Below are 464,533 nucleotides of genomic sequence, written 5' to 3' on the forward strand. Positions count from 1 at the left end.
CTGATAGAATCTCTGCTTTTCAGAGAAAAAAGGCCCCCAAAGCTTATTGAAAACCATGATTTTATTTTTCTCACACTGATGTGAGTGATTTTTTTCTATGGATTTTTTTTTGACTGATTTTTACTCACAAGGGTACATTTCAACATTTCTTTGAAGATGTCAAAGGCATAATTAAGGTGATCGTAGGAGAAACATGGGACAAGTTGATCCTGTGGAAATATTTCATTCTACATGAACATGTATTCAATCTTCCAGTAGAGAGTGACCATCAGTGTCAGCAAAATTAGCAGATTTGCTTGTGTTGATGTAACTTTACTTATTTAATGGTTGGTGTGTCTTCCAGGATATAATCAAGATGGAAGATATTTCCTGGCCCCTGGGTCACAGAAGACTTTGAATGATCAATGCCTGGAGTAGACTGACCTTGGCTAAATCATAAGGTGACCCTGACAGGCAGAGACACAGAATTTTTTTGCTTTTAAGCATCTCCCTACATAATTATATTATATAATAATAAAAACAACAATAACGCTTTTCCAAATACTCCACACACAACAGGATACCCTCCTCAAACTGGTAATCTGTGCTCATCCCCTACTATATTATACATTATATATATATTATATATATATATATATATATATATATATATACACACTATTTTCAGTGTAATTTCTGTGGTAGGCATACTCCTGTTCACCAAGATTTCTACTTTTTTTTTTTTAACCTATTTCTGAGTAAAAACACCCTTAAAATTAGGTAATGACCATGTGGTTTCTTTGACCAGTGACATGTCTCTTCTGGGTAAATACATTTAAGGTTTGGTGCACAGTTTTCCATACTCTCTTTCCCCTGCCATGGAGCTTACAAAGAGGTGACTGGAATGAAACAGGCTACAATGATGAGTCACCCTGAGAGCTGCCTGGAGATTTTCCATGAGCAGGAAATTAACTCATATTAAGCCACAGAGGTTTTGGTGGTATTTGTTACAGCAACATAATCTAGCCTCCCCAGACTGATACAGTTTCTCACCAGCTCAATTGACATTGATCACCATTTGTGCAGCAGCCCCTAGCTGTTTATGTAGCTGTTATACCAGTAAGTTGTGTTTATGCATGAATCAGCCTCAGTCACCATGGAAGGCGAAGTCTCAGAGAAATAGCTGGGAGCAATGGGAAGGTACTGGGATGATTATATTGGGTGTCCCACACCTTGCCAGGTCCCTGAATTAGCACTAAGGGCTTCCCGATGCAAATTGCCATCTTGATTTATTACCAAGGAGGTATCAGTTTTATGAGAAGAAGGAGGAGTTCAATTTAGAATACACTGAAACTTCTAAGGCGACTGGGAAATTGAGTTGGAAACGCCTAGCAAGCCATTGGTAATGTGGAAATGGGGCTTGGAAACAGGCTAAGAATGTGGGTATATATTCAGAAGTAATCTCCGTACACTTGAAAGTTGAACATAAAAAATGAATAAAATTCCAAAGGAAATGGCAGAAAAATGAGGAAAATAAAAAGCAGAAAAACACGTCTTAGGAAATACTCATACTTAGGGCTGGAGAGAGAAGAAGCAAGGAAGAGAGATATGAGAACAATGATGACAATACCCATTCATTTTGAGAGCTAAGAATACCGTATCTTCATTAATAAATTCATTTAAATTTAAATTTCAAGGTTTTTAATGAGGATAAAAAATGTACTACTCCTTAACAATCCATTTACTCTCTCAGATATTAAAATAGATTACCCATGCGACAGGCAGCTGGACATTATCTGTAATAAAAAGCAAATGATTTTTTAATTCAGCGTCCCAGAACTAATTTATCAAGATTTCAAGTTTTGCAGAAGAAAAGAACTTTTAAACATGTATGATTTGCTCCACATTGTAGTCTTCCATTTACTCAACAGAATTGTTCTACACATCTGGCCAGTGCTTGGTAGTTTGAGGGTGCAGTTGTCATTCTAGCACTGGCTGCCTCAACCCCTAACTGTTCCCACTACGTGTTGGGCTTTGTGCCAGCTTTGCTCCTGCCAGGAAGACCCCAAGAGTTAATTAGCTAAACAGTTCCTGAACCCTAGGTATGTGTGCCAGACACCAGGTGCCTTTTACAGGTTTTCTCATTTAATCTTCAAGACAACCCTATGAGGTGGATATTAGTAGTATTTCCATTTTACAGCTTGGGGAGCTTAAATGTTAAGAACCTTGCCCAAGGTCACAGAGTTATCAAGTGATGCATCAGGACTCAAATTAGGTTGGCCAATGCCAGAGTGGGTGCTCTAAGCTTTTCTGCTTCAAAGTTTGATCCTCAAAACCAGCAGCACTAACATTACCTGGGAGTTTGCCAGAAATGCAGGATAGCAGTCGGGATTCCAGACCTACTCAATCAGAATTTAGTTTAAACAAGGCCCCAGGCTGACCCATCTGCATATTAAAGTTTGGGAAGCACTGTGCTAAGCCACTTCACTATGCAGACTTCACTTTAAAGGATGCTCGGGAGAAGGAGGTACTCTTCCCCCCCCCCCCCTCCACTTGCAATTGGGTGGGGATGGGGGCAGGGAGAGGAAGTAAAGTTTGTGTTCTCCAAGGGCAAAAGGAAGGATTCAGACAACAGGTTCGTGCAGTTGAGAGCAGCAAGGGTCAGGAACACTTCCAAAAGCAGCAGATACTAACTAAGCTGGGTCTTGAAGCCAGAACATTTTCTCAATTCATTTCATTAAAAATAGGTACTGTTCCAAATGGACCAGTGCCCACATCAATAATCTGTAGTTAGCTTCTCCAGCCTGGATTCCGTTTTCCAAACAGAATCCAATATCCACAGCACCAAAAAGCAGATTGGAAACCTCAATGAAACTTGCTAGGATTGCATTATCAATCGTATTATCCGGTTGAGAATTGCCTGGTTTGATTAACAATGTTCACGACAAAATTAGTTTGTCCTTTATTATCAATTGTTCCCCCCCCCCCCCCCCGTAGGAGTACAAACACCTGGTCTAAGAGGCGGAAGCACGTCGGTTGGCGAGCAGGCTCCCAGCCACAGGTGATTAATTCAAGGTGTGGCGTCGCCTTTTCAAGACCCCATTCTCAGGGGTGCCGGCCTCCCTTCTCCTGGGTGGGGCCCAGCAGTCCAGCTCCCTGTGGCTGGCACTTTATTCCGTGTCACCAACGCACTCTGGCTTCCAAGGGCCCCGACCCGCGTGCCACCTTCCAACCAGCCCGCCGACGGGTCACCTCGGACCCGGACGTGTCCCGGGCTGGGGTCTCCACCTGCGCTCCGCACCCTCGGGCAAGGGTGGCGCGGGCCCGGCTCTCCCGGGGGGACTAGCGGAGCGGCGGTGGCAGACGGCGAGTCACGTGTGGCAGTGGGGGCGGAGCGCAGCCGGCCGGGTGGGTGGAGAAAACAAAGCCCCCAGCTGTCAGTAGGGGAAGGAGGCGGCAGCGCCGGAGCAGGTGAGTCAAGTGCATTTAAAGCGGTACCGCCCTGGCGCACCCCGACACCTCCTGCCCTGGCGCAGTCCCTCCCAGGCCCGGCGCTGGCCGCGCCTCCTCCCGCAGCCGGGGGGCTGCAGTCCGCGCGTCGCGGAGCCGGCGGGACCCCGGGTCTCCGTGCCCGCAAGAAGTTGTGCGGGGGTCGGCGGCGCGGCTCCGGGGTGTGCACCCGCCGCCTTCCCGCGGGCTGCACCTCTCCTCGGTAGCCCCGGCGCAGCGCCCCCGGGGAGAGGGGAGGGAGTCGGACTGCCACGCTGGCAGATGCAAAGTGGACTAGCTCCGGGGTGAGGGCCGGGGCCGGCCGGGGCCGGGACACTTGGCGCTGGCGCAGAGGGGGCTTGGGGGTGCGCGCCCGGCGCGCGCAGACCCGGGGGCGCCCGACTTGGGGCGCCGGGACTGAGAACCCAGGGCGCTGGCAGGGGCAGGCCAGGAAGTGCAGCGCGCTGGCGCTGGCGGGCTGGGGATCAAACCCTGGCCCCCCGGTCCTGCAGCCGCCCCGGAGCTTGCCCTCCGTCCGCCCCCCGTGTCCAACTCCGGCTCCCGCTGGTGCTTCTGACGCCCAGGACTCGGGAGCCGAGTCTGGGGAAAAGAGAGCGGGTTGTTACTCTGAGCCCAAGGGGTTCTTCTGCAGGGAGCCCAGGGCGCAGGGCCAGGGCTCCTCGGCGACTCCCCACTCTGCTTCCGTAGCAAATTCTTCAGTCCACCCTTAGAAGGGCTGCGCCAGAGCCCAGAAATCCCACAAAGGGCTGCAAGGAGGGGTGGGCACCGAAAGACACCCCCCCCCCCTGAATGTGGAGCGCTCGGTCATGCAGACTTTCAAACCCCGAAAGGGCTCGTGGGTTTGGTCACCCCTTGAGTCACTCTGTCACTCCCGTGCCAAGTGCCGCCCAGCGCAGGAGGCAGAGCTCTAACCCCGGAGGAAGGGGCGCTGCAGCCATTCGATCCGGAGGAGCCTTTGTCTTAACCCCCCGTCCCCTTCTGCTAGTCTTCGCCGGGTCAGTAGCGCGTGGAGCAATTAATATTCTGAACAGTAGCCGTCCGTTCACCCCGGCACCAGCCAACCCTGCTGTCCCCTCCCTGCGGCTTCTCTCCATCACTTGCTCACGTCCTCTCTTCCAAAAACGTGGGACGTGGTCCAGGCCCGCGAAGCAAGAGGAGGTCACGAAGCGCGCTCCGAGGCCGTCACGTGAAATGAAGGGTTAAGCGTCCGAACCTGCACCCGCCCTCCCGCGAGGAGACGGAAGAACTTTCTTGATTAGCATAGTATCTACCCCGGGGCCGCGCTGCGAGGCGGCTGCTGGGCTCGGCGCGGCCGGCCGGGGTGGAGCGTGCGCTCGCGTCTTGGCTGTGCGTTGACGCAGCACCTGCTTCTCATCGGAGAGGACCCGAGGCTTGCAGCTTTGCCGAACAGGACTCTGTGGAATGAAACAGAACAGAGATCAAAAGGTAACAGTAAGAATAGCGCCATCTGAGATGCTTCCCCCGAGCACTAAATTTGGCGAAGTTTTTCGAAAGCTAAGGGCGGAGATGGCCCTTGTCTAGACAGTGTTCCTGCTAAAAATGCCCCCTTGCTCTGCTTCGCTAGCGTTCTTTGCGGCTGCCACCCTGAGTTATCAGGGGACTAAGTGTCAGTAGGTCTCTGAGACAGGTTGGGAGGCCACCGGGTAGGTGGTCAGTAGTTATGCTAAACTGGTGAGGTTCACTTGCTTGGGGAGGAGTGAGGCTTGTCCAGTGCAGAGGTTCCCAAACTTTGCTGCCTGTTAGAATTACCTGCGGAGCTTTGGAGAAGTCCTGATGTCCACATGTCATCCCAGCTCATTTAAATCAGACAGTTTGGAGGTGCGAGCCAAGCATCGGATTTGTTATGTTTTATTAATCTCCAGGTAATTTCATTGTGCAGCAAAGTTTGAGCATTACTGACGTGGGGGAAAAAAACCAGAGTTCAGTGGCCAGCAGCTGCAAGCGATGCTCGACAAGATGCCAGTTTAACTACTTGGGCGGGTGGGGGAGATGACGCTGAAACTGGAGTGTTGCTGACGAACGCCCTAGGGCGGGGGACTGTCATCTGGCAGCTTGGCTGGCGGTGACACCTGCCACATCATCTTTCACCCTCTCTTGCCTTAGGTCCGGTTCTTACTGGAAAGATCGAAGTTCACTGTCATGCCTGGTTTCTGCACGGTTGTTAAGGAGACGGGTAGAAACTTTCATTCCCATGATGACTCACGTGCGCAGGCCGTGGGGAAACCCAGCAGAAACTAACTGGGAGCAGCCTGGTGAGTCAGCAGGCTGCACTCCAAGGCGGAGCCCGGGCGATAGGAAGTAATTACGTCCAGTGCTTCTTGACTGCGCACTCTTCCACTCCTTTGAAAGCATATTTGATTATGTGATCAGGATTTGCTTGCTTATGGAAGCCCATCCCTTTTCCAGCACCTATCCTACCAGCTTCATTACTGGTGCTCTCTCCTGTTAGAAGGGGAAGCACAAAGCCAAGGAGGCATCTTGTAATTTCCTCCGTGGGAGGCACATAAAAAGAAGCAATTGGAGAGTACCGACTCCTTAGGGTTATTTCAATTATGTGAAGTAGAGAGGATGAATTTGCAGCCCATAAACTTTGAATACGGAGAAGTCAAATACTGTTTGGTTACAGGCTCAGTGCTGGATTCAAGGATCTATTGAAATAGAAATCATACCTAAGATTTTGCAAGAAATGTTGCTATTAACCAATGATTTCTTGTTTTTTAAAAAAAATTTCCTAAGGCATACCTGACCCTAATAAAATAACCTGTCTTAAAGTATACACAGATTTTTAAATAAACTTTCTTATTATTGCTATTAACTTCAGTTTTTATACCTCTCCTTTCTTTCATTATTCTTTATATTCCCATGACTCTTTCCATCATTGCCTAAATGCTTCCTTCCCCATGCTGTTTCTTTAAGGGGGAACAGCAGTGCCTGGCACACAGCAAGCATTCGATGTTGTCAGCTATGGAACTTTGTTGGACTCTCTCATAGCCCCTAGGTACCCTGCTTGGTATTCTCTCCTAGGGGCCTTTGTGTCTGCAGCAGCCATAGCACAGAGGATAAGACCTTTCATGCTCTGGATGCTACTCGTTTATACTGAACATTTTCAAAAGGTGGGGAGAACATTTGTAAGCAAAGCATCCTGAGTACATACAGTTTCATTAGTTTCCAAGACAGATATTCTGGATATGTAGGACCTGAAGGTCTGTTTCAGTTCTTAAGTGCTATAAAATGGTAGCTCATTTGTTCATTTACAGTTTTACATAAAATAAGGTAGCATTTTTTTTAGCATAAAATAATTTAAAGACAATTTAACTAGTAATTGTTAAACCTAACTGCATTCTCACGGATCAAAGGTTCACTTCATAAGTTTGCTCTCTGACAATTATTATGGGGGAAAAAAATCCAACTATACAGATGCCTAAACGAATCCATGAAGCTAGAAGAGTTATTTCAGAGCACAGGACAAATAGCACTTTAATACTTAAACAGCTTTTATTGTCATTGGCCTTTATTAAAATTAGCACAAGTGAGGGATGCCTGGGTGGCTTAGCGGTTGAGCATCTGCCTTCAGCTCAGGGTGTGATCCTGGAGTCCTGGAATCGAGTCCCACTTTGGGCTCCCTGCATGGAGCCTGCTTCTTTCTTTGCCTGTGTCTCTGCCTCTCTCTATGTCTCTCATGAATAAATAAATAAAATCTTTTTAAAAATAGCACAAATGTATTTAAATAGCCAGCATATTTAAAAACGAGAAGTTGGAAAATAAATAAATAAAAACGAGAAGTTGGTTGTGTTCTTTGACAGATACCATGAAAAATAAATGTTAATAAGAATTTCCAAAGGCCAAAATGATGTAAATGAACCCATTCTCATTTCTGTGTAGCTTAGAAAAGGACTAAGGATGCACTTCTGAAATCCCCATCCCTTTTTTTGGGAAGTGTAAGATATTGAAAGACTGAAATGTAGTCTAGATGACTGGGTCTAATCCAGATTCATCAGAAACTGTTAATCAGAGGATAGTGTAAACCTAGGTCCGCAGTATTTACAAGTAGGACAAAAGGAATGAGGTACAAAGAAGGTGTGTCATCTCAATTTTAGAAACTCTCAAGTTTTTGAAAACAGATGAGAATCATTCCGTTTTTTTTACCTTAAATTTATACAGCCCTTTGATTTTTTTTCTTAAGATTTATTTATTTATTTGAGAGCGAGCAAGCGCGAGCATGAGTGGAAGGGACAGAGGAAAGGGAGAGAGAATATGAGACTATATACTGAGTGTGGAGCCCAAGGCGGAGCTCGATCTCAGGACCCTGAGATCAGGACCTGAGCTGAAATCAAGAGTCAGAAGCTTAAATGACTGTGCCACACAGGCGCCCCCCAGCCCTTTGGTCTTATTAACATATCAGGGCCTAAACAGAACTGGATAGATAGAATTCCCAAGTGCTAAAAAACGCAAGTCCCAAAACTAAATGATACTCCAAACTCCTTGTCCAGAGTCTATTACATCATGCAGCTGTTTCTTGAATAGGGTTGGGTATAATCTTGCTTGGAGGTTTTGGCTAGATAAGTTCAGTTCTAATTTTCTGCTTTCTCCTTAAAATAGGAGAAACTGAGTGCCTGGGTGGCTCAGTTGGTTAAGCGCCTCTGCCTTCGGCTCAGGTCATGATCTCAGGGTCCTAGGATAGAGATCACATCAGGCTCCCTGCTCAGCAGGAAATCTGCTTCTTCCTCTCCCTCTGCTGCTCCTCCCACCTTGGGTTTGCTTGCTCTCTTTCTCTCTCTCCCCATCAAATAAATAAAATCTTAATAAAATAAAATAGGAGAAACTATTTACATACATCATGCTCTCACTTGACTTTACTCTTAAGTAATCAACCTTTGGATTGGGCCAACGCCCACAAATCCGAGCCATCATTAGCTTCTTATCCAGATAACTAAAGTAGGCAGTTTGAGAATCTTTGCCCAAATTACAGAAGCATAAACTTTCTTGTTTTAGGAGCCCATATAGATTCATCACCATTCAACAAAAACGTAAATGCCCTGTACAACTTCTTTACTAAATAGTCCTTCAGTCTCCACTTCAGGGTCTCCTTCACCACCACACATTCCATCCACAGTATTTTCTGCAGCCTTCACCCACTGGAGGCCACAGAGAATAAAATAATAAAACTCATATATTTACCTGAAACCCTCTTAAATACTTAAGTGAATTTATTCTCCCTAATCAGGAAAATCTGGCTATAGTATTTTGAATCTATTAATCACACAAATTTTTGCTCCACATTTGCCACCATAAATTTCAAGAGAAGTCTTCAGAATTGTGATTTGTTATACCAGAGTTATAGAATATGATTATTGGTAAATTGCCTCCTAGTAAAACCTAATCATCTACATACTTCAAAAATGACTACTGACAAACTTCGTGTAATGGCACTAGGCTTGCACTGAGTTGAAGCCCATGGCTGCATCTGTTTTGCAGATTAACAAACTATGGCCCACTGGTCTGTTGTTGTATGTCCTATGAACTAAAACTGGTTTTGGTATTTTTTTAATGGTTGAAAACATCTAAAGGAGAACAATATTTTGGGATCCCTGAAAATTATACAAAATGCAAACCTAAGTGTTCAAAATGGTTTAATTGAGCTTCAGTCATATTTTTTTTAAGATTTTTACTTATTGAGAGAGCATAAGCAGGGAGAGGAGCAGAGGGAGAAGCAGGTTCCCCATGAGCAGGGAGCTCTACTCAGGGCTTGATCCCAGGACCCTGGGATCACAACTTGACCTAAGGCAGCCACTTAACCAACTGAGCCACCTGGGCCCCAGATTTGAGATTTTTCATTAACTGTCACTCTATACACTTAAAACATGGTGTGGTAATGTGCTGTTTTTGAAAATAGCACTATGCTTGTATATATATTTTTTCTCTTTTATATATTTAAGATCAATTACTACTTGTAAAAACAGTACTCATTAAATAATCAGATTTTCATACAGTCACATCACTAGAGGCTGACAATATGCCATGGACAACTTAGTTTGAAATTTCCAGATTCAAAAACACATCAGATTATGATCTAGAAATTCAAATTATTTGCCTTCTGCAAGGCTGGACCGAAAAATATTCTTTCTATTCTATTCAAATAGAAAGAATATTTGAAAGAACAGTAACTACATTGATAGGAACTTGTCTTACTTTTTTAAGTGTTGCCTCATAAAATTTCCTTCAGTTAAGAGAACTTCCTCTTTTTGATGACTTGTTAATGCCACTGACTACAAATGAGTTTCACTTAGATTAAGAGCAATTTTAAGGGTTGTATATATAACTGGTCCTCTTCATCCCTTCCAGAATCAGTACACTTGCAATTTAGAAACCAAAAATGGTGGTTAGGGTTCCTTTTTCACCAGATCAAACAATGCATTATAAACAATGTAAAGTTTGAGGTACCTGAGATCAGCTAAATAATTCCTATAAACAAAGCAAAAAAAAAAAAAAAGATATTTAACCCTATCCTAGGACTATTGGACTATTAACCCATTCTTGCTCCTGATAGAATAACTGGGGAGAAGGATACAGTGGCACAACTAAAGACAGACTATGTAACCAGTTCAAGTGAAAAGTAACTTTCCTCCCTTATAATTTAGAGTTCACATTTTACTAATTCCATTTTGTTTAATATAGCCTGTGCCATTAATATAACACATGTAGCTGTCACGAGAGTAGTTTCAAAGTAAAACAGTATGGAGGGTCCTCAAAAATAGAACTACCTTATTATCCAGAAATCACACTACTATTTACTTAAAGAATATAAGAACACTAATTCAAAGGTATTTGTGCATCTCTATGTTCATAGCAGCATTATTTACAATGGCCAAGATATAGCAACAGCTCAAGTGTCGATTGATGAATGGATAAAGAGGTCATGGTACACACACACACACACACACACACACACACGAATACTATTCAGTTGTGAAAAAGAATGAAATTTTGTCATTCGCAATGATGTGGATGGAACTAGAGAGTATAATGCTAAGTGAAATAAGTCAGGAAAGACAAATACCTGACTTTACTCATTTGTAGAATTTAAGAAAGAGAACAAGCAAAGAGGAAAAAATGAGAGACAAACCAAGAAACAGACTTTCTTTTTAAAGACTTTATTTATTTATTCATGAGAGACACAGAGAGGCAGAGACACAAGCAGAGGGAGAAGAGGGCTCTCTGCTGGGACCCCAATGTGGGACTCGATCCCAGACCCCGGGATCATGACCTGAGACACCCAGGCATCCCAGACTCTTAATTATAGAGAATAATCTGGTAGTTACCAGGGGGGAGGTGGGTAGAGGAATGAATTAAATAGGTGATGGGAATTAAGGCGAGCACTTGTGATGAGCACCGAGGGATGTATGGGAGTGTCAAATCACTATATTGCACACCTGAAACTAATATGCTACGTGTAACTTAGTTATTTTTTATTTTATTTTTTTTTGAGAGAGAGAGCATGTGAGCGGTGGGGGGGTAGGTGGGCCCATGGAGAAGGGGCAGAGGGAGAAGGAGAGAAAGAATCCTTTTTTTTTTTTTTTTTTGAGAGAAAGAATCCTAAGCAGGCTTTCTGCCCAGGGCTGAGCCCCACATTGGGGGCTCGATGTCATGACCTGATCGTGACCTGAGCAGAAATCAAGAGTTGGATGCTCAACCAACTTGGCCACCCAGGTGCCCCATAACTAACTGGAATTTTTTTAAAGATTTTATTTATTTATTCACAAGAGACACAGAGGCAGAGACACAGGCAGAGGGAGAAGCAGGTTTCATGCAGGGAGCCCGATGTGGGACTCGATCCCAGGTCTCCAGGATCACACCCTGGGCTGAAGGCGGCGCTAAACCTCTGAGCCACCAGGGCTGCCCCTAACTGGAATTAAAATAAAAATTAGAGTAAAAAAAAAAAGTAGTTCCAAAATTAAGAACTAATTAGATTTTACTATATTTTTACCAGAGTAAGAAATTCATAATTTTTAATTGCTTGACCAGAGGCAGAACACTCAGGCATTTTGCTAACAGGTAAACCTTAGTTTTAACTTAGAATTAATTATAAATGACATGACCAGAATGACTATTGGTATTTGGAGTTGGTAAGAGAAGGGAAAATAAGCCAGAAAAGGCAGGTAGGAAATAAGGCAATTTCTTTTAGTTTTGCTGAAGTATCTGAAGCTGTCGGATGTCATACGTAAAAGTGAAACCAGAAAACTAGATTACCCTCTTTAATAGCTTGTAAGGCTGCTTTCAACAACTAGTAGGCAAGAGGTGAGAGCGCGCCTGCCACCACCTTATACTTTCCTTCTTTTTTTCTTCAGCTTGCCAGGATTGGACCTATTAAGAAGCACCTTTCTTGATTCTAACCTAGAAACCACTATCTGCCTTTCCCACTGATCTTCTTCAGTCTCCAAAAGTAGAAAAGAGAGAGGGAGCTAGAAGGAAAATCTTTCTGCATTGCTCTCCTGCGTTCTTCCCCCAAAAGGAAACTGTTGATAGAAGACTTTTGTTAGCTTCACTTCCGGCTTGCCTTCTATCATAATTTTGTTTTCTTAAATGTGGTTTTCTGGGCACAAATCTTCTAAAAGGAGTTTCCACACATCAGCAGCAGTAGTGACCGCATGCTCTATGTGTTATTGGCAAATCCAGAGAGCTGTTCTCTATGCAGTTGGAATGTTTAAACAATACTGTCAGTGGGTCTGTTCATTTTCCATGCCAGTTATCTGTTCTCTCAGCCCTTTGGGGTAAGTTAGGATCTTGGGGAAGGGGGGTGGCATTTATCTTGGGTTGCCAGGCTAAATACAGGATGCCCAGTTAAATCTGAATTTTAGACCAACAATGAATTTTTTAGTATATATTACATATATGTATTACATAGGGTACACTCATACTAAAAAAAAAAAAGAATATTTTATCTAACTTTCAAACTTAACTAGGCATCCCATCTTTTTGGTCATTCAAAATTTGGTTTTATTTTTTTTTTCTCTTTGTTTTTGCTAAATTCACAACCCTACTTCTGTCCCATAATAGGGACCTACTTTGTCTCAAAATGCCTAGCTTTCCTGGTCTGTAAAATATTTGATCTGAGACTATATGTCCAAAATAATAGATTAGAATGTCTGAGCTGCCTTCCCCTACTAATAAATAAATAAATAAATAAATATCCAAACCATTATCTGAAGTTTTCTGCACAACTTACCTAATTAAGAGGGGAAATGAAAAGTAAACCCGAACTAGAAAATCAGCAATCTTATTTTGTAAGATATTGTAATTGTATTCTTTCTATTCTTTCAAGACCTTCCAATAGAATAGATCCATCGATGGGTAAATTATTAGCAAGTAGAATATGTGAGAAAGCACCAAGCATGTCTATGTGACATTGCTTATCAAAGTTCCAGGATCTTGAATGAGTCCAGGGAAGTTCATTCCCAGAGGATTCCAATGATGCCACGCTAGTCAGGTGATGTCCCAGGACCTGCAGTTCAGCGTTGCCTATGAGCATCTTTTTTTTTTTTAATTAATTTTTATTGGTGTTCAATTTACCCACATACAGAAAAACACCCAGTGCTCATCCCGTCAAGTGTCCGCCTCAGTGCCCGTCACCCATTCCCCTCCAACACCCACCCTCCTCCCCTTCCACCACCCCTAGTTCGTTTCCCAGAGTTAGGAGTCTTTATGTTCTGTCTCCCTTCCTGATATTTCCCAACATTTCTTTTCCCTTCCTTTATATTCCCTTTCACTATTATTTATATTCCCCAAATGAATGAGAACATACACTGTTTGTCCTTCTCCGATTGACTTATTTCACTCAGCATAATACCCTCCAGTTCCATCCACGTTGAAGCAAATGGTGGGTATTTGTCGTTTCTAATGGCTGAGTAATATTCCATTGTATACATAAAGCACATCTTCTTTATCCATTCATCTTTCGATGGACACCGAGGCTCCTTCCACAGTTTGGCTATTGTGGCCATTGCTGCTAGAAACATCGGGGTGCAGGTGTCCCGACGTTTCATTGCATCTGAATCTTTGGGGTAAATCCCCAACAGTGCAATTGCTGGGTCGTAGGGCAGGGCTATTTTTAACTCTTTGAGGAACCTCCACACAGTTTTCCAGAGTGGCTGCACCAGTTCACATTCCCACCAACAGTGTAAGAGGGTTCCCTTTTCTCCGCATCCTCTCCAACATTTGTTGTTTCCTGCCTTGTTAATTTTCCCCATTCTCACTGGTGTGAGGTGGTATCTCATTGTGGTTTTGATTTGTATTTCCCTGATGGCAAGTGATGCAGAGCATTTTCTCATGTGCATGTTGGCCATGTCCATGTCTTCCTCTGTGAGATTTCTCTTCATGTCTTTTGCCCATTTCATGATGGGATTGTTTGTTTCTTTGGTGTTGAGTTTAATAAGTTCTTTATAGATTTTGGAAACTAGCCCTTTATCTGATATGTCATTTGCAAATATCTTCTCCCATTCTGTAGGTTGTCTTTTAGTTTTGTTGACTGTATCCTTTGCTGTGCAAAAGCTTCTTATCTTGATGAAGTCCCAATAGTTCATTTCTGCTTTTGTTTCTTTTGCCTTTGTGGATGTATCTTGCAAGAAGTTACTGTGGCCAAGTTCAAAAAGGGTGTTGCCTGTGTTCTCCTCTAGGATTTTGATGGACTCTTGTCTCACATTTAGATCTCTCATCCATTTTGAGTTTATCTTTGTGTATGGTGAAAGAGAGTGGTCCAGTTTCATTCTTCTGCATGTGGATGTCCAATTTTCCCAACACCATTTATTGAAGAGACTGTCTTTCTTCCAATGGATAGTCTTTCCTCCTTTATCGAATATTAGATGACCATACATTTCAGGGTCCACTTCTGGGTTCTCTATTCTGTTCCATTGATCTATGTGTCTGTTTTTGTGCCAGTACCACACTGTCTTGATGACCACAGCTTTGTAGTACAACCTGAAATCTGGCATTGTGATGCCCCCAGCTATGGTTTTCTTTTTTAAAATTCCCCTGGCTATTCGGGGTCTTTTCTGATTCCACACAAATCTTAAAATAATTTGTTCTAACTCTCTGAAGAAAGTCCATGGTATTTTGATAGGGATTGCATTAAACGTGTAAATTGCCCTGGGTAACATTGACATTTTTACAATATTAATTCTGCCAATCCATGAGCATGGAATATTTTTCCATCTCTTTGTGTCTTCCTCAATTTCTTTCAGAAGTGTTCTATAGTTTTTAGGGTATAGATCTTTTACCTCTCTGGTTAGGTTTATTCCTAGGTATCTTATGCTTTTGGGTGCAATTGTAAATGGGATTGACTCCTTAATTTCTCTTTCTTCAGTCTCATTGTTAGTGTATAGAAATGCCATTGATTTCTGGGCATTGATTTTGTATCCTGCCACGCTACCAAATTGCTGTATGAGTTCTAGCAATCTTGGGGTGGAGGCTTTTGGGTTTTCTATGTAGAGTATCATGTCATCAGCGAAGAGGGAGAGTTTGACTTCTTCTTTGCCAATTTGAATGCCTTTAATGTCTTTTTGTTGTCCGATTGCTGAGGTGAGGACTTCCAGAACTATGTTGAACAGCAGTGGTGAGAGTGGACATCCCTGTCTTGTTCCTGATCTTAGGGGAAAGGCTCCCAGTGCTTCCCCATTGAGAATGATATTTGCTGTGGGCTTTTCGTAAATGGCTTTTAAGATGTCGAGGAAAGTTCCCTCTATCCCAACACTCTGAAGGGTTTTGATCAGGAATGGATGCTGTATTTTGTCAAATGCTTTCTCTGCATCTAATGAGAGGATCATATGGTTCTTGGTTACAGCTGTTCATAATATGTTTTTAAAATCGTTTGTATTTCCTTGGTGTTGGTAGTGATCTCTCCTTTCTCATTCATGATTTTATTAATTTGAGTCTTCTCTCTCTTCTTTTTAATAAGGTTGGCTAATGGTTTATCTATCTTATTAATTCTTTCAAAGAACCAACTCCTGGTTCTGTTGATCTGTTCCACAGTTCTTTTGGTCTTGATTTCGTTGAGTTCTGCTCGAATTTTAATTAACTGTCTTCTTCTGCTGGGGGTGGGGTCCATTTGTTGCTTTTTCTCTAGTTCCTTTATGTGTAAGGTGAGCTTTTGAATTTGAGTTCTTTCCAGTTTTTGAATGGATGCTTGTATTGCAATGTATTTCCCCCTCAGGACTGCTTTTGCTGCATCCCAAAGATTTTGAACGGTTGTATCTTCATTCTCATTAGTTTCCATGAATCTTTTTAATTCTTCCTTAATTTCCTGGTTGACCTTTTCATCTTTTAGCAGGATGGTCCTTAACCTCCACGTGTTTGTGGTCCTTCCAAACTTCTTGTTGTGATTAAGTTCTAATTTCAAGGCATTATGGCCTGAGAATATACAGGGGACTATCCCGATCTTTTGGTATCGGTTCAGACCCGATTTGTGACCCAGTATGTGGTCTATTCTGGAGAAAGTTCCATGTGCACTTGAGAAGAATGTGTATTCAGTTGAGTTTGGATGTAAAGTTCTGTAGATATCTGTGAAATCCATCTGGTCCAGTGTATCATTTAAAGCTCTCGTTTCTTTGGATATGTTGTGCTTAGAAGACCTATCTAGTATAGAAAGAGCTAGATTGAAGTCACCAAGTATAAGTGTATTATTATCAAAGTATTTCTTCAGTTTGGTTATTAATTGGTTTAAATATTTGGCAGATCCCACATTCGGGGCATATATATTGAGGATTGTTAAGTCCTCTTGTTGGATAGATCCTTTGAGTATGAAATAGTGTCCCTCTTCATCTCTCACTATAGTCTTCGGGGTAAATTTTAATTTATCTGATATAAGGATGGCTACCCCTGCTTTCTTTTGAGGACCATTTGAATGGTAAATGGTTCTCCAACCTTTTATTTTCAGGTTGTAGGTGTCCTTCTGTCTAAAATGAGTCTCTTGTAGACAGCAAATAGATGGGTCCTGCTTTTTAATCCAGTCTGAAACCCTGCGCCTTTTGATGGGGTCATTAAGCCCGTTCACGTTCAGAGTTACTATTGAGAGATATGAGTTTAGTGTCATCATATGTATTCAGTCCTTGTTTTTGTGGATTGTTCCACTGAACTTCTTCTTAAAGGGGAATTTTAAGAGTCCCCCTTAAAATTTCTTGCAGAGCTGGTTTGGAGGTTACATATTCTTTCAGTTCCTGCCTGTCTTGGAAGCTCTTTATCTCTCCTTCCATTTTGAATGAGAGCCTTGCTGGATAGAGTATTCTTGGTTGCATGTTCTTCTCATTTAGGACCCTGAATATATCCTGCCAGCCCTTTCTGGCCTGCCAGGTGTCTGTGGAGAGGGCTGCTGTTACCCTAATATTCCTCCCCATAAAAGTCAGGGACTTTTTTTCTCTTGCTGCTTTAAGGATATTCTCCTTATCTTTGGAATTTGCAAGCTTCACTATTAAATGTCGAGGTGTTGAACGGTTTTTGTTGATTTTAGGGGGGGATCTCTCTATTTCCTGGATCTGAATGCCTGTTTCCCTTCCCAGATTCGGAAAGTTTTCAGCTAGGATTTGTTCAAATACATATTCTGGCCCTCTGGCCCTTTCGGCGCCCTCGGGAACCCCAATTAAACGTAGGTTTTTCTTCCTCAGGCTGTCATTTATTTCCCTTAATCTATCCTCATGGTCTTTTAATTGCCTGTCTCTTTTTTCCTCAGTTTCCCTCTTTGCCATCAACTTGTCTTCTATGTCACTCACTCGTTCTTCCACCTCGTTAAGCCTCATCGTTAGGACTTCTAGCTTGGATTGCATCTCATTTAATTGATTTTTAATTTCTGCCTGATTGGATCTAAATTCTGCAGTCATGAAGTCTCTTGAGTCCTTTATGGTTTTTTCTGGAGCCACCAGTAGCTGTATAATAGTGCTTCTGAATTGGCTTTCTGACATTGAATTGTAATCCAGATTTTGTAACTCTGTGGGAGAGAGGGCTGTTTCTGATTCTTTTTTTTGAGGTGAGATTTTCCTTCTAGTCATTTTGCTCAGTGCAGAGTGGCCAAAAACAAGTTGTATTGGGAAAAGGAGAAAAAGAGAGAGAAGGAAAGAAAAGAGAAAAAGAGAAAAGATTTAAAAAAAGGAGGAAAAGAGAAGAAAAAGAGAAAGAAAAAGAAAGAATGGAGAAAAAAGAAAAAAAGGGAGGGTGGGGTGGGGTGGGGGAAGCAATCAGAAATCAAGAAGAAAGAAAGAAAAAAAAGCACACACACACACAAAAAAACCACGGGGGAGTATCTTCCGATTCTGTATACTTTAAGTCCCTTGACTTCCCCTGGAACTGGTCCGTCTCGCTGGTCTTCTGGGGGAGGGGCCTGCTGTGCTGATTCTCAGGTGTTAGCACTTGGGGGAGCTGCCCTGCCCCTGCCTGGTGCAGGGCTCAGTGGGGGGTGTTCACCCCGTGAGGCCCCGAGGAAGCCACAGTGGCCGGGGCAGCTCTGGGACCCTGGAGTCAGCCCCCGCAGTAGCTCCGGGGCTCTCCGTCTGCAGGGCCTGGGGGCTCCGGGGCGGGGCCGCTGATCTGCTCAGCTCCAGGCAGGAGCGTCCTTGCTGTCCTGGGCCCTCCCGGCCTCTGCCTGTCCCGGGGGAGGCCGGATCCTGGGCTGTGTCCCGGCGCCCTGTGCTCCGGGGCCTGCGCTGTTGGATTCGCGCTCCCGCCCCGCAGCCCCCTCCACGGAGCCGCCGCCCGAGCCCCCCCGAGCTGCTCCGGGTCCCGCGCCGCCCCCTCCGCGGAGCTTCTTCCTCCGCCGGAGCCGCCGCAGCCGAGCTGCTCCTGGAGCCCCGCAGCCCCCTCCGCGGAGCCGCCGCCAGAGGCCCCCCCCCCCCCCACAGCTGCTCCGGGTCCCGCCGAGCGCTGCAGCCCTTAGGGAGCTCGGCGCATCTCCCGGGGCGCAGTTCCTCTGTTACTGTCCCAGGGAGCCCGAGGGCATCCCCGCCTTTCTGGGGATCCTGCTCCAAGTCCCCGGGAGGCCTTTCCGCGGGGAAGGTTGGTGCAGCTCCTGCTCCTCCGGGACGGGGCTCTCCTGTCCTGGGGACACTCGCCCCGGCCTCAGCCCGGCTCCTCGGGGCCCCTCCCCCTTGGAGGCCTTTTGTGTCTTTATTCCTTTTTCCCCGTCTTCCTACCTTGATAGAAGCGCGAACTCTTCTCACTGTAGCGTTCCAGCTGGTCTCTCTTTAAATCTCAGGCCGAATTCGTAGATTTTCAGGATGATTGGAAGGTTTTCTAGGTAATTTGTTGGGGACAGGTGACTTGGGGACCCTACTCTTCCGCCTTCTTGCCCCTCCTCCCTATGAGCATCTTAAAATGCAGAATTTAGGCTCCACCCCAGATCTTCTCAGTTGGTCCTCACTTTAACAAGATCTGTAGGTGATTCACATGCACAGGGAAGTTTGAGAAGCCCTGAAGCGGAGGATTTACTTGTTCACACATAAATGGATGTTTTGGTTTAATACCATGTTGAAATAATCCTTAAAACTCTCTTTAATACCTAAGAAGAAATAGTTCCTTTTGACGAAATATCTTTGGTAAGCAACTATTTCCGTTTTCTTCTTGTGAGAATATGAAATGACCATTTCTAATATTGTTTTATAATGTACATATTTAACAAAATAAGACAAATGTAAGGTTGAAAAAGACTCTCAGAAGGACTAACTGGACAGCCTATTATAAATAACATGCTGGTTTTCCCTTCATTAATAACCCATAAATTGGGTGGCATGCACGTCCTGGCCCTCACATCACCAGCAAATCTCTTGTGTTTCTTTATTTCGTGTATTGTAAGTTTCATAAGAGTATTTTAAATGCCAGCACCACATATTTATCTATTTATATTCCTAGGTTCCTTTAAAACTGAACAGAGGACATATAGTTTGAGCCTATGGCAAATTCCAAGCTGCTCTTGTGGAATTCTGAGTTTTAAAAAGTTATACAAAAAGTTCTATAGATTTCAATTCCTTTCGAGTTTGAAATCCTCACTTCCTTATGCCTGCCCCCTTGTTTTTTTAGAAGTTGTGGGGCTCCTGGGTGGCACTCAGTTAAGCAACTGACTCTTGGTTTCAGCGCAGGTCATGATCTTGGGTTGTAATTTCGAGGTCTTAATTTCGGGATCATGAGATCAAGCCTGCACCAGGCTCCACGTTCAGCACGGTGCCTGCTTGAAACGCTCTCTCCCTCTCCCTCTCTGCCCCTCCCACCCCCTAAAAGAGATAAATATATCTTTTAAAAAAAAAGGTATGGTGTTGTATCACAGAAAGAATTCTGGAACTGGAGCAAGATCATCAGAAGGCCTTATACTTAAAACTAGTTCTGCTGCTGACTGAGTGTCTTTGGAGATGTTACTTAACATCCTTAAATCAACATCCCTCAAATGGAGTTTTCTCATCTGTCAGATAGAGATAGTGGAGTCTGGTTTGTCTCGCAGGATTCTTGTAAGACTCAGATAACGTATAAGTCTCTATGAGGACTGTATTATGTATAGTGACACAGTCATAAGATTTGTTTAATGGTCTTCAGAGAGGGCTGGCAGCGGACTAAATATTATATCTGTAGTTTACTGCAACACAACTAATTTGGAAGAAAGGTGATGTTAATTTTGAGAATCCCTTTTATGCCCTGGAAATAGAACCATTGAGGGTATATCTTAGAGACTTGTGGCTCTATGTCCTCAACCACAGCCTTCCCTTCTGCTCCTCAGAAACATTAAGGTCTCCCTCTTGCCTGGGGCAGTGGTATGTTCTGCGACACCAAGCAATGAATGCCTCATCAGGGCACTACTCTTTGCTCTGTGAAGTCAAAAGACACAATGTTTGGAGTTTTTCCTTCTGTCAGGATTCTGTATAATTCCTCCTGCATTTTTCTCCCAGGCAAAATATACTATAGATTATAAAAATAGATTATAAAATAGAAAGATTATAAATAGATTATAAAAATATACTTTAATGTTTTTAATTACTCAACTATTTTTCTAAAATATGCTTTCTTCAAAAATATACATCTTTAGGTAGTAATCATAACCGAGTCATCAGTTACTCAGTAGCTGTGTATCCTGTCTCATCACATAATCCCAAATTGGAGGAAGCCACATGGTCATTTTGTCAAAGGACACCCCAGTACAGAATTCCCCTTACCGCCACATGGAGGAGAAACTAATTTATCCTTTTGTTGTTGTTTTAATAAAAACAACATAAGACACATTAGGGAAAGTTTGAAAAAGATGAGGGAGGAGTGTGAAGGGAGCCACTCCTAATCTTACTACCTCTGTGCAACTATTACAAAAACAAAACAAAACAAAACAAAATACAATTTCCTCTTTTGTGTAAAGCTCTCATTGACTGTATTCACATTCAACACTATTTCACATAAACATTTTCCTTAGCATGTTGAATGTTGTTTCTCACATCCAGGATAATGTTTCTAGCTATAACGTCTTTGCACATTTTTCTGCCTGGGATGCTTCTTTAGTGGATCCAGGCTCAGCCTTTGTCTTATCTCAGGTGTTAATTCCTCAAGGTCTTTGCTGCTCCATGGATCCGTGACATCTGCATCACCTGGGAGCATCCTATAAATGCTGAAGCTACACTTCCCTTACAGACATTCTCAATCAGAATCTGTGCTGTAATAAGATTCTCAGGTGTTATGGATTAACATGTGAGAAAGATTGTTCTGGAAAGCCTTTCCAATCTTCCTAACCATTACCTCCCCCCACCTCCTGCAGGCCCACCCATCCAGGATAAGTCAGGGGACTCATTGCGGTTTGCCTTAATTCCCCACACATGGGCCTCCCCAGCACATAAATTGGTTGGAGATGGGGATGGACTCATATGGCTCTTCACGTCCTCTGGTTTGAGCACAGTACTTGACCCCTAAGCATTCAGTATTTGGAGTTGTTTGGTCATTTTCTGACACCACTGCTTTGTAGATAGAAAAAATACAGATGAAAGTTTTCTTCCATGCTGGGAAAATGGTTAGTCAAGTAGGACTCTCTGGGTCACACTGGTCCGCAGTTTGGGAGACCCCTATAATTGCCATCTTTACAGTGGGAAACATACTGGGGGTTGGGGGAAAGAAATGTTCTCTCTCTCTGAATAATTTCTGAAAGTCCACTGTTGGAACTTTATCCTTTTTGCTTAAGGTATTTAATACCTGCTACCAATATCTCTGGGAGAACCTACACTTTACACATGGCGTAAAGGTTGAGCAGCTGGCAGATTTTGGTAAGCATTTGATAAGACCTAGAGGTAATGGTTTTCTGGTGGAAAAAGATAGGGTACTCTAGTAGGTGTTAGGGAAGGTAAATGGTGGAATGCTACAAAGCGACTTCTAATCCTGAGAGATGTTACAATATGTTTTATCTTGAATCCTACTGTAGATCACTTTTTCATTAGAAAAAAAAAGTATTATCTATAAAAATCCCAGGATAGGATTTTTCCTCCTACCCTGCCTTTCATCCAGGTATCCCTTCAAAGTGAACCACTGATACCCTGGGGATTTTTTTTCTCCCCCAAATACTGGTTTTAAACTGTAGACAAAGTGCAGGTACTTCTACACTGATGTTTCTGAACTTGTACTAAAATTAAACAGCTGAACTATAGGGCACTTTCTCTGTTTAGGAACCTCTTGGTCCTTTTATTGTGGAAGGAATGCTTTGTGAACTCTAGGACAGACAATCTGATAGAGGGAGGCTCAGCCCAGGAGGCTGATGTTTTGAATTAGCAGAAGACTGATTAGGGCTTTGGAATCAAGTTGTACCCAGAAACAAGAAATGTCTGTCCTGCGGGGCTATTGTTTGTCTTATTTGAAAGGAACAAGAGGCTCCTGGTACTGCTTACCAAGGGCTCTCACAATTAGCCTCATAGACCACGAGGAGTATAACTATATTCAAGAATGTGTAGCTTCTTTTCCCCTTTTGGAGCCTGTCGCTGTGCTGACCCATCACCATGGACACTAGCTTGAGCTGAGTTGTGAATCTGAGTCTGGGTTATCTTGCAGAAGAGATATTAGGTTGTTTTTCTGTCCTAAACTGCTTATATGAGTGTCTTTGGTGATACTATTCATGGTAATTCGCCCAGACAGGGACTTTGGGTGGGGTTTTTAAGAGTCCTTTGACACCTTCAGAGTGTACCTTGTTGAGCAATCTGACGCAGGTGAGCCATGCAGGATGGGTAAAACAATTGTGTTCTACAAGCTTTGGCCTCAAGCCTAAGTCCCTTTGAGTCATATTTTCCCATGGGGTTTGTGGCCCATCCCAAAGGAAAGAGACTTTTAACACCCTATTCTTGCAAAGTTTAGTGTTGTAAGCATTGCTCTTGGAATCTGAAAGCCCTGTGTATTTCTTGACTTTTTTTTCCCACATTTCGGGGAGTTTGTTTTTAAATGTTAGGTAGTTAGTAACTTGTTATTAATTTTCTGTGACTGTGGGATACTTCTATACTTTAATTTCCCAATCTGAAAAACTATACAAATTGTCTACTAACGATCATGAATAGATTCTAGTGATTAAAAGAACGAAGAGGAAGTTAAAATTCCGTTTGCGAAGAATTAAAGTATTAGAGAAATGATTGTCAAACCAAGAGAAAGTAGCAACATCTACCAAAACATTCAAAAGAAAAATTAGCGTGACTTAAGAGTTAAGACAAAGAATGCTTGTCTCTGCCCCCTTAAACAATGGTCTTCTTTTAAAGTCTTTACAAGTTAGGCACAACACCATTCTTACTATTCTTATTAACAAGTCCACTTACATTGATTGTAGGAGGACCTGGGTCTTGTCCCAGCTCTGCTTAAAGTGCAATCCAAAACGACTCAATTCACCTGTGACCTCTAACATCCTCAACTGGGAAGGCACCTTACATTTACCTATGTTTTCTCCATAAGAAATCTCAGCATTCCAAAAGGTACTTGTTAATCCATCTTTCTTAGAACAAAATATAATGGGAATTGGACTTTTCTTTGGAGAATCCATAAAGTTTTCAAAACATGAGGAAAACACATCATTTTGATATTACCTTGGCACATTGAATTATTTGAATTGAAATAGGCAGAAGTAATGGTAAGATTCAGACTTCCGTTTAACCGATGAAGACTGCAATGCTATTGCAGCACAAAATATGAAAGTAGAGTGATTTTTTTGGCAGAGTAGGCACATTTCAAAGAGCACCCATTCAGATACCTTGCTGAGCTTCCTTTTCCCCCATGCGTGTAGTAGTTAGCCTTGTGTCCTCTCTGTGAGTCTGCCTAGGCTATAACAGAGGTCCTATTGCTTACCCTGTCAGAGATAAGGGAAGACCTGGAAAAAGCAGGACTACTGACCCAGTCCAGCAGTGAGTTGTATTGAGCTGCCCCCAAATACAGGCAGAAACAAGAAACCTGCATCCTCCTGGCTCTCAGGCACATGGTGCTCACGGGAAGGCAGGGGATGCATTAGCTCTCCCCATGCAGAGCAGAAAGGAAGCACTTTGTGGGATGAGAAGGACAAGGAGGCACAAAAACTAGCTTTTCCTGGGAGGATCCAAAAGATTTGAAAGAAATAAGAATCTTAAAACCTCGTTAAGTGCAATGATGCGTTAAGTGCAATGATGTCTATAAAGCGTGAAATTCCTAACAACAATTTGTGATAGCTACTGGCATTCAACCTAAAGCTAACATGTAAAGTTCTACTTGTGGTCATAGTTTTGTTCTTTGTCCCCCCACCCCCTCCACTGCCAATCTTTAGATATGGTGGTCAAGCCAGAGGGTTTGTGAGATCACAGACCACAGGAGAGGCAACAAGTAGGCTTCACAAGGGCCAGTGAAGGTCATACTCAAGGCCACATCCACAAGATCCCTTCAGGTGTGCATTCTCTCCCATTCTTTCTAAGCCATTGGTTTTCCCTAGGATTGATTCTACTTTGACATTTCCTCATCCTATAACTAATACTCAGGTTCAGGACAAGGGAGATGTGTTCAAATTCAATTATTTAAAAAGTGATGAACAGGAGTATTTTCCATTTACATAGGAATTTGCAATAGCTTAAAAATTCTTATACATAGCAGCAACACGCTAAGTCACTGCACTTGACAGAAAACCAAAAAAACTGGAGCCCAAAGTTTAAATGGTATACCCACACTTCACATAAGGGGGAAAACCTCAGTCCCAGGGAATTTTATTCCAGGCAGGTTTACAAATGATAGTTGAATTCCCCAAGTAGTTCTCAAAGGTCTCTTTACTTCATAAAGATGTTGAATTGTAACAACCTCCTGTTTCCCATGAAAAGATGCACAGGATTTCAAAAAGTTGGTTAATCCATTTTTGGTGTATAGCCCACCAAAGATGAGGGGACTCTTAATATTCTGGCATCGGTCACTTCTTTGCCCTTGGTTTGAAAATGCAAGTGCACTTAGAGAAGTCATCAGGACTTGTCCAGGAGTGTGGTTAGAAAGTATTGGCAATCCCAAAAGCCTAACCTGCTACTTTTAGGCAAAACGATAGTTCAAGTATACTAGAGTTTACTTTAATACTTAACTTTTGCAAACTACTTAAGTCTTTTGTTTCTTTTTTGCTTTAGAGAGACTACTTGGTAGTTAATCTGAGCGTCCTCTGGACTCTCAATCATAGTGGATATATATATATGGTCAATTCAGCAGAGTCTGTTCTCTATGTAAAGGAAAATAAGTGGCTTCATTGAGGGTGCCAGTGTAACAAGATCCAGAACCAGCCATTTAGGTTGGCAGAGCAGAAATAACAAATGTTTGTGATTAGCACTCCCTAATATATTTGCACAGATTAGTTAATTAAGTACATAGCCTCTTGGAAAGCAGAGAGCTTTCCCTAAGGACCTGAAATTCTGGATGAGTACATGACTACTAGGATGTTAGAGATGTGAGGGGAACGAGGAGAAATAATGGAAAACGTGGCCCAAGAATGGACTTGAGCTCCTTAATTTTGCTTTGGCCCATTCTTGGTAGCAAGGTCTGAGCTGTAAATGAGTTTACTTCACTTAGGATCATCTGAGTGAATGACACATCTAAGTGCAGGCCCGATTACCATATAGCAGATTGTGGAAGACCTCTGAAAGCAGATCATGTGCCTTGCAACACTCAGTGTGGTCCCCAGACCAGCAGCATCCTCTAGAAGTTTCTAGAAAGGCAGAGTCTCAGATCCCACCCTAGGCCTATTGAATTGTAATCTGAATTTTGAGATTTTCTGCTAACTCAAAATCTGAAAAGCACCACCATTAAGGAACCTGAGGGAGAAAATGCTTATTTTCCTCTAATTTTCAGAGTGAGGTTTTTGAAAACCAAAAACACCAGTGGTTTTCAAATCCTTTGTATCCTCCAAGGGAACAGCAGTCATAAGCTTTTCCCTTCTGTTCTTCACTTTCCCTGTCAGTACACTTGCATTCACAGCCTCATGGTATAGTTATTAGTGTGCCAATAAGCTCCTCGGTGGCTGCACTGTATATAGCTCACCCTCTAGATCTCAGCACCCAGCAGGGCATCTAGGATATAACAGACGCATACCTGGTCTTTGTGAGCTCCAGCACTGAAGTCCAAAGTCCCAGCCTGGCCTCAAGCCTCTGTACAGGTATCTGTAAGGTATGAGTAAGAAACCTCCTCCATCAGAGGGTTACTGTGGGAAGTAAAAGAGCTGATACAGGTAAAATACTTAAGATGGCATCTGGCACCTACTAGCTGCACGTAAGTGGTAACTTGTTCTTATGTGCACAATCCATGACTTTCATGTAAAAAAAAAAAAACTTGATGAAAATCAAAATTTGGTGTCCTGTTGCTTCAAAAATATGAAGTTGAATTTTAATGTGCAAAGAAAGCCTGACATAAGGGAAGAAAAAGGGAACATGGGTTAAAATGAACTCAGAGGAAAGCATGTGATTTGGACTCAGAAGACTGGAGTTTGGGTCCGAGCTCTGTTCTTTATCAGTTGTATGATCTCCTACAATAAGCAAGCTCCCATGATTAATTATTCTCTTTATTTCCTGGGGTTATGCCAAAAAAAAGGGTTTGGGGATGAATAGGAGGGCAAGGCCCACCTCACTCATTGTTATATCCCTACATCTCAGTCCACAGATGCTCCATGATGTGTTTATTCAATTGGTTTGGAGCAAGTGCTCTTAGTGGGGACAAAATTTGGATGTTGTGGTGTGTGGCCCTCTAAAGCTCAACCCTAATAGACAAAATATATTCCTTAGTATTTAATTTCTTTGCAGTGGAGAGTGGGATGATCAGGAGGCAGTGTCTAAAAAGGCTCCTTGGAAGGCAGAGAATGAGGGGGGCATCATCTGGGAAAAAATTAGATGGCTCTCTAACCCCGTATCAGATGAGAGTTCCTAAGGAAGACAAAGGTACAAAAGACAGCTAGCTAAAAGGCACACACAGTGAACCTGTGGAGAAAGAATTAAGATTTCAAGATCTAGGTGAAATAATTTTACAAAAGGAAGAGCTATACTCCACCTCGGTGCTGCTGGCAGGGTGGGCAGTCATCTCCTATTTGGCATCGTGGCTGCCCTCAGATCTCTGGTGAAGCCCAGGATCCTTTTTTTTTTTTTTTTTAAGAAATTTTTTTTTTGTATATTTTTTTAATTGGATTTTGTTTGAGCACTGGGTGATGTATGTTGGCAAATAGAACTCCAGGATCCTTTAAAAGAGGGTCAAGCAATTTATCCAACACCAGTCAGACTGATGTGTAAAAAATTGAACACAACTGGGGAAACTCAGGCCCTGATGATAGGGTGCACAGAAAGTTCAAGATTCAGATCTTTTTTTTTTAAGATTTTATTTATTCACAAGAGACATAGAGAGGCAGAGGGAAAAACTGGCTCCCCGTGGGGAGCCTTATGCAGGACTCAATCCCAGTGCCCTGGGATCACAACCTGAGCCAAAGGTAGATGCTCAACCACTGAGCCACCAAAGGTCAGGTGCTCAACCACCAAGGGTCAGATCTTGATGCCCAACGGAGCAGCAAGAAAACAGAGCACATGCTACCCAGTGGCTTTCAGAAGTCTCTAGTCCACAGCACCAAGGAGTGTGAAGTGCTGCTGATGTTCAACAAATCTTAAAGTGCACAGATTGCTTATAATGTCTCTTCCACGAACCACAGAGCCATTGTGGAAAGAGCAGTTCAGGTGGCCATCAGTTGCCAGTCCTGATGCCAGGCTGCCTGGATTTGTTTCCCATAATAGATTGGGGTTTTGTTCCCATCCCCCCACCCAAGTTTTATCCCTGACAACATAATTGGTGCTTTTGTATCACTAGATGATTTCCCAGTTCAGTGGAATTCAGCATAAATTTCCCCATCAAGTAATTACTGATCCAGCCCCCAAACACTTTGTAACTGGGGCTCCTCCATAAGACCCCCACCGCAGGTTTCCAAAAACAGTGCTGGTGGTCATCATGTGATCATTTTAGGATGCACAGTAGTCCCAACAGAAAATTTAGGGGTAGAGGCTATGCAAATAACCCTGCATATTTCAATAAATTCCATCTACTTAAACACTTTTGACAGACTACTGAAAATGTTTGAAAACCTTCCCACACAACACTGCAGTTGGGCAGTGGTTATCCATCTTTTGAGGGAGATTGTAGCAACCTGGATACCCGGTGTCTGAACAACCCTCTTGCCACAGCCAAAGTCCACCATCAACCTTTCAACACCTCTAATCTGTTGCTGTGTTTCTTCTTTGGAAGTCACAGGAGTAAGACTATAAAGAGAGGATACATGTAAAGTGAGGATTTTGTTTCCACTATAACCTGAACACTAAATTTGGACGCTGGGCTCTTAAAGGGAACCTGATACCATTCACTGTGCTACTTTCCTGCTTCGTGAACATTTGGCTACATTTCATTATCAGTGGAGTCATACTTGTGAGGAAAGGAGCCATTCTTCTATCCCAGCTATTTTCAAGGAACTCTGATTAAAAACTGATAAAAGGCTACGTAATTATTAAAAATGTTCACAGAATTAATGCACGTGGTATTCTCATGCAGTTTGTCTCATGTCAGTTGTTTTAATTTTACTTTTGTGCCTTTCGCACTGTGGATATTCTCTTCTAGAATAGAAAGGGCAGTTTCAAATTATTTTAATCCTGGTTCGCATGGCAAGTAACAGATGGATAAAGGAGGATTCTAAGAGGGGGATGAGGCTCAGTTTGTATGAAAATAACTGAATTTCTATTTTATCATAGCTATGACTTTAGACGGTTTGGGGGGATTATACTTTATTTTTATAGAAGCCTAAATCACACGACCAAAAGAAGTTTATAACATCATTACCCTTCTTAATGTATACCATCAAAATCCCCTTATCAGCCAGCTATAATTTTTCAAAGCCCTTAAATATAAAATATGGGTCATTTTGTAGTCTGGTTTAAGGAGAGGAATGCATTTGTACCACACTGAGTGCCCAAGATTCAGTGTAATTTGGCCTCCTTTACTTGCCAGATAATCTCATTTGGTTTTGGTTTCCCTGGTGTGTACTCAGCTCTGTGCTTCCCGGCAATCATAGCTCTAGTCCCCCTGGGGAGTTAAACTGGGCAGACTCTTGGCCTCCCTCTGCTGCCCTGGGGAAGGCCCTGAGCCCAACCCACCCAACGGAGGCCACTAATTGAGGTGGTGCTCGGTGGAGGCTGGGGCCCTTCAGAAGGCTAATATGGAGTGGGATCAGCCTAAGGATTAATAGCCTTGTGACCTTCTGTGAATGCTTAGGAGCTGCTTTATTCCTAGAAAGCTGTGGCCCTCCCCTACTGAAGAATGTGATCTATAACTGGAGTGATTCAATATCTGAAAGCACCCACAGGGAGTTTGGAATTCAACATACAGCTTATTTTGAAGGTCCAAAGATAGCTTAGTCATCTCCTGACAGGGAAAACCTCAGTTCACATCCCAGTGGGGTTCCCTTCTTGGAAAAGCCGGGAGCAACTAGAGAGGCAGTGATTCCCATCTCTTGGTGAGGAGAACACTAACCTTGCATTGGTCAGAAAGCTCGCTGACTAAATATACACAGCACTGAAGACAGAGCCAGATCGTCTTTCAATGGTAGGGTATGACTGGAAAACTTTACAACTCTTTCCTCATTCTGATGCCTCTTATGGTGCCTGTATCACCAGATATGGAGACAGTCTTTGTTGCAGAGTTGGAGGGGCGGGTTGGCTCTCAAGCTAGGACAGATGTTCTATGTACCACATGTGGGATGCCAGGATTCTAAGTCTGCTCCAAGAAAGAGGATTTGACATTGCACCCTATGTCTGAAATGAAGTATGTACTTTATATTGGCTAATGGGATTTTAATTTTAAAAAATAAAGCAATGATAAAGCAAAAATTTTTTTAAAAAATATTTCTAAAAAAGGATTTGAAAGGTCGAGAGGATGAGGGAAAATTGACTTTTGTAGCAACAGAGAATGTGTTTTGTTAAAGAGCTTGGCCATGTGGTAACTCTTACTCTAATAGAGATACTTGGTCTTTTCAGTTAAAACCAGTAAGCCCAGGAAAAGCGGTTGGCTTTCTGAGGCGCTGCCTTGTGCTCAAAATAGGAAGAGTAAAAGTCAACATGGTTTTTCCTAACGTGAAGGAAGACTCTGCAAGCTCCTCTTTGTGTGTGGGTGATTACAGTTTACGCTCTCTTTTAGTGTGGCCCGGTTTAAAATATAGAACACCTGCCTCACCTATAAGAGCCATGGGATGAGATGCTAGTCCTGGACTAATAAGGATGTGAATTTTGGGAAACACTTGCATACCACGGACCGGAAGGTATTAGAGATCATTTTTAAAATATAGAGGTATTCTAACTGCTACTTAGAAGTTACTTCTGGTTTTCAGTGTATTTGTATCTATTTTGACCTTTAAGGAAAGTTTGGAAAGGTTAATGTGGAAGAAAGGGGATAGCAGTGGAGAATTCTAAGATGGGCAAGACTGGACAGCAGATCCTCAGCAGTGGTTTCCCAAATGCTAGACTCCTGGGTGAAATTTTTTTTCTTGGAACTGTGCAAAGCAGGGCAAATTCCCAACCCTATCCTGCTTGCTGTCTCAGGGCTTTTCCTCTGTGGAAAGTAAGAAAATAAGAGATTCTTTTTTTTTTTTTTTTTTAAGATTTTATTTATTCATGAGAGACAGAGAGAGAGAGGCAGAGACACAGGCAGAGAAAGAAGCAGGCTCCATGCAGGGAGCCTGATGTGGGACTCAATCCCGGGACCCCAGGATCATGCCCTGAGCTGAAGGCAGGCACTAAACCGCTGAGCCACCCAGGGATCCCCAGAAAATAAGAGATTCTTAATTGTAGTTGTTGTCCTATCTTTTTTTTTATTTATTAAACTTTGTTTTTAGACCATTGTACGTTAATGTGTAGTTGTAAGAAACCAGATGGGGCTTTCTCATGTACCCTTGAGTCCTTTCTCCCCCTCAGTGGTAACATCTTGCAAATTTATAATACAATACCACAAACAGGATATTGACATTGATACATGTTCAAGGTACAGAACATTTCCATCACAAGGATGCCTACTGTTCCCCTTTTATAATCATCTCCTCTCCCCATCACTCTGCTCTTGTTCCCCTCCCCACTCCTGCAACCATTAATGTGTGTTCCATTTCTACAGTTTTCTTATTCCAAGACTGTTAGATAAATGTAATCATGTGGCGTATGACCTTTGGGACTGGCTTTTTTCACTCAGGATAATTCTCTGGAGATTGTTCCAGGTTGTTGTGTGTATCAGTAGTTCTTTTTTATTCCTAAGTAGCATTCCATGGTAAAAGGATATGCCTCAGTTGGCTTAATCATTAACGTGCTGAAGGACATCTGGGTTGTCTGATTTTTGGCTACTGCTAAAATAAAAAAATTAAAAATTAAAAAACCTGCTATAAACATAAATTTTCATTTTTCTGGAAAAATGCCTAGAGGTGCAACTGGTGGGTTATATGGTAGTTGTATGTTAAAAAATTAAAGAAAGGCAAATGTTTGCCAGAGTAGTAGAACCATCCTACAACCTCATGAGTAATATGAGTGCTCTAGTTCCTCATCAGTGTTTCACATTGTCTGTATTTTTGCCATTCTGCTAAGTGTATAATGGTATCTCGTTATGGTTTTTAACTTTCACCTGCATAATGGATAATGATTCTAAATGTCATTTCATGTGCTTATTGACTATTTGTATGTCTTCTTCAGCTAAATGTCTGTTCATGTCTTTTGCCTACTTTCCAACTGATTTTTTTTTAGACTGTTGAGTTTTCAGAGCTCTTCTTATATTCTAGAAACTAGTCCTCTGTCAGATACGTGGTTTGCAAATATTTTCTCCTACTTTATTCCTCATATTTACATCTACTTTACAGGGACAAAAGTTCTTACTTTTGATAAAGTCCAATTTATTTAACTATCCCTTTTATGGATTGTGTTTTTGGTGTTAAGGCTAAGGACTCTTTGCCAGGACCCAGGTCTCAAAGATCTTCTATGTTTTTTGTAGTTTTGTATGTATACTATGTTCCATTTTTTTTTATTTAAAGATTTATTTATTTGAGAGAGAGAAAGCACACATGGCAGGGGCAGAGGGAGAGGGAGAAAAAATTTCAAGCAGACACTGTGCTGAGCATGGAGCCAGATATGGGCTCGATCTCATGACCCTGAGGATCATGACCTGAATGGTGGAAACCAAGAGCTGGCCACTTAACTGACTTGTGCCACCCAAGCATTTGCTGTGCCCCATTTTTAATTTTTATATAAAGTGTGAGACTTATAGACAGAAACTGTTTTGCTATTGTCAAACATCACAGAAAAAATGGCCTTACCTGCCACCTCCACCAGTAGGGGAGCCTATGTCTTTACCCTTCTAAGGCTGTGCCTTATCTAGCACTTAAATGCCAGGATCAGAGCAAAGACTCTGCAGGGACTTTAAAACTGTAGAGAAGACCTGGCTTTTATGGTGGGTATGATATAGATGAAAGACGCAATAGACGCTAGAGTCCATCAGACCTCTTAAAAATTGTCACTTTCTAGATGCACAATATGGGCAACTTGCTCTACTACTCTGAGCCTCTGTTTCTTTGTTTGTATTAAGATTTTGAAGATTAAATAAAATATGTGAAATGACTGGTAACAAAGGGTTTTCAGTAAACGATCCTATTCTTCAAACTGATCCATTACAGGTGTTGAAAGTTGACCAATGGACCATTGTCAGACAACAGAAAAAGGCCAATTGTATGTAGCCTTGAATTTTCTAAGGGCAAATTCTCTAGTTCATAGATAAACTAGGAATCCTGTATTCTTCCTAGCTTGGTGGCTAATACTGCCCCTGGTAATTTAGCTACTGAGTCCTAGTTTGCTAAAGATGGCAAATGAAAATTTTATTATAATTCAGTTAATTGCTGGAAGATTGAAGGACTTAGGAAAATGACATGGCTAGGAACAGATTTTTCTTATCTGATTTTTTTTAAATCAACTCATTAAATTATGGAAAGATGTGAAATACTCATGAAATTAAATTCTGCTCTAAAATAATGTGAGGAAATTCCATCTGTTCTATTAGGAGTCCTTAGGACCATCTATATTAAATTTTTTTTTAAACAAACCAACTTTATAAATGACTTTTGAGCTCTTACTGAATAGTATTAACATTGAAAAATCAGCTCTCACCTTTACTTTCTCTCAGTACCTACAATTTTGCTGTTCACATTTTTTTTTACCATCTCCTCTTCCCCTTATAGAAAAGGTATAAAATGTCCCCCTTCGTTCTTTAAGGAAAAAAATTTTTTTTCATCCAGCAACATCTCCATAGTTCTGAAGATCACATAGCATTGGATCTGCCATAAATACTTTATTTTTATGCAATTGATTTTTTTTAAAAAAACATCAAAGGCTTTTGTGTTTTATGTTCCAGGACCATTTTAGAAGAGTAATGTTCAGGGTGAGGGCATATGTAGAAGGCAGTAGTCATTGCTCATTTGTTTCTTGGGCTGGTGGGAAGACCATTAAGGCCCCTGCACATAGGCATCTGGGGTCTTTTTTAGCAGAATCTGCTTGAGCCAGAAGCTGTCTCCCCAGGAACCATCCACTTCCCACCTTAACACTGGACCTTCAAAACCTGGAGCTCAGGCAAAGTTCTTAGTCTCAAGAACTGGATCTGTCCTTCCTCAGTTTACTTATCACTTAGAGCATGTTTTGAGGAGCAAGAGCTAATTCACATAAAGTAAATTATCATTTGTTGGTATATATATTTCCGAAGTTTGATCCTGGCATTGTTTAAAATGTCCAACCTCTTAAAAATCTTCTGACTAGGGATCCCTGGGTGGCGCAGCGGTTCGGCACGTGCCTTTGGCCCAGGGCGCAATCCTGGAGACCCGGGATCGAATCCCGCATCGGGCTCCCGGTGCATGGAGCCTGCTTCTCCCTCTGCCTGTGTCTCTGCCTCTCTCTCTCTCTGTGACTCTCATAAATAAATAATAATAATAAAAAAAAAATTTAAAAAAAATCTTCTGACTAGAAGCATAAGACTGTGTTGATACAAGATATAAAACCTAATAAACCTAAGTTTAGGGAAGTTAATACTTAATGTTGGCCTTTGATATACCACTAGAGACACTCCTTCCTGGGGTTGCCTGCTAATATATAAATTCTCATCACTTCAGACTATCAGGGAGAAAAGTTTTACCTTTTATTTTTATGAAACTGACAGTACACTAAATATTCACAAACCATAATCAACCTCAAAATTGACCCAAAATAGAGACTGAGAACCCTTGTTTGGCTAATTTAATCTCCTATGGTAAAACCAACTGAATTTTGACATTGTGTGTGTGTTTCAACTGAATTTTCCATTCCATTTCTACACCTAACAAACTCAGTTATAACTCTTTGCTTCTATGTTTTCATCCTATTAAATATTCTTTCTTTCTTTCTTTCTTTTTTTTTTTTTACTATCCCAGTATCCCCCTTCTCAGCGGTACAGTTCATCTCGACAGCCAGGGAGAGAGCCTGGATGCTCAAGGTAAGGTTTAAATATAAAATGGTGTAGAATTCCTTGTCTACAGATTACATTGAAGTATTAATGCCTTTCAAACAACTTATTTTCAAAATTCCATCATACAATTAAAGCAAGTATTACAGTAAACATGCTCCATTAAACATTATTTTTCAAACTATATTCCATTTCCCGTGTGTATGAAGGGCTAATTAACTGCTATCAGCAATTCCTCTAAAAATGGTCAAGCCAATTAAAGTTTAATTTTGGAGATATTATTAGTGATAAGTGGAGGGAGAGAATACCAAGATGTAGTTAGGTAACCTCAGGACATTTTGTGTTATTTGTGGACAAATGATTTTTTATTTCATTTATCATGAAACAAATCCAGGCAGGTGCTCAGACTTTATGATAGAGGATAGAGCATATTTGGGAAGGAGACAAAGACTCACAAAGCCTCACTTATTTTTGTCAGTTTTGGTTTTGTGTTTGAAATGCAATAATTTGACCTTCATTTCTTTCCTTCTGGTATTCTTAATCTCTCTCTCTAATGCTTTCAAGGTTCATTCACCTCCAGCAGCTCCCTAGAACAAAGGAACAATTAACTGAAATTCCACCAGATGGCAATATTTGGAAAGCCATCCACGGAGGTTTCAAAGCTAAGAGCTACTATTGTTCAGAGAATAGTCTCAGAGTAAAACATCGTAGATTTTACCAAAGGTATTCTAAACATCTTCAGTTTTACTTCTTTCCCCACAATATCAAAAGTTTTTACAGAAAAGAAAAGTAAGGGAGTATATGTTGTGTTTTGTTTTTCATTCTGGGATGATAAAACGAGAAACTTTATTCTTAAGTAATTCTCTTAACAGTCCGTATTAAAAGTTCAAATCAACGGATAATATACTATATTTAGCTTGGGGTTTCATGGAGATAAATGCTATGATTAATGGTAATTTTTAAAATGAGAATAAAAAGCTAAAATTCTAAAGAATAGCATTTTAAGGAGTTGTCTTCATATTCAAACCAAGTGAAATTTGCAGATTTAAAATACTTGTACTGATTTGAAATAACTTACTTAAATGGGATGATTAAACTTTTCTCCTTTTGCTCTAATGAGAATGAAGATCCTGAACCTTGAATGGTGTCCAAACAGCTGGACTTTTCAAAGACCAGAGCTGGGAAAGAGGGGTATAGGAAGGCATCTGAGAGCAATTAAAATAGAAAGAACCAAGGAGAGACACCTAAGCTTGCTTTGTACACCTAAAAACAGACCTTGGGTGCCCTTTGAAACCTGCTCTTGTGTTACTAGCCCTTCTGGTAAGGTGTCTATGTGTCTGGGATAGTCCTGGTGTACTTCCATTGTCTTAGAATATAGTCTCATAAGCACCCCCTTTCACCCTTAAAAGTATCTTCATGTGGATGATAAATTCTACGGTTGCCTGCCTTCTAGGCAGGTACATTCAAAGAAAAAGTAATAGAGGAAGGTGGCCTAATACCTTAATAGGGAGTCTGTTTATAAACCTCCTTATATCTAGGACTACTGGACAAATGCTCCCTTTTCTGTAAAGAGCCACGTCATGAATATTTTCTACTTTGCGGGCCATACAGTCACTATCACAACCCTTCAAGTCACTGTAGTGTGGAAATCACCATAGAAATACATACATTAATGGGCTTGGCTGTGTTTCAATAAAACCTTATTTACAAAAACGGGCAGTAGGTGGCATTTGGCTAGCAGGCCATAGTTTACAGAATCTTGTGAGCTAATTCTCTACCTTTCCTATCCTTTTACAAAGAAGACAGCCATCCTTAAATCTTCTTTCTCTTCCTATCCCTTCTAGATTGCAGCCTCCTTGCTTAACCCTCTAAGAGACTGGTATTGACAGTTGCTTGAGTGACTAATCTCAGTTGTGTGGTTCCTGAGCATCGTTGGCTAAGTCTAGGGGCTTGCTCCGTATCCAGATCTATTTCTGCACTCTGTATACCGTGCCTGTACCTTTATACCTCATGTCCTAGAATAGCCTCCCTTTTGAGATATCACTTGAATCCTAGAGTTAAGTCCTGGAGCAATAGCTATTTAGTAGACAATTTAACTTTATACTTTGGTCCTCACTGTCTATGGAAAACATAGCTACATGAAGGAAATATGTTGGCTATATCAAATGTTGACAATATCAAATTTTTATAAAAATGGTATTTTTTTAAAGATTATTTATTTATTCGTGAGAGACATACACACAGAGAGAGAGAGGCAGAGACACAGGCAGAGGGAGAAGCAGGCTACATGCAGGGAGCCCGATGCGGGACTCGATCCCCAGACCTGGGATCTTGTCTTGAGCCGAAGGCAGATGCTCAACCACTGAGCTACCCAAGCATCCCTAAAGCGGTACATTTAAAGGAAAGAAGAAAGTGACCCATAACACTGTCCCAAAATAACTGTTCAATGATTTGTATATTTGCTTGTCTCACAAGTATTTCTATTTTTTTATACTGGCTGTGATCTGTGTTTTACTTAGCATTAGTCACAAACCTCTTTCAAGAATCTTCAGAATTCTTCTTAGAGTAGAATGGTATTATATCAATGTGTCATAGTACCCTCCAGTTTTGTTGCTATTGGTTTGGTTCAGTCCAATTTGTATTTTTCCATCTATTTCCTTAGTACAAAATCCCAGAAATGGATTATTCAAAGATATAATAGCCATTCTCATGACTTTTAATCTGGTTTATGGTATTTCTTCCCAAATGGTTTGGAGTCCCTCACAAATATTTGTAATCTGAGAGGACTAGCCTTACCACAACTTGATCAGAAATAGCATTTAATTCAATAATGTTTACTGAGTGTCTCCTATACATGAAGACTGTCCTAATTGCTTTGGTGTGTATGTATGTGTGTATGTATGTATATATATATATATATATATATATATATATAAATGATAGGCTTTTACCACAAACCTTTATTGAGTGAGTGTCTGCTCTAAACTATGTATTGTAGGGATTCCATGATGAATAGAAGATAGCTTCTGAGTTTAACCTTATTGGGAAGCTAAGATAGATATAATATATATAACATCTATAACTGTATACAAAATGAGATACACCATAGGAGAAATACAGAAAAATATGTTGGGAGTTTGAGAGGCATTGGCAGGGTGGGGTAGAGATGGCATCTGAGCTGAACCTTGGAGGTAAGTTGTATTGGAACATTCAGGTGGTAAGATTTGCTATTCATTCCATAAACATGTATCAATAGCTAACTATATGCCAGGTGCTATGCTAAAAGCTACGTTATAAAGGTAAACAAGACAGAGATCTTAAAGCTTAGCATCTAATGGAATTGACTGCTTTAAAAAGAAAAGTATGTTAAGTAGGATAGCTTGTCTAGCAGAGGATACATGGGGGTAGGGATAAAGCCAGGACCCTCTTTCAAAGGGGCGTTTTCATGGCTCTTCTTTTGATATAGTTTTCCTCATTAGTTATATCAGAATCTGTGGGAGATCTGATTCTGTAAGTTTGAAGGTTATTCTAGTTGGCTGACCAACATTCTAATTAAAATTTGCCTATATTTACAGCCCCCTCGCCCCTGGATTATATTCAGTGAGCATGCCAGGGCTGGGATCATCAGTAAGACCTGCATCCTAGCCCTGACTCCTTGATGACTGAAGCAAATCACCAAGAATTACAGGTTTTCTTCTGTGTGTTGTTTTTCAAACAGCTGGAAGGAACCTCAATCTAATCCAACTGACCCATTTTAAAGGTGAATGTTCTTGAGTGAGGAGAGTTGACTAGCCAACCATCAGATGTTTGGTGAACAAGCCATAGCACCAGAACCCTGGCTCCTGATTCACTTCCTGCCTATTCTGTGCTCATTTCTAGAATTTTCCCTGTGATAAGAACTAAAAAGAGAATTAGCCTACACATTATTTTTTGTGCATATAGATGCAATATGTATTTTAACCCAGCTCAGACAACCACCAACAAACTTCTTAAATTTTTATTTTCAAATTAAAATTTTAAATAGTAATGAATAGATGAGTGGTAGAAACAGAGGGAAATATGGAAAAAGTTCCTACATCTCATTTTTCTCCTTTAGGATCCAGGCAAATAACTTGGCCACATTGAGTTTTTACCTGTTGAGTTGTAAAATAATTGGAGGTAACATAAGTATTGGATACATTGCAGGTACTCAGCAAGTGTTTTTCTTTCTCCTTCTTTCCTAGATCTATAGGTTCTTCACAGGGTTCCTTTTGTTTATTAATGAGGTTACCCTATAAAACTTATGAAAATTAAATGGTGGAATGAGAATACATTTATATAAGTATCTGGTATAGAACTTAATATTCTCATTTCTGAATTTATGCATAAGTAGCAATTTAGAGGTTTTTGTTCATGGTTCTTTATCCTTCAGTAGCTTATTTCATATAGTCTCTGGATGTGGGTAAGACTTAGAAATTTTCTGTTATCTACTCTAAAATATGTAAAATATGGAGATGACTCAATGAAGAAAATATAGCTAAATATTAACAATTTAAAATCTAGCTATGGGTATAAATATATATTATGCTATTATACAGGTTTTTTTCTACTTATCTGTGTATTTGAAATGTCTTGGGTCAATTTTTAAAAATTATGTATTAAGTATTAAACTTTGACCATGGCCCCATCATTGTGCAAATGCAGAGGGTACATTTTGGGCAAGAGAGGATCTCTACCCTGCTGGAGCTATGGCCCACTGTAGGGAACACTGATGCAACTGGCAATCTACTACAGGGTGCTAAGCACTATGTTGGGAGAAGTAAAGGATGCCATGGGAACCCCTAGCAATGAGAGCAAAGCTCCAACTGGTGCAGGGAGGTCAGATGAGGCTTCCAAGGGCAGGGACCTCTCCTCTGAGACCTGAAGGAAAAGGAGGAGCCAGCCAGCAGGTGTTGAGAAAGGGAACTAGAGAAAAGGGAGAGCTCTTTAGGCAAAAAGAGTAGCAGCCTCTTCAAAGACCCGGAAAGGAAATAAAAGAAGCATCTGGCATATTGGCTAAATTGAAAGAGGTTCAGTAATGAGCTGCAGCATCAAGGGAGGCATGAAAACGGGGCTAGAGAGACAGATCAGGAAGGGCCTTGGCAGGCCAGTAAAGACCTTTGGGTGGTATTCTGAAAGTGATGGTTGAAGTGCTGTAAGTCAATTGCCAAGTTGCAGTTCCAGGTCTTAAAATGGTCCCTCTAGCAGCTGTGGACAGTGATGGAGAGGGATAAGAGGAGAGGAGAGGGGAAAGTGAAAGATGCTGAGCATCTGGTGAAGGTGGTGACAGCTGGGGTAGAGAGGTCGGTGGATTTGAAGACCAGTTAGAAGGTGGGCTAGACAGGATCGGGTAAGGGAGAGGTCAGGGGTTAACTCTTTGACATGTGCATTGAATGCTTGCTATGTGGTAAGTGCTGTATCAGTGCTGAGAAGAAAAATAAGGTAAGCTCTGGGGAATAGAGTGCAGGGTTAGTATTTTGAAGAGGAGCCTAAAGAAGAGAGGTCTTTGCAGAAGTACAGACCAGCTCTTAGGGACCCCAATCAGAGGTGCCATGATGAGAAATAGTCACCTGGTAACCATGAAACTGAGTGGGCTCCCTGGAAGATCTGCCAGTGGCAGTGGTGTGATAGGGTAATGCCCAGATGCCTGGTACAAGTGGGAGGTTTGAATGATATCTGGTATACTGAGATAGGAAACACGTGGGAACAGAACATTACGTGTGTGATAGAAAGAACCCAAAGCGTTGTATTGAACACATTGAGTTTAGGGTGCCTGTGACATCTAAAAGGGTGTATATGGGGATTTGGAATCTGAACCCCAAAAGAGAAAATAAACCACAAATACAACTGTGGGAGTCACTAGCCTATTAGCTGTAAGCCTTGAGTATAGGTACAATTAGAACCTATAATTAGAACCTTTAAGGTAGAGTAGAACCTTAAAGATCACCAATATTTAAGAGGCAGATTAAGAAAAAGAATATACCCATTTCCATAGCAACAATATGGACAATGGCCAAAAGGTAGAAGGAACCCAAGTGTGCCCATCTATGGATAAAGGGATAAACAAAGCATAGTGTATACGACAATGAAATATTCTTGTGCCTTGAGGTAAACACCATTACATGCTACTACATGGATAAAACATGAAGATCTAATGTTAAAGGAAGTATCAGTCACAGAAAGCAATACTGTGTGGCTCCACTTATGGGACACCTGGAATAAAATGCATGGAAGGAGAAAGTAGGATGGTGTTTTTCAGGGGCTGGGGAGAGAGAGCGAGCTGGTGAGTTATTCAATGGGTATAGAATTTTAGTTTTGTAATTGAAAACTATTCTGGAGATGGCTGCTGATTTATGGTGGTACAACAGTGTCCATGTACTTAACACCACTGAATTATACACTTAAATGGTGAAAATGGTAAAATTTGTGTTCTGTGTATTTAGTACAATGAAAGAGATTAACGATCAGCCAAAAACTCAGGAAAAAGAGCACTTGCATATGCTGCCATGGAAGCCTAAGGAAAATAGCATTTCAGGGGCACCTGGGTGGCTTAGTGGTAGAGGGTCTGCCTTTGGCTCAGGTCGTGATCCCAGAGTCCTGGGATTGAGTCCCACACTGGCTCCCCACAGGGAGCCTGCTTCTCCTCTGCCTATGTCTCTGCCTCTCTGTGTCTCTCATGAATAAATAAATACAAGTCTTTAAAAAGAAAAGAAAGTGTTTCAAGAATGAGCAAAGGGTAAATAAATCCAAATACTCTGCAAAGGTTAAGTAAGATCATGACAAAAATGCACCTATTGACTTTTAGCAACAAAGAGGTAGTTTGGGATCTTATGATGAGGCTAACTTCAATGACCCGGTCAAACTGGAATCTAAACCGAGGTCCAGGGCAAGTGGAGAGGGTAGGTTTAGATGAGCCTTAAGCTATTTGACTATAAAGAAGAGGAGAGAAAGAGGACCCTGTGGGGAAGAAGAGTTGATTTAGAAAGGTGCCTACCTCATAGGTAAATGTGTAGGGTTGCAGGTAGGAAACTTAAATTCTTGTCTGATGGCTTCAATAGCCTCTGAAGTCAGAGGCAAGACCATCTGCTAAGGGAGGAGAAGGTGGAAGGTCAGAGATCTAAGCAGAGTATTAAAATGTCTGATGTATGAAGAATAACAGAGGTGTTGACTAGGGAAGCAGAGGGATGGTCTGGAAGCACTGACACACACCCCACCTCAACTCGGGTCTGGGGCCCATGAATTTATAGCTGAGCTAGGCAGAGTGCCCATTCCTCCAGCATGGCTCAGCAGTCCAAATGGGGCACATGCACCTGAGCAGATGAAATGATCATACGGGCTCCTTTATGGGAGAAACGTGAAAATTGATCATAAGGACAGTACATTTAAAGTGGGCTAATACTTTATTTAAAATGTTGTAGGTAAAAGAAAAATAAAACAGGTGCCAAAGGACTGGTTGCCAATGTTTTGGTTTGTAAGGAGTTTGAGATTCCTGCAGCGATGGTAACTCATGAGGGCCCCCTGTTGACAAAGTAGATTATTAGGGACCAGTCTTAATTAACAATTGATTGGATTAATTCAAAGTGAAACTGAACAGTTTGTGTAATTTGGTGTCCCCTTCCCCGCCATTCACAAACTTGGATTGCCTGGACCCCAGTTGAGATTCCAGTTTGACCAGAGGCAACTACTCTGTGGCACAAAAACAAAACTGCCAATTGGTTAGCAAAGCTTTAATGCTGTATATCCTTACAAAAGATTTCTGCTTTAAAAAAATTCCAGTAGAGTTAACCATTAACCAATGTTGTATTAGTTTCAGGTCTACAATATAGTGACTCAACAATTCTAGTTGCAACAATATGGGAGGACCTAGAGAGATTTCAGCCTTTTGCGTAGAGTACCAGGATTTGGTTAGGTAATACTCATTTTGCTAGCAAAAGTGTCACTAAAATTGCTCTGCGGTTGACATACCTTATCACCTTACAAGTGGGCTGTGGTATGTGGAAAAGAATGCAGTTGACATCCCCTGGACTGGTGTCTGGGATGCTTGTGTATATTGAGGCCCCTAATCAAGTGTGGCTTTTACCCCCATCACCATCTGAGTTTGTTTTTCCAGTGTGAAAGATGAAAAATAATAAATATCATGGACACCAACCCAGGGATACTTCTTATTCCTGCCGATACCCTCACTCTAGAGCAGAGTTCTAAATCCTCTGCAATGATAATATTCCATATCTGTGCCCCCTAATTTGATAGCTATTAGCCGCATGTGCCCACTGAGGGTTTGAAATGTGGCTATGAACATTTCCTATACATCTTAAGTCTTTCGTCTTAATGTGAAAGGCCACATGTGGCCAGTGGCTACTGTATTGGGTAGCTAGCTCTAAAAGCCGGATTAGATAGAACTGAATTTTTTTTTTAAGATTTATTTATTTATTCATGAGAGACACACAGAGAGGCAGAGACACAGGCAAAGGGAGAAGCAGGCTCCACGCAGGGAGCCCGATGCGGGACTCGACCCCGGATCCCGGGATCAGGACCTGAGCCAAAGGCAGGCACTCAACTACTGAGCCACCCAGGCATCCCAGAACTGAAATTTTAAATACAGCTTACTAATAGAGCCAACCCAGGAAACTCACTCTGGTCTTTGATGTCCAAACAAGTCTGGCCTGGCCCCAGTCCAGTCTGCCATCAGGTTGGTTACATACAGCCTAGGGATTCCAGTCTGTGTGAGGGTGAATATGGGGAGGGAGTAAGATCTGAAAACAACCTACAGCCAAGGTGATTCACCTTCAGTTTACCTAAACTCTCTAATATTTGAACACCAGAGTCCTGTTTACAAAGAAGAAAAAGATAGGGAGAAAACAAACTTGATTTAATGGCTACCGTGTGTTAAGTACTCTGCTAGTGACTTTACATAGGATGTCTTACGCAAAATTGGTTCATTTATTTTATTTATTTATTCATTCATGAGAGACAGAGAGAGGCAGAGAGAGAAGCAGGCTCCATGCACGGAGCCTGACGTGGGACTCAATCCCAGGTCTCCAGGATCACACTCCAGGCTGAAGGTGATGCTAAACCTCTAAGCCACCGGGGCTGCCCAAATTGGTTCATCTTTATATGTCCTATGTGGAGTTTGTTTATGCTTTTAATAAATGAGTTTGAGAGCTTAACAAGCTTGTTCAGGGCTCCTAACTAATAAGTAGTAGAGGCAAGATTAATACCCAAGCAGGAAATGCAAAGCGATTTTCCACAAGTAGTACTCACAGCTAGATATACATGTTGGGAACTACCAGAAAAGCAGAAAACCTTTGGGGTAGGATTGGAGGTGGAATAGAGGTAATAGGGGGCAATTGACTGATGCTATGTGTATCTGTTTAATTCTGATTATCTTGGAAGTTGTACCTATACACCTCCTCTGTCTGCTTGCCTGCCCTCTTTACCCTCCCACTATTTTGGTTATGTTGATCATAGGTTACCCCTTCATGGAACTACAATTACTAGTGCCATAGGCGATCCCTGAGTGGCTTAGCAGTTTAGCGCCTGCCTTTGGCCCAGGGCATGATCCTGGAGTCCCAGGATTGAGTCCCGCATCGGGCTCAATGCATGGAACCCCTTCTCCCTCTGCCTGTGTTTCTGCCTCTCTCTCTGTGTTGCTCATGAATAAATTAATCTTTTAAGAAATGCACAATTGAGTAATTTTAATTTAAATAATCAAGAAACAGAACTAAACCATTGTCTTCACTACCATCTAGGCAAAAGTCAAGCTACAATTATGAATACTTATGATGTATCTCATAAGAAATATAGTAGGTAATCAAAGGTCTCCCAGAACTCCAATGCTGCCTGCCTTTCTTCTTAAATGTCTTACATATTTAATGTTCTACTTTTGTAATATTCCCGAAATTTCAATTATTGAAAATAATAGTAGAAATCATGAAAAGCCAATCACCTGTAATTCTATTCTAACAATTTTTCTTTTCCTTCTAGTTCTTATTCATATAATTTCATGTAGTTGGAACAATACCTTGTGCATACATCAGTATACTGCTTATTAATTTCATTTTATGTCACAAGTTTTTCATGCTGTCACACATATTCCTGATTATAGTGTTAAGGTCTATAGAACGGTCTATAAATTGACATCCTATTATTATTCCAACCTCCCATTGTTTGACTTACGGAGTCTCTTTCAAAGCTAAGTTTGGTTAAGTTTTAAGCTTACAGTTCTTAACTGGTTAAATAACCCTGACTGGAAGTCCCATATCTGTGTGTTCCCACATCCCTTGAGAATAACTATGGAATTCCAGAGTGGGTATTACCTTGGATTTTAAATTTTCTCAAGTGTAATTTTTCCAAAACATAATATTCTAAATAAAAGTAGATGATGCATTCTATTTTAATTATCATTCCCGCCCCAGACGTTAGGCACTTAATTTATGCTTTTTGGATTCTGCATAATCTATAAAACTGGCTTGACATGAGATTGCTCAGCGGCTTATACAGTAGATGACAGATTTTCAGCCTTGCTTACCTCAAATATCATTCCGCTTAAAATGCATGCACTGACGTGTTTGCCTCTGTTCTAAAGTTAGTCCTATTTCAGTCTTCAAGAAAGCAATTCCAATGAATCACAGATTATCAGGTTAACATCAAACTACATTAGGTAACATGAACAGTAAAGGTCAAGGTAAGCCAAAGTGCTTCCCTAGAGAACTAAATTCTAGGTCGTGAGGATTTTTTATTTTCCAATACTTCATACTCTTGCTTTGGAGTATGGTGTTAGTCCTTTACTGGACCATGAGGTTCCAAAATGCTGATGTGTTATGTTATGATTTTTCAAGGCAATGACTAGGCTACATAATATCTGCTTGGTAGAGTTTCCCTCATGGGATTCTTGTGCTTCCAACTTTATTTTTGCTCTTGGGGAGTGATACATTTCAAACTTGTGTGAGGTAATGCCACTCACATAACATTGCTTTGGCTTACAGGCTGAACTAAATCATTAGCATCCTTTTCCAATGCCTGGCTTAGAGAAAAACTCTGCTCAGTTTGTCAGAAAATAAGAATTGAGTGCTTAGAATGTTGTGTAATGACATTATTGCCTCCAAAGGGGATAACCATTCTTCTAGAAAGGTCTCTTGAAATAAGAATATCCTATCACTATTGCCTCCTGCTCAAAACAAAATTTAAGAAACTGCCTAACTCAGGCATACTATTCAATCCTCCCCTTTGTTTCCTTAAAGTTATTTAAATTCCAGTTAACTCAGTGTAATAGTAGTTTCAGGTGTATAATTTAGTGAGTCAACACTTTCATACAACACCCAGTGCTCATCACAACATGTGTACTCCTAAATCCCCACCATCTATTTAGCACATCCTCCAACCTCCTTCCCTTCTGCCAACTATCAGTTTGTTCTCTGAGTTGAGTCTATTTCTTGATTTGCCTCTTTCTCCCCCCATAATCATTTATTTCTTAAATTCCACATATGAGTGAAGTCATATGGTATTTGTCTTCCTCTGACTTATTTTGTTCAGCATTATGCTCTCTAGCTCTATCCATGTCATGGCAAATGTCAAGACTTCATTTTTATGGCTGAGTAATATTCCAGTGTGTATATATATCACATCATCTTTATCCACCATTCAGTGGCCATTTGGCCATCTAAGTGCATGTATCCCTTCAGTATTTTTGTATTTTTTTTTTCAGTAAGTACCTAGTAGTGCAACTGCTGGATCAGAAGTTAGTTTTATTTTTAACCTTTTTAGGAACTTCTGTACTATTTTCCAGAGTAGCTACACCAGTTTGCATTCCTACCAACAGTGAAAAGAGGGTTCCCCTTTCTCTATATTCTTGCCAACATCTGTTGTTCTTTGTGTTGTTGATTTTAGCCATTCTGACAGGTGTGAGTTGATACCTCATTGTAGTTTTGATTTGTATTTCCCTGATAAGTGATGTTGAGCATCTTTTCATATGTCTGTTGGCCATCTGTATGTCCTCTTTGGTAAAATGTCTATTCATGTCTTCTGCCCAAAGCTGCATCTCATCAAAACTTCAATATTTTATTGTATGGGACGATATCAAAACATAAAGCATGTGCTTTTAAATTTAATTCCACTAAAGTGAAATTATTTTGGATTTCAAGGTAAAAATGGCAGAGAATTCTGGTCAAAAAAGGTCACCTTGCTGGCACAAAGAACAATTCACTTGGATGGAACTCAAGTGGTTTCAATTATAACAGAATTTTGGCTATCCTAGGATGGTCATAAAGGCTTCAGAAGAGGTGAACTTTGTGCTGAGCCTACTTTTGTAAAATCTAGATTAAGGAGGAGTAAAAAGGCCATTCCAGATACCAGACAGAAGGCATAAGGAACAGCATAAACCATGCCAAGGAGGGTAGGAGGCAATGATGGATTCTTTAGTGTGATTACTGGAGGATTAAGGGAGAAAGATAAACCAGGATCAAATAGTACTGAGTCCCAAATACCAGACTAAGTCATCTAGGCTTTATATGTAAACTTTGTATTTTAGATAGTGGGAAATACTGAACACAATGCAAATAATCTAGAAACATTGAATTCTCAGATGGTATTCTAAAAACATAGTTTTGCCTCCTTTCTTTCCAGATCATCAATTGAAATAACAATTTAAAAAAAAATTTGGCAGTTCTGGAAACAGGAGTAAGGACCAGAAATTGACAAACTCCTAGAACATGGAAAGAGGATATGATTATATTGCTAATTTAAAAAGTTTTAAGACAAAATATGGAAAAAGAACAATTGAAATAATTCAAAGAATTCGTATAATTTAGATGAAATCTGTGAATGGAAGAAAAAAATCTATCCTTAGAATAAAAAGTATTGAATTAATCAAACTCTACTACCTATTTGCTTAAAAAAAAATGCTATGGATAAGATGAGATTAGGGAACATGAGTTCTTGCAAACTAAAAATCAAGGGAAAGACTTTGAATGTTGACAGAGTATTCCAGAGTACAAAACAAAGGTGAAAAATATTGAGAGATCTGAAAGGATGATCTAGCAGTTCCAACATAGTTTGAATCTCTAGAGAGAAAAAAAAACAAATCAGAAAGGCCTAAAGATGCAGATTAAAAGAAGCCAACCCTATACCCATCTTGGTGAAATTTCAAGATACAGGATGTCTTAGAGCTCCTGGGGTGGAAAGTCAGACAATGAGAAGATTACCAACACAAGCAATCACCTAAATGGAATAACTTTGATACATAGTTGGAAGCTAGAAGACATAGAACCAGGCTGTCAAAGCTCTGAGGGAATGGATTTTGGAACTATAATTCTGTACTCAACCCAAGTATCAAAAAAGTATGAGAGCAAATAGACATTTTCTGACCTGAAGACTTAAAAACTTTACCCCTCTTCTCAAGCAGCTTGAAGATATAGTCTAGAAACATAGAGAAAAAGATAAAAGATAATATGACATCGAAAAACGATGAGACTACTGACAGAGTCTAATTATAAGAAACCTCAAGATGCCAGCAATAATATCAAAGCAATTGGCCTACATTAGTGGGTTCTATGAGGAAGTCTTACAGCAAAGAGTCAGATTCTACCATAAATTTAGAGTTCAAATCTGAATATTATTTATCATACAATGATGGTTATAGGTTTCTTCTGTCAGAAAAAAAAGTCTCTAGGAAAAACTATGTAGATACAGATAGGTCAAATACATAGATATGGTAAGACTCAACTTTAATCTTAAAATGAGGCATGCTTTTGAGCAATTAATGGCCTGTGGAAAGATAATCCATTTGACTTTGGCTTATTAGAATATTCTTCTGATTGCAAGATGTAATGAGATTATATTTCTTTCTCTATGAAAGGTAATACCACTTAATGTTGAAGAGAAGAAAAAATGACCTAATAAATTCTATTTGCTGGACTTCAAGTTTGGAAGCAATCTACAGTCAAAACAAGGAAGCCTTAAATACAGTCATAGAACATAATATAAATATTAAGGATAAAGGAGACCCAATGGTAAAGCATGAAAATTAAAAGCAGAAAAGTTTGCAAAGAGACATAAAATAGAGAGTTGATAGGTCATGCTCCTTGGAATGAGTCAAGAAATGGGATTTTAAGAATGTTCCTTAAAGTCCTAACAGTGACCGCTGGAATAATTCAAAATATTAACAATAATTGAGAGGCAGGAAGCAATAGAAGTGTTGAATTTCTTTCATAGTAGAAAATACTGTGTTGATAAATTAAGACTAGAACATACCTGAATTTTTAGAGCTACAATTGTAACCCGAGGAGAATTAAAAGCAGAAGTACTTCAAAAAGATTATTTAAAATGGGACTAGGGGTAAGGGAAAGTAGTAAGAGATGTTTGCTTTTAATATTAGACATTCTGTATGCCCTCATTCTTCTGCATATTCCACAAATTACAAATACTCCCCTATGTTAAGAGGATTGAAAGAAGAGCACAGATGGACTCTTGGAAGCTTTCACATTTGCCTGTAGCTCAGGTGACATGATTATGGAAACAAAAAATTGAGAGGCAATTGGAGAAGCATGGGTAGGATTTGGTCATTTGGTAAATAATGGAATAAGATGTTTTTTTTTTAAAAGGGAATAAAGTAAAGATGTATAATATTTTCAGACTCCTGACGAGGGTAATCTAAACCAAACAAATGGACAAAATGATACCCAGGATAATATACTTTTAAACTTGCTGATGCCTTGCTATTTTTTTTTAATCCAGTAGCATTTCTCTAGGCTGGTCAAGAAATGAAAATGTGGCCATTTTATTAAGTGATATTTGTCATGTGGTCATATATTTGTTATAATGTGATAATCCAGATTTTTTTATTTAATCATAAGTGTCAAATATATCACTAAAGAACCGCCGTGGACCACAGGAAAGAATAAGCTAAGTAGCACTTGTTTTGGTCAAAACTTTCAGGTCAACAAAGAGTTGATGCTTCAGGTTAACAGTGTATACTGATTCTATCCAATCTTACAATGATTTGATCTATGGCTGTAGGAAAGAGCCCAGGTTTTACTACATTAAAGGCACTCAAAGCTCCAGAGCACTAAATATTGAAGTTTTCAGTGAGTTTCTAATCCTGCTCTGCTACCATGAGCTGGGATTTTAGCAACTTCCTGGGCTTGATCTTATTTATCCTATTTACTACAAGTCTTTAAAATACCTCAGTTGTGAGCAGCCCAGGTGGCTCAGCGGTTTAGCCCCGCCTTCAGCCCAGGGCATGATCCTGGAGTCCTGGGATAGAGTCCCGCATCGCATCGGGCTCCCTGCATGGAGCCTGCTTCTCCCTCTGCCTGTGTCTCTACCTCTCTCTCTCTGTGTCTCTAATGAACAGATAAATAAAATCTTTAAAAAATAAAATAAAATACCTAAGTTGAAGCTGGGAAGAATAGAACCCTTTTGTAAACTATCAACTCTCCTTCCAGTCCTCCTCATTCACAGCCTGACATCATCCCTCACTCATGAATTATCTGTTGCAATTATTTGCTAAAGGCCTTTCGACTAAAACGCCACCTTTCTCAGACTGCAGTAGAACAACGCATTTTACACAAATCTACTTCAATTCTTAAAACCATATAACTTGCTTTTCTTTAGCAAATGTAAACAATCTCAAGATTAATAAAATTTACAAAGATCTTTGGAACAGAATCCAAAAGTTCACTGAGCTTCCATTTCCCATTTTGCAGAGACTGATAATTATGTATAAAATCACACAGAAAACTTGACTCTCACATTTGCCTGACTGATAGTCAAGGGGAATCAGAAAAAGATCTTTTCAGTAAATGTAATACTGTAGATGGCAACATCTCCCCTTGCCACCCATCTCCCCTTGCTTTGTGTTGTGCCAGCTAAAATCCAAGTGAAAAAGTTCTGAAAGGTTAGACAGATTGCCTTTGTTTTGGTTTGTGGTTGGGTTCTTGCCTTCCATGTTGTGAATGGTTAATGGATAGATTTAGAAGAGGGACGTAAACTTCTGTTTTTGGTTTTGGGGTTTTTAATTATTATTATTATTATTATTATTTGCTTGGAGGGAGGCAGATTGGAGAAAATAAAATATGAAAAGTAATCCAGGTTAACAATACATCCTAGAATCGCCTCATTAGGAAACAACCCCCCCCAAAGGGGTTCTTCAGTCACCTTAGTGAAATCAAGCTGCTCACCTTGACCAGCACTAGTAAAGCCACATTGCTTTTCTCCATGTGAATGTGTCCTTTATATAGTATTGGTACAAGGCATGACCTAAGCATGGATTTGCAGCTGTTTCATAACTGCTGTGAAGTTTATTGGCTCAGCTCCACAGTGCTACGTCCAAACTTCAGGAACTCTTCTCAAGTAATGCGAATGTGGGAGGAGAGCACTCGTGGGATGATTTCCTTTACTGAGTCGAGGCTTTTGTGTGCAGAATGCGAGGCTGCTGTTGAGCAGGTTGTGTCCAAATGTAAGTGACCAGCCAGAGAAACTTTTTTGGACTTGCCGTCCAGCCTCGAAACTCATTCTCTCTGCAAAACTTTGAACCTAGGAAATAGCAACACCAGGCTTCCTTGTTTCTTCCAAGCAAGAATTGCCTATGAATTTTTAAGCTGATATTTTAATTTGCTGAAAACAGGGATTCCGACTCTCAGATGTAATTGGATGTAGTCAGGGCAGTTGTGAAGCTGAGATGGTGGATGAATGTTCCTGGCTTTCTCTCCTCGTCCTGAATGTTCTGGATGGACAGGGACTCTAAAGAGAGGACAACTCAGATCCTGTTACATTTACATCATAATTCATGTGACCTGAGTTGCTGTCCTCTTCCTCACTTTACCATGAGGCAAGCTGAAGTTATTTTGAAATAGTAGCTGAGAGGTCTGGCAGTGCCACTGAACCTAGGCTACAATAATCAGAGGGAAGAATCTATCTCTATAAGAGCTCAGGTGAAGGATTCAAAATAGAAATATTACAGGCTCTTTGCTTATTACCGGGGAAGTCTTTTCTCATGAAAATACCAGGAGGCAGAACTAGCAAATTAAATCCCACCCTTCTTCTATATGGTGAGGGATGGTAGGTTTCTCAAGGTACTTAGATTAGGGTCCTAATCTCAAGGTACTTAGATTAGGGTCTAACCCTTACTGAAGGGTTAGGGCCCTTCAGTAGCCACAGTAAAACTTTGAATGTTTATCCTGAAAGCGACAGGAAACCAGTGAAGACCTTTAAAAAAAGAAAGGATAAAAGATAGCTCTTGCGGTGATAGTTCTGAAGCCTTGAGGAATAAGAGTAAGGAAGCAAGCAAACTTCTCAAGAGTCTCATAATCTAGGCATGAAGTAGTAGGTGTGCAGTAGGGGGTGACGAGTGGCAGGAGAAAAGAGGGGAACTATGTGTCTTGTGTCACATGAAATTCAGTGAAATGAACAGATATGGTGACAGGATCAGACAGGGCGGAGGTGGGGTGGGGCAAAGATTCTGAGGAGTCAAAATTGAGTGCTGAATATGGGCCCAGTTCAAGCAGGAGAGATGACAAGAGGGTGGGGAGAAGCTTCCTCATTAAATGCCCTGTGCATCATCCCAAGCAATGGCGCCAGCCTAATTTCTGCTTCTGGTCTGCTTATTCAGTAAGTGAGGGAAGCGGTGATGACTATAGACACCACACCACATTTTTACAAGGTGCTTCTGGAAACCTGAATGGAGATCTGATTTTTCGAGTTGCAGTCATGGCAACTTTCCCTCAGGGAAACCTGCTCTGTCAGCAGATAATGTATATTTTCTGCTGGTGTTGTCTGTCACTATATTTCTGTCATGACCACGTGGGGTCAGGTGTGTTCTCCCTCCCCAGGAATATTGGTCTCTCTGCCGAAAATTCTGTATCCTGCTAAGCCATTCACTGGCCTCTGTCCCATCTTATTCTGTGTTGTGGTGAGTTGGAAAGCTCTGTGGGGCTTTGCCATTCCTGAGGGCTCCAGACACAAAGCAAAGGACCAGTTCCCTCTACTTGCAAATCCCCAAGTTGACTTGAGGCATGACTGGGACTAGGAGAGAGGACAGGTTCCCTTCTCAAGGACACTCACCTCAAAAGCCTCTAACTAGTAATGCACTCTTGTGATTTAGAGTGTGCACTTTAAGTTCTGAATCCTTCAAGGATCTTAAGTCTTTGATACTTGAAAATCAGACTTTGGAAGCTCACAAATTTTTCTTCAGGTTACTATCCATCCCGTGGGCTTTAAAGTCTATTTTGAAACTCAATACTTGAGCACTGATTATTTTTTTCTTCTCTCAAATTCTTTATTAACCCTGTGGAGGAGATGGGGAGTTAAGGAGTTGGAACAGGGTGAGTGTGGCGCAATGTATTTTTCATGGATGGCTGCCCCAGTAGCTCCTTTCCCACATGGTTCTCTTAGAGTGTGATATTGACATTCCTCCCATTTATGATTCTGATGGAGTCAATATTCCTTCTTGAATCTGGGTTACTTTGACCAGCAAAGTATTAAAGAAGTTATGCTTTGGGACTTCCAAGAGTAGATTCTGAAATCCCATGCTTTTCTGCGTGTTCTTTAGGGACAGTCATGCTTGGAATCAACCTGCCATGCTGGGAGGGTGCCCAAGCAATGTGGAGATGTGTGTATGGGTGTTCCACCAGAGCCCCAGCTGAGGGGCCCAAAAGGCAATGTCGACCACTAGTTAGTGAGGCTGAGGAAGTCATTAAGGTGATTTCAGTAGTCACCCATCCTTTCAATTACAACTGCATGAGAGATCATAAGTGACAACCACCTTGTATGTCTAGTCAGCCTCAAAATAAAAAATAATAATATGATTCCTGTTTTTACCCACTAAGTTTTGAAGTGATTCCTTACACAGCAATAGGGAACCAAAAGAGCGTTGGTATTATCTATATTACTGCATAACCGACGATCCCCAAACTCATACACATAAAACTACCATTTTGTTATAGCTCATGATTGTGTGGATCAGGAATTCAGGAAGGTCTTGGTTCGGCAATTTATCTCTGAGCCACATAGTGGATCATGATTAGCTGTGGTGGCTGGGGCCGGAGGATGCTTCTTCAGTCATGGGCCTTTGAACTCTCTGGGTTCACTGCCTCTCCTTATCACTCCTCCTTCCCTCCTCCCCATGATCTCTTCCTCTGGGGCCTCTCCCCATGGCTCATACTTCCCATAGCATGGTGATAGAGGATAGTTGAACTTCTTACAGGGCAGCTGGTTTCCAAGAGACAAAGGCAAAAGCTGCTAGTCATCATAAAGTCTAGGCTAGGAACTAGTTGGTATAACACTTATAACAATAAAATCTATTGCTCAAAAAAAATCTATTCCTCAAAGCTGCCACAGGGCCTGCCTAGATTCAAGGGGAGGAGAAATCGATAAAACCTCTGAAGGGAAAAAGGTAACCAATTATGGCCTCAGTTGTTAAAGCAAGAACAAGCTTTGTATCTCAGAGTATTGCCTTGTGAATCTTCATATACCCCATTTTATGGAGGAAGAAGCTGAGGCTAAGAGAAGTAATTTGCCAAGTTGACTCAACTTTTAAGGACCAGCATTTGGATTCAAATTTGAATCTTCTTTTATTTCCAAATTTGAATCTAATAATCCAAACTATGACCTCTTTCTATTTCTACTCCTTAAAAATATAGTAAGTATACAATTTATACTATATTTTCTGTTTCAAAATTGAGGCATGTTTGACGTATAACATTGTACTAGTTTCAGGTATACAGCTAATGATTTGTTGTTTATATATGTTGGAAATGATCACAGTAAGTCTAGTTCATATTTATCACCACAGTTACAAGTGGTTTGTTTTTATTTTTTTTTAAGATTTTATTCATTTATTCATGAGAGACACAGAGAGACAGAGAAGCAGAGACACAGGCAGAGGGAGAAGCAGGCTCCATGCAGGGAGCCCGATATGGGACTTGATCCCGAGACTCCAGGATCATGCCCTGGGCCGAAGGCAAGCGCTCAAACCGCTGAGCCATCCAGGGATCCCCTTTATTTTCTTTTAAATGAGAATTTTGAGCTCTCCCTCAACTTTCAGATGTGCAATACAATATTACTATCATCATCATGTTGTATATTACATCCTCAGGACTTGTTTTGTAAGTGGAAGTTTGTACCTTTGGACTCCCTTCACCCATTTTATCTATCTCCCACTGCTTTCTGTATCTCTGATTTGGGGTCGATTGGTTTCTTTAGATTCAACATACACATAAGATCATATGGTATTTGTCTTTCTCTTTTTTTTTAAGATTTTATTTATTTATTCATGAGAGACACAGAGAGAGAGAAGTATAGGCAGAGGGAGAAGCAGGCTCCCTGTGAGGAGCCTGATGCAGGCCTCTATCCTAAGGCCCTGGGATCACACCCTGAGCCTAAGGCAGATGCTCGACCACTGAGCCACCCAGGTGTCCCTGACTTACTTCACTTTACATAATGCCCTCAAGGTCCATCCACATTGTTCCAAATGGCAATATAGTTCAATTATTTTTGGCTAAATAACATTCCACTTTGGGGTAGAATGTATCATGTTTTCTTTATCCATTCACCTGCCTCTGGACATTTAGGTTGCTTCCATGTCTTAGCTATGAACAATGATGAACAATGCTGCTATGAATATAGGGGTGCAGATATTTATTCAGTTAGTGTTTTCATTTTCTTCCCATAAACAACCCAGAGGTGGAATTGCTGGAGTATAGGGTACTTCTATTCTTCACATGTTGAGAAAACTCCTTATTGTTTTCCAGAGTGGCTGTACCAATTTACATTCTCACCAACAGTGGACAAGGATTCCTTTTGCTCCACGTCCCCTCCAACACTTATTTCTTTCTTGTCTTTTTGATACCAGCCATTCTCACAGGTGTGAGGTAATACCTTGTTGTGGTTTTGATTCGCATTTCCTTCATAATTAGTGATACTGAGCACCTTTCCAGTACATATTGGCTATTTGTATGTCATCTTTGGAAAAATGTCTTTTTAATTCCTCTCCATTTTTTAAATGTTTTTTTTTTTTGCTATTTAGTTATGTGAGTTCTTTAGATTTTTTTTTATTATTAACCCCTTATTAAATATGACTTACAAACATTTTCTCCTATTTATGGGTTGCCTTTTCATTTTGTTGATGGTTTCCTTTGCTGTACGGGAAGTTTTTAGTTTGATATAGTCCCACTTATTTGTTTTTTGCTTTTGTTGCCTTTGCTTTGGTGTCAAATCCAACAAATAATTGCCAGACTGATATCAAGGAGCTTAAATGCTGTTTCCTTTTAGGAATTTTAAGGTTTTATGTCTTATGTTTAAGTCTGTGATCTATTCATTTTTCTGTATGGTATAAGGTAAGGGTCCAGTTTCATTCTAATGTATGTAGCTGTCCAGTTTTCCCAGCACCATTTATTAAAGAAACTGTCCTTACCCCATTGTATATTCTTGCCTTATTTGTCATAAATTAATCCTACAGGGGTACCTGGGTGGCTCAGTCAGTTGAGTGGTCTAGTCTTGATTTTGGCTGGGGTCATGATTTTGGCGTTGTGGGAGAAGCCCCATATGGGGCTCTGTCCTACCTAGGCCAGGAGTCTAAGATTCTTTCTATCTGCTTCTCTGCCCCTCCCCCCTCCTCTATGCACACTCTCTAAAATTAAAAAAAAATGAATCTTTAAAAAAAATTCCTATATGTATAGGTTTATTTCTGGGCTCTCTATTCATTCCATTTGTCTATGTGTCTGTTTTTGTGCAAGTACCACACTGTTTTGATTAGTACCCTTTTTATACTTATATATAACTGCAGGAAGCGTGATGCCTCCAGATTTATCCTTATGATTTCTTGGTTTCTTCTGGGTCTTCTGTGATTTCATATAAACATTAGTATTGTTTTTTTTACTTTTTTGAAAAATGCCATTCGAACTTTGATAGGAATTTCATTACATCTGTAGACTGCTTTAGATAGTATGAACATTTTAACAATATTATCCATGAGCAAGGAATACCCATTTGTGTCTTCAATTTCTTTTATCAGTGCCTTACAATTTTCAGTGTATAGGTCTTTTACCTCCTTGGTTAAATTTACCTCTAGATATTTTATTCATTGTGATGCCATCGTGAATGAGATTGTTAATTTCTCTTTCTGATAGTTGATTAGTATATAGAAATGCAACTGGCTTCTGTATATTAATTTTGTACTCTGCAACTTTACTAAATTCACTTATTCTAACAAGTTTTTCGTGGAGTCTTTGGGGGTTTTTCTATGTAACATCATGTCATCTGCAAATAGTGACAGTTTTCTTTCTTTCTTTCTGATTTGGATGCCTTTTATTTCTCCCCCACAATTTATACTGTATTTTCTCAATTCTAAAGTGCTATCTTAATAAGAAGGGTATTATCTCTGCATACCCACCCCCACCCTGCCAAGCACATAGGCAAGTGCACACACACATACACAGACACACACACACACACTACAGCTTTTTTGTTTTTAATGCTAGAGAGATATTCTAAATACCTTGATCATAGGCCTAACTCAGAACCAATCCTTAGAGCCAGGAAGATGGAATATTATAATTGGCAAACTCTACTAGAATCACAAGGCTTGAAGGAATAGTTCCCAGAAAGATGGAAAGACAAGAATAATAAAAAATCACTAGACGTACCATTGCTTCTGGTTTATGATGATCCTGTCCTTGCATCCTTGAAGGCTGATAAGATCCTCTCTAAAGACTGGAATTAGGGGTTTAAGGGAGAGTATGAGAGTCAGGCAGTGTAGGAGAGCTAATCCCTTGATTGTAATTCTATCAGCTGACTATTAACTCATTGTGGCTTTCCATATGTTGTTGAGACTAAGATTCTTTTGTATTTCCTAAGAATCTGATAACTTCATATAGAAATTAAATGGAAGCTAGCTGAAGGTGACCCTTTGTTTTCACGTGCTATACTCTGTAGTTGGACCCTTCATGTTCTGTAGATGTTCAGTGATTGTGTATTGAGGACATGAAGGTACTTGGCCTTATAAGGTCTTGATTAAACAAAATATAAGCTCTAATTAATTTTTTTAAAAAAAGATTTTATTTATTTATTCATGAGAGACACAGAGAGAGACAGAGGCAGAGACACAGGCAAAGGGAGAAGCAGGTTCCATGCATTGAGCCTGATGTGGGACTCGATCCCGGGACTCCAGGATCACGCCCTGGGCTGAAGGCAGGCGCTAAACCGTTGAGCCACCCAGGGATCCCTAATTAAAATATTTCTGATAGAAACTTAGTTACATTTTTTTTTAATGAACTAAGCTTCTTTAATTTTCTTCTTAAAAATTTTATTTGGATGAGGTCAGAAATTGGGGAATTTCTCTTTCATTACTCACACTGCTTCCCAGCTGCTGGCCTCATGTTCCCTTGACACGCTGTAGAGGAGACATCAGTGAGCCACAACCCTGCTGCCATGTACACCAGACTTGACAGAGAAGCCCCAGCTCTGGAAGACCCACCCTCCCAGTGTCCCTTGTTGCCATTGGTGGCCTGACTTCTGGGCAGTTCTGAAACTCTGAAGGCCACTGGTACCTGTTAGAACTACTGGATCTTCACCACCTGTGTAACCCTGCTCCCTGGCTTCACATTTATATTAATGAGTCCCATCACCCAGTCTGAACTTTTTAATATCAAAGTCAGAAATAAAACCAAACGAGTTAGATGACTTTTGGGAGCCCTAAGGAAATACTGTCTTGAAAGCTTCTGAGCCTTCTGGAAGATTTTGGGGGCGGGGGGTGTTTGTTTGTTTTTTGGTTTTTTTGGGGAAGAATATTTGTTAATGCTACCTACAGTCTCTACATTTCTCTTGCCACCCTGTTGAGCCCAAGATGCCCTTTGTCTTTTTTCCGTTGTCCTACTCAGTCAGTTCACCAAGATGTGCTTAATTTAAACATGGAAATAAAATAGGAGAAGGAAATAAAGGAATTTCCTGAACTTGGGCTCAGATACATATCCGTAAAAGCCCTCAAATAGGCAAGTCTATAGCTGGAATGGTTGAACTACAACAATTTTGGCATAGTGAAGATGAAAGCAGATTTAACTTTGAAAATAAGTACCAAAAAAAAAAAAAAAAGCCTGTGGTATTCTCTCCCCTCCGGAAGATATCAAAGAAATGGGCAAAAATAGTTGAGGCTTATTCAGGGGAAAAAAGGTTAATTATTATCAATAAGGGTAGGAAAATTATTTTTTCCTATTAATCATATATACTGCCAACCCCAAGGCCTGGTATCTCTTCCTCCTTGCCCTCCTCCATCTTTTCCTTAACCATAAGTTTAAATTCCTATCTTTCCACTCCTTCCAATCCCTTAATCCTACGATAGTGCTTTTTTGTACAGCTTCCCATCCTTTCCTGGTGCCCCTGCCTTCACGTCTTTTTCTGGCTTTACCTCCTTGTTCCCTAGACTGAATTAATTGCCTTTAGGGCAGCAATCTACATTCTCTTGCTTCTACATCCATCTGATGTCTCATCCCTGCTATTCCCCAACCTTAGATTCTGCATTCTTACGCTCAGGTTTTACCAGGCTTTATGGAAGGCAGGTTGTTGTCAGTGAATAAGAATGATGACTTTGACACCTGGCAGGTATGTTCCTGCCCAGCTTTGCCACTTCCTGGCTGGTGATCAGGCTAAGTTATTTTTAACTGGTTACCTCCTCAGACAAGGGAGATTTAAAACCGCTCCTTTTAAGTTTCTGAAAACTAAAATACCTACTTGATTAAGGCATCACATTTGGCCCATTAAAAAGTATTGAATAAATATTAGGTGTTGCTGTTGTTATTGTTAAAATTCCACATCTCTGTCAGCAGATGCTGCTACCACTCCTACAAATAAATGGTTTCTGACTTTAGTTTTAAGTCAAACCTTTACAATGGCCATTCAGAGCCCTGTATGGTCTGGTCCCTCTGTACCTTTCTGAAGTCCTCTCTTCTCCCACACGACATAAACATTCACTTGAGTGTAAGTTCCATGAGGGCAGAGAATCTTGTCTATTTTGTTAATTTCTGTATTTCCAGTGCTTAGAATTGTTCCTGGCACATAGTAGGTGCCCTATAAATATTTGTTGAATGAGCCCTGATAGAAATATCGCTGCCTTGGTAAGGTTTTTCTCCTGCTTCCCCAGGCATGGTTGCTTTATTTTCTATATTTCTGTAATACTTAATACATTCTTCAATTAACATTTATGACATTGTATTTTTATGGAAAACATATTTAAGGCTCTTAAATTCAGCCAGCTGGTATAATTCAAAAGCACATTTTTATTTAATAGACTGAAACCTCACATTGCACAGATTTGATTGAATGATTATAGAAATCATAATGCCCTGTGTGTTTTTAAATTGCATTCTCATCATGTTCTATGAATTATTCCATAAAATTAAGTCCAAGCTTGAGAAAATCCAAGGAAAGGCAAATTAGAAAGTTTCAGCACACAGAGGCAGCCTAGGCAGTGGCATGTTCTGTGTCTTGATATTATGAAAACCTTGCTATTTTACTAGTAGGTAGGGAGGATGCTTGCAAAATTCTGCATGAGCATATCAGCATAGCTATAAAAATATGGCTGAAAAGTAATCTCCAAGAACAAGCAATTTCAAAAGTCAATCATGGATGAGCACACCTTTTAGGTTGGCTCCATGTGGAGGAAATCCACCAATTTTAAGTAAAATGGTATTATTAAAAACCAGGAGGTATCTACATATCATAAAATTCTCATCAGATCTGAAGAAGGAACTAATAAAATCTGCTATGCCTTGGAGTTAAAAGTAGTGAACAAGAGCCAATCCCAAATACATTTCTATGCCACCAATGCAATTTCAGGGCCAGCACCCCTGGCTGGCCAATTGTATATTTATTTTGCTGCTATCATTTTGGATATGGAGCATATTTTAAACCATTGATTGATAACCTGTCCCTGCCATTCTCTACTGGAAAATGTCCTAGACATACGCATGGGAGAAATTACTAGTCCCAGGGAAGCAATGTGACTGCTAAGTGGAACCCTGTCTGCAATAGGAGGTGATAACAATCTAAGGAAGCCCCCATCTAAAGTGGTGTGACAGCTGTGAATGCCTTTGACAGCAGCGATTATCAGCTTCAGTGAACACGTTTTCACCTGGAAAGGCATTTGTGATGAGTAGGGGCTTTGGGGATGGAATCAGGATTAACATCCATTCCTGGCTAATGATTTCATATCTTCTCTGCTATTGTCTTTTGGATTTCTCAAATCCAAGATAATACAAAATCCCTGTTCTAGATGAACTTCACATGCTGGAGCAGTAGAGAGACAAGGACTTTGGCGGTACTCACTGGCTGAAGTCTCAAGAGAAACATGATTGTGTGATAGCCTAGGAACTCTGAATATTAAAATCTGCCCAGTTCCACTTGAGTGGACTGTGTGTTGAGATATCTGATTGTTTCCTTTTTTTTTTGCTTGTTGCTCTCCTGGTTCTGTGTCTTCTGGGTCTGCCTTAGTAATCCTGTTCTCCAAACATCCATTTTAAATATTTGTTTTACCATTGGAGGGAGGGTCATGACCCCACTAAAATGGGAGGTCAGAAGAAGGGTCAGTTCATCTGGTGCCTAACAGGTGCTCATTTATGAACATATTGGCCCCTCTAATATTGCTGGGAACTTTTTTAGTGCAAATACTTACTGATTCTAATTAGTTGCTGATAGTATGTATGAACCATGATTTAATATCTCCTCCTTCCTTGAAGGTCTTGGATTAGTCAGAATATTGGTGATTTTGCAGAGGATTACAGTTCTCCCTACTAGAATATTTATTTTCTTCAGAAATCATTGATGGGGTCTGATCTGAAATCCAGCCTCTTAAAAATATCTTTGAGAGTACCTCACAAAATCCAGGAAACCCTCCTCTGCCCTTACATTATTCAAACTTTGTGACATGTAGCCCAAGAGACCTCTCTCTGAAACTTGTTTCTCCCTTGGGCAGAGCAAAACCACTCCCTCTTTGATTTGTCCCAGCAGGCAAAAATCTTCCCCAGTCTTTTTTTTTTAAGATTTTATTTATTTATTATATGAAAAGGAGAGCACGAGCAGGGGGAAGGAGCAGTCTTGGCACCTAGCAGGGAGCCCACACAGGCTTGATTCTAGAACCCTGAGATCAGGACCCAAGCCAAAAGCAGACACTCAACCTACTGAGATACCCAGGCACCCCCTTCTCAGTCTGTCTTTGAAGGCTTGTCTTGTATCACTGGGCTTCTCAAGAGTTCCTTGCCAAGCCTTCTCTTTCTCTTTGAGGGTACCAATACCCACAGCTTCAATTATCACCTATGAGATAATTTCCTCCAAATCCTATGTATCTCCAAGTCAAACATACCAAATAAATTCAAGGGCCCATACATTCCCTTAGTCAACAAATATTTAATGAACACCTGCTATATGTAAAGCCCAATAACCACTCATTCTCACCACTGAGATGTCCTAGAATTACTAGAAGTATTTTTCTATGTCCAAACACATTGAGAACTTTTCTTCCAGAAGGGCAATTCAATCTGTATTTCCTAGCATGATAGATGATACCATTATCCACTTGGTCACTCAAGCCATAATCTTGGGATTCATATGAAAGGTCTTTCTCCTTCACTACCCACCCATAACCTCCATCAATGATGATGCCCACATCCAATTAGGCAAAAAATCCTAACTTTTAAGCCCTCTGCAGAGCTCAGATCTGTGCTTTCTTCTACAGCTCCTTGTCCAGTGTTTTCGTTTAGGCCTTCATCACTGATTCATTTTAGTCTTCTCTGATATATTCTCCCCACTACTACCAACACCAGACCTTTGTGATATGCAAATTTCACCATTAATTTCTCTCCATAATGCACTTCATAGTTCTAAAACACCTTCAGAATTAAGGTCAAGCTTCTTCTTCTTTTTTTTTTTTTTTAATTTTATTTATTCATGAGAGACAGAGAGAGAGAGAGAGAGAGAGAGAGAGAGAGGCAGAGACACAGGCAGAAGGAGAAGCAGGCTCCATGCAGGGAGCCCAATGTGGGACTCAATCCCAGGACTCCAGGATCATGCCCTGGGCCGAAGGCAGACGCCAAACCGCTGAGCCACCCAGAGATCCCCCTAAGGTCAAGCTTCTCAGCTGGGCCACAGCACTGTTCTGTGCCTGGTCCTTGCCTTATCTCCTGCCATTATGTGCTTTTGGTCTATACTCAACAAACTGCTGTTTCCCAGAGACCTCACATCCTTTCCTACCTACCCAAGTATATCTGCTTGAGAAATCCTTTATCTTCCACTATACTACTGTTTCCACTTTAAATGCAACACAGCCTAATGGATGAGCATATGAACTTTGGGGCCAAGAAAACCTGATATCCAATACTGGGAAAATTGCTATTCTTTTGGCCTCAATTTTGTCAGTAGGGTTTTTGTGAGAATCAAATTAAGAATTTGTTGAATAACTAAAAGAGTTTTGTACTCGTTTCATGCCCACTGGCTGCCAGGCTCCATTCTAGGAGTTGCAGAGGGAGCAGTGAACAAAACAGTCGGAGCTACCCTAAAGGATTTTATATTCTATCTTGCACATAGGAAGTGACAAAAAAAGGTTATAATTATTACTCATCAGGATTAGGTGATAGTTCCTTGGGGGAACATTGCAGTCTTACTTCCTAATTTCCTTTCTGAAGTAGGCGCTCATCTTCCGTGGGCCTATATCACCCTGTATGGTACCATTATTACAGCATTATGATGTATCATAATTGCTGGCGTTTTTATCTTGCTCACAACCCCATGAGTTCCTTGAGGACAGAGCCTGGGACTTCTCTTCTTGTTGTACCAGCTTCTAATACACAAGAGACACCTTACATGTTGTTTTAAAATAACATTTAACACTAAAGAGCGTTTATCATATGCCAAATACCGTGTTAACTGCCTTAAATATATTCTGTAATGTAATCTCCATAGCAACCTATGAAACCAGTATTATTACACCTACTTTCTAGGTGAGGAAAGTGAAGAAACCAAATCTTAAAGATGTAAAGTAACTTGCTCAGGTCACACAGCCAGCATGTAGTGAAACTAAGCAGGTGACCCTGGTCTGCCTGACTCCAGAACCCCAATTTTAATCATGATGTTTGATGAGAGGAGCCATTTCTCCATGGGATAGTTGGAGATGTATGGTCTGCATATATTTTATTTTAGAATTGCCTATGTACATAAGACAAAAATCTTATTCCACAATCAAATATTCATAGATGCTTTAGCATGGTTATTTTTTCTATAATCTGTGTGACTGTCCTCACCCTACTGAGAGGTGGGGACACAAATAGTTTTAAACTTGCCAATTTATAGATAGAGTTAGAGCCTTTTGCAATTTCGACTGTCTTTGAATAGCTCCAACTCTTGGGTGATTGTTCAATCATTTATTTATTTATTTTTAAAGATTTTATTTATTCACGAAAGACAGAGAGAGGCAGAGACACAGGCAGAGGGAGAAGCAGGCTCCCTACAGGGAGCCCCATGCGGGACTCGATCCCAGGACCCCGGCATCAAGCCCTGAGGAAAAAGCAGATACTCCACCACTGAGCCACCCAGGTGGCCCTGTGCAATCTTTTAGATAACCTTCCCTGTCCCTAACCCTTCTACCTAGCCATACCAAGCCACCGCTTTTAGTCTTTATTGTACTGGGACCTATCTTGCTTGAGGAGGGAGGTATGGGGCGGGGGGGGGGGGGGGGGTACTGCTTGAGGTGATTTTTCTCGGAGTTTCAAGTGGGAAAGGAGGTCAAAGTTAGTCTCTAAGGCTAAGAACAAAGCCAAGCCTTTCTATCATCTCCCTTTGGGGACCTGCTTTTGCTTCCTTTCATCTCTTCCTTTCTACGCTCAATCGGATTTGGAAGGGGTAGACTCCTTCCTCCCTCTTCCTGCCTTTTTTGCACATTCCCATATCCTGCATCCTCCTTCCCAAAGTGGAATCTGCCCTCTCCTTTTCCCTAGGGCTAAACAGGAGAATGGCTGCCAGCCTACTTGATTTATGGGGAAAGGAATGAAAACACATCTGCTTAGTATTTTCAAATTATTACCTCGGTTACCCAATGTCTTAGAGGGTAATCACAGGTCTCTGGAGCTCTCTGGGACCCTTGAGAGTAACACGGCTCACAGCAGTCTTAAAGGGAGATTTACAAGGACTCTTAGGTACCTCTTTCACCTGACTCACTAACTCCTCCCCTCAAGCCAAATTCTTGGCCATAGTCCTCTCCTTCATGAGCAGCGTAGAACCGTGGAGTATTATCTCCACAAAATAAGTTGATATAGCCAATGAACTATACAATCAAATTCTGACAAATGTAGTCCTCATGATAACACTGTATTACTTAAATATGGGATCATGAAGAAGTAAGCTGTACTAAAGAATCCAAAATGAGAGGATGTACTCTAAAAACACTAAATACTTGATTTGTAGACTACGCTTTTCACCTTCAGACTATCACCAAAGAAAGGGGAAGCTTTTGTGAAAGGGAACAAATTAGTAAGGAAATCGACAACCGCGGGGCAGATAACAGAAATAGTAAGAGGAACTCTTGATCTTCCTAGTGATGTCTACTCTCTCAAGCCTCTTCAATCTGCAGTGTATCTTTTACTTAGACATATTTATCTGTGTATTTTGCCAGTCTTAGGTCAGAAGTGGATCCTGACTGCATGAGGGGGGGGGAAATCTCATGTAAGCTGAGATATGGATTAAAACAAATATCAACTTGTCCACTGTGAGTTCACTAGAAAGATAGAAAAATAAAATTATTAAAACCTAGCCCAAAAGAAGAATATGAAATAGGAAAAATCTCCCCTTGCTTGAGATTATCATTACCATCTGGGTTGTGAACTATTTGATTCTAATTCTAGAAGCTCGATGCCAGAAATAACTCATTACCAGGGAGATAGGCTGGAGAATTGTCAGGAATGACAAGGGTTTTTTTTGTTTTTTGTTTTTTAACTTTTATAGCACAAAATGATAAAGCTGATAAACCATACAGTGATGTGAATGGGTGAATCACATAGCCTTGTACTTTCTGCTGCATATAGTAATGCTATCCTTTATTACCCGCCCCCCCCCCCCCCCCATTTCTTCCCTTCTTATCTCACAAAAGGTCAGAGACCGCTTTTGATAAGCAGAGTATCCTTTTAAGTCTCTCTTCTCTGGAGGAAAGCAGTGGATGCATCTGGGGTTTGTTGAGAGTTTATAATCTAATCCATCGACTTTGCCTAGTACTAGCAATTCTGTTCACAGCTTTTTTCACAGTGGTCATGTTGAGAGTGTACATAAAGTACTTGATTCTTACCTTGATCTATATTTATGAGCCCCCATTAAATATAGATCAGTACCATCCAATCACATTGAGAAAAGCATGTCATTTCGATGTTCCAGTTCACCACTTCCTAATTCTGTGACCTTGAGCAAGTTACTTAATCTCACTAGTTTACTCATTTTAAAATAGGGATGATACTAATAGTACTTGTCTCACTGCCAATGTGTTTGAAAACTGCACTGCAATGATATAGACCAGCTAGAATGTTGAGAGCTTCCAAATACTAAATTGAGTGCTGACTTGTTTAATTCAAATGAGAATAAAATAAATGACAAGGAGTTAATAATCTGTATCAAGAGGCAGTTGAAGAATTTCAATTGGGGAGTCTCGGGTAACCATCATGATCTAAAACGGTGGCTGTTTTTTCAAACCCTCTTTGAGGATTCTTTTGTGCAGAAAATCTCTTCATTTGCAATCTTTAATCTTCACCTTATTAAAGTAAAGGCTACATTGATTAGAAGGAAACACAGCTTCTTCTTAGGTTTTCAGGTTTGGGGCTTCTTTGGGGAGGAGGTTGCTGCTGTTAAAGAGAATGGGGGGTGGGGTGGGGAGGAAGCTGGAAATCTGAACCGCCTTAGTCTGGTACATTTTCTGGATCAGGCCAACCAGATCTTTCATATATATATATATATATATATATATATATATATATATATATATATATAAATTTTTTTTTTTTTTTTGCAACCAGACCGAGTTTAATTCGAGGGCTCTAAGAACTTGGAATTGAAGGAGTTAAAGGGTCTCCCACACCCCTCTGCCTGAATCGGTCTTTTGTGTACACAGCTGCAGTTGGAGCACGGGTCGGAAAGGAAATGGTTAGAGGAAGAGCTGGTTTTCAGACGAGGCGAGTGTGTGAGGGGGGCTGGGGGTGGCCTGGGGTTTTACATGCCAGATGTAGGCCTGCCCGGGTGCCTGCCTGCAGCCGCTGGCACGGTCACGCCTCGGCCCTGTGCGAATTGAGGCGAGGTGATGAGTTAGCGGGTTGCTATGGAGACGGGCCGGGCCACGTGACCCGGGGCTGCTGCCGGCGCTCTGACGTCAGCAGCCGGGAGGGCGGGACGCAGGAGGGCGGGGCGGGAGGCGAGCGCCGAGAAGGGAGCCAGCGAGCGGGCGGCAGGCAGGCACGGTCTGCGCGAGGAGCAGGCGAGCGGGAAGACGAGACGCGGCCACCTTCCTCCCCAGCCAGCCCACCGCGGTTTGTTCCCTTCCTCGGGAGTGCGCCAATGCCTGGTCCGACCCAAACGCTGTCCCCAAATGGCGAGAACAACAACGACATCATCCAGGATAACGGGACCATCATCCCTTTCCGGAAGCACACAGTGCGCGGGGAGCGTTCCTACAGGTAATGGGGCTGGCACCGGGCGCGGCGCCGGGCGGGGGCGCGCGGAAATCCGGCCCGTTATATAATGGAGCGGACCCTGCGCCCGCAGCCGGCTGCAGACGTGCGTTCGCCGGCGCGCTGGGGATCCTCTGCTGTCGGTTTGCATGTGTCACGTTGGTGGAGCGTGGAGGCTTCACGAATGCAGACGGGAGAGCGTTTTGTGAATAGATTTGCCGCCTGCGAGGGGTCTCCCTGCATCGCCTTCCCTCCACGCTGATAAAAATGCAAGCAGCCCCCCCCCCCCCAAAAGGGAGACAGGCAGGCTGTAGCACTTCCTTTCGTCCTTTCCTTCACATTTTAAAGGAACCAGTGGGCAGGCTGTGCCTCAAGGCAGGGACTACAGGAGGATGGCGAGAAAAATGTTTGCGCTCGCCCTGGTGTGTGTGTGTGTGTGTGTGTGTGTGCAGGAAAGATGGAATCCTCTAGATGAAGCTGCAGTCTGTGATGTTAAACCGCCAGATTGATGGAGCTTTGTAAGAATCCTGCTCGCTGATTGGTGCAGGGATTGACAGCAGAGGTCACGGTGTCAGGCATTCACCAAAATTTTCTCCCATCGAACCGGTGGTTTATTAGAAAGAAACTGGACTGCAGTGGACCCGGGGGAAACCGGGTGCCGTGAAGCATATTCTTAGGAGTTTTATAGCCTCCGCATGGGTGGGGGAGCCCGCCCTTCTTTAAACGGTAGGAAGGTGATTCCTGCTGTTTTGCCGACGTCTGATTTGAGGATGGGACCGATCCTGGTCATTGTGTTGTGAGCTTTTTGATTAATGAGTCGGTCAGTATGGTTGGCATCATTTTTACATTAGCATATCTGGCAATATGTTCTAGTAGATAAGCTCATTAAAATTGTTTGCATTGTTTGATAAGGATAACAATGTAATGGAGAATGCAGCTAGGGTCTGATGCAGCCCAAGGCCAGACTTGAAGGGAGACTGATCGCTTCCCTCATATTTCCTCTGAAGTTCTTTTGTGCGGGGTAGTTATTTTTAAATGTTACCTTGATAACCACTAACAATGCTTCTGCTTCGAGGCAGAGCACACATACCTCTAAAGCGCATCCTCTCAGCTAGTGAGCAACAGGAAATAACTCTTTTCTTTTTTTTAATGCCTTCATCTAAACGTTCACATGGTATTATGGGTAGAAAATCCAGTGTGTGTAAATACGACATATTTATAAAATAGGATCCAAAGTACCCCACTTCCTCTCTCTCTCTTTGACCAAAGAAACCCTCTTTGCTGATTCAAAAAGAAAAATTTATAAGCAACCTTTGCCCTGTCATCTCTGGCAGTTATGTAAATACTTGGAGTTAATTTTGGCTGTGCCCATGAGGTCTCATGCCTTATGGTTCTAGCTAATATGTTGACATGGCATCCTTACAGAGTCCGGGTGCTTGTTATTCTCTTAATATAAACCAAAATTGGTCCACAGCGTCTGGGACTCTCCTTTTGGAGATCCTTGTGATTGGAACATTGGGTCCCTTCTCTCTCTTACTCATCCACCTTTCTCTGTGAACATTCCAAAGCCTAAAATAGAATTTAAAAACAAAAACCAAAACCCCGAGTTGCTTTTAAACCTCACTTGTTTCAACTGTTCATATAGGTAATACATTTGAAGCCCTCATTTCTTCAGTGATATAGTCTCTACCATGTAAACAGCAGTTGCTTTTAAGATGGAGTTCGAATTTTACCACATAGGCCAAAGGAAGTTGCCTAGTTGGGTTTTATTAGTCATATGAACAAACTTGAAATGGCAGTGGAAAATGACTTGGTGGAAAGGTTAAATGCTACCTTTTGGCGATAAAATATTGCTTCAAAGTAAAATCGTAGTTACCTTTTCAATTCAGTCTAAGTTATTTTCATTTCCTAAATTACTTCCAGTTTGTTTTCTGAGTCCCTTTAACAGAACCTGAAATTAAATGAAAAACAAAACTGAGTTTAAAGAAAATATCTGACTGGACAAATTCTTAAGTCAGTAAGAGCATTATTGCATTTGTATTTTATATAATAGGATTACTGGACACCATAGTGAGAGGTGTCATAGGTTAAATGAAGAAGGAATCCTCCAAAGTTGTATTCGTATTGTGTCATACAAAGGGTGTACGCTGAGACAGACATACCCTATGTTTTCTTTGGTCTGCTTTTCTTTCAGAGTGGGATGGCCAGTATAGTATAACTAAGACCTATTTTTTTGGAGGGGCACAGGGGAAGGAAAAATGTGAGACATTTTTCTATCCAGGAAGCGTTCCATAATTATTTTGGCATCCCGAGGCCGGAATAATATTGCCATTTAATTGCAGAGGAAATTTGGAAGGTACTGTGCAAGCCTAAATAGATTTAACCAAATTTTTACTTTGGGGGTGAGTTCATTATAACCCTCAAAAATGACATGTGCTTAAAGAGTTCTGTTTGAGTCCCCTGGAGGGCCTGGGTCAGCCCAGAGCCCGGGGATGATCAGAGGAAATTCTCTTCCTTATTCCTTTGCTGAGTTGTAGGGGCCAGCAGGTCCTTTATCTTTGGCCCTATTTTCTACAGTTGCTCCTTAAGGTAAGATTATCTCCTTGCATTCTTACAAAATCACTGAGGTTAACTTCAAACATTTAAAACAAAGACATTCTTTAAAAAATCTACATAAATACAAGAAGAATGCTGTTAACTACTAAAAGAGGGGATGCTTCCAGGAGCTCCAGGACAAGAGGTAGTACAGGTGAGAAGAGGAGAGGACACCTAGAGAACAGCACTGTTCCATCCAGTACCATCCAGTAGCTGCTCTTCCCAGCCAAAGACCTTATTGTCATGACATTTGCACTTGGTTGTTTATAGATAAGGGTCAAATATGGTTCATGACCCAGATATCTTACTCCAGGTATCTCTGTGAAAACTGAGGCCATTTTTACAGCCCGGACTGGAGAGGGTGGCAGGCACACCGTTACTGAAACCCATGTGTACTTTGATTAGAAGAGCAACTTCCCTGGGATCCCTGGGTGGCGCAGCGGTTTGGCGCCTGCCTTTGGCCCAGGGCGCGATCCTGGAGACCCAGGATCGAGTCCCACATGGGGCTCCCGGTGCGTGGAGCCTGCTTCTCCCTCTGCCTGTGTCTCTGCCTCTCTCTCTCTGTGACTATCATAAATAAATTTTTAAAAAAATAAAAAAAAAAAAAAAGAAGAGCAACTTTCCTTAGGAAATTATCCCTCCAGTAGTAATTTCAGTCGAAAGGAGCCAGTGCGTAAATGGCTGAGCAGAGCTGTGTGGATTTTTCTAACGTTCATGTACACTACTGTGAGATCGCCTTCTTGGACTTAGCTTCCTCATTGCATTTATGAGCACTAGAAATCCATATATTTTAAGAGCTGCTTAAAAAATAAATGTGGTGTGGGCCATTTGAGGTGACACTGTTTAATTCACAGAGCATGAGAGTCGTGCTCTGGCTCTCCCTGGAGAGGCTACTCCCTATAGCTCTGTTTCATGCAGATGCTAGTAGGAAATGAGATTTATTAACTGGCCCTCTGCCCACTGCATTTTGGTTTGCATACTCCAGGCTTTTAAGAACAAATGTATAAGTCCAGGGGACTGTTTCCACATGGGTCTTTGAACATGCAACTACAGTAGCATAGGTTTCTGAGTACCAAAAACAAAAACAAAAACCAAAAAACAAAATCAGCTTGGCCCCAGGACATGGACTGTAAAGAAAGGCAAAACTAAAATTTAAGCCTAAAGCATTGGCTCTCCCACCCAATTTTGCCAGTTTTGAAAAATGAACTTTTAAGAAAAACAAAAAGAAATACTGTGTATGTGTAAAAGACAGTTGTGAAAGCCTGTCCCATTTAATATAGGCTGTTGTAGCCTGACTTACTTTGATAAGAAGATAGGATTTCAGATCCTTGCTCCTTGGATCCAGCAAAGTTGGAGACACAGCAAGTCTAGCTTCACTTGTCTGTTCTGTACACATTCATGTTGCCTAAGTTTGCTGCTGTCATAGGAAGTTTCTGAAAATAGTGAGTTTTGTCCTAATTTTTCTTTATATTTGTAAAAATCAAAGGATTACTTGATGCTTATTAGGTGCCTAATTTTTAACTTCTTCATCAGAACTTCTGTTACAGGACGCTCACCCCGCTTAGCAGGGATCGTCACTGGTAGTATCTTTTTCAGTGTTAGCGCAACAGTGGCTTGAGATGGTCCCCTGAATTTAGGAGGTTGATTTCCATATGCCTTAGCATTTCTATATTGATAGGGACCTCTTGAAGCTGCAATGAGTAACCCCTTAGGTTAATGGAGGGGGAAATATTAGGGCTGATATAAATATTCTATTTGGTTTAGAGAATTTGACAAATTTTTGAGGGTCTACTCTCGCCAAGGTCTGTGCTAGATGCCCTGTGAGGACCTTGAGTTCTAGCAAAGTTAGGTGTATAAACAACTCCTTTTGTATCAGATTTACCTTGTTGTGAATATTTAGCTTGGTCTAATAGCAAAAGTGGTTTGCATTTCCTCAGTCCACAAAGACTCAGAGAAGAAAAAGATGCCTTCAAAGCCAGTATGCTGCAGGAAGCTAAACAATGCAGAAGACCAAAAATTTTGGTGAGAAGAGTATAGGCTTTAGAATCAGAATTTTTTCATTGGCCCAGCAAGGTGCATCTTGGGCAGCAGTGGAAAAGAAGGCAAGGACATTGAAAGGCAGGCAGGGTAGTCAGAACTTGAATATTGAAGGCCACTGAAAGCTCATTAATTGAAAAACACATAATGCTAACAGAAGTGCATGCTGGAATTTATCTCCTGTTGCGAAATGGGAGTGGAGGGGGAAATGAGAGTCCTCCAGTGCCCTACCCTAGAAGGCCAGAATTGCTAGAGAATACTTGATTTGCCATGAGAGAATTCTCAAGCTCTACCATAGACATCTAGGTGTACATTCCTGGCCTGAGTAGAAGCAGTCAATGCACCTTCACCGCCTTAGGCCTGGCGCTTAGATCATAGAGTGGCTTTGGGATTTGCAGAAGCCCACTCCATGGTTAGCTATAGAACTTTGGGTGGTGGCTAGTGTATAGAGCTCACATTCTTCCAATCCTACCAGACTCAGAAGCAGAATATATGATACTTCATTGTGAAGGATTCTTCTGAATCATTTAATGCCATAAAACATACAGACATAACTGATGAAGCTTCCCAGGGTGCTCCATATGGCCGCTAGAGGGTGATCCCCTTGATGGCAGGTTCTGGGGAAGACTGAGAGTTGAACCTGGATTGAGTAGATTTGTTTACTTTGAAATTTTGTCCCTTTCAGCTCAGAGGAAAAATTGGCTTGTTCCTCTCTTGGGAAAAGTACCTTTTTTTCCACAATGAAATCTGTTAGAATACATATAGTTAGAAGAGTTTCATTCTTCCTCACTTTAGCTTATCATTCAGCTGTCAACCTCCGTGCTACTAAATTGGATGTGTCCTACTCTCTAGTGTCTTACACACTACTCTGGCAGCCCTCATAACACTCCACACACATCCCATCAGGGTCATATGAACCTTTTTTCTTAGTTCATTTAAAATTCTGACTGTTAAAAAAAATAGAATAAAATAAAATTCTGACTGTTTAACCTCCGTATTTTGGGCCCCTGGAATTTATATTTTGTTGAGAGAATTCTTTCAAACTGGAAACCTATAATTCATATAGGCAAAAACTGAAATTACCCACCTTTTTACCCTATAGTGTGAGTCAGATTTTTCCTAAATATGTTTTTGTTAAATGTATCCCCAAAGGTGTTCATTTATTTCAATGAAAGTAAATAGTGGGGTAAAGGTTAAACAGAGTTTTATAGGCCACCAAGAAATAATTTTTTAGTAGGTTACTAAAAAAAAAAAAAAAATACTTGTGCGTTTTCAGTGTCAGATAGATCTCCCCTGGCTAATTAGAATTTTGCTCACTTGAACCAGGACAAAGTTTATTCTTCAGGCAGGACTTTTGTGTGTGTGTGTGTTTCTAAAAGAGCAGAAGGTGGTGGTATGTACAGAGGATAGTGAATGACTCCTGTTAGTGATGGTATCCTTTGTGTAGTTTGTCCAGTAAAGAAAATATGACTAGAGCTCAGTTGTTATTTCTAGACCTGACTTGGTTCAGGAGGGAAAGTATGTAAAAGAATCAGGCTTTGGGGGCGCATGGGTGGCTCAGTTGGTTGGGCATCAGCCTTGGGTTCAGGTCATGATCTCAGGATCCTGAGATCGAGTCCTGTGTTGGAACTCCCTGCTTGCTTCTCCCTCTCCTCCCCGCTCATGTGCTCTCTGACTTAATGTGCTCTCTCAAATAAATAAATAAAATCTTAAAAAAAAAAATCAGATTTTGGCTGTGACTTGGAACAGAAGAGGCAAAGGGCAAGAGATTTGAGAGAGAGAGAGAGAGAAGTAGGAGTTAAGAATATATAGTGTGCATTGATCGAAGTCTCTAAAACTTGTGACCTCTTGTAGAAGTCCTGGCCAGTGTGTTGTTGCATAAGCCTGAAATTCTCTTCCAGTGTTCCTCCTTAGATTTCTGTGATCCCATTTTTTTTAGAAGTACTATTTGTTTTTGTTTTGCTTTGCTTTAAAGACATTCATTTTTTCTTTAGTGTCAGCTTATCCTGGCAAAGCCCTGAGTGGAGGTCACTTGTCAAAACTGCCAGAGGCATGAACTTGTCAGAGAGATTTTCTCACACTCAGTTTTACTTTGATTATAAATACTAGTATTCCTTTATTTAAGAGCCCCCCCCCCCCACTCCCATGATTCCTTGCAGGGTTTGTATGTGGTGGTCAACAAATCAGGAGAAAGGGAAGCTACTAAAGTGGGCTCCACCCCCACCATATCTATTTCCCTTTTGTCGTTTTGAAATAGCCAAATATGTTTTTAAGTTGTTGTTAATGTAGCTTTTTAAATTCCACTTCTGGATTTTACACAATAATGGAGATTTAAGCCCAAATTCCCACAGTTTGTTTCAGGAACATGGTAAGTGTTCCTTCTATTGCCACCCTCCACCCCCCCTCAGTGCAGAGATAAATAATGCACAGCCCCTTCTGGAAAAGCCCCTTGGGTCAGGGACAGCACTTGGTGGGAGGCATCTGAGAAGGGGGGCGCCCACACCTGACCCCAATAAAGTAACTTTGTGATCACTGTCCTAATACCCAGCCAGGGGTATAGTGATTAGTCCTGTAATTTTCAAAAGCTTTCAGAAATGGAGCATGTACGTGAAAACTGAATGTCTGTGTCCCCTACCATGACCTTTGAATGTAAGTTTTAACACAGCCACGAGGCACAAGTCTGAGCATTGCCGAGTGGCTTGCATAGTAAGGTTCCTTCACCCTGACAGGAAGGCACTTGAGAAAAGTGAAAGGTTTATCTCCCTTGATCCCCAGATTTTTAGGATAGTTGCATTGACCATCACTGGGTTAAAAATAGTACAGTATACTATTAGGCAAAAAGACAAATGAGAACATCTATTCCCATTTACACAATATGCTCGGAGAAACGAAGGGCATATATAAAAGGAGACTAGATAGATAAGTCAGTGTGTACCTTTTTTGTTTTTTTAACTGGCATTATGTAAATGGATTACCTAATCAGTGGTGGTTTAACACTTTAATAGCACGACTTTAAAAAATCAAGTGAGTTTTCATTTTAACCATGAAGCTTACATGCTGAAGTATGTTTGGGAAACATCTCCAAATACTTAGGACTTAACTGAAGTCTCGTGGATGATAGTAAAGATTGGCCTAATGCCGGTATTCCTCTTACATTAAAACCACATCACAAGTCACAAATGAAATGTGCCCCTCCGGCATCTGCCCCAGGGAGGTTGCACGCCCGGCAGCCCATCATCCGGATTTTGTTTCATTTTCTCCTGGGTGCCCCAGAGCTGCTGCCTGTGCTGATCTGTGATGTGTCCAGCCTGCTTAGTATGCTCCGTGAATATTGCACTAACTGCAAAGTAATCCTCTGTGAGATTTCTTTCTTGATACCCTCTTTGAATTTTTGTTTTCTTCTCTTCGTTGGAGCACCTGCTGTCAGGTACCCTGTGGTCCCTAAAGCTGGAGGTTACATTGCCCATGCCTTTTTTTTCCCCCCACTCTGCTGCAGTCCTGTGGGCCTCCCTGGCTCCTGGTGCAACCTCCCACCTTCTGGAAGTTATTGAGCAATATCTGGCCTTAATGTGACCCCTGTGATAGTGCCACACAGCCATCTGCATTCACTGCACCAGCCCCCTCACCCCCTAGTCTGGGGGAAGGCTGAGTGAATCCCCATGGAGACATGGAGACTGACCAATTAAGAATAAACAAAAGGGAAGCTTTGAATGCATTATCCTAGCTATAGGGGACTGCTCACCATCGATAACCACGAAATAGAAAGCTTGTGGAGCTGGTGGGCTGAACATCTTGCTAAGAGGGGGTGTGTGGTGGGTGCACGGAGGGGTGCGAGCCAGGAGAGCCAGGCGGCAGAGTGAGGGCTTCCCAGGTGGGTGTGCCAACCTCTCCCTCTTCCCTCCTTGCTGTCTCGTCCTGTGTCTGGGAGCAGAGTAAATCTGCCCCTCTAACACTAATTCTCCAGCGGGAGGGAGAAAGAGAGGAGAGCCTTCAGCCACCTAGGCAGAGGGAATGTGGACCTGTAAAGTGTGTGCAAAATCCCCTAGTAGTGGGGTTAGCAATGCACAGTAAATTGAAAGGCAAGTTTGGTGTTGGAGAAGCCAGATGTTCTCTCTCTAGGATTTCGGCCAGGCAGATAGCATCGTTATAATGCTGACTGACAGATATCAGCATGAATAACAACGAATGGATTTCCAGCCTGTGTGATGAGTGTGGAGAGGACTGAGGAGGTAGCCTGTGCCATCCAGCACCTCCGTTCCTACTCCCATGTTAAGACCAGTTGGGGTTCTCCAAGTCCCCACTGCTTTGGAGAAGTAGGGAGTTGTAGCAGGCCAAAGTTAGGCTCTGGTGAGAGACTTTCTATGCCAACCCCACCCCTTTCTAACTATATGATCTAGGGCAAATTTTTTAGCCCCTTAAGCCTCATTTTCCTTCTGTCCAGATGGAGCGCCTGGGTGGCTCAGTCGGTTAAACGTCTGCCTTTGACTCAGGTCATGATCTCAGAGTCCTGCTCATGCATGTGCACTCTCTCTCAAATAAATAAATGAAATCTTAAAAAAAAAAAAAACCCACCAACCTCACAGAGTTCTTAATGAGGATTTAAATGAACAGCAGAATATAAAGCATGCTAAGCAATGACTGGTGCAAAGTAAACGCTTTTTCTCATGTCAGCTAGTGTTGTCATTTGGAGTTCAGTCTACTCTGTCACTCTTTGTCTGTAATCATCTATTATCTTTGTGGCCTCAGTATCTAGCATAAAACCTCGCATGCAGCAGATGTTAAAAGTCCAAAATGAGTCTTGAAAGAAATTCAAACAGATTAGGCTATAGTCTTTTCCCCTTTATCAACTTAGGAATTAGCTTACATACAGTAAACTGCATCCATTTACAGTGTATGATTCAAGTATGTATGCCCTTGAAACCATCACTCCCAGAAGATGCCTGGGACTCCTCTTTGTCCATAGTCCCATGTAACCACTGCTTCAGTTCATCACACATGGTGGTAATTGCTTACATGGTCACCACACAGTAGGTCACATTTGATATAAATGGAACCATACAGATTGTATTCTTTAGGGTCTGACTTCTTTTACTCAGCATAATTTTGAGATTCATCCAGATTGGATTTATCAGCAGTTTGCCACTCTTTGTTGCTGAGTAGTAAGCCATTGTATGGCTACACCATATTTTATCATTCATCAGTTGATGAACATTTGGGTTGTTTCCAGTTCTTAGCAATTATGCATAAAACTGCTGTGAATTTTCACATACTAGTCTTTATGGGAATATGTTTTCATTTCTCTGCAATAAATACCTATGAGGGGAATGATGGAGTCATAGAGTCAAACCTAAGAAACTATGAAAGTCCAAAGTCATTGTGCCATTTCATATTCCTGCCAGCAACATGTGAGAGGTCTAGTTGCTTCACATCCTTGACAACAGTTGGTATTGTCAGTCTTCTAAATTTTGGCCATCCTTGCAGATGTATAAAAAGTATCTCATTAAGATTTTAATTCATATTTTCCTGGTAATGAATAATGTTAAGTGTCTTAGACGCTTACTGGCTTTTTGTGTGTCTTTAGTGAGGTGTCTGCAGTCAGTTTTCTTTTTTTTAAAATTAGATGTTTTATCCTATTATTAAGAGGATTGTAAAAAATAAATCCTGGATACTGTAATATAGTCTTGTCTTAGATTTTACTGGATATGAGTCTTGAGTTCTTCTTAACCTCCATATAGACACCTCAAGAAAAAGAATAGTTGATTTTTCTGGTCTTTGTCTACAGTGCCTTTTCTAGCAGTTAGGTCCAACTCCCTGTGAGTACATATTCAGTGATTCTATTAAAATAGATTTCTAAAAAGTGAAATGACAGGATCATTCTTCGAGTTCAGGGCAAAAAACAAACAACCACTATACCCCCTTAAAAGTTGCATATGAATAAGTTAAATTTAAAAGCTAAGTTTTCTCTGACATCTTGATAGCTAGGGGATGCTTTTATAATTCTGTGGAGAAGAACCCAATGATTACATAGGTATGCTTTTCTTTGTATTGCATGTCCCCTTAACGCTGGATCAAATTTTCCACTCTATGTTTGAGGAAAATGTGTGTCGAAATGTTTTCTTCTTTAAAGGTAGCAAGGAACAATTTTCATACTTAAAAACTTTTGCCCAGAGTAGTTAGAGAGAGAGAGAGAGAGAGTGTGTGTGTGTGTGTGTGTGTGTGTGTGTGTGTGAGAGAGAGAGAGAGAGAGAGAGAGAGAGAGAGAGAGAGAATTTGGAGGCAAATATCCCCCAACTCTTCCTCGATGTATTCTCATTTTAATTTGGCAGCTTTGTTCTATGCCACTTTGACTCCTAAATTCTGGAAACTCCTTAAGTAGAACTGAGAAACTGGGAAGCTAACACCCAGTAAGGTCTTTGGTTTACCTGAAAGGATCAACTGAGGAACCCTGTGATTTTTGACAGTGGGGATGCTTAGTTTCCAGAATCTTTGCAGCCAAAAGCCCAAGTTTCTTAACCACATATGTTTCAAAATCCAATGAGACTATAAAATATAAGGTCATTTATGATTTTGCAAATGCCATAGGTCTACTAGTAAATTTTTTTAGTTTAACCTATTTCATTTGCCATTTATTCATCTTATTGCAAAACTTTCAGGCCAAATTCCAGATAAGTTGCTGCTTCCATGATGGCAGTAATGTCTTGCTATCTAGGTTACAGATTATTTTCTGTGTTCTGGTTGGGACTGAGCAGGTCACAGGCACTCAGATAATCACTTGAGAATTGAGTGTGTTCTTTTTGCTTTAATTGAGGTTGTTCCATGAAAGGAAGCCAAATACCATTAGACAGGACATCCTGTGATTCCCTTAGTTTACGATGGCCAAGGACGGGACTTTTTTTAATAATATAAGATGATTTCTTGTTTCCTTTTCTGTTAAATAGGAGCCCAGAACCAATGATGTCCATTTGGCTTTAAAGAGTCTAACAAACAACTGAACCTCCACCAAAAATCACCTGAAGATTTTTAGAATGTGAAAAATGTCCATGTCTTTTTATGTGAGCCAACAATGATTTGGTCATTGTTAGTATTTAAGTGACCACCAGTTTCGTCTTGAAATAATAATTAACTGAAAAAGAGGAAATGACCAAACTAGAAGTTCTTGGAGTTAAACATGCTACCATAAAAATTGTAGAATCAGGTACCTTGCAGTACACCCACCTACACAATGAAATGTAGTGCACATATTACACATGAAGAAGATAGAAAAATAATCACAATATGTTAAGAGAATCAAGTTGATTGTATTGGTTTTCCAGGCCTGCTATAACACTATTACCACAAACTAGGTGGCTTGAAATTTATTCCCTCAAAGTTGTGAAGACTAGAAGCCTGAAATGAAGATGTTGGAAGGGCTATGCTCCCTCTGAAGGCTCTGGAGGGGAATCATTCTTTGCCTTTCCCTGTCTGATGGCTCTGTGTGTTTCCAGTAGCTCCCTCACTCCAATCTCTGCTTCTGTCACCACGTGACCTCCTTCCCTGTGTGGCTGGGTCTGTTTCCACATGGCCTTCTTAGAAGGACACTAGCCTTTGGATTTAGGGTCCTAATCCAGTATAACTTCTAACTAATTATATCTGCAAAGACTGTTTCCCAATGAGATCATTTATGAAGGTTTCAAGTGGATGTGAATTCTGGGGGCGGGGGCGGGGGTCACTGTTCAACCTAGTGTGTGTGTGTGTGTGTATACACACATATACCCATTTTTATATGTATAGAATTCATACATCGCACACATTCCTATAAAAAATAAGAGGTCTTTACTTTTCTGGGGTTTTTTTATAGTGAAAAAATACTGTTTAATATAACAGTATTTTTAAAAATAGTACTTTGACATCACATTTTAAAGTTTTTTTTTATTAACCTTCTACTTTGAGTTTGTTTTCTGCACCTCATCAAACTGAGACACTTAATCTTAAAATAATCTTTTGTAATATTTATACACACAAATATGTATATGAGTCAATATTTATGGTATTGTGCTTATTATGCTTATTATACTGTAACAATAGCTAAAATTGAACTAAAGCAGATCTTTAAGATGTTGAATAAACCAGTATAATACTTGCTATCTGATTTAAGTCTGAGGAGGCAAGAAAAAAAAAGTTATACTCAATTGTTGAATTCAAATCTAATTTCTTAAATGTTTTAAAAGTCTCTAAATCAAATTAATCTTAGAAACTAAACCTAGAAGCTAGGCATGGGATTAGGATTTCATTTGTTCAAATTGGCTCAAATACTGGGTAACTCCTAACATACATCCTCTCTAAAACTAACTTCATCAACTCACCGATCTTATTCTTTAGACTTTTTTAATCTATAGTAATAGCTCTAGTTATTTAGTCAAATGGTTCATAAGGGCTTCGTCTAAGTAATTTCCTTTCCCTTAATTAGTGCTGAATGCTCATTAATCACTTGCTGTTTTTCTGTCTTTAGATATCTTAACAAAACACTCTAAACTCAGTAGAGACTGTGATCCCCCACATTTGTTAAATGACAACAGTTTTAAATTTTGTCATTGCTCCTATAAGTTCTCCTACCAGAGACCTTGCACAATCAGAAAGGGAGGCTTCAATTTAAGAAACTCCATGCTTCTACTTTTTAACAAACACAAAGCTTTTGCCATGTATCTGATCTTATTTCTGCATCCGATTCAGTTTGGACATGGCACAGATTTTATCCACTGTTGACTAAAATGCTCAATACCTGTACTTCCCTTGGAGACTCACAGTGTTAATACACTGATCAAGAAATGTTCTAACTTTTGACTTGTAGCAAAGCAGTAGACAGGGAAGTGGAGGGGTATTGCAAGGTGTGTATGTAAACTGATTTTTGTTGGGTGCATCTGATACAAAAGTCTGTTGGGGGCACCTGGGTGGCTAAGGTCGTGAACCCAGGGTGCTGGGATCGAGTTCTGCATCAGGCTCACTGCAGCGAGCCTGCTTCTCCCTCTGCCTATGTCTCTGCCCCTCTCTGTGTGTCTCTCATGAATAAATAAATCTTAAAAAAACTTTAAAAAAAAACTTAAAAAAAGTCTGTTGGTCTCTTCATTACAGTAATAAATGGTAGATGAGTTCATTGTTTAAAAGGAAAACAAGGGGTGCCTGGGTGGCTCAGATAGTTAAGCATCTGCATTCAGGCTCAGGTCATGATCTCTAGGGGTCCTAGATCGAGCCCCATATCAGGCTCCCTGCTCAGTGAAGAGTGTGCTTTTCCCTCTGCCTCACCCTCCCCACTCATGCTCCTGCGTGTGTGTTCTGGTGCGCGCACTCTCTCTCTCTCACACATCTTTTTAAAAAATAAAGCAAGACAAAATAACATGCACCTCTTCTATTCCAGTATATAAGGAAGATAGGGTTGGTATCTAGTTGCCCAAAGAGTAGGGAGGAAGAGAGAAGGATGCACTGTGACTCTGGGGTGGAATTACAGGAAGTCAAGGGGGAAATCCATTCCAACCAAAATGAATCCTTTTACCTGGGAAAGGAAGTTTTGGGGTTGATGGCCTGCAGAAGCGGTGACAAAACAGTGTGCCTGTTTTTGATGGTGTTTCCTTATTGCAACACCAGTTTGGCTGAACATTACTAATCTTAGCTCAAAAAGACTGAAATTAACATTTCCTGTTCTCCTAATGTGCAGCCATCTTGTATGTAATTCACAGGATGTTCTCTAGGGTGGGAAGCAGGTTCCATAAAAAACTCATCAGCGCCTTGTCTTATATATGTATTATTTATGAAGTTTAATGTTATACTGTTTCTCCAGTTGGCCATTTTGGTTCTGTGTCAGTCTACTATGAAAATAATTAAATAGCAAGGGATATGCATGTACATTACCCATTTGGGAGTCAGATTCACCAAAATGTATTTTAACACTGGCCTGCACATCCCTCATCCTTTTAGGCTTAATTTTATTGGTATTTCACTTTCCATTTCCATCTCAAAAAATTCTCATAAACTTTTTATAAATGAATTTTATTGTAGTACAGACCTTTGGATAGGCCCTAACCTCTAAGAGTGAGATACCAAGAGATTTATTTTTTTAAATAGATTTCTCAAACATCCAGTCAAGATACCAATCTAATATATTTTATTAGGCTTAAAAAAGTTATAAGCAGTAACGTATGTGGTCTCCGTCCATTTTGATTAAATGAATACAAAAGCATATTGAAAGAGTATCGTCCAAAATAAGTAGTAACTAGAAATGTGAAGTATGGTGATTCCTAAAATATTAGCATGGCTTATATGTTACAGCTGGCAGGTTTTTGAGCCAAAAATTGTTCCCGGCAATAAACTAAGTAGTCACCCAAATCTCTACGTTTCAGGCTCTTCTTCAGGAAAACTCATTTGGTTGAAGTGAAAATGTACAATGAGGCCTTGGTAGAACTATAAAAAGGAAAAATGGTTTTATTGAAGAGCACAATTGTGTCTCATTTGGAGTTCTTTTTTCTTCCCACTTACTCTAATGACATAATAGAGTAGAAAGGGGCTTTGTTGAGAAAGTCAAGAATCCTAGAATCAGCGGTAGCTCCAAATCCCAGTTCTTCCACTCAATTGCGACTGACTGCAAGTCAGTCACTAAACCTGAGTCTGTGTGTGTCTTTTCCCACATAATGGCACAAAAGCAGTAGCTATCACATAGCATTGTGAAGACAAAATGAGAAAATGTGTTACCTACTTCCCTAAAGAAAAGGACATCCAGATTGATGAGGCATATGTGTCCAAGTTTAAGAATCCAGCTGATAGTCGCTCTGGAGCCAGAACCCAGTCAGTGCCTGTTATTCCTAGATCAGTGCTCTCTTGAAGCTGCAGAATAGCTACTGAGATTTTAATGTCCATGTTAGAGACCTAAAAAATGGCACATTTCTCTGTGTGATTCTTTTTTAGGCCTAAAAGAGGCCTTGAATCCATTCAACCCTAATGTATTCCCTCCAAACTATCACATATTGTGTTAGAGACCTACATTGGCAGTTGCTTATTACATGGTATGATTTCAGACACCTTGTGATTTTCCCCTCCCCATGAAACTGTCCCACCCATACTTTCGTTGGGCATTTACTTTGTTGAAGACCCACTATGTGCCAGGCACTGCTTTAGACAAAGAAGAGACAGCAGTTAACAAAATATATTCAATAAAGTATCTGCCTCTATAGGACTTACATTCTGGGGGCAGGAGGTGGTGAACAGACAACAAACAGATGAGATCATAATGGACTGTGTTAATAGCAAAAAGGGAAGAAGAGGGTGACATGGGAATAGCTGGAGGAAGCCACTTGAGAGGGTGGGCAAAAAGAGCTTGCTAAGGAGTTAATATTTGAGCTGAACCTGAAGCATGAGATGCTTGTGGCCAGGGTGCCAAGTGCTGGAAGAGACCTCTTTCTGCCTAAGGCCTTGAAGGATTATCCTTGAAGCTATCATGCCTCATTTCTTTTTCTATTATGAGGAAGTTTAGAGAAGGCAAACAGCTAAAGATGCTAAGTACCCGGTGAGGAATCAGCACCAACAGCACACAGTAGCTCAAGGAGGGGGGCAGAAATGGGTACATCCCCCCAAAATTCACCTACCACACAACCTTGCCTAGTGTTGGCATGTTCATTCAGCCATCACATACTCTTCTGCATTATTTTGTGCACCTAATTTTATGCATGATGGTTTAATTACTGAGTATGATTGCCCACCGTGGTGGGTGCAACACCCATACCCTGAAAGGTTGACCTGAGGTCACGCTGAGGGGAGGCTTGGGACCTGACTGGAAATGACTTGGATCATGGGAGAGAGCTAAGGTCAGAGTGAGAGGAAACAGTGCCAAGTAGGGCTGGGAAAATAAACAGAAGGCATATGGTCAAGAACGAGTAGATGTTCTGGGAGCCAAGTTGGGGGTGGGAGTGGGGCACTGAGCAGAAGTTGGTGCCCTGAGGAGACCAGCCAAGCCTTGTGGCATGGGAATGAGCTCTGGGTCATTGAAATTATTTTCAGAGCATGGACCAAGCCACCACCTACTGTTTGAAACAGATGGACATTTAAGCAAATATAATCAGCTACATTTCTGACCATAAGAAGAAATGTATGCCTGTGTGTGTGTGTGTGTGTGTGTGTGTGTGTGTGTTTAGGTCCTTAGCCTTTAACTTTCTTTATACGCAACTGAATTTCATATCTGTGAACATCACAAATGCCACCGAGAACTGTTTTAGAATTCAAAAATTTCTTCATTCTTGGGATAAAAGCCAAGTTTCCAAGTCATTTCAGGGCCATAACTATTGACTCATTAATTCCGAGTTTGAAAAAATCAAAACCTATATATACTGTTTTGAAAGTTGCATTTGTGTCGTCTCCTTACAGTACTGTGGGCAGCCCAAGTAAGGAAGCACCTCCTGAATAGTACCTAATGGGCCTGGCATGGATAATAATGAGGCTGTTAAAATGGAGGTAGATCTTCAAGGCTAGCTGTAGTATCTCTTTTTGCGTGTGTGCATCTTTCTCTTTAAAAAAAAAAAAATAGTGCCAAGTACTGGTACTCTTGTACAGTTACTATTACTTTTTTAAAAAATAGTACATGGTGATATGACAAGAGCAAATTGAATTGTTTTTAAAAGTAACAGTTAAATGGTAAAAGAGATGAGCATCTGGAAGAAGTATTTTCTGTTCATTCTCTCTGAGAGGTGGCAGTTATTAGCTAGAGCTAGGACCTCTGATTGTCATGCTAGATGAAACTTGGTGCTCACATTAAGAGTGTTATCATTAAGCATCATCATCATTAAGTGGTGGCTGATACTGAGGAGCACATTAATAATTGCAATGGTAGCCTGCCTAGAAAAGCCTGATAAAACTCCTGTTGGACCCGGCATTTTCCTAAGCAGCCTAGTATCAAAGTTCCTTAGGTTGGTTTTCTTCACCAGCTCCACCTTGTGAATAGCCTGATCTCGAGAAAATATATCACGATATCATTGTCACGGCGGCCGGCCGGCCGTGTGCTGATGTTCCTCCATCGTCCTTGTCTGAGGTCGGAGCTGCATCCAGCTCTGCTCCCGAGGAGGCCCTTCCCCCAGCTGGTGGAACTCTCCAGGGAAGGCCGTGCTTGGAGGAGTTAGCCTTGCCTTGTCTGTCTCATCCCATAGCAGAGTCCCAGAGCCTCGTAAAAATAAAACAGATGCACATCTGCCCGCGGCGGCCTAAGTGTGTTGTTATTACCTGAAGACCATAAATGACCTCTTAAATTCTCATCCCAGCCCTACAATCCATGCAGACATCATTCGTTCCACAAGTTAAATGGAAGCCTTCGGAACCAATTTTAAAGGAAATTCAGTGCTGTTTCTGTGCGGTGTCTCCAGGGAGATTTCTTCTTGTCTGGGTCTGTCTCTCAGAGATCCCCTCTGTAACGCTGGCTTCCCTGGGTCCTGATCCCCCTCCTCAAACAAATACTGTCTCCCTGCCCCCACGTTGCAGGTCACAAGTAAAGAGAAAGTGATGAATTGAGAATTATCTGGAGATAGCCTTTCGTTGGTGAAATGTTTAAGTCCTACCCCTCACGGTATTGAATCTAGAGAATGAATTATGCACAGCTGAAAAGCGGGGAAGTTTCTGGTTCAGGGGACACATTTACGCGTCACTCCCTGCTGATGCCCAGTTCATTATGAGGGACAGCCACAGGAGATTTCACATCCGTCTTTTGTTAGGGAGGGAGCCAGGAAGGAGGCACTCAGGCTGAATCTAGTCGTGTTATTACAAGGCTTTTCAAAGGAAAACTCGCTCATTTAAGTGACTGCTGTGGGATTGAATCTCTTTGGTCCCCCTCAGATGGAGTGGACAACATAGATTCTAACGCAGAAGTGGTCTTGGAGAACAGCTTTGGGGATTTCTTCCTTTGGCTAGTATGGGATCTGCTGCTTCAAAATATTTACAGGTTATTATAGAAAGATGCCACTTGTAAGAGAAGAAAATATTCAGTGTTATATCAATGATTGGCTAAATCTCTTTTTAAAATCCTATAGTTGTGGGGCGCCTGGGTGGCTCAGTCGGTTAAGCGTCTGTATTCAGCTTGGGTCATGATCTCATGGTCCTGGGATGGAGCCCCATGGTGGGCTCCCTGCTCAGTGGGGGGGGGGGGGGTCTGCTTCTCCCTCTGCCTCTGCTGTTTTCCCTCCTTGTGTGTGCATTCTCTCTCTCTGTCAAATAAATAAAATATTTTTTGAAAAAAAGAATAAAATCTTATAATTGTGAATGCTTTGGAGTATTTGCAGAATGGCCATTTCTGCTAAAATGACAAAAGAATTATTTCTGAGTAAAAAGCTGTTTGCAAATCTGTTTGAAATAATGTACCCTCCCCCCATTTACATGGTAGGTAGGAGCAGGCCAACCTTGACAGTCTTCAAAAACTTGAGGCAAAGAACACCATTTGAGATAGGAACTAGAAGTGAGGCCTTGACCTGGACCAAGTGTAAGTCCAATCACTGGTAAAAAAACAAAAACAAAAACAAAACAAAAAACAGGTGTCCTTATGGCTCACAGGTGCTTTTTCTACCTGGGCATGTATGGAGGAATGGTACAAACAACTTCTGAGGCATTTTGAAAGGAATGCTAACACCTGGTCAGCAGGACATGGCTTCCATGAAGCACTGACACCTTTCAGTATTACTGAAGAAACCACTTGGGTTATGGATTGTAAGGACTTCAGAAATCCTTATGTGCCTAAACTCATGTTTCTCAGGTGAAAGAAAGTCACATCATTCTTTGTACCTCTTCTCCAGGCCACTCTTTGTTTTCATTTATGAGAATCTGGGTAAAGGGTGGATTGCATGGATTTATCTTAGACTGGTAGAGGGAGATTCTCCTAGTTAAGGGGGAACATGTTGAGAAGAGAGACCTGTTAATGAGAGCAAAGACAGGCACAAATCTGGGTATAGTTGTCAGATGTCAGACATCTGTGTGTGAATGGAGTGTATTGGCAAAGGGTGGGTTGAAGTTTCAGAAATTTTGTGTCAAATGTTAAGTTTCCAGTTGCATGCAGGCTCCCTTAGGGAGTGGCATAAAGAAGGTAACTTACGTCAGGAAGGTATTTTAAAGGTTCAGCTTAAGAATGGGGTAAATCTCAGCCAAATGGGGCCTCCTTAGAGTGGCAGACAGTAGTCAACCACTTATGAAGGGCTGTTCTTCTACAGATGGTCGTGTCTAAACTTGGGAAGCCTGGCAAACTCAGACGTTAGTTGTAGGGGGAAGAAATCAAAATCCAAATAAGTTCCACATGCCTCATTCCCAAAATTAATTTCTCAGATTCCTCTCCTTATAGCCGCACACCCAAAACAGGACCAGAGCCAGGATCCTGGGACACCTGGCCTGTGGCAAGCCTTACCAAAAGAAACACTGTTTCCTTCAAAAGGAGTGAGTGAAAGCATGAAGGGAGGAAGTGAGGAAAAGTAGCTGCTTCCCTCGGACCCCCATCCTCCCAGAGCATGGGAGGATGGCTATGATTTATTTGTAAGGGTTAGGGTGGGGCAGAGAGGCAAAATGAGTTACATAAGAAATAATTTCAGAGTAAACCTTGCATGGTGCATGGTCTCTTTATTCTGTAGAATTTGGAATTACTTACCTTTCTTAGCCATTAATTTTTCTTGACTGAGTCTTTGGAAATGAGTAAACTTAAAAATTAGTATATTAAGGGGCACCTGGCTGGCACAATTGGTGGAGCTTGTGGCTCTTGATTTTGGGGTTGTGGGTTTGAGCCTTATGTTGGGTGTAGACATTACTTCAAAATAAAATCTTTTTTAAAAAATTAGTATTTTGAAATTTTCTTAACTGAAGCATAATTGATATGCAGTATATTCTACTAGTTCATGTGTACAACAGTGATTTAACATACATGGTGAACTGATCCCAAGAAGTCTACTTACTGTGTCACCTTACAGAGTTAATACAACGGTTATTGACTGTATTCCCCCTGCTGTACATTACATCACCCAGAATTATAACTGGAGACTTGTATCCCCTGATCTCCTTGCACTCATTTCACAGACCCCTTTCCCTTTCCCCTCGGGCAATTGCCACTATGTTCTATCTAGGAGTCTGGGTTTTGTTTTTTTAGATTCCACTTGTGAGTGAAATCATGTGCTATTTGTCTTTCTCTTTCTGACTTCACTTAGTGTAAAACTCTCATAGTCTATCCATGTTGTCACATGTCACAAATACCAGGATTGCCTTTTTAAGGCTGAGTAGCTTTTTGTGTGTGTGTGTGTGTGTGTGTGTGTCACACATCATCTTTATCCATCATTTATGCGCACATCGTTTTCCGTGTCTTGGCTATTATAAATAATACTGCAATGAACATAGGGGTGGGTGTATCTTTTCAAATTAGTGTTTTTGTATTCTTTGGATAAACATCCAGAAGTGGAATTGCTGAATCATACGGTAGTTCTATTTTTAATTTTTTGAGGAACTCCATACTGTTTTCCGTGGTGGCTGCACCAATTTACATTCCCACCAGCAGTGTGTGAGGATCCCTTTTCTCCACATCCCCACCAACACTTGTTAGTTTTTGTCTTTTTGATGCTGGCCCTTCCAAGAGGTATGCAGTGATATCTCATTGTGGTTTTGATTTGCATTTCTCTGATGATTCATGACGTTGCACACCTTTTCACATGCCTGTTGGTCATCTTTGTGTTTTGGGAGAAAAATGTATTCAGATCCTCTGTCCATTTTTTAATAGGATTAGTTTTGTGACTGAGTTGTATGAGCTCTTGATACATTTTAGATATTAACCCCTTATTGGATATATAATTTGCATATGTCTTCTCCCAGTTCTCATTTTGTAGATGGTTTGCTTTGTCACACAGAAGTTTTTTTAATTTTCCGCAGTTACACTTAGTTACCTTTGCTTTTGTTGCCCTTGTCTCTGGAGTCAGACCTGAAAAAACATTAAGACTAACAGTGAGGAGCTTACCACCTGTTTTTTCTTCTAGGAGTTTTATGGCTTCACATCTTAAATTCAAGTCTATAATTCATTTTAAGTTAATTTTTGTGTATAGGTAAGATGTTGGCCTAGTTTCATTCTTTTGCAAGTAGCTACACAGTTTTCCCATCACCATTTATAGAAAAGACTGTCTTTTCCCTATTGCACTTCTTGTCTCCTTTGTCAAACTAATTGATCATACATGTATGTGTGGGTTTATTTCTGGGCTCTTTATTCTCTTCCATTGATTTATGTATGTTAAATCAATACCATACTGGCTTTTAAAAAGATTTTATTTATTTATTCATGAGAGACACAGAGAGAGAGAGAGAGGCGCAGAGACACAGGCAGAGGGAGAAGCAGACTCCATGCAGGGAGCCTGACGCGGGACTCGATTCCAGGTCTCCCAGATCAGGCCCTGGGCTGAAGGCGGCGCTAAAGCACTGAGCTACCAGGGCTGCCCCAATACCATACTGTTTTGATTATTATAGCTTTGCAATATAGTTCAGAAGCAGGGGGCATGAGACCTCTGGCATTTTTCTTCTTTATTTATCAAGATTGCTTTGGCTTTTTGGGGTCTTCTGTGGATCCATACAAGTTTTTATATTCTAGTTCTATTTTTAAAAAAATGCCATTGGAATTGCGTTGCAGCTGAGATTGCTTTGGGTAGTATGGACATCTTTACAATACTTTTCCAATCCATAATCACAGAATATTTCTACATTTATTGGTGCCTTTTTCAATTTCTTTCATCAATGTCTTGTATGAATTATTTTAATCCCTACCTTCAGGAAGATGAAGAATCCACATTTGTCAGGGAAGGCTATAATTCCTCCCTTGCCTCCCTCACAACATTCTTTCAAGGATCAAAATGGGAGCATGAAATCACTTTAAAATAATAGAAAAATTCCTTGTGTTATCCAAACATTTCTGAATAAGCAGGGGCTAGTACTTTTACCTTTGTATTGTAATCTAGATTGACAGCCAAGAAATTATAATGAAATTTTAGGATTTTAGAGCGTGTCCACAACAAGCTAAGGTGATTAAATATGCTTTTACCAGCCTTGAGTTTAACATTTGGAAAAAGATCAATTTTCTTCTGTGAACTGTTTAGTCACCTAAATACTTTAGACTTGAATGTATTGAAGTTGCATCTGTAGAAAAAGTGGGAGTTGAAGGAATTAGGAAGAGAAAAGCATGAAAGGCAGAGCAGAAATAGAACTCTTTTTGTGCCTTGGGGCCACCTGACTTGCTAGAGGTTAGGAAGAGCACCAGCCCTTCTGCAGAGAAAGGGCCTGGACCCAGCACTCTCTCTAAAAATCAGAAGGCATTGTGCATTTGGATGGGATACTAATAAAGGGAGCAAAAAACAACCATAAAGTGAAATGAACTGCAAGTATCTTGGTGAAATTTGGAGGAAGGTTGATAAGAATATTCTAATCAGCACAAATTGTAAATAGAAATTAACTGTATTGGTTCCATTGCTATTAGCATGAAGTAGGTATGGAAATCTATTTAATGTGTTGTTATCGTTTTATTTAAGAAAACATAAGAAAATAGAGGTACCCCGTTGGCTCTGTCAGTAGAGCATGGTCTTGAGGTCATGAGTTCAAGCCCCACGTTGGGTGTAGAGCTTACTTAACAAAAGAGGGGAAAAAAGCAAAGAAAACTTAAAATCTTCCTAACCTTTATTCACTCACCTTCATCTTGGTCTGCCCTCCATTCTGGTTTTCCCACAGGTCCCCTAAAGCAAGTTGCTCTTATTGCTGGGGTTTCTGGAAACTGCAGCTGTGTTGGTTACAGAGGGGGTGTGGTAGAGGTTAGAGTGGTGAGTCTAGTAACTAATTAACTGGAGTTTTTCTAAAGCAAAAATCAGATGCTATTTAAACGTTTATAATGGTCTTCCTAACGTAATGAGCTCCTTCAAGGCACATAGTACTTTACCTGCCTTTTTGAGCTGATGTCTGTTTAGATATGGAAAGTGTGTTGACCTTAGGTGAATGTTATCAGTAAAGACTCAGAGGAGAGTGTGATTGATTGGCAAAACCTCCAGCCAATGAATGACTAGCTTCCCTGTTCTCAAGGATTTCTTAAAAGCAGTTGTAACTCACCCACCTGTTCCTTTGTCTACACTTCTGTTAGGAAACCACAGAACATCTCTACTCGCTTCTATAGGGATTATCTCTCTAAATCGCAGGCCTCATTGGATCTCTCCTGCTTTGTGTTTAGTTGTTTTCAAATCATCTAGACAAAAAAAATTTCATCCCAATTTGGCTGGATGTCATCTAGCACAACTCTAGGCCTTGCAGCCTCATCTTGGAGTGATAGGTTACATGGTAGAGCAAAAGCTTTCCAGTATTGCCTGAAGAAGAAACCATCAGAAGAGTACATCAGCTGCCAAAAGTTTGCCAGCAAATGAAAATTACTGCAGGCAGTTCAAAATGTTCTAAATTTTGAATTACCTTTACTAAGATTTTTATAACATTTACATAGTCATATGTTATTAACCAGATACTCAAAAACCTTTACAAGTGTTGTAGAAAAGCAGTAACTGTGGTCCCATTATCTGAAATGCCAATACCATGAGTTTTTGTGTTGTTTTGTTTTGTTTTGTTTTCAGGTCTTCAGGGGAAGAGACTTTAGAGATGAGGGTGCTTTTGGGGATAGATAGATATTTATTTTACATTTATAAAAAAAAAAAATCTGCGGGCACCTGGGTGGCTCAGTCAGTTAAGTGCCTGCCTTCAGCTCAGCTCAGTGATCTCCAAGTTCTGGGATCAAGCCCCACCTCGGGCTCCCTGCTCAGTGGGAAGCCTGCTTCTCTCTCTCCCTCTGCCTCTCCCCTCCTCATGCTCTCTGTGTTTCTCTCTCAAATAAACTCTTTTTTAAAAATCTTCACTTAGCACAGTAGGTAGAAAGCAGATTTTTATTGTTATAGACATAATAAGCACTTAAACACAACTCTTTTTTAAATATATAGGTTTTTGTATAAAATGAGATTTTTCGGTCCTATATAGCCATGCTTAAAAATATTTATTTCTAAATACCATTTGTGACTAAACAAATAAGGAACCCTTGGAGAAATAACTGGTTCTACATGTAAGGCAAGAAATGTCCAAGTTGGGCCTGGGATATTTTGTCATACCAGAAAGCAAAGAAGTGATCAAAGACTACTGGGACCTTGTCAGAAGAACTAAAAAACCATCTTAAATAAGTTCTTGCAAGCTTACCCCCAGTGGAGATATAAACTGTGGTGGGTTGAAATGTGAACTGAAACATACTTGCTATGAGTTCATAATTATACTTCAAGAATAACCTCATTAGTAATGTTTGGAGAATATTAGAGAACTACCTCATTATTTTGAAAAATGGTAAATACAGCAAATCAGACATCTGCCCTGTCTTTGTTATATTACCAGTACCTCAGAAGGGAAACTTCTCTTTGTAGAATTATTCTAGGTGATAAATCAAAATAAATAATAGTATATGACTCTAAAGTCTCTAAAGAATTGGTGGATCTAAACAAATACCATTAACAGCTAACAGTATCCCAAAGGGAGTCAGACATAGGTGTCTCCTGATGGAAGTTCAAACGCTGCAAGGTAGTCCTGCCTCCAAACCCCCAAATAGAACTTGAATCCTATCTGGCCTGTAGATCAAATGGCCTATTTATAGGAACAGAAAGGACAGAGGAATATGTCAAACCACACCAATGGGATGCAGTGACCAAAATCCAGATTGTAGAAACTGTACAAGGGGATCCCTGGGTGGCTCAGTGGTTTGGCACCTGCCTTTGGCCCAGGGTGTGATCCTGGAGTCCCGGGATCGAGTCCCACGTCGGGCTCCCTGCATGGAGCCTGCTTCTCCCTCTGCCTGTATCTCTGCCCATCTCTCTCTCTCTCTGTGTGTCTCATGAATGAATAAGTAAAATCTTGAAAAAAAAAAAAAAGAAAGAAAGAAACAACTCAGTTCCTTAAACAATAGTAAAAAAAAAAAAAAAAAAGATTGCAAGGAAAATATTAGAAATGGAGAAGAAATCTATAGATAAAAGAAATTTACAGTACATATCAAAGAATCACAGTGTATGAACCTTATTTGTCCAGATTCAAACTAAAAAAAATATAAGACATTATAATGCATATTTGATATTAAATTATTTGGGGGGCACCTCGGTGGCTTGGTTGGTTAAGCATCTGCCTTTGGCTCAGGTCACAATCCCAGCATTCTGGGATCAAGCCCACATTGGGCTCCCTGTTCAGTAGGGAGTCTGCTTTTCCATCCCTCTGGTCTTGTGCCGTTGCTCACTCTCTCTCTCTCTCTCTCAAATAAATCTTTTTTAAAACTAATTTTATTTTGGGACTCCTGGGTGGCTCAGCATTTGAACCTGAGCCTTTGGCTCAGGGTGTGATCCCAGTCTCGGTTGGGGTCAAGTCCCACATCGGGCTCCCTGTGAGGAGTCTGTTTCTCCCTCTGTCTATGTCTCTGCCTCTCTCTCTCTCTCTGTCTCTCATGAATAAATAAATAAAATCTTAATTTTTTTTAAATTTTTAGGTGTGATAATGCTATTTGAGTTTTTTTAATGGCCTTATCTTCCAGAGACAGATACTGGAATACTTGTAGGCAAAATGATAAAATGCTTGACACTTATTTCAAAATAAACTGGCTTGGGGAATGGAGAGTAGGATTTGGGGCAGAGACTATTGACTAGTATAAATGGAACAGGATTGGCCAATATCGATAACAGTTGAAGCCAAGAAGTAAACATAACTGGTTTTTTATGTATTGAAAAACTTTCAAGGTAAGTTTTATATAAACGCAATTTTTCTTTTTCTTCTTTTTTTAAACGCAGTTTTTCAAAATAGAAATTGATACACACATTTTATATAAAATTATGCAAGTAAGGTACCTGGGTGGCTCAGTGGGTTGAGCATTTGACTCTTGATTTTGGCTCAGGTCATGATCTCAGCTTCATGAGATTGAGTCCCATATCTAGCTCTGTGCTCAGTGGGGAATCTACATGAGCTCTTGTCCCTCTGCTCCTCCCCCTGCTTGTGTTTTCTCTCTGTTGTATTTATAAATAAGTACATAATTTTTTAAAGATTTATTTCAGTATTATATGCACAGAATTAGTAAAGTTGCAGTTTCAACCAGGTTTAAATTTTTTTTTTTCCCCGTGTACACCTGTTAGAATGACCAAAATCTAAAGCATTGACAATATCAAATGCTGGTGGGGATGTGGAGCAACAGAAACTCTCATTCATTCATTGCTGGCAGGAATACAAAAATGGGTACAGCCACTTCGAATAGACATGACAGTTTAGTAACTTCTTGTAAAATTAAGCCTACTCTTATCATACATCCCTCTTTGGTATTTACCCAAATGAATTGAAAACATATCCACACAATAACCTGCACATAGATGTTTGTAGCAGCCTTATTCATAATTGCCAAAACTTGGAGGCAACCAAGATGTCCTTTATTAGCTGAGTGGTGCATTCAGACAGTGGAATAGTCAGTACTAAAAAGAAATGAGCTATCAAGCCATGAAAAGACATGGAGGAACCTTAAATGCACATTACTAAGTGAAAGAAGCCAATCTGAAAAGGCTATGTGCTGTATGATTCCAACTGTATGGCATTCTGGGAAAGGCAGAACTATGGAAACCGTAAAAAGATCTGTGGTTGCCAGGGATTGGTGGGAGGAAGGTATGAATTAGCAGAGCAGAGAGGATTTTTAGAGCAGTGAAGCTGCTCTGTATGACACTACAGTAGTAGATACATGCCATCATGTGTTTGTGACAACTCCTAGAATGTACAACACCAAGAGTGAACCCTAATGTAAACTACGGACTTTGGGCAAGAGTGAACCCTAATGTAAACTACGGACTTTGGGCAATTAGTGAACCCTAATGTAAACTACGGACTTTGGGCAAGAGTGAACCCTAATGTAAACTACGGACTTTGGGCAATTAGTGAACCCTAATGTAAACTACGGACTTTGGGCAATTAGTGAACCCTAATGTAAACTACGGACTTTGGTGCATCAGTGTAGGTTCATTGATTGTGACAGATGTACCAGCTGGTGTGGGGTATGGATACTGGCAGAGGTTGTGTATGTGGGGAGAAGAGGGTATGGGGAAAACTCGATACTCACATTAAATTTTACTGTGAAGAGCTCTAAAAAAGTCTGTTCGTAAAAGGGAAACTAGGGATCCCTGGGTGGCGCAGCGGTTTGGCGCCTGCCTTTGGCCCAGGGCGCGATCCTGGAGACCCGGGATCGAATCCCACGTCGGGCTCCCGGTGCATGGAGCCTGCTTCTCCCTCTGCCTGTGTCTCTGCCTCTCTCTCTCTCTCTCTATGACTATCATAAAAAAAAAAAAAAGAAAAGAAAAGAAAAAGGGAAACCAGTTATACAAAACTATAGATAAAAAATATTTTAAGCAAGACTTTTTCTGTATGTATCACCCTGATGAAAAGTTGGGGAAAGGAGTCATGCAGTGGTCAGAAGAAATGTATTAATTAAAGGGAAGACTCGTGCATTTAGGCAGTACATATCTCTCAGATTATTCAAATGTTTTTATTTATTTATTTTTTGTGAAGACTTCATCCAAGGCTGTTAGAGCTAAAGAATGCTAGGTGAGGATTTTTTCCTAATGAAACCTGCATGAAGCCTGTTTCAAAAGTGGATGTTCTTAGAAACTGATTTTTAAAGTTGGTAGCTTACATAGTTTGCCTACAGCCCTGCTTACCTTCCCTGAGTAGGGGGTTGGGGGGCACATTGCTGCATTCAGCATTTGTATTAAAAACCTACTCTGTGTCTGAACTTAACTAGTCACCAGGTGTATACAAAGAATAAAATGGAAAAAAAAAATCCCTGCCCCCGTGGAGCTTCTATACTAGGTCTATGAGGAGAAAAAGAATAGAAGATAAAGATGATGCCTCTTTGATGAAGCAGATAAGGGCATGCGCCTCACAATTGTCTGGGGGAATGGTCCTTGTTGAAGCCACAGCAGTGCTAAGGCCTTAAAGAGCAAGTGAGCTTGAAGAATTCAAGAAACAACCTGGAGGCTGTCCTGAGGGAGTAGAGTGAGGTAAAGGGTAGTAAGGAAAGGTGTCAGAATATATGAGGCCTGCTAAACCTTGGTAAGAACTTTGGATTGTACTGTAAGATGAGTAACCATTGGGGGATTTTAAACTAAGGAGGGAAAGCATCTGAATTTTGTCAGTAGAATCACTGGCTGCTGGATTGAGAATACATGGTGGGGGGCAAGAGTGTGCATTGGGAGACCCAGGAAAAGACTACTGCATAGCATCAGGTGAGCATTGACCAAAGTTTGAAAATGCTTTGAAGGTAGACCCAATAGAATTTACTATTCATCAGATGTGGTGGTGAGGGATACCGAGGAGGCAAGAATGGACTTGGTGTTTCTAGCCTTTGCAACTGGATACCTTACTTAAGGTATCCTTACTTAAGGATACCTTTGCAGAGGTCCCATTTACATCTCCAAAGAAGACTACACGAGGGGCACTGTTGGCAAGTAATGAAAGTATGATGAAATTACATATAAAGATGAAGGGTAACTCCAGTGCATGCTGTTATAGACCTGATAACTTTTTAATACCATACATAGATTTACAGATGACAGTGAGATGAAGTTAATGTGAGAAAATAGGTATCTCAGAACCTTAAAAGCATTAGAGTCCAGCGGAGGGAGATGTACTGCGTGCATACATGAAATTTAAATGTGTCTTAGCAAATATGTGGAAGAGAGAAGAGAAAAAAGGCTCAACCAAAGCAGACTTTTTCCATCCCTTAGAGTTCTGCCAAGGATCCTGACCTTGAATAGGATCTTTTATATTTTGGAGTTAATATTTTCCTTGTTTGTCTTTTTCTAGTTGGGGAATGGCGGTCAATGTGTATTCTACCTCGATAACCCAAGAAACTATGAGCAGACATGACATCATTGCATGGGTTAATGACATAGTATCTTTAAACTACACGAAAGTGGAACAGCTTTGTTCAGGTAAGAGATTCTTTTTTTAACTATGTGTCTACTTAAATGTTTACTGCTTATCTTGTTGAATGTTATTTTATGAACTACAGATGATACATCTTAGGTAGGAAAAATATTTATCAGTATTGATACATGATTAAAGGGGGAAGACTTAGGTATAATTAAAGAATGTGATCATGGGCATCACTGCACCCCCTTCTTAAAGAAAAAAAAACCTTCCTACAGGAGAAAATTCATTCTTTTTCACAGTTGATAAAGTTCTTTCTGTTTTTGCTGCATCCTGTCTCCTCAGTTTCTCCATCTCTTCTCATACCCCCCCATGCCTTACTCCTACAAAATGCTCCTTGTTCCCTACAGACTACCTTTTTGCATCCCATAACTTTTTTTCATGCTATTTTTGCTGAGAAGGTCTTTCTTTTCATTTGTGTCCAAATCTCATTCACACTTAAAAATTCAACTCTGTTGTCACCCCTCTAAAGAGTTTCCCAGATCTCCCAAGACACTGTGCCCACTCTTCCAAAGTAGCAGTGAACCATGCTGTGTTAGAGGGTCCAATTCCCACTCCCTTGAAGGCACCAGAAGTCCTTGAGGACAGGACTGGGTCTTATTCTTGGTCAGATGCCTACAGTGGCACCATGCCTGGTAGATCTGCAAGGAATGCATATTGAGTTTTTTTTTAAATGATTTGACTTCAGTGATAAAGTAGGAGCATGTTATAAAAACATGCCACTGGTAAAGTAATTCATTCTTAGAGTATTTATCAGAGAAACTGTCTTCCTTTGGATATAGGAAGTGTTTTCTTCTTGTGAGTTTATAGGTAGGAGATTTCTTCTCTGGTTCTGACATGGAAATAGTATTGGAAAATATTCCTGAAATGTATTCATGTTAAATTCCACAAGACATGACAGCTACAAGAGACTTGGCAGATTCAGCTGCTGCAGTGGTGTTGGTACAGTGGGACAACTTTCTCCAGTCGTTCCCAGGGGATCATGCATAAAGAGATTTCATGAAGTGTAGTCAGAATTTGGAAAACCCCCAGCAGCCCCCCTCAGATAAGCCTGAGTCCAGTGCCCATAAGTGACTATATTCTCCTTTGTCCGGTGAAGTTTTGAGAATAGACTCTTAGAAGACAGACTTCCATTACTATTGACACCTCTTCTCTCATGATCATTTGTCTCCCGAGGAACACGGTGAGGTTGGCTAGAACCAAGGCATTACCTCATTCACCCTCCTTGTGCCCAGGCCACAAACATAAGTCCTGTGATTTGTGAGGTCAATAATGGAAGCTCACCAACCAGTTCTTTGCCCTTGAGCACAAGCTAAAGAAAAGCTGGCTTAGACCGTGATGATTAGCAAGGTCTATATCATTGGCCTATTGACATAACTCCAACAATGACTATGAGAAACAGCCCCTGTTGTTTTATCTCATTCAACTGCAGATCTCTACCCAGCCCTATTTTATGGAACTGTTCTTGCTGTGCATTCTAGAGCACTCCAGTATTTTACTTTTAATCTGCTGGGAGTTAAAAAAAAACAAAAACAAAAACAAACAAACAAAAAAAAAACCCAGAGTTTTCTGTTAGCAATTCCTTTGTTAATAGCGCATATCCCCTCAATATCGTAATTGTTTGTAGTTCCACTTTTCCACAGTGCCTGATATATTCTGTTCCCTCAGAAATGTGCATTTCAGGAGGAATGAAAATCAGTTTGCAACTGCTAGGGGCAAAGACAGAAATATGGATCTTATTCTCAAAGTGGGTGTATGCACATGTAGATAAGGGGAATGGGGATTGGTTATCAAGAAAAGAGATGAGAAGGAAGGAGTTCAGTGGTAAAGGAGCCCATGAACACCTTTCTCTGTAATAAGCATAGAGGGTTTGTGCTAGCAAAAGCAATGGAAGGCAATTAGGATTTTTAAAGATAAAGTAGTAATAGATGTAATAAATGTTGAAGTTATATATATATTTTTTTTCTTTGCAGATCTTTCACATGTCTAATAAGGCAAATTCAGCAAAATTTTAAGCTACATTTGTGAAATATTCTTGTACAGTTCTCTTAAAGCATTGGTATAATTTTACAACCATCTGTAGCTATGTTGCTATCAAGCGTGGTTTGATGAAACCTGTAGAAACCATTTTGATCACTACTGAACAGATAATTTGTGTTAAAATAACTCACAGGCTACCTATGGTTATGAGGTTGATGATTCAGAAAAATAGATTTAAAGGTTCCTTTCTGCTCTGAAACAGTTTTTTGCTCAAAAAACTATTGTATAGAGATTAACATGGTTTTTGGCCTAAATCATGTTAATCTGTGTAGTACAAAGACAGGTCTTTAATTTTAGGCAGTAGTTTCCTCAAACTGTGGACCATATGCATTCATAATCTCCTATGGGGCTGCTTAAAAATGCAGATTCTTAGGATCCTTGACTTTCTAAATCAGAGTCTCTGGATATGAAGCCTAAAATCTGTATTTTAACAAGCACCCCAGGTACTTTTGTGCTGTAGCCAAGAGCTTGCAGTGCATTTTAGAGAAACCCCAAACCACTAAAAATGAAGTAAGAATATCCAAAACCTATTGGGCACAGTTTCCTCATTCATAATTTAGTCTGTGACTCTTCTCTTCAGCAATGGCGTTTAGCAGGAAGATGCTATCTTTCTAGTTATTTATTTATGAGTTTATTTATTTATACCCTTCATTGTTCTAGAAGACATTTAAAGCAGCTAGGACAGTGCTTTTAGGATAAGAACAAATAATGGTGACCTAAGTGATTTCTCTGGCTTCTAAGTAGTCAAATTCTTGGATAATATTTTTTTCTTCAACCTCTATTTCAATTACTTCAGTTTATTGTGTGTGATTGTATTTTAAGTATGCTATGGGAAAATACACAAAATAACTTCACGTATTTAAACTGATCTTTTTCCTTATTCAATACCATTATTTCTTTTTGCTAAAGTCTTATGCTTTAATTCTGGCAGTTCCCCTGTGGCATTTTTCCCCATTTACATTATTTTCTATTTCTTTATTTCCTGCTAAGAGATCTCCCCCCCAGCTGATACTAAAAGTAACATCAGCTTTTCTTTAGCTCATAGAGAAGTTAAACTACTGTTTCACATTTGTCTTCCTTTTTCTTCAGAATTCTCTGCCTTTACAGAACATTCATCTGTATACAAACATTTTAAAAGCTCTTTAAAAGAGAGGTAGTGTGAGAAGGCCTGACTTGGAGATAGATTGCAATAAGTTGCAAAAACAATGAAAATGACTCTTCTCTCCTGTTATTTTATCCCAAGGATGTAACCTTATGAAAATTTCCTTTGAACAGTAAATATGGGTCAAAGAATCATAGGCACTTTCAGTTTGCATTCATTTCTGTGAAAAGCAACCTTTACCTTTCAGGTGAGAGATTGGGCTTTATAAATAGAAAGCAGTGTATCGGTGGATGTGAACACTGCCTATAATAGCAGGATACTGTACTGCTCACCCAAATCTGTTTTAAAAATGAATAAGGGGGGGGAATAAAAATGAATAATACTGTGGATTTCCCATAGTTGAATAGGGGATTGAATCACATAAAATGCCAGATTGATTCAGCTTCAAAATAATTGTTTCTAGTTTAAGTGCTGGTAAAATTGCCAGTGCTCTTTGTGGGGTGAGATGCTGCTTGTTTACTTCAGTACCAGCTCAAACCAGTGACTATAAGGTACTCAAGATGGAGGATGGGCAGCATGGTGCTAAAAATCCATACCAAACAGCTTTAACAACTTGAGATACCATGTTAGAGATGACAGAAAAGGTAGCAGATCATATGGAGAGGAACGGAAAGAAATGGAAAGAGGAATTTGATGGGGGTGGAAGAAATATACCTTTCCTTTTTCCTCTGTGCCCCTCGTCCCCTATTCTAACACACCAGATATTCTTTGAAACTTTTGGCATCTGTTTTTCTGTGTCCCCATCCTCTCCTGCCTACTTGGGATCTAAGCAGCAAAGCCACTGGGTCTGCTGCTGAGTCACTGCCTGGGCTTGGCCAGCAAGCTCGAGATCACTGGCTCTCCCATCCCTCCAAAGCCTAGCACAGACTGGCCTTTCTCCTTCCCAACCACTCCACAGGACAAGCAAACCGCGGACTTATTACACATGCAGAGATACAAATTGGATGTCAGGTGGGCACTGCCTGGACCCTCACTATGCTGGTTAACAGCTCAGCTATCTTCCTGAGCATTTTAGTATTTTTAGTAAAATTCAATTGGAATTAAACTTTTTTTTTTTTTTTTTTGGATGGAAAATTTAGGTATTCTCTTCACAAGCTTAAAAAGAAAGAAACACGATCAGTATTTGATTCAGTTTCAATTTGTGCTTCTCCAAATTGTTTCAAGCTCTGCCTTGGATCAAGTTTCTCGTATTTTTTTCTTCCGGGAAAGCTTCTAGATTCAGCTGGTCATATTGCAGTTACTGTAGTCACAACTCTGGGTTCTTGATGGCTCTCTGGAGGTAGGCTTCACAGAAACGCTCAGGGGTTCACAAAGGTGTGGCTCTCTGATGCCCCGGGGCTTGTGCAGGTGCTGGGAGCCTAGCAGAATATTCTTTGTGATCATTTCTGGCTGCAGTCTGTTCCTGTTAAATAGGTTAATCCCATCCTAGTGTGATGTCCCCTGTGTTTTTTTTTTTTTTCTTCTGTCTGCAGAGACCTCTTTCAGAAGGACAGGTTAGTGATGAAATCAGCTCAGTCTAAATTTAGTAGACCTCTTGTTGGCTCTCTTGAACTGAAACCAAGTAAGGATGTTTCATCAGTGTCTGTCAGTTCAAGACCTTACTTAGTTTTATAAAGTCAGATTGTTATTTGCTGTAAGAAAGTTAAGTCATCTTGGATTGTGTTACTATGGTTATAGATGTAATTATATTATAATGGAATATTATTCATGTTTGTGACGTATTATGTAGAGAGGTAGGATTTTTGTTTGGAGTTTTCTTTGGTGACAGGTTTTTTCTCTAGTTTTATTTTAAAATCCATTTACTTGTTCTTGGTATATACCAACTAGTTGAAGAGTAAGGGGGAAAAAGGAAGTTGGGTAGTGGGTGGAGTGGTCCAGCCTCAAGTTTAATCACTACAGTGGGCAATTATACTCCAGTGTCCCAACTAACATGCAGAATGAAAGGGAATTTGTTTTTTGAGCAGAATATGGTATATATTCTTTTTTTTCCCTTCTAAATTTGTTTATTTACATATATGTTTTTAAATTCTTTATTTAAATTCAGTGTAGTTAACATATATTGTATTATTAGTTTCAGAGTAGAATTTAGTGATTCATCAGTTATGTATGTATAACACCCAGTACTCATTGCATCAGTGCTCTCCTTATTACCTATCATTCAGTTACCCTTCCCTTCCTGCAGCCCTCAGTTTGTTTCCTAGAGCTTAGCATCACTTGTAGTTTGCCTATTTTCATCTTATTTTTCCTTTCCTTCCCCTGTCTTCATCCATGTTGTTTCTTAAATCACATGAGTGAAATCATGTGGTATCTGTTTTTCTCAGACTTATTTTGCTTAGCATGATATCCTCTAGTTCCATCTACATTGTTGTGAATGGAGAGATTAATTCTTTCTGATGGCTGAGTAATATTCCATTGCATATATATATATATACACACACACACACACACACACACACACACTATATCTTCTTTATCCATTCATCGATCAACAGACATCTGGGTTCTTTCTATAGTTTGGCTATTGTGGATATTGCTGCCTTAAATATTGGGGTGCATGAGCCCCTTTGAGTCACTAGGTTGTATCCTTTGGATAAATACCTAGTAATGCAATCACCAGGCAGTAAAGTAGCTCTATTTTTAACTTTTTGAGAAGACTCCATACTGTTTTCCAAAGTAGCTGTACCAGTTTGCATTTCTACCAACAGTGTAAGAGGGTTCCCCTTTCTCTGCATCCTTGCCAATATTTGTTGTTTCCTGACTTGTTCATTTTGGCCATTCTGAGTGGTGTAAGGTGGTATCTTATTGTGGTTTTGATTTGTATTTCCTTGATGCCAAGTGATGTGAAGCATTTTTTCATGTGTCTGTTGACCATTTGTATGTTGTCTTTGGGGAAAAGTCTGTTCATATTTTCTGCCCATTTCTTGACAGGATTTTTTGTTTTTTGGGTGTTGAGTTTGCTAAGTTCTTTATAGTTTTTAGAGACTAGCCCTTTATCTGATAAGACATTTGCAAATATCTTCTCCCATTCTGTAGGTTGCCTTTTAGTTTTGTTGACTGTTTCATTTGCTGTGCAATACTGAAAATAAACATAAGTTGGTGATTTTGTTTCTGTTGTGCTTTTTGTTTACTTCGTTTTGTAATCCTAATACCCTAGTGGGGAAAAAGTATGTATGCATGCACTCACCTTCATTGATCAAACTGCCCCTGTAAATTTTGTGGGTTTTTTTTTTTTTTGTATATGAATGATACATCGTTGAAAGCAATTAGCATCTTCATTTAGTTCATTACTGTATTTAGTTCTGATAATCAGCTTAGTTTTATTTGTGCCTTTATTTGGCACATATGAATTGTGCCTTTCCTTGGACTGGGCCCTAGGAACCCAGATAAATAAGATATAAGTCAATCAGAGAAAGACATTTATTATATTTCATTCATGTGGGAATTTAAGAAACAGAGGATCACTGGAGAAGGAAGGGGAAGATGAAATGAGAGAGGGAGATAAACCATACGAGACTTAACGCTAGTAAAAGAACTGGGGCTTCCTGTAGGGAGAGGGAATGGGATAACTGGGTGATGGGCATTAAGGAGGGCACATGATGTAATGAGCACTGGGGATTATATACAACTGAGGAATCACTGAACTCTACCTCTGAAACTAATAATACACTTTATGTTAATTAATTGAATTTAAATTTTAAAAAAGACATGGTCATTGTCCTCTAGGAGCTCAGTACAGGTTGTAAAAGACTAGAGACCACACTGGTAAGTGCTGCTTTGGAAAAGCTTTGGGTATACAAAGGACAGAGGAGGGAGAATCTGGAGAAAGACCTTCTTTCGGGTTCTTTGGGAATTGGGTGGGTGCTGCCTGGATGACTTAGAATAGCCATAGTTTGGGAAAGACCACAGAAATCCTCCCTCTTGAGTCAGATAGGGTGACAAGTACATAAGATAATATGTGTTTTATTAGGTACAGCCCTTAAATACATGAAGCATGTTGCCTTCTCTCAGAGAAATATAGTTTTTCTTCATGATCTCATCATATGAGTATGAGAAGATTGATTTTACTCTATTCAAAGCAACTATGCATAAGGATATTCTCAGGAAACCATAGAATTGCTCATTTCTTTGTGAGAAATGGAACAAATTTTTTTTTTTAAGTTTTACATATTTAAGTAATCTCTGCACACAACATGAGGCTTGAACTCAGGACTTTGAGATCGAGAGTCACATGCCCTTCCAACTGAGCCAGGTGCCCCACAACAAATATTTTAATTCCATAAAGCCAATCCTTAATTATAACTGCTTAAGTCCCTAACTAGGGATGTGACTCCATTAATATTTTTCATAGGTACAGATCTATAAATGTGTCCTTTCTTTTCTTATTCAATTCTTCTGTAGTCCTTCACAGGTAATGATGAACACCATAAAATAGGGGAAATAGGCTTGGAAAATGTATCACATAGAATGTGATTATTTTATTGGGGCAGGATTTATACTTAACAAAAAAATCAAGGAACATGTAATCACAATGAACTAAACAGAAACCTTAACAGAAACAAAGCTAATTAATGACACATTATTAGAAGCTCAAATGATACCTTTGAGAATTCTCAATAAAAATCACAAAAACTCTTAATAATTGTATACATTTGTACAAAGCAATCCCTTAAATTTTAGACTTCGATATTTTACCTTAACTGGGAAAATTCACAGGTGTCATAGATAAATGTCATCTTCAGGGTTCTAAGTATATTACTCATTCAGAAACCCATTATCACACAAATTTCTTGGATTCAGGTTCTTTTTTCTTCTAATATGTAGCAAGACTCTGCTGAGTTTTACCTGCTCAAAAACTATGAATGGTCCCATGGTTACAAGTCGAGAGATAAACACTGTTGTACTGTGGATGGGTTCAGGTGATGAGGGTGGTATTGATGGAGTATAGGGCCAAGACTACAAATGCACTTCAGAAGCCGCAGCATTGACTCCATCAGCTGTACTGCCTGGAGTTCTGACTCCAGGGTCCCAGGAATCTCAGTGAAGAGTTGGGAGACACCAGGCTGGAGCCCAAGGACATGGTGGATTTTAGGACTCATTTGTAATTTATAATTCTAACTTCAGAAACTTTTAGAGTCCCTTCTCTTTTGATTTTGTCAGAGTAAGCAGAGATGCTTACTTTTAAAGCATACATGTTTATTTTGAAATTATTCATCAAGATTCATCAAGATCAAACAAGTATCTTAAGGGGGAAAAAGTATATTCCAATATATTGAGTTCTGATTTTTCTAAAGATGTCATTTACTTTATGTGATGGATTTATTCCTTATAAAACATGATTTTGTATTCATACTGCTTTTTCTTTCCCTTTTCAGTTTAAATCATCTAGACTTTAACAGGAAGAGTATAAAATTGGGGAAAAACAGTCATTTCCTTTCAAAAATGAACTTGTGATTACTTAAGCACCTCATATGTTTATCTGGGGAAGGACTTCAGGCCTGGAGAAGCCCTCGGATGTTTTTCAGTAGATAAACTGGAGGATCTCAGGAATGTGTTCATAGCCTTTCTTTGCTAGTAGGAGACCAAAGACCTCCTTTTGTTCTTTGGTTCTTTGCCCTTTGAATCTAAAACATGCGTTTTGGAGATTCACATTTCATATATAAAACAATCCAGTTCAATCCTATTCACTTTTACAGTTCTGATTATTTTAATCAGGCACATAATACATAGTTTTATACTTGAGAGGCATAATAATAATGTTTTAGGGTCTCAGCTTTTATATATTGCTTTTTACCATTTTCATTGTACTTCTGTGTGTATTTACTTTAATTCTTAGAACAGCCCTGTATGGAAAAATAGGAATTTTTAATTTGTATTTTATATAAGAGGATAAAAGGTCAGGGAAGCCAAATAATTGACAGCTGACACTAGGACTGGGGTCTTCTTGGATCACAACCTTATGCCCTCCTTACTATGTGTATGACGGCTGTGGGTATGGTAGACGGCTCACTGTGTGCACACGTTTGATTTTTTTTTTTTCATATCCATTAATCAAGAACCCATTGAACATCTCTAGGATGTTAGGTGAGGAGGAGTTAGAAGTCTGTATCCTCATCCTTACATTACCACTTAAAGAAATGAGATGTGTCTGGTCATTCTTTTGATGACGGGGGTGTGACCCAGTGGTCTCACCAAGACCTTTCTTACCAAAGGTAGTGAGATGCTAATAGAAACACATGGCACTTGCTCCCAGTCTTAGAATGATTTTTCCTTGCTCTACTTACTGAGAATGAGGGTCTTCTCTACCTGTTCCTTTTGTTCCCTCTCCTGCTCTGAGTTCTTTCCCTCCAAACAAGATAAGGTGGCTCTGAAATTTTACACACCACCCTCCGCTGGAAGAGCCGTTCAGCTCTCTCAGAATGATTCATGGCCAGTGAAGCTGTAGCCAGGATAATGTCTCCTTTAGAGATAGACTTAGACGCATGGGTCCACTGTCCACCATTTAATATCAAGAATGTGGCCCTTTCCTCACATTGAATCCAGGCTTCCTTTAATAAGCTTGTATCTGAGAGGACTTCTTATCCTCATTTCCTCCTTTCTGTGCTCTTGAGGAAAAAAAACATCTAGAATATTTTTTTTTTTAGAATAATTTTGTTACATGCTTGGTCCCCTAAAGGATTTATACATCTAGGTATCATTGTTTTCCCAGTATTTCTTGCAGTTCAGTAAAGCCACTGGCAGTAGTTATGCTAAAGACTTCTGTCAGTATTTATCCAACCCCTCCAGCATGAAAAATTGGTTTTCTTAGCCTTTTATGAAGGGACATAGTTCAGTATTAAAGAATATACACCCATTTCCCATCCAGTTCTGTCTCCCTTATTCCCATATTTGTTTTCCAACTCCAGCCAGGCTAGGCTGCAGCTCCTATTTTCCAGATAGAAATTCTGGAGTTGTCAGTGGTTTATAGTCATAGCAGAAACTGTGCTAACACCATAGAAAGGTGGATTGGTTACCATCTCCAATCTTAATGAGTTACCAATCAATTAGGATAGAGATAGCTAATCAAAATACAAGTCAAACTGCTTCTGGGATTCCATACCCATAATAGTGAAATAGTTAATTCTGCACAAAGAACAGAAAAAAACTTCATAGAGGAAGTGCTATTTGGACTAACCTTTAAAGAATGAGAATTCTCTATTCAAGTGTAGAAAGTGTCAAAAGGACATTTTAGGCAGAGAATGTTTGCTGAAGGCGGAGAGAAGATGCAGTGTTTTATGCATGTACATGTGTGCGTAAGACTGGGGCATATATTAAGATTCAAGGCAGCAGAAGAGGGACAGTCATGTTTTAAGTAATAAAAGCTATAGTATTCAAAGAAAGATTATTTTAGTCTAGAAAAGTTAGCCTGATTTGGGTCTTTGGCCAAATAACCATGCAAATTTAGTGGATGGTGAATAAATATTTATGAAGCATAATTTAATTGAAATGCTATTCAAACTAGATTTTTTAATATGGTTAAGATTCAGGCCAAGAAGAGGAAGATGGAGATTTTGAGTAAAGGTAATTTTTAGTGTCCTTTTGATGTTCTAACATAAAGCTTTGTGTCCCTGAAGTCAGCAGATACTGAGTGCCTACAGTGTGTCAGGTGATGAGCTAGGATTTGGGGATACAGTTACATAAAAACAATATAGATTTCCCAGTGGAGACCTATTCATTCCTTTACTACCAAAGTTCTCCTTGATACTTGTATCCAAATCATTCAGTTACCTTTTTTTCTGGCTTCCCTGAGTACAAAGCAAAGGTAGAACATGGTCCCTGGACAAAAGTAGACATCTCCCCATTCAGATGGCCTATAACACTGATGGTCACTCTGTGCATGGGAGTATCTGAAACATTAATGGGCTGTCTAGTTTTCATACAATTAAGGTAATCAAGCAAGTAGGGTACCTGGGTGGCTCAGTCGCTTAAGCATCTGACTTTTGATCTCAGGGTCAAGTTTAAGCCCTCTGTTGGGCTCCTAATTTAAAAAGGGGGCGCTTATTAAAAAAAAGATCAATCCAAAAAAAAAAAAAAAAAAAAAAGATCAATCCAAGCAGCTTCAAGTTTTTCTGTTCTTCAAACGAAAGTACTTTTTCTAACCTATTTTTTTCTGAATTATATTTTTAAATGTACGGTTTATCAGCCATGCAGACACTATAAAAAAGGAGTGTCAGAAGTCACTGTCAAATGCTTGGGCATGTTAGAATTGCATACCTGAAAAAAATAATAATAATTGCTTGGCAACTCTGCAACATGGCTCTGCAGATTGGGTTTTTTCCATCCTGTAACCATTACGTCATTCAGACAGGTTGCAAATTACCTCTCTGTATTTGTTACACCCTTCCAAAGGTTTGATCTTGCCCAAGTATTAACACTCATAAGCTTTTATGAACCAAATTATATGACAATAAGAAGCATGTATATGGGAAACTCATGCCAACACAATTTCCTGCAGTTGCTCTTTTCCATAAGAGGATCATTCTCCACTTTGATTTCTTCTAGATTACATTGTATGACAGTTCATAGAGGAACTTTAGGTAACTGCATAAGGAGCCAAAGTTTAATGAAAATGTGTATGTCAACTCTAAAAGTATATGTGATTGTGTTTAAATCCAATGTTTTAAAAAAGAAAAACTCCTGATTTTTTTTAATTCCTTTTTTTTTTTTAATTTCCCCTATGGTCGTATATTTGAATCCCTGAAGAAAATAGTCACACATTCCTTGTACTAATTTAGATTTCTCCTAATAGAATCATCTTAGAAAAGCGAAGCATTCTGGGATTAACCTGTAAAATATAAAATAAACCATTCATTATAGAAGAATATTCTCTCATGTATCACAGTCTGCATGAATGTTAAATGGTGGTTCTTCCATAATGGTTGGGGGCTTATTTTGATACTACACTTGGCCTTTTGGGCTTTTTCTGGCCACCAGCCCTCTTCTCTGGGAGCTAGACAAGTAGAGAGTGTTATTGGCATTGGTGAGAGCTGATGGACTAGATTTGAGGGTGAATGGTGATAAGGAGCTCTCACCTATAAGCCTTGGAGAACAGGTGAAATAACAAAGATCTAGGAAGAACCCCCAGTCCTAGGGACAGTGACCTCAACCACAAAAAGAGCAACCATAGAGAGTGGTCCACTGTGTAGAAAGAGACTGTGAGTTTGTGCTGGTCAATTCATACTACATCTTACACTATAGATAAAGCTTCTTCATCAGCTATGATACATAGAGTTCGCATAGTGGCCTGGGCTGAATTGTTGGTAGAATGATATGGGCAATGATTCAGTAGTCATTCCTTGAGAAAATGGGAAGAATGCTTTAGGTCTCTTGCCATTAATCGCATTTTCCCTTAAAATAGATATGTCCTAAAAATTGGAGCTTAAAAATGAGGTACTTGAGGGGCTTTTGAGTGGCTCAGTCGGTTAAGCTTTCGACTCATGATTTCAGCTCAGGTCATGGCCTCAGGATGATGAGATCAAGCCCCACATTGGGCTCTGTATTCAGCAGGGATTCTGCTTGAGATTCTCTCCCCTTTCCCCTCCTACCCACTCACACATGATCACATTCTTGTTCTCTTTCTCTCCCCCCTCCCCAACCCCGGAAAGAATAATTCTTTTTTAAAAAAGTGGCATGCTTTTAGGCACTAAAAATGCTTTAGGCATTTTTCTAAAAAGACACTTGTGCCCAGAAATAAGCATTGGTTCTCTACTACCTACCAAATTAAGTTGCTTTTCTTCTTAGCTTTGAAAGATTTGAGGAGTTACTGCAACCAATCATTTCTAGCACCTACCCCTGTATCTCCCTGCCCTTCTCCTACATTTGCCCTAAATCCCCTTTCACCAAATGTCCTAATTCCCTCTTTGTTTGGAATGACTTCTTTGAGGGCCATCTCCAATACCACCTTCCTCCTTTTCTTCCAGATGGGAGGTCTCCCTGTTTTCAATTTTCAGGGTTCTACAAAGTCTTAGGGTTGTTAATTCTTATAACCTCAGCATCAGAGGTTATTAAGCTCCTTGAAGAGTACAGATGACCATGCAAGTTGCACTTCATCTGAGAATATTGATTACTCTTTCTTGGCTTTTTCTTGAACAAAATTTTGAACTAATGCCTTTATATTTATGTGCCTCTGCCATATACTTGAGCACTTCTAGTTTTATGTTTTGTTAGTTTTCCTATTTCTCTGATCTCTCAAAAGTAAGTTACTTCTTTAAGTAAAATCCAATTCCTCAATAAATATTTGTTGGTTTATTGTTTTTCATTGATTTATAAAGTGACATCCCTGTATGTCACCAGGCATTTCCATACAGACAGACATTTCCTTAGCATAACCAAAAAATTAGAAATGAAACCTATTTTTTTTCAGGATCTCGCCACTTCCTCAAGCTTCTCGTAATTAAAATCTTCCCTTTTTACATAGTCATCTATTATCAACACTTTTTTAAAAAAAATTATCCATTGAAGTAGAGGAGGTAATACAAAACAATGTGAAAATACCAAGTGCACAAGTAAAGAAACTCTGTCCCCTGATGTCAAAGCTTTACAGAAATTTGTTTTGATTATCCTAAGAAGAAAACCAACCCTTCAGAATGGGTTTCATATGTACCTCTCTAACTTGTTTTTCATTTATGAGAAAGACTTTTTGTGCTTTCTTTTCTCCTCTGTCTGGAATGCCAAATTCCAACTTTAGTTCTATTCTGGGAGTCAAGCCATTGGGACATCTTACTGCCAGTTTCAGTATCAGACTTTCTGGAAGCCAGTGACCTATTGTCTTGCACACCACACCTGCCTATGCTCCAAAAGCTTCTACTTCCTTTATTCCTGATGCCTATGAAGAAGTCAGATCTTTTTGTATGAAGCTGGATATGTCATACAGCTTCTTGTGGTAAAATTTGAGCCCATTACCCTAAAGGTAATCACTGGTGTTAGGAACTAGAAGTGAAACCAGGCTCCTAGCACTGGATTGTCAATTAGCAGATGAAAAGACGATTGTTTTGTTTTGTTTTTAAGATTTATTTCTTTTAGAGAGCGCAGGTGGGCACACTCAAGATGGGGAGAAGCAGAGGCCCAGCAGCAGGGCGGGGGTGAGGGTTAGGGAGAGGAAGGGAATCCTCAAGCCACCTCCACGCTGAACGTGGAGTCTGTTTCAGGATTCAATCTCACGACTCTGAGATCATGACCTGAGCATAAATCAAGAGTGGGATGCTTAACTGACTGAGCCACCAGACACCTCTGAAAAGAAATCTTTCAGACCAACAAGATAATTCTTCACTTCCCACTTCTTTTAATTGGCTGAATCTTTTTCTGTATCAGTAGGCAGATTTAAAGTTTTGTATTTTCTCCTAAAAGCATTAAAATACAAGATGACAATTTATAGGGTAATTGCCCTTTGGTTGAAAAAAAAACAACTAGAAATAATCCAGCTATAGTTCAGTGTCTTTATATTCTTGTTTTCAACTGAGAGTTATAAAAGTTTCTACAAAAATTTTCAAATACTACTCTTAAGGTATCAGCTCTCTTCTGTGTGTTGTAGATTTCTATCCATTATAATCTCTAATTATGTCTCTAAGATTTACCTTTTATCTAAAGAATATTGATACCTAAATCTTAAGAGTTATTTCATATGTCATTTTTTGCTATATTGGTGTTCCTTTTGAAAAATATTCTTTTTATTCTTCCATGATTTTTTGGAAGAACTCTTTTTTTTTTTTTAACATCTTATTTATTTATTCATGAGAGACACAGAGAGAGGCAGAGACATAGGCAGAGGGAGAAGCAGGCTCCATGCAGAAAGCCCTATGCGGGACTTGATCCTGGGACTCTAGGATCACGACCTGAGCTGAAGGCAGATGCTCAACCACTGAGCCACCCAGGCATCCCTGGAAGAATTTTTAAATGAACTCCATACACTCATCTTAACATCTGATCAGGTTTTTCTTAATGACAGATCTCACTTTAAACATTGCTCTGCAATTTTCTTAATAAAAATCCAATTTAAAGGTAACATTACCTTTTAAAAAGTATTCTTGGGCAGCCCTGGTGGCGCAGCGGTTTGGCGCCGCCTGCAGCCTGTGGTGTGATCCTGGAGACCTGGGATCGAGTCCCACATTGGGCTCCCTGCATGGAGCCTGTTTCTCCCTCTGCCTCTCTCTCTGTGTGTCTATGAATAAATAAATAAAAATTTTTTTAAAAAAGTATTCTTGCTTCATGGGGTGCTTGAGGGAATCAATTAAGCATCAGACTCTTGATTTTGGCTCAAGTCATGATCTCAGAGTCCTGAGATTGAGCCTTGCATCGGGCTTCAGCACTCAGCGAGAAGTTCCCTTAGGTTGTCTCCCTCTGCCCCTGTCCCTACCCCTGCTCATGCACACTCTCACTCTTTCTAAAATAAACAAGTCTTTAAATAATTTTTTTAATGAAAAATACTCTTTTTTAAAAAGATTTTATTTATTTATTCATGAGAGACACAGAGATATAGGCAGAGGGAGAAGCAGGCTCCACACAGGGAGGCCAATGTGGGACTCCCCTGGGATTCTGGGATCACACCCCAAGCCAAAGGGAGACACCCAACCGCTGAGCCACCCAGGTATCCCTAAAAATGAAAAATGTTCTTGAAGGCAGGTTATAAGCATAGAATGTTAGTGCCTTTGCAGTTTGCGGTAGCCTTACAAGATTTTTATTTTTTTATTTTTAATTTCTACAATATTACTTTCATGTGTGCAACATAGTGATCAGTACTTATATACATTATGAAATGTTCACCATGGTAAGTATAGCTCATCTGTTGTCATGCAAACATTACTGGTGATATTTCTTATGCTGCACTTGTCATTTCTATTACTTATTTTATAATTGGAAGTTATAAGGTGCTTCAAAAAGTTTTATAGCAAAAGAAAAAAAAGGTTTTATAGCCTCTGAATTAGTAAAAACCTTAGTATACGTGTCAGATGAGAGACCAACCACATGGTTTGGCAAGGCCTTGTGATATGCCCACTGATAGTCTTCAAAATCCATCTGCCTGAATAGTGACGGCTGACACATTTCTTTTTCTAAAAAGGAAGAGACAAAAATGTCCTTTGACAGCTTACTCTGTGTGTGGAAAAGGGAAAGGATGGGGTGCTTTTCAGCACTCTGAACAATTCATATAAGCCTTCTCTGTCTACGTCTGTGGGAGTTGAAATCTTCCTGCTGATTATTACTCCTTTTCTTCTTTATGAAATCAGTTTGAAAGTTACTTGTCTTTGGGACTTACTTAAAATATGAATAAAACGTTTGACATAACTCCAAACAGTGGGAGGGAGCAGGAAGCTTGATTAAGGACCGTGGGAATTCCAGGGAACAAGTTCACTTAGAGCTGGATTTCTGCACTCTGGATCTTTGTTTTTGCACTTGTGACTCAGGACAGGTGAAATGGTGTCCTAAGTTCACTTCAACGAAGTGAAATAATACTGTGGTAACTGAAGCTATCAAGCTGCTGTTCGTGCCAGGAAATGTGGGAGATGGCTATAAAAGCAAAAACAGAGCTACTACCAACTTATTCATATTTATGTTGGACTAGGAGAATGCAGCTGAACTTGAGGATTTTTAAATTCCTTTAAAATGTTAATGTTTCAAAGCATTATTTCACAGTTGCCGTTAAGCTCTTCAAGCCTTGCATTTGTGTAGGTAGGGGGATTTCTGCTGACATGCTGGAAATCTGTAACCCTGTATTCTGCAGCCTCACTTTCCTTGTTAAGAAGCCCCAATTTCCCAAAGGGGAATAGAATATTGCCTTCAACGTGAAGTGAGAGCTTCAGTTACAGACATGGTTCTGCAGTAACACCAGTTCAAGGATTGACAGGGTCAAATGCACACATAGAGCTGGAATGATCCTGATTATTGCGTAAAAACAGTATTTTAATATGAAAGATCTTTAATAATTCAACTGTTGAAGGTGACAGAACACACAGGTCTGTTGCTGAGTATGTAAATAGCAGGAGCTCACAGAGGAATTCGTGAAAGAGCTGTAATTCAGAAGGGGCGTGTGTGCCCCTGGGAGCGTTATTCCAGATGCAGCAACGTAGCTTCCAACAAACTACGACCAGTGATGGTGATGGCTAGAAGCAAGAGCGCTGGCAAAAGTCTTAGTCATATGAGAATGAAGCATTATTGTCTCCTCATTAGCATAAATATCAAATATCTCTTAAAAGAGAAGTTGGTGACAGAGAATTAGAGAATCATCTAATTTTAGAGCTTAGAGATCTCTCCAAACCTGACGTTTTGCAGATAGGAATACTGCTGGCTTAGAAAGGTATGATGACCTGTCACAGTCTTTTCAAGATGATTAAGGCTTAGATCCAGGGACCAAAAGTTCAGTTCTCTATCTTTCTCTGCCCACTTCCTGGTCCTATTTGATACGACCTTGAGAGAAGCTTTGTCAGAAATCATTTGCCTGTAAAGGAAGATATAATTGTGTGGAAGTGTCTGGCAAATTAAGGTTGTCATTCTTCTGACCTTTCATCAATACCAACTAAGATGGCAAAAAGTTGTAATTGAATCCAGTGAGTGATATAGGCATTTTTGTTCCTTGGCCTGTGAGAACATTAGATGGGCAATTTGAGTAGTTCTTTGTGGCAAAACCCAATATAGCTTAATGTCTTCTGCACAGATTATGTCACATTTCTAGGAAAGTACTAGGAGATTTTGATACAATAATATATATTTTTATATATACATTACATCAGTATGTAAAACTAAATTATTACAAGTATGTATATACTAAAACTTGAAATCATGATACAGAACAGACAAATGAACTATCTATTCTAAGATTCTCCTATGAATAGGAAACATAAGCTGGCACTCCACCCTTGACATCAGTCTGAAAGGTTCCTATGTTCTCTTGCAGTTTATTTTGTGACTTCTTACAGAATTATAATCTAGAAAAATTTCCAAACTTTCTTTGAATTTCTACTTGTAATTTCCTAGAAGTGGAATATGAGAAGAGGAAATATTTAAGAAATTGAAGTTCAGGTCAGAGTCTAATTCCATTTCTGTTATTTTTATTAGCTGGATGACTTTCTGAACTTTTCCCAAATCTGTAAAAATAGGTTGGTGGTGATGAAAATATTTTAGAGAGATTTTAAATTTAAAAATAGACATGAAAGCTTTAACAGATTTTACATAAATATAGGCATTTTCATTTCTTCTTGGCATAATATATAAATTAATATGTCCTTTTTTGTTATCTGAACATTTCCTGTTAAAAATGTCAGTTTATCCTGATATTAATGTAAAATCAAATCCTGGGATCTGGTAGAAATGAGATTGTCATTTCATGCATTTCATGATCCCATAGACTTAAATCTTATATCCTTGAATCTTTTGAATGTAAGAATTCATTTTTGAGTTCTACCTTCATACAGTGTCTCACCTATTCATTTTGAATTCCTGTCCCCAAACTTTTTAGCTCCATTATGTCACTTCTGATGTATAACAATTGGAAGCATTCTTTTTTTTTTTTTTAATTGGAAGCATTCTTAACAGCTGTAGGTACAGGCATAGCATGGCACTCTACAAAGAATAGTTTCCTATTTTCTATTTCCTCATCATTTTCAAAACTTGCAGACCTTCATAACTGCAGAGTACCTTGAGTTCATGGGCTCATAGTATATGGCCCATCATAATCTTGTTAATAAACACAACATTCTACAATTTGGATTGCTTTTACCGTGGTGTATTATACTTAGCCTTTTGAGGCTTATCTTTCACTTCTCTGCAAATTTAGTTTCCAGGTGGTTCTTAGTTTAGAGTTCTTGTTAATTTTTACCCTAAGAATTCTTAAAATATGTAGCAACTCTTCCTGTACCCTTATTTGGGACTTGGTAATGTTAGAATCTTGCTATCACCCAGCCCTTCTTGGGGCTCAACTGCTACAACCTGTAAACCTTGATTTGTTAACCAGATATTAAAGGCCATACCATGCCAGGTACTATATTAAAGGTTTATATACAGAGGGAATCTAGACAGATAAAGTGTAAGCTCTCTTGAAACTTACATTGCAGTGAGAGGAAGGGAAACCACAGACCAATATATGAATTAGTAGAATAGGCCTAAAACAGAATATGATGGAGAATTACTTCAGATAAAGTCAGATGATACTGGAGCATAGAAAAATTGACGTTGCAAGAGAGACTAAAGGATACTTGGAGTCATGACCACAATGAGAAGGCGAGAGGAGATGTGATGTAGAACACCACAGGAGAGTTAGCCTTTGACAGAAATCAGAATACAACAGCCTGTTCAAGTTATGCCCCAACAAGAACTCTTGACCATGTTCTTAGTAGCAATAATTAATTTCAAAGCATTCTTTTTATGATGTCTCTTGGGCAGTAGACATTTGGGGAGCTAGAAGTTGAGAATACCCAGATGGACATACAGGAGCAGTCTCAACAAACGTGAAGCATAGTTCCCAAAGTCAATAAAAGATTTCTTTAAAATATTCAGAGGTTCCTTTGACTCTAGAAGTATAACTATGATAGAATACCTTAAATGATCACATAATGTACCATATACTGCAGATACTAATACGATCTCTTTCTACATTGCCTGTTGGATAAAAATTACTCCACTTGTTTGATGCTTATGTGTTTCTGAAAGCATAGAGGTGGGAAAAGCTGAGGGTAAACAGATTTTAAACTGTGCCATTGGCAATCTAATAAAAAAATTGTTTAGTGCACAAGATTTTAGACCCTCAAAAAAATGTGAAAATTTTCCAAACATGTTTTTTAAGCTTAAAAGAATCATAAAACAAAAGAAAACAAAGTTGCAGACAGTTTATGAGTATAGGTATAAAAATCATAAAGTATTTGTGGATCTAAACCAGCACTGTAATAAAAACTTCAGTAAACATCACCATGTAGGACTTACACTAGGGATGCAAAGATAAGTCAACATTGGGAAACCTATGAATGTGATTGATCAGCTCATAGATCAAAGGAGAAAACATTTTTATTGTCTCCATGGTTGCTCCATTTTTATTGTCTCCAAAGGTAGTTGGTGAAATTCAGGATCCCTTCCTGGTAACAACCGTTGGTAAAACTCAGAAAAATATTTCCATAGTATCAGGAATCAGTAGCCAATAACAGACTTAGAGGAAGAACAGAAGATTATCTCATTTAAGAAAAAAAGTATATATATGCATATATACCTCCACAAAAATATAGTACAAAAGTATCATTTTATGTATTATTTGTCCCTAGGAAGCTGAAAAGAAACAACTGTGATTTTGTTAGAATTCATGAGTTAACTCATGAGTGTTTAAAAATCAAACAGCCTAGATAAAATAAACATCTAGAAAGACCTAACTACTGAAACTTAAAATAAAAATTCTTAATAGACCTATATAATAGGAGATGGAATTTGTAATTTTTAAAGAATCCTAAAAAGAAAAGCACAAGCCCAGATGACTTCAATTATGAATTCTACCAAATTAAAAAAAAAAAAAAAATAACACCTATCCTTCACAAATCCTTTCAAAACATAAGAGGAAAAAGCACTTTCCAACTTATTTTGTGGGGGCCAGAATCAACCCACACCAAAGATATGACAAGAAAACTACAGACTAATATCTCTTATGAATATAGATGTACTTTCTCAACAAAATACTAACAGTGGATCTGGCAACATATAAAGGGGATTATATGCCATGATCAAATGGGACTAAAGAAACCAATATAATATATCATTTAATAGAATAAAGGACAAAAGCCATGTGATAATTTTAATAGATGCAGAAAAAACATTTGACAAAATTCAACACCCTTTTATGTTACAAAATACTAAAGTAGGAATAGAAGGGAACTTCCTCAGTCTGATGGTACTATCTAGGAGAAACTTGCAGCTAATGTCATACTTAGTGGTTGAAGAGCTGGATGCATTGCCCCCTAAGACCAGACAAGGATGTTCATTGTCAGTGCTTTTATTCAACATTGTACTAAAGATTCAAGCCACAGCAATTGGGCAAGAAAAATATGCATTCAGTGTAGAAAAGAAGTAGACTTGTCTCTATTTATAGATGTCATGATCTTATGTGGGGGAAAAAAATCCTAAGCACAACCAAAGAAACTATTATAATTGCTAAATGAATTAATCAAGGTTGCAGGATATACAAGATCAATACCCAAAAATCAATGGTACTTCTGTATATTAACAATGAACAATCTAAAAATAGAATTAAGAATACATTAAAAACATAAAAATTTAGGGGCACCTAGGTTGCACAGTTGGTTAAGCATCTGCCTTCAGCTCAGATCTTGATCCTGGAGTCCTGGGATCAAGCACTGAGTCAGGCTCGCTCTTAGCAGGGAGTCCGCTTCTCCCTCTCTTTCTGCCTGTTCCTCTGTTATGTTCTCTCTCTCTTTCTCTGTCAAGTAATAAATAAATAAAATCTTTTTAAGAAATTTATAAGTGGAAGCTTTATATACTGAAAACTGGAAAACATCATTGAAAAAAATTAAGTAAGACATCCCATGTTCATGGATTGGAAGACTTACTATTGTTAAGGTGGCAGTATTTTCCAAATCTAGATTCAATTCAATCCCTATCAAAATCTTAGCTGCCTTTTTACAGAAATTGATGAGCTGATTCTAAAACTAATGTGGAAATTCAGAATACCTGTTTGAAAAGGAAAAGCAAAGTTGGAGAACTTCTGCTTTTGATTTCAAAACTGACTACAAAGCTATAGTAATCAAGACTATTACTACATAAGGATCAATCTATAAATAGAATTGAGCGCCCAGAAACCTGTACATTGATAGCTAATTGATTTTCAACAAGAGTGCCAAGGCAATTGAATGGAAAGTATAGTTTTTTCAACAAATGGTGCCAGGACAACTGAATAGTCACACACAAAATTATGAAGTTAGACCCAAACCTTGTACCTATATATACAAGAAATGATTCAAAATGGATCATTGACCTAAATGTATGAACTAAAACTACAACTTTTAGGAGAAAATGTAGGTGTAAATCATGATCTTGGATTTTAGGCAATGGTTTGTTAGAAATGACAAAAGCCCAAGTGACAAAAAAAATTATCCTTCATCAAGGTAAAAATGTGTGTTAGGCCACGTGGGTGGCTCAGTCAGTTAGGAGTTCTGGCGCTTGATTTTGGCTCGGGTCATGATCTCCAGGCCTTAGGACTGAGCCTTATGTCAGGCTCCCTGCTCAGCAAGGAGTCCGCCTAGGATTCTCTCTCTCTCTCTCTCCTTGTCCTCTGTGCATCTCTCTCTCTCTCTCTCTCTTTCTTCCTCTCTCCCTCTCTCTCTCTGTCTCTCTGTCTCTTTAATAAATAAAATCTTTTTTAAAAAGTAAAAAAATGTATGCTTCAAAAGATGCTATCAAGAAAGTAAAAAGACAATTCACAGGAGAAAGTATTTGCAAATTAGATACCTGATAAGAGACTTGTCCCTAAAATAGAGAACTTTCACAAATAAATGGAAAAATAACCTACTTTAAAAATGGGCAAAGTATTTGCACAAACATTTCTCCAAAGAAGATTTATAAATGGCCAAAAAACATGAAAAAGATGTTTAACATTATTAGTCTTTAGGGAAAATCAAATCAAAATTTACACCTACTAGGATGACTATAATCAAAAAGACAATTATCATTAGTGAAGATGTGGAACTAGAACCCTCATACACTTCTGGTGGGAATGCAAAACAGAAAACAGCTTGCCAGTTCCTCAAATGTTAGACATAGAGGAGGTGTACCGTATCCCAAGAGAATTGAAAACTTTAAGTCCACACAAAATCTTGTAGCATTGTTCATCATAGCCCCAAAGTGAAAACCCAAATGATCATCAATTGATGAGTAAATCAATAAAATGTGGCATATGCACAAATTGGAAATTATTAAGCCATAGAAAGGAATGTAAAGTTCTGATACATACCACAACATAGATGAACCTTGAAAAGATTTTGCTAAGTTAAACCAGACACAAAGGCCACATATTTTATGATTTGTTAATATGAAATGTCCAGAATAGGCAGATCCATAGAGACAGCAAATAGATTAGTGGTTGGTTACCAGGATTGGGGGGTGGGGGGGTGGGGGAGTGACTGCTAATGGGTATGGAGTTTATTTTGGTGATAAAGAAAAACTTCTGGAATTAGTAGTGATGGATGCACGATTCTGTGAATATCTTCAATGCCACAGAATGGTATACAATCAATCCTTGAACACATGGGTTTGAACTGCACATATCCATTTATATGTGGATTTTTAAAGATAAGTACAGTACAATATCATAAATATAGTTTCTCTTATGATTTTCTCTAGCTTGCTTTATTATTGTAAGTATACAGTATTTGAACAGAATACATCTATAAAACATGTTGACTGTTATTGGTAAGGCTTCCAGCCAACAGTAGGATATTAGTGGTTTAGTTTTTTGGTAGTCAAAAGTTACATGCAGATTTTCAACTGTGTGGAAGGGTCAACGCCCCTAGCCCTCATGTTGTTCAAGGGTCAACTGTACTTTAAAAGGCTGAACTTTGATATGTGACTTATATCTCAACAGAACTGTTGTTTAGTATATAACTAATTTTTAAAAAGGTAATCTATTTTCTATATGCCACAAATGACAAATACAAAATAGAAAGGAAAGAATAAATGCAATATAAAATTTAAGACAATTTTGAGAAAGAATGGAAATTATTCTACAGATAACAATATACATTATAGAGTTTGATTTAACAGAGTATAAACTTAACCAATGGGACAGACCAAAATAAATTTAAGTCTAGGAAGAGACCTAAATGCATGTATTAGGAAAGCAATAAATAGTAAAGATAATGCTTTTCCCAAGTGGGAAAAATATAGATTATTCATGAAATGATGACGTTCAACACCTAGCTGACTTTAACAGTTGGCATTTGCTGTTGAAAATAGCAAAAAATAATCCTGGCAAGCTTAAGCAGAGACAAATTTACAGGAAGAATATTTGGTAGCTCAGTCAGTAGGAAATCAAGCCAGACCTGGGAATAGAGCCTCCCTTCTGCACTGGCCTGGGATGCCTCTGTGTTGCTGTCACAGGACTCTAGATCACGCCAGTGCCACCATGACTAAATTCTAAGAGTCCCTATGTATTTTTGTCACTGTTAAGACCCTGAGACCCAGGCAGAGCCCAGGACGCAGGCCTGCATCTTTATTGCTGGGTATGGGGAAAAGGATATCTGCCCACCATTGGTACTGTTGTGGGAGGCAGGGCACTGTAACATCAACCCAGACAGGAAGATGCCCAAATGTTGGGGAGCCAAAAATGACAGATTCTCACTAACATTTGGAGTAACTAAAATTAGAGTCATCCTTTATGTCATGGACTAAAATAAATTCTACATGAATTCAGAATGTAAATGTGAAACTTGAGACCATAAAATACTTGAAGAAAATATATGTGAATATTTATCTAATCTTGGTTTGGGTAAGTTGCTTAGCATGATATAAAAATCAGACAGCCATTAAAAATGTCAGTAGAGACCATTAAACGACCTAGAAAAGGGAATCAGTCTGTTGGATTAAAAAAAAAAAAAAAAAGAATGGTATATACTAGAACATTAATAGTGGTTCTCTTTAGGTGACCTAGAAATGTTTTTTTCCTTTTTTCCTCCCTATCTCAGGTTTGTTTTCCTTTCCAAAAGGTGTTACTACTTTTTAAATTTAGGAAGTGAGTTGGTTGGTTGGTTTGTAAGTATACATAGGTATCTGGATCTTTATAAGTACATTTTATGCTAAATGCTACAAAAGTAAGAATAACTCATCAAAAAGTGAGTAATGAGACAATTGTGTTTAGACATCCCCCATCTCATAAAAATAATGTTCAAATGGCTATTGGAATTTGCTCCATCTGGGGGCACTTCAAAAGGAAGACCTGAATAATTGAATTGTGACCATAAGAATGCCCTCCAAGATCATGATGTTTCTCTTACCTCCTCCAGTGTTTTTTGTTTTATTTTGTTTTTAAGAGAGCCCATCTGCTTAAGTAAGAATATACTAATTTGTGCTGGCTGTTGGCCTCTAAGGGACAACCTCACAGATGCAAAGATTCTAGAGGTGATATTTACTGTGGTCTCTATTCCATTACTTTATAGTCTTACCTACGAACAGTGAGCGATCCCTGGTACCTTGTTTGATCTTGGATTCCTATCTCAGGGAAAGATGCTCAATATCTATGACAAGAGATGCTGGCTTCTTCTCTGTAAAGGTGAATCTCACAAATGGAATAAAGAGCTTCTCATAGAAACCTTGATACCAGAGGTTGAGGGGAGTCCTTCATGTTCTAGAAAGGTTGCCATTGGCACATTATAGAAACAGACTAAGAGATCTGGAGAAGGAAAGAGAATACAGCTTATTCCCATAGTGCAGCTTATTCTCATTCTTGCAGCTCTGTGGCTTTTCCTCCTTGTAAAAGAAAAATAATCATTCTGGCTTTGAATTTCTTTTCTAAATGCCTCTAGCCTTAACTATTAAGAAAATATGAATCAGTAAACATGATCTTGCTGGGATTTTCTAGTGGAAACTATCATGATGTAAGAATTCTTCATAAAAAAATATATATGAAAGACTAATCCTTTTTTCTAGAACCATTTCCTCAGGGGACTCGTTGAACATTGCTGTTATTTTTATTTCTCAGTCATAAACAGCATGACTCTCAACTTCTGTAAGTTTCAGAGTCTCCGTGTCTTCATCCTTCATGTTAATGTAGGACCCCATTGCTCTGGCCTGGAATTAAATTGGTATACAACTGTTTTTGGCATTAGATAGTTGAGTTATCCAGTTTCACTTGTTATTTTGCAAGGTGGATATAAAACAGGTTGGTCATATTTGTATTTGCTGTGGGGTTTGTTTTTGTTTTGGTTTTTTAGTTACACATTTTGTGAGAAGTTTTGCAGTTGTCCTGTGTTTCAACTTTTTCTTTTACATCTATATATTTTGATGACTTGGAGGAGGTAGCATCTAGATGGAAGAAAAAAAAGTTTCTTTTTTTCTGATAGAAGCTCTTACCTCGATTTCCTTTATCAAAGTATTTCTGTTCACTGTTTGTGGAATGTCAACTGTTTATTGAACACTACATCAATTCCATAGCGGTTAGGAGTGGGGAGAGCTGCGTGGAGGCGTGATCTCTTCTCCTCTGGCGCCTGGCCTGAGTGAGTGCAGGAGGTGGGCGCACACTGAAAGGAGCACACAACTGGGGGGTGGGGGAGCTTCCTGCCCAGCAATCTTCAGTAACACCTGGCCGCAGTCAGATTTACATCAGCATTTTTCTCCTCTCTTTCCAGGAGCTGCCTATTGCCAGTTTATGGACATGCTCTTTCCAGGCTGCATTAGTTTGAAGAAAGTAAAATTTCAAGCAAAGTTGGAGCATGAGTATATTCACAATTTTAAGCTTCTGCAAGCGTCGTTTAAGCGAATGAATGTTGATAAGGTAGGAAACTAACCTTCACTTCGTAAGATGCATGGTCTTTCCTTAAAATTGTTTTTGGGCCAAAATGCAAAAATCCAAAAATGTATCCATGGCATATGTCTTGTTACTGTCAAAGTAGTTTGGGGTCTGTCCCTAGCATAAAACATTCACCCTCACTTCCCATATTTGTAGGAGTCTCTTATTTTAGGAAGTTTCTAGACTTTACAGCTATTAGATTAAAAACTGTAACAGTAACTATGAAAGTTAAAATGTTGTTACTTTGTTTTAGTGTTGCAGATGAAAAATTTTTGTTTGCCAGATGCCACTGAGGTTCTTTGTGTCTTTTGTGCCTTTGGGGAAAAGGCAGGTTACGATGGAAATGGCATGGGTTTCTGTCCTGGTCCATGATTCTAGCAAGTTAACTTGAACTCTTTGAGTTACTCATCAATAAAGTGGGACTAAAGCCTCTTGTCCTGTGGTTATGAAGTAAAAGTGAGAATGCATGTCAGAGTGTCCAGCATAGTGTATACACTCAAATTTTTACTCAGTGTACATAAACTGTCCCTTTTCCCCTTCAAGTGTTACAATTTTGTCCTGGCAGTGTACAAATGAAGTAGACTGAAGTCCTTTCTTCCCGTGATAAAGGGCTATTACTGAAGTGCACTCAGGCTCTGCATGCTTCCTGTTATGCAAACACATGTATAGTCCATATTCCTTACATAGGATATATTTTTTAGATGGAATGGTTTTGGGAAGAAATGAATTTTGAACAAGGGGAAAGAGAAAAAAAACAGGAAAACCAGAAGACTCTTCTTTGCATCAATAGTAGCAATAGATAGACCTTGGAAATGAAAATTTTAAATACTGTTACAAGAGACAGGTTAAAGGAAAAGAGAAAAGTTTGCTGAACTGTACATATTTATGATATAATTAATATCTTCCTAAATCAAAGCATCTTATCAAAATATTAAAATCTTGGCTTCTTATTTTCTCAGAATTTTTATTTCAAAAGACCTACCTCTAACAGCTCAACCTTTTGGAGTCTTTTCAACTTTGTCCTGTACTGTGGTTAATTTCCAATTAACTCCTTCCATATGTGTTGGAAACCAGAGCTATATAGGGTCTTCTTACTTATTAACAGTATTCCTTCTCTATAGGTTTCTGTATCCTTCCTCTATACTAGCTTCTAGATCAAAAAGAAAAACATTCATAAATAGCTCTGCAACAAATTAGGGAGCTCCATATCTTTCTGGAAGCATATAGAGAGAGTAGATAAGCCATTGTTAAGGATGTCAAAGATAAAATTCTGGTGGAAGGAGATTGGCCTTGATCACCTTTGTTGGCCTGTCTGTCTTAAAACACTATGATTCCACTCAAGAGTCCTTGGGAAGATAGTGGTTCCTGTGCATGTTTGTCAGTGTAACAGCAGGTGGGAAGCATCTGTGTGAAGATTTCCTTGCCACCCCAGAGTTTGAACTTATGCCCCCAGCACTTTGATTTTGATAGGGAATGTGAAATTAAGTCAACAGAAGTAAGTGCCTCCTTGCAACAGTTAAGGTGGTACCACCATCTAAAACTGTTGTTAAATTTTCACATTGGCAGAAACCAGAATATAGTAGCATTTAACTAAAGGGCTTTATTCCCTAAGAAAGCACTTACTAAAAATCAGTATCAGAGAGGAAGATAAACTGTGAGATGAGAGACAGTTGACTCTGGGAAACAAACGAAGGGTTGCAGGGTGGTGGGGGGGGGAGGGAGGAGGGGGGCACATGATGTGATGAGCACTGGGTGTTATACACAAATGATGAATTATTGAAAACTACATCTGAAACTAATGATGTACTATATGTTGGCAAATTGAATTAAATTTTAAAAACCTTAAAAATATTGGTATTGGCACAAACAAAAGTTATAAATCAGAAAACATGAAAATATTTAGCACAATAAAAAGTCAAATATTAAATGCATGTGTGGAAGGAATTCTTCTGTGTGGGCAGACTTCACTGAAGTTTGGGAGGAGAGAGAGCTCTACACCCAAGTCCTCCCTCCCTGAAAGAGTCTTCACAAAAAATGTGGTCCCTTCCCAAAGTTTGTTTCTCTTTGTTTGCTCTATACTTCTTTTCAATTTTTGCTTCATCAAAAACATTTTTGAAAAAGATTCATTGCTAATGATTTAGTTTAGTTTAATGGGTGGCCTAAAATGCTTCAGTTGTTTTTTTCCTTAAAGTAGTCATTGATATTTGAGATCTTTATTTTTAAGTGATCCTGAGGATCCATTTTAGAATATCAGTGGTTTCTAGTTCCTGAGTGGCAAAGCCTTGCTGAAAACTTAATGTATATGGCTTCCATTCATACGATTACACAGTGAAGCTGTGTGCTTTAAACACTAGGCTTGTGTCTGAATTGTGTACTTGTGATAAGATTCACTCCTTAGCTTTCTAACTCTCATGGCCTACATTCAGCTAGGATTCCCAGTCAAAGATGAGGAAGTCAGAACCTGGTAATGGCACAATCTGCATAACTAAGTCCTTTTTTCCATTTTCCTTCAAAAATAGCTGCCCACTGAAGTAAAGCTAGTCAGTCACCCCATATTTCTTCCTGTCATAATTCTGAAAGTTCCTGTACAGCCTCTAATGGGAATACCTATTGGCCATCCTGTCTGGGTTGCCAGTAGAAAGGCCTACTCCATGAAAAGCTGAGATCTGTCTCAGAAGTGGAGGTGAATTTGGTGTACCTCGTCTTCCAGAATGCCTTCAGTGACCTCCCTAACCAGACCCCATTCTGTCCCTCTGCTCTCCCATGGCACATCAGCTGGGCTTCTGTGTAGCCCATGGACTACTGGGCTCTGTATTGCAGGCAGTTGTTTTGTTTTTTTAAGATTTATTAGGGAGAGAGAGAAAAAGTGAGGGGGGACAGAGGGAGAGAGAATCTCAAGCAGACTCACTGCTGAGTGCAGAGCCCAACATAGAGGCTCCACCTCACGACCTGAGATTGTGACCCAGCCAAAATCAAGAATCAGACACTTAACTGATTGAGCCATCCAGGCATCCTACAGGCAGTTCTTTTTAATGCTTGTTTCTCTGTCTTGTGTAAAAATAAAACAACAACAGAAAACAGGGAAGTTTATTTAGCCTCATACAAACCATTAGATAAGTAAATGTTTGCATTGATTTGAGTTTTATTCATTCACACTCTCTGGTAGCTATAATCCTTACAGGAGTTTATTCCAACACCGCTGGAGCAAGTGGTAAAAAGAAATTTGGAAAATCCATCAATCTTGAAACAGCACAACATCCCAGGCCCATTTTTGCAGGGAGATGCTTGAGTAATTAAATACATCATGAAGAGGATCAGCCCCTCTTGACAGCTAAGGGTATTCCTTGTTTCATCTCATTTGTTCAGAAATAGGCAATAAATCACAAGAACCATCTACAGCATTTTAGTTTAACTTTTCTTTAGTATGATGGGGGGGAAAAAGGTGAATTCTAGAATATAGCTGGTCAAGAAGCTGAGGGGGAAACCAGTAGTCTGTAATCGTGGATGCATAGGAAATAGTTACAGACAACACTTTAGTTGTGTTAAATAACCCCAAACAGGGTTATGACTCACAGAGATTTTATGTTGCAGGTGATCCCAGTGGAGAAGCTGGTGAAAGGACGTTTCCAGGACAACCTGGATTTCATTCAGTGGTTTAAGAAATTCTATGATGCTAACTATGACGGGAAAGAGTATGATCCTGTAGAAGCACGGCAAGGGCAAGATGCAATCCCTCCCCCTGACCCTGGCGAACAGATCTTCAACCTGCCGAAAAAGTCTCACCATGCAAACTCCCCCACCGCAGGTATCAGAACAGTGAAATCGGACACTCTCTTTCCTTTTAGAAAATGGCTCAGGTTCATCTGTGCTTTCCTGTGTTTGGTTGATTATTCCCAGCAGTCTCTTTATGCCTCTGGATGGTTTTTATTGTTGTCTCTCTGACCACGTTATCTTCCCAGCAGTGTCTTATCTATAATAAGTCTAATGATCATGATTAGACTACTAAAAAGGCAGAGTTACTCACCTTGATCATTCAAGCTGTGTGTTAAAATAATACTCCAAGGATAGATTTCCTTTTCTTGGTATGTTTTTCTGAAAAATATCAAGTCTGTTTAGATTTCAACTGAAGTATTTTTACTGCTTAATTGCTGGCTATAGAAACAGAATATGAACCAATTTATGTTTTTAAATATGAATAATCTATAATCTTTGAAAGGAAAGTTATGAAATATGCATTCTATCTCCTGTATGGTCAGTGCCAATTTTTATGTGATAATACTCAGCAAGACCTCATTTATTCAGCTCCAAATGTGAAGTCATAGGGGATGAATACCTAGAACTTTAAAGTTCTTTAAACTTTTGTGGATAAAATCTTTCAAAAATATAAACATCCTTCCATAAAAAATAGACTTTATCAAGCAGGTAGGTGTTCTTGTGCAATTGAGGTCATTATTAACACAAGTTATGATACTGTACAGTTAAACAATGAAATCCTCAGGAACTACTTGTTCCATTCTAAAAACCAGTGTTCACACTTGTTAAATCAGTAACATTAATATTGTAAATAATACAAATTCCTTATTTATCCCCAGCCTCCAATCAGGATGGATAAGAGGTGGTTAGAAGAATACTAATACTTAAAAAACAAAACAAAACTAATACTAAACTAATACTAAACATACTAAGAAGTATGTTGCATAGGCTAGAGGTGTACATTTGTGAGGCTTCCGTATACCCATGTCATTGAGGCTGAAAGAGGAGCCTCTAACATTGAATGGGTAGAAAAGGAAGGATTTGCACCTGAGCAGGGAAGATGCCAGAAAGATTAAAGGAGATGAGGGAAAGGCACGTCAGGGAGGCAGAAGGAAGGGAACAGACTAGCCAACATGTCTAAATCTGTGGAGGAGGAGTCAGGTAAAATAAGGACTGAAAGAGCCCATTGGATTTCCAATTTAGGGGTCACCCAATGGAACGATGGGACCCAGGGTGAGTTAGAGGAATTGGAGGAAGAGTTTAAGGTAGCATAAAAATCAAGTGTTGAAGCTATAAACTGAATGAGCTTATAAAAAAGAAACGAAGTGACACACAGATTTCTGGGAATACATACATTTAAGGAGCAGAGGAAAAAGAGGAAGCTGAGAAAAAAGATATCAACATCGGGAAAAAAACTAGGAAAACTCAGAATCAGAGAATGAACAGTAGGAAATTTCTAGAAAGAGGGATCACCTGCAATGCCAGAAATTAACTGTGGAGAGATTAAATAGGATGAAGCCTGCAAAGAGGCCAAAGGTACCTGACTCTTAGGAGGGGAAGAATGACCCTTGAGAGAACTGGTCTGTTAAAATGCTGAGTGCACATACCTGCTGGACTGCAGAGACTGGACGAGGGCATGACCTCACAAATGGCTAGGTCATGCAGTAAGCATAGATTCCACCTTCACCAAATTCATCAGGAAACAAGTTGAGGACGACTGTTTAGTTGTTGTGGGGAGAAGCTGACAGCCTCAAGAGGTGAGATTGGAAAGAGCTGGTGTTGTTCTTGATCTGTTGTCGTTTGCTTTTAGGACAAGGCACAGTGAGCAAGTTGGTAAGAGGGGAGGAAGGTCCGTGGAGAAGAAATAATTGGTGATAGGGAAAAGGAGGGGAGATTTGTGGAGCAGGACCTTTAAGCTGGAAGGAGAAAATGAAGTAAGTCAAGGGTGTTGATAAACATTCAGACAGGAAGGGGAATTTTTATTTTAACAAGTGCTGGGGAGAGGTTAGGTAAAAAGCCACAGGAAATTTGAGGAACAAAAATGTATGGCAGTTCAAATTGGCCTTCCAGTTTGGTCATAAACTTCAACAGTGTAGTCAGTGGGGGGAGAGAAAAGAAGAGTAGTGTGTTTTGTCCAATGGGAGGGATTTGGTGGGCAGATGTGGTAGGGGAGGAGGACATGGACGGGAGGGGAAACCCAGGGTAGCTGGCATTTCTCATCTTAGGGCCTTTTTCTTTAGCTGTTAATGATGTACAGATTCAACTCAGCTGCCACTCTTTTTTTATTCCCCAAGTTTTTTAGTAGTGAAATCAGACAGGCTGCAGAAGTTGTTTTTTTTCCCCCTACAATCACAACATGTCCTTGTATTGGTACCACTGCCCATGGTGCTGCCTTGGCTTTGTTTTCTAGCAGTTCCCCCACTGGTCTTTCACAGAAGCCACAGAGAAGTGTGTGCTATTTTGATAGAATGTCCATGAACCTGAACGAGAAACATATTTCTTCCAGAGCCTAAACTCTTGGGTGACAAAGCTCAGGAAACACGGTAAAGTCAACAGGTAATAAATAGGGTTTTTAATGTTCCAGAAGGCAGTAGTTCTTTTTTTTTTTTTTTTAAGATTTATTTATTTATTCAGAGAGAGGCAGAGACACAGGCAGAGGGAGAAGCAGGCTCCATGCAGGGAGCCCAATGTGGGACTCGATCCCGGTCTCCAGGATCACACCCTGAGCTGCAGGCGGCGCCAAACCGCTGCGCCACCAGGGCTGCCCAAGGCAGTAGTTCTTAAGACTCATGTTCCTCATACCTTGACCACGTTCACCTCATTGGTTTTCATGAGGGAGAAAGGATATTTTCAAAAGTCAAACCAGTCCTACCCTTTTAAACAAAATAGGTTCTGTCTCTTGGACATTGTGGGATGGAAAAACTATACTGCGGAAAAAATTATAGCAAGGTATACATCACATGTAGAACATTGTTTTAAAAGTTGTATGTGATAGGTGAAAGGCTCCTATAAAGTAAGTGGAGGTCATATATCCAACTCTTGGGAATACAGCCAATAAAATGGAAGCCAGAATGTCTTCCAAGAGTCAAAATAGGTGTTATAAAATCTGTGATACAAAATGTGTAATTATAACAAACATGGGGATATGGTTTCTCAGCACATAACATACTTAGGCAAGGAATACACTTATAGCAATAAAAAGGATAAGCATCAGTAAAGGAAGAGCCAAAAGACTTCAGAAAGCTTACTGAACACCCTGAATGCTTTATTTGGAATCAGGTAGGTCCATGCCTATCTGTATCCTTCAGTATCACTAGGACACCAGCTTGTATTAATTGATACACTCAGAGTTTCCTTCTAATTCTTAAGATTCTGTTTCATTTTCTATTGATAATCCTCTCCCCCATGAATTACTTACAGTCTCTAAAGTGGCCTCCCTGCCTCTGATCTGAAACCATCCAAGGCCATCCTCTTTATATACAAGACTGATTTTGTTCATCCAAAATTTAAGACAAAATGCTTGATGCTGAGGTGTGAGGGTCAGCTCTCTGGGAGTTCTCAGATCTATATCACAGTGATCTGACAGTGATGCCATATCAGTAACATTCAGCAGTAATTTCTGTTCCACCTCTAAGCCTTGTCATTTCTCAACCATCTGCATTAGTGGAAACAAGCAGTGGCTGTTACAATCAAAGCAGGAGATCGTCTTTATTTTTTTCCTTTGGCTTTGGAATACTTGACTGGTTTTACAGTGGATTTCTTTCTCCCCAATATTTCCTTAGGCTAATATTAAAATTAAGTTGCATGTCCTGACTATATAACACATTAAGAACAGTAAGTAGAAGCTCCAGAGCATCTTGTGGCAAAGGGCCCATATTAGAGTGGAAATATGATCATGGAATGGATTATCCACATGTTGATAATTAAATACTATCTAAATCAGAAAAAAAAAACAGTGTTTTCATCATACAGATGACTTCTGTAGCCATGCACCATGGGTTGTTTGCTTTTGTGTAAAATAGATGCATTCTGCTGCTACGAGAATGTGCTAGATTTTTCTGCCAATTCAATACAGACACAAAATGTCCTCCTGCAGATTCAGAGCAGCCGTAGAGCCCACTGGTGTCTTTCTGTAGTTGGGTGACTTACCTGGTCTAAAATGAGCTTCAGCATAAGCAGAGGCTGTCACATCAGGGTGACAATTAATTGGCAAGTCTTGTTTGATCTACCTTCTGACGAATCACATCTTGAATTGCTTTTGATCTACCAACAAGGAGCATGTATTAAAATACACATTTTTATAATGATAGATATCTTTTAAGTGCATATATCATTGTGAATCATGTTGTTTATCAGTTTATTGCAATGAGCCTTATTAGCAACTCAAGATAGCTGGCAGGGGCCGGGGTGGGGGGGGGGAACCAGTCGTTAAGTGTGTGCACTTACTAAACTTAAAAGGAAATTTGAAGTTGCGGTTCCTATAGCAACCACAGCTTAGACACATTGCAAATTCACATATATTAATGTATTTAAATCAAATTCTCATATACAAATATAGTGTGATGGATTTAGAGTTGCTATGGAAATTGAGTGTGTGCTGTCTCTTTTCCTGAGGGACTTAAGTGTTCCAGCCTTAAGATGAGATCAATAGAAATATTGGAAAAGTGGCTTCAAAGAGGAAGCAACCTAAGTATAATAAAGGATTTGAACAATCATACTTAAATCCCTAAATGTAGATGTAAACAAATCCTGATGGTATTTTCCTAAACAATTGAATATGTGACTACTCAGTTATCTTTAATTTGGTTTCTCTAAGGCTGTTCATAGGATCTTAACAAGGTGACCAGGTTTATTGGTATTTGCTGACCACCTGTAATCTAAATAAGCATTGCCTGTCACTTTCTCTGGGGAGAGAAGAGTTGCTTTTACTTTCCCAAAAAGTTTGTTCTATTTTATGTTTTTAGGAGAAGCAATGAAATGTAGTTTATAGTTTTTTTGTCCTTGTTCTTATGGCCCAAAATAGGGTGTCTGTTGGTACCACGTGTGCTTGAGAAGCATATGTATTCTGCAGTTGTTGGTTGTGTAGTGTTTTAGAAATATCAGATCAAGGTAGTGGATACTGTTACTCAGATCCTCTCTGTTTTTACTGATTTTTTTTTTTTTTTGTCTAGTTCTAATAATTGGCTGTGAAGAGGGTGTTACACTGATGTGAAATTGTCTTCAGTTCCCTCAGTTTTCGTCTCCCGTATATTAAGCGCATATGTATTTATGATTAAGTCATTCCAAAGAATTGACCTTTGTATTTTATTCAGTGCCCCTCTCTGTCTTTGTTAAAACTCTTATTAGTCTTGAAGTCTATTTTATCTGATACTAAACTCTACTTTCCTTATGCTTAACTGTTTGCATGGTATATCTTTCTCCATGATAAGTTAAATTTCTACCTCTCTGACTTTATATTTAAAGTGTGCCTCTTGTAAAAAGCATATAATTGGGCCTTGCATTTTTACTCATTTCATAATCTCTGGACATTGCAGTAACCAGTTCATTACGACTTAATGTAATTAACTGATTTGGCAGGATTTAGGTCTACCATATTATCATTTGTTTTCTGCTTGTCCCCTCTGTTTTATCTGTGTCTCTTTTCCCTTTTTTTTTTTTTTTTTTTTTTTTAAGTAGGCTCCATGCCTGGCATGGTCCCAGCACAAGGCTTGAGCTTACAGCTCTGAGATCAAGAGTCAGATGCTTAACCAACTGAGCTACCCAGGCACCCTTGTTTTTCTTTTCCTGTTGTCTTCTGGATCTTTTTATGATTATCATTTTTCCAGTTTTATTATGAAATAATTCACATATATCACCATGTGAGTTTAAGGAGTACAGCATGATGATTTGATTTACAGGTATTGTGAAACCACAATAGGTTCAGCCAACATCCATCTCCTCATATAGATACAATAAAAAGGAAACCAAAGTCTCTCCTTGTGATGAGAACTCTGAGGATCTACTCTCTTAACAACTTTCCTATAAATCATACATCACTGTCAGCTGGAGTTATCATGTTGTGCATTATATCGCTAGTACTTACTTATAACTGGAAGTTTGTACCTTTCGGCCACCTTCTTGCATTTCACCTCACCGTGCTCTCTGCTTCTAGTCACCACGGTGTGATCTCTTTTTGTTTGTTTGTTTTAAAGAGTTAACAGGTGAGATCATACAGTCTTTGTGTTTCTGTCTGACTTATTTCACTTAGCATAATGCCTTCAGGGTCTACCCATGTTGTTGCAAATGGTAGGATTTTGGTTTTTTATGGCTGAAAAATATTCCTGTGTGTCTGTGGGTCTATCCCACAATTTATCCATTTATCCATTGACAGACGTTTAGATTGTTTCAATGTCTCAGCTGTTGTAAGTAATGCTGCTGTGAACATGAGGATGCAAATACCTTTCTGAATCAAAGGAATTAGGGGTGCCCGGGTGGCTCAGCTGGTTATGTCTGACTCTTGATTTGGGCTCAGGTCATGATCTCAGGGTATTGAGATCTTGAGCCCCAACATCAGGCTCAATGCTCAGTGGGGAGTCTACTCTACTACATCTACTCAATGAAATGTTTTCATTTCCTTTGGATAAATACTCAGAACTGATGAGTCATCTAGCAGTTCTATGTTCAGTTTTTTGAGGATCCTCCTTACAGACTTTTGTAGTGGCTGCACCAATATGTAGCCCCACCAGCAGTGCACAGGGGTGCCCTTTTCTCCACATCCTCATCAGCATTTGTTCTTTCTTATCTTTTTGGTGATAGCTGTTCTGATGGGAGTGAAGTGATACCTCATTGTGGTTTTAATTTACAATTTCCCTAGTGAATGCTAATGTTGAGCATCTTCTCATCTACCTGTTGGCCTTTCATATATCTTTGAAAAAATGTCTGTTCAGGTCCTTTGTCCATTTTTTTTAATTGACGTGAGTTATTTGCTTTTTTTATTTTAAGATTTTATTTATTTATTCATGAGAGACACACACAGAGAGGCAGAGACATAGAGGGAGAAGCAGACTCCCTGCAGAGAGCCCAGGATCATACCCTGAGCCAAAGACAGATGCTCAACCACTGAGCCACCCAGGTGCCCTGAGTGATTTGCTTTTTTGCTCTTGAGTTGTAGGAGTTCTTTATGCATTTTGGATATTAATCTCTTGCCAGATCCATGGTTCACAAATCTTTTTCCCGTGCTGTAAGTTGTCTTTTCACTTTATTGTTGGTTTCTTTTGCTAAGAAGAAGTGTTTTCGTTTGATGTGGTCCCACTTGTTTGTTTATTTATTTATTTTTGCTTGAGCTGTAGGTGCCATATCCATATTCTGGATTTTTAAAATATTGTACATTCCATCTTAATTTATTGCCTGGCAACCCTTGCTCCCAGTGTCCTCTGTTATAGTTGTCATATGTATTACATCCACATACATTATACACCCCACAAGGCAATGTTATAACTTGTTTTAAACTGGCTATTTTTCAGTTTAAACTGGCTTGAGCATTTCAAATATGCTTATTTTACACTGAAATGTGCTGTATGTTTAAAATGCAGGCTGGATTTAAAAAACTAAGTGTGAAGAATATAAATATAAAACCTCTAAAAGTTTTATTGATTATATGTAGAAATTATAATCTGTATATATTGTATGTGTTTTGCACATATTAAAATTAATGTCTTTAAATTTTTTAATAACATGATTAACATTACATTTCTATGAGGCAGTGGTGTTTTAAGCAAACGTGTATTTTAAAGAATCAAGAGAAAAAATAGAGGGTTTTTTCTCCCCAACTTTTTACCATTTCCAGTCTTCAGTCATTCCTAAAGATCTGAGTTCCCTACTGATTTCATTTCTCTTCATACTGAAGTATGTGCTTTATAGCATTTCTCATAGAGCAAGTCCCATGGCAATAAATTCTTTTAGCGTCCTTTTTCTGTAAGTGTCTTTATTTCACCTTCATTGTTGAAAATTTTCTGTCAATAAAGAATTCCAGCTGATCATCCTTTCCTTATGAACTTTTAAAGATGTTGTTTCAGTGTCTGTGGCCTCCAAAGATAAGAAGTGCTTGCTCATTCTAATCATTCTTCCCCTGTTTGAAATACATTGTTTTTCTCTGGGTGCAGTCAGGATTCTCTTTATCTTTGGTTTTCAGTAGTGTGACTGGGATGGGCCTAATGGCTCCCTTTGAATTTATCTTGTTTTCAAGTTCATTAAGCTATTTAAATCTGTAAACTTTGTCTTTTACCATATTTGGGAAGTTTGCAGCCATTATTTCATACATTTTTTTCAACTCCATTCTCTCTATCCTCTCCTTCTAGGACACCATTTATCCATATGTTAGAGCTGAAATTATCCCACAGGTTCCTGAGGCTCTGTTCACTTTTTTTCCCCAGCATCTCTTCTCTTCTTTAGATTAGATGTTTTCTAGTAATACATCTTCAGGTTTACCCTCTTTTTCCTCTGTCATCTCTCTTAAATTGAGCATTTTTTAAAGTTCAGTTATTGCATGTTTTCAGTTGTTAATTCACTTTTTTCTGATACTGCCTACCTTTTGTTTATTATGAATGTACTTCACTAAGCATGGTTATGATAGCTGCTTAAAGTTCTTGTCTGCTAATTCCACTATCCCAACCACCTCACAGTTGGCATCTGTTGATTTTATTTGAGAACGTGTCACATTTTCCTGGCTCTTCATATGTTGAGTAATTTGGGATTGTATCATAGACATTGTGATGCTTTATTTTGGACATTGCAGCCTTTCGTGTATTGCTTCAAAGAGTGTTGATGTTTTTGATTTAACAGGGGCTTAATTAGAGTCCAAGTAAAAGGTAATCAAGAAGTTGGATTTCACTCAAAGGGTCCTAACGTGGACCTTAGGCCTGTGCCTTCGTGCAGGACTTCTTTTCCTCATTACTGACAAAACATATGTCTTCACTTACCTTTTAAGAAATGTTTGCCCTTTAAATAAAGAAAAAAGATTTTATTTATTTATTCATGAGAGACACAGAGAGAGAGAGAGGCAGAGACATAGGCAGAGGGAGAAGCAGGCTCCCCTTAGCGAGCCCGACGTGGGACTCGATACCAGGATCACACCCTGAACCAAAAGCAGAGTTCAACCACTGAGCCAACCAGGCATCCCAAAAGTGCCCTTTAAACACAAACATTGCTCTCACCCCAAAGCCATTATTTATTCCAAAAAAATGCATTTTCCTGTGTCTGCTCTTTAGACCAGACCAGTCCATGATGGCATTTGGCTTCTCAAAGGCATAGGGGAAACACAGGCATCTTTCTTGTCCCTTCTTGATCTCTCTCCATCAGGATGAGTCATGCCTATTCTTGCACCTCCCCAGTGTGGTTCTGCTATTAACTGTCCTCACAGTCCCCTGTCAGCTAACCACATACCTGCTCACTTCTTCAAGGATCAGATGTTCATTTTAAGAGATCATGTAATATCAACTCAAAACAAAGAAGAGGTGTATTTTTACCAGTCTCATAATTAGCAAGAATCATCTTATTACATGAACACTGTATCTTTTGCTCCATCGCTGGCTGGGTCAGCATTGCATTCCCTTGGCCTCCTGCTAGTAAGAAAGCATCCATCCCATCACTAAGCTGCATTCCAGGTATGGCTGCTCATGGGAAGGATAAGAGTATTGGTGGTTTTGTTCCTCCAGTTATACATCTGTCTCATGTAAGATATATAAATGATGCACCACTGGGCAGAGGGATACTTTTCTCCTCAAAGAATAATTGAAACTGCATTTCTCAACCGGGAATGAGAAAACCACAGCATATGATATGAGAAGTCTGCCTTGTCAGGACACTGACTGTCTATGAGTTTGGAATATTGAGGGCACAGAGAGGAACAGAGACATGAAGAATTCAGGAGCTTCAGATCGAAATGTTCTGGCAGTATCTAAGGACGAAATCGAGAACCTTCTTCCTAGGAACAATTATGCATTTTTTATTGCCATCCCAATGTGTTTGTTTACGAGACAGCATCTTTGACAGGTGATTTACTAATGCTATTTACCATCTTTAGTTATTTTGGCTTTTTGAAATCAAAATATGACTTAGTTTTCCATAAAACTAGAATTTTTGAAGGCTTAGAGATCAGAACCTACAACCATTACCCCTGTTTTTGAGGTGGAGAATCCGAGGCACAGAGAGGTTAAGTAACTTGCCAGAATCACACTCTAGAACTAGAGGATCCAAAGTTTGAAGCTGGACACTGTGATTCCAGAGCCGACACTCTTGAACCATTATATTGCCTCTGGAATATCATGGATGTGGTCTTATTTTATGTTATCTCCTCCTCGCACTATACTGAGCCACAGTAAATTTTCACAAACCAAATTCAAATTGCATAGCATATGGAGGACATAAAAGGCTGTGTAGTGTCATAAAGGCTTGAAACAGAGCACATGCTGTTTGATTTGAATGACATTCGTTTTTTAAAATAGCAATTTTTAAAGTTTAAAAACATTCTCATTCATCCTTGCGACAGGCTCTCGGTGAGAGTTGCTAGACCTCATATAAATTCATAAATGCAGGAAGCGTTGAGCCACTTATTCCAGGCCTCTTCTCAGCCCCGGAGCAGAAATGTGTATGAAGTCTGGAATATTGAGCCCTAGATTAGTGGGATGACTAAACTCTGATTTCTTGATCCTTTGGTTCAAATCATTCTCTGAATAGATGATCTGGGTGACTTCAAAGGGAAGAGTAATAAGCCCCTCAGACAAAACTGGCATATGTCTTGGCATGCCATCCTCTGTTCCCTCCCACAAGACTTTGCAGAAGAAGACTGAAGGCCTCCATTGTTGTCCACCTGCAGCTGGAAAGCAGACCAACCTAGTCCTTTTGTAAACAGCTGAGTCCTTTCATACCTAGCACGTGTTATTTTTACTGCTTCCTAGGTTGTTGAAATATTACTTGGTTTTGCACTAAACCCCACATGTTACTCTGATCATCCCTTTTCTCTCTAAAGGAATAATAAGTTGGTGTTTCTTAACCTCATAATAAAACTTGTGAGGCCTCAAGAGGCCATGACTTAGCATTTATTTTCAGTTTCCATAAACAATATCACAGGTCACCCATACACCCATTTTTCTTTTTTACTGTTGCCATTCTTTGTCACTCAAGTATGTTGGGCAGGAATAGAAAACAGTTCTGGGGATCCCTGGGTGGCGCAGTGGTTTAGCGCCTGCCTTTGGCCCAGGGCGCAATCCTGGAGATCCAGGATCGAATCCCACGTCGGGCTTCCGGTGCATGGAGCCTGCTTCTCCCTCTGCCTGTGTCTCTGCCTCTCTCTCTCTCTGTGTGTGTGACTATCATAAATAAAAAAAAGAAAAAGAAAAGAAAACAGTTCTGACTTGGATGAACTTTCTAGACTCCCTTTGAATTGGGTGAACTAAACTATCAACCAGTTCTGTCTTGTTCAGTCATTTTTCTCCATTGCCAGACACAGTGAAGGTTCTTATTTAGAATTTGTTGAATTGATGTAAATTGAATCTCTGCATGTCCATTTGGATTCAGGAAGACGCAGTCCCTAAGCTGATATGTAGCTATTTTTGATAGCCATCACCTGAGGGAAGCCTCTTGTACTAGAGCCTAGGAAATTGCATCGTGCACTACACAGCAGCTCAGAAAAAAATTCCTTTTTTTTTTTTTAATTTTTTTTTATTTTTATTTTTATTTTTTTTATTTATGATAGTCACAGAGAGAGAGAGAGAGAGGCAGAGACACAGGCAGAGGGAGAAGCAGGCTCCATGCACCGGGAGCCTGATGTGGGATTCGATCCCGGGTCTCCAGGATCGCGCCCTGGGCCAAAGGCAGGCGCCAAACCGCTGCGCCACCCAGGGATCCCCAGAAAAAAATTCCTTAAACAGCACTTCCTATTTATTGGACCCGTTGCTGGTTTTGGGAAAGCCTTACTTGAGTTCTCATTCAGTCTCTCAACATGCATTTAAACTCTGGAGATACACCGTCATTCAGGGAAGTAACAGCCTTGTGATGAAAGCTGGCAATAAATAGACAACAGCACTAAAGTGAGGTGCATTCTATCAGGGTGTGCCGGAAGACCACCTGAGCTGGTTTTGTGTATTCTAGAAATAGAAAAGCTTCTTGGGAAAAGTGAGATTTGACTAAGACTTAATGAGTAGAAATTAGCCAAGTCATGGGTATGGACAGGGGCACTGCAAGCAGAAAGAGCATGTTGCCATCAACAGAGAATATGCTATATTCAGTGAAATGATGTGTGTGTTGTTCCACGTGAATGTTGAGAGTAAGACTGCAGAGCTGAGCCATGCCCCTGTATGAGTTGAGAGGTGGTATTTATGTTGTGTTGCTGCAAAACAGCCGCTACAAACTTAGCAGCTTAAAACAACACATCTTGTGAAGTCCAGGTTCTGCTTAGCTGTGTTCTCTGCTTTAAGATCCCACCAGGCAGCCATCCAGGTATCTGCTGAGGCTGTGGTCTCATCAGAGGCTTCACTGGGGAGGGCTCCCTTGGGTTGTGACTGTTTCTTTGAGGCTGCAGAACTGAGGCTTTGGTTTCTTGCTGGCAGCTACTCTCAGTTCCCAGAGGCCACCTGCATTCCCTGCCACGTGGGCTTTTCCCAAATGTGTGCTTACTACATGGCAACTTGCTTCTTCAAAGCCAGTAGGAGGATTCTCTCTAACACATATGCTCACCAAACAGAGTTCTGTAGAGTACCATAATCACAAGGGGGACCTCCCATCACCTTTGCCATATTCTTTTAGAAGCAAGACAGGTCCCACCCACACTTGAGGCGAAGGGATTATACAGAGACGGGAATACCATCAGGCCAGGATCCCTGGGGGGAGGCAATCATCTTAGGTTCTTTTGGTTACAGAGGTTACACTTTAAAGGGGGCAGTTGGGAGTCATTACAGTTTTTAGTACAAGTTTGCTCTTTGGTATAGAGAAACCATGAAGGGTATAGAGTTATAATCCAGAAGACTAGCTAAGCTGTTACAACAAATCATTCAGGAGAAGATGTTGGCCTAAAACAAAGGTCATGGGACACCTGGGCTATGGAGACTTAAAGGAGATATAGTCAATAAAATTTGAAGATTGGATATGAGAAGAGGAGAAGGGAAGCCAAGGATAAGGGATGCACACGTTGCTGGTGTAATGGTTGGTTGGTGGAAGCAGAGAGCCTGGTGCAGGAGAGGAGAGGACTCAGGTGGAGCTCAGCTCTGGTTCAGTGAGACTGAGCGCCAGCTCCTCTGTGGCCTCAGACCACAGTTCGCTCTCTGCAAGGGAATCTGGGTAAGATGGTATTCATGGAGCACAGCTGACTTGCCACCATCAGAAAAACGACTTCAAACACTGGTCTTGACAATAGAGTCAGTCGGACTGTGTCCATACATTATGAAGTAATTGTGTTCCCCCCCAAATAGCCATCTTAATTTGTAAGCTTTGTGCTGAAAGGACTGCCATGTGCCAGGCGTGCAGTTGACCCTGTGAGGGAATGGTGATGCATGTGTGTTTTCGTTCTTAATGGTCTGGCTAGGTTTGTTGGGCTGCTTCAACCACCAGCTTTTCCTATCACTGCAGTAGACAGGCAAGGCAGTGTTCCCCTAAATTGTTGGGATTCTTGTGTTATTGTTTCTTGGGAGTGAAGGATTCTCACCATTTCTAAAGAAACATTGCTGCTCTGAGGACAATTTAAAAATAAGAATTTGAACCAAGATAGTGATTGGTTAGCACTTAATGTTTTCAGAGCGCACGCACTTCCTTGTCTACCAAGATATGAGAGGTGCGAAAAGACAGCTTATCAAGAGGAATACACACACCATGTTCAAATAACTGTTCAAATGTTAGATTTTTTTTAATACTTGAGCCAATTTGAGAGGAGGAGTTCTTGTGCATTTTTTCCCACTATGAAAAATTCTCTGAAACCATAGTGACTCAAGCAGAGTCTGGAAAATACTGGAGAATCACATGATGGCTAAAAATAAGCACATCATTTCCAGCATGGACAGTAACCAGGGCAGAAGTAACTCGGTTTTGTGAATGCTCACACTGGCTGGCCATGCTCAGCCGTCTTGCCCATCACAGGAGCAGGCTTTGAGACCCTGGCCAGGGAAGGGGAGCTCTCAGGCCCTAACTCAGTGTAGCTCCCTGGCATGCTCTCTCAGGGCAGAGCCAGTAACTAGACTGTGCAATGACCCTTGAGCAGTGAATTGGGAGGGACACTACCTGACTCCCAGCTCTTGTCCCTGCCTATTTTTCCTCAGCCCTCCCCCTGGAATCAGTAGCAGATGCCATTGATCAGAATGCCTTTTGTTACTGTTAATATTGCAAAATGCAAGTTGTATAAGATGGCCAGACGTTTGGTGCCTGTTTTATAGGGTACATAAACAGGGTTGTCTAAACTGGAGCGTTGTAAATGATTTACCAAAAAGAAAACTCATCTTGCGCACTCCCTGCTCACACCCTGGAGAATTACTGCAGTGGCCTCCTCCATGGCCATTCTGCATCTGGCCTCACCCTCCCATGGTCTGTTCTCCACACGGCTGTCAGGCCACAGCACTCCTCTGCCCAGGACCCCACAGTGGCTCCCACTTCCCTCAGAATGAAAGCCCAGGCTCCTAACCCCGTAACCCCTGCCTCTGAGGCCCTAACAGTCTGCCCCCTCCAGGATCTGCAGACCTTCTCTCCTGCACATCCCCTGGCTTGCTCTGCTCCAGACTCCCTGGCTTCTGAATGGATGAGGCGGGGCCTTTGTCTAGAATGCTCTGCTCCTGGCTTTCCAGAAGGCCACCTGTACCTCCCTCAGGCCTCTGTTGAAACCTGACTTTCTCAGCAAGGCCCTGAAGTAAGGGGTACTTTGGCAAATGGCACGTCCCTTTCAGGGATCCTGGAAGTTGTGACTGTGGAGTTGTTGCAAGAGATGTAGACTTCCCATTAGTGGAGGAATGGGACTTCGCAACCAGGCTCACCCCCACACGTGCCGGTGTGGATCTTGCCACCTCCCATCTGTGCAGGACTGCCACAGGACTCCCACCTCCAGACCTCTGTGCTCCTGACCCCTGTCTTTCCGAGGGGACCAGGGTCTGGTGAGGCCCATGCAAGGCTTGGGTGTCAGAGTGAGGGGTTGAGACTGGAGAGAGACGTGTGGTAGATGCTCAGGTTCCCTGGAGTTCATACTGAAAACGGCTGCTCTCTCACCCCTGGACCCAGCACTGCTCACCTCTGTCCTAATTTTCTCTTTTCCATAGCATTTACTTGCTGGTTTATTATGTTTTTTGGTTTTTTTTTTTTTTAATGATAGTCACACACACAGAGAGAAAGAGAGAGAGAGAGAGGCAGAGACACAGGCAGAGGGAGAAGCAGGCTCCATGCACCGGGAGCCCGACGTGGGATTCAATCCTGGGTCTCCAGGATCGTGCCCTGGGCCAAAGGCAGGCGCCAAACCGCTGCGCCACCCAGGGATCCCCTGGTTTATTATGTTATTAATTATCTAATTCCCCCATTAGAATGTAAATTCCACAGAGACAAATATCTTCTGTTTCATTCATTGATTTATCCCAACTGCCTTAAGCTGGCCAGGTACACAGTAGGAGCTCAGTAAGCATGGGCTGCATGAATGAAGGAGTCAAAGTAATTTAAGAAAGAGCACAGAGACTTGACCTACAGCCTGCTGATTTTCAAGATAGACAGTAAATGGAACAGAAGAACCAATGTCTTGGTGTCCACTGGTGGTTTATGGGTTAAAATTTTTCATAGAGATTTTCTTGAAAATGAGCCGGATTTTCTTACTACTTTAGCAGCTTAGTTTTTATTTTGCTAGTGTCTAGAAATGGGAAATTGTGTACTTCATCATGAGTTGAATCACGTCTCCTTTGCTGAGTGATAATAACGTGAGCTAGCATTTATTGAGTACCTACTGTGTGCCAGGCTCTTGTGTAAGGACTTTCCATGTATCAACTCATGTATCGTTCCCAACTCTGGGGAAACCGGCATTGCTGTTCCAGTCTTCAGCACAAATCCAGGTGGCAGCCCAGGTCCCACCACACAGCCAGCAGCAGAGCCAGGATTCCTGTGAGGGCAGGATTCCTCTGAGGGCCGCCTGGTCGTAGGGCCCCCCACTGCCACCTCCTCCCTAAGGGCGAGGTGGAGGGTCACCATTTCCATGCCAGATCTTCATTCCCACCGGCTGATGTCCTTCGTGCTGCACTCCAAGGTGCTCATACCAGGAGCTGCCCTCTTTGACAAGCTGACACTCAAGTAGCGCAACTTTGCTGCTGGCTGCACTGGTGACAGAGCCTGAAGGGCTATGAACTCTCAATTGCAGAAGAGCCAGCCTTGTAAGAAGCTCTCAAATGGAAGCAGCCTGGAACCCCTGTTGATGTTCCATTTGGACTGAACTCGGGCCTCTGAGGGCCAGAGGTTTTTTTCTGTTTTTGCTCTCAGAGAACACATTACAGATCTTAAGTGAGAAGGTATGGAGCATTTTTTAAGGAATCAGGCTCAGACCTTGAATTTGTAGTAATTAAGACTGGCGAGGCCACGGTCAGTCACCCTGCAGTGTGACGGCTCGCGTGTCCGCTTTGTCACTGAGGAACAACCCTCTTCCTGCGGGCATTCACTCTTCTCGTCAGCCCAGCTTTATGTTCTGTCCCTAGCAGTGACTTTATTTACATTTCTTTTAGCCAAGTCCATTATCTCAGTTAAAAATTAGAATCTCTTTGCCAATGTAAAGAGGATAAGGAAGTGATGTCCGATCATCCACAAATAACTAATCTTTGTAGGTACAGTGTATCTTCGGTCTTGTTTCAGGTCTGTGGGGTTTGTTTTTGAGCTATAACTGACCTACAGCCTCACCGTTTCAGGCGTGCAACAGGATAGAATATTTGTATAGATTGCGAAATGATCACCACAGTAAGGGCTGGTTAACATCCAACACCACACATAAGGACAATTTTTTTTCTTGTGGTAAGAACATTGAAGATCTGCTAAGATCCACTTGCTGAGAGAGCTTAGCAACTCTGAAACGTAGTGTCGTGACTTATAACCACCTTGCTGTACGTCATGCCCCCAGACTGACTTATTTTGTAACTGGAGGTTTCTACCTTGGGACCACTTTCACCCATTTCACCCATTCCCTGGCTCCTGCCTCTATGGGGTCTGTAATTGAGTGAGAAAGGACCTGGGGGTGGAGGGAATATGCTCTCAAAGTGAAGAAGCTGGGGATGACCAGAAGACAGCTTGCTTCCTGAGTGTGCGTGTGTGTGTGCATGTGTATGCGTATGCATGTGTGCACATGTTTTTAATGTCTCTGTGGTTCTTGTCAACAGTATTAACATCATATTTTTAGCTCCTCTGTTTATGACTTTGGCAGAAGAAATACAGCAGATTAAGTGAGAAGAATTTTTAAATTCCATCAGAGCTCTGGCCATGAAAGATGAAGCCAAGTAAAGTGCTTTTCTTTGCTTTAGCATTATGAATTCATTGGGCCTCATATGCCCCAAATGTAGCATTTTCCATAAACATTAAGCTACTAATTATTGACATTAGACACAGTGATAATGTGGCTTCACTAAGGCAGTGAATAAGGCCACTCTTTGTTGTTTTTTTTTTTTTTACAACTATGGTTAAAATGTCTAGAATCATATTTATACAACAAATCTTAAAGGCATTAATTAAGACAAAACTGCTCAAAGACTAGCATTGTAAATCATGTCCATATCCAATGAGTAAAGTCAGAGAATTACAGGGACTTGTACAGAATTTATGTCTATTTCCCCCACTTTTGAAACTCCTTTTTATTTTGAAAGGGGAAATTAGGGAGAGAAAGAAAAGCTTGAGGGAAAACCATTCTTGTAAAACAGGGCTACCACTAATTATGTTTTCAGGACATCAAATGTAGCTTGAAAAAAAATTGGGGAATGGTTGATAGCTGTAAGGGGGAAAAAAACTCTATCTGCATTATAGCTGAAGTGCTACACTCCCTTTAAAAGCCACTGGGTGAATGTTTTTCACATAAGCCTCGTTGAGCAGAGAGGCATGGGAAGGCACAGAAGCGAAATGTCTGTGGGCTTAGGGGCGTTTCGGGAAGCAGCAAGGCAGCTACGGAGGACCCTGATCTCTAAAACCAGAATTAAGATGCCATCAAATAGGACATCGTTGCGTCATCTCACAAAATTGGAATATAAATGGTAACTTACCTAAAAGTGATATATTGGTCTTAAATTTGCTGATGTGGATGAATTTTAAATTCCTAAGCACATGCTAGCAGCCTAAGTAACTGGAAGAAGTCATGGCCCCCCAGAAGCTGGGTACACTTTAGGGTTTGGTTCCTTGATAGGAGATGGTAAGACTTTTACAGCAAATAAAGAAAAACATAGTTCTTAACGGTCTAAGGAGTGTGATCTACTTTAGGCTATTGTTTACTATTCTAAAAAGTAAACCATGAAATCATTTAACAGAATGAATATGAAAGACTTCATTTTCATTTTTATAAGTTTCACTCTTTAGTATTTCTCAATGTGATAGCCGGGAGGGGTAAATTACTTCCATGTCAAATTGTAGCTCGTGAGGATTTAAAGAGCTCACTTGACATTGTTTTGAAAAATGAGCCTTTACTTTAACCCTTTAATTGTGTAGTTTTTTTTTTTTTAAACCTTAAACCTCTGAAGACACTAAGATCTTCCGTTGAGTCTTTCCTGTGCTTTAATTTCTTTGTCCCGTGGGAGGTGGGTAAGTGCCCAGGTGACTGGCCCTACCCGCTCTCGTCCTCCTTCAGCAGGCATTTCCCTCCTGTGCTCAGTTGCTTTCAGAATTTCAAAACCCCTGATTTTAAGTTTCAAATACTGATTGCTTCATCTGCTATTAAATTTTTCAACTTCACTTTCCGTTCCTTTGTCCAGCCTGGGAGTGACCGTCCAGGGCAGGGTGGAAGCATGTGGCACGTGTAGGTGGGGAGCGTGGACTGTGCACCCCTGTCTCCACCAGCCCTGCCCCGTGGCAGAGGACGCAAGTCTGGTTTTCATCCTTCTCCTCTTGGAGAGATCGAGCGGCGGTGTTGCATGCCCACTAGGTGAAAGACAGGGACTCTGCCCCAGTTGACCCGGACAGGATCCATGAAGCACAGGAGGCGTTTTAAGGCCAAGACTCTGAGGTGCGGCCACGTCGGGCTCTGGCTATAGCAAGCGATGTGGGTTCTCAGGAGGAAGTGCACCCAGGACAGCCTCAGTCCCTGCAGCCGCTCTGGCCTGGCCCCCTGCACAGGGTCTCGTGGGGCCCCCTGTTCCTCTCCCAGCCAGCTTCCCCTGGTAACTTGGTCTTGCCCATGATCCTTCCACTTTGACCTCATATCCACCCTTTCAGGTTTTCTCCAAGCTGCCTTTGATGATGTCCTAAAGATATAATCAGTACGGCTTCTATTCCTTCCATGTTTTTCTTTTAAAATTTACATGAGGCTGGATAAGGCAGGGCGGGAGAATGAGTGTCTGATGAATGTATGTCAGCTGTCGCAGCCAGCCACATCGTGGCCACCGACCTGTGTAGGGAGACGGGCCCAGTGTGGGGCGGTGCTCTCAGGGGAAGCCCCTATGGCAGGGCTGTCTGTCCCCTTCGGAAGAGGCAGCGAACGGGGCAGAGACTCGGCCCGCCCAGCACAAGCCAGCTTGCTCCTCTCAGAGTTAAACACTTACCGACTGAATTTCCCTATTTGCACTTCGTCCGGAATCCTAAGCAGTAATGGAGGGGGATCTGGAAACCAAGCAAGAGCTCTCCATGTGGGAGGCCAACCGTGTTCTTGCTCAGTTTCCTTCCTGTGTTGCGGGCCCTTGCTGTCAGTGGCTTTGTCACTGGCATCACCTCCTCGTGCTCTCCCTGCTAGGGTTTCCCTGGATGGACACCTCTCCTAGTAGTTGCTTCGGCGTATTATAGAAACTTCTGGGCCGGGCACTGAGATGGGCCTTGGGAACATAAAGTGGGGCCAACAAAACAGATGCAACACATACCTTGCCGTGTGTGAGTCTAAGGGAAGAACAGGCATGCCTGGATGGCCGCACCTCGGCAGTGGACAGGTGCCGTGACCTCCCAGTGTGCAGGATGGTCCGCTTAGTCACTCAAAGGAGGGGAAGAGGAGTATTTCGGGCAGGGGGTTACAGCCCGAACGTGTGGTCACGTAGCCAGGAATGCTGCCTTGTCCCTGAGAATGTAGAGTGTCGCCCTGCCTGGGCTTACATAGCTGTTACCCCATGAGACTGTGAGCTCCTGGAGAGCAGGGATCGCATACGTGCTCTGTGGTAGGTACTGGATAAGCATGTATTTAGTAAGAGGTGTCGAACATCATCTTGAAGCTGCTTTCTGTTAGATTTTATTGATATTAAAATATGGCATACTGCTTATAAAAAGGTCTGAAATAACTTGATTTTCCAGAAGCTTTTTCCACAGTGAGGCTGGCCTATAGCTGCCCTTGGGGGAGCACGTGCCAGATCGGCATGTCCTCCCCTTATCACCTCTGCTGTTACACACATTGTTCCCTCTACCTCGTTGGCATGGCCTTTAGAGAGCCTGGCCAGTGGGACACAGATGTGAGGTTCCAAGAGTATGTTCTGTGGGCTTCTACAGAGATAATCCTCGCAACTGTATGTGAATCACAAATGAAGCAAAGCACCAGGTCTCAAGAATCCTTGGGAAGGTCTTCTGCATAGGCGAGGTTTCCGGGTCACTGAAGATTTACTTTTGGATACTCTGTTTTAAGTCAGTTCCCAATTTGATTTTCTTATTTATTCATTCATTTATTCATTCATGAGAGACACAGAGAGAGAGGCAGAGACACAGGCAGAGGGAGAAGCAGGCTCCATGCAGGGAGCCCCATGCGGGACTCGATCCCGGGATCATACCCTGAGCCGAAGGCAGACACTCAACCGCTGAGCCACCCAAGCGTCCCTAATTTTCATTTTAAATTATATTAGGGCTTTCCCTAGAAATTTTTAGAAGAAAGTTCCCTTTTTTTCTTTGTTAACAGATTTTCAAGGCTATAATATTGCTAGTGCTTCTTGAGGGGGGTGTATGACATTGCATTTAGAACTGAGGACTCCAGGCACCTGAACTCCTCCTGTTTCCTGCTTTATAATTAGATCATTGGTTGAAACTTGTAACTGCTGTCAGCACACTTGGCTTCATTACCCCCTGCCCCTTTCTGATCCTGGTACTGACAAACTGAAATTGGAAACCATGGAACCAAGTTGCATTTACTTGCTTGTGTGTTTATTTCAACACTTTTACCTTCTTTACCACTAAATATACATTCAGCCAAATATGATGCTAAGTCCAGTACTGGGGTTACAGAGGTGATGAATGCTGGTCCCTCGTGCTCCAAGAGCCTTCTGGAGGAGTGGAGAAGGTGTGGGAACACAGTGAGAACTTGGGCAAACCTTTGCACAAGAGAGGAGCACTCCCGCCAGGCTGGGCTGCCACAAGGTCAAGGTTGTGTTCAGAGGAAAAGGGACTGGCTGGGCCCCCAGTAATGACCCTGAGCTTCCTAATCCACAAAGTGTGTAAACTTCATTGCATATACCTTGTGGCTTCTGTTGTGTGGCTGCAGAGGCCATTTCCTGTTGTCTACGTCATATTCTAGATTGTGAGTGCCTGTTAGGAACTGAGCTTCCAGTGGGTGAGCTCTTACCTGACATCAGTGACCTTTTCCCCCCTAGTTTCTATCATTATTACGGATGCTGTTGAATCACTTGATTAAAGGGCTTATCCTAATGTAAGGGTGTACCTTTTTTCCATTACAGTAAGTAAAGTTTAAGGTAATATCTTGACATTGCATGAATGCCTTATTCCCCCAGAACTTCTCACTTAATATTTCACAGTCAGTGAGCTGTTCCTGGATCAGTTACATTTGTTCCAAAATTGTGATTTTTACCAGTTCTAACATTTCTTCTACGTTTACTAGCTATCCATGTTCTATAAAAACCTTCGTATCCTCCCTCCCTTCTTTTTTCCCCCTTCTTTCTCTTCATCATTATAGAGTTTTCTTTATTCAGTGCATTACAGTCTATTAGAGCCATTATTGTTTTGATACATGAAAATGCCCCAAGTGTGGCTAGTCGGAAGCACCTTCAAACTGGCCCCCATACCTATTGACATTAGTTCGTGAGCACATCCTTGCTTTTTGACACAAAAAGGCATTCCAGGCTCACCCTGTACTTCCCTTGCCCCACCCATGGAACCCACCACCTCTCAAGAAGCTCTCTTTGTGCAGAATAAAATTTAGAAACCAGGACATAGATACCAGGAACACGCACTCGTATGAAGAAGTCATTGCTCCCAGATGCTTTCAGTGGCTAAACCTAGGAAACAAAAGAGGAGAAAAAAAATTCCTTTGTACTGATGCTTTTTCTAAAGTATTCATCTATTTATGAACTCTTTTGTTTTTTAGAAACTCAATTATGGTGATGCTTGGAGGTTATCTAAGAACCTTTCCTCTTAAAAAAAAATCTTTATATCTTTAAATCTCTTGGATAAAATAAATGTGTTATTCTTATCTCTCCAGAGGGAGAAAGGACAACTTAATCTCATACTGAGGGGGGAAAAGTGCTCAGAAAGGTTAAATATGTTGCCCAAGCCGACCCTTTCGTACTATGTGCACTTTTTCTAAGTGTATGTATGCTGTTTCTGTGATTGGAAAGGGTCAAGGGGGCCTACCTTCTATACTTTTTAGTAAACTCCTTTTATATCCTACATTTGTGATAGATCTAAAAAGTGTCCTTCATGTTGCCAATATTTGTAATCTATTCTGGTTACTTTCAGGTGCGGCTAAATCAAGCCCAGCGTCTAAGCCAGGATCCACACCTTCTCGTCCCTCATCAGCTAAAAGGGCTTCGTCCAGCAGCTCAGCATCCAGATCTGATAAAGATTTAGAAACACAGGTCATACAGCTTAATGAACAGGTAACTCCTCAGTCCTGGCCTGTGTCTGAGAGGGGAAGGAGGGAGAAAAAAAACTTGGAGGCCTGAAATATATAAGGGAGGGGGCAGTGGTTTCAAACAAATTAGGGACTAAGGAATTGTTCAGGCAGATAAAGTCAGTGTCCCTCAAGGAATGAAAGATGTTCATCAGAAATCTCAAAGCTGTACATTAAGACAGAAAGACAGAGGACTCAGTCTCTGGTAAATCCAGGTTATAGGCCAGGGTCCCGCTCACCCCACCCCTATACCATGCACACACCTCAGTGCTGGTCACAAGCTCCAGGCTGTCCACTTAAGGCCAGTCTGGATGGCATCCAACACTGGAGTTAGGGTTAGTCTCTTCCTCCTTCCTTTCCTTCAACTATTAGTCAAGCCTGTACTATGTGACAGACTCCGTGCTTGATGCTAATAATATATAATGGTAGTGAGAGAGAGAGAGAGAGACCTTCCCTTCCCTTGTAGAGCTTAGAGCAGTTGTAAGGGATGGGTGATTAGGCCAGCAAAGTGAGCACCTAATACTTCCCACAAACACCAGAAGTTTGATGCCACAGAAGCACTGAACCCCATACTTGGGGGGTGGGGCATTCAGAAAGGCCACGGCTGTGTTTTAAGTTGAAGAATGTTCCCTTTTGTCTAATATTACTCAGGGTTACCGTAAATCTAACTCTACTGTCTTTGAAATTTTCACTATAAAAGTTTAGGTATGCTGTCTACCTAACAATAGCTAATTTTGCCCAAGATTATATGTAGTCGAAAGGTAATAAAACCACTGGTAGCATAAGGCCCACTGCAGAAGCCACCTCCCCTGACCCTGAGTTGAGGAGAGTCTTTTATCCTGGCTGCTCCCGCCACTGGGAGAGGAGCCTTTATTCACAGTTCTTCAGCTGTTCCCAGCCAAGTGGCTGGGCCATTCCTGGTGATTAATCTGATTCCTGATGAGCCAGCAAGAGTCTGGAAACAGTTTTTTGAGATAATTGTATATTTGCAATCAGGAGTCTAGTTTAAGAGCAGACGATTGCTTAGCTAGGGTGTTTCTTTACAATTCTGATCACTTTAATGAAAATGGTGAAACCTGAAGTCATCCCATGGATCGGACTTTGATTTAGAAGCTGTGGAATGTTGTAACTACCTGCTGATTCTCAGTTTGAGCCCATATGAAATTTCCAGTAATAGGTTCTTCTCAAATAGAAGGCAGGTGGGATGGCCATAATGAGCCTTGGGTCACATGCCCAAGGCTCCAAGCAACTGAGAGTAGACCCAGAGAGAATCAGGTGTGGGTCTGTGATGCTTGAGGTTTATAACCCATTCTCCTTAGGAACCCAAGTTCTTTTGATATCTTTATTACCTCTTGTTCTGTCACCATCTGTCTCCTCCCTGTGGGGGAGGGACACCTCCTCCCTCCCCCTCTACCACACCCAAGCCTCCAACCTTCCAAACCAGATTGTAAGCACATGGAGACCTCAAGATCCTTCCTGCCTCTCTCCCATTCAGCCTCAGCCAGCCAGACCCACTTCTTCTCCTTGGGGCTGGCTCTACATTCCCATTAGCTGTCCAGTTACGCAAAGAGCCTCCCATCCCCAGGGGAGCCAGCCCTCCTCATCCTGTTATCCAAAAACATCACTCTAGAGGGGAGAGAGGACAAAGAGCAAGAGGAGCTTTCTGGTGGTCTTGTAATTCCATTATTACTTCCAAAGGGCTTCCCTCCCCAGCCTGCCCCCATGTCCATTGAGGAGGACTATGTCTGTTTGCCTCCCCCTCCCAGTCCCTCAGAGGGACGGCCACACACACCCTGAACTGTGAGCGTTCATTCAGAGGTTCACTGAGCACTTAGTCCAGCTCCATATCTGTGCATCTGTTACCACTCCGTCCATTTTTTGTGCTGGTTGCCTGCAGAGAGGCTCCCTGTAGCCTCCTTGTAGCCGCAGAGGCATGATGGTGCTGGCGCTGAGGACTCCAGGACGAGGAAGGGCTGAGTGGAAATGCCAAGGCTAAAGAGTGAATTACAGCCGTAACAGAAGAAGCGATGAGTGCCATAAACTTGAAGAATTCTCATTTACTTGGCCTTCTGCCTCCATTCAGGCATCAGTCTCCCATGCCGTAGTATGAAGTACCACTGTGCTAGACAATTCCAGTGATAGAAATGAATCAAAAGACAGAGGGGAGGGACTCCCTCTGTGGCTCAGTCCATTAAGCATCCAACTCTCATCAGGGTGGTGAGATGGAGCCCTGCACTGGGCTTCCTGCGGGGCATGGAGCCTGCTTAAAATTCTCTTTCCCTCTCCCCACCAACCCCTGCTCTTTATCTTAAAAAAAAAAAAGACAGGAGAAGAAATAACATATCCCTGAGCCTTACACCAGGTGCACAGAAAGGGGATAGACACTGCATGTACACAGGGTATGTTTGAACGGATCAGTAATTCCAGGCAAATAGCATGTCCAGGGATGCCTGGGTGGCTCAGCGGTTGAATATCTGCCTTCGGCTTATGGCGTGATCCCAGGGTCCTGGGATCAAGTCCCTCATCGGGCTCCCTGCAGGGAGCCTGCTTTTCCCTCTGCCTACATCTCTGCCTCTGTCTCTTGTAAATAAATAGATAAAATATTTAAAAATAATAATAATAATAGCATGTACAAAAGCCCAGAATCATTCGAGGAGAAAATTTCCCCTTGCAAAGGGGATTTTTAGCAATTCTGTTAGGGGGATTTTACTACCCTGAATGAGAGATTTCACCTGAGAAGGACCATGAAAGATTTAATTTACCTCCTAAAGAATATTGTTTGTGTAAATCTAAATGCACAAGGGGGTTAAAAAAAAAAAAAAAGAAGTAAAGGATTCTTAGGGAGCAGGAACTGGGTGATGGTTTGGGCCTGTGTGTTGCTGCTGTGCCCACCTGGGATTTGAGACCCAGTCTGTGGACACCAGGGTCAGTGTTCCTCCAGTCCAGGTGACACTGTTGCCACCTTCCCTACACTATATCTGTCATCACTGTGAGAGGCCGTACAGCCCTAGAAGGTCCTAGAACCAGCACCCAGGGTGGAAAAGGGATTGAAGGGTCTGTTTGGCTAAGGGAACGGGGTTTCCTTCCCTTCCTCTTCCCCCGCATTCCCTGTGATGTCTCCAGACCCAGAACCAGAGTTCAGACCAATGCACTCAGCCTGGCTCACAGTCTCTCACCCCGTTTTCCTCATGTAGCTGAGACCCAGTTTCTCAGTAGAAAGCATTTGTCTAGTGTGGCTCAGGGACACTTATCTAGGGTGACTCTTCATGCAAGTTCTCTGAAGGAAGGAGGGTCCTCAGAATTCATCTAAAGTAACCGCAGAGGCAGCCTCTCCCCTCGGCGTGCAGAGGACAGACAGGGTAGGGGGAGGATGTGCCGTAGCCCAGGTTAGCCCAGGTTAGCCGGAGAGGAGGAAAGCTCACTCGGAGCCCGGCTGCAACCCTGTGAAGCAGCGCCATCCCTCCAGCAGTGGTTATGAACAGTCAGTTGGCAGAGGGGGTGACAGGCGTGCTGAAGTCAGACACTGTGGCCCGGGCTCAAACTCTGTGGCACATCTGTCATTTCCTGGTTCGGGTCTTTATAGGCAGGCACAGTGGGGCACATTTCTTATACTGTACTTTGGGGTTTTTTCCCCCACCCTCACTCCCTTGCAGGTACATTCATTAAAACTTGCCCTTGAAGGTGTGGAAAAGGAGAGAGATTTCTACTTTGGCAAGTTGAGAGAGATTGAGCTACTCTGCCAAGAACATGGGCAGGAAAATGATGACCTCGTGCAGCGACTAATGGAAGTCCTCTATGCTTCGGAAGAACACGTAAGTGTGAGGAGAGCCCTCAACTCTTGTGTTCGGAAGCGATGTTCTTGGTCAAGGTGCAGGGATGAGTGACCAGTGTGCCTTCAGATGTTGCCCTGGGATCTGTGGGAACTGTGACTCAGCCAGAAGAATAAGTATCATCATCATCGTGATCTGTTGACCCATGCTGTGCGTTCATGAGTTAGTCTGGGAAGAGATGAGTGCATGGGGGTGGGTAGGAAGACTCGTGGAGAAAAATAGGTTTATGCAGCCAGATTTCAAGTGGTTTTCAGCTCTGAGCAGCTGAGCAATAAGAATGTGTGTAAGGATTCTTCATGACAGATCAGAGTATGGTTAAAGGAAGAATTCGTCTAGATGTTTTTCCCATCCCCATCAGCCCCACATCTGCCTGTTGTGATTTCATAGCTGGTTGTCTTGGTGACTCATTGCCAGTGCAGACCACTACTATGCAACAGCCCTTAGTTGAAAAATATTTTTAAAAGGCCTCTCTGGGGGTGTCTGGCTGGCTTAGTCGGAAGAGCATGCGACCCTTGATCTCAGTGTCTTGAGTTCAAGTCCCATGTTGGGGATAGAGATTACTTAAATAAAGCTTTAAGGAGGCCACCTCTGTGGGGAAGACCAGGCTATCAGGGCTTGCTACTCATGAGTGTGAGGAAGGCAGGTGGCAGGGGACCTCAGGATGTGGATTCCAGCCTGGTGATGGAAAGCAGGTTGTGAGGAACAGCAGAGGAAGAAGATTCTCAAGAATCCAGGACGGGAAGGGAAAGGGTGGGATAAACAGTAGAGACGAAGTCTCCCTGGGTGGAGAGTGAGGGGCCTCAGCAGCAGGGCAGGTGTGGGAGCCCCGCCATGTGGAAGGTATGAAAGAGGGGCTGGTGGAAGCTGGTGGGAGTATCTGAGCCTGTGGGACCAGAAGGCCTGGGCCCACTCCCCGGGCTCTGTAGTAGAGTCGCGTGTGTTCGTCCTTGGACAGAATGGGAACGAGTCACTGGCAAGTTGACTTTATGACTTTATTCCAGCCCAGTACCAGACAGATGTTTACGCCATGTAAGATTTGAAATGCTAGAGCTGAGTACTCTCCACCACATTTTTCATTCCCTCCCCTCGGCCCAGTTTTTGTTGTTTTGTTTTGTTTTTTTCAAAGCTGCTTCGTCAGTCATCATTGGCTGAGTCAGGCTGTAGATCTGGAAGCCCTGAGAAGCAGCCTGTCCAGGCCCCAGAGGCAGTGATAGCTCCACAAAGTACAGTTCTCTGTATTTTCAGATCTGATTGCAGAAACGTTGTGATTTCTGGTGTGCCTGCACCGCCCAGAGCGCACGGTAGCCTGTCGAGTGCTCTGTGAGTTACTCCTCTTCCCAAGCCAGTGTGGGTCAGAGGGACGGTGACCGCTGAGGGAGGACGGCAGTGCGCCGCGTCACATCTTTCTGGCCCCGTGCTGAGGGCGGGAGGAGAACCCTTCCACTGGCCACCTCAAACCAGATCGTGTCCCCATAGGGAGTCCCGGTGCAGGGGCCATCTCAGGTGACTTCCACATTGAGTCTGACACTGGCTGGCTGAATCCCAGCTCCCGGCAGCAGGGCCGGCCCTGGGGGAGAGCTCCGGCCTTCTGCGTGTGACCTTGGCAGGTTCCGCCTGAGTGCCTGCCCTTCAGCTAAACCCAGATGAACCCTACATTGCCATTTCAGGGGCAGGTATTTGCTGGAGACACTTCTTCACTAAGTCTTTATTTGGTGATGGCTGGTCCTTGATTCTTGGAGTCAGACCATCCTAGAATAGAATGTTTGGAAGATGTAGAAATCCAGATGGGAGGCTGCATCCAGAAGTAAACAGGGGCAGCTCGGTTCACAGTTGTAGAAACCTAATGGAAGTTTCCAAAGCAGATCACCAGACAGCTGTCTAGTGCTCCTCTTTATCAGTCTCAGAATCCTTTCCTTAGGGGCCACAGGCATCTGGACTTAATCATTGCTTAGCTGCTGCCTTGTCCGTCTGTCAGCTGAAGCGTGCCTCCTTATGTAAACAGGCACTTCATTCCTGAGGTACTGTCACAAAAGTCACTATCGAGTGACCTAAAGATTCTTCCCCCCCCTCAACTGAGATCTCTTGGGAAGAGCCTGTGTTTCTGTCATTGGATGAAGCACTGGGGAGACCGGGGACAGAGCCCCTGCCTCAGCGAGGGACCACTAACTGGAATATGTCAGAATGTGATACATGTGATCATAGAGACATAGACTTGTGTGGTGAGCACAGAAAGACAGCCGGGAGTGACAAAGACTTCACAGAGCAGAGGACATCAGGTTGGATGTGAAGAGTGGGAATGTCAGCAGTTACAGAGCTAAGGCAGGGAGAGGATTTCTCAGGCAGAGGAAGCAGCGTGAACAAAGCCCTGAGGAAAGAATGGCTGGCGGGGCTGGTGTGCGTGAGGGCAGGTGAGCCTAACGCGTGCCCTCACATCCATCTAGGAAGTGGGGAGCCCTTGGAGCTTCTTGATGATCCTTCCTCCTCCTTTGCACCCATTTTCCTCCTGTGATAGGCAAGAGCCTTATTCAGGACTGTCCTGCTCTTTCTGATGATTATCATAAGAATGAGGAACTCTAGAACATGCTCATTCACAGCTACACGTTCAGAAAGATGGGATGGATACACAAATACTAGAGTTTAGCAGGTGGTATTCCAGGGCATTGTCTGGCATAGGTGTAGCCTGGTCTCCTACTTACATGTGTGTTTAAGTTCTTCTTATATGGGGCAGAAGAAAAAGATTTTTTTTTCCTTCTGTGAGCCTACACAGCCTTGTGTGGGCTGGGAGCACTAAGCTGGGAGACAGAATTACATACGTTCTGCAGACGTCCACACTGCCTTGTAACTTGCACCCCGAGCATTAGCAATCTGCTAGTAAGGGGAAAGGGTTGCTCTTGATCCTAGTTTAAGAGGGTCTGGGGTCTGCAGTTCTTGCAGGTGGATGACGTCCTGGGGGGCCCTGCAAAGGAGAGAGCTGCCCCTGGCCTGCTGACGACCACAGAGGCCCCAGCTCAACAAGTATGAAGGGGAGGTCGGGGGTGAGGTCTGAGCTTCATGGGTTCCTGGTCCTGCAGACACTGCAGGGCCTCCGACACATACACTGTCCAGCTGACACCTCTCCCCCTGTCCTGTCAGGAGGGTCACCCGGAAGAGCCTGAGGCAGAGGACCAAGTCCACGAACAGCAGCCCCAGCAGCAGGAAGAGTACTGAAGCATCCTGGCAGCTCTCGCCTTCAGTTTTGCGTGGGAACTTTTCTTCTGGAGAAACGTGTGGCCTCAAGCTCAACAGAAACCAGTTGTTCCCAGTCTGCCATTACCATCAATCAACACACTGTTGCATATGCCAGCCACTGCGCTCGGTTCCCATTTCCTTTGCCAAGACCCATTAGCAGCCGGCCGTTCGGCGGCCTACCTGAGAGATCACGGGGTCACATATCTTCTACTTCACCACTTGGCTGCTTGAGATTGATTCTGCTCTTTTCATTTCTTTCCAGAACAACTCTCCCCTCCCCACGACCACTACCACTACCACCACCACCACCCCCTTTTTATCCCGGTGTGAAACAATGGTAATTTGATATATGGTATTTATATTGGCATTTCTCAACCAGTGTCACTAGATGTCACACATTCGTGGTGCTTTGATGTTTGCAAGTCTAACCTCTGAACATAAATTTGGTCAAATAATAAATTGGAGCAAAGGGAAAGAGATACTTGATATGAAAGCCATAAGGATAGTAACTTGTTTTATAGGGAAAAAGAGTTTCCCCCTCTCCTCCCAACAGTAAAGGGAAAAAAAAAAAAAATGGAATCAAAACTAGGACTTCAGGGCCCAGCGGTATTTCTCCCTGACCATGGTAGACCACCACCCAGTTAGTTTTGAAAGACATCCACTCAAGGACAACACCATCTCAACTTTGCCCTCAAACTGCTTGCCCCTTCCCTCCCCACCCCCCAGGTTCTCATGCTAGTTTCTTTCTCAGGGTCCTCTTTGGTGGGCAGCCACTCTTCCCCACAGTCCAGAGGGGGTCTGCCTAGGTACAGGTCCTCCTGCCTCTCTCCGGGTTTCAGCCCACAGCCTGTCCTCCCCACTAGGGGACTCCTACTACAGAATGACTTCAGGGTGTGCGGCCCTGAGGGTCCCAGCCCTCCGTCGTGCTGCACGCTCGCTGGAAGTGGAGACCTCCTTCCTAGGAGCATCATTCCAAGGGAGACTCCTGATTCTGAAGTCTGGTGTTGACACTGGAATGACAGCACAGAAAAATCTAGGACTCCCAGTACCTTCTGGAATAAGGAATTTCCCCTCCTTGTCCTTGACCTTTGATAACCGTGGCAATTGCTAAATAGAGGAAACATTAATGAATTAAAAAGCATTCCTTATTTTTTTAACTAATATTTGCACATTTTCTTAGTATCTTTCCAAATCTTCGCCTCTTCTATTCCTTTGACAGATGGTATCCCTCCTCCTGGATCATTCGTTTCACTTGGTTTCTAACTTTAGATTTACTTCACTTGTTATTTGACTTAGCAGGTGCAACAACAACAAACAAGTGTGCCCACCCCCACTTGCCTCTTAACTGAAAAGCTTAAAATAAATTTCTGAAATATGTATCCTAAAGCTTTGACATTTCTTTATTAATTGATGAAATACCAATTCTAAATTCTAGCATCGGAGCTTCCCACCAAAAGAAGTCTTCTCAAAATCTTTTGCAGCAAAGTGGTATTTGAGTTACAGGTGAACAAGATGGCTTGTATTTCTGAGGTTATTACAACACACTGTGCATAATTGGACAGATGTTCTGTGGTGTTTGGTTTCCCTTTCTTCTCTCTCCTGCCTGTTCTGCATGACGGCGGCAGCTCCTTTCTCTCAGGCTGGCAAGCCTGGCTCTCGGCAGTGACATCCTCCCACACCTGGGCACAGGTAGTGGTTGTGCTATGCGCGGCATCATGCTTAATGGCGTGGTCCCTCCCAGCCTTTTGTACGGACTTTCCTTTTTTTAAAAAGAGCTCTTGTAAAGAGGCACAATAAATAATTCCATTCAGATGGTCCTTCAGTGGTTCCTAGGCAGGGACAGCTCAGTGATACCCAGTGCCAGGCGGATTGTGACCTGAACTCCTATCGGGGTGGATGTGATGACTGCGCCAGCTGCTAGGGCGTGCCACTGACAACCACCCCATCTCTCCCCCGAAACCCCAGCCCTCTCAGCTATCAAACCTACTGGCCAGATACCTTACCTCTCCCCGGTGGTCGTACTTGATTCTCCATCTCAGAGTCTTAGTGTCAGCTATTCGTGGATTTTGGAAAAAGAGCCCCAAAACTCCTCTTTCTGTCCCCATCTAAAACCTCTTCCATCATGCTGTATCGCATGTGGCATCACGGATGCTTTGGTGGGGACCCTTGGACAGCTAGGTTTCTCTGTCGTCTCTGGCTGCATCCCAGCTTCTGTGCAGACCACCTCCTTTCCCAGGGCCCCTCCCTTCTTCCCGAGGGCTGCCCCCTATCATTCTCCCCATCTCGGCATCCGGGGCACACTTTACACCGTGCCCCCCCCCCCCCCCGTCACTCATCCTCACGCTGGGCTGAGAAGCATCCTTTGTGGGCCCTGCCCTCCCTCTCAGAAGCCGGACTTCATTCTTAGCCACGCGCCGGTGGCTGGTTATATAGCACTTCCACGGCTCATGTCAGATAGGAAGTGATTGAAGCAGGGGGCAGAGAGGGAGCTCGTCTTCTTTCTAAGCAGAAAAGCAGAAAAAAGCCAAGACAAACACCTTGTTGACCAGAGAGAAGTAAACTCCAGAAGGGAACCAAGAATCCTCCCTTCCCTGGTGAGTATTTCCATTATTCCGTTAAGGTTTAATATGCATTCAAATTACTTTTACTAAATAGTACACCATAAAGCTTTTGTTATATATTAAATGTAAACTGAAAGGAATGTAAACATATGTATTGTTAATTATAAATAGAGATAAGAAATGACACCATAGATGAAAAAGTCTTATTCCAATGTATCCCATTCGTCTTACATCGCCCTATTGTCGCATGGTAGACTAGTTTTTTTTGTCTCTGAATATGTGAATAACTTGACTTGCGTTTATCTTTTTACATATTTAATAAAAAAAAGTATATGTTAAAAGGACCGGATCTACCGATTCTTAAGTTTTTACGCCAAGACTTCCTTCCTGGTGAGCATGTGTGTGAATAGGCCATTTACGTGGATTCACACATCTACCCGCATCTTATGATTTACAGGGGCGGTGGTTGCTTTTATTGGTAGCAAATGTTTTTGCAGGAATTAAAGATTAGTATCTGATATCAAATGTAGCAGCTGATACCTTTTTAAAAACTTTGCCCAAAATAAAGGAAAGCCATTCCCCTAGGAAATACTGCACTTGCGGGCAGACAAGAGGCCAGCACCTGCAGGTCCAGCCTGCTCCTCTGGACAAGACGGGGCTGGGCACGCAGGAAACTGGGAGAAGCGGGCAGAGGTCTCAAAGCTTCGTGGCAAAACGACCCAGGATGGGCAAAAGCTCTCCGGTTCAGCGTGTGATCCCCCTCTATCTAGTTTGACGACTGACCGATGGTGAAGATTTGTACACATAAAGAGAATACCAACTTAGAGGCACAGAATAGGTGAAAAAGCAGAAATGTCTTGGAAGTGGTTCCATGAGCCACCTGGAGAGGCTGTAGAGCAGGTGTCCCAGGAGCTGGCAGGTTACTAAGGCTCAGCCAACACTCTCCCCGGAAGGATGCCAGCCTGCCCTAAACTGCTTTCAAGCACCACCTAGAGGCCAGTTTGGTTTCTGTATGGTCCTGTGGCTACTATTTTCCATCCACTTGCCTTTGGGCCCTTTTAAGAGCAGAGAAGTGGAAAAAGGACAGAAGACAAAGATGCTACCATTCTTCTCCATCTATGCTCATGTCTACACCGGGTAAGTTTGTGACAGAAGTCTGAACCATCACCTGCGTTGGGAAAGCTCATGCTTAAAACACACACGTGTTTCCATTGCATCCACCAACCCTGGGATGTTAAACCCCAGATCTCACACTCGACACCTGCGCACAAATAGTCCAGAACACAGGTGCTCTAGCTTACCTAGAAGGCACGCTGGCGCACTCTAGGAAACACCACTAATGGTACAAAAGTGGCAGAATAATGTGTTTGCTCCATTTTATGAAATCTGAGAGCATCTCTAAAAATTGAATATGTTCCTCCTGGTACTAAGGGTAGGTGCATGAGTCCGGGGGGGTGGGGTGGCAGAGAGGAGTTCCTGTAATTCCACTAAATTTAAGTTATAAAAACACCAGTTCTCTAAAACAAAACACATAACTCCATTTCTGGCCTTTCTTAGTCCTCTTCACTGCTAGACACAGCCACTATCTCTAGCAAACTCGCTGACCCAGCCTCTCAGCACCAACGCAGTGCAGCCACACAGCACAAGTGTGACAGCACGGCATCTCCTGTTGTGTTGAGCTAGGAACTCAGACCTTCACTCACTGGAAGAGTACTGGCTTTATTACCTAATGGAAGGCAAACCTTAAAACTCATCGAGCCCTGGAGGACCCTCACATGCACCAGGACTTCAGATCACATGACATCCCAAGGGCAGACCCCCCCACCCACCCACCCCCAGCTCTGACCTAGCCAGACCTCATACCTTGTACAGGTAGGGCTCACATAGAAGGTGCATTTGCTGAGGTGTCCCGCCTCCTGTGCTGGCATTAGGATTGTAATAGAAATGGAAGGCCCAGCTAAGCTTATTTATTGAAAGCATTTTTCTTTTTCACTGAAAATGTGGAATTGTTCTAGCTTGTCAAGCTTAACTGCTTAAACAGATTTCCTGTGGCATTTTATAACTATTTTGTTAAGACTGAGTATAAATGAAGTGTTTTTAAAGGGTAATAACATTATCAACGTATGTCTGAATTTATGATATTCAATAGGAACTAGCCCAGTACCCAAGTGTGTTCCTTTTCAGAAAAAGTACACATTTCCTTCAGTGTAGCAAGCATCCCTCATTTCTACACTATGCTATTTTTCTAGGTCTTGAAGGTTATCTGTATTTTTTTTTTTTTTTAATTTTAAGGTAGGTTTATCTTACTTGAATGTTTGGGTCAAATCCGACTGCTGTCACATGTTCATTTCTAACCTTTAGAAATTAGAGAAGGAACAAAAAATTCCCGTAAATATATTCACAGATGTAATCTGATCTAAATTCACAGCTTACCACTAGGACACTGTCTTCCAATCTGACATATTTATTATATAAATGAAATGTGCTTTCTCCAGTGAAACCATTTTTTACCAGCTTCAAAATTTTTCCAGAGAGAGCCTATAGAGGATCACTTCAAATGTCAGTCTCTCAGAGGCGAAACTCTCTCAAAGACAGGGCCAGGGGTCATCCTGTCCTGCAGACCCAGACACTATCCCATCACATGAGCTAAAAATTGGGGGGGGTGGGTGTTGCTGAGAAGGAAAAATGTGAATTTTACCTCAGAACACTTTCAATTTTTCTTGAGAGAGTGGTTTTGAAATCAATGTCACAGAACGCTTGACCAGTCACAGCTAGGACATTATCAGTACAACATCTAAGGTCACCTAGCTTTCCTTTCTTTTTTAAAGGATGAAAAACATATTCCTTTTCAAGATTTAATAGGTACAGGATGAACGGTTGTATTTGTCATATACAGATCTAAAAAGGCTCAAAATGTAATACATTTTCTTTTCTGAGAACATGATGTTGGAAATTGCAGACAGGTGGTTGTATCTTCATTGTTTGTACTAAGCAAAGACTTGACAGTGTAGGTAGTCCCTAGTTAAAACACAATTTTGTTAGCCTCCAAGTATTAAAAAGAGGCTCCAAACATTTATTTGCAAACATTCCTACTAGCCAGTTTACATGCAATTTAAAAACGGTATGCCGGACCACACAGCCATACACTCAACACAGGACATCACTGAAAAACCCTCCTATAACTCCCTGGTGCCCTACCTGATGAGGATGATGGTCACACTCGAGAGTCCTGTGCTCTGGTGTTCTGTTACCCACACGGGTTTGCAGGTCATGAAATGCTTCTCCTATTTTCTTACATGACTATGCTGCATTCCACAAATTAAAAAAAAAAAAAAACTGGGTGCATCTATATGTAGAAGTGCCCCCAAAGCCAATATGGCTGTACTCTGGGGCTGAATTTGCTGAGGCTTTTGAAGACGTAAAAGGAGGACTCTGAACAGTCAGACCCGTCAGAGCTGAGCCTACAAGAGCTTTTAGGTTCCTCATTACTCCCTACTTTTCTAGCTCAGTGGCAGTCCCCTTACATGATTTCCCTACCGAAGGAAAGACTGCAAAGGGGACAATGATATAAGAGGTGATCCCTCTTCCTTTTTAAGACGCTTTAAGAATAATCCAGTATCCTTCCTGTTTTGGAAATGGCATGGGAGTTGGGAGCTGACTTGATCTTGTCAACCCAGGTGTGGCTCCACAAGAACAGATTAGCTTGAGGCAGGAGCTATGTGCTCACTTCAAGGACAGGCAAGGTAAGAACCCAGGCCCTGGAAAGCGGGGACGGGCAGCTCAAGGCCAGCTGAGATGGGCAGGAAGCAAAGGGCTGGTGAGAGGATTCCACCAAGGGATTAGCACAATAGAAGCCCATGGAAGATTCAAGGTCATGGGTTCCATTAACATTGCTCCTCCAGAGAAACCATGCCCTGGAAACCAGAGAAGGAACTGGCTGCTGCTTCACAGGAAGGGTATTTATTCCTGGTCATGTTCCTTTACTAACAAGAGTAATATGTTAAGTGTTGATTCAGCTGTGCTCCCAAGAAGAAATAAAGGGGAAAATGACCAAATGTGGACACTCTTTATGTTTAAAAACATAACCTCAGAAGGACCCAAAAGAAATGTTTAAGCTAAAGAGACACAGGCGGAAGGAATGTTTTTGTTTTCTCTATTTTAATGGTTTTCAAAGGCTGAGCACCAACCATGGGTAAAGCACGAGTCAATAGAGACTTTACTCTTAATGTCACATCACCATCCCTCAGTTACTCTAATGGAACTCTGAAAGAGGCAGCATTCTGCACCCATACCTGCCTCAGTCCCCCAAAAAAAAGTAAAGCAGCTTATTTTTTTAAAGCAGTGTACAAGCGAAGAGAAATAAGGTAGGAGAGAAAAGATGAAGGCAGAAGTATGGTCAGTAGCCTCAATGTGCCCTAAGGTTTTCTAGACTTTACTAGGATGATGGGGGGAAATTACCCCTGAGCTTCCTAGTTGTCAACATCAAAAGGTAAGTAAGCATTACTCAATTTAAAGAGTCCATAAGGGGCGTCTGGGTGGCTCAGTCGGTTAAGCATCTGTCTTCAGCTCAGGTCATGATCCTGGAGTCCTGGGATGGAGCCCCACACCAGGTTCCCTGCTTAGTGAGGAGCCTGCTTCTCCCTCTGCCTCTGCCCCTACCCCTGCTTCTGCTCTCTTTCTTAGGCTCTCTCTCAAATAAAATCTTTTAAGAAAATAAAAAATAGAGTCCATAAGCTGAAAACAGTTACATAAGAGTGCGTATACTTGGGGCACCTGGGCGGCTCAGTCAGTTAAGTGTCTGCCTTCGGCTTAGGTCATGATCTGGGGGTCCTGGGATCAAGCCCCACATCAGACTCCCTGCTCAGTAGGGAGTCTGCTTCTACCTCTCCCTCTCTCTCTCTCCTCTCTCTCTGTCAAACAAATAAGTAAAATCTTAAAAAAAAAAAAAAAAAAAAAAAAAAAAAAAAAGAGTGCAGATACTTAAGGTCTAAAAGAAATTTCTCTGTGGCTCCTAAGAAGAAATGAAGTGATGGAGGGAGCCTGACCTTCACAGCATCTCAGCTAATACAGCAACATTCTAGTAGGCCTGCCCCTTTTACTCATCAGGATGATCCCTGATGACATAATACCAAGATGAAACCCAGTAGAAACCAATCTACCAGGAACCAAAACTATCTATGCAGAGAAATCACTCCCAGAGTATCAGGCTTCATCCCAGGATAAAACGGGGAGGGGGTGGGTAGCAAGTTAAGTTAGGTAGCCAATGTCAGCACCCCACTGGTTCCCACAGATGGGCTGTGTTTAAGCTGAGGGAAGGGAAGGGAAATGGCATACACAGGCCAGCCCCTTTGTCCTGGAGGGGCCTTTCGGTGATCCCTATCCCTCAGTTAAGCTCTGAGGTGAGTAAAGAACTCTCCCATCTGCAGGCCCCAGGCATTTTTCAAACTGCTGCCATTGTGCTATATCCATGGGCTGTGTGTTGTACTAGCTCTTTAAGGGCAGAGATTCATTTTCCTTTCACAGGGCAGAGCCCACTGATTTTTACAGTTCCAGGACTTAATCCCGCTGGTTGTAAGATCTCATGAAATTCGGTCCCTCTGGTTTTCAAAGCCAAAGGTTAATGGGGATTATTCTTCCCCCCGCCCATGCAGGCTCTCCAATGTGACTGTTTCTCTCCCCTCTCTGTGCCCACAGGTCCCTCCCTCTAGGGGATAGCCCTGTAGGTCCATTTAGCTCCCCCACCACATCTCCACCCTTCTTTACCCTCTTCAGTGTGGCCTCTTCTCTACATTCCTCTGTAGAGTTTGCTCTACTAGTCTTGGGGTCATTGTTAAGGGTCTCCCACTCTTTTCTCAAGTCCAGTGAGTATCTTTAGGATGATTACTTAAGTTCTCTGTCAGGCATATTACTTATCTCCATTCCACCTAGGTCGCTTGCTGTCGTTTCATCCTAATCTTTCATTTGGAGCATGATCCTCCATCTCCTCATTTTGTCTAACCCTCTGTGTCTATTCCTATGTGTTAGGAAAGCTGCATCTCCTGCTTTTGGAAGTAGTGGCTTTATGAGGAGGTCCTACAGGGACCTGCAGGACAGTGTCCCCTTTTCTTCAGAACCTGGCACTTCAGGGCTGTCTCCTACATGTGTTTCATGCACCCAGCTCTTGTGACTGAGCCACTTTTTCCTTCGCTCCTGTCGTCTACAGTGTCTCTCTTTGCCTGCAGTGGGCAGGTTTAGTGCCTCTGGTGTTAGTGGGCCAGTCTTGGGCTGCCTTGGACTTGAGTTGAGTGAGACCAGGCGATTGCCAGAGATGCAATAGTGTCCAACTCCAGGGTGCTTTCCCTATGTTGTCCTCTGAGGAGCTTTTATTGGTGGACAGGGCCTGCACTCAGACTGACTGTCTGCCCCTATCTCACTGCTGGGGCTGCAATCTGACTGGTAGGTGTGGTTATCTTTCCCTGTCTCCAGGACAGTAATCACTCTGGAGTGGTGCTGGCCCCTGTTGGGACTGCTTGCATACTGCAGCAGTATGCTGGCCTCCAGCCAAGTGTATTGGAAGGGACAGATCGACGGTGTGCCTGTGGACAGGATGTGCAGTGTTAGCAAGGTTTGTGAGCTGGTCCTCTGTGAGAGATGACTTGCTGCCACCAGGACAGCAGACCTGGCTGAAGGGGGCAGATCTGCTGAAGCTGGATACTCTATCCAGCAAGGCTATCTATCCCTCAGAATAGAAGGGGAAGGGGAGATTAAGTTTCCCAGACAAACAAGTTAAAGGAATTCATCACCCCTAAACCAGCCTCACACGAAATGTTAAAGAGGTTTATTTGAGAAGAAAGAAAAGACCCTTAGCAAAAATAAGAAAACTAGGAAGTACAAAAGGTGTAACATTAAGTATCTATAAAAACAGTCAAGGAATTCACAAAATAAAAGGATATAAAGTATGACACCATATAAAATCCTTTACAGATTGCAAAATGGTTTCACAAATAGCCATGTAGTAGAGATTGCTGGGAAGATGGCAAATAGGTTTCTCAAACAAACAAAAGATAAAGGAATTCATGACCACTAACAAGCCCTACAAGAAATGAAATGTTAAAGAAGACTCCTTGAGTGGAAAGGAAAGACCATAAGCAAGAGTAAGAAAGTACGAAGCACAAAAGCAGTTAAAATATAACTATTAAAAAAAATCAGTCAAGGGAATCAAAATAAAAGGATGTAAGTTTTGACACAGTAAAGAATGGGTTCAAACTTTAGTGACCATCAACATAATATAGACTACCATATGCAGAAGATGTTCTATACAAACCTAAGACACATGCAGATTTAGAGTGAAGGGGTGGGAAAGCATTTATCATGCAAATGGAAGTGAAAAGAAAACCAGGGTAGCAACACTTATATTGGACAAAATAGACTAAAAACACAGACTGTGACAAGAAACAAAGAACCTTATATGATCATAAAGAGAACAGTCCAAGAAGAAGATGTAACAATTGTAAATATTTATGCACCAGACATGGGAGCACCGAAACACATAAGGCAGTTAGAAACAAACATAAAGGAAGTAATCAATAGTAATACAGCAATCTTAGAGGACTTAAACACCCACTTACATCAATTGACAGGTTATCCACACAAAATCAACAAGGAAACAGTAACTTTGAATGACACACTGACCAGATTAATTTAACAAATATATTCCGAACACTCCAACCTAACACAACAGAATACACATTCTGCTCAAATGCACACAGAACATTCTCCAGAATATATCACATATTAGGCCATAAGACAAGTTTCAACAAATTCAGAAAGATTGAAGTCATACCAGGCATCTTTTCTGACCAAAATGCTATGAAACTAGAAATCAACCACAAGAAAAACCTGGAAAGGATACAAATACAGAGGTTAAATAACATGCTACTAAGCAATGAATGGATCAACCAAGAAATCAAAGAGGGAATTTAAAAAAATACATGAGGACAAATGAAAATGAAAACACAATAGTCCAAAACATTTGGGATACAGCAAAAGCTCTTCTAAGAGGGAAGCTTATAGCAATATAGGCCTACCTTAAGAAGGCAAATTTCAAATGACCTAACTTATACCTAAGAGAGCTAGAAAAAGAAGAACAAACAAAACCCAAGACCAGAAGAAGGAAGGAAATAATAAAAATTAGAGCAAAAATAAACAAAATAGGAACCAAAAAATAATAGAACAGACTCATAAAACCAGAAGCTGGTTCTTTGAACAGATCAACAAAATTGATAAACCATTAGCCACACTCTCAGAGAAGAAAGAAAAAGTGGAAAGAAAAGAAAGAAAGAAAAAGAAAAGAAAGAAGGGAGGAAAGGAGGGGAAGGGAGAGAAGAGAAGTGAGGCAGGGAAGGAGGGAAGGAAGGGACCCAAAGAAATAAAATCAAAAATAAAAGAGGAGAAATAAGCAACACTCCCTTGCAATAAGATATACAAGGGAGTATAAGAGAATATGATGAGAAATAATATGCCAACAAATTCGACAAGCTAGAATAAATAGACAAATTCCTATAAACATATAAACTCCCAAGATTGAATCAGGAGAAAAATAGAAAAGTTGAACAGACCAATTTTCAGCAATGAAATTGAATCAGTAATCAACAAATTCCCAACAGGGACATCTGGGTGGCTCAGTTGGTTGAAACATCTGAGTCTTGATTTCAGTTCAAGTCATGATCTCAAGGTCATGAGATCAAGCCCCATTGTACTCTGCTGAGTGTGGAGTCTGCTCAGGATTCTCTCTCTCTCTCTCACTCTTCCTCTTCCCTTCCCCAACAACAACAAAAAATTCACCATGATCAAGTGAGATTTAGTCTCAAAATATAAGAATAGTTCAATAGTAACAAAACAATCAACATGATACATCACATCAATAAGAGAAAGGATTAAAATCATAGGATCATTCCAACAGATGCAGAAAAAAAGCATTTGACAAAGTACAACATACATTCATGATAAAGAAAACCCTCAACATGTTTAGAGGGAACATACCTCAACATAATGAAGGTCATGTATGAAAAACCCACAGCTAACATCACACCCAATGGTGAAAAAATTGAAAGCTTTTAACATCAGGAACAAGACAGCGATGTCCACTCTAACCACTTTCATTCAACACAGTACTGGAATTCGTAGCTACACAATTAAATAAAGGGCATCCCAATTGGTAAGGAAAAAGTAAAACTTTCACTATTTGCAGATGATACAGTACTATATATAAAAAACCCTAAGACTCCATCAAGAAACTACTAGAACTGATAAATGAATTCAGGAAGGTCACAGGATACAAAATCAATACAAAGAAATCTATTGCGTTTCTATACACTAATAATGAAGCAGCAGAAAGAGAAATTAAGAAAACATTACTATTTACAATTGAACTAAAAATAATAAAATTCCTAGGAATAAAACCAAGGAGGTGAAAGACCTGTACTCTGAAAACTATAAAACACTGATGAAAGAAATAAAAGATGACAGAAACAAATGAAAAGATATTCCATGTTCATGGATTAGAACAAATATGATCAAAATGTCCTTATCAGCCAAAGCAATCTACAAATTCAATGCAACCCCCAATAACATACCAACAGCATTTTTCACAGAACTACACCAAATAATGCTAAGATTTGTACAGAACCACAAAAGACCCCAAATGGCCTAAGAATCTTGAAAACGAGAAAAGTAAGCTGGAGGTATCACAATTCCAGATTTCAATTTATATTACAAAGCTGTAATAATCAAAACAGTATGGTACTGGTACAAAAATAAACACAGATGAGTGGAAAAAAATAAAGAGCCCAGAAATAGACCCACAATTATATGGTCAATTCATCTTCAGCAAAAGAAGCAGAATATGCAATGGGAAAAAGCCTCTTCAACAAATGGTGTTGGGAAAACTGGACAGCGATGTGCAAAAGAATGAAACTGGACCACTTTCTTACATCATACACAAAAATAAACTCAAAATGGATTAAAGACTTCAATGCGGGACCTGAAACCATAAGAATCCTAGAAGAGAGCACAGGCAGTAATCTCTCTGACATTGGCTGTAGCAACATTTTTCTGGCTATGCCTCCTGAGGCAAGGGAAACAAGAACAAAAATGAACTATTGGGACCACATCAAAATAGAAAGTTTCTGCACAGCAAAAGAAACAACCAACAAAACTAAAAGGCAACCTACTGAGTGGGAAAAGATATTTGCAAATGACATATCTGATATTGTTAGTACTCATAATATATAAAGAACTTAACAACAAAAACAAGTAATCCAATTAAAACGGTGAAGATATGAGACCTTTCTCCAAGAAAGACCTACAGATGGCCGACAGACACATGAAAAGATGCTCAACATGACTCATTATCAGGGAAATGCAAATCAAAACCACAATGAGATATCACCTCACTCTGTCAGAATGGTAAAGAAACAAGTGTTAGCGAGGATGTGGAGAAAAAGGACACCTCTTGTGCTGCTGAAGAGAAGGCAGCCAATGTAGAAAACAGTGTGGAGGCTCCTCAGAAAGTTAAAAATAGAACTACCATATGATCCAGTAACTGCAGTACTGGGTATTTATCCAAAAAAATACAAAAACATTAATTCAAAAGGATTTATGCCTCCCCTGTATTTATTGCAGCATTATTTACAATAGCCAAATTATGGAAGCAGCCTAGGTATTCATGGATAGATGAATGGATAAAGAAGTGTTATACACACACACACACACACACACACACACACACATACACAGAGGAATATTATTCAGTCATAAAAAAGAATGAAATCCTGCCATGTGCAACAAAATGGATGGAGAGTATTATGCTAAGTGAAATAAGTCAGCCAGAGAAGGACAGATACCATACAATTTCACTCATATTTGGAATTTAAGTAATGAAAATAAACAAAGGGAAAAAAAAGACAAACCAAAAAACAGATTCTTAACTCTAGAGAACAAACTAGTAGTTATCAGAGGGGATGGGAGGTGAAGTAGGTGAAGGATTAAGAATACACTCATCTTGGGCAGCTTGGGTGGCTCAGCGGTTTGGCGCCGTCTTCAGCCAAGAGCATGATCCTGGAGACCCGGGATCGAGTCCCACATTGGGCTCCCTGCATGGAGCCTGCTTCTCCCTCTGCTTGTGCTCCTGCCTCTCTCTCTCTCGTGAATAAATAAAATATTTTTAAAAAAAAGAATACACTGACCTTGATGATCACTGAGTAATACACAGAATTGCTGAATCACTATATTGTACACTTGAAACTAATAACATTATAACTTGAACTAATAACTAATAACTAATAACATTATATGTTAACCATATGGAATTAAAACAAACAAGCAAACAACCATGTAGAAGAAAAAGACAATAGGCTTTGAAAATGCTCTAACCAGGAATCAAATCCCAGCCATGTCACTTCTAGCTGTGTGATTTTAAGCAAATTGCATTCAATTTCTTAACCTCCATTTCCTCACCTGAATATGTAAATTAAACATACCTTGTGAAGTCATTTTGAAGAATAAATGAGATAACGTGTATAAAGTACCTTGCACATAGATTTTTAATAAATAGTAGCTATTATTACTTGGTGATACAGATACTATAATACCACCACTACCCTGGTGCCAGACATCTATTTCAGTACTGCCTACTGCTCCCACCACCCCTGTAGGAGTAGCCTTAGTCACAGGTCATACCCCAAGATCCTGCCCCCACCCAGCCACAGGTAATGGTCCAGAGTGGACGGCCAACCCAGAGGCAGTGTGGGGTTGCCAGTAGCCACGTAGCCTGACTGTACAAGCAGAGCCCATCACAGAGTCCTCTGCCTGCCTCTCCCTCTCGTTTGTACTAAGGATTGAGGACCAAGCAGTGGAAACTAGACTTAGATGCAGAATGAAAGGAGCCCCAAGAAATGATCATGGCAAGCAGGTGTTATACATAAAGCAGCTGCTCTGAAACAGAAGTTGGAAGAAGCAAAAGGAAAAGAAAACAGACACTCAAGCAAGAACCAAGGAACAGCATTTTAGCTAAGGTCCACAAGGATCTGCTGCTTCCTTGAACCCTGACCCCCAACCAGTTGTTATTGGGTTTTTTCTTGAAATCTGGTTGATTGGTTTTATTGATGTGACATGGATGTGTCATCTTAAAGTCAGAGAAGTAACTTAAATGAAATTCTTCCTTGCAGCCTAAGATATTCTCATGAAGTGAGGCTCTTGAGAAGGAATAACTTGCCCAAGTCCACAGAAAAGAAGGGACCTCCAAGACAAGCTGACCCCACATCCAGCTGAGCTTCATGCCAACAGGCAGCCTCACCCAGCGGCTATGTGTGTGGAGAAGTGTCCTGGACGTCCAGCCCCTCTGAACCTTCAGACCCCTCTGAGCATCCAGACAACCATGGAGAGAGCCTGAGCAAGGACTGCCCAGCTATCCCACAGAACCACAGAAATAATAGACTGACTTAAGTCAATAAGTGTAGGATGCTTTGTGACACAGCAACAGATAACTGGTACAATGTAATTAATAGTGAAGGACAGGTTTTATGTTGTTGCTTTGTGCAGGCATCATGCAGAGAGAATGCGATTTCCATCACATGTCTGCTATACTGCTCTAAAATAATGTGGCACATCTCTGTGTTGAGGTTCATAAAATACAACTGTAAAATGAGAGCATTAGACTACATGATCTTTGATATCCCTTCAGGTTCTTAAAAATTCTGATTGCCAACAAATGACACAATCACAACATGGCCCTCATGGGCTGGTTCCCTGGGTAACCAGAGAGCCAGTGGTGGCGAAAGGAAGCCCATTACAAAATTACAAGTCACTGTTATCCATAAAAATTTCCTCTTCTTCCTGCCCTGCTGTCTCCCCTAAACTTCCTTCTCCGGGGGGGGGGGGGGGGGGGACTAAACCCTGGACTACTTCCAAAGTGTAGTTTGTGGGAAATGCTTCCTTTGGATAGATTTCTTTATTGGTTATGATTTTAAAAACAGCACAAGGATAATTTTAAAAACATATTTCACTGGACACTTTCAACATAGAAATCACACTATCTACCTTTCTCAGTATTCCCAACTTCCGAATATCCAGGGAAGAAACCTAGCCACTCCCACACTCACCATGACACTAGCTCCCAATGGCCTGATGAAACCAAACCACACATTCTGCTTTAGCCACCTCTGATGAAGAAAGCTACAGCAAAAACAGTGACCCCACAGATGGTCCATCCTCTGACACATCTATGTGCACTTAGTGACTCATCACCAGCACGATGCGTAAGGACCCACAATGGCAGTCTCATATACTATTAGGCAATTTACTGAAACTTAACTCAGTTTGCTTATCTGAAATGGGGAGAGTAACAGCAGCCCTGTTGGATGCCCACAGTCTAGCACATCAGAGGTACTCAATAAATAACAGCTACATGCATGCATGCAAACAGCTTAGCGTTGTCCCTGGGACACAGTTAGTACTCAGTACATTTGTTGGTTGCTGCGATTAATAGGAGTAGTAATAGTGGTGGTGCTGGTGGTATTATTTCCCTCAACCCACACCTGAACTAAAGTGTGGTGTGAAAAGAAGATACTCTCTGCTCTCCAGACAGAGAGGCTGTTATCCAGAGACAGTATGTATACTACCACTCTTCCTCAGATCCCCAGCACCACTATTTTCCTTTCTAGCTCCAAAAGCCTGTTTCTTTCCCCCACAGTCCGCTCACCACTATGCACCCAACTCTTCTGGTTTATGTTCAGTCCCAAGAAGAATAAAAATATCCATAGTTAACTGGAAGATGATAAACTTTCTGCTCAATACTAAGTGCTGGAAATCTTTGGATCTACATGTTCTCAAAGGTCTCTTTTGACACAAAGGGGACTAGAGATCACTGGATCACTGACTCCAGATCACTGGAGATCACCACAGGTTTCTCTCAAAGGACTTAGGTCTTCTGTTAACATGTTATGTTGTGATTATGTATGTTCAAGCTGGTGTTCATACTAGGGTATGATTTCAGGGATGGGATCATTTTTGTCTTCAAATTTAATATCCATAGCACCTAGGATTTTGAACACAAGTAAAAACTCAGAATTTCTACCAAATCATGCAAAGGAAAGGTCCAATAATAGAGTGTAGAGTTATTCTTATATGTTCATATCTTGCTTTCCATTAGCACAAGTAACAGAAATTTAAGTGTTTATTAAAGAAAATTACAGTCAATGTGACCAGAAGAACTAGAGAGATAAGAATACAGAACTGGAGAGAACAATGAAGCATGGCCTGATTTTCATGAGCATGGAAGTTTAACAACATGATTTTTTTTAACATCATAATTTTTAAAAAGCTACCACTTTATTACAGGATGTATGTTCAAGCCTTGGACATTGAATGTCATTGATAAATATTAGATTCTGACTACATGATTGTGTTAATTTTGAACTTTCCTGATATAAACCTCAAAACCAAAATTGAAAGGTCATGAACAGAATAAATTGTTTAATTAGAAAACGACTTAGCAACCTTCTAGACCAATGACTCTCAGAATATTATCATGGGACCTCTGGAGACTCCAACACACTTTCAGCGGTCCTCAAAATCAAAGTCATTTTCCTAATGACAGAAAGGCATTATCTGCCTTCTTCACTCTCATCCTTGCACCAATGAACAAGTAGATCTTTCCAAAGGTTACATGATGTATGGTATCATCACAGACAAATGCAGAACAGATTTAAGAATCCAACTGTCTTCTCTTAAGCCAGACCTTAAGAAGATTTCCAAAAATATAAAATAATATCACTCTTCTCACTAAGAGGTTTTGTTTTGAAAAGGTTCTTTTTCATAAAAATATGCTATGTTCATATATAATGAGCTCATTGCTTTTTTGAAAAGAATATATTTTACATTTTTAGTTTCTAATATGATAAATATTAATAACTATAACCCATATAAACAAAAACTCTTTGAAGTCTTCATTATTTTTTATGAGTCTAAACAGCCTCTGAGACCATGAAGTCTAAGAACCACTGCTCCAAACCTATGGTTTTTAATAAAAAATTTGCATTCAAATCAGCAAATCGGGTCCTTGCTTTTGTATGTGGTAACCAATAAAGAGGACAAAGAAGCTCTCTAAGCTCGCTCACCTATAAAATTAGAAGGTCACAGTAAAAAAAGAGGGCTGGGATCAAAAAAAAAAAAATAGTGTGAATTAGCAGTGATCGTTCATAAGAAAGTGGATATAGGAAATGAAAAAGAAATGAGAGCCAAAGATTCAAAGGTTCTCAGGCTAGGCAACTGGCCAAAGAGTAGTGCTTCTGGTAGTTGAAAATAGCCAGACTGGAATTGAGGGAGAAGGTATGAACCCAGTGTTAGCAGATCCTGAAAGTGGAGATACCCTGCAGTGTCATGATCTCTGCTTGGAGACAGAGAACTGCAGCGAGGTGAGCAGCTAGACATTCACTGATGGGGGTTTGAGACTTAGCCCCCTCTAGGGCCAGGTGGCAGCCAGAGAGTGAGTAAGCCCATTGAGGAGTGAATGTGGAACATGCAGCTGTTCAAGGCAGAACTGGAGCTGAGGGGCTCCTTTTAGAATAGGAATTAAGGGTCCAGGAGATGCTGGGAAAGCCTCATTCAGAGACCAGAACAATGCAGTGCCCTGAATAGTACATTGGCATGATATAGCCAATGGATGGGTGGGAAGATGGAAGGAAGGACAAAAAGAAAAAAAGAAAAAGAACCAAAGGGAACAGCTTCACAGAGGACTGATTGGTCAACAACATCAAAGCCCCGGGAAGGTACAAATGCTAAATCCAGAGACACTGATGGATTTGACAAGAATCAGGTCATTGCTTCAGACAAAAATTTCTAGTAGAGTAGTGGGATCAAAACAATACATGAGGGGTACCTGGGTGGCTCAGTCAGTTAAGTGTCTGCCTTTGGCTTAAGTCATGATCCCAGAGTCCTGGGATCCAGCCCCGCCTCAGGCTCCCTGCTCAGCAGGGGTGGGAGGAGTGGGGGGGGGGGGGGGGGGTTCTGTTTCTCCTCCTTATGCCCGATTGTTCTCTCAAGCTCTCTCTCTCTCAAATAAATAAATAAAATCTTTTTAAAAATACATGAAAACTGTGTGGAAAAAAATCTAAATGCAGAAGGGAGGAAATAAAGATGGGAGAAAGAAAAGGGAACAAATCCTGCAAAGGCTTTTGGCATGTAGGCAGGGACCACCTGCGTGCAGCCGTGATGGAAATAGCAATGACCTCAGAGCCACTGAAGGTGCTAAAGGCAAAGGGAAGAATGGTGGGCACCAGGACTCACAGGATTTCATCATCTTCAAACCATCCAATTCAAAGTACTATTTCCTGGTCCACCCAAAACATAAATCCTCAGAAATCCTGTAATTCAGGTATCAAAAAATATTAAGGTACTAGGGGAAGGTTAATAGACCTCATCTAGTCAGATATCATTTAACAGCAAGTATTTAGACTTGAATAGATCTTGAAAAGAGACACAAATTTTAAAAATCCAAGTATCAGAGTTTCGTATATAAAAAGGAATTGCTATGACAACCACCACTGAGCCTCCACAGAAAATATAAATAGGAACCAGAATGAGAAAATTCTAGAGAAATGTGGCTTTTCTGATTTGGAAACCATTTCAACTCCTGTTCTTTAATGTTTTGTTCTTTTGGCTCTGATAGGAGAGCATGAAAATATTCCTCCATCTCAATGGCTTCCTTGCATTACAAATTATAATGAGCAAACCATCACTTAATGAAATGAAACTCAAAACCAAGACCGTCTAATGATTTGCCCCACTCACATGCCCCTGTCCTCTTCACCATTAGCTTCTAATAGTCACAGGACCACACCACAATGAAAGAGCAGACATACATTAAACACATTCTATTGCAGGCCAAATAGTAAATGTAGAATCAATACCTCTTTAACTGCCAATTCTAAGGGACCAAAGTTTCCTACCTCTTCTCCACAGTTTCCTCTAACCGTGGCAGTCCCTGACACTACCATGAAGTTTGCTATTTATTTGGTTGGTGACAGAAGGTAGAGTAGTGCAGAGTCAGATGTCCCCAGCTTCCTTTCGGATAACCTAGTCGTTTTCTTGGGCTCACTCTCCTGAAGCCGGAGCTATCAGATCTAGGAGCCCAGGAATCCTGGGGATTTAAGGTTAGGGGATCCAGTGATTTGATCTTTTGTGCAGTGCATTTGCCTTAAGACATTTGCACTGTAAAGAAGCAAGCCGGTTACAGACAGCTCTGCAGTGAGCTAGGCAGCGAGACCTGCCCAGAGCCCTGCAGTGTTCCTCCTGCCTGCCCTGCATCCTCATGCCTAGATCCAGTGCCCTCCGTTTCCTTGCCAAGGCACATGCCCAGTTCTTCTCTCTCTGCCCTAGCTTGCTCTCTCGGCTAGCCAGGCACCGCACTTGAGCTTTAGCCAAGCTTTAGTCATTCAATCTCCTATGGCTCTGCTCTCCAGCCCAGCCTGCCCTTCCTCTAAACCCATCTCTAGCTCCACCAGCCTAATCTGTTACAACTCCACGCCTGTCAAGTGGAGTGGTTTGGACAGGAATCAGAACTAATTGCAGCCGTTCTCTAGTGGCACTGAGCTACCTCCCATGTCACCCAAGTTCAACACCTCCCCAAAGAGAAGGAAAGTGAGTCATTGTTCATTGCGCCTGGCAAAAACCACCACAGGAGAGTCCTTTTGACACTGCTGTGGAACTCTAACCCCTGTATTAACCAAAGAAATTAAAATCTGTCAGTCACACTGTGACAAATTAATTATAAATTAAAACATAAATGTTACCATGTTCAGAGTATATTTTGCTAGATCCTCCGTAAGTAAACTTAGATAACAATTTGTAATTGTTAGCGGATGCAAACATCAAAACACACAAGCTGTATGATCTGAATTCAAGTTCTCTGTATCCAAAAACTTTAGCTTTTAAGACTCTTCTATTACAAACCTATATAAACTCCAAGCCTGTATCATCAAAGCTGGAAAGGGCATCCTGAAATCACTTTAGCTATCCCCAACACCCAAAGACCTGAAGCTCTTTCAAAAGGTAGATGGCTGGTAAATGTGCCGTGTATATATGGGCTAAATTTGTCAAAGCAAGCTTGGTTCAAGAATTCACACACCTCTACTATGGAAGAGTCTGTGCCAGGTAAATAACACTAGTGAGGACGTGAAATCCTTACAGACACACTGGAGAAGGCAACACCAGACATGAATATAAACAGGCTGGGTGGCGTGATCAACACATCATGGTGGAGTAAGACCACCCCTAGACTAAGGAGGAAAAATGAGATGGCAGGAGATGCCAAGGGGAGTAAAACTTTCTGAAAACTAACTTTGAAAAAAGCCCTGAAAAGAGTTTTCTTCAGATCTGTCCCACAACACAGAAATACCTACTAGAAGACTTTCTAGTCATCTCATAACTCTCAGAAGTTGAATATGCTTTCATCTTTGCAACACAGAATTATTTGAGCCAAATACTAACTCTCAAGAACATCAAGATCCTCGTTGTTGAGCACATTCTAGTTTTGATGCCTTGCTGCTCTTTTCTCCTTCTACTTTTGATCTACTGACCATGGAACAAGGTACAAGCCAATAAAATAGAGGAGGACTAGAGAAGATCTAGCATTGCCTTTCATCCACTTCACTGCTCCTTGCTCCCACTAATGCCCCAGGTCCAGCTGGGAACCATGGTCTCTCCTATGAAAGATGTCTCTACACAGGACCTGCATCGAATAGATTTCACAAGGCCCAGTGGTCTTTCTAAAGAATCTAAAAAGAAGTTGGAAACTATGAGATGCAACAAGCCAGTTTCACAGCTGGGTTTTGAACCCATGCCAATCCATACGTAACAGCTCCTTATTCTTTCTCTGGTGCCTTCTTCTTCTTCTTTTTTTTTAAGATTTTATTTATTCGTGAGAGACACACAGAGAGAGGCAGAGACGCAGGCAGAGGGAGAAGCAGGCTCCATGCAGGGAGCCTGAGGCAGGACTCGATTCCAGGACCCCGGGATCACAACCTGATCAAAGGCAGACACTCAACCACTGAGCCACCCAGGCATCCCTCCCTGGTGCCTTCTAATTTACCTTCTTAGGTTTAAACTGACATGTAAATGTTATTCAAAGTCTTCAGAAAAAGCAAAAAACACAGGGCAGGATGGAGAGGAGGAATAGACATTTATAAATGAATATTTGTTATAATTCACAGTGATAAGGTGTACCATAGTGATAACAACACAACTATTTTACTATATTAGAAAATAATATAGTTCTTAACCAGATAACACAAAATTGCTGCCTGTAGCAATAATAGTATCACTAACATAATAACTGGTAGTAGTATTATAGTCTTAGATATATGTTATTTTAGAAGTTCCAGCTAACACAGGTTGTCTGAGTGTTTTTAAACCAGATGCCCAGCATTCCTAATGAGCACATGATAGAAAATTTAAATTTCAAAGCAAATGTCAATGCCAAAACAATAAATGATTTTAAATGTTCCTCCCACAGAATGCTGATTCTATATACCATGGTCAAGTGTACATATGTAATTATTAGCAGGTTCACTGGCACAGGATGGACCATATGTGAACATGACTCCAAATTGCTCATTTATTAACCAAGCCTCCCCAGACACTCAGTCCTGACAGCACTGAATCAAATGAATTGATCAAAACATCTAGGAGTGAGAAGGGGCTATAGAAGTCTTCTAGACCTACTGCTCATTCAGAACAGCAGTCTCTATGTAAGATCCCCACCATATAGCCATCTGGCTACATACCAGAGTCATGCCTGTCACCTAGCTACATTGACCAAGGACTCACTAAACCGCAGGAGAGGCCACCGTTCCATTTTGGACAGCTCTGTTTCATGATTAGTTGTAACTGTCAGAGTAAACAAATCAGTGATTGGTCTGAGGACATGGATTTGTGTTTATTTTCCTCTGTAACACAAGTCAACAAGAAAGTCTATAATCGAGTAAATCAAAAGAGGATACAAAAACTGTGACACACATGTTTAGACTAGTTGAAGCAGATCAGGTCATTGAGCCAATGAAGAAATGGTACCAAAAAAAAAAAAAAAAAAAAAGAAATGGTACCTAAACCATATGAATAGGCTTGTATTAGACATCTACATTATGCAGTGGTTTTAACTCTTAAATAAATTTGCCACCAACCTGAAAACAAATCAGGTTGTTGGTTGAATGCTAAGAGATAAATGTGGCACTTTGGCCAAAGGAGCCAAATTTTGTTGTTTGTATCACAGAGTCACTGGGCACACTGGGTCTTTCTCTGACCTGATGACCTAGAGAAAGTACACACAGCATGGAGCTGAAATAGCAATCTCAAAATTGCTGAACTATTCAGATGGTTTGTACAATTCTCAGAAATAGTGCAATTTAGGAGAACTAGCTTTCTAGATAGAAAATCTAGGCATTGTAAACTTAGAATATAGAGTGTTAAAAAGTGACATCTCTTGGGATCCCTGGGTGGCACAGCAGTTCAGCGCCTGCCTTTGGCCCAGGGCGCAATCCTGGAGACCCGGGATCGAATCTCACGTCGGGCTCCCGGTGCATGGAGCCTGCTTCTCCCTCTGCCTATGTCTCTGCCTCTCTCTCTCTCTCTCTCCCTCTGTGTGTGTGTGTGTGACTATCATAAATAATAATAATAATAAAAATAAAAGTGACATCTCACCAATATTACAGACTGCCCAGGTAATGAATTGATACTCATTCTGGTCAAAACAGAGCCTTTTGGAGATCTACTTTTTCAGTCCTTAAATTAATACTTTTTTAATCTTTAATATTTGTTTGTTTTTCAGTGCCTTTTTCTTAGATGGTAAGTTTTTATCCTCAAATAGTGAAGCAATTTAAGGGTTTGTAATCTAAGTAAATAGCCTAAATATATCTTCTCTCCATGTACATTCTCAAGATTACAATTTGGATTCTCTGAGTTTAATGAGGACTAGAGTCAGACTGTTTCCCATTAAAAAGAGAAAGGAGTAAGGAAGAAATTCAATAAGTGTTCAAGTAAAATATAGCCATCCCAACATCTGTATTATATTAGAGGAGACACAAGACAAAACATTGACTCTTGAGGTTAAATCTAAATTTCCTGCTACAGTTCCCAACGAGTTTGAGGGTTTAGATCAAAAAGGCAACACAGAAAATGGAACCCCCCCAAAAAAGTCTTTTTTTAAGAGAGAGAGAATGTGGGCATGCATGGGCATGGGCACAACTGGGGGAGGAGGAGCAGAGGGAGAGAAGCGGAATGAATCTCAAGCAGACTCCCCACAGAGCATGGAGCCCAACATGGGGCTTGAGATCATGACCAAAGCTGAAATCAGGAGTTGAACACTTAGCCAACTGAGCCACCCCGGCACCCCGCTCCCCCAAAAATGTCATAAAGTGAGTTTCAAAGCCTATGAAATGTCAACACTTAGTTATTTCTTTGAAGCACCAATTTTGTCAGCAATTACCCAATAGTCACAAACAAAAATCAATGAAAATTCTGCATCGTACTCAAGTTTTTTTCCCAAGTTAGGGATGACATACATGGAATCTATATGTCATAGGAGATGTCCAACCACTGCCTCTGATTCTTTCTCTCTTGTGGAATGTTGTTGAATTTTGAGATCTTTTTCTCTAGTATATTTTTACATCACACTTGAGTTTCCAAACATACTATCTCAGTTCCTTGGGAATCTACTGGTCTTTAATTTCAGAGCCTATACTGCAAAAAGAAAACCCAAGCTCCCAAGTCAAAGGGCAATAAGCAAGACTGATGATCTCAGTAAAAACTAAAGAGCATAAGGCCAGAAACAGGATTCAGTAAACATATATGCATATCAAATGCATATCACAACATTTTTCACAACCACAAAGATTCTAACTGAATTAAGGAACATGAACCATTTTAGACAAATTTTATATCAATTTATAGCTCACCTTCAGCATCCAGATAATCTAGATTCTATGTGTGGTCTTCAAGACCTTTTACCAATGAATCTTTTGTCCTCTCAAAAGACGGTTAATCCTCCACAAAAGCCAAACAAATCCTATTGCTATTCCTCCTACCTCAGTGGTTCCTCCCTCTCTCTTCCTCTGGTTTCTCCTCTTAACATTAAAATGTCCCAGGGCTTACTCTTTGGCTCTCTTTTCTATCAATACTTCCACCCTTGGAAAGCTCATCCAGTCTCTATATACCAGGGACTCTCAAACTCCTATTTTCAACTCAAAGTCTGCTGAGCTCCAGACTTATATACACAACTTCCTACTTAAGATCTCCATCTGTATGCCTAAGAGACATCTCAAACTTATGTATCCCAAACCGAACCGCCATTTTTTCCCTACCTCACCCCACAAACATACAGACCCTACAGTCTTCCTATTTGCAGCTGATAAAAACTCCATCCTTCCAGTTGCTCAAGACAAGTCTCAGTGTCCCACTTAACTCTCACTCTCCATACGAAATCCATCAGAAAATCTTACTAGCTACAAGAAAAGCCATCAAGGGTAGCCTGGATGGATCAGCAGTTTGGCACCGCCTTCAGTCCAGGGCGTGATCCTGGAGACCTGGATCGAGTCCCACGTCAGGCTCCCTGCATGGAGCCTGCTTCTCCCTCTGCCTGTATCTCTGTCTCTCTCTCTCTGTCTCTGTCTCTATGAATAAATAAATAAATAAATAAATAGTCTTTTAAAAAGAAAAGAAAAGCCATCAAGACAACAGTATAACCAAAATCCGGTCCATTACATCATTGCTTTTCAAAGCTACTACCCTGATCCAGGCTCCATCATTTCTTACCTGGGTTACCCCAAAGGTCTCTCTGCTTCTATCCTTGCCTCCTTCAGAGCCAAGGAGATTCTTTTTAAAGAGCAGTCAGTCATATCATTACATTCCTCTGGTTCAGCTCTGCAGTGCTTACCCATCTCACTCAGATAAAAACAAAAGTGCTTACAATGGACTCCTTTTCTATTTCTCCCCTTTATTCAATCATCTCCCCAGTTTCAATCATCTAGCTTTTCTTCAAACGTATTGGGCACGTTCCTCCCTTAGATTCTTTGCACTGGTGCTTCTCACTTTGTAGAATGCTCTTCCCTTGGATAGCCACATAGTTCCCTTACCTCCTTCAAGTGTTCCCTTCTTACTGAGGCCTGCCCTGAACACCTGTTTAAAATTGCAACCATCTCTCTCTGGTACTCTAGTCCTCTTTCCCCTACCATATAATTTTTCCTTTCTCTAAAATACTAACCAGTTTCTAATATTTACCAATTCATTTATTTTGCTTCCCTCCACCATACACATACACCCCTAAAACTGCTCCACAAGGGCAGTGATTTTTATGTTTTGTTCACTGAGACACTCCAAAGTGCCTAGCATGTATGCACACAGTAAATACTAGTGTACTAGTATTTAGTACTCAGTAAATATCTATTGACTAAAACCCCCCACCACCCTGCCAATTTGCCCATTCTACTCTTTGAAGTTTTATTTGTATCATGCTTCCTTTTTCAAGCTAACTTTCCTCAAACTCTTTAGCAGTAGAAATACTTTGTTCCCTCCTTTCAAGCTCCAAATTAAAGCCTCTGAAATCTTTTCTGCATTAGCTCTGCTCTACTAACCATGCATTTTTATGCACTTAGTCAACAACAACAAAAAATTGCATTAGCATTTTTCTTTGCCAACTCTGAGAATCTTAAGTCATGCATACCTACAACTAAACTCTCAGTTCTTTATCTTACAACAAACTTTGTTTTTTAACTAATGATTTGATGCCTTTAAATATATTACATTATCATTAAAACAAGGGATACAGGATAAATGTTCAGTTACTCCTCTCTACAGATTATAAAACAAACAAAATAAGTACAAACATCAAGGACATTCTCAGACCTGAAGGAACTATTGCCACTGGAATTTGCAAATGTTTCATGCCCTTAAGACCAGCATCTCCAAAGGTGATTCAGTATTTCCTAATCAATCAACATGATACATCACATCAACAAGAGAAAGGATTAAAAACTACATGACCATTCCAACAGATCCAAAAACAGCATTTGATAAAGTATAACATCCATTCATGATAAAAACCCTCAACAATTAGGTTTAGAGGGAACATACCTCAACTTAATAAAGACCATATATGAAAAACCCACAGCTAACATCATACTCAATGGTGAAAAAACTGAAAGCTTTTCCCCTAACATCAGGAACAAAACAAGGGTGTCCTTTCTCATCACTTTTATCCAACATAGTACTGGAAGTTCTAGCCACAGCATTTAGACAGACAGACAGGAAAGAAGGAAGGATGGATGGGAGGGAGGGAAGGAGAGAGAGAGGGAGGGCGGGCATCCCAATTGGTAAAGAAGAAGTCACTATTTGCAGATGACACAGTACTATATATAGAAAACCCTAAAGACTCCATCAAGAAACTACTAGAACTGATAAATGAATTGAGTAAGGTCACAGGATACAGAAATCCATTGCATTTCTATACACTTATAATGAAGCAGCAGAAAGAGAAATTAAGAAAATTAAGAAAAACAGTCCCATTTACAATTGTAGCAAAAATAATACATAGGGGCAAAAATAACCAAATAGGTGAAAGACCTGTACCCTGAAAACTATAAAATACTGATGAAATTGAACATGAGACAAATGGAAACATTCCCCGCTCGCAGATTGAAAGAATAATTTTAAAATGTCCATACTAGGGATCCCTGGGTGGCGAAAGTGGTTTGGCGCCTGCCTTTGGCCCAGGGCGCGATCCTGGAGACCTGGGATCGAATCCCATGTCGGGCTCCCGGTGCATGGGGCCTGCTTCTCCCTCTGCCTGTGTCTCTGCCTCTCTCTCTCTCTCTCTCTCTCTCTCTCTGTGTGTGACTATCATAAAAAAAAAAAAGTCCATACTACCCAAATCAATCTACAGACTTAATGTAATCCTTATCAATATACCAACAGTGTTTTTCATAGAACCTCAAAAGACCCCAAATAGCCAAAGCAATCTTCAGAAGAAAAAAACTAGAGATATCACAATTCTAGATTTCAAGATGTACTACAAAACTAGTAATCAAAACAGTATAGTACCAGCACAAAAAACAGACACAGGTAAATGGAAAAGAAGAGAGAGCCCAGAAGCCAGCCCATGTTCAGATGGTCAATTAACCTACAACAAAGGAGAGAGTACACAATGGAAAAAGACTATCTCTTCAACAAATGATGTTGGGAAAACTGGGCATGTGAAAGAATGAAACTGGACCACTTTCTTACAACCATACACAAAATATAAACTCAAAATGGATTAAAGACCTCAATGTGAGACCTGAAACCATAAGAATCCTAGAAGAGAGCACAGGCAGTAATTTCTCTGACATTGGCTGTAGCAACATTTTTCTGGCTATGCCTCCTGAGGCAAGGGAAACAAGAGCAAAAATAAACTATTGGGACCGCATCAAAATTGAAAGCTTCTGCACAGCAAAAGAAACAACCAACAAAACTGAAAGGCAACCTACTGAATGAGAGAAGATATTTGCAAATGATATATCTGATAAAGGGTTAGTATCCAAAATGTATTAAAAAAACTTACACAACACCAAAAAAGCATTTTGGATGCATCTAGAGGGTATAATGCTAAATGAATAAATTGTAGAAAGACAAATACCTTATGATCTCACTCATGTGTAGAATTTAAGAAACAAAACAAGAAAAAAAAAAGAGACAAACCAAGAAAACAGAATCTTACCTATAAAAAACATCAAATAGATAGTTACCAGAGGAGAGGTGGGCATGAGGATGGGTGAAATAGGTAAAGGGGATTTAGCGTACCCTTATGATGAGCACTGAGTAATGAATAGAATTGTTGAGTCACTATATCGTACACCTGAAACATAACACTGTATATTAGCTATACTGAAATTAAATTTTCTTAAAAAGGGGGGAGGTTTCCTGTATTAAAAAAAAAAAGACATGCATCTCTAAGAGAAGAGAAAGATTATCAGAGTTCCTTTGTCATAGGGTAAATACAACTGACCCTTGTACAACATGGGTTTGAACTATGTAGGTCCACTCGTATGTGGATTTTTTTCAGTAAATACAGTACTGTAAATGTAGTTTCTCTTCCTCATGATTTTCTTAACATTTTCTCTAGCTTACTTTAAGAATACAGTATATAATGCATATACAAAATACATGTTAACCATGTTATAGGTTAGGTGTCCAGTCAAAACTAGGTTATTAGTAAAGTTCTGGTGGAGTGAAAAGTTGTACAGGGACTTTGTGTGGGGGTTGGTGCGCCTAACACCAACATTGTTCAAGGGTCAACTATACCAAAAAGTTCAGGGGCCACCTTTAGTAAGAAACTTAAACCCATTGTTATAGGTTGAACTGTGTCCCCCAAGAAAGATACATTAAAGTCCTAAAGCCCAGTACATCAGAATGTAACCTTTTTTGGAAATACAGTCTTTCCAAAGGTAATCAAGTTAAAATGAGTCACTAGAGTAAGCCCTAATCTAATGTGATATTCTCATAAAAAAAGAGACATTTTGACACAGAAACAGACACAGAAGGAAAGTGATATGAAGACACACAGGGAAACATCACATGAAGACACAGGATTGAACTGATGGATCTTTGAGCCCAGGAACACCTGGGCTACACATGGAACAAAGTCTTCCCTGACTCCTTCAGAAAACATAGGGGCATGCTGGTCCTTGAATAGACCAGACTTCTAGCCGACAATCAATTTCTGTTGTTTGAAGCCACCCAGTTTGTGGTATATCATTATGCTGGTCCTGAGAAACTAATATACCCAGTATTTGGATCCAACAGATTGAGCTGAGACCTAGCTAGATACACATATTGTCAAAGTGTTCAGGTTGTAACATGTGCCCTGAAAGTGAAGTTTTTCAACTCAGTGTCTTGATTCCAGAGTAACTTTGTAATTATTTCGGTATAATCATTTCACTGATAAAAATACTTAACTGGGGATAAAGGAATCATCTTCCTATTCTAGTATCAAAAAGATCCTTCCTTGGGGCACCTGGCTGGCTCAGTCAACGAAGTGTCTGGCTCCTGATTTTGGCTCAGGTCATGATCTCAGGGTCGTGGGATCAAGCCCTGTGTAGGGCTCTGTGCTCGACTCATAGTCTGCTTGAAAGATTCTCTCTGCCCCTCCCCTTCTCTCTCTCTCTCTCTCTCTCTCTCTCTCTCTCTCTCAAATAAATCTTTAAAAAGAGCCCTTGTCATTTCCATAGGCAAGCTGGCCTACAAAGCTGACAACCAGCAAACATTCTGCACTACTGACAATTTATGTTTGATTGTATCTACATGGGGGAGAAATAAATTGGAAAATTTTTTAAATTATATGACTAAATTCAATCTCAATGGTTCAGACATTAGAAAAATGTCTGATTTGAGTTACCTGGACCAACGGTTTCCAGTGCCTTGTTTTCTGGCTCCACATGCAATTAACCTTTCAGCTTTGGCCGGAAGGTTCTAAGCCATATTCTCAAAGGGAAAAAGTAAGAGCCACTGTTTTCCAGTTCATAGTTCAAGTACAAACTCAGTTCCCTTGCAGGCTGAGAGACTCAGGTTATTGGACATTTCCCAAATGGGAGGGGTGAGAACTGTGCCCACTGTCACATCTGAGCATGAAAGTCTTTGAAATGTTTCCCCTTCTGGGCCTTCTGATCAGATGACATCTGCCCAACTTCATTTCTTGCTTGAGCTAACTGTCAAAAACTCATTTTCTCATTTTTTTTTCCATTGCTGCAAATGTTTACAGGTCTGAGAAGAAAATAACAAAGTTTAAACATTCCTATTAGTTATTATATATTTTCCAGTAAATGAACAATCACAAGCAGCCAATGCAACACACAAATGATTTACTAATATCACAAATTACAGTAATAATCCCAGCATCAATGGAGCAGTTTTACTTTTATTAAGTGCCAAAGATGAATCATCACAAAAAGTGTGCAAGAAAGAGGTTATCAGGAAAATGGAGTTCAAAAAGGCTGAGTGGTCAAATTAAGGCTTAAATCCAGATCCACATAATTACAAACTCAGCCACGGGACAAGTAGCATTACAAACAGCCAGTTCCCACTACTTCCCAGAATTTCACTTGTATGATCTTTAATTTTCAGAGTAATCCTCAGAGACCAGTAGTGCTGTGATTGCCATGTCACATCTGAACACTGGAGCTCAGGAAAGGTAAGTGGTTTGCCGGCTGGCTACAGCCAAAGGCTGTGGAACTGGATTCAAATGCCAAAACCTTTCTTCCTAATAATAAAAAATAAACCCCCTATATTGAGCACTGCCCTAAGTTATGTTAGCCATTCTAAACTGTCCTAAAAGATAGAGAGGTGTTATCCTCTTTTTTCCACATGAGGAAGGTGAGGTTCAGAGAAGTGACTTGACTTTTCATGTCACCAAGCTCTCGGTGGCAGAGCGAGGACCCAAAGACAGATCTGAGGTATCCAAGCCACTATGCCAAGCTGCCTTTCCCAGGTCCTTCTAGAAATGAAGCCAGTGTCACCAAAACTCTAGGCTAATTTTCAAGGACCTATGAGAGCAAAGGAGAGCACTTGAGATAGCATGAAGGATGAAAATAAAACAACTTGACAACACAGTAACAGGGGAAGATGAGCATCTGGGGTTATGACAGCCAAGTTCTCACCAATGTACAGGGCTGTAAGCACTCATTCTCTATTTTTCAAATAATTACACTCTTAATTTTATTTTTATAAATGGAAATAAGTAAGTTCATACAAATGGAAACCCCCAGCAGGAGGAGGGAAGTATACATTGCCAAGAATGAGCTAGGGATCAAATGAGAAAGGCCAAAACAGGGAATTTCTGTATGTTTTATTCATTTTACTTCATTTTTCAAGACTTATCCCTACATATATTCTCCCCCACTGCTTTCAGGGATGGTATTCCCCTGTCTCTAACTAAAAATGTTGGTTTGGCAGGAAATGAGAAGGTTCCTTTTGAATTCAGACAATTATGCTACGATTAACTCTTTTCCCCTGGATCAGAACCAGGGGTCCCTTTGCCAAAATGGCAAAGGAAAGAATAAGTATACAAAACAATATCCATCCCATGACACATTACAGTGTTTCAAAATGCTTCCATGTATATTCTCTCATTTGATCTTCACATCAGACCTAGGAGGTAGGCAAAGTCCACACCATGATCCTCATTTTATTGAAAATAAAACTAAAATCCAGTTAAGTGACTTGTTCAAGATCCTACAACCAGTAAAACCCAGGCTGGAAGCCAAGTATTACTAAATCTCAAGCTTTTTGTATAACCCCATCATGGGATCACTTTAGAATTATTTATTCTGTGGGGGTGAATTGGTGATGGGCACTGAGGGGGGCACTTGACAGGATGAGCACTGGGTGTTATTCTGTATGTTGGCAAATTGAACACCAATAAAAAATAAACTTATTATTATAAAAAAGAATTATTTATTTTACTGTACAGTGCTGGCTATCTCTACAGCTGCTATCACAGTTACCATACCATAATTTTCTTTGTTATTTTTTTCATACATCTTATTTTTTAGAGCCAGTTTAGGCTCACAGTGAAATTATGCAGAAAATGTAGAGATTTCCATGTACCTTCTATGCACACACAGGCACAGTCTCCATTACCAACATCCCCACCAGAGCAATACATTTATTTCAACTCCTCATCCTCTTTATAGAGATCTCCAAATAATAATTCTATTAACATGGTCTTACTACAGATAAAAGCTAACATGATACACAAATAACATAGCTACCTTTTATGGGGCGCATACAATGTACTGAATAATGTTCTACGTGTTTGTGTGGTTTTTTTGATGTTTAGCTCACAATTATAAGGAAGGTATCACTATCATTATTTTTCTATCTCAGGAAAGTGAGGCTCAGAGAGGCTAAATGACTTGCCCCACCTACACATGGGGAGCTGGGATTCATAACACTTCAAAGTCTATGATATTTCCGAGGAACTAAGCATCAGCAGAAAGACTATAAAATCTCTCACTCTCCAATTAAAGACAGGAGCACTGCTAGACCAATCCCAGGTCTACCAACTTCCTTAGGAACCGACCCCAACCTCTAACAACCCCAAGTCAACCAGTTATTCATCACCTAAACATAGAAGAGGTGAGCACAACAGGTGGTGCTGCTCAACAAGTGGACGACCAAGGGCCAAGTTAGCATGAACCTGTGGAAGCAGTTTGAGCCTTATGGTCCACAGCGCTGGCGATAACGTGCTGTTAACATCTCACAGGATCCAAACCTCTTTGTTGTCTTCTACCACCCAGGGGTGAACCTCAACCTCAAGCCCAGACTGGATGCAATTTCCTTTTTCTCATGAGATGGCATCCATAAGATCGAGTACCAAAAAAGGAGGAGGGGGAGGAAGGGAAAGAAAAGGTGGGGGAACAGGGAGGAAAGAACAAGGCAGTTCTCTACATTTGGAGAGTCAGCGTGACCCAGGGCGCCATCCGCCACTGCCAGGTACACTTACCACCAGCCTCTCCATTTCATCCCTCGGTGAACTCAGGAAAGATCTCAGAGGATGAGCCTCCGACAGTCCCTTTTTCTTACCTAAGCCTCTCTAAAAAATCACCCCAGGTTAAACCAAGCCTAGATGATCAGGGAAACTGAGGAACATTTCTAACAGGCCTTGAACTTTTAGTGTTACAACCACCACTCCTATATTATCCTACCAGTAATACTGAGCCAATGAGTAACAATAATTTACTGAGGTCCTATTACATGTCAGGTGTTATACATAGTTAATCCTCTCTGAAGCCTTATGATAAAAGGTCCCCAGTTATTACCCATAATTCCCAAATACAAAAAGTTCTGAAAATCCAAATGTTTTGTCTTAAAAAAAAAAAAAAAAGATTTTTTGTATTTGAGAGAGAGAAAGAATGGAGGGAGAGGCAGAGGGAGAACCTGAAGCAAACTCCCTGCTGAGTGTGGAGCCCAACATGGGGCTGGATCCCAAGACCCTGATATCATGACCTGAGCGGAAATCAAGAATCATATGTTAACTAACTGACCAGCCAGGCACCCCCAAATGTTTTTTTCTTAAGTACACAGCAAAGTCTTCTGGTGGCAAAACTTAATCTGAACCAACACTGGGTTTTTTATAGTCTTTATTTCTTTTAGAAAGATTTTATTTATTTATTCATAAGAGAGACAGAAAGAGAAGCAGAGACATAGGCAGAGGGAGAAAGCAGGCTCCTCACAAGGGAGCCCGATGTGGGTCTCAATCCTGGATTCCGAGATCATGCCCTGAGCTGAAGGCAATGAATCGCTGAGCCACCTAGGCATCACTAGTCTTTATCTATTCAGTACGAATATTCATACATTTCACTGCAAAATGAGTTACTGTGTTGGATTTGGGGGGCGATGGAATGCTTTTTAATAGTGCTCAATTTTTTTTAAATTTGTAAGTAAAGCTATATCTGCAAAGAATGTAATAGTCATATTTAAGTGGATCATTGTAATGTACACCCCTAACCAAGCTACTGGTTTATGGTTTATCTGAGAGCACTAAACTTGTGTGTGTTGTCTCGTTACCCTATTACCTACCCAAACTCTATTGAGGAAAATTCAGTAACATCTTTAAGAACAGTGATTTACTATGTACCAAGCACTTTTCTAAGTGCTTTATGTTATACATTTAATTGTCACTACCCCACATTATATGGTCATTACTAATATCACTTTACAGATGATGAATCTGAGGTAGAAAAGTATATTTCCTAGCTAGTAAAAGTGGCAGAGCTAGGATCCAAATCTCAGGAGAAATAAAACAAAAATGCTTTTTTTTTTTTTTTGTAAGATTTTATTTATTTAGTTGAAAGAGAGAGATCACAGAGGGAGCAGAGAGCCTCACATAGGACTCAGTCCTGGGACCCTGAGATCATGACCCGAGCTGAAAGCAGATGCTTTTAACCAACTGAGCAACCCAGATGCTCCCAAAAATGTTTTTCACTGCACTTGTGGAAAGGAGGAGCGACAGAAGGTAAATAAATAAAATAAATAAGTAACTATATAGCATATCAGAGGGTTGATATATCCTATGAAAAGAAACAAAATCTGAGCTCCTAATTACTACACCATATTGTCTCTCAGGAAAAGGAAAACCAGGCCTAGTGTCTGAAGCAAAAAAGAAGATAAATAAGAGAAATTTTAGGAAAGCAAACTAAACTGTGCACTCCACAATCAAAATGATGCCTGTAAGTTAATAAATATCTTTAGGGATGCCTGTCTGTCTCAGTCAGAGGAGCATATGACTCTTGATCTCGGGGTCATGAGTTCGAGCCCCACATTGGGTGTAGAAATTACTTAAATAAATAAAACTTTTTAAAAGAGATGATCTAATAGTTATCTTTAAGAATACATAGGAACTGCCACTTCCAAGCATCATAGAGTAACAAGGATTGGATTTACCCTTCTACCTAAAAAGGTCAAAATAAAACTAAAAAATAGACAAAATATATGAAACAATGGTTTTCAAGATAGTGGATATCAGACAATGGGGGACAGTGAGTCTTGAAAAACAGGAAACAAATGAGGTGAGCCCTATGATTTAGTTTACTGACTTGAGAGAAATTCCTGATCTTGGTGCAGGGGGATAACTGAAGTAAAACTCATTCATGACATGTCCCTAAGTCAATACTTAGAGGGAAATGTATGGCTCTAACTGCCTGCAACAAAAAAAGAGTAAGTTCTCACATCAATGCCTAGGCTTCCACCTTAATAAACTAAAATGGAAAGAGCAAATTAACCACAAAGTGAGCTGAATAAAGGAAATAAATATTAGAACTGAAATTATAAAATAGAAAATGAAGCAATAATAGAGGGGAAAAAAAAACCAATGAAACCAAAAAAAACTCATTTTTTGAGCAGATCAACAAAATTGGTAAATCTCTAGGCAGATTAGGGGAAAATAATCAAATTACCAACATCAGGAATGAGGGAAAGGGCATCACTAAAGTTTATGTATATTTCTGGGATAAGGGAATATCATAAACTTTAGGCCAATAAATTCAACAACTTAGATGAAATAGACATACTATTTGAATAATTCAAACCACCAACATTTGCTCCAAATATATATAAATAAAGATATAGGCATAAATATAGCTATATAATCTGAATAGTCCTATAACGACTAAAGAAATTGAATTTGTAGTTTAAAACCATTGGGGGGCAGGAAACACCATCCAAGTCCAGATGGCTTCACTGATGGTTTCTATCAGATATTTAAGGGAGAAATAATACACAATTCCATGCAAACTCTGTCAGAGAATTAAAGAGGAAGGAATACTTTCCAGATCATTATATGAGGCCACCATTATCCTGATATAAAAACCAGATGGAGACAATAGAGGAAAAATACAGAATGAATACCCCTCCTAAACAGAGATGCAAAAAAAAAAAAAAAAATTCTTCTAAGAAAATTTAGCAAATCAAATCCAACAATATATTAAAAAGGTAATACATCATGTCCAAGAGGGGATGTCCCAGAATGCTAGGTTTAATATTTTTTAAAAATCAATGTAATTCACCATATTAATAAACTAAAAACAAAAACCATATGATCATCTCAATAGAAACAGAAAAAGCTTTTGAAGAAATCTAACATTCCTTCCTGATAAAAATTCTCAGTACACTAAGAATAGATGGGAACTTTCTCATCCCAATAAAGAGCATTGACAAAAAAATCTGCAGCTAACCTAATATTTAACAGTTAAAAACTGAATGCCTTCTTCTGAAAATCAAGAACAAGATAAGGGTTTTCACTCTCACCTTTTCTATTCAACATCATACAGGAGATTCTGGCCAGTTCAATAAGACATGAAAAGAAATAAAAGACATCTGGCTTAGAAAGTTAAAAGTAAAACTGTCTTCATTTGAAAAGTAAAGAGGAAAAAACCAGAAAGCAGAAAGTAAAACTATTTCACTTTCATATGACATCAATATCTATGTAGAAAAGCCTAAGGAATATTTTTTAAAGCTACTAGACCTAATAAGTGAATTTAACAAGTTTGCAGGATATAACCAATATACAAAATCAATAATGTTTCTATATAATGAGTAATTATAAATTGAAATAAAAGATTCTTTAGTCTCAAAAAATATGATAAATATGACAAAAGATTCTAAGATTTGTACACTGAAACTATAAAACATTGCCAAAAAAAATAATGAATACTTAAATAAATGGAGATCTACTCATTGTTTGTGGGTCAAAAGACAACACTGTTAAGATGGCAGTTCTCCTCAAAGTGATCCACAGATAATTCCTATCAAAATCCCTGCTGGCTTTTTGCAGACAGAACAAGCTGATTCTAAGATTCAGATGAAATGGTAAAGGACACAGAGTAACAAAAGAAAACAAATTGCTAGAACACTATTAAGGATGCCTGGGTGGTTCAGCAGTTGAGCATCTACCTTTGGCTCAGGGCGTAATCCCGGGCTTCCTGCATGGAGCCTGCTTCTCTGACTGCCTATGTCTCTGCCTCTCTCTCTCTCTCTGTCTCTCATGAATTAATAAATAAAATATTTTAAAAAAGGAATAAGAACACAATTAAAGGACTAACACTACCTGATTTCAGGGCATGCTATGAAGCTACAATACTCAAGACAGAGTGGTATTGCCATGAAGATAGACAAATGCATCAATGGAATTGACTAAAGAATTTATAAATGGACCCACACATATTAAAACAATGGATTTTCCCAAAAAACGCAAAGTCAACTCAGTGGAGAAAGGATAATCTTTTCAATAAATAGTGCTGGAATATGCACAAAAAGTGAACTTACAGCAAAATCTCACATCATTTACAAAGTCTAATTTAAAATGTATCATAGACTTAAATGTAAGACCTCAAACTATAAGACTTCTAGAACAAAACATAGATGAGAATTCATAACCTTGAATTATATAGAGATCTTTTAGTTACAGCACCAAAAGCATGATCCATAAAATAATGAATTAATAAATTGGACTTCATGAAAATTAAAAACTGTTAAGAGATGAATGGACAAGGCACAGCCTGGGAGAAAATATCTGAGAATCGTATATCTTATAGAAGATTTTATCCAGAAAATATAAAGAATTCTCAAACAAAAACAAAATCCAACAAATATATGGGCAAAAGATGTGGATAGATACCACTAAGGAAAGCAATTAAGTGGCAAATAAGTGCACGAAAGGATGCTGAACATCATTAGTAACTGGGGAATTATAAAGTAAAATAGCAATGAAATACCACTACTCACCTATTAGAACAGCTAAAATTACAAAATTTCACAGTAGCAAATACTATTGGTGATGGTTTTAAGCAACTGTGACTGTCTTACACTTCTAATCCAAGAAGAAACCACTTTGCTATCTTTGCCTCCTTATACAAAATCAAGGTTTCAAATATCTTAGCACCAGCTTTTTACACAATCAGTAATTTTGTTTAATATGTGTTCTGATGATCTATTACTACATCAAAGATCAAAAGTTTCACTCAGAGCCATCCTGGATGGTGCAAAGGCTGAAAACTGCAAGCATGAGAAGCCTCACTGACTCACAAGTCCGGGGGTTGCGGTTGGCTGGTACATGGGACTATAGCTCCAGCCAGAGTCACAATACAAAGCCCCTCCTTGTACCCTGGGCTTCCTCATAACATGGTGGCTGGAGCCCATGTGCTAACATTCTAAAAGAGAGCCAGCCAGAAGTTGTGTCACCTCTTACCTTAGCCTTTTAAGTCATACAGTGTCATTCCTCCACATTCTGTTCTCTAAAATCAAATAATAAAAGGCCGTCCATATTCAAAGGAGGAGGGATGGTTAGATTCCACCTTCTGATGGGAGGAATGTCAAAGAACATGCGTAGTGTTCTATAGTGCAGTATAGTTTTAAAACCACTATACTGTGCTTACTGAGAAGGCAGATTCCTTGCCATTCCTTTCAAATACAGGGCCAGGAGCTTTAATGGAAAGAGCACTACGTTGGTTCTCAGGGAAATTGGATTCAAATTCTGATACAGATTTGGGACTCTTACAGAGATGCTAATTTTCTAGGTTAAAAACAGAGACCAGAAACTAGTGTACAGATGAGGTCAGAGTGAGAAAGGAGAGGACAAAAAGGGGAAAGAAGCTACACCGTTGGAAGTATTTAGCACAGAAAGGCAGTGAGGTCACCCATACTAGACCCCAAAAACAATGCTTAAAGCCACTGAGGGATCAGTCCCACAGAAGCAGAGGAGAGAATGGGGGCGGGGGGCAGGCCAACAACCACCAAAAGGAAAATCTTGCAGCAGGTAGCCTGTGGCTTTGAGGCCAGAGTTGGGTTTTGGTGCCCCTGTTCCTGGGCAGAACTTTCCCCTGGACAGTAAACATACTGCTATTATTGCATCAAATCGTATAGCACAATCATTACGTGCTTCTGTGACCAGCTCTCCTACCAAACAAATATGCTCCATAAGGACACAGAAAAGGTTCCCTTCCCAGCATCTTGCACGGAGCCTTTGGTGCCCAGGACCAAGTGCTCATGAATAAGCGGGCCTGAACTACACAGAAGCAGGAAACCAGTCTTAAAGGGGTAAGAATTGAGAACATGATAACAGGACAGGATTTAGAACCCAGGGAAATAAAGACCCAGTTATAACATTTTGTGATGGTCTAGGTCCTAGGCAGATGGTCAGGGCTGAAGTTGTGAGTATGACCGGCCACAAGGCTGACCTGAGTTCTTAAACAGAAGTTCCTCAATTTATCCCAATGATTAATCTTAAAGCCGAGGGTATCCACCCTCAAGGAAACAAATGTTGGAGACAGAAATATCCATGGCTGTCCCATGTCAGACTGTGAGACCCCTTTCTGCTTCTAACCAGTTCTGCTTGCAGGCATCGGACAGAGCCCGTCACCATCCCCAGACCACCACACTTCTCCTGCGTTCCCAGACTCTGGACCACAGAACCACTGCCACCCGGGTGGCCATGCAGGAACCATGGCCTATATGCTCCCCTCAGTTACCTCCAACTTGTAGTCATGTCCTGTCCATTCCAACTCTTTATTATCACACAACATTGTTTCATCTTCCACGAAACCCTTTCCTGATCCTAAGAGGTGAAATGAGCCCCTCTCCTATCTTCCCATGGCACACTTCCATCAGACCCTGCCAGACACATGCTGTGCTACTAGATACGCCACTTCAGATGGCATGGTCATTCAATAAATGTTGAATAAACAAGTTATATAAATCTATAACCACTGTAAGCAGTACCCCACACCCAGCACTTCCTAACCACTTCCCCTCCTTTTCTCTTTTTAGCACTTATTGCCTCTAACATTCTATGCATTTACTTATTTCTTTTACTATCTCTTCATCATCAACATCCTCTCCAAACACAAGCTCCATCACAAAAGGGATTTCGGATTGCTGGTTTACTCCTACATACCAAGTGGATAGAACAGTGCCAGGCATTCAGTAGGCACTTAATAAATACAAAGGAATGATAAGCCTCCACTGTTCAGCTGCTCAGATGGTCATGGCATTTTCTAGGCAGTGATCCTCCTAGATTCCCTGGCAACCACACCTCCCTGACATGCCACCCACCCCCCACCTGGGACACACTTTCCCCATTTGCCTGGACAACAGCTTATTTTAGGGCAGCTGCTCCTGCAGAAGAACCAGCTACCCAAACACTTCCCATCCTACCATCTGGAAGACACACTTAGAAAGTGTTTCAATCCTTATATGCCAGGAAAAGTAACTTTTTTTACTTTTTACAAAGTAGCCAAGTGACTAAGAAATACCATTTTCAAAATGCATTAATGAGGAGCCAGTTGGTGCTTAAAAATTCAAATGCTTCTGAACATTTAGCGTTTTTAACAAGTTAGTTTCAGAAAATATTAACTTGGAGGTCATTTTTTTTCTAAGCAGTGATAGAGAAAATCATCTTTTTTTTTTTTTTATAAGACAAAGTCAAGGTTAGGGGCTACCTCCAAATAGTAAAATGATGTTACTATTTCTTTTATTTTCTAAAAATCATAGGGAGTCTTTAACAGGCCACTCCAGTGATTTACTCATTACTGTTTACATAAGAATGCTAATGTTTTTAAGCATTTACCATATGGCAGACCCTTTATACATCATGCTGTTTAATTCTCATGACTCCAGGATGTAGATGTGATTAGACTCATTTCAGCATAGAAGAGATCACAACAACTAAGTAATTGCTATAATGTTTTATTCCTTAACAAAAATAAAGAGATCTGAAATTAATACAGCAGAATAAGATTTGACAAAGTAAATGTTGGGTAAACAGATGTTATTATATATTCTTTGTGAGCTTGAGATATTTCATAATAAAAAAATAAATCAATGAATGATGGCAATAATTTACCCCTATTACAGAGATAATTAAGGGCAGAGCTCAGATTCAAATTCACATCTGTTTGTCTCAAAAGTTCATGGGCTTTTTTTTTTCCCACAACACTGTGCTGCCTCTCCAAAATGGAAACGATTACATTTGCTTGAGCTAGTATTTAACCCAAGATGGAAGACCTGCAAGGTAGGTATAGCTGATCATTAGAGGTGTTTATTGTTAGCAGCAATAGTAAGGCAAAGGTGACATATATTTTGGGTTTATATACTCCCTTTTTTTTCTAAATGTTCTTAAGTTGGTTGAGATGGGAAAAATGATCCTTTAATTTGGTTAGAATGGGGAAAATGATCCTTTATTCCCAAACACCATCTTGGGATATAGCCCGCAAGCTTAGAACCACCCTCTAACCAATATAACTAACCAATATAACCAAATAACCAATATAACCAATAACCAATATACAAATAACCAATATACAAATAACCAATATAACCAAATAACCAATATATAACCACCAATATAACTAAAACATCAACATATGCCATTCTCACACTCCAAGACATAATTAAAAATAAGGAGCATTAAAATCAGGAAATATGGACAAAGTAAGAGAAGGGAAGAAACCAAGGAGAATAAGTGGGTAGGAGGGAACACAGCAAGCCCTGGAAGGGGAGGCAAGAGGATCCTAAGAGGAGAGAGCACGGGAGAGAAAGGATCTCTACAAGGTTGGAAGGCATAAAGAGAGGCAGGAGTTGAGGTGAAACTTGGAGATGGAGAAAGATAAGAGAAAGCAAAGGGAGTGCAGAGCAAGAAGAGATGAGAAATGAGAGAGAAGAGAGGGATGAAGAAATGGTGGGGTCAAATGAACGACCCTACAGGAGAAGGCAGTCCTTCTGTCCATCAGTGCCCTGTCCTGCCCAGCGGGTTTTCCCCACCCTTTCCTGACCTTAACGGCATCCCCAACTCTGAGTGATACATTTTGCAACAGCAGGGGTAATAAATTGAAAGCATCAGTGAGAAAACAGACCCCTCACAATGAAAATTAAGCACCGAGGAATGCAAATGAAATTCCGACATGACATAATACTTAGGAACGTGGCGCGTGGCACCGAAACATGATGTTGTTCTGGAACCACTTTCAGCCCAGCGGCAGGCCTCCAGACCACAGGCGGCTGTTCCCGATTTTCTTTCTTCCCGGCTTTGTCCATGGAGTTATAGACTGGAATCCGACTCCATCTTTACTACTGAACAAGGCAGGAGGAACCCTCAGGAACATACCCCCCAACCCCACACACCTGCATGCCAACACTCAGTCGGCACCACGACGGGCCGAGCAGCAGGCAGCAGGGACACATGCCAGAGAGAAGGTGCATTCTTCTGAATGCTTTTCATCTCTCTCCCCCTCCCAGGGAATTTCAAAAATCACATTCGCAATGCACAAGCAAGGCCAGAGCCTTTTTAAACTTGCAGCTGTAATCTAGTTTCCGTCCAGATTCAGTAGGTGCCCTTTTTTTCAGGTAAACATCTTTCTAAAAAGATAGGGGTTAAAATCCATAAAGCTGTAGAGGGAGATTTAGTAAAAGCATTAACTTTTACTAAGTTATATTTATATTGCCCAATTAAGCACTTGTTCTTCAAATGGAGAGTAGTTTTTGAAAGGTATTTTGTAGCCACTTGATCTGCTTATAGTGAAGTTTTAGGTTAATTCCAGCTCAGTTAATTAAATCAGGACTCAGGTTAAATCCTTAATAAGTGCCTATTTATATCTAGACACTAAGGTCCAATCCATACGATATAACTAAAACATCAACATATGCCAGATGATCTATTAGAGTAAAGGTCACCTTTACACGTAGGCAGTTCCTAGGAAAAAGTGACCTGAACTCAACAGCAAGCACAACTCACCCACTCTGCCATTATTATTATTTCAACCTCCTACCATTGAGGACCACCACTTGCCAACCACCCACCATGACACTGGGAACCACCCTAAGCTGTGCTATTACCAGAGCCCTAGGTCTCTCCTCCTTATCCCCTTTCCTGGTTTCTGTTGCCCTATCATCTCTGCAGTCCCCCCACTTCCAGTGCTGACCCAGCCTCCCACCTCCACAACATCTGCCCACTGGCCCCTGCTTGGGACACCCTGGTGTGCAAGCCCCAAGGGCTTCATTCCTGCTATAAGGTCAGTGGAGATATTGACACTGGTGTCAGATTCAGAAGATCATGTTTGACACCTAAGTCTTTTTTTTTTTTTTTTTTTTTTTGACACCTAAGTCTTCTACTTACTAATTGCAGGGCTATGGACAATTTAATTAACTTCCTGAAACTTCCCTGTCTTTACCCTTAAAAAGAGGAATAGGATCTGCTCTATGGTCTTCATAGGATTATTATTATTTTTTTTTTCTTCATAGGATTATTGTGAGGATTTTGTGAGCCTAATATATAAGAAAGTATTTCTAAGTGCCACAGTGGTATATGATATAGGAAACAAATTTCCTTACTACCTATAGCCCATTGACAAGTCTTTGACAGAGGCAAAGTGACATTCCTTAGACTCGGCTGCCTCAATGTTAATACTTTGCTAAAGGTAATATGTAATCTTGGCCCAATCCCCCAGAATCCTGTGAGTCTACTTTAACATATAAAAATTCCTTTGGAAATCTCCTTTATTGCTACCCTCCCATACACAAGATACATATTGGCAATCATCCCCCAAGCATATGGCCCAACAATATACATCCGAAGGATCTCATGACTCAGGCTTTATTAGACAGTAATAAACGACCTTTTCCCAATAATAGCGAGCCCCTCACACGGTCCTAGAAACCTTGCTTCCAAAATACCTCAAGACTTGTGCTATTGCTAACCCCCTCCTGACTTGAAAGTATACAATGGGTCACTCCTCATGACCCTGGAGCAGCTCTTTCTGCCCACAGGCCCTATTCCTGTGCATTAATAAAACCACCTTTTTGCATGAAAGACATCTCAAGAATTCTTTCTTGATCACCGGCTTCGAACACTAACGTCTTCCCCACATCAGTATACAGTTATTCAGAAGTAAATTTCAGAGATATAAGGTGGTAAACCGTGGTGACATTTTATAAATTATAGTAGAGTAGAAAGGTCATGGCCTGAAAGTCAGGAGATGTGGATCCAGTCCTGGTTCTACCAGATAACAAGTCACTTCTCTGATCATCTGTATGATTTAATGTTTCTACTGAACTTAAAGATGTCTGAGGATTCTTTAGGCGCTAACAATCTGCAAGTCGAGAGCAGCATTGCTCAGTTGCACATGTGTTCAATCAGCGTTTAGAAGCCGGCTTGGGAACAGAACATCTTAACATTGCTTATATGGAAAAATGAATTCTGAGCAATGACAACTGGTTGACAAGTGGACTTTTGGAATAAAATCAATTCATGATTTGGAGACTGTTTGAATCACTAGGATAGACTTCATTCAAAAAAAAAGAAAGAAAACTTTGGTGAAGTTAGGAAATATCTCCCTGCTCTTCTGGAGTTGATTTTCCACATTTGTGCTTCGGTGCTGGATAAGATCTGGGAGGTACTTGGGCTTTTAGTTAACCAAACCATCACCATTTCTATAGAAAAATGACTGATTTCCCCTCTGGCACCTGAGAGAGAGAGAGAGAGAGAGAGAGGTGAGGGAAGGGGACTGACATAGGTTTTACTCAAAATGTGATATTATAGGAAATTATACATTATGTAAAAGTGTTTTGAATTCTTAGAAAAAGAAATTTGCAGTATTGACACAGATTTTCATTTTTAACTTTTATTTTCTTCCTTACATCATTCTAACATTAACTGTTTAAAGTAAAAAATGAGGGGCACCTAGGTGACTCGGTTGGTTAAGCCTCCAACTCTTGATTTTGGTTCAAGTCATGATCTTAGGGTTGTGAGATTGAGCCCCACATCAGGCTCCACGCTAGGCATGGAGTCTGCTTAAGATTCTCTCTTTCCCCTCTCTCTCTGCCCTCCACACCCACCCTGCTCGCACATGTGCACGCATGATCTCACAAATTAATTGAAGTGAAGAAGGAAAGTGGACCATTCTAATAAAGGCAATTGAATAACTAACAATCTCCAAAATTAAAAAATAAGATGAAATGAAAAGACCTTCCCTTCAACTTCCCTTTCCAGAGCAAAGAAGTTATGGACACACTTTAACCCTACAGTCCCTGAGTGTTATATAGTAACCTGCTGAAGGTATAAGGGAATATGGAGAGATCACGGGATTTTGTTGCCATGGAAGTTTGGGATTATAATAATAAGAACTTTACTTGCCAAACTCTGAATGGAAGACAGCTCAGATGGAGGCAGAGCCAAAAGACCCAGAGAACTAACTTTAAAACCCCACATGGTGAGTTCACTGGCTCAGCTCGGAGGTTCCAAGATTGAGGTTTTGGTATATGGTTCTTATAAAAAAACAACTACAATCCAAGGAATCATAATTATGAAGACATGCTACTCTAAGAAATTCTCTCACACTTTTCCTTCTATGATGAATTAAGCTGTATATGCCATCAAGAGGGTAATGTTCTCCCATTCAATGAAATTTCATTTTCTACTCATTTTGTGTTTTATGAGAAGCACAAATGCTTTTTCCAAAGACATTTTTTAAATACCATACTTATAAACAAAAATAAAATGAATTGCTCACAGTTAGGTGCCAGAAAAGGTTCACAGTTTTTCAGAAACTATTCCAAGGATCCTGGCAATTAATACATCAAAGTAATTGCCCTTTTACCAATGACGGTGGCATATTGTATCTCATGAACTTTCTAGGGTTATTACCAGACAGTAGACATGAACATTATTATGATCTGACAATAAAACATATTCATGTAAATTTTAAAATTAAAAAGCAAGATGAAAGATAATCATTTTGGGATAGGATCATTATGATTTTCAGATGTCTGATAGGAATCAAATACAGGGTTCCAAGAGCTAGCTGACTGGGACAATGTTGGGCCAAGTGACCACATAGGACACTGCTTCCCCTCTGCACGGGATGGAAACAGCCCCTAAGGGATCCTTGTCTTAGTCAATAGATCCTTGCAAGATCAATCCCAGAGCAGGCGTGCATTAAAAACCTACTCTTTAGAGGAGGAGGAGGAGATGGAGGGGTAGGGGAGAATGTGATGATAATGAAATAGCTAGCATGTGTTGTTCTCTTCCACAGGTAAGGCATCATACCAAGGACTTCCTGTAAATTAGCTCGTTTAATTCTTGCAACAACTTTCTGGGATAGTATTATCAACCCCATTTTATATAAGCTTATTACTGAATAACTTGCCCAAAGTTATATGGCTGAGAAATCACAATGTTTTGACTCAAATTCAGATGGGTTAATATATGGGACCCCTTCATTTACCAGATCTGCTTTCCACCCTCACCTCTGCACCAGTTTTATAAATTGTGCCAACTTTATAGCTATGTGGTTGACCTCTATGAATGACATCAATGGGCTTCTGGACTGCAGTTGTTTCCATTGATGGGAGCCAAGGCAGGATGTCAGAGAGAGGAAGGAGACTAAGCCTGGGGTACTTATTCGCTGGGGTCCCTCCCTGTAACATCACCTTCAAGCTTCCGTGTCCCTCAAGTGAAGATCACCACTGTTCCCAAGATGGTGCTCTCTATACAATTCGGTCTTTCAGGGTTCCAGAAACCAGTGTGTATCACCCCTTCTTCCCATCAAGCCATTGTTATAAATTCTGAAGCATGCACTCTGAGGAGAGTTCTCTATATCCTTATAAATCATCCCTGAATTAAATCTCCCCAAATTAACTTAATTTGAGTATATTAGAATAGATTTTATTGCTACTGGGACTTTATTATGGTCCAACATTAAAAATTATGCTTTCAATCACAATGTTAAACTACCTTCTAAATTATTTGATGGTTTCAGGCTTTCATCCTCTAGGAAAATATACTTGGACTCCAGTATTACCTTAGAATACTTCTGAACTCTGTGAGGCCTCTTGAAATCTCCATTAAATAGTTTTCTTACACCTTCCCTTTACCACTTTATTCCCCTCTATAGCATATTACATGGTAGATTGCGATAAGGAATTAGCAGTTTAAATATTGATATGAAACCCATTCCAATGAAATTTTGATCTAAAAAAACTGCACGCTTTTTTCTAAGTCTCAAATGTCTAGGACTTAGTCTTTCTGAGATTCTAAGCTGTAAAATAAAGACTGCTATAAATATTTCTGTTCAAGTTCTTTAGAATATTGAAAGGTAATAATGCTGCGGGGGGAGCAGAAATACCAGCTTTATTTCTGAAGCCACTATACCTAGAATACTATTTCCCAAACAATTCTTTGGAATGCTCTGATACATCACAATGATGGTCTTAGGATGGACCTAACCACCCATTTTTGTCTAGGCATATTAGCACACAGGTCATTATTTACCTCTAGACAAAAAGAGTAGGGGAGAACCTGTACATCTGTGTGTTTGCATATATGTCACATGCATACATGTACATGAATGTATTTACAGACACAAGCAGTCCTGAAAGAGGTCCTGGTCTCTGTGTCTCTGCAGGAAGCACTGTCCCTACACTCAGGGACTGTAATGTGATTCCAACATTGCAGCCTAGAATGCAACTCCCCTTGGAATCACAACATCACAGCTAGGAGAGACCTTAGAGATAGAACACAGAGATGTTCAAACCGTTCATTAAAAAAAAAAAAATTATTTCTTTGAGAGAGAGAGTGTGTGTGGGTGTGTGTGTGCACGCGCATGTACATGCACAGGCAGGGGGAGGGCAGAGGGAGAGGAGAAAGGGACTCTCAAGCACACTCCCCACTGAGCGCTGAGCCTGAGGGGTTCCATCTCACAACCTGAGCCAAAATCAAGAGTCAGAAGCTCAACCAACTCCTTCATTTTTTAGATGAGTCAAAGCATCAGGGCAAGAAATGATCTCTCCAGATTCCCAATCCAAGAGTCTGCTATCACTAATCAGAGTCAGGGTGGGGGTGGCCTTCTGCTGCTCCTTCAGGTACAGCTTACTCTGTCTATTACCTACTCTTCCCCTGAGTCCTTGAAACCACCCAGAGATTGACAGATGACACAACGGCTGAAAGTAGTTACTCAGTAAGCCTAATCTGTTTTGAGTAGTTTTGCACATTATTAAATATCTTACAAGATTTTTAATGACTGCATAGCCTGTTGGTTTTTGGCTGTACCATGGTTTAATTCACTAATCCCCTGTATTTTATTTACCTCCTCTTCACCCCATTGGTAAGAGAGGGATTCTGACCCTAGGATGATGAGGATGACCAAACACCTGACACTGGACAGATGAGACCAGTGGCAGTTTAGGAGTCAAACACACTCCCAGTCCAGGGGAGGACCGGGCGTGCCACACAGGACCTCACGAGGGCCACACCTGGGAACAGAGTACACAAGCAGGGTCTATGGGAGGCAGGCTTTGTAGTAACAAGAGGGTAAGGTGACCCCTCATTTCTGAAGGAGGATGGGATCTGGATTTGGCTTATTTGAATAATTTTGTAAACTAGTAGGAAAGTGTAGGCTGTCACTCAGGGATGAGTAGCATGTGCTTGGTTTCCATGTTAAAGAGGGTGTTTTGGCTTGGGTGTCCTACCTACAAGAACAGAATGGGAAGGGGAACTTGCAGTTAGGCCATTTAAGCCCTCCCACCCAAACCCAACTTCAGATCTCAAGGCAGCACATTATACTGGACCTTAATTTTGGTTGGTGGTGGGGGCTATGTTCCATCCCATACCTTTCAAATAATATTTATATTGTAAGCACAACGTTTTTTGCTTTTAACTTAAGGCTTACTGTAATACCTATACATTCTTATAAAAACATTCTAACAATGCAAAATGGTATATAATGAAAAATGAGTCTCCCTCACCTACTCTCAAGCCCCACTACCAGGCCTCTCCCCAAAAGCAGTCATGAAATGTTTTTGAAATGTACAAGCACAGCATATCTTTAAAAAAAATTTAATCCAATAAATGGAAGTACACTATACCTGACATTGAAACTGCATAGTATGTCGTTAGATGGATGCATTTGTTTGCTAGGGCTGCCATAACAGAATACCACAGACTGGTGGCTAAAGTGACAGAAACTATTTTCTCACAGTCCTGGAGGCTAGAAGTCCAATATGAACATGTCAGCAAATATGGTTTCTCCTGAGGCTTCTCCCCTTGGCTGACAGACAGCTGCCTACTTGCTGCGTCCTCACATGGCCTCTCCTGTGTGTGTCTGCCCTGGTGCATTCTCTTCTTATAAGGACACCAGTCACACTGAATTAGGGACCCATCCTTATGATTTTAAAGTTAATCACCTTTTTCAAGGCCATGTCTCCAAATATAGTCACATTTTTTTTAAGATTTATTTATATTTGAGAAGGAGAGAGAGAGAGCACACACATGTGAGCAGGGGAAAGGACAAAGGGAGAGGGAGAAAATCCTCAAGTAGACTCTCCACTGAGCATGGAGCCCAATGTGGGACTCAGGGCTCTATCCTATGACCCCGAGATCACAACCTGAGCTGAAATCAAGAGTCAGATGCTCAGGCAACTGAGCCACCCAGGTACCCCCAAATATAATCATGTTCTAAGGTACTGGGAGGTTATGGGGCCTCAACATATGGATTTAGGGGGGAATGCAACTGTCTATAACAGAAGCATTATAGATATTGTTGTTTCCAGTTTTTACTATTATAACAATGGTATAATGAACATCACTTACAGAAATCTTTGTACATATGTGAGTATATCCATAAACTCCTAGAAGTAGAATTGCTGAATCAAAGGAATAAATTTGCATATATATCAGCCGAATTGCAAACCTCCAAAATGTTTTGTCAAATTTCAACTTCCACCAATAAGGTATGAGAGTAGTCATTTCCCTTCACACCCAACAAACTGGCAAATGATGAAATGTCATCTTCACCAGCCTTCAGTAGAAACTGGTAGTGAAAAGCACACCAAAATAAGTTATCAGTGAGATTTTATACAGTGTGCATTTTTATAATAAGAGGACTCTTTTTCATACATGCTACTATATTTACAGTGATTAATGCTTACGTTGTATTATTTTAGGGAATCAAAACTACTAAACTGTCTTCATTTGAATCTATAGTCAGGTTACTGAAATAGTGGTTCCAATATATCTAATCCAATTTGAATAAATATGGTTATACATGGCTGCACAGAACATAGTCTATTCTAAATAAGTACTTGCTGAATGAAACCAATCACTGATGGTATTTGCTATCCATCAACAATGGTAATAAAGCCAGTCTCCAATTATCAGTGCATTGCTGAGTGGTTATGTATTTCACAATAACTTTGAGTTCATTTGAAGACATTTTCCTCTATCATTTCTTTTCCAGTTGACATGCAGGCATGACTTACCCTGGGGTTTTCAAACTGGCTTGAAATAAAGTAGGTTGCTTTCCATTTTAAAGTTACCTGGAAAAGTTGGGTAAATAAGTCTAATTTTTTACCTAGGACTAGTGCAGACTTATCTTTTCTTGTAACCACTATACAGAGGCTTTGGGAACTTCTGAAAGTTAGGACATCAGGCCAGCCTCAAGATAGGCCTTCAGACCCAAATGGGTAGGCAGTCTGAACAAGGATAGGTTTACATGAATAGATAGGCAAGATGCTGGGAAAAGATGAGCATGTTTGCTATGGAACAGAAAATTCTAAAAAGAAAAATTGCCTGCAAGACTTTGGTATAAGTGTATTCATTGGGATGGGGGCCCCATAGTGAAGGAGGAAATCATTTTCATACTTCATAGGACTATCCAGGTTTCCCAAGCACCTTCCAAAAGGGGAATATTTATGGAGAAGGACACACTAGTCAATTCTGTTTGCCACATGTAAATCAGAAAGTGCACATGAAGTTTACCATGTTTCAGGATTTCATCATGTTTTTGGCAAGAGCATGGAGACATAAGGAGACCTTTTGTTAAACCACATAACTCTGATCTTGTTTATGAGCTCTAAAATTAAATTATCTCACATAAATACTCAGAAGGTAATTTTCATATTAGTCTCAATGGTCCACAGTACCACCACAAAAGATCCAGTCACAATTCATTCTGTGACACGGGCGGCCTCTCGGCTTGGTACAATGTGCTACTTCGTGGGAGTTTCATGACCTACAGACTCTCACGCGGTTAAAGAAGGAAAGAGTAGCTGGAAGCACTTTTGCTGGATCTGTGGCAAAAGCATTTCCTATTGAATCAAGAAAATACACCAATGCAAAAGAATGAAGACTATAGTTCAAAGCTCACAAACTCTTTCTGTGAAGGACCTAATGTAAATATTTTAGGTTTTTCAGGCCATTGGATCTCCGTCACAACTACTAAATTCTGCTGTTTTATCACAAAAACAGCCATAGATCAAACATAAATGAATAGGCATAGTCATGTTCCAATAAAACTTTATTTACAAAAAAACGGGTGGCAGGCCAGATTTGGCCTATGGGCCACAGTTTACCACTCTTACTCTAGCCTACATTGATCTTCCTCTTTTCTGGTATTTTCTTTTTTAAACATATAGCTACTCTATACGACTTTTAAAAGATTAACTTATTTAATCCTCAAACAACTATTATTAGCTTCCCATTTCATAGATGAGAAAACTAAGGCCCCAGAGAGGTTGAGCAACTCTCCCAAACTCATACAACTAGGAAGTGGCAGAGCTAGAACACTAACTCAGGATATCCGACCAGAGACACCACAGCTTGCCCCTTATTCCTGAGAGGTTTTAAATGTGCTAAGAGCTCTCAAAAATATATCTACTATTCTAGGCACTCCTGAAACTCTAAGTCTGGCTTATATCCAGAGCAGATTATTTCTGTTATTTATCCAAGTAGATTCCCAGGTTAATTCCAATTCTATACTCGACTTCTAGCAAGAGAAGTACGAGGAGACCCTGAGGGTCCCAAATACACCCTGTCAGTTGGAGGTTCTCAAATGCCTTGTTAAGGCTTCTAGAGCTTCATCCAGCATCGTTTACCAATTTGCAATAAGCTTAGAATTTACTGTGTCCTCTCAGGAGTAATTTGGGACAATACTATGTTATCAAAATATGCTATTTAAAAAAACAAGAGTAGATACCAAAAAAAGTTACCATACTGCATGTAAAATTAATGACTATAGAAATAAAAATTTAGGGGCCCCTGGGTGGCTCAGTCAGTTGGCCATTCAGCTCAGATCATGGTCCCCGGGTCCTGAGACTGAGCCCCACATTGGGTTACCCTGCTCGGTGGGGAGCCTGCTTCTCTCTCTCTCTCTCTGCCTGCCACTCCCCTTGCTTGTGCTCTGTCAAATAAGTAAAATCTTTTAAAAAAATAAAATAAAAATTTAGCCCAAAGTTCTACTATAACATAAAATTATGAGTCAGCTGAATAAAAAAAGATGTTTGTCATTCCAAGTAATGGGATACTATCATGAGGTTTGGAATTTCTCTCTTGTAAGTCTGAATAAACAAATCTTGACTATTGGTAGTCTCAGTACTAAGGACACAAGTACAATTTGAAGTTGCTACTTACCTAACGTTCTTCATGATTTATTCTGTCCTCACCATCCTATCATATTATGTAGATTTTTCTTTCAATCAAAACTTACCTCATTTGATAGGGTTAAAACCACCATCTCATCTAATTAAAGAAGAAAAGTAAACTGAACATTCTCTTTTAGAACATGGAAATTTCCTGCGGTTGCCAAAAAAGAACTTGAAATGCTTTAAGATTAAGATTATACATTCAGTCAAATCAGCAATTACAAATTAGTAGCTTTGTGCAAGGATTTAGAATGTAAGTAGAATGAGAAAAGAGGTTATTCTCTGAAATAGCCTCTGGGAAAGTTAAGTGGGTGTTTTCATGTCCCATTCATAAAACCCAAGGATGAATCCATATACTTTTCTATGGCCTTCACTGCAGAGAAAAAAATTCTGTTTCCATTTGTTAAAAGGGTTCAGTTTTCATATCCTTGGAGAACAGAGGGTATTTGACTCTGAAGGGGCAGGATATTCTTACAAGTAAGTTAAAAAGAGAAAGGTATTTTATCATGTAAATGTATCTCATCATTCATGAGAAAACACCACTATAGTATTGTGGGTCCCTAATGAGCTTGAAATTTTCATTGGCCAGAAAAGATAATGAAAGGGCAAGGGAAGAAAAAAAAATATGTAAAATCTACTCTGTGCCAGGCTCCATGCTAGGAAATTTAGTATAGTTACATTAAGGAACTAGCTAATTTTAAGTGTTAGTTTCTCTTTTCAAGTTTAAAGATTACTGATGATCATTTAACACATTTTCTCATATCTGTAACTATGTGGGGAGATGGATGTTAACTAGATTTATTGTGATCATTTTACAACATATACAAATATTGAATCATTATGCTGTATACTTGAAACTAATATGTTATATGTCAATTCTATCTCAATACAAAAATAGAAATATTTTCTCTTGTTTCAACTGCTGTTTGGAAAATTTTAATTTTGCTGTCAAAGCACTGTTTTTTGTTTTTTGGGGGGTTTGTTGTTGTTTTTACACAACCACCTTTACCTAAAGCAGCCCCAGAAGACTTAACTTTTGAAAAAGTCTTCCTATTTCTTGAGATGAAGGACTGTACCTATCCATTTTATAACCATCAAAAGAGCCCTGGAAACTCTGGGACGTTTTTAGTTATCAAGCCTTTCCTTTCCATCTCCCACGCCCCATTATAAACAAATATATTCCTCACTATGAGGACTCGTGTTCACAACATAAAAAATGAGGCATGACATTGCAAGTAACTGAAACAACCTCAAGATGTCATTTATATAATTAAACACTGTAGTGGCTAAACATGGTACAACGTGGGGACCGCCCCCCACCCCTCTTGCATCTGATGTAACTCCAAAGCAGCATCATACATTTCCTGCAACCACTCTATCAGATCCCTTCCAAATCCTCATTCCCCCACCAAGCCCCCTCAGGGCATTATCCCAGGAGCCCAGGATCAAGTCCTGTATCAGGCTCCCCTAGGGAGCCAGCTTCTTCCTCTGCCTATATCTCTGCCTCTCTCTGTGTATCTCTCATGAAATAAAATCTTTTAAAATTGTTTATATTTTCTTTGTACAGATATTTCAAATTTCCTCATATATCCTCCGTAACAACCCACTGAGGAATAGATTACTATTCCCATTTTTACAGAAGAGGAGGTTGGGTCTCAGAAGTTAGAAATAGGAAGGACATAAAGGGAAAGGAGAGGAAATGAGTGACAATATCAGTGAGGGTGACAAAATGTGAGAGACACCTAACTCTGGAAAACAAACAAGGGGTAGTGGAAAGAGAGGTGGACGGGGGTGGGGGATGTTGGGGTGACTGGGTGATGGGCACTGAGGGGGGCACTTGGCAGTGAGCACTGGGTGTTATGCTATATGTTGGCAAATTGAACTCCAATAAAAAATTTTTAAAAAAAGAAATAAGAAGGACAGTGATAATGAATCAAAACTAGAGACTTCTGAAACCTACTGCTCTTAACCATGAGGCAACACTGTCCAGAGTTCTCTTCAGAGTAGCTAATATAAAAACCACACATAATTATATCTTCAGAAATTACCTGCAACTAGATCCTTAAACTTTATCTTTTTTTTTTAACTTTTTTTTTTTAATTTTTATTTATTTATGATAGTCACAGAGAGAGAGAGAGAGAGAGAGAGAGAGAGAGGCAGAGACACAGGCAGAGGGAGAAGCAGGCTCCATGCACCGGGAGCCCAACGTGGGATTTGATCCCGGGTCTCCAGGATCGCGCCCTGGGCCAAAGGCAGGCGCCAAACCGCTGCGCCACCCAGGGATCCCCTAAACTTTATCTTTTTAAGATAATTTTTTTTAAGGCAAGATTTAGACGAACTGGTTCTTAACATTATTTTGGTTGTGGATCTGTAGAGAATTTGACAAGGCTATGCACACTCCACCCTGACAAAAAGTACACATCACACATACAATAGTCTAAATGGCTGCCAACTTTAAGGATGTCTCCACTGACGTTAGAATCCCTCTCAGTCACAGGCTAACATTGCCAAGTCATCTCTCCACAGATATTACCAGCAAGCCTTCCCATTCTTTGCTGTGATTCTTTACTGAAGTGAAATGTAGCATTTCTGTTACTGCATTCAATTCCCTCCATGATGTGGGACTCAAAATGGACTTCTCACACTACTAAATTAAATCCTCATGTCTTCCACAGTGACGTTAAAGATAGTATGACCTTTCTACCCCATCAACCTCAGAGAGGTTGTGTTGTTTTGCTACTGCCAGTACATTTTTCCCTCCTGTTGAAACAGTCTTGACTTATATATTACAGCATATATAATAAGGCACATTTTCCTAGCATAGACCCATTCAGAGAGAAAGAGTTTGACCATAGGGTATATGAAAAATATTTCAGAGAAACTATATACAAAAGGCTACCTAGAATTGTATGGTGGTTAAGAACCCAAGCTTTGGAATAAGGTGGCTGAATAAAATGGTTGTAGGTTCAAGCATGGGTTCTGCCATTTATCTCCTATATGACCTTGAGCACTTTACTTAACCTCTCAGAGTTCCTTAATCTGTGAATAGGGATAATAACACACATCCTGCATGGTTCAAGTTATGTTAAATAAAACTAGATGAAAAACACACAGAGCTTGGCACATAGTAACCACTGGATAATAGGTGTTATTATTATGCTATTCTTAATTTTCAATGGCCTGATTATCTGGCATAATTACAAAAAAAACACTATTCTGGTCAATAGACAGTTTCCATATTTATCATTGCTAAAAGTAATATTTAGGATTCAATTATGGATTCTTTTCCTTGTGCCCAAAAGGAAATCAAATCAATTGGATTACTGATTTTTAAGGAATTAGAATACAATAAAAATGCTTAAAGATGAAAGCATATGACTTACTCCATATTTAATCATTTGGATGGATCCTCTGGGCTCAAGGTTACCATAATAAATATAATCATTATTATATAATACATACATAGAAACAAACATGTGCATTTCACTTTGCTAGATGACAAAATAGCAACTACTCTTTTACTATGGTACCATATTCTGTGATATATGATTTTATTAATTAGTCATATGGAAGATGTATTTTTTTTTTAGATTTAATTTGTGAGAGAAAGAGCAAGCAAGAGCATGTGTGCACACAAGCAGGGGGGAGGGGCATAGGGAGAGGGAGAAATAGGCTCCTGGCTAAGCAGGGAGCGTAATTTGGAGCTCAATCCCAGGACCCTGGGATTATGACCTGAGCCAAAGGCAGATGCTCTCAACCTCTGAGCCATCCAGGCACCCTGAAGATGTATTTTTTAAAAATATTAAGAATGTAGTGGATACCAGTGAATGCTTATTGAGTTGAAGGTCAAACTGAAAACTAGACTTATATGTATTCTCTCTTATAATGTTTCACAACTACCTAACAGGACAAAAATTATATGCCTACTTTATTTGAAGCAACTGTAAGTTAGAAAGCTTAATTTGCCAATGTATACATCTAGTTGTGTAAAGTAACTAGTAATTAGTACAATAGCATTCCAATCTTGTCCTAACTTTAAAACCCATGCTGTTTTTACCATACTCTGCTGCCTGCCAAATTTATAATGAAATATATATAATTTTCAAACCAGTCAGAAACTCTGCTTATAAAATGTCTTACTCTCTCCATTATCAAGCTGATAACTTCCTGGAGGGGTGGGGAAAGAGTGGCCAAGTTTAAGGAATAAATATACAGAAGGAAGGATCTCTTGAATATACAGAGTTTCAAATTCAAAAAATAAAAGATAAAAATAATAAATGAAACTCTGATCTGAGACAACAATTTAAAAATATAACACCCTTTTTCTGGTTTATTATGTGGGTTTATATGAATGAGCTGCCATCCCAAACTAATTAGAAGACCAGTTGCAAGCATAACTTGGCAATCTGCTTGCTTACTAATTTGAACGAAACACTGCAAAGGACACAGGAAAACTATGCATAAATCAAGAGAATTCTCCAATTTTAATGAATCATATCTTTTAGGAGATAAGCCACAGTTAAAAGTTAGTTTATGGGGGCAGCCCCGGTGGCGCAGTGGTTTAGCACCGCCTGCAGCCCGGGGGCATGATCCTGGAGACCTGGGATCGAGTCCCATGTCAGGCTCCTGCATGGAGCCTGCTTCTCCCTCTGCTGTGTCTCTGCCTTTCCCTCTCTCTCTCTCTCTCTCTGTGTCTGTCATGAATAAATAAAATCTTTTTTTAAAAAGTTAGTTTATGTTCCAATTAAGGAAACCATAATCATAAACAATTATCCCGTCTAGAATAAAATTTAATCAATCTAGGATCATTTCCTTTCCATCTGTACCAAAAAAAATACACTTTTTAATGTAATTATTATCTAGACTTTGGGAAAAATAAGTATTGGAATTCAAGGACTACAGTAGAAATTCAGCATCAACTGGCAATCTAACAGACAATTAATTCAGGCACTTACACAGGTGCTGCTAATAAGACATAGTTACCAGCTTAGCCCTTGAAATGTCACCTATATAGCCAAGCAGGTCAATGAAAGATAAAGATTTATGAGTTTGCTAAATCTCACAGAACACAGAGAATGAAAAAAATTCAGTGGATTTAATTGATTTTATCACCTCAATAACCCAGGTTTCTCAAAATAGCACCAGATCATTTTGCTATAGAAGTTATCTGCCTTAATTTTTCTATTAGGGCCAAATTGTTATCAAGAGTCACAAGTGTAGGTACAAAAGGAAGTACAATGTCTAACAGTAAAATAATGCAAGTTAAGGCTCAATTATAAAAGCCAAGAAAAGCATCCAGATGCCTTCCTTTATTTATGGCACTGTATAAGTTATCACTAACAGAAATAAATCAGTTAGGAAATCTCAACCAGAGCCAAAGATATCTCTCGACTTCAGCATTTTCTCCTATGTGTAGCTATATCATGAAACTCTCACTTGATAATGCACAGACATGCTCAGTGCTAACAGGATTGTCTGAACTGAAACTGAGTCATAGCACTCTGCCTCAGAACATAACAGGGCAATGAAGACTTGTGAAATGGACAAGTGTGCTTAAATTAATTAGCACCAGAAGTCAACAGCATAGGGAGAGGTCATTAGAGTTTAAGAAACTTCCCTCTCATGGCTGCTTAGGTATTTATTTTACGTTGATCTTCTCCTTTAGGTTACAAAAGCACTATTGAAAAATAAAAATTATCCACATCCCTGTCACCTTAAAACTACTATCATTTGTAGTATTCCTCTCTAGTCTTGCTTTTTCATGTATGCAAAGTCCTTTACTATACACCTCCAAGAATACATTATATGTACCTTGCTTTTTATTTTTCCACCAAAATATTTACTGGAGGGGCTTTCATCTTGTTATTTAGAGTGTGATAGGAAAATGACAGGGTAGAAAGACCCTAAACTCATCTCCTCATAGAGATACTAGTAATGCCCACATCAGTGTAAATAACCTAAGGACTGTTAGATCTTCACAGTACAGCTAAATGTAGAGAAGAGGCCACACTGAAGAGAGTAAGAAGGGCAGAGAGATAGTAGGGAGCCAAACTGACCTGAAGGATGGTCCATGGGAGGGAGGTACATAAGAGGCATGGAGAAGGGAGAGGAACTGACCCCAAACCAGGTACCCCAAGCATAGGCAACCCCCACTGGGAAGACAAATCCCCATTAACATTTGCCTTTGAAAACCAGAGAAACTCAACTTCTCAAATTCTTACAATCATTGGGGCTTCACACCTGGAACTTTAGAAATCAGTAGCCCAGCTCTCAGACAGCCAGGAGGGCAAGAGCAAACTGAGTTCACACCTTTAAAGAGACAGCACAACAAAGAGCCCAACTGAGATAAAGCATAGAAGCAGCAGTTTGAAAGATGTCTAGGGCATACAGGAGGGAAATTTTTTTCTAAAGGCTATTTTTTTTTTTAAGTAATCTCTACATCCAACACGGGAATCCAACCCATGACCCCAAAATCAAGAATCATATGCTCCTCTGAGCCAGCCAGGTGCCTTGGGAGGGAAATCTTTTTAATAACCTCAGAGCATGTGCTAGAGGGCCAGGTATCATTGGGAGACTACTCCAAGAACAAAAGAGCTGGCAAATGCCATTTCCCTCTCCCACCCCCATCTCCCACTTCACCCCCACCCCCACAGCCTACATATATAGGACACCTACAGGAACTAGTACACCACAAACACTCTCTACCTAACTGGCTAAAAGTACAGCCTGCCCCTGCTCCTGCCCTGCCCCTGCATTTTTCTATAGGAGCACCTCCTCTAACCCAACAGGAGTTACACCCAGCAGAGACAGAAACCTTTAAAAAGAACCAATCAGATGAAGAACTCAATATTGAAATTAAAAATACACTAGATGGAATAAATGGCAGGCTAAAGGAAGCAGAAGAAGAAAAAAAATCAGTGACCTAGAGGATAGACTAATGGAAAGCAACTGAGACAAGCAAGAGAAAGAAAAAAGATTAAGCATGGAGAATAAAAAAAGAATGAGTATATTAAGGGAACTCAGTGGCACCATCAGGTGGAAAAATGTTTACATTAGAGGGATATCTGATTGAGAAGAGACAGAAAAGGGGGCAGAAAATTTATTTGAAGAAATAGCTGAAAACTTCCTGAGTCTGGGAAAGGAAACAGACAACCAGATCCAGGAGGCACAGAGAGCCCACAACAAAATCAGCCCAAGGTCCACACCAAGACACACAGTAATTAAAATGGCAAAAAGTAGCAATGAAGAAATTTTTTAAAGCAATAAGAAAAAAAAAGCAGTTATATATAAGAGAAACCCTGTAAGGCAATTACCTTTTTTTTTCCAGCAGAAACTTTGCAGACCAGAAGAAAGTGGCATGATATATTCAAAGTGCTGAAAGAAAAAACAAAGCTATCATTCAGAATAGAAGGGGAGATAACATTTCCCAGACAAAAGTTAAAAGAATTAATTACCATGAAACCAGCATTACAAAAAAAAAAAAAAAGGTAAAGGGGATTTTTTTCAGTGGAAAGGGAAGACCATAAGCAGGAAATAGAAAAGTAGGGAGTATGAAAGTAGTAAAATTAAGTATATCAAAAAAAAAAAAAAAAAAACCAACAACAACAAAGGACTCACAAAATGAAAGGATGTGAAGACACTATATACCTAAAACATTGGTAAGAAAGGAGTAAAAATTTAGCGCTTTTAGAATGCATTCAAACTTAAGCAACCATCAACTTAACATAGACTGCTATATGCAGATGATGCTATATATAAACCAAATGGTAACCACAAATTAAAAAACTGGTGATAGATATGCAAAAAATATAGAACAGTAATCCAAGTATATCACTAAAGAAAGCAAGCAAATCACAAGAGAATAGAGCAATAAAAGGAACAAAAAGAACTACAAAACCAACCATAAAACAAGTAACAAAATGGCAAGAACATATGTATCAATAATCACTTTGAGAGGCACCTAGGTAGCTGAGTAGGTAAGCGTCTGCCTTCAGCTCAGGTCATGATCTCAGGGTCCTGAGATCAAGCCCCATGTCTGGCTCCCTGCTCAGCAGAGAATTTGCTTCTCCCTCTCCTTCTGCCCCTTCCCCTACCCCTTACTCATGAGCGCTTTCTCTCAAATAAAAATCTTTTTAAAAAATAAGTCACTTTGAATGTAAATGGACTAAATGCTCCAATCAGAAGACATAGGGTGACAATAGATAAAAAGCAAGATGTGTCTATATGCTGCCTACAAAACTAGTTTCAGACCTAAAGACACATGCAAATTGAAAGTAAAGGATGTGGGCAGCCCCGGTGGCTCAGCAGTTTAGCACCACCTTCAGTCCAGGGTGTGATCCTGGAGACCCGGGATTGAGTCCCACATCGGGCTCCCTGCATGGAGCCTGCTTCTCCCTCTGCCTGTGTCTCTGCCTCTCTCTCTCTCTCTCTCTCTCTCTCTCTCTGTGTGTGTGTGTGTGTGTGTGTCTCTCATGAATAAATAAATAAAATCTTTAAAAAAAAAAAAAAAAAGAAAGTGAAGGATGCAAATGGAAGTGAAAAGAAAGCCAGGGTAGCAATTCTTATATCAGACAAAATAGACTTTAAAACAAAACTATAACAAGAGACCAAAAAAAAGGACACTGCATAATCATAAAGGGAGCAATCCAACAAGATGTAACAATTGTAAATATTTACACACCCAATATGGGAGCACCCAAACACAGGAAGCAGTGAATAACAAAGGAATCAATAGTAATACAATAATAGTAGATTTTAACACCCCATTTACATCAATGGATAGATAATCCAAACAGAAAAATTGACAAAGAAACAGTGGCTTTGAATGATACACTGGACCAGATGGATCTAACAGAAATATTCAGAATATTTCATCTGACTGCAGAATACAGAATTCTTTTCAAGTGCATACAAACATTCTCCAGTATAGATCATCTATTAGGCCACAAAACAATTATCAACAAATTGAAAAAGATCAAAGTCACCATACAGCTTTTCTGACCACACTATGAAACTAGAGATCAACCACAAAAAGTCTGGAGAGGGTACAATAAATGGAGGTTAAATAATATGCTACTAAACAACAAATAGGTCAACCAAAAAAAAAAAAAAAAAAGAAAGAATCAAATAGGAAATCAGAAAGCACACTGAGACAAATGAAAATGAAAACACAACAGTCCAAAATCTCTGGGATGCAGCAAAAGCTCTTTTAAGAGGGAAGTTGATAGTAATACAGGCCTATCTGAAGAAGGCAAATCTCAAATAAACAACCTAACCTTACACCTAAAGAACAAACAAAACCCACAACCAGTAGAAGGAAGGAAATAATAAAGATTAGAGCAGAAATAAACAAAATAGAAACTAAAAAAGCAATTGAATAGATCCATAAAACCAGGAGCTAGTGCTTTGAACAGATCAACAAACTTGATCAACTGTTAACCAGATGCATACACACACATGCACACACACACATACACAGGCACACAAAAGAGGAATCAAATTCAGAAATGAAAGAGGAGAAACAATGCCTCAGAAAAACAAAGGATTATAAGAGAATATTATGAGAAATTATATGCCAACAAATTTGACAAGCTAGAAGAAATGGATAAATTCCTAGAAACATAGAATGAAACACAATCAGGAATAAATACAAAATATGAAGAGACCAATTACCAGAAATGGAAATGAATCAGAAACCAAAAACTCCCAATAAACAAAAGTCCAGGACCATATGGCTTCACAGCTGAATTCTACCAAACATTTAAAAAAGAGTTAAATATCTATCCTTTTCAAAAACCAAAAAAATAAATAAATAAATAAAAGAGGAGGAAGTGAAGCTTCCAAATTCATTATACAAAGCCAGAATTACCCTGATACCAAAACTAGATAAAGACACTACAGGGCAGCCCTGGTGGCTCAGCGGTTTAGTGCCACCTTCAGCCCAGGGTGTGATCCTGAAGACCCGGGATAGAGTCCCACATCAGGCTCCCTGCATGGAACCTGCTTCTTCTTCCTCTGCCTGTGTCTCTGACTCTCTCTCATTCTCTCTCTGTGTGTCTCTTATGAATAAATAAATAAAATCTTTAAAAAAATAAATTAAAAAGACAGTTCAAAAAAAGAGAGAGAGAGAGAGGGAGAGAGAACTACAGGTCAATGTCTCTGATGAACATAGGTGAAAAAATCCTCAACAAAGTATTAGCAAATCAAGTCCAACAATACATTTAAAAAAGCTTTCACCATGATTGAGTGGGATTCATTCCCATAATGCAAGGCTGGTTCAATATTTATAAATCAATCAACATGATACATCACATCAATAAGAGAAAGGATAAAAACCATATGATTTTTTAAAATATTTTTTTATTTATTCATGAGAGACACAGAGAGGGGCAGAAACATAGGCAGAGGAAGAGGCAGTCTTCCTGCAAGGAGTCCAATGTGGGACTCGATCCTGGTTCCCAGGATCACTCCCTGAGCCAAAGTCAGATGCTCAACTCCTGAGCCACCCAGGTGTCCCCCATATGATCATTTTAATAGATGCAGAAAAAAAAAAAAAAGCATTTGACAAGGTACAACATCCAGTCAGGATAAAAACCCTCAACAAATTAGATTTAGAGGGAACATAACATAATAAAGGCCATATATGAAAAATCCACAGCTAACATCATACTCAATGGTGAAAAACTGAAAGTTTTTTCCCTAAGATCAGGAACAAGGATGTTCTCTTTCATCATTTTTATTCAACATAGTGCTAGAAGTCCTATCCACAGCAATCAGACAAGAAAAAGGAATAAAAATCATACCAATTGGTAAGAAAGAAGTAAAATTTTCACTATTTGCAGATGACACTATACTATATGTAGACTAAGGACTCCACCAAGAAACTACCAGAACTGATTACTGAATTCAGTAATGTCACAGGGTACAATATATAGAAATCCATTGCATTTCCATACACTAATAATGAAGCAGCAGAAAGACAAATTAGAAAACATTCCCATTTATAATTACATCAAAAGTAATACTACTTGGGGATAAACTTAACCAAGGAGGTGAAAGACCTGTACTTTGAAAACAAATATTGATGAAAAAAATTGGAAGATGATACAAAGAAATGGAAAGACATTCTATGTTCATAGATTGAAAGAAAATTGTCAAAATGTCCATAGTACCCAAAGCAACCTACAGAATTGAATCTGCAAGCCCTATCAAAATACCAACAGTATTTTTCACAGAACTTGAACTAACCCTAAAACTTGCATGGAACCATAAAAAAACAAAAACAAACAAACAAAACACCAAATAGACAAAGCAATCTTGAAAAAGAAGAAGGAAACTGGAAGTATCACAATCTCAGTTTTCAAAATATATTTCAAAGCTGTAATAATCAAAACAGTATGGTCCTGGCAAAAAATAAAAAATAGACACATCGATCAATAGAACAAAATAGAAAGCCCAGAAATAAACCTACAATTATGTGGTTAAATAATCTTCAACAAAGGAGGCAAGAATATGCAAAAAACAAAAAAAGTCTCTTCAACAAATAGTGTTGGGAAAACTGGAAATCTACATGCAAAAGAATGAAACTGGACCACCATTTTATACCATACAAAAAAACAAACTCAAAATGGATTAAAGACCTCAGTGTGAGATCTAAAACCATAAAGACCCTAGAAGAGAACACAAACAGTAATTTCTCTGACATCGGCTGTAACAACATTTTTTTGGCTATACCTCTGGAGGCAAAGGAAACAAAAGCAAAAATAAACTATTGGGACTACATCAAAATAAAAAGCTTCTGCAGAGCAAAGGAAACAACCAACACAACTAAAAGAAAGCCTACTGAATGGGAGAAGATACTTGCAAATGACATACCTGATTAAAGAGTTCATACTCAAAGAACTTCCACAACTCAATACCAAAAACAACAAATAATCCAATTTAAAAATGGGTAGAAGACATGAACATACATTTCTCCAAAGATGACATCCAGATTGCCAACAGACACATGAAAATATGCTCAATATCACGCATTGTCAGGTAAATACAAATCAAAACCACAATAAACTAGCACCTCACACCTGTCAGAATGACTAAAATCAAAAACATAAGAAACAACAGGTACTGGCGAGGACGTGGAGAAAAAGGAACCCTCATGCACTACTGGTGGGAATGCAAACTGGTGCAGCCACTGTGGAAAATAGTATGGAAATTTTTCCAAAAGTTGAAAATAGAATTACAGTATGATCCAGTAATTTCACTACTGGGTATTTGCCCAAAGAATACTAAAACACTAATTCAAAAAGATACATGCACCCCAATGTTTATTGCAGCATTATTTACAATAGCCTAATTATGGAAGCAGCCTAAGTGTCCATCAATACATGAATGGATAAAGAAGTGGCATATATGTATATATATCCAGTGCAAAATTGAATGGACACTAGGATTTTATATAAAACATCAGCTAAGGGCAGCCTGGGTAGCTCAGTGGTTTAGCGCCACCTTCAGCCCAGGGTGTGATCCTGGGGACCCGGGATCAAGTCCTGCGTCAGGCTCCCTGCACGGGGTCTGTTTCTCCTTCTGCCTGTGTCTCTGTCTCTGCCTCTGCCCCCCTCATAAATAAATAAATAAAATCTTTTAAAAAATAAATAAATAAAACATCAACTAAAGAAGATCACTTCTAGGAATTTATCCCACCAATATTCTTACATATCTGCATAAAGATATAAGTACTATAATATATAAGTGATTTGGTATTCTATTGAGACTAGGTAAATAATTACCTAGATTATTATGCTACATTCATACATTGAAATAATATGCAGCCTTTGAATATGAGACAGCTCTAAATATATACAAACATATAAAATTTTTAATGAGAATACATCCTCTAATGGAATATTATATATATAATGATATATATCATGGAATATTATGTACATACATTCCACTGTATCTTGGCCTCTACTCCAATCTTCCTCTCTCTGCATTCCTCTTCACATTAAGGCATTCCCCTTCTAGAACATGCCCCGAGTCCCCAAAACATTCCTTGCCTAAATGGCATGATATATGCAGCAACATGGATATGAAAACATGCTTAGTGAAATAAGTATTCAATTGTCTGGGAATTATAAATAATTTCCGAAATTGGGTATCATCTTCAGAAAGTTTAAACCTTTAATTTGATTCAAATCTGACTCCAAGCTTCTGGGTTTTCCATCTTGCTTAAGAAGCTTCCCTCTTTCACTTCCACATTCCGCCCCAACACATCATAGACATATTCTCCTACAGCTTTATTTGCTACATTTAGATATCTAACCCATCCCACACACATGTATGTGTACAAACATTGCAAAAGAATGCAGACCAAATAGTTAGCACTGGTTATCTAAACTTTAAAACTGAATCTTTTATAATACATGTCTTAATAACAAGGAATACAGTCTAGCTCTAAAAAATAGTAAATGTAAGCATTGTGATCTACACTGCCAAGCTGAGAAAAAGAATAAAACAATTCATTTGGGTGTATTCAAATATACTCAGCAAAAGCCACAGGTCAACTCAGATTCTGAATAACCAGTTCTTATAAACCTCAGAACAACAACAGTTTTTTTCACTTCAAATGGCTTAACCAAATGGAAGAGGTTCACCTAAAGCTCAAGCTTAGGCTAATTAGTGAAAGGGGCCAGACCAGAAATAACCAGCCCAAAGGAAAAAAGAAGTATATGATTAAGTAAGCAGATGGCCACTTGCAATTTAATGAACAGCTACTTTTTTGCTTTGGACTGACGGCCCAACTAGGGAAAGTCTTTAGCTTAAGCTCCTCCCTTGAGAGCCCTGGATGGCTGGACTCTCGTGATTTATTCAGGTGAGAGTCCATCTCCTCCCAGAAGTGGCTTCTATAATTCATAAAAACCCAACTGTTTATATCAAACAAGCACAGACTAGGGGCCCTCTCTACTTCAAGATGGTTTGCTAACTAACTCTTTCCTTCCAGCTGCAGGCTGGCATAGCGGAAGAGAAAAAAGTACTTTATCTTCTGAAAATCTCATTTAAAAAGCAAAAGATTGGAAAGAATGATAGCTTAGTTAAATCATTTTTTATATACACCTTAAGCCAATGTTACTAAAAAAATTTTGACAGCCATGTGAAAGTAGAATCAGACTTCAGGACAGGGCCCATGGGTAGAAACAGGTGAATTCAGGAAAGAAAAACAGGGTACTCATTTAAGGAGGAGCCAAAAGCATGCCTCCACATATTTCTCAGTTTTGCTCAGGATGAGCATATCCCATAAGCACCATTCAAGATCAGTTCTATGAGGCCTTCCATAGTGTGAACTTGTCCAATACAATCAAAAAGTATCTGTTTATTAAACCGCAAGTGGCTATCCTATATAACAAAGAAATCCCAAACAAAATCATAGATACTTCTGACAAGGTGCAAGCAGAACACATATATCTTGAAGCATTTTTTTTTCACATAAATGTCTATAAAAACAAGGTGAAGAAACAGATGTGGGCAGAAGGGATTATGGCTCAGCCCAACGAGTTGCAGCTCAAAAAATATTTAAGGAACACCTGGGTTGCTCAGTTGGCTAAGCTCAGGTCTTGATCTAAGGGTCGTGAGTTCAGGCTCCACTTTGGGCTTCACACTGAGTGCAGAGCCTACTTTAAAAAAATGTTTTTAAGTAAATAAAAACTGGTAATTTTTAATAATGGTAATTTTATCCATTATCTCTTGGGTTTTCTTTTTCTAGATAACATATGCATGTATAAATACAGACATACACATAGCTGCTTTATAAGAAGATTAATAGAGTTATATTAATATATATTGATAGGTACTTCTCTGTATCAGACTCCTTATAAACCAATTTTCCAATTACTATTTCTTCCAGATTCAATACTTTTATTAGCATGAAGTTATCTTGTATTCAGTTGAAGATTTACAAATTAAAACTCAAATCTATTTTTGTTTGTTTCCCAAATAACTTCACCAACATGTTAAACAGGAAAAGGAAGTATGAGCTAGGGACTGGGAGGCTCCAAGAATTTTTTGTTCCTAAAGGATTAGATGTGACTGCCAACGATTCCGTGGTTTGAGCTGCTTTCAAAAGGAGGAATGTGATAATAGCTCCTGGGTGGAATAATTTTGGCTGGACTTGATTAAATCTAAGCTTAAAACTTACAGAGAACAGCTTGGACTGCCTTTTTTTTTCTTTAAAGAGACGACTATGCATTTCATCTTACTGTGGCCTTGCCAAATTCAGGGTCTTTTGGGAGTCTGGCATTAGATTGGACACCAACAAAGGGAGCTATAATACCATGAGGAATAAGAATTACATAACTCCAATCAACACTAATGAATGTGTCTCACTAAAGTCCTGCACGTGGAACTTTGGAAAGGAGTCCTCAATCATTCTAAGGTCCTTTCCTTACACAAAGGGCTATTTTATTAAGCTCCCAGAATTAATGAGTCCAAAAAAAGAATAGGTGCCAAACACTGGACATATTCAGTTGGCATTTTTATTTGTACTCTAATGTTTTTCTTTTGGTAAATAGTCATTTTACACTTCCTAGAGATACATATAGATTTTGCATTTAATATATTTTCAAGATTTTAGGATTTATTTTAGAGAGAACGTGAGGGAAGGGCAGAGGAAAAGGGGGAGAGAGAAAGAGAATCTCCAAGCAGACTCCCCACTGAGCACTGAGTCTGACTCAGGGCTGCATCCCACGACCTTGATATGAAGACCCGAGCCAAAATGAGGAGTCAATGCTTACCTGACTGAACCACCCAGGCACCTCCTTAAGATTTTATTTTTTAAGCAATCTCTATACCCCATATGGAGCTCAAACTTACAACCAAAGATCAAGAGCTACATGCTCTACAACTGAGCCAACCAGGTGCCCCTGAGATGCTTTGTCCTTGGCATCACTTTCTGGTGACTTTAAGACAGAGGATTGTAATACCACAGTGATAATTATAGAATACTTGAAAAAAATCAACTATATGTTGGGGATCTCATGGAGTACCCATTTTCCAAATTTGAATACAAATAATATTAAATATTAAAGACTGTTCCATGGATTTCTGGTTCCAGGACAAGATGGTGTAAATATTCTCTCTATTTCTCCCACTAAGTACAGCTAAAATACCTGGATATTACACATAAAACGAATCTAAGAAAACTGAATATTTTCTCAAGTACTGAAAGAAAAAAAAAAAAAAACTCTATCCTTCAAGAATGAAGGAGAAATCAGACATTCTCAGATGGAAGACAAATAAGAGAATTTGTTGTCAACAGATCTGCCCCAAAAGAATGACTAAAAGCAATTCTTGAATCAGAAAGGAAACAACAGAAGGAGGAAACTTGGAACATCAGGAAGAAAGAACAAAAAAGAGTAAAAATTTAGGTAAATACAATAGACATTCCTTCACCTCTTGAGTTTTCTAAATTGTGTTTGATGGTGGAGGCAAAAAATACATATATATTATTTGATGTGGTTCTCAATGTAGGTAGAGGAAATGTTTAAGACAATTACATTATAAATGTGGAAGGTAGAGGAACTTAAAAGGAGGTAAGGTTTCTATACTTTTTTCAAATTGGTAAATGTCAACACCAGTAAACTGTGATAAGTTCTGTATATCTAAACTAATGCCTAGAGCAGCAATCACTAAGAAAGGGATATGAAGACATATACACTCAAAACGGATAAAATGAAATTCTAAAAGATGTTTTAGTAACCCACAAAAGGCAAAATGGAGAAATAGAACAAAATGAAAAATAGAATATTTAAGCCCTAACATCAATAATTAAATGAAAACAGTCGAAATTCACCAGAGATTGGCAGAATAAATAAAAATCATAACCCAACTATATGCTGTCTACAACAAACTGCACACAAGGACCTGGATGGCACTCAAAGGCATTATGCTGGGTGAAAAAAAACACGTCTCAGAAGGTCACATATTGTATTATTCCATTATGTCACATTCTCAAAATGACAAAATTATAAACGTGGAGAAAAGACTAGTGGTTGCCAGGGGTTAGAGATAATGAGGGGAGAAGTGACTATTAATCTGTAGTGGGAGGGAGATTTTTGTGGTGAAGGAAGAGTTCTGTATCTTAGCTGCTATAGAGGTTATACCAATGTATGTGTTCTAGAATGACATAGATAGATAAACACACACACACACACACACACACACACACACACACACACACACGGTATGGACTCCATGCTCTAGTTTGAATATTGTCTTACGGTTACATAAGATGTAACCCTTTGCCTAGCTTAACCAGTGGTTTTGTTAGATCTTATGTAACCACTGGGGAACACTGGATAAAGGGTACAGAGAACCTCCCTGTACTATGTTTGCAGTTTTCTATGAATCCGTAGTGATCTCAAAAGCAGAACAAAACCTTACCTAAGTTCTAATCCTGGTTCCACCACTTCCTGGGTAAACTTGGGTTCATTCATTCATCTGTTCTTGGTTCTGTCCCCATAAAATGAAATAACACCATCTATCTACCAAGTTATGGTAAAAATAGTAATAATAACTGAAATATTTTTTTAAACTAACTTTCTGGTTTTCCTTTGTTGTAGAGCTAGACAAGATCAAGCCCCTTTTTTATTTTTGATTATTTACATCATCTAGTTCACATCCAGGCTGTACAGCTAATATCTTGGAGCCCACATGGCTAATAAAATGGGGTTTAAGATTTTATTTATTTATTCATGAGAGACACAAAGAGAGGCAGACACATAGGCAGGGGGAGAAGCAGGCTCCCTGTGGGACTAGACTCCAGGATCACAACCTGAGCCAAAGACAGAGAATCTCTGTAACACAATGCAGAAACGCTGGCCTGCAGGATGAACACAAAAGGACTGGACACTGATCATATATCAAGGTGCTGCTACAGGCAGCTCTATTATCAGATTTTATTCACACCTTGAGAATCAAAATATGCCTCCCAAAAGGCAGGGATGTTTACAATCCCATGTTATTCACTAAACAAAAACAAAAATCATATTAATGTTTAATCAATCGAAAGCCAATTAGGAAAAGTGACATATGTATAGCCAGATCAGCCCAAAAGAACAGAACAGGAAGGGGGATCCCTGGGTGGCTCAGCGGTTTGGCGCCTGCCTTTGGCCCAGGGCGCGATCCTGGAGTCCCAGGATCAAGTCCGGCGTCGGGCTCCCGGCATGAAGCCTGCTTCTCCCTCCTCCTGTGTCTCTGTCTCTCTCTCTATGTCTATCATAAATAAATAAATAAATCTTAAAAAAAAAAAAAAAAAAAGGAACAGAACAGGAAGCCAAAAAATAAACCAAATACATATAGGGATTTAGTATACGAAATGGGTATCATCTAAAACTAGTCAGGGAAAGATGGGTTATTCAATACATTGTGTTGTAACAATTGAGTAGCCACTTGGAAAAAAAGATGTTAGACCCACACTCTACATTAGAAGAGATTCTATATGGATCAATGACTTAGATGTGAAAATAAAGCATTAAAAGTATTTGAAGAAAGTAGACATTTCTTTTACAACCTTGAAGTAAGGATGGCTTTTTTTTTTTTTTTTTGGCTTTTTTTTTTTTTTTAAGATTTTATTTATTCATGACAGACCCAGAGAGAGGGAGGCAGAGACACAGGCAGAGGGAGAAGCAGGCCCCATGCAGGAAGCCCGATGTGGGACTCGATCACAGGACTCCGGGATCACGCCCTGAGCCAAAGGCAGATGCTCAACCACTGAGCCACCCAGGTGTCCCAAGGACAGCTTTTCTAATCACAATACAAAATGAATCACAAAAGAAACAATTGACAAAGTTGACTATATAAAAATCAAAAAAGTTCTTCATGTAAAAAAGGCACACACACATGCATGCACGCACACAGAATGAGGAAAAAAATTCACACGCAGAAAAAGAAAAGGTCAATAATCTTATTTTTAAATGTATATAGTTATTCTTGATAGCATTGTTTATAATAGCAAAAAATGGAAAACAACCTAAATGTCCATCAATAGGAGGCTACTTGATTGAATATAATGATTCAATAAAATCTTCAGGCTAGAATGCCATGTAGTTATAAAAAATGAGAAACCTCTTTAAAAATGTGGAAAGAGGGATCCCTGGGTAGCGCAGCGGTTTGGCGCCTGCCTTTGGCCCCGGGCGCAATCCTGGAGACCTGGGATCGAGTCCCACGTCGGGCTCCCGGTACATGGAGCCTGCTTCTCCCTCTACCTGTGTCTCTGCCTCTCTCTCTCTCTCTCTCTCTATGACTATCATAAATTAAAAAAAAAAAATGTGGAAAGATCTCTAGGTATGTTATTAGTTTTTTCAAAAACAAAGTGAAAACAGTATATAGTATGCTACCTTCTGAGTAAAAAGGGTAAAATACATTTTATTCACTTATATATTATGCACAAAGAAATCTGGAATGATATATAACAAAACATTTATACCTGCTATCTAGAAGGTAGACAGGTAGATGAAACCAAGTGGCTAACAAAAATGTTTCATTTTATGACTATTTTTGGAAACTTTCAAAAATGTGTCTGTTAAACTTAGATTAAAAATAACTTTTAAGCAGGGTTTTTTTAAGGGAGGAAGGGGCGGAGAGCAAGGGTAAATCTCCAGCAGGTTCCACATCCAGTGCAGAGCTATCACCAGGCTTGATCTCATGACCTGAGATCATGACCTGAGCTAGAATCAGGAGTTGGATGCTTAGCCAACTGATCCATCCAGGTGCCCCTTAAGCAGATTTTTAAATGTTATTTTATTCATTTTAACTTCTCTTTAAAGGTATCCCATGGAATTTTTTTTTTAGATGGGAGAATAGTCTGGTTAACATCTTCTAATCGGAGACCAGAAGTTTTAAGATGTTACAAAGTGCCCCTGGGTCAAAATGCTGAAAGATGACTTCCCATTCAACAGTCTAAAAAATTATTTAAACCTTACTTCAACATAGGAACAATAATCTAGGGATGCCTGGGTGGCTCAGCGGTTAAGCATCCTTCCTTTGGCCCAGGGTGTGACCCTGGAGACCCAGGATCGAGTCCCACATCAGGCTCCCTGCATGGAGGCTGCTTCTCCCTTTGCCTAAGTCTCTGCCCCCCTCTCTCCGTGTGTCTCATGAATAAATAAAATCTTTTAAAAAAAGGAACAGTGATCTAATATTTTATCTAATTTTAAAGGCATTAAAACAGATTCTTGTCAAATTCTGAGATCTAGAAATGTCATGTTATTTTAAAGGGACATAAAATCTAAGAAAAAGACAACAGTGAAAGCGGGCCACTGGCAGGATAAAGAAAGTGGCTTCTGCAGTAGAAAGAGGACTACCAGAAAATACCAAAGAGCTACAGGTTCCAACAGCAGTAACCTAAAGTCTGAGAGAGATATCCTAACAGTTCATTGTCTGCCTGTGTTATACACTGTGTGCTTATTTATTTACTCATTTGTTCATTTATTTTACTCATTCATTCATTCCAGGCTGGCAACTTGCCCTTTCATGTTAAACAAAGTAAGTGTAAAAGTAGAAGGGACCTGGATAGCCTGGGTGGCTCAGTCTGTTAAGTGCTCAACTCTTGATCTGAGCTCAGGGTTAAGTATTCAGGCCCTATGTTGGGCATTAAAAAAAAAAAAAAAAAAAGTAGAAGAGAATTATATTCTCAAAACTTATCTAAAAAGAAATGAAAGTCAATTTAAAGAAGCAGTCCTTTATAGAACATCAACCTAGATCACAAGATGGGAATTAACACATTTACAGTATTGGTAAGCTATCACGAAAAGCAAAGGTGATCATTCCTAAGACAATAAATATTAAATTCAGATAAAGGATAAATGCGCACACTTGCATAGCCTCTAGTTATTTCTAAGCTTTAGTTATTAAATTGTTTATATCTTTTTTTAAAGAATTTATTTATTTATTCACAGAGACAGAGAGAGAGAGACAGAGAGAGAGAGGCAGAGACACAGGCAGAGGGAGAAGAAAGCTCCATGCAGGGAGCCTGACATGGGACTCGATCCCAGGTCTCCGAGATGATGCCCTGGACTGAAGGTGGAGCCAAACCGCTAAGCCACCCGGGCTGCCCAAATTGTTTATAACTTAACGATGGAAATAGTACACAATTTTCCTAAATTTAGGTATTTTTCCTTGGAAGAAGAAAAAGGAGGAAAATTTACAATGAATAATAGACATTCTGGGTAGAAATCTGACAATATAAAACAGGAGTTTAAATTTTTATCATGGGAGACCTGAATTTAAGTCCTCAGCTCTCAACAAGTGCACCTATTAAAGAATATTTGCTCTGATCTGCTTATTGTTTTCCATAACCCAAGTTGGGCTTTAAAATCTCTCCCCCAGGGCAGCCCCGGTGGCTCAGCGCTTTAGCGCCACCTTCAGCCCAGGGTGTGATCCTGGAGACCCTGAATCAAGTCCCATGTCAGGCTCCCTGCATGAAGCCTGCTTCTCCTTCGGCCTGTGTCTCTGCCTCTCTCTCTCTGTGTGTCTCTCATGAATAAATAAAATTTAAAAATAAATAAGTAAAATATCTCCTCCATGCTCCCAAAGCACTCTACATATATTGTACCTTATTCCATTTTTTTCTAGAATTCTGCTGATGCCTCTATATCACCCTCTAGACAGGTTTCCAGAGGGCAGACCCGGTGTCTTTGATTCACTGTACTAGTCACAGAACCTAAAAATAAAAAAAATTTTAAATTTTTTTAAAAAAAGGGATCCCTGGGTGGCGCAGCGGTTTAGTGCCTGCCTTTGGCCCGGGGCGCGATCCTGGAGACCCAGGATCGAATCCCACGTCGGGCTCCCAGTGCACGGAGCCTGCTTCTCCCTCTGCCTATGTCTCTGCCTCTCTCTCTCTCTCTCTCTCTCTCTCTATCATAAATAAATAAATTTTTAAAAATTAATTAAAAAAAAAAAAGAACCTGGCAGACTTCTTGGCTCATTGATGCTAAAGATTGGTTTATAAATTAAGTATCAAAAATTTAGATGTTATATCACAGATTTTATTTATTACTGACTTTTTAAATATCCAACTTTTTCATTTAGGCCGAAGTTAGTTTTCATATATGCCATAACTTTTTTAAAGTGATGACATATTTACAAGACCGAATAAACGTAAGACAAGGAGGACCTTAAGAGTTTCCCTATACAATTTTTCAAGGCTGATTTTTTTTCCTTCTTATACAACTCAAAAATAGGTGTATTAGAGGTTTTTTGTTTTGTTTTGTTTTGGTTTGTTTTTTTTACAGCATTTTTGTAATCATGTAACTTTTGGGCAAAATGTTCCAGATTATTTGATTCCATAGGCTCTTTTATTCTTTTTTCTTTGTAATTCCAATATTTGATGAATCCCTTAGTGTTGAAAATCCAAATTTTCTATGTTCCAAAAGTGTTAAATGTTAGGCAGAATGAGAAGCCATACTACTGCAGCTGCCCTGCATTATCTGGCCAACAGGTGGCAGCATGCTCCAGGGAAAGGTTTCAAGAATCCTGTGACTTTTTTCTGAATATTTAGAACTGACAGGGAAGTACTGAACAGTGGATAAACAAAAATCTATTTACTCTATTGGCTCCAGCCAAATTATATTTCCAAAGCAGTAAGGGTAATGTAAATTTCATCCATTTTTCAACTAGATTCAAGGTCACCGCTATTGCTAATTATCACCTGCTTGTTAACTCACAATAGGGGTAGCACGACAAGATCTAGCAAGATTCCTGCAAAGCTGAGAGGTAAAGGAACCAAGGGAGCTTGGGAAATAAGAAATTGAAAACTACTTGGATATTCCAGAATACCTCTAATGTGCACTTTTGACAACCTTTTCATCTAATAAGCAATTCATATGTGATATATTTTACTATTTATGCTATTAAGCTTTTATATATAATTATTAACATTGATACTAACAATATAATACAATCAACTACAAAAACTAGTGAAGATGTTAAGGTCGATTAATTTACTCATTCTTTGTACAAGTATACAGTAAAAATAGAGGCATCTATCCCATGGCATAGGTACTTCTATTTAGACCAATATTCAACACCTTCATGTATTTTATTAAACCTGTAGGCTATAACTGTGATCCTTTCACAGACTAATAAAATTACAGTAAAATGTTGGGTAATTTAGATTTGAGAAATTTGCAGTTACTTGAGTTTATTTTTGGTTGGTCTGGTTAGATTCAGTCATTAGCAGAATGCATTCACTTGTGTGGTTTCATCATTTGATTTCATTCTGCCATGTTGTCATGCTTACTTACACAAACTGGTAACTCCATCCTTTTTAAAGCTTTAATTTTAAAGCTTTTAGAGATCCTGACACATTCTCTAAAGGGTTATTTCTTGAGTCCCATGGTTTTCAAGCAGTTTCCTGGGAGACTGAGAAATCAGCTGCTATTTAAACAAAAGACTAAACTGAGTAGACTGGCTTAACTGCACATCATTTACTCAAGATTTGTTTAAAATTATATAAAGGAATAGCCACTATGCTTAGAAATATGTTGAGTATGAATCTGTTTATGACCTGGAATTTTAAAGGAAACATGAAAACATCTCCTCACTGGCAACCGGGGCACAGCAGTAGGAGAGGCAGTCACTTAACAACATTCCAGGTCTACTGTAGCACTGATGGAGTTGCTACATACAGGACTAATTGTTAGAGCTTTCTGCCTCAGTCTACCCCAACTGTATGCAAGCAGCCCAGACAGTTTTTCAGTGTGTGTCAAAGTGAGGAAGACAGTGACAAAGATGGTAGTGTGGTTTGCTAAGAAATGAAACAATGGAAATTTACCAAAGAACTAAATGGTAATAAAAAAACATTTTAAGGATGACTTTAAAAAATAAGTACTTTTCATTTAATAATATGCTCAAGTGCTTTGCAGATCCAAGGATTACTATTCTGAGTAAGTCAAGAGGAGTAAATTATAACAAAGCCCTCCTAAGGGCTAAGGAAGACTTCACATGAAAAATAACATATACAGGGATCCCTGGGTGGCGCAGCTGTTTAGCGCCTGTCTTTGGCCCAGGGCGCGATCATGGAGACCTGGGATCGAATCCCACATCGGGCTCCCGGTGCATGGAGCCTGCTTCTCCCTCTGCCTGTGTCTCTGCCTCTCTCTCTCTGTGTGACTATCATAAATAAAATTTTAAAAAAAATTAGGTTCATTTGCTTGGATGTGGCAAATCGCTATTTAAGAAAAAAGGGGGGGGGGGGAATCCCTGGGTGGTGCAGCGGTTTGGCGCCTGCCTTTGGCCCAGGGCGTGATCCTGGGGACCCGGGATCGAATCCCACATCGGGCTCCCGGTGCATGGAGCCTGCTTCTCCCTCTGCCTATGTCTCTGCCTCTCTCTCTCTCTCTGTGACTATCATAAGTAAATAAATAAAAATTAAAAAAAAAAAGAAAAGAAAAAGAAAAAGAACATATACACTGTCCTTGAAGGATGAAGATTTCAACCAAAAGCAAAATGTTATTAAAGTCAGGACAAAGGCAAAGCAATTAACCTGAGTAGCAGGAGAGAAACAGAATATCATCTCTGGTATCCAAGTACACAGGTGGGTAATATGGTTCAGAAGGAGGAAGATGTTAAATGAAATGGGAAGGGTGTACACCTTGCAGTCTGAGGGTACAGCAAGGCAGCAAAAATTTACAAATAGAATGATTACATCATCACATCCATGTTAAGATTCCGGCAGTAGGGACCCCTGGGTGGCTACCTGGGTGGTTTAGCACCTGCCTTCGGCCCAGGGCTTGATCCTGGAGTCCCGGGATGGAGTCCTATGTCGGGCTCCTTGCATGGAGCCTGCTTCTTCTTCTGCCTATGTCTCTGCCTCTCTCACTCTCTCTTTGTGTCTCTCATGAATAAATAAAATCTTAAAAAAAAAAAAGAAAAGAAAAGATTCTGGCAGTAATCTGAAAGATGCATTGGAATAAGAGGCCAGATAGGGGTCAAGGTGATTAAGAATCTCTTACAAGAAAGATAATAAAGGCCTAAATTGAAATTTAGGTAAAGAAAGGTAAAGACAACAAAAAACTTGAGCTATTTTGGATGATAATAGGGCCAGAGTTTTAAAAATGAACAATTTTCACATTTCTGCTTAGTCATAAGACTATGAGGCAAAAAAATAATAAATAAGTTAATAAAGTAAGTCAATTACTCTATTATAATAATTCCACAATAATAAACCCATCATCAATAATAAAATTAAAAGTAAAGGAAGGTCATTGAATCGGATTTGGCTATGTGAATGTTGAAGCATTGTTGGACTGTTCACCAACACTGGGATAGATGTTCACACAAACCAGAAATTAAGATTTGGGACTTGGTAGATGTAATATTGTGATGTAATGAGAAATATCTAGTCTTCATTCTTGGCTCCTGGCACAGAGCTCTTAAAGCCCCTAGGATTTTCTGAGTGGTAGGAGTGAGAGAAGAGCCTTTTGTTACTCACAATAAGCCCCTGTCAAGTACACCTGAGTATATGCTAATGAGATGGAGCAAAGGGGTGGTCGCCAGGGGAACCAACCACATGATAATATGATTATAAAATTTTAATTTTCAGTCCCACAACCTACTTTTAACCTCCAGGAAAGGGAGAGGGGAATGGAGATGGAGTTAATCATCAATGGCCAATGATTTAATCAACTCTAGCTGTGAAATGGGACCAGATACACATATCTGGTATCCATAGGAACCCTAAACAAAAGAAGAGAGCTTCCAGGTTGGTGGCACAACCCAAATTCTGCAGAGACAGAAGATCCTGCGCTCAGGACTCTTTCTGACTTCACCCTAATGTCTCTTCATCTGGCTGTTCATTTGTAGCCTTTATAATAAACCAATAGTAGTAAGTAAAGAGCTTCCCTCCACCCTGATTTCTGTGAGCTATCATAACAAATTATCAAACCTTAGGGAGGTTTCAGGGACCTCCAATTCATAGCCAGGTTGGACGGAAGTGTGGGTAAGCTGGGAACCCACTACTTGTGACTGACATCTGAAGAGACAGTCTTGGGACTGAACCCTTAACCTGCAGAACGGGTGCCAACTCTTAGTAGCTAGCATCAGAACCTAATTGATTGTGGCACACCCAGTTGTGAAACTGGACAAGTGCCTGATATGGAAAACTCACATATCTGGTATCAGAAGGGTGATGAGTAGTAGAAAAACAGTTTTCCTTCAGCAGACAAGTCAGGAATAGGAAAACAGATGTGGGCATCACTTATGCACAAATAGAGTGAAGTCATTCTTCTAGAGAAAGAATATATATGAAGAGTGTTGAACATGAGCTTGGCAGTGGTATAAAGGAAGTAGATAGTAAAGAAATAGGAGCTAGCTAGGCCAAGTGTGAAGGAAGCATAGAAGGGGGTGGAGGATAGGCTGTCAAAAGTGACAAATACTATTGTTCAGAATGAATAAGGATTGAAAAGAGGCCATTGCAAGGTGCTGGCAATTACAAAGTCACTACCTTCAAAAGCTCAGCTTGAGAGGAATGGTATAAGGAAACTGAGTGGTGTCAGGCTGAGTAATGATCAAGTATGTATCCTTATCTCTATAGTCCCATAATTTCCAAAAATCATGTTAGTATAAAAGTAAATTATAAAAAAAGTAAATTATAGCTTTAAAATGTTTAATACTCCTTTTCATTTAAATTCAGTTAATTAACATATAATGTATTACTAGATGGTAAATATGTACTAAAGGTAAGTATGTAAAGAAGCCATCAATCAAACATTTTCTCCTGTGTTTGGTCCTATATTTCCTGGAGGAAAAACAACCCAAAATTCAGCTGCCCGAATTTTCCTTCCAAAGGGCAATTTTGAAGGGATTGGTCAAAACACCATATGAGGTTTGCCACCCACCCAATCAGACAGTAGATACAAAAACCACAAAGCCAAGCAAACTAAATCTGGTCACAATGGCTTTTCTGTAGCCAAGTGGCTCAATTTCCCTTTTTTTTTTTTAAGATTTTTATTTATTCATGAGAAGCAGAGACACAGGCATAGGGAGAAACAGGCTCCTGTGCAGGAAGCCGGACGACGGGGCACTCAATCCCAGGTCCCCAGGATCACACCCTGGGGAAGGCGGCACTAAACCGCTGAACCACCTAGGCTGCCCTCAATTTCCCATTTAAAGGTAAAACTACTTGGACATCTTCCCCACCACCACCACGAAACTACCCCCTAAATGCTTTCACTTAATATTGACATCAGGCCTCTGAGCCACTGAGAATATCCCTCTCCAACATGAGCTCACTGAGCTATGGTATATAGGTTTTTTTTTTTTTAAGACTTTATTTATTTGAGAGAGAGAGAGTGCTCACACACCCTTGAGGAGGGGGAGGGGCAGAAGGAGAGGGAGAAGCAGACTCCCCACTGAGCAGGGAGCCTTAAGTCCTGGGATCAAGACCTGAGCCCAAGGCAAATGCTTACCTACTGAGCCACCCAGGCGCCTGATGGTGTATAGTTTCTGATTTACTTTTTTTCTTTAGTAAACTCCTAATGCTTTTGTGACAAGAGGGGGAAAAAGCTTTTATTGTTTAAATGGTTCATTCAAGTCACTCTGACAGCCCCGGTTGGCATCTTAGGATAGGAATCCCAGTAGACTACAAAAAAGGACAAAAAATAAGAGAGATTTTGGTAGGTTTTGGTCTCTGCTGTATGCCCAGCACCTAAAGCAGGCTCTGGTACATGCAGACACCTCGACATAATTGTTTCAAGAATGGATCAGAACCCATTATCTGTCTGACTCTGAAATCTACACTGTACCACATCAATCTCCCAAACTAATCTGATAGAATCATCTGGGATATTTGTCAAAAACATAAATTCTAAGAAGACTCCCTAGGTGTTCTAATTGAAGGCCTAGAAATGCATATTCTTAACAAAGATCCTAAATAATTCTCACCACCAGGAAAATCCAGCTCTACAGCACTGTTGTGTCTTTTTTTTCTTTAAGTTTTTATTTATTTATTCATGAAAGACACAGAGAGGCAGAGACACAGGCAGAGGGAGAAGCAGGCTCCATGCAGGGAGCCTGATGCGGGACTTGATCCTGGTACTCCAGGATCACACCCTGGGCTGAAAGGAGGTGCTCAACCACTGAGCCACCCAGGTGTCCCAGCACTGTTCTTTCTTCCAGCCTCCACGTTCTTGTCACCATCATGACCCTTCCTCCCCTAATACCACAATACACAGTTGTTGAGAACTATTCTAAGTGTATTTATTTACATGATGCTCATAACTTTATAAGATAGGTAGGTACTATCCCTTTCCCCGTTTTTTAGAAGAATGAAGAAGAGAACATTTAAGAAACTTGCACAAGGTCACAGAGCTAATAATTGAGAAAGCAGGAATTTGAACCCCATGTTGCTCCAGAAACTGAACCCTTAACCATCATGTTATCCTGCGCATACCCACTGGTCCCATCCTCCCCAAGTGCTGGCCCCAAATATCCCTTTGGGTACCCATTTCCACTCCCAGTGATGAAAGTCAACTTGTAGTCTCTGAATACATGATCACAACTTTCAAACTGGTAGATTACATAAAGGAAGCTCCATAAATAGATATTCAATTGCGTCTTTTTAATAGCACCAAAAGATAGTCGCCATTTATAGGGGAAGTGTTATTACCTGCAGCAGTATAATCCCAATCACCAAAACATAATGTAATTTTAAAAAGCGAAATAAATCCAGAAAAGGTAAGAAAATTAGGTTGCACCTTCTGAAAAATATTTTAAAGTAATGTATTTGGCCTTCAGGGGGCTTAAATATTGGGTAGTATATAAACTAGTTTGTCCTTTACCACCATGCTGCCTGATAGGATTAAAAATTAATTTCTCATTAGGTGCCGTCAGAGAGAAACCCGATGGGTATTCAACAAATTCATCATTCTGTAGAAAATTTCAAGTAAAACCTAGATTTTCTTCTAAATGATTGCCACAACAAAAGAATTTAGGCAAATACTACAAGCTCAAGGTAAATTTTTAAGCAGATTAGATTTTTAAACATGTCCACTTAACCACAAATAATAGTCATAATGAAATGAAGTGACTGTCTTTTAGTATCAAAGTCCTATGGCTTTTTTAAGATTTTATTTATTCATGAGACACACACAGAGAGAAAGGCAGAGACATAGGAGGAGGGAAAAGCAGGCTCCCTGTGGGGAGCCTGATGCGGGACTAGATCCTAGAACCCCAGGATCATGACCTGAGCCAAAGGTAGATGCTCAACTGCTGAGCCACTCAGATGCTCTTCTATAGCTTTTTTTTTTTTTTTTAAGAAAAGCTTTCTCTCCAGATTCTAGTTTCCTATCCACAAAAACCAACAGAAAATGTTTTCACTCAGCTTTTAGCCGATTTGTTGATTTTATTACTCATCATAGTCCATGCATTTAGAAAGGCATCACCTTTTCCCCCTCTAATGTTAGAATTTATCTTTATTGAATCACCCCCAACCAGAACAGAATCCTCAGGGAAGGTCTTTCTGAAGTGGCTGATAAGATTAAGAGCTAGGATGAGACTGGTCATTGTGGTTAACCTGAAAAGGAAGGGGGAAAACACTGGAACAGGAAGAGTCCACCTGTAGCTCTAACTCCTTCTGGGCAATGATAAATGCATGAATGCACCTCATGAGCAACCGCAAGGACTTTGACATTGATGCAAAGAGAAACAACTGGGTAAATAAGGCCTTTGTTTACTGTTTGGAGTACTATAAACAAGCACTGTCTCGTTCTGTTAATACGTGTATTATCTGTCTCTAAAAAAATACAAAGCTAAACTGGTGACATCATGGTATCAGTAATAGAATATACTAGTGTAGTAACTATTTTGGATATCTATAGCTGATGATTTGGCATCTTGGAGTCACAGTGTCATGCTAATGGTCCAAGGTGTTTTTTTTGTTAGATGTTCTTGTTGCATATGTGTACTATTCAGGATCAGGCATTCGGGAAACCTATTACAAACCCTCCAGCCACAAGCCTCAACTGTGCGTTTTGCTTTCTACACCATAGGAAACATCCCCACCCAGCTACTTCCCAGCACTATAAAGAAAAGTTTAGTTCCCGTTCTCCCTCCATCTTCTCCCTGTTAGTAACCCCATGTTACTGGGGTTATCGTCCCGGTATGGCAAGCAGTGCCTCCCATCCTCCAGGGAATTGTAATAAACTCTTTCTTCAAAGGCAGTTATTGCCATGTCTCTCCTCTTACTCTATCCGATTAAAATAAATCCTGGGTTGAAATGGTCTCTTATTCAAAATCTTCCTTTCTGGACACTTGCCATCTTTGAACACTTCAAATACATACCTACTATCACTAGTTTTAGTTGTACTGAAAGGTAAACTGAGGGACATGAAAATTTTGAAGTGTTTTTGTTTTAAAGAAAGGCAGATTGCCGCATGCAACACCTCATTTGGATGTGTCTGGAGTCTTGGAAGCCTGACTGCCCTTTATTCTCCTACAAATGGACCTTGAGAACTTGTTTGGAGGTCCTAGCAGGGGAGCACACCTGCTTCTTTCTATACCCTTGACTGAAGAACTGTCCTCCTCTATCAGGGAAGGTCATCCTCTTAGACCAAGTGCACACAGCTTTGGGAGGAACACACATGAACTGGTGAGAGAGAAAAGGGACATCCGCCTAGCCAGCCAGATCAGCCAAATCAACCCTGTCCGTCAATGGGAAGACAGATGTCACAGCCACATCACCCTCACATCCAATTTTTTTTTTTTTAAAGATTTGAGAGAGAGCACAGTCACAAGCTAGGGACAGGAGCGCAGGAGAAAGAAAATCTCCAAGCAGACTCCCCACTGAGAACAGAACCCAATGCGGTGTTTGATCCCACAACCCATGAGATCAGGACCTGAATAGAAACCAAGAGTTGGACGCTTAACCCACTGAGCAACCCAGGGACCCTGTTTTGAAGGGTTTTTTTTTTGAGCAAACATCAATGTGAATCAGGCAGCACTAAGCTGAAAATGGCTAGGGGCACCTCACCAGCAGGAGCTAAGAGAAAGGCCTTATAGCTGACAGAAGGAAAAACAAATCAAAGAAATTCTTTGATTAGCTCTAACTTGTTGCCTTATTTGAGAAGGCCTAGTTGGCTGTTTCTGATTAACTGTTCTTAAGTTTCTAGTTCTTAATTTTGAGATTTTTGACGGCATCCACACTAGCTTAGGTTTTGGTTTGCTTGCCTAGGCTGCTAAGGCATTAGAGCCACCTCAGTGGCTCCTTGGCTAATTCCTTGAGCTAAGTCCGGCGCTCTCTCTTGTATGTTTGTGTGCTAGGCCATACTGGAGAGACAATGTGGAAAAGCAAAACCCCTTGTGGGGTTTATACTCTAGGATTTATAGTGGTAAGTGAAGTGAGAAAGCCTAGGTTTTATTTCATTCGAATCCCTCATTTTTCTTACCAGTGTTTCACATACACTAACGTTCAATAATATGTCTGGAATAAGGGAATGATCCATTTCCCTAAAGTGTCAGAAGCCATTTTCCTCTACCTTCTATTATTGGACACTGGTTTATGGTTAAGAGACTTTAAGCAAATATATCCCACTTGATAAAATTGAAGCAGAGCATTGTTGAAGGTGATAGTGATTCAAACAGTTAAACTTTACTGAATAAATAGCCCTACTCACCAATCACAAGTTTATGAACCTCATGAAGTGGGTCCTCACCAGATGCTGAATCTAGACACCTTGATCATGGACTTTCCAGCCTGCAGAACTGTGAGAAATAAATTTCTGTTGTTTATAAGCCACTGACTTTATGGTATTTTTGTTACAGTAGCCTAAACAGATTAAGACATCACATAAGTGGAAAATGTTGGCTAAGGCTCTTAAAAGTAATGAGTTACTATCCCACCAGAAGTGTTAACCAAGTCCTAGCCATAAATCTCCAATCTACATCTCTTGCAACAAAGTACTTGGTTTATATTTTAAATATACACACTATCTTATAAAGAATGACAGGAACTGTTTTTCTAGTGCCTCACTTTCTTACCTACATAGGTAAATCAGGTTATCTCTGTGAAGTAGAGGTTACTATTACACACTCAACATTCATCTGCCTATCCCCTTTTTCTCCCTGTTAGAAGGCAGAGGTGGGTCAGTAAAGTATCCTCCAAACTGAGAAGGTAGTTCGAGAATTTTTTTCTTAATTTATGTATTTATTTGAGAGACAGCAAGAGAAAGTATGTGTGCAAGCAGAGGGGTGAGGGGTGGATAGAGAGAATCTCAGGTACACTCCTCTGAGCACGGAGCCCACTGCAGGGCTCTATCTCAGGACCTTGATATCATGACCTGAGCCGAAACCAAGAGTTGGATGTTTAACCAATTGAGCCACCCAGGCACCCCAAGAAGGCACTCTGAGACCAGAAAAACAATACAAACTACCCCGTACTCTTTACACAGTCTAACTCAGGGCAACTTACAGGGAGAATTGGGCAGACAGATGATCTGGAGCACAATGCAGCTATTCTCCAGTAAATACAGACCTTAACCCCCAGCTTCTATAGAGCAAGCAGCATGGTGGTGAGGTCATACCGTGGTTTATCTCAAGTGGTGCTACCTGTGCACTAGTTCTATCTCTACTCGTTATCTAAAGTAGAACCTTCTGTGCACCAGTCATCTCTACTAGTTATCTAAAGTGGTGCCTTCTGTGTGTCATTTTAGGGAAGAGTAGAACAAGCCTTCCTGCATTCAGGTCAGGGCATGCATTAACCTCCACAGGACCTGAAACATGTAGCCTCAAGGGGAGATCATTGCGAAGGCATGAATAAGATGGAGGGCCAAAGATGGAATCAGTGTTGTCAGCACTCCTACACTGCCCTTAACATTTCTGCCTTTTTAATATAATTTTGGAGGATACTTAATATAATCCTAATTTTGTTTACCTTCCCCAGATTGTCTTTCAGGAGACGCTGGCCCCTCCTCACACCTGAGATATGAACCTCAATTGCCCTGAGTCCATCATGCGTACCTCACCACCCATGTTGGTGAAGGGCATAGACAGTTAAGGTAATTTTAATTAATAAGACACGTGAGGAAATCTGCTGAGGGGAAAGCTTTTCCTTAGTCTTGAAAAGGGGCAGAACATAATGGTGTTTCCTTTTTCTGCTTATGGATATCATCTGTAATCTTAAACTAAGTCATTTTAGGACCATAAGGGAAGCCTGATTAGAAAACAGGCCAAAACACTTAAAAATGGCAGAGCAAAAAGAGGGAAAGGACCTTCGTCCTTGGCAATATCGTCAAGCCATATTTGATGTATTTGGTTGGTTAACAACCAACCGTAGGGATGGCCTTATCTCCACACACAGAGCTATCTGGGATAATAAAAGGGCTTAAACAGTATGGACATTTAGTAAGGTTTGCTATTACTGCAATTGAATGCATTCCCTCTTGGGATGCCTGGGTGGCTCAGTGGTTAAGCCTCTGCCTTTGGCTCGGGACGTGATTTCGGGATCCTGGGATCAAGTCCAGCATCAGGGAGCCTGCTTCTCCCTCTGCCTGTGTCTCTGCCTCTCTGTGTGTATCTCATAAACAAATAAAATCTTTAAAGAAAGAAAGCATTCCTCCTCTCCGTGAATAGTTCCACACCGAAGTAGTAGACTCCTCCATATAAGAAATTGAGGTCAATTGGATATAAGGATAACTGCCTAAATTTCCTTCCATATTCAAGCTGCTCTTCCTATTAAAAGGTGGAGTCTATTTCCCCTGCCCATGAGTCTAGTCCTTCTGCCAACGGCATACAATGAAAGTAATGTAAGGCCAATTCCAAACCTAGGCCTTAAGAGAACTAGCCTATTCCCTTTCTCCTTCACTCTATTGGAAGCCCTGCACCATATAAGAAACTTAGGCTAAACTCATGAATGATGAGACTACACGGAGAGAGGCTCTACAGAGGAGAATCAAGTAACTCCAGCAAAAAGGCAGCTTCAAGACCACAGCAACATGAGTGAAGCTTTCTTGGACCTTCCAGTCCTAGTTAAGCCATGCTAGTGGACACCTCAGAGAGCATGAGCTAGCCATCTCTGCTAAGCCCTGCCTGAATTATTGACCACAAAATTGTGAACGATAAAACACCTGCTATTTTATTTATGCCACAACGGATAACTGAAACATACAGTAATATTACTTGTTCTCTTGATTTGTAAAATTACCCGTTGGTTCAAAAAGATTAATCACTAAATATTAATTAGTTAACTAAAGATTTAATCACTCTGAGACCTAATTATTTTTCCCCTAAATACATGTTTCTTAATGGTCTTAGCTTACAAAGGATAATGTTTCCATGTACACATTACCTTATACTAACATTTCAAAAATAATTAAAAAGAAAATATTTATTGAGTGCCTGGGTTGCTCAGTCCTTAAGGGTCTGCTGTCTGCCTTCTGCTCAGGTCCTAATCCCAGGATCTGGGATTCAGCCCAAATTGGACTCCCTGCTTAGCCCTGGAGGGAGGGGGGGTATCTGAGTCTCCCTCTCCCTCTGCTGCTCCCCCTACTTGTGCTCTGTCATGTAAATAAATAAAATCTTAAAGATAAATGTATTTATGGGACGCCTGGGGAGCTCAGTGGTTGAGTGTCTGCCTTCCCCCCAGGGCCGCATCCGGGGGTCCTGAGATGGAGTTGGCATCGGGCTCCCCGCAGGGAGCCTGCTTCTCCCTCTGCCTGTGTCTCTGCAGCTCTGTGTCTCTCATGAATAATAATTTTTTAAAAGATTGTATTTATTTATTTATTCATAGAGACACAGAGAGAGAATGAGAGGCAGAGACACAGGCAGAGGGAGAAGCAGGCTCCATGCAGGAGCCCGACGTCGGACTCCATCCAGGGTCTCCAGGATCGCGCCCCGGGCTGCAGGCGGCGCTAAACCGCGGCGCCACCGGGGCTGCCCTGAATAATAATTAAAAAAAAAAAAAAAAAAAATATTTAAAAATAAATAAAATAGAACAAAAAATATGTATTTGTAACAAATGAGTTGACAACCTTGCAAGTAAGAAAACCCATCGCAAATATAAAAAGAAAAATAGTAACACCTCAATTTTTTAAAAAAAAATGGGAAAAGCCATTTCCTTGAAAAACCAGAAATGGTCAATAAACACGAAAGGAAATAGCTTACCCTCAAGGTCCCTAATCTAAATGAAATGCAGGTTAAAGCCGCATGAAAGCATCATTTTTCACCTACTAAACGGCCAAAGAAAAACTCAATCACTAAGTCTTCATGCCAGCTGGGTTTCCAGCGGGAAACGGGACTACCCCGCGTTAGAGTCGCCCGGAACGACGGGGCCTTGCCGCCTGCTGCAGTCGCTGCTGGGCTTTGGGCAGTGTGCACGGCTGGCCAGGGCCCGATCGGACACCCTGCCGCGCGGGGCTGGGCTGTCGCAGGGCTGGAAGGGCATATGCATTCGGAAGAGCAGCACAAGTGGCGGCTATTTTCCGTTCAGTCCGTTCACCCACGCGTTTATTTTCGTCGGAGCTACTGGAAAAGCACTAAAATCACAGGAAAACCTTAACACTTTTCTGTTAGACTGCAGGTGAGCTAACAGCGCAGGTGTGCGGGCGGCGGGCGGCGAGCGGCGAGCCGCGGCGGCGAAGGCCAGGGTAGGAGGCAGCCGACCTGGGAGCGCGGCCCTCCGGTGCGGGGCGACCTCTCCCAAGGACACGGCTCCGGGGGCCCGCATGCTCCGCGGGGCTGCGCGCTGCCTGGGAGGGAAGGCGGTGGGAACGAAGGGACCGCGGCGCTGATTGGCTGCCCGTGAGCCGGGGGCGGGGCGCACGGAGGTTCCGGAGGCCGCGCGAGCGGAAGGCCGCGGGCGTGCACTTCCGGTCTTTGTGGCTCGGCGCTCCGAGTCGGCGGCTTGCTCGCCGGCCGCCCCTGGGCTTCGCGGTGAGGGACGCGGGCCCCGAGCGGAGGGAGGGTGGGGAGGACGCGCGGCCGGGCGGCGGGCGCGGGCGCGGGGTGAAGGCGCCCTGCTCGCCGGGCCTGCCCATCCCGGGTTTCCGAGCGGCCAGGGACCCAGAGGAGGCCAGCTCGAGCGCTTGCCGTCCAGCGGGAAGGGCAGTCCCTCGCCTGCTCCGCGACTTCACGGATGCTCTTGTTTAACTGGGCTGTAAAAATAGGCCGACGCGGCCGGGCTGGCTTGGTAAACCTAAGTAGTACCCCAAATCTTCTAAACCCCTCAAGTTACTGTAGTGTTAGGACCAAATTATATTGCTCTGTCCTGCCGTTTCATGGGCCATAATACCCTCCTGTCGATATTCACCCATCCTAGCATCAGGTCATGTGTGGTCTCGATCACAAAAATTCAATACATAATTATTTGTTGCCACATTTCACTCTAAAAAATGTTTACTTCCCCCCCACCCACCCAATATTTTGAGCTGGAGAACGGAGATTGACTTTTTTGCTGCTTTTGTGTCTCTGTGATCAAAGACAAGTTTTTGAGCACACAGTGAGCATTTAACAAACAGTTCTTGGTTAATTCCTCTGTAGATTCATTTACTCAGGAGCAGAAACCTTTGTGTTCTTAATGCCTGGCTCACAACAGAGCCCATGGTGAGTGCCTCCGTGTTTGTTGAAGAAATGCCCTGAAAACTAAAATCGATCAAATGGCAGTTATTTTTTAAAAGTTTTTTTTTTTTTAATCTGAATGAACTCATGTTTAATATGAAATCTTAAAGATGTTACTCCCCCTGCAAATGTAAACATTATTTGCCGTAGATAGAAGGTAACTAAAAAATAAAATTTTAAAAGCCCAGCATTATTGGGCCCCTGGGTGGTTCAGTGGTTGAGCCTCTGCTTTTGGCTCAGGTCGTGATCCCAGCGTCCTGGGATCAGTCCCGCATCAGGCGCCCTGCAGGGAGCCTGCTTCTCCCTCTGCCTGTGTCTCTGCCTCCCTCTGTCTCTCGTCAATAAATAAATAAAATCTTTTTTTTAAAAAAGCCAGCATTATTAAATCCTAGCTACGTATTGTTATTCTTGGAAGTCTGAGCCTTATAGTTGTTAAAAAGAGTTCAGCAAGTTTTACAGACAAGTTAAAGACAGATTTTTTTTTTCTCCTTGATACCATCAAAATTGAAAGAATTGAAAAGGAAACTTCTCATCTGATTCATATTAATATTGCATTCTTTTGCTTTTAAAATTTCTTATAGTATTAGTGGCAGAAATTCTAAATGGGTGATACATGGGATGAGTGATCTTTAGTTTGTCACTTTATTATTATTTAGTTACAGCCTCAAACTTGTTCCCTTTCAACATATTACAGGGATGACTGACCTTTATTATAAGTTCTTAGATATTTTTTTTTCACTTGTATAAGTTAACTGTTTTTATATATTTCAGGAAAGAAGAGATTACTCCAAGAAACTCTGAAGTATAATAGCCAGTTTTAGTGAGCTTTTTGCTAAGCTGTTTAGGCCAGGATGGCTGTGGAATCCAGAGCGGTTTCAACCTTGGTCCCTCAAAATTCTCAAGATCAAGAACTAATACTAGTGAAAGTAGAAGAAAGCCTTTCCTGGGGTCAGAAATTTAAGCAGAGCGGGAGTATCAGATCCTGCCAAGAATTGTTTCGCCAGCAGTTCAGAAAGTTTTGCTACCAGGAGACACCTGGACCCCGGGAAGCTCTGGGCCGACTCCAGGAGCTTTGCTATCAGTGGCTCATGCCAGAGTTACACACAAAGGAGCAGATCCTAGAACTGCTGGTGCTGGAGCAGTTTCTGAGCATCTTGCCTGAGGAACTACAGATCTGGGTTCAGCAACATAGTCCAAAAAGTGGCGAGGAAGCTGTGACCCTGTTGGAGGATTTGGAGAGGGAATTTGATGATCCAGGGCAGCAGCAGGTGGGAACAGGGAGATGTGAAATGTTGTGGGAAGAGAAATTTACAGACTAGAGCATGTGGCACTCCCATAGCAGTGGAATGAAAAATTGTACTGAATCATACCCTGAAGTGACTACTATGGCCCTACCTATCTGTATCCTTAAGTAATTCTTTTTTCCCCTATTACTCATCCCCGGGAGATGTCTTCATTGACCTCTTTGCAATTTTGACTAAGCATTTTCCCTAGGAAGTTTCTCACAAAGCTAACCATATTTTACTGATTTCAGGGACCAGCAGTGCCATGGAAGGATTTGACATGTCTTGGAACATCCCAAGAGTTAACAAACATCCAACTCCAGCCTTTAAAGACACAGCTGAAACCCTGGGAACCTTGCCTTTCCCCTAAAAGTGGTAAGAAAGTAGAAACTCATCTGGGAACTGTTACCAGGCCCCTGGTTTTGAGGATACAGAATTAATTGCATTTTACAAACTTGCCGTATGTGAGCCTCACCTGTCTTACTGTAGACCAGGGGTACCCACTTTAGCAGCTTTGTATTCAGCAACCCTCATGAAGTGCAGTCATCCCTTTGCGTTTAAGTTTCCCTGTCATTTCTTCACTTATTCCTTGATTGTATAACTTAATAAGGTGCTAACACACATCTGGTACTGCGTGAGGCACTGGATCTCTACCTTCAAGGAATTTTTAGATCTAGTTGGAGTAATAGATAAGCAAAAAGGCAGTGGCAGTATAGTAAGTTACAGAGTAAATGTGGGCTCTAGGTACTATGGGGGCACATATACACCCCTAACACACCTAACCCAATGTTAGAGATTCAAGGAGTACTTCTTGACAGAGACACCTCAACTAAGATTTGAACTATGAGTAAGGAGAGAACCAGAGGAGGGAGGAATTGGGTCCCATCCTAAAGGGAAAAGCTTTTTTCTACTCACAACACTTCTGAACTGGATTGTGGGGTTTTCCTCACATTAAGCAGCACCAATTATGAGCGTAATTACCCAGAATTAGTACTCACCCCACAGGTTAAAGTTTTGGCCCCACAAGACTGCCTCCCTCCCCACCCCCCACTTCAGATGGCAATTGCATGTAATGAATCCCCCCAGGTCACCCACACTTCTGTCCAATTGACTGTAAATCTGACATTGTGAGACTACCTCCTCGGGTTTCATAATTTGTTATAATAGCCCACAGAACTCAGGGAAACACCTTGCTTATTACTCTTACCAGTTTATAAAGGACATAAGTGAACAGCCAGGTGAAGAGGTACATAGAGCAAGATCCAGAAGGGTTGAGAGCACAGGAGCTTCTGTCCCTGTGATGTTAGAGGTTCAACATTGTGGCACTTGGATGTATTCACCATCCCAGAAGTTCTCTTAACTCCTTTGTATAAGGTTTTTATAGAAGTTTCATTACATAGACGTGGTTGGTGAAATCATTGGCCATTGGTGGTTAAATCTCCAGTCCCTCTCCCTGGAGGTCAGAAGGTGGGGTGGAAAGTTCAGCCTTCTAATCAGGTAGTTGGTTCCTTCGCCTGGACAGCCCCTACCCTTCAGGAGTTACCTCATTAGCATAAACTGGTTGATAGGGGCTTATGAATAACAAAAGACACTCCTCACCTCACCTCTACCACTTATGAAATTACAAGGGCTTTAAAAGCTCTGTGCCAGGAACTGAGGATGCAGACCAAATATATATTTCCTATATTACAATATCACACAAGTAAAGGCCACAAAGTCCTGAAGGTGAGAGAATACAACTCATTCTGGGAACTTCGGGTAATTCAACTTAACTTGAATGGAGAATTCATAGGGGAGAGAAGGCAAGACACAACCAGGGAGGAAAATGGGACCCAGGCTGCAAAAACTTGTAGATCGTCCTAATTAGTTTTAACAGTACAGTGGAGCACATTTGAAAGATTTTAGGTAAGAGAGTAGTTGATTGGACTTGTGTTTTAGAACTTACCTGTAGATTGGAGGATAGATCTGAGGTAGGCAGGAGTAGAGTCCCCTTAGAGACTGTTGTAATCTAAATGGCCACAGTGAATAAATCAAAATGTATTCTGAGTGATGAGGAAGATCGAAGCTGCCTTCTGTTCACCAGTATTCAAATTACATTGCAGTAGCTGGTCATGGTTAAAAGTGAAGAATTTGGGAAAGGAGTTGAGGATAATACTCAGGTTTGAGTCTTGAACAACTTGGTTAATGATGGTGCTATTTGTGTAAATGAGAAAATATAAGGAAAAAATACATCTGATGATGTGTTTAGTCTGGGCTATTTTGATGCTTGTGAAGAACTCACAAGTAATCCCCCAATTAGCATTGGAGATGAGAGTCTAAAGATTAGTAGAGTGTATTGGGATAGAATTGGGGCCTGGGGAGACAATAGCTTATAAGTAGTGACTGAAACCTAGGGGGAGAGTTTGAAGATTAAGGGTACGAGAAAGCCCAGAACAGAATCTGAAAGACCTTGTATTTGAGTGATAGGTCTTGAATCTAAGAAATCAGGCTAAGATAGGTGGAAGAGAAATGTCCAGAAGGAAGGTTGGTCCCCAGTGAAGGTGCTACAGAAAAGCTAAGATCCAGAAAGTATTGGATTAAGCAGCTATGAAGTTGGTGACCTTGATGAGAGTAGCGAGGGCGTGTGCAGGTAAGGCAGAAACCAGACTGCAGACAGATGAGTACAGATAACTTTTCAAAAAGCTTTATTCTGATTGGAAGTGAGGTTGCATGAGGAAGATGTGTAGGCAAGGAGAAATTTGGGCTTATTTATATGCTGATGAACAGGAGTCAGCAGAGAAAGAGGTTGAAAACCATAGGAAGAGAATGGTAGCACATTGATCAGTTGAAGTTTCAGAGGAAGCAGGAAAGAATAAACTTCCAACTGTAGATGTAGGCCTACATAGTATTAGAAAGGTGGAGGGGCCAGTATGGGCAGTTAAGGAAAAGATATATGTGGACTGTGACCTCTTGTGGATGGAACCCTCTGTTTTCTATCACATGGAGAGTGGGTATTGAAAGTGACTAGAAAAATAAAAGTCTGTTTTTGCTGTTATTTCAGATTGTGAGAACAGTGAATCAGCGACTAAGAAGGACATTTCAGGAGAAAAATCACAAGGACTTCCCCAGGAACCTTCGTCTGGAGGAGTTAGTGAACACGAAAGCAATTTAGAGTGTCAACAAGAAAGTGCTACAGGGGAGAAATTAAGAAGATCCCCTTCCCAGGGGGGCAGTTTTAGTCAAGTAATCTTCACACACAGATCTCTAGGAAAGAGAGACCATCATGAGCCTCAAAGCGGCTTGATTCTAAGTGCAAACTCTATAACTTATCAGAAAGTTGCTACAGAAGAGAGACCTTATAGATGTGATGTGTGTGGGCACAGCTTCAAACAGCATTCCTCTCTAACGCAACATCAGAGAATCCATACTGGAGAAAAGCCCTATAAATGTAACCAGTGTGGGAAGGCTTTCAGTTTGAGGTCATACCTTATTATTCATCAGAGAATTCACAGTGGTGAGAAAGCATATGAATGTAGTGAATGTGGGAAAGCCTTCAATCAGAGCTCAGCCCTCATTAGACATCGCAAAATTCATACCGGTGAGAAGGCTTGTAAATGTAACGAATGTGGCAAAGCATTCAGTCAAAGCTCCTATCTCATTATACATCAAAGAATTCACACTGGCGAGAAACCCTATGAGTGTAACGAGTGTGGGAAAACCTTTAGCCAAAGCTCAAAGCTTATTAGACACCAGCGAATTCATACGGGAGAGAGACCTTATGAGTGTAATGAATGTGGAAAAGCTTTCAGGCAGAGTTCAGAGCTGATAACCCATCAGAGAATACATAGTGGAGAGAAGCCTTATGAATGTAATGAGTGTGGAAAAGCTTTCAGTTTGAGCTCAAACCTCATCAGACACCAGAGAATTCATAGTGGAGAGGAACCTTATCAGTGTAATGAATGTGGCAAAACCTTCAAAAGGAGCTCAGCCCTTGTTCAGCATCAAAGAATCCACTCTGGGGATGAAGCTTATATCTGTAATGAATGTGGGAAGGCTTTCAGGCACAGATCAGTCCTTATGCGCCACCAGAGAGTCCACACTGTAAAATAACTGTTGAATACAATGAATGGTGTAAATATTCTGGTCAGAATTATATCTTGTTAGTTGAAAAGGTTTACTTTGGAATGAGACTCCAGGCTGGTAAACTGCCAGGTCTGGAGTCATTCCGACTTAATGCAGCACTTCCCAATGCTACAGCAAATTGTCCCCCGAAAGCTTTTCCTGTGACGAATCAGAACAGCAAATGGAAGAATCACTGCTTCCAGCTTTTCTCTTAACATTAGGAATACTCAGGAAATAAGAAAACTGGGAATATAACATTAAAACCTCATTTTCATGAGAATGTCATAAAGAGGGTACAGCAACCCAGGCTGTCACTGCATCTAATTGTCCACATGCCAGGTTTGGTATACTGTATGAACAGTAAGAGGGTCATTTTGTCCCAGGAACACAAAAGTTTACTGACCAGTTATGAACAGTGACAGGGCAGCAAGACAGATGGGGAAATGGTTTATCAATGATTTATTGAGCCCAGGGCGGTCCAGAAATGAGGAAGTGAAAATAATACAAATTAATTTATCCAACAGTTATTTTTTGTGGGCCTGTGTTGTGCCAGGCACTAGGACTACAATGGGAAATAAAGACTGTCTACAGTTGAATGGACAAGGCAAACCGGCAGTGGCATTATGGCGTGATCAGTGCTATGTGACCTTAATGAGTACCTGACCCAGCCTTGGATCAGGGAAAGTTTCTGAGAAGAAAACGATCTGAAGGATGAACAGGAGTTAGCCAGGGGAGTAGGCAGGCAGGCCAGGGAAGAATATTCCCAGGAGAGGGAACAAGAGACCAAGGAAGAATGTCTGGCACATCCTGAGAAATTTTAAAAGGCCAATTTGTGTGGAGTGTTGCTGTTGAGTTCCTTTTGAAGTGGAGTCATGTCTGTAAGAGAGGCATGGATGTAGCCAGATCCTCTTAAGCAGTGTCTGTAGCAAAATAAGAATCAGTGGAGAAGCTTCTGTTATTAGAGAAAACCTGGAGTTCTTGGACCACAGGGTAGAGTGGAGCTTTTTCTTGGTCAGCTGTGGGCTGGGGAAAGGGTTAAACTAGTTTCCTTGCCTCTAGGCTAAGGTAGACCTTGTGCATGTTTGGAGGAGGCCAGATGGTTAGAAAGAGCCCAGCCTAGCAGTTAAGCCCCTGTTAGAGTTCTAAATCTTCCCACTAAACAGAAGGACTCCTTTGGTTCTTCAGACTATCAGAGCTGCTGTCTGCTTCCTGCTAACTCACAAAGCCCTGGGTCAGAAGCTGCTATGGCTACCACATTTGTTTCTGGGGCTGTACCCCCATAGCTCTAGTGCACTCCCTTGGCCTCAGGTGCTAAAAAATATTTGTCAGTCGCTAGGTCTGCGACTTATTCTCCCGGCACCTCACAAGTGTGCAGTTTTGTCTTTTATTGGCAGTGTATCACAATCTTGTGAATTTTAGTTAAAGACTGTGCTAAAGGGAAGTGGCAACAAAAAGTAACAGTCCTGATCCATCCACAGACTGGGAGCCAGCAGGAAAAGTATCCTTGGACTGGTGCTTCTCAGTGCAATGCAGGAAAGTATAAAGTCAGCAACAGAAAAACCTGTTACTCAAAATACCTAACAGGTCAGACAGAGTTCTAAAACTTTGCCAAAAAAAGGAAATCTATGGGAATCTAGAATCCTGTGCTTAGGGAAAGAGTTTTCATGAGGATAAGTAGAGAATACCCTTGTTGGGGCATATGTAGATGAGCAGATACTAACCAGTAAGAATGGCAGGGAGGCTAAATCCCCATGCTTGGAGAGTGAAAAAAGAAAGGGATAGGATAACTAACATGTAAGAGCTATTCATACTCAACTCTTTCCTCTCCCAAGGTAAAGACAAACTGAAAAGGGTAGGACAACTGATAGGTAGGAATTGATACAACATATATTACAAAAGGGAGAGATTATAGAGTTCTTAACATACCAGTACAAAACCTAAGAGGTACTTTGCTGAGGGCTTTGTATATATGTATTTGTTGTTTCTCTGAGCACATTTTGCAGATGAGGAAATGAAGGCTTAGGATCATGGCTTAGTATCTTATTAGCTAAAAAGTGGTGAGGTCAGACTTCAAAACCAGACAATAGGAAAACAACCCTTCTGTGGAGCCACTTCTCTGTAGTATCTCCCCATGAAAAAGTCCCAGTAGAAAAAAATGGTACTTAAGTAAGCCAATCACAAAAGAACAAATGCTAATGGGTGATAAACAGTCAGTTGCTAGAATTAAAAATGTAGGAGCACCTGGGTGGCTCAGTCAGTTAAGCGTCTGCATTCAGTTCAGGTCATGATCCTCAAGTCCCGAGATGGACCCTGGCTGCGGCTCCCTGCTCAGTGGGTCTCCTCCCTCTGCCCCTCACCCAGCTTGTTCTCTCTCTCTCGAATAAGTGAAAAATAAATTAAATCTTTAAAAAATAATAAATAGAATAAAAAATGTATATTAAAGTGAGAGTTGAGATGGCACTTTTTCCCCTCATAAAATGAAGATTCAGGAAAATCAGGAATCCAATGCTGCTGGTGAGCTGTGAAAAGATACCATCTCTGGCAATCAATCCCAGAAGCCTTAAGCATTGCCTTTTGACTTTAAAATTCTACCTGGAAATGTATGCTTCAGAAAACATCATGAATGTATACAAAGTCTTAAAAGCTGTTAAGATGTTGATGTCAAAAGAAATGACAACATATCTTAAGTAAAAATAGAACATGTACAATATGACTCCATGTAAAAATATATTTATGCATTAAAAATCCTAGAAATATGTAATCTCAGAGTGCTACACCGGCTATCTCTGGGTGATAAAATTATAGGTGATTTCATTTTTTCCTTGTGATTCTGTGTCCTCCAAACTTTCCTACAAGAAATACCTCTAACTTCAGAGGAAAAAAGATTAAAAGGAATGAGAACCCAGGATAATCAAGAAATACTAAGGAAAATACGTGCTTTTTATATAATCTTTGTCCCTCCCAAGTCCTAAGTTACCTAACTTGTTAACTCTGACCCTAACTCTTCCTCATTGTTAATGGATAGTGGCAGACACAACCATCTCACACTAGTATACAAAAAATCTCTGCAAATCATAAGTTTCTGTGCAAATAGAAGTTAACTGCATGAAGGCTATCTGTAATTGAGGAAAGCAATGACCTTGAAGTTGAGCCCTTGGTTCATGTTCGTGCTTTCTCATGAATTCTGCAGCCATGAGCAAGTCACCTCACAACCCTCAAGTTTAAAGGAGCTGTAGTAGATGACCTTTTATAAAGCGTCAACATTCTTTGTGTTTATGAAAGAGCAGGCACCAAAATAAGGTAGATGTCAAATAAGGTAGATTTTTAAAGATGTGCAATTTAGGCAGGGTCCTTAATACCACTTTCCTACCTCTTGCCTTCTCATTTCCATAGATTGCAATTAACTCTGCCCAGCTGGAGACTGGAAATTTAAGCAAATTTGACCTTGCTATATCCAAGCTCCCCTGTGAAATCCTTTGCTTCTCTTGCCCCATTATGTGAATCTAAGTATGGGGGATTGCCAATTAGACATTTCCCATACAGAAGAAACTGACCTGGAGAGCATTTCTGCAAAGAAGGGCAGACCCCAATGACACCCATCTACCCCCTACTTTCTAATGGATCAGAACCAGATATTGATACTGTCATCTGCAGCTGGTGCAAAGGATCACAAATCTAAAGGGTCTTGGGTTTTTCCTGTACATGTTTCTGTTGAGGACTTGCTGAGAGAGGAGGGGAAGTCTGTCGCAGAATCCCAGGCTCTTGCCTCTAATGCTTCCTGCTTCTAAGGTGGACACTGTATGTATGTTTAAAGAGGCTGCTTGTTCTCCTTCCCACAGTTTTTCAACCAGCTGCCCCTAAACGTTGTGACTTCACCTGCTGAACTGCAGCCCAAAGGGCTATCAGCTTCCAGACACCTTTGGACGCCTTTTGAAATAAAACCAAGAACATCAATCTTACTTCTTGCTCCAATCCCCCCTGCTTTCTCCCAGCATACCTCCACTTGTGTTACTATGCTCCTGAACAAATCATTTCCAGAGCAAAACTTTTAAGATTCAGATTTTATTACATCTTGTATTACATTCTAATACTCAACAGTTTAAGTATATATTCAAAGTATAAATGTTACGATCAGTTACTAAAAATGATTTAGCAAACAAGGTATTTACCAAAAAAATACTAGGGTTGGGGAAAGAAGAAACCAATAGATTGTATGCCAAAATGTTAACAATGTTTTTGTGGGTGATGGGATTGAGGGGGATTTCTACTTTTTCATTTTCTATATTACCAACATTTACAATTAATTCACAACCTGGGGGGAAAAATCTTATTAAAATGAAAAATATGAAATCATCAAATTGTCACCTATAGGAAAAAGGCAACTCCATCTATTTGAAGGGTCTCTCCAGACTTCTGATTGACCTCACTCAATGAAAATCTCCCAACCTGTGGACACAAAAACTGTCCCTTCCCCCCACTTCACCTCCCATATTACCCCAAACAGCTTTGATCATTGAGTCTTCAAAAGAGACAGTATCTGGAAGGGAAATCAGCATACCTTAGAAGATAATCAAACCTTCTCTTACACATGAATTGCCTTCAACAATTAATGGTTGTTTAATTAAAACTGCCAAAATAAAAATTAGCAGAGAAGTAGAGTTTTGAGGAATCTGAGGGGGTAATTCAAGAAGTACCTTTGAGCCTGATAATAAGGGGAGGGGTAGGAAATGAGGACTAGTGGCTCCTGGGAAGGCAGAGCTCCCCACTCCTACGCTCTTGTCAGCTTCCCATTTCCTGAACTCTAGGGTCATGGCACACCAAACACTGTCCCTCTAGCCTCCCAAAATGTTTCTTTCCTTGGTGTACATACATGCCTTTTTCCACAGGATGCACCAAAGTCTACCATCACACTAATTGTCCTGAGTACCTCAAGGTCTTTTACATAACTCTGGGTCTGGGATAGGCTACCCAACTCTGTGATTATAAACAGGAAGAGAGGAACCAACACAAGTCCTGGCTTCTAAACCAAGGTCTATGTGAACAAATTCCTGCTGGAGGAGTCCTGATGAAGAGACCTCTCAAGATCCTCTCTCCATGCCTTTGTATGTGCTACAACCTCTACCTATAATGTTCTTCTCTTCCCTCTTGCCTTGACCTGGCTTATAAGCACCCTTTATTCCTCAAGAAAGATTTCATCACATTCAGAAAGCCTTTAGTGACTCACACCAGGTTAGGTGCCCCTGTTATGTATTTTGACAGAATCCTAGATATTTCTACCAAAGCACTTATCACACTTTACTGTCATTACCTGCTTAATAAATATATATGTATCTCATTAAGCCTTTAACTCTGGGAGGGCAATGGCCATGTCTGCCCCTGATGGCTAGCACATAGCAGGTGCTCAATAAATAAAGAGACCTCAGTTGACCTCAGTAAGCTCAGGGTTGAGGAAAGGCCTGGCAAGGGGGCAGAATGAACTATAAACTAATACAGGGCATAATTCAACATTTCACAACCTCACAATTCAACACTTTGGAGAACAAAGTGACTCTCAGCACATGCCTCCGACTGCCAGATGCCCACTGTTCTTGCTGGACAGAGATCCTTGCCATTGGAGGTACCACCTCTCAGTCCACCTGATAAGGAGCTCTTTCGGGATCTTTACCCCAATGCTGGCTGTATTGTGTAGGTGCCTGCCCATTCAACACATCCACAACCATCTTTGTGTGGATCACCTTGTACAGCAAGTACTGACTTGGGAGTGGAAGGGCAGGAACTATGCTCTCAGGAAACTGGTGGGGGGGGGGGGGAGGGGGTCTTGCCCCAAAAGTGAATCCCTAGTATTACAGAATTGTACAACCCTGACACAAGAGTTAAACTCTGGTGTGAGTTCTCTGGTGCTGCATAAGGCCTGATCTGTGCCTAAATGTTTTTCTACATTTGCTACATTCATAAGGTTTCTCCCCAGTGTGGATTCTCTGGTGCTGCGTGAGAGCTGAGCTCTGATTGAAGGATTTTCCACATTCATTACACTCATAGGGTTTTTCTCCAGTGTGAATTCTTTGATGTTCAATAAGGATGGAGCTTCTACCAAAAGCCTTACCACATTCAGTACACTCATAGCCTTTGTCTCCAGTGTGAATTTTCTTGTGCTGAATGAGGGCTGAGCTCCGGCTGAAGGCTTTCCCACATTCACTGCATTCATATGGTTTCTCTCCAGTGTGAATTCTCCGATGCCTAATGAGCTCTGAACTGCCCCGGAAAGCTTTTCCACATTCACAACATTCATAGGGTTTTTCACCACTATGAATCCTCTGATGTCTAACGAGGTCCGAGCTCAAACTAAAAGCTTTGCCACACTCTTTACATGCATAAGGCCTCTCTCCAGTGTGAATTCTCTGGTGTCTAATCAGCTTTGAGCTCTGGCAAAAGGCTTTCCCACAGTCCAAGCACTCGTAGACCTTTCCTCCAGCATGAACTCTTTGCCGTGTTACAACATTTGAGTTCACATTGAGAGTTCTTTCACTCTTGTCATAGTCAAGGACACACTCTTCAGTAGAGATTTTCTTGTTGAACGTTGTCAGACTAAGATGTCTTTCCTGGGAAGGGGGGGGACTCCTTTTGTTCCTTGCAGCTGTTTCTTTTGGCTTCTCAATATTGTGAGAAGCTCCCAAAGCTTCTTCTACTACCTGTTCTGAACGACTTTCCCCAGGGAGTCTTCCTGGGGATAGCATGGCCGCTGATGCTACACATTCAATAATTTCTTGCTTTGCTGTTAATACTTTGTCAGCTGCCAGCTTGCCGTCTAAAAATGTGAATAGAAATACTAGTGTCATTCAATCCTCATGTTAGAAGAAAGGAAATCTATCATAACAAGAATATAAAGTAACCCAAATGAAGTAGGTACTTACCTATTAGGAAAAATCTTAACTTGCTTCCTGATCTAGAATTTGGAGAAGTGACCTGGGGTGGGGTGAGAGGTGGCACCCTCAGAGAGTAAGGGAGACATAGAACAAGAGTCAGCAGTGGAGAGGAGGGATGGTGAGCAGGGAAAGACATGATTTAGAGGAGATGGTGATAAACAGGAGTAGCAGTGAAAGATCAGGAAGCCAGGAGACTATCCTGAGTTAGAGGAGAAGATGTGTTTTCTGGCAACAAGGGAAAAGAAAAGAGATGATAACGAGTGCTCAGGAGAAAAAAAAAAGAAGTCTAAGAAACCTGAATAAGTGGTACCCCTAGAAAAGTAGGAGAGCAGGATATAGATGAGGAAATGCTTTCGGAGTTAGAATTGAGCAGAGGTAGGTAAGCAAGAACTAGAATGCAGCATGGCAACTGCAGATTCTGGTAGGCTCTAAGTAGACCCAATGATTATAAGCAAATAGAATAAGACAGAGCATAAGAAAAGGAATATTGTAGTTTCCTGACTCATTCTGGGATCAGGTGGGAGTCTTATATGTGCAAATGGTCAAAGGCAGATGGAAACAAGAGGCAGATGTGACCACCTGGAGCCAAACTTTCAGCTCTCAAAACCAGCCCCTCTCATTTCTAGATTTCTAGTAACTCAGGAGGAGACTACTAGGTGTTGGCTAAGGGAACTTGAATTATTTTGAGAGGGAATATCTGAAAAACTGTTCAGTTACTTTCATCCTCCCAGAAGTCCTCTAAACTTGAATGCATTTTACAGATAAAGAAATGAAGGCTCAGAGAGGCAACATCATCTATGTAATGCCATCAAATTAATTCACAATTGGAAGAGTGAGGATTCAAAGATGCTCAGCATCAAGGCCTGCAGTTTTCCCCTATGTCCCCTACCTGGTCAGGGACCTGTATGGTCTAAAAGCCTTTTAACTAGGGATGTGGTCTTTAATTGCACATTAACAAACATGCTTTTAGCCTTTTATATTATGTAGATGATGCTCCACTGTCCATCCAGACCTGCTTTATGAATATGGTGCCTCCTTCCCCCAGGTGCTGTGAGTGTTGGCTCCTAATACCCACAGGTGCCCCCTTCTCTGAAGAGTTGCCCTGGCTATGAGAACCATCTGGCCCAGTGGACCCTCACTGCCTCACCCCAACCCCCACCTCCTTAAGAAGGGACAACTCAGCAGTGCCCTTAAGCTCGGGGTGGGGGTGAGGTCAGGATCCTACAAACCCGCAGAGACTAAGCCAAGGCTAAGTTTTACCCAAGACTACATTATGGCTTGATATTTTCCCTTCCTGACTCTGCTCTTCTCACTCCATTACAGATTTCTTCTGAAGGGCCCTCTGCACCCAAATCTCCATATCTCAGGCTCTTCTTCTGGCATGATATACTGTTAGGATGGGAAAATCATAACCAAGGATATAGGTTGTAACAATGTAACAATGACATGGTGACTCTTAAAGTTCTTTCAAGGTGGATCCCTCCAGTGATTTAAACCTTACAACCTAGGTGAACAATGTGAAATACTCAACGTTAATTCCTCAGATGCAGGGCTAACCAAGACCCCTAAGACTGAAAAGCAATGAGCACAACGAGCCTTAGCAGTCCACAAGAGTAATATGCCACTGTGAAGGAACAAAAACACAGTGCAACAGATGAGAGCTGGGAAATGAATCTATCATATATTTTAAATTAATCGGATCCTCCTTAGAGTTGTTTTTATTTTATCCTTGTACTTCAAATGAATGTGGAGGAACTGAAGCATGTCCAGAGAAATGTGCTAAGATGACCAGAGAGAATCAGAGGCAGTAAGATGCTTAGTCAAGAAAGATGTGGTACTCTCTTCCAGATTTTTTCCTCCCTTAGGTGCTCTGCCTCAGCCCTAAAGATTTCCTACATGTGTTACTCCTGTATTCTTTGGAGTTGTTTCTTTTTTTTTTTTTAACCACTTAGTAATTAACTCCATTATAGTCAATAATTCTTTTTTTTTTATAGTCAATAATTCTTAATATGAACTTTCCCTGTTCAAGTTGCTACACAGTTTCTATTACTGATACATTACTCATCTCCATCTTAGGGGCTGCCTTGCCAGTGGACCACAATATATAAAAACGTCTATTGGTCTTTGAATATCATGGGTATAAGAGAATTTCATTAAAAATCTTAATTCTTAACCCAAAGTTAGGAATTATATTAGAATCTCAGATTTTAGGCCCAGCCAATGGAAGAATATTTTGAGACTTGGAGGGGGCCTTTCCATCATATTTCATGACAGCCACAATTGACTGTCATTAAGGAAATGTACTATGCCATAGCTGAAAGCCCTACCATCATCCTCAACCCCAAATGGACTGCAACTCCTTACCTCTCTCATGGGTAGTCTGGGACTCCTGAGCCTCACTCTTGCACTGATTCTCCCAGGGCTGGAGCTGTATACTCAGAGACTTCAGTGGTCCTATGGATGTCATTTCCTTCCAGATTATTCCTTGGCCATGAGCTGCGTCCTAGGAGTAATCAAGTACCAGCACTATGATTCTGAGGATACAGAAGGAAAAAACCCTAGAATAACAGGGCAAGGCAGCTAGAGCCAGAAACTCATTCAGATGATTAGACAGAAAGCAACAGGACTAAAAGCCCCAGTGCCTTGATCCCAGTAGACAACCCAGAAGACAAAAATTTTTAACTGTTAGCCACAAGGCCGCTTATAATGGCTTCCCGCATTAACTTATAATAGGTAAAACAAGCAAACAAAACACGTACTTCTTACCTGTTGCCTTGGTTCATCAAGCTCTTTCTCCAGCTCCTCCAGCATAGTCACGGCTTCCTCTCCATTTTCAGGCTGGTACTCTCGAAGCCAGGCCTGCAGCTCCTCAGGCAGGATGGCCAGGAACTGCTCCAGCACCAGCAGCTCCAGGATCTGCTCCTTGGTATTCACCTCTGGCCTCAGCCACTGATGGCAAAGTTCCCGGAGCTGGCTCAGAGCCTCCCGGGGCCCAGCGGAATCAGAGTAGCCAAACTGCCTGAACCGCTGGCGGAAGGTCTCCAGGCTACAGGTGTTTCCCTGACGGCCAAAGTCCTGCCCCCAAATAGAATTCTCTTCTTCAACTTTCACAATTATAAGTCCTTCTGGTTCTTTTGGAGCATGGTAGGCCAGGGCTGTGGCTCTTCCTGACATTCTGGGAAGCGACAGTCTAAAAATGCTGCCCAGTGGAGTCAGGGAGGGAATGGTCTGTGTTTAAGAGATTCCTTCTGAATTCTGATTCTTCAGGGAACTCCTGAGACAATGCTAATGTTACACAGGGGGGAAAATGTGCTTAGAATAAAAATGCAGGTTTTCGAAGATCAATTGCCAGAGAGTGTAGCACTGTAAAGAAAAGTGACTAAAAGGGAGCTCCCACATAAAACAATACATTAATAGATGATTCAAGATTTGTTTTCAAGATCAGAAATAAAAATTTAAGAATCACCAAAATCAGGGGCACCTGGGTGGCTCAACAGTTGATTGCCTTTGGCTCAGGTCGTGATCCTGGGGTCCTGGGATTGAGTCCTGCATCAGGCTCCCCGCAGGGAGCCTGCCTCTCTCTCTGTGTCTTTCATGAATGAATAAATACAGTCTTTAAAAAAAAGAGAAAAGAGTCATCAAAATCAACTCAATTTTAGAAATAATGTTAGGGTCAACATCAGGGATAATAGTGCTTCTGGATCATGGAAAGCATATCACTGTAGCAAAACACTGTAGTATATTATTCTCAGAATAATAATCACCATATTTTTAAGTACCTATTAGACACCAACAGTAGCCAGATATTTAACATAAGTTTTATATGATTTCCCTAATAATTCCATAAGAACAATTATAATTACGCCTATTTCCAAATGAGGCTACTGAGATGCATAAGTTGACCAAAGAGACACCCACAGCCTGTAAGCAGCAGAACCAGACTCTGCAACAAGACTATCAAGCTCTTTTATGCTCTGGGGGTCTCCCCCAAAGGGAATTTGCATTTAATAAACACCTACTATGAGCCAGGAACTTTACAAATACTATTTTATTGGGGCTTGGCAATAATACTATGAGGTAAGTATTATCATCCCACTTTATTGATGAAGAAACTGAGATTTTTAAAAGTTAAGTAGGAGCACCTGGGTGGCTCAGTTGGTTAAGCGTGTACCTTCAGCCTCAGGTCATGATCTTGGAGTCCTGGCATCGAGCCCTGCATCAGGCTCCCTGCTCAACGAGGAGTCTGCTTCTCCCCCTGCTCCTTTACTCTCTCACTCTCAAATAAATCAATAAAGTATTTAGAAAAAAATAAAAATTAAGTAATTTACCCATGGCCCCAATTTGGTAAATAGCAAAGTTAAGGCATGAACCTAGAGTTGCCCAATTCTAAAGCACTTGTTTATTACAGAATGGGTTAACCCAGGACAATCTTGGTGGATACTACGTATTTTAAATGATGGTGAAAATGTTAGGAAAGTGTCATAGAGAATGGCCAGAGTGAATGTACAAAGAATTCTTGACTTTAAGTCACAGGTTCTGAGAAAAGAATGAATTCCTTCATTCATTATTTCAACAAATACTTGAGCTATGCGCTAGGCAGTGTACTGAACAGGATTCTTAGGATTAAAAGGTCTGTCCTCAAAGACTCCTTCATATGACAAAGTAACAAGTAAACCGGCAAATGCAGTGTGATAAATCCAAGGAGAGAGGGAAGCAGGCCAGGTGGCACAGAGAAAGACAACTAAGACCAGGGAGAACTGCCTGCGGAGAGGAGACATGTCAGCAGAGACTGATGAAAATGAGTCAGGTGAAGATGTAAAGTAAGGTCATTCAGGCAAAGACAACAGTGGGTAAGGAGAAGATGTGGCTGAATGAGGGAGCTGCACGTGGTTTAGGGAGGACAGACCAATGGTTGCCACCTCTGGCTCAATCAGCCATGAAGCATGGACCCACAATAGACTGCTTGAGTCAGATCTCTGTGGGTGAGGCTTCAATAAGTAAGTACCCCAAATCCTTCTGATACGAAGCCATGGTTTAAAAGAAAAAAAAAAAAAGGCAGGTCAGAGCCTGGGACAGAGTTCAGGAATAGTGAGAAAGGAGGCACCTACTGAGGGATAGTAGGCCAAGGGTCTGAAAGCTTATATTGCAGAGGTTGCATTTGATCCCTACAGCCATGAGAATGGCTGGAGGATCTGTCTGCCCACTCAGCAAGGGACACGAAGAAGAGACTGGAAGGGGTCTGTTGCAACCATTTGGGCAAGGAGGGCCTGAGGTTTGGGAGCCAGAGATAAGGATGGGAGATTTGACAGGACTCAGGGACACATAGGCTAAGGGTTTGGAAGAAAGAGGAGTCAAAGATAGGTTTTCAGATGGTGCTGGTGACTGAAATGGTGGTGGTATCATTTCCTGAGTTATTTATGATAAAATTGGGTCTGAGATGCCTACAAAGCAGCATTTCCTAAATTATGTTTTTGCTATAAACACCTCAACACAGAGAAACTTGGGAATAATTTTCCTCTTAATTTTTTGGTACTTGAAAAATACTAAATACATTTCTTTAGTTCTTATTATGTGACAATTGGTATTTAAGAAATCCCATAACAATGCAACATCAGATCTATGTGTCACTCTGCATATAGCATTTACCAAGGGCGGCATCACATTAACATGTGTGCTTTTACTTAGTGATCACTAGTCTGTGTATGTCATGGATCTTCCCCCTTTAATTTCAATGTTTGTGATACTATTAAATTTTTATTATAAGTACTAATGCCAGGTGGCTCAGCAGTTAAGTGTCTGCCTTTGGCTCAGGGTGTGATCCTGGAGTCCTGGGACTGAGTCCCACGTGAGGCTCCCTGCATGGAGCCTGCTTCTCCCTCTGCCTGTGTCTCTGCCTCTCTCTCTGTCTCTGTCATTGAATAAGTTAAAAAAAAAAAATCTTAAAAAAACACATTAATGCCTCACCAACTTGTTTTCCATAGGTATGTGGCTGAAGGGAAGTATTTCATCATAAAGCATTGTTTCTCTTCCTTCTTCCATCCCCTTGAGAGACCCACCCTCTTCTACATCAGAGTCCCATAGGTTAGCCCTTAAGTCTGGCACTGTCTTCACTGTCTCCCAGGCATCTCTACTCTGGGCCTCTCATCTGAGCACCAGCCCTATTTACCCACTATTCCTCACTCCCACCTCATGAATTTCTCAAAAGGACCTTAAACAGCACATCCATGACCAACCAGTGATTCCTCCCACTCTAATTCTGCTCCTCCCCAATGGTCCCCTCTAGGGAAGTAGGAACATCCATCTGGCTGCACTTCTAGAAATCTGGAAACATCCCTAACACCTCTTTCCTGTATTTAATGCAAATTAAGTCCTATTGATTTTACTATCTCCAGAATCTGCCCTTCCATATCTCTCCATCAGCAACCAACCTGTCACACTATACAATGACACACAGTCTGCTCATATTGTAACCAGGGCAACCTTCTCAAATTGCAAATCTGACCCTGTTCCTCTGACCAGTTTTTAAAAAGCAAATGCAGAAACAAAATCAAAATCCTTAGCCAGTCTCTTTGATTGTACTCATCTCATTTTACAGATTCCTGAGCTGTGCCCCAGCCTGAGTCAGAAACTCTGGTTTTATATTTGTAAAACATTCTGCAAGTGATTCTGATACAGGCAGGGTTGGGTCAGTGAGAGTCATCATAGACACAGTTAAACAGAACTGTGTTCCTTTCAGAGCATTTCTCTCGTTTTGTGAGTTTGTATACTTTAGTGGGACTATTGGGTTAATACCTATCTTTCTCTCTCTCTCTCTCTCTCTCTCTATATATATATATATATATATGTATATATGTATATATATAGATACATATATATGCCATATATACATATATGGCACCATATATATATACATATATATATATATACCTCATTTATATATATATATATGAATACCACTATAATGAAAAAAAAAAGTTTCAAAGAGGCAATGGTCAACACTATCAAATGCCTAATAAGGTCTGAATGATGTTTCCATTGTTCTCATAGTGCAGAAAGATGACTTAGTTCACAGGACACCAGCTTTGGAGTTAAGTGACCCAACGGTTTGGAATCACAGTGTAGCCTCTTACTATCTTAATAGCTCTGTGATGACAGTCACCAACCAAATCTAATATTCTATTTCCTCTCCTAAAAAAGGGAGTTAATACTTTCATTGCACTGTTATTATAGGAATTGGAAGTAACATAACACATCTTGAGTAGCGCTTGGTGTATTAAGCATATCTTTTTATCCTGGTGTTTTGATATCTGGGCCTTGCTTACACTGGAGGGACCGTCCTTCCCAGAGCTAGCAGATTCCAAATGTGCTTTTCATATGCAAACCACCAACCCAAAGCCCACACCCCACCACCTCATGCACTGGGTTCTCACCTCCAGGGCCACCATTCCCCTGCACTAATCACCCATGGTCAGAAAATTAGGGTCAAACCAGAGAGCTTTTCTATGCCACAGAGCCCAAGGAAACTATTCAACCTAAGCCTGTTTACCCTGCCTCACCCAGTGCTTCCCACAGAAGCCACAGTCCAGGGTGCTGTTCACTTTCCCCTCACCTGGCCTCCTGACTGATCCTGTAATTTTGCCATGTGACCATGTGGGGCATGGCATACTTCCTCTTCTTGGAAACTATGAGTAACAAACTATCTTTTGAATGGCCATCATCTCCTGATGTGTTGGCTTCACCATGACTAACTTGGCCCAGAGCAAGTTCTCAATGCACGGTAGATATGGCGCAAGGGAAAGGCAAATTCCACATCACAAGGCATGAGTTATAGAATAGGCTTTATTGGGGAAACTTATCAGCTAGGGGTCGGTAAAAAAAAGAGCACCGGTCCATTGAGTCTTCCATCATCCCAAAAGGGAATTCTGGAGAGAGGTGCTGCAGTTTCAGGGAAGAGCTCCTTCTACCTTCTTATAGGTAAATGTGAGAAAGCAGCCTTGTCAGTGGGAGCCATAGGTTGACTGCTTGGGACCAGAATTGTGTTTCTAAGTGTCTGTGTTTACAGAGTTGTCTAGGGTACCCATGTGGAGGGCTGGAAGCACTGGGAGGAGGGGAGAGCCTGGTCCCAGCTAGCTCTCAGTCCAAGCAACCCAAGAACCCCCAGGGCACTTTTGGACAAAACTGCTGGCTGCAGGATGGCTGTGATGATAATGTATCTGCATTGTTTGCTTACTTAATTGTAACAGAAAACACGGAGTTTTCACTGTGCAGCGGAGCACTGTCTCTACCTGTTCATCTTCACAGCACTTTAAGGTCTCGGTTCTACGGTCTTACTCAACAGAAGCTGAGAAGTCAAACTTTGTCTCGGGCCCCACGGCTTGCAAGTGGTGTAGTCTGGCCTGTTCTCAAACAAAGTGGTCTGACTCCAGAGTCCATACTCTCAGAGGCTGATGCCCTTCCACATCCGCCTTCCCTGCCAAACCAGGGGCCCTTTCCAGGAGGAGGAGGAGGAGGAGGAGGTCGCGGGTGTGTTTCCACAGGTTTCTTTAGCCGTATTTACGGAATGCCGCCTCCGTGCAGGCACTGAGCCAAGAGTCCTAAAACAGGGCCGTGTCCTTGCCGTTACAGAACTTAACCAATTTAGTAGGGAGGCAGACGTTAAACAGAAAAGGCCACATAAGGAGTCATGTCTAACTTAGTCGTGGTGCGAACTACAAAGGGGAACGTCGAAAGGGCTCTGAGGACCCAACCTAGACTGGGGAAGTCAGGACGGACAGCCCAGCGAGCTCTGACCGCCTAAGGGGTGGGAGGGGAGGCTGCCCCGGTTCACCTCCGACTCCTCGGCTCCTCGGCCCCGCGGCCCGGCACACAGGGGGCGCCCGGTACGTGCTTGCGGAGGCCAGGGACGCCGGGGCGGTGAGGAGCGGGCCTACGGGCAGAGGCGTGAAGGGACGGGCCGGCGGGCGGGCACAGGCGTCGAGGAGGCGCGGCCACCTGCGAGGGCCGCGGGCACTGCCTGGGGGCGGGGATAGGCTGAGGCCGGACGGGGGCGGTTTGGGAAGCACCCGGGGCCGCGCTGCCGGACCGCCTCACTCACCCTTGGCTCGGCTGGCTGCCGGACGGACCCCAGGCGGGGAGCTGAAGGGCCTCGGGCCGCGCGCGCCGGAAGTGGGGGCGGGCGCGCCCCTCTAGGAAGCCCGGAGGACTGCGGCTCGGTGCTCGGTGCCCGGCGCCCTGCGCGGCGCGGAGGCCTGGGAGGAGGGGTGCGGCGCCGGCGCGGAGGGCGGCTCTCCGGGCGGGCCGCGGTCGCGACAGCCCCGATTCTAAAGGGGTTGACAGGCGACGGAGAGAAGGAAAAAAAAAAAAAGAAAGAAATATTACAGATAGATAGATAGAGTGCATGTTTGGTGCAACTCCAAGGAGGTGAAAAGAGAACCCTCCCTCTGTCAACTCGGGGGAGAGAAGGACGCGACCACAGTCGTGCAGCGCAAACGCGCTGTCGCCAGCGGCGGGTCCAGAAGCTACCGGGGAGGAGTGCGTGGGGGCTGGGGAAGGGCCCGGCCGGGCTCTGCTAGGGTGCGAGGATCCGCCGCGCCGGCGTGGGCAGGGCAGTGCACGGCCGGGACCCGGACGGACCGAGTCCACGGTTTCCTCGTAGAAGGCGCTACGCGAGCCGCGTCTTGCCCAGCGACCACAGGGTGGGCCTGGAGGAGTGGCCGCAGGGAGGGCGCCGCCGTGGGCGGTCGAGGGTATGCTGGCGACCCCGCCCCGGCATCCCCGTTGGCCGAACGCAGGCGGACGGATGCGGTGGGGTAGGGTTTGGAGAGATTCAGATGCCAGGCTCTGGAATTAGAAACGCCTTAGTAAGCACTGCAGGCCGTCTCCATGCGACATGGCAAGGCTTGTACTTCGGAGCTGTATCTGACATACTGCGTAGAGGGGACTAAAGGGCAAAACTGATACGAAAAAGAGGATGGGGTGGGGGGGCACCTGGTGGCTCAGTGGTTGAGCGTCTGTCTGCCTTTGGCTCAGATCGTGATCCCAGGGTCCTGGGATAGAGTCCGGGATCAAGCTCCCTGCAGGGAGCCTGCTTCTCCTCTGCCTGTGTCTCTGCCTCTCTCTCTCTCTCTGTCTCTCTCTCTCTCCGTCTCTCATGAATAAATAAAATCTTATTAAGAAATTACATCAAACATAAAAAAGAAAAAGAGGACAGGCATTTAGAAATATGCACTTGTTAGGATTTGGTAGTATCTGAAAATAGGATTGAAGATGGAGAGGGGGAATGACGTGGCCAAGAGAGTTCTTATGGAAAATCCAGAGGAAATTCTAAAATACCAATGTTTAGGGGTGGAAGAGCAAGAACAGATAGAGAAGAGAAGCTGCTTGGAGGAGGAGAGCCCAGAGGTTCAAACATCCTAAAAGCCAAGAGAGTGTTTCAGGAGAGAGAACTGGAGGAGGTGAGAGCTAAGGTGATGCTGGAATTAAGGGGAGGGGAAAGGTTTGTGAGAGAGATGTTACCTGTGGAATGTACTTGCCAGGGGTAAGTGTAAGATAAGACACTGAAAACAGATGCTAATTCCTTCTGAGAAATGTGATCGTGCAAGAAGGGAATAAAAAGGACACTTGGTTGGAGGAGGCAACAGGATTGAAAGGTATTTTGTTTTTCAAAGATACTAGACACCTAATTATATTTGTAGAAAAAAAAAAGGTAAACTGAGTTGGAAGAAAAATTGAAGATAGAAGAAAAGAGGAATACACAACTGATGGGGAGAAAATGAGACGGGATAGGTAGGTGGAGTTGTCTCAGAAAATAAAATGAAGCATTAGAATAAAAAATGGTGCATTTTGGTCTGTGTTTTGATGCTGTCAATGCAGAACAGCCAAATAATATTGGTTAGTAATCCTGATTTTGCAAGTAAATAAATGCACATACGATTTGCTGAATTTTCACAAACTGAACATACTCATATTATTCAAATGAAGAAACAGAACATTATCCATCTTCAGAAGTCTGCCTTGTGCTCTCTTCAACTCATCACCCTCCTCTAGCTACACTGATAGCCACTACACTGAACTTTGAACATGATAGGTTGGTCTTGCCTCTTTTTGTACTGTATATAATTGGAATACAATATGTACTCTTTTAAGTCAGGCTGAATTCAACATTGTGAAATCAACATTGTGAACATAATGTTTTGCATAGATGTACACTGTACATTTCCATTTCTAATATTACACTGTATGATTATACCAATATTCATTTACCATATTATTGATAAACATTATTGAAAGAGATATTTAAATCTCTTACCACATTAATTTATTTTGGGATGTTAAACCAACTTACTAGGATAAATTCCATTGAGTCATGGTATATAATCCTTTTTTATATATAAATGAAGTTAATTTTTAAAAATATTTTATTTACTTGGGGGGGGCGGTGCAGAGGGAGAGAGAGAAGCATGCTCTCTGTTGAACAAGGAGCCCAATGTGGGGCTCCATCCCAGCATCCTGGGATCACGACCTGAGCCGGAGGTAGATGCTTAACACACTGAGCCACCCAGATGTCCCTATATTAATGAAGTTAATTTGCTAATGTTTTATTGAGGACTTTTATGTCTACATTGTTAGCAATATTGGTCTGTAGTTTTCCTGTAATGTCTTTGTCTGATTTGGTATCAAAGTGATTACTTGCCCTTCTATTTTCTGGGAAAGATTGTAAAAGACTGGTAGTCTTTTTGTTTAAGATTTTATTTATTTATTCAATAGAGACAGAGAGGCAGAGACATAGAGAGAGAAGCAGGTCCCTGTGAGGAGCCCAATGTGGGACTCAATTCCAAGACCCAGGGATCATGACCTGAGCCAAAGGCAGATGCTCAATCACTGAGCCACTGAGGTGCCCCAAGACTGGTATTCTTTAACTGTTTGATAGCATTTACTAGTGAAGCCATCTGGGCCTCTGTGCTTTTCTTTGTTAGAAAGTTTTTCATTACTAATTCAACTTTACTTTTCATACATTTATTCACATTTTCTATTTCTTTTGTAGTCACTTCTGGTCATTTGTATATTTCAGGTAATTTGTCCATGACACTTATGTTGTGTAATATGTTGGCATGAAGTTATTTATAGTATTCCCTTATATTATTTTAAATTATTATAAGGTTGGTAGTGATGACCCCTCTTCTCTGCTTTTGTTCATCTCTCTTTTTCTTGGTTGGCCTATTAAAGGATTGTTGATTTTTGTTCATATTTTCAAATAACAAAACCTTGGTTTCATTGACATTTCTTTATTGTTCTTCTATTTTGTATTCCATTAATTACTACTCTAGCCATTATTACTTCTTTCCTTCTGCTTTTTTGTTATTATTAAGTTTGGTGCCCATTTTCAGACTTCTTAAGGTGGAAATTTAGGTTTTTGATAAGAGATTTTTTTTCTAATACAGGCATTTTAAAGCTATAAATTTTCCTCTTAAGCATTGCTCTGGTTGCATCCCATAAAATTTTGTATGTTGCATTACATATTCATTCAGTTTAAAATATTTACTAATTTCCTTTGTGATTTCTTCTTTGAACTAGAGGTTATTTAGATATGGGCTGTTTAACTTCCAAATATTTGTAGAGTTCCCAAATTACTCTGTGGCTCAAAATGCCCACTGGCCAAAGGATGCCCCATCAGCCCCTCTCAGCTAAGGTGGCCTTGGTCTCTCAGCACTTAGAAGCAGACTTGCCTCCCAGGCACCCCATCTCCTGCCTTTTGAATCCCAGAAATCTGATAAGCTTCCTTCATCTTGTCCTGTCTCTGTCCAACTCAGGCCAAACTAGCAGTGTTTCTGGTGATACGACCTGATTCTCTAGAACCAGGTTGGTTGCCTGTGGATATCAAGGGGAGCCACACAATTACATGCAGAGGTCCTTCTCAGATCCTTCCTGGATCACCCCATTTGTATTTTCGGTTTTTGTTGAGATAGTTGGTTGGGTGCATGAATCACACACTCAATCTCTTCACTAAAAAGTTGTCCAGTTACATTTGTGGCCTTGTCTCCAGAGCAGGGATAGGATGAGAAATTTTCCAAATTACTGATTCCTTTTTGTTTAACAGTTCCTTCCTTAATTTATCTCTTTCCTCTCACATTTTACTATAAGCATCAAGAAAAACCAGCCACATCTTTCATACTTTGCTTGGAAAGCTCCTCAACTAAATATCCAAGCTTATCACTTACAAGTTCTATTTTCCATCCAGTAGCAGAACATGATTCAGCCAAGTGTCTACTACTTTACAAGTATAGCCTTTTCTCCAGCTTCCAATAATGTTTTCTTCATTTCTGTCTGATTACCTCACCAGTATATTTAATGCTCATTTTCTCTAGCAAAATTCTGTTCATAACAATATATGTGTTCTCTAAGATGACAGAAAAGTTGTCTACTCTCTTTTTCACTTCCTTCCAAGCCCGTGCCAGAGTCACCTTTAACATCCATATTTCTACCAAAAATCTCTTCAAGGCAACCTAGGTATTTTCTATCATGCACCTTAAAACCCTTCCAGCTTCTAGTCATTACCCCACTCCAAAGCCACATCAACATTTTTAGGTATTTGTTAAAGCAGCACCTCACTTCTGGCACCACGGAGTGGCTTAATACAACAGAAATGTATTCTCTCACAGCTTGGAGGTTACAAATCTAAAATCAAGATGTGGGCAGAACCATGCTCTTTCTGAAGGCTCTTATGTTCATAACTGTCTCCTAACTTCTGGTAGTTCCTGGCAGTCCTTGATGTTCTTGGCCTTATAGATGCATCACTTTAATGACTGCCTCTACATTCACATGGTGTCCTCTCCTCTCCATGAGTGTCCTCTGTGTCTGAATTTACCTCTTCCTATAAAGACCCCGGTTGTTGTGTTAGAGCCCACCTTAATCCAGTATGATCTTATCTTAACCTGATTATATCTGCAAAGACCCTATTTCCAAAAAAGTCACATTCACAGGTATCACAGGTTAGGACTTGAACATATCTTTTGGGAGGAACACAATTCAACCCACAACAATGATTAAGTATAGACCAAGAGTTGTTTAAACTTCTGTGAGTTGGTTTTGAAGTTGAAGACTTTTCAAACTGATACTGATGATCTCAGTGATTGAAAATAAAAGAAATGGTCTGATTTGAATTCAACTAAGAGGTCTGGGCGAATTCTGGTGTTTCTGATACAAGCCTACTCATCTCTGTCAAAGTGAACCTTGGCAACTCTGATTACATTGGTCATTATTTTGCTTTCTAAATCTCAGTTTTCAGCACTTGTTCTATTTTTTAAAAGTCACAGTCAATTGGACATGCATATTAATATTTCAAAGATGTTAGATTGTAATTTAGATATACCATTCAAAATCAAACAGCAGCAGCCTACTTGTTAGTATTTATTTGAACAAAAGGAAAGTTAATTTTTTCATTTCACTTCACAATTTGGATTTATTTCCCTTTTTTACTTGGATTGATTGAGATTGATTTTTAGATTGAAATTCATTCTTTGTGAAGACTGATTATATGGTCTATCAAAAGAAATTAATTTTGAATACAATATAATACATGATAAGCAAAATTTCACATATAAGTCTTTCCCCTAACTTCCTGAGGAAGAGATCTGTAGTTTTTATTATATTCTTAAAGTAGTTATATTACCCAAAAAAGATTAGAATCTATGCCTAAGTCATATGTTAGTTTGGCCTAGTTTCCCCTTAAAAAGAAATGGAATAGGAAATAGAAATCAGGTAGAGTATTGGTGAGTGACCTATCAGTTTCATTCTTGAGAATCTCCTATCATTTCCCATGCCTGTATTATCACTCCTGATATCTCTGGAAACCTCTGAATTCCTTTTACCTTACTGAGAGGAACCTCTTCAGTGTCAGCTGGTGTGGACCACAGCTGGGCCTAGGGTCTTTTGGCTGATTGACCAAACGGTTAGAGTCCAAGCTGGCTTCTCAGCCTCAGAAGGCAACATCTTTGGTGAGACTCCACAAAGCACCAAATCTAGCACAATCTGAAAAAAAAAAAAAAAAAAAAAAAGTTTGATTTCCTTGTTAAACACTCAGAAAATCTATGTTCACATCATCACTTCCAGGTAAAAAGTTAACAGACTCTCACCTTTGTAACTTTTTTTGGTTAACTTTCTCATTGTCCTTTACTGAACACCTGTTTAAGGCAGTATATCAGGGATGCCTGGGGGGCTAAGTGGTTAAGCATCTGCCTTCTGCTCAGGGCATGATCCCGTGATCCTGAGGTCCTGGGATTGAGCCCCCCATTGGGCACGTTGCTCAGCAGGGAGCCAGCTTTTACCTCTCCCTCTGCCTGTTGCTCCCCCTGCTTGTGCTCACTCTATCAAATAAATAAGCAAAACCTTTAAAAATTAAAAAAAAACTCATGAAAGAATTATCAAATTGTGTTACATATGCAGCTAATGGAATAGTATTCAGTAACAAAAAGCAGTGGACTACTCATATACACAGTGATGTAGATAAATCTCAAGATAATGCTCAATGAGGGAAGTTTGACCAAAAAAAGTGCATTCTGTATGATTCCATTTAAATAAATCTCTAAAACATGCAAACTATAGTAACAGAAAACAGAACAGTGGTTGGAGCTGTGGGAAGAGAAGGAGGAGATATGAAGGGTAGAAGAAAACTTCTGTGTTTGCTGGATGTGTTCAGTATTTCGATTGTAGTGATGGTTTCACAACTGTATACACATGTGACAAAACTTATCAAATTATATACTCTAAATATTTGTTATTATTGAATGTCTGTTCTATCACAGTGAAGCTGTTTTGTTTTTGTTTTAAAGTATCTGCACTCCATTCTTGGGAGGCTAAACCCAAACAAGTTCTTTAAAGGGATATTAGAGTCTCATTCATATATCCCTAAGATTTCATATACCAGAAGACCGTCTTGGGCTGGGACAGAAAGCCCTCTACTTCTACCTCAACCATCATTTCAGCTAGCCACCACTTTTTCAAACCTGTACTTCTTCCCAACATCTCACATGTCTCAATCTTTCTCCTTACTCCTCCCGTACTTCCCAAGATATTTGCAAGGACACAGCGTTATCCTTTCCTACCCCAGTTTTGCACTCTGCCCCCCAAATTTCAGGTCCTTCTCACCCTGATCCTTTAGCCACAATGAGGATTGTACTAGCAAGCAAGCTGTTGAGTTTCTATTTTTTTTTTTTATTTCTGATCTTGTCTTTATTAATTTCCTTCATTCTACTGGTTTTGAGTTTTTGTTCTTCTTTTTCTAGCTCCTTTAAGTGTAAGTTTAGGTTGGTTTACTTGAGATTTTTCTTGCTCCTTAAAGTAGTCTGGTATTGCTATACACCTCCCTCTTAGAACAGCTTTTGCTGCATCCCAAAGAATTTTGGACGGTTGTGTTTTCATTTCCATTTGCCTCCATGTATTGTTTTTTCTCTTAAGCAAGTTGTGTAGAAACAGAACTCTCTGTGTCTCCCTTGATGGTAAAGTACATCAAAATCCAGCTTCCAACTCAGGAATTAATTGCTGAGCATTATTTTTAGGGCGATGCTTCTCAAAGTGTGGTCCCAGAACCAACAGCAACAGTACCTGTGAACCTGAGCTCCCACCCCAGACGTACTGAGTGGTAAAATCTAGGGGTGAGGCCTGGTAAAAAAAAAAAAAAAAAAAAAAAGTATTTTAACAAGTTGATTTGGAGGCACACCACTGTTCTGCGTGGGGAGAGGGGGCGATCAGAGAGGACAGGAAGAAAGTTAGAATGGAAGCACACCAGAGAATAAAAAGAGGCGGAGTAGGGATTTTTAAAGGGAGATACTAAGGCAGAACTCATTATGTAGTCAGGAAATCTACCCTGGCCCAGAGAGCTTTCCCGAGAGATGTTTCGACATTGATGTCAAGAACCGGCAGACAGGGCAGCAAGGGACCCCCGCTCGCGACAGCGGAGCTGGGTCAGCTAGCTACGCGGAGGTTCAGGGGTTAAATCCCCGCAACCCTCCCGCCGCCGCCTCGCGCGTGCGCCCTGGCAGAAGACCCCCCCCCCCCCGCGTGCGCACCATAGAGCCGAGCAATCCTCCCAGTTTCCTAGAGCGGACGCGGCGATGGCGGGTTCGCAGCGTGGGCGGCTTGACAGCGACCTGGAGGACGCGGCGAGGTATGGGTGAGGTCAGGTCACGGGAGCCCGGGGAACTCGGGTGATCTCGCGTCCTAAGCTGCCTGGCGGCGCCGCCAGGGAGCCCGGTGCGGTTCCTCGAGCCCATGGAGAGCCCAGGCCGTCCGGGTCGCCCGCAGGCGCCGCTCCTTGGCACGGTGGGACCTTGGCCTAGTGTGTGTGCCTCGGGGACGCGGTCCGCGCCTGCGCGGCCCTGGGTTCAACCGAAGGCGCCCCCGAAACTTTGGGGGCGTGCGGAATCAGGAAGGGGGATGCATCCACGCGGATCCGCACAGCCTGCCCGGAAAGAGCAGCCTGATATGTGAGTGCTGGAAGAAGGGGAGGAGGGAAGGATGCTGATGGGGGTGATCTGTAGTGTCAGTTTGGTATAGGAGAGGCAGCGAACATTGTTGACCGCTGAAACAAAATTTTATAATTCTCTCCCCTGCCTGATCTTTCCAGTTCTGTCCCTATTTCAGTAACATTCACACACACACACAACTATGTTTGAAGGTCTCTAGACTTGGGATGGAGAATACCGTTCCAAAAGGGTTAATGCTTGACTCCTGAATGATGAGGGAGGAAGCTTAATAAGTTCTGGGAGAGGGGCACCTGGGTGGCTCAGTGGTTGAGCGTGTGCCTTTGGCTCAGGTCCTGGGATGGAGTCCGGCATAGGTCTCCCCGCAGGGAGCCTGCTTTTTCCTCTGCCTGTGCGTGTCTCTTTCTCTCTGTGTCTCTCATGATAAGATAAATAAAATTAAAAAAAAAAAATGGGGGGGGGAGAAAAACCACGTGGAAATTAAATGAGATTTTGTTTTCTTCTTCATTTCTTTTATGTCTAGAGGGTGTTTCTGGTGGTCTAGTCTCAGAAATTATATCTCCAGTCTCCACAATGATCCCCTTCCAAGCCCAATGGTGCCCTGTTGCCTCCAGGTTTCAGACCCCTAGACTGGACGAGAAAAGCTTACTAAGGAAATGGTAATTCTCCAGTTGCTCCCTGAGGTGTCAGGTGTCCAGTTGCAGCCCATGGAGATCCACTTCAATCATGAATCTCAAGAACACCATCCTCTGTCAGGTGAGAAGCAGTGTATTATTTATCTCTTAGGGATTTCAGGTGGGTGAGGAGGGTTGTTACTGGTGCTATGTTAGTATCTACAAGTGCTTTTGGTATTCTTCATTGCCCACCCCTCACTCTGTTAGGCAGTACCACTATCATTGTAGTGCTGGAAGCACGGTCACGGAGCTTTATTGTGAGTTCTGGCAATCAAATTCTCATGGAGTTCCCTCACCTCCTTAAATCCCAGCTATCCATTTTTCCCATTATAATCACCTTATCACCAGTCTGTCAGTATTTGATGTTTTCCCTTTAAAATCTTTTCAGGTCATCTTTTTCATGTACTGTAGGGGCATAGTTAAAAGTTTTGAAGTCTGACACTCTAGATTCAAATACTAGCTTTGTCATATGCTAGCTTTTCAGTAAATTACTTGTGTTTTTCCCCTAATGATTCTTTCCTCATTTTATAAGTATATAATAACTTACATCTTGGAGGTTATTTTGAGGATTGGTTTATTACTCCACATAATAAAGGATCCCAAAATTTAGTGACCTAAAATGTCAGACATTTTAAAATCATGTTATTTTCTTATGGTTCTGTAGGCTGAGTTCAGCTGGCAGTTTTTTTCTCCTGGTTTTGCCTGGGATCACTCATACAGTCAACTAGGGCCAGTGTTTGAGTATCAGTCATTTATGTCTGGCTCACCGTGCTGGCTGTGGCTTGGGTCGTGTGTCTGCAGCAGACTAGCCCAGACTTTTTCACAGGGCAGCCAGTTCCTCATACAGAGAGAGGGCAAGCCTTGGAATGCATAAGCACTTTTCTAATCTGTGTTTGTGTTATACTGACCAAAGCAAATCGCATGACCAGTTATGTCATTGTGGAAGAGAACTACACAAGGATATAGATATTTAGAGAGAGAATTTGTTGGTGTCCTTTACTACTATAAGGAACACTACCGGCACTAATGATGCTCCAGTATATAAAGCTCTGCACACAGACCGGGCTATTAGTAAATTCTTTATAAATGGTAGCCACTGTTGTTTTTAGTAAGATAATTTTAATCCTAACTTTGTTCGTGTGTCCTGCAGGGTATTATTTCCACATCATATTTTGCTGCTTTCTGAATTTGGTCCTCCCATTTCTATTTTGCCTGTGAAATTCACCTTCCATTGTCACTTTTTTTTAACTGTAGATTTTCTGCCTCTGTATAGTTTTGAAGTATCCTTAGTTTCTTTTGTTTCTCTTTTCTGTATTTAGAACTTGTCTTTCCTTAAGAATCTATTCTAAGGCATCTAGCTCTCATTTTTCCTGAGAGTCACTGTAGAATTGGGTTTCCTTGCAGTTTTACATAAATTAATATGCGTATTGCATGTGTTTATGTCTCTCAGAGTGTGTGTAAAATAATATTTTTTTATTATAGGGTAATTTGTACTAAAGTGCATGTATAAAATACAGAAAGGCACAAAATAGAAAATTTAAATGACCTACAATTCCACCATCCAAAGATAGTCACTGCCAACACAAATGTATCTGTCAAATAATTTAACTATTCAACAGTACTTTTTGTTGATAAATGTTTATTAATCAGATCAGAGCTTATTAATTATTGCTAACCATATAATATGATTAGTTATTGAGGGGTTACTCTATGCTGGGCACAGTTCTAAGTGCTGAGTATATAGGAGTGAACTGAACAGATAAGCCTTTACCCTCAAGGAGCTTATATTCTGGTGGGGAAACAGTATGTAAATAAACCTATGGTAAAGTATCAGTTACCTTTGTTTGGATTATCATGTTCCCAACACAGCAGAAAAACAGTCCCTTATACTACCATTTCTTTGCAGATTGACTTGTAATTAAATAATACTCCCACCTGAAACAAAACTTCACTGCTGCTGATGCTCTAGGTATAAGGTAGTGAGGAAAATGGGGGAGGGCCATAATTAACTTAAAATAACTGCTGCAGTTTTCGCTATACACAAAGCCAAAACTGACAATCATAACTGTCTTCTTCCATCACCCATTTCATATTGTCTCTACCCTCTGCCAGGATCTCAGCTGTGGAGTTCTTTACCTAGTTTAGTAATATAAACCTTTTTTCCTGAATGATTGGAGTCCTTGATAATCCTGTCTCTTCCAAATTACTTCAGTGTACCATTGACTAGACCTTTTAGACATGAGAAAACTAGGAAGCACTCCCATTGAATCCTGAGTTCTAGACCTATTATTCCTTTCCCTAATTATGTAGCAGGAGCCAGTTGTCCAGTAGCATTTGGTATTGGTCATCCTAAACAGTAGAGTGACCCTTTCTCTGCTTGTTGATGTAGCAGCATGAGGAACCCAAAATGGCCAGGAAGCAGTCTCAGCTTCAAATTTAACAAAATCATGACTTTGTTCCATGATAGAAGTATATCTCCTTTGAGAACCAGAACCCAAACGCACCAAGCCCAAGGTTATGGGGATAGGAATTTAAAATATTAGGGGCACCTAGGTGGCTCACGCTCTTGATTTCAGCTCAGATCATGATCTCAGGGCCATGGGATTGAGGCTCCCCACTCAGTGTGGAGTCTGCTTGAGACTCTCTCCCTCTCCCTACCCCTCCCCCTTGAGTGCATGCTCGCTCTCTCTCTCTCTCTCTCAAATAAGTAAATAAGTCTTTAAAATTAATAGTAATTATTATGGATTATTATATAGTAAAAAGAAACATTATTACTACCCCCCGCCCCCACCCTTGGCTCCTATACCCATGTATTCTGGTCATGGAAAGGGAACACTGTTTATTGTCCTCTGGCTTAAAGCATATATTGCATCCTATAAGACAGCATCCCAAACTTAGGGTATTGTTGCCTGGCTAGTACTGTTAACTGAGTCTCAGGAAATCATTCCTCTATTATTAAAATCCACATTCTTCTGGGTGATGGGACATGTGGTAAGACCCATGAATTATATGTATATGAACTTATTGCTGTACTTCCTTCCCTGTGAAACTATTCCTTTGGAGGCAATGTTGTATAGAATTACCATGGTAATAAATACAACATTCTCTTTGGTCAGTGCATATTTATATCTGGATTATATATTTAATCCTTTGAAAACAAATTGTTGCCCTCTACATGATAGAAGGGGTCAAGTATAATGAATCTGCACCCTAGTTCCTGGCTAGTTCCTTTCCTGGGAGTGGTACCGTCCATATTGAGGGCTTGGTGTTGATCCCAGCAATTGGCTACCTGTTCACATAGCTATGATGATAGGCATATCAGCCTGTAAGCAGGGTATTGTTGACCCTATGCATAGCCTCCATTGAGCAAACATTAGTTAAGAGGCTGACTGGGGATCCCTGGGTGGCGCAGCGGTTTGGCGCCTGCCTTTGGCCCAGGGCGCGATCCTGGAGACCCGGGATCGAATCCCACATCAGGCTCCCGGTGCATGGAGCCTGCTTCTCCCTCCGCCTGTGTCTCTGCCTCTCTCTCTCTCTGTGACTATCATAAATAAATAAAAAAAAAAAAAAAAAAAAAGAGGCTGACTGACATTCATAACATAGATCACCATGTCTATCTGATTGAGAAGCTTATTTACAGTGGATGCCCTTTGGTGAGTATTCACACAGTACACAAATATATTTATTCTTTACCCATTCTAGGAGGTCTGTCCTCATAATTTTCTTAAGAATCCTTATTTCTAGTCTTCCAATCTTGTTCTTTGAGGTACCTAACTAATCAGATAACCCATTAGTCACTATCCATGAATCAATATAGACATGTATCTTAGGCGGTGTTGCCTTCCATGAAAATGGACAGCCAGGTATATACCTGAAATTCTCCCCATTGGGAGGATTTGTCTTTACTAGTATGTTTCAGATCACTCCAGAGTCAGGGTATAAGTAAAAGATTCATTTTCCGCTAGTGTCCACCTATTGGGCAGGCCCATATAAACCAATTCTGTGTTTTTTCCTCTTGTTAACTGGTAAGAGGGAATTACCATTAGGCCATGAATATAGGCTAAGGGAGAAAGGATAGTGGAGCAATAGAAAAAGGTATGCCAACCCAAGTTATTAGCACATGGAATTTATTGTGTTCCGGGCTTGCTTTTATAATGGAATGCTGGTTTATATGTCCACTTTCATGATTTTTGATCAGATAGGTGGTTCACAATAGTCAGCTTATAATAGTCATTTGGTACTCTGTGGTCAAGCCTTAAGTCTCTAGTAGTACCCAAGGGCAAACCAGGGTCTGCTTTTCACTTAGAAAATTGTTGGCAGAAGAGAGTATGGCATTAATCCACTGTAGGTCTCTTCTAGAGGCTTGCAAGAGGCTTAATACAATATCCCTGACTCTGCAGACACTTCTAAAGCCATTGGTTATCCTGGATAATATAGTCATGTGACAGTACAGCTTGCATTGCAACCTGGACCTCTGCAGAGCCTTTTTTTACTCTTGAGTCTCACTCAAAAATAACAACCTTATCAGTTACTCATATTGGTCATTTCGGCACATTTGACTGTGATATCTGTTGCCTCAAAATACAGGGCTCACCAAGTATTGTGCCTTTCTGAGGTGGTAACAGCTGGTTAGAGATATAAGAGAAGTGAGAGAAAAAGTTATATGACTGAGAGAAGAGTGTCTTAGGCATAGGGAATCGCAAATGCCAGAGGCCCCTTGATGTAATGGAAATAGAGTCAGTCTGGGGTAGACAGGAAATACGACTGGTGGTGGAATGAAATGAGAACAGAGAGAGAAAGGACCAGATGGAACCTTCTGAGCCATACTAAGGACATGGACTTTATTTCCAGTGTAATAGGAAACCGTTGGAGCATTTTGTGCATAATAATAACATATAAAAACAAATCTATTGCATGGAGAATAGGAGAAAGGTAAGTTAGCAAGAAGAAAACAAATGTTTTGAGAAGAGAGTAATCAACTGTGTCAGATAAATAAAGAGTAAGGTTGAGAACTGACCGCTGGATTTGTCAAGATAAAGCTTAGGAATTCTAATAAATTCCATTAGTTTTGATGGAGTTGAAAGAGATAAAAGCCTGATTACAATGTGTTAAAAAAATAATAGACTTAATATCGGTTAGCATATAGAGCAGTGTGAAGTCATACACTCAACAATAAAACCCAACAATTCTGATCCTAGGTTTATGTAACCTGGAGAAACACTTGGATATGTGCTTCGAGATAAATGTACCAGCAGATTGATATCAGTGTTGTCTCCTTTGAAGGAGAATGGGTAAATAAACTGTGGTGTATGTCACACTATAGTGGTAAACATGAATAGACTGTAGTTACATGCATGAATATCTCCAAACATAATGTTGAGCAAAAACAAAGCAAATCACAGAATACACATATAATTCCATAAATGTATACAATTAAAAAATATGCTCTATTTGTCTGGTAGGGCTGCTATAACAAAGTATCACAGATTGGGTGGCTTAAACAACACAAATTTATTTTCTTAGCTCTATACATTAACTTTCATCATCTACACTTTGCTTTCTTCTAGAAGTTTTATAGTTTTAATGTTTAGGTTTATATTACATTTCTAGTTAATTTTTGTGTGTAGCATAAGGATAGAAGGTTAATTTATGTTATTGTTATATTCAGTTCTAACACTTTTTATTGACAAAAGACTGTCCTTTCACCATTGAATTATCTTGGCAACTTTGTTGACAATCAGTTTTACACATATGTTTGGATCTATGTATGGTTTTAGTCTTACTCCATTAATAGATACATCTGTCCTTATGCAATCCCACACTGCTTTGATTACTAGAGCCTGATAATAAAGCTTAAAATCAGATTATGTAACTTCTCCAATTTTGTTCTTCTTTTCCAAAATTATTTAGACTCTTCCATGCCTTTCTACATAAAGTTTATAATCAGTTTGCCAATTTTTTTTAAAGATTTATTTATTTATTTATGATAGACATGGGGGGGGGGGTGCAGGGCAGAGACACAGAAGGAGGGAGAAGCAGGCTCCATGTTGGGAGCCGGACATGGGACTCGATCCCGGAACTCCAGGATCGCGCCCTGGGCCAAAGGCAGGCACCAAACCACTGAGCCACCCAGGGATCCCCAGTTTGCCAATTTTTATGAAAAACCTGCTGCAGTTTTGATTGCAGTTGTATTAAATCTATAGATCAGTTTGGGAAGAATTTTATCATCTTGATATTAAATCTTCATAAGTGCTGGCATATATTTCTGTTTATTGGATCTTTAACTTCCCTCAGCAGTGTTTTATAGTTTTCATTGTAAAGATATTTTACACGTATTTTGTTGAATTTGTGTTTAAATTTTTCATTTTTGGTGTAATTTAAAAATGTTTTATAATTTTAGACTCTAATTGTTCATGGCTAGTATACTGAAATACAGTTGGGTTTTGTATATTACTCATGTACAAGGTCTAATAACTTTTTTGAGACACTTTAGAATTTTTATTTTTTTTTTTTAGAATTTTCTATATATGTGATTGTGCAGCTTAGAAGTAGACAGTTGACTTTTTTCTTATTTGTATCTCTCAGTTCTTTTTCATGTCTTGTTGCATTGGCTAGTAATATTGAGTAGTGGTTGTATGGTATTAAAGTGGTAAGAGAGGGCATCCTTGTTTTGCTCCCATGTTCCTAGGAGAAAAACATTCAATGTTTAACCATGAAGTATGTTAGCTGTTGCCTTTGCTTTGCTTTTTATTGGAGTAATTTACATACAACATAGTTGATGCTTGGATTTATATGTACTGTCTTCTTATCTGTTTTTATTTATCCTATCTTTTGTTTTTTTCCCTTTTATCTTCAATTTTACATTATCAGGTTCTTTTGTTTTAACATTTTTTCTCTATTAGCTTATTGCTTACACATTCTTTTATTGTTATTAAGCAATAAACTGCTATGAGGTATTATTACCTCAGAAGTTTATTACCTCATAAGTAATGATACCTCATAGTAGCCTTTTTCAGATGTGATTCTGTGAGAAATTAAGCCCCAGTGCTCTAAAGCATTCATTGTAATTAATGTATTAATGTTTCTCCTATACATCTATTATGGTACTGGCTGTGTACATCTTTGGGACAATTAAGAAAATGGTCATTCAGATCATTTTGTTTTATTTTCCTATAGATCCCTGGTTGAAAAAGGTTGCCTAAGAAATTACAACATAGGGCAGCCCAGGAGGCTCAGTGGTTTGGCGCCACCTTCAGCCCGGGGTGTGGTCCTGGAGACTCGGGATCGAGTCCCGCATCTGGCTCCTTGCATGGAGCCTGCTTCTCCCTCTGCCTGTGTCTCTGCCTCTCTCTTCTCTGTTTGTCTCTCATGAATAAATTAATTAAATCTTTAAAAAAAAAAAAAAAGAAATCACAACATAAAAATTTGATTCATTACAGTTTATCTTAATTCATTATTTCTAGGACAATCCAAAGGTCTTCTAGTGTTTTAGCTCTGTTCACCTCCCTTCACCTGTGCTATCTTTGCCAGGTATTTTAATTCTCTCTATATTGTAAATTCCATAAGACATTCATAGTGCTTCAATCAGTCAGTACACATCTAGATTTACCCATACACTTCACTTTTTCCAATGCCTTTGCCTCTGACAAAGGGAAGAAGCCTCTACTTGGAGGCATGAGGTTTTGTTTTGTTTTTATTTTGCCCTTGAAATTAATATGACACGTTTTTAGCTATGTAGACCATTTGCAGTCTGACCATGGCATGCCTTTTATAGTCAACACCATTTAACAGTGGACTGATAGTAAAAAATTTCAGTGGAGCTCCCTACTATCATACCTCCATACCATGTTCCCTACCATCACACCTCCATACCATGTTCCCTACCATCACAGGCATCTGGTATTGTTAAGCATGGGAATGGCCTCTTCAAAACTCAGCTCAGAAGAGATTTCTGATCCCACCTCCCTAACCTTTTCCTGATTATTGAATATGGCTCTTTCTAAAATGGGATCATATCTTCTTAGCCACTTCCTTGTAATCAGGACAAAAGAGGTGAGAGATTATATAGACCTATTTTTGAAAATTCAGAATTCTGTCATGACCATTCCTGGACATGGATACTTCTTTCCCCTAATAGCAGCCTCTGATCAACCTGGATGGTGGTCTTCCCAGTGACAGCCAGGCTGCTACTGCCGCCTCCTCCTTTCCCTCCTCCCCTCTCCTTCAAGTACTCTTTCACATTGCTTACCTTACTGATGTTAATAAATTGCTTGTGTGTTAGCTTTAATTTAGTCAAATTTTCATAATTACTATGACAAGGTTTCAATACTCCCAGATCTGTGACAAACATATATAGAACATATCTGGTAAGCTGCTTCACTAAATGATTATTATGACCCATTACTTATTGATTCTTTCTAATTGCTGTTTTGAGAGATAATTTTCAGTGTTTTGGAGCCCTGTCATATTGTGATGGCATTTTATAGGTAAATACTGATCTGTTTCACCTCAGACTTTCTTACGGTATAGAGAATACATTCCATTTGGATTTTTTATTGTTCTAGATGGTGAGACTAAGACCAAGATTGGAGAGATGGCTTCAGAGGAGGAAATTACAACAAAAATCAAACCATTGCCTGAAGAGTCTGGCAACCCCACAGATGATGTTCTCCAGGATTCTGAATGCGGAGGATTCTGTGAATTTGGGGATAAATTAAATGAGAAGGATCATAACGTCTTTAAAAGAAAACAACATAACTGTGATGAATGTGGGCAAAGCTTTGCTTGGAGTACAGGCCTTATTAGACATCGAAGAACCCATTGGGAGAAACCCTATGAATGTGACAAGTGTGGGAAGGCCTTTAGTGTGAGCTCAGCTCTAGTTCTGCATCAGAGAATTCATACTGGGGAGAAACCCTATCCTTGTACTTGGTGCATTAAAAGCTTCAGTCGGAGCTCAGACCTTATTAAGCATCAAAGAGTCCATACTGGTGAAAAACCTTATAAATGTGATGAATGTGGGAAAGCCTTCAGCCAGAGTTCTGATCTTATTATCCATCAGAGGATCCATACAGGAGAAAAACCCTATCAGTGTAGTCATTGTAGTAAAAGCTTTAGCCAGCGCTCAGACCTGGTTAAGCATCAGAGAATCCATACTGGAGAGAAGCCTTATACATGTAACCAGTGTAACAAACATTTTAGCCAGAGTTCTGATGTTATAAAACATCAAAGAATCCACACTGGGGAGAAACCATATAAATGTGACGTGTGTGGAAAAGCCTTCAGTCAGAGCTCAGATCTTATTCTGCACCAGAGAATTCACACGGGGGAGAAACCCTATCCCTGTAATCAGTGCAGCAAAAGTTTCAGTCAGAACTCAGACCTTATTAAACATCGAAGAATCCACACTGGAGAGAAACCCTACAAGTGTAACGAATGTGGTAAAGCTTTTAATCAAAGCTCAGTCCTTATTCTGCATCAGAGAATTCACACTGGAGAGAAACCCTATCCCTGTAATCAGTGTAGCAAAACCTTCAGTAGGCTTTCAGATCTTATGAATCATCAGCGAATTCATACTGGAGAGAAACCTTACCCCTGTAGCCAGTGCAGTAAAATGTTTAGTCGAAGATCAGACCTTGTTAAGCATCATAGAATTCATACAGGTGAGAAGCCCTATGAATGTGATGAGTGTGGGAAAACATTTAGTCAGAGCTCGAATCTTATCCTGCATCAGAGAATCCACACTGGAGAGAAACCCTATCCATGTAGCGCTTGTACTAAAAGTTTCAGTCGTCGTTCAGACCTTGTTAAACATCAAAGAATCCACACTGGAGAGAAGCCATATGCATGTGACCAGTGCAAGAAAGGTTTTAGTCAAAGCTCAGACCTCACTAAACATCAGAGAGTACACTCTGGGGAAAAGCCCTATCATTGTGATCATTGTGAGAAAGCCTTCAGTCAGAGTTCTGACCTTATTCTTCATCAGAGAGTTCACACTGGAGAGAAACCATATCCATGCACACAGTGCAGCAAAAGCTTCAGCCAGAACTCAGACCTTATCAAACACCAGAGAATCCACACTGGGGAGAAACCATATAAATGTCCTGAATGTGGAAAGGCTTTTAGCCAGTGTTCAGCTCTTATCCTCCATCAGAGGATCCACACTGGTGAAAAGCCATATTCATGTGATCTGTGTGACAAAAGCTTTAGTCGGCGCTCTGATCTCATTAACCATCAAAGAATCCACGCTGGTGAGAAGCCATATCAGTGTGATATGTGTGGGAAAGCTTTCAGCACGTGCACAGAAGTTATTGAACACCAGGGAATCCACACTGGGGAGAGACCTCACAGGTGTGTTCAGTGCAGCAGAAGTTTTGGCCAACTCTCTGATCTTATTAATCATGAGATAGTTCATTCTGGGGAAGACAGTCTAAGTGTGGGAAATGTGGGAAAACCTTCTGAGTATTCACCGACTTTATTCAGTACCACAGACACTATACCAGAAAAAAATCTTAGGAATACTATTGATGATTATGAAAAAAGTTTTAATCAGTGCTCAACTCTTACGCTACATTAAAAACACACACACTGAAGAAAACGTTAATTTCTACAGTGAAAGTTTGAGAGCTCAGACATTACTAAAAAAAAAAAAGTCTGAGGAAGAGTCCTGTGATTAACAGGGGAAAAAAAGTATTCCATGTGAATAAAAGTATTACTAAATGTCAACAACAGTGGAAAGAAATTTCTGTCTGCTATAATGTAAAAGAAAACAAAACAAGCCTCTAGTCTTTTAATCAAATATAATTCACAAGGAGAGTTTTATCATTACAAAAAATGAATAAAATATTAATGCAGAACCTTATCAGATATTGTAAAAATCAGTGTGATGGGGTGTGCAATCAGCTCAAAAGGAAATGTATTATAATCTCAAACCTTTCGTGAGCCCTAATTATTGTATATCAAAGAAGTTACATTAGAGAATGTAGGGAAAACTTAAATCTCTTCCATATCTTAATTGGCATTCACTCATAATCAGCATGCCTCATGGGAGAGGTATGGACTCCAGTGGGAGAGTCCTACCTTGTGCTCACACTAGTTATCTGTCATTAAATTCCCTGTGTGTGAACATGCTATGCTATTCTGGTCTTAAGCTTATTGACTACATAACTCCAGTGCCCGATTTTCTCAGAAAGAAAATTTCTTTTTCTTTGGCCTAGTTTTGGTTTTCTTAATGAGCATGAGTTTTCAGGTTCCTGCAATAGTCAACACAAGTATGGACTTACTTTGCTTTCAGTTATGCAGCCCATAGACTAGTGGTTTGAAATCACTTCTTCATAACTACCATTTAACCAGAGTTCCTAAATATATGAAACAATTTTTTTAAAAAAGAATTCCGTATGTCAAAGTTTGAAGATTTCTCTACCACTGTGTTTATCTTGTCATTTATCAATTGAACAAAAATGAGAGCTAAAGTAATGCCTATGATGAATTTGTATAGCATATTCTGTCTAAAAATAAAATGATATACTGATTTTTTCAAGTTGTAACAATTATCAGAGTTTGTTTTGATTTCTGATATACATATTGATAATAGGCTACATATATGCAAATTTTTCAACTGAAAATTAGAAACATTTTTTTAAAAGTTCAAATTGTTTTTCTAATATGAACCATTTGTTAAAATTCCACTACTGTCCTTTACTTTGAATATTCCCCCATAATCATCCAGTTAATATTTCAATTTAAGACATTGTTATTGGGGCACCAGGGTGGCTCAGTTGGTTAGGCATCTGCCTTGCGCTCAGATCATGACCCCAGGGTCCTGGTATCAAGCTATGCACCAGGCTTCCTGCTCAGCGGGGAATTGTCTTCTCCTTCTCCCTCTGCCCCTGTTCCCTCCTTGTGCTCTCTCTCAAATAAAAAGTAATTTTTTTAAAAACCCACATTGTTATTTACTATGTGCAAGGCATTTTTTGTTTTGGTTTTGTAGTATACACAAGGAATATACAAAGCATATATGATAAAGCTCAATGTGTACAGAAAATATGGCTCAGTATAATCAGAGGTAGACAAGATGCTTATAAGAGCTCAGAGTAGGTAGGGTTCAATTTTATTGGAAAGAAAAGGGAGGGGCACCTGGGCTGCTCAGTGGTTGAGTATCTGCTCTGGGCTGTTTGTGATCCTGGGATCAAGTCCTGCGTTAGGCTCACCACAGGGAGCCCACTTCTCCCTCTGCCAATGTCTCTGCCTCTCTCTGTGTGCCTCTCATGAGTAAATAAATAAAATCTTTTAAAAGGGGGAGGGGAGTTGGGGTTGCTCCTGAGATTTGAGTTTTGAAGGTTGGGATTAGTGGCATACGGCAGGAAGGGAATAGTCAATAAAGGCACAGAAGCAAGGAAGTATGATATGGAGTATGTGCTTAGTTATTAAATACACATTCAGGGGGATCCCTGGGTAGCTCAGCCGTTCAGCGCCTGCCTTTGGCCCAGGGGGTGATCCTGGAGTCCCAGGATCGTGTCCCACGTCAGGCTCCCGGCATGGAGCCTGCTTCTCCCTCTGCCTGTGTCTCTGCCTCTCTTTCTCTATGTCTATGATGAATAAATAAAATCTTAATAAAAATAAAAAGTATCAAAATAGAAAAGAATTATGATTGGGTTAAGTTTCATACTTTTGCATTTTGTTCTCAAGGTAATGGGAAGCTACTGAAGGTCATTGAACCAAGGAATGGCATGATCATCTTGCTTCCTTCAGAAGAGTACAACTAAAAGGGGAAAGAGCAAAAAGAAATATTATTTTAGGGACGCCTGGGTGGCTCAGTGGTTGAACGTCTGCCTTCAGCTTGGGATGTCATCCTGGGGTTCTGGGATCAAGTCCCACATCGGGCTTCCTGCGTAGAGCCTGCTTCTCCCTCTGCCTATGTCTCTGCCTCTTTCTGTCTCTGTGTGTCTCTCATGAATAAATTAAAAATCTGTAAAAAAAAAATATTTCAGAAGTCTGGAAATAAAAGCCTGATGGTCACAAGTAGAGGAGCTAAAAGGCATTGACATGACAAGAAGTTGTAAAGGGAGTAGGAAATAAAGTACAATTAATTAGCATCTGTTCTTTGAGGAATTTAAAAAGTGAAGAAGAAAAATAGGATGATGAAATTTATATCTGAACTTGACCCCTCTCTCCTGACAAACTTTAAAAGCCAACTGCTTACTACAATCTTTAACCTAGTGTCATGAACTTAACACACATGCTTCTTCCTGAATTTCCTATCTGGTGAATTGCACTGCTGAACACTTTGCCATACAGATGAAATCACTGGTAACCACCCTGCATTCCATTTTCAGCAGTTTTCTAAATCCAGTTGCTCACTAGGTCTTCAAAATGAGCTACAAAAATAACACTACTTATATAAGTGTAATTTTAAAAGTCTGACAATAACAAATATTGAGAAGGATATGGAATCCTTCATACGTTGTTGGTGGGGATGTAAAATGTTGCAACCACTTGGAAGTTTGGCTGTTTGATTGCTGATGGGTATAGGATATCTTTTTGGAGTGTAGGAAATGCCCTGGAATTCGTGGTGATGGCTGCATATTTTAGAATTTACAAAAAACCACTGGATTCAACCCTTTAAAATAGTAAATTATATGGTAGGTGGTTATATATCAATAAAAATTAATCTGCAGAAAAGTTACCATCACCAGGAGAAAGAACATTGTTGTGCCCAAGATTGCGAATGAGAAACCACCAAGGAGCTGACACTGATGCAAACACACAAGGGTTTATTTACAAGCTCGAGCCTGGGTCCAAGTATACCCGACACAGCGGAGCAGGGACTTGGACCCCAAGGCTAAGAGGGGTAGCAGCTTTATAGGGATTAGTGGGATTGTAACATACGCAGAAAGTTGCGCAGTCATGTCGGTCCACATGCAGGTGGCCAATTGAATTACATTTTACCCTATAGTATCCGTTTGAACTGGCCTATCACCCTGGTCGGAATTGGCGTGCAGTTTTGGCGGGCACAAGGCAGCGTTACATTGTTATGAGCCGATTTCCAATAAGGGTGTGCCAAGTGGCTTGACTAGGGTGGGGCAGCGCATTAAGCAATAAGCAGGTCATGTGGGGGTCACACAGGAGGTGGCGGGTGCAGCACAAAATGGAGTTAGTCCTGTTCTGCTTGTCCAGGGGTAGGAGATTTTTGTTAAATTTCCTGGGTCCCACAAACATATGTTTAGAAATATAATCACCTCATTCATTTGGGGAATATAAATAATAGTGAAAGGGAATATAAGGGAAGGGAGAAGAAGTGTGTGGGAAATATCAGAAAGGGAGACAACATAAAGACTCCTAACTCTGGGAAACGAACTAGGGATGGTGGAAAGGGAGGAGGGCGGGGGGTGGGGGTGAATGGGTGACGGGCACTGAGGGGGGCACTTGACGGGATGAGCACTGGGTGTTTTCTGTAAGTTGGCAAATTGAACACCAATAAAAAATAAATTTATTATAAAAAAAGAAATATCACAAGTGATACAAATATTGGAGTTATCAGACATGGACTTTAAAATGACTATAATATGCTTAACAAAATAGATGACAGGTATGAATAAATGTTACCAGAATTTACTAAAATCTATGAAAACATCTTTAAATTTAAATTCAAGTAATTAACATACAATGTATTATTAGTTTCAGAGGTAGAGCTCATTGATTCATCAGTCTTCTATAATACCAGTGCTCATTACATCAAATGCGCTCCTTAATGTCCATCACCCAGTTATCCCCCCTTCACCCTCCAGCAACCCTCAGTTTGTTTCCTATGATTTAAAGTCTCTTCTGGTTTGTCTCCCTCTCTAGTTTCATGTTTTAATTTTCCCTCCCTTCCCCTATGATCTTCGGTTATGTATGAAAACCGTTTAAAGGGAAGTTCTGCAACTGAAGAAACCAACAACTGTCCTATGATTTAAAGTCTCTTCTGGTTTGTCTCCCTCTCTAGTTTCATGTTTTAATTTTCCCTCCCTTCCCCTATGATCTTCGGTTATGTATGAAAACCGTTTAAAGGGAAGTTCTGCAACTGAAGAAACCAACAACTGTCCTATGATTTAAAGTCTCTTCTGGTTTGTCTCCGTCTCTAGTTTCATGTTTTAATTTTCCCTCCCTTCCCCTATGATCTTCTGTTATGTATGAAAACCGTTTAAAGGGAAGTTCTGCAACTGAAGAAACCAACAACTGTAATTAAGAACTCAGTAGATAGGATTACCAGCAGATTGGATAAATTGAAATGAGGATTGGTGAACTGAAAGATTAAGGAAACACCAAGACTGGGGATCCCTGGGTGGCTCAGTGGTTAAGCGCCTGCCTTCGGCCCAGGGTATCCTGGAGTCCTGGGATTGAGTCCCATGTCAGGCTCCGTGCATGGAGCCAGTTTCTCCCTGTGCCTGTCTCTCTCTCTCTCTCTCTCTCTCTCTCCCCCCCCCCCCACCCCTGCCCTGTGTCTCTCATGAATAAATAAGTAAAATCTTAAAAAAAAAAAAAAAAAAAAGAAAGAAAACACCAAGACTGAAGCACAGGGAAGACATAGCAATTGTATCTCATATTGTAAAAAGGTCTAACATACAAATAATTTGACTTTCAAAATGAAGTAACAGATGATGAGTAAAGTCCCTAAAGAGAGAGTGGTCAAGAATTTTCTAACACTCATAAATATCAAGTCATAGATTAAAGGAGCACTACAAACACCAAGCAGAATAAATACAAAGAAAACTGCATGTGACATCATAGTACCTAATAAAACCAAAGAAGAAGAAAAAATCTTAAAAAGGGAGAAAAACATTATATTCAAATAAGCAACAAATAAGACTGGGGTTTAACTTCTCAACATAATGTCAAAAGATCATGTAATATCTTGGAAGTATAACTTTCAAAAGTAAGGGCAATAGTGACAGATGGTAGCTGCACTTGTGAGCATAATATAACACGTAGAGAGGTTGAATCACTATGTTGTACACCTGAAACTAATATCACAACCAGTATAATCTGTATGTCAGCTATAATCCAAAAAATAAAATAATTAAAAATTTAGGGACACCTAGGTGGCTTAGTGATTAAGCATCTGACTTTTTTTTTAAGGTTTTGTTTATTTATTCATGAGAGACAGAGAGAGAGAGGCAGAGACACAGGCAGAGGGGGAAGCAGGCTCCTCACAGGGAACCTTGGTGCAGAACTCAATCCTCGACCTTGGGATCACACCCAGAGTCTCAACTGCTGAGCCACCCAGGCATCTCAGCATCTGACTTTTTAAAATATATATATTATTTATCCATGAGATACACAGAGAGAGAGAGGGGAAGAGACATCTATAGGCAGAGGGAGAAGCAGTCTCTCCGTAGGGAGCCTAAAGTGGGACTCGATCCCGGTAGCAGGATCACACCCTGAGCCAAAGGCAGACGCCCAACAGCTGAGCTACCCAGGTGTCCCAGCATCTGACTCTTGATGTTGGCTCAGGTCATGATCTCAGAGTCTTGGGATTGAGCCCTATGTTGGACTCTGAGCTCAGCGAGGTGTCTGCTTCAGAATTCTCTCTCTCCCTCTGCCTCTCACCCTGCTTATTTCTCTCTGTCTCTTTCTCTCTCAAATAAATAAATAAAATTTTAAAAATTATCAAGGCAATGTAAAAACATTTCCAGATAAACAAAAAAGAAGATAATTCACTACCGGTAGACTCAAGTAAATACTAAAAGGAGTTCTTCAGGCAAAAAGGGATCCCAGACAGAAAAAGAAGTTTAGGAAGAAATGAAGAACTACAGAAAGTACAAAACTGAGGGCAAATCTAAATACTGATTGTAAGAAAATGTAATAATGCCTAAAATCAGGACCTAAGTACATTATCAGAGAAGTGGTAGAAGTACTAATTTATAATGGATTCTAATAAACCAAGGATGCATGTTGTAATCTCTAGAGTAAAAGAGAAGTATAACTAACAAGTCCACAGAAAGTAAAATGGAGTAATAAAAACTGATTTTAAAAAAGGCAAGAGAAAAAGAATATAGAATAGGCAAGATAAATAGATAACAAATAGGAACATTGTAGGGCTGCCTGGGTGGCTCAGTGGTTGAGCATCTGCCATTGGCTCAGGCCGTGATCCTTGGGTTCCAGGATGGAGTTCCACATCGGGCTCCCCACAGGGAGACTGCTTCTCCCTTTGCCTATGTCTTTGCCTCTCTCTCTGTGTGTGTCTTATGAATAAATAAATTTTTATAAAATCTTTAAATATGAACATTGTTGATCACTAATTATATTACATCAGTAATTATATTGTCCATGCAAATGGACTGTAAGACAAAAATTCTCAACTTTTTTAAAGTTTATATTGTATTCAAGCAAGACACACTAATGACAAGGATCCAAGAGATTTGAAATTAAAGTATGGAAAAAAATACTCCATTAAAACACAAACCAAAAGAAAGTTGTTCAGTATTAGACAAGAAGTAGATTTTTTTTTTTTTAACTTATGATAGGCACACAGTAAGAGAGAGAGAGAGAGGGGCAGAGACACAGGCAGAGGGAGAAGCAGGCTCCATGCACCGGGAGCCCGATGTGGGATTCGATCCCGGGTCTCCAGGATCGCGCCCTGGGCCAAAGGCAGGCGCCAAACCGCTGCGCCACCCAGGGATCCCCAAGAAGTAGATCTGAAAGCAAAAGGCTTACTAAGGATAAAGGGGGACATTTCTGTTGATAAAAGAGTCAATTTAACATGAAAACATATTCTTTTTTTTGAAGATTTTATTTATTCATGAGAGACACAGAGACACACACAGAAAAAAACAATACAATGATTTAAATATCCATTGCAAGAAGTTAGAAAAAGAATAGTAAATAAATCTAAGAAAAGAATGTAGAGAAATTCATACAGTACTATTCTGGGTTCCTGTCATAGCTTAGGGAAATTTTCACGATGTCCAAAATATTTGATGTCCTGCAAATGGAGGAAGAGGGTGTTCTCAAATTTCTTATTTGACAAGAACCCACTTAGGTGGTACAAACTTGACTTCTTTTCTTTTATTTTTTAAGACTTTATTTATTTATTCATAGAGACAGAGAGGCAGAGACACAGGCAGAGGGAGAAGCAGGCTCCATGCAGGGAGCCCAATGTGGGACTCGATTCAGGGTCTCCAGGATCACGCCCTGGGCTGCAGGCAGTGCTAAACCGCTGCGCTACCCGGGCCACCCACCAACTTGACTTCTAAGTGGAACAGTACATCTACAAAAGGAAAAGTGATGACATCTTTAATCAAATTTGGAGAGAACCTAGGAGTAGCTTCTTAAAGTGATGACATCTTTAATCATAAATTTGGAGAGAACCTAGGAGTAGCTTCAGTTCATGCCATTGTTGCCACTGAAACCCAACTGATACCAGTGTCATGACCTTCAGGGATACTGGCCAGGGAGTTGTGTAGGATGATTGTTCCTGTTACTGGAACCACCCCTATGACTGGCCGCTTCACTCCTGGAACCTTCACTAACCAGATGCGGACAGCCTTTCAGGAGCCAAGACTTCTGGGTGGTGGTTACTGATTTGACCACCAGCCTCTCACAGAGGTGTCTTATGTTGACCTGCCTACCACACCAATGGTAGAGCAAGTCATCTGCTGTATGTGGACACTGCTATCCTGTGCAGCAAGGGAGCTCACTCTTGGGTCTAATGTGGTAGATGCTGGCCCAAGGAGTTCTGTACATGTGTGGCACCATGTCCCATGAACACTTAGAGGAGGTCATGCCTGATTTCTGCTTCTGCAGAGATCCTAAATAGATTGTAGGGGAAGATAAGGCCACTACTGAAAGGGCTGTGACAAAGGAAGAATTTCAGGGTAAATGGACTGTTCCAGCTCCTGGAGATCCCAGACTTCTCTGAAGGTATGCAGGTGCCTTCAATGCCCATTCAGCAGATTCCTCCTGAAGACTGGTCTGCAGTTTCTACTGCTCAGGCCACTGAATGGATAGGAATGACTACTGAGTGGTTTAAGCTGTTCTTCCACAGACCCGTAAGCAGAAAATGGAAATATGTTGACAGAAAATAAAGTTTCTTTCTTTCTTTCTTTCTTTCTTTCTTTCTTTCTTTCTTTCTTTCTTTCTTTCTTCTTTCTTTCTTCTCTTTCTTTCTTTTTTTTTTTTTTATTTAATTTTTGGGATGCTTGGGTGGCTCAGAGGTTGAGCGTCTGCCCTTGGCTCCGTGAGTGATCCTGGGGCCCCAGGATCGAGTCCCACAGCGGGCTCCCTGCAGGGAGTCTGCTTCTCCCTCTGCCTGTGTGTCTCTGTCTCTCTCTTTCTCTCTCTCTCTGTGTCTCATGAATAAATAAATAAAATCTTTTTTAAAGATTTATTTATTTATTTATTTATTTATTTATTTATTTATTTAAGAGAGAAAGCATGAGTGGAGAAAGGGAGAAGCAGACTCTGCTGAGCAGGAAACCCGATGAGGGGCTCGATCCCAGGACCCTGACTGAGATCATGACCTGAGCCGAAGACAGACACTCAGTTGACTGAGCCACCCAGACACCCCTAAACAGTTTCTTTAATTAAAAAAGAAATGAAAAAAAAAAAGAAAGAAATTGTAGAGCATGAATTAATGAAATAGAAAACAGTTCAGCTCTTGAAAAGAATAAAATTGATAGTGCCCCAACAAAACTGATCAAGAAAAATAAGGGAGAAGTACCATTTGTCAGCATAAGGAGTGCAAATGTGGTCATCAATGCAGATCTACAGCCATTATGGATATAATATAAAGGATATGATTAATAATTTTATCAAAAATTTTGAAATTTTATCCCAAATTAACACAAGAAGAAATATAAAATCTGAAGACGTCTAGGTCTATTAAGGAAATTATCTGGAATTTAAAATTTTTCCCATCAAGAATATTCCAGGCCAAATATCACAATAGGAAATACTTCCAGATGTTAAAAGAAGAAATAAACCAATCTTACACAATCTCTTTAAGGAAATAGGAAAAGATGGTACCTTACCCAGCTAATTTTATGGAAGCTGTAGATTTTGTTCCTTACAGAGGAAGATTTCATTCATGGAACAGGGCCAGGAGGAGCCAGGCTTTCTCCAGGATTTTGGCATACCCATCTCTCCACATCTCCCTAGGATACCCTGCAGGCCTTTGATCACTCCAGCTGTCAGGGAGCTGCAGCTGAGCCTCCAGGGCATATTAAAAGGAATCTTTTTCTGACAGCTGGGATCCAGTTCTCTGACAGACTGAATCTATCTACACTTATCATACAATGCATATTTATCACATTACACTTCCCTAGACAAAGTGTTTATTTGCTTATAAATGTGGCTTTGGTTAGATATTTTCATTGAATTTCATTTAGTCAGCTTACTCAATGACACAGCTAATTGCACAGAGCCAGTGGAATCTCAGACCTTCAGCTGGTCCAGGGGGCCCCATGCGAAGTTCTATAGGAATGGGAACATTTCTTGCCTGTAAGCCATGGTTTAGGGAAAAAAAGTATCCAGCTAAATAATGTGTCAGCAAAGTACCTCAGGAAGACCAGCCTGCCACCTGTTTTTGTAAATAAAGTTAAAATGGAACCCAGCCATGCCAATTTGCTTGTGTGTTACCTATGGCTGCTTTCTGCTACAATGGCAGAGTTGCATAGTTGCAGCAGAAGCTGTAGGGCCTGCAAAACTGAAAATATTTATTATCTGGCCATTTACAGAAAACATTTGCTGACCCCTGACCTCAATGAGAATTTTTTCTTTTTAACTTTTGATTTATTTTTTATATTATTATTTTGCTTATTATAAATATGCTGCTAGTTCTTCTGTAAAAAGAAAAAAATTAGTAAAAGTCACTGTCTCCAGAAGCCTATTTTGCAAACCTAGAATTTTGGTGTATGCTGTTCTATATATATGTGTGTATTATTTTGGCAAAAATGCTATTAATAGTGGTAAACTAAATTTTCCCCATTGTTATTAAGATTTTATATGCCCCCAAGCATAGCTCTACATCATCATTTTAAATTATGGCTATCGTGGATATTTATAATTGCTTTCTCAGTATCCCCCCAACCCCATTCCTGCCCCAAGCTTTCTCAATAATAGCACTTAAACTGATTTTCCTTTAGTGATTCACCCTTACTGGACCATTAAGTTTTCTTTATCTTTGACTTTTGACATAATTTCAAACTTATAGAAAATTGCAAGAATTAAAGAATTCCTGCACGAGATACCCCAAATGTTGACATTTTATTACAATTTATAATTCTCTATCTACCTGCTTTTTAATCAGATACATATCTATCTATCTATCTATCTATCTATCTATCTATCTATCTATCTATCCATCGATATATGAGGGTTTTCTTCTGAATAGTTTAAGAGTAAGTGGCAGATGCAGTGTCCCTTTGACATTTAAATCAGGCAAAAAGGAAGAGGATTTTGAGCCAAAGTGACACAATCTGGCTGCCATGTTGAGAAGAGCGTGAAGTGATGAGGCAAGCAGGGAAGCAGGTAGGCTATTAGCCTAAGCAACAGGAAGGACAGAATTGCCACTTTCTGAGATAAAGGACATGTGTGGGAAGGAATTAAAGGCCTGATTTAGGGCATGTTAGGTTTAAGATGTGTAGCTAGTCATTGTTCCAAACTCAGTTTATAAGCCGCTTCCTCTGCAGTGTTCTGCTCAGAGACCCATGACCCTTGGAGCTGGACTTCTAGTGCTTGCTGCTGGAGAGGTTGAAGGTGCCACCTGGAAGTATGGAGGAATCATACTCCGTGGTAGAAACTGACCAGAGAGAGGGAGAGTCTGCAGAAAAGTCTTCTCCCTCCAGCCCCACGATGAGCTGAGATGTAGTCCATAGCACTTGCGCTCTGAACACAGTGAGACTGGGATCCCTGTGTGGCGCAACGGTTTGGCGCCTGCCTTTGGCCCAGGGTGTGATCCTGGAGACGTGGGATCAAATCCCACATCGGGCTCCCGGTGCATGGAGCCTGCTTCTCTCCCTGCCTGTGTCTCTGCGCCTCTCTCTCTCTGTGACTATCATAAATAAATAAAAATTTTAAAATAATAATAAAAAAAAATGAACACAGTGAGACTAAGCAAACAACTATTCCGCAGCTCTAACACAGCTCAGCAACAGTTGTATCTGCTCTCCTTCCTTTTTCGTGTCCCATTTACCCTTCTCAACCTTTTCTGGGATTGCATCACTTCAATGAAATATTAACAATACGGTTTTGTTTGTTTTTGTTTTGTTTTATCTTAGGCTCTGTTTTCTTAGGAATCCAGTTAACTAAAGCAGGCCTCAGTGTGGCTATTTCTGGAATATATGAGCCTGTAGTTCCAAGAAGGGGTCGAGGCTGAGATACAGATTTTGCAGCGGTAGATAATTTAAGGAGATAAAACCAGATGAGATCACCCAGGAAGAGAGTATAGGTAGAAAAGGAAAGAGATATGAACACTGCACCATGTAGAGGTCCAAAGAGATAAAGAGATAGTGTTGAGACTGAGGCAAAATGCCCGGTGAGGTTGAGAAAAACCAAGCATGTTGTTCTTGAAGTCAAATGAAAATGCTTCAGTCATGCAAAAATATTGCTGATGGCTCAAGCAATAGAAGTCTAATAAATGAGTATTGGAATCAGCAATATGGAGGTGAGCAAACTTTACTACAACACTTTATGTAAGAATTTTTATACCATAATGTCACATCTCTCATTCCTAATGTAATATCTATTTTCTCTTTCTTTTCCCACGTCCAACCTCCTCCCACCCCAAAGAGTCTGGCTTGAAATTTATTAATTTTATTAATCGTTTTAAAATGTTAGCTTTTGATTTAAAAAGAATACAGGAATTTTTTTCTCATTTTTCTGTTTTTGTTGATCTCCAATCTAATCTTTGCTATTTTGTTTCTTCTCTTTACTTTGGGTTTAATTTGTTCTTATTTTGGTTTCTTAAGATGGAAGCTGAGGTAACTAAATTAAGACTTTTTCTTTTTTAGAAAGAGAGAGCATGTGCAGGAGTGGGAGAAGGAGAGACAGAAGCCCAAACATGCTCCATGCCAAGTGTGGAGCCAGCTGCCGGGCTCCATTTCATGAGCCTGAGATCATGGCCTGAGCCGAAATCAAGGGTCTGGTGCTTGCTTAACCCACTGAGCTATCCAGGTACCCCAAGACTTTTTTTTTCCTAATGTGTTTATTGGTATACATTTCCCTATAAGTACTGCATCCCATAAATTATTTTTTCAAATATTTCTCTATACTTCCTTTCTCTCACCTTTGAGGACTCAAATTATAATTATACCTATCAGGGCACTTGAAGTTGTACCACAGCATGTTGATGCTCTACTCATTTTTTCTCAGTGTTTTCCTGTTTTTCATTTTGGATAGTTTCTATTAATATCTCTTATATACTTTTTTTCTTCTTCTATTGCATTTTAACTACAATTAATTCCATCTGTGTGTTTTGTTTTTTAACTTCAGACATTGTAGTTTTTGTCTCTAGTTTGGTTGCTTTTTTATATACCTTTGATGTCTTTACCAAACATGTTCAATGTTTCTACTAGCTTCTTGATCATATGGAATATAATTGTAATTGTCTTAATGTGCTTGTCTACTAATTCTTTTTTTTTTTGGTCTACTAATTCTTTGTCATTTCTGGGCCGTTTTAGTTGAGTGGTTTTTATTATAGATTGTATTTTCCTGCTTCTTTGTATGACTTATAATTTCTGATTGGATGCTAGACATTATGCATTGTGCCTTAATGGATGCTGGATATTTTTTATATATTCTTGAGTTCTGTCCTGGGATGTATTTAAATTATTTGGATACAGTTTTATCCTCTCAGGTCTTGCTATTAAGTGTCTTTTAGGGAGTATGAGTCTAGGGTTCATTTTTCTTCATTTAGGAGGCATGACCCTTCCTACTACTTAAACCAAGAGTTTCCCAGCCAGCCACAGCACTGTTGATATTTAGGGCTGGATAATTCATTATGCATTGTAGGATGTGCAGTAGCATCTCTGGCCTCTATCCACCAGATGCCAGTAGAACCTATCTTCTTTGGTTGTAACAACCAAAAAATGTCTCCAGAAGTAGCCGAACTGGTGGGGATGGGGTGAAGGTGGCAGGCAATAGTGGCAGGCCAAGTTGCCCTTGAGAACCAATGCTTTAGCTGATGCCCTGTGAATTATGAGGTTTTCTACTCAGGTACCCTCTGTGAGTTCCAGTGATTTTTTTCTCTAATCCTTTTGGATGGTTCTTTCTCCACCTCTAGTAGTTTCCCTATACACATGTGCTCATCAGTACGAGACTCGAGGTGAGTCCTCTGCAGACCCCCAGTGTTCTCTCCTATCTGGTATATTGCCTTGCAAAAGCTAGGCACCGTGGCCTCCCAGGACCTCTTGCTCCAATTTTTCAACTAAGGGAGACTCTACTTGAGTTCTCCTTCCCCGTGCTGTGGCCTAGAAACTCCCTCCAGGTAGTAAACTGAGACACCCAACCTTCCTTCAATTTGTTTCCCATCTCTCAGAGATCCCATCTCCCTGATCGTTTGTGGGATATATTTTGTAGTATTTGTTCAGGCAGGTTAGATCTGGTCATCTTGGCCCAACAGATTTTGTGAGTTCATGTTTTAAAAACAAAACAGGACATATTTGCATAATAATCAGGAAAATCCAGGAGAGGAAAATCAATAATGCAAGATGAAGATTGTTGGGAACACGCCTTTGAGTAAGTGTGAGAGGATAGCTTAGAGCCAATGGAGCATTCAGGCAGAAGCACAAATGATCCAAAGTTAAAAGGAAAGAAGGCACTAATAAAATCAATAAATATGGACACTTTTTTCCCCCTGTTTAATAGGTAGATATGGGGATAGGTATAAAGAAAATTAAAATGTGAATGGGATGCTACCAGAATTGTGGACTTATGGGTCACTTTTTGGTGATTTTTATTTCTAAACACTGTATTACCACCTTCATAAAGAAAATATGCAAAGAAACATTTGATTTTATTTATTTGAAACATGTTAAAGAATTTAAAGAGGGACACCTGGGTGGCTCAGTGGCTGGGCATCTGCCTTGGCTCAGGGTGTGATCCTGGGATTGAGTCTCATGTTGGGCTCCCTGCGAGGGGCCTGCTTTTCCCTCTGCCTATGTCTCTGCCTCTTTGTGTCTCTCATGAATAAATAAAATCTTTAAAAAAAAAAAAAAGAATTTAAAGAAAATAAGTAGCTGGGCACTTTTGTTCTATTCTTAGCACCTAGTCATACTACTTCTTTGCCCCCAAATGGTTTCCCATTTCATTTAAAGTCATAGTCCCATCAATGGCTAAACCAGGTCTTCCATATCTGGCCCCACTCTCTACCCTTTCCCCATTTATTTCCTGGCTTCACCCACTTTACTTCATGTTTATTCTGCTTCAGTGTCTCTGCCCCCTTGCTGTTCCTTGAACAAATTACATTGCTCCCACATCAAGTTCTTTGCACTTGATATTCCCAAGTATGGATATCTTTCCTCTAGAGTCTCATGGCTTGCTTTCTTATCGTTACTCCTATCTTCCCTCAAATTTCACTTTCTTTTCCAATTTATTTCCTCCTTACCACCCATCGTATGACATACAATATGCTTTTCCTTTCTCAACTGTTGTGTGTAGTTTCCACATATAGAAGCAATAGATGCAAACCCCGACAACAAGGTTTTGGACATTAGCAACTTCAGATCCACAAGTCTGATAATAAAATTAGGGCCCCAGAGAACCATGTTTGAGGAGGGGAGTGCTTCAAGGGTCACATACAGTGGGTGCCTGAGGGGAATGCTCCAAGAGTAATGGTTGGAGGTGGGTACAGCACAGACTTGGCAGTGTAATCACCAGTCCGAGGACCAGGTTAATGAATCTGTATGAAAGATGAAAGAGACATGCCAAAGACAAGACTGTGAAAGGCTTTTCATCTATAGATGTTCCCAACACCAATATTCAGTTATTGTCGGAATGTAAAATGTTATGTGTGTGGTGCAGAGGGGAGTAACAAATGGCAGAAGTTGACAGAGGCCAAGTCATGGAAGGCCATGCTAATTTTATTAACCTATATAGTGCATAAAGTGTTAAGTCTAGAGTTTAGAATTACAAAGCTTTTCTACAAATCAATAAGAAAATACAAAGAACCTATATTAATCAGGACAGAAACCCAATTCAGTTATTTTAAACAAGAAAGGGACTTTATTGGCTCACAAAACTTTGAAGTTTGGAGGTAGGGCAGGCTTTAGGCACAGCTGGATCTAGGGCCTCCAGAAAAATGACATCAGAACTTAGTTCTCATTCCTTTCTGCTAATCTCTGAGTTTCTTCTCAGACTCTCCACATGGCAAAAATTCAGGCTACAGTCCTTAGTTCGTGGGATTTCTGTAGAGCCTTCTTTCCAATAGTTCCAGCAGAAGTTCTGTTGAGAGCTCTCTTTTGCCTGGCTTGAGTTACATGCCCATTCTTTAATCACTGTGGCTAAGAAGCTGCAGGACTACTCAGGAAGGCCAGACCTGGTCATCTACTCATCTAAGCCACAGGGCATGAGTTCCCCACAATAAATAAGGATTCTGTTACCAGAGGATGGGGAAAGATGCTGAACAACAACAAAAACAACAAAAAAACCACCCAACAACATATATCCACACATAACCCAACAGAAAAGCTATTATAGGTAAAGGACATGAACAAACAATCCATGATAAAAGTAGCCAATAAATTAAGAACCTCAACCTCACCATTAATTAGGGAAATACAAGATGATTTTTTTTTCTTTTTTGCCCATCAGATAAACATTATCACTTGTAGGTAAGGCTATGTGAGGACATGAGCACTTTCTATACATATGGGTGAAAACAAAGTTATGAAGACCTTTGGAAAGGCTAAGATGGGTCTATCAGAAAGCACATCCTTTGACCCAATCATCCACCTCATATAACTCCATCCTAAAGAAATTCACACATGTGCACAGAAATACATGAAAAGGATGTTTACTTTGGCAGTGTAATAATAGCAAGAGAAAAAATAAGGGAATAGTTAAATAATGGGATTTTCCTAGTATTAGTTCTTATTCAAATCAACCATTAAAGATATTTAAAGACCTTAGGATCAATTTTTGAGACAAAAAAAAAAAAGCTAAACAATACATATATATGATCTTATTTACGTAAAGACAGCATTTAAGTATATGTATATTCATATGGAAATGTTTGGGAAGAGAACTAGGATGTATTTCAAATTGTGGACAGTGGAATGTGATTGGAAGTGCTGGAGAAAAGGTCTCTCTTTGCTCTTGTGTATCATTTAAGTTTTCTATAATGAGACAGTAGTCATTTATACTTCCATAATTAAAAAAATAAAAATAGGCAAACAGTTCACAACAGGATATTCAAGTGGCCAATAAACATAAAAATATGTTCCTCCTAATCAATAAAGACAAATTTTGCCTATCAGAGTGGTAAAAATATTTAAGGATTTGGTGTTGGTGGGAGTGGAGGCAAACAGGCACTCTACTGATGGAGTTGTAAATTAGTACCATCTTTTTGTTGATAGTTCTCAAAATGTTAAATGTGTACATTCTCTGACCCAATAAATCTATTTCTTGCTATTTATCCTACAGAAATATCCACACAGCCAGCAAAATAGATGGGTAAAAATGTTAACTATACTTTTATCTGTAATAAAAAATTGCAAAGAATTCTTCCATCAATCAGGGGTTAAATTACAGTATATTCATGCAATGGAATAGTGTGCAGCCATAAAGAACAATGTCTACATCAAGGTGGGGAGGCAAGTTTCAGTGCAGTACATGGAAAATGAGGCTATGTACCTACCTCATATGGTTGCTGTAAAGATTAAGGGTTAATCCACGGTAAAGCGCTTCCAACAGTGCCTGTGTACCGCAACCAGAGTCTCAACTATTAACACATTTTGTTTAACTATGTATATGCTTAAGTCTGGAAGAATAGCAAACCAATTATTACTTCTGAGTAAGACTGTGAAAAGGAATGTCCTTTTTCATTTAACATTTCTATACTGTAGAAAATTCAAATTAACGTGTTTAGTAAGCTTTTAAATTTGTAACCATAAAAAGCATAAAATTTATCAAGGTTTAACAGCCATCACTCACTGCACTGTGAAAAAATCTATATCCCCGTAAAGTTCAGAGAACTAAGATCTGAGTTTTAGCTGTAATTGGGCCACATGCAAGTCACACAATCTCCGAATCTTTCTTTCCTGGTTTACAAATCTAAGCGAGATAGGTATAGTGATTAATCCAGTGCCTGGCGTGCAGATTATTTCAATACATATACCCCTCCCTTCAATTTACTTAAATGTGATAAACATATTGCTAAATTAAGTTTTGTGAGCTTAACCCCCAAGAAAACAGAAGAATATTTAGCAATAATGAGTGATGCTCAGTAGCCATTGGGCAATTCTCAGCGGTCTGCACGCCATTAATCATGACTGCTCTTTTACTAACCGAACAGATGGCACTGCTTGGCAACTACCAGATCACCACTCCATCAGAGGCTGGGCAGCCCCCAGAATTGCTGTGATTATCTGTGAGCATAAATTAATGGCTGGATGAAATAATAAATCACTGATTAGTTATTTTAAATCAATTTGTCTAATGGGGACTTAGCCAAACTGGAGATGATGAATACCCAGACTACAATTTATTTTCCCGTGTACCCTAATCCAGTCTTTTTTGGGTCCAGCCCATTTTCCCAACAGAGCCTTGCCTTAACCTCAGAATCCTTTCTAAACAACACACATGTATCAGATGTCTGACAAGACAAACTTGTATTTGCCAAGTCTAACACCACTTTTTCTAAGCTCTGACATACCAAACATCTTTGGCATTTATGACAAATGTACCACAGGGAAGCTTCTTTGTGTAGAGGAAAGATGTAAGATTTTAAAAAAGGGTGAAATTCTAGCTACTGAGAGGTTGCTCTCTTCTTACCTACTCTGATACAAGAAATCTGTCATCCCAGCAGAAGCATTAAAAATATACCACCTCAAAACCTACTTGGAAAGAAGCCAGTTATAAATAAATAAATCAACTCAAGATCATTTTAGCTTAGAGCGGAGGAGATTATAGCTTTATTGGACATTGACTTGTTTCCTCTCAGCCACAAAGAGAAAAATACCCAAACGAAAGTCCCTACATTTTCTTGTATAACTTAAAATACATTATATCATTACTACATATTTATACTTCAATAAATCTTAATCTATAAAGCACATTTCTTATAATTAATTGTTATCAGAAAATCTATAAACAAGCTCCATTCTGCCTCACTTTCCCACCAGCTGGCCTTGCATTTATTACTATGCTTTTTAACAGGCTCATGCAAATCTCACCTTCCATTTTTAAATTTGATCCAAGCACTAGATGTAACCAAAATCTCTGGAACTATGAAATCTTTTTATTCACATGGGTCATTTTCCACACAATTAATGCCCACTATAAAAAAAGCCTTTTCTCATATTCTCTATTTTAACTTCCAGAGTTTTCCACTAAACAATAAAACCACAGTACTTGGGATTCTCAGCCAAAGAGTATATAATCCTACTACTACAATGTATTACTTTTATACATTTTGTAAAATGTGTTAAGACTTAAAATTAAAAAAAAAAAAAAGTTCAATTCTGATAGTTAATAAACTAGTTGTTAATAACCTATTGTTTATTTTTTAAATAGAACAATCCATTCAACTTAACATGTAAGTACAACCTCGATGCTACTAGAGATTGATTAGTTTAAAAGACCCACAAACCTCCAAACTGTGATAGAGGATCTTAGACTCACCTCTGAAGATTGCTGGAGAGCTGGCTAGCTCTTTGAGCTGAGTCTTCCTTTCCCCCAAACACAACACCCTGGTAAGAGAACTATGGCTCTGGGAATCTCAGAGATGACCTCCCCCAGGACTGCTCAGACAGAGGGAAGAAGCTAACTCACATGGAACGGTTTTAGACTAAATCCCCAATGATTTACAGTGGAAGAAATATCTACCTACCTATGGTAGGGTTACAGTACCTAGCACAGTGCCTTGTCGGTAGAAAATGTTTAATAATAAATGCATGGCTGCTTTGTTAGCCTGGTGTGCAACCCTTTTGTACCAAAAGAATAAAACCGCAAACCTGATACTTGTTGCCCACCTGTCATGGATTTTTGTGTCCTTAACAAAAGAAAGGCAAAATAATAAATCAGAACTTCAAGTCTCTTTTGTTTTCTAAAAGCCAAGACAGACCATTACCCTCATGTTCACATTTGCCCTTCGACACTGCTGTTCACTACAAATTCTTCCCCAGTGTTAGAATTTCTACTCTCCTAGTTTTACAAGTATTTATTGTTCACACTGTCTGCTTTCTAGCAGTAACATAGGAGAACATTATTCTCATTAGCGGGATGCCTTCAAATGACAGACAGGACAAGTGGTGTTTGAGTTTCCCTACAGGCAGATGATTACATTGAGATAAATTCTTGCTATACTTCAATTCTTGAAACAATGTATGTTTCTCTTCCCCAATCTAGGTGTCCCATTCACTGATGTTTTATCACCATCACTTCTTATCTGAGTTTTAAGGCTCATTTTAAATTGAGCCTTTACATTCTGAAATGCATACTCAAATTAGGTAAAAGGAAACAGAAGGGTAAATTTTTTAAAAAATAGTTTCAGTTTTCAGATTTTATAATTCCTATATTGCCTTATAACATAGAAGGGAATGTATCCTTGCCAAGAACATCTGAATGATCAACACAGAAATAACGTCTGTCTAAAAAGGAAACTTTTAAGGGACAAAGAATCAGGTAGTTCATTATTTGGAAAAACAGTAAGAATATAAACATCACATGGAAGATTTAGGCATTAACACCTGAATTAAGTTTAAAATTTCAGTTTCTAGGCAGGTATGACATTGTTTCTTTCAAGATAAAATAATGGTGGGTGAAGATTTTCTACATTTCCCAGTGGCTTTTCTAACAGTCTATATAGGGAAATAAAACTATTATGTATCATTTGTTTTTAATTTTGTCTTCATTTCTGAAGAAAAAGACCTGAGTGCTGATTTTTTTTTTGTAATTTCTTAAACTTTCACAACATTCAGAAGTTTTTCTGCATTGTGTCTTCGCTGATGTCTAAAAAGATTCGAGCTTTGACTATAAGATTTCCCACACTGAACGCATTCATAAGGTTTCTCCCCAGTATGGATTCTCTGATGATTAATAAGCCCAGAATTCTGGCTAAAGGCTTTTCCACATTCAAGACATTTGTAAGGTTTTTCTCCAGTATGGACTCTCTGATGTTGCACAAGAATAGAACTTCTGCTGAATGCTTTCCCACATTCAACACATCCGTAGGGTTTCTCCCCACTGTGGATTCTTTGATGAAGAATGAGGGCTGAGCCCTGACTGAAGTGTTTTCCACATTCATCACATATATGCTGTTTCTTTCGAGAGGGATTTCTCTTTCTTTCAAATCTGCCCTTGGGGAAACAGGCTTCTCCATACTTAAAAATCTGAGGAACACCTATATTTAGAGTGCCAGGAACTTCATGAGATTCTACTGCTGAAGGAATCTCCTGCTTTGGAGCTAGTGCTCCATTTTCAGTCCTACCATCATCATCTGAAATAAAGAGAAAATGTAAATATCATTCATTTCCTATTCTGGGAGGAAAAAAACCTGAAAAAAATTGAGTAAAAGTGAACTAAAAGTAAATAGCTTCCATATATCTATAAGCAGCACTCTGAAAACTAGTGAGAAGGTAGCCTACTCCAAAAAAGAAAAAACTGGAATGACTGATTATGAGCCTAAGGGAGGTAATGGCATGCTAACATAATGAGGAATTAAAAGGCTGTTTCTGAAAAAAAGTGATAACACGAAGTGGGCTATACAATACTAATCAGAAAACAAAGGGCAGAAGGATGGTAGATGCTAAGACTGTTGGAGTGATGCTGCTAGGTCTGGATGAAACTTCAGAAGAAACATAAGATAAAATTGCCCCTAGGAAATCTTTATATATTCTTTTGCTTCGAGGAAGGGAGAAATTACATCAAAATATAATAGTTAAATAACAGGCAATCTGTCAGAAAATGAGCAAGACAAGGCAGATCACAGCCAACACTACACTGAAAGCAGAACCCAGAAGATGTCCAGGTAAGAAACTGAAGCTCAACTGGGGATATCCTCTGTTAACTCAGGACACGATACTTACATTCAGTAGGCCCTTGGTAAATCAAAGTTTTCCTACAAATGAAGGTTGCCCTGCTTGGTATTTGCCATGGTACTTAAAGGAATTCTTATTTCTTTTTTTTTTTTTTTTTTCTAATTTATGATAGTCACAGAGAGAGAGAGAGAGGCAGAGACACAGGCGGAGGAAGAAGCAGGCTCCATGCACCGGGAGCCTGATGTGGGATTCGATCCCGGGTCTCCAGGATCGCGCCCCGGGCCAAAGGCAGGCGCCAAACCACTGCGCCACCCAGGGATCCCGGAATTCTTATTTCTAAGCCTCAGTTACAGGAGTCTGATGAAACAAAAGCCTGAATTAATTACCAACAAGAAGTACCACTACCCACCTACAGGAAGCAGTATGAGCAAGTCTCATTTGAGACTTTTTGGAAACTTCAAGCCTTGAAGAATATAGTTATTTCAGGGTGAGCAGCAGCAATGAGAAAAGTAGCAAACATTACTCGTGTCTATGATAAATGATTAAGGAAGGGATAAAGTCTATGGCTCAGTTGGTTAAGCGTCTACCTTCGGCTCAGGTCACCATCCCAGCGTCCTGGGATGAAGTTCGGTGTCCAGCTCCCTGCTCAGCTCGGGAGCCTATTTCTCCCTCTCCCTCTGCCCTTCCTCCTGCTTGTGCATGTACTATCTCAAATAAATAAATAAAATCTTAAAAAAAAAAAAAAAAGGATAAAGTCAAGAGAGGAGACTAACAGTGAGAGACTCAAGGGTACAGGCGATCAGTGAGGTCCGGAGATGTGAACAGAGAAGCAAGTGCTAAAATTATGAGGGGACAAATGTTCCCCATATGTGGTAGAGACTAGACCCCTGAAATGAGGCTACTGACAACTAAGGGAAAATTATTCTAAAATTCAGGCAGGGGAGAAATTTTTTACCCAAGAAAATGTCACCTCCAATGACCGGGGATAGTAGTTCTCAAACTTCATTCCAGAGAAGAATGTTCCATGAAACATGTAAAACCACAGGCTCTAGCAGACTTCAGCCCCACCCCACCAGTTTTGGTTCCCTAGCACTGTCCCCTCAGATGGGAAGAAAACCTGATGCCACCCCACCTGTGGCATAAACCAGCATTATCCACAACTACCTCAAGGAAAGATTCCAAGGAAAGGAAAAAGTCTCAAGGAGCAGTTTTAGGAATATACTGGGGTTGTATCAAACTATATTAAGTATGTGGTATCAAAAGCCAATATACTGGGAAAGACTAGTTTAAGTGACTTATAATTGTGAGCTTTTAATTTTTCTGTACTTAGAGCAGATTTTAGCTATGGAGCCTATTTTTGCATAAATACTTGGATAAAGTGAAGAGTTTTACCAAATATCATTTCTACAAAAGATGCTTCTTAGAAAAAAAAAAAGACTCTAGGTAGGACATTGAAGAAAAAAACAAAAACAAAAAAAAAAATAAATAAATAAAAAAAAATAAAAAAAGAAAAAAACAAAAATAACCAAAAATTTAGAAAGACTTCAGTGGTCAGCAACATAAAGAATGGATTTGAAGAGGCTTCAAGTAAGATTATGCCAAGAGAATTATTAAGCAGGAGATCGAAAGGATATGAAACAGATGACAAAGAATGTTGCACGTGCTGCACTCAAAATAAGGAACCTAACCTACAAGTGGGTGCTGGCTCAAAGGTAAGACAAATGCCAGCCCGATGGGAATAGGTCTTTAAGAAAAGGTTAAAAGAAAAGGCTGACGATGTTAATGTCTAAGAATAAAGACCTGAGATCTGCAGACCAATTGTTGTAAGAATCAGAATCCTATACTATGTCTAGGTCTACAAAATCAGGTTAAGGTAATTATTCCCTACCCTCTGATGGGAACAAGCAAAGAGTTCTGGACAAAAAACCCACATTCTCTTTCACCATCTAGCCCACTGGGAGTTTTGGTCCTCACCACAGTGCCTTAGAGAATGGAGCTCCCATGATGCCCACTTGAGCTGGTTCTCCACAGCATCAAGCTCAGAATTTGGTAATCCCTGAGCTTCTTCTTGGGAAACTATCTCCTCTACCAGAACTTCCCGTTTTCGTCGACGGAGAGAAACCTGGAAAAAATGAAGTCTAGTTCAGGTGAGAAGAAATTTGATAAGATTCAGAACTAAAAACACGTAAGAGAAACTGTAACACCATATATACTGCGGGGGCCTATGTGACAAAGCATAGCTAGAGGGGGACAGTGAGGGGTTAAGGGGGAGCCAATAAACATAATTCTAATTTAGTCGAGTGGAATTAACTCAACAGCTTTGCCTAGTGCTATGCCAGTGCTTCTGACCCAGGAGAGTGACACAAGCTGACTCACCGGTTGTCCAGGGTCATCTAGCTCACTCTCTAAATCCTCCAGCACTGTCACTGCCTCTTCTCCATTCTCTGGATGATGCTCTCGAACCCAAGTCTGCAGTTCCTTGGGTAGGATGGCAACAAACTGCTCCAGCACTACCAACTCCAGAATCTGTTCTTTTGTGTGTGTCTCTGGCCTGAGCCATAGACGGCAAAGTTCTCGAAGCTGGCTCACAGCTTCACGGGGCCCAGGTGAATCCTGGTATCCAAACTGCCTGAATCGCTGTCGGAAAACCTCTGGATCAGGAAGATGGTTCCAGGGGATGCTTGATCCCTCTTCACCATCGGGATCCTCCTCCAACTTCACTCTCAGAATTTTTTCCTCTTCATCTGGAGTTGGGATTATAAGTATTGAATCCTCTTCCACAGACTGTGCAGACATTCTGATTTATAATACTTCAAGAAAAGTCAATCAAGGCAGGATACAGGCCTCAGGGAAATACCCTGTTTTCTTCACAGGCACTCCTGAGGAAAAGAAATAAAACAAACAAAAATATATAACCAAATATCCTAAGAATTTGAACATATACTGATAAAAGAAGTAAAAGATACTTGTATTTTTTTTTACTGGATTAAAAATTCCAATCAATCACCTACAGCAGAAGTTGGCAAACTACAGCTTACAGCCAAATCTGGCTTGCTGCCCATTTTTGTACCATGCTTGTACTAAGAATAGTTTTCATTTTTACATGGCTACAAAAAAATCACAAGAACATTTCACGACATGTGAAAATGACATATTAAAATGTCTGTATCCATAAATAATTTTATTTGTTCACAATTCAACAATGGCAGATTTGATTAGTTTCAACAGACACTATATCGTCTGAAAAACCTAATATTTACTATCTGGCCATTTAGAAAAAGTTGGCCAATCTATGACCTACTAAGTCAACAAACCTTATTTCAATAATCAGAAGAATCCAAGTAAGAACCAGTCCAACTCAGTGTTTTCTAAATGCATTTGACGTTGGAACACATTATTTGCAACTCAGGACTGGTTGTCCCACGAAGGTCAACTCAAAAGGCACTGCTTTTCTGTTTAAAAATTTTTTTAACAAAATCCTTTTCAGGAGTTACATTTCTTAGGAGTTAAGAAATATTTTTCAAATGTTTAAGAATCTCCTGAACTTAAAATGTATCTTTAAAAATATCCACTTACTCAGTAACAGAGCAATACTGAAATACTGGGGAAAAAAAAAATCTAACCACTAGGTGCCATGCTATTCAGCCACCCAACACCACTACATTCAAATCTATAATGACAGGCCTTAATCACAGCAAATTTAAGGAAGAAAAGGCACTATCATAACACCTTAACTTCATGCAGGGCCCATTATCAGCATCTCACGCTGGATGACTCACAATTTTCCCAGCTTCTATGTTCAGGGAAACCTTGTGCTATTTCTGATCCTTTCCTTGTTATCTGCACAGTCATGCCCATGCCATTGTTTACAACACATACTAGGAATGAGCCACGCAGTTACTCAGTGTATCTATTTAGGGCCCAGAATCTGAAAACCAATGATTTCACAAAACTTCTTGAAACCCTAACAAGACCAGTTATCAGAAGACACCTTATCAGCCAAGTAATGCAGACAGGTTCAATCAAGTACTCTGGACTGTGGCGGCCAACATCCGTAGGTTCCTATTCCAGGACCCTACCTTATCCAAGGCTCACTCTTTCTATGGAAAAGCAAGCGCTCTCCCTTTTATGTCCGCTTTGCAGCCTGCTCGCGGGCGGTGAAGAGGTGCAAGGAGGGCAGGCCCGCGGTCACTACAGTGTCCCAGGTGATCTCGCCTCACTCCGGCCGGGTTCCGCTGCAAACCCCGCCCCTGCCCTGGCGTCCTCCAGCCCCCGTTCCTCGCCTCGCGCTGGCCGATTTCGGACGACCAAAAGCCCCACTGCCCCAACAGCGTCGGGGCCACGGCACTTCCGCCCGCGTCCGGCGGAACTACAAGCCCCGGCAGCCCCCGCGCAAGGCCCGCCCCCTCCCACCTCCGCCCAAAACGAGTCCCAGAACCCTCCGCGAGACGCCAGGCCTCGAAATAGAACAAAACCGGCTGATGGGGGAGGGGGGGCGGCGAGGGTCGCGAAGGACACAGGGGAAGGAGGACCGTCCGCTGGTGCTGAAAGCCCGATCTGGCCTTCGTTCTACCCCTATCTGCCCCCCGCCTGCTGGACGCGGAGACCGCGGCCCGTCCTCCGCGCCCCCGGGAAGCGGAGGAAGGTGCCCGCCAGGCTTCCTCGCTGACTCCTGCCAAGAGGTCCGCAGCCTCTTAGCCCGGCGTCCCCCTCACGCCCTTCCCCTCATTCTCGCGCAAACCTCCGGCTCAGGATCCGCAGCAGCTTCGCTGTCCAAAGCAGACGCAGAAACGCCGCTCTAAAGCCGTTTCCCAGAAGCCCCCGGCGCGGACTGCTTCCGGTCTGCGGGTCCCAGGAGGCGGAGAGAGGCGAAGCCCTGCGTTGCCATGGAGATGCGCTCCGGGCGGGGGAGGGGCGGCGCGACGACAATGCTCGCTTTGAGGCTGCGCTTGGCCTCGGGCCTCTCTGCTCCGAGCGCCCAGGGTTCTGTGTTCCGCCTCCGAGACCGGGGAGAGAAAGAATTCTGCGGCCAAGATAGTCTTTACGGCTCCACGAGCCGTCTCACAGGAGGCTCTCAGTAACCCTCTGAAAGGAGTGATGCAAGCGCGTATTTGTGAGTGCAACGTGCGCCCTACGTTGCACCCGCCACCTGTATTGTCATTTTCACGACAGCTCTGTGGCGGTGAGAACTTTTGTCATCCCCGTTTCACAGCTGAGAGAGATCATTGAGGCACAAGTAGGTGACTGGTCTAGAGCTCCTAACTAGTAAGGGGAATCAAGGTCGGAAAGCAGGGCAGGCCGGGTGGCTCAGCGGTTTGGCGCCGCCTTCGGCCCAGGGCCTGATCCTGGGGTCCTGCGATCGAGTCCGTGTGGGGCTCCCCGCATGGAGCTTGCTTCTCCCTGTGTCTCTGCCTCTCTCTGTGTCTCTCATGAATAAATAAATTAAAAAAAAAAAAAAAAAGATTGGAAAGCAAAGCATGACTCCGACCTTTGGCTCCCACTACGTGTTACACAGCTTTATTTTGACCAAATTATCCGTCAGGGAAACAAGATGAGACTCTTAAGGGCTTCGGCAGCGACCTCAGCGAATTCGCAGAGTGCATGGTCATCTTCTGACTTTAGGCCTGACGTTTGTACCACAAAAAGCGGCTGCTGAAGTTATCATTTGAAAAGTAAATCAGCCCACTCCACCCTCCTATTGAAAAAGGCCTTCAAAAGATCCCCACTGCCTTATGTAGGACATAAAAACTCCTTACACTGGCCTGCAAAGCCCCCTGCGGTCTGTTCCCTGCCTCCCCACTCTGACCTCAGTTCTTAGGCCCATTGTGAGCCTGGATTCTTGGCCTCACTGGAAGTCTCTCCACCCTTCATAGCAGAGTAGATTGATCTCATTTATTCATTTTCCTGGGGTTTTTTTTGGCCCTCCCCTCTTTTTTTTTTTTTTTTTTTGGTCTGTAAGTCCATAAGGGCAAGGACCTTGTTTGTCTTGTACAACACAGTATCCCCCACCTAGTCCTACGATTCTGACTGCCTGGTACATAGAGAACTCAATAAATATTTGTTGAATAAATGAATGAATCGTGGGCTTGTCACACTGCTGCTTTTGCTAGGTCACATGTCAGGCATCAGAAACCACACAAAAGAGCCCTGTTGTTTAAGGTCTATGTTAGAAGTGTAGGTCCAGCCTTCCAGAACCATTCCAAGATCTCAGGCTTCAGCTTTCTGCCTCATTCAGGGCTTCATAGAGTGCCCTCAGCCTCTGCTGGATTCATGAATGAGAGAGCTAGCCACCAAGATGCTGATGGTATAGCACTCATTTATGTTCTTTTTTTTTTTTTTTTAAAGATTTATTTATGATAGACAGAGACACAGGCAGAGGGAGAAGCAGGCTCCATGCGGGGAGCCTGAGGAGCCTGACGCAGGACTCGATCCCGGGACTCCAGGATGGCGCCCTGGGCCAAAGGCAGGCACCAAATGGCTGAGCCACGCAGGGATCCCCTCATTTATGTTCTAACAGGAACTTTGTCTCCTCAGAACCTAACTCTGGTCCTTCCTCTCTCTTTTCTCATTTAGGAGGCTTCAAAATCCAACCATTTCACTCTCCTCCTTGGCTACTGCCACCAACCTGCTTGGCTGGTCTTCCCAACTTTTTTTTCTTTTTTTTAAAGATTTTATTTATTCGTGAGAGAGACACAGAAAGGCAGACACTTAGGCAGAGAGGAGGCAGAGAGGCTCCCTGAGAGAAGCCTGATGCTGGACTCGATCCCAGGACCCCAGGATTACAACCTGAGCCAAAGGTAGACAGTCAACTACTCCACTGAGCCATCCAGGCAGTCCTCTTCCCAACTTTCCCTCTTTTGTGACCCTAACGACTAGCTCAAGGCATTTTTGTTTTATTGTGTTTGGCTTTAAGAGTTTTTACATCTGATTAATATTAGAGAACAAAAAAGATAAACAATATCAAACAGAAACACTTGGGGGAGTTGAAAGTGTTGCAAAATTTTATAAAACTCTGCTTGGGATTTTATTATTCCTAATTCTAAGAGAGTAAATGGAAATTACAGGGAGTCTTCCCTCTCTAATTTATTCTTTTGAGGGCAGGGACCCACAACATCCATTTTGAAATACCATCCTTCTGAGCCCCATTATGTGGGCTCTTTCCTGAATGGTGGTCCCTGTTGCCAATTTAAAGACACAGTCAAGATAGAGCATCACGTTCTTCTGAGCAACCAGAGAGTAAGGAATAGTTCCATCCCAGTGCTGGACAACCTTGCACATACCTACCTACATAGGTCATGTAGGTGAGCTGATTTGTGAGGTCATGCAGGTGAGCATGCAGCTGATTTGAGTGTTGGCAAAACACCTGTCATCCTCCCAGAATGTGAGAACATGAGAGGCTTGTGAGGAGCTACAAGAAGACCATTTGCCACTCAGGTCCCTGTCTTGGCAGGAGGCTGTCATGACACAGTTCTTCATTGCTTGCTGGGTTGTGATGAAGCTTTCTGTCTCACCTGTGACCTGGTGTGCAGCTGAGACTGTAAAAAGGCTTAGCTACAGCACAGCATTAGCCCCTTAGAAACAAGGCATCCCACATCTCAGGCTGAAGTCATCTGATTCCTTTTGTTTTGGTGTTATCCTTTTAGTGTGAGACAATAGCTCATGAGGAGCCGGTACCTTTTGGCTACTCTTGGTTTCACAGTCTATGTAAGTACTGATCTGTCTAAATCTAAAAAAGGCTCATTTCTTTACCAGCCGAATCGTTTGACCTTGCTTTAAAAGCATCTCATTCATTAACTAATGGTAAAAAAAAAACCAAAACCAAAACCAGATGGATACTACCTGGGTTCCAGAGACCTAGACGTGACTACAATGAAGTCATGATTCCTTCTTTTAACATCACAGTCTTATGTAGGAAATGAACAAAAAACCAAGTATTTATAAGGCAGTAAAGAAGTACTACAGTAGGAGGCAGCCCCGGTGGCACAGCGGTTTGGCGCCGCCTGCAGCCTGGGGTGCGATCCTGGAGACCTGGGATGGAGTCCCACGTTGGGCTCCCTGCATGGAGCCTACTTCTCCCTCTCCGACTCTGCCTGTGTCTCTGCCTCTCTGTGTCTATGAATAAATAAATAAAATCTTAAAAAAAAAAAAGTACTACAGTAGGGGCACCTGGGTGGCTCACTGGTTGAGCAACTACCTTTGGCTCAGGTCGTGATCCCACCGTCCTGGGATCGAATCCTGCATCAAGCTCCCTGCAGGGACCCTGCTTCTCCCTCTGCCTATGTCTCTACCTCTCTGTGTCTCTCATGAATAAATAAACCTTAAAAAAAAAAAGGTGCTATAGCAAAAGAACAGAATACAGGGTGTGTGTGGGGGACACACCTACATGAGGTAGTGTGCTGAAGAGGAAGAGAAGCATCCAAAGACAGAGGAAGCAAAGTAAGAAAAGTTTTCACCTTGAAATGAAAGTACAGACCTTCAGACCTGCTGTTAATTAGATTTCATTCAATAATAATAATAATCTTTTCTAGGCTTTTCTGTAACAATTATTTTGAAGCTCTCAGTCCTTCCCATCAGTTCAGAAGTATTTCCCTCTGGGCATTTAAAATACAGTGGTTAAAGATTCTGTTTCAGCCAATAAGTGCACTGCACCAGGAGTCTTTAGATGGCAAGTAGCTAAAAACCTGTGACAGGCACTGTTAATTCCCTACATACAGCATTCTCCAGGCTCCTGCGTGGCTCAGTCAGCTAAGCATCCAACCCTTGATTTCACCTCAGGTCTTGATCTCAGGGTCCTGGGATGGAGCCCTTCTCCACCTCCCTGCTCAGCAGGGAGTCTGCTTATCTACCTCTCCCTCTGTGCGTGTTTTCTCTTTCTCTCTCCCTCTCTCAAATAAATAAATCTTTAAAAAAAAAAAAAACTTCCCCCTCATTTGCTGATTTTTTTGATTACTGTGCCCAGCCACAGGCAGTAAACTGTGATTGAGTTAAGCCATCCATGACCATTCTGTTTCTCTTTGCCAGATACTCACTTTGCCTTCCTGGTAGCTGGGAATGGCCATATGATTCAGTTCTGGTCAATAAAATGTCAGAGGAATAGTTTGTATCTCTCAAGAAATTCCTATAATTCATGTAAGTTGTCAAATTTGTTGGCATAAAGCTGTTCATACTATTTCCTTAATATCCTTTTTTTAAAAATTTTATTTATTCATGAGAGACACTGAGAGAGAAAGGCAGAGACACAGGCAGAGGGAGAAGCAGGCTCCATGCAAGTAGCCCGACGTGGGACTCAATCCCGGGTCTCCAGGATCACACCCTGGGCCGAAGGTGGTGCTAAACCGCTGAGCCACCCGGGCTGCCCAATATCTTTTTTTTTTTTTTCCCCAATATCCTTGTAATGTCTATTGGACCAGTTGTGATCTTCCCTCTTTCCTTCCTAAAATTGGTAATTTTAGGTTTGCTTTTCTTTATCAGTTTGCTTCTAGTTCATCAATTTTATTAATTTTTTAAGGAATTAACTTTTGGCTTTATTTGCTCAATTATTTTTGTCTATTTCACGGAGTTCTCCTTTTTAAAAAACAATTAATATACAGTGAAATTGACTCTTGTTTTGGCATATAGCTGTATGAGTTTTAACACACATGTATAGATTTGTGAAACTACCACCAAAATTATGATGCAGAATAGTTTCATCATTCCATAAAACTACCTCAGGATATACTCACAACTTTCTTACATCCCTAATCCATAGCAGCAATTAATTTATTATCCATCAAAAGAGTTTTGACTTTTCTAGAGTGCAATATAAATGGGATCATAAAGTACATACATTTTTACATACCTTTCATTCAGCATAATGACTTTGAGACTCATCCATGCTATTGCATGTCTCCATAGTTCATTTTATTGCAGCTATCACAGTTTGTTTATCCATTCAACCATTGAAGGACTTTTGGGTGCTTTCTGGGTTTAGGCAATTATGAATAGAGATACTATAAATACTCATGGATAAGCTTTGTGTGAATATAAGTTTTGATCTCTCTAGAGTTAATATCTGGAAAAGGGACTGCTGAGTCATATAGTTTTGTGGGCTGAATGTTTGTGCCCCCCGCCCAAATTCACATGTTGAAGCTCTAACCCCCAATGTGAAGGTATTTGAAGATGGGCCCTATGAGAAAGAATTAGGTTTAGATGAGGTTATGAGGGTGGGGAATTAGTGCACTTATATGATGAGATGGAGAGAGCTTGGTTCCTCTTTTTCTTTCTCCCCACCACATAAGGTCACAGTGAGACAGTGATCATCTGCAGGCTGGAAAGAGAGCCCTCACCAGAAAACCAAATCCACTGGCATCTTGATCTTGGACTTCCCACCCTCCAGAACTGTAAGAAATAAATTCCTGTTGTTTAAGCCATCCAGTCTATGGTATTTTGTTATAGCAGCTGGAGCTAATATATATGACTTTTATTTTTTTAGTTTAAATAAATTGAAAATTGAGCCAAAATCAATAATATATGACATATAAAATATGAATTTGGGAAATAAGCATTAAAATTACATATAAAAATTATATATATATAATATGTATGATGTATTTTTTATATATGGCTTTTTCACCCTCTCTAGAGAATCTGCCTAGAGAATGATGTTGGGGAACAATATATAAAATGTACAACTGGAAATATGTTGACAGCTATGTTTAAACATTATAATGAAGATCCACAATTAAAGGAGATTTTAGGTCTCTCTTTTTCTCTCTCTCACACACACACAAAGTATATGCTTACTTTTATAGGAAATTGCCAAACTGTTATACAGAATGGCTGTACCATTTTACATTACCAGCAATGTATGAATATTCCAGATGCTCAACATATTCACCAGTACTAAGTGTTATGTTAGTGTTTTTGGTTGTTGTTGTTTAGCCATTCTAATATGCATACGATTATATCGCATCATGGTTTTCATTTGCATTTCCCTAAGGTTAATGATGTTGAGCAACTTTTCATTTGCTTATTTGTCATCCATAAATGCTCTTCTGGGAAGTGTTTGTTCAAGGACCCCCATCCCCAATGCCACCTCATTAAAAATTTTTTTTACTGCTAAATTTTTGAAGTTCTTATAAATATTCTAGATACAAGTCTTTTGTGTTGTCACTTATAAATACTTCTCCCAGTCTGTAGTTTGAATTTTATTCTTAATAGTGTATTTCACAGCAAAAAATGTTTTATTTTAATGAACTCCAACTCATCCATTTTAAAATTTTATAACTAGTGCTTTTGTTGTCATAGCTAAGAATACATAACACCAGGACATGAAGATTCTCTCACGCTTCCTCCTAAAAGTTTTATATTTTTATATTTAGTATTAGATACATGATTTATTTTGCATTAATTTTTGTATAACGTGCAAATTATAAGTTGAAGGTTTGTGTCAGGGGGAGGGTTTGCATATAAATATCCAGTTCTATTTGATAAGAAGTTTACTTTTTTTTAAAGATTTTATTTATTTATCCATGAGAGACACACGGAGAGAGAGAGAGAGAGAGAGAGAGAGAGGCAGAGACATAGGCAGAGGGAGAAGCAGGTTCCTCTAAGGGAGCCCAATGTGGGACTCAATCCCGGGACTCCAGGATCATGCCCTGGGCCGAAGGCAGGCGCTAAACAGCTGAGCCACCCAGGCATCCCATGATAAGAAGTTTATTTTGTTTCCATTCAATTGCCTTTTAATCTTTTAAAAAATTTTCTTTAATTTTTAAAAGATTTTATTTATTTATTTGAGAGAGAGAAGGAGAGAGCCAGCGAGAAAGCACAAGCAGGGAGAGAGATACAGGCAGAAAGAGAAATAGATCTCTCTAAATAATAGAAATAGATTTCTCTAAATAAATGAATAAAATCTTTTAAAAGAATAGAATTAGTTGCCTATATCTACAAAAATATCCTACTGGAATTTCTATCAGAATTGCATTAAATCTATTGATCAGTTTATAGACAATTGGCATGTTAATTATATTGAGTCCATCAACCCATTAATAATATACCATATCTTGTCATTCATTTTGATCTTTGATTTTACCTATTTTCATTTTTATTTATTTTTTTAAAAGATTTTATTTATTCATGAGAGACATAGAGAGAGAGGCAGAGACACAGGAGGAGGGAGAAGCAGGCTCCCTGCAGGGAGCATGATGTAGGACTCGATCCCAGGACCCCAGGATCACGCCCTGAGCCAAAGGCAGACGCCAACCACTGAGCCACCCAGGTGCCCCAAAAATTTTTATTTTTAATTGAAGAATAGTTGACATATAATATTATATCAGTTTCATGTGTATAACGTAGTGATTCATATACATTATGAAATGCTCGCTTTAATAAGTGTAGTTACTATCTGGAGTCATACAAAGTTATTATAAGAGTATTGGCTATATTTCCTATACTTGATCTTCTTTGATTTTATTCATTAACATTTTGTAGATTTCAATGTACAAATCATGCCCACATTTTGTTCAATTTATTCCTGAGCATTAACTGGTTTTATGGGCTATTTAAAATGATATATTAAAATCTCTAATTGTACATTGCCCATATTTAAAATATGCAGCTGACCCTTGAACAACATATGTTTGAACTATGTGGATCTGCTAATATGAGGATATTTTATATACAAATATAGCACAAAACTGTAAATGTATTTTCACCTCCCTATGATTTTCTTAATACCATTTTTTCTCTAGCTTACTTTATTGTAAGAATACAGTATAAAACACACATAAAAAATATGTGTTAATTGACTATCTTATAGGTAATGCTTCTGATCAAAATTTGGGTATTAGGAGTAGGTTTTGGGGGAGCCAAAAATTATACATGGATTTTTTATAGTGCAGAGTGGTTGGTGCCCCTAATCCCATATTGTTCAGGTGTCAACCGCAATTGATTTTTGTGTATTGACTTTTATTTTCAACCTTGACAAACCACTGTATTAGCCAGGGTTCTCCAGAGAAACAGAAACAATAGGATATATAACATATTTATAAAAACATTTATTAGAAGAATTGGCTCGGGATCCCTGGGTGGCGCAGTGGTTTGGCGCCTGCCTTTGGCCCAGGGCGCGATCCTGGAGACCTGGGATCGAATCCCACGTCGGGCTCCCGGTGCATGGAGCCTGCTTCTCCCTCTGCCTGTGTCTCTGCCTCTCTCTCTCTCTCTCTCTCTGTGTGACTATCATAAATAAATAAAAATTAAAAAAAAGAATTGGCTCATTCAGTTATGGAGTTATGGAGGCTGAGAAGTCCCACAGCATGCTGTCTGCAAATAGGAAAGCTGTTGATATAATTCAGTCTGGTTGCTGTCCTAAAGGCAGGAGAAGATGGATATCTCAGCTAAAGCAAAGAGCAAAATTGCCCTGTTCAGGTTCAGGTTCAGGTTCTGTTCAGCTTCTGTTCAGGTTCTGAAGGAAGTGGATGATACCCACCCATATCTGTTCAGGTTCTGTTCAGGTTCTGAAGGAATTGGATGATACCCACCCATATTGCTAAGGATGAACTTCTTTTGTCAGTGTACTGATTCAAATGCTAATCTCTTCTGGAAATACCTTTACAGACATACCCAGAAATGATGTTTTATCAGCTATCTGAGCATCCCTTAACCCAGTCAGGTTGACACATAAATTAACCATCACAACTCCATTAGAAGCATTTTTATAGATTCAGTGGATTTTCTATGTGGATAATCATGTTATCTACAGAAAGGGAAAGTTTATTTCTTAATTTCCAAACTATATTACTTTTTTTTCTTGCTTTATTGCCTTGGCTAGGACTTCCAATACAATGTTGAGTAGGAATGGAAAGACTGGACACACTTTCTTTGTTCCCAGTCATGGGGGGAAGGGATTCAGTCTTTTATAACTGAGCATGATACGGACTCTAGGGTTTTTGTTTTGCTTTGCATAAGACTTTATTTTTTTAGAGTAGTTTTAGGTTTACAACATTGAGAGGGAATTAGAGAGATTTCCCATATGCCCTCAGGCCCCACACATACATAGCCTTCCCATTATCAATATCACTTACCAGAATGATACATATTTAACCAAGGATGAACCTATATTGACACATCATAATCACCCAAAGTCCATGGTCTACCTTAAGGTTCACTCTTGGTATTATGTATTTTATGGGTTTAGACAAGTGTATAATGACATAAGTCCATTATTATGATATCATACAGAGTATTTTACCTGCTCTAAAAATCCTCTGAAAAAAAAAAAAATAAAAAAAAATAAAAATCCTCTGAGCTGTGCCTATTTCATCTCCTCCACCCCCAGGCAACTACTGATCTTTGTCTTCATAGTTTTGCCTTTTCCAGGAAGTCCACTATATAGCGGAATCTTTACAGATTGACTTCTTTCACTTAGTAACGTGCACTTAAGGTTTCTCCATGTCCCTTCATGGCTGGATAGCTCGTTTCTTTTTAGCAATGAATACTATTCCATTGTCTGGATGTACCACAGTTTATGCATCCATTCACCACTGAAGGACATCTTGGTTGCTTCCAAGGTTTGGCAATTATGAATAAAGCTGCTAAAACAGGTGTCCAAATTTGTGTGTAAATGTACATTTCCAACTCCTTTGGATAAATACTAAGGAGCATGATTGCTGGATCATATGGTGAAAATATGGTTTTGTTAGAAACTGCCAAAGTGTGTGTACCATGTTGCATTCTTGCCAGCAATGAATGAGTTCCTGTTGCTCCACATCTTCACCACCATTTCGTGGTGTTAGTGTTTCACATTTTGGCCATTCTAATTGGTGTGTGGTGAACTCTAGGTTTTTCATAGATGCGCTTTATCAGTCTGGGGAAGTTACTTTGTCTTTGTAACATAAATAGATGATGAATTTTGTCAAATACTTTTTCTGCATCAGTTGATATGATCATGTGGTTTTTCCTTTTGGAACTGCACCTCTGGTGGATTGCTTTGACTTTTGAATACTGGGCCAACTGTATAGTCCTGGGATAAGCCCCACTTGGTCCAGGTATTTTCTTCTTTTTATACATTGCTGAATTCAATTTGATAATATTTGTTGAGGACTTTTGTGCTTACATTCATTAAGAATTTTGTTTTACAATCTGTTATTCCTAGTGTTGTTTACATTGTGTAATTTCCGTTGATCTATATAGATGACTATTTCATCTGTCATTTGCATTCTTCCACCGAGCTCATCCAGTGTATGTTTTACTTTGGCAATTTATTTTTCTATAAAATTTCCATTTGTATCTTCTTTATATCTTTATTTCTTTCCTGATGTTTCCTCATTCCATTCATTCACACTTCTTAAGCATGGTTATAATATGTGATTTAGAGTCTTTTTCTGATAGTTCTAACATGTATGTCATCTAGGCAGTGGCATAATTTGATTTTCTTTTTCCTTTCAAATTGAGATGTTCCTGGTTCTTACTATGCCTAATCATTTTGCACTGTATCCTGCACATTTTGATATTTTGTTATTAGATTCTGGGTATCATTTTATGTCCTAAGCAGAAAGTTGATTTGTTTGTTTGTTTTAGCAGGCAGTTGCCCCAGGTAGGGTCAGGCCACAAGTTCTGTGTGGGTTGTAGTTCTAAAGTCAGTTCAGTTTTCAAACATTTCCAGTCCTTTGTGCATGCCACCTGGTGGCCAGTCTGGATCTGGGGAAGTAGTCTACCCGGTAGCTCAGTTCTCAATGCCTGTGCTGCGCCCTGTAGGGTCAGATCCATGCATGTACAGTTTAGAGGTGAGCGGAGGTGTTCATATATTACTTTTAGAGATTACACTTGATCTCTCTGCCATTTGCAATTAACATTTTCTCGCTGCCTGAGGCCTCCCTTAGTAGTCTTCCAGCTAGAAAGTTAGGGCTGTAGTTTCCTTGCTCTGGTGTTTTCTTCTCTCAACTACATCTGCATCCTGGTCAAGAAGTGATAGGACAGGGATCCCCGGGTGGTGCAGCGGTTTGGCGCCTGCCTTTGGCCCAGGGCGCGATCCTGGAGACCCGGGATCGAATCCCACGTCGGGCTCTCGGTGCATGGAGCCTGCTTCTCCCTCCGCCTGTGTCTCTGCCTCTCTCTCTCTCTCTGTGACTATCATAAAAAAAAAAAAAATTAAAATTAAAAAAAAAAAAAAAAAGAAGTGATAGGACACAGAGAGGATAAAAGCCACGGAGATTGGTACCATGCTCTTGGAACCAAAGCTCCTCTGATCAAAGCTAAGGGTTCCCCTCCCTCTGAGTTTAAGGTGATTTCTTTCTGTGCCCCCTGCCATTGCTGGGTTGCTGCATGGCTATATTATTGCCTGGAGGCTGTGGTAGGAGAGAAGTCAAATGAAGAAAAAAAGATACAGGATGGGGGCACCGGGGTGGCTCAATCAGTTAAGCATCTGACTCTTGATTTTCGCTCAGGTCATGATCTCAGGGTTGTGAGATTGAGCCGCACTGGGCATGGAACCTGCTTAAGATTCTTTCACTCCCTCTCCCTCTGCCCCTCCCCACATCCCTCTTTTAAAAAAAACTAAGGGATTTCTCCCATTCTTTCTGACTCTTAGGAGCCCCTTCCCTACTCCTTAGGCCATGCACAGAACATTTCCCTTGGAGTTCTTCCTGTTCTCTCTCTGTGTGCGCTTCTGGGTTTCAGGCTAGGAGGCTGAGTCTAGGCTAGGAGACACCGAGGAAGAAGAAAGCGTAAATTCAGTGCAGTTCAGTGGAACTTCAGATTCTAGTCCTCCTCCCAAATCGGCTTGCATTATTTACTCCTCAAGGAGTTGCTTCTTTATCTCTGTCCAGGATTCTGTGGGAATCTCTCTGTGGAGAAAGACAAGAGTGGAATGTGCTTACCTTCCCTGGAACCAGAGCTTCTGTCCTTATTTTTATCATTGTCCTTTCTACTTACTTTGGTTTCAAATTCCTCTTTTATTTTTTCCCTAGATTCTTGAGGTGAATAATTAGGTCACTTATTTCAAACGTTTCTTATTTTCTAAGGTAAGTATATGAAGGAATGGTACATCAGGACTTGAGTCCTGCTCTGCAGATTTCTTAGCTCCTTCCTCCATGTGTCAGCTTCATCTACCAGCTGTTGCAACATTGCCTGCCATCATAGCCACTCACAACAACATCTGGAGATAGAAAGGCATCATCTTTTCTATCTCTTCTTTTTAGAGAAAGCAAACTTTTCCTGGAGACCATGGAACAGGTTTTCCCTAATGTCTCATTGACCCAGATTGGGTGATATACCCATTCCTAAATCAAAATTACTTGCAAGTAGAACAGGATTACCATGACTGGCTTAGGTTAATCATGTGGAGTTGAATGAGTATTGATAAGTCAAACTGTAAAACCACTCAGTTGACAATACCGTTAATAGGCAGTGAATAAAAGCAGTCTAATGGAATAATCTAGTTCTTTTTTTATTTAAAATTTTATTTATCTGTTTGAAAGAGAGAAAGCATGAGCACAAGCTGGGAGAGCAGCACGCAGAGGGAGAAGCTGGCTCCCTACAGGGAGCCTGATGTGGGGCTCCATCCCAGGACCCTGGGATCATGACCCAAGCCAAAGGCACCCTGGATTAATGCAGTTCTGATGCAGCCCCATTGACCTGTCCAAATAGTGACATTCCACCTAGCATCCTGACAACTCCTTCTGCAATATATTGGAGCCAGCCAAGCTACATAGGGAAAGATAGCAGATGTTTACCTGGCTGATCATTAGCTCAGACACTAGAGTTCACATGTTATATAAGCTTCCAACCAATGTCATTGATCTATTAGTAAAAACGTTATTTCCACCTTTTGGCTATTGTGAATAATACTGCTATGAACATGGATGTACAAGGATCTGAGTCCCCGCTTTCAGTTCTTTTTTTTAAAAAAATTTTTATTTATTCATGAGAGACACACACAGAGAGAGGCAGAGACACAGGCACAGGGAGAAGCAGGCTACATGCAGAGAGTCCGACGTGGGACTAGATCCCCGGTCTCCAGGATCATGCCCTGGGGCCAAAGGCAGGGGCCAAAACACTGAGCCACCGATGGGTTCCCCCTCCCCCGCCCCCACTTTTAGTTCTTTTGGATGATATACTGAGGAGTGGAATTGCTGAATCATTTGGTAATTCTATATTCAGCTTTTTGAAGAGCCATCAAACTGTTTTCCATAGTGGCTACATCATTTTACATTCCCGTCAGCAATGCACAAGTGTTCCGATTTCTCCACATCCTTGCCAGCATTTGTTATCTTTTATATTTTTAATCAAAGCTATCCTAATGTGTATGAGGGGATATCTTATTTTGGTTTTAATTTGTATTTCCCTAATGATTAGTGTTGTTGAACATCTTTTCCTGTACTTATTGGCCATTTGTATGTCTTCTTTGGAGAAATATCTATTCATGTCCTTTGCCCATTTTTGAAATAGATTGTTTAGGGGTTTTGTTGTTATCATTGAGCTGTGGGAGTTCTTTATATATTGTGGATATTGATACCTTATCAGATACGTAGTTTGCAAATATTTTCATTCCACAAGTATTTAAGTGCCTATTGGAGGTCAGGTACTGTGACAGATGCTTCAGAGATAGCAGTGAATGAGTCACTTCATGCTTTCAAGAAACATAAAATAGTGGCATCAACACAGAAGCAGATATAAGCACCCATTTGGTGGGGTAAACACAATTCTTCTCAAATATGCAAAGAAAATGGAGCTAATTTTTTATAACTGATATTTTTGCTTCTTGAATTCCCACTCCATTGTATGGGTGGTGGTAGTGAAAGAATTTAATTATTCAGTCCATTTTAAGTTCAACTCCCTAAATGGCTATTTCTTGTTCTGCCCTTTTCTGTCATCTGGATTTCTGGGGAGGGGGTTTATATTCACTTAGGTGAGATGGTGCTATGGATTGGATCTCAGATGGGCTTACTGTCCTTCTTTTCTAGTCTCTTGTCTTCACAAGTGGTCTGCCGTGGTGCTTGCTCACCAAACTATAGCAACCAGTAAGTTGTTCTTTTGGCTAGGCTGGAGGCCAATATCTTTTCCTTCATTTGTCATCTCCACATCGGTTCCAGCCACCCTCTAAGGTGTGGCTGAGACTCCCAGCTGATTGTGGGCCTTCTGGGTCCTGCAGCTCTTGGCTATAAGATCCACAAAGTTACTTTGTGCAATGGTCCCAACTCTCCAGTTGATGCAATCAGCTCTTTTCCAGGGTCCCCATTGAACGTGGAGAACTGCTAAAGATCTCCTAAATCATATGTTAGCTGGTAGGAGCCTTTTGCTTAACACTGCATTGCCATTTTTATAGTAGTCCAGTGTTGGAGAACAAGAAGTCTGTTCAGCAATTGCTCCCTCAATGCACTCAATAGCAAGTTGGCCCAGCCTTCTCCCCTTTCAAATTATCTCCCAACCCTCTCTGGCATTTCTCTAGGCATTGGGTGCAAAGGTAAAGGAACACCTGTGTCTGACCTTTGCCTCACCATTTCCAGGAGACAGGAGGGCTTTTTCATTTTTTCCTTTTGCTATCTCATGACTTTTTTTTTTTTTAAAGATATTTATTTATTTATTTATTTATTTATTTATTTATTTATGAGAGACACACGGGGGGTGGGCAGAGACACAGGCAGAGGGAGAAGCAGAGGAAGAAGCAGGCTCCCTGCAAGAAGCCCAATGCGGCACTCAATCCTGGAACTTCAAGATCACACCCTGAGCTAAAGGCAGAGGCTCAGCCACTGAGCCACCCAGGCGTCCTGCTATCTCAAGACATTTCTTCCCAAAGTATCATTCATTCTCCCCCTCTTCCTTGGAGCCATATATGCAAGTTGGTATTTTTTTTTAATTTTTTAAATTATTATTATTTATTTATGATAGTCACAGAGAGAGAGAGAGAGAGAGAGAGAGAGGCAGAGACACAGGCAGAGGGAGAAGCAGGCTCCATGCACCGGGAGCCCGACGTGGGATTCGATCCCGGGTCTCCAGGATCGCGCCCTGGGCCAAAGGCAGGCGCCAAACCGCTGTACCACCCAGGGATCCCTATCATGCTAATTTTAAAAATCAAGGTTAGCCCAAGTCATATTAAATTTCCATTTAAATGAACTAGCATTAGGAGATCTATGTAAGTGTATGATTAACTCCCAGTAACACAAAAACACCTTTCAAAGTTTTGTCATGTACTTAGATGATATGACTCACACCACCTTCTGGGGGAGAAACAGATTATTCACAACGTAGATAACACAATCTCTTAAGGTTTATGGCAGCACCAACTGAAGACAACTTCCCTTCCCTCAAAACACTCCAGATTGTCATTTTATTCAAATAGTAACAAGAAACTCTGTCTTTCCATAATCATGCAATAAATCACAATACTTGTGTCTGAGGCAGTAGCTGCTTTCATAGATGGCTTGTTCCTTTCTTTAATTACAAAGAGAATGAGCCCAAATAAAGATTCTCACACTTTTAATAAATCTAAATATACAAAACCCAATATATATTCATATTCACTAGAGCTACAAAGTATAATCACTATCAGACAATTCTATAATCACAATTTACATTCACCTCTTCCCTTACCAATCTTATATTATCAATATTCTAAGTAGAGCACAGTAATCCCGTATTTGTTTCTGGAGTTACTCTCAGCACTAGATATGGTTAGATTTTCTGAAAGTACAATATTTATGCTCCTCATCAAAGAAGTTCACTATGAGGCCCCTCTTCCCTTCTCCTAAGGATTTCCATTTTTGATGTTTGCTTCCATATTGGCTAACTGTGGCACCACAGAAAACATTATGAGGCATATATTCTTATAATACAGTTTTTATCAAGAATCCCTAGATTCTTGGAACATTATTTGTATACTGTCATGATAATTTTAATAACATACAAGTCATTTTATTTTTACACAGGAAATCTGACTGACATATGGGCAAAGTTCAGTGAACTCTTCAAACTGAACTTTAGTAATTTTGTACAAGAGCGTCAAAACCCAGGGGTTCAAGTCTTGATAGTTTGTCGAAGGACAAACCTTAAGAATGCACATGACCCTAAAAAGGTTCTCTTGTGGTGCCTGAAACATGCTCACAGCTGATGTATAGCAGAAAAGGGGACTTGAACACTGGAGGAGAGCTGTTAGCTGGTAAGGGTTTCCTTTCGCACATATGCTGTGCTGCACCTCTCCGTTACAGGCCACATTTGCTCGTATTCCATCAGTCTTATGTGAACTGTCTTTTCTTTATCTCTTTTTCATTTTAAGATGATCACGAATGTTATATAAGCACCCGTAGATAGCCCTGTTTATTATAACATTCCTTATATTTATGCCACTCCCTAAGACATGCAGAGCCAATCTGCTGTATTCACTGAGTTATTTCCAAATTACATTGTAGAGATTATTTTGGCGGGGGACGCCTGGGTGGCTTAGCAGTTGAGTCTGCCTTTGGCTCAGGGCATGATCCTGGGTCCAGGGACCGAGTCCCACATCAGGCTCCCAGCAAGGAGCCTGCTTCTGCCTCTGTGTTTCTGCCTCTCTCTGTGTGTCTCTCATGAATAACTAAATAAAATCTTTAAAAACATTTTTTTTCTACATAGAATATTACTTAGAGGGTGCCTGAGTGGCTCAGTCAGTTAGGTGTCTGACTTTGGATTTTGGCTCAGGTCATGATCTCAGGGGTGTGGGGTCAAGTACCACATCGGGCTTCTTGCTCAGTGGGGAGTCTGCTTGAAATTCTCTCTCCTTCTGCCCTCCCCCCTGCCACACACACCACTCTCTCTGTAAAAATAAATAAATCTTAAAAAACAAAAAAAAACTTTACTTAGTATCAGTAACGTGTAAGCTTTTGTGAATTTTTGTGAGAGTAGGTCCCTTTACTCTTCTTCCACCTAACAGTGACCCTGGACATTTCTGCCCAGGTCTAAAGGTATACATTCTTTTGGGCCTCCTCAATCCTATTCTCATATTTTGAATCTAGTAACAAAAAACAAATGGTAGGGGGTGCCTGGGTGGTTCAGTCAGTTAAGTGTCTGCCTTCGGCTTGGGTCATGATCCCAGCGTCCTGGGATCAAGCCCTGCATGGGACTTCCTGCTCAGTGTGGAGCCTGCTTCTCCCTCTCCCTCTGCCCACAGCTCTCCTGCTTGTGCTCTCTCACTCTCTTTAAAACAAACAAGCACATGGTAAAAATTTCAAAAATTCTAATCTTTGGTCTGAGAATCCCAATGCTTGAGTTATAGAATTGAGGAAAACACTTATTTTTATACTGAGGAACTTACACATTCCTTCTCAACAGGGAAAATATATTTGTCCAAAAAGAAATGTACTAGTTCATGACTTGTGTTAGTAATGAAAATAGAACATGTTTGAGAATGTCTTTTCAAGAGCTACCCTAGGGATGGAAATCTGAATTAAGCTGTAGAATCTCAAACATTTGAATTGACACTGTATTGATAAAGCAGGAGAGCAAACAACATTGACAGAAGATATTTTACATTCTCTCCTGTAGTTTTTATGACTTTTGAAAGCAAACTAGTACCCACTAGAACTACTGAAATACTAAAGGAGTGTTCGTGCTTTGTGTCTTCTCTTGCTGAAAAAGCTCTGAGCAAATGCTTTGATTCCCTTACAACACTGATGGGACTTTTTCTTTCATGTGTCTCTTTCTATGTCTGAGAAGATTTGAGCTCTGACTAAAGGCTTTCCCACATTCATGACACTTGTAGGGTTTCTCTCCAGTGTGTGTTCTTCGATGCTGAATCAGGACGGCACTTCGGCTGAAAGCCTTTGCGCACACGTCACATGTGTAGGGTTTCTCCCCACTGTGGATTCTATGATGGAGGATGAGGGCTGAGCTCTGACTAAAGACTTTGCCACATTCATCACACTTGTGTTGCTTCTTCCCAAAAGGGTTTCTCTGTCTTCTTGCAAACTTGCCATCTTGTTCACAGGTTCTTCGATATGTGCAACTCTGAGGAGCGTCCATAAGAAGGTTGTTGGAAACAGTGTAATGCAGTTCCATGGCTGGAGAAGTCTTCTGCCTCAAAGCTGCATTCACATTTAGAGTTTTTGTGTCTTTAGCTGAAATAATACATAGAAAAACAATGTCACCAGTTCTCTGTACAGAAAGAAAGAAAGAGGGGCACCTGGGTGGCTCAGTGGTTGAGGATCTCCCTTTGTCTGCCGTTGGCTCTGGTTGTGATCCCGGGGGGTCCTGGAATCAAGTCCTGAAACAGGCTCCCCATGGGGAACCTGCTTCTCCCTCTCCCTATGTCTCTGTATGTCTCTCATGAATAAATAAATAAAATCTTAAAAATAAAAGAAAGAAAGGCAAATAGAATGACACAAAGAAAATCTATATGGATTATTCACTGGCTAGCATGTTTGTAAAACAGCATCACCACGTAGAGGATGGAGATGGTAAGTCAGAAAATATTGAGAAGACCAAAAGACAAAAAAGGGAAAGATTTATATATTGAGGAGACAGTCAACTATAAAGTTGAAAAGTTCCACGCAAAAGGTAGGATGGTGAGTAGAGGTACAAAGATGTATCAGAGACTGAAGAAAATCTGGAAGAAATGGGACTAAAAGATGAGGAATTATGGGAGAAACAGAGAAGCAACTGAAGGAGAGGAGCCAGATGGGGCAGCAGGTAGTAATTAAATAAGACTTAGTACGAGCATCAATAAAAAACATTTAATAATGATAAATGAAATGAAGAAAGCCAAAGGGTCAAAAATGAATATGGAAAATAAGGTCATGGGATCCCTGGGTGGCGCAGTGGTTTGGCGCCTGCCTTTGGCCCAGGGCGCGATCCTGGAGAGCCGGGATCGAATCCCACATCAGGCTCCCGGTGCATGGAGCCTGCTTCTTCCTCCGCCTGTGTCTCTGCCTCTCTCTTTCTCTCTGTGACTATCATAAATAAATAAAAATTAAAAAAAAATTTTTAGAGAAAGAAAATAAGGTCAGAAAATACAAATTAGGGGGGTGGGGGGAGGATTATAGACTAGGATAACTGACACGTCAAAAAATCAAGGGTAGCACAAAGTACTCACTTATGAAAAAGCCCTACCCTTAAATGTATTTTATAGTATTAGTTGACTGCCATTGTTACTGGTGTAAATAGAAGTCATTTTGTAAATGGTAAAGACTCTGTTCCAAATTCTAAGGTGACTCCAACATCTGGTCCCCACCATCAAAATTCAAGGATGTCCACTTTAGCCACTTTTATTCAACATTGTACTGGAAGCCCTAGCCACAGCACTCAGACAACATAAAGAAATAAAAGGCTCCAAATTGGTAAGGGAGAAGTAAAACTCTCACTATTTGCAGATGACATGATACTGTATCTAGAAAACTCTAAAGACTCCACCAAAAAACTATCAGAACTCATAAATGAATTCAGTAAGTTGCAAGATACAAAATCAATGTATAGAAATCTGTTCCTATACACTAATAATGAAGCAGAAAGTGAAATTAAGAAAATAATCCCACTTACAATTGCACCAAAACCAGTAAAAGATCTAGCAATAAATTTAACCAAAGAGGTGAAGGACTTATATTCTGAAAACTATAAAACACTCATGAAAGAAATTCAAGACAACGCAAAGACATGGGAAGATATTCCATGTTTATGGGTTGGAAGAACAAACATTGTTAAAAATTTCTATACTCCCCAGTGCAATCTACAGACCTAATATAATCCCTGTCAAAATACTAACAGCATTTTTCACAGAACTAGAACAATCCTAAAATTTTTTTTTTTTTAAGATTTTATTTATTCATGAGAGACAGAGAGAGACAGAGACAGAGACACAGGCAGAGGGAGAAGCAGGCTCCATGCAGGGAGCCCGACGTCGGACTCGATTCCGGATCTCCAGGATCACGCCCTGGACTGAAGGCGGTGCTAAGCCACTGAGCTACCTGGGCTGCCCCAATCCTAAAATTTCTATGGAACCACAAAAGACCTTGAATAGCTAAAGCAATCTTGAAAAAGAAAAACATATCTTGAGTATCACAATCCCAGATTTCAAGTTATGTTACAAAATGACAGTAATTAAAACAGTATGGTACTGGCACAAAGATAAACATATAGATCAATGAAAGAAAATAGAAAACCCAAAAATAAACCTATAATTTTATGGTCAATCTTCAACAAAGGAGGAATGAATACATAATGGGAAAAGGACAGTCTCTTCAACAAAGTGTTGGGAAAACTGGACAGCTATACCCAAAAGAAAGAATCTGGACTACTTTTTTTTTTTTTTTAAGATTTTATGTATTTATTTGACAGAGAGAGCATGCGCTCACAAGCAGGAGTAGCAGCAGAAGGAGAAACAGACTCCCCGCTGAGCAGGAACCCCCGCCCCCATATGGAGCTCAATCCCAGGACCCTGGGACCATGACCTGAGCCAAAGGCAGATACTTAACTGACTGAGCCACCCAGAAGCCCCTGGACCACTTTCTTACATCATTTACAAAAATAAACTCAAAATGGATTAAAGACCTAAACATGAGACCTGAAACCATAAAAATCCTTGAAGAGGCAGCCCCGGTGGCTCAGCGGTTTAGAGCCACCTTCAGCCTGGGGCCTGATCCTGGAGACCGAGGAACGAGTCCCACATCAGGCTACGCATGGAGCCTACTTCTCCCTCTGCCTCTCTCTCTCTCTGTGTCTTTCATGAATAAGTAAAATCTTTTTTAAAAAAATCCTTGAAGAGAACAAAGGCAATAATCTGACATTGGCCATAGCAACATTTTTCTAGATGTGTCTCTTGAGGCAAGGGAAACAAAGCAAAAATAAACTATTGGGACTACATAAAGATAAAAATTTCTGCGCAGCAAAGGAAACAACCAATAAAAGTAAAAGGCAACCTACTGAATGGGCTAAGATATTTGCAAATTTATTTATCCAATAAAGGGTTAGTTAGCATCCAAAATACATAAAGAATTTACATAACTCAAGACCCAGAAAACAAGTAATCCAATTTAAAAATGAGAAGACAAGAATAGATATTTCTCCAAAGTAGACATATAGATGGCCAACACACACATGCAAAGATGCTTAACATCACTTGTCATCAGGGAAATACAAATCAAGACTACGATGAGAGAACCTCACACCTGTCAGAATGGCTAAACTAAAAAATGCAAGAAACAAGTGTTAGTGAAGATGTAGAGACAAAGGAATGCTCTTGCACTGTTGGTAGGAATGCAAATTGGTGCAGCCACTGTGGAAAATAGTATGGAAGTTCCTCAAAAAGTTAAAAAGAGAACTACCCCATGATCCAGTAATGGCACTAACTAGAAGATATTTATCCCCCAAAGCACAAAAACACTAATTCAGAGGGATATATGCTCCCCTATGTTAATAGCATTAATTATAGTAGCCAAACTATGGAAGCAGCTCAAGCGTTCATCTATAGATGAGCGGATAAAGAAAATGTGGTATAAATACACAATATTTATTGTGTAATGTGTGGAATATTACTCAGCCATAAAAAATAATTAAATCTTGCCATTTGCATCAACATGGATAAAGCTAGAGAGTATTATGCTAAGTGAAATAAGTCAGCCAGAGGAAAACAAATACCATATGATTTCACTCATGTGTGGAATTTAAGAAACAAAATAAATTGAGCAAAGGGAAAAAAGGGGGGGGTGCAAACCAAGAAACAGACTCTTAATTACAGAGAACTGCTGATTACCAGATGGCAGGGGGGTGGGGGGCTAAGGGAAAAAAGGGATGGGGATTAAAGTGTACAGTTATCATGATGAAAAAAATAAAATTAAAAAACAAAACAAATTTAAGAGAGTCCTCTGTGAGGACATTTGGAGGTAGAATGTTGTTATTGTCAACACTGGGATCCCAAGACCTGGCTTTGAGGCTGATAACTTTTGCAATTACCACAACAAAAAGCTACCAAGGCAGGGATGGTTCCCTCTTGATCCTGATGGAGTATGAAAATACTTTCATTTCTCTCTTAGCTAAGCCAAGACAACTGCTAGACTAGGGGTGTTAAGTACCCCTATGAGCCTCTTGTCAACAAACAGAAATATTTTCTATGTTTTTGTATTTTGATTTTCCTATATTTTCTTTTCAAAATCACCTTGTAAAAACTCTAACCTTACTTAGCTGATCGACCCCTGTGGAATATGGAAGCAGTGCTGGGGGGAGAAGAGGAGATTCTTCCAAGTAGGGTTTCCCATCTTCATTTCTGACTCTCATTTTATCCAGCATGATCATCTAGAAGGAAGGTCCTGCTCAAATGTCATTAATCAAAGAGGCCTTCTCCACCACTTTAGTTAATAAGACTGTGTCCCTACCTTATTTAATAAGACCCGTCTCCCTTATTTTGCTCTGCTTTTTTTTCCCACAGCCTTTATTTTTTTAGTATCTGCAACAAAAGAACAGGGTGCTAAGCCAGCCATTTTGCAGCACTTTTGCAAAAAGTACTGCAAGCAGCAGCAGAGGCCAGTTTAGGATGTGAGAGGGTAGAGAAAACTATTCAAGTCACTATGAGAGGGCAGTCATCTTGGCAGAAATATGGTGATTTGAATACTAGATGCCACTAGTAACCAAGCAAATAGCTATACAGAAAATGATGGCGTGGACTAGTGGTCTGTAGACTGTGACTTTCGCCAAGCTTGTGGGCTGATACTACTTGTTCTTGCTTCAGTCAGGGTAGCTGTGTTTTCATCTGTTTTATATACTGGAACTCCATCCATGTAAAATATCATGCTTCTCTAAAAAAGGCTGAAAAATCCCCATGGACATGATGCCAAGGATTTAAAAATCTGAAAGATATTATAAGAGAGTCTGGAAAAGAAACAAGAACAAAATCCTGAGGACAATCATTAGCACAACATTTAATAGTGGAAGTCTGCACAGTGATGAGGCAGGAGGGGAGATTTGAGACCTCTTGCAGAAAGCAGCTGAGATGTGTGTGGTGGGCTGAGAGGCCACCTTTGCCCCCACCATGAATGGAATCCTGCCCCTCACCTTTTCGAATTGAGTGAAACTCCCCTGATGCCAATGGCAGCTGCTTCTTTACAGGCTTGATCTGGCTACTTGGTGACTCCTGAGTGATTTCCCAAGATGTCAGCTTCTCTGCAAGCATGTCCTCACTTTGTCCAAAAAAGACCTAGAAGCAGGTAGGTATAACAGAGACTGAAGAAGGGAATCATGTTGGGGATAAAATAATAGAGATGGGCACTTGGTGGCTCAGTTGGTTAAGCCCCTGCCTTTGGCTCAGGTGGTGATCCTGGGGTCCTGGGATCAGCTGTATCCAGCTCCCTGCTCAGCTGGGAGCCTGCTTCTCCCTGTCCCTCAGTCGCTCCCCCTGGTTGTGAGCACATGCTTGCGCACACTCTCTCTTTCTCTCTCAAATAAATAAAAATTTTAAAACAAAACAAAATAAAATAATAGAGAAGAAACTACATAAAAAACGTCCTGGGATACAGAAAAGGGAGGAAGAAAGCAGAGCCACATTCTATGAGTATATTTACCACCCTATGTGGTTAGCGAGTAGGAGTATAATTTGAGAACTCTACCTGCAGTCATGCCCCAGAGCTCCTGACTCAACCTGGTCACTCATCCCCACAAGATGCCTTTTTACCTGCTCAGTTGGCCCATCAAGCTCTTTTTCCAGCTCCTCCAGCATAGTCACGGCTTCCTCTCCATTTTCAGGCTGGTACTCTCGAAGCCAGGCCTGCAGCTCCTCAGGCAGGATGGCCAGGAACTGCTCCAGCACCAGCAGCTCCAGGATCTGCTCCTTGGTATTCACCTCTGGCCTCAGCCACTGATGGCAAAGTTCCCGGAGCTGGCTCAGAGCCTCCCTGGGCCCAGGGGACTCCTGGTAGCCAAACTGCCTGAACCTCTGGCGGAAGGTCTCTGGGCAGGAGCTGCTTCTCCAGGGGAGGCTGGAGTTCAGATCACAGGTCTGCTCTTCCTTTTCCATCTTCACTATCAAAATTCTGTCAGATTCCTCTGAAGTTTGTAGAAAGAGTGATGACTTTCTCAGCTTTAAAGACATTTGGACTGGGAACAGATATATAGGTTTTAATCTTCAAGAAGGTAAAGTTTTCCTTAAGTATGATGAAAGAAACAAGTGGGAACAAGACACAGACAAATGTTTCCTTAGAACAATACATCTAAGAAATGGAAGACTGTACAGAAAGCACTGCCCTTAATCTTAGTATAAAGCAAGCTTTCAAAGAATACTTCCTTAAGAAATCGAAGAGCTAAGATGCATTAATTTACATGCATGAGTAATTCCCAATTTATTCTGTAAATCATGCACACGAGGCTGACTATCATAGTAAGAGATCAGCCAAGATTGCGCAGGAACTCCAGGAGAGCAGGAGTAAGGGAAGCTTGAGAAAAATTGACTCTGTGGCAGGCTCAAAGAGCCAATTAATTTTTTTGCTAGCCTGATGCAAAGAGTGCTAAGAAATAGCACTCATAAGAGAAGTGCTTTCATGTGGATTTTTTTCAATGCTTATTATTAAGCAGTATTAATATAACATTAAGTCTAATACTATCAAATAGTATTAAGACAATACTATTTTGACAGTAACCATTCAAAAGAAAAAGTAATTGCATATTCCTCCCTCTTAATGTGCTTCCATTTATTTCATATTTACTTCTACTTCCAAATCCATGACATTTTTATTATTTCTCTCTACCATAGAATATTTAGAGTGTTTCTAATTTTTACTGTCATAAATAATGCTGGGAAGCAAATTTTCAGGAATATATTCTTTTTCTCCAACTTATTCAAGGATATCCCAAGGACTTGGCTTGTTGGGCCCAAAGGAGAGTGGCAAATATATTGCTATGTATTATCAAATGAATTACACAGACAATTTTCTAACAATCCACAATGCCAAAGCAACATGGTGGTGAAGCAGGGCAACAATTTCCGTAAGTATCATAGCTTGTTAGCAGAAAGGGAGTAGCAAGACATTTTTAGCACCGTTTTAGTATAAGCATCATTGATTACTGATGGCTAATTAAAAAAATCTTGTATGTGCCCGTTTTTCCTCTTTATGCACTCTACCATCCCCCACCCCAACTTCATCAAGTGCTGTTCTAGGCACCAAAGATACAGCAGTGACCTGAACAAAGCCTATGGCTCCTTAAAGCTTATATTCGAAGAGAGAGTCCACAGTGTTATCCGTCAATGATACGACGGTGATTGCAATGCAGCAAATGATAACAAAAGACACAGAATTTACTACGCTCTAGTCTCAGCACCTTATTTCGATCCTGTCAAAGCCCCGTACGGTTATTTCCCTGCCGCGATGCGGATGAGGACCCTCACAAGGCCAGCTCAGGTAGCGTGGGCGCCGGCACGGGGCGGGGCGGGGCGGGGCGGGGGGCTGAATCCCGGAGGCTGCCGGGGGCCCCGTGCAGAGGAGCCTCGCGCCCGGATGAGACTCTAGGGTCGAGGCGGAGCAGCAGGAAGGGTTCGAGGCCCTGAGTCTGGAAGCCGTTGCGGGGCGGGGGGGGGGGTGTTACATCGGGACCCTAAACTAAAGGCAGACTCCGAAGTCACGGAGAGTGGCGGCGGGACGCGCTCTGCCGCTTCAGCACCAGCCGCCCACGCGCCGCCTGCACACCTGCACACCTGCACGCCTGCACACCTGCTCTCGGCGCCTGCCGGGACGCGGGACGCCGAACCCCCAACACCGCAGCCGGGCCAGGGGCGGAGAGCGCCGACGCGGGGGTCCGCCCGCACGGCCCACTCACTCCAAAGTCCCTCCGCCGCCGGGCCGGCTCGCGGAGCGCTGGCGCCCGGGGGCCCCGAGGGCTGCGGACGCGCGGCGAGGGGCCCGGAGGTGCGAGGCGGGGGCCGCAGGGGTCGGGGCCGGCCTAAAGGGGGCGTGCGCGGAGGGAGGAGCCGGGCGGGGCGGGGGCCCGGGGCCGCGGCCACCTCCTCCCACCGCCGGCGGGGGGCGCTTCTCCCCGAGGCCTGCGGGCTCGGAAGAGGACTCGGCTCTCACCTCCCTGCCGGGAAGAGCGACCCCGCGTCCTCCGGAAGACGCCGGGGAAGCGCCCGATCCGGAGCTGCTTCCGGTCCTCGAGGTGGGTTGGCGGGCGGCGGGGGATGGGCGCGCGGTTGCCATGGAGACGAGCCGCCGCCGCGGGCTCCCGCGTTAGCGGAAGGAGGGGACCCCGGCGGGTGGGCGTGCGGCCCCTCGGCGCCCCTGTCGCCGGAGACCCGCGCTGTCGTTTCTCGGAGTCCTTCCACTTAGGCTATTCCAGTTACTCTTTCACTTAACTCAGCAAGGTTATTCCCATTTTGCAAGAACGCCTCGAAGTTTCATGACTTGCCCAACATCACGGAGGGGAAAGACTCCGGGCTTGCTTCTGCCTTTGAGCGCGATTTGCCTCTGGTAGCATCGGCGCTGCTGGAGTTCTCCAAATAGTGCTGTTTTAAGGAACAGGTTTGACCCCCGCCTCTGCCCCACGCTTACACAGGAGAACCTCATGGCCCTTGAAAACGTGACAGCCCACCTACACACATATTTTGGCATATAAACATATATATATATGTTTTTTACCCTCAGATATCAGAAGTAAATGTAAAAATAAATTTGAAGCCAAATGGGGCTTCAAGGCCACAACCCCACATACTGGCTTCCTCTTCCACCCCCTCTCTATAGGAATTCTTGGAAAATGTATTTATGGGGGGAAGTGGGGAATTAAGAAGACAACGGAGATGCTTAAAAACCACTTGCTAATTAACAACAAGGCGCGGGGCGGGCCCCCCCCCCAAGCCCTGGGTATGACCTCTCCCCTCAAAAAACTATGCCAGTACTGGAGTCTGAGATGGAGAAGAGGCTACTTTATTCTGTCTATATCAGACCTAGAGGGTTAGGGGAGAAACTTGTATCTTAACCTACCATGACATTAAATTTGAAGAAATTTTTGCGTCAATAGGGGACAACAGGATAAGATTTTTTGTTGAGGCAGCTGCAAACACGACCAGCAAGATAGCAGCTGAAAAGTGCAGAAGAGAACATGTTTACTCCGATTGTAGACGGATTAATTTAGTCAAGGCAATGAAGCATCTGAAACAAGAGCAGTCAATGGCTGATAGCGGTGTGAAGTCATAGAAGGTGGTTTAAGGAGAAAATGGACAATAGTTGAAAGTTGCAAGGAGAGTAAGGAACTGTGAAAAGACATGGGATTTGGCAAGAGATCAGGAGTGAATTCATGGGTTTGGATTCCACCAGATATGCAGATCATCCCAAAAGCAGACGTAAAAGAGTACTTATGAAAGTTCCACGCATAAAGGACAGGTTTTGTTTGGTTTTTTATTTTTTTGATTTTGAGGGTAGAGTGAAAAATTTGAAGGAACAAGGTCCTAGTAGACCAACTACTATATACCAGATGCATGTTACTCACTGAGAATTGAAATGTAAGATACAAATTCTTTTTGGGAACTGATAGACTAAGAAGAAGGGTATGTGAATTGACTGTTGTAAGCTACATGGCAGATGTTCTGATGGAGCTACCTACAGGATGCTGTAATAGTACAAAGAAAGAAAGTGCTGGGGCGGGGGGAAGGGATGGAGAGAGTGGGACTGGGATTGACGGGGACAGCTGAGTGTCATGTCCAAACCAAGGGGACAGTACAGAAATTTTATATTTGCTGGGATTGAAGGATGGTAAGCCATGAGAGGGTAAGGATAAGGATGAAGAAATAAGTAGTCTTAAAAGATGTGGCAGGCCAGGTAAAAGGCTATGAACTAAAATTTGAAACAGTATCTTGAATAAGTGGCACAAGCTGATCAACAGTTCAGATAGAGCTCTGTGATGGCAATGTGAGGATGGATTTGGAAGGAGACAAAACTCAAGCAGGGTGACCAGCTCTGAAGCTCTTGCAAATGTCCAGACTGTAGCTGTTAGAGATCTGAACTAGTGCAGAGGGAGTGAGGATGGAGGCATATTCAGGAAACATTTAGGTTGCCAATGCTTGCTTAGATGGTAGACTGACAGATGATTGGATAGTGTATCACTTAGGGAAGTTTTTTAAAAAAACAGTGTGAGCAGGTTTGACAGGTTGTGTGGACATTTGAGGAGAGTTTTCAGTAGATTGAATCTGAGGCTGAATAATAGGTGATAGTTAATACCTTCCCCATAATTGGACATTTTATGAGATTATGTAAAAATAAATATCAAACATGCTCTATATCTCTATACCTTATACCCTATGCTCTATATCTCTATACCTTATACCCTATGCTTATAAGCATATTAAACTTCCTATGAATTTCATAAGCCGCTTACTAATGCAGCAAAAGAAGAGGCCACTCTATAACAATATTATAGAGATAGTCACTCTTCTACCTTTTCTTCTTCATCACTATATATTTTTAAAGATTTTAAGTAATCTCTACACCCAACATGGGGCTCAGACTCACAAGCCCAAGATCAAGGGTTGCATGCTCCATGGATTGAGCCAGCCAGGCACCCTAATCACTCTGTTTCTTTATCCCAACATATTTGTGCTTCATCTGGTTAGAAACTTTTGTGGGTGTGGACCTGTATCCATCTATACAGACACCCATTTTTTCCTTGCCTAGAGACACCTGAAGCAGGTATGTTAGAGACAAGCTGCCATGTTTCTACAAAGATACAGAGTTAGGGAATTAGGTTTAGAAATAAAAGGCAATTTGCCTACAATGGAACTATGGTTTCCAAGAGAGTAGTGAAGAGTAGGAAGTTCCAAGTGTGAGTGCACCCTGAATAGCTGTGAGAGTTTTGATGAGCAAGCCATGTGTCCCTTTGTGGAAGACAAGAATGAAGTATAAGTTAGGAAAACAACTAAGGAAGCCTCCCAAACTGAGTTTATCACTTATACCCTCAACTGCCATGCTTCTCAAATTCCTTGCTTTGATAGTAAAACCGCTGTTGACTCCATGTTTTAGGCAGAAGTCTTAGAAGTCATCTTGGATATTTCCCCCATCCTTGTTCACTGTTTCCAGAAGTAGTAGACAGACCTGGGTTCATTCCTCAACTCTGCCACAAGTGAGCTATAAGTTCCTAAAATTTGCTAATCCTTCTCTCATTTATAAAATAGAGATCATAATAGTCATCTCATTGAGATGACTCTCATTGGAAGAGATTAATCTAATGTATGTAAGTAAAGCTTCCCAGGCAATTCCAGTGAGCAGCTCTTTTAGTTAGGGCCGGTATAACAACAAAATTGGTGCCTTAAAACAACAGTTCTAGAGGCCAAAAGTCTGAAATCAGTTGGACTGGTCCAAGTCAAGATGTCAGCAAAGCAGCCCTCCCTCTAGAGGCTCTAGGGAAGAACTCATTCCTTTCCTCTTACAGCTTCCAGTGCCTGCCAGCACTCTGTGGTTGGTAGCTGCATCACTCCGGTCTCTAAGGCCAGCATTCTCGAGTCTTTCACTTTCTCCCTCTGATAAGGCTCTGTGTAATTGCATTTAAGGCCTACCCAAAAAATCAAGGATATAATCCCCCCATCTCAAAATCCCTATTTTGGTCACTACTGCAGAGACCTTTTCCCCAAATAAGGTAACATTTACAGGTTCCAGGAATAAGGAGCTAATGTCTTCTGGCCCATTTTTTGGTCTACCACAGCAGCTGAAGTTGAGAACCTCCATATTAGCTAAATAAAGAACTGTGTCAAAAGAAAAGCTTTTTTGGAAAAACAAGCATTTGAGAGGCGTTTGAGTTTTTTGGTTTGTTTTTTATTGATGTCTAATTAACATACAGTGTTAAATTAGTTTCAAGTGTACAATATAGTGATTCAGCAATTGTTTACATTACCCAGTGCTCATCATGATAAGTGCACTCTAATTCCCCTTATTTCACCCTCCTTCCACCCTAAGAGGAGTTTTAACCCATGGTCTATGGGCTCTGTATCTGTGTGCCGAGTGCGGTAACCACTAAATACATGTGGCTGCTTAAGTTAGACTTATTAAAGTTAAATAAAATTATAACTTCAGTTCTTCACTTTTGCCATTTCAAGTTCTCAATATCTTCATATGGCCAATGACTATCATATTGACAGCACAAGAATCACCATACAAAGCTCTGATGGACACCACTGAACCCTGTATTTCTAGGTGCATATGTGTACTTTTTGGGGACAGGGTCTAACTGAAGACACAGGTTACTGACCTTGACAAAGACTAGCCTGCCCCATACTTTTGGAATTGGTACCCAAAATGTAAATTTTGATTTAATACATTAAAAAAAATCCACACTACTCACTTCTTTTGAAAAACTGAAAAATCTGAGAATACTGATTCTGCATTCCCTCTGGGCAAATGTCTCTTGGAGCAAAGTAGTTTCTACTTGTGGACACTTAGAGCCTGCTTTCCCCCGTTGCTAAAAATCCCCATCTGCCCCCTTCCAGTTCCATCACCTGCCTGGCTTCTAATCTGAGACTTTCGGTCTTCATCTTCTATCTGATTCTCAAAGATGTCCATGACCCATATCACTGCTTCTCAAAGTTGAATGTGCAGGGGAATCACTTGAGAATCTTCTTAAAATGCAAATTCTGACTCAGTAAGGTTGAGGTGGGGCCTGAGGTTCTGCATTTCTAACACATTCCCAGGTGATAATAATGCTTTGGTTAGCAAGGCTCTCACTGAATCTCTAGCTAGTTTATTATATCTAGCAACAAGGCAATGTCTATTTCCTAGACTAACTTAATGAAGAACCAAATTCAAGCTGCTATAAAGCTGGTCCAAATATCAGACAGGCGGGGCACCTGGGTGGCTCAGTCAAGTGTCTGCCTTCAGCTCAGGTCATGATCCCAGGGTCCTGGGATTGAGCCTTATATCAGGCTCCTTCCTTGGTAAGGAGTCTACTTCTCCCTCTCCCTCTGATGCACTCCCCTGCTTATGTTCTCTTGCTCTCTCCTATGTTAAATAAATAAAATCTTTAAAAAAGAAAAAAGTAAAAAACCAAAAATCAGATGACAGCACTATTAGCAGTTCTGTACAATTAGGAAATGAAGTTTCTTTCCCCATCTTTAAAGTGACATCTTTGGTATTTGATAGTGAATTTGTACTGTTTAAAACTTATTTTTAGTTTTTAGGAAGGTTTTATATATATATATATATATATATATATATATATATATATATATATTTTTTTTTTTTTTTTTTTTTACCCTGGGCCAAAGGCAGGCGCTAAACCTCTGCACCACCCAGGGATCCCGGAAGGTTATATTTTTATTCCACTTATCATACAGTAATAGTAGTTTCATTTGTATAATATAGTGATTCAATGCTTCCATCCAACACCCAGTGCTCATCACATAAGTGCACTCCTTAATCTCCATCACCTATTTCCCTCATCTCCCACCTACCTCCCCTCTGGTGACCATCCATTTGTTTTCTAATTAAGAGTCTGTTTTATGGTTTTCCTCTCTCTCCTTTTTTATCCCTTTGCTCATATGTATTGCTACTTAAATTCCACATATAAGCGAAATCATATGGTATTTATAGGGTTAGTGTTCAGGATAGAGGTAGGGAAAGAGTGAGGGTTAGGATTAGGACCAGGGTGAGGGTGTGTGCCTTGTATACTGCAATTCATATGGTTTTGATTAGGGTTAGGAGTGAGGGGTAGCATTAGGATTCAGGTTAGGGTTACATTATGAGCCTTGTATCCTGCAGTTCAGAAAACTCTCCAGAGAATGAAACCTGAGATTTCTGCTTGGATATGATTAGACAAGTTGAAGCAAGGAAGGGATATAGAGCTCTAAATACTCTTTTTTAAGAAAGATTTATTTTATTTTAGCGTGTGTGTATGTGTGTGCGCCTGTGCACACGTGCGTGCACACACACACACACACAAACACAAGCAGGGGAGGGGGAGCAGACTCCCTGCTGAGCAGGGAGCCCAGTGCAGGGCTTGATCTCAGGACCCTGAGATCATGAACTGAGCCAAAACCAAGAGTGGGATGTTTAACCGACTGAGCCACCTAGTGCCCCTAAATAAATATTCCTTAAATTGACATTCATTTGTTTCTTCTGTTATCTCTACCTTCACACCTATTTTCAGAAATATTACCAATTCTTAAAGGTTTGGGATCTTACCGAGAGTAACTTGGTTACTTCTCAGCATTTCTTATGGTGTATTTAGGATCCCACTTTCTCAATTCTAGGGTTGGGTTACAGTAATGATTAAGTTTAGGGGAAGGGTATGTGCATGGTATCCTGTAGTTATGGTTAGGGTTAGGGAAAGCATTAAATTTAGGTGTTCCAGTTACTGGTTAGTGATAGGACTAGGGTTTGTGTTACGGTGAGGGTTAGGGCTACTGTATGTGCAAGATATCCTATAGTTTAGAGACTTTTTCAGAGAAGAAAATCCTAGCCTTCTGTGTGGGTAAGAAGACATAGTAGCCATTCTCTGTGCTGTGGCATGAAAGGGATTGGGTACTCTAAATTATTTTTAAACAGATACTCAATTGTTCCTTCTATTTAAAAAATATTTTATTTATTTATTAATGAGAGACACAAAGAGAGACAGAGACATAGGCAGAGGGAGAAGCAGGTTCCCTGTGGGGAGCCTGATGCAGGACTTGATCCCAGAACCCCAGGATCACCATCTGAGCCAAAGGCAGATGTTCAGCCACTGAGCCACCCATGTGCCCTTGTTCTTCTGATTTTATCTCTATCATCACATCCATTTTCAGAGCTTATTATTTAAATCCCAGTTAAATAGTAATATTAGTTCCAGGTGTATAATATAGTGAGTCAACACTTCCATCCACCACCTGTTGCTCATCACAACAAGTACACTCCTTCATCTCTATCACATATTTCACCCATTCCCTCTCCCACTACAACTCAGTTTAATTATTACACAGATATGGGTGGAGTGTTTTTAATTGCCCACTCTGGGGGTACCTTGGTGGCTCAGTGGTTGAGTGTGTGGTCTCTATGTCTGTCACGAATAAATAAATAAAATCTTTTTTAAAAATTGCACACTCTGAGGTAAAGTCTGCCTGAGATTCTTAGCAGAAACCATTTTACGAAACATTCTGAAGATCATCAAACAACCTGAATATAACATACATCTTCCTAGTGTGGATTCCTTGAATGATCAACACCGGGTGAGTTCTGACTCCCCATTCCCCAGCGTGGATGATGTGGTACTGAACAAGAGTTAAGTTTTAAGTAAAAATTTTTCAAAAAAATGTCCCAAGGGCAGGGCAGCCTGGGTGGCTCAGTGGTTTAGTGCCACTTCAGCTCAGGTCGTGATCCTGCGGTCTGGGATCGAGTCCCGCATCAGGCTCCCCGCATGGAGCCTGCTTCTCCCTCTGCCTGTGTCTCTGCCTCTGTCTCTCATGAATAAGTAAATAAAATCTTAAAAAAAAAAGTCCCCAAACTGAAACATGAGAATTCACAGATTAAAAGGGCCAGCCGTTTGCATGCACAACACAAGGGGTGGAGACCTATATCACTCTGGAATTTCTCAAAATATAGAACAAATTTGAGATTCTGAGAGCTTCTAGAATCTAGCTGCAAATTAAAAATTGAAAAACAGGATGATATTAGACTTCTCCGTCTAGAAGATGATAACAATGCCATCAAAATCTTGAGGAAAATTAATTTCTTTTTTTTTTTTTTTTAAATTTTTTTTTTTAACTTTTATTTATTTATGATAGTCACAGAGAGAGAGAGAGAGAGAGGCAGAGACACAGGCAGAGGGAGAAGCAGGCTCCATGCACCGGGAGCCCGACGTGGGATTCGATCCCGGGTCTCCAGGATCGCGCCCTGGGCCAAAGGCAGGCGCCAAACCGCTGCGCCACCCAGGGATCCCTAATTTCCAACTTAAACCCTGATGAATCATATTCAACATAGGAATAAGGACATTTTCAGATAGGCAAAGTGTTAAAAAAAAAAAAGTTACCTCTCATGCACCCTTTCCCGGGAGGCTACTGGAGGTCTACCCAAAAGAAAGAGTAATCCAACTAAGAAAACAGATAAGGGATTCAACATAGTAGGTATCGAAGGCAATTCTCAAGAGGGTGATAACAGAGATCCCAGGTGACAGTTTTGGAGTTAAAAACTAAAGGGATGGAGAGTTCAAGGCACATACCTCCAAGGGGAAAAAATGGTACAGATAGAATACGGGGTGTGTTTGTTATGTTCCAAAGCTGAGAGCAGATTTATACTTTGGGCTGAAAGTTAGCGATTCTGACAGGATTAGTAATGGGTACACAGAAGACTAAGCAAAGTGGGGAACCACACTCATTTATCATTAAGTCCAGGCAAACAAAATGGCATACAAGAAATTTAATTGTAGTACGTTAGAAGGCTTAGCTATAATATTTACATAGTCATTATAATGTAAACACTGGAATCTGATCTAACCAAAATAAATTAGAAGTATATTGGGAGGTTTGAAGAGGGGGGTGGGTGACAGTTCTGTGTATGAAGGTAATGTGGCTGTAGAAGGGAGCTAAATCCTTATTTTCCATCATTTGAACTTAATAACATGTAAAAGTCAAATATCAAAAGAGATAGCTGCCTTAAGTTATTTAGAACATGCAAGTAAATCCCCATAGAAACAGCTATAAGAATAAAAAGGGGGCACCACTGGGTGGCTCAGTGGTTGAGCGTGATCCCGGGGTTCTGGGATCGAGTCCCATGTCAGGTTCCCTGCATGGAGCCTGCTTCTCCCTCTGCCTGTGTCTCTGCCTCTCTCTGTGCCTCTCATGAATAAATAAACAAAATCTTTTTTTTAATTTTTATTTATTTATGATAGTCACACACAGAGAGAGAGAGAGAGAGGCAGAGACATAGGCAGAGGGAGAAGCAGTCTCCATGCACCAGGAGCCCGACATGGGATTCGATCCCGGGTCTCCAGGATCGCGCCCTGGGCCAAAGGCAGGCGCCAAACCGCTGAGCCACCCAGGGATCCCCAATAAATAAAATCTTTAAAAAAAAAAGGAGAGCCCAGTGGGTCAGAGAGCTTCTGCAGGAGGATACATTGGAATATAGCATAAAGACTTCATGACATTTTCACATGAAGAGACAAACATCAGAAATTTCCTACTCCTACAGTACTGAAAATCCACATCTGGTAAGACAGTAAAGCCTAATGAGAGGAGAGATAAATAGAATTTTGGAGTCTGCTATAATCTTGGGTGTTCAGCACACTGTACATGTAGAATCTTGCTTCTTGCCTTTTTTCCAAGGCATAGGGCTTCAGATACTCATTTATGAGTTGGTTCTCCCCAAACTAGAACTAAGCATTTGGTGATAACTGGATTTGGTGCTGTATTAGTTTCCTAGGACTGTCATAATAAATCATCACAAATTTGGTGGCTTAAAACAACAAAAATGTATTCTCTCATTGTTCTGGAGGTTAGAAGTCTGAAACAAGGTATTGGCAGGCCCATGCTCCCTCAGCTCTAGAGAAGAGTCCTTTTTTACCTCTTTCCAACTTCTCATGGTTGCTGGCAATCTCTGCCTCTGACATCACATGGGCTGCTTCTCTCTGTATCTAAGTATGGCTCCATGTCTAATCTCTCTTTAAAAGGACACCAATCTTTGGATTTAGGGTCCACTCTCATCCAGTATGATCTCAACTTAACTAATTGCATCTGTAAAAAAAAATGTACATTTTTAAATAAGATCACATTCTGAATTTCCAGGTGGATATGAATTTTGGAAGGACACTGTTCAACCCATGACAATGCCTTTTCCAGCTGGCAGATTATTGAAATTCACGCTTTGCCTGGTCTGTGATCATGAAATGGGCCTCTTAAATATTTTTTCTTTACCAACAAGCATGATACTATGATTTGTCAGTAGGAGGCTCTGGAAAGACATACAGGAGAAAGGGGCTTCCCTTCCTGGTTCTGGTGTGCTGGCTCAGCATGCAGAGCTCCAGGATCCAGCAGCAGATTTCCTTGGCAGCAGTTTCTTTCTGCACCCTCTTGGGCAGTTTCCTAGCACAGTGCCTCTAGTGAAATACCTCCCAGTGAATGACTTTCCCTTGTACTCTAGAAAAAAGACTTCCAGCAAGTTCCATTACCATGGCACAATAGAGACTTCTCTGCTGTGCAATGAGCCATGGGCTATGCACTGTAAAGGATGCTGCTAATAATCCAGTAGACACTCCATAGATATAAATCAGTCTTTTACCCTACTCACCCCAGTGCTTGCTGAGTGAGCCATAAACAAAGTGGCCACAATGGTAGGGATGGAAGCTATGCATGGGGTTCAAAAACATGGACTTCCTCTACCCAGTGTTGACCTGTCTAGCATTACTACTGACTACCTAATCTGTCAATAGAAGAGGCCAACACTAGGCCCCTCATATGGCACCACTCTTCATGTGGACCAACCAGCTACCTGGTGGCAGATTGATTACACTGGACCTCTTTCTTCATAGGCAAGGCAGAGATTTATCCTTACTGGAATCATGTTTTCTGAATATGGAGTTGCCTTCTCTCAACATAATACTTCAGCCAGCTGTACCATCTGTGTACTTATGGAATGCTTTATCCATCATCGTGGTGTTCTGCATAGCATTGCTTCTCATCCAAGAGCCCATTTCACAGCCAATGAAATACAGCATGGGGCTTATGCTTATAGAATCAACTGGTCTTAACCCACATACTCTGTTACCTAGGAGCAGATGGCCTAATTGAGAGTTGGAATGGCATATTGAAGACTCAGTTGTGGTGCCATTTGGGAGACAACACCCCAAAACATTGTGATTCTGTCTCACAGGATACAACATATGCTTCAAATCAGTGACTGTTAGAGACTGTTCTCTCTCATAGCCAGAACACATGGATCTGGGCATCAAGGGATTGAGGTGGGAGTGGCTCTTCTCACTCATAAACTCAATAACCCATTTGGAGAATTACTTTTCCTGCCCCAGAAACTTTGAGCAATGCTGTTATGGAAGCCATAGTCTCCAAGGGAGGAATGCTTTCATTAGCAGACACAGTGTTTCAATTGAATTGGAAAGTGAGAATGCCTCCTGGACATTCTCCTTGGACTTTTTGTACCATTAAACGAACTGGCCAAAAAAATAAACAAATAAAGGTCACTCTAGATGAGGTGCTTGAACTTGAGTTGCTGCTATAAATGCAGACAAGAAGGACTATGAAACCCAGGGAGTTACCTGAAGGTACCTAGGAGTGAGGTTTGGGCCACTCCAGATGAATTTCTGGCTGAGGATGTGGACTGGGTAGTGGAAGAAGGAAGATGTAGATATCATTGACAACCTCACAGCAAATCACAGAAACCATGATAGCAGTAGCTTTGTATATTTTCTATTTGTTTATTATACATTTGTGTTTATTTTATATGATAACCAGTTTCTTTGATCTCTTTCCAATTATTTATCTACCTAGAGTCAAAAGTTAACTTCACAATTTATTCATTAGATAATAGAATATTCAATGGGACTCTGCCTGAATTTGAGGAGTAGTTAAGATTACCAGTGATGGATACAGTGACTATTGGGACTGTGTATCTCCATATTTTGAGGAAAAAGTGAGAACTTTACCTTCAAAACAGATAGCTGTATTTTGTTACAAGAAATGTTGGACTTGTTTTGTTGACGTTCAAAAATTCAAAAATGTGGGATCCCTGGGTGGCGCAGTGGTTTGGCGCCTGCCTTTGGCCCAGGGCACGATCCTGGAGACCCGGGATCGAGTCCCACATCGGGCTCCCGGTGCATGGAGCCTGCTTCTTCCTCTGCCTGTGTCTCTGCCTCTCTCTCTCTCTCTCTCTCTCTCTCTCTCTCTCTCTGTGACTATCATAAATAAATAAATAAATAAAAATTAAAAAAAATTTAAAAAACAAAAATTAAAAAATGTATAGAAGGGTATGCATGGAAGCTGAGTAGCCACAGGGCTATCTCCTTTTGTGTTGTTGTGCTTTTGCTCTTTGAGTCTTAAATGTCTCTTCTCTCAAATTTAAGATCCAGATTGTCTCACCATGAAATTTCTTCCAATTACCTTACCCTATAGTGATATTCTTCCCTCATGTCCCTGAAGAACTTGACTACATCACACATTTAGCACCTAATTATACTCTGTAATTTTCCTCTAATTATTTCATGTGTTATACTGCCTTTCTACCAGCCCAGCCTGGTAGATCCTAAGTTCTTTCAGGATTATGTCTCTTTTCCTTTTTTTTCCCGTTATCCATCAAAAACATGCATATGAATACATACTCAATGAATACCTCTATGAAATAGCTGTCTTTCTCACTTCCTTCACTGTTTAATCTGCTTCTTGCTCCAAATTCACTTTCAGCTAATACAATGTTCCCCAACCTAATTTGACTAGAGAATACTTTTGACATTAATATGCAATTTCTCAAAACCACTTGGGAATTTTTAAAAAATCTTATCACTTTTTGCTTTGGATTTCACAGTGATTATGTAAAATGTTTGATTTTGGATTAGCATATCATTAAACTCTTTTAAAAATATATTCTATAATGTTTGTAATATGACTTTTCCTATTACTTAAAAATAATTATGTGAGAATTAAAATGACATACTGTAGTTCCTCAAAAAATTAAAAATAGAATTACTGTATGATCCAGTAATCCCACTTCTGGGTACAAACTTAGAAGAATTGAAAACAAAGTCTTGAAGAGGTATTTATTCATAGCAGCCATGTTCATAGCAGCATTATTTACAATAGCTGGAAGATGGAAGTCAAACAAGTGTTCATTGAGAGAGGAATGGATAAACAAAATGTGGTATTATACATGCTATGCAGTATTATTCAGCCTTAAAAAGGAAGGAAATTCTGACACATGCTATAACATGAATGAATATTGAGGATATTATGCTAAGTGAAATGGGCCAGTCACAAAAAGACAAATATGATGTACTTCCACTTATATGAGTGGAATCAATAGAGTAGTGAAATTCATAGAGACAGAAAATAGAATGGAAGTTGCCAGGGGATGGAGGAGGGGAAATGAGGAGTTGTTTAATGGGTACAGTTTCCATTTTGTAAGGTGGAAAGAATTCTGGAGATTGGTTGCACAACAACATGAATATGCTTACCACTACTGAACTGTACACTGAATAGTTAAGATGGAAAATTTTATGTTATGTATATTTCATCACGATTTTAAAAAATCCAACAGAGTCTATAAAATGAAATTTGTAGAGAAGATTATTCAGGAACCAGTAAAAAAAAATACTGAGAAAAATTGAAGGAGACCAAAATAAATGGAGTGATATCCTATATGTTCATGGATTAGAAGACCTGATATTGTAAAATGACAGTTTATTCTAAAATTATGTAGATTTATTGCAATCTCAATAAAATTTCAACACTTCTGGAAATTTTAAAAAACTGATACTAACACTTATATAGATAGAAATGCAGAGTTAAGAAGAGCCAAGACACTCTTAAAGAAGAAGAATGAGGTGGTAGGGTTTGTCCTATTGGCTGTGAAGATGTATTAAAAGTCTGCAGTAACTAGAACAGTGTAGTATTAATTTAAGGATAATAAACATATCAGTGGAAGAGATTAAAGATTCCAGGAATAGATTCACACATACATGGTTATTTGATAATTGACATGAATAGCACTGCAGAATAGCAGGTGAAAGATGGTCTTTTCAATAAATCATGTGGCTCAACTAATAGAAAAAGTAAAATAAAATTTTATTCTTACCTCACACCATACACAAAAATCATGTCCAAGTCAGTTGTAGACCTAAACATGAGAAGCAAAACAAAAATTTTGGAATATGATATAGGAAAATATCTTTAAGGTATTAGGATAAGGAATGATTTTTAAATATAGGACATAAAGGGCACCTGGGTGGCTCAGTCACTTGGGCTTCCAACTCTTGATTTTGGCTCAGGTGATAATCTCAGGGTTGTGAGATCAAGCCCCACTTTGGGCTCCTCGCTCAGTGGGGAATCTGCTTGAAATTCTCTCCCTCTCCCTTTGCCCCTCACTCGTGTGCACACACACACTCTCTCTCAAATAAATACATAAATATTAGAACAATAAAAATAGGACACTAAAAGCACAAGTCACAAAGGGAAGAATTATAAATTTGACTTATTAAAATTCTGAACTTATGTTCCTCAAAATTCTAAACAGGCAAGCAAGTGTGGGATCCCAGGATGATTATTGCTGTGCAACAATAAGAGGGTAAATAATTAGTCTAATTTGAGCAGCAGCACTGAAGAGAGCTCCAATAACTTTTAAAAGTAGTAATGTTAGTGGTTTCAGATTTGTTTTTTAAAAAAAAGTTAAAGGACCTTACTGCTTCAGTAGAGAGTTTAGGCATTAACTTTGATAACTACTTAGAAAACTAAGCAAATAAAAAAAAAATGAAGCCATGTAATAATTTTGCAGGAGCAAAAACACACAAAGATGTTACCAGAAAGAACATATGATTTACTTTCTGGTTCATCTTTGAACAGTATTTATGAACTTATAAATCATAATATGGTAAACACGATTCATTAATATTGTATAATAACTATATTTAGATATACTGTAGTTATGTTTCAATATAAAATAATAGTACATTAAAATTAAACATAGAATAATATATTTAAATTCATTTTTATTTATTAACACTGTATTAAAACTACATTTAGAGAAGGAAGAGGTGATAGGGAAAGAGCTAAATCCCTAGGTTCTCAAGGGGTGATATAGTGTTCTTTGCCCTCTTCTCCACCAGAGGGCACAAGATGAATAAGATTTTCAATTCCATTGTTTCACTGCTGGCCTTTGGCTGTTACCAGCCAACCACAGTGTACTTCCACTTTGGTATTGTTGACAAGGTGCTATTGTTAACATCTAAACAACCATCTTTGAGTTCAGGGCATTATTAAAGTGACATACAGACAACGAAGGCATGATTCAAAGCACAGAATATAGTGGGATCACAGGGGAAAAGAACAATATATTTGGAGGACATGCTATGGGCCCAAGGAGTCCCACAGATCATGAGTTAGGGGTGTTCCTTTGGAGAGGTTGGAATGGTGGGGTGGGGGTGGGGCACACTGGCAGCAGTGTCAGTGATGCATTTGGATGAGGCAGCCGGGATGGGATAGACTGAACATGGAAATACCAACTGTGAAAGCACTGAGACCCAGGATGGCCCTGGGAATGCAGGAAATTGTACACTAGAAGACTTGGGGGTGGGGATGAAAGATTTCACCAAGACTTTGCCTGCAAACACTGGGCAGAGTCATGTCTGTTCTCTCTTCTTTGTTCCCTGCAACCTGCCATGTTCTACGTTCCCTCGAGGCCCCATGACCTTCACACACACTCACCCTGCCCTGCCCACCACACCATCATGGCTGCCTTCTGGTGTACTTCACCCTCTCTTCACAGAGGCCATTTCCTTGTCTAGGGCTCTATCCTCTTAGAGACTGGTGTTTTCATCAGGCCTCTTCCCACTTATCTGAAGGTTTGCTCTCGCATGTCAAGCCTAGGCTGCCTTCTTATGCAGGACCTCTTAGCTCCTCTGACCAACTGTTCCCCTTCTTTTAGCCTGGTTCCTTTCTTGAGCCTCCCTGGTCTCTAGGTTTCTTCTCTTCTCCCACCACTGGCATTGTCATCCTCCCTTCCCCATAGCGTCACATCTGTCACCTGCTCAGCTAACCTCTCTCAAGGCTTGGAAACAGACTAACTCCCAGGACCCATGAGGTTCTCATGAATTTGGCTGACACTGTTTTCACACTTCCGTTTTTCCTTTTGTGGCCTCTTCAAGCTCTACTCTTGGCATTTCAATTGAATATTGAAATGTATTTTCAAAGCCATAGCTCTGCTTTGAATTCTGAATTTGAGAAGTAGAAGAGGTATGTACTATCCTTTCAGATGTTACTAGGAAAATATATTTAATTGAGCTTGTCCACGGTGCTATATAATAGTGTCATGGAAATCACACAAAACCAGGGTCCTAATGCAAAGGTTATCCTCTTGTTGCTGCCCTTCCTGGCTAGGGCACCTGGGGCAACTGAATTTACCTCTTAGAGTTTCAGTTTCCTTGTCTGTAAAATGAAGGCAATGGTAGTAATTTCCTTATAGGAATGTTTTGAGAAATAAATGAAGTAACTAAATGTCTACACTAAAATATGTAGCTATTATTATTACTATTATTTCTTCATCTGTAAAACTCAAGTGGGATTGCCAAAGGAAGACTGAATGATCTCACAGAGGCTCCTTCAGGCTCTGGCTTCTGATCTTGTCACATATGCCTTGCCATATGTGCTGGTTGTGTTTTATAACTCAGTCCATGTAGCTTTTCTCATCTCCTTTTCTTCTCTGGCAACTTTTACCTCACTCCAGTCTTTGGAACACCTCTGTATAAAGCTCTTTGCACTAAATTCCTCTCTGCTTGAAAGAGTGAGTTATTTCAGTTCTGGGTGCAGTGGCTTCACCATTTGGGGAGTCAGCCCCAGACACATGGGACACACAGACCAAACCAGAGAAGTCACTGCTACTTCTGCTCACATTTGGATTTCTAGATATGAAAATGGGCCAAAAAATGCCATATTGGTTGTCATGACAAACCACTTGTTGTATGTGAATGTTTTTATTTCTGTTCTGGAGGGAAATCTCAATACAGCCTGCAATGGGGCAGCTTTTCTGGGCCTGAGAGAAGATCCAAACCTTTACTGATGTGTTAAACTGATCGGGTTGCCCAGTCCCCTTTAGGACAATTCTGTTTTTGCCTTTTTGTTCCCTTCTCCTTTAGAACAATAGCAGCCATGAATCAACCCTTTGTTCATTGCACGGGCAGTGTAGCATGACAGGATTTGAAAATGGAGCTAGAGTTGGCCCAGTTTGGGCTGAGTGATAGGTACTGCTTTCCTAGGTGTGGTTAAGACTACTTAAAAGGAAGTTTCCAAAAACTGGTTCTGTGATCCCAGCTAACTTCCTATCTCTGGCCCAGAAAAGAGGTTTAAAAGATTGAAAAAATGCTGGAGATGAGAAGGGATTTTAGAAAGAGCTGCTGGTGGTGCTGATTCTAGCCTGTGTAGTAGAGGGAGAAGCCAGAGGGGCTGCATGGGAGAGGCCTGTACTCCTACAGTTTGTAGGGGCAGAGGAAATGTGTGAGTGTTTTCCAAGGACCAAGTTTGGGTCATAATAGTGAGAAAGCTGGGCATGGGGTTGTTTTACATCCCAACCCAAAAAGCTACCTGATGAGCAGAACCTCACAGCAGAGTAAGGTCTAAAATTCCATCAGACACATAAAGGTTGGGGAAGGGGTCTTGAGTGACTGGAAAAAGATGTCTATACTGCATTACCTTCCTTACCTTAGGAAGGAAAGCACTTGCTTCATGGGAAGGGCTGATGCCAAATCATCATAGAATTCCAAGCTGTGTGAGAACTTTCCTGCCCACTTTCACCTCCACCCTGGGTGGGGTCAGAAACCATGATAATGGGTGGAGTGAAAATCATGAAAGAGGTTGGAGAGAAAAGAGAAATGTATCATAACTTTTCCCCCTGCCAGTATTATGGCAGAGGAGGAAAACCCCAACCCAAACATGAAATTTAAAGTTAACTATTATTATTTGCAACCACGTGGATGGAACTAGAGTGTATTATGCTAAGTGAAATAAGTCAAAGACAAATACCACATGATTTCACTCATATGTGGAACTTAAGAAACAAAATAGATGAACAGAGGGGAAGGGAAGGAAAAATAAAATGAAAACAGAGAGGGAGGCAAACCATAAGAGACTCTTAACTCTAGGAAACAAATAGGGTTGCTAAGGGGGAGGTGGGTGGGGAGATGGGGTAATTGGGTGATGGGCGTTAAGGAGAGCACTTGATGTAATGAGCTCTGGGTGTTATATGCAACTGATGAATCACTAAATTCTATCCCTGAAACTAATAAAAAAATAACGTTAATTATCATTATTCTAGACACTACACTTTAATTACTGGATTTACAGTGACCAGAGCATCTTTTGTTACTCATAAGGAATCAAAAAATCTTGGGAGCTGCCCAAGTGTTTTTCCATGCGACAAGGAAGAACTAGCCCCATCATAGAGAAAATGAGTGATGCTCTCTGACCCTCACCATGAAATTTGCTCCATATAAAGGTCAGGCTGGTGTTCCATGCCAGAGTTAGGAGTCCATGGAGTGGCCATAAGGAGTGGTAGTGGCTCTGGACTTTATTTTGGTGCAGGATCTGAGCCCAAGAGTGTCCTTGACCCACTCATTTCCCCCAGAAACAGTGGATCTGGGGTACCTGGGTAGCTCAGTGAACTGGGTGTCTGCCTTTGGCTCAGGTCATAATCCCAGGGTCCTGGGATGGAGCCTCACATTGGGATCCCTGCTCAGTGGGGAGCCTGCTTCTCCCTCTCCCCCCTACTCGTGCATGTGCTCTCTTCCTCCTCCCCAAATAAATAAAATCTAAAATAAACAAACAAAAAAACAAAACAAAACAAACACTGGATCTTAGCAAAGCTGGAGATGGGATTGGGGGAAGTAGAAGAGAAAGGGGAAGGTGTGAAATAGACTGTTCAGAAGAAAGGGATGTGAACTTGTTGAAGGAGTGTGGTAACCCTGGCTGGCAGAGCTGGTGCTCATTTGAGATTTGTGAAAGAATCTTCCTGGCTATGACATCCCTGTCTCTGGTGCCAGTTCCGCAGGTCTGATGTCTGAGTGGTTCTGGTTAACTGGCACTGGGGTAGAGAGCAGCTGCAAGGTGATTAAGAATATCAGAAGGCAAGGGGTGATGTGCTGGACCACAGATTGTCTAAGCTAGTTGAGGAAGAAAATGAAATATTGGCCCTGCAGACTGTGCCCTATGGATCCAAGTGTCGGAGCTGGGATCTGCAGAGAGTGGGAATCACATGCCAGAACAACAGTCTGCCAAGCAGGCTTTTGAAGGTAGTACATTCACTTGTGAGAATAAGATCTGGGGTTAGAATGTAACATTGGTAGCTAAGTCATTATGGAGGGAGAAGGAGGTGATGGTTGTAGAGATAATGAAGGACTGAGAATCCAGAATGTGATGGCTCATCCATGGTATGGAGTTGACAGCAGAAAGGTGGAAAGGACAGGCTTAGTGAGTCAGGTGCTAAAGTCACTGCATAATGAGGCGATAAGTAGAAATCAGCCAGGAGAGTCGCATGTGATCAAGTCTTCTGGGTATGAACATCTAGGGAGCTCCACTTCAAGGGAGAGATATAGATTGGAAATGGATCTGGATGGTTACAGTGACTGGAATGCTATAGTATAATATCCAATTATTAAGCTCTAGTCCTTTCACAACACACACATACACGCACACGCACACACACACACACACACACACACAGCCCTAGCTGAGCAGGGTCTGGGCCATTATGCAGTCTCAATTTAGGATAAACTGACCTTATTCCCTCCCACCATCACTGACACCCTCCAAGGGCTCTTAGGACATGCTGCAGGGGGAATGAGGCAGGGATGTCCTGGAGTCTCTTCCTTCAGCCCTTTGCCTTCCCTCCTTCATTTGGGGTAGAGAATTATTTGTCTAGTGCAAATAATTAAAAGGTACCATATTAGTGCTCTTCAAGTGGCTCTTCATGGCTGATGGATGGCAGAGGCTGGCAATTAGACACAATCATGTTTAATAGGTCCCAGTGTTTGAACCTACCATAGTAGGATATAGTTCCTTTGTCATTTATTCTGTACCACGTATTCATGTATAAAGTAAACTGGAACAACGCATCTGAATGGCTCTTTCCTCCCAGGAAGAGGAGTGTCAACATATAAATAACACTTCTCTTAGCCCTTTGAGACAATTAAGCCTTATTCAGCATTCTAGGTTGATATATTGCTCTGTGCTTCCATGTTAAATATAACATGTTATTAATTTGTCCATGGTAGTGCCCTATTCTGGATCCACAGTGATACTTGTCAGTATATAGGTGCCACACCTGAATTAGCACCCATGTCATTAGCATCTATACTCTCTTCCAGCTGACTTAGTTGTCTTCCCTAGCAGTCTGCTCAGGGTAGTCCAAGGCCTGTCACATGCCCCTGGTCTACAGTCTTCATGCTTCACCCCCAACCCTCCATCGAGGTTGAGGTCATCAAAGCCACAAGCCCTCTGGGTTTTCCTGGAAGAAAAGAAGGGGCTGGGGAAAAGCCTCCAGGACCATCAGCAAAACAGGGAGGGAACACAAAGAGGGGCAGAAGGAGAGTGGAGAGGTGATGGAGAAGCAGGGGAAGAGAAGGATATGGGTCTGCAGGGTTAGACAATGTCCATGCAAGCAGGACAAGACCTACAGGGCAATTGCAGGAGCCTGTGAGAGATGCACAGGAAGCCTGGCGGTAAGGTATAGAAGCCAGATTGCAATCAGGCTAGGTATGAGGAAATGGAAGAGACAAGTGTGGACAGTTCTTTCAACAACTCTGGCTGAGAAAGGGTGGGGAGAAATGGGGCAATACCTGTGGGACAGGTGTTTTTATGATGGGCGAGGTTTGACAAAAAGCCTACTTTATGTTTAAATGTTCCCTGGTTCTAGCATGTTAAGGCCAAGATGGTAGGCAGTCATAGGTAGGGACACTGACAGCATGATAAGCATTGACACCTCTGATAAGTCTGTGATAGCACTTAATTGTATGTATATCACAGCACCAGTGGTTCTTAGCCAAAGTTCCACTCTAGGACAGTCTGGGGTGGGGAGTGCACAGCATCTATATTATTTGGAAGCACTACAGGTAGATGGCAGAAGAATAAATAATCTAAATAAATAAATAATTGAATTACAAGAAAAGAGGAGAAACTAAAAAATCTTCATATAATGAAAATTACTTCTGAAAGTCTATCAACACCTAAAAGTTATGTTGGATTTAAAAACAAATATCAAACCTTTAGAGCTCTGAAGAGGCTTGCCTAGAGACCAGGTGTTCTCTGGATATTCTAGGGGAATGAACCCAATTTTAGAAAAGAGGCAATCTACAATCAGGGAGTATCTGATGACCAGAGACACCTAGTCAAATACATGTAGTTTCCACCAGCTCCTGGGAAAAAAGATAGTGTAGAGTCTGGCACTTGCTAGTTATAGGCAAAGGAGGTTAACTTGGAAGAAGTGCGCTTATTTTATTACAATATAAGTTACCAGAGAATGATTTCAGAATGGTGAATATCTTGGTAAAAATGTGATCGAATGACATCATACCTCAAAAAAATGAAAATGAAAATTAATTAAAATTTAAATTGAATAGAATGAGTTTAACTGATAAAGTACATAAATTGTCTTTTAAAGGGGCAGAATTCAGGGTACCTGGGTGGCTCAGTCAGTGAAGCATCTGCACTGGGCTTAGGTCAGTGAGTCCTGGGATCAAGCCCCGTGTCAGGCTCTCTGCTCAAAAGGGAGTCTGCTTCTCCCTCTCCCTCATCTCTCTCTCTCTCTGTCCCAAATAAATAAATAAAATCTTCAATAAAGGGGCAGAATTCTGCTCCTTGCCAAGGTAGAGTAGCAGGAGACTGCATTTACCCTCCTACCTGAAAAAAACAAAGAAAGAAAAATGAACAATGGTTTTGAAGAGTCTGGATCTCAGGCAAAAAAGGACAGCTGACATTACTATAGGGTCAGGATGGAAATTGAGTCTGCCACTGTTTTTTGTGGCATCCTGCCTTGTTTCTTGGTAGGATACTACTACTAAAAGTCTTTTTCACATTTTCCTGATACTACCCAGTAGGTATAAATTATACTGTGTCTTGCTACTTTACTATGAGTGAAATTAAATTTAGATAAGTACCAGCTTCAGCCTGTACTATACTTTCATTCCCTTGAGAGGAAATATTATTGATTATCATTTTTAAAGAATCCAATTGCAAAGAATTTTATTTCCTCTTTAATTTGTTTGTCTGGAGCTAGAGTGAGACAGGGAGTGAAGGGAAATAAAGGAGCTCCCCTTCAAGGTTGTTTCCATATGGGTGACCTTTTGAATTATTATCTCTCTTTCTAAACATCATACTTTCAGTCCTAGCCTTTCCCTTTCTCTCTCTATAAGGGCAGAAATACTCCTTATATGCCCATAACTGTCTTAATCAGTCAACAGGAGCCCCATCTTGCTTTAATTGTGTTTTCCTCACCTCTCAGTGCCACTCCTATTTGTCCCCCTCCTCCAGAGTCCAACTCTGATAGGATACCATATGACCCTGCAATCTCACTTCTGGGTATGTATCCAAAGGAATTAAAATCAGGATCTTGTACAGATATCTGCACTCTCATGTTCATTGCAGCATTACTCACAATATCCAAGATATGGAAACAACTTAAGTGTCCATCACCACATGAATGAATAAAGAAGTGATAGGTATGGATATAGGAATATATACAGATGCATGCACAATGGAATGTCATTCAGCCATGAGAAAGAAGGAAATTCTGCCATTTTTGACAGCTTGGCTCAATCTTGAGAACATTACGCTAAGTGAAACAAATCAGAGAAAGACAAATACTGTATGATATCACATATGTAGAATCTAAAAAAATCAAACTCAGAGGAACAGAGTAGAGTGTTAGTTACCAGTGATGGTTGGAGGATGGAGGAAGGAGGGAGCTACTGGATAAAAGGAACAAACTTCCAGTTATAAGATTAACAAATTTGGGGATCTAATGAACTGTGTGGTGATTATAGCTTTTGATACTGTATCATATACTTGAATGTTGCTAAGATAGTGGATCTTCAATGTGCTCACAGAAAAAAAACGCTAACTATGTGATGGATGAAGGTGGTAGCTAATACTTATGGTGGTCATTTTGTGACATGTAAATGTATCAAATCAACACTTTGTACACCTTAAACTTACACATATTAAGTGTCAATTGATCTCAATAAAGCTGAAGGGAAAGAAAGATTCCTCAGCTTTAACTTGTAGCCCTTTTGCTGATTTTAAATTTCCACTCTACATTTGATATAGTGTTCTGCTTCTAGTTGCTGTGTGCAATGTATAGCTTTCCAAGCAGGTATACACAAGGGGCTTTCAGGGTCACAGATCTATGTAGACATTTAATTCATTAGATAGTGTCAGATTGCTCTTGAGAATAATTGCACCAGTCTTTCCTCTCACCATCAAAGTGTGAAGGTTCCATTTCCTACAAGTTTGCAAATGTTTGATATTACCCAACTTCCAAATTTTAGTGCATCAAATGGGTATAAGTGGTGCCTCATTCTTTCATTACGGAGGTTGAGCTTTTCTTCACATACTTATTAGCTATATAAGTTTGCCTTATTTATATCCTCTGTCAATTTTCTAATTAGGTACCCTATCTTTTTTTGTGTTCTGCAAGATTTCCACATATATTTTAAAGCAGCACTGTCCAGAACTTTATGAGATGATGGAAATGTGCTCTTTTAAAAATGTTTTATTTTCTTTAAAAAAAAAAAAAAGAAAATTAAGGGACACCTGGGTGGCTCAGTGGGGCTGTGATCCTGGAGTCTAGAATAGAGTCCCATGTCGGGATCCTTGTGGGGAGCCTACTTCTCCCTCTGCCTAATGTCTCTTCCTCTGTCTCTCTGTCTCTCTTATGAATAAATAAAATCTTTAAAAAATAAAATATTTATTTATCTGAGAGGGTGAGAGAGTGCATAAGCAGAGGGAGGGGCAGAGAAAGAGAGAGAGAAAAGAGGCTGACTCCCTGCTGAGTGGGGAGCCCTACATAGGGCTTGCTCCCAGGACCCCAAAATCATGACCTAAGCTGAAATTAAAGAACTTTCTTTGTTTTTGTGCATGTAATGAACCAGTTTTCCCAACTCATTTCATTAAACAGTGCCTTCTTTTTCTGGCAGAGTATGAAAGCATTTTTTAAAAGGTTATATACCAGGTCCAATAATACCTACATCTGTTTGTTAGTCGTCTGTTCTATACAATGGTCCTTTTGCCTGTTCCCATGCAAGTATCCACTGTTTTAATTCCTTACCTTCATAGTATGTCTTCATAATTTGCCTTTCTTTGCTTTTCATGATCAAATTGACTATTTGATAACCCTTATTCTCCTGTTAAATTTTAGAATAAGTTTGTCAATTTTTTTTCGAAACTCTTGCTGAAATTTTAATAGGGATTGCATTTAACTTATAGTTTAATTTTGGAAGAATCAAATTCTTAAAGTATTATTATTATATCCATATACACTTATATAAATCTTTCTGGAGTTTTTTCATGTGTAACATCTTTTTTTTTTTAAGTTTTATTTTTAAGTGATCTCTATACCCAACATGGGCCTTGAACTTACAACCCTGAGGTTGTCCTCTAGGTCACTGAGGACAGGCTTAGAGGGAACATACCTCAACATAATATAAGGCCATATATGAAAAATCCACAGCAAACATCATACTCAATGGTGAAAAACAGAGAGCTTTTCCACTAAGATCAGGAACAAGGCAAGGATGTCCACTCTCACCACTTATATTCAACATTGTACTGGAAGTTCTAGCCATAGAAATCAGACAAGAGGGGCACCTGGGTGTCTCAGTGATTGAGCGTCTGCCTTTGGCTTGGGTCATGATCCCAGGGTCCTGGGTTTGAGTCCCACATCAGGCTCCCTGCGAGGAGCCTGCTTCTCCCTCTGCCTATGTCTTTGTCTTTGTGTGTGTGTGTCTCACGAATGAATAAAATCTTTAAAAAAAAAAAACTGAGACAAGAAAAAGAAATAAAAGGCATTCAAATTGGTATGGAAGTGGTAAAATTTTCACTATTTGCAGATGACTGATACTATAAAGAGAAAACCCTAAAGACTCCACCAAAAACTGCTAGGACTGATAAATGAATTCAGTAAGGTCATAAGATACAAAATCAATATTCACAAATTCATTACATTTCTATACACTATTAGGAAGTAGCAGAAAGAGAAATTAAGAAAATAATTCCATTACAATTGCACCAAAAACCTATATAGAGAGATGCAATTTATTTTGGATTCTTTTCTTTTTCTTCCTTATTGCTCTGGCTAGAAGCTCCTGTACAATGTTGGATGCCCTTATCCTGTTTCTTTTTTTTTTTTTTTTTTCTCCTGTTTCTGATTGTAGAAGAAAAGCATAGTCTTTCACCATTAAGTATGATGTTAAAGCTCTAAGTCTTTTGTAGATTTCCTTTTTGATAAAGGAATTTCTCTTGGGAGAAAGGATTTAAGGAATTTCTCTTGTATTCTTAGTTTGCTAAGAGTTTTTTTTTTTTTTCCAACCAGGAATGGATGTTGGATTTTTGCTTGAGCAATCAATTACCTTATAATGTGATTTATAACATTTAAAAGTTCCTTATATTTACCCAGTCAGTTACTGTTTCTGTTCTTCATTCCTTTGAGTAAATTCTGTTTTCTATCTGGTATCATTGTCCTTCTGCCTAAAGAACTTCCTTGAATATTTCTTAAGAACAAGTCACTGGTAAAGGATTTTTTCAGTTTGTTTGTCTGGAAAAGGTTTTATTTTGCCTTCGTTTTTGAGAGGTATTTTTGCTGAGTAAATAATTTGAGGTTGACAGATTCTGCCCCCTCCCAGCCAATACTTTAAAGATGTTGCTATGCTGTCTTCTAACATGGTTTTTCTCCAATGAGAAATCTGCTGTCACTCTTTTTTTTTTCCTATGTAATGTGTCTGTTATTTTCCCTTCCAGCTACTTTTAAGATTTTCCTTTTATCATTTGAAAATTTCAAAATTTTTATTATGATATACCTTGGTATAATAATCTTCTTACCCTTTTCCCTTTCTTTTTCTTCTTCCTTTTCTTTCTCTTCCTCCTCTTTTATTATACTTGAGTTCCATTGAGTTTCTTAGAACTGAGGGTCTATAATTTTCATCAAATTTAGGAAACTTTTGGCCATCATTTTTTATAGACTTTTTTTTTTCTCGCCCATTCCCTTTGTTCTCTATTCTTTTTTTTTTTTTTAAGATTTTATTTATTTATTCATGAAAGACACAGAGAGAGAGAGAGAGGCTGAGACACAGGCAGAGGAAGAAGCTGGTCCATGCAGGGAGCCTGATATGGGACTCGATTCCGGGTCTCCAGGATCACACCCTGGGCCGAAGGTGGCGCTAAACGGCTGAGCCACCCAGGGATCCCTCTGTTCTCTATTCTTTAGGGACTCCAGTTGTATATATACTTGACCACTTGTAGTCATCCCACAGTTCAGTGATGCTCTGTTCATTTATTTTACTCTTTGTTCTCTCTGTGTCTTATTTTGGATAGTTTCTATTTTTGTATCTTCAACTTCATAAATCCTCTCTAATATCTAGTAGTTACTTTAGGGTTTATATTATGCTTTATTTATTTATTTATTTATTTATTTATTTATTTATTTATGATAGACACACACAGAGAGAGAGAGGCAGAGACACAGGAGGAGGGAGAAGCAGGCTCCATGCCGGGAGCCCAACGTGGGACTCGATCCCGAGACTCCAGGATTGTACCCTGGGCCAAAGTCAGGCGTTAAACTGCTGAGCCACCCAGGGATCCCTGTATTATGCATCTTTAACCTACTACAATCTATCCCCAAGTGATGTATCACTTCAATTATAGTATTAGATACTTATACTTTCCTTACATTTCTCCCCTCCTGGAATTTGTATCATCCATTTTATACATTTGTTATAAACCCTACAATGAGATGTTATTGCCTTTGTTAAGCCACCGTTTATTTTTAAAGAGACTTAAATAATAAGAAAAAATATGCATATTTACCCTTGTATTTAACATTTCTGGTGCTTTTCATTTCTTTGTGTAGATTCAAATTTATTTCTGACATGGTTTCCCATCTGCTGGCAGGATATCCTCTAACATTTTTTTGTAGTGCAGTTCTGATGATGATGAATTCTTTAGCTTTTGTATGTCCGAATACATCCTTATTTTGCCTTAGGTTTTTTTAAAGATTTTATTTATTTATTTGAGAGAGACAGAGATAATGAGACAGAGCAGGAGTGGGGGAGAGAAGAGACTCCCTGCTGAGCAAGAGAGCCAGATGTGGGGCTCAATCCCAGGACCCTGGGATCACAACCTGAGCTGAAGGCAGACCCTTTATCAACTGAAACACACAGGCACTCCTCGCCTTTGTTTTTTAAAAGATATTTTCGTTGGGTGTAGTAGGATTTAAGGTAGACAATTTTCTTCTTTCTGTGCTTTGAGCATATTGCTCCATATCTTCTTGCTTACATTGTTTCCAATGAAAAGTCTGTTATTCTTACCTTTGTCTGTATGTAACTCCCCTGACCTCCTGCCCCATCTCATCACTGTTTTTTAAAATTATTTTGTGATTTGGTGTAGTTTTCTTCATGTTTCTTAGGCTTAGGGTTCATTGAATTCCTTGGATCTTTGGAGTTATTGTTTGCAAAAAAGTAGGAAAATTTTCAGCCATGAAATCAAATATTTTTGACCTCCTCCTGACTTCTCTCCTATGAAGACTACATTTATATATGTGTTAGCCTGATTGAAGTTGTGCTGCAGTTCACCAGGTTATTTTTCTTTTCTCCTTCTTTTCTTCTGCCAAGTCTAATCTGCCATCAATACCATCCAGTGCATTTTCATTTCAGACCTTATAGTCTTTGTTTCTAGAAGTTTGATTTAGGTGCTTTTTAAAAACATAGATCTTATATTTCTATTTAAAATTTTGAACATAGAAAATACAGTTATAATAATAATTGTTTTAATAGCTTTGCTTATTCTAACAAAGGTGACAGCTGTTGGTTGGCGGGCTTCAATTTATTGTTTTTCTTATTGTGAATTGTATTTTCCTGCTTCTTTTCATTGCCTAGTGACCTTTGTTTTAACACCAGACATTGTGAATTTTACCTTGCTGAGTGCTGGATATTTTTGTTGTTGTTGTACTGTTAATATTCATAAAGTTTGTTCTGGGATGTAGTTAAATTTCTTAGAAAAAGTCAAATTCCTTTCAAGTCTTATTTTTATGATTCCGGTGGGTCCAGAGTAGTGCTTTAGTCTAGGGCTTATTATTTGCCATTACTGAGGCAAGGTTTTTCTGAGTGTTCTATTCAATGTTCTGTGAATTATGAGTTTTTCCAGGCTGGCTGGTGGGAACAGGCACTGTTCCCAGCTTGGTGTCAGTGCCAGCCCCTGTTCTTCAATTCTGTCAGGTAGTTTTGTTCCCTTAGTCTTAGGCAGTTCCTCTCCTCCTGTGCCGGTGAATACTTCTCTGCTAAATACTCAAGACTGACCATTTCAGATCTCTAGAATTCTCTCTCTGTCCTAAGCACTCTAGCCACCTCGCTCTCCCGATGACTGTCAGGGGTGACTCCTTGACTCAGGAAGGCTGTTAGTTTCTGCCTGGGTTCCCTCGCTCTATACCGCAGCCTAGAAACTCTTAAGGCAGTAAGCTGGGCAACCAGAGCTCACAGTATTTTGTTCTCTCAGGTTAATGTTTATTATTGTCAAATGTCCAATATCTTTAAACCTGTTGTTTCACATATTGTGTCTTGGTTTGTTTGAGGCAAGAGTATAAGCTTCTGTTTTTATGAGAGAACGAGTGAGAAGCGCAGGGCGGCCGGCAGCCCCTGAGGCCGGTGGGTGAACTGGGGGCCCAGGGAGGGGTCAGCAGCTCAGACCTGCAGAGACCCAGGGCCCTCGCCGCGGCGGCCCACCGGCCAGGCCCAGACTTTGAAGCAGTGGTGAGCCTCACCCCCCGCCCCGGTCCACGGCGGTGCACCCCTTGACGGTGAGGGCGGTTGGTCTTCCTTCTACCAGACACTGCTGTGGGAAGATCGAAATGGGAGTTACCTACCGCATTTGGCCAATAGGAAGACCACCCTTGGGGAAGATTTACTGGCTGTTCATGGAAGGCCTGTGTATATAACATGAAAAAGCTGCTCTCAACTTACCCCCCAACCTTTTCAGAAGAAGACTTTTGCCACATCTAGGCCTTCTAGATGTAAAGAGGTGGCCGACATATAAGGTAGTTAGAAAATCATACGTCTTGTAAATGCCTGTTTGTTTTTTAAATCATAGAAAAGAAATGTCTTTTTGAAATAGAATTGTTAGATCACTTCTAGAAGCGACGTCAGGAGCGACACACGTTCACATTTGTGCAGTGGGTAAGAGGACATGAAGCAGACCTTGAGGAGGAAGAAAAGAAGGTTCTGTGCCAGACTGGTCATACTTAGAAGACATTTTCACATTATAACCATTGTTTTGTGTGTGTATTTTATTCCTCAACTACTATGTATATAGTTGACAATGCTACGTACCTTTGTCAAATATCTAGCCTTTCTAGATGTTCTGAAGTGCCTGATACACGTTAAAAATAGAGGTAGTAAAAATACATTTTGTAAATATCTTCATTGACATTCATAGGAAATGCTGTTTAATTTGGGGGGAATGGCCAAACCACCTCTTTGAATAGTATGCATTGTGTTTGTGCACTGGTTCAAAGGAGGAGGGAGGAGAAGGAAGTGCAAAGAGCTCTGCCGGTGTGTTTATGGTGAGGGAAGATTAACCATTGTCCTTTATGTTCCTACATTTTGTTTTACTTAACTGTGTATATAGTGTATATACTGGACAAATGAGTCCTAATTTTCAACATCTAGTCTTTCTAGATGTTAAAGAGGTTGCCAGTGTATGACAAAAATAGAGTTAGTAAACTAATATGTTTTGTACATTTTGTGTTAAAATTCTTTTCTTTTTTTAAATTTATTTTTATTTTTTTTATTTTTATTTATCTATGATAGTCACAGAGAGAGAGAGAGAGGCAGAGACACAGGCGGAGGGAGAAGCAGGCTCCATGCACCGAGAGCCCGACGTGGGACTCGATCCCGGGTCTCCAGGATCGCGCCCTGGGCCAAAGGCAGGCGCCAAACCGCTGCGCCACCCAGGGATCCCTTGTGTTAAAATTCTTAAAAAGATTGTCTTCTGAAAATTGGAGCATTATATAGCCCACTGGGTTGGTGGAGGAAGAAGGGAAGAGAAGTTAGTCTTAGGCTAGAATGTTCTTATTTTGAAGACACTTTCAGATTATAACTGTTACATGTGTGCAGTTTATTCAAGACTGCTATGTATATAGTGGACACATTAAGTCCTTATTTAAAACATCTAGTCTGTCTAGATGTTTAGAAGTGCCCAACGTATGTTAAATGTAGAGGTAGTAAAACATCACTCTGTAAATATCTTTTTGCCAAAATTCATAGGAAATAACTCTTGGGAGTGGAATTGTTAAACCACCTCTGACAGTATATGCTGTCATGTATATTCAGAGGAGGTGGAAGGGAAAGAATTGCAAAATGTAATATGCTAGTGTGTTCATACTTGGACATTTTCAGACAAGACCATTTTTTGTATGTTCTGTGCATTTTGTTTTGCTGTGTATATAGTGTATATAATAGACAAATGAGTCCTAGTTTTGCAGCGTCTTGTCTCTGGATGTTAAAAGAGGTTGCCAACGTATGACAAAGTAGTAAAATTAGCACATTCTGTACACGTTGTGTTGAAATTCAAAGGAAAGCTTTTCTTCTGTAAATAACTTTTGGATATGAATTTGTTCAACCACCTTTAAGCATTACACATGTCTGTACTTGTCTACTGGATTAATGGGGGAGAGAAAGAAGTGAGGGAGGGAATAGTTTAGGCCAAAATGGTGGTCATATTTAGAAGATACCTCAGATTGTACCCGTTGTTAGGTGTGTGCAATTCTACTTAACAGTGCTGTGTACATAGTGGACAAGCTAGTTCTTATGTGAAATATCTAGTCTTTCTAAGATATTTAGAAATACTTGATATACTTAGAAGTAGAGTAACACTTCTTGAAAATAGCTTTTAAAGACTGATGGGAAATATTATCTATGGAAATAGAATTGCTAAACCACCTCTCTGAACAGTACACTTGTTCAGTGGTTTGAGGGAGGTTGAAGGGAAGGAATTGCAAAAGGTTTTTTGCTAGTGTGTGCTAGGAGATTTCAGCTTATCCATTGTGCTATATGTTATGTGCATTTAACTTGACTGTATATATTATATATATACTGGACAAATAGGTCCTAATTTTATAATATCTAGTTTCTAGATATTTAAGAGGTTGCCAATGTATGACAAAAGTAGTTAGTAAACTAACACATTTTGTACACTTTGTGTTAAAATTCATCTAAAGACTGTCTTCTGAAAAGGACTTTTAGAGATAACATTGTAGTCACATCTCAGTGACATGTGCCTGTCTACTCACCCTCTGGGTTGGCGGCAGAGAGAAGTTGTGAGAAATGAAGGGTTCTAGACTAGATAGAATGTTCCTATGCAGAAGACACTTTCAGATATAACCCATTGTTACACGTGTGTAGTTTATTCAACACTACTGTGTATATAGTGGACAAACTTAAGTCCTTATTTGAAACATCTAGCCTTTCTAGATGTTTAGAAGTGCACAAAGTATGTTAAAAGTAGGGGTAGTAAAATAACATATCTTGTAGATAATCCTTTTGTTAAAATTCATATGAAATATTGTCTTTTGAAAATGGTATGATCAAAGTGATCAAACCACCTCCCAGAGCAGTACACATTATATGATATCTGTGCTGGTTCAGGGAGGAAGAAGAAAGCGCAAAGGGCTTTATACCCATGTATGTTTATATGTGAGGTGGAATTAACCATTGTCCTATATGTCTGCATTTTGTTTTACTTAGCTATGTATATAAAGGACAAATGAGTCCTAATTTACAACATCTAGTCTTTCTAGATATTAAAGAGGTTGCCAGTGTATGACAAAAGTAGTAAAAAAAATACTTTGTGTACACTTTGTTTTTTTTTTAATTCATCTCTTTTTTTTTTTTTTTTTAGATTTTATTTATTTATTAATGAGAGACACACACGGAGAGGGGGAGAGACAGAGACAGAGACAGAGACAGAGACACAGGCAGAGGGAAGACCAATCCAGACCCTGGATTGAGTCTCCAGGACCACACCCCAGGCTGCAGGCGGCCCTAAACCGCTGCGCCACTGGGGCTGCCCCATTGTGTACACTTTGTGTTTAAATTCATAGGAAAGACTGTTCTGAAAACCAGAAGTGAAATTGTTAAATCCCCTCTAAGCATTACAGATGCTTATACTTTTCACTAGGTTGATACAGATGAGAAGAGGAAGGGTTCTAGGCCAGAATGTTCTTTCAGTGCTACTATGTATGTAGTGGGCAAATTTTAAATACTTACTTGAAACATCTAGTCTTCTGGATGTTTGAAAGTGAACAACGTGTTAGGAGTAGAGAGTTAAAGTAACAACACCCTTTAAGTATTGTTAATTTACAGGAATGGTTGTTATTTTGGGAATGGAATTGTTAAACCTGATGTCTTGGAGAGTATGCTGATGACTGTTCACTGAGGGACAGGGGCAGGGAAGAAGTGAGAAGAGAAGGGTTCTGTGCCCTTGAATTTTTAGACTAAAATTCTGTTTAATAGTAGAGCTAGTAAAATAATTCCTCTATAAATGTCCTTTTGTTAGTTTTTACGAAGGACCGTTCTGGGAGTGTCTGTTAATCCACCTCTTACAGCTAGTTGTAGTCCTATACTTGGTCGTTAATATGGTGGAGGGAGCAGAGGAGGGGTGAAGGGAAGGGCTTTTTGCTAGTATCTCCACATCTAGAAGACAGTTTTAGGTTATAGCCATAGGTCTATATGTTTTTATGAAGTACCCATGTTTGTTGTGGACTAGGTTCATTATTTTGTAACATCTAAGCTTTTTGGATGTCCTGAGGTGACAATGTATGATAAAATGTACAGCTAGTGAATGAACCAATTTATAAGTTTCTTTTTGTTATCATTGATAGGAAAGAAGCATCTTGGACATGAGATTGTTAAGCTGTCTCTGAGAAATGTCAGAACTTATTGGGTTGGCACCAAAGGGGCAGAAGGAAGTATAGAGGGAGAGTTGTATGCGGATGTTTTCATATTTACATTTTAATGATAACTGTTAACGTGTATTAGTCTCTTTGGCTGTACTATAGGAATACATTAAATGATTCAATGGAAAATACCTTCTTGCTATTTGAATATTATAGATTGGATGATGAATTCTTTTAGAAGCATTATATGTTGTGTACTCTGTTACTTTATGTCTGTTTTTTAAATTTTATTTATTGGTTTATTCATGAAAAACAGAGAGAGAGAGAGAGAGGTGCAGAGACACATGCAGAGAGAGAAGCAGGCTCCATGCATGGAGCCCGATGTGGGACTTGATCCCAGGTCTCCAGGATCATGCCCCAGACCAAAGGCGGTGCTAAACCACTGAGCCACCCAGGCTGCCCTATGTCTCGGTTTTAATTGAACATTAAGGGAATGGAGTATTTTAATTGTAACTCTGCCAATATCTTTATCTAGAGGCCTGTTGCCATTTTTGTCACCAAGAAAGACAGGATTACTTTTTTTTTTCAGATGGAGTTGGTGTAGTGTGTTCTTGGTTACCAAAATACTCATAGTTTGGGGACTTTGACATGATAAATATTCATGGTGTATAACAGCATGATACATAACTGTACGATCTTACATTAAAATGCTTACTTGTGTAGATAGATACACACACGGGACCTAGAAGTCAAACTATAAACTGCTTGTGATTATGGATGACTTTGTTCTTTGCTTCTTGTGTTTTTCTGTTTTCTTTTATGCGCATATTAACTTTTTTAATATAAATTTTTAAAAAACCTAAAAAAATTTTTTTTTGTTTTTATACTCCTGTTGAACCATCTTGAGTGGAAACATGTCCTTTCCCTTATTTTCTTAATTTGAGATTTTTAAGTAATCTCCATAAATATTATGTGAATTTTTGAATTCTTTTTTTTTTAAGATTTTATTTATTCATGAGAGAGAGAGAGAGGCAGAGACACAGGCTCCATGCAGGGAGCCTGACGTGGGCCTCAATCTCAGGTCTCCAGGATCAGACCCTGGACTGAAGGCGGCACTAAACTACTGAGCCATTCGGGCTGCCCTTCTTTTCTTTTTTTTTAAAGTAGGCTACACACCCAGCATGGAGCCTAACGTGGGGTTTAAACTCACAACCTTGAGATCAAGACCTGAGCTGAGGGATCCCTGGGTGGTGCAGCGGTTTAGCGCCTGCCTTTGGCCCAGGGCGCGATCCTGGAGACCTGGGATCGAATCCCACGTCGGGCTCCCGGTGCATGGAGCCTGCTTCTCCCTCTGTCTGTGTCTCTGCCTCTCTCTCTCTCTCTGTGTGACTATCATAAATAAATAAGAATTAAAGAAAAAAAGAATTTAAAAGACCTGAGTTGAGATCAAGAATCAGACACTTAACCCACTGAGCCACCCAGAAACCTCTTGAATTATTTCTTTGAGTGTTTTTCCTTCTGTTATCTCTGTTCTTTCTGAAAGTTATTTGGAAGTTAAATCTTCTGGACTAATCCCCTAATTTCTATGCTTTTTTTTTTTAAATTGAAGTATAGTTGGCATACAATATTATTTTAGTTTCAGGTATATAACATAGGGATTGACAGTTTATATACATTATAAATGATCACTGTTAAGTATAGTTACCATCTGTCACCATACAAAGTTATTACAGTATTATTGACTTTATTCCCAAAGCTGTACTTTTTATTCCTTATTTATTTTATAACTGGAAGTTTGTATGTCTTAATCCCTTTCACGTATTTTACCCACTCCCCCCCTGCCAGTTTGTTCTTTGTTTATGAGTCTGTTTCTGTTTGTTTGTTTTGTTTTTTAGATTCCACATATATGTGAAATCATGTTAATTGTCTTTATCTGACTCATTTCATTTAGCATTTAGGTTGCTTCCATATCTTGGCTATTGTAAATAATACTGCAATAAACATAGGGGTGCATATATATCTTTGAATTGGTGCTTTCATTTCCTTTGGATATATACTCATAAGTGAGGAACTGGCTCAGAGCATGTGACTCTTGATCTCAGGGTCTTGAGTTCGAGCCCAATGTTGGGTATAGAGATTACTTAAATAAATAAATAAATAAATAAATAAATAAATAAATAAATAAATAAATAAATCTTTTTAAAAAAATGCCTGTATGTGGAATTCCTTGATTGTATTTCAATTTTTTATTTTTTGAGGAACTTCCTTACTGTTTTCCATATTGGCTGTGCCAGTCTACATTCCCATTGACAGTGCACAAAGATTCCCTCCACCACATTATTGTCAACACTTAGAATTTCTTATCTTTTTGATACTAGTTATTATAACTGATATAAGATGATACCTCATTGTAGTTTTTATTTTTATAGTTGATACGCAATGTTACATTAGTTTCAAGTGTGCAATATAGTGATTTGACAAGACTATGTTTTGCTACACCCACCACAAGTATAATTACTATCACCATACAGCTCTATTACAATAGTATTGATTATATTCTTTATGCTCTACCTTTTCTTCCCATGACTATCCATTCCATAACTGGAACCTTGTATCTCCCATTCCCCTTCATTCATTTTGCCTATGTCCTACCCCTGGCAATCATCAGTTCTCTATATTTATGGGTCTGTTTCTGCTCTTTGTTTTGTTTTTTTTTTTAGATTCAACATACAAGTGAAGTAATATGATATCTGTCTTTCTCTGTCTGACTGACTTCACTTAGCATAATACCCTGTAGGTCTATCCATGTTGTCACAAATGGTAAGATATCATCCTTTTTATGGCTAGATAATATTCCTGTGTGTGTGTGTGTGTGTGTGTGTGTGTGTGTGTTGCATCTTCTTTATCCATTCATCTATTGGTAGATGCTTGAATTGCCTCCATATCTTGGCTATTGTAAATAATGTTAAAATAAACATTAGGGTACATATGTCTTACATATGTCTTTTCAAATTAGTGTTTTCATTTTCTTTGGATAAATACTCAGGAGTGGAATTACTGGATCATATAGTAATTCTTTTTTTTTAACTTTTTGAGAACCCTCCATACTGTTTTCCACAGTGGCTACACCAGTTTGCATTCCTACCAGCAGTGTAAGAGGCTTCCCCTTTCTCCACATCCTTGCCAACACTTGTTTCTTGTGCTTTTTTTTTTTTCTTGTGCTTTTTATTTTAGCCATTATGACAGATGAAGGTGATATCTCATTGTGATTTTGATTTGCATTTCCCTAATGATTAGCTGTGTTGAGCATCTTTTCTTGTGTCTGTTGGCCATTTATGTGTCTTTTTTAGAAATATGTATAGTCAGGTTCCCTTCCCATTTTTAAATCATATTTTTTGTTTTTTTATATTGAGTTGTATTAGTTATATATATATTTCAGATATTAACCCCTTGTTGGATATATCATTTGCAAATACCTTCTTCCATTCAGTATATTGCCTTTTTGTTTTGCTGGTTTCCTTTGTTGTGCAAAAGCCTTTTGGTTTGATGTAGTTCCAATTATTTTTTTTTTTCTGTTTTTGTTTCCCTTGCCTAAGGAGACAGATCTAGAAAAATATTGCTAAGACCAACATCCAAGTATTTACTGCCTATGTTTTCTTTTAGGAGTTTTATGGTTTCAGGTCTTATATTTAGGTCTTTAATCCCTTTGATGTTCTTTTTGTATGGTGTAAGAAAGTTATCTAGTTTCTTTTTTTGCATATAGCTGTTCAGTTTTCTCATCATTTATTGAAGAAACTGCCTTTTCCCTATTGTGTATTTTTGCATCCTTTAATATAGATTAATTGGGCTTACTTCTTGGCTATTTTGTTCTACTGATCTATGTCTCTGTCTTTGTTTCAGTACCACACTGTTTTGATTACCGTAGTTTGTAGTATGGTTATAAACCCATATTTTCTATTCTTTTTTCTCCAGTTTTCTGTCTATATGTCTTTCTATGTATCTAAGTATCTATCTCTTATTCTACTTTCTTGGAGACTTCCTCAACTTTATCTTCTAAATCTTCTGCTGAATTTTAAATTTTTGCTATCATACTTTAAATTTCCAAGATATCACTCTTGTTTTTTTTTTATCCTTTTTTATAGCTTTTTGTTATTTAATGGATGTAATATATATCTAGCATATTAATTATATTTTTTCAATATATTCTGCTGTCTGCACTGTCTTTGCTTCCAGATTTCATTTTTCTATTTGTTTATTTGATTTTCAGATTTAATGTTAAAGGCTTTCTTCTATTATCAGGTGATTTCTGGTTTCTCATTAATATTTAAGAGGTAACATTTAAAGAAAATCAGATGCTCTTCCCTATTTACACAATAGCAAACTTCATATTTACACAATAGTAAACTTTACCAAATTATGTACTTTTTTTTGTACTAATTCTTATATCCCTTATTCCAAAGTGCCTTCCTATAGTTATTTCTAGAATTTTTTTTTTTGGCTAAGATTGCTCCAAGATTGCTCTCAAAAAAGAGTTTTTTTGTCTAGTAAACTCCGTAAGCCTGTGCCTAAGGATATCTTTATTTCATTCTCACATTTATTTTATATTATTTTTTAAAGTAGGCTCTGCACCCAACATTGAACCCAATATGGGGCTTGAACTCACAACCCCGAAATCAAGACCTGAGCTGAGACCAAGAGTCAGACACTTAACTGACTTAGCCACTGAGGTGCCCCTCATTCTCACATTTAAATAATAATATGGTTGGATAAAAAAAGTTCTACTTCAGAGCTCTTTCTACAGCACTTTCTTTTTTTATTATTATTTATTTATTTATTTATTTATGATAGTCACAGAGAGAGAGAGAGGCAGAGACACAGGCGGAGGGAGAAGCAGGCTCCATGCACCGGGAGCCTGATGTGGGATTCGATCCCGGGTCTCCAGGATCGCGCCCTGGGCCAAAGGCAGGCGCCAAACCGCTGTGCCACCCAGGGATCCCTCTATAGCACTTTCAAGACCACTGTTCTATGATCTTTTCATATCAGTAGTTGTTGTTGACAAGTCTAATATCTGTCCAGTTCTGGGCTGTAGAGAGGTTCTCTGTTTCACATGGAGTGCTATCTTTTTCTCTCTTACAAATATCCTTAATGAAGCCAGGACACCAGATCCCTCTAGAGAAGGATGATGACTTTATGTAATTAATTTCTATCTACAGCTGGGGCTGTAATTCTCATCACAGGATCTGAGAAGCCAGCTACTCAGCACCACACATAATAGATTCTACAGCCAAGGGAAATGTCCAACCACAGAATCATGGAAAACTCAAACTCTTTTATGAGTTCACTCTCAGAGAACTTATGAAGTATTAAATTCTCACTGGCAAGACCAGTGGTGAATGGACATGGAACCATGCCCACTCTGGGTTCTAGGTATACCTGGGTTCTGTCTAGTTGGAATAGAGATACCTCTTAACAAGCAAAATATTGTGTGAGAGAGGCAGTGATACACAGAATAATGCCCCACCCCAACCAAAGATGTCCATGTTCTTTTTTTTTTTTTTTAAGAATTAACTTACTTATTTGTTTGTTTATTTAGTTGAAAAAGAAAGAGTGTGAGCAGGGAAAGGAGCAGAGGAGGAGGGAGGGGGAGAGGAAAGAATCTCAAGCAGACTCCCTGCCAACCATGAAGCCTGACATGGGTCTTGATCTCACGACCCTGAGATCATGACCTGAGCTGAAACCAAGAATTGTATGCTTAACTGACTGAGCCAGCCAGGTATCCCAAAGACATCCATGTTCCAATCCCTGAGGCCTGTGAATATGTTGCATTACATGGCAAAAAGAATTTTGCAGGTGTAATTAAGGCTTGGGCTTTGAGATGGTGAGGTTATTCTGGATTATCTCATTGTACCCCATCTAATCACATGAGTTTAAAAACAGACCCTTTCAACTGGATCAGAGAGATGAGACAGAAGAAAAAAGAGAGATTCAATGTGTAAGAAGAATTCAACCTACCACTGATGGGGGCACCAAGTAAAGAAAATGGTTGTTTTAGAAGCTGACAACAGCCTTCAGCTTATAGCCAGCAAGCAAATAGATGTTGGTCCTACCACCACAGGGAACTGAATTCTGCCAATAACTCAAATGAGCAGGAAATGGATTCTTCCCTAGCACCTCTAAAATGAATGCATCCAGCTGACACCTTGATTTTAGCCCATAAAGACTCATTTATAGGACTTCTGACCTGCGGAATCATATTTGTGTTAAGTAGTGAAATTTGTGGTAATTTGTTATGGTAGCAGTAAAAACTACCACGGAGCCTTAAACAAATGTCAAAGTAAAGTAAGAAAAAAATGAGATGAATGTAAATCTTTTTGTAGGGTGATCCCGATGTACACAATCTTGTGATTATGTTCCCAGATATGATCATAAGGAGCAGGAACATATATATATATATACACCACAGATTATAAAATGTACCCCTACTTCATTGATATTAAAGTGTGAAAACAATTGGATTTTAGAACTGATTAAATTAGACTTGGCTGATTAATTTCAAATTGATTAAATTCTGTATAAGCTTAAGGGCCAAATTAAAACCTGAAAAAGGGAGGCAGATGCCTGCCAGAGACGACTTGAGAAGTGCCAGGCCCTAGGGATGACCTGTCCACCTGCCTCCTGTGACTACTGTGGCCCTGCTCTCCCTTTTTCAGAGCTCTCAACACTGTTTCATGTAGAGGAAAAATACAGTAACACTACATCCATTATTTGCATTAGTCTTAATATCTTCTCTTCCTGCTTAGGAAGAAGTAAAAATCAAGAGCCCAGAGCCGTACCTGGCTTCTCTAGGATAGGTGAAGTTAATAGAGTCTCACTATCTAAACTATAGGTTAAAATGATGTGAAAACTCCTTAGCTTACTTAGAATAAAATGCCTACCTATGAAGGTGGACATTTTACATTTTGTTTCATCTTTGTATTTTTCAAGTTTATTTTATGGAGATATTCAAACATGGACAAAAAGAGAATAACATAATGAGCTTTCATGTACCCATCATCCAGTTTCAACAGTTACCAACAGTTGTCTCATTTCATCTGTCTTCTCAACTTGGTTTTTGCGTATGAGTATTTTAAAGCAAATCTCAGCCACTATGTTATTTCACCTATAAATACTTGAGTGTACACTTCCATAAAATGAGGATATTATTTTTAAAAAGATTATTCCGGGTTGATTCAGTGGAATCAGTGGTTGAGCATCTGCCTTTGACTCGGGTCGTGATCCTGAGGTCCTGTGATAGAGTCCCACATTGGGCTCCCCTCAGGGAGCCTGCTTCTCCCTCTGCCTATGTCTCTGCCTCTCTCTGTGGGTCTCTTGTGAATAAATTTTTAAAAACTTAAAAAAAAAGATTATTCCTATGGCACCATCACACCTAACAAAATTAAGAATGATTTTAGCTGGACTATTAGGCAGGAGGCTACAAAATGGAATTAGAGAAGAAAGGCTAGCAATGAGGCATTCACTTCTGTCTTGGTTCTCTATTACTGCTGTAACAGATAACTGCAAATGTGGTGCCTTAAAATGGAACAAACTTAACCTTATTTTTCAGTTTTGGGGGTCAGAAGCCCAAAGTCAGTGTCAATGGACTCAAAGGTGCTGGTACACCTTCATTTTTTCCTGGAGATTCTGGAGGAGAATCTGTTTCTTCACCTTTTCCAGTTTCCAGAGGGTGACGCATTCCTTGGTTCATGGCCCCCCTTCTCTGCCTTCAAAGCCAGAAATGGTGCATGACTCTGACCTTTTTTGTTGTTGTTACTTCTCTCTCTCTCTCTCTCTCTCTCTGAGTCTCTTTTGCTTCTCTTCCATCTTTAAGGAACCTTGAGATGACATTGAGCCTACCAGAATAATTCAGGATAATCTCTCTATTTTTAAGGTCATCTGACTAGCAACCTTATCTTCATTTGCAGCCTTACTTCTGCATTGACATGTGCCCTAATGTGATCACAGGTTCCAGAGATTAGGATGTGGACATCTTTGGGAGGCTATTATTTGGCCTGCTATGAGCCCTCTTTGTAATTACTTCTCCATGGACCTTAGGTATATGGTTGGGGGCAGGAGCCAGGAGAAGCAGAAGCAAAATAGTAACATGATCTGGAAAACTGGAATTCAAGTTCTGCATAAGAAGCTTCAAGGGAAAGACACCCAGTATCCCTATCATAAGGAAAAGACATGGGAAAGCCTCAGAAGGATGCAAGGAAAACGGAGAAACTCTCTTTTTTTTTTTTCTTCTTTTTTTTTGAGAAACTCTTTTACATGATTTACTAGCCTGGGCTATCTTCAGTGTTTGGAGAAGAAACGTAATCATAAGACCCTTTTTCCTCTCTCAACAGGGATTTTGCTGTGATGAAAAAAGTCACTGCGGAACTTTTTTAAATTATGGGACTGTAAACCAACGACAATGATAAACCTTTGTCAGTTAATGAAGTGCCTGGCACTCATTGCCCATATGCCTTTGTCAGGAAGGGCCAGGGATCCAGAGAGAGAATAGCTGTCAAAATGAAAGCAAGGACCCCAGCGTCCCTCTCTGTGAGTCAACTTACAAAGAGGCCATAGTGACTCAGATGTGAATCTCTCTGGTCTGAACAAAAACACAAGCCACAGAAAAAATATTGTTGAATAAGGTGTTTTATAATTTCATTTTATCTCATCTTTTGAACCATTAAGAAATGTCAGACTTCATTTGTTCAGATTTATTAGAGGTTGCATAGAAGAGGGGAAAACTGAAAAACAAAACAAAAACAAGAATACTTCTTGGTTGGCTCACAACTGTCTCCTAGGCATCCTTTTTAGGCATGAAATGCATGTTTGTAAACCAGGATTCACCTCCAGGCCTTTTTTTTTTTTTTTTTTTTTTTTGCTATATGTCAGCTGATTGCCAGAAATTGCTGGTACATGCACACTCACACAGTGATCTGCATTTGCTGTTTGCTCCTTATTGTTCATTTGCTAAAACCTCTTATAAGGTTAATTCCCAAATATTAACCCTGACATTTTTCACTCATATATTTTCTGTATTCTGAAGCTGTATTATAGATGTGGGGCAACTCTCATGTTTAGTTTTATTAAGTAACAGTGCTTTGCTATTTGTTATTTCTTGGTGTGTCTGTATGTGTATATGTGCCCACATGTGTGTACATGCTGCATTCTTTTGCTTATATATGTGCAGAAAGGAAACAACTAGCCAAATAAACAAACAGATCAAAACTGTTCTACTTCCACACTAACATAATTTATTAAGACTTATTGAATTATAGTGAATTTGAGTGAAAACGTTTGAGTGCAGGGCAAATTGGAGCAAGCAAAACATTAGAGCACACACATAAGTCTTTTATGTGAATTTTAGTTTAAAACAAGACTATGGCTACAACATGGATCATGCTTCTTATATTTATTTGCTTAGCTTCAAAGGAAAGACTGATCCTGCCTTTGTCTTATGCAGGCCAGGTACAATGAGCCACCAACCATCTGTGGGGCCAATCTCAGAGGATGGGCATTAGACCTCAGATACTTGCATGGCTCCTCTCTCAGGGACTTGGGAGCAGGGACCCTCTTGGAGGCCTCTTGGCCAATTTAGCGGTGCCCTCAGCACTTATCCTCAGGATTGATCTTGCTAGGGTTCCCTTCCAACTCTGCCAAGAGTGTCTTTGAGACAGACTGATGGAAAGAAGGTGAGTAGGAAAGCTAAAATGAGATTTAACTCTGAGGTTTCACAGTGGTGGTTATACTGTTTGACTTTATAAGGATTCTGTCCTTCAAATTTCAAGTATTTCTCAGGACTTGTGACTACTCCTGAATCTGAAATCTAGATAAGTTGGAGAACTCCTCTGGCCAGCCAGGAAGAACAAAAGGAAGCCCTATGCATCTGTATTCAGATGTCATTCATCACAAAAGGCTTCTTTCTCTCTCCTGTTTTTTGTTGGAGAAAGTGTTGGCAAAATTTAGAACCTCTCTCTCTTTACTTCAAAAGGAAAAATAGAATGAGGGAGGGAAAGAGGAAAGGAGAGAAAGAGAAGGGATCAGTTCATCTTTGTTTGGGGAAAATCTTAAGTCTGTAACAACAACAAACATCAGTTGTGGTGGGTAGCCTCAGCTCTGCCGAAGGAAATCCAGGCCACATTAAAATCCAGGGAATTTGAAATGGCGGCGTTTGTGGTGGCTTGCAAATTTCCATTGGTGATTTCTTTAAAGCCAAAGAATTATAATTAAAATAGAAATGGATCCAATTATATCTGCCTTCTGTCTGAAAGGATGTAGTTGGTAATGAGAATCACATGTCTAAACTTCATCTCCTTCTATTTCCAAGCAAGTTGTCCCATGAGAGAAATTCCTTCTTTTCAGCAAAGCTCAGTAAACCACATTTCTCCCTCCTCCTTGGCTACTGTGGTTTTGCACTGATTTCTTAAAATCCCAGCAAATGGAGCGTGGTCATGGTGAATGTTCTTGTTTCTCTTTCCTTTGTTCTCTCCATAGTACATGCTGGGGCAATGTGACATATGTTTTTGTTTCAAAGAGAAAATGATGAGAGTAGGAGGGCTATCTTAACCAGCCAAGTTGCACCCTATTGTGAATAGGTTGCTAGGCCTATGTGACTGGGTTGCTTAGGCCATTGACACCTGGGATATCATTAGGTTGTGAGGAGGTGGCTAGGTGCCCCAGGGATAGTCAGGAGCTAAGTAGGTGGCCAGGTGAGGTCTTAGAATTTTACCCACTGGGTGATAGAGGCTTAAATAATATGATGGTCATCACTGTGCCTTGAAACTGGCAGAGCCTGTACCAGAGCAGAATGGTAATGAGTCCTCCAATTTTGTTCTTTTAAAAACAAAATTATTTTGACTATTCCAGGTCTTTTTCCATTTTCATATACATTTTAGGATCAGCTTACCGATTTCTACAAACAATTATACCAGGATTTTGATAGGGATTCTGTTGGTCAATTTGGGGAAAACTGCCATCTTAATAATACTGTTTCTTTCAATCCATTTTGAAGATGGAATATATCTCAATTTATATAAATCTTTTAAATTTTTTTATTTTTTAAAGATTTTATTTGAGAGAGAGTGAACGAGAGAGAGGGAGAGAGCCAAGTGAGGGGGAGAAGCAGATTCCCTAATGAGCACAGAGCCATGGGGCTCCATCCTGGGACTCCAGGATCATGACCTGAGCAGAAGGTAGATGCTTAACTGTCTTAGCCACCCAGGTGCCTCTATATAGATCTTTAATTTCTCTTGTAATGTTTCATACTTTTTTGTATACAAATCTTGAACTTTTTAAGTTAAATTTACTCCTCTAAGTACTTTCTTCCTTTGGATGCTGTTGTGAACAGGATTTTCTTAATTTTGTTTTTGGACCGTTCATTGTGAGTACATTAGAAAATTTTGTATTTTGTATACTGATCTTTTATCCTGAGATTTTTCTACATACTGGATTATGCTGTGAATAAAACCAGTTTTTATTTTTCTTTTCCAATTTGTGTGTATTACATTTGGTTAGTCTTTTTTTATTTCATTGTACTGGCTAGAACCTCCAGTATTGCACTGAATGAGAGTGGTGAGAGCAGATATCCTTTTAGTCTCAACCTATTTGCTTTTGACTTGAAAGTATGTGTCTTATAGACAACATATAGTTGGATTTTTTTTTTTATCTACTCTGACAATCTCCATCTTTTGGCTGGGATATTTATTCTATTCATATTTAGTATAATTACTGATAAGATTGAGTTTATGTGTCATTTTGCTATTTTCTATATGCCTCATGTCTTTTTTTGTTTCTCTATTTGTCCTTTACTTCCTTCATTTGTGTTAAACAAAAGAACTTTAATTCCTTGATTTTTAAACTTTATTTTTTAGTTATTGTCTTGGTATTTGCTCTAGGAATTACAATATTACTTACTTTTTTTTTTTTTTTTTACCATTTCTGGCATTAATTTCTTCATTTCTTCTTGAGATTCAAGCTACCAAATGAAGTAATCTTTTTTAATCCTGAAGGATTTGCTTTACTATTTTGTAAGGCATGTATCTCAGTCTCTGCTTATCTAAGGCTATCTTTATTTCATTTTTGCTTTTTTTTTTAAAAGACTTTATTTATTTATTCATGAGAGGCACAGAGAGAGAGAGGCAGAGACACAGGCAGAGGGAGAAGCAGGCTCCATGCAGGGAGTCGGATGTGGGACTCGATCTCGGGTCTCCAGGGTCATGCCCTGGGCTGAAGGCGGCGCTAAACTGCTGGGTCACTGGGGCTGCCCTCATGTTTGCTTTTGAAGGATAGTTTTGCTGGATATAGAATTTTTGGCTGACAGTTATTTCTTTTAGCACTTTGAATTTGTCATTCCACTGCTTTCTGGCCTCCATTTCTTCTAATGAGATTTAGTCATCATTTGTATTTTTCGTCCCCTACATATGATTAGTTTTTCCCTTGCTACTTTCAAGATTTCCTCTTTGTTTTTTGCTTTCAAAAGTTGGATATGACTAAATGAAAAGCTCTTTGTTTTTCCTGGTTGGTGTTCATTAGCTTTCTTGGATCTATAGATTAATGCTTTCATAAAATTTGAGAGGTTTTTAACTGTTATTTAAATTTTTTCCCCTGCCCTCTTCCTCTCTCATATTTCATATTCTGGGACTCCCATTATGCAGTTGGGATGTTTGATGATGTTCCATACGTCTCTGAGAATTTGATCAATGTTTTCAATTGTTTTTCTATTTGTTCTTCAGATTGAATAATTTCTGTTGACTCATCTTCAAATCCATTGATCCTTCTTCTAATATCTCAAATCTACTCCTGATCTCAAATAATAAAATCTTCATTTTGTTATTGTATTTTTCAACCTAGGATTTCTATTTGGTCCTTTAAAAAATTATTTAATTTTATTTTTATTGATATTCCTACTTGTTGAGTCACTTTAATAATATTTTCTTCAAATTCTTTAAACATGGTTCCTTTAGTTTTTTAAAACATTCTTAAAATAGCAGCTTTGAAGTCTTTGTCTATTAAATCTAGCATTTGGACTACCCAAAGACAGTTTCCATTGGCTTTTTCCTCCAAGTATGGGCAATACCTTTTTTTTTTTTTTTTTGCATGATTCATATATTTCTTTTTAAATTTGGATATTTTAGATCATATATCATAACTAATCCAGATTATTTTTATCCCCTGAGATTCTTAGTTACTGCTTTTTGTTGTTTTTAACTTGCCTGGACTTGATCTGTAGAATCTGTCACACACATACACACACACACACAAACACCCTAATGTGCATCTACTGATGATTCTGCTCAGTTGTTGTTTTTTAAAATTCTTATTTTCATTTTTTTCTTTGGGGGCCTAGCTTCTTTTGGATCACTTTTGTGTTTGCATAGCTTAATGGTCACTTGGTGATTGGTCAAAGGTTGTAATAAACACTACCCTCTGTTGATGGATCTGTTTGGACTGGGGGATGTATTCAATTTGGCTATTTCAACTCTGCCTCTGGTGTTAGCTTTAACCACAGGCCCTCTCAGGTCTGTACTGTGCATATGTACAGGCCCCTAGACAGCCAGGCTTATATGGAATGTTTACTAAGACCTCAGTGGCTATCTCATTTCCAAGATCCCCTATTCAATTTCTTATAGTCTTTAAGTCTTATATTGCTCATCCCAACCGTGATGGCAGCTTTAGGTTAGGAGATCTGCAGGCTTTTTCCTTTTGCTGCTGGCTGTGAGTTTCTACTCTTTACTCCAAATTAAGTGAAGGCCAGTCCTGTCCTGGCAGAACAACCAGGCTTATTCAGCTGGGATGAAGGGTGGAGACAGTCCCAGGCAAGAACCCCACCTATCTCTGCTGCTTTTACCTAGATCTCCACAGGTTTTTATAGTCATATGATTCTCAATTTGTTGTTTAGCTGAAGCAATTTTTAAAATTTTATTTATTTATTGAAACACACAGAGAGAGAGAGAGAGGCAGAGGCACAGGCAGAGGGAGAAGCAGGCCCCACGCAGGGAGCCCAATGTGGGACTCGATCCCGGGTCTCCAGGATCACACCCCCGGCTGCAGGCGGTGCTAAACAGCTGCGCCACGGGAGCTGCCCTGTAGTCAGTTTTCAAAGCCCTGAATTGCTTGATTTTTTTTTTATAGTGATGTCTAGTTTTATAGTTGTGTGTTTTTTTTTTTGGGGGGGGGGTTATTGATGTCTTTGTTCCATTGTAGCTGGAAATCCCACCTATATGCAATACATTTCTAAAGAAATGTATTTTATTATTTTTAGGCATGACATGTTATCATTTCAGCTGTGAATGAGTACTAATAAGTAAAACTAAATTTAGAAAAACTGGATTGCTTCTTTGTTTTTTGGCTAATGTATCAAGTATAGAAAAATTGTAGTTCACATTAGTGTGACTTTGACATTTTATGATCAGAAACAGAAAAGCTTTCCAAAAGTCATTGTGAAATAATTTCTAAGGTTTCAAGTATTTGATTTGAAAAATTTATTTATCTGAATAGCAAGTCTTGTATTTTTATAGCAGAAAATTGTTTCAAGCTTTTAACTTAGCAACAAGCATATGAATGAACTAGAGTCTAAATTAAAGAATCCTGAATTTATTTCTGACCCTAGTTGTTACTGAACCATAGTATAAATATTATCTGGTATTCTATGAGGGGTTGAAGGAATCTGGGGGTTATGATTTATATATTTGCCATCCTCTTTTAAGTGGATTCAGCTGTAATGTCTGTGGCACCAGGAGAAAGTAGAAGTCTACACATGGACCAGGACTGTGGCCATTCTGGGCACTCAGCCAGACTACCTCCCCTGGGTCCTTAAGCTCACTCCTCCCTTTCAGCCCAGTTCTTTTACCCCAGCTCTGTTGAGGACATGGGAAGAGAGGCTACAGGACCTGGAGGATATCCCACCCTGGTCTCAGAGGTCACATGGCCACTAGGGGAGACAGACATCCCAGGACCCTGGATGCAGGGGAAGGAGCCATCCCTGCCTGAGAAGAATAAGAGGACATGTAGAAAGGAAGGTCTTCCCACTGGAACCTCTACATAGTTGTCTCTGATGGTTTGAAGCCATTGGCCTTCCCCTTCTACTTGAAGCTCTCCTTTCTGTAAACTCTTGTTTTCATCACTGACCAACCCATCTTTCCTTAAGTCTCTCTCCCAAGGAGAAGCTCTAAGATTCGTCTTTATCTCCCCAAGCTGTAATCTGTACCTTCATATGTATGGTTCCCAGTTCTTGATCCTTTCACTTCCATTTTAATTCCAGATTCGTCCTGATTTATCCCCTTCATCCTACCCTGCCCAGACCTGTGTTTCCCACATCATTCACCTGCTGGGGACTGGATGGCTCCTTACTGCCTAGCTGAGCCAGTCTAGGTTCTGCTGGCTTGCTGGATCTTTCGTGATATGGTCTGGCCTGGCCTTACCCATTTCCACTTCCCCGCTGGACAGCGTGATTGTCATGGGGTGCAGGATAGGGAGAAGACCACTTACTCAGACTGGCACAACTGTTAAGTGAATGCACCACTAACAAAAGTTCCCTAGTATCAGCAGCCTAAAAATACTTTTTACATTAAATCAATAACAGAAACACTTAGGGTAAAGCATTATTTTAAAGTCATTAGTGGGAATGATTCAGAGTAAGCAGATTCAGGGTGTGGATGTGAGCTCAGAATGGCTTCTCTGGTGTGAGATCTGTGATTCCATCTGACAGCTGCCCGGTACTTTCTAACCACTTTTCCTTTCTTGGCACAGTATTGCCTTGTGGGTTGAGCATGTCCTCCCAAAAGATATGTTGAAGTCCTAACCCCAAGAACCTCAGAATGTGACCTTATTTGGAAATAGGGTCATTGCAGATGCAGTTAATTAGGATGAGGTCATTTGGGTGGACCCTTATCCACCATGACCAGTGCCCTTATAAGAAGAGGGAAGACGATATGAAGACAGACACCTAGGGAGAATACCATGTGAAGACACCAGAACACACAGACACAGAGGGAAAACAGCCATGTGAAGATGGAAGCAGAGGTCAGAGTGACACTGCCACAAGCCACAGAACACCTGGGGTTACCAGAATTTGGGAGAACCAAGGAAGGGGATTTCAGAGAGAAGATGCCCCAGCTGATAGCCTGATTCTGGGCTTCCAACCTCCAGAACTGTGAGAGATAAAAATTTCTGTTGTTTTAAACCACCTAGCATGTAGTACTTTGTTAAGGCAGCCCTAGGGAACTGATAAACTGTGGTGTGCATGTTTTGTCAGTGCTGGTTCACTCTGCCTTCATGGTTCCCCTGCCTGTTCCCCAGCCTGGGATGCCATCCTGGCTCCCATGTCCTCTTCTGGACTGCAGGGTCATGTCATGCATGGTCATGGTGGGTCAGTGGCTTTGGGAAGCAGGCACATCTTATAGACTTAGAGTTTTAAAAGACAGCCTTTTGGTATTGCCCACAATTTCTTATACTTATCAGCATCTTGTATGTTAGAGAGGAAAGTATCTTTTATGCTCACTGTAAAAATACAGCTGTTTCCTAGGCACTGTTAAAGAACTTGCCAGGCCTGACTCTGTGATTCTGTGACAGAAATGGCAGGAGTATGAGGCTGGTGTATACTAAGTGCTATCCTGGGGAGAGGCCAAGGGGAAGTAGACTGAACAGTGTGACAGTGGCATGTGACTGCCTCTCTGGACCCTGTCCCACCTCCTTCCTGATTCAAGGCTGCTCCCTCTGCTGGGGATTGCCTAACCTGGCTCTTGGTCCCACTGAATGGCCCAACCAAAGTGTCACCTTCCATGTAAGGGAGTTCAATAGTCCCCCTCCCTCCCTATTCAGATCCTTCCCAGCCCATTCTTTGTTTCCTTCCTAACGTTTATTATGATTTGTCACTGTTTTATTTGTTTATTTACTCATTTGTTTATGGCCATGGTGAGCTCTTTGAGTATAAGGTATCCAGGTTTACCCCCACTGTATCTCTCCTACTAGGCACCAGTCCCCAACACATAGCAATGCTTGAAACTCCCACTGAATGCATTCCTGCTTAAAAGGCTCAGTGATGTGCATGTGAACACCCTGGACACCATACAAGACATTCTTATTTTTATTGTATTAAAACCACTAGGCTTCCATACCTGCTGCCAACAGGCCCCCCAGGCTTAATGATAAGCTGTAGCCTAAGGTTCCTGTCCGTTGGTGGTTCTTCATCTTCACCTTTCTGACCCTCATCCTCAACCATGCTGTATGCTCTCCATGGGCCACCAGTGTAGACTTGGGCTCTGGGGACCGATGCTTCTTCAGGAGGCTCCTGTGTGCATTACCAAACATCTTACTGCACACATACTCAGGAAAGACACAGATAGGGCCCGTCAGGGCAGAAGAGACACTTAGGATCATCCAGGGTACCTGTAGTGACCTCTTTACTGTCTTCCTGCTTCTTCCCTGGCCCCAACAGTCTATTCTCCTTGCAGTAGCTAGAGGAATCTATTAAAATGAAAGTTGGCCCATGTCACTCCACTGCATAGAATGACCCATGGCTCTCCTGACCACCAAGAATGACAGCCCAGGGCCTGACTAGCAGGGCCTTTGGGTCTGGCCCCAACTGCCCCTGTGTTTCATCTCCCATGCTCTCCTCTTCGCTCATGCTGTCCCTTTACTCATGCTGCCCTCTGGGCATGCCATGTGCACTTCTACAGTGGGGCCTCTGCCAGAGACACTTTCTACCCAGATAAATGCGTGTCTGTCTCCTCCAGCTCTTTAACATCTTAGTTCAAATGTCACTTTCTCAGTGAACCCACCTGGGCTATCCTGCTTTTGGAGTAATTAAATTTTTTATCGCGAGGTAGTTGTAGATTAACATGTAGTTATAAGAAATAATGCAGGCCAATTTCTTGGGCCCCTTAACCCAGTTTCCTACTGTAGCAACATCTTGCAAACCTGTAGTGCAATAGCACAACCAGGACATTGAAGTCAAGATACAAAATATGACGCAGTTTACAGTTGATACAGTCAAGATACACAACATCTCCATCCCCGCAAGGACCACTCATACTGCTCTTTTATAACCACATACCCTTCGCTCTGGCCCTGCCCTCTCCATAACCCTGGCAACCACTCACCTGTGCTCCATTTCTATAATTTTGTCATTTCAAGGATGTTGTATAAATGGAATCATATAAGGGTAGACTTATACCATACTCTAAGTATGGGATAGACCTTTTTTTTTTTTTTTTTTTTTTTACTGAGAATAATTCTCTGGAGATTCCTCCAGGTTGTGAATGTATCAATAGTTTGTTCATTTTCATTGCTGAGTGGTAAGTATTCCATGGGAAAGAGGTGCCAGTTTGTAGGATCATTCACCCCATGAAGGACAGCTGGGCTGTTTCCAGTTTGGGGCTATTGCAAATAGAGCTGCTGCTCTGGAAATTCATGTTTAGGTTTTTGTGTGAGCATACATTTTCATTTCTCTAAGATAAACACCTAAGAGTACAACTGCCAGGTTGCCTGTTTTTGCATGTTTAATATTTTAAGAAATTCAGGCCATTCTATTTTGAACTGTAAACTGCCCCCACACATCCAGAAACACCCAACATCTTTTACCCTGCTCTACTTTTATATCTCCACAGCATTTCACCTTCTCCTATACTATATGATGAGCTTGTTTATTTATTAGGTATATTGTGTTTGATCTGTCCTCCTGATCCACCCCCACTGTCATTCCGGGTAAGAGCAGACATAGAAGCACTGATGCTGGCAACAGATCTGATGTCAAGCCTATGACTGACATCCTTCATCAGGGGAAAATTTGCTGGGATTCTGAGGGCACACAAAGGCCCATGTGCCCAGGAACTGCATAATGTGGTTGTGATGACAAGATGGAACCCATGCACGGATTCCCCAGATAAAGCAGTCTACTAGGCTTACCACCAAGTCACATAGAGCTCAAAAGCCAAATCAGTGCTATCCCCAAATAAAACTTACTGCTCAGGAAAATTTTAAGTCAGAAAACTGTAATTTATGACTTAGCCAAGCAGAGCCTCGTACATGCAGGGCCCCTGCCCCCAGCAGTGCTTCAAGGCACACCCCCATCCCACCAGTCCCAAGAGATGGAGTCATTCCGCAAATGAGCAGAAAGAATTCTAGTTAGAAGGATTCAGAGAGCCCCAGAGGCAGGAGAATTAAGGCAAGACTATATTTCATGTGGAAAAGTAAAAACCAAATAAACAAAGCTGCCTGTCGTGGCAACTGGCCAGCTCAGCTGTTAAGTGAACAGCAAAAACATCCCTCTGCTCTGTGGAAGCCCCTGGAAGAAATCCAGAATCTCGTGTACTTGACCTGACTGGGGGCTCGTCATTATTATCATTACCACAAATTCATCTATTTCTTAATACACTGGTTTCTTTCAGTTTGAACACTTGCTTGACATTTGTACTGATTAGGTGAATGCTAGAACAAATAATTAAATAAGTTTGTAACATAATGCTTTGGCTTGATCCAAAGTGGAAATGTTTATAGTGTTCCCATTAACACCAGATGATGTCAGCGTGACTATTGTGCTGCTTTTTCAAAAACACACAGGGCTGAAAAAAGCCTGCACAGACAATCCAAAATGAGTCAAGGCTCTAAAAAGACTTTTCTCCATAAACACCCTCCTCTGTGATTTGGCCCTAGCAGCAAAAGCCATGAGGATGTTGGGAGCACAGTGGCTCTGAATTGGGAATTCACGTGTCTCGTCATCTGAAGCATCATCCAGAGAGATGACGGGTGTGTCACTATGTACAACTGCTGCCTGTGTCCCCTCTGAGCCTGGCCCTGTGCAATCTGACATCTCTGTGCTTTGATTCCTGTGACTCCAGTTCCCCCTTTTCTTCCTAAGCCTTTCTTCTCCTCCACTTCATCCTTCCTCTTCTTCCCTCTCCTTCCCCACCCTAAGCTAAACCAACTAAACAAACCAAGTAACCCAACTAGACCTCACCCCAGAGCATCAGCATTTGTAATGGAGGTACAGCTGTAGCCTCGTTGCCATAAACTGCCATCCTCACCCAGGAACCACAATTCCCCACCCCCAGCGCTGGACAACCAGAAGGAGGAGAGGGTATCTAGGGCCAGGGAGTAACCGGTGCCAGTGGCACCGGTTACTCTCCTCTCCAAGCAGAGACCAGCCTGCCCCTGCCTAGATCTGCTGCCTACAAGCCCCCTGTGGACCTTGTCCCAGCCACCTGCACTTCCTCAATGCCCCAGAGTACCATGGGAACCATAGGAGATAATCACTGTGGTCTCCTCACAGTGTTCTGGGTGGAGGGTGGGGTCTGAAGAAGGAGGCTTTGTTGCAGGCTTCAACATGATAGATAGCTGGGGAAGATTATTATCAACTTGTGGGAGAAAAGCAGAACCTATTTCTAGAGCCCTCAATGACTAAACTAGAAATGCTCAGTAAGCACTACAGGCCAGGACAAGTAGGTACCTCCTCAGACCTGCATCCTTGGGTCAAGGAACCATAGTAGGGACCATTGTCCCCAGAATCAGAGGCCCCAGAGCCTGGATCCATAGGCCAGGCCATACTGCGCTGATTTCATGAGGGCTCCTGTATTATTCTGGACAAGCTGCCATAACAGAGGACTATAGCCTGGGTGTCTTAAACAACAGAAATTTATTTTTTCACAGTTCTGGAGATTAGAAGTCTAAGATCAAGGACTGACATGGCCAGTTTCTGGTGAGGACTTTCTTCTGGCTTGCAGACAGCTATCTTCTCACTATGTCCTCACATAGCATTTCCTCCATGTGTATTCCTCCAGAGAGAGAGCTCTCTGGTGTCTATTTATTTATATATTTATTTATTGAGAGAGCAAGCATGCATGCTCATGGGGGAGGGGCAGAGGGCAAGGGAGACTCTCAAGCAGGCTCCAGGCTCAGTGCAGAGCCCCACATGGGGCTCAATCTCATGACCACAATCCGAGACAAAATCAGGAGTTGGATGCTCAACTGACAGAGCTACCCAGGTGCCCTTCTGGTGTCTCTTCACATAAGGGCAACAATCCTATGGAATCAGGGCCTCACCCTATGGCCTCATGTAACATTACTTACTTCCTTATAGGCCCCATCTCCACATACAGTCACATGGGAGGTTAGAGAGAGCTGGACAGGAATAGACCATGATACATCATATATACCCCACTAGCCTGCATATGAGAAGGCCAGGCGTTGTCTCCCCATTTCCCTCACCCACACAGTGGGGAGAATACAGTGAATGCTGTGTACCTGCTGGGTTGTCTAGCACTTGGATGAGCTCACGTATATGGAGTCTTGAGAAGTGGAGGGAAAAGCTCTCAGGAGGCAGAGGCAGGAGGAGATTAATGGTGCCACTGGAAGCTAGCCCCTGAGTTGGCAGCCCTAGGCTGCCATCTCTCTCTGGCATTATGCCTCTCTAGTATCTGTTTCTAAGCCACCATGTGTCCGTTTACCAAAATTATGGACCTGCTGCCCTTGCAGCTGTTGAATGAAGTGCAATCCAGAATGTGGCCTGGAGTGCAGGGCAGCTTGCACTGCATGAACCTAATAGCTGCATGGATCAGAAAGAGAGCTGTCTGCCTCAGGAAAGAGGGTGTGTGTGTGTGTGTGTGTGTGTGTGTGTGTGTGTGTGTGTTAGAGATGAGGGTCATTGCCATGAGTTCTAGAAATTGGCTGTGATTCTGGGAGGCCAGAAACCTGGCCCATGCCGACTATATGATTCAGCAGATTGGTCCCCCTGTTCCCAAAAGCCTGTAGTCCTGGCCTAGCACAAGGCCCTTAAGAGCCAAGTAGGGATGACATGCATTGTGGCAGATGTCTGAGCAGTGTGTCCCCAAAGAACAAAGCCCTCTGTAGAAGTATGTTTGTGAGTATGTGTGGAGGAGGGTTAGCTGGTGTATAACACTGATCCCCACTCTGTCCTGCCCCCCTGGGTAGAAATAACCCAAAAAGAAGTTGAAGCAGAGAATTATGACCCTCACATGGGGTGGGTAAGGCAGCTTGGCCCTTCTGCAGCCAACACTCCTAGCTGGGTAGCTGGGGAGGTAGACATCTGCTTCTACCCTTGGCAGAAGAGGCAAGAGGACTCAAGCTTTTAGAAAAGATAACAATATTTAAAAAGAAGATTAAAATACTTAACTGGCATCCACAAATAGGTGTTAGGATTCTCCCATATAGTGTTGACAGTCAGTCCTAATTTTAGTTATATGATGTAAGCTAGCCCCTCAGTTACCTGAGTTGGTCCTGGAATATGCTATCCACAACAGGACACCTGTGTGACAGGTTTCTGGAGTCCCTGGGTTGTGCTAGGCCAGTATAGCACTAGAGATACAACAAACCAGACTGTCCCATCCCATGGAGCTTGCCCTTAAAGTGGGAGGAGACAGACAATGAGTGACTAATAGAGTGAATCAGTAAATTTCACTGTGTGCCAAAAGTCAGGTAGGTGCCACAGAAAAAGAAAAGTTAGAAAAATAAAAAGAAGAGAGGTGGGCAGGTGGAGCAGGTTATACTTGTGGTCAGAGAAAGGCCTCCAGGGAAGGTGACATTTGAGAAAAGACAGAACAGGAGTGAACCAAGTGGATATGTGGAGGAAGAGCCTTCCAACCAGGAAGAAGAACCAGTGCAAAGGCCCTGAGGCAAAGAAGATAAACAGAGTTCATGGATAAATTTTACATGGAGCCAATATGGAAGAGTAGAAAGAGGATGCATGTCAATGTAAATCAGGGCCTTCCTCCATGTGGAATTCGAAAAGTCCCCTCACCTCCTGATTCTATGAGCCACAGGCCTTCCCAGTCCATGAGGCTGGCACCTCATGAAGAAACATTTTTTCTCACTGAGCACATCCCACTCAGTCACTGGACTTGATTCCAGATTTCTAATTCCAGTCGTTAGGACTCCATTTCCCAGTGGCTCCTTGCCTTACCTTCCCCTGTGGTAGGTGAGCTTCCCTTGAGTCTGCTTTACCTTTTGCTCCCCTGGTCATGGTTCACACTATTCTAGGTACACTTTGCTTGGCTGCCTCCAACCCCACCCTTGAAGGGGTCTCCCGACTCAGTCCAGCTCCTGGAAACTTTTACTTCTGAATCTAGAAAACACACTCCCACCTCCAGGTTTACCTGGACCCAGAGTCAGGGTCAGGACCAGTTAGCCCTCACATGGCATCAGATGAAATGATTCATTAGATCTTTCCTTTATCCTAAGAGAAATCTCAAAAAATGTAATACCTCCTCACTGCCTTAGAAGCCAATGCAACGGACACATTTTACCCTTTCTGCAAAACAGTCACAATTACAATACTATGGAATCTTAATACGATTGCATTGCTCTTTGGGAACATGTATTGGCCCCTTCGACAGACACAAAGATAGAGACCCGAGGAAAGACCTTGAAATGTACCTGCTTGCAGAAGCATATGCTTTCAGCTTGTTTTTTTCATTTTTGCTTTTGTTATTTGACTTGTTGTCACTAAAGTAGAATGAAGACCTCAGCTCTGCCCCCTGCCCCTCCTGAGCAGCCACATCTAGCAAAATTCATTTCTGATTGAGAGATGCTGTTTTCTCTCAACAAGTTTTCTCCCCAGAGTAACTCTTGTTCACCACTACCAAAACCCTCTGAGGTACACTTCATCCTACTCCTTGTATTCTCATCTGGGCTTCCTGCCTCCACAGACTCTCCCACCAATTAATCTGTACTCTCCCTGAGAGAAGGAGCAGAATACCATAAACTTCTGCAGGTATTCTCTTGGGCACTGAGGAGCCATAACCTACCAGGCCCTCAGCAGATCTGCTGAAGTAGCTCTGAACTGCTTCTGAGGTTCTTGTCGGAATAGCCCAAATGTTTCATCACTTCTAGGAGCCTGAATTCTCAGGCTCCATGGATAAATGTCTTCATGCCCCACAGCAAAGTTGTACAGAGTAAAATTCTTTTTTTTTTTTTCAAAGTAAAATTCTTTATGTGGGATTTGTACACACATTTAGCTATGCTATAAAAGCAACATCTGCAAAATCTCCATGGCTTAAAAGGGCAATGTTTTATTTCTTACTCATACTCCAAGTCCACCATGGGCAGCTGGTGACTCTCCTTCACTCTGTGTCACTCATTCAAGAATGCAGGCTGATAGTCTCCCCAGTGGGGAATATTGCTGTTGTTGTGATGGAGTGTATTAGTTCCCTATTGCTCCTATAACCAATTACTGCAAATTTAAGTGGCTTAAAACAACACAAATATACTGACTTAGTTATGGAAGTCCAAGTCCAAAATGGATTAAATCAAGGTGTTAGCAGGGCTCCTTTTCTTCTGGAGGCTCTGGGGAGAATCTCCTTCCTTTTCTACCTTCTAAAGGCCACCTGCATTCCTTGGCTCATGGCCCTTTTTCCATCTTCCATCAGAGCAGAGTAGCATCTTCAAATCTCTCTTTCTTTGTTATTTCTGCTACCATTGTCATATCTTCTCTCTGACTTTTCTTTTTTTTTTTTTTTAAAGATTTTATTATTTAATCATGAGAGACATGGAGAGAGAGAGGCAGAGACACAGGCCAAGAGGGAAGCAGGCTCCCTGCAAGGAGCCTGATGTGGGACTTGATCCCAGATCCCGGGATCAGGCCCTGGGCAAAAGGCAGACACTCAGCTGCTGAGCCACCCAGATGTCCCTCTCTGACTCTCCTGCCTACCTCTTCTGAGGATCCTTGTGATTACAATGGGCCCACCCAGAGGATCCAGGATAATCTCTTTATCTCAAGACCCTAACTTAATCACATTTGCAGTATCCTCTCTGTCACAAGTAGCATATTCACAGGTTCCAGGCGTTAAGATGTGGACATCTTTGGGGACCATTATTCAGCTTACCATACAGAGTGACAGTGTCCAATCATACACAAGAATATATGCCTAGAAGCATTCACACTTCACACTTTTCCTTGGTCTGTCAAGTCACATGGCCACACCTAACTTATGAGGCAGAGAGTAAAATCTTTCATATATAGGGAATGAAGAGAATAAGAAGAAGCACCTTCAGTTCTTCTGCAGGAGTAGGATGAAGAAAATGCAAAAGGCCTTCAGTACTATGACAGCAACAAAATAAATCTAGATGAACTAAGAATCATACATTTCTATTTGGTGAATGAGTTGTAGATACAGGGAGGCCCTGATGAACTGAATTTTAGGTGGAGATGAGCCCCTCATCATTAAGCCAACCTAGCCTGGTATAGATAGATAGAACAGGCCTGCTATAGAAGAAAACATTGTGGCTGGGAGGCACCCAAGCATAAAATGACAGTTAAGTTACAATTAGATAACAGAAAACAAATATAAACTCACAAATCCAAGAAGCTGAGCAAGTCAGAAGCAGAATAAATATAAAGAAAATCACATTCAGGCACTTTGTATCAAAATGCTGCAATAAAGTTAAAGAAAAATCTTAAAAGAAGCAAGAGGAAAAAGACACATTATATACATACAAAATCAAAGCTGACATCTGATCAGAAACAATGAAGGCCAGAAGACAATGGAACAAAACCTTTTAAGTGCTGTAAGAAAAACACCTGCAATTTAGGATCCATAAACTACCAAAATACCTTTTAAAAACTAAGGCAACATAATGCATTTTTAGATAAACAAAGGCTGAGAATCATCTCTATCAAATTCACACTATAAGAAATGTAAAGAAGGCCCTTTATATTGATAGAAAATGATATTATTGAGTAAGTCAATAAGAGAGAAAACACAAATTTCAAACATCAGGATTAAGAGAGGGTTTCACTAGCAATCCTGCAGACATAAATTATTAATAAAGGTTAATAGTTTTTGAACAATTTTATGCTGAAAAATAATAACAAGTTAGATAAAATAAATTCCTTGTAAAACAGTATTTGACAAAACTGACTCAGGAAGAAATAGAAAATCTGAAGATCTTGTTGATTTGTAAAATTGAATGTGCATCTAAGACCCTTTTGTGATTGAAACCTTTTTCTGTTACAGATGGTTTCATTGGTAAATTCCATCAAATTTGCAAGGAAGAAATTATACAAATTGTACACAGACTGTTTTAGGGAATAGAGGAGGAAACCATTTCCCAATTTTTAAGTTTTTTGGCCAGCCCAACCCTAATACCAAAAGCATACAAAGACATTACCAGAAGAGAAAACCACAGACCAATAACCTTCATGAACACAGACACAAACATCCTTAACAAAATATTAGCAAGTTTAGCCCAGCATTCTTTTTAAAAAGGATAATACAACATGACCAAAACCTGGGAATTTTTCCCAGGAATGTAAGATTGTTTTAGTTTTTAATATCAATCAATATAATTCATCACATTGTCAGAATAAAAGAAAAATCATATGACCATCTCAATAGATACAGGGAAAGCATTTTACAAAATTCAGCAGTTCTTCATGATAAAAACTCTCTGTACACTAGGAATAACAAAGTAACTTCTGAAAGAAGAAAGAAAGAAAGAGCAAGCAAGCAAGCAAGCAAGCTTACCTGATAGGAACTTCCAAAAAGTTATCTCTAACAACATACATAATAATGAAATACTGAAAGTTTCACCTTAAAATGAAGAGCAAAGTAAGACTGTCTACTCTCACTACTTCTATTCAACATTGTACTGGATATCACTATTCACTGGGACATTAGGGGTGGAAAAAGGCATAAAGATTGGGAAGAAATAATTAAACCTGTCTAGAACTAATAAGTGAATTTGGTAAGTTCTCAGAATACAAAATCGACATTCAAATATAAGTTGTATTTCTATGCACTTATAGCAAAAAGTAAAAATTAAATTTATATATACCATTTGACAAAAAGGATCAGAGGGAACACTTTGGTGTATTGAAATCTTGTTTATGATAGGTATAATGCACAGTCTGAAAACAAAGAAAGCAATTCCATTAGAAAAGAATGAAACAAATACAAAGGAACAAGGACACAAAAGACTTGTATGCTGAAAACTATAAAACATTGCTGAAAGTAGACCTAAGTAAGTAGAAAGACATCCCATTTTCATAGATTAGAAGACTTAATATTGCTACATTGTACCCAAAAGCAATATGTAGAGTTAATGCAATCCCTATCCAAATCCCAATGGCATTTCTTTTTTTGCAGAAATAGAAGAAAGCCTAAAATTTTCAATAGAATCTTAAGAGATTCCAATTGCCAAAATAAATTTGAAAAGAACAAAATTGAAGGACTCACATTTCTTGATTTCAAATGAATAAACATTTCTCCAACAAAGGTAAACAAATGGACAAAAAGCACATAAAAAGATGCTCAAAATAATTAGTCACTGGAGAAATGAAAATCAAAATTAGAAGAAGGTATCACTTCACTCACTAAGATAGCTATAATAATTACCAAAAAAAAAAACAGCAATAGAAAATAAACTCTGTTGGAGGGCATATGGAAAATCTGGAATTGTCATTTATTGCTGGTGGAAATATAAATTGTGCAGCCACTATGGAAAACAGTTTGATGATTCTTGAAAAAATTAAACATAGAATTACCAAATGATTCAGCAATTCTACTTCTAGGCATATACCAAAAAGAATTGGAAAAAAAGTATTCAAAAACTTGTACATGAGTGTTCATAGCAGCACTATTCATGATAGCCTAAAGTTGATGAAACCCAAATGTCCATCAATTGATGGATGGATAAACAAAATGTGGTTTATGGAATATTATTCAGCCATAGACAGCACTGAAATACACATGCTACAACATGTATGAGCCTGAAAAACATGATGCTAAGTGAGAAGACAGATACAAAAGGTCACATATTACGTAATTCCATTGATAGAAAATATCCAGAATAGGTAAATCCATAGATAAGGAAAGCAGTTTAGTGGTTGCCATGGCCTAGGGAGAACAAGAAATAATGCTGCCAATGGATACGGTTTTGGGTGGGGCATCATGGAAATGTTCTAAAATTAGTGGTGATGGTTGCACACAATTGTGAGTATACTAGAAACCACTGAACTGTACAATTTTTAAAGGTTTTTATTGTATGTAAGTTATGTCTGAGTTTTTAAAATTCCGTGTGAAATAGAACTGCCCGCCAAAAAAAGAAATACTACTGCTATACACCTATTAGAATGGCTAAAACCCAGAACACTGATAACAACAAATGCTGGCAAGGATGAGGGGCCACAGGAATTTGCATTCATTGCTGGTGGGAATGCAAAACAGTACAATTACTTTGGAAGACAGTTTGACAGTTTCTTACAAAACTAAACATGCTACATGATCCAGCGATCAAGTTCTTTGGTATTTACCCAAAGCAGTTGAAAACTTACATCCACACAAAAACCTGCACAGACATGTTTATAGCAGCTTTATTTATAATTGCCAAAACTTGGAAGCAACCAAGATGCCCTTCAGTAGGTGAATAAATAAATAAATTGTGGTATATCCAGCAAATGCAATATTATTTATTACTAAAATGAAATGAGCAGGGGAAAAATGAGTGGTTAAGCCATAGAAAGAAACGGAGGAAACTTAAATGCATATTACTGAGTGACAGAATCTGAAAAGACTGTGTGTAATTCCAACCATGTGACGTTCTAGAAAATGCAAAACTATGGAGACAGCGAAAAAAAAACAGTGATTGCCAGGGGTTGGCAAGGGAGAAGAGATGAATAGGCAGAGCACAGAGGATTTGTATGGCACTGAAAATACCCTGTGCAATACCACAGTGGTGGATATACGTCATTGTACATTTATACAGGCCCTAACCTTATACTCAAAATCATTGGTTCAGGATGGGTAATAAATCTAAATAGAAAAGGGGGAAAAGAAGGGGGGGTACTAATGATTTTAAAAGAGAGCATAGGGGGATGCCTGGGTGGCTCAGTGGTTGTGTGTCTGCTTTTGGCTCAGGGCGTGATCCTGGAATCCAGGGATCAAGTCCCACATCAAGCTCCCCGTGAGGAGCCTGCTTCTCCTTCTACCTATGTCTCTGCCTCTTTCTGTGTCTCTCATGAATAAATAAATAAAATTGTAAAAAAAAAAAAAAAAAAAAAAAAAAACCAGCATAGGAAAATATCCTCATGACCTTGAGGTCATCAAAGATTTCTTAGAATACAAAAATACTAACTGTACAAGAAAAATAGTGATCAAAGAAGGGCATCAAAATTAAGACTCAAGGGTGCCTCAGTGGCTCAATCAGTTAAGCATCTACCTTCGGCTCAGGTTATGATCTCAGGGTCCTAGGATGAAGTCCCACATTGGGCTCCCTGCTGAGCAGAGAACCTTCTTCTCCCTCTCCCTCTGCTGTTCCCCCTGTTTATGCTTGCTCTCTCTCTCAAATAAATAAATAAAATCTTTGTAAAAAAAATTAAAACTCAGCTCATCAAAAGATACCACTCAGAGAATGAAAAGAATGCAGAGACCTGATGATCGTACAGCTGCAGGCTCCAGGAACTCTTACTGGCATCTCAACCTCCTCTTCCAAAGGCTTGGACCATGTAAAAGACTGTCAATTCCTACCCATCTTTTCTTACTTAGATTGACAGACTGACAATTTGTAAAGGACATGTCTGGCCCTAACCCGTTCAAGAGCTTTCCTGTCTAACATTAGTTTCAAGGGTACAACATAGCGATCCAACATCTCTATACATTATGCTGTGCTCACCACAAGTGTAGCTACCATCTGTCACCATACAACGCTATTACAATACCATTGACTACATTCCCTGTGCTGTATATATATATTACATCTTCTTTACCCATTCATCTATTGATGGACACTTGGGTACCTTCCATATCTTGGCTATTATAAGTAATATAATGCTGCAATAATAAACATAGGATGCAAATATTTTATCAAATTAGTGTATTTGTTTTCTTTGGGTAAATACCCAGTAGTGGAATTACTAGATTGTATGATGTTTCTATTTTTTTTAAGATTTATTTATTTTATTTATTTATGATAGACATAGAGATAGAGAGAGAGAGGCAGAGACACAGGAGGAGGAAGAAGCAGGCTCCATGCTGGGAGCCCAACGTGGGACTCGACCCTGGGACTCCAGGATCGCGCCCTGGGGATGTTTCTATTTTTAATTTTGGGGGAACCTCCATTTTGTTTTCCACAGTGGCTGCACCAATTTACATCCTCACCGGCAGTGTTTGAGGGTTCCTTTTTCTCCACATCCTTGCCCACCCTTGTTATTTCTTGTCTTTTTTGATTCCAGCCATTCTCAACTTTCTTTTTAATATTCAATTGGTAGCTGCTCTGCAGCTTTTTGATTGACTGTTTGTTTTGAGCCTTCTAATCCTTGTTTCATTTTGAAATACCAAAGCCATTGCTAACTAAATGAGACAAACTATGAGGAGCATTTGCAAGGGATGGGGTATCCAGAGGGCTCATTAAAAGTCATGCCGATAGTCCGCCTGGTTTCTGTCCTGATTCCTATACAGGTGAAGGGATGTGCTGGACAGGGAAGGAAAGGAAGCCAGGAAGAGGCTGGCAAACGGTAAAAAAAAAAAAAAAAGAAAAAAAAAGAAAGAAAGAAAGAAAGAAAGAAAGAAAGAAAGAAAGAAAGAAAAGAAAAGAAAGAAAAAGAAAAAGAAAAAAGACAGGACTGAGGTGTGAAGAAGCCCAGGAGGCAAGAGAGCTGGAGCAACAATTGGCAAAACACAATGGTGAAGTGTTAGTATTTCAGTGGTGGGGCAGGTATGCGTGCCAGGGCTCGGGGTGCATACTTTCAGTGTTTCCAAGTCATTTGGCTAGCCTGTTTATGTTCCTTTCAACCGTAAGTCTTCCGTAAGTTGATTCCATGATGGTAGAATGATGTGTTACATGCCAAAGAGGCAAATCAAGGCACCACTATTTGAGATGTCTCTAAAGACAAGAAAGCTTCTCCCCACTTCCCCTTGATAATATCACTCCCCTTCTCAAATCCTAACGTTCCCCAATAAACCACAGCGCAGGAGACACAGCATGGATACAGTCAGAGTAACATATATTTACAACCTCACAAATTACCCCAGGAGACAATGGGCCAGACTTTGCATATGCACAATAAGAAGAGGAATCTGCTTATTTGGGTTTTGTCACATCTAGCTATTACTGGAGATTACTGCCTCATTATCTTACAATTCCTACAAGGTAGAATGTGGTGGAGCCAGTTCTGAGTCATTTCCAAAAGTGCTTTTAAGGGAAGTTCTGCAAATAATACATACAGTTTCTTAAACGGAGAAAGTTTTGACAATAATTTCTTTTTTTCAAGCCATACCAAATAACATATTACTTTTTGAATTAGAAACAGATAGAACGGGACACCTGGGTGGCTCAGCAGTTGAGCATCTCCCTTCGGCTCAGGGCGTGATCCCAGGATCCGGGATTGGGTCCCACATCGGGCTCCCTGCGTGGAGCCTACTTCTCCCTCTGCCTGTGTCTCTGCCTTTCTCTCTGTGTCTCTCATGAATAAATAAATCTTAAAAAAAAAGAAAGAAAGAAAGAAAGAAAGAAAGAAAGAAAGAAAGAAAGAAAGAAAGAAAGAGAACCAGAGCAGCCCAGGTGGCTCAGCGGTTTAGCGCCGCCTTCAGCCCAGGGCCTAATCCTGGAGACCTGGGACCGAGTCCCATGTCAGGCTCCCTGCATGGAGCCTGCTTCTCCCTCTTCTCCCTTTAAAAAAAAAAAAAAGAAAAAAAGAAAAGAAATAAAGAAACAGATAGAACCAGATTTTTTTAAAAGATTTATTTCTTTATTTGAGAAGGAGAGAGAGTGGGAGGGAGGGGCAGAGAGAGAGTCTTTTAAGTAAACTCTGAGCTGAGCGCAGAGCCTATCTTAGGGCTCAACATCACTAAGATCACAACCTAAGCCAAAAAATAGCGAGACATTCAACTGACTCTGCCATCCAGGCACCCCCAAACCAGAATTTTTTAAAGTGAACGGACTGTGGATTGTATAATAGATATTTAGAACAGCAGTAAAGGAGGCTAAAATGGATAAGTTTCATTTAGTAAGCAGCTGATACTCAATCATGCCTGTAATTTGAAAGGTGGCATTTTGGATCCATGATAAAATTTTCTTCATTGACATGTGATCCAGCAGTTACTATCCCACTGGGGGTTTTAGGATGACTAAAACTTTTTTAGTTTTTTTTTTTAAAGTTTTTAAAGTTTAAAGTTTTTAAAGTTTTTTTTTTTTAAGTTTTTTTTTTACTTTTTTTTTTTTTTTTTAAGATTACTTATTTGAGAGAGAGAGAGAGAGCACACAAGAATGCAGGGAAGGGGCAGAGAGAGAGGAAGAGAGAGGGAGAGAAATAGACCTCTACTGAGTACAGAGGCCCACGCAGGGTACAGTCCCACAACCCTGAGATCATGACCTGAACCAAAACTCAAGAGTCACTCAACCAACTGAGCCACTCAGACACCCCTAGGATGGTGTTTTTAAAAAGTTCTTATTTTTTTAATAAACTTTCAATTCTAGAACAGTTTTAGATTTACAGGAAAATTGCAAAGATAAAGAATTGCCACATAATCCCATACGCACGCTGCTCCTTCGATTATTAACTTATTATATTAATATGGTATATTTCCTAGAATTAATGAACCAATATTGATACATTACTATTAATTAAAGCCCATACGTTCTTCAGATTTCCTTAGTCTTTACTTAATGTCCCTTTTCTGTTCTAGGATCCCATTTCAGATGCCATATTACATTTAGTCATCATGTCTCCTTACGTTCCTCTTGGCTGTAATGATTCCACAGGCTTTCCTGTTTTTGATGACCCTGACAGTTTTGAAGAGCACTGGTAAGTTCTTTTGCAGAATGTAACTCAACTGGGATTTGTTGGAGATTTTTCTCCTAACTGGACTGAGCTTATTGGATTTTGGAAGGAAGACCACAGAGGTAAAGTACTATTCTCATTATGTCTCATCAGGAGTGTCTGTTATCAACATGACTACCACTGTGGATGCTAATAAGGATAATGCTTTACCTTGCTGGGGAAGCAGGGAGCTCCCTGAAATCTAGGCCAGAACTGCAAGCCCCCTGGTGTATGTAGGAGAGGCTGTAGGGAGAGGGGGCCTGAGCTCCAAACTCCATGACAGAATTTAAAAAGCAGAGAAACCTAACAAGGCAGGCACCTGTGCCTCCCAAGAAGCCCCAGTGATTTACTCTGCTGAGTGACAAGATTGCTGCCAAAGTGGGAGAAGGTGTCCTGTGTCCCAGCGCCACCTGGATGCCCAGGAAGGGTTTTGACTGTGCAGAGAAGCCCAGTGACTGGGGGTGGGTGGGGTTGAGGGATGGAGCAGGGGGAGGGGGACTGGTTCAGGTGAGAGTAATTAATGAATGTGGCTATTTCCTTAGCAGGAAGAGATATTTAAAATGCAAGTCCATTTAAAGGAGCATCCTAAGTAAATCAAGGCACAGGCATTACAGATATGGCACAGATCGGTCTGGTAGCAGAAAGGTACCTGAGGTTTGAATCCATGGGTTGGAAGCTGCAGAGCATGGGGCACCCAGGTTCCCCAACGGGGAAAGGGTTCAGCACAGCTCATGGAAGGCAGGGCTCTGGAAGGCAGGAGCTAGCCAGGTCTGTAGAGTGCACTAGATGTCAGCCATGCTTCCTTACCAATCTCCGCTGTGCTGTGGTGGTGCAGGGTTAGCATTTCCACTCATCTGCCCTTGCTCACACTCAAGGACTCTGCCTGGCATTCAGGCCAGAATTCTTTCAGGCTCTGGGTTTCCACATGTGTTCCTGCATGGAAAGTCCCCAGGCTGTTCCAGGATGTCCTCTGCAGTGTCTCATCCTGTTCTCCCAATCACAGCTGCAGGCAACCTGTGCCACATCCCTCCTGCCTGAGTCACTGCCCCAGGCTACAGGCTGCCTTTCCTCCAGCGTGACCTAGGGACCAGCCACTGTCCATTCCATCCTGTGGCTTATCCCTTTATTCTTCAAAAATACCACGGATTTATTTTTACTGCTTACATGAAATGGCTATTATCCAAGGAAATTTCCATACTTAAGTTAAGTTATCCCCTTTCCTTTCCTACCTCCCACATAAGACCTAGCCTGCCCCATCTCTACTGGGCCCCACTCCCAATTACAATATTTGTATACTTCTTTTTCCCTAGTTTTCCTGGACAACTGTAACACCATTTTGGTCTAAAGGCTAGCCTTTTTTGGGTTGGTCCATGTACTCTCCAACCACCAGTCAGCACTTCTGACCTTCTCTTTTTTGCTTATTACTGTCTTCTCTCCATGGCCACTTTACCAACCCTCTTATGGCAGGAGGCTTCCGACCCCATAATGAATGGATGAATGAATGAAAAATGAACAAGCACAACGATGCCAAATGTCTAAATCAAGTGATTTTCAATTTGTTGAATTGACCAGAAATTTTGAGACCAGATGGATCTCATTTGTCTTAAATAATTGGCAGGACCCTGAAATCATATCATATTGTATTTCAAGTTTAAAATACTATAATACATAATTTGAGGCTATGTTTTGTGCCAATTACTAGATTCTGGAGAAGGAAAAAGAATGCCAATGGTTTTAGAAAATTTATGGGAGGAAAACTTAAAAACATTCTCAAAACTTTAAAAAAAAAAAAAAAAAGTTAGGGTAGCCCCGGTGGCTCATTGGTTTAGCGCCGCCTTCAGCCCAGGACATGATCCTAGAGACCCAGGATTGAGTCCCATGTCGGGTTCCCTGTGTGGAGCCTGCTTCTCTCTCTGCCTGTGTCTCTGCCTCTCTCTCTCCCTGTGTCTCTCATGAATAAATAAATAAAATCTTAAAAAAAATTTTTAAACATCTCATGTAGTATAAAAAAATTTCTTCATGGCTGTTGGCATTTTACCCAGATATGATGGTAATACTGCCTCGAATCCCCACAGCATAACTTAGGTCAGGGGATATTTATTCTGAGCACCTTTAAGAAGTATTCTATAAAGATGGGGTGCCCATTTTGTATCAGGTAAGAGAGTCATTTGCCCCTGTGAAAAGGAAATATTCCCTGCTTTACTCGCTTTTCCTGGCTCTACTGGGGCCAGATAGCTCAGTGTCAGGCTCCCTGCCCTCAAGGATCTCAGCCTGGTGACTGTGTCAGGCAACAAACATGGAGCCTGTGCACTGTGGACTTGGGGGGAATTCTGGAGCAGGGAAGAGACAGAGAAGCTTTCTGGGGGAGGTAACTACTAAGCTCAGTGCTGAGGGAGAAGGGAATTCTCCAAGTGATAGCAGACAGGCAATGAGCTTGCCACGTTGTGGGAAATGAACGTTGCTTTGAACACAACTAATTTGAAAGTTGTTTTAAATTCTTATTTTAAAGAATTTAAATTACTATGTACTCTTCCCCCTGAATTCCAGAACTTCAGAGTAAAAAACAGAAGTTCCCCTTCTTTGTAACTCCTACCCCAAAACCACTCCCTTCTCCAAAGGAGACTGTCCTCTCCGTGGCATGAATCCTTTCACATCCTTTCTTATGGATGTTTTTGTTACTATAAAAATTGGGTTCACCTATGATTTGGGGATTTTTAAAAATTCACTTAGCGATATGCCACTCATGGTTTTAATGTCTAAATCTGACTTTTTGTATAATAGTGCGTTTTTCCTATTAAATTAGAGAAAAAAGATAAAGAAGGAGAATAAATAAAAAAGCTTCTTATAATTAACGATGGACCTTGCCGAAGGCCTAGGAAATCAGCATTCTGAGAGAGAGTGTCCACAGTATGCAGCCCACTTTCTCTGAGGAGGTCCCTGGCTGGGGGCAGTGCTGCTACAAGGGCTTGCGTTTGTGCTTCCAGAACCATCGTGTATACATTCCATCCCTAGAGTGTCTTGTCTCTCTGTTCTTCCAATGGCCAGGTTTGCCTCTGAGGCCGAGCCAAAGCTCATGGCCCCTGCCACACCAGAAGCCAAGAGATGACAGCATCAAATTTGAGGGATCCCTGGGTGGCGCAACAGTTTGGAGCCTGCCTTTGGCCCAGGGCACGGTCCTGGAGACCCAGGATCGAATCCCACGTCGGGCTCCTGGTGCATGGAGCCTGCTGCTCCCTCTGCCTGTGTCTCTGCCTCTCTCTCTCTCTCTGTGTGACTATCATAAATAAAATAAAAAATTTTGAGGGAAAATGGTAACGAGTGGCACAAATACATAGGTTATTGTTTCTTTGCAAAACCTTCCTGACAGGCAAGCCAAGAGTTTAGGGGGAATAGTGCTAATGTGTACTTTTGGGACATCTAAGTTTTCAAGGTCTGATATTGTCTCCAAAGGGGCTTTTTCTTTGAAAAGACCAGAAACTCTGTCATCTTTATCTCTAGTTAGCAGCTTCCTCCCCAGTTGTTATTAGGGGAGTTATCAGTCACTAAGGCCTTAGTTAGATCTCAGAAAAAAGCCCTTGCAGTCATCCCTATCACAAAGCCCAGGCCATGCCATTCTGCATTCACGCTGGAAAGATCCAAGGCCCTGGGTCCCCCTGGGGTTGGTGGAGGTGACTCATCTGTCTGACCCTGAGTGGAAGAGTGGCGTGTTTGGTGCACACTGTGTGCCTGTCAGCAGTCAGTATCCTGTTGGCCAGGAAAGCACTACCTCTTCCCAGGAAAGGCTTTGTCTGCTGCAGAAACACAAGCACCAGTGGACAGGGGCCACTGAGTCCTAGAAGGAAACCTGGCTGACTTCTGGGCTCCTGGGTTTACAGTGGGAAGAAAGATGCCCCATTTTCACACCCAACCCTGCCACCAAAGCATATAGACAGCTTGCCCCTTTTCGATTTTTAAGTATTTTATGGCCCGTTATTACAGGGAAACAAACAATGGTAGCATACCCAATGGATACCGAGGAAGGCATAGAACAGCAATGATTTTGAAGAGGCCCAGTGGGTTGTTTCTCAGCTTGTTCCTTCGACAGAGCTCATTCATCAGAGCCCTCTCCTGTCTACCCCCTGGCCTCTCTTCCCTTGGCCTCAGTCACAGATTGCTTACTTATTTAGCTAGTTATTTACTCCTTCTCTTGCACCATAAAAATTTTTTTTAAATAAAAAATAAATAAAAAAAACAGCTGATAGGGCAGCCCGGGTGGCTCAGCGGTTTAGTGCTGCCTTCAGCCATGTGTGATCCTGGAGACCCGGGATCGAGTCCCACGTCGGGCTCTCTGCATGGAGCCTGCTTCTCCCTCCCCTGTGTGTGTGTGTGTGTGTGTGTGTGTGTGTGTGTGTGTCTGTGTCTGTGTCTCTTGTGAATAAATAAATAAAATCTTAAAAAAAAAAAAAAGAAGAAGAACCAGCTGATAAAAATACACCGAACAGAAGATGGAATAAGTGACCAAGATAAGCAATGAAGAAGACAAGGAAAATAGTTGATAGAGCCAGCAATAAGATGAACACATGGAAATGTCTAGCATATGAGGTTGTTCAGTTATGACAAGTGGGCTGCAAATATTGAATCTAAGAGTTCTAGAAGGGAAAGAAAGGAGAAAAAATAAAAAATGAATTTTAAAAATCTTTTAAAAGAACAGAGAAAAAAGAGAATCAGAAGGAGTATATTGATGACTTAGGAAAAGGTCTGTCTTTCTAAAGCAGAGCCCAGAGGGAGATAAGTGAGTGATGATCACAGTTCCCACTTGTTGGCATGTGGGCCAAGAACGGTGTTTATTTTATTTTATATAAATTTATTTTTTATTGGTGTTCAATTTGCCAACGTATAGAGTAACACCCAGTCCCCATCCCATCAAGTGCCCACCACCCAGCCACCCCTACCCCCGCCCACCTCCCCCTCCACCACCCCCAGCCTGTCTCCCAGAGTTAGGAGTCTCCCATCAGGAACAGTGTTTAAATGCTCTTCTGACATTTCCTCATCCCATCCTGGCAGTCATGTGGAGCAGATACTATCATTATGCTCATTTTACAAATTAGGAAACTGACAGTTTGAGAGTTAGTTCCCAATTTGCCCAAGACCAGAGAATTGGTCAGTTACAGAAATGAGATTCAAACCCAGGCTGTTGGGCTCCCTGCGGTGGGTGCCACACTAGGAATTTCACCCAGCAGGGCAGTGGGGGGCCCTCAGGGTGTACTTCTGTGTCAGATGCAGTAGCGATTTTTGTAGGGCTGTGTCTCTGGGCAGTAGATCAACCAGTATTTTCTCAAACCGTAGCTAGTCATTCCAATGCACCCCAAACCTGCTCGAGCACAGATGGTTTGTACAGCAAGAGACCCTCCGCGCTGATGTCTCTGGTCCCCACTGCAGCCTACACCAGGAACTACTCTTACGGCACTGTCCGATCCCAGAGTACTCAAGGCCTCACGTGCTTCTTCCAATGTGTCTTTTTTTTTTTTTTTAAGAAGGCCCCATGCCCAATGTGGAGCCCAGTCCAAAGCTTGAACTCATAACCCTGATATCAAGACCTGAACTGAGCCCAAGAATCATACACTTAACCGACTTAGCCACGTGCCCCAAAACATCATATTCTTTTAAAAAGCATTTTATTCGGCAGCCCGGATGGCTTAGCGGTTTAGCGCCGCCTTCAGCCCTGGGCCTGATCCTGGAGTCCCGGGATGGAACCCCATGTGGGGCTCCCTGCGGGGAGCCTGCTTCTCCCTCTGCCTGTGCCTCTGCCTCTCTCTTTGTGTGTCTGTCATGAATAAATAAATAAAATATTTTTTAAAATAAATAAAAAGCATTTTATTATAGAGAAATTCAAACACATATGAAAGCAGAATAGTATAATGAACCTCCGTGTACCCATCACTCAGCTTCAACAATTATTGACTCCTGGCCAATCTTGTTTCAGCACTACTCTGATCCACTTCCTCTCCCCCATATTGTCCTGCCGCAAATCCCAGAGATCATATCATTCTGCCTATAAATATTTCAGTATGTGTCTCTAAAAGATATGAATCCTTTCTTTTAACATTACCATACCATTATCACAGCTAACAGTATTCATAAGAGTTCCTAAATATCATCACATACCAAATTTCCAATTGTCTCGAAAATGTTTTAAGTCTTTTTTGTCTGAATCAGTATCCAAATGAGGCCTACACATTTCCTATCAGAGAGAACATTGTTTTAAATAACAGTTATCATTTCATGCATTTGGAAGAGGACATCATTCTAATCTCTTCCCGAGGTACCTGTCCTATTTGGTCAGGTTCTTCATCCATTTCCTTTGTTATCCTTTTTACTAAGTTAAGTTATAGGTCACTGGAAGCAGCATCCAGAGTGTGATGTCTTTTTCCAATGGCCATGGATTCAGAAATAAAAGATTTCTCATTGAAAACACTTTTGGCCCAATTATAAAACAAAATTCAAAATCCAGATGAATGTATGCTTTAACTTGGGAGACAGGAGCAAAATGGGTCCCTCTCATCCACATGCGCTCTAGAGAGCATTTTCCAACATTATAAGAGGTTCTAATCTATGTGCAGTAATAGATTGTTCTCCTCTTAAAGTGAAGACAAGTATCAGAGAGATACTGAGAAAGAGTCAAACTCCATTCAGAACAGATTGAACCTCGGTTTAGTTTTATGAAAACAATCTGATTTTTCAGCTAGTGCTTTCTTTTTCTAAAGGGCTGAGAGTATCCTTTGTATACTACAGGCCAATGCCAGAATTGACAAGGTATCTGAGACAAATCACCTGTGGACATCCCATGATGGGCAAAGTCAAGTTCTCATCCAAAGTTGAGGAAAGACCCTCTGCCAGAGGAGGGGAAAGCAGAGTGGTGGGGATCAGACCACTGGAAACGGCAGTTAGGAGGACACTGAAAATGTCCAGGCAGGAGGTGATGTGTTCCTGAAGTCGGGTAGGAACAGGACCAGAAAGAAGAGGGGAGGAATCTCCAGGGCTAGAATGCTGTGTGAAAAGGAATCCTAAACACACACACACACACACACACACACACACACACACACTCCCCATGGCCCTGCAAAGAGCCAGATGATCTGTGGATTATAAAACATACCCCAGGGGCACCTGGTGGCTGAGTAGGTTAAGCATCTGCCTTTGGCTCAGGTCATGATCCCAGAGTCCTGGGATCCAGCCATGCATCTGGCTTCCTGCTCAGTGGGGAGCCTGCTTCTCCCTCTGTATTTGTGCACTTTCTCTCCCCTTCTCAAATAAATAAATAAATCTTAGAAACAAAAAAAACACACCCCATGTGAAATATCCACTTTGTAATTAGAGCAATAAGGGTTCTCCGCACTGGCTGCACATTAGAATCACCTGGGGAGGGACGCCTGTGTGGCTCAATGGTTGAGCATCTGCCTTTGGCTCAGGGCGTGATCCTGGAATCCCAGGATGGAGTCCCACATCGGGCTCCCTGCATGGAGCCTGCTTCTCCCTCTGCCTGTGTCTTTGCCTCTCTCTCTGTATCTCTCGTGAATAAATAAATAAATAAATAAATAATCTTAAAAAAAAATCAACTGGGGAGTTTGAAAATATTGTGTTCAGACCCCAGCTCAAGCCAGTTGAATCAGAATCTCTGGGTATTTTTATACCTCGCCCTACCTTCCTACCCACTCCACCCTACCCCAAAACGGAGGGGATGCTGATGGGTAGCCAAGGCTGAGACCTCTGGGCCAGGAATGGACAACAGGACTATTTCAGCACAAAATTACCTGCCTGGACTCCTTGTTGGAAGTGTTCACAGCTTGAAGCTTAGTTTGGCTCAGCTTGGACCCCTGTTGCTCAGGGTGAACTGACCTGATCTTTGGAACTCAGCCCTGTGCTCAGGGCCTGGCAAGGAAAGCCTGGCAGGGGAACAGGAAAGAAGGGAGCCAAGTGTCCAGCACATATGCTTCCCTGCGCCTGTGGAAGGTGGTGGTTCTCACACGTCTGCATGTCAAATTCACACTGGGCTATTTGTCAAATGCAGATGCCTGGGTCCCACTCCCTGCTAGGGTCAGAAGTCTAGCATGTGGCCCAGGAATCTGCTTTTTAATGGGTCCCAGGTGACCGTGACAGAGGTTTCACAGCACACATGTGTGCATGTGCACATACCCCAGAAGCCCTGAGGCCTGCAGGAGCACCAGTCTGTGGGCCCCCATGATGGACACGCACGGGGCAGGGATTCTCTTTCATCCTGGACCCTGTCCCAGGAGAGGCTCAACAGTTAGGGCTGAGGTAGCGCCCAGCAGTAAGTCTTAGAAATGATTAGAGCTTCCATTTCTAGAAATGGCTAAAATTGGATAGTGGGACACTATCCACCTGGGGGCCTTCATGGAAAAGAAGTGGACGTGCCCCAAGTTTTCTTTGTATAATAGAAGGTCGAAGTGAAACAGGAAGGACCCTTGGCTCACTTACTCCTTATTTCCACCAAAAGGGAAACTGGAGGATTTTCCGAGGCTGACTATTGGCAGCAAGTGCAGGAGCGAGAGTGGGAGCCCAAGAGTGGAGAGTGGGAGCCTCTGGTCACTCAGAGAACTTCAGTTTTAGCACTGGGTTTCAGGTTTGAGGATCCGTGCCCCAGAGGCTCAAATGTTCAGGGTGCCTGAACTTATGAAAGGGTCCTACCTCTCCTGGCCCTCCCTTAGTCCCTTTCCATGGGAAGGGAGCCACCCAGCACTCTTTCCACTCTCACCACTGGTTTACTGGGGTGACACAGGGGCTGTTGTACCGAAGAAAAGGAAGCCAGGTTCTGGGAGGCTGCCACCTGCCCAGCAGGCTGCTCTCCCAGCTTTGTTTTTCTCTTCTCTAAGCCAGGAGAGGTTGCGGGAGGGGCATTCCCTCAGAAAGAAAAGGCACCTGGCCTCCTAATGCCCCAAAGCAGAGACAGCTCAGGCCCAGAAGCCTCAGGGTCTAGTTCCACTGTTCCTGAAGAGATATGGGAGTGGGTGCAGAGGCCCAGAGTATGTCTCCACGCTCTCCCCTGCTCTCCTCCTATGAGAAGACTGCTGTTCCAGAGCAGGCTTCTGTCAAAGGGGCAGCATCCTGTTCTAAGACAAAAGCCCTTCTTGGAAGAAGTGTTCACGCCTCATACTCCAGAAGTGGGGCTGGGGCTTGTGTGTTATCCAGCAAAAGCAGCTATAACAAAATTCCAGACTGGGTGGCTTCCATAACAGACACATGTCTCTCAGTTCTGGAGGCTGGGAAGAGAGGCAGGCCCAGTGCAACACTTTCTTCTCCAGTCCCAATTTTGGAACCTCTTCTAAGCATTCTGATCAAAAAGAAAAGCTAACTTGCTCTAAAGCAGGAGTCATTGGGACTAGGAATAATCCAGCCCTGTTGTCAGGGTTCACTGTACAGTCTTTAAATGTGTTATAAGAGGGTTTACAATGTTGAAGCAAAAACTCGGGAATGTACATGGGTTAAGTGAAAAGCACAATTTTGTATTTTCTTGTCAAACAACTTTACTTGAGGCAACAACTGAAGTATAATTTAATTCAACAGGAAATATCACACTTGGAGGGAAAACACAGAAAAGAAAAAAAAAAAACAACCCTGAAATTAAAGCCAAACATTCTTTCCAAGGCACAGCACTGACATTTCCAGATTGACAGCAGAATGAGTTTGTTTCCATGAAACAAAACCATGAGTCCAAAATTCGCCTTTGAAACAGATTTCCACCTCATCTCCATTTCTCAAGGCTCAGGGAACAATGCTTGTGGCCTTCCTCAGGGCCAGGTAGCCAGTGACGACGTCAGAGGGCAGCCTCCGGATATAGGAAAACTCTTCAATGGTGCTGAAGCGCAGCTTGCTCTGGGGGTCGGTGTAGTTGGCCTGGGTGGGAAACAGGCAGAGAAAGGCAGAACAGTGGTGGTGGTGGTGAATGTTTCAAGTTTAAAACTTTTTTCTATTTTACTTAAAGTGAGATATCTTCATTTTGTCTTACTCTGTCACCAAGAACACTAAATTGCTTTTTTTTTTATTTAATTTTATTTATTTATTCATGGGAGACACAGAGAGAGAGAGAGGCAGAAACACAGGCAGAGGGAGAAGCAGGCTCCATTTAGGAAGCCTAATGTGGGACTTGATCCCAGGACCCCGGGGTCACGACCTGAGCTGAAGGCAGACACTCAACCACTGAGCCACCCAGGTGCCCCTAAATTGCTCTTTTTGTCAAAGACTTGTTAATCTTCCCAGACTTGAGAAATACTTCAGGGTATGGACAGGAGGAAGAGGAGTAACCACATCATACACTAGGACTCTTCTGGTAGGTGCTACAAGGGCTCCAAGGGAACAGGGCCAAAATGGAATTTGTGATGATCCCTGGTCCCTGTCTTCAAACTCCCATCTGCTCCCCCAAGGCAGGGAACAGAGGCTGGCAAGGCACACCTGCCCCACCCTGTTACACCCCTGCCTGCTCCTCTCCTGCTCCTCCTCCTCCTCACCCTCCCCGTGCCACTCCCTGGGCTCCATCACAGTGCTGGATGGGCCACCCACCCCCACTCTCCCGGTGGAAGGGACCGCCACCCTACAACTGCAACCAAGGTTATCTTCACAACTAGCACTTCTGGTCATGTCATTCCTTGGTGTGAAATCTCAGTAGGTCCTCTCAAGTCCTCAGCATGCCTCCTCAGACTCTGCCAGCTGGCCTGGGCCCTCCTCCTTCCCAGGCGTTTTTCTCAGCCACACATCCCCACTCTGGTTTCAGCTGCCATGGCTCTCAGTTCCTCCCTGCATTCATACCCCACTCGCCCCTTCCTGGGGAGGGCCCAGTCTATCCGTAATTGCCTGCTCATCCTTCAGGGCTCAGCCCCCAGTCATCTCATGGGGAAGCCTTATCTGCTCCCCACCTCCCACTCTCCCCATATCTGTCTCCTGTGGAATGCTTATCTCTCTTGCTTTTACGTTTGTTATCTGCATGACTCTGAGTAAAGTCTAGGCTGAGAGGTCCTAGGAGACAGGAACGCTGTGGTTTGCTTATCACGGCATCGGCATCGCTGCTCCTTGTACAATGCAGAGTGCACAGTGGGCCTTCAGGTAGTGTTTGTATGAGTGATGAATGAATGAATGAACGAACAAACGACCAGGACAATCACAGAAAATAAAACTCACTTCTCGCTGACCTATCAAAATTCTCTTTTGGTCTGTTTTCCCCATGTGCATAATGAAGAAAATTCACTTACTGTATACCTCAAGTCACAAATAAAACCTTGGTCCTTCAGCTTAGTCTAGATCTTGCCTTTCTGTCCCACATTTCCTTTAATGACAGGAACATTAAAGAAGGCTTCTACAGATTTTGAAACAGAAAACATGAGGGTTGGATGGAACTGGAGGGTATTATGCTGAGTGAAATAAGTTAATCAAAGAAGGACAATCATCATATGGTTTCACTTATATGGGAAATATAAGAAATAATGAAAGGGATTATAAGAGAAAGGAGGGAAACTGAATGGGGAAAAGTTAGAGAGGGAGACAAACCATGAAAGACTCCTAACTCTGGGAAACAAAGGATTGTGGAAGGAGGTGGGTGGGGGGGATGGGGTGACTAGGTGACGGGCACTGAGGAGGGCATTTGATGGGATAAGCACAGGCTGTTATATGTTGGCAAATTTAATTTTAAATAAAAAATTTTTAGAAAGAAAAGAAAACATGAGGGTGAATCAGTTGGAACTCCCTTTAAAAAAGTATTAAAGATGACATGGAAGTCTAGACAGATATGGCCGGGTACTCCAGGGCAGGCAGTGTGCTGCAGTGCTGATCACCTGTGTGGACCCCGCCAGTGGCAGTGCCATCACTGAAGAAGGGAGAGGAGGCTGAAGCAGCAACAGCTGAGAGGAACTCGGTCACAGGGCTCTCACAGCCTACAGAGCCCTCAGTTCTGCCTCAGGGGATCTCCCTAAGGTAGTTACCGTCTGTGCATCAGGGAAAGATTAGTCCTCATGATTAATTAAAGCTCTCCACAAAATAAAACCTTGGTCCTTCAGCTTAGTCTAGATCTTGCCTTTCTGTCCCACATTTCCTTTAATGACAGGAACATTAAAGAGGCTTACACGGAAAAAGAGCAACAAGTCCCTTTCGAGAACTCCTGGCCACGAGGCAGTTGGATGGACTGACTGGCAGGAGAGGCTCCCCGGCAGTTCCAAGCAGGGCTGCAGGTCCCTGTGGCTGGCTTTGATCATCCAGCCTCCAGATAGGAACCGGCTTTGCCCTGGCTCTGTTTCCATGGCTGCCTCACTCTTACCACCAAACTGTACAGAGCCAGCCCGCCCAAGTTCAGGCCTCAGTGCCAAGAAGGCTGAAGAAATAAGGCATGATACAGAGCTGTTTTGGCACCAACAAAAGCTTGCACAGACCAGACCTGACCTAGTATTCTGAACAGAGGGAGGATGCCAATGACACCCCAGAGTTGAACAAGTAAAAAACTGCACTCCTCCAGTCTTCCCTCCCCTGGATTCCATCCCTGGAGCCTGAATAAAACAAGGGCCGCCTTCCCGCAGGGCAGCAGTGAACAGCTTTAAGGCCTCCCCTGCCGCAAGGTAACAGGCAGGGTTCACTGCTCTCCCCATCTTACCCAGAGCCACGGCACTTCCCGTAGCTTTGTCATGAGGGCTAAACACAGGTGTGACCCCGAATGCCTTCCTGCCATGCCCACGCACAGCGGACAGCCATTTGGCCAGCCGAGAACAGGTGAGTCAGTGTAAGCATGAGCTGGATGTTATTTTTTAATGATGCAACTTTAATTTACACAAGTAACAAATGGACATATTCTCCTCTAAAAAAAAAAAAAAGAAAGAAAGAAAGAAAACGTCATGAATAAGCCTCAAGTCCCTTTTTCCAACCATCTACCATTCAGAAGTCCTTGTCTCTCCCTGAGGAAACCACTGTACGCAGGCATCCTTCCAGACCTCGTTTGTATATACCCTTACACACAGATATAAACACCCCAGAGAAATTACCTACTATTTTTTTGTGTATATTGTTTTTTGCTTTAGTGATACCATGCTGCTTAATGCTGCTTTGCACCTTTCAGTAAATAATACATCTTGCAAGTTTACCCCTGTTGTTACATATTCATCAAGCTCACAGATTGGTATGAGAACACCTCCACCCCCTGATCTTTATTTTGTTTCCAATATTTTGCTCATAATCCCATTTTCTCATCATCCTTGTACACACTATTTCTCTAGGGAGCTGCCTAGAAGGCAAATTGCTGGGTCACAGGCTTTAGCTTTTCTGTCTCAAAAGGTACTACCAAATGTCCTCCAGAGAATCCAGACTAACTATTCCCACCTCAAAAGGGCTGTGTATGAGGATTTCTGTTTCTCTATGTTGATGACGTTTATAATCAAACGTCTTCATTTCTTCCCTGTTGAGTCTTTTTCCTAATTATCAGTAAGGCTGAATATCTACTTCTTTGTCATCTATATGTCTTCCTTATAACTATCTTCATATCCTTTTAGTCAGTCCTTGTATGGGACGGTCTTTCAATGATTTGGTAGAGTTCTTTGTATATTCAAAATTTCTTAATTCTGGGCAGCCCTGGTGGCTCAGCAGTTTAGCGCCTGCCTTCAGCCCAGGGTGTGATCCTGGAGACCCCGGATCGAGGCCCACATCGGGCTCTCTGCATGGAGCCTGCTTCTCCCCCTGCCTGTGTCTCTGCCTCTCTCTCTGTGTCTCTCATGAATAAATAAATAAAATTTTAAAAAAATTTAAAAAACCAAAATTTCTTAATTCTTACATACAGTGGGTAAGAGGCTTAGGTTATGTATGACATGACAAGTCCTTGCCCAGGGCATAAAGGGGCCTGGAACAATGCCTCTCAAGATGATTCTCATGCCTCCTCATGTGTGTAAGCCACTGCACTAGCAGATGAGCTACCCTGGTGGGGATAAAGCTACCTCCTAAGAGACCACCCTCTAAGTCTGCCCATAAACCATGGCTTCTACAAGGAGAAATGTCCATCTGGGGCTGCCAGACTAGCTCTCCTGTTATAAACAACTATTAAAATGGGTCAAATATACGAGGTGACTGTTGGCAGGCAGGAGATAAGATAGTGTAAGACTACAACACTGCTCATAAAGGTGAAGTCCCCTCCGAGGTTAGGAGATACCTGCCCTGAATGGATGGCAGAAGAACCTACCACACACAGGTGAACACACGCACATGCCATGTTAAAGTACTTCTACTCTCCCTGTTGTTTTTTACAATCTCTGTATTTAAGGGTCTATGTTAAAATGTTTCAAGTACAGGGGTGCCTGAGTGGCTTAGTTGGTCAAGTGTCCAACTCTTGATCTCAGCTCAAGTCTTGATCTCAGGATCATGGGTTCAAGCCCCACATAGGGGCTCCACACTGAGCATGAAACCTTCTTTAAAAAAAAAAAAAGTTTGTAGGACATACAACGAGTGTGCACTGCGTGGAGGAGAACCTACAACATACGACTGATTCAGAAAGAATAACTAACATTATTGTCAAAAATATAAGAAAAACATCTTTCCCAGCATAAAATGTATATCATTAGTTTAGTCAGTTTTTTTCAGAAGTTTAGAGCTGTACATTTTCATAAAAATATAAAGCATTTAAGTGATTTGAGTTTTGGAAAGTGAAGTGCGTCATTTTGGTTCAAAAATATTTTTTAAAGTACAATCATCTCTAAAATATGAGAAATTTTTTACACTTCAGTAGTAAAAAAAGGAACTGTTTCTTTCATATTCTCTCATGTATTAACAAGCAGAGGAAGGGGCGGTGAAACCCAGGTCTCCCACTTTCTGGAGCAATCTGCCCTCCGAGCTGCTCACACGGAGGCCCCAGATTGCAGCCACTCTACAATAAGTGTGTGTGTTTCACCACAAACCTATCACCTGTTCAGAGTATGCAGGCTCCAGGCGGGGTCTGCATATCAACACTGGCAAAAGAGTAGTGTGAAATCTCCTTTTCAACTCAATGCTATGAGACCTAGAGATGTAATTATACTCACAAGAAGACCGGAGACATCAGAATACTTCTTAGCTGGTTTAAAGGAGGGAGGAGCATCAATACTGAAGTCTGGAGGGAGAGGAAAAAAAAAATAAGATAAGCTGGCTTTAAAATATTCAGATCCCTTTCCTTTTTTCTCCTAAAATGCTGTTCAATAATATTTCTGAAATTTTCATTCTGTGATTAAGCCCTCACAGAATTCTCTGGGGAAATAACACAGTATGTCACAGACCAGGTGCAGGCTCTGGAGCAAGCTCTGCCCTGTCCTGGGGCCCCTCTACTCCAGCAGAAGCACTGGAAAGCTCATCTGCCCACAGGCCACTCTCACTGTTGAGGGCTGCACAGACTATGGGCGATGCCAGACAACCCACTAATTGGATCTGAGTGTCCGGACACCGGAATGTCCACACCCAGACTACTGACTAGCTCACTTGTCACCCATCTGAGTCACCCTCATGAGAGATGTGCTGCAGGACAGGACATGGAGGAACTTTGACCTGTACTTTCCAGTGAGGTTGAACAGAACATCTAACAGTGCTTTACACAACTGTGAAGATCTTGCAGCATAAGGCATTTACTCTGACGACCAACGGTACAGACAGTAAAACAGGGTCAGCCTTTAAGATGGTGGTCAGAAACCCTCCTATATCTTGGGCAACCCAGTTCTTGGAAATAAATTTTCAGAATAGACTCTGGAATAAGAAGTTTGTCTCACAGAAACACCAGTAGTATTGTATCAGGACCTTTTCCTGTAGATTGAAATGTTAGCGGTGCCTCTAACAGCCACAAGCCCGGGGCCAACACAAACAGGTTCAGCACAGATCCTGCTGTGGGGACCCCCCTACACTGTCTCCCTCCCCCCAATGTGGATGCTACTCTCCCAGCTCCGAACCACAAGCTGATTCCTATGTTAATGCAAACACAGGCAAGTAACGTAGGTAGGTTCGGTTCCTCCTCTGAACATTATACACACACAGAAAGCTCTAGACAGCTCACAGTTAGGATCGTTCAGTTGCCACGGCAATGCCCTTTCAGAAGCGAGGATCTGTTTTAGGTTCTTCCAGGTTCTGTTCTTCTTGCCAGCGACTGCACCGCCGTGGCCAGAGTGCTGGGATTGGAGACGTGCATCAGAAGAGACAAAAATCAGTGGAGCCTGCCATTTCAGGATCTGAATGATACTTATTCATCACTGTAACACACCCCTCATTCTGTGAGCTCATTTGTACCCTCAACGGTTGTTGTTTAAGAATTACACTGTACGCTTTAATCTGACATAAACTTTCAGATTATCAAAACCCATGAGGTAGCTGATCATGAAGTAGAAATAAAAGGGTGGTGGTGGTTGTCCTTTTTTTACCTGCTCATAGAAAGTCACATCCTTTATTGGGACTAAATAGAATTCACTCATGAATTTTCCCATTACTTTAAATTTATTACAAAGTTAGATTTAAACTCATGATCACACCTCAACTGCCCTTCTGAGGGCAGGTCACTGCCTTGCAAATTACTGGAGCTCCTGGAAAACCCAAGTAAGCCTCAATCATCGCATGGCAAGCCCTCTGGAATTTTCTTTTCTTTTTTGTTCTATAAAAATGACAAAATAAAATGGAAAAGAATACCAAAATCTGTTGCAGGCATTGGTAATACTGTATTTTTAAAACTGATGAAAAACAAACTTCTAATGACATAATATGAATCTCTGTAATTACTATAGCTCTTGAGAATGAAAGGAAGAGTAGCCTATTTCTGCTTTACCGCAACATAAGTTAGATTTACTTAAATTAATGAGAACTCTTTTAGTTCATTGTTTTAAGCCTTATCTAAAACTTACATAAGACCAATGAAAAGGGATGGTGAGCAATCATGGAAATGACCCGCCCTCAAAATAGTATCCTTTAACCAGTTGTACCAGGGAGAACTGGCCCACTGGGTGAGCAACAAGAAGGGCCCTCCTTCTGCCTCCACCCTCTCCTAACAGCCCAAGGCAGAGAAGGTGGTGACTTTGACAGAGAAAGGACATCAGTGCCACCGGGCTGCAGGCCCAGCAGGATCAGAAGCTGGGGTGTGGCTGTTTTTTTAATTTATAAAATACCTCGAAGCTTACCACAAAGTTTGGATCCTTAAATGGCAATGGCTTGGCAGCTTTTTCCATAGGTCCTGTGCTGAAATCAGAGGTCACCATCTTATTCTCACTCATGGCTTCCATGCTGATACCCTTAAAACATAATAAGGATTGTCGGAGGTCAGTTTCTTCTAGGTGAACTCTCTAACTTGGCTCCTGACAAGACAGATGATACCACAGGACATGTGAAGGAAGACAATGCCCCCAGAGCCCTAGCGGGTGGCCTGCACCAGAGAAGGGCACGCCAGACTGGGAGCACTACCTGTTGTGCGGAAGCCACAGGAGAGACAGCTAGGCCCCAGCTGCCTCGCTTCCTGGTTCCCCCATGTGCCAAGCCGTAGGGATGGCTGTCCTACCAAAGCCGCTCATTGAACTCTGACAACTGCTCTTACCCCTGGTTTCCAGAAGAGAAAACTGAGGCTCAGGGGTATGGGCTCCAGGCCACACAGTGATTACCTCTGGATTCACATCCAGGTGGGGCCAATTCCAAAGTCCTCACCATCTCCGCAACACATCTTCCCTGCTCCTCCTGATCTTGTCAAACTGTGCCTTAAAACATTGAGATAAAAAAAAAAAGGGCCAGCCCCTGTAAGGGTGTCATCAGCCAGAGAACCCGGGCTCCAGCTCTTATGCTTCAAGGGAGCAACAGGACATAAGCATTCGTAGGAAGGAGAGTAGAGGGAGAGGAGCCTGGGCGGCCACCGGTCAGGGGCTGCACCCCGACAAGCAGGCTAAATGCTTTAAAACAAAAAAACCTGTCAAGTTAATCATCACCAAGAAAAAATAAACCAAAGTAAAAAATCACTTCTGATTTTTAACATAATTTCCAGTCTTCCTAGACTGCAATAAATTATTTTTAATTGGTATATAATTTACATACAGTGGAATACCCAGATCTTAAGTGTAGGTTTCATGAGTTTTGCCAAATCTTTACACTCGGTTAACCTATGTCCCTATCGAGATAGAGAATATCCCCATCATCCCAGAAAGTACCCTCATGCCCCTTCCTAGTCAGTACCCTCCATTATCAGGGGCAACCGCTGTTCTGATTTCTACCATGTCACTTTTGCTTATTTTCAGACTTCATACAAATGGAATCTGACAGCATGTACTCTTGTCTTTGGCTTCTTTAGTTCAGCATAGTGTTTTTGGGATTTCTCTATGTTGTTGCAGAGGTCAGTAATCTGTTTGACCATATTTGTGTGCCCTCAGCAGAGTGGTATTCCACCGTATGGATATACCACAATTTGTTTATCCATTTTCTGTTGATGAGCACCTGGGGCATTCTCAGTATTCAGCTATTATAAATAACACTTCTGTGAACATTCTGTACCAGGCTTTGTGTGGACCTGTGTTTGCACTTCTCTTGGGTAAATACATAGGAGTGGAATGGTGGGGCTATATGCTAAGTGCGTATTTAACATTATAAGAAACTGCCAACTCATTTTCCTAAATGGTTGCCTTCTTTGACACTCCCAGCAGCATGGGCCACAGAGGCCAGTCACTTTGCTGCAGTAGTTTTCTGAATGGTCTCCTCTCAAACACCTTCCCAGACGCTTTGCCAGGGTCTCTGCACGTGAGCCTGTGTTCCTCCTCTGTCCACACCACCTCATCCATCTGGCATGCTCCTCTACCTATCCCCCCCTACGCTTCATGATCTTTCCTAACTTTTTTCTCTTCCAAAGCCTAGCTCAATGTCAACCCTGTAAGAACTAAGAAGCCTCCAATTTCTCAACCTTTTCCCACCATCTGCAGCCAGAAGTGTTCCTGTTGCTTTCTTTCCTCTTTCACCTCCTCCCTCCCTCTCCCTGGAGTCCTTCCCACAGCCCTCGGCCCTCATCTGGCAGCTTCCTCAGCTCGCTACCTCAGAGGGGCTCTGTGGGGCACAACTTGCCCACTCCTTCTCTCCAGCACAGTGAGGCATTCTTAAATGCAAGCCTGATGGGGTGACGGGGCTCTCCTACTTTATAGCAGGCCAGTGGGTCCCAATGACCTGGAGATGAGAAACACATCCTGGCCTCCTCTCCACCCTTACCTTTCACTACCCCTCCTTCCCGCATTTTGTATTTTCTGGCACAAAAGCCATTGAGTCATTTTCTATATGGTACAAATAGTTTCCAATTTTCCCATTTGCATTTATGCTTTACTGAGATTATTTTCATCAGGATTAGTCCATGTCAGTTTTAATTTTATAACAAAGATAAGATCTAGCATTTTGTACATAACTTTTCTTGCCCTGGTAATGTTTCCTTCATGGTCATGGCATTTCTGCCAGGTATGTGTATCCCGTGAGGCCAAATTTGATGAGGAAAATTTGATTTTCCCCATCACATTTAATCAATAACCAACATGACCATGTGTAGTTTTAGCCTGCTATCAATGTTATTTTGTGTTGACTCATTTTAAGACCAATATCTATTATAAACTAGATATATGATTGATAGTTTGTATTTATGTCTTAGTCAAGGAAAAACAGCAGCTTTGTGAAACAGGGAACAAGAGACCAGAAGAAGGAGAGACAAAAGAGAGAGGTGAGCAGACGAGGGAAGAGAGACTCAGGGAGTGGGAATGCACAGAGCAGTTGCCCGTCCAGCTCGGTCTTCTGTCTCCCCACATCTAACTAGATCAGAATCTACCGTATGTGTATTCTGAGGAATACATAAGGAATGAGGGGAGGCTAGAGTGAAGCCGTGCTACTGGACTGAAATCAGTGGTTAGCAGCGTGGGCTCACGGCTTTACTGTTTGTTTGTTTTTTATGGTTTTTCTGCTCAGGCAGAAAAACAGATACAGAGAGGAGGGGGGGTGTGGGGGGAGCACACCCGTCTCCTTCCTAGCTCTCTCCTCGGACACAGCTGTAAACAACAACAGGCAAACCTATGCTCAGATCCTGGTTTCTAAATGTGATTCTCCAAGAAGTACTGATCCTTTAAAAAGTAGCTGGCTCTAGGGCTGGGCAGGAAAGTACAGAATGGGTGCTGTGGTTCGAGAAAGAAAATAGCTCTATCAGTCTGCTAGGGCAGCGCTGACAAAAATACCACAGACTGGGTGAGCTAAACAACAGACATGTATTTTCTCACAGTTCTGGAAACTACAAATCCAGACCAAGGTGTCAGCGGGATTGGTTTCTCCTGAGGCCTGGGTCCTCTGCTTGTAGACGACTGTCTCCTTGCTGTGTCCTCACTTGCCCTTTCCTCTGTACACCCCCTTCCTTGGTGTCTCTTTCTTTTATACTGACAACAGTCATATTGGATTAGGGATCCACTTTTATGACCTCATTTAACCTTGCTTACCTCTGTAATGGCCCTATCTCCAAATATAGTAATGTTCTGAGGTCTACTGGGGTGAATCTTGAAGGGACACAGTTCAGTGCAAAACAGCTCTCAAAAAGTGATGGGGTCTATTAAAGGACTCTAGCCAGACTGAAGAGGTTCCTACTAGCTAAGGACAATTTGAGAAACAAAATAAATAACACTGATCCAGAATATATAAAGAATTGTTAGCACCCAACAACAACAACAAAATTCCCTTTTAAAAAAAGAGCAAAAGATTTCAATAAGCATTTCTTTGAAGATCTACAAATGGCCAGCATAAAAGATGCTCAACATCATTAGTTATTAGGGAAATGTAAATCAAAACTACAATGAGATATCACTTGGGATGGCCACAAAGACACTAATGTGTTGGCAAGGATGTGGAGAAACTGCAACCCTCACACATTGCTTGTGAGAAAGGAAAAGGGTAAGGTCACTTTGAAAAACAATTTGGTGTTTCCTCAAAACATTAAACCCAGAATTATCATATGACCAAATAATTCAACTCCTAAGTATATACCTGAGATAATTTTTTTAAGTCTGCAAAAATGTGTGCATATTCATAGAAGTATTTCCTTTTTCTTTTTAAGAAGTATTTCCTATGATAGCTAAGATGTGCAAACAACCTACATGTCCATCAGCTGATGAACACAGAAAGTGTGGTAAATCCACACAATGGAATACTATTCAACCAGAGAAGGGAATAAAGTCCTGATCCTTGCTATACCATGGATAAGCCTTGAAAATATTACGATAACTGAGGGGCACCTGGGTGGCACAGTTGATGTCAGCTCAGGTCATGATCTTGGGGTCACGGGATCGAGCCTCTACGTTGAACTCCATACTCAGAGCAGAGTCTGCTTGAGTTTCTCTCTTGCTCTCCCTCTGCTCCTCCCCACCTCCATTCTCGAATAAATCAATCTTAAAAAAGAAAGAAAATACTATGAGAACTGAAAGCAGACACAAAAGACCACATATTATATGACTACATTCGCATGAGGTAACTACAGCAAAGATCAGAGGTGGTCAGGGCTGGGAGGAAGGGGGAATGGGGAGTGACAGCTAATAGAGGGTTTCTTTTTTTGGGGTTGTGGAAATATTCTAAAATTAGATGGTAGTGACTGCAAACCACTGAAGTGTACATTTTTTAAGAGGGTGAATTTTATGATATGTGAATTATAACTCAATAAAGCAGTTACAAATAAATTTATGGATGAATGAATGAAGCTAGTCTCAAAGTATCTCTTCACGGGATACTTTAATACAAACAGGAAAATAATAACTTTAGAGTGGAGAAACCTGGAAGACACCACCTTAATAAGTACTCAAAGCCAGCATTAGTGATAACAGAACATATGGCCATCATGTGCCATGCTATGATCACTGAGAAGGGGCAGCGTCACGTCTGTACTCTTGCCAAAAATGTATTACCCATATCTGATCATGAGGAAATATCAGACAAGCCCAAATTAAGGAACATTCTATGAAATAAATGACCAGCACTCTTCCAAAGTGTCAGGTCGTGAAAGATAAAGACCAAAGAACTGTTCTATACAAGAGGAAGCTAAAACACATGACAACTAAACCAATATATGATCCTAGATTGGATCCTGGACCCGACCAAAGACAAGAATCCAGTCTATGTATTAGGTGTCAGTGTTGCTTCAGTGTTAATTCCCTAAATTTGATGGCTGTACTATTGTGACGTATGAGAATGCTTTTGGTTTTAAGCAATCCACACTGAAATATTTAGAGCATTAAAAAAAAAAAAAAAATACAGTGACCAAAAGAAACCTCTTCCCTGGGGAAGGCTGAGCTGCTAGCCTGACAGCGAATGAGCCAAGGGCTCCACGGACCTCCAGAGGAAACTATAGCTGGCATGCGGGTCAGGAAGAGTGGCCACCTGTTCTTTCAAGAGGCTGTAGTTCAGGAGTGAAGGAGGAAGCCTAGCTCACTGGTCGTAGGAACCTGAGATGAGCAGGTCTCAGGAAACTGGCCAGTGTCAGAAGAAGCAAAGTGGTCTTTTTCTCAAGGAATTTAGTGCTTCATTAGGGTGGCCACAGGACTACTCATGGACTACGAGGAGGCTGGCCGACAGGTGGCCTCAAGTACGTGAGAGAGACAGCCCTAAGAACCATACAAGGAGCTTCTCCTCAGAACAAAAAAGCCAGATTGCTAGGGACAGCTCAGGCCAAATAGGCAAAGTGAAAGGTTTCCCAGGGCCAGATACACTTAAGTGGCAACTTTACTATTGTAGTGTTTCATGAAGAAAAGGACTGCTTATATAATGTTTCCATCTGAGAGAAAATAAGCAAATACAGCTGCTAAAGAAGCAAGGGGAAGATCCCAGAGGGGAAAGGAGAAGCAGGCCCCAGGGTCACTGACAGTGATACCAGAACCTTCCACAGAAACCACCCAGGTGGTGGCTACTATCCTCAAAAAATGGCCTTAGCTTTTCCTCCCCTGCAGGAAGGGCAGAGAGACTGCCTCTTCCCCCTTTTTCTGGATGCCTCTTCCTGATTCCTCATGGATAAGCTCCAAGGGCCGTGTGAGCAGTGAAATCCTGGGCAGGAATCAGGGCGCTCTTTCATGTAGGCCGTTCCCAGGCCCCAGGGAGAGACGGGAAAGCGCTGGAAGGCAGGCAAGACTGGGGAGGTGGTGCTGCCCTGGGGGCCACCAAGAGAAGCAAGTATCTCAGCAAGTGTGTGTGGGTTGGGAGGTCTGGGAGCTCTGCCAAGGGAGAGGATGCACCGTCAGACAGGTGCATCTGCTGGGAGGAAGGGGAAGGTGTGGGAGAAAGTGCCAGAAGTCTGCATCACCACTCGCCATTCCCCCATGCCAGAGAAGAGGCAGCAAGGGAAAGAAGATGATGTGCTCAAGCACTGAGTTTCAAAGGGGACCCCTCCTGCTCCTTTGGTCCCTCCATCATCCTCTGTCCTTCCCTTGTCAGCAGGGCCATGGAGGAGCCACGGTGAAGAGGGGCCAGAGAAAGGAAGCCATCCAACAAGAACTGAGCTACATCATTCCAGAGCTGCATCCTGCCTGTTTAACAGTGAGGACTCTTCCCTCTCAGACCAGGATCCAAAAGAACACCCCCCTCTGGGCCCTGAACTGGGTGTTGTGCCGTTCCTCCTTAACCCCACCCTGTATGATACCACACCCTCATTCTTCCCCACCCTGGGCTGCAGCCCCGCTGGGACTCTGGTGCCTATTAGTGATAGGATGAGAGGGAGCGGCCTTCAGTGAAAGGGAGGATCAAGTCCGTGAAGCTAGAACGCAAGAAAATAAAATTTTAAATGATGTACAGTTTCCATATTACAAAGCCACTGTTAACACCAAGAGACTTTATGAGCTGAGCCACCCCATCCCGGAGATGTGAACACTTGACAAAGAGGAAAGAAGTAATGCTTAGCACTCAGGGCTGTCCCCTTTTTGCAGCACCAGAAGTGCTGATGCAAGTCCCAGGGAGGAGAAACCTGGCCCTGTCAAAGCAGCATAGGCCTGCCTATGGCGACTATCTGCTCACCAAATACATGGCTTCGTCTCTCCACGTAGAGGCCTGAATAACTGACTCAGAAATAAGGACAGCATGGGCACAAAGACAAATGCACTTTTTCTTGTCACTGGAAAATCAAATGCCCAGTCACATCGATCCAAAAGTATTCTAGAATCAAATTGCTGAGCCTAATCTAGAACTGCAATGGTGTAGTTGGGTGACTTAAAGTAGAATTGTGAGAAGCAACCCAAATATTTGATAAAGTCGGTTAAATAAGAGCACTTAATTCCTTAAGAAGCCTGTCAACGTAGATTCGTGAAATAACTCTGAGCTGAAAGCAGGGCGCACAATGTTACACATTGTGGACAATAATGAAAAACTCTCTCCACGCAGAAAACACAAATTATAATAGTTATCAGGGAATAAGCGAGTGACTTATGTCCACTTTAAAAATAGAAAAAAGAGGGATCCCTGGGTGGCGCAGTGGTTTAGCGCCTGCCTTTGGCCCAGGACACGATCCTGGAGACCCGGGATCGAATCCCACTTCGGGCTCCCGGTGCATGGAGCCTGCTTCTCCCTCTGCCTATGTCGCTGCCTCTCTCTCTCTCTCTCTCTCTCTCTGTGACTATCATAAATTTAAAAAAAAAAAAAAAAATAGAAAAAAGAGGGGCACCTGGGTGGCTCAGTCCATTGAGCCTGGGATTCTTGATTTCAGCTCAGGCCATGATCTCAGGGTTGTGAGATCCAGCCTCTCACTGGTTCTGTGCTCAGCCGGGAATCAGCTTGAGATTCTTTCCCTTCACCTCTCCCAACTTGTTCTCTCTCTCTCTGTCTCAAATAAATCTTGAAAAAAGGAACTTCTAAAACTAACACCATGATTTCCTTTTAAAGCTGGAGCAGGGATGCCTGGGTAGCTCATTGGGTTAAGCATCTGACTCTTGAGATTGGCTCAGGTCATATCGCAGGGTCCTGATATCCAGCCCGGTGTCAGTCTCCACACTCCGCAGAGTCAGCCTGGGATTCTCACTCTCTTTCTGTCCCTTCCCCTACTTGTGCGCGTGCGCGCTATCGGAAATAAAATCTTGAAAAAAAACAGATAAAACACAGAGGTTATTTTAAGAATCAAACGAGAGGGATCCCTGGGTGGCGCAGCGGTTTGGCGCCTGCCTTTGGCCCCAGGGCGCGATCCTGGAGACCCGGGATCGAATCCCACGTCGGGCTCCCGGTGCATGGAGCCTGCTTCTCCCTCTGCCTATGTCTCTGCTTCTCTCTCTCTCACTGTGTGCCTATCATAAATAAATAAAATTTAAAAAAAAAAAAAAAAAAGAATCAAACGAGATAGGGGTGCTTCGCTGGCTCCTTCGGTGGAGTGTAACTCCTGATCTTGGAGTTGTAAGTTCAAGCCCCATGTTAGGTGTAGAGATAACTTAAAAAAAAAGGGGGGGGGATTAAATGAGCTAGGATTTAGAAAGTGCTTAGAACAGTGACTGGGACAGTGCTCTCTTATTGCTTTAATAAAATGCAGGAGCCAAGAAAAACACTGACCTAACCGAACACTCCTGCTGGAACTGTGGGGCCTAGGTCACCCAGATGCCATGAGGTCTGCGCCAGGCACTGTGCTCAGGGCCTTCCGGGCATGATCTCATCCAATCCTCTTTAACAACTCCATGGAGTGAGACCAAACCACATTGGGATGGGGAAACTTGAGTGTCAGCAGAGTACTTTTCTGACAAATGAGGGGAGCCATCAGGATCAATACATCTTGGTATTCCTCTGTGTAGGACATTGGAGCGCTCGGCACCTCACGACACTCGGTACACGTCTGTAGAAAGGACGAAAGTGAGCACGCCGACCTGTGCTTGCCTGAAACTCAGAGAAGTCCTGGGCCTCAACCTAACGAGACGGGAAGGAATGATCATTCCACTAAGTCCGCAACAGCACCTCCACCTCTCCTGCTCTCGAGGGCAATGCAACGCGTGTGGTGCTTGAACCAACGCCCGCTTGCCCACGTTGAGGAAAAATATTTCATCTGCACCAGCGACCGCGTCCACCCGCGGCGAGACCTCCAGAACCTGGAAGGCCCGGCACCTAGGCCCCGGCCCGGCCAGCTCTGCTCGGCTCTGCGCACGCGCGCGCGCTCCGCCCCGCACGGCCCCGCGCATGCGCAGCGCCGGCGAGCGACAGCATACCTGCGTAAAGCTAGAGGCGGACACTTTTTTCTTCTTACTGGCGCTGTAACTCCCAGCGCTGCTGCCGTTGTGGGACGGACTGGCTGGCCTTTTCTTGCTGTTACGGGCTATCCCCGGGGTGGAAGTGGTGGCCACAATTGGAATTTGAGCCGCCATCCCTACCCTGAGTCTTCCTCCTCCCCCGCCCCCCCTTTCGCCGGGCCGGCTGCGGGACTTCCGGCTCGCCCTTACTTCCGCCTTCGGGCGCGAAAATCCGGCCTGGACTCCCAGCGCGGTCGCGGACTTTGGGCCAAATCTAAAAGGCGGAGGTCGGAGCAGTCCATTCCGTGGAGGCCCCAGGGTGTCGTCACCGGGTCACCAGGTCGGCGCCCTGCTACTCAGACGCTCTGAACCCGAGCACGTGCTTGGAAATTTGCAGTGACTGAGAAACAGAACATCTCATGATCTTTTTGCAAACACTGGGTTCTTTAAAAAAATTAAAGACCGTGGTATCTTTCTTCAAGACAGAACCCTGTTCACCTTTTAATGTCCACGTGAAGTTCTGGGTGTTCTGGGTGGATGGAACAGACTGCCACGCTGCTGGGGCTCCCCTGCTGGGGCTCCCCTGGGTCGCTGCCTTGGCTTGCGGAGCAAGTTTGTGCTTAGTGGCTGGGAGCCCAAAGGGACTGGAGGCGTAGAGTGGTTCTTAACCTCCTAGGAGCCCCAGACCCTTCCCCCGCCAACACCAAACGTATGCAGTGTGGACAAAATTTTATACACGGATTTCAGGGAGTTTGCAGCTGAAACCGACTTATGAACTTAGATGGGACACACTCCCTGCTCCCAACCCCTTTACTTGTCACATAACTTGATTAAAGTCTTTTAGCTCCTGGGCAGCCTGGGTGGCTCAATGGTTTAGTGCCTGCCTTAGGCCCAGGGCCTGATCCTAGAGACCCAGGATCGAGTCCCACATCAGGCTCCCTGCATGAAGCCTGCTTCTCCCTCTGCCTGCGTCTCTGTCTGTCTCTCGTGAATACATAAGTAAAACAAAAAATTATTTTAAAGTCTTTTGGCTCCTGCTAGAATGTAAGTTCTATGAGGTGAAGGCCAGTTATGTTTCTTTCGCTTGTCTTTTCCAGGGCGTACTACCTTGCAAGTCTTTGGAACAAATTTTGTTTTGTTCTTAACGAAGTAATTCATAAATGAACAAATCCCCTGCAGTAACTAGTTGAAACTAGTGCATTCTAAAACAGGAAAGAATCCGGGTATTTGAAGGATAGGCTACAGAATGACTTAGAGGTGAGAGAGAACAGTTAGGGAAATTAGCAATAATGTTTACACCTTTTCTCCTTTGGAGAAAGTAATGACCTACTGGTGTTAAAATATCCTCCCCGGATGATGAGATGAGCACTGGGTATGATACTATATGTTGGCAAACTGAATTTTTAAAAAAAGTCCACGTGGTTCCAACTCATCATACTCTTGCTTTCATTATTTCCTGTCCTAGGAATGCACTTAGCTCCTTTGCCTCGTTCAAACGCTACTTCCAGCGCAGTTTTCCGCCATCTACTGCACCCTCCTTCCCCTCTTCCTCCCCTGCCCCTACACTGAGCACCCTTCTCTGAAGGCATTGAGCAGAGAAGCTCTTCTTGGCCCTTCCTGTAATCTTTCGGTAAATATTTATCTACTTCAAACACCAATTAAGTTCTTTTAAGGAGTCAGGCAGGTGGATGCACCACCATGTGGCTTCCCATTGGTAAATTCAGTCCTGATTGTCCTGAGCCCTTCTTCCTGAAACCCTTCCCTTGGGATCTGGGAGGCCACCACCCTTTTATTCGCCTCTCTCCTAACCATGTGTCCTCTTTCATAGTCGTCGTCTTCTACCAAGGGGTTTCTAGTCCTACTAGAAGGTTTCCTTTTTTTTTTTTTTTTTTTTTTTTTTTTTTTTTTTAGTATTTATTCATGAGAGACAGAGAGAGAGAGAGGCAGAGACACAGGCAGAGGGAGCAGCAGGCTCCATGCAGGGAGCCTGACGTGGGACTCAATCCCAAGTCTCCAGGATCACACCCTGGGCTGAAGGCGGCGCTAAACTGCTGAGCCACCCAGGCTGACCTGCAGGGTTTTCAAAGTACAAGTTATATGATCCTATTCCCCCAGCAGCTACCTAGGTTTTATGTTTCCGAGGGTCTTCTGGGAATGATGAGCCAGGGTCTCCCTGCTTGCTCCTTGGACTTGAGAGTTCTTGGTGCTTGGTCAAAGTCCCTCTGCCCTCCTCAGTCTGTACTTTCCCCAGCTGTTTCTCCAATTCATTGAACCTCAACTACCATCCACATGCAGACCACTTTCAGACTGGCTTCTGTTACCTGGAACCAAAGATGTATACCCAGATATAGAATTCCCCACCCAGATAAAAACTCAGGATGCTTACAGGATCTCACACCCAGCAAGGCAAAGACAGAATTCATCATCCTCCCTGATCTTCTCAAATGTGTTCCTCCTCCGTCTTTCATATCAGTAAATGCCACCATTATACGTCAGTTGTCCAAATCAAAAACCTGGGAGTCACCTTTGCCTCCCCTCCTTCATCCACCTCCAGGCCACCACGCATGCCAGCCCTCCTCTCTTTCTGATTCCCACATCATCTTATCTGTCTCCCGGCTTCCATCTCTGGTCCTTCTAACCCAGTCACCATTTGCAATCCCAGGTGGCCTTTTGACAACACAGATATACATATTTAGATCACACCCTCTACTTGAACGCCTTCAGTGGCTTCTCACGTCTCCTAGAATGACATCCATTGTCCATAACATGGTTCCAAAGGTCTTTGGAGACACGCCCGTCCGTCTCTCCAGGCTTGCCTCTTGCCCAGCCCTCCACATTCCAGGTTAGTTTGCACCTGGGTCAATTCCACAGACCAACTGTGCCCTCTCCTCCCTCAGGGCCTCGACAACTATGCTCCTGCTTATGCCAGGAAGCTGCTTTTCTCCCCTAGCCACCCTCCTCTATCTCATTTACTTCCACCCACCCTTCCTGTCTTGGTTGACATGCTATTTTTTTTCAGCCTCTCCTACCCCTCTGCTCTAGTTAAAACCCCTTGTTCCATGTTTCTCGCAGTCTCAGTCATCTAGACCTTTTGATTATATGTTATATGCCAAGCCCTGAGGGAGGAGATAAGGACCTACATAGGAAGAGAGACATTAGATGTGTCTTTGCTGCTGAACGTAAGCTCCTGTGGGCCATTGCCAGAGTCGTCAAGGACTGAGTGGCAGAGCACTGACAGATGAAAACAGCAAGGAGAGTGAGAGGAAAGTGGGAGGATGTCCACTAAAGGGAGCAGAACTGTGCAGAAACCTATCCCATGTCCGCCTAAACAGCACCTGGTGCAGCGGTATTGACACATGTAGGGACATCATGCACCTGCTGCCTGTGTAACTCGTGCTTCCATGCCTATTGCTTAAGACAGATTAACACTGGTGACCCGTGTGCTGCTAGCTGACATGTACAGACGGGACCTTCCCGAAGTCCTCTCCCCAGTCATTCCTGAGACCTTGTGAGGCACAGCTCACCTCTGCTGAAATGTGAGTTCTCTCACATTCTTCCTCTCTGACCTCCTTGCTGGCACCTGCTCCTGTGTCCCTCACCAGTGCCACACTTCCTGTGGCAAAAGCTGCTGGAGCCTCCACTGGATGCCCTCACTGGGGCCTGCCACTTAAGCAGCCTCAGCAGGAGTTGTGATCCCAGTTAAGACTTAATGATTAGAAATGAATAGAATACTTGTTCAGCTCTCCCACATCGTCTGGTGCACATGTTACCATCTCGCAAATCTCAGGAAACAAATCAGATATCTGGGATCATGCTACCAGATGGAAAACCCACTGCCCATCTAATCTTGGTAACTTGTGGAAAGTGTGACAGTCGCTACTCACTGTACGAACAATGGCTACTCCAGTTGGTATGGGCCTCCTTGGTGACGTGAAGAAACCTTGAAGCTACAGTCAAGAGCCCCAAACTCCCCACCTCACAGTCAGTCAGTGTTTACCAGTTTCATGAAAAAGGCTGAGAAGGAGCCTGTGTGAAAGTTCTGGCAGTGTGAGGGCCTGCCGTGATGGCCTGCTACACGGGTGGGTTGGGTGCAGCCTGGCTCCAGGATGCACTTTTAACATCACCCCACCATGTGAATGGCACTCCCTCGAGTCAGGTTTTGTGCCTCAGCAGGCCATCCCTGCTGGACGGAACCTTGCACAATCTCCTCTCTGAAGTGTGACCTCAGCAGTTAACATCATTTTGCAAAGTCTGAATGAGGGAAAATAGTTTCAAGGGCCCTTATGGTTGCTGGAATTACTTTTTAAATCCATGCCTGTTATGTAAACACTAATTTAACATTACAAATATGGCCCCAAAAAGGCTGACAAAGGTTTTCTTAAATAGTGGGGTGCTTCCCTTTAATTCAGAGACCTGGGATCACGCTTCCAGGATAGTATTTTCCTCATCTGTGTAGCCAACCCTGGTGAACATTGCCCGCTCTGAGCACTAGTCTTTCCCTCCTCTCTTGCCAGAGATCCTACCCATTACTTAAAATGAATTATTGTTTTAACACTCTGTGCATGCCATAGAGAAAGAAAACAATTGTAATTACTATAATTCTCCCATCTTTGAGATTCCCTCCCTATTTTGCTCTCCCTAAACCTCAAATTTGCTAATCCCCACACTATGACAACACCTGCCTTCTTAAATTGTCAGCCTGCTTCGATTTTTCCCTCCCCATACCACAGTTCCCAATTCTGCTGCTATGTTGTTGATTTTTGTTTGTTTTCATTCACATGTGACACTGTGTTTCCACCAGCTGTACTCGAATTTTGAGAAAGTGCTGGAAAAAAGTCAGTCCAAAAAGCCCTGAGGATGGTTGCCTTGTAGAATAAAACAGAGATGATCTGGAGGCTCAGAGATGTTCATTTTCTAAGCTCAAAAAGAAATCCTTCAAAGACTCTGAGAAGCTGAGACTTTCTCCAGGGTGCCCTTCACTCCATGTACTCATAAGGTGTTGGTCCTGCCCCAGCGGAGGTGAACCAACCAGTCTGGTTCCCAGAGTGTGCCTCGGGCCTGGGGACAGGGGGCAGGGCCAGAGGAGGGTATGGCCAGCCAAGGGAGGGACACCTATTCCCAGCAATAGGATAGTGCCAGCCACCTTCTTCCCTGGTAGTACGGTGGAGAGGACAAGAGGCCTATGGGCGCAGAAGCCCCCAGCCCTGCCCTGTCCAGGGAAGATAGGCTTGCCGATGAGGCTTCCACCTGCTATTGTTTCAAAGAGCAAGAAATGGAACCTGGGATTGTGCTCACAGTTTCTTAGAAAACCATCCATCCTGGGGCACCTGCATGACTCAGTCAGTTAAGCGTCTGCCTTCAGCTCAGGTCATGATCCCAGATCCCTCAAGCCTAGTGTTGGGCTCCCTGCTTGGCCAGGGTTGAAGGGGGGTCTGCTTCTCTTTCTCTCTCTGCCCCTCCTTTCTGCTTATGTTCTCTCTCTCTCTCAAATAAATAAATAAATAAATAAATAAATAAATAAATAAATCTTTAAAAACAAAACAAAACTGATGTATGAGGCATTTCCCCTCTCTGAGTGGCCCTGCACCAATATGCAGCTTGAGTTCTTGCCTTCTGATTTTCATTTCTGTCATTGAAGAATTGGCTTTAGACTTCTCTCCCAGCACATCAAAGATTTTCTGTTCCTAATATGCTAAAGTGATGGTTCTGGAAAGGTATTGGAAGTATGTCTAAAATCGTTACAGGTGTTGGTGAATGAGGCCCTCCTGGGGCCAGAGTGGGCATCCAGGGACCACGGGCCTGTACTTCCGCATATCCCAAGGATATTCACTTTGACTGATTAAAGATTTTATCTTTAAGTCTTATAGCTTTTGAGCCTCAGTTTCCTTATCTGTAAAATAAATTCACTGATCTTATTTACCTATATTTTCAAACATTTAAAAAACATTTTATTAAAGCATAACTCATACCCAAAAGGCATAAGAATCTTAAGTGTACACCCAGATGGATTTTTTTTTAAGATTTTATTTATTTATGCATGAGAGACATAGAGAGAGAGAGACAGAGACACAGGCAGAAGGAGAAGCAGGCTCCATGCAGGGAGCCCAACATGGGACTCGATCCCAGGTCTCCAGGATCCCACCCCGGGCTGAAGGTGGCACTAAACCTCTGAGCCACCGGGGCTGCCCCCACCACATGGATTTTTACAAAGTTGATGCATTGGTATTCCAGGACAAGAGACAGAACATGATTGGCACCTTACAAGTCCCTGTTTTATGCCCACTGCCAATTCTTTCTACTCCCCAAAGGTTACCACTGTCCTAGCTTCTAACACCAGAGACTCATTCAGAAGTTTTTGTAAATGCAGTCACACACACACTGTGTTTCTGTTGTGTCTTATTTGGTGACATTCATCTTTGTGTCTTGTAGCAGGGCTTTGTTTTCATCACTGTATAGTTTCCCACTGTGGGAATGTACCACCCATATCCATTTTGCTGCCGGACACTCAAGTTGTTTCCAGGGCCCTTTGGCTCTGTTGAACTAAGCTGCTATGAACATTGTACATATATTTTTGGTACACGTATGTACATATTTCTATTGGATGATACCAAGAATGGAATGGCCGAGTCCTAGGGTATGGCTTAGTAGGTACTGCAATAGTTATGGTAAGTAGTACCAATTTACTTTCCCAACAGCAGCAAATGAGAGTTCCAGTTATTTCAAATGATCAGGAAATTTTTTATTGAACTTTATAATATAAATATTTTTTGTCAAATAAATGTCCTTAGCAGGGAGAGAAGCAGTGGAGCATGGAAGCAATCAGACCCAAGTGAGACCTCAGGTGAAGCATGCCGTCATTCTGGTCCATGAAGTCCTTATCTGAAACAGCGTTGATTTTTTTTTTTTTAAGATTTTATTTATTTATTCATGAGAGACAGTGGAAGAGAGGGAGAAGCAGGCTCCACGCAGGGAGCCCGACATGGGACTCGATCCCGGGTCTCCAGGATCAGGCCCTGGGCTGAAGGCAGCACTAAACCACTGAGCCACCCAGGCTGCCCCAACAGTGCTGATTTTAAGACCACTTTCATCTATATTATGAAATTCCATCAGCTGAGACTGGGCCTGGACCATTTATAAATGTGTATATAATATCTCATGGTGTTCATATGCACATATCCGCACTGCTGTTTTATGAGAAGTGCTTTGTTCACATAGTTTCTGGCATCTTCCTGTGCTGGGCCCAGAACCAGCTCTGGATGGGTGCAAAACAGCAGACTTAGACGTGTGTGCCATGGCCACGCTGCTTCAAATGCAGAGCTTGAACTGGAGCAAGGACATTGCCCGGCTGAAAGCTTAGGAACGGCAGGTGGGAAATGACCAGCAGAAATTTGCAAGAGGAGTTCTTGATCCAGAGAGGCGTTTCTTCACTCAGGCAGCAAGGTTTAGCTGGCAGGACCGTCAGAGTCCAGAAGCAACCAAGGGCAAGGCAGTGCTTGCGTCACTGTGGCCAAGCCACCTCACTGCTCAGCAGCGCAAACCCCTATCTCCTCTATGGCTGGGCAGGGCGGGCCACCAGCATCCTGCCTGCAGTGCCCTCCTGCATCAAAATCTGGGCTGGGCTGTTGAGTGGATGAAGCCTGTGACCTATGCTCAGGCCTCAGCAGCAAGGGAGACTTGGAGAATGAGGAACTGGCATTTTTAGCTTTTGTAGAGGGACAGAGTTCCCAAACCCAGGAAGGGGTTCAGATATGGGGCCACTTGGGCTCTGGTTACTAAGGAGCTAAGGCAATTACCAGTTGTTTGTTCTTCCTGGATTTTTTTTTTAATCACAACTAAAGAGTATCAAAACATTCTTTTTTTCTTCATTGTTTTTGCAATTAAAGCGCCCAAGAAGCACATCTTAGACCAACTCCACCCCCGAAGGGTACAATTGTCACAATTGTTTAGAAGTGACACAGCTTCCCAAAACCATGCAAGGTGTATGCAGGAGGATTGGCCAAACCAAGTGGTAGTGGGAACAAACCACTGTAGTTCCCTGTTGTCTCCAGTGCAAAGTTGAACGGGGGGATGAGAGCAGATATCCTGGTCTTATTCCTGGTCATAGCGGGAGAGCATTCATCTTCAACTGTTTGAGTGTGATGTCAAATGTGGGTTTCTCATAGACGCTGTTTATCAAGTTGAGGAAGTTCCCTCCTATTCCTAGTTTGCTAAGTTCCCTCCTATTCCTAGTTTACCTCCCAGTGAGAAATGGAGGTAAGGTTTTTATCAAATGCTTGTTCTACGTCTATTAAGGACATCATACAGTGTTCTTTAGTCTTTAATATGAATAATTAGGAGTGGTTTTTGAATGTTAAATCAACCCTGAATTTTGGGTTAAATCCCCTTGGTTATGATATAAAATCCTTTTAGTATATTGTTGGATTCAATTCACTAAATGTTGTTAGGAAACTTTCCATCTATGCTCATGAGGGATATTAGTCTGTAGTTTCTTTTTCTTGTCGCGTCTTTGCCTGGTTTTGGTGTTAGGGTAATGGTGGCCTCATAGATTGGATTTGGAATACTCCCTTCACTTCAGTTTTCTGGAAGACTTTGTGTACTTTTTCTTCCACAAACATTTTGTTGAATCCACCAGTGAAGAAGCTATATGTGGCTCAGTTGTGATTTTTTAAAATTATAATCCAACAAATTTCAACAAGTGACAGTCCCAATTGCTATTGTTACCCTCAAGATCGTCACCAGTAATAGGTAGTGTCATTATTGTTGATCATCTCTACTAGCTTCTGGGAAGAATGGGGCTGGTGTCCAAATGATGCTCAGGTGGTACCTCATGAGGCTGAATTCACAAGGAGTGTCTTTCTCGTGTGACCCAGATATTTCAGAAACCAATTGGTTCTGAGAATCAGTACTAACTATTCCAGATGGCTTAGTGATGTTTTCAGGTCCCGCAGACCCTGACCCCTCAGCCCCCTCACTCAGGACCCTCAGCCAAGCCTGCACTCAGTGTACTTGATTTGCAGTCCTTCCCCTGAGCCCATGCTCCCACTGTCCCCCTGCCCACCCCAATGGCATAGTCTCTCTCTTGCACTGTTCACATTCCCTCTATCCTTCCAGGTCCAACTGGCATCTTTCCCAACTTTGTTGAGAACCTGTCACCACCACACAGTCCTTTCCCTGAGTTCTTGTCACACCAACAGCCAGCACCACACAATTAAGCCTTTTGTTAAATTTTGCCTTGTGTTATTTTCGCATTCCTCCAAGTTGCTCTCTAACGACATTATAGACCACTTGTCTTACCTTGCCTCGGAACACCTGACTTGAGGCTGACAGATTTAAGCCTAGACATTGTAGCATATGGTAAGTATTTCTAATTTCACAATGCCCGCTCATTCAGCAGCCACTCCCCTAGAAAACAAACACTAGGGAGAATGTCTTCTCATATACAATTTTCTCTCATAAATGATGGCCTGTGTTGTATCTCAGATCTGCATACCTTCTAAACATTGCTTGGTTTTCCTCTTGGCAAATTACCTGACCTGACTTTTTAATAAAAATTCTAAGTGCATGTATGACAAAGGAGTACCTCCCAAACCTGAAGGATTTTTGCCTACCATTCACCATGAAGTGGAGAGAGTTAGTTTCATGTTTGCCTGATACAAGGCCCATTTGTTCCAGCCCTGGCATCATCACTTCTTCTGTACTGGGTCTCCCCACTCACTCCTTGGGCCCCCATGACCTTGGCCTGGAAATCCACCAGGATCCAATTCCGATATATTTTCAAGTGAATGCTATCCACTTCCACTCCCAAGCAGAATTAAATGCTTGAGGGTTGTTTCTAAAACCATACTTTTCTTTGCTTCATCATATATTATTTTTAAAACATCTTTAGAACTCATTAATAAAATAAACTTTCATTTAAAAAATAAGAGTGAGTTGATTTCCATCATTAGAGAGTTGGTTAGTATTTCAAAGGTCAGTATTTCAGAGCTTTTGTTCTGATGATCCAAACCCAACCTATCAGCAGTTGTTAAACATGTTTACCACCCAAACCCACAGTCTCAAAATATCATTTCCCTGTCTTCCAGTTCCCCATTTTTCTGGCCCCTGTTTCTCCCTAAGATAATCTTGATGTCTTTTTGTATCTGCTCCTGGTCCTGCCTTGGCCCAGATTTCCTGGCTGTTTGGTTTCTCTTCCCTTTTCCTGCCTTCCCTTGCGGCCTTCCTCACCCTTTGGCTATTGCCGTAACTTTGGCTGGCTCGGCATTAGGTCACACCAGGTCTTGCCCATAAGGAGTCAAAAAGGAGAGCAAGTCTCAGAAACCTTCTGGCCATAGAGCTGGGGCCGCATGAGGCACCGCAGAAGATTCCATGTTTTCACTTCTTGCCCCAGTGAAAACTAGCTCAATCATGTACCTTTAAAGTTTCCCCTTCTTATATGATATCTGCAGAGCAACTGTTAGCCTGAGACTGAGCAACAGATAGCAGGTGTCTCAAACCCCCCTCATCCTGAGGGTCAGAGGCACTTAGCTCACATACACCTACAGCTTCAGTGAGTACCCAGATCACAGGGCAGTTTAACTGACATTTTGATCATGTAGATTTTATGCAATTATATTTTTGTTTCTATTACATTGCAAACTATTTGGAGAGAAAATTACACTTTAGCCTTAAAAGTCTGATGCTGCATTTTTACAACTCTTCAGTTTACCACACATTCAGGCTTTAATTCTTCTTTAGATGTCATTTCCTTTATATTTTACACACCTGAAGAGAGGTCACTCAATTCTCTACTCCAGGTATATCTCTCTAAAATGGAGAGAGGTTTGGAGAACCTTCCTCTAATAAGTGATCTTCCAGATTGAAGGGCTGACCTGATGGTTGACCCAGATGGACATACCAAGTTCCCTCTTATTCTCTGGTGCTCAGGTGGGTTCAGCCAATGGGGAGCCTCAGCAGGAAGTGGGTTGAGAAGAGTGAAATCAGAGTATTTATTTCCTTAGCTCCCTTTGGGCAAGGTCACTCTGAGTAAGCTGAATCTCTCAATCAGAGGATCCAGTTCCTCTCAAGGAAGTCATCTCTATGCCTCTTCTCTTCTCCTTCCAGCTTTCCATAACAGTTCTGGGGAACCACACTCCTGCTTGTGGTTTCCTGACACCCAACCACACTTTTTTCTACTGCTCCTGCATCAATTTCCTGCTGATAGACTTTGAAGAGGGTTTAAACTCCTCATTTAGAATTAATAACAGATTGAAAAAAAATGTTACCCCACATTTAGGTGTAAGGGTCTTGAAGCAATCTCATAAAAAGGAAATCAACCAACTCAAATGGGAGCTCAGTTGAAAAATTCTTTGATTTTACTCAAGGAAGTTGCATCTCAAATATATCACTAATTTAATGAGCGGTGCCATAATGATCATAACTCAGTGTCCTATAACTGCAAATCCTGTATTGGGAAAAAGTATTTTTTCTCTTTCCTATTTTATTTTTTATTGAGTATAATTGCATATAACATCACATTAGTTTTCAGTGTACGACATAATGACTCAATATTTGAATGTATCATGAAATGATCACTTCAATTAGTCTAGTTAACATCTGTCACCATCTATGGTTACGCAATTTTTTCTTGTGATGAGAAATTTTAAGGTCTACTCTCTGAGCAACTTTCAAACATGCAGTACAGTGTTATTAACAATAGTCATCAAAGCTTTACATTACATTCCCATGACTTATTTATTTTATAACTAGCACTTTGTACGTTTTGACTCCCTTTGCCCATCTTGCCGAATCACCACCCTCTGCTTCTGGTAAACACCCATCTCTTCTCTGGATCTGCAAGTTCAATTTTGGGGGATTTGTGGTCTTGGAGGGTTTGTTTTGGTTCAGTTTGGTTTAGATTCAACAAGTGGTATCATATGGTATTTGCTTTTCTCTGACTTACTTCACTTGGCATAATACCTTCAAGGTCCATCCATGTTGTCAAAAATGGCAACATTCCCTTCTTTTTATGGCTGAATAATATTCGTGTGTGTGTATGTGTGTGTGTGTGTACACCACATTTTCTTTTCTCATTCATCCATGGATGGATGGATCATTTCCATATCTTGGCTATTATAAATAATGCTATAATAAACATGGGGATAGACATATATATTTTTTTCAAGATAGTATTTTTGTTTTCTTCAGATAAATACCCAGAAGTAGAATTGCTGGATCACATGATAGTTCTATCTGTAATTTGTTAAGGAACCCCTATACTATTTCTCACAGCAGTTGCACCAGTTTACATTCCCACAAAGAGTACATGAGGGTTCCAGTCTCTCCATATCCTCACCAACACTTGTTTTTTCTCATCTCTTTGGTAATAGCCATTCTGACAGGTGTAAAGTGAGGGCTCATTGTGGTTTCAATTTGAATTTCCCTAATGATGAGTGATGCTGAGCACTTTTTTCACGTACCTGTTTGCGATCTGTATGTGTTCTTTGGAAAAATGTCTGTTGAGGTCCTCTACCTATTTTTTAAATTTTTTTTTTATTTTTTATTTTTATTTATGATAGTCACAGAGAGAGAGAGAGGCAGAGACACAGGCAGAGGGAGAAGCAGGCTCCATGCACCGGGAGCCCGACGTGGGACTCGATCCCGGGTCTCCAGGATTGCGCCCTGGGCCAAAGGCAGGTGCCAAACCGCTGCTCCACCCAGGGATCCCCCTCTACCTATTTTTTAATTGGATTATATATTATGTGAGTTCTTTGTATATTTTGGATATTAACCCCTTATCAGATATATATGATTTACAAACATTTTCTCCCATTCCATAGGTTGCCTTTTCTTTTTGTTGATATGGATGCGAAGGCAATCTAGATGTGGCATCTGTCACCCTATCAGTCTCTAGGGTTGATTCAGCTGATCTGGCTGGCTAGGAAGGTATTCCCTTCCTCCCTCACCATTCCATGTGTATCCCTCCCAAAGCAGACAACCTTCCCTGATAGAGGAGGGTCATTCTTGGGTCAAGAGTATACAAGTATTGGCCCTCTTCTGCTAAAAACTCTAAACAAGCCCACAAGGTCCATGTTGTTGATGGCTTCCTTTGCTGTGCAGAAGTTTTTTAGTTGGATGTGGCCCCATTTGTTTATTTTTGCTTTTATTGCCATGGCTTTTGCTGTCAAATCAAAAAAATCGTTGCCAAGACCAATGTCGAGGAGCACTTCACCTATATTTTCTTTTAGGATTTTTATGGTTTCAGGTCTTATGCTCAAGTCTGTCATTCATTTTTAGTTTATTCTTATGTATGATGTAAGATAGAGGTCCAGTTTCATTCTTTTGGATGTGGCTATCCAGTTTTCCCAACATCATTTATTGAAGAAACTGTGCCCTTTCCCCATTGTATATTCTTGCCTCCTTTGTCATAAATGAATTGACTATATATAAGCAGGTTTGTTTCTGGGCTGTCTATTCTATTTCATTGATCTATGTATCTTTTTTTATGCCAATACCACAGTTTTGACTACTGTAGCTTTATGATGTAGTTTGAAATCAGGAAGTGTGATGCCGGGCAGACCTGGTGGCCCTGTGGTTTAGTGCCATCTTTGGCCTGGGGTGTAATCCTGGAGACCCGGGATCGAGTCCCACGTCGGGCTCCCTGCATGGAGCCTGCTTCTCCCTCTGCCTGTGTCTCTGCCTCTCTCTCTCTCTCTCTCTCTCTCTCTGTGTGTGTGTGTGTGTGTCTGTCATGAATAAATAAATAAAATCTTAAAAAAAAAAAAAAGGAAGTGTGATGCCTTCAGCTTTTTCTTTCTCAAGATTGCTTTGGCTACTCAGGGTCTTTTTTTTTTTTTAAGATTTTATTTATTTATTCATGAGACACACACACACACACAGAGGCAAAGACGCAGGCAGAGGGAGGAGCAGGCTCCATGCAGGGAGCCTGACGTGGGACTCGATCCCAGGACTCCAGGATCAGGCCCTGGGCTGAAGGCAGCGCTAAACCGCTGAGCCACCCAGGCTGCCCAACTCGGGGTCTTTTAATTAAAGTCTTAAGATTGCAAAATTACTAGAAAAGGAGTAAATACCATCAAAGTTGTTTTGAAATGTGTTTTAAATGGCACCTGAAATTTGGAATGGGAATCTTGAAAACTGGAATCTTAAACTCTTTGTCTCTTTCTCCATGAAGGGTAAGGGAAAGTTGCATTGTAATTTTATGCCACCAATATAAACAACTCTATTCCACTCTGCTCAGCCAGTTGGTGTTTAGGGGAGGGCAAGATTCAGCCTGAGAACCAAGCCTGCACAAGTCCTCAGGCAGCCAACCTCCTGAGCATATCCTACAGGCCAGGACCTGTGCCCAACATGTCACATGCATTTTCATCCATCCTCTGCTCAATCTTTGGGAGGGGCCTTATAGCCCCAAGTGACCACAGGGTCCCTCCTCATCACTTGCCTCTGGACCTGCTATGCTTTGGGCTCCTTAATTTCATGATATTCCCACAGGCTACAAAGGCAAAGAGACAACCTCTCACTTGGAAGAAGATATGCAGGGGACACCACTGAGCAGGGAGCCTGATGCGGGGCTCCATCCCCGGGATTATGACCTGAGCCGAAGGCAGATGCTTAACCGACTGAGCCACCCAGGAGCCCTAAACTTTCAATTTTTTTCTCTACTACCAGTCTGCTTGTGGCCTCCAGTTGTCAGCTCTGCCTCTTCAGAAAAAGACTAAAGCCCTGAGGAAAGTAGGTACTTCTGTAATTCTCCTAAGGATAGCTTTAGGGAAGAGTCTTATCTCCAGAGGATGCAGGATGCCAGGCAGTTTGGAGCAAGCTTTCTGCTTTCAGGCCCCCACGGAGCTCTTCAAGTGTGAGCATCTCTCTCCATAGCTCTTGGCTTCCCTTCCACACGCTCATCCTCAAGGATATCCAACTAAGACAGGGCTAATCCAGCCCTATGCCTTCAGCCCACATCCAGATGCAAGAGGAGCACAAACATTCAATGGGAGAGCTCAATGAGAAGGGTTGTCTATGACTCAAGAGGGAGGTGGCCTCCCTTGCCACTGAGCCAGACAGTTGTGGGACACGGTGGGCAGAGCAAAGAAACTGGTCATACCCCTTCCTTCTTACCATGCTTCCATCTGAGATTTAGAATTAAATCTGGGAGGAGTTGACCTTTTTAAAAAAGATTTATTTATTTATTTATTTATTTATTTATTTATTTATTTGAGAGAGAGAGCAGAAACAGGAGCGGCAGAGGGAGGGTGAGCAGCAGAGAATCTCAAGCAGGCTCCATGCCCAGTGTGGAGCTCGATGTGGGGCTCCACCCCCAGGACCCCGAAATCACCACCTGAGCTGAAATCAAGAGTTGGACATTCATTGACTGAGCCACCCAGGAGCCCCTGGGGGGTTAACATTTTAAATTAAATGGGCACTGGATGCTTCCAACCCTTAAAGTAAAAGTAAGTCCGAGATGGCGAGTCAGGAATGGAAATTCAACTGAGTATGTTTAAAGACAGAAAGCAAAATAAAGCCTTTTCTTGTTGTGCCCCTGTCAGGTCAGCCTACTAAGTAGGTTTCCTTTCTCCAGGCCCAAGAGACTCTGTCCTCCCTGGGGAAATCCTTCTTGCTTTGGGTTTATTCCAGACTATTTGGATCTGACCTATGAGTATAGACTATAAGAAGATAGAGTCTATCTGACTTAGAGGCCACGCTATTCAGCTGCCTGGTGCATGCTTCCCGAGGGAAAGTGAGGCCAGGGCCCACCCTAGCTCAGACAGAAGCTAGGCAAAGGGAAATTATAAGAAGGAAAAAGTGTGTAGAGATGACGACTTTCAGAAACCCTCAGTCTGGACACGCCAGTAAAAATAAAACAAGTAAACAAAAACAGATCAGAATGGTAAAGAAGAGGGCTGCCCACGCAAGGAAGCATCTGTGGCTTCCCCAAGTGACAGGGGACATGATGGGTCTTTCTGCTCACACACACCCTTGGCCTTTAGACCAGCTGGAGAATCTCTATTTGGGGCCTTGGTTTTCCCTACTGTCAAAATAGACACCAGAGCTGGTTCCAACGACCTTACACGAGTGGCACGGAGTCAAATACAATTTCATGGCCTTAAATGAAAAAGAAACTCTGAAGACTAGCCACACTGTACCCAAAATTTCCCTTGTCGTCATCATTGCCAATTACTGAGGCCTTTATGGAGCCTGGTTACCTCTGTAATTCTCCTAAAGATATATTTAGGCCATTCTTGCTTTGTAACTCTCTTCAAGACTTTGTAATAATACAGTATTCTGCTAGTTTTAAACATGCGCAGTCCCAGCTCACAAACAAGCTGTGTTCCTAAAAGTAGATGTGCAGGTTTATTTGTTGGCTCTCAGAACTCACTAGCACATAAAAACAGTGTGAAAACAAATCGATGATAGCATGGGCAGTCAAACTGGTACGAAATAATACTGTTGCGATACGGTAATAAAGTCAAGAAGAAAAACACATGCATATTATAAATGATCAAATAATAGTACACTGATTAGCTTAAATCCAGGTACTTAAAAAATTCTCCACAAACACTTGAATGTTGCTGTTTCCTGCATCTGGAAGCCTTGTACTGGGTAAAAAGCCCATGGAACAAGGGGAGATGTGGAAAATTGTGATGGAATTCCTGGCAAGTCAGAGCAACCCACACATTTCCCCTCTCGGACTTCCCTTCCCGGAGCCAGCCTCCTGAACCGTCTCTATCCACTGACCACTTCCTGGCTCCACCCCACCCTTAACACATTTCTCCATCTTCCTCCTCTACCTGTAGCATGAAGGACAGCCACACACAAGATGTCAAGGTTTAGGGAAAAAGAGTCTGCCATTTCTATTTTCATATTTATTGAAATAATTTAACTGCAAAACAGAAAAGAAAGCTGCAAGTCCTCAATTGCCAGATTCTAACCCAGCCTGATCTGAGTGGCCAGATTTGCTTTGGTGGCACCACATCTGACCCGAGGGGACCCTCTGAGGGCCCATTCTAAATCAGTCTCTCTCTAGCATGAGTTTCCCCATTTAGGGCTGCAGACCACATGCCAGTAAAAAATAAAAATGTGGGGCCCCATATTTTAATTAAAACTATTAAGAATTTCAAGACCGTGACCAGCAGAGCATTCTATTCAGTCACAGAGCACCTATGCTGTGTCACTGTACAGGCTGCATACACCCTGAATGTGGCACCAACCTGTTGAACAATCTTGATTCTCCTAGGTCATGACTATTTCCTGTCCAGATGTCCAGGTGAGTTTCTTTAGCCTCCTTCTGTTAGAAAGGCACCTCTGGCTCCTGGCCTTAGAGACTCCCTTTGCTCCAAGGGCCTAAGTCCATCTGGCTAAGCAGGTAGTGCTCTAACCCAGCACTTTCGCTCTAGTCTCACTGGAACTCTGTACCAAACTTCCCCTAGTTTGAGCTTCTGAGAATTAGAACACAGTGCTCTGAGGCAGAAGCAACAGGCATATGGCCACAGGGTCACAGTGGGTCCTTCCTGTTTTAGCACCTGTTTGCTCACTGGCCAACACTTTCAGCATGCTGGCTATATGCAGGCCTTTCTTCAGTCCTTTAGCCAACATTAAACCCCAGTGTGATTATTCATATTATGTATCAGCTTGACTAGACCACAGGGATGCCCAGATATTTGATCAAACATTATTCTGTGAGGGTGATTTTGAACGAGATCAACATTTGACGCAGCGGGCTAAGTAAAGCAGATGGCTCACCCTCTATGGGGGTGGGCATCATCCAATCAGGTGAAGGCCTGAGTAGAACAAAAAGGCTGACCCTCTCATGACTAAAGGAAAAAACATCTCCCGCCTGATTGCCTTGAGCTGGAACATCGGTCTCCTGCCTTCAGACTCAGACTGAAACATTGGATCCTCGTGGGTATCCCACCTGCTGGCTTCTGGCGTGGGACTTCCACCATCAGAGCTCCTAGGTCTTCAGCTTGCTGACTACAGAGCTTGGGACTTGTCAGCTTCTGTGGTCATGTGAACCAGTTCCTTATAATAAATCTCTATCTACTTACCTACTATCTATCTATCTATCTATCTATCTATCTATCTATCTATCTATCATCTATCTATCATCATCTATCATATCTATAAAATAAATGTTTGCTTTTATATGTCAATAGGAATGTATCTATATGTATGTCCTATCAGTTCTATTTCTCTGGAGAGCCCTAACAGAACCAGTCTGTCCAAAAACTGCAGTTAGGGTTGAAAGTGCTCATAACGACAAGCAAGTGGCCAAAAGCCACCAGAAACACCACTGTAGTTGACCTAGTGGGTTTATTACTCATCATACTGGAGAGAATGCTCACCAAGGGACCTGTGGGGTATTGGCATAAGAGGGTATTAGAAAGAACTACAGTAGAATCGGGGTTTTGAGAGTATTTGAGAAGGACCCTGGATTGCACAAAAAGATGAGGACAAAAAAGTGAGACAATCCTGTGATTGAGTATCTCAACGAAACTTATCTAGAGGAGGGTTCACTAGAGCAGGGATAAAGCTGTAGCTGGTAAAGCCGCAGCAGTCTCGGGGTGCCGGGTGGCTATCGGTTAAGCATCCACGTCGATGCTCAGGTCAGCCCAGGTGATGATCTCTGGGTTGTGAGATCGAACCCCATATCCCATCGGGCTCCTCGCTCAGTGGGGGGTCTGCTTAAAATGAGAGGGGTCTCTCCCTCTGTCCCTCCCGCCGCTCATGCCCCTGCTCTCTCTCTCTTATTCTCTCTCTCAAATAAATAAATCTTAAAAAAAAAAAAAAAAAAAAAGCAGCAGCCATTCACATAGCCAAGATGGGGATTTTTAAAAAATTTTGTGGGTGGCACAATAACTCTGTGTTTGTGCTTGGACGAAATTATGAAGTGACCTTGTTTTGTCTCACTTTACCACGATTTCACAGTGGCCTTTCCTGATGTTGGTGCTCTGTGAGGTCTTTTACGCCCCTGCCCCATGTCCAGTCATTTCTACTCCCCTAGTTCTCCCAACGCCTGCCCCTCCACCGGGAAGAGAGCCAAAAGTTTTACTGGGGAGGCAGATGGGTTGGACGTCCCCTGTGCCAGATGAAGGGACCCCGGGACCTTCTGAGGGCAGTAGCCGCGACACACACAAGCTTTTCTCTTGCTTATTGTGACTCCCTTTCTAAAGTCCCTTTACCACCTATTACCAGAAACCAAGGGCTGTGCTGAGCCTTTTACATATATTCACAAATTCAAACCTTAAAACAACCCTAGAAGGCAAGTACAGGATTGTTTTCATTTATTGATGAGGTTGTCATGGCAAAACGAGGTAAACAATTGTCAACAACAAAAACTACTGTCCACCCACCATTAAAAAGACTGTCTTGTGCTTGATCATGTAGCACAGTGCTGCATCTGTATATCACAGCAAAATCAGAGAAGCTCCCTTTCTGTCTGCACACTATTTCCAGAGTAAAATACCCTTTGGCCCTGGATCTAAAACCTGCACTGCTCCCCACTGCCTAAGAATCAAGTCCAAATGCCCTAATACCAATACTCTATCCAATCTGGCTCTCAAGTACTCTGTCATCATTTGTTCTCCCTTTTTTCCTACGTGAGTCACATCCATACATCACTGAACCTACCAAACGCACCTCCACATCTGTAGCGAGAATATTCCCATCCCCCTACCCCGATCGGAATTCCAGCCCACCTTTCCAATTCAGGCTTCCTCTGTGCAGTTTTCCTGGCAAGTATCCTGTGCTGCATCACATTGGGGTTTTGTTTTTGTTTTTGTTTTTTTGCATCACCCATGTTGTCTCAATGAGACCTACGGCCGGTAGTTTGCAAGATGATCACAGAAGTTTCTCCCATGCCTATCTATACACATGCCCCTACACAGTATGACTTGCCTTTTCCACTTCTACAGTCAACAGGGTCTATGTCTCAGTCTCTGGATCTGAGTTTGAATCTAAATCTGACTTGTTTGGGCCAATGGAACATTAGAGAACTCTGACAGCACCATGTAATGAGTCTGGGCTAGCCAGAGAAGGGTGAGTAACCATGAGGAGCAGAGATGGGTTATCCTAGCTGGTCAGCCAAAGACAAGCTGTTCTAGACCAACCAGTCTGCTAATTGCCAAATGTAAGAGTGAAACCCTTCTAAATCATCCAGCCCCAGCGAGGCTGGCCTAAACAGAAAATGCTCCCAGCCAACCTATGGAATTGTGGACAAAATAACAAATGTCTTGGGGTGCCTGGGTGGTTCTGTCGGTTGGTTAAACATCCAACTCTAGATTTAGGCTCAGGTCAAGATCTCAGGTCCTGGGATGGAGCCCTGTATCTGGCTCCGCACTTGTCTGGAGTCTGCTTCTCTTCCTCTATCCCTCCCCCTACCTCTCTCTCAAATAAATAAATAAATCTTTAAATACTACTAATACAGTAATAATAAAGGTTTGTTTTTGTATGCCATTACATTTTGGGATGGTTTGTTCCACAGCAAAACATCAACACCTCCAACTGCAGTCGAAGAAGAAAAGGCAGTGCTTCTGGGTGCCCTACACAGGTTCAGTGATGTTCCGCTTGATTGCCGCGGGCCTGATCGTGGCTCCCCTGATAAACTGTAATAAAAACACAACCAATCATGAATTATCAGGTATTGAGTGCTTATCATTTAAGGCTAATAGTTTTAAACACCTCATCCTTTTTAATCCTCTCAGCAGCCCCATGAGACAGGAACTATTAGTTCTTTGCAGATCAGAAAAACGAAGCACTAGGTTAAGTAACTGGTCCACGGCCACAGAGGTAGTGAGTAGCAGTTCTGTGGCTTGAACCCAAGTGTTTTTTTTTGTCTTTCCAGAAGCCTGTGCCACTTTTGCTCTGGCCTGTTGATAGCTGTTAAGAGACTGCACTGTCTCCTTTCCTCTCTTCCTCTTCCTCCAGACCTTCAGGGATCCTGCAGCCTGGCAGTTCCCCGGGTGGTTACTGGTCTCCTGCAATTTTAGCTCTTAGAGGATTGCAAGTGCTTCTTACACATCTCTTTTATTTCTTGTTTGCTTTATCTTTTCTAAAGCTCAAAACAAAGAGGAGAGAGCACAACCTGCTCCCTCCAGGCGGCTTCAGAAAGAGAGCCTTCCAGAACTGGCAGCCAGCATTTAGCCAACACCAGCCCAGCCCCAGGTTGCAAGTGCCTTAGAGGAGGGGCTGGCTGGGGCCCGGTCCCAGCGCCAGGCACAGGGCTGGCATGCCCCAGCCAGCATCGGGGGCCGAGTTTTTTAAATTTGTTAAGGAATTTTTTTAAAAGAAGAAAAGTCTAGAGTGATCCCTGCCTCCCCTCCCTCCCGGATAGGGTCCCCAAGCCCCCTTCCCTCCTCCCCTTCCTTTTTCTCAGTGCTTCCCTCCCTCGCTCCTTCTCAGCCCTCCACTTCCCGCCGCCCTCTCCCTCTCCCTCTTGACTCGCCAGATCACCTTTCCTTCTGGTAAAGTCTGACCTATAGTAACTGCGCCTAATTCAGATCAGTGTTCCTGAGTTACCATGGCAACCGGCTGCTGCTAAGGCTTTTCAGCAGTCCCTTCTCCCCTATATTTTAAATAGAAAATCTGCATGCTGCATCTTGTCCTTCCCCACTTGCCGCTGCCAGTTTGAGCAAAACTCCAGCCCCAGATTCTCTACCACCTTTAAATGTTGTTAAGCAGCCATATCCCCTTTACATTATTCTGGATGTATTTTGAATCCCTTCAGATATAATGTCATCTGTTTAGTTAATTCCAAATACATCAGTCCACTTTTCTCGGTGGAGTGTACCTGGCTTACTGAGTGAGGGTGGACAAGTTGAATCTGTCCTTATGCAGAGGCGGCGACAGGAGCTCAATTGTGCACACTGAGCAGGCCCGGTTCTGGTGGTAGCACACGTGCCTCCTGGGGAAGGCTGGAGCAAACCAAAACTGCCCCAAGGAATTGTCCAGGCGGCCTGGAGCAGGCAAGAGCTTGTGAAAACAGGAAAACACCCAGAACTCAGCATCCCCTCTAAGCCCTTGCTGAGCAGAAGATCATAAATCTGTTGCAGAGGTAAAAAAAAGTCCTTTGAAATCAAGCAGAGGGATGCCTGGGTGGCTCAGCAGTTGAGCATTGCCTTTGGCTCAGGGCATGATCCTGGAGTCACAGGATCGAGTCCCACGTCGGGTCCCTGCATGGAGCCTGCTTCTCCCTCTGCCTGTGTCTCTGCCTCTCTCTCTCTCTCTCTCTCTCTCTCTGTGTGTGTCTCTCATGAATAAATAAATAAAATCTTGGGGATCCCTGGGTGGCTCAGCGGTTTGGCGCCTGCCTTTGGCCCAGGGCCTGATCCTGGAGTCCGGGGATTGAGTCCCAGATCGGGATCCCGGCATGGAGCCTGCTTCTCCCTCCTCCTGTGTCTCTGCCTCTCTCTCTCTCTCTCTCTGTCTATCATGAATAAATAAATAAATCTTTAAATAAATTTTTAAATAAATCTTTAAATAAATAAATAAAATCTTAAAAAAAAGAAATCAAGCAGAGTGAAATAACTGAGTGTTATTCTTGACCTTCTTACTGAACTTCCTGTGCTGTGTGAACTTGGGCAAGTTCCTTACCCTCTCTGCACCATCTCAGTAGTCTGTCTTTCACAGTTATTGGGGGGAAAAACTGGACTAAGTATGTAAAAGGACCAAGAGTAGTGTTCTTGGCATACGCGGTAAAGACTAACTGCCGTTATTCTAGTTACTATCCTGGGCAGAGTCTTCCAAGGCGGCATGGAGGTGCAAAGCCAGAGTGGGATCCCAAGAAGCCAACACCAAGGTTACCAAATAATCAATCTAGCTTCATAGCTGCTAACCAAACCAGAAACCATGGTCTGAACACACCGAGGTTCAGGATATGAGCTGTACTCAGAAGCTAAGCCACAGGGCCTCCTCAGGTACTGTTGCAAGAGCAACATCCTAGAGTTGTCAGCACGAAAAAGTTGACCCATTGAAGGAACCATATACTGATGGCTTTCAAAGTCCCACCCCCCCACACACCTTCTCCTTGGGCTCCTGCAGCTGGAATGGTATTAGGCAGGACCAAGACTAGGTGTGGAAAAGTGTAAAAGAAAGAACTTGCATAGGCCCAGGAAAAAAGGCTGAGCAAACAGAGAAAGGGCCACTTGACCTGGGCATGAATTGGGTTTGGTTCCAAGGCTGGAATCTTAAACTTGAAAAATATGGCAGCATGCAGAAGAGTCTTCAGTGGGGTGCACAGCAGGTTGGTAAGTGAGACATTTCTTGAGGTCAAGGACAACAGAGGCCAGAGCAGCATGGCTGTACATACTGAGACTATATCTCAAAAAGCAACCACAGCCCCAGGCACCGTTCTAGGACATACCAGGAGGGCTGGGAAGAGGTCAGATAGAGCCAGCGGTGGTTCCTTCTTTGGAAGCTGTTTCCCAGGCAGAGGGAGCAAGAACGAGAATTTGGCACCTCTTGGAAGGTGATGGGATACAGTTTTAGAAAAATTTAAGTGAGAGATTGCAGTTAAAGCTTCTCCTGATGGCAGAGGAAGAAGGGGAGCCAGCTGTACTTCCAGAGGCAATGGTCGCATGAGTCAGCCATGAACTCGCTGAGACAAAAGTGATGATTTTGTCACAATTCAGGCATTGCTGAATGGAATACAAAAAGTGTAACCCCCCATGGAAGGGATTAGGAAACTGGAACGTCTAGAAAAAGATCATATGCAATTACCCCTTAATACAGCAACTCACCCACCCTTTACACACCTGCTTATCTTAAAATTTCACCTTAAAAAGTCACCTCTTCCTTTTTTTTTTTTTAAGATCTTATTTATTTATTCATGAGAGATACACAGAGAGAGGCAGAGACACAGGCAGAGGGAGAAGCAGGCTCCATGTAGGGAGCCCCACGTGGGTCTTCATCCCAGGACACCAGGATCATGACCTGAGCCAAAGGCAGACGCTCAACCACTAAGCCACCCAAATACCCAAAAGTCACCCCTTCCAATAGACTTCCCTTGACTTCTCCAGCTAAAGGAGAAGTTACCTTACCCTGTCACCTCTATTCGGTCAGCCTATTCATTCTCTTCTTGATTTTTATCATGAGTCAAATTCCCCTTACTTACCTATCATGTTCACTTGTTTGTTTTCTTTCTTAAAAGTAAGTTTATTCCAAAATACAAAGGGAAGAAAGACCAGTGACCCTGTGGAAAAGAGGGGCTAGATAAGAAGGCAATTCACAGAAAGAGAAACTCATGGTCCTTCAACATTAGGAAAGATGTTCAATCTTTCTCACAGTAATAGCATTATTTGTTAGAACCATGATACCTTTTCTCCTGGCCAGATGGACCCCCAAAAATCCAAAAATTGGAAAAGATATTTTGTGGAGGAGGCAATGGAAGAGCTAACATATTCATGCATTCTGGTTGCATTCTTGGTTGGCCAAGAAAAGGATTGGGAATCTGGAATATCCAGTGAAAATAAAGTACATGTGATATGACCTTTGACAGAGCAATCCTTCTTCTAAGAACCTTTAACACAGATACACTGACAAAAATATGCAATATCACCAGCATAAGGCTATGAATTACAGCACTGTTTGTAATCAGTATCAAGGGCCTGGAAACAGCCCAGTTTTCTATAAAGAGGGAACTGGAATGAATAAAAAAAAAAAAAAAAAAAAAGAATAAAATAGACTACAATCCATGCAGTGGAACACAATACAGCTACACAAAGGAATGAGGAGGATCATCATCCACTGTTCTAGAGCTATCACTTGCCCGTTCACTTATGTCATTAAGTGAACAAAGTCATGGTGCAGGACAGCGTGTGTTTGTGCATGGTTCCAAAGTCAAAACCCTAAGACAAGACTCCTTCAGTCAAGTCTAGTTTCCATCCCTACCCCTCTCCATCCCATTTCCTCCTGTCCCCATTAGTATTCACAGCAATAATAAGTGTATACATAGAATTAGCTCAGCACACATACTTGGTTTCCTATTAATACTGTGATAAGTCACCCCTAATTTAGTGGCTTAAAACAACATACATTTCTTCTAGAAGCCACAATTCTGAAAGGACTCTTGTGGGGCTAAAATCAAGGGGCTGGTACTACTGATTCCTTCTGGAGGGGAGAATTCAGTCCCTTGCCTTTTCTGGCTCCTAGGGGCTGCCTATATTCCGTGGCTTGTCACCCTTTCCTTCCTCCTCACAGTGCATCTCTCCAGTGTCTACTTCCATCCTCACACCGCCTTCTCTTCTATGTGTATCAAGTATCCCTCTGCTTCCCTGTTATGAGGATCCCTGTGATTACATTGAAGGCCCATCTAGGTGATAATTCAGAATAATCTCCCCATCTCAGAAGCCTCAACTTAATCATATCCACAATGTTTGTTTTCACCATGTCAGGTAACATTCAGGTTCCAGGGCATAGGACCTTAGGATCTTTGGGGCCCATTTTCAGCCTACATATTTTTGCACAAAATTTTTTAAATAAATGATAAATTAAAATCTATTGAAAATTATTACTTATAAGGGAGGGAGGAAATAAAGAGACATGAAAACTATATTTGACTGAATGTATCTTGTTTTATGGTTTTGACTTTGAAACTATGTAAATGTGCAACTATAAAACAAAAATTAAAAAGTCAATAAAAAGAAAAAAATGAAACAAATCTAACAACACATCTGATTGATGGTTTACCCATATAATCTAACAGGTAGTAATGTAACTTTAAAACACAGCTCTTTAAAAAAAGGAGGGGGGCACCTGAATGGCTCAGTGGTTGAGCATCTCCATTTGGCTCTAGTTGGTTTTTTTTGTGTTTTTTTTAAAGATTTTATTTATTTGTTCATGGGAGACAGAGAGAGAGAGACAGTGAGAGAGAGAGAGAGAGAGAGGCAAAGACACAGGCAGAGGGAAAAGCAGGCTCCATGCAGGGAGCCCGATGTGGGACTCGATCCCAGGACTCCAGAATCACACCCTGGTCCGAAGTCAGCGTCTAAACCCCTGAACCACCCAGGGATCCCCAAGCCTGGGTTGTTATCCCAAGATCCTGGGATTGAGTCCCGCATCATCCCCCGCAGGGAGCCTGCTTCTCACTCTGCCTATGTCTCTGCCTCTTTCTCTGTGTCTCTCGTGAATAAATAAATCAAATCTTTAAAAATAATAATAATAAAACACAGTAATTTGGGGGAGAGGGACAGGGTGGGGTGGGTGAGATAGGTCATGGGGGTTAAGGAGTGCACTTGTCATGGTGAGCACCAAGTGATATATGGGATTGTTGAATCACCGTATTGTACATCTGAAACTGATATAACACTGTATACTAACTGGAATTAAAATAAAAACTTTAAAAAATAAAAATAAATAAAACAGTAATTTGTATCTCAGCAGTAAAGAAGATTCTAACACCAAAGAATTGTGCACACACACAAAATTACACAGTACTCAATAATCATACTTTTAATAATATTATTAGTGTAATCTGTAAGCTATTATCCGTATATAGTAAGATAAAGCAAATAAGCAAATGTGTTAATATTATTAAGAATTTAGATTTTTGCATATCAAAAGACATAAAATCAAAGAAGTTGAGATAAATTTCTGTGATTTTTAAGTTTGGAAATAGCAATGTGAAATCATGGTGATTGATTTTACTCTTAAAGAAATATTCATCAATTCTGTCTGCTAAGATGTATAAAAAGCAATAAGCAACTCAGTAGCAATAAACACCTCTGACACTCAGACTGGAGTTATTTTTTTTTAAGATTTTTAAAAAAGATTTTATTTATTTATTCAAGAGAGACACAGAGAGAGAGAGAGAGAGAGAGAGAGAGAGAGAGAGGCAGAGACACAGGCAGAGGGAGAAGCAGGCTCCCTGCAGGGAGCTTGACGGAGGAATCAATCCCGGGTCTCCATGATCAGGCCCTGGGCTGACCGCGACGCTAAACCGCTGAGCCACCCGGGCTGCCCTTTTTTAAAGATTTTATTTATTAATTTATTTGAGAGAGAGAGAGAGAACACTAGTGGGAGGGGAGGGTGGGGGCAGAGGGAGAAGCAGACACCCCACTGAGTGGGGAGCCTGACTTGGAGCTGGATCCCAGGACCCCGAGATCATGACTTGAGTCAAAGGCAGATGCTTAACCAACTGAGCCACCCAGGTGCCCCAGATTGGAATCTTTAAAGGCCATTTCTCACTAAAAGGAACTAGGTCTCTATGAAGAAATGGGTGATTTCAGGTCTGGGATGTGACATATACAAGATGAACCGGAAACATCTTTCATAACAGAAAACAAGGGCTGCTAGAAGCTTGTCAAAGGTCTCAGGAGCCACATTAACGGATTTCACTGGGCAAAAATGAGCAATTTGCCTATAATAACACCTGCACTAGGGGCGCCTGCGCTTTGGCTTAGGTCATGATCTCATGGGTCCTGGTGTGGAGTCCTGCTGCTCAGCAGGGAATCTGCTTCTCCCTCTGCCTCTTCCCCACCCTCATGCTGGCACACTCTATCAAATAAAAAAATAAAATATTAAAAAAATAATAATGCCTGCAGTAGGTTGAGATATCTGAAATGATTAAATCCATGTGCTTACAATTATACTTTTGGAAAACCCCACTGATCACCTTTGGAGGATACGAGGGTATTAACTCATTCTAGAAATTGATAAATAATTGGAAGGAATCATTTCCCCTGATTTTCCTGTATGAAATGTATTTCAAAGTAACCATCCAGGTAATGAGAGAAATTTCTCCTTTATAAGAGATTCAAGCTATTGAATGCAAAATAAATGGTACAGCTAGAATATTGCCATTTTGCAACCCTTGATGAAATAATGTGTCCAGGCAGTTGTCAACAATAACTGCTAAAAACCACTAGGGTAAAAGGCCAGCAAGGAACTGTTAGGTTTTTAATATTCATTATTATTATTTTGTCATAGATGTGCACATGAGGTTTTTGGTTCAAAGGCAAATTTCTTTTTATACTCCCAGCAAGATCATAAGCCAGAGGAACACGATAGCACTATTTTCTCATGCTTAGCAAACCCCCCAGAGTGCCAGGCAAGAGCCAGCAGGAAAAAAAAAAAAATGCCCCATGCCACTGGGGATTTCACTCCATAGGTGAGATACAGAGAAATATGTATTTCTTGTTTCTGAAGGGCAAACACATCACTTTCCCCCCATCACCTTTTGAAAGTGTCCTTGGGTATCAGATGGAAGAGATCCTCACCCTAACCCTTTGGTCTGAAATTAAATCTCTGAGGGAAAGATAAGGCCAGTATCTTTAGTTTTACAACTCAGAGATCTCTCCAAGGCCCTGAGTCTCTTACCACCAGTTAGGAAGATCTCATAGGAAATGCTCTCACTATCTAATCAGTCACAAATTGCCTTCTAAGCTGGCTCTCATGTCAGGAAAAAAAAGTCAGTAAAATTCGTTGAGAAAGCCCCAACTGTGCAGAAACATGTTTTCCTTTAAAATCTCATAAAAGGGATCCCTGGGTGGCGCAGCGGTTTGGCGCCTGCCTTTGGCCCAGGGCGCGATCCTGGAGACTCGGGATCGAATCCCACATCAGGCTCCCGGTGCATGGAGCCTGCTTCTCCCCCTGCCTGTGTCTCTGCCTCTCTCTCTCACTGTGTGCCTATCATAAAAAAAAATAATAATAATAAAATAAAATAAAATCTCATAAAAACTTTATAATAATAATGAATCAGGATAATATACCTGAAGCCACTGATCAATCTTTTATCATCAAAAAAACAGACAACCAGACATTACATGCTTCGTGATGTGATACAATAGGAAACTCGCAGTACCTCCTTTGAAGTGTTCTTGTCAAATAAGGAAACTAAATCTAATCAAGCCTCTAGACCCAACTACCAGTTTATAAGAAATAAGGAGTAGAAGAATATGTTAGATGATGCCAGAGGGATGCAATAAGCCAAAACCAGGTTCTGGGAAATTCTACAGGATAAGTGACTTGGTTTCTACAATGCATAAGTAGCAAGCAAGAAAGTGGGGGTTGAGGGGTATATGTGGAAATTCAGAAATTAAAAAAGACTTAAAAGATCTAGCAACCAATTGGTGTAGCTAGAATTTGTTTGGATCATGAATCCAACGTATTAAGTAAAACAAACAAAAAACTATGAGCAATCAGAGAAATTTGAACACTGACTGGATATCAGATATTAATGAATTATCCTTAGTTTTAAAGGTACAATCGTGGTATTATTGTCCTGCTTTTAAAAAAGATTTTATCTCTTAGGTATACATTTGGAAATAGTTACAGATGAAGTAAGATGATAATTGGGATTTGCTTTAAAATAATGAGTTGGGGGGCAGCGCGGGTTGCTCAGTGGTTTAGTGCCGGCTTCAGCCCAGGGCCTGATCCTGGAGACCCGGGATCAAGTCCAACATCAGGCTCCCTGCATGGAGCCTGCTTCTCCCTCTGCCTGTGTCTCTGCCTCTCTCTCTCTCATGAATAAATAAATAAAATCTTAAAAAAAAAAAAAAAAAAAAGGCTATGTGGCCCTACTCCTCCGCTCTCCTTCCCATCTTCTTGCGGTAATTTTAAGGATAGGGGTCCTTTCCTCCAGCTGGTGGGCCTGGGTTTGTCGCCATTTGGGACATAGTTAAGCAGGAGAGCAATGCAAGGTGACCAGCATGGGGTTAGATTTTACGGCCACCACAGGTCTGACAGGCTCTGCCACATGCTCTGAGTTACTGGGAACGTTATGGTAGGAAACCATACAATCAGACAAGACTGAGCGCATTGCCCCAGGCAGGGTTCCAGAAAGTGTGACAGGCTCCGGCCCCCACTAGGCTTGGCTTTCTCCAGCCACAATTGCCTACTTCACCTCTAACGAATGAGTACTCAGAACCTACCCACTCCTAGGTGAGGAGGAGATGCGAGGTATCATTAACAGATGGGAGTTCCATTGAAATGTTTAAAGGCCAATGAGGCGTCTTTAATTCAGCTTTGCACTTTAATTACCAAAATGAAATAGGAGCATATCTATACTAAAAAAAATGCAAAATGAAATCCTTTCAGTCTTGAAAACATGTGACTACTTTACTATAGAACCATTTATTCCTTTGATTCTTGCCTATGATATAAAAGAATAAGAGCAAATGAAGCAATTTGAAGTTATTGAATATATGACCTATTTTAAGATTATGTTTAAAGCCTCAAAATCAGGCAATTACGGCAATATTTAAAGCATTTCAGATAAATGCTGTTTTGCCAGACTGTTTCTTTTGTTTCCTTTTAATTTCTGGCTGGCAAATTTTTTAAAAGGCATTTTAGTTTTTTAAGGTTTTTTTTCCCCCTAATTATAAAGGTAATAAATGCTTATTGAAGAACATTCTGAAGACAGAAAAGCATAATGAAAACATTTAATCCCACCCTTGGAGAGACCCGCTGTTAGCTTTCTGGGGTATTTCCCTCCAGGGGTTTGATGTAATATTTAAGGTAGGGGCGTCTGGGTGGCTCAGTGGTTGAGCATTTGCCTTTGGCTCATGCCAAAGGAATGAGATCCTGGGATGGAGTCGTGCATCAGTCTCATCTCGGGAAGCCTGCTTCTCCCTCTGCCTGTGTCTCTGCCTCTCTCTGTGTCTCTCATGAATAAATAAATAAAATCTTTAAACAACAACAACAAAACAAAAAAATCCCCCAAATACTTATGGAGAATAAATACATCACCTTACATAACATTACCCAGTGGGGAGCCCGATGCGGGACTTGATACCAGGACCCCAGGATCACAACCTGAGCCAAAGGTAGATGCTCAACCCCTGAGCCACCCAGGTGCCCCTGTATATATATATATATATATATATATATATATATATATATATATATATATTTTTTTTTTTTTTTTAAGTTCTTGGCTATTGAAAACTACCTGGGGGCCAAGCACTTCACATACATACTTTATCTTACTTAAAACCCACAACCATCCTGCAGGAAGGCATCACTCTTGGTATTTAGAACTGCACAAACAGGATCAGAGAGAGAAAGGAGTTTGCCCAAAGGCATGTGATTAATAAGAAGCACTGAGGACTCCAAACATCTAATTTCTGTGCTTTTCACCTACCACCTGCCAGCTTGGCAGGTGCAACAGACCGCTTCTGCAGGACCCTGTTCCCAGACGCTCCCCGCCCCCCACCTTCATGCTGCATGCCCTGGGAGGCAGCCTGTGTCTACCAGTTCCCTGGCTGTCTGGGTTCAGCCACTGGAGAGCCCAGTAGGAGACTAGTGGGGGGAAAGTGCAGGGTGAATTCTAGGTGTTTTCTCCCCCAAGCTCTCTTTCTAAGGGTTGCCTCATCTGCCTACAACCCCTGACAGAAAGTCTCACTTCCCATCAGGAGCTCTCTCCACACTGCACCCCTTCCATCTCCTGGTTCTAATGACAGAGTCCGCCTTCCTGCAGTAGAGTGACTGCATCTACTGTTTCTAGCCCCAGAGTTCTAGATAATTCTTTATGGTTTAACTGTTTGTTTTTTTGTTTGTTTTGTTTTGTTTTTTGAGAGAGAGCTTGGATGAAAAAAATCACCTGAATGCCAGCAAGCTTCATCCCTGTCCCACCAACTCACACTTGGCTGGTTATCAGTATATCAACTGTTACAGCTGAACTCTTCTTACAGGTGTCTACCAGTTACAACCACCTAGGTAAGGGAGGAGACAAGCCCTCCTCACCTGAAGGTGCTTATCTTTCCTTAGATGTTGGGCTGTTGGGTGGTTATGCAACCTCAGCTCTCCAGTGGCTTCAAAAACATTGTGAGTTTGAAGTTAGTTGGCCTCATTTTTTGTGTGTGTGAAGATGAGAGTGATGCTCCTTGTAGCATTCCACATCCTGAGTGGAACAAATTCTTCTAAAAAAGTTCTATTTTGTCATCACTTCAAATTTTCAGAAAAGTTGCAGTTATATGATGCAGAAAACTCTTTTATACTCAAATTCACTCATTTTTAACATTTTGCCACATCTATTTTATTATTGTCTATCTATCCTGAATCATTTGTAAGTAGGCTTCATGCCCCATGCCCCTTCACCTACTAATACTTTGGTGTAGATTTCCTAAGGATGAGGTTATTTTCTTATAAAACTCCACTACAGTCATCGACTTCAGGATATTTCACAGTGGCACAATACTTTTATCTCATTTTTAGTACATATCACCACTCTCTCCATTAACCCAATAATGTCCTTTACAACAGTCCTTGTGGGAGAGGCAAAAAACATGCTCTAGATTCTCTACCCCTCAATCTTTCTTTCTTTCTTTCTTTTTTTTTTTTTTTTTTTTTGAGAGAGCACACGTGCACAAGACGAGTGGGCGAGGGGCAGAGGGAAAGGAGAGAGAATCTTAAGCAGGCTACATGCCCAGCACAAGCCCGATTTGGCTGGCCCCAAATCTCTTGGGGAATGGATATGAGGCGAATGTGGGGCCAGATACAGGAGGGTTCCACGCAGAGCTGGATTTCACAACCCTGATGTCATGACTTGAGCTAAAATCAAGAGTCAGATGCTTAACCAACTGAGCCACCCAGGCAGGTGCCCCTCTCAATCTTTCAAACAGAATAAAAGCCTCAATCTGTGTGTGGGGTGTATGTGCGGTGAGCAGGGGTGGGAGGCAAGAAGCCCTGCTTCCTTAGGCCATTGGTGAAAACTCACTGTAGCTAGGATAGGAACAGTTAAAAAAGAAAACCATACTATAGGAGGGGCAGTATGGTACCAGGCCCACAGCCACAGCTGAAAGAGGGGCAG

General features: G+C 41.1%; 5 protein-coding genes and 1 long non-coding RNA gene across 19 annotated transcripts; 2 read left to right on the top strand and 4 right to left on the bottom strand.

Moving 5' to 3' along the window:
- The first annotated feature begins 3,095 nt into the window (after positions 1 to 3,095).
- MAPRE2 (microtubule associated protein RP/EB family member 2) lies at positions 3,096 to 160,214 on the top strand. 6 transcript variants are annotated; one of them, XM_072732191.1, is made up of 9 exons: positions 4,806 to 4,935; positions 5,614 to 5,762; positions 34,451 to 34,512; positions 96,687 to 96,814; positions 123,369 to 123,514; positions 127,121 to 127,334; positions 150,101 to 150,240; positions 153,908 to 154,066; positions 157,217 to 160,214. In XM_072732191.1, exons 4-9 carry the CDS (start codon positions 96,694 to 96,696, stop codon positions 157,289 to 157,291), a joined length of 855 nt encoding a protein of 284 aa, XP_072588292.1. In that variant the 5' UTR covers positions 4,806 to 4,935; positions 5,614 to 5,762; positions 34,451 to 34,512; positions 96,687 to 96,693; the 3' UTR covers positions 157,292 to 160,214. The 6 variants fall into 6 exon arrangements, with proteins under 6 accessions (XP_025852751.1, XP_072588291.1, XP_072588294.1 ...); XM_072732192.1 differs by lacking the exons at positions 4,806 to 4,935; positions 5,614 to 5,762 and adding exons at positions 29,420 to 29,577; positions 30,169 to 30,289; XM_025996966.2 differs by lacking the exons at positions 4,806 to 4,935; positions 5,614 to 5,762 and adding an exon at positions 3,096 to 3,450.
- Positions 148,531 to 241,633, bottom strand: LOC140594949 (uncharacterized). The gene is made up of 3 exons (XR_011996222.1): positions 241,554 to 241,633; positions 217,206 to 217,266; positions 148,531 to 149,640 (listed from the first exon to the last, which is right to left on the bottom strand). It is a non-coding gene; the product is annotated as an uncharacterized lncRNA (long non-coding RNA).
- Positions 241,634 to 245,739: 4,106 nt separating this feature from the next.
- Positions 245,740 to 288,496, top strand: ZNF397 (zinc finger protein 397). Of its 5 annotated transcripts, XM_072732194.1 has the most exons (6): positions 245,740 to 245,805; positions 247,261 to 247,757; positions 248,024 to 248,147; positions 250,813 to 251,843; positions 253,921 to 253,935; positions 285,775 to 288,496. In XM_072732194.1, the coding sequence occupies exons 2-6, from the start codon at positions 247,341 to 247,343 to the stop codon at positions 287,521 to 287,523; spliced, it is 3,336 nt and encodes a 1,111-aa protein (XP_072588295.1). In that variant the 5' UTR covers positions 245,740 to 245,805; positions 247,261 to 247,340; the 3' UTR covers positions 287,524 to 288,496. The 5 variants fall into 5 exon arrangements, with proteins under 5 accessions (XP_072588295.1, XP_025852755.1, XP_025852753.1 ...); XM_025996970.2 differs by lacking the exons at positions 245,740 to 245,805; positions 247,261 to 247,757; positions 248,024 to 248,147; positions 250,813 to 251,843; positions 253,921 to 253,935 and adding exons at positions 275,846 to 275,957; positions 276,888 to 277,029 and having other exon boundaries at positions 285,512 to 288,496; XM_025996968.2 differs by lacking the exons at positions 245,740 to 245,805; positions 247,261 to 247,757; positions 248,024 to 248,147; positions 250,813 to 251,843; positions 253,921 to 253,935 and adding exons at positions 275,850 to 275,957; positions 276,797 to 277,029 and having other exon boundaries at positions 285,512 to 288,496.
- Positions 288,497 to 303,126: 14,630 nt separating this feature from the next.
- On the bottom strand, positions 303,127 to 314,234 carry ZNF24 (zinc finger protein 24). Of its 2 annotated transcripts, none has more exons than XM_025996973.2 (4): positions 313,863 to 314,234; positions 311,498 to 312,000; positions 311,096 to 311,243; positions 303,127 to 308,580 (listed from the first exon to the last, which is right to left on the bottom strand). In XM_025996973.2, the coding sequence occupies exons 2-4, from the start codon at positions 311,915 to 311,917 to the stop codon at positions 308,042 to 308,044; spliced, it is 1,107 nt and encodes a 368-aa protein (XP_025852758.1). In that variant the 5' UTR covers positions 311,918 to 312,000; positions 313,863 to 314,234; the 3' UTR covers positions 303,127 to 308,041. The 2 variants fall into 2 exon arrangements, with proteins under 2 accessions (XP_025852758.1, XP_072588296.1); XM_072732195.1 differs by having other exon boundaries at positions 313,201 to 313,927.
- Positions 314,235 to 329,395: 15,161 nt separating this feature from the next.
- ZNF396 (zinc finger protein 396) lies at positions 329,396 to 340,316 on the bottom strand. 3 transcript variants are annotated; one of them, XM_072732197.1, is made up of 4 exons: positions 340,111 to 340,316; positions 337,722 to 338,143; positions 337,106 to 337,247; positions 329,396 to 332,184 (listed from the first exon to the last, which is right to left on the bottom strand). In XM_072732197.1, the coding sequence occupies exons 2-4, from the start codon at positions 338,136 to 338,138 to the stop codon at positions 331,730 to 331,732; spliced, it is 1,014 nt and encodes a 337-aa protein (XP_072588298.1). In that variant the 5' UTR covers positions 338,139 to 338,143; positions 340,111 to 340,316; the 3' UTR covers positions 329,396 to 331,729. The 3 variants fall into 3 exon arrangements, with proteins under 3 accessions (XP_072588298.1, XP_072588299.1, XP_072588297.1); XM_072732198.1 differs by lacking the exon at positions 340,111 to 340,316 and adding an exon at positions 339,751 to 339,966 and having other exon boundaries at positions 329,556 to 332,184; XM_072732196.1 differs by lacking the exon at positions 340,111 to 340,316 and adding an exon at positions 339,362 to 339,513 and having other exon boundaries at positions 329,556 to 332,184.
- A 74,794-nt stretch (positions 340,317 to 415,110) lies between these two features.
- On the bottom strand, positions 415,111 to 432,017 carry INO80C (INO80 complex subunit C). 2 transcript variants are annotated; one of them, XM_025996974.2, is made up of 5 exons: positions 431,782 to 432,017; positions 422,767 to 422,877; positions 421,659 to 421,770; positions 420,664 to 420,731; positions 415,111 to 415,522 (listed from the first exon to the last, which is right to left on the bottom strand). In XM_025996974.2, exons 1-5 carry the CDS (start codon positions 431,935 to 431,937, stop codon positions 415,391 to 415,393), a joined length of 579 nt encoding a protein of 192 aa, XP_025852759.1. In that variant the 5' UTR covers positions 431,938 to 432,017; the 3' UTR covers positions 415,111 to 415,390. The 2 variants fall into 2 exon arrangements, with proteins under 2 accessions (XP_025852759.1, XP_025852760.1); XM_025996975.2 differs by lacking the exon at positions 431,782 to 432,017 and adding an exon at positions 426,865 to 427,017.
- Between the last annotated feature and the right edge of the window lie 32,516 nt (positions 432,018 to 464,533).

This window comes from Vulpes vulpes, chromosome 13, assembly GCF_048418805.1.
Source record: "Vulpes vulpes isolate BD-2025 chromosome 13, VulVul3, whole genome shotgun sequence".
NCBI lineage: Eukaryota > Metazoa > Chordata > Mammalia > Carnivora > Canidae > Vulpes > Vulpes vulpes.

Excerpts from the sequence above, each read along its gene's own strand:
- MAPRE2 (XM_025996965.2), top strand. The coding sequence starts at position 67,063 with ATGCCTGGTCCGACCCAAACGCTGTCCCCAAATGGCGAGAACAACAAC. Across the intron at positions 67,182-96,686 it reads CGCGGGGAGCGTTCCTACAG|TTGGGGAATGGCGGTCAATG; the intron begins GTAATGGGGCTG and ends GTCTTTTTCTAG. Across the intron at positions 154,067-157,216 it reads TCTATGCTTCGGAAGAACAC|GAGGGTCACCCGGAAGAGCC; the intron begins GTAAGTGTGAGG and ends CTGTCCTGTCAG.
- ZNF397 (XM_072732194.1), top strand. The coding sequence starts at position 247,341 with ATGGCTGTGGAATCCAGAGCGGTTTCAACCTTGGTCCCTCAAAATTCT. Across the intron at positions 247,758-248,023 it reads ATGATCCAGGGCAGCAGCAG|GGACCAGCAGTGCCATGGAA; the intron begins GTGGGAACAGGG and ends TACTGATTTCAG. Across the intron at positions 248,148-250,812 it reads TTGCCTTTCCCCTAAAAGTG|ATTGTGAGAACAGTGAATCA; the intron begins GTAAGAAAGTAG and ends CTGTTATTTCAG.
- ZNF24 (XM_025996973.2), bottom strand. The coding sequence starts at position 311,917 with ATGTCTGCACAGTCTGTGGAAGAGGATTCAATACTTATAATCCCAACT. Across the intron at positions 311,244-311,497 it reads TAGATGACCCTGGACAACCG|GTTTCTCTCCGTCGACGAAA; the intron begins GTGAGTCAGCTT and ends CATTTTTTCCAG. Across the intron at positions 308,581-311,095 it reads CCATTCTCTAAGGCACTGTG|ATGATGATGGTAGGACTGAA; the intron begins GTGAGGACCAAA and ends TCTTTATTTCAG.
- ZNF396 (XM_072732197.1), bottom strand. The coding sequence starts at position 338,138 with ATGTCTTTAAAGCTGAGAAAGTCATCACTCTTTCTACAAACTTCAGAG. Across the intron at positions 337,248-337,721 it reads TTGATGGGCCAACTGAGCAG|GTCTTTTTTGGACAAAGTGA; the intron begins GTAAAAAGGCAT and ends ACCTGCTTCTAG. Across the intron at positions 332,185-337,105 it reads GTTTCACTCAATTCGAAAAG|CTAAAGACACAAAAACTCTA; the intron begins GTGAGGGGCAGG and ends GTATTATTTCAG.
- INO80C (XM_025996974.2), bottom strand. The coding sequence starts at position 431,937 with ATGGCGGCTCAAATTCCAATTGTGGCCACCACTTCCACCCCGGGGATA. Across the intron at positions 422,878-431,781 it reads CCGCCTCTAGCTTTACGCAG|GGTATCAGCATGGAAGCCAT; the intron begins GTATGCTGTCGC and ends TTATGTTTTAAG. Across the intron at positions 421,771-422,766 it reads TTAAGGATCCAAACTTTGTG|CACTCTGGCCACGGCGGTGC; the intron begins GTAAGCTTCGAG and ends CTCCAATCCCAG.